Raw genomic sequence first — 538,173 nt, 5'->3', positions numbered from 1 at the left:
CCAAAGGGTGAATCATGACCCTAGGAGGGTTTGCTCAGAAGCATGCCCCATTGCCAGCAACCGAGCTTTCTCCCAGGTAAAGGATTGTGCTTTAATTCTTCGCATGAAAATCTGTGGGGTTTAACAGCTCTTAACAGGGTTACGTACACTGCTTTTCCAAAACTAGGCCTTAGGTTTAATGCTAATAATCGAGCCCAGTGGCCCAGGTCAGCCTAGATGTGGGGGGGGGGGGGGTTTGGGGGCAACTCTGTTTGCATGTGCCCACAGAGAGGGCTCTGAGTGCCACCTCTGGCACCTGTGCCATAGGTTCGCCACCAGTGTGCTAGAGCATCCCCTCAGTGCAATGCTGGTACTTCTTCATCACACCAGAAGTGATATCATTGCATGCGGACACCAATCACTGTTCCCTGAACCCACCTTCCAATATCTCCCACTGGTTGCAGGAGGGACCTGGCAGCCCGATTGAGGGTATCCTTTGCACCATATAAACAAGGGCCTTCTGGGGTCTTTTTGAGAGGGGTTGCTGGGGCTCTTGCCAAATCTGTCAGCTGCCTAAGGATCTGTGACAGGACACAGTTCCTTTTAGGAGTTGGGAGGGGTCATGCTGCAGACATGGAGCCAACATCCCTGGCCATGCCCCTTCCTATCCCTTGCTAATAATGCACTCAGGGCCAAGCCTCCAGACCTCCCAAACCCCGATTGGTTCTGCCTGCCCCGTCTGACATTACCCAGCTGCTATAACACAACACCTGGTTAGGACTGTGTGGCATTCTTGCTTGAGCACTGAAGCAGTAGCTGCCATGAAAATCTAGGTACAAACTATTTTTCTTTCTGGTCATTAATTCACCTTTGGGGAGCAGACTAACAGTGCCACATTTGCGCTGTAGCCAACTGTGATGGTGCAGGTGGCCCTCAGGATTGCTCTGCCCATAGAAGTCAGAGCTGAATTACACATTAACTTTTTATGAATCAGTCTAGGTTTCCCAGACCTGATTCCCTTTCCCCATAACTACGCAGCAGATGCACAGAACTGCTTTTTAAAACAAGCCCTTGATTCAGATTGGAACCTTGAATTGGTGAGAGGCTCCTGCTCACCCCTTTTCATCGTCCTGAGCAAAAATGGCCTTGAGGAGAATTATTTGTTGCATTTAGAGGCTGCACATGTACAGAATGCCAACCCTAATTTAAAAATGTGGTGTGCAGTTTGACATTTAGGACTTTCAGAATCTGGCTATGTAGTTTTCATGCAGTACAATTTAACTTTATTGATAAACATTTTTCTCTCAAATAAGTACAACAGAACAAGATACAAATGTACTGAGGCTTTAGTAACTCTCACTAGTGGGTGTATTAGTCCTAGAAAATTCAATTTGCTGTTACAAATATCGGTTTTCCCAATTGTGAAGGGCTTTATTGTATTTACAATAGAGCATTCTTTGCGTGAACAGTAGAGTTAATTAGTTTCCTATTTGTCATTTGTTCTGTCTGTTGAAAATAGTAAAGGGTCCTGATATAATTACTTCTAAAATCACAGCTTGAAAAATGATGACGTTAATTTATGTTTTTCTCATTTGATTTTTAGAGAATTCAGGACACTTATTTTTAAACTTCAACAACTATTAACCATTACATAATAATTTGCTGGTGAGTACCTGAGCCTTATTCACAATGTACAAGGGCTTATCCAGTGGCCAGGTCAAATCCCATCTTCGCCACATTTTAGCATTTTGTGCTCAGGCCAACAAGTTCTGATTCAAAGGAATCATGAGAATAGGCAAACTGCTGTGCTGCAATTTGTTTTTTGGCAAGACGTGATAACAAAATACAAGAAATAGATGCACATCATCGGCAATGCCTGGCTCTATCCTGCCTCCTTCAACTGTCTTGAAATTACGTCTTTAGGCTTATACTTTAGGTCCCTCGCCATCCACCATCAGGGAGAATCTGCCCACCTGGCATTCTGTGCAGGTTGCCCAGCAGGTTGTGGTCAGATTATCTGAGCGCCCCACAAAGTCCTCAAGCATGTTTTCTCCCCATGTCAGCAAGTATGACCCATCTACAGCAACACGTTCATTATTGCCCAGCCATTGCAGGAAGCCCCCTTTTTCTTTTATTTCATTTTGCATGTTCCACATGCGCAGCTACGCATGTGCAGTCGATCATATTGTGGGATGATTGGCATGGCTGCAGGAGTTCATTTCTGAATGCCTGTCCAGCTTTGCATGTGTTGCAGGACATTAAAAAAAAGAGAAGCGTCTCTGTGCGAAGGTGCAAAAGCAATCCAGATTATTATCACAGGCTCCAATCACTCAATGTGAATGGGAAACAGGAAAACCAGTTCCTTTATAACAACTGCAACCTGTTATACATTTGATGTTTTATACATTTATACATTTGCTGTGTGGACTCCACCATTATTGAAGGTGTGAGAAAGAGCACAGCATGATGAAATTATGTCATAGGCTATTAACTGTCCATGGTGACTGGGTGAGAACTTAGTAGCAAATCTGTATCTCTCATAGTCTATAGTTGTCCATCCCTCCCTCCCTCCCTTCCTTGAAGGTAGTTTCCTTCAGAGCTGAAGAACCATATTGCCAATTCTTTTCAAGACTGAAAAAAGTTTATCAGATTCAGATTCACCATCCAATGGCTTTTCTAGTAGCCTGGAAGCTATGTGATGCATTGACTCACAGCAGAACTGTGGACCTCAGTAACCTAAATCTAGCATAACAAATGTGCCTTAACTATCATTGGATGTGAATCAATAACTTAATAATTATTGACAATATTATTTTCAGCTGAAAAGAGAACCAATATAGTGGATAATATAACTTTCAACATGTTCTTTAGTGTGCTCATCTGAATGACATCTCACAGAATATAATTAAAACTGATTTTTCTTTCCTGTACTACTCTCATCCAGCCTTTATAGTGCTTCCTCTGGAACATCTAGCTGCTTAGAGAAGTAAAGAGGACAATAATATGAAGATAATTGGGAACAACTGCCTCACACACTCATGGGTGTATCAACATTGATACCCCTCTGAGCCCCTAGAGGGAGGGTGGTTTATAAGCCCAATAAAAATAAATAAAGTAATAAATAAAGTAATAAATAAAGTAATAAATAAAGTAAATAATAATAATAATAATAATAATAATAATAATAATAATAATAATAATAATTTAAAACATTGTTTTTAACACAAAAACTAAAAGCTATAACTTTTGCACACATGTAATGTAAGGTATCTTGATTACTAGAAAAGCCTGACAATGTTCACTTACTACCTTGTCCTTCTGGGCTGATTAAATCTGCCGGAGAAGGACAATTTTAATGAATGAGGCATGTTATAAGTACTGTTCCAATTCTCCTGGTCTTGAATGAGGTGGTTGTGAGTCCATTTAAAACCTGCTCTTGAACCTCTGGATTTCAATAACTATAGGCGAGTCCCAAATTTGCCATTCCTGGACCTCTTGCTCGTTATTTTCATCTTTGTCAAGTGGGTTTCTATCTAGTTCTGGTGGGTTTTCCGGGCTGTGTGGCCGTGGTCTGGTGGATTTTGTTCCTAACGTTTCGCCTGCATCTGTGGCTGGCATCTTCAGAGGTGTATCTATCTGACTACAGAGTGGGAATTGTCTTGATCACAGGGTCGTACCACCCAGGGGGACATATGGGGTCAAATATCCCCAGACTGCAGCCATTTAGTCACGTGTGGGGCAGAAAATTGCCCCCCATGCCCCTCCTCCTTTTCCCCGGGTCCATGGTGATGGTGACTGAGATGACCTGGTGCAAAAAAAGTTGTTTGGTCATGGTGGGGGAGGGCAACTGCCCATATAGGGCGGGGGGAGGGGCAGAAAACTCAGATTTTGCTCTGGGCTACATTTTCCCTAGATATGCCTGTGCTTGGTCATCCTACTTGATGACCTATGCCAATCTACTAGCAGGGTTAATGGGTTCCTGTTGGCTTTCTGGGACCTCTTAATGACTTTCAGTATCATGTAGTAACATTGTGTCAAACTGAGCTCCTTGAGAACATGGATATCTTACAATCTAATGAATCTGCTTTTTTTTGTGGAAGGTGGGAGGCTATATGATTGATAGTTGCTCTTTCATTTGGGTTCTAGCCTATAGTGTACTACAATTTGGTTTCCCTTTTTAACATCTACAAAAAACTGCTTGGAAATATCATCTGTTGATTTGGAGTAATGTGTCATGAATATGCTTTCTTTCTATTTCTAGGAATATGAATCTGTGTGAATTCCATGAAAAGATGGATGTGAGTGAACATTCTACAACTTAATTCAGGTAAGAGGGAAATACTTTAGGTTGGGAATAAAACTAACGCAGGAACAGGTTTGCAACCTGGTGCAAATAGAATTTTATTGCTCCAGAAGATCAGACTTTCTGCTTGAAGGTGCTTCTGGATTCACCACTGTTCCTGGGTGACCAGAGTGACAAAAGTAGCTGGAAGTAACTTTTACCAGTAGTGACCTTTCCTGGAAAAGTAGACCTAGTCATGCCTTCTTAACATCCAGATAGATTAGTGGTTCTTAATCTTCCTAATGCCGCGACCCTTTAATACAGTTCCTCATGTTGTGGTGACCCCCAACCCTAACATTTATCAATTTTACAGATGGAGAACACTGATGCAGAGACTCTTAGGCAACCCCTATGAAAGGGTCGTTCGACCCTCAAAGGGTCGCGACCCACAGGTTGAGAACCGCTGAGATACACTACTGTAATACAATCTACATGGGGCGGCTTTTGAATGCAGCAAGATAGGTTGTTAACAGGTGGCTGCTGGTTGAATATCAATTGCCAAACCTTTATAAATTACATTGGTTGCCAGTTTTGTTTCCAGGCTCATTTCAAAGTTCTGGGGTGAACTTTAAAACCTTAAAATTTCCAAAGTTCTTGAAGAATTTTCTCTACCGACATGTACCTAACCAGGATTTGAGATCAGCATGTGAGCCTTGTTGTGGAAATGGGCACTATCAGAAGTGAAACAGATAAGCACCTGTAAAAAGGGCTTTTTTAAAAATAGCCACACAGTTGTGGAATTACCTCCCCTAGAGGTATGCTTCTGCCCTTCTTTGTTGGTCTTCCAGCACATATCTCCAAGCTTAACTTTTTCAGAGTGTCTTTTAAGTTTTACATTACAGTTCATGAAGGTTAGGTAGACAATTTTAGAATGTTCTAATATCTTTTTTAAAGTTATTTGCTTTATTCTGGTGCTTTATGTGTGTGTTAAGTGCTATTAAATTGTTTCCAACTCATAACGACTTTATGATAAAATCAAACTTGTAGCGTCCATGGGGACAGGGTGGTCAAATGACCTCAGTCTCAATGGCAGAGGGGCGCAAAATCACTCCCCCTCCCCCGAGCTGACCCAGCTCGGAAGAGCTGGGTTGGCATGGGCGAGGCATCTAAAGACAGACCCAGTCTGCTGCCAGGAGCTGGCCTGCTGCCACAACGCCCGTCCAAGCTGCCTCCTTCCCTCCCCAGGCCCTCTGGGGCAGGGTGGCTCGGACAGGCACCACAACAGCAGACTGGCTTGTGGGCCACCCACTGGGGCGCCCTGCCCCCTGTCTTTCTGCCGGCTGGCTTCTACACTCACCAGGGCCTAGGGAGGGCAGGAGGTGGCATGCAGGGGAGCGGCTTGCAGGGTTGGAGCGGCCCAGAAACCGGCCGTCCTCTGCAGTGCCCATCTGAGCTGCCCCCGCCCCAAAGCACCTCCCCAAAATGCAGTGGGCCCCAGAGCAGGTGTTGTCCCTGGGTGCCATTTCTCCGTGATATGCCTCTGACTGTCCCTAAAAGCGAAAATGACTCAACGGAGGCTATTATACTTTGGTCAATTTATTAGAAGACAAGACTCAATGGAAAAGAGAATAATGCTAGGAAAGGTTAAAGGTAGCAGTGAAAAAGGAAGACTCAACATGAGATGGATTAACTTTCTAAAGGAAGCCATGGCCTTCAGTTTGCAAGACCTGAGCAAGGATAGGACATTTTGGAGGACATTGTTTCACAGGGTCTCCATGAGTTGAAAGCGACTTGATCGCACATACACATAAAACACTAGAATGAACAAACTTATATTTTTAGTTAGCTTTTGGGAATCTGATTATAATTGTAATAATATTTTGAATTAATGTACTTGTTTTTATAGTTTGATCTTTTTTAACATTAATTAGCAGGACAAGTACTTCTAAAACGGAAGTGTTTTAAATTAATTTGCTAAACGAAATATCCATTTTAAGAATGAGTCCATTTTGCAGCCGATTCTAGGGAAAACTCACTATTACAACAGCACAACTAGAGAGTCAGAATGTGAGCTGCACTGATCCCCTAGAAAACAGGATGAGGACAATTTATAGTACAGCACAGACAAGAGGAAGACGTGGAATTTTCTTCAGTGCTGTTGCCTCCCCCCAACAAATTTCTGCTTTTCATCAGCTGTTTTTCTTCTGAAAGGGGCTGCTTCAAAAATCATAACATTGCAGTAAAGTGAACTTGTTGGGGAGAGAAGTTGTGGAACACTGAAAATGGTCTAGGACCTTCCTCAACTTACGTAAACGGTGTTTTAAACTGTACATCTACAGCTCACTTTATCTGAAAGTGGTAGTGATCCTATTCTGACATGGGTCTTCCACAGTCACATCTAGATAGGCTGTTGGTGAATGAGAAACTTTCCTAAGGCTATATCAGCCTAAGATCTCTGATTACGTGGCCACCGTTACACAGCAGCATAATTTCCCTCATGGTACAAAATATTTCTCAGTGTTCCAAATGCAATACACTTTTGGAATGCTATGGAGCTGCAAACATAGGTCCTTGGAGAGCTGTCTTGGTCCAACTGTATGTTTCTGTGAGCTAAGCATTCAGAAATATGAGTCACACAAAAGCTGTGAAATGAATCGGAAGCAGACTTCAGCATCATTAAATGGACCTTTTTTAAAAAAACTCGCACAATTCTTGTATTAACTCCCATGATTGAGGAACATATCCTGCAGATTCTAGGGGCAATATACTGTAACCATTTTCATTTTTTTAGTCTTCATTTTAAAAAGAAGCTTTGTTTCCAAGAATGGAAGGAGCATTGTTCGGCATTTTCTCAATAAAGCTGCTTTGGAGTGCAGCCTGTTTGGATAAGAGCCATAGTCTCTTTAAGCTCTTCTTTAATTTGTCACATGTAATTTCTAGATTTAGAAAGACAGTTTTCCTTTCAGAACTGGGAAACAACTAATCCCAGAACCACACAGTTTATACTCAGGTGAATTGAATGAATCTTGAAAAAATATGCACAAGTCAAGGGTATGCTCATTATATGTATGTCAAGGTAGGCAATTTCTAGGCTTTTTCTGCTTGTCGGGAGGTCAGCCAATTACTATTCAGAAAATTAAGTATGTCTGGGTAGCATATAGAGATGGCTTTGCCAACTGCAACTGAGTGTGGGTGGAATCTAGTAGTTTTGTGACATTTATTGGCTACATGTCCATAATTCCTTTCAGTCCAGTTTCATTTTCCCACTAGCCCTCTGTGCAGATTTTAAGAGCGCCAGCAAAACTCTATGGAATTAAACTCATTTTTGCCTGCTATTCAGTGTCTGTCTAGTGTTTCCCTGCCATCTACCAAGTGTATATCTTGTACTAAAGCCAAAAGAACTCATTGGGGTGACTTTAGGCTAGTAATTCTCTTTCAGCCTAATGGTATTTCACCATACTGTTGTGAGGATAAAATGGGAGGAAAAAATACTACATATGCTGCGAAAAGCTCACTGAAAGAAGGGCAGGATGTTTGGAGGTATGCAAAGAAAATATGTAATGGGTTTGCTAATATGGAACTACAATTTTAGGGAAGTGGGTTGCCAAGAAGTATATGCCGAAAAAGGCTACCTTGTATACTAGGGTTGCCAAGAAGTATTTGAGTGGAAAAAGGTTGGGAACCACTGCTATTGAAGATTAAAAGATAAAAGTATTCTGTGATTTCCAGCTAATTACATTTACTAATATCTTTTCTGGAACTGGTTTTCAGTTTCTGCTCTTCCCCTTTAGAAGTGAGCAGCTCAATCTGTAATTCCACCCAGGACTGCCAAGTATGGGTTGGGAACTTTCCCAAGATTTGGAGGTAAAGCATGGGGAGAAAGAGGTTTGAGAGGGGAAAGGACTTCACGATGTCCTAGAGGGTGCCCTCTCAAGTAGCTATTTTTTCCAAAGGAACTGACTTCTGTAGTCTGGAGGTCAACTGGAATTCAAGGAGATTGCCAGCCCCCACTTGGAGACTGGCAACCCTACATGAGCACCTTCTTGATCCCTGTTACTGATTCATACAACAAAGCTGGCACTGACTGCCTAGTTGATTTTTGGTGCTCCCCTATAGCTTCATCTTCAGCTTGTACATTCCAAATAAACAGATATTTACAATGATACCTTGTCTCCTGCATTGTTTTCTCCATAGAGATGTGATCCTGCAAAAGCTACTGAAAACTTCCACCGTTCAAAATGAGAGAACCTTGTGCTGTGGAGTATGAAATGAAAATGCTTATAAGCATAACAGTGCAACTCTATGAAAAGTAAGTCCAGTCCAAACCCAATGAAATCAGTCTAAACCCATTGAAATCAATCCATTTAGGCCAGTAGCAGAGCTACAAGGGGACACGGGGGTGCGCATTGCACCAGGTACATACCTGGGGGGCTTCGGAAAATCACCCCAACCCCGCCCCCTTCCCCTGGTGCCCCGCCCCCTGTGCCCCTCTTCACGTCCCCCTTACCTTAGTTCAGGCTGAAAAAGTTCAGCCTGAAAAACGGCCTGAAAAGGGCCCTGGTGGGAACTAAACTACCCAGGGGACCTTGTGAGCCCCAAGATCTCCTGGGTAATGTAGTTTCCACCAAGGCTTTTTTTCAGCCTGAACTGAACAGGCCTGAACTTTTTCAGCCTGAACTAAGGTGTTGGGAGGGGGGCACGGCCTGTGGGAGCAGCAGAAAACATAGAATCTGCCCCGGGTGCAATTTGGTCCAGCTATACCTCTGATTTAGGCTTATGTAACTGCAAAGGATCACATTCCTAGTCACATTGCATAAAATGGCATATGTTAAATGTATTTTAGATTTTATGTTTGACTTAAGCTAATTTCTTTAGAAAGTGCTGAAAATGCCATGTGATTTTTCTTTTGTAACTTTTAGGAAGCTAAATGTAACTACACTAGTAACTTTTGTGCAAAATGTTGGTTCTGGAGCAATCCAGAAGCTTATTTTATGAGCAGAAGGTCACTTTGTACAGCGGACAGCAGAGATTTTTTGCTGATTCTGCTCTTCCACTGCAGAACCTTCCTTTCACCCCACACAATTCCTGAGAGACCCTGATATTGAGGCAGCAGTGGGCTGCAGTGGGAAAATCCTATATGATGATAAAACCACCATCTCTTCTTGAAGGTCTATCTTCCTTATTGCCAAAACATGTGATGCCTCTGTTTTGAACTGGCTCAGCATTAACAAGATGAATGAACTGAGTGTCCACTTCTGCAAGAGATCCCTTTCTTAAAAATTAACTTCTCCATGTGGTCAGTGCCACATTTCTGAACTTTGCTTGCAACTGTTCAGTATTCCATGTTTTTCCCTCTGACATTATGCCATTAAAAATATTCTGAGTTTGTCAGAAATACTTGTCCTAAGGTCCTCCTGGATTCCACAGCTAAACAAACTGAAAACTCAGCTGCAAATTGCATGGTACTAGGAACCTGCCAGCATACATAACAAGCTTCATATGAACATTTATTGTAACTGAAAAAAACACTTTTTAGCTTTTCAGATTAGAATGAGATGCATTGTATTTTCCCTGGATCATCTTGCACAGCAGGCAGCATTGTATGATCATAATGAAAGACCCTATTGTAAATCATACTCCTTAGGATAAAAAAGAATTACTAGCAAATTTGCACTTTTTGCTCACTTTGGTATAGTTTGGCTTTTAAAATATAAAATGTCAAATGTTACTATGTTATTACAGTAGTAAGGAAAATAATGACTTGTTACTTAACAGGGAGGGATGTATTGATACATCACTGTTAGGGCTGTACACCATTTTTCATTATTTTGGGGATTCAGGTTTAAAAAACCTGAACATTTTAAAAAAGCACAAAAACCAGACTGCCATATCAGGCTGAACACTGAGCCCAGTGTTCAGCTCTGCATCACATGTTGCCTCTGAGACCTGTGTAGACTTTGGAGGCTTGAAAATTTTCAGAATCTGATTTAATAGGCCCAATTTTTTTTTCAGAAATTCAAAAGAATACCGCCCTCCGGGGATCGGGCGGTATAAAAGTCGAAATAATAAATAAATAAATAAAATAAAGAAGCTGTGAAAAAACCCATATTGTTGTTTTTTTTTAATTTCCAGGGGTTTTAACCCAAACCCAAAAAATACTGCTCCCTTGGTCCTCCTAGATCCAGCTTTGTTTGTATGACAACTGACATTTTTCCATCTCCGTCAGGTTAGGCAACAGGTCCTAACCTCAACGATCCATGCAATGGTTACCTCCACACTAGACTGCTGTAATTCATTCTATGTAGGGCTACCCTTGAGACTGCTCCAGAACTCTGACTGGTTCAGAATGCAATTGCACAGGTTGTGACAGGATCACTATGGAGAGCCCACATTCAACCAGCCGACGAACACAGAAGAGGGAGCGAGGAGGGCCTCACGGTAGGGGCATCCTGTCCTCTAGTTCAAACTGTGGCTTAAAAGACTTGGTACCGTCATCCGGGCCCCGGAACCAGGTAACGAGACCAGGCAGAACATCACCTGGGAAGGGCAGGGAAATTGGTTCCAGTCCCTGAGTTGGGCCAGGGATAGTTAAGCGTGTCACAACCTTCAAAGCCCTTATTAGTCTAAGATTGTCATACCTGTGTGATGGCCTCTCCCAATACAGCCCCCAAAGTGCACTATATTCTGAAAATCACTAGTGGTCCTGACTCAAAGAATGTCCAGCATTTCTCAAACAGAGCCAGAGCCTTTTCTGATCTGGCTCCAAAACGCTCCATCTAACAAGACCAGGGCTCTGAAGGATCTATTGCAGCACCGCAGGGTACCCCATGTCCCCTAGGCAAATACACTACTGTCTTTCACCCTGCAATGTCACCAAGGGGAGTTCTGAGCTATTGATGGGATAGGAAAATTGAGGGAGACTAAGCTCAAGGAAAGCCACTGCTGCTCTGAATTCAGCTTGCCTCATAATAAAGGACTCAGGGAAGGGAGGGAGTGGCTTTAGAGTGGCAAACTTAACGCAGGAATGCTGCTTGCTTCACCATACCTACTGGGGACAGGATTGGACTGATAAAATTATAACATTACTTAACTTGGATTGATTCCTTCTTAATTGCTCACACATAATTTCTTGTTCACAGTTCTCAGTGACTGTGATGGAACTGAAGTAATATGTTTTTATTAATCACTGTCTGGCCAAAAAGTTAAGATTTCCAGTATAATATAGCCTTTGTTCTGGAATATCTAGAAAGAATTAGTTTTCTTCCTGCCAGACAGCTATGTCAGTGCTCCTGGAAACTAGACAACTTGGGTTAATCAGATTTTGACTAGTTTCTTTTCTTTATACTTATCATCTTGTGTTCTATCTGTGGATTAATTACATCATTTAAACTAGAGAGGTTCAAACAATGGCTTGGATCTAACCTGTACAGTTTGACATCATGACAGGTCTACAAACCTTTTGTATAAGAGGAGCTTTGAACCAGCTGAGATGCAAAGGGAACAGGAACTTCCTGTTTCTGTATTTCTATGTCATTTTCCTCCATGTTAAGATGCAAACATTATCTCTGCATCAGAAGCTTGTGTATTCCACTATATGGTGAATTATGAAAATGAAAGTTCTATTTTGTACATAATAGAAAATATGAAGCTCTTGAGCTTTCATTTTCCCCTGTCACCCAAAGCCCTTTTCTGTCATGTCTGAAGCCTCTCTTAACAAAAAGGTGTTTTGACTGATGGAGGACAATTATTTGTGCATTTGCTGAATCATTGTTTCCATGAAACAACTTGTGACAAACAGGAGGCTGTCCTGTCCCTGAAGAGAAAATCAGCCATACAAATGAGCCCACAGGATTGCTGCTTCAGCTTTGAGAAGGGAGATGAGAGGGAAAACAGGAGGAGAGTGGAGTTCTGACCCAGGGAGAAAGTTGTGACAGCTTAGGTCTGTCTCAGGAAATAGAGCAGAAAGAGTGAAGAGTAGCTCTGCCTGGTTGTGTGGCAGAGTGGTTTAGCTCTGTCAATGGGAGAGAAGAGAGTGCTCAGTTGTTAGGCCTGTCTCTGATGATGAACAGACCTTGTACAATGGAGTCGGACTCTGGGGAGAGGACAGGCTCAGTGGTGGGATGCAGCCTATTCGCACCTATTTGGTAGAACCGGTTATTAAAATTTTCCTCAGTTCGGAGAACCAGTTGTTAATGATTAACTCCACTAGGGACAAGGGGGTAATCTCTGTCCCTGGGTACAACAAATCTCGTCAAGTGGGAGATGCAAAATCGCCCCCCAGCGAGGGGGAACTGCACCTGGGGTCTGCAGACCCTGAGCCCCTGCCGCAGCACTGCCCACCCAGCTCTGGAACGCCCAGGCCATGCCCCACCATGTCACGCCTCACCCGGCCCCATTGACTCCACCACCATCGGAACCTGTTGTTAAAATTTCTGAATCCCACCACTGGACAGACTAGTGTGGGTAGAATCCTGTGGGTGAGAGAGGATCCAACCTAGTAGCTAGTCAGTAAAAGACTACTTGAAAGCAAAAGTCTAGCTACTCTCTAAAGTCATAACCCAGGGTTCCTCAAACTTTTAAAACAGGGGGCCAGTTCACCGTTGGAGGGCCGGACTATACTCCCACACCCACGCCAGCTGGGTAACCTTGGGCTAGTCACAGCTTCTCGGAGCTCTCTCAGCCCCACCTACCTCACAGGGTGTTTGTTGTGAGGGGGGAAGGGCAAGGAGATTGTAAGCCCCTTTGAGTCTCCTATAGGAGAGAAAGGGGGGATAAAAATCCAAACTCCTCTTCTTCTTCTTCATGTTGGTGGAAGGCGATGGCCTGGGCACCTCGGCCGTACCCAAAGCCGTATGCTGACAGAGCCAAGGCGACCAGGTGAGGAGCGGGAATGGGCGGCTGGGGTGACTGCTGCTGCTGAGGCTGAAGTGTGCCCACCTTGTCGCTGTTGTTGCTCCCACTGCTGGGCGGCTCTGGCAGGTTATTGTTCAGTGAAGCATGCCCACCGAAGCGTGCCCACCGCCTCGCCCCTGGCCTCCTCCAACGAGCAATCCCACAGTGGCTCGGCTTTCTTCAGGTCTGACGGGGCCTGGCACCCAAGATAGTTGCGCCCACAGCGGGGGCTACCTGAGCAGCCATGATCCCCCTCCCCACCCAGCCAGCCCCCTCCTCCTTCCTCTGCCTCGCCCGATCGACTCCTCCGTCTGGCCGGCCAGCCGACACAAGGCCTCAGCGCTTGCCGCCTCCTCCTCTGGGAGTTCACTCCTCCTCCTCTGGGCGTTCACTCCCCCGGCTGCAACAGTGGCTCATTCCTCCCACAGCCACCGGGCCGATGAAGCAGGTGGGCGGAGAGGGGCGGGGAAAGCGAGCTGGGATGGCTGCGCGCAGGGCCTGGCCCCACTCTTTCGCCTGCCTCTCTCGCTCAGTTGCAGCCGGCAAAGAAAGAGGGGAGGAGGAGGAGGAAAGGGGGAGGGGAGCAGGACGGGGCTCTCCCGGGTTGGAAGAGGAAGGAAAGGAAGAGAGAGAAGGGGGAGATCCGCTTCTGCCCAGCGGGCCGGATAAATGTTCTCCGGGGGCCGCATACGGCCCGCGGGCCGTAGTTTGGGGACTCCTGTCATAACCACTTGATTTTTTTTGTGCTTCAGCTAAGTTCTAATTTGTCTACCTGGAGACTTGTGATGCTGGTTTGTTCCTTTAAAACCAACCTGTAAATAAATAAACTTTGTTGTTTATATATTAATCATAAAACAGAGACCGTCACAGAGAACAATCTTTTGTTACAGTTAGCCAAGCACCCTATGGCAGGGAAAGGACAGGGAGATGAAGCCTGCTGGGATGAGGGAGCTGCTGCATGAGTTCATACAAACAGAGTCTTTTAGGTATGTGGGCCCTGGGTCATGAATATGGGATACTTGGCCCAGGGTTTACTTAAAGCCGGCAACTTGAACTGAACACAGAATAAGGTTGACAACCTCCAGGTGGGGCTTGGAGTTCTGTCAGAATTACAGGTGATCTCTAGGCTCAGAGATAAGTTATCCTGGAGAAAATGGCAACTTTGGGAAGTAGACTGAATGATATTACATCTTCACTGAGCTCCCTCCTCTTCCAAACTCCACTATCTCCAGACACTGCCCCCAAATTTCCAGAAATTACCCAAAACAGAGATGGCAATCTTACCAGGAATATTAATAACCAATGCAACCAATGCAAAAATTTGCTAGAGAAATGTGACCCTAGCAGCTAATCCCGTTTATCAAATAGTCTGCTGAATTCTGAAAGCAGAGGTTGGAGATGGTCCCCAAGGGCAGTCCTGTGCAGAGTGTTTCACAGTAGCTAAGCCTCAAGGTTATTGTAACATGGATAGAACGGCTGGGTGGCTGACTCAAGATAGGGAGCTAATCTCTGGGCTTCTGCTCAGAAGGATGATCAGTGGTACCATACAAACTGAGAACATTGTAAATGGATCTTATATCACATAAATCTCTCTTTGCGACATCTCTGCACCTCTACCTTCTTTCTGTTGTTTTAAAATGTTGACCTAATGAATGTATATTTCTATGTTTCTGATAAAGTAAACTCTGAGTCATGAACCATCATGCTGGAAAACTTTTTTGGAGGGACTGTGTCATGCAGAATGTCCCAGGTTCAATACCAAGCATCTCTAGTTAAAAGGACCAGATGTAAAGTAATACGAAAGACCTTGACTTAAGATGCTGGAGAGCTGCTGCCAGCCTAAGTAGACAGTAATGACCAGTGGTCTGATTCAATATAAGGCACCTTCATGTGTTCATATGTTAGTTTTTAAAGTGCCATTGGACTCCTGCTTCATTTCATAATAATTAATTCATTTGTCAGACTTTCTGTCCTGAACATAATGTATCCCTCTCTGTAAGAAGCACAGCTACCGTTATTGACTAAGCACATGATTCTACTCATTCATAATACTGGCCAAACATTCATGAATCTTTCTTTCATACCAGATCAGACAGATCTGGAGTACATGAAATGGTCTAAACAGATCTAGAGAACATGATTACATTTTCACTGCCACATAGGTGAATCTCCTAAGACTGACTTCAGGGAGACAATGAATGGGAAGCAGAGGGAGTTGGAACAGGTGGAATGGAAAAACACCTAGATTGAACTCAATGTATACATTGCAGTCAGAGTAAATAAGTATTAATGATGAGTTAAAATCATGTGAAATTCAGAAAGGAACAAGACAAGGTTGTCCACAATCTCCTTTCTTGTTTATACTGGTTTTGGAAGTTCTGACTAGAGATACAAGGCTTTACAAAAGGTCAGGGAACATAAAAAACAAGAAAGAGTCCTATAAATTAAGAGCATTTGCTGATTTGATTCTGGACCTAGAAAACCCATTAATGGAGGCTGAATATTTAATGTTGAAATTGAAAGAATTTGGTACACCTGCTGGTTTCATAATTAAAAAACCAGAAAACAAGAATGTAATAAAAATATGAAATCACAAGATCAAGATTTCTGGATCTTGAGGGACATGAGATATGGATGATATGCCTATTTATGGTATGATAAACTTCAACATAACAAGGATTTTAATTATCATTATATTAGGCATGCCATTCTGACAATATAGAATAAATATAAATCTAGACTATATAAAAAACCCTATCTGTCTGTCACCACAAGAAGCATTGTACAGACGATCATGTTACAGCTATGTATAACTTTTGCTGACATAACGAAAATGAAGGAAAGCATGTGAAAGATTGTATCATGAAATGGACTATGATTTTTGGGTACAGTATACAAATGGAACAATGGGAGAATATGTGGTTAAAAGGTCTCAAGTTTACTTTAAATTTAGCATAAGGAGAATTTCTGTAAAATGTATCATTCATATCTATCACCAGAGAAGTGGCAAAAATGTACAGAAATGTTTAGAATCAGTGTGGTAAATGTGAACACCATGAAGGGTCATTTTATCATTTTAGGAGGACTTGTAAGAAAGCTTAAAAATTGTAGACACACATTCATTCATAAATTCAGATTTAAAGACTAATATACAAATTAAACCAGAGGCATATCTTTTCAGATTTGTGGAGAGTTTGGAAAAAAATAGAACTTTGTCTTTATTTATGACATCAGCAGTGATAATATTGTATGCAGAAAGGGGGAAATTTCATGTATACCTAAAGCGGAAGATTGGTTAGTGAAGCTGCTGGAAATGGCACTGGTGGTAAAACTTACTTCTCTGAGTAAGTAAAGAGCCTGAGGATTCCCTTGTCCAGAATCCAGCATCACAGTGAGGCCTCCCTGGTCCTTCCTCATGGTGGCTGTACTGTGCTGGGTTGTGAGCAGGGGGAATCCTCAGGAGTTTGAGGATTCCCCCCAGAATCGCCCCAACCATGCTGAGGTGGCATAGTCAGAGTGGGACGGCACCAAGTGTAAGACTTGCGGTGGGCACAGGAGGAGCAGGTGGCAGGCAGCGCAATACTTTTCCAACCCATTGCTTCTGGGGGGGAGGGGCGAGTGACCGAACATGCTCCCATGTGACCTGTGGGAATGGCACCTACATTCCTCCCCCTCACAGCTTCTCCCCCAATCCTCCCCACCTCCCTACTAGCTCTAGGCTGGCCTGTTTATCAAGGGCCCGGTACCACGCACTCCATGCCGGCACTCTTGTGCCACATCCCTTTCCCCTGCTGCCGCCTTTTTTTGGGGAGGGGGAGTTTGCTGTTCTAGGACTGGCGACAATTCAGGTATCCACTTAGGAGGCAGCTCAGCTGCACTGCCACCCCCGACTTCAAAACACACACCCAATTACAGTCAAAAATTTCTTCTGTATTTTTTCAGCTTCAAGTATGTCTAATTGGCTCCTTAATTGCTGATCTCAATTAGGATTTTTTTATCAAACAATTTTTGTGTTGTTCCTCCCAACAGTCACGATCTACCTAGTTTTTCCTTGGTTTGTTCCAATTTTTCTTGCTTTTGTTTTGCAGAAATAGCTATTAAATTCGCTCTCATAAAAGCTTTACTGGTTTTTGAAATCATTGCAATATGGATATCAGCTTGTTAATTTTAAAAAATATTCTGTATCCTTGCTACATTTCTTTACTACTTCCTCATATGGTAAAAGATTATCATTTAATCTACATCTTCTTTTGCTTTGTTGCCAACTTTATTTATAAAATATATACTAGTTAATAGAATGTGGGTTTTTTTTGGTAGAATACAACAGTGATTTTAGTAGCTATAAACTATGAAATAGTTCATAGTGGATAAGGGGGAACCAGTGGACACTGTCTACTTGGATTTCCAAAAGGCTTTTGACAAAGTTCCTCACCAGAGACTGTTGAGAAAACTCAGCAATGAAGGAATGACGGGAAGTCCTCCTATGGATTAAAAACTGGTTGAGGAACAGGAAACAAAGGGTGGGTATAAATGGGAAGTTCTCACAATGGAGAGATGTAGGGAGTGGTGTCCCCCAAGGATCCGTATTGGGACCAGTGCTCTTTAACTTATTCATAAATGACCTGGAAGTAGGGGTGGGTAGTGTGGTGGCCAAGTTTGCAGATGATACCAAATTATGTAGGGTGGTGAGAACCATAAAGGATTGCGAAGAGCTACAAGTGGACCTTGATAAATTAGGTGAGTGGGCTAAGAAATGGCAAATGCAGTTCAATGTAGCAAAATGTAAGGAAGTGATGCACATAGGGGCAAAAAATCCAAACTTCACATACACGCTACAGGGGTCAGTGCTATCAGTCACAGACCAGGAAAGGGATTTGAAGCGTCTTAGTTGATAGTTCCATGGGAATGCTCAACTCAATGCATGGCAGCTGTGAAAAAGGCAAACTAGAAGCTATGCTGGGGATAATTAGGAAAGGAGTTGATATTAATAAAACTGCAAGCAGTTGTCATGCCCTTATATAAAGCCGTGGTCGCGACCGCACTTGGAGTACTGTGTTCAGTTCCTCTGGCCGCCACATCTCAAAAAAAGGATACATCGAGAAAGAGATAAGAAAAAAAGTGCAAGAGAAGGGCAACGAAGATGATTGAAGGATTGGAGCACCTTATGAGGAGAGGCTGCAGCGTTTGGGACTCTTTAGTTTGGAGAGGAGACGTCTGAGGGGGGATATGATTGAAGTTTATAAAATTATGCATGGGGTAGAAAATGTTGACAGAGAGAAATTTTTCTCTCTTTCTCACAATACCAGAACCAGGGGGCATTCATTGAAAATGCTGGGGGGAAGAATTAGGACTAATAAAAGGAAACACTTCTTCACACAACGTGTGATTGGTGTTTGGAATATGCTGCCACAGGAGGTGGTGATGGCCACTAACCTGGATAGCTTTAAAAAGGGCTTGGACAGATTTATGGAGGAGAAGTCAATCTATGGCTACCAATCTTGATCCTCCTTGATCTCAGATTGCAAATGCCTTAGCAGACCAGGTGCTCAGCAGCAGCAGCAGCAGGCGGCCATTGCTTTCACATCCTGCATGTGAGCTCCCAAAGGCACCTGGTGGGCCACTGCGAGTAGCAGAATGCTGGACTAGATGGACTCTGGTCTGATCCAGCAGGCTAGTTCTTATGTTCTTATGAAATCCTTTTGTAGTCTGTGAATGTGTAAAAAGAGCAGGAGCCATGTTGGTCCACTAGAAAAAAAATAAAAAACCAGCAGTAGTATTTTTTTTATTTAGACCAAGTAAAAAAATACAAAGTAATAAGCAGCCTTTTGAGTTATCCAGAACTCTTCAAAGACAAGCAAAAACTGTGAAAGATGGTAGGAAAACCCAGCAGTCTTCAATTTGGTTGTACCAGTCTTCAGGAAGAACACAGGTGTTACACAGACCTGTTAAGTTAGAGCGTGGATTGTAAAGAAAATTGCAAAGAGCACCAAGAACTACCAAGGTTCTACACAATGACAGCTCTTTCTCTGAAAATATAAGATCAAGCTGTAGTTCATATCTGCCTCTAGCGCACAGCAGAACACAGGAGTCCTGTGCAAGACAGAAAGCGAAAGAATCATGGCAGTTTTTGGTGCAATTTGAATGTTTTTTAAAAATCTAGGTGACTAAGTGTGCAGGAAAATTCAAGCTGTGGAAAAACAGGAATGTATGAGCAACTAGTATTTAACATAAATTGAGACTTTGCTGTATAGCAGCCACTGTGGTGAATATTAATTTCATATCCAATTTTTAGCTATGCCAGGTCAAACATCTTTGATTCTTGATGGACGCATAGGACCATGATTAAAGTAATGATAGGAAGAAGTGTTTACTGATGCCCTGATCTTCTCACAGACCTTGACAAACTGCTGAATGTTTGATGAGCTGCTATCCTGCTAGCTAGTTCATTGCCTTTAATCCAACATGACCAGGAGCTCATCACCCCATACTAACCCAATAGTCAAGAAATGAAAAATCTCCACCTGGAAAAAAACAAGGCTAGCAATTAACTATGTTAATCTATACTTCTGAAATTTAAGAGTCTTAAATTGGGGAACTGGTATTGAATGCCAGGTTTAACAAAGTAACTTCCCTTTTTATTTACTATTGCTATCAATTTTTTTAAGAAAATTATACTATTGTATCGTTTTGTGATTGAAGCTCCCCTGAGCCCGCAAGGGGAAGTGCAGCCTACCAATATAGTAATAATAATAATGAGGAAGAATACACCCTGGCTCTCTTTATTGCTAGCACTTCAGTCTCTTCTAATCTACTTCTGATGACTGTGTCCAGACGAGAGTGCGGATACATTTTCTTTAGTGTTAACTATAGGCAATGTTGGCTTAGCCAAGCCTTGAGTGAGGGGACGCTCCAGTTGCTAACACCCCAAGGCATTCCAAGGGGTTCTGCTCAATTTTCCCACCCTCAGCCACGGTCCTCCTACGCCGCTTCCTTTCTCTTTTGCAGCCGCTCGCATCCTCCCGCCCCACCCACGCGTCAGCCTTTGGCTGGCCCCTGGGACTCAAAAGGGAGGATCCATTCTGCCCCCTCCCCCCTCCCGAGCACGAAGGGTGACGTCATTATCCGGGCTCTCTGCGGCGGCGCTCTTCACACCGCGGGTCACAATGGAGCCCAAACAGAGCCCAACCGAAATGAAACGGCTCCTCAGCCGCTCGCCTCAGTGAACGCGGCTGGTCCTCCTCGGCTGCCGTCGTCGTCCATCGCCTCACCACACGGCCGGCATTCCCTCCCCCACCTCGCCCGCCTAACACATACGCCACCACCCCAGAGCGGCGACCCCAGGCCCGGGGCCCGCCACTCATACAAGGCGAGCCGTAAACGGCTGCTTGCCTTCGCCTTGGCGACACAGAGGAAGGGCGGGGGGAGTGACTGACTGACACGCGCAGGAAAGAGAGGAGGGTCACGCTCGCTGCCGCGGATGCTGTTTGGGTGGCGGGGCCGGCGCCGCCGCGTTGAGTCGGAGTCTGCGCCGCCGCCGCCGGCCGAGCCCTGCTAGAGCCGCCATATTGCCAGGACACGGGCGCTTCGTCTCAGCCGCCACCGACACCACCGCTTCGCTCCTAATCGGGTCGCGGTTTCTTCCACCTCTTCCCAGAGCTAGTCCTAGCTTTCTTCATTCGGCATTGCCGAGCACAGACCCCCTCCCACTCTTCTTCACCCAGGTACTGAAAGCCTCTGATTCCCCGGACGGGGAGGAGCGGAGCCCGTAGGCCCAGCGCAGGCGAGGCTAGTCTCCCTTCGAGCGATTGGCACGAAAGAAGCGCGAGCTCAGGGCCTTGCAGCCATTGAGACCTCGGCCCCGCTGCAGACGCCGGGAAGCGGCAGCGCTAAAACAGCTGGTGACGCAAATTTTTTTTTAAAAAGGCAGCAGCAGTCGGAACAGCCGCCCAGCCACCTCCGAAGGGAGCGGAAAGGCTCGAGCGGGTTCGCCACGGAGAGGGCTGCTCCCTGCAACGCTTGGGGCAGGTTTAGCCGGCGACTGGAGAAGCGGCAGCGTTGAGTGGACTCACGCCGGGCATGAGACACGGCCCTGTGGGTTGCCGCGGCTGCTGCCGCCTGGGATGAGAAACTCTGCGACCACACCCGCCGCAGCAGCAGCCGCCGCCACCACCTCCTCCTCCTCCCCCCATCGCCAGCAGAACCAGCAGCAGGCCTCGGCACAGGCGCCAGGAGCAGCAGCAGCAGCGGAAACGGGAGACGCTGTGTGGGGGTGAGTGAGTGGGTCTGCGGAGGGGCTGGCGTGGGGACTACCGGTGTCTAGGGCGGTGTAGGACGGGGGGAGGGAGAACAGCACCTCGTTGGAGAGGGAAGGGGGGGGGATATTGAAACCGGAGGGTGGGAGAAAGAGGAGTCGGCCCTTTCCGCCGTGTGTCTGTCTGTGCGTGTCACTGTGTTTTGGAGTGAGAGGGGAAAATGGCTGACGACTCTTCATTCTTTTTGCCCGGTCCGTCCTGGGCCTTGTGAGAGGAGGACGGAGGGTGCGCACAGACCGTAGCCGCAGTCCCTGGGAGGGGGGACACGGCCTGCAGAGCTGGCCGGCTTTTGGCGTGACCCCTCCCTCGACAGCCGGGAAAACGAGAGAGCAAGAGGGCCCCCGGCAAAGGTTCGCCCGGCATTTGCTACCTTTGAATACTCCTTTCACTTTACACCAAACGCCATTACTGAGGTGGAGTGATTGCAGTCGTGTAGGCCTTGACTACGCCAGGAAATAAGGCCCTGATAAGCGTTCTTTCTAAAATCCGGCCTGCAGCGACGGAGCCCGACGCTTTTCTCTTCGTTGTAAACATTATTGTCACGAGTGCTGCTGGGGGCTCTATAATGGCTGCCCCCTCAGTTTCTAATAAGGCCGGCTTATTGTCAGGAAGGGTTTTAAGCGTTCAATTTCCTTTCTTCCTTATGTCCCGAAATACCTTATTTCAGTAGCTGGTATTTTTTGTGAGTGATAATATCCGCATCGTTTACTTCTAGCATAACTGGTGTATAGCTCACTCTGTCCAGTGCTTAACTTCTAAAAGATATTGTAGTTAAGGAAAAGCATTACATTGTAGTTTTCTTTAGGATTGCTGTGAAATACATATGTTGAGGATTCAGTTCTTTTGTAGAATTTACTGCAAAACCTTCATTGATTTCAGTGGAGCAGGCTTGGAACCTGAGCGTTATTGCTTGAGGTGTTTTAATGTGTACTGTAGTGGTGGGTGGGGTTAGCTTCAGAGTCCAAATTGTATGCTCTCTGTGAATACTTTAAAGCTGTTCCCCCATCAAGCTTGGGGGAATTTTAAAATAAACATGCATAGGATTAGGTTATATGAATTCCAAAATATGTATTAAATATTAGGATTTTCAAGGCACTTTCAACGGAGCTACTGGTGTTCATTCATTATCTTAATTTTATAAGGCATACTCTGTCTCAGTCCTGCCACAGAGTCTGCCTATGTGGACTTTCCCATACTGACGTAGACTTGAAATGTGGGGGTGTGGCTCGTACAGTTCCTAATATAAAGTACACACAAATATTTTTATATCGAATTAATGATTTTAAAAATATAAATGGTACCACAGTAACTTAGCTTGCACATGTATGTTGATTCTTCACTAGTGGTTTTTCTTAGTAAGTGCGGTGTCTTAGTATTTATATGGAACTTTCTATCTTGGAAGAACTCAGTTCAATGACTAGGGAAAATGGACCTTCATCAGTTTGAAAAATAGTTTATGAAATCATTGGTAAATGCATAGCTTGTAAATGTTCTCATACTGTTGTGAAAAATCTGGTATTTTTTTCCTCTAAAGAGTATGAGACCAATTATCAAAGTATTGCGTGTCGCATCAGGAACTAACATGTTAAGGTATATATACTGAACATAAGTATTAACAGAATGTAAAGTAAAATGCAGTGTAACTTTGCTAATATGCTTATACTAAATGTCCTTATTTGTAAGCAGGCTGTATTCATTTGTGTGAAATTCAGGCTTTGTAAGTAAGAGTGTTATACAAGGTATGGATATATACCATATTGAAATATATGCAGATTTCTTCATAATAGCGTTTGTAAAAACATTCTTGCAAAACTGAAATAGCATATTTCTAAACTTTTCTTGTTTCCCCCCCCATCCCATATTCTATGCAAAGGTTTTCAAATGAAAATACAGTGGACTTTCTTTAGGTGGTTCCTCATAATTTGTCCCGTCACCTTTTTTAATGCTTTGCTAATTATATTTTTTCTATTGTTTCTCATTGAATTTACAGAACATCTAGTTCTTAAAAGTGCGAATCCAGGAAACAAAATTAGTTTGTGTTTTTTGGAACATCTCTATAAACACTTATATATAAAATATATACTAATGATTAGGCCCTATATTATGTCAGTGTTTGTTAGTACTTGAATTTACATCACTTTTAAGAAATAACAAACCAAGGCATAAACAGTATTTGTTAGGAATGTGCACTGTTTTGGATGATGAGCTGGGATAGCACACAGGTTTCAGAAATGTAGCATATTCCCAAATTTAAGAAGTGGTTTTGAAGAGTAATGGATTCTTTGATGTAGAAATATTTCCTTAACTGAAACAAATGTGTTCTCAAAGTGGGCATTTAAAAACTACTCTTGAAACTTTTTTAAGTGGGTGCAAAACTGCCTCAAATAACTTTATTTCTTTTGATATTTGTGCCAGCTTTATAGTTAAAAGAGGCGACATCCAGTTTAAACTCAGAAGGGGTTTGTTTCCTGGCATATGAATCCTACATACATTTGCCGAAAGCTTTTAATTTTGAGGGAAGTTCTGCTAAATTAGCTTTTGAAGTAATGGTGCAAAAGTTTTACTTAGTTTTTGTATTTTATAACAGTGTTGTACATTGTAAGCTTCTTGAGTTCTGCAAGGGTAAAGGCAGCTAATAAATGTTTTAAATAAGTAAATTAAAAACATTGTATATTTCTTTAACTTTTGTGTTGCTTTCCCTGTCCTTGAGTGGGTTGAGCTCAATATTTTTGATACATTCTTTGAAATAGTTATTCATTATTTCTTGCAAATGCTGGAAATTGTACTGAGTAAAAGTAAAGGAGTAATAGTATTTCCTAATTCTTGATTGCATGAAGCATATTTGTTCTAGTTTTTACAAGACTTGCTGTCAACCCATATTGCTTTCCTTTCAGAGCATAATCCTGTGGCTTCTCTTCAAAGGGCTGTTAATTCACCAGCTTTTACTCAGTGCAAACTGATGTGGTCATATGTCTGGTACTTGTTCTCTGGGTCCATTAAGTGTCCTGTCTACAAACCCCTCCATGGTTAAACTTCAACTGAATAACTGTTAATCAAGAATAACTTATACAAGTGTTTTATGAATTTTTTTGTATTGGTGATATCCTGGAAGTTCAGGAACTTTGAGTTGAACCCACATGTTCTTCATATGCTTTGATACTTGTGTATGTAACAGTATATTTGATTCTTGTTGGAGATCTCTGAATTTTAAATCTTTATATCTTATGTAATACTCTTCATTTTGTTTCAGCTTATAATTATACTTGGGGCAAGAACTGTATTGGTCAAGACATGAGAAGTAAGATTTTTCTGAGATTTCTTGATGCGATTTTTTTCTTCTTCTGAAAATTCTCATTCTGGGTCTTTGAGTTCTAGCACATTCTATGTGAAGGGTCTGTCAGGCAGAGTAATGGTGTTAAAAAGTTAAGATTTATTTCCCCTTGGCACATTTTCTTGAAAAGAATGTGCTCCATTTGTTGGCTTGGGCCAACTGCCTAGTGCTTTTGTAAATACTTGAAATATTTTGCTTTCTTAATTGTTGAAAGCAGATGTCTTATCGAGTATGTTATAAATGCATCTGTGAAGTTGGATCTGGTGTCTTATGGTCCCATCCTGGCATGTATTGTTGTTCTTTTCCAAAGTATCCTGGCACATGCAGAGGACTTAGTGGAAGCAAACTGTCAGTGAAAGCACAACAATGGCTGACTAGTGCGCCAAGTTAAAATGTATTCCTGTGCTCCAGAATCCTTTGGAATTAGAATTATAGTATCATAGAATTGGAAGAGACCACAAGGCCATCAAGTCCAACTCCCTGCCATGCAGGAGCACTCCCCTTTAAGTAATCCTGCTGTCTTCCAGGAGATGGCACAGTCTACTTTGAGAACCACTGACTTAGATGGTTGTGATGAAAACCAGTAACTGGCAAGACATATGGACAGTCTTCTGTAATATCTTATGAAGATCTGATGTTATGTTGGAGTAACGTCTCAGGATCTTATATAAAAAGGAGACTATATTTGTCTCCCTTAAAGATGTATGTATCTATCACATTTCAGATCTATGTTTCCATCCTATACTTTCTGTTCATAAATATTTGCAGTTTCTGGTTCTGTTGGGTTTTCCGGGCTGTGTGGCCGTGGTCTGGACATGTTCAGACCACAGCCACACAGCCCGGAAAACCCACCAGAACCATTTGAATCCAGCTGTGAAAGCCTTCGACAATACTTTGCAGTTTCTATTCAAGACAAAACGGGGGGGGGGGGGGGGTTTTTTTGAGCTACTGGTCAATAGTATCAAAGTTAATGTCTGAATGTCTATAATACAATGTTGCATATATCAGAAATCTGGCGAGAATTTAACGCAGTTAGTATTCTGCTGACAACAGAAGGGGAGTTACTGTTGGTCTGTGTGGGTCCTTTAACCCTAGTAGTCTTCTGTAGCTTGAAAATGGCTGCCAGGAGGTTTGTGACCATCAGTGTCTCTTGCTGATGGATCACTGGGTTCAATCTGATGAACTATGATTTGCTTTGAGTATTGAAGCCTGTAGGTGTTTGGTATCCATGTGATGAAGTCATAAATAGGAATTAAACCTTGATTCAGTTTCACACGCAAACATATGCACAGGCTTTTGTATGGATGTAATATGCTGATCCGTGACATAACACTTTATGTATCTTGGCAAAACATTCAATAGTAATACCAGTTGAGAGCTCAAACAGCTGTCTGCAAACTTACCAGTTGGCTAGGGTCACTGTTAAATTAATGACTCGCTGGTACATTTGTACTTCCATAGGCCCCTTCTGCACATGCAGAATAATGCACTTTCAATCTACTTTCACAATTGTTTGCAGGTAGATTTTGCTATTCCACACAGCTGCAAAGTGCACTGAAAGTGAATTGAAAGTGCATTATTCTGCATGCTCAGAAGGGGCCATAGGGTTGTCACATAAAGTGCTCCTGCTCACAATTTAATACAGGTGCCTGCCCTAATTGGTAAAAAATATGCAGAAGTGATGGGACAGGCCAGAACGCTTTATGAATATCTCAGTCATAGTGACTATACGTTGATGTTTAACTATTGAAGTCCCCAAAATTTAATTAAATTTTAGCACTACCTACTTGAAGTTGCACTACCTACTTGAAGTAGCAAATGCAAAGTCAGTCTTTAGTGTTTATTTGCAAAGCTATAAGAAAGTAGAGCTCAAATATTGGTAATACCATAATATTTAAGAAAGCCACAATGCTAATTCTTTTGCAAGTATAAAGCTGGTGAAACTTGGTTTTCAGCAGACACATACATGCAAGACATTTTCATCTCTTTGGATACCCATTTACAAAACTTCTGAGACCACCAGTTCAGCAAATAGTTAAAAATATGTAAGTAACATCACAAGCAGCAGTTAAAACATTGGACAGGAGGCATCGTTAAGGAACCTCAGACAAAGCAAAAAAGTCTTCTCCTACTGTCAAAAAATGGTGACTGAAGAGGGCAGATGTCCCTGAGGAGGGAATTAGGTGCCAGAACTGCTAAGGCCCTTTCTCACGTGTGTAACCTTAGAAGGCAGAGGTAACTGAAGTAGGTACTCTCAGAAAAAGACTGAAACAGTCAAGCTGCATGGGAGTAGGCAGCATTTAAAGTATTCTGATTCCAAATCATATAGGGCTTTAAAGGTCAATAGCAGCCTGGAAGCAAATTGAGCAGCAGTGTAATGAGCCAGGACCAGACTTATATGGTCCCTGTGACCTGCTGAGTTAGTGTGCTGGCTGCAGCGTTCTGTATCAGATTCCCAAATGCTTTTCAGGGATATCACCTTGTAGGGTCCATTGCAATAATCTAATCTACATATTATCAGTGTATATTCTACAGTGGCATGATCTTTTCTATTCAGAAAATCCTACCCCAGGCTAATTGGATGAAGCTATGATTCAGGGTTTCTGCAGCCTCCCCAGGATTGGCTGGAACCTGAGGTAGATCTTCATGTCATCTGCATCTAGGCCAAATTTCCAGATGACCTCATCTAACAATTTCATATAGATGTTATAAAGCGTAGGAGATGAGATGGATCCTGTAGGACCCCACAGGCCAAAGGATTAAGCAACATCCCCCAGCATCACCTTTTGAAACCTACCTTCTGGGTAAGATCTAAGTCACTGCAAGGATTGCCAATCCTGAAAGGAAATATAGAAGGATACTGTGATTGATGGTTAAAAGCCTCTGAGTGGCCCAGGAGAATTGGAGTCATACTATCATCTACCATGGCAATCAAAATGCACTGTGGTTTATTACCTCTATTGAAATATATGATAATGTCACTCAGTAAGACTGTGCTTTCTAGAACTGCCAAATGGTAGAGAGTACAAAAATTAAAGTTTAGATTTTACTGTAGCCTTGTTGAATTCTGTCACAAGCTAGTCCCTGGACACTGAGGACTCTCTTGCAGAGCTAAAGACTTGATTGAGCCAGAGCTGGCTCCTTGTAAGGGGGTGCAAGCAGCAGAGTCAGTTCCAAGCTTTTCCCTGCAACCCAAGGTAGAGCCTGGTGCTGTGCAGCTGGGAGGGCCATCAGGAATCTCAGAGGAGTCCAGCTGTGCAAGGGAGGCAGAGGCTACGGTTACAGGGTAAAGGGAGAAATGCTCACATTGCTGCTGAGTATGGCAGAAGGCTCTGAGAAATGGAGGCATCTGCATCTGAGGAGGACTGAGCCCTTGCGGGATCCTAGCCTCAGTGAACAGAACTCCCTGCCTTGGGCTTGGCTCTGCCTGGGTGCAATGAGTGTACTTCCTGGTAAGCTCCATGTGCCTGGTCTCCTTCTGACCTCCGACTCTCAGCCTGCCTGCCTGATCTCCTGCATGTGCCTTGACTTCGGACTGCCTTAACCACGGCTGTGCCGGCTGTCTTCCTTGACTCTGGACTGGTTGACCATGCCTCATATGCTGCCCACCCTGACTCTGGCTTACCTGGCCACACCTGTGGGTTTTGTCTGCCTGAAGCACAAATGCATTCTGTTGTATCATTTGGATTATATGAATACATAAGGCAGTTGGCTTTCTAACAATCCTTTAATTTGAATACTAATGCTTCCAGGAATAATGAAAATAAGTTCTGATAAGAAGACTGGTTGATTTATACTGTTTGACAGCTGAAGTAAACAGTTCATCCTTGAAGGCAATAACAAATGTCCTTGAAGAAAATAAGCAGCTTGAAAAAACATAAGCTTCTTGTGTGTGTTTTGAGGGAAATTATTTCACACAGCAATGCATAGATTTATGTTTACATATTTACATGTTTTATATTGACTAGATGCAGTGTTTTGATATTAATGATGAAAGATAGACTATAGAGATTTACTGCACTAAATTCTCAAACACACAGCTTTGTGTTCAAAAATAAGTTGCTGGATATTCTGTAAAACAATCTTCACTATTAAAAAATAATATTTTATTAATTTATCAAATAAGATTCACAAACAGGAAATATTCATTTCATTCAGTAAGACTTTATTGGCATAGACAACAATACAACAATAGTAAAGAACTGATTAAAAAAGAACATAAATATACAATACAGGAAATAAATGTTAAGTGAAAGGAAATCTACTGGCATTTAATAATTTCCAGGAGAAAGTCTCCCACTGCCATACAGAGAGAAGGACCAGGATTGTCCAGCAAGTAGTATAAGCTAAAAAAATCAGGGAGATTTGGGAAGTGTAAAGGAGTAAGATTCACATGCTTGGATCTGATTTTCTTAAATCTGGGACACAGTAATAATTGGTGGGCCAGAGATTCAACTGGGCCAGCATTACAACAGAAAATATAAACCAGAAAAGGTAAAAAGAGAAAGATACAGATAAATTATGTACACTCTAATACACTAGATCATAAAATTATAACACGAATATTGTTTAGAGATAACATTCTATAATTTTAGAATTCATTGGCTTCTAACCTTTAGTTCCAAAACAGTAATAAGCAGCTGATAATCAATTAGTTATATTTTAATTATTCACAAATTGATCATCTTACTATTATTACCTTACATAATAGATTCAGCCTCAAATAAAAAACACAGTTCCCATTTCTCATCAAACTCTTGTTTTGATTGTTTAATTTGACCATTAAACAAAAATTTTCTTTAAGTATTTTTTGCATTTTCATGTGTACTGCTATCCAATACTTCTTGATTTTTTTTGCAAGTTCACCACATGTGAAAGAAAGACCCAGCCTCTTCTTGACATCTCCAACAGAGCACTTTGTTTACTCATCTTTTTAATATTTTCAGGAATTATATACCATCTATAAAACAGTTTATACCAAAGAGATCTGCAGTTTGTAAGATGCTTATGACCAAGGTGGGCGCTGGGAGTGTTTAAGTCCTACAGTGGAATTCTATTCATTGAAATCAGTGGGCTTAGAAGAGTGAAACTTATGGACTGCACTGTTAATCTGGCTAGAAAATGTGCTGGTACAAAAGGCATAGCAAAAGTCTCAGAAGTAAATCTTATTTTTAAAAAATTTGAAGGAAATTCTAGCAAGTTAGAAGATGAGGAAGAAGAAGAGGAGTAGTAGTAGGAGTTTGGATTTATATCCCCCCTTTCTCTCCTGCAGGAGACTCAAAGGGAGTTACAGTCTCCTTCCCACCTCACAACAAACCTTGTGAGGTGGGTGGGGCTGAGAGAGCTCAGAAGAACTGTGACTAGCCCAAGGTCACCCAGCTAGCATGTGTTGGAGTGCACAGGCTAATCTGAATTCCCCAGATAAGCCTCCGAAACTCAAGCGGCAGAACGGGGAATCAAATCCGGTTCCTCCAGATTAGAATGCATCTGCTCTTAACCACTATGCCACTGCTGCTCCATGTTAAGGGAGGTATTACTGGGTCATATTTTTAAAAACAATATCATGGACGTACTGTAGTAAATTGAATGTTAATTTTAGGCTAACCAATTTGAGTATACTAATTAAAGAAGTACTCTTGTGATTATTAGAGGACTGATTAAAATGTTTATTTTAAAATATTCTATATTATGAATTGTCTTTGTTGGTTTTACCAGTTAGTGATAAACGTAAGTATTGTGTATGTACTGTGAAAATATGCGAGATACCTGTTCAAAATAGGTTCTACTAGAGAATGTCATGTTTTTCTCATTTTATGTTTTAAACAACATCAGTAATCAAGGACAGTTTATTTGGCGTGTACTAAGTTTATGTTTCTTGCAGAATAGTGAATACTGTAATTTTTGTTTTGCCAAAGTAGTAAAATCCTGGGGAAATACTTATTTTCAAAATGTCTTGTTTCAGAGCACTACACTTGTCAGTTATAGTTGGGTTTCAGGCCTGGTTTTGGCACAGATACAACCTTTGTTGCCCAGTATCATGGCCTGTGTCTGGAGTGCAATGGGGACAATGCGACTCTGCTGATACTACTGGATCTTTTGGCAGCTTTCAATAACATCAACCATGGTATTCTTCTGGAGTGGCTGGTGGAGTTGGAAGGAGGGGGGGACGACTGTACTGTAGTGGTACTGCTCCTACTTGAAGGGCCATCTCCAGTAGATGGTGCTTGTAGAGTATTATTCAGCCCTATGGATTCACAAGTATGGCATCCTTCGTGCTATTTAACTTCCACATGGATCTGCTGAATGAAGTCATCTGGAGTTTTAGAGTGAATTGTCACCAGTATTCTATATTTCTCTATTTCTCCTTTTCATCATTGGCAGGTGAAGCTGTGGATGTGCTCAATTGGTGTCTGCCTTCAGTAATAGGGTGCATGAGGGCTAATAAACTGAGACTCAATCCAGGCAAGACTGAGATGCTGTTGGTGGGGGATTATTCTGATCTGATGAAAGGGGCTCAACTTGTTGTACGCTCCCTAAAGAAACAGGTTCACAGCTTTAAGGGCTTCTAGATCCATCTTTGTCACTGAAGGCTCAGATGGAATTGGTGGCTCAGAGTGCTTTCTGACAGCTTTGGCTGGTGGCTCAGCTGTGCCCCCTACCTAGACAAAGAAACCCTGGCTTCAGTAATCTATGCTCTCGTAATCTCCAGATTAGATTACTACAATGCACTCGACATGGGACTGCTTTTGAACGTGGTTTGGAAGCTGAAGGTGTTGTAGAACACAGCTGCCATACTACTAACTGGGACTCAGAGATCCAGACATATGCTTTCAGTTCCAATTCAAGGTCCTGGTTTTAATGTATAACTTAGGACCATAATACCTGTTGGAGTGGCAGCTCCTCATGCGGTTCAGAGGGTGGCAGCTAGAGGTAGAGTCTTTTCAGTGGCACCTCCCCCCCCACCCCGATCTTTGGAATAGCTTCCCTGCTGTGGCCCATTTGGTGCCAAATTTGTTGTTTTGTCAGTACCAAGTTAAGACTGTACTCTTTGAGGAGTCTTTTAAAGATCTATGGTCTTTTATTCTGGGCAATTTTTTGTTAACTGTGTTATGGCTTTTGTTGGTGTAATATTTTTGTACTTACGAATTTTTTAATTCTTCCTGTATTTATTATACACAGAGAGCAGTGTAGAAATGAAATAAATAATTATTATCAGGGAGTGGAATGTCTCAGTTTACTTTTTAAAGGGGATGTATAGTGGCTGCAGCCTTCTTAAAAGACTTCCTTTATCAGTTTTTGTCTGGGAAACTGCACTTTAAAGGTTATACAAAGTCACCTTTGTGTTTTTTAAAATGGGTTTACTCTTGCAGAGCCACTAAACTCACTGACAAAAGAGTCCCTCTCGCTTAGCTGTTCCTGAAGTTTTTTTCTTCACGTACGTAAAATTTTTAATAGCTTGCACTGCTTGATCTGATAGAAGATGATGAGCCACTTGTTGAAGTATGGTCAGTGTCTAGATGGAGATCTCTGGGGACTGTTTTTACAGTGCCCTAACCTCCATGGGGTGGTGGGTGGTGGTGGAATATGCATGAATCAGCTTAACAAATTAAATGGAAGATAATCAAGCACTTGAGAGATTTCATCAGATTGTGCGGAAGGTGTCATTACTTACAATATGCCTGTTTAAAAAGTTTTGACTGAAAATTATTGGAGGTTAAAATTGATTTACACGTTAAAACTTGATTTTTTGTCTAATAGTTAACAGTTAGTTTAAAGATTCAAAGCTTTTAAAGACATAACAAAGCAAACAATTTGTTTAAGTTAAATCATGCAGGAGCTGTGTAGAAGCCAGCCATCTTTGAGGCTGGATAAAGTTGAGAGCACAACAAGAAACGAAGGGAAACACTTCAGTTCTACTGGAGGGGGAGGACGTCTGGATGGGTGTTTCCCAGCTCGTTCTCAGGGAGACAGGATGTAGTTTTCCGTCACTTCCTGGGAACCGGCTGGTACCCATTTTGGCTCCAGTTTAATTCCTGTCTCAGCAGGGAGAACAGCGTTTCTGCAGCCTAGGCATCAAAACTTTTTTACTTGGATTCTGTTTTTGCTTTTTGCCTGTTTTTTTCCGGCTCTGCCTTCCCTAACTCCCATCCTAACAGCCTTGCCTTACTACCCCTTAAGAACATAAGAACATAAGAACAAGCCAGCTGGATCAGACCAAAGTCCATCTAGTCCAGCTCTCTGCTACTCGCAGTGGCCCACCAGGTGCCTTTGGGAGCTCACATGTAGGATGTGAAGCGCAATGGCCTTCTGCGGCTACATTGCTCCCGCATCACCTGGTCTGTTAAAGGGCATTTGCAATCTCAGTGATCAAAGAGGGATCTGGAAGATTGGTGAAAGCCCATAAATCGACTTCTCCTCCATAATAAAATCTGTCCAAGCCCCTTTTAAAGCTTTCAGTAAAGGTTTGTGGCCATCACTGCACCCTGCCCTCCTGTGGCAGCATATTCCAAACACCAATCACACGTTCGGCAAGGTAGAAGAAGTGTTTCTCCTTTTATTAGTCCTAATTCTTCCCCAGCATTTTTTCAATGAGATGCCCCTGGTTCCTGAGTATTGTGAGAAAGAGAGAAAAAATGTCTCTCTATCTGTCAACATTTTTCTACCCCATGCATAATTTTCCTTGTAGACTTCTGCAATCCTTATCCCCCCTCAATAGCCGCCTCCTCTCCAAACTAAAGAGTCCCAAACGTATTGCAGCCTCCTCATAGGGAAGGGTGCTCCCAGTCCCTCAATCATCATACATTGTTGCCCTTCTCTGCACTTTTTCTATATCTCACTCAATATCCTTTTTTTTTTGAGATGCGGCGACCAGAACTGGACACAGATTACTCCAAGTCGCGGTCGCGACCACTGCTTTATATAACGGCACATGACAATCTTTGCAGTTTTATTATCAATTCCTTTTCTAATGATCCCCAGCATAGAGTTTGCCTTTTTTTTTCCACAGCTGCCATGCATTGGAGTTGACATTCCCATGGAACTATCAACTAAGAGCGCCTAAATCCCTTTCCTGGTCTGTGAAGCTGATAGCACTGGACCGGCCTGTAGCGTGTATAATGTGAAGTTTGGATTTTTTGCCCCTATGTTGCATCACTTTACATTTTGCTACATTCTGAACTGCATTTTGCCATTTTCTGGAGCCCACTGGTATCCTAATTTATCAAAGGGTCCGCTTGGAGCTCTTGAATCCTTTGTGGTTCTCCACCACAATCTCTGCACCCTAATTTTGGTATCAATCTGCAAACTTGGCCACCACACGCTACCCACCCTCTACTTCCAGGTCATTTGTATGAATAGGTTAAAAGAGCACTTCGGGTCCCAAAGCGGGATCCTTGAGGGACACCACTACGACATCTCCATTGTGAGAACTTTACCATTTACACTCCACTCTTTGTTTCCTGTTTTCACTCAACCTGTTTTTAATCCATAGGAGGACTTCCCCTCCTATTCGCTTCTATTGCTGAGGATTTTCTCAACAGTCTCTTGGTGAGGAACTCTTGTCAAAAGCCTTTTGGAAATCCAAAGTAGAACCAATGTCCACCCGGGTTCACTCCCTGTCCACATGCCTGGCTTTACACCCTCAAAGAACTCTAGTAAGTTTGTAAGACAGGATTTGCGCACTCTGCAAAAGCCATGCTGACTCTTTCTCAGCAAGGTCTTGCTTTTCTACATGTTTTATAATTTTATCTTTAATGATAGATTCTACTAATTTACCAGGAACAGATGTCAAACTGACTGGCCTGTAATTTCCCGGGTCCCCCCTAGACCCTTTCTTAAAGATTGGTGTGACATTGGCCATCTTCCAGTCTTCAGGGATGGAGCCTGGTTTCAGGGATAAGTTGCATATTAAAGTGAGAAGATCAGCAATTTCATGCTTGAGCTCTTTAAGAACTCTTGGGTGAATGCAATCTGGGCCAGGGGATTTGGTAACATTTAGTTTATCAATGGCTGCCAGAACTTCTTCCTTGTCTACCGCTATCTTCGCTAGTTCCTCGGATTCGCCTCCTAAGAAGCTTGGTTCAGGTGCAGGAATGTTCCTCACCTCCTCTTGGGTGAAGACAGATGCAAAGAATTCATTCAGCTTCTCCTGGAGGCGAGGCTCGGGCATCCTGATTGGGTGATTCCTAGCTCATACTCAGGGAGGCAGGACCTATTTTTTGTTGTCACTTCCTGAGGAGGGCTTAATCACCCTTCCAGGATCCAGTATTGTTCCTGCCTAGCATAGGGAGAGTAGGGCTTGTCCAGTGCTCCAAGCCCTCAGGCATACAAACAAACCTTTTTCCTTCTCAGTCTGTCTTCTCTGTCTCGTCAGTAAGTGTAAGTGTTTTTGACTGTTTCCCCCCCCCCCTCCAACCCAACTCGTAAGGGAGAGACTAATTGCGCATAGGCTAAATGGCCTCCCTGCGTTCCTTTTCTCCGCCGCGAGAGGCCTTTGGAAGGTCCGCGGCAGAAGGGACCCGCGCTGCCACCCGTTCCGGGAAGCAACGCCGCGGCTCCACCGACGCCGCCTCAGGGTCTTGCTCCCAAGCCCCTAACTCGGCCGCAAGTGAGGAGAACACACAGGCGCCATTACCCCCGCCTCCCCCGGAGCGGAAAAAAGGCGCGAAAACAAAAACGGCCCCAGGCGCGAAAGCGAAAGCAGCCCCTTCCAAGCGGCAAAAACGGCTGGAGACGGAGGCCCTTATCTCCACACAGAGCACCAGCGCCCCTTCTCAGGTTGCGTCTGGCGAAGCTCTGCAGCTTCCCCCGCACCCCCCCCCAGAGCCAAACGGAGGAGTCAGGCAGAGAGCGTTCCTGCTCTTCTGCAGAGGGCGGGGGCGGGGAGGACTCTGTCAATCAAGAGGGAACCAACGACTCCGACTCAGACCGGCCCAGCAGATCTCGGCACAGGCAAAGGGGGGGGGGAACATTCCCCCATCACTGCCCTAAGGGAACAGGGCATCCACGTCCACCCCTACCTGGACGACATCCTCATTCGCTCAACCTCCAGGGAACGGGCGCGGGTGGACGTGGACCTCGTGATGAGAACATTGTCTTCGTACGGCTTCTTGATCAACTTGCAAAAAAGTTCGCTGACCCCAAAGACACGCACAGAGGACATCAGAAAGACCGAGTCCCTATTCATCAACGTCTCAGCTCCCAATTCCGGAGCCCAGATGTCCAGAGCTGCCATCAGCTCAAACATCAGAACCTGCATCACCGAAGCTTACAAATCGTCCAACATTCCGGTCCCCCCAGGAATTACGGCACACTCCACCAGAAGCGCCGCAACAAACGCCGCGTTCAGACGTCAAATCCCACTAGAGGACATCTGCAAAGCAGCTACATGGTCCTCCGCAACGTCATTCGTCAAACACTATAGACTACAATCCAAGGCCGACAACGACACGGCCTTCGGACACAGAGTGTTAGAACACATATTCGGTGAATGATCCCACCCGTTAGGGACACTGCTCTGGGAGGTCCCAATCAGGATGCCCGAGCCTCGCCTCCAGGAGAACGGTCCATTGGTAGACTTACCCTGAAGGGGCCTTCTCCTGGACGGCGACGAGGGCATCCTGGCCCTCCCGAAAATTCACCGTAACAGTACTAAAGAACAGTGAGCGCTCACGCAACCACACACTTGTCTATTAGTCAAATAGTTAGGAGCACATGTTTTTTAGGCTTGTTGCCTCAGTTATCAGACGTTATATGTTGTTACTTCCCTACAATGTTTCCCTTTTCACATAAATGTTTGAGATCTTGCACTATACTACTCCGTTACTCCAAATACTGGATCCTGGAAGGGTGATTAAGCCCTCCTCAGGAAGTGACAACAAAAAAATAGGTCCTGCCTCCCTGAGTATGAGCTAGGAATCACCCAATCAGGATGCCCTCGTCGCCGTCCAGGAGAAGGCCCCTTCAGGGTAAGTCTACCAATGGACCGTTCTCTGCAATCTCCCTGCCATCTTTTAGCACACCCTTTGTTCCTTTGTCATCTAACGGGCCTACCGCTTCTCTTGCTGGCTTCCTGCTTTTGATGTACTTGAAGAACTGTTTGTTGCTGGTCTTGATGTTCATAGCCATGCGTTCCTCATAATCTTTTTTTGCCTCCCTTACAGCTAACTTGCTTCTCTTTTGCCACCATTTGTTTTCCCTCTCATATTCTTCATCAGCCAAACTGGACTTCCATTTTCTAAAAGACATTTTCTTTTTTCTGATAATTTCCTCAACCTCTCTTGTTAACCATGGTGGCTTTCTTTTGGACTGGGTGCTGCCTTTTCTAACCTGTGGAACACATTCCAGCTGAGCTTTTATTACTGTGTTTTTAAATAACCTCCAAGCATCCTGGATAGTTTTGACTCTCTTGATTTTCCCTTTCAGCTTCCTGCGCACTATCCCCCTCATCTTTGAGAAATTTCCCTTTCTGAAGGCGAATGGAACTACATTAGTAGTTGCCACTTGTTCCATTAGTAGTTGCCACTTCCTCCTCTTCGACCTTTTTTCGTCCCATCTTTCCTGCGACGAGGACTAACCCCTCCCTCCACCCCTAATGGCTACTTCCCTATTCTCCCCGGAGAAGCAGGCTTTCGCCTGTTCGCTAGCCAAGTGCACCAGGGCTGCCTGCAGGGGAGAGGAAACAGACCAAGCCCCTTCAGCTCCTAGCCGCAAGAAGACTGGGAAGACCGTGTGGCCGGGAGACGCTAATCAAGGAGCGCAGGAGCCGTGCTCCAAGAAGACAAAGGGAGGCAGAGTGGCAGAGGTTTCTGGCAGCCCAGAGAAGAGCTGGCGGCTACCGACAGGAACTGCCAGGCAGCTGAAGGCCGCCCGGCCCTTGCCGAGAGGGAGCTTGGAAGCGCCAGCGGACAAAAGAGCTGGCGACCCAGCCAGGGTCTCGCCCAGTGCCCTCCACAATGGCGCCTGGGACCGGAGCTCACGGGAGCTCATCCTCCGTTGTCCGCGCCTCTTCTCCCTCCTGCTGCGACCCTGCCCCCTCTGGGGGCTTGGAGGATGCCAGAGGAACGGAGGCTCTCACCAGCGGAGCCAGCCCCCCATCCAGGTTTGAGGCGGAGCCCGCTGCAACTCTGGACTACCCGGAGCCATTGGAGGAGGAGGAGGAAGCGGACGCCCTGGCAGAGGGGGACGAGGCCAACAATCGCCAATCTCGCAGGCAAGATCGCTCCAGTGGGGGAAGGGAGGGGGAGGACTCTCCAGGCCAAGGGCCCATGCCGACTGCCTCAGAGAGGCAACTAGTGGAAATGATGAGGGTGGCCATGATTCAATCCTATCATGCAATCCACCACCAGGGCAACAGGGGAAGCCAGCCAACCCAAACCCCCAACCCTGGTAGAACACAGGCACCAGCCCCCTCCCACCTCGGGGGACCCTCAGATTTCCCAGGGGAGAAGGAATTCAGCGAGGGAGAGATAGAAGAGGACTCAGACCACTTCTCAGACAACGAGACCACTCAATCAGAGAACACTGACCAATCCTTCAGACTTTTTGACTAGGACAACCTCACCTTCACTAAAACCATAGCGGCTCTGGAACTGATGTGGAGGACCCCTCTGGCCCCTCCACCTTGGGCAAGCCCATCCAGAGCTGCCCCAAAGGAAAAAAAGGACATCTTTCCTCAGGAAGACAGACGTAAAGACTTCTTCCCAGTCCCAGAGTTCTTCCAGCGGCGCATTAAGAGGGAATGGGCTAATACCGCATCCAGTAAGGGCCTCCCCGCCGCCTTCAAGAAGCTCTACCCCGTCCTCGGGTGTATTTCCAACATGCTCCAGACCCCATTGGTAGATGCCCTGGTGGCAGTACTGCAGTCAGGGGAACTGATGTCCAAGGATGGGGTGGGGACTATAAGGGACCAAATGGACAAGAGGTCAGACATGACTCTCAAAAGGGCACATGAAGGGCTGACAGCCCTCACTAAGGCCCTGGCGGTCTCAGCCACAGTGGCTAGGGCCACAATAGTTTGGCTTCACCGACTTCTGGACAGGATCCCTGCCGAGCACCAGGGGATCAGGGAAGGGACGGAAAGGGTCATGCTTAGCTCCTCCTTTCTGGCAGTCGCTACCTTCGACTCCCTACTGTTGGCAGCAAGGGTGATGGCCACTACAGTGGTGGCCAGACGCCACACGTGGCTTTGGGCGTGGCAAGCAGAACTCACTTCCATACAGCTGGTAGCATCTTACGCCTTCCAGGGCAGCACCCTATTCGGCCAGGAACTGGACCAGATCCTCATGGAGACATGAGGACAAAAGAAGACCATGCCAAAATCCATCAGGAGGGAGGCCTACAATCAGGGGGCTCACCCCTCCACCACTTTCCAGACACACCGCACACTCCCCAGGCAGGCACGAGAAGGCAGCCGATGGCACCCTCAGCACTACTTCCAGAGGCGAACGGGACAAGCCTCCAGCTCTAACTCCTTTCGCAACAACCCAAAACACAGCAAACCCTTCTGTCCCAGTGCCCCAGCCAAACAATGACGCCAAAACATTGCCGGTGAGGGGTCGCCTGCAGCAGTTCCAACATCAGTGGACAGGCGACCACGTAGACCAGTAGACGACCAAGGTCATCCAATCGGGCTACTCCATCGAATTCAGCCATTTTCCCCCTCAACGCTTCCGCAGTTTTCCAGTCAACTCCAACCTGATCAAGGCATGCAGGACCCAACAAGCGATCTCACACCTCACCAGCATCAGAGCGATAGAGCCGGTGCCAGAATCGGAGCGATCCTCAGGGATTTTCTCTCACTTCTTCACAGTCCCAAAATGCAACGGGGACTTGCAGGCAATCCTCAACCTCTGGTTCATCAACAAGCACATCAAGCTTCAGTGCTTCCACATGGAAACGCTCCATCAGTAGCAGAGCATCTCCGCCCTGGAGACTTTCTAACCTCGCTGGACCTGACGGAGGCCTACCTGCATATTCCCATCAACCCCGCACGCTGGAAGTACCTCAGGTTTGTGGTGGGAACTGACCAGTACCAATTCCGGATCTCCCGTTTGGCCTCGCCACAGCGCCCCATGTGTTCTCCAAGGTCCTTCTCGCACCAATCACCAAGCTATGTCGAGAAGCGATTCACATGTACCCGTACTTGGACGACATCCTAATTCAGTCAAGGTCGCGACGGCAGACAACTCAAGACGTGACCAGGGTACAGGAGATTCTGCAGCAGCATGGTTTCCTGGTCAACCTGGAAAAGAGTACGCTCATACCATCACAGACCATGGAACACCTGGGGGCGATAATCAACACAACCACAAACACCCTGTCAGTCCCCGAAGCGAAGAGGTTGCGAATCCAACAGCTGGTAACAACGGTCATCTCGACTCAGCAATCCTCCCTACTCGCCCTGGTATGTCTGCTGGGCCTCATGGTGTCAGTCTTCGACATGGTTCAATGGGGAAGACTACATGCCTGACCACTACAACGTTTCCTCCGGCCGTTTCAACTTCACATCATGAAAAACAGGACAGGCAGATCATCATCCCCTCGAAACTGAAAAAAGATTTACGGCGGTGGACACAAGAGCACAACCTAGCTCAGGGAAAGGTCTTCCTGCACCGGGCAAGGTTCCAAGTGGTCATAGACGCCAGCCTATTGGGCTGGGGGGCCACCCTGGACAACATTTATGTTCAGGGAACCTGGACGGTGGAGGAGACCAACCTATCCATCAATGTGCTGGAAACCAGAGCAATCCCCTTGGCCCTCCAGAGGTTTCAAATGGTGATACAAGGCTTGCACGTCCTCGTCCGCACTGACAAGGCCAAGGCCTACCTCAACAATCAAGGGGATCATGATCATCCCAAATGCACCAAGAAACCCTGGGCGTCCTGAATTGGGCGGAGTCAGATCTCCTATCAATAACGGCGGAACACATCAGCGGCCAGACGAACACCACGGCGGACTGGCTCAGCCGCCAGACCATATCGGAAGTGGAGTGGAGACTCAAACCGTCCATCTTTCGTCTCATATCTCAATGACTGGGAAAACCAGCAATAGATCTCTTCGTGTCAGCGGAAAACCGACAGATACCGGCCTTCATGTCCAGGTTCCACCATCCCCAGGCAGTGGGGATAGATGCGCTATCAGCGTGCTGGCCCAAGCCTTCCTATACACCTTTCCACCAACACCTACTATACCCAGGACTCTGGAAGATAGCGGAGGAAGGGACCACAGTGATCCTTGTGGCCCCCTATTGGCCAAGGCGAACGTGGTTCTCCTCTATACTGAAGATGGTGACATCACCCAGCATTAGACTTCCCACGCCGCCAGACATGCTTTCACAGGGCCCAGTGCACCATCCGTCACCCCAGTGGTTCCAACTGACCGAATGGTGATTGTGAGGCGGAACCTAAAACAAAAAGGTTACTCAGATCAGTTGGACGAAGTTCTCCTGGCATCACGTCGCAGTTCCACTAACACCATTTACAACTGCTCCTGGAAGGCGTTTGTCCAATCGTGTAGAAGAAAGGCAGTGGACTACTGCTCCCCCTTGCTCCCACAGGTCCTAACCTTCCTCCAGGAAGGATTCAACACTGGTGTTCGCAGCGCCACGCTAAAATGCCAGGTGGCAGCACTGTCGACTGTCCTACCCTACACTCAGGGAGTACCAATCTTGAGGCACCCAGACGTCATCAGGTTTCTAAAGGGGGCCAAGCTATTACAGCCACCCACTGTTCGCTGCTTCCCCACCTGGCGCCTACACACAGTCCTCTCAGACCTGACAAAATCTCCATTTGAACCAGTACAGACTATCCACCTCAAGTGGCTGCGCATGAAGACACTTTTTCTGTTGGCTATAACCTTGGTGTGGAGGGTCTCTGAGATCCAGGCCCTATCGATACACTCTGACTTCTGCATTTTCCGCAAGGACAGTATTATCCTCCGACCGGACCCCTCCTTTCTTCCCAAGGTCTGCTCCAACTTTCACCTCGCCCAGGAGATAGTACTACCATCCTTCTGCGCTTCTCCCAAACATCCCACTGAACGTCTATGGCATAACCTAGACGTCAGAAGAGCCATCAAGGCGTTCATCATACGAACCGAGGCACTCCGTATATCGGACAGTCTTTTCATCAACGTCTCACCCCCCCAACAAGGGAAGACAAATGTCGAAGGCTGCCATCAGCCACACCATCAAGGTATGTATCTTAGAAGCTTACAAGGCAGCTGGCATATCACCCCCGCAGGGTATCACGGTGCACTCCACCCGCAGCGCGGCTACCAACGTAGCCTTGAGAAAGCAGGTTCTCCTGATGGACATCTGCCGTGCAGCCACGTGGTCAACTCTATCGACCTTCGTCAGGCGCTACAAGTTGCACTCTTTAGCAGCCTCAGAAGCCACATTCGGCCGATGGGTGCTGGAGCACATCATCGGAGACTAATCAACCCACCCATGGGGAACTGCTCTGGGAGATCCCATCCAGACGTCTTCCCCCTCCAGTAGAACGATCCATTGGTTACTTACTGTGAAGGGGCCTTCTAATGCAAGGGATGGAGGACGTTTGGGCCCCTCCCTAGACTGAACAGCGGTCCCCGAATGCAAGCTCACAGCACCATGGCCCAAAGGGCACACACATCACAACCAAACCGAACCTCACTTCCTACATCTACTAACTGAACCTTCCACTGCTTGGGCAGTTGCTCACTGGAGCCAAAATGGGTGCCCAGCCAGTTCCCAGGAAGTGACGAAAAACTACATCCTGTCTCCCTGAGAACGAGCTGGGAAACACCCATCCAGACGTCCTCCATCCCTTCCAGTAGAAGGCCCCTTCACGGTAAGTAACCAATGGACCGATCTAACCTCACAGATTTTGAACTCAAGGCTTTTTTAAAGTGCTCAAACTGCATACAAATTTAATAGCATACACACTTAATAACAAAGGCAGCTGTTCCATCTGTTGTTGCCACTATGATAACACATCAGATATCATAGTCCTTTTTGAAGTGAAAAACTCGCCATTTTAAAAAAAACCCATAAGTCTCCTTTTTTTGTGTCTTCTCAAAAGAGTTATTTATTAATTACTGTGCATTATTTGAAAATGTGACTCAAACTTAGTTTCGGGAGAGCAACTATTTTTAAACCACCACCCCCAACTATTCTGCAATGTCTTCTGGTATGAAAACATTGTTTGAAATAGAATTACACTTGACAGTAGAAAAAAGTTATCTGGCAGCAGTACCGAAAATGAAGTTGCTTTCATGGTTTTGGGTTTTTTTTTGGTAAATGCATGTTAAGGAGCATAAATCTGGTATGTGCTTAATGAAAGGGTTCTTCTCAAGGCATCTGCAAAACCTGGAAAAACTACTTTTGTACTACCATTAGAGAAAGCACCACCTGTAGCTTGTGTGGTGCAGTGATTACAGTGTTGCAGCAAATTCTATAATCTGGTTTCCCTTTCCAAGAATAACAAGTCCAGAACCAAACAGATGTAAAACTGAGAAACTCTGAAATTCATACGTGCTGTGACATGAAAGAAATATTGATTTGATGGGATAATGGCAAGACTTAACTGCTGCTCTATTTGTATAATATAGGATGTCATGGTAGTGATTGGAATCAGTCTGACTTTGTTAAAGTACACAGAGAACTGTCTTTGTGAATCATGCAGTGGTAGGTGCTGGCAATTTTCTTATTCTGTTACAAGTCAACTAAAAACTAAAATACTGTAATGGAAATAGCCATGTGGGAGTGTCTAGAAACTCAGATTGATGATCAAGCATGCATGCATTGTGATGCTCAGAAAAATCTGAATGAGAAATATTCGATCCTTCTATTGGATTTTATAGCTGAACCAGAAAACTATGGTTATGTGAATGAAACATTTTTAGAAAAGAATTTGCATAAGAAAAATGCAATGAACTTGTAAAAAGACGAAACAAGTAAGTGATCAGTTTTTTTCTAATGTAAAATTGCTGTGGCTTCATGAAATTCTTTAGTAAAGTATCCAGACACAATTTTAACTTATATGCCGTTTGATCTAATATGAGGAAACTACTATACAGTTTATTATGACGAATAAAAAGTATTTTTATGAAGTGTTTTATCCTCCAGTGTACAGTAAGGTATTCACATTAGGTGAATAACTAGGGTAAGGATTATAAAACATGATAAAAGTCATTTGCATATAATTTGCTTACAACAGTAATGTTAGCAATGGGTTTATTTAGCTTTTTTGTCTTTTTTAGTCTTTAAAAGAAATAACCTCATGCTTCTTTCTGTTTTGTGTAAAGTTTAGCTTTTAAATTGGTAGCACTTTCCCATAGGCTGCCACTGGAGGGAGCTAGTTGTGTGTTCTCAGACTTAGGTGGGAAGTGTTTGGTTCTTTTAGAGTTAAAACCCAAGTATTGAAACATAAATCAAGGAGGCACTTGCTAATATGTGGTATTTCTGTTTACTAGTATTTGTCATGGGAATTGATTAGTTTGATTCTGTAATAAGGTATATTATCAATTGTTTTCTGTAAATGATGTAGAATAATTTTAATGTGTTGTACTTATGAAGTATTCTAAATGTAAAAGTAAAGATAAATGAACAAATTTGTTAATATTCAGAAGGAAAAATAATAATTTTGTGCACATGTTCCCTAGTTTGAAGATTTGCAGAAAAAAGTCACTAAAATCTTTGAAGCATTTCCTTAATGCTTTGTTTTAGAATCAGATATGTGATTTACAGTGTGATATGTGACCTTAAATATGTGCTATGCTAGCCAATAGCTGTCTGTCTTCCCATTCTACCCAAGAATTGTGCATAGCTGGAAAAGTTGCATAATGGCCTCATTTTCCTTTCATGTATCCTTTTTTTTGCCATCAGTTTTAAAGCCTTTTGGATTAAATTTGTAAACAACATGGGATCTTCATGTAAGATCAAAAAAGAGCAACGAGACTGGGATTTTTTTAGTGATTTCCAACACTGGTGTGTGTATAAGAAAACACAACAGAAGATAGGCAGCAGCAGTAAGGGGAAGTTACTGTTTGCTTCCACCATAGTACTCACTTCCTTTATACACTTGTTATCTATTTCTAATCACTCAAATCACTATTTCTAATCACTCAAAAAACTTAGAGACAGAAGAACTGCTGTAGCACTGGCCTCGGTTTCATCTCACTAAAGTTGATGGCAGTATCAATAAAAGTATGGATGAAGGGAAATGCTGTGGTAATGAAAAAGTAGGCCATTGAAATTTTCTCTTACTAAAGTCTGGCAGATTTTGGCTTGCCAGTCTTTTTACTGACAGGCCTTTTCACTATAGCCTACTTGGAGGATATGTGTAATACTTTAACTCCTGCTTATAAATACAGTCTATGCATTTCAACAGCATAATCATATAGTGCTGTCTACTACTTTGGTGGCGTTTTTGAAAAATTGGAAAGAAATGGATGGCAGTGTGGAAAGAGGACATAAGCAAGGGAAGTTCTCTAGGGTGGTTTCGGCCATCTTGTCGGGTTGTTGTTTACCACTCGCTAGTGAGGCAGGAAGAGCTTTTTGGTCACATCCTGTTGGCGCCAAAATGACCCAGTATCTTTCTGCCTCGCTAGTGAGCGCAGTAACTTCGACTAGCTCGTCAAAAAATTATTAAAAATCCTCAAAAATCTTCAAAACCTCTGCAAAGAAATTCTCCTTTCAGACGGAGCGTCATTCTCCTCGTCTTCCCTCCGTTCGTGAGTTTCCCGTGTCGTCCTTCTCCCACCCCCGCTTGTTTGCTGTTCCGTCCTTCAGGGGACATGGCCACGGCCCCCTTCTCTCCCCCGAGGGAGGCTTTTTGCAAATCGGCCGCCGAAAACACCAGAGCGGCGGCCCGGCTCTCCCGCTCCCCCCCGCGATCCCGGGTGTTTGAGCGGGCGGAACAGCACGGCGCTCCCTCGGCCAGCCATCGGGCCCGCCCCAGGAACCTCTCCCGGTCACCGGGAGAGAGAGGAGGGAGACACGCCAGTTCAGCCGGCCCGTGCACGGGCCGCCGAGAACCCCCTGCCGACAGCCGCGGCAGAGAAAAAAGCGCGGGAAGGAGGCCCGCCGAAGCAGCGCTGCGGCGCTTCGACTCGGCCGCTCAGGCCGCCCCCTCAGTGCTTCGTCTGCCGCTTGCCTCGCGCCCTGCGCGTAGCGCAGACCAAGGTTCTTCTCTGCCCCCCAGGCAGGACTTGGTAGTCCCAGGCTCCTCAGGGCTGCAAGACGACATTCCTAACGACTGGAGTAGTTTCTCCCCGCACCAGCTTGTCACACTATGCGATCCTCCATTAGGGAGGAGGTCTCTCAACAAATCCCTCCACCCCTCCAGGGGAGAGAGCACCATAGGCGCAGGGTTAGGTCCCGATCCAGATCCCCCAGGGCCAGCCGGCCAGATAGAGATTGGCCAGCCATCTCCTATGGGTCCGACTATAGTGATATCAGCGAGGGTGAGTTGGGATCCGACTCAGACCACTTCTCTGATAACGATACTCCTGTCCCTGATCTCAATGATCACAGCAATCGGCTCTTTAACATAGAGCAGCTTCCAGTCCTCCTTGCAAAAACCATCTCCTCCTTAGGCCTGCATGATTCCGAGGAGGCAGAGGACCCCAATTCCACGCAGCCGTCCAAGCCCATTAAAGGCTGTCCCAAAGGGTTCTCCACCATCTTTCCGGCAGAGGAGGAGGTCTCCCATTTTTTCCCTCTGCCAGAGTTTTTTGAACGCAAGTTCAAGAAGGAGTGGGTTAACCCCGCCACCAACAAGGGCTTTCCTTCTCTCTTTAAAAAACTCTACCTTGCCCCAGACCACCTCCACAGTCTCATCAAGACACCGCTGGTGGATGGCCCCGTCTCCGCCCTCCACTCGGGGGGCCTGGTCCACAGGGACGGTGAGGGAAACATAAAAGATCCCATAGATAGGAAAGCAGAATCCAGTTTACGCAGGGTCCACGAGGGCTCTGCCATGGCTGCTAGGATTCTAGCCCCCTCGGCTACGGTGGCCAGGGCCGCCCTAGTCTGGCTTCAACGCCTTCTCACCATCATCCCCCCCCCAGGACCAGGGAGTTAGAGAGGGTGTCGAAAGGGTCCTCATGGCAGTCTCCTTCCTAGCCGACTCTACCCTTGACACGTTCCTCGCCTCCTCTCGCATTATGGCAGCAGCAGCCGTGACCCGTCGCCTCATCTGGCTCAAACCCTGGCAGGCCTATACCCTGTCCAAGACAGTGGTCGCCAGCTATGACTACCAGGCGGGCATTCTTTTCGGATCTGAGCTGGAGAAGATCCTGATCGAGACGAAAGATCATAAGAAGGCGATGCCCCGGTCCGTAAGGCCGGAGAAACCCAAATTCTCCCACAGGCCTTCCTTCAAATCCTTTCGCTCCTCCTTTTGCCCCCAGCGGGAGAACAGGCGGCCTTCCTGGCAGGGCCAGAATTCCTTCCAGAATTCCTTTCGGAAGAGACAAGACTTCAGAGGATCGGCTAGAGGAGGAAAGTCCTTTCGCCCTGACCCGTCCCAGGGCAACAAGGCCTGACTGCCTCGACATGCCGATCGGGGGGCGACTCTTACACTTCCAACATCAGTGGCTACCACCCTTTGCCGACCAATGGATTCTGGAGATCGTTTCTTCAGGCTACTCCTTAGAGTTCCATTGCTCGCCACGGGACCGTTTTCTCCCCTCCCCCATCAGCTCGAACCCGGAAAAGACAGCAAGGTTGAGGATGGCGATCGAGCACCTTTTGGACATCAGGGCTATAGAGCCGGTGCCGAGGGAGCAAGTGGGATTGGGGGTTTACTCCCATTTCTTCACTGTTCCCAAAAAGAACGGAGACACCAGAGCCATCCTCAACCTTCGCCACGTGAACCAGTTCCTGCGCAAGTTCCGCTTCAGAATGGAGACCCTCCGGTCGACGGTCGCAGCCATCCAACAGGGCGACTTTCTCACATCCCTCGACCTCAAGGATGCATACCTGCACATCCCCATCAGCCCCGCCCACTACCGTTTCCTGCGTTTTGCCCTGGGAAACCTCCACTTTCAGTATGTCGCCCTCCCCTTCGGGCTGGCTACAGCCCCTCGTGTCTTCACGAAGGTCCTTGTGGCCCCGATTGCTCTCATCCGCAGCCAAGGGATTCACGTCCACCCCTACTTGGACGATCTCCTCATCAGATCGAGGTCCAGGGAGCAGGTGGCCAAGGATATCCGGTCGGTACAGACGATCCTATCGTCACACGGCTTCGTCATCAACCTGGACAAGAGTTCGACCTGCCCCGCACAAAGAATGGAGCATCTAGGTGCCCTGATAGACACCGCCTCGTGCACCCTTTTCGTTCCTCCAGCAAAGATCAGGAAGATCATAGAGGTCTGCCACAAGATTCTACGGGCACGTTCCACCTCCCTGCTCCAACTCGCGAGCCTACTGGGCCTTCTGCTGTCTACCATCGACCTCATCCAGTGGGGCAGGGCCCATGTGCGCCCCCTTCAAGCACTCTTGCGTCCTCATGCGAATTCCATCATCCATCGCAGAGACCTACCCTTGCCCCTTTCCCCATCGGTGCGGTGCAGTCTTCGCTGGTGGACCTCCGCCAGCAACCTGAGCGGGGGGAAGGTCTTTCTGGAATCCAGAAAGAGTGGGACAACCCGGCAACTCATAAAAATCTCCTATCTGCGGCAAAAAAGCTGTACCGGGTTCCTGAATTTGTAGACAAGATGCTACAAACTGTCTTGGTAGATGCACCAGTGGCTGCCATCCAAACCGGGGGCTTGGTCTCCAAGGATGGTGAAGGGACCCCCTTGACAGGGATTCAGAGGCAGTGTTAAGGCACACCCACGATTCTGCCGCCGCAACACTGAAGGCCATCGCTACCGCTTCCATGGTGGCCAGAGCCATCCTGGCATGGGTTAGTCAGCGTTTAGAGCTCCTACCCCCATAAGGAACGCACTGTTTGGGAAGGTCTAGACCATTCCTTAACCATTCCACCATTTCTCAAAGAGAGCCTGCTATGGTGGACCTTTTCACAACACCTTTCCCAGGGGAAGATTTACATTCTTCAAAACCAGATTCAAATCTTCACCGACGCCCAGTGTCCAGGGCTGGGGGGCCATGCTGTGGGATCAATACATCCAGGAGAGGTGGTTGGAATCCCAGGTCAAGCTTCCCATCAGCGTTCTCCAGGCCATTTGGCTGGCTCTTCAGCACTTCCAACCTCAGATACAACATCAACATATTATGATCAGCAAGGACAATATGCCCTCCAAAATGTATCTCAACAATCAGGATGGCTCCAGGTCATCTCATCTCTCCAAGGAAGCAGCTCAAATACTATCGTGGGCGGAGGAGAATGTTTTGACCTTACTTGTGGAACACATACAGGGAAAACTCAACCTTCAGGCATATCGGCTCAGCCGCCAGACTATTTCCTCTGCAAAATGGTCTTGTAACGAGTTGATTTTCCAGGACGTAACCTCCAGGTTTGGGCTGCCGAAGGTAGACCTCTTCACAACATCGAGAATGCCAGAGTTCCCAGGTTCATGTACAGGTTTTTCCACCCCAAGGCGATAGCGGTGGACGCCCTCATCTCACTCTGGCCGCAGACCCTACTTTATGCCTTCCCTCACATCCCAATTCTACCCAAACTCCTAAGGAAAATAACATCAGAACAGGCAAGAGTCATACTGACCCAGGAGACCTTGGTTTTCCGCAATTCAAGAACTCACAGTGAGTCCTCCTTTATGCCTTCCCGAAGTTCCAGACCTTCTCCTGCAGGGCCCTCTGAGACACCCAAATCCAGATTGGCTTTGCCTGACCGCTTAGTGAGTGGAGACGTCTGAGAGCTAAGGGTTATTCCGAGCATTCCACAAACATCCTGTTGGCATCCCAATGCCCATCTATGGTGAGGATCTACAACTCATCCTGGAGATCCTTCGCTAGATGGGCCAAGCATAAACCTATTGACCCAGAAGCACCATCCATCTCATTGGTGCTGGACTTGGTCCAAGAAATGTTTGAGTTGGGACTTCGCAGTGCCACACTACGAAGACAGGTCACAGTACTGGCCACAGTTTTACCATCCACATACAATTGTCTCATCACTCAACATCTAGACATTATCAGGTTCCTTAAGAGCGTGCAACAATCTCAACCTCCCCAAATGCATAGGTTTCCAACGTGGAGGCTCCACACTGTCCTTTCCGCCCTGACCAGGTCCCCCTTCGAACCTGTTCAGTCCATCCATCTCCAATGGCTTTGCATAAAGGCGTTATTTCTTGTGGCCATCACTTCAGCAAGGAGGGTATCTGAACTGGGAGCCCTTTCAGTAAACCCAAACCTATGTGTGTTCCACACGGACAAGGTAGTTCTCCGAACTGACCCCACCTTCAGACCTAAGGCCAGCTCATCATTCCATCTACAACAGGAGATTGTGCTTCTTAACTTTTGTCCACATCCCTCTCACCCCAGGGAGAGACTGTGGCATAACTTAGACCAGTGATGGCGAACCTTTTTGAGACCGAGTGCCCAAACTGCAACCCAAACCCCGCTTATTTATCGCAAAGTGCCAACCCGGCAATTTAACCTGAATGCTGAGGTTTTAGTTCAGAAAAAACCAGTTGGCTCCCTCTTCTTCTGCCCCACCCGCTCGAGCGGGGGCCAGCCTGCTCTGGCCTCCAGCAAGTCCCCCACGCACCGCTCTGTGCCTCTCTAGCATCTCTGCCTCCTCTGCGCCCCCTCCCCTCAGGCAGCAGCCACCAGAGCACAGACACCAGGCCCACCAGCCGAGTCCTCCCTGCTCACCACAGTGCGCGCAAGTTGTGCTCAGTGGCCCAGGCCAGCCTAGATGTGTGTGTGGGGTGTGTGTGATTTTCCGCCTGCCCACATGACGAACTCTGGGTGTGCGTGCCCACAGAGAGGGCTCCGAGTGCCACCTCTGGCACCCGTGCCATAGGTTCGCCATCACTGACTTAGACCATGAGACGTTCAATCAAGGCCTTCCTTATCAGAAGTGAATCAATTCAGCAAATGGAGGATCTTTTCATTAATACCTGTCTCCCTAACCTAGGCCAACAAATGTCCAAGGCGATCATCAGCTCCTGCATCATTGAGGCCTATGAGGCTCAAAACCTACCAGTTCCAGAGGGAATCACAGCGCACTCAATCAGAAGCACAGCCACCAATGCGGCCTTCAGGCGCAATGCAATGGAGCAAATCTGCAAGGCAGCTATTTGGTCATCCCCCTCATCCTTTATTAGGCACTATAAATTGCAGGCATGGGGGGATGCTGAGGCTGCATTTGACCATAAGGTCTTGGAGCACATATTGGAAACCTAATGATAGCCCACCCTTACTTGGGGACACTGCTTTGGACTGTCTCACAAGATGTCCTCCGCCTCCAGGAGAATGGTCCATTGGTACTTACCCTGAAGGGGCCTTCTCCTGGCAGGCTAGGAGGACATCTTGGCCCTCCCTCGACATCGTTGGTTTCTGATTTGATTTCCGATTGACTATGGCTTCTTTCTTTTGTGTTATTGTTATATGTTGCTTCCTGTTTATACCGTTACTAATGGTAATATTTATGTGAATAACTTCTGTAGAGTTTCACCTCTTTATCACAGCTTAGGAGCATACTGAGCAAAATGGAGTCCTAGCCTCAACAGGCAGTGACAGATTCTTTTTCCTGCCTCCCTGAGTATGGGCAAGAATCACCCACAAGGTGTCCTCCTAGCCCAGTGATGGCAAACCTATGGCACGGGTGCCAGAGGTGGCACTCAGAGCCCTCTCTGTGGGCACACACAAACAGAGTCCCTCCCCCCCCCCCAAAACACATCTAGGCTGGCCTGGGCCACTGGGCTCTGTTAGCATTTAACCCAAGACCTAGTTTTGGGGAAGCAGTGTAGGTAACCTTATTAAGTGTTGTTAAATCCCACTGATTGTCATGCGAAGTACTAAAGTGCAATCCTTTACCTGGGAGTAAGCTTGGTTGTTGGCAATGGGGCTTGCTTCTGAGTAAACCCTCCTAGGGTCGTGATTCACCTGTTGGAAGAGTTGCATGGTTGCTTCAAAGCAAAGTCACCAACTACCACCAAGCTTACTCCTGAGTAACGCATGCCTCAGAGCCAACATTTTTTTCTAAACTAAAACCTCAGTATTCAGGTTAAATTGCCATGTTGGCACTTTGCGATAAATAAGTGGGTTTGGGGTTGCAATTTGGGCACTCGGTCTCGAAAAGGTTCGCCATCACTGTCCTAGCCTGCCAGGAGAAGGCCCCTTCAGGGTAAGTACCAGCGGGCTGTTTCCAGGTATTAAGTTTTTTAAATAGTTTTTAAAAGGTTGTGAATGTGCACCTTGAAGAGCCCCAAGAAAGGCTGGAAAAGTCCATGAGACCTGTTTCAACTGAGGTTAATTTACAGATAGCTAAATTTTTAGAACATTGAGGATGTTTGGGAACCAAACAGTGGCTAAAGGGTACGAGATATAAAGCAGAGATCCTGATGGAAATGTTACCTCAGGGAAAAATTCATTTACATGACTTTAGCAAGCTGTCATTATTCTCTGCCCTTCGGTGACTTAATTTTACAGAGCTATTGTATGGATTAATTTGTCACTTTGGTAAGTGCCACTTTAGCCGGTCACTGCTGCTTGCACACTTAAATTGGGCAGAGAGTAATTCCTATAACCCACACTTAAGGTGTCTTGAGACCTTTGTCACTTTTCCAATCTAGGGCAATTTTAGTACTTTTTTACCTTTAAAAGTGAAGGACAGTGTTGAAATGGAATTAATTGTTTCTGACTGGTTAGTGTGTATGCTAGGTATTATTTAACAATATATTTATTCTGCACACTCACATACTCCATCCTGTTTTCACTGCCCGGTGTTTTTAAACCATTTGCTGAGACATTAAAGCCAAATAAACTGAATACTTTTGTCCAGAACAGGCTCGAAAATAGCACACAGCGACTACATGGTTGAAATAGGGAGTAGGTCTGCTTTTAACATCCTTAAGTTCATCATCATGGGCTTTCTGTGCAGTCCCACATTGGCACTGTGCATGAGCAGATCAGCTACAGACAGATTGGAAAGCTTTTCTTATTGCGCTGTTGTTGTGCAGAGCACTCACCCACTCTTGTTGGAGACAGGAAAGTTATCTCCTAAACCGTCATGTGATGGGACAGGGAGGAGTTCCGTCTAACTTTTCTTCCTCCCATCCACCCCCACTCCTGTTCGAGGAATTACATTCCCTTTTATCTAAAGAGGCTTTGTCCAAGGTGCCTTCTTCTGAAACAGGACTGACTGTTTTCTAGATACTTGTTAACCAATAAGCAGAAAGAGACCCATCCTGCGCCTGAGGGTCCTTAATAAACACATGAGGGTGCACAGATTTTCTAAGCTTTCTCTGCTGGATATCCTCCCGCTGCTTACAGCTCACATGTGGTTTGCTGCTGTGGATTTGCAAAATGCCTATTTCTGCATCTCTATCCACAAGCAAGGCCCAGAAGTACCTTAGATGCTGACATGTGCAGACAGCTATGAATATCTTGTCTTGCCCTTTGGCTTATCCACTGCACCTTGGACTTTTACTAAGTACATGCCCATGGTAGTTGCCTACCTGACTGATGGGGGATGCATAGGTTTTCCCTATCTAGATTATTGGCTTGTTGTGGACCAGTCTAAACACCTGCTAGAGGATCAGGTTGCCTTTGCCCTATTCTCCTTGCACAACCTGGGCCTAATTATCAACTTGTAAAAGTCTTCCCTGCAGCCTTCTCAATTGGTGGAATTCATTGAGCAATTTCAGGTTTCAACACCAATAGATCATTTCCTCCTCAGTCCTGAGCCACTGGCATTCATGGGATGCTGAAAATCTCCTCCAACAGTCGGCATTGGCCCTACAGTAATTGTTTGAGCTCATGGCCTGAATTTCTGTGGTTTCCCCATGCCAGGCTGTTTATGAAGCCATTTCAAAATTTGTTTGTCCAAATGTTTGACCCTTTCCAGGACCTCCCCTCACTGCAGGTTCTTGATTCTCTGCAGTATTATTACATCCTTGTTTCAGTGGTCTGATGTGGATAACTTGACCCAAAATGTTCAGTTAGGAGTGGTTACATATGATGTGCAAGTGGTCATGGATGCTTCACACTCTCAATGGGTATATCCATGCAAGGGTGCTGGTCACCCAGGGAAAGTTCTCTTTCTTAAAGAGACAGTACAAAGAAGCATCTTCACGTGTGTTTAGTTTACTGTTTGTTTGAAGAAAAGAAATTGTAAGATTTTGTTAAAGAACAAAACTGTATATGGTAAATTTTTATTTCAGATTTGTATTCATTATTAGACATGTAATTTTCCCTTTATAGAGTGTATGAGATAGGTTAATACCTTTCACAATTTGAGAGATTGTGTCACTTTAGGCAGATGTTAGTAAGCTATTAGGTGCAAATTAGTATTAGATTGGGTCTGTTTAGTTGCATCTACCGTATTTATTTATTTATCTATATATATAAAAATCTATTAGTGCGTTTTTCTGCTGATAGGTAATCTCCCAAACTACTTGACCGATTGCTTTGAAATTTTCACACAGCATCGCATTCGCCTGAGGCCAGGTTTCCATACTGTTTCCCCACCTTCTGTTGTGTACATGTCACAACTGTGCCCGTTATTATGTACAGGCCACACCTGTGACAGTTGGAACCACAGTTCTGTTCCGCAACAGCACCATCTGCTGGCCATCAAAGCAACACCCTCTGATACAAGGGAACCAACCATGCCTTCCTTGAAAACCGCTGCCATCTGGAGTGGAAAAGATGGGGCCCGCCATCTGGATATGGCCCACCCACCCTAGCAGAGGAAGGGGAAGGTGAGGGAGGGTCTGCAGGTTTGCTGGACCAAATGCTCTGAAATTTGAACACGATGTAGCTCATGCCTCCCATCGTGTTTTCAGCTACGTAATTCGCCGGGAAGGGAGTGAAAGGGACAGGACTTGCCACCTGGACATGGCCCACCCACCCTAGCAGAGGAAGGGGAACGTTAGGGAGGGACAGGGCGGGGTGCCATGCAAGGGAATGGGAGAGAGGGAGGGGAGCGAGGGGCCCCTTGCCCCTGCCCTCCCTTGCAAGCATTGTGCAATGACACATTTTTGAACCGTTCACTTCCCCTTTTCTTTCTTTTCCACTTCACCAAACTGAGCCACAGCAACGCGTGGCCAGGCCCGCTAGTTATGGTATATTAATGACATCCAGTTTTTTCACTGAAGTGTATATATGCTATATTCAGTACACGTTGATTTGATTTGAATGTATGGCAGTTACTTAGCAATAAGTTCTGCAGTATTACTGAATAGGACTTTAGAAATCACAGTTGCAATCTGCATTATTCTGTGTCATGATGGTTAACATTTTAAGTCCAAAATGAATGAAATACATGTTTAAAGTATGTCTTGTTTGTATGATATCAAATAAAATATAACTTGTTTGTACAATATCAAATTAAGTGTCATACTAACTTTAAAGCATGAAGACTAAAACGACCATTGGTACTTACCTGTGAAGGGTTCTTTGAGTGAAAGAGGACATCTTGGTGTTTCTCAGTTGACCAATCAGGGAGGCAGGAGTAAATCTAATCAAGAACTTCCTGGTACTGAGACGTGCCCCACTTCTCTTCCAGTTTGGGAACTTCGACCAGTAACATCTCAGCATATACACAGTGGCAACACTTCCCTTTGAGATCTAATCCTTATATATATGCCAACACAAATAACAGGGGGAAAAGGGAGAGAGGAACTTGGAGAAGAACTCATGCAACTCAACGTAAAGAATTAAGAACGGAACCAGGAAGTCCCAACACCGACATTGAAGGGAACATACTAATATACATATGAACATAAGTATAAATAACAGTTTAACTAAGAGTATAGATGCCTGGCATGTGGGTAAGGAAAAACGACAACTGGGAGATGTCCTCTTTCGTTCAAAGGAGAAGGATGCTTCATGGGTAAATACCAAAGATTGTTCTCTGTTTGAGCTTGAGGACATCTGGGTGACTTCCCCTAACAGTATCACTGTTCATTCCGGGTGGGAGTCGTTTTCTTCCCCCAAAATCAGCTGAAGTACTTTGTGCCTGAATCTGGTGTCAGCTGCACCAAAAGTGTTCAATCTGTAGTGACAGACAAAAGTGGAGATTGAAGACCAAGTTGCCGCCCTGCATATTTCCTCCACCGATGCACTGTTGTTGAAGGCGGTGTTGAGGCATTCCACAGTAATGACCCAGTGATTGCACAAGGGACTTCCTTTACCCTTTACTTATCAGTGAAATTGTTTGTGTTTTATTTTTTGTACAATTTGAGGCAGAAATTATATGAAGAAGCATATTTAACGATGAATATCTGCTCGTATTAAACTGTTAACTTGTTTTAAAAGTGTACTGTTTCCCCAATCTCCTTTTTATGGTACAGACTGTTGCTATTGGGATTAAAAAATATTTCTTCAAGTCAGAGCAAAGTTTGCAATCTAGAGAAAACACACTGTTACGGTACTTTTGCTTTATGGAATGAGCCCCCTTAGCCTGGTGGCTTATTCTCAGGATGCCAAGTTGGTTAGCCCATGCCTGATTCTGGAGAGGCTTTATGTATGGGGAGGAAAGAGATGGGAGGGTTCCAAACAGTGGGAATGTTTGTAGGTGCACGTTTAAACATATTTTTGAATGCTGTTTTAAATCTTTTTCTTTCAGATTATGCAATGGTCACTGCAAGATGGCTTGTTGTTGAGTTGGAGCTTTTTAAAACAGACATATGCTGGTACTTCAACTTTATTAAGCGGACTATAAATTTTTCTCTCACAACAACTACATAAGCAGACAAAATTGCAAAAATCTGCCCTGTTTCGAGTATGACAGCCACGACCCGTGGCTCTCCAGTAGGAGGGAATGACAGCCAGGGCCAGGCTCCAGATGGACAGTCTCAGCCTCCTCTCCAGCAGAATCAGGTAAACTGTATACTAATGCCAGTGATTCAGTTGTACAGAAAAATAATTTTGTGTGTGCTATTCCACTTTGAATTGTAACATGTGGTGATACTCCTACAACAATACTCGTCTCTCATGTCTGTTTTAAAGGTTAAAAGAAGCCCTAGTTCAGATAGTAAGCTCACTGTTTTGTGAGAATTTGTTGTGCAAGTTAATAAGCCCTCTAAACAGTTCTATTTACAGGGTTTTTTTGCACACGAACAGCCTCACCAAACTTGTCAAGAATCTAATAATTACAAAAATTCACAAAACACTGAGTATGTATAAATAAATATATGCAGGTAACCATGTTGCTCTCTGGTAAAGCTCACCTAGTTTTCTCCAGAGAAGTTCTAACAATGGATTATACTGTAAACTTGCTGAGGCTTCCAGCTGATGAAATGGTGAGTCTTTAGTTTGGACTGGGAATGTCTCCTTGAGTCCAAGGAGATAAGGGGGAAATAAATATTTTTAAAAGATTTAATGTAGGTTACTTGCAGATGATAGTGGAATCCATATTGCAATAGAATTAAAATGTACCACTGCCAATTATTAACTATGTATTAAAAGTATGCACGGCTGTTATTGAAAGGAGAATCTGCTAAGCTGAGACAGTTAGCTTCAGTAATATTGAGCATGCCCAGTAAAATCTTGGGAAATAAGTGCACAGAACTGCTGCTCTGCTTAACCCTGCTCCTCTGCCTGCATTAAACCGCTGATGAGCCCACAAATTATTAAAGAGAACTGACATTCCAATATTCAGAATCTTTGATGCTGTTTCATGCAGGCACCTATACATGATACAGGTTTTCAGGCAAGTGGTTGTTAAGGTTGAATTACAAAGATCTGCATGTACTAGAGACTGTAGCTGCATTCTGTCAACTTTTGATAAGTTGTGGTTTGGTTAAATTGTAGTGTAACCAAATCCAGTTACTTTATCAGATAAATCCACTTTTTATGCATCTTTTCCTTATACATTGTCTTTGTGGCCAAGTAACTAAAAAGTATGCTGCAGCTCAAATGATCTTGGTTTGTGAATTCAGTTACAAACCACATTTACTATGAATTGTTCGCTGACCTGTAGAAACCATAGTTGAAATCCAGGTTTGGGGCCAAACAAACTTTCACAAGGCAAATAACAACCAGTATGATTTTAATTTTTATGAAAAACGGGTGGCTTTGTGAGGAATTACTGTTTGGAAAACAACCTAGTTATAATTTGATAGACTTTTGTTCTATATCATGGCTCGATACTACTGGCATGTTACCTTGGAAATTACTGGTCTGTCTGTTCTTTCGTTATTGTTTTATGCCTAAGAAATGTATGATTTCTACAATTGGTTCATTTCTGTATGTATAAATATTTTTGGTAACGTACTGATCACAGAACATGGGAATTTTAATTTACTTTCCGTCTTACAGAAAACAGTGGGTTGTACCCAACTCTTGTTTTCCATTGCTGGAAGAGAAATGGCTTTTTGCCAATTCCCTCTTTGTTGAAGATCCCTGAATTGTCTCTACTGTTGTTCGTGGGGTCCCTGAACCTGGGGTCAGGGTTTTTGGTTGCAGTGAGACAGAGGAGCCTGGAAAGCACCATCACTTGAGTGGCTTGCAGGCTATAACTCCCTGATCTGTTGATTAGTTATTACCATCCCTTACTTCTGGTTGAGATTATTTGCCTTGTTGTGGTGTGGGGTGGATAAGTTTTTAAAAGTCACTATCTGCAAAATCTGTTAATGCTTCAAATAATAAAAAGACCCCTGTGGTTATATGCATGGTTATCTGAAAACAAAGTGATCTGTTCGACAGTTTCTACACCAGTAAAAGTATTCTTAAATATTTAAGAGATTCGTAGTGTGCCCCCTGAGGCTCTGCTCAGTTTTAAATCTACCTGTTTTATGGTTATAGCAACAATTAGTATGCAGGTTTGTAAGGAAGTATCTGAGCAATAAAGAAAATTCTGATCTTATTAATCACCAAGTAGTAAGCCTCTTATTTAAATTTATTTCTTGATCTTAAATCAGTCCATATTGGAGTGTGATTAAACCATGATTTATAAATCATGCTACATCATGTTGTCTAAAAGCAGTGAATGGTTGTTGCTTAAACTGTCTGCTGCTTTATACTACACAAAATATTTGCAGCCACGTTGCTTGCGTTAGAATAATACTCTGTCCTTTTACCTCAATGGATTATCATAGCTGCATAAGTAGTGCATGTACTACTTAAGACTTACTTAGTTGATCCCTCCTGCTTCTGGTTACTATTTAACATTGTAAAAATATAATAAGGTGCAACCCAAGGAGATGCCCTGAACAAATCATATAGTAATAGAATTCAGCAAAGTCTAGAACAGAAAACATCAATAGAACCAATACAGAAAAACACGCAGTAATTCAACCAATACAGCAATAAAAGATCCAGTAGAAGTATGTAAGAACAAACAGTTCAAATAAATCAGGAAGGACAGGTTTTCTGGATAACAAAAAATCCTGTTTTGTTAGGGGGTGAAATCCTCCTTATCTTCAGCAAAAGAGCTGTATATTTTAACAGAAGTAATGTCTTCTTTAAGGAACTGTGTAGCATTGGTTTAACCCACGACTGTTGTCCTCTTTGAGTGTCATGCTGTCCAAAAGGACATTTCACGAGGGTTAAGTTTGCATTCTAAAATACATATGAAGAACCATCTCTGTGTGATATAGACTACATTGATACAATATTTAAAAACATGCAACATAGAAAAAAATCATCTTACCAATTTCCTGCAGTAACAAGCCCCCCAAACTCTAGATAAATGCAGCTGAACTTCCAAGTAACAGCGCATGTGTTGCATTGTTGTCACTGTCTCTAAAATACTTACAGGCAAAATGTATAGCTTACAGACAAAATATGCAGCTGCTCCACAGATCACCAGATCCCATCTTATCTAATAGAAAATTACCAGGCAGTTACTAGAAGGTTATAACAACCTTCATTGATTATGTGCTGCTCCCGTTTTCCAGGAAGTGGCTGTGTTTGTGCTTGTGCTTCCAGCCATCTCCATCAACATTTGAATTGACATTTCACTTCATCAGTACATTAGAAGCTAGATAGCAAACTTTGATCTCTCCATTTCGTCAATGAATTTTTGTGCTTAAAACTTTCTACTTTAATAATCTCCCACTAGCCATTTCTTTAGCGATTTCATATCTGAATGACTGCTGTCTCTAGTACTGAGCTATTATGATTTTGTTGCTTGTAAGATGTTTGAAACAAACTGGCAAATTACTAACTGTAATCAAAACAATTAAAGAAGTGAATTGACCTCCAAATTAACCTTTATCCATGTGAGAAAGATTCAACTCTGCAGTTTAGGGTCAATTTTGGATTGGATTACATTTTTACCATAAATGGAAAAATTGTATCTGTTAATATGGAATACTGCTTAAAAAATAATTGGATGGAATGTTGCTTTTCCCTTACCTTGGAGCATGCTTGAAAAGCAAAATGCATTCCCAATGGGAGTGGTCAGAGTGCTTCCCATTCAATTTGACCTTTCTGAGAGGTGTCCATTTTCCAGTTTGTAAGAGTTTGGTTGAGCATAGAAGCAGAATCATCATCTTAAAATGTCTGACTATTTTCAGGTTTTGGGGAAAGTTGTTTTTTTTTAAAAAGGCAATACATTTAATGGGCTGATTAGTTAAGATAACAGAAAGAGTTGGTGCAGTGGATCTTCCTTGCCTTTCTAAGTAGTCTGCTGTTTGTTCTGCAAATCCTCTTGTAAGGTTGAAAATAGCCTCATGAACAAATTGCACAATAGTACTGGGCACTATATCAAAAATGGGGAATTCCATAAAATAGCTTCCTTCCTCAGTGGAGGTGATCTTATCTGAGACAATTTAATCTGAGTTTAGAGTTTTTCTTATTGGAAATACTTCATTTTCTATTTTGGCATCACAGCAGAAGGTGGAAGTTTTCTGAAAACCAACTGATAATTATACATATTAATTAAGAAATGTTACTGTTGAAATAGTATGTGTGTGGATAAGTAATATAGTTTTGGTTCGTGTGTTAGTAAAAATGATGTATTCGGGTCAGTGATTCACTTAATTACATAATCTTAATTCAGACTTCCTCACCTGATTCTTCAAATGAGAATTCCCCAGCTACACCTCCGGACGAACAAGGTCAAGGTGATGCTCCACCACAACTGGAAGATGAAGAGCCTGCATTTCCACACACTGACCTGGCCAAGTTGGATGACATGATTAACAGGTAATGAAAGTGTCCATGCATGTTTTTAACTATAATGTTACAAAAATGAGCTGTCTCATATCTGCAGAGATAAACTGATGCATTTTGGAGGTTTAAAAAAAAATGAAAACTTGGGTCACTTAATATTCAAAGCAAGGTAGATATTTCTTGGGCATTGCCTTCATCTGTGGCTCAATCTTTTCCAGATTAAAGATGTTGAAGATAAACTTTACTGTTAATTAAAACATTATATGTTAATGTTTTTGTAGACCTCGATGGGTTGTTCCAGTATTGCCTAAAGGGGAGTTAGAAGTTCTTCTAGAAGCTGCTATTGATCTTAGTAAAAAAGGTAATTTGAAAATGGAACTTCGTAAAAGAACAATGAGCACCTGGTTAGCAGTGGTATGTCTTTTGGTTGTGTTCCTGTTTCTTTGAGTTCATGTTCTAAATACCATGTTTGCTAAACAAGGGATATATGTCAGCTTTTTCCATTACTGTTAATATTTAAAAGTAATGCTAAACTATTTCTATGGGAGAAGTAGACATCTATTGAGAAGTAGGAGTAGCCACATTAGCTTCATGGGAGGGGAATCAGAGAGAATTCAGAGAACCAATTTGCCCTGGTAGATGACAGTATGTAGTCTGGAGTAGTAAAGTTTATTATAAATGGACAAAGACTGTTGCAATCTAATACCTGAAATGCAAATGTTAGGAGAAAAGAATATCACAAGGAATGGAGTTAAAAATTCAAACTCTGTAACTTCTGTAGAAGTAGCCGATTAAACATATGAATCTACCTGATATTGAATCAGACTCCTGGTCTATTGAAGTCAGTATTGCCTGCTCAGACTGGGAGCAGCTCTTTGGGGTTTGGGGCTGAGGTCTTTTATACCACGTACAACCTGATCCTTGCTGGAGATGTGGGGAATTGAACCAGGGATCTTCTACCTCAGTGGTTCTCAACCTGGGGGTTGGGACCCCTTTGGGGGTTGAATGACCCTTTCACAGGGGTCGCCTCTCTGCATTAGTGCTGTCCATCTGTAAAATGGATAAATGTTAGGGTTGGGGGTCACCACAATTTGGGGAACTGTATTAAAGGGTCGCAGCATTAGGAAGGTTGAGAACCACTGTTCTACATGCTAAGCAGATGCTCTGCTGTTGAGCCCAGCCCCCCCCCCCCGCCCCCCCATCAATCATAATTTTTGCATGGACTTTCTTAGCATCCAGTACAGTGGAACCTCAGGTATCGTCGCCATTGGTTTGCGTTGGCTTCGGTTTTCGTCGGGTTTTTTCAATGAAAAGCAGCCTCAGTTTTCATTCGTCGCCTCGGTTTTAGTTGGTTTTCATCAGCACGCACGCACTAATTTTGCAATAAAAAATGGCGACCCCCTGCTGTTCCATTGCTTGTCAATGGGAGCCTCGGTTTTCGTTGGTTTCGGTTTTCGCCGAGGTTTCCCGGACAAATTGCCTATGAAAACCGAGGTTCCACTGTATATGCAAAGGTACCATGTGAACAATGTTCCGGTCTGCATCAAATAAAAAATAAATTATTTTCTGTGCTGAACATGGATTCTTTCTCTCAAGGACAAAGCAAGACATGGGGAAGATCCTTCAGTTTTAGGGCTTCACAAACACATGCTGGGCAAGAGGTATTTGCCTGTTAACATAGCAGTTGGTGGTGTTTGAAAATTGGTAGCTGAAAAGCAATTATGAGTTTATAAAAGGTGATACTGAACAAATAGGAAGCTCTTATATGATCCCTCTTAATGATCCCTCTCAACCATAATGAGAATGACTGACATAATCTATACATTATAGTATCCTTGAAATGTGGCTGATCACTTCAATGCTTAGAGACTATAAAGATGTAAAACAAGTTCTGGAAAATATATTCATTGTAAGTTAGGCTAGAAATTCTAAGCCTTGACTGATAGTTGCATATAATGATAAAGAATAGTGAACTCTGGTATGTGTAGTCATTCTTCTGTCAACAGGAAATTGAGTTCTTTACATATTAAATCTGTTCAGTAGGCTAGAATTGGTTTTGGAAAACTGAATTTATTTCAGGTTTACAATCAAATTGAAAATCATATGAAAACGTTTGGCTCTTAGTGTGGAAAATAATTCCTATCGAAAATTTTAAAATCCCAAAATAAACTAAATCTACTCAATATGAGAGAGCCAGCATGGTATGGTAGATATGAGTGTTGGACTCTGATCTGGAGAACTTGACTTGATTCCTCACTCCTCCACTTGAAGCCTGCTGAGTGACCTTGGGCCAGTCACAGTTCTGTCAGAATTCTCTCAGCCCACATGGAGACAGTCTCAATGGCAAACCACCTCCAAATGTCTCTTGCCTTATGGAACTCCAGCTACCAGGGTATGGAACAAATGTAGTTGATCTTTTTATGTAAGATAGGACTCATAATTTAGAAGCTGAAGTTTTGCCTTTCAGTACGTACTTCAGAATGTTTTCTTTAATGTAATTTCTGAGTGTTATAGTGTGGGTGGCATTCAGACCTAAAACTGTGGGTTTTTACATGTTGTATACTACTCAGTTTCCTCACTAATCTTTTTCTTTTAACGTAGGCCTTGATGTGAAAAGTGAAGCATGTCAACGATTTTTTAGAGATGGATTAACAATCTCTTTCACAAAAATCCTTACAGATGAGGCTGTGAGTGGCTGGAAGTTTGAGATTCATGTAAGCTTACATTTTGTAGCCAACTTATATTGCTATCCATAGTTTTAGTATGTTAAAAAACAAATTGATTGTCCAGGGTTCTCTTTTACTGTGTAGTCTGTACAGGCTAAACATGAAAGGTTCAAAATAAAAGCTGGGTGCTAAGTATAAATTGGGTTTAATTGAAATTATGGTTTTGTTATATCATAATGTTGTTAGCTCCTGCGAGCCCCGTTCTGGGGGAGTGGTGGGATAAAATTCCAATTAAATAAATAAATACCCCACAAAAGAAGAATTTTATAGAGTTTTATATAATTTCATGATAGAATTTCAGTACTAGCCCAAACAACTAAACTGTTTTTCTTCCTTAATAGAGGTGTATTATTAACAATACTCATCGTCTAGTTGAACTGTGTGTGGCAAAGCTGGCCCAAGATTGGTTTCCTCTTCTTGAACTTCTTGCAATGGCCTTAAATCCTCATTGTAAGTTCCATCTTTATAATGGTACACGTCCCTCTGAAACAGTTCCTGCTGGAGTTCAGCTGGCTGAAGATGAACTTTATGCTCGTCCTCCAGACCCACGATCCCCAAAGGTGTGTTGATCTGCAGTTTTTGAGCTAAAAATATATGCTAAATCTTCAAACAGTCATTTAGCTACCTCAGGACCCCCCAGGTTTTCAGCTTGGTGTTTATGTGCTAAACCAGGGATAGGGAACCTGCGGCTCTCCAGATGTTCAGGAACTACAATTCCCATCAGCCCCTGCCAGCATGGCCAATTGGCCATGCTGACAGGGGCTGATGGGAATTGTAGTTCCGGACGGGGAGCTGATACTCCTAGGTTGGCTTATCGAAAGCTGCAGTGTGCTAAAACTAAACCAAAAGCACAGAAATGGTTTGAAAGAGAAGGTGTTCACTTTCTTGCTCATGGAGCCTTAATCAAGCTTATTGGACAGTTGGCACATTCTGTGTTGTGGGTAGGCTAGGTGAACAGGTATCAGCAGAGACCAGGGTGCAGGTATAATTTGATTATGTGTATAATTGCTGTCACAAACTTTCTCTGTCGGACACTATTGATAGCATTACCTTGAAATGTAACTTCATTTGTAACACAGGCGATAGTTGAGTATTAAATGTCCAACATCGAACAACATTAGCTAAGGGCGGAGCACTTCATCTTTTGCTCTTGTGTCTGGGTTGACTGTTCTTAGGTGAGCATAAGTGGGCTAACCTTGAAGTGTTGTGATAACGCTGAAACTTGGAGACTTGCATGGGCATACTCTTTAAAACTTGTTAATTAAACCACTGGGATATCTGTGGAGTATCCATGTACTAGTGCAGATATATCACCACCTAGGTAGTATTAGAAGTGGGTCACAAATAAGATTGTTCACTTCTTCCATGTCCTTTCTTAAAATACTTCATTCATCCTGGCTCCTTTGGCTATAACTATGGTTACTTGTAAGAGGTGCGCTGGTTCTAACTGTGGTCAATGCTCACACATAATTCATTCTTAATCTGGATTTGATTCTGGGTTAATATAGTTAAAAATACATAACATTGGTGGTTGAAAAGAGTAGTGCAAACATACAAAGTAACTGAACTCGTAACACATTTTGCCATTATAACACATATGTATATTGTATTTATCATCGTAAAAAATATATATTGTCATTATTCTTAAATCTTCCATGGAGTCTCTGGCAAAAAAGGGGGGGGGAGGACTTTTAAGAGTCATGTGACTTAGCATCAATAGAATCTTGGAGGGAGTTCCACATACCTTGTGCTTGAGACATGATACATTGAATTCCATGTAATAAAAGTTGTTTACAGTTACCCTGTTTTCACTTCTGTTTTTTAACATAACAGGAAATATTTATTATTCTAAGTTGGGTAACTCTCCTTTATAAGAATTCAACATTGGAATTTTTCTTTAGCATTGAATACTGAATTCCTGGTCGAATGGTACCATTTAAATTCACAAGATAATCGAAAGTAGAGTTAATAGCATATAAGAAAATAATTGGCTTCAGGTACCAGCAAAAATATATATAGGGTTTGTTAGGGATATTTTTTGCAATAGAATGTGTTTCTTGTGGTACAAATTGTAAATCAAGAAAATTTGATTTACAGGGCTGGCTAGTAGATCTCATCAACAAGTTTGGCACATTAAATGGGTTTCAGATCCTTCATGATCGTTTTATGAGTGGATCAGCACTGAATGTTCAAATTATTGCAGCTCTCATCAAGTAAGTTCATTTTCTTTATTTTTTAAGGGGATGTATCAACTAAACAAACATAAAACCCTTCAGATTAATTTAAGCATTTAGGTCCCAGTTTGGCTTTTGTTGTAGTTATTACTGTTTTTTTTAGCTTCCATGCATATATTAGCATTTTGGTCAAAATAAGCTTTACAATTCCCAGCATTCTGAATCTATAAGAGAACTATAATTCCTTATAGTTTATAAGTTTTACACGTGGCAGAATCTCTGCATGTATACAATTTGTTATGCGTATGGATTATATTTTTTGAGTTGGGACCATATATAGGCAGCCAGAACTGTTTTGCCAACAGTCCAGCAATGCAAATGTTGAAAAGTTATTAGCAGTGTTGACTTTTCAACATCTGTACTGATGTACTGAAATCTAGGTGTGACAACCTGTCTTGAATGAATTAATAAAGATAAAATTGCCAAGCATGTAGAAAGACAAGCCAAGCTGAGCAAAAATCATATTGACTGCTGCAAAGATAGGTCCTGCCTCACTAACCTTTAAGAGTTTTTGGAAAGTGCCAGTAAGTATACAGACAGAAATGAGACTGTGGACATTTGTGTATTTGGATTTCCAAAAGGCTTTTGACAAAGTCCCCCACCAAGGACTGTTAAGCGGACTTCATAGTCATGGGCTAAAGAGGGAAAGTCTTACAGATTGGGAGCTGGCTGAAAAACAGGAAGCAGAGAGTAGGAATAAATGGTCAGCTCTCACAATGGAGGGATGTGAACAGCCGGGTCCCTCAGGAATCTGTGTTGGGATCAGTGCTTTTCAGCTTGTTCATTAGTGACCTCTGGATCTGGAGGTGAACACAAGGTGAACACAAATTAGAGGAATAGGCATTAAAATGGCAAATGAGATTTAATGTGAGCAAGTGTAAAGTGATGTGTATTAGGGCAAAAAATCCCAACTTGACCTATGCACTAATGGGATCTGTGCTGGCAGTGGCACATCAGAAGAGTGGTCTTGGGATTGGAGCTTGATGAAAATGTCAACGTAGTGTGTGACTGCTGTGAAAAAGGTAAATTCCATGCTGGCCATAATTGGACAAGAATAAAACTGTTAGCATTCTGCCCTTATACAAGTGTATAGTGTGGGTACCCTTGGAATATTGTGTATTGTTCTAGTCACCACACCTAAAAAAAGGATGTTGCAGAGCTTGAAAAGGTACAGAAAAGACCAACCAAAATGATCAAGGGGCAGTGAGGAGCAGTTGAAGAGCAGAACTGTGAGGAGCAGTTGAAATGATTAGGGCTGTTTAGCTTAGAAAAAGCTGGGTAAGGCGAAACATGATAAGAGGTCTATAAAATTGTGTATGGTATGGACAAAGTAGACATGGAGGTGCTTTTCTTTCTCTCTGATAATGTTAGAATGCAGGGTCATAAGCTGAAAAGTGAGAGATTCAAAGCAGACAAAAGGAAGGATTTTTTCATCCAACACTTTGATGAATTGTGGCACTCCCTCCTCCAGGATGTGGTGTTGGCTGCCAACTTGGAAGGCTTTAAGAGGAGATGGGAAATGGCCATGTTTGTAGGGCTGTCCTTGGATACTAGTCATGATACATACCTATTCTCCCCAGTATGAAAGGAGCATGTCTGTTATATTAGGTGCTGAGGAATACAGTTAGGATAATGCTGCTGCAGTCATCTTGTTTGTGGGCTTCCTATTCTGCATTGGTTAGACCTCACTTGGAATATTGTGTACAGTTCTAGGCACCGCAGCTCTAGAAGGATATTGACAAGTTGGAACGGGTCCAGAGGAGGGCAACCAAAATGGTAAAAAGTCTGGATCCATGCCCTGTGAGGAAAGACTTAGGGAGCTGGGTATGTTTAGTTTGGTGAAGAAAAGGTTAAGCGGTGACATGATAGCCATGTTTAGATATCTGAAGGAATGTCATATTGGTGAGGAAGCAAGCTTGTTTTCTGCTACTCCAGAGACAAGGACCAGGAGTAATGGGTTCAAGGTGAAGGAAAAGAGATTCCACCTAAACATCAGGAAAAGCTTCTGACAGTAAGGGCTGTTCGACAGTGGAATGTACTACCTCGGAGTGTGATGGAGTCTCCTTTGGAGGTTTTTAAAGAGAGGCTGGATGGCCATCTGTCAGTAGTGCTTTGATTGTGTGTTCCTGCATTGCAGGGGATTGGGCTTGATGGCCCTTTTGGTCTCTTCCAACTCTATGATTCTGTGACACCTGATTGGCTACTGGGTGAACAGACTGCTGGACCTGATGGGCGGTCTGATCCAGCATGGCTTTTCTAATATTTTGGATAACTTCGTTTAACTTTTCATGGTTCTCCATATAATTTTACTTATGCTTCCTGTCCAAAAGCCTGCTGGGCACACAGTCAAATTAGTACTCCTTAATTTCGTTTTTAGATTTTTTTTTTCTGCTTCTCAGTGATAACTTGTTTTACATTTTTCCTAACAATGTTCAAGTCGCTTAAAATTTATTGAAATACTGCTCAGGCTAAATTATTTTTCTTTACACTGTTTCTTTTTTTCATTTTCAGACCATTTGGACAGTGCTACGAATTTCTAACACTGCATACAGTGAAGAAATACTTTCTTCCGATTATAGAAATGGTTCCACAGTTTTTAGAAAACTTAACTGATGATGAACTGAAAAAAGAAGCCAAGAATGAAGCCAAAAATGATGCTTTGTCAATGATAATCAAATCTCTAAAGAATTTAGCTTCAAGAGTTCCAGGGCAAGAAGAAACTGTAAAAAACTTAGAAATATTTAGATTAAAAATGATTCTTAGGTAAGGCTCCTTTTCTGTTGTGGTGACTGTTTTTAGTGTGTGTTTTGCCACTCTTATACATTCTGCTTTTCAACAGGTTGTTGCAAATTTCATCTTTCAATGGAAAAATGAATGCACTAAATGAAGTTAACAAGGTAATATCTAGCGTGTCGTATTATACCCATCGGCATGGCAATCCTGAAGAGGAGGAGTGGCTTACGGCAGAAAGAATGGCAGTAAGTTCACTTGTGTAACATTTTTAAAAGCAAACTGTTGCCAAATTGTACTTCTCAGGGTATATTTTCAGTAAGTAGTACAGTAACATTGGTCATGGCAGCTCAGTGGAGCTAAGATTTTACTTTGCATATGTTCCAGCTGAAGCTCATTAGTGGATCATTGGCTTAATTTCACTCTCTTTTAATGCTGAAGAATGCAAGGTTCAATGATGAAGTGAAGACTTGGATAGTGAAATAGAACAGAAGCAGTGAAATGCATTATGCTACCAGTCGCTGCATGAGGAAATTACCAGTTTGTGTATTGCTCTCGTCGTTGTTACTGAATTTCTGAGGTTGGACCTCATCTACTTGCTTGCTCTTAGAAATTCTGTAATTGAGTCCTATGCCCAAGCAGTCCGCCGTGTTAATTTGAGGGGTACTGTAGTCATGACAAAGGTTATGGAGCTCTGTGCCTCAGACACTTTCTGTGCTGGTCTCCAGCATAGTGCAAAGGCATTTCTTTTTCAGAAGGCTTTTGGGAGGCTATGACAATTTTGAGCTACATTGGCTATGTAACAGCTTGCTGACCTTCCCCCCCCCCCCCCCATACTCTTTAAATGTGAAGTGTTGCTAATAGTTTTAAATTTTAAGTATTTTTTAGATCTGTTAAATTAGAATTTAGATCTGTTAAATTAGATCTGTTAAATTAGAAGTTGGGATACAGATTATGTTTAATAATACACAGTGAGTTTCTACTGGTTCCTGGTACCAACTGTAATTTCTTCTGTATACAGTCTGTGCCAGAATAAGCTGTGGTAGCCAGTGCCCTGCACTCCACATTTTTACAAAATTGTTATTACTTACCACTTTTAGGATTTCGTAGTGCTATTTGTTATAAATAAAATAGAAATACCCTTTTATTTTAACTGTATCTAATACTTCTTACCTTCTTTAAATTTAGGAGTGGATACAGCAAAATAATATCTTATCTATTGTCCTGAGGGATAGTCTGCATCAACCCCAGTATGTAGAAAAGTTAGAGAAAATTCTTCGTTTTGTCATCAAAGAAAAGGCACTCACTCTGCAAGACCTTGACAATATTTGGGCTGCACAGGTAGGGAATTAATTTTCAGCTTGAGTGGAAGTGATTTTTTCACATTAGTTTACATTCTTTGTTTTGTACTGTATGCATGTTAAGCTAAAACTTAAATGTCTCATTCTTCTCGAATCTTACAAGTGTCGTTACAGTTCTTTTGAAAGTGGCAATATTTTTGTTAGTTGGCATATGCAGTGCTGCCTACCAAAGGAGGAGTATGGTTGTGGATTCCCTTTCTTATGTAATCGGATTTAAGGTGTTATATACGGTAGTATAGTTGCACTGACAGCTCTGAAGTGTAATTGTAACTTATCTGCTTTCTTGAATATCACATTCATTCGGATTGTGTATAATGGGATGGATTCAGCAGTAATTTCCTTTACCAGGAGTACATCGTATTACACAAATAGGACTGCTCTTGTTGTAGCCCAATGTTCCTAAAATGCTGCTTCTTGGGAGGACAGGGTTTCCCACAGAAAAGCTTGTGTCTTCAGTGGAAGTAGAGGAGTTGGTGAAAATCGCTTTGAGTTCTAGTAGTGGAAATTACAGCTGGATCCTACCCAGTCTAATACTTTGGAAGATAAGGGTGAGGAGAGCAAGGGTTTGTGTATGTGGGGTGGGGTGGGGGGGTTTCAGACTCTGCTTCACCTTGCCATCCAGGGGTCATCTGACCTACAGAGTAAGTGGCTTTTCTTGGGGGTGCTTGAGATCTTGGGATCTTATCAATAAGGTGAAGGTAGCAAATGATCATTCTGAGGGTCTGCTTGTGGCACTTCAGATCAAACCATAAAAAATAAATTCTTACAAAGCCAGATATTCTAACAAAATTAAAGTAACAAAATATTAAGTTTCAAGACCTTATACATCTTGGATTTATGTTCAACAATATGTAAAAACATGCCAGAATGGAAATGATTTTAGATTAGCTGATGTCATTAGAGCAAATTTTGTTAAAGCATTGGGTTCCAGTGTTGGTTATCAGTTTATCAGTGTTTCCCTCCTGAACACATATATCAGAGTGCTGGTCTATCAAATCCATGTGGTCTATTCAGACTGGCTATGTGGGGTCATCCCTTTAATCCCTTTAACTAGAGATGCCTGGGGTTGAAGTTTCACTTTCAGCCTGGCAAGCAGATTCTCTGCCACTCAGTCATAGTGCCTCATAGTGCCTCCCACAGCCCCTCCTGGAAAACAGGTTGATCATCTAGCCATATTATAATGTATATCATTTTAATAAATAAATACAAATACATTTTACAAATTTTAAAAAGTGGATATACCACTGGGTAAGTGCCTTAAAGGCCTGAAGCGTGAATCTCTGCCAGCCTTTTGCTGGAAAATAACAGTAGCATGATATCAAAGTCTTATTAGATTATTCCATTGTTGTTGTTGTAAGCGTAGGTCAGTTTCTGTTTGTGAGATAAGTTTTAGGAAATTGCTATAATAGAAATATAAAATAAAATGATGTTAATCTTTTGTTACTAAGGCAGGAAAACATGAAGCTATTGTGAAGAATGTACATGATCTCCTTGCAAAACTGGCCTGGGATTTCTCTCCAGAACAGCTTGACCATCTCTTTGATTGTTTTAAGGTAACAACAGTACATATTTATCTCTTATCTGAGCACTATATAGGGCAGGAGTATTGATTCAGATAAACGATAATTATTATTTTTTTGCCATCAAGTCAAAGCCTATTATGAGGACCCATAAGGTTTTCAAAGCCAGAGATGTTCAGAGGTGGTTTGCCATTGCCTGTCTCCATATCATGGTCCTGGGAGGTCCCAGATTCAAGTACTTACCAGAGCTGAATCTGCTTGGCTTTTGAGATTTGATTAGATCAGGCTAGCCTGGATTATCTAGGTCACTTTGTAGAGCTTTCCATCTTTTTTGCCACTGGACCACACACCCATGACAACCATTTTATTATGGAATGCACTACCCTTTCTCTGAATTCCAAGCGTCCACAGGTTCAACACTCAGTAGTATTTTAAAATAAGAGTAAAATGAAGATTAGCTAGAGGGGACTTCATTTTCAGACAACTTTATCCAAGTGTGATTTTAATCAAATTGCTGTGCTCATTATTTGTCTCTAGTTGCATCTAAACATCAACAAAGCAGGTGTTTAAGTGCAGTTCAAGAAAATGGAAGTATGAGAGAGATTAGCATGTTTCATGTTTGGACAAAGAAATTCCACCATGTACCCTGTTGAAGCACATGTGCTTCAATCATTTTGACTTTTCCTTTCCATCAGTATTAGATGTGCATGTTATCTGATGTTAAATTGATCTTTCACAAAGTAAATTTTGCTGCTATTTATGCTATTCAGGAGAATGGTGTCCCATCTATTAATTTTGAATGGAAAAGCAGTAAACTCTTCTGACTGTTTATTGTTGCTCTTGCTTTGAAATGCTGTCACTGAACATCTATTGTTTGTACTGATCATTTGAATTCATTTTACGTGCAAGTCTTTGAAAATGGCCTAAAAATAGTTTGGTTCAATTTTTAGCAAACCCATTTGTGTGGCTGAAAAAGGTAGACTGTACTGCATGTGGTGCTTTTTTGTCGAAAAAAGAAGTGCCAGTATTTGAATATAAGGTTATTCCGATTTCCACCAATTCCCCCCTCCCTTTGCGGATCCCCACTAGAACAACATTTCAAAGGGCTCAGTAGTCTGCTGTGCAAGGGAGTCGCTGCTGCCACCTTTTAAGAAAAGAGTACTTAATTATTCTTAATGTTGTGGTTGGATACAGCCCTTTATCTAGAAATTCTTACAGACCTCAGTGTTATCTCTAGGGTGTATGCAGCAGAAATTATGGCTTGTCTAACCTAAGACCACCTGTGAGTTTAAAGCAGTGGTGAGAGTGGATCTGGAATATTCTGACTTTATTTCTACTTGCCTTTTCAAATGGGCACTAAACTCTTCTGTTTTTGATTTGCTGGCACACTTGCCAACTGGGGGGGGGGGCGGGGAAGAGAACTTGACCTAATAAGAGGCTATTCTGCAGAAAACAGGTGAAATCTTTTTTACAATGTGGAAATCAGCACTGATGTCTACGAAGCAAGCTAGTTTTAAAGACCTGGGGGTGAGTGCTGGATGAGTTAACGACCCTATTTGTTTAACTTGAACATTAATCTTTTGCTTTAGAAGGAAAAAAATCTCATTTCTCCTGCCCTTCAGGGGAGGGAGAGCAGGCAACCAACCTCCTCTTCCTCTTCCACCTGGACTGTTCCCCACCACCTTCGCCTGCCCAACTTCTTCCCTCAACAGCTCCTAAGCTCGACTCTGTGCCTACCCAGTTAGCTGGGAAGTAGTCATGGCAGGTTTCCTTGTTGCTTGGCCTGCTTCCCCCTGCCCAGCCTTTTGCTTCCATGTCCTCCAAAGAGAATGAGGAAGAGTAGGGGACTGCCAGCTTCTTTTCTGCCATTGGATCTCCTTGCCTCAGTCTGTCCTGTTCCCTGCAAGTTTGTCCACCACTGTTGCCATCAGTGCTCACAGGTCAATTTCAGATCCTTGTGTATTTGGGTCCACAAAGACTCACCTGTTTCCTGGCCTGCTGTCACCCAGCTTACCCCTGTTCCATAAAAGAGGAAGAAAAATGGCATGCAGTTCCCCACCCATCCAGCTCACCAGCTGGTCTTGAATAAAGTCTTCCCACTTGGTGCAGGCATGTCCTGATTCATGCACACTCAGATTCTTCTCTGCCACCTGTGGTAATTCAACTCATAGTGCACCTAAGTATGTTCACCCAACCTGTGCACAGGATTATGTGATTGCCTGGCCCAGCCTATTTCTTTCTCTGACTGAATGGGGTGGACAGGCACACAAAAATCAGGACTAGGGAAGCCCCCCAAATAGGTGTGGGTACTCAGTACTGGTGAGTACCATTGTAACAAAGCTCTGCCTGTTTGTTTCTTTTAAAATAGTTAGATAGTAAGTACTATTTGACAGTTGTGTGTTTTCCAGGCTGTGTGGCCATGGTAGTAGTTTTTGCTCGTAATGTTTTGCCTGCATCTTTGACTGGCATCTGCAGAGGCATGTCACCATAAGAGGTGGCACAGTAGGAGCAAAAACTCCCAGATCACAGCCTCACAACCCGGAAAACCCACAACAGTCAGTTGACTCTGACTATGAATGCCTTGAACAGTACAGTAAGTAATATTACTTGCCTTAATTTGTATTTTAATAATGTAATGAACATTTTAAATAATTTTGTGTTAACTTTCCATAATGCAGTAGTTGGTACTGTGGTTAGACAGGCCAGTAGCACCTCAGTCTACTATTGCCTAGTGGATCCAGAGAAGTCACTTCATTGATCTCTGCCATCTGTTATCCTTTCCTTTCACCTCTGCTTTAATATCAGATGCCATCACACATACCTTTTCTTTAAAATACACTTCTGAGTATTAAGTATGTATTTAATTAAGCTGATTGTGACATCCCAGGTTCAGCACAAATCATTTCTAAATGTAGAATGTGGGTAGTTGGCAAGGGTGGTTAACAAGATACTCTTAACCAGTTTCTTTATAAAGAGACAATTTATTTTGAAGAAGAATATGCATTGAACTTCCTTAACTATTAAAAATGTTCTGGCAGCATGAGCAAGTGAAACAATTCGGAAACTTACATCTCTTTCTTCATACATATTTAATCTATTTAGATTAACTTTAAGTTATCCTAAACTATTAAGAAGTTTAATTGTTTCTATGCAGAAATATCTTATTTATTTACATTGTTTATAATCCACTTTTCTCACTGGGACTCAAGGCTGTCTACACAGAGTAAGTCACTGTGATCAACAGAGTGGGACACACAGTAGACAGTAGACTAGGATATGACTTGTAGCAGTCTAGAAATCAAGCAAAAATGAAGTGCAGCATAACTGAATATTTCTTTACTTAATGACATGTTAAACTCAACATGGCATGTTAAATAAAAGTAACAATTTCATAGCAGAAACCTGTTTACAGCAACCAAGTATATGAACTATACACAGTGGTATAGGCTGCAGTTCCTAAATCTTTACCCCAAGCTTCTTTCAGAACCATATTGTCCAGCGGTGCTCTATTTCCTGTGCAAAAAGCCCCCTTGAATAATTCAGTTTTGTATAGCTTGTGGAAAGCCACGAGAGTGGGAGCCTTCCCGATCTTGTGGGGCAGACATTTTCATAGGTGGGGACCACAACAGAGAATGCATGTATACAGGGAGTTGTTGGTTTTCCACATCTGCAGAGTGACACCTGCAGATGAGTAAACATCTTAACAGTAACCTCTGTCTAGTTCACTAGACTCTGTAACATATTTCCTCCAACTCTAGCATATTCTCTCCTCACTGCATCTTCTACTTCTTGGTTGCCCAGGGTTCTAGAAGACATCTTACTATTTGACTGCAGGGCTATCTATTTAACTTTTCCTTGGCCAGTTAGTTTCTATCTTATAGCCTTACATTAGATACTTTTAAGTAAAGAAATTTTCATTTGGGAATATACAAAGATAATATATCCAAGACCGGATGATGAAGTAACTTCGTCATAAACGTTGAATTTGAAAATGTTCTAATGATGATTTCTGGTTTTCCAGGCAAGCTGGACAAATGCAAGCAAAAAGCAGCGTGAAAAGCTACTTGAGTTAATTCGCCGTCTTGCAGAAGATGATAAGGATGGAGTGATGGCCCACAAAGTACTGAACCTTCTGTGGAATTTAGCTCATAGTGATGATGTTCCAGTTGATATCATGGACCAGGCTCTGAGTGCACATATTAAAATCTTAGATTATAGTTGTTCACAGGTAAATGTCTGCAGTTGGGGTTACTTGGAGCTGGATTCTATTAACATTTGAAGAAATGTTTTTTGCCCAAGTTTCACTACTTCAGGTAGTATCAGTAACCCTTGAAACTGCATTGTTTTACCATAAACGTTGTTTAAAACATTGTTTCACCATACTTGCAGAAAAGAGCCATGTGGCAAGGGAAGGTGGAATTATGCAAAATCTTGCTCACTCTGCTTTTTGTTCTTGTAGAACTGGTGGAAAAGGTTTTTTAAACTATGTTTTTCCTCCTCTTTTTCCCTCCTCTTTGCAGACATCTGTGCTGCATGGCTTTTTGTTCATCTAGGTCCAATAACCTGTAACAGTGCCTTTCGGGAATTATGTAATGGGTTGGGGGAAAGAGAAAGTTAGAGATAATATACTCCTATGATGGTTCAGTTGGTATGTTCCTGGCTAGAGAGATTAAAATAAAGAGCCCAAAAACTTGCAAACTACCTGTACATTGCTGATATATTACTTACTGAAATTCTAAAAATTCTTTTTCCAGGATCGAGATACTCAAAAAATACAATGGATAGATCGTTTTATAGAGGAACTTCGTACAAATGACAAATGGGTCATTCCTGCACTGAAACAAATTAGAGAAATTTGTAGCTTATTTGGTGAAGCACCACAAAACTTGAGGTGAGGCTTCAGTGCAAATTATTCACTTGTTTAGTATGTTGGACTGCCCAGATTACATAGTTTGCCTGTTTCCTTACTGGTATATAAATATAGGAAATGATCATACACAGAGTTGGAGTTAGTGTTTCCATTCTGATTACAGTGGAGGCTTCTTCAGATGTAAGGTGTAATCTTCTGCTGTGAGAATCCTTCAGTAGGTGGGAGGAGCCTCTCCTGTTAGTGTAATGGTCTTTGCCTCAGAGGAAAGTTTCCCAGTCAGCAAAAAACAAATGCTTGGGGGGAAAACCTATACTCGTAGATACTTTGGTTTATTGCATCAGCTAATGCAGACATCTTAGATTTAATTGACATTTTTCTATCTTTAATATTATAGAGGGAATAAACACTTGACTAGTCCCTACCAGTGTTCTCCCTAGGTCATTCTATTCAGTTGTGGTCAAAATGTGCCATATGCAGGGAACAGATAATTTCAGAATAATGCTTGTAAGCCAAGTGCCTCTGCAGGAGTTAAGGGATTCACCTAAGCTCCACATTGCGGGAAAGCCAGTAATTAAGTCAGCTCTGTTTGACCTGGATCCAAAATGTCTGTAGTATAGGACCAATATCTGGATTACCAACAGGGAGTCATATTTCAGATGAGCAGTTCCTTGCTGTCAAGAACAGAACTGGCAGAGGAGTTTTGTTACCTTTTTCAGAACAGTTAATGTTACTACATTTTCAAATGGCATGACTCAAAAGCAAGAGCCATGCAACTAACTCAGTGGCTTGAGACTTTTGATTTATTTGTATTTCTTTGTGTCCCATGGCAAATTGTGCTCAGTGACTTCTAAATCAGCTTGCAGTATGCAGTATGACTCTTGGGACAGCTATTCATAGAATGTGCTAGTCTACTGATACAAAACCCTCCAGATGCCTTAATGAGTCCTCTGATTCAGATTCTACTATTGAATATGTTGAATATGGAAATAAATGGAAGAACAATTGGGAAATGGCAAAAAAAATTTTTACTTCAACAAATCACTTAATGTGTGTTCTGCTGTCCTAACTTATTTGTTGTAAATACTTTTTGGTTTTAACATTACCTATTGAATACATATGCTAGGTTTTTTATGTGACTTGAATTATTAAAAAGGGTAGCTGCTATTGGTTCAATTTTTTTCTGTTGTAAAGCCAAGTAATTATTAGTAGGACAAAGTATAAAGTGGGATAATTAAATTTTCTTAATAATAAATAGTACCTACAACTCTTTTGACATGTTTTACTTGCAGTCAAACTCAGCGAAGTCCCCATGTCTTCTATCGCCATGACTTAATCAATCAACTCCAGCACAATCATGCTTTAGTAACTTTAGTAGCAGAGAATCTTTCAGCTTATATGGAAAGCATGAGGCAGTATGCTAAAGGTGAGCTAAATGCTAAATATTAAAGACTCGTATGTTACTCTGAGGAATGTGTAGAGTCAAATGTATTAAAATAACATACTCATATTTAAAAGCCTGTTTTACTGAAGGATGTATGTTGGTATTTTACAAAACTTAGCATGTTCACTTTTTATGGTAAAACAATTTGGTAGAAACATTAACTTAGTATATTGTTTGTATCTGTATTTGAAAGAAAATCTTCGACTCTGTAATGTAAGACTTAAGTAGCTTCTTTAGGACTTGGAGCAAAAAGCATGTCAGTATGATTATTCTGCTTCTTGCCACCCAACTAATTGGCCACTTCCTGCTTCACTTTCAGGCCTCTTCCCTGTGCAGCTTGGGAGAAGTAGAAAGGGTGCTAAGTACACTTACTTAAGCTCCTGCTTATTACAGCAGGGGGCCCAGGGAACATCAGGGGAGAATGTTATGTCCCCTTACTTGCAAGTCCTCACAAGTCTCTTGATAGCATTTAATACATTTTTAAACAAAGGCCTCATAGAAGAAACTTGTAGAGTGATAAAATTCATTCTTTTCTGCAAACATAATATCTGATTAAGTAACATTTGATAACCTTAGAGACAAGTTTGAAGAAATTTAGAATTTTTGCTGCATTGTATATAATTTGCAAAAATGAATAGTATGCTCAGAAATAAAATGCAAATGTTCTAATTTAAAGTTAAACTCGATATTTAATTTAAAGTTAAACTCTATAAATACATTATTGAATTCCCTTGTGACATAGCATATAAAAATTTAAGATATTATGTAGGTCTCGCTTAGTCTTTTTCTTGTGTAACAATAAATTATATTAAAATTACAGAACATGGAGAATATGATCCACAAACTGTGAGACCAGGAAGTAGATATAGCCATGTGCAAGAGGTCCAGGAGCGGCTGAACTTCTTAAGGTTGGTTTGAGTGAATTGGATCACATTGGATTGAAATATTCAGTAATATATACTTGACATTTTGAAATGCCCTTTTATTTTTGTTAAATTTAACTGCAAAATGATATTTGTGACTTGATGTATTAAATTTCTGGACAGTGTTATAATGACATGCAAGTAGGATGGGTCCTAAGGTGTGGTGTTTTTTTGTAATATTATATCAGATATTCTATAAGGGTGGAGATGAATATTCCCAAGAGAGGGCCTAGCCTGGAACTGTCAGTATACAATGAAATACCAAGACTTTTCAAGTTACACTGGTATCACAGGAGATTATTGGTATACTGTAGTATTTAACACTGTCTAAAGTGGCAGCTTTTCTATATTCTTGAATTAAATGGCAGTTCAAACAGTCCTGTTTGGGAAGATCAGCTAATAGTTTTGGTTGGATTAAGTCTGTGTCATTTGCATATTGGCTAAGTGGTCTCCTCTCACTGCCTATAAAAATAAAACCAGGCAGGTGCCAGAATAGACAACAGAATGGTTCTGGTGGGTTTTCCGGGCTGTGTGTCCGTGGTCTGGTGTATCTTGTTCCTAACGTTTCGCCTGCATCTGTGGCTGGCATCTTCAGAGGTGTATCACAGAGGGAAGTCTGTTACACACTGTGTCCAGAGAGAAGGAAATGTTTGCGGTATATATTGGCCATGTCCCAGGGTAGGGAATCAATCAGTAAGTGTTTAGGTGGAACCCACTATGCAAAGATGTGGTTGATAACATTTCATTGAGGGTGGGGCTTATCAGTCCAGGGAGTGATTCACATTTTCATGCCCTGCAGCAGCAATAGTATTGGTGAATGCAATTCCTGTGTTTGGGTGGAGTCCATTGTCCATTTTACACTTTTTATATTATGTAAGTTGATACGGATATAAAATTTTGGAGGGGTGGGTTTAGCAAATTTTATTTCACTTTACTTATGTTATTTTACACTACATAAATGGGATATGGACACGATGTGGTATTTTACTATTGTATTTAAGTGGTCTTGGACCGTAGTTGAATTGAATTGAGGTGGTTCTTGCACGACTGAAAGCTAGCCAGTGAAACTGGTCTAAAAAGGGGTAACAAAATTATCTAAACTGCTTGGATAAGCAAGACAGTCAACTTTCTGAAATCTATTTTTCCTTTACAACTGGTATGACTTGTATGAATAAAGTCGTAGTCATAAGCAAAAGGTGAGGTTTACAGTATTGTAGAAATTATGTTGTCTATTTAAATAATGTTTGATACATGGCATGGTCAAGATGGTTTGGTTGTAATTTGATGTCACTGCTTTTGAGTATTCACCATTTTGCAAATATGTCAGATTTTAATTACTATTTGTTTATGGAACATTCTAAAAGAGTTTGTTCATATGATATGACTACGGTTGAAACACTTGACCATTCTTTGTTTCTATGCCCTAAATACAATAAAATACGCATGAAATACATGAATTCCATTTTCTTGCAGTGTTCTCAGTGGCATGAGTGTTATAAGATACCCAATCTCCTGAACAGCTCTGATGTGTTCTTTTGTGAAACTGTTGCAAATTTTATACTGGAAAATAGTAGTTTTAACTGCATTTCTTAACCTTGCTTTGTTTTAAAATTTTGTCCTGTTTTATATGCCAATAAAGGCTTGTGTTGTTGTGTTGTTGTAATTACTATTTGTTTCTTTTTTCTTGTGCAAGGTTTTTATTGAAGGATGGTCAACTGTGGCTCTGTGCTCCTCAAGCAAAGCAAATATGGAAGTGCTTAGCTGAAAATGCAGTTTACTTATGTGATCGTGAAGCCTGTTTTAAATGGTATTCGAAGCTTATGGGAGATGAACCAGATTTAGACCCTGACATTAATAAAGACTTCTTTGAAAACAATGTTCTTCAGTTGGACCCATCACTGTTAACAGAAAATGGAATGAAATGTTTTGAACGTTTCTTCAAAGCTGTGAATTGTCGAGAAGGGAAGCTGGTTGCAAAGAGACGAGCCTATATGATGGATGATTTGGAGCTAATAGGTTTGGATTATCTTTGGAGGGTAAGTGCAACATTCAGTAGTCCAGTAATGACAACACAGTTCTGAGTTGACCAATTCAATAGTCTTTGAGGTGCAGGTTTCATTGGGCAATTTGTAAATTGTGTAATCTGTTTTTGATTTGTACAAGTATAAAATTTAGTAAAGTTTAGGTGAAAAAATGGTTCAATTCTACCCAAGTTGAAGGTCGTGGCGTGTGTCCATATATATCCTTTACAAATATGCTGAAGCTGTATTCATTGCTGCCAGCGTAGCAGCAAAAAGCTTTTTTAAAAAATCATAGTATGTGAACCCAGGATGGAAGCCAAAAGCTTCTTAGTTAGGCTGTGAGTGTATTTTGGGAGGGGATCATCATAAATCAATGGAACATGAAGGGGTGAAGAAGAATGGCAGAGCCAGTGATCAGTGTGGGACTAATGAATATTATCCAATTATAAGTTATTCAGTTAATTAAAAAAAAACTTTCATTGGAACTTTATCTCATGTTTTCTCAGTACTTAAAATAGAATAGTATTTGTATAGAAATGAGAACCTAGGAAATCACAGAATATAAAATGTCATCACCTTAAACATAAAAAAAATGGCATGGGGTTTGCAACTACTTAAGAGTGACACCTGCTTCAAATTCCTCCTTCCTTTTAGACATTCATTTCTTGATTCCAGATATGTAGATGTGAGGGGTTCATGTATAGATGTGAGGGGTTCATGTATAGTGAGGGGAGAGGCAGTATTTTAACATTTTTGGTTCCTCCCAAAGACCTTGTTATTCCTTAACAAGAAATGGTGGTGCTTAATATTGCTTGGATATTATGTCTTCTCAGTCTTCTGTACTACTTTTCTTTATTGAGAGACTATAGGGTTTAAACATGCTTGAAAATTATGGCTCATTGATTCTTGTGCTCTAACAGCAGACTTTGGAAGAACTGAGGACAGGCGCTTGACAGTGGTTATCATTGGCTTGCAAAATGCATTCTGCATATGCCCAGAGACAGACATTTTTAAACAAAGGCAAATCAGCTTGCCATTGATAATTGAAGATAGATACCAGATTGAAAGTAATTTTTCTGTTCCACCAATTCCTGAGGGAAATTTGCCATGGAAAATTCCTTCAAAACAGAACAAATCTCACTCATATTTCCTGTTTAATGTTCTCAAAACCACTGTAGAGTAGATGAGGATAGATTGGATCAGTAAGCAGCTATCCATTTCTCAGCTTCCCCTTCCCATTTCTTCCCAGATACAAACTGATGGCACATTTCCTTATATTCCTTTGCAGTGAAAAGTACTTACGACACACTTTTAAAAATAAAATTTGGGAATTCAAAGAGCAAGTATGGGATATTGTTCTCATATGACCCCTATGGAGAGGGGTGTGTCTGGAGTTGCAGACTGCAGCAGTAGTTTAATATCACAATACTTTTGACTTGGAAGAATCCTAAAGGATCTTCCGTTCTAGATATCCTGTGAGGCAAGTTCTCTTTTATGATCCATGAATAGCCCCAATTAATTGAAATCGTGTTTATGATCTTACAGTCTCTGTAACAAAGTAAGTAAGGCTTTTCTATTCAACAGGTTCAGCTGTTTATATTTTAATTGGCCAGTGGACCATTGTTTGAACTGTAGGTATATGAGTTGAGAAGATAGAGTGGATTACTCTCTTGGGGTGGGAAAAGTAAAATATCCCCTAAGTTCTTGAAGGCTGTGGCGCAGAAAGGCACATTTTCCCCTGGATGCTCAAATGAGATAATTTTGATAAGGAAGAACAGGGTTGTACAACTGTAGTTTTCAGCCGTAACTGTATAGCTGAATTCTGCAATAACTTGCTTAGTATGAAGTTAGAAACAGGTGAGAGGCTAGTTTGACGTGTCTCCAAGGAGAGTTCGGGGGAAAGACCTTATTTCCAGGCATGGGAGAGAGGTGAGACTTTATCCTTGATGCTGTGCGGAGCTTTGGAACCCTCAGATCTTGTTGCTTTCAGGTCCCCTAAACCTCAGTGTAACATCAGGGATGACACTCTCTTTGGTTGGTGCTGGGGGAAAGGCCTGGCCATTGTCAACCACAGATCTTCGTTGGCTGCCATTACTCGTTAAAGTCTGTGGTTGGTTAACTTTGCCAGTTTTGTGTAATACTGTACGTTTGGAAATACAGGCCTCTGTATGACTCATGACAGGCTTGATAAAGATTTTGGGCTGCAGTTCAGCACAATAGAAATGTCTGTGAAGCTAACTCCCTGAGTTTGGAGGGGCTTTGTGTCAAGCAGTCTGCTGCTGCCGCCAAACGACTGTGTGTCTCCTGCCCCTCAAATGGCTGTTAACTGGTAGTCATTGCTTTTCTCCTAAAGAGTTCAGTTTTACCAGTGAAGATGTGCTGGGCACAATTTGTTGTATTCTGTACATATAGCAGGATAGTCTTGTCAGCTTTGGAAGGAAAAGAACTTTGTGGATTCCTTTCCCTGTTGGATTCTGCTACACAGCTAGCTGTAGGGACACTGTGCATTCAGGGTTCTTTGTGTCTGGGAAGTGTGTCTGGCATTTTGGTAGTGATACTGCAGTGTAGATTGTGGCAAATGTTAAACCATATAGTTATACAATAGATTAAAGAGGACCTTTAGAGACCATTAAAATAATCCATAGAATTAATAGTAGTTGTATATTCCTGTTGAAGTATACTATGTAACATATCCAGAACTTAAAAACATGAATGAAGAGATGCCAGTGAATAACTTTTTTGTAGCTGTACTAAAGCGATACTATTCATTGAGAATGTTTACACTAAAGAACTGAATGCTTTATATTGCTGCTTTAGGTTGTGATTCAAGGAAATGATGACATTGCCAGTCGAGCAATAGATCTGCTGAAGGAGATCTACACCAACCTTGGACCAAGGTTACAAGTTAATCAGGTAAAATATTAAAAGAACTTCCAAGTTTATAGTGGGTGGTTGTTGTATGTACTATTTCCATTAATCCAAGCCTCCATTTGTGGCATATTTTAAGAACTTTACAAGAGTCCTGCAGGATCAGACCAATGTTCCAGCATTCTGTTTCATGCAGACAAGGCATAGAGATCAGGGCATCACCCTGATTGTACCTGCTAGAACTGTATTCAGAGGTTTCCTGCCTCTGTGTGGCAAGTTAGAAGTGGGGGGGGGGGGGGGGCAATGGAAAACAGCTACATTCTTCAACTGTTTGTGATAAGTAAGCCAGAGGCAGGGCTACCAGGGGCCGGGGGGTGCACCACACACTGGGCGCACGGTTTTGGGTCGTGGGGGGTGCAAAATCCCCCATCCTCCCACCCCAGGCCCCTCCCCCTCCCCCCCTTTCCACACTTACCTTAGTTCCTTTCCTTTTCCTTGAACTTTTTCAGGCTGAAAAAAAACCTGTTCACAGTACATGCTAAAAACAGCCTGAGGAACTACAGTTCCCAGGAGACCTTGGGGCTCACAAGATCTCCTGGGAAGTATATTTCCCATCAGGCTGTTTTTAAGCCTGAACTGTGAATAGGCCTTTTTTTCAGCCTGAAAAAGTTCAAGGAAAAGGAAAGGAACTAAGGTAAGTGTGGGAAGGGGAAGCGCCGCCGGGGAGGGGGGCATTGGGGTGGCGGAAAATATAGACTGCGCACTGGGTGCAGTTTGGTCCAGCTACGCCTCTGAAGTAAGTTGTGCGCTGAAAGAGTGGAAGAAGAGTGGGAGAGCAAGTAAAGCATGTGACAGGAGCAAAGAGTAAAGGAGAGAACAGCTAATTACATATAGATGTGAGGGTGATCTGGCTGCAACATCTGTCACCCCATTAATAACCAGGGTTCATTTGGCTGATCTGGCTGGCTAGGCGGGTGTCCCCTCCCTCCCTCCCTCCCTCCCTCCCTCCCTCCCTCATTGCTCCATGTCCTTCCCAAAGCTGTGCGCTCAGTGGAAGAGGACGGCTATCCCAGGTAGAAGGAGTGTATTGCTCTTCGGTCAAGGGTAAATGATAGCTGCACTCCCCTGCTAGAACCTCCAAACAAGCTCAACTAATTACATAGCAAATAAACTAAAGGACAACTCAAACTCAGTGATTTTAGGTGTGAAGGGAAGTTTTAGCCTTCTTACTCCATGGTTTTCCCTTTCTTGAATGCTCAGCTGCCGGTTGTTATAGTCATTAGCATTTAAACCAGTTGATGGTTGTTTCAACTAAATCTTTGGTAAGCCACAGAAAGTGAAAGTGATCATTATTGCTGTGGCCAGTCATGCTCATTTGAAATTTGATATAAGAGGCAAATCAGCATTGAAACATTTGGTTAATACCTGTAATCAGAACAATTAGCTATTGTACTATTTTGTCTGAGGGGTGGAGCAGGAAAGATGGGAGCCAGCAAACATCTTAGGGCCACTGAGGATTTGTCCCTCTTGCCAGTATATAAACATGAAAATTGGAGATTGTTTCTGTATTAATAACACATTGGAATTTAATGAGGATGTTCCGAACATGTTTAGACCATTAGCATCCCCCTGAATCCCTAATGAGCGTCAATAGCACATGTACTTTGACTTCTCTTAGTGATGAATAAGGGTAATAGAACAGAGAATGACAAGAGACCTTGGGTAAAGAGGTTTTAGAGAATATGGATGATAGCTCTAACAACAAAATCAAACACCTGTGCTACCTGGTTTCAGAAACTGTTGAAACTATCCGTCGTGGTTTAAACAGAATTTCTTCAAAGCTTATGTAGTTACTCTTCCCACCCAGTCATGAGGAATTTACAAGTGTGTGCAGCAATAAGCTGCAAAGTTGTAAACAATTTGCTCCAGTACTTTATGTAATGAATATATTATGCAAACTAACCCTCCAACTTCACAAAGTAGCTGTGACCATTTGCTGCTAAAATGGGTGTATTCCTCAGTGGCTTACAAAACAACAAGCTTTACACCATCTGAAAATTTTATTTAAGGAACAAATTAGCTTTATTGATTTGGTTACCTGGGAATTTTTTGGCTTTAGAGTCCAACAATGCAGAGTTCTGTTGACTTTTAAAACTAGGATTCCCTTGCTTTAAAAGGGGAACCTTTTTTGAATTCCGATGGTATGTTCCCTACATGAGTTTTTATAAATTCAAACATAACTGCTTGGATTCCACAAAAGAAACTCACTGCATCATCTGTGATAAAATATAAATCAACATTGCTTGTTTCAACCAATGCCCCACAGAGAGATTTGATGGACTGGACAGTATGTTCTACTCGCTCTCAGCCCGAAAAGAAGAACTCTACAGATCTTATTGAGGAACAATTAATTGCATCTATTCCCTCACTGCCCCCTTCAGAACAAACTGAAATAATTGAGATGATAGGGCGGGTGAAGTTTAAACTGCAGAGCTCAAGGGGTGGAACAATGCACCAACCCCCCCCCCCCCCCCCCCCCCCCGTTAATATTTTGGATATCAGCAACCCCCCAGTTTCTAGAAAGCAATGTTTCTCTATGAATATAGGAAGTGCAGAGAGGGATCACAATATCTACCAACCAGAGATTTTTGCCTTTATCAGCCTAAAAATATCTGTTAAGAGACTGAAGTTTGTCAGTAATTTGGCCTTTTAAGGTTCAGTGTCTAAACTTATACTTACCTCCTCAGCCTTCTTTATTACAATTAAGAACGATCTGGAAAAAAGTAGAATAATGTATTCTTCGTTCCAAAAATTCCCATCTTCTACATTGATGGTGATCTAAATGCGTGATTGGATCATAATGATAGTCTTTTGACAAACAAATTTGGAACCTTTACATCTGAGGATGATGAGGAACAGCTTCATAGCACTCAAAAGTCCCTTGATCCAGTGGCAAATTATGCAGGCTTGGGTTTAGTGCAAGTGACTGATAAACTAAATCTATCCATCCTAAATGGTTCTAAGTTATTAGAAGGACCAGAGGATGAGGATGCTCTGTTAAATTCTTATGATAAACTTATTCAGAGGCCTAAACCTCTCCTTTCAAGATGCTGTACTAATTGCAACAGCAGTCTGCCTTTTGCCAAAAGGTGGTTTGATCATGATTTCATAAAAGCTTTAAAAAGTCTTATAAGGGTCTGTAAGGAGTTTCAAAATAACAAAAACCAAATTACAGTGATTGATGTTTTGACATGTAAAAGATGATAGAAAGCCTTGCTGAAATAAAAAAAAAAAGAGCTGAGATACTGGTTAAATGGCCAGCACTTACTAAGATGGTTAAATCAAAAGACAATGTAGGTTTTTGGAAATGACTCTCACTTGCCCAGAATCAGACAAGCAACTCAATGGCAAATGCCATCTCTGTGGAGATATGGGAACACACATTCATCTGGGTAGAATCCCACTGTGGTCACCAGTGACATATATTTTTTTTTTCTGTGACTCTACCTAAATCCCCTTTTAAAGCCATCTGTGTTCATGACCATCACTGTGTCCACTGGCAGTGAATTCCACAATGTAGTTACTTATTGAATAATGAAAATTTTTCTTTTGTCTGTCCTTAACGTGTTACACGTTAACTTCATTGGGTTCTCCCAAGTTCTAGTACTGTGGGAAGGGAGAAAAAGCTTTCTGTCCAATTTTTTCACTCCATACAATCTATACATTAATCATGTCTATCTCCTTTGTCCTCTGAACTAGGTCCCAGAATCTTCAGCCTTTCCTTGTAAAAGAGGTGGTTCTACCCTTTATTCATCTTGAGTTGCCCTCTTCTGTACTTTTCCAGCTCTGAAATATTCTTATTGAGATTCAGAAACTAGAACAAAATAGTGTTCCAGTTGAAACTGTACCACAGTCATATACAATGATGTTACAATATTGACCCTTTTATTTTCAATCCCTTTCCTAGTAATTTTCAGCATAGAGTTTGCATTTTTACTGTTGCCACACACTGAGTTGAATTGTCATCCAGTTATCCACTGCAACACCAAAATCTTTCAGCTGTTTCAGGCCCCATCATCAAAGTCTGGATCTTTGATCCAGTGTGAATCAATTGCTTTGTACCTTTATAAGAACGCTACTTATAATGAAGGTAGCTGTATACCAGATCTCTCAGTCAGTGAGACATGTTTAACAGTAATGGTACAGACATGATGCTTTTTAGAACATGTTGGCTGGTTTGATGCGATTTTCTAACTGTCTTTTAGTATTTTGCAGGGTACTTGTATTGAATTGTATTGCATAATATTGATTTGCTGAAATAATAGTTCCAGTTTCCTTTGTTTTTCCGTAGGTAGTAATCCATGAAGACTTTATTCAATCCTGTTTTGATCGCTTGAAAGCCTCCTACGATACTTTGTGCGTGCTAGATGGAGATAAAGACAGTATTAATTGTGCAAGACAAGAAGCAATACGAATGGTGCGAGTTTTGACTGTTTTGAGGGAATATATAAATGAATGTGATAGTGATTATCATGAAGAACGAACAATTCTGCCAATGTCAAGGTTTGTGGAAATCTCATAATTGCTGAGAATGAATCTTATTCATTTTGTGAATATTTTCATAACTTTTTTGTTCCATGTTAGTGTAACTGCCAGATTAAGGATAAATCAAACTGCTCTTTTTACAAGTAATAAATTCTCCTTGATTTTCTAGTATGCAGGCCATTAAAGATATGCTTGTCTTAAAACTAGGACGTGCAATTTGGATCTATGTATTCAGGAATTTCCCCCCCTCCCCCGGCAGTCTTTTTTCAGTTTTTTCTCAATAGAAAAATTGGGAAATTGTTGAGCAGTGTGGGAAACACTTCTAAAATGGATGAAATGCTGTTCCAAGAAGTTGTTTTTCTCATTCAAAATGAATAGCATGAAATGTAAGACAATTTACAGTATTAGATAATTTTCATGTATACTGTAAACATATAAGAGTTACTTCAATTACATGTTAAAATATGAATAATTTTAGTAACAATGAATATGGTATAATGTTTAATACACTATCAAGAATCTGTGTTTTCAGTGTTATAAAGTTAAACATTCAAATATGCTGCTAGTTCTGTTGTGCCTGCATGAGACTGTTTCTGCCAAATCCACTTATTTTTCTAATTTTAATGCTAAGATGGCAAAAATTAAGTTACATGAGGGTGCATCAGTTTGCAGGTCTCTTTAAAATACCAGATATGTCAGCAGTTTGTAGAAAACGAAGATGTCTATACACTAAAATCTCATAAATATGCCAAATAGTATAAATTTATATGATAACTAACTTGTAAGGGATGCATTTTATGCTGTTAATAAAAACTAGTTTAGGTTTGATGGAATAATGCATATATTTAAGTTTTCTGTCAGATTTTCATTATGTCCTGAAAAGCTGTTCTCCAGTACTTTCAAAGTTGCCAGATTCTTTGACATCACTAAACATTTGGAATAAGATAGAGGAAAGCAGGATAGGTTGCCTTGCAAATGAAAGTTAAGCATATTCCCCAGTATACCTTCAGGAGTAGTGGAATGGGGAACTGTGTACCCTAATTGATGTCATGGTTATGCTGAGGGAAGGGGGAGTGTGAAAAGAGCCAGTCATGTGATTGGTATCTGTCTGCATTTGTGGAAGGAGGCACATATAGCAGCACATTCTCTTGTCCTTTTCATCTGAAAGGTGGGCATACCCGAAAATAAGACAGGGTCTTATATTAATTTTTGCTCCAAAAGTTGCATTAGGGCTTATTTTCAGAGGATGTCTTATTTTTTTTCCATGGTTTTGCTCCCCCCACGTGACTAGATCAACTGCACCGGGAATCTAGGGCTTATTTTTGGAGTAGGGCTTATATTTCGAGCATCCTCGAAAATTCTCGAAAAATCATGCTAGGACTTATTTTCGGGGAAACAGGGTAGTTGTCCTCTGATCATTTACTGTTGACGTGCAGCATGTTGAAATGGTTCTCAAACAGTGAAAGTTCTGAATTATGAACCTTAATTTTGGTGCTGGTTCATATCCCTGTTTGAAACTTCCCTTCTTCCCAGTGCTTCTTCCCTACAGTGACCACATTCTTCTTTGAGCCTTAGAGCCAAGTTACTTGATCAACATCCTCCATGTAAGATATGTGTTGCTCAGACGGCAGGTGCAGATCATTGTAAAATTACCAGTTTTGAATAGTTAGTCTTTGATTGTAACTTAAGAGAATTCAGACACTCACAGCCCATTCCAAAGGGGAGCAGTAGAGCAGTAGCCCTGGGCCACCACCACAGTACTGCCTCTGAAGAGGCAATCAGCGTTGTGGGCGCTGAAGGATAAACTCCTTTCTCTCCCAGAAAAACTCACAGAGGGGTATGACTTACGCAGCCCTTTTTGGTGTCATAAGTCTGCACCACTGAAAGGGGGCATTCCAGGCCCGAAACTTCTTTGGGTGTCGCCTCTGGGAATGCCCCTGGAATGCTGATATGGCCTCCTACACTGCAGAAGTGATGGTGTGGGGAAAGTGTCCAGGTTCCAGTGTCACTGTACCCTACCTCCAAGGTTAAGTCCCTCTGTGATGGCGTCCTGTCACTTTGCGCAGCGCTGGTTGCACTAGCGCCAGCACAACCCTTCTGCTGCTTCCAGTACGGTTTCAGTTAATGCCCTCCTTATAGGGACTGTTGTGATCATTTACAAATTCTTATTTTAGCCTTATCTGGATGTACTCTGACACTATTAAAGTTGTTTGAACATGGGGCCCTGTTTTGATTAATATATTCTTTTTCTGTATTTCCAGAGCTTTTCGTGGAAAACACATTTCTCTGGTAGTCCGTTTCCCAAACCAAGGTCGACAAGTTGAAGATCTGGATGTTTGGTCTCATACGAACGACACAATTGGTTCAGTCAGACGTTGCATTCTGAACCGCATTAAAGCCAACAGTGCACATACAAAAGTAGAATTATTTATTGGAGGTGAACTGGTGGATCCAGCAGATGATAGGAAGTTAATTGGACAGCTAAATCTCAAAGATAAGACAGTAAGTACTATTCAGTGTTACTGTATTGATAAACTGCCCCATTTTGTGAGTTCGCTATTGAAAGAGACAAAAGTATACATTTGAAATTGTCGTATTTTTGCTGAGTAGGTTTGCAGTATTTATTATTGAAAACATGGTGTAAGACACTAAACTAGACTTCAGAGCCTCAGTAGGTGGATTGCATGCTTCTAAGGGGCCAGTATGTTTGGTTGATTTTGGAAGAATCTACTGCTAGCGCACATAAGTACAAAACAAAGACCCCTGAGACCATTGCAGTGGAGAGGATTCCTTTTTAGTATAGGCTAAAACTGACTTGACTTTTCCTCTTCCTGTCATGTGTCTGATATGTGACTTCCTGCTTGCAATTCAGCAGATCTAATGCTGCTGCTATCATGTAAAATGTTGGAGCCAACTGGATTAACATATTCAAGCAACTTTGAATTTACAATTTATAATAAAACCTGATGATCTTGCACAATTTTATTTTCAGCTAATTACAGCTAAGCTTACCCAGATAAGTTCCAATATGCCTTCAAGCCCTGATAGTTCTTCTGACTCCTCTACTGGTTCTCCTGGAAATCATGGGAATCACTATAGTGATGGTCCTAACCCAGAAGTTGAAAGTTGCTTGCCTGGAGTAGTAAGTGCAGAGACATAAATTCAAAAAGATATTACTGATTCAAAATTCAAATTATTTATATAACATGGTATGAATTGATGTATGACAAGTTTGTATTTTTTATTTTAGATCATGTCACTTCATCGTAGACATATTTCTTTTCTTTGGCAAGTTGCCGACCTAGGCAGTCGTTTAAATATGCCCCCTCTTAGAGATGGCGCACGCATCCTTATGAAATTAATGCCCCCAGGTAAGATTCTGCATTTTATTTTTATGTTGAAATTAATAAAACATATTAGAGGGATTTTGCTACATGAATTTTTTTTCTCTGTTGTATCCCCCTATGTAAAAAAAAGCATGTTTAATTTGCATCCTTGTTCAAAAGCAGCATCTAGAGCAGTGTTTCCCAACCTTTTCGACGTCGCGGAACCCTTGACTTCGCTCTTCATATCTTTAGGGTACCCTTGAGGTTCATTTGATTTTTTTTGCATTTTTAAGGTTTTTTTTTTCTGTTTTTGGCCTGTAGGTGGGGGAGTGGCAAGCAGGGGGAGGGGAGGGAAAGCAGCGTTGACAGCCGCGTTGGTTGTTTGCCTAAATTCAGCATGGATTGGGGGGATTTAAAGGGAGTGCTTCCTTTAAATCTATCCCCCCAATCCACACCGAATTTAGGCAAATAAAACAGTTCTGTTTTTCAGTGTTGTTTAAAAAAACCCCATGAGGCTTCCAACCCCCCCCCCCTTCCAAAATCCATTTGATTCTGGGGGGAGGGGCAGACAATAGCATTGTCATGGTACCCCTGGGATGTGCTCAGGGTACCACGGAACCCTGGTTGGGAATCACTGATCTAGAGATTGGTATCAGTAGGGCATACTTATTGCAGCCCCTTTCTGTTGAAATCCATGAGCAGTTTTTTCAGAATAAAAGTTTGAGGATTTTCTTGAGTTGTGAAAGAAGATGACAAACCACAATTTCTGCAACGTTACCTTAATACGCTTTTATATGTGCCATCTCTACAGACTGAAGGCTATACCTGGGGTTTAACCGCAAAACCAATGTGGTTTAGTGGTTAGAATATTGGACTAGGGACTGGTTAACCCAGGTTTGAATTCCCCATTCTACCTGGGGTCTGACTTGATAACTTTGAGTTTTACAAGGGCAAAACTGAGAGGAAACTGATGTAAACTGTTTTACATCCCCGTAACGGAGAAATATAGGGTATCATTAAATAATAATTTGTTTTGAATTTTTTTTTTGTAAATTGAGGATTATTTTCCATTCCCCTGCATTATGTAGTGGAAAATATAATATGAAATTTATTTTTGTCTTATTCTTTTAAAGAAGTTTATTTCTGGTTACCTTTTTCACTTGTATTAGTATATCTCAGTTTTAACTAGTATGCTAAAGAAGTCTGTGTTACTGTGCTTTTTATTACAGATAACACAACTGTAGAGAAACTAAGAGCTATTTGCTTAGACCATGCTAAACTTGGTGAGAGCAGCCTTAGTTCATCCCTTGATTCTCTTTTCTTCGGCCCTTCTGCTTCACAAGTGCTATATCTTACTGAGGTTTGTACTATTTCCAATCAGTATTTTTTGAAATATGAAAACTTCTGTTATTTGTTTTCTGTACTGAAACTGGTAATCATGCAGGTTGTATTCAGAGATCAAAGTAAGACCACGATTTATAATTAACATGATTCTGCAGTGCTCAGGCTAGTGTTCCTTCCCCTCCTTTGCTATGCTGAGATTGAAGACTTGAAAGACTTCTGTTGAACCACAGTTGTTCCCCCCCATCTGAATCGAGCACTTGACAAATTGTGCTTTGTTACTTGCCAGCAAACTGGCATGGTAAAGATTATATAGATTGAAAATACTAGTTTGTAAAAAAAAGAAATAGATGAATGAGTTGTACTGCAATAACAAACTCTGGTTAAATTCAAGACTTCCTGTTTGGAGAATGCATGAGAGAAAGAAGGATTTTATAGAGGACATTATTACTCATTCTCATGAGCAAACTGTTTTATTTATGATATCTGAATGCAGCTATAATTATGAATATTTGGAGCACTTCAGTTTGTACTGTGTTCTAGATAAGATAGTGATAAGTACTTTAGCATAACAGTTAAGTTTGAGTCCAGTAGCTCTTTAGAGACTGACAAGATTTTCAGGGTATAAGCTTTCGAAAGTTGAAGCTCTCTTTATCATACATTTTCATCAGACAAATAGAGCTTTAACTCTCAAAGGCTTGTACCTGAAAATATTGATGGTCTCTGAGGTGCTACTGAAGTCAGATCTAACTGTTCATTTTTGTGGGTTCACTGCTCAGGCCAGCCATGGTAGACTAGTTTTAGGTCCTAACTAGCTGACTAGAAATGGACTCACTGCCTCCCCCCGATCTTCCCACCTAAGGTCACATGACAAGAGGGAGAGGAGTACACATTCCCTCAGTCCCTCTTTTTCTGCCATGGTGGTTAGAAAGATCTTCTGGTTGCTTGTGCTGACTAGATTATTCATGCATTTTTCTTGTTGTCTTTGTTTTCTTACACCTTCTGCTTTGACACTGCTGTTGTCCTTTCTGGTGATGTCTTTGAAGAGGAACATGGTGCTCTTCAAGAAATGCTTCTTCTTTGTAGCTAGAATGGCCAGAACCGAGGCCCATCAGGAGTGCTTTCTATGCCTTGGGGAAGCTCATTCCCTGCTATTCACAAGGTGTATGAGCACACCATACTTCTGTTCAGCCTTTCCGCTGCCCCTAGAACATTTACCAATTCCCAATAATTCCCACATTCCGTGCTGGGGGAGGGGGAGTGAGTACATTTCTTGTCATCTAGTTAGCACCTAAAAGTTTTGTATTCTAATGCGGCTGGACTTTGCACATGCACAGACCCAGTCTCTGCCTGCGCAGGAACCCACTCAATGAACTACAATTACAGGTAAGTGTAACACTGTATTTCTACTTCAGACCAACATGGTTACCCTCTGAAACTACTTTAGCATAAAACTAAGTGAAAAAAAATCATGTAGAAATCCTGACATTCCGCTTTTCAGTGTGTGCTTAATAAGTAAAATTTCAAAATATTCTTTCTACCAGAGTTTTTTTCTTTTTTCCCCTCCAGGTAGTCTATGCCTTGTTAATGCCTGCCAACTTACCTTTGGGAGAAGATGCCACTGACTTCCAGTACAACTTCTTAAAAAGTGGTGGCTTGCCTCTTGTCCTAAGTATGCTAACCAGAAATAACTTCCTGCCAAATGCAGATATGGAAACAAGAAGGGGTGCCTACTTAAATGCTCTAAAAATAGCCAAACTGTTGCTAACAGCAATTGGATATGGCCATGTTAGAGCTGTGGCAGAAGCTTATCAGCCTGTTGTAGAGGGCACAAGCCCATTGTCACCGGTAAGACTAACATATTCTGAAAGCAAATCTTACATTTGTGTCCACTGCTTTATTCATTGACCGCCAACATCTCTTGCATGCAGATAGACTATTGTTCACTCTCTATACAAGCCATTTTATTTGTTTCTTTCTCACTGTATACATTTCAACATCTGAGTTCAGGACCTGGAAAATGTGACCTTTATTTTTTTCTGAGCCACTAAATTTAGTTGGAGTTATGGTTTCCTATGTTGGGAAAAAGAAAGAAAATGCTGAAAGGGGAAAAATGCCACATGAAGTGTTCAACATGTGGTCTTGAAGGATCTGTCATCTGGCTTGTCTTAAAAATGACTGCAGCTCCTTGTATGGCTTTTCCCAGGTTCACCCAACCCTGTTTCTTTTTTTTTCCAAATGGCGAGAGCTAATGATAACAACTCCACAGCTATTCAACATTATCTATGAAGCTCACTCAAGCCCAAGGCATAGTAAACTTCCATATTGTAAACTCAGCTATTGTAATCAATATCTATTATCTATCCATAGATATTTGGCGAAATGGATCCTTTGAATCACTTTACCCTTATAGAAACAGCTGTTTTCACACTTCCTCCCAGCAGCCCTCTAAGACTCCTAGAAGGTCATTGCTGGGAATTAGTGAGCTTCATGGATGAAATGCCATGGGAGCAAGGAAATGCAAAGGAAGGAAATTGAGCAAGGAAATGGAAGCAAGTGAAATTACTGCTACCTCCCCCTTCTCACTGTGGAAGGAAGCATGGTGGAAGCAGTCTTCTGTATGGGTAAAGATAGGAAGGGTTTTATACACACACCATAATCTTCTGGCATTTTGTCCATAAGGCTCTTTCAGTTATTGGTGGTGGTGTTGGGAATTTAAACAATTATTTTCATATAAGGAAATGCCATGGAAATATTTTTCAGCATGTTAATTGTTATGATTGAGAATACAACTTGTACTTTTTAAAATAATAAAATAAATTATTACAGATCAACCAAGCAACCCATGATCAGGCGGTAGTGTTGCAGACTGCTCTGCAGAATATTCCCAATCCAACTTCAGAATGCATGCTAAGAAATGTGGCTATACGCCTTGCTCAGCAAATATCTGATGAGGTTAGTATGGTCTTCATAATTTTTAAAAATCTTCCATCTGTTTCTGATCCATAAAACACAGTCCTCAATGAAAACTTTTATAACTGCACAGGAAGAGCAAATAGAAACTGCTTATTCACAGAAATCAGTGAAAAAGTTCTTAGTTCTTTTTTGTGGTGTCTCTGCAAGCTTACACTCAGGTTCTGTAGTTACACAGAAAGTAACATGGTGAATGTTCTAGAGCTACAGGTTTAAGTTTTTGGTGTGATGAAACCTTTTGGTCACGGGAGTGTGTTGCTTAGTGTATATTCTTCCAAGTCATGGAGAAGATTCCCTCCCACTCAGTTTTCTTTTAACTACAATGGTAGTAGGTTCATAGAAGCTCTGTGGTGCAGAATGGCAAGTTGCTGTACTGCAGTCAAAACCTCTGCTCACGATATGAGTTCAGTCCCAATGGAAGTTGGTTTGAGGTATCCAACTCAAGGTTGACTCAGCCTTCCATCCTTCGAAGGTTGGTATAATGAGTATCCAGCTTGCTGAGAGTAAAGTGTGGATGACTGGGGGAGGCAGTGGCAAACCACCTCATAAACAAAGTCTGCCTGGTAAACACAGGGATGTGGCATCATCCCATGGGTCAGTAATGACCAGGTGCTTCCATAGGGGACTACTTTTACCTTTCAGTAGTATCACGAAAACACAGAATTCTGTCAAAAGGCCTACTTTGGCACGAAAACAATCTTAATCAAGATTATGACTTGATAAAGTTGTGCTAAAATATTAAAATACTAAAATCTTGAAAAGTTAGCTGTAATTATTTTTGTTTCTAAAAGTAAGCTTGTCAGTGATATAATTTTTCACATTTTGCACATATTTTTATGTGAGGATGTATTTTTCCTATCATAAAGCTTTTGGCGTGAGGTGAGCTGAAAATCTCAATATTAATCCATAGCAGTAATGATAATATATTTCTGTTTTCAGGCTTCAAAGTATATCCCTGATATCTGTGTTATTAGAGCAGTCCAAAAAATCGTTTGGGCTTCAGGATGTGGATCAGTTCAGCTGGTTTTCTCCTCAAATGAGGATATTAGTAAAATTTATGAGAAGGTAAAAAAATTTTTTTTGTTAAATTAATTTGAGGGGGGAAGGGTTAAGAAAATTATGCTTGAAGTGGCCTTTTTACATATAGTTGACACTTTGGTGTTAATTCTTAATCTTGGAATACTGTATTTCCTAAATGTAATTTACTGTGTGAAAATCTCAGATTTTTTATTACTCAGTGTTGAGTTAAAGCTTCTGTCTGGCTACTGAGGCTAATTGCTCACTTCTAAGTTGGCTTTAATATAACAGTGATTTTATGGGGAGATGTGTGTAGAGAAATGTAGTCTGTCCCCAAATGCATCTGGCATCTATGGATTGTGTGCTAGTGGGATTGACTTACAACTGTCAAAAAGGTCAGACGGTTGGCTTAAACAATCCGTGTTCTCAACTAATCTTGGTTGACCATACAACAGAGTAATATAATTTATATCCTAATTTTTTTGATGAGAGAAGGTATCCCGTTTCTTTCACAACATTTTTGTATGGAACTGTGGAATTTTCATTAATGTTAGGCTTAAGGTAAGTCAGGGTAAGCAGTTTGTATTATGTGTGTCAAAATAGATGATTTCATTATGTGCTTGTGTTACAACATAGTTGCTAATGGCTAGGACCTAATAGCTGGTTCTATGATTTTTTGTGTCGCAGGTTATAGAATTTGACAGTTGATACTTCTAAATCATCTTCTGACATATGAATGTGAGGGATTATTAATTAGACCACAAGTCTAAGAGATCGTTGCACTTTGAGATTTGTATGAAGTACTCGAGTTGTGAGCATCAAATAAAAAGTCGTGTAAATTCTGAAAGACCTATTCAGGATTACAGTTGACACTGGACTTCAATTTCAGATTCATGAACATATTCCCACATAGAAACTTCCCCAGCTGCTTCCCATTCTTGAAACCAGATTCAGCTGAAAACCTTAAACCTGTGACTTCTAGCTGTAATGACATTGCTTGGATATGAAGGGAATTTTTAGATAACCATTGTTGGTTCCCATATGCATTTTATTCTGTTTGTTTATGATTAATTTTGCAGACAAATGCAGGCAATGAACCAGATGCAGAAGATGAACAAGTTTGCTGTGAAGCTCTCGAAGCGATGACTCTCTGTTTTGCTTTGATTCCAACAGCATTGGATGCACTTAGTAAAGAAAAAGCATGGCAGACGTTTATCATTGACTTATTACTGCACTGTCACAGCAAGTGAGTAATTTTTCCTGTTACTTTGTTACTTTTGCTGACTTAGCGGCAAAAATGTCATTGTGGCTGTATGTTCACAGCAGATAGGGGAACATCTGGGTTGTGATTTGTGTTGTGATTGTTAGCCTAGATCAGAGGTCTTCAAACTATGGCCCTCCAGATATTCATGGACTACAATTCCCATCAGCCTCTGCCAGCATGGCCAAGTGGCAGGGCTGATGGGAATTGTAGTTCCTGAAGATCTGGAGGGCCATAGTTTGAAGACCCCTGGCCTAGATTGTATGGACTACCAGCATGTGTTGCCTGTTGTGACTGTCAAAATATATATTTTTAGCTGTTGTAAAGTGTATAAATCTGTTATATCTTTCTGTATTTGGAAACCTTTTCCATTTTATACTTAGAATAAATTGTATTATTACAACCTTGAAAAATTGCCTGGCATGCTGGCAGTAATTTTAACTGCTCAGACTGCATGATGTGGCAGATCGAGGAGAGTTATCAGTGGGGAATGACAGCAGTTGCTCATATTTGGCAAGAGGAGAGTTCATTATTAACTGGATATCTCCAGTGTTGCTTCAGATATCAGGAAATTGGTATTAATACTCTTTGTGGGGTTTCTGCTTTGAGTGGAGAATGTGGATGACATTGCGATCTCTTGATAAGTTTTATTCCTGTGTAGTCACAGCATTACTTGATATTGCAGACTTTCGCTTTTTGAAGTCATTAATTCTTTCTAGGTTGCAGGGAAGAAGGTTTTTCTTAGTAATAAAAAATACTGACATGGTACCAGTTGAGGTAGTGTCAGTATGAAATAAAATTGGTTCTGTAATTATGTTGCTTCCCTCATTCATTAGCAGAACTCTGCTGATGGAAAAAGTTGGAGGGAAAAAATTTCCCTGCAGTGTCCTAACCTGTGTGGCTGTTTGACCATGGTCCCCTTCCTCTCATGCAGAATAATGCACTTTCAATCCACTTTCAATGTGCTTTGCATCTGTGCAGAATAGCAAAATCCACTGGCAAACAATTGTGAAAGTGGATTGAAAATGTATAATTCTGCATGTGCGGAAGGGGCCCATGTGTGTCCCATTGGGTAGAAGGACCTGCTCAGGGGAAGGGGAGTGTGTCAGAAGTCTGTATTTCAATTGCTGATGGATCAGTGGATCCATCCCAATGTTCTCTGCTCAGAACCTCTACGGTTAGAATCTAAGCTTATAACATATACATATGCTGATAATTCTTTTGAATGAAGTGTGGAGATAATAGGTTAAGCATGGGACAATTAGTCGGAAAAAGTGTTTTATTTGTATGTGTAAACAGATCAATATTCACTATTTAGTACTGGCAAAATGTATTCACATGCTTTCTCTGACATAAAAATATTTCTAGAAAATGTTTATTACTTTAGATACCCTTCTTGAGGATCTTTTGTTGAAAGCTGAAAAGAATTAGATGAAACAGCTTAAATGGAAGCAATGGTTTTTCTCAGTCTCATTTCTATAACCTGTTTCAGTAATGTTTAAGGTACTTAAACATTGTAATGCCTTATGAGTAATGGCTTTAAAAAGTTTTCTTTTTGGACAGTATATGTTTGCATTGCTCACAAAGTATTAATAGAAATGTTTATGCTTAAATTGTTTCAGAACGGTTCGTCAGATGGCACAGGAGCAGTTCTTCTTAATGGCTACCAGATGCTGTATGGGACAGAGACCACTTCTTTTCTTTATAACCCTGTTGTTTACTGTACTAGGGGTAAGGAATTTGAAGCTTCCCTGGTTGTGCTATGTAAGAAATTTTTGAAACATAATTTTTATTTTATTCTCCATACCCACAAACAATTTTCCTAGTAATTTTACATGATGGATCTTATAGGAAAAACTTCATGGAAGGAGTTCAGATCTCTTCCACCTTACCCTTTTACTTGTGTATTCTGAAAATCATGTTTCAAGGGACTTGTATTAATACAGTTTTTTGTACCAGGGGGTGCTGCAGCGAGGAGGAGGAAATAGGATAAAATCTCTCCTCTTTCCTCTGTCAATGAAAAAAAGTAAGAAGCAGTAAAGCATTAATAAAGCTTTGTATTGGAGCCCCTGAATCTGTATACAGTTAATCTCTTTAAATACTCCCAATATTTTATATAGGAGCTATCTGTATTCTTCCATATTGAAACTGTAAATGTACATACCTTTGCAAAATTACATATAAGTTATTTCTTTTTCAGAGTACTGCAAGAGAGCGTGCTAAACATTCAGGGGACTACTTTACACTATTGCGACATCTTCTTAATTATGCATACAATAGTAATATCAATGTTCCCAATGCTGAAGTTTTACTTAATAATGAAATTGACTGGCTTAAAAGAATTAGGGTAAGTTTTATAGCAATGTGTATGGACTAAATTAATTGAAGAGGGTTATTCATTTTATAATTGTTAGATTCTCTAACTTACGGAGGATGTTTTTTTCTTTTTAAATTGTTAGGATGAAGTGAAAAGAACAGGAGAAACAGGTGTAGAAGAGACAATTTTAGAAGGTCATCTTGGAGTAACAAAAGAATTGCTGGCATTCCAAACTCCTGAAAAAAAGTACCATATTGGTTGTGAAAAGGGAGGTGCTAATCTCATTAAAGTAAGTAACTGTTAAAAGGGGAAAATCTATGGCAACAGGAAGATAAACTCATAAAATTGAGTTGTATTGTACTTGCATAGACCTCAGTAAAAACTTTAACCATCACTTTCATTTTTACATGAATTTTCTAAGGAAACTGAATAACTATATGTATAAATTTTCATAGTCAATAAAACTAACCCCATTCTTCAGGCACCAAAAACTAGCAGTGATATGCTATATAAGAAGATGAATTTAAGTATTTTCTCCTGTTGTCTTTCATTTTTAGAAGATTTTAAATAAGACAAAATACCATCTGAGCATAAATATTTTCTCATGTAGGTTTAAGAGTCACAGTTTCCATTTGAAGATGTTAAATTGTTTACATAACAAAAAAGAGTTTGTCATGCTGAAGTGTGATAAAAGGATTGCAGAGTCTTTAGTGGTTTAAGTAAATTATGAGGGGCAGGTGGGCTCTCCATTTTTCAGTAAGATGGTGACAGCTGTCCTCCTTGCTTTGAGAATCCCGTGTCCAAGCGGCTGGCATCATTGCTTTCTTACCAAGAATGGGCAGTGTGGGAACATGACATGATGTCAGCAGCTGCTTCAATAGAGATATGGAAGATAAAGAGTTGTGGAGGGCTTCTTTGTCTATTTTCACCCTAGAACTTGTTCTTAAAGACCCTTCCATTATTTTTAAACTATGCCAAGTAGCTCTTTAGTATCTACCCCCTTGTTAAATCTGACTTATTCACTGTGATCATGCACTTGGTGTGTTGTGCTCAAATGGAAATCACAGCTTTCCTTCTTGATAATTTAATCCATCCATTCATGCTTTATAAAGGTCTGAGAAATTTTATAGTGGAGGATAGTTTTCTGTCTGGATTTTCCAAATGAATAACTGCGTTTTTCTTTCCTTGTTTTTTTAGGAGCTAATAGATGATTTCATTTTTCCAGCCTCAAACGTTTACCTACAATACATGAGGAATGGAGAGTTGCCCGCGGAGCAGGCCATACCAGTCTGTAGTTCCCCCGCTACTATTAACGCTGGATTTGAGCTGTTAGTAGCTCTAGCAGTGGGCTGTGTTCGAAACCTTAAACAAATAGTTGATACTCTGACAGAAATGTACTATATAGGCACTGCAATAACTAGTACGTACTATTTCACATGCTTTACATTCTGTGTAATTTAAAGTATGCAAATATTTGTTAAACAGTTCTTAAGTTATCCAGTGAACATCTGATTCCTCTCCCTTCCATTAATACAACTTTTATGGAGAAACCTGTTGTTAAATTGTTTGTCTAAACATATTATTTCTCATCCTATCATTGATATGATCTATAGATCACTATATTGACTATTATTATTTAGATGAATCTATAGAGAATTAATTTCTGGTATTCCAATATGTGCACTCAAGCTCTCCTGTGTCGACACTGACAGTGATGGTATTTCCCATTCTAACTGCCGTTCTTTACTCTACTTCAGAGGTGGCTACTTTGAGTCCCAACTTTCTGAACTGCTCTAGTAAAGAAAGAAGTTGTGGGTCATGGGCACCAGCTCCTATGAAGGGGGCTGGAAGAAATTCTGCCCATGACTGTTTAGCTCCTACCTCATGTCTTCACAGAATCACTTTGTGAGCGCCCTGGACACACTTTAAATTAGTAAATTATTTACTAAGTATAGTATAGTAAGAGCTCTTCAAAGAAGTGATCAATATGTGGTGAATGTGTATTGCTGAGTTGCCATGAATTTCAATGTAGACTTCACTTCATCTATATTTATATGTATGTGTACTACATTAAAATCCTTGGAATTTTCCCATTTATCAGTGGAACTGATGTAAAACTTATTATTCAGGAGCAGAATGTTAAACAACCTATCTTAGTTCAATGGCAGTTCAGAAGTATGTTATTTGTTCTGATTTTTTTTAATACATCTGATTTCTTGTAGCTTGTGAAGCACTTACAGAATGGGAATACCTGCCACCTGTTGGACCACGACCACCGAATGGATTTGTAGGCCTAAAAAATGCTGGTGCCACATGTTACATGAATTCTGTCATTCAGCAGTTGTATATGATTCCTGCTATTAGGAATGGAATCCTTGCAGTTGAGGGCACAGGCAGTGATGTTGATGACGATATGTCTGGAGATGAGAAGCAAGACCATGAGGTAATAATTTGTTTGGTTTTTCAAACATTAATTATTTGCTCTGCTCTGTATGTTTTGAGCAGGCAGACTTAACTGCAGCTCACAAGTATAGATGTACATTGCTGTGTCAAACATTAAGCTATCCAAGTTTCTTTCACATACTATGCCTTTTATTGCATGATCAGAAACAAATATACCCCACCCCCGGGAAGAACTTACAAAAGTGACACTGTGGTTTCTTTAATGGAACATTTTTGTCAAGTCTGAAGAGAGGACATATCTTTAGGATACTGCAAACTGGAGAAGGCTTTCTACCCTACTCATGCATTTTGAAGTGAGAAGCAGTTGTCACCACTTTATAAGTTTCAGAGAGTCCGTGTGGTATAGTGCTTAGAGGGTCAGAGTAGGATCTAGAAAACCTAGGTTTGAAGCGCTGCTCAGCCATGGAAGCTTTCTGGATAATGTTAGGTCCAACAAGCACACTTGACCCAATCTACCTCACAGGGTTGTTGTGTGGATAAAATGGAGGAATTGGAACAATGTAAGCTGCCCATTGGGGAGAAATGTGTGATATAAATGAAGTAAATAAATACACAGCATATATCTTCTTCTATATGGATATGGGAGCTCTGAATCAACTAAATACCTTGGTCATCCTGTATATATTGCTGCCCACATTGCATGGCAGGGTGTCACAATGTGGATGGAGCTTACTGAGAAGTGAAGAATATTGTGATCTATGTGAATGCAAAAGCTGCATCTGATGAGATCTTGGGTTACTCACAGAACTCCACTGTAATTTTCAATTAATTACAGGACTTATTGAGGTTTGAAACAATATTATTCTAGTTATCGGACATCAGTTGAAAAACCTTCATGGAGCAAATCATATTCCTTTGTTTCTTCTGAACTTGCAGAAAGGCTGCTTTGATTGAACAGACATAAGATCTTTCTAGATTTGTTTGTATTTTGCTGTTTGTACACTTATATGGATTAGTTTTAAATGTATGGTTTCTTTCATTTTAAGAGCACTGCTGACTCCCGGGATGAAGTATTTGGCTATCCACACCAGTATGATGATAAACCTACATTAAGTAAGACAGAAGACAGAAAAGAGTACAATATTGGTGTTCTAAGACATCTGCAGGTTATCTTTGGTCATTTAGCAGCATCTCGATTACAGTACTATGTACCAAGAGGGTTTTGGAAGCAGTTCAGGTAAATGAGGAATTATTCTATGTAGAACTGTGTTTTTGTTTATTTTTTACAAATTAAATGCCAAGGAATATTGTGTTCTAAAAATTTATCTGTAAAGTTATGTTAAAGACAGCATAAAGGAACCAAAAGTAATATATTTTTTGTTATTTTTAGGTTAAGGTATTGGACCCATGGAATGTAAACCAGCATGTTAGGTTACATGTTTTAATGGTTAGGTAATTTACTCTAATGGAAGCCATGGCCCCCATTTTACAAGGCTATTAACAATAGGATGTTTGGGAGGATATTGATTGATAGGGTTGCCATAAATTGGATGTACTTAACACACACAGCAAGGTTGAGATTTGCTAGATGATTGTAGTATGCAGATGTTTGTATGTATTTTAACACGTTGCTCATCAGAGTTGGAGAAAGACTTCAGACTTTGCTTAGTGGAGTAGGATACATGCCTATGTAAATAACTTATTTTATCACATTTGCATTACTGTACTGGAAAAAGTGCCTGGTCTTTATTATGAGATAATTTTTCCATTCTAGACTCTGGGGTGAACCTGTAAATCTGCGGGAACAGCATGATGCTTTAGAATTCTTTAATTCTTTGGTGGATAGTCTAGATGAAGCATTAAAAGCCTTAGGTCACCCAGCAATGCTAAGTAAAGTTTTGGGAGGATCCTTTGCTGATCAAAAAATCTGTCAAGGCTGCCCCCATAGGTAAGTGTTGCATCATCTAATAGTGTATCATACATTTATTTCTCATCACCTAAATGCAGAGCCTGTTAAACTGTTCATGGGTATCTACTAGGACGAGGCTGTGTTCTTCCTTTGTATGGAAATAATTGGAGACAACTTTGGGATGGCTCACACTTGCAGTTTCTCCTATGCATAAACAATCATAGTTACCTATGTTAGCAATGTTAGCATAAGTCAGGCAGCATATTTGCTTGCCATTTACATTTTAAGTAAGTTGTTTATCATTGTTCTATTCAGTCTCACATTGGAGACTGTTGTGCAGGACAGCTGCTTGAAATATTTCTTTAGCTTAAATGTTCTGCCTAGAGATAGAGCAGAGGAGCCCCTCCAATCAAGAGTGTTTTGGCAGCGGTTTTCCCATTCAGATGACCATGTTCTCTGGAGGGAGGTGTTCACTTTCTTTCCGTTCGTTATTCACCACCACTATGTGAAGATCATTATTTCTGTTAGTGTTTTCATTGGTACAATACCTTCCTTCAAGATTTTTGGCCTTGAACAGTGTCTCAGAAGACCTTATTTTTTAAAAAATGTTTCTCTTGTGGGACAAAAATTACTCACACTGATCAACGTGCTTTAGGTTTAATCTTTGTGGGTGAGGGTCACAACCTGGCAGTCTGTAATCTTTTCCAGCAGTTTACACCAAGGTGTCTTTATGGAAGAGGGCCCTCTCAAGGTCTGACACTCAACAGTTACGTTATATGCCTCAGTGGAACACAACCCTCCTTCAGTTTAGAGACTGGTTTCTCAGAGTGGCTTTCCCACCTATCTGTCAACCTCAACCTATCACCTGACTATAAGAAAACTTTGGCAAAGCTGATTCAGACTGAGACTATTAAAGCAGCAAATCAATTCTGTCAGACTCAAGGCTGACCCTTTCAAAAGGGCTGTGGCATCTGCAGTCATTTTGAGAAGGAATGTATAGCTTCTTTCCATGGCACTCCTGCTTGAGACCAGATCTAAAATTGAGAACTTAACCTTTGATTGTATAACTTTGCTCTTTGTCAAAACTGACGAATTCTTGTCACAAATTAAAAAGAACCAGCCGGTGGCATGATCTTTTGGTGTCTCTCAGGGCACTGCTTCTCCTGATAAGCCACACTACTACTTGAAGTATCAATGCTAGGAACCATACTAGCTTGGGCTATCAATGCTCTTGCCAACAGGAACCTCAGCATAATCTACCACAGAGAACTTTTCATAGCTGCCTCAACATGCTAGATGTAGATTGGGAACCCTGTATCCAGTTTCAGTCTCTGTTGGGCAGGGGTGCAGTTATGTGTCCTGTCTTCTGACAGTGCTTATAATTATTACTCAAAATTCTTTCTAGATAAAAAGGATGGTGGATTCAGACTGATCTGGGCTTCAGGGGATTTAATTATTTCCTGAACATTAAGAAGTTTCAAATAGCTTCCTTCTATAGTTTCTTAAATTAAATTATTGGCTTACAGTTGTAGGTCTGCAAGATGCATTTTTCCATGAGTGACTATAGGAAGTATTTGAGGTTCAAATATCAAGGGTTACTTTATCAGTATTGGATTATTTCTTTTGGGCTGGTCACTGCATGAAATGTATACTAGTAGCTCCTTTAATGTCCCACGGATGTTTTGGGTATCCATACCTGGCTGAATGGCTCTTTATTGCCTGCTCAGAGGAAACTTTACACGAACACCAATCTCTAGCAATGGCTGCCTGTCAGGGCTTAGGCCTTATGACCATTTGGAAAAAATTAAAACTGCATACAGTATAGGAGGATTCTTTCTTGGTACTTCCTCAAATTCATCTATAACTCAGGGGTTTTTTTACCAGAAGATCAAATTCTGCATATCAGATGTTTTGTGCTTTGGTTTACCGCAAACAGTTTCCAATAGCTATTAGTATACAGAGATGGCTAGACTTAATGGCTTTTATAACCTCCACAGTCCTTTGTGCAAATCGTAAGATGGGACCTTTACTGAACTGGTTTGTCAGAATATTCAGTATCCCATGTCATTCTCAAAACCAGAGGTTCTTAGTGCCCAAATGGGGTCATCAGGCTGTTATCCTGGTGGGCCTGGAATAGTAATTTATTCAGGGAAGTTCCTTTTTGTTCCTCTTCCCCTTGGATTATGGTCATGACAGATGCATCTTTATAGAGCGTTGGTGTGCCCACTGTTGTTATCTTACTGTGAGACATACATGTCTCCGTAACAAGAAATTGGATAACAGTCTTCCGTAGCAAAGAACCATTTGTGTTTTTCCACTTCTATCCTCTGTGAAAAACAGATCCAGGTACAAATGGATAATATGGCTGCATTCTTTTATCTAAACAAACAGGATGGTACAAAATCCCTCCCTCTTTGCACAGAAGCTACTAGAATTTGGGAATCGGCCATAAAACACCATGTGTTTTTACATGCAATTTACATAACTGAGCTGAAAATATCAAAGCAGACTTACTCAGCAGACTTGAAGCCCTACCCATGAATGGTTGCTAAGCCAGGCATATATTTTTCCAGTTTTTGTAGTGAGGTTACCTTCCATTGGACTTTTTGCCGTATGCCTTAATGTAAACACCCCACTTTTTTGTTCGGCTGGAATCGGTCCCCTTTCTTTGAGTGATGCATTCCGAGTATCTTGGTGGGAACACTCTTTTAGGCTTTTCCATTGGTAGGTTAAATGCTAGCCAGGATCTGCAAAGAAGGAACAAGATGTGTCATAGTCCTTTAATTCTGATCCAAAAATTCTAGTTCCACAATCTCCATTGTATTCTTACCTGTGGTACCAGACTTCTTGCAAATAGGGGAGATGTTTCAACACAGGATCGAATGTCTCCATCTAACAGCAGGGTTCATCAGTCTACATTGTTAACCTTTTCTGAATCAGTATATAATGTTATCCTCAACGCCCCATCCACCAGGCTTTCTCATAATCATAAGTGAAAATGTTCTTTTTGGGCCTTATCTAAAGAGATTTTCCCTTCAACTTGTCCCTTGCTTTAGTTTGAGAATACCTTTTCTTTAAGTTAAGGTCCACATGGTGGCTGTTTTTGCTTCCCTTGGTTTAATGGAAGGGACGTCACTTTTTTCACACTACTCCTGGATGTTTCTGAAGGGTTTAAAAATCTTTACCCCCACCCCCCCAACCTCGGATGCCCATTATTCCACAGTGGTTTCTATTGGTAATGTTGAGCTACCTAATACAGAGCTCCTTTGAGCCTTCAGATATGTGTTCCTTTGATGGTCCTGTCTTATTAGGTGGCCTTTTAAGTAGATATTATCTCAGCTAGAGCTTGTGGCTGTCAGGGCAGAACATCTTTTCATCAACACAAGGTGGTCTTATCACTCAGTGTATTTTTCTTCCCCAAGGTAGTGTCAAGGTTTCACCTGGCACAGGATATTTTCACTTCCATTATTTTTCCTACTTCCTCCTCTAGGGTTGAAAGAGCTTTGCATACTTTGGATGTGAAAAGAACTTTACTATTTTACGTAAGGAGAACAAGTCAGTTTAGGGCGGGCATTTTAGTTGGAAACACCTGGGAAGCTTTGGAGAAAAGTTCCCATCCTGAGGAAGGGGTGGAGAAGTGATGCTCTGATACCTTGACCCATAGATGGAGAACCTCTCCACTTAAACAGTTACTTGAGCCATAATGGAGCCAGGTTTCACTATGGGACGCTTAGCTCCAGTCAAGATACACTATGGTTCATGCAGCTGAATTATGCACCGATGAGATTTGCCCTGTTTAATTAAGATTGTGTTCTTTGTGAGGTTGTTTACATATTAAAAATGGGGGTTCAGGTGAAAAAATCTTGATGTTTGTTACCATGTACGCTTGTCTGTTCTTCATTAGCACTGATAATCAAGTTCTTACTGATAAAATCAAGCTGAGAGGTTGAAGAGAAAATTTACCTATGCACACTGATAGATACTATGGAGTAGCTTACTTTTCCTTGACCTGTATCATTAAAATATGAACAGTAGTTTACATCCTACAAAACTGGACTGTCCCACCACTTGTACTCTCATGAGTCCCACAAAATATTTCAATTGGTAGAAATTGTCCCTCTTTTTCTTGATGAAAATGTCCTTCATTTGTGAGAAACAGATACACTAAGTTGATGCAAGCTATTGTTTGATCATGGTGCACACCACTAAGCTGCATTGAGACACCCCAGTAAATCTCTGTAACAGGCATGAACATGACTTGTTACTGTACTTCTGCACTTCCTTCCATTTTGCACATTATAGTTCTCTTGTGTAAGGAACGCAATTGAAAGTTTGCTGTGATGTCTGAATCCAGACATCTGGTAAATTGCAGTTGATATTCTCCCACAAACTGAAATTTGTAACCATTATTTAATCTTGGTTTATAGGGAGGAAATGTGTTTTTGTTTCTGTGCAGGCACCAGCACTCAGGCAAATGTGAGTTTGTGGCAAATGTGAGTTTGACTGAACAGTTTCAAAATATGCCTTGTTGCTCTCCACCCATGATGGCAGGGGGAAGGACACATGAGCATGGCAAAAAGCTAGATTTGTGCTGGTCAGAAACAGAGGTGTGAATGCAGCTTGGAACTCAGAAGATTTCTCTCGGATTTTAATCTGAGTGTTTGTTTTGTGTTTTGTTCATTGAAATATCTTTATAAATCGTTTCTAACATTTTGCATAAGGAGTATGACTTGAAAGCTGGATAAATAAACTTTCACTGTCAGTCTAGGCTGCAGTAACTATTCATTTATGTATCTTTTGTAACAACATGAAGCAACCTTCGTGTCTGTTTTTGTAGCAGTTAACCTTGCTTTATAATGAGACTATTTCCTCCTGTTTGTTCAGCATGCTTACTGATTTTGCTCACAATCGTAGGTACGAATGTGAAGAGTCTTTTACAACGCTGAATGTAGATATAAGAAATCACCAAAACTTGCTTGATTCTTTGGAACAGTATGTTAAAGGAGACTTACTGGAAGGTGCAAATGCATATCACTGTGAAAAATGCAACAAGAAGGTATGCATCTCTGAAAATGTTCATATGAACCTTAACAGCAGTTAGATTAGTTCAAGATGACCAAACTTTTTTGAAGGCTTCATATTTCAAGAAAACTTGAGTGCTGTTTTGTCTTAAAAGCCATAATCCAGGAAAGAGGTCTTCAGAATAACCGTTGTAACTACAAACCAGGCAATTGATTCATCAATGCGAAATCAAGCTTGTTTGTGTGATGTTCTCATTTATTGCTATGAGAGTAGGCAAGAAGGAGTTAATTGCTTTTCTGACTCAGGAGGCAGAGCAGTTCTTGGTTTTGTTGATTATCTGAAAGGTAGACCATCTGGTCCAGATTCTGCTGGTCCTGGAGTATTTGCATCAGACGAAATTCCATGGTGACTGGAACTGATACCCCACTCCTTTGTTGACTAGGCAGAGGGTCAAAAGCCAGTTTCCAGCAAGTGGGCAGTCTTATCTGAAGCTTATATTTTTGCATAAAGGGGACTTTTCCTTTGTGGCCACCTTACCCCTTATGTAAGTTCTCCTGTCTCTGCAAGGGCAGGTACTGCCAATTTATTGAGAGGCTCCTGTGGCTATTAGGCCACTGGTCCTCCCTAGCTCAGTGATAGAGAGCTCTGAGGATCATTGGTTTCTTTCACCTTCCTCAGGATCACAACTCTTGGCTTAGGGAAGAGAATGAGCAAGTGCAGAGACTGGCTAGTGTAGGGCCCCAAAAACTTTTTGAGCCTGTGGGCAACTTTGGCATTTTGACACAGGGTGGTGGGCACAGCTGCAAGGTAGCTGTTGCAGGAGATGAAGCGACACACACACCCTCAGATAAAATCCCAAGTGCAGAGGTGAAGAGAGATAGTTTAAAAAATACACTGCAAAAAAAGGAGAGAGAGAATAAAACGAACACTGTAGTGGCAACTGTTCCCAAATCAGCATTATTTTAACTTGTACAACCAATCAGAAGTTGCCAGGCAAGAGCCCCACTTGGTCTCACCCACTTTCTGAAAGCCTTTGGCAGGTGTTCTAGTACCTATGGGAACCACTTTGGGGACCCTTGGGCTAGTGTGTCAAAGCGCATTGCAGTCCTTGCCCATACAGGAGCAGTGGTCACAGGCAGGAGAACATGTGCTTTTCCCCCTTTGAGGCAGTTATTTTACTCTTAAAACACCCAAGTGCCTTTCAATAACCTTGGACTCTTACTCGTGCTCAGTTCACATTTCCATTCAGAGGGAGACCCCAATTCTTCTAATACTACTTTATGGATTCTGTCTATCGTAATGATAGGTATAGACTAACAGTTGCAGATGGTTCTGTTGAATGAAGAGAGCATGCAATGTTGCCCATGCAAGTAAGGCGTTTGTCCTGGCACAGGCATAGTTCTGAATGAAAGTGGATGGTTGAGCATGGGTGGCCTGTCTGCACATTTCTGGAAGTGAGATACCTTTGGCAAAAACAAAATATATAGGTGGGGCTCAAATGGAGTAAGCTTTTATTCTTTGCAGTAGAGGCTTCTTGGTCATTTTATAGCCAACGTGGATATCTGACACTAATTTGTGACTTAGACATTGGGTTGACACCAGTTGTCCTTTTTATGGTCAGAACAGGACACGAAGTTTAGTGATTTGGTAGAATGTAGCATTTCTGTCCACATCAGAAGTTTTCTTCTGCCATTGAGAATGGTATGCCTTCAGTCTCTGAAGTGATCGAAGGGGAACAGCAGAACTTGATTTAGATGGAACCCTGATACCAGATTCAGTAAGAAGATGTTTGTTTTAAGGGACCGTGTTGTCTCAGTGGAAATAGAAATGAGGATCTGAGGGCAGCTAGTTCAGAGAACAGATTGGAATAGATTGGAACAGATACCTTCACAGAACAGATTGGAATATCATCCTCCTGCCTCAATTCCTCCATCTTCATTAGCAAAGGACAGGGATTTGTCAGACTTCTCGGTAGTTCCGAGCAAGTCTTCTCACAGGCTTTAGCTGGAAAAGCGAGGACTCAGAGACTTTTAGACTGGCATTAATATACTGTGAAGAAGATGGGGGTTTCACCTTAACGCCTCCCACATTGATTATGCTTATTGTTTTTTCCTAATTTTTGCAGGGGCTCTTAGCAAAGAATGGTGACTTTTGCGTCCCAGAGTGAAAGGGGCATTGAGGGTGTATATCAGTAGAACTGCTGCATGGAAGTCAATTTCTCTTTGTCTTCTAAAAGCAGTGGGCCCCAAGACCTTAAGATTTGCAGACCCACAATCAGCATATGACAGAGTCTATTTTTCTGGTTGGGGTAGGAAGTGGGTTTACAGCCTCTTCCCTTGGGGAGTAGCTACCTGAGCCACTTGCACACTTGTGTGACCACTTAAGACTTTTATAGGGTGGCAATTTGGTTGTTTCCCCTCTATCTTTAGCAGAAATGATAAAATTGACACTCTTGTCTTCAGATCCTGCAATCTATTTAGAGAATCCTGTTATGTCCACCCAGGATGTGAGACAATTATGAAGCATCCCTTCGTCTGGTTGTGGCAGTAAACACGAAAGGGAGGTTGGACTTACAGTGCAGTTTAACAGTTCTGTTTAACACTGAACAGTCAGCAGATCAGTCCCAAAGAGAGATAGCCTTCCTTTGTTGGTGGCAAGGCTCATGCTTATAGCTCTTACCAGTCTAATGTAGGGGTGTTTTTTTATGAATCAAGCAGTGTATTATATAGTTTTTGGCAATATATCTTTCCTGTCCCTGATTCAATGGTTTCTCAATGCTTAGAAGTTGGTTTAGCTTTCAGAGGACAAGTTCATCTAGCTAGCTTCAATATCTGGGAGGGTATCCTTGTCAACAAGGGAGTGAGTTCATTTGGCTCTAGATCCTGTATCAGAAGAGTTAATTCTTTCCTGACTGCTATCCCAATCCTAAACACAAGAGAACCTCAAGGTAAGTCTATGTTTTTAGTCTATGGATTGGATCCAAAGTCACTCAAGCACAGAGAAGTGCAAATGGTGGTGCATCTCCCTCCTGCACTCTTACTGAACCACCCCCGCCCCCAAAAAAGTGGAAGGAGTGCAGTGGGGAGAGATTGGTGAAAATTCTCCAATTCCTCAACTAATGGAGGTGCCATTCCAGTGGCAGAGCTGAACCTTTAAATTGAACCCCATAGTCCAGGGGTCGGGAACCTGCGGCTCTCCAGATGTTCAGGAACTACAATTCCCATCAGCCCCTACCAGCATGGCCAATTGGCCATGCTGACAGAGGCTGATGGGAATTGTAGTTCCTGAACATCTGGAGAGCCGCAGGTTCCCTACCCCTGCCATAGTCGGGGGGGTGGGGTGTCCTTACTTGGAATGTTGTAGCATTTCTTTTTAAAAAGTGTGGCCATACTACTTTTTCATGTCATATTTATAGCTAAATACATAATACTGCAGTCTGTGTAAATTAACATACAAATATTTATTTTCAGGTAGATACAGTGAAACGCTTGTTGATCAAAAAGCTTCCTCCAGTTCTTGCTATCCAGTTAAAAAGATTTGACTATGACTGGGAAAGGGAATGTGCAATCAAGTTCAATGATTACTTTGAATTTCCTCGTGAGTTGGACATGGAACCTTACACTGTAGCAGGAGTAGCAAAACTAGAAGGGGATGATGTAAATCCTGAAAATCAGCTGATACAGAATGAACAATCTGAAAACGAGCATTCTGGAAGCACTAAATACCGATTAGTGGGCGTTTTGGTGCACAGTGGTCAAGCCAGTGGTGGACATTATTATTCTTACATTATTCAGAGGAATGGTGGAGATGGTGAAAAAAACCGGTGGTATAAATTTGATGATGGTGATGTAACAGAATGCAAGATGGATGATGATGAAGAAATGAAAAATCAGTGTTTTGGCGGAGAGTACATGGGGGAAGTATTTGATCACATGATGAAGCGCATGTCCTACAGACGTCAGAAGAGATGGTGGAATGCTTACATTCTTTTTTATGAACGTATGGACACAGTAGACAAAGACAATGAACTAATAAAATATATTTCAGAACTTACTATGACCACTAAACCCCACCAGATTAAAATGCCATCTGCCATTGAACGAAGTGTACGGAAACAAAATGTACAGTTCATGCACAACCGTATGCAGTACAGTTTAGAATATTTCCAGTTCATAAAGAAATTACTGACATGTAACAGTGTCTACCTAAATCCTCCTCCAGGTCAGTATTCAGATACTATTTTAAAAATTCGAGAGTTAATCGAAGTCCATTAACTTTCACATATTTTGTGATTGGTTTATTTTTACATTCAATTACCTTGGCAATACTAGTTTTTCCTCTGTTTAGTTTTAAAGCGTGAAAGTATTTTCTATCATGTAAATGTTTGGAAAAGATCAGATGATTGTTTCCCTGGTAATAAGAATTTATAAATGTGCTTTACAATTGTATACTGTCAGATTTTTTGCCTTTTGCTAGTAAACACAATATGCCATTGTCCAAACAATATGAAAAGATTAGTGCAATTGTTGCAAATCATACTTTAAAATAGTCAGCTTGGTCAAATCTGAGATTTCTTAAATCTGGCGATTGGAGCCGTGAATAGACAAGACAGATCTTTCTACAAACCTGAAAAATATCCCAGGTTTTCAGAAAACGTGAAGTCTTAAAGCATGCATTCATTAGGGGTTTAAAAACCTGCAAAATGATAAGAAATGGATGGTCCCAGTGGCTGTTGCTAGACAACTGCAACAGTTTTTCCCCACGTTCCATCCACTTGGTTTCCGTCACTAAAAAGCCGGGATGGTGGTAGAGTCCTTTCCAGGACTGTTTGAGGGAGGACTTGGGAAGCCTGGCAGCAACCACTTAACTCCCTACCACCTGATTTGTATGACTCACCCAGACCTGGTTGCTTGTTACTGTTGAACAGCAATCCCCCCATGAAAACTAGTGTGATGAAGCAGTTAGAGTTTCAGACTAAGATCTGGGAGACCCAGATTTGAATCCCCGTTGTGTCTTGGAAGGTCACTACTTGACCTTGAACCATTCTCAGCCTAACCTACTTAACAGGGCTGTTGTGAGGATAAAATGGAGGAGTGGAGAATGCTGTAAGCTGCTTTGAATTCCCATTATGGCATAAGTTGTGGTATAAACTTTATGGCATAAGTTGTGGTATAAGCCCACAAAACAAGACTGGCTTTTAAAAGTCACAGAACATGCAGAGATGGCAAGGCTGATGACGTTTATAAGAGACAAAAACATGGACGATTTCCTCAAGGACTGGAAACCCTTTGCGGACTATCTACTGAAAACAGTAGATATATATATCTTTAAATAAATATATCTGAAGATGAGAGTGGGGCAGATAGAAGTGAATGATTTGATGAGTGAGGAGTAGTATAGGAAGCAAGGAATGGACAGGATATGGGGCTGCCAGGAGGAAAGAGGAAATAGCATAGGAAAGACGATACAGTGGAAATTGAGGTACCCATTGTATGTCCTGCAGTTTTCCCATTTTGCAATTGGACTAGCAAGTGGCACCATTCCTCTGGGCCATAGTTTTTCAGGGGTGAGGCTGCCAGGAGTAATGAAGGAGGGAAAACTGACGACAGGGGTAGATTAAGTTACCTGACTGTAAGCAGGAAGGAAGGAGAAGAGGAGGCAGGAAAACAGGAGAGACTCTGGTTGCTCAGGGAAGGAGAAGAGGAAATAGAGGAAGAAATGGAATGTTTCTCCCCCCACAAGTCTTCATGCATACATCTAAGTTTGAACCTGAAAGGATTGGGCAGTCTTAATTTAAATTAAATTTTAATATGTTGGAATAACAGGAATCAGTCTTATCAGGCTTTGGCAAGAAAGAAGAATTTGGTGTAATGGTTTGATATATGTTCAATTTTTCTTTAGGGCAAGATCATCTACTGCCTGAAGCAGAGGAAATCACCATGATTAGTGTTCAGCTTGCAGCTAGATTTCTCTTCACCACAGGATTTCACACAAAGAAAATAGTTCGTGGTCCTGCCAGTGACTGGTATATTTGCCTTTAAGAATAATTCCACAGTAGTGTTAAAAAGTTTCTAGTGTAGCATTCATATATGTTGTAGAATATAATCTAAAAACAGGAAATGCGGAAGATGAATGCTTTGGATGTTGACATAGTTGATGTTAATAAGGGTTTCCTCTTGATTAGGGTTTGATGCTGATTAACAGCTCTGATTAACACTGGTGCTGATGTGATAATGTGCAGTGGCAATGTGATACAGCACTGGTGTAATCCTGTGGTCAAGACTTAAAACCTATTGTGGGAAGTTTGGGGGAGAAAACATGACTCCACTTACTGCTTCTGCTCACCTAACCAAGATTAAATAGTTATGTCATCTTTATTATCTCAGGGTTTTTTCCCCAGGGCCATTTGGAAGAGGACAAGGGTATAAATGTTTTAAATTAATAGTGTGTGTATATGCAGCACATGATACCACCCTGTAAGGCTGCAGTTATATATATGCATACATTGGAGTAATTTTCATTGGCTTTGACTTGCAAGTAAATAATTTCACTATGAATAGTTCTAGAAGAGGTTTCTTGTATGCATGAAGATTTTGTTTATCATCCTTGATATTAAAGTGTCTGTCTTCTTGAAAATGTAGTGATAATGTTCATTTAATAATTCTTCAGGTATGATGCTTTGTGTGTACTCCTTCGTCACAGCAAGAATGTACGTTTCTGGTTTGCACACAATGTCCTTTTCAATGTTTCAAATCGCTTTTCTGAATACCTTTTGGAATGCCCCAGTGCGGAAGTGAGAGGAGCTTTTGCAAAGCTTATAGTATTTATTGCACATTTTTCATTACAAGATGGGCCATGTCCTTCACCTTTTGCTTCACCTGGACCTTCTAGTCAGGTATGCTTAGCTCTGCAACCAGAATATAACATGAAAGTTATATTGGAAATTGTCAGAATATATTAGAATCACCAGTAATCCCATTTTGTTAGAAAAATACCTTAATCGTAAACAAAATATCACTTGGAGGAACTTAGTGATTTTATATGGTGTTGTCATCGTTACATTCTTGGAGGTGATTGTTTGACTTTTGTAAGTCTCATATCAAATAATTAGAGTGGGGAAGTCAGAGGCAACAAATAAAGAATAACACATCGCTTCATTACACAACATACTGTAAACATTGAATAGTTCAGCCACAGAAGAAGAGGGACTTGATGTCTTCACTTGGACATAATTAACCATTAAGCAGGTTTCATTTCATCCCATTTTCAAGCAGGTGTGTCTCAAGCGTAGTTCTTGCCTTCCAGTATATATGTTCATATATATTCAGTCACTAATCACACCCCCGAAATCTAGCCCTGCTGTATATTTAGAACAGCTTGTTAATTATAAGTGCAGATGGGTCATGACAAGAGCAAGGTGCAACTCATTCCCCTCTGTCTATCTTCAAGGTCGTTTCCTTAACATCCCACAAAGTGAGCGTTTTTGTCAGTACTGTCCCAATGCTATGGACTCAGTCCCTCATATCCTGCTTTACTGTTTGAGGTATAATGATATTAGAACCGATCTGGGAGCTTTACTACCTCTAGAATTTATGTTTCTCTCAGACAAACTAAAAATGTCTAAGCTATTGAACAGCCCTAATGTAGAAATTTCTGAAGCAGTTGCTACATTTTTAATCCATGTTCTACATGATATATAACAATAATCCTGTTTTTTTTACTTGGAATGTATGGTACTTCTGGTTTATGCCTAGTAAAGGGGATTGGATTGGATTGGAAATATTCAGTCACTGAAACCACTTTAAATTATCATGCCTTTTTTGATCTGTAGGCCTACGACAACTTAAGTTTGAGTGATCACTTGCTGAGAGCAGTACTGAATCTCCTTCGAAGGGAAGTGTCTGAGCACGGGCGCCATTTGCAACAATATTTCAATCTATTTGTGATGTATGCCAATTTAGGTAATGTGCTGTCTTACATCCTGAAGTCTTCACACATTAAATGTTCATATAACTGCGTTTACTTGCATTTTTCCATTTAAGCCTTACCTTTGGCCTTTGTGCATATTGTCTAAATACATACAGTCTTAAGTGTCATCTTCTATATAATACCTAAAATTTAATGGTGATGTACAAATCACTACTTAAAGCCCTGGTTTCAAATTCTGAGGAGCCCCAGAGTGTGTTGGAATAGTGAGAAGAGTTGTAATGGTGGGTAAGCTTCCTTGAAAGATAGTTTGCTTGCCTTTGCCAAATACATATATACTAGGAAGTGTAAGATGTCTTAGGGTGCATGTTCAATGTAAAGAAGGCAACGAATAACTCTGGAAGTCTGTCCTTTGAGGTAGAAACAATACTCAGAGTTACCACGTAAGGCAGGTTGATTGGAAAGGATTCCCTCTATGTGTGAAATAGTTTCAGACCAGTTGTTTACCTGTTGGTAGGAATCAGGTATGTAAGATAGTGATATGAAGCACAAGAAGGAATCATGCAAAGTTCCCAAAGGCTGTTTTTAAATGTTCAAGCCTAGGGGATGCTGCGGAAAGAAGTGCTTAAGCCCTGGGTCCAAGGAGCTGAACGGCAATAACGCTGCTTGCGTGAGGAAGCTCTTCAACCCACCCACTTCAGCCCCCATTACCCTGTAAGCTTTCCCCCATCCTTGTGAACTCTGCAGGTTGGCTGTCTTTCCTGCTGGGTCAGGCTCAAGAGCATATTTAAGTTATCTTTGTTGGGCTCATGTACTGCCGTCCCCTGGAACCTTAGGAATCTGGGTCTTTTGTACAACTCTGGATGAGTTACAATTAGGACTCCGAAAGTAGAGAACCGCAATTGATTTTTATTGGATTGGCTTAACAGTTCAATAATATTTTCCCACCAGCCATGCAGGTTTTAACTCAAAAAAATAAACTAATTAAAATATGACTTGGATATAGAAGAGTTGACTTGGGAAGAGTTAAAGTTGTCTGTGCAAACATATTTAAAGCTTATCAGATCAAAAATGTATTAAATGTATTTAAAAAGCATGGCTTCTGCAGAGGCAAGTCCTGCCTTACAAACTTACTAGAGTTCTTTGAGGGTGTAAACAGGCATGTGGATAAGGGGGAACCAGTGGACACTGTCTACTTGGATTTCCAAAAGGCTTTTGACAAAGTTCCTCACCAGAAACTATTGAGAAAACTCAGCAATCAAGGAATAAGAAGGGAAGTTCTCCTATGGATTAAAAACTGGTTGAGAAACAGGAAGCAAAGAGTGGATGTAAATGGGAAATTCTCACAATGGAGAGATGTAGGAAGTGGTGTCCCCCAAGGATCCGTTTTGGGACCAGTGCTCTTTAACCTATTCATAAATGACCTGGATGTAGGAGTGGGTGGCCAAGTTTGCAGATGATACCAAATTATGTAGGGTGCGAAGAGCTCCAAGCGGACCTTGATAAATTAGGTGAGTGGGCTAAGAAATGGCAAATGCAGTTCAATGTAGCAAAATGTAAAGTGATGCACATAGGGGCAAAAAATCCAAACTTCACATACACGCTACAGGGGTCAGTGCTATCAGTCACAGACATCAGGGAAAGGGATTTCATGCCTTAGTTGATAGTTCCATGGAATGTCAACTCAATGCACATGGCAGCTGTGAAAAGGCAAACTCTATGCTGGGGATCATTAGGAAAGGAATTGGAGAATAAAACTGCAAAGATTGTCATGCCCCCTTATATAAAGCAGTGGTGCTGACCAAGCACTTGGAGTACTGTGTTCAGTCTCCTTGGTCACCACATCTCCAAAAAGGATATCACAGGAGATAGAAAAAAGTGCAGAGAAGGGCAACAAGGATGATTGAGGGACTGGAGCACCTTCCCCTATGGAGGAGAGGCTGCATGCTGCTTGGGACTTCCTTTTAGTTTGGAGAGGTCTGGAGGAGGGATATGGGATTGAAGTCTATAAAATTATGCATGGGGTAGAAAATGTTGACAGAGAGAAATTTTTCTCTCTTTCTCACAATACTAGAACCAGGGGGCATCCATTGAAAATGCTGGGGGGAAGAATTAGGACTAATAAAAGGAAACACTTCTTCACGCAACGTGTGATTGGTGTTTGGAATATGCTGCCACAGGAGGTGGTGATGGCCACTAACCTGATAGCTTTAAAAGGGGCTTGGACAGATTTATAGAGGATAAGTCAATCTATGGCTACCAATCTTGATCCTCCTTGATTTGAGATTTCAAATGCCTTAGCAGACCAGGTGCTCAGGAGCAGCAGCAGCAACAGGCCATTGTTTTCACATCCTGCATGTGAGCTCCCAAAGGCCTCTGGTGGGCCACTGTGGGTAGCAGAGTGCTGGACTAGATGGACTCTGGTCTGATCCAGCAGGCTCTTTCTTATGTTCTTAAATAGTTTTTGCTGAGTCTGGCTGGATTATTGAGAGCTGTATGAAATATACTTGGTACTCTATGTTCATTGGTGAATTTCCCAAATGAAAATAAATGTCTGAAATTTGTTCAGAGAAGTAAAAAATGAAGTCCCTAGATATTGGTTATTAAACTTATTGTGGCTTAATATCCCCTCCATAAACACATCTTTAAATATTTTATATTGTTGACATACTTCATAAAATGTACTTTGTTACTTTGTCTATTCAGTAATCATGTATTAAGTGAAAAATTTTAAAACGTGACTCTAACAAATTAACATATCTAACCATTTCCTTTTAATTGCTTTTCTCCTCTTTCCATATTTCTTTGTAGGTGTAGCAGAAAAAACACAGCTGTTAAAACTAAATGTACCTGCAACATTTATGCTTGTAGCTCTGGATGAAGGTCCTGGTCCTCCAATCAAATACCAGTATGCTGAACTGGGCAAATTGTACACTGTGGTGTCCCAGCTGATCCGTTGTTGCAATGTGTCATCACGGATGCAGTCTTCTATAAATGGTGCACTTGATTTTGAAGTTTATCAATAGACAATACTAGTGATGAAATGTATGCTGTGATTTCTTACTGTGTACATGGGTTTGTTTCTTACACTACTTCTTTTATTCCAAAGGATTAAGTGTCACGTAGTAATGATAAGGAACATTTTTAAATACAAACTGTGCTCTTTGTTCTGTTAGTTATAAGTTAAAACTCATAGGAACCGCCAGATCAGGCCAGTGAAGTTCCTCTTCCTTGGAGAGTCCCAAGACAGAATGCATGGGATAAAGGGCTCCCAAATGGATTCCTGTCTGATGCAGTGATAAACTGAGTTATTTTGACCTGACCTTTCCTAAGCAGAAGCAACTGCCATTAACACACGCTTGGTTGGGAGTAGCTGTGCACCATACTTCTTCCATTTCTGCCTTCAAAGGAGATCCCCTTTGAAGCAGGACAGCTCATCACCCCCTGCGTAAGACAGAATGAATCCTTTTCTTTGGTACTTAAACTAAGTACTTGATACAAGTAACTCCCTCCTTTCAGTCTCACCAAGCTATTGCTGGTTACCAAGGCTCCAGGAAAGGTCATGAAAATATGGTATCCTAGAAGAGTATTTGCCATCCAGTTAGGTAGGAGATTTTATTAGCAGTGGTTCTGTATCAGAAGAAGCCCAGTTCCTTCTCCCAAATGAGTCAGAGATAGTCCAACCAAATCATCTCTTCTTGATGATTCTCCTCCCTGGTGGAATATGTATCTGACAGAAGAATGTGTCACCTGCCTTGGAGTTAAAAAACAAAATTAGACCCTACTGACCAAAGCAATCATAAGCTAGTTTCTGACTTATTTTAGGTAAGGTAGTTAAAAAGGTGGGATGGAGTAGATCCAACTTCTCTTGGGTTCAATTTGTTGTCTAGATCCAATTCAAAGGAGTCTCCTTCTGAAATTGGGCCTGAAGTTCCTGAGATAACCGTTAGGGCTGTGAGATGGAGCACCTCACTTTACTAGAGGTGGTCATGCATATTTTCCATATTTTGTGAGTCAGAGACAGTGCTGCTGTTTTGAACCTCTGAAGAATGCTGTCAGAAGTAGAATTTCTGTAAGGAAATGCTGTGTTCAACTGTAGCTAAGATTGATTTGCAAGACTTAGTTTCCATCAGTTTCAGAGAAGCACAATTATATATTCATAACTGGCCCACTTCATTGGTGATTCCTGACACACACACACACACACACACATACACACCCGTGATGATGCTCAGTTTCAGCATAGGGTTCTTTCCTATGGCCTATTTTCATCATATTGGGATTTAAACACATCTTGGCAAATGTGCACCTCTGGCCTTAGGGATATCTTGTCCAAACATATGAAGAACAATGTATTCAGAAGAGAAATATAGGGAACATCGCATAGTTCATGACAGTACTGTATTGAAAAATGTTCACTCACACCAATAAAGGACCCTCAAGTCTGGGACCCTGATTGTAAACATTTTGAGGGTTTGTCATTCAAAAGCTGTCACCCTAGTAGATGCTGATGACGATGGCCCTGTTTCCGGGCAGTATTAAATCAGAACATATTTCATGTCTGAGACTGCTCCTATATCCAGGATACATAGTTACATCTCCCTGTAGTCTTAAAAGTTCCATCAGCTTTGAAGCTATCTTTTCTGTGGTGGCAGGATTTAGGCAGGATCTTAAGTTTCCCTTTGGATCACCAAACCATGGTCTGGCATTAGCAGAACTGACAGAAGTCTACTTAAACTTTCTCTTGCCAGTTGCTGGATCCAGATTGCAAACTCCATTTTTGGGCTCAAACTGAGACCCCATAAATCACTATCTCTGGCTATAATTGTGCTCATCATCCTGTTGGGAAAAGGGAGTATTTAGCCACTCAGTTTTTAGAATTAAAGGAGGAAGCATGTCTGTGACCTGATAAAATGGGCTCTAAAATATGTAAGGATGCTGTTGCCTCTTTTGACACATTTGTATATTTATGAAAACACACAGATGTTTATGTGTAGATTGATAGTTCCCCAGCTTGTAGTTACCAGAGGCTGTTGTAAAATGCCCCTTGATCTTCTCAAGAAGATTTTGGAAGGGTGAAGGAGCACGAACTTGCTCCATGTAAACAGTTTTTTATTTTAGAAATACTTAACCTCGTCTAAAGTTTGGAGCAAATATATGTGAGTTATTGGAGTTCAGTAGTTTACAATTTGTCGTTTACTTTAAAACATCATTCTATTAAATGCTGTACAATAATCAGTGAATCTTCATTTTGGCAATTCTAGTAGCAAACAAGCAGAAAGGACTGGCTTTCATGCTTTCAAGTTTCCTTATGAAATATATTTAATGTACCATAAGAATGTTCCATGAAGCAATTCTAGAAAATATTACTGATAGATTTTATGTTGCTCTATAATTTTTTTCCAATCCAAAGCTAACAAAAAATAAATTCTTCTTAGGTAATCCTCCACTTAGCAACCCTTATGGTGATCCTAATTTATCACAACCAATAATGGCATTGCAGCAGAATGTGGCAGACATTTTGTTTGTGCGAACTAGTTATGTGAAAAAAATAATTGAAGACTGCAGTAACTCAGAAGAGACCATCAAACTACTTCGCTTCTGCTGTTGGGAGAATCCTCAGTTTTCATCTACAGTCCTCAGCGAATTACTTTGGCAGGTAAAACAAAAAACATGAAAGGAAGGGTGCATTCGTTAAAGTGGTTTGTATACAGAGATGTTATTCACATTCGGTGTAGAATCCTGTGAAAACGGATTAATCCTGACAATTTCTGGTAGAATTAACAGTGGCTGGAGAAGCTCATGCAGCTGGTTTTATGTTCCTCTTCCCTGAGAAGAGGGTGGCAGCTGCACAGTCTGTTCTCACATAGCTGCATAGATTCAGTTTTGAAGTTAGTACTTGACTGTATCAATGAGAAGCAGCGTCAGGTATAAGTGAAGATTGGCAGACTTCATACCAGATTGTCAAAAAGTAAATAAAATGACCGAATAAGCAATATTACAACTAGCATAAAGATTATTTTTAAAATATGATTTCCAGTTAATGATTAATGATGACTGTTTCACACAGTTGGCTGTAGTCTTTAGTTGTTGATGCAAAATACCTTGAAGTTGTTCAGTAGTGTAAATACAAGTATGTTCTCATGCAGTTATAAAGCATTACTTAAACCCAGAGAAACGTTTATAGCATGGGATGTCCTTTTTATGATATTTTGCTATTTGCAATTAGTGTTAGTTTTAACCACTCTTCGGGCCATCACAGCTTTTATGTCTTCCTCACAGCATTCTTTTTTTCAGGTTGCATATTCTTATACGTATGAACTTCGGCCTTATTTAGATCTGCTTCTGCAGATCTTGCTAATTGAGGACTCTTGGCAAACACACAGGTTAGCACTTGTAATTTTTGTGTTCAACACATTTTTTCCCCTTTTGGAATGTAGGTTGTATGTGTTTGACTTTGAGAGCGAACAGCAGATTTTATTAGTTTTCTAGAATTGGCCAACGAAATCTTAAACAATGATCAAAATAGAGAGCCAGCGTTTTGTAGTGCTTAAGAGCAACGGACTCTAATCTGGAGATCCAGGTTTGTTTCCCCATTCCTCCACATGAAGTCTGCTGGGTGACCTTAGGGTAGTCACAGTTCTCTCAGGTGTAAAAAGCTACTTTTCTTCTCGTTGTAATGACAATATGTAAGAAATTCAGAAAGAACATGAAGTTATAAACAAAAGGAATTGTTGGGATGTTGTGTGAAAATCTTCTACAATACATCAAAAAGAATTGTGCTTAGCGCATGCACACACACACTTACACACCTGGTGTGAACTTTTGACCATTCATGAACTTTGACTTGTGCAAGAGCAATTTTGACCCAGGGTTCCTTGCTGCAGCCCCTTGTACCGCATGATATATTGCTCTGAGGAGTCCTTCAGCCCTCAGCAGCAGCAGTTTGTGGGAAAGCTGAACATTCTTAGTAAGAATTTCCTGAGGTTAAAGACACTGGATGAAGTAGATATAGAAATGTTTCTCAGAAAAAAAGTATTGAAAAGTTTGGTTATGTGGAATGTAGATTGTTTTATTTATGCGAGTTACTTTCACTTTTTTGCAGTTCATTAATTGCAAGTGGAAATTGTCAGCTGTAGGCATATTTTGACTATTAAAGTTGAGTCTTTTTGATCAAATAAAAATGCTGCTGAAAATTGGGCACCTTTGCCCTAAAGTCTAATTATCTTGCATGTTCTGTACCTGTAATAAAATGCATATTCTGTCTCCGTTGTTGAACATTTAGTGCTTGGACATGTTTCAGTCTTGTTTCATTTATACACCATTGTTCCCCTAATGGGAACCCAAAGTGGGTTCTCTTAATTTTTATCTTCACAAAAACTCTGTGGGGTAGGTTAGGCTGAGGGAAAGTGACTGGCCCTCAGGTCACTAGGCAAGATTGCATGGCAGAGTGAAAATTTAAATGTGGGTTTCTGGATCTTAATCTCACACTCTAACCCATAAATTATACCACACTGGCACTTTCATTTGTCTATTTTAGATTCACATCTTAGGCCCCTTCTGCACATGCAGAATAATTCACTTTCAATCCACTTTCAATACGCTTTGCAACTGGATTTTACTGTGTGGAATAGCAAACAGTTGTGGAAGTGGATTGAAAGTGCATTATTCTGGATGTCCACAAGAGGCCTGAATGAACCTTGTATGTGTACGCTAGGGAGTAATTATAGGTAGCTATATCGGTTAATGCCTAACCAGGTTGAATGCAATAGACTGGTTCCCGTGATAAGCTCCAGCTAATGATGGGGGCTGACTCTGGCCATTTCCCTCCTCATACTGTTCTGGGGCATTCCTGTTACCCAGAAACATCATTTTGAGCTGCAGCAGGACTTGGAGTAGAGGAAAATGACAAAGAGGTCCTGTTTACTTGGTGGAAACACATTCTATTGATGGAGATTGATTGTGAAATCCAATTCAATGTTTCTCAGGAAATCAGACTTTTATTATTTGACTTTGTATAATTTTAACTCCTTGTGTAACATATGGTAAATAAAAAAGGGATGGTAATTTTTGATCTAAACCATATAAATAGGTTTAGAAATACTGTACTTCAAGAATCTTTGGCATGAAGGTTACATTGCAGATAGTATATAATAGTACAAGGATAAAATAAATAATCTCCATTTAAAAAATGATATTGGATGTACAGTTTCTACCCTTTGTATGTGAAATTCTGAGCATTTGTTGTTGTTGTTTTTATCCCACCCTCCCCCCAGGATTCACAATGCACTCAAAGGAATCCCAGATGACCGTGATGGGCTTTTCGATACCATTCAGCGCTCTAAGAACCATTATCAAAAAAGGGCTTACCAATGTATAAAGTGTATGGTAGCACTTTTTAGCAACTGCCCTGTAGCCTACCAGATTTTACAGGTAATTCCTTTCATCTCAGTATTTGTGTCCTGCTCTGATTTAACTGAGAATTTTACCAAATTGTTCTTTAAATAAACAATAAATCTTGTTAAGAAAACCAGGTAGGGTTAATTGGAAGCTTTGTTATAGCAGAACCAAGACCTGCAAAAATCACTTCTACCTAAATCCACTGTTTCCTGTCTTTTACCCCAAATAAAATATCAAATCCTTCACTCTTCCACCTGTTAGATAACAAAAGGTCAAATCCTTCTCCATTCGTTTTGATTGTAAGAAATCTTTTTTGAGTTTTTTTAACTGACATTGAATAACCTACACTTCGTTGTAAAAAGCTGCTGAACTAAGATTTTTGACAACTGTGTCAGATAGTGAACAATTTACTGTATCTCTTTATAGAGCAATGGAGATCTGAAGAGAAAATGGACTTGGGCAGTAGAGTGGCTTGGGGATGAGCTTGAGCGTAGGCCATACACTGGCAACCCACAGTATACATATAATAACTGGTCACCTCCAGTCCAGAGTAATGAGACATCAAATGGTTACTTTTTGGAAAGATCGCACAGTGCAAGAATGACCCTTGCAAAGGCTTGTGAACTATGTCCAGAAGAGGTAAGTGCTCATTCATATTTCATGTGTCTTCTTGACTTGTAGCCTCTGTGATTTCTGTATTTTGCTATAAGAAGGGAAGAGAATCCTAAATGAACTAGAAAAATCACTGGTCAGTCCACACCTAGGATTTTTAATTTTGATCTGCGGTTTTTAATCCAATTTGCAGTTCAAACCAGGCCAGCTGTTTGATAATATAGTTTAATACTGGGTACAGCTAGTTCTCTTTTTCTCATTTTGTAAGACTTGAAATCTAATTCTTGGCTTTTTGCTGTTCCATTTGAACTTATTTGTTTCTGCCATTCCTTCAAAGCTTTCCCCCCTGTATATAGTTTGTTAATATCTGAAATAAAACAAATTAATATTGACAATACATTCATTTTTATTGTCAAAATCCTTCATAGCCCTGAAATTTTTTGCTTAACCATCTCTGCAGATCCTCTTCTATTTTCATACACATTCCTCTGTAATTACCTTTGAATAGTTTATCGTTTTGTCCACTCAAGTTTATTCCCAAATATTTAACTGGGTTTGACATTACTACACATCCTGTGGTCCTTCTAATCTCTTCCTTTTTCCTGCTTTATTAAAAACTTTAAAATTATTTTCAACTTTTTCTTACTGATTTTATAACCCAAGTACGATCCAGATTTTGTCAATTAGTTCTAGTATGTATTGCATTGACAAATGTGGATTTGTGATTGGCAGCACCACATCATCAGCACAGTTTTTCATTTTGAACTATTCTCCATCTACTTTCAATCTTTTAATTCTAGGATCTTGTTTGGTCTTAGTGGCCAACACTTCTAGTGCTAAAATGGATAAACCTTTTTCTTTTTGAAATCCTTTGCTTAACACTTTGTTTATTAAAATCTTTGCATGCTGTTTGGTATAAAGACTCTGTATCCAATTCATAAATCTTGAATGCAGCTTAAATTCCCAAGCATCTGTAATAAAAAGATCCAAGCTATATTATCACATTGTTTTTCAGTGTCCTGGAACGTAAACATTGCTTTCTTTTCCTTTCCCCCCACAAACTCTATTGCTTTAAATCTCTTTGGTACAGAGCCAGTATAATCTGTATGAATTAGTTTTGTTATACACTTCCTTAGTGTGTCTGATATTATTGAGCTAAAACTATATAGTCCACATTCAATAATGAGACAGGTCTATAAGATTGTGGTAATGTTGGATCATTGCTTTCTTTATGTATCAATGTTATATACGTGTCTTGCCATGATGAGGGCAATATTTTCTCTGCTTATTTGATTCATAACTTTCTGCAGTGATAATATTACATTTTCTTCCTGACAGTTATAATACATTACTATAGGTCGATCTGGGTCTGGTGCTTTATTCTTGTTCAGTATCTCTTGAATCATTATGGTTTGATTCAATATATCTGCATTGAATATATATCTGTGTTCAAATGTAAAACTCTCAGTATTGATTCCTTTTATATATTCCTCTTGAATCCAGTGCTCAGGATAGCTGGCAGAGATTTAGGGATTACACCCCATTTCCTACCAGCATGGCCAATTGGCCATGCTGACAGAGGCTGATGGGAATTGTAGTTCCTGAACATCTGGAGAGCCGCAGGTTCCCTACCCCTGCTCTAGTCCATCTTCTGATACCTTTTTATACAATTCTATAAAAATAAGTAGGTTTGGGATATGCATTCCAGTGAGACTGTCTCCCTCACCATGAACTGCCCCATGCTGAAGGAGAGGGAGAAACCTCTGCAATCAGTGCAGTTGCAAGGCAGTGCTGGACTGCTTCTGTTCAGAGCTGGGCAGGAGGTTGCAAATTGTTCAGGGACACCCCAGGCATGCAGAAAATACTCTTTCATAAAAAAGAGATACCGACAGCCAGAAAACTGTAAAGTTCTTCCATGGGATAATGAAATTAGACATGCTCAGAAACCCAGCAGCGCAAAAAGCAGGAAATTGATTGGCCTCTGTTGCCCCCCCCCCCCCTCCGATATTTCCATCCACAGAACCTGGCTTCTTCTCTCTCTCCTCTTTGTACAGCCCAAAATGCTATTCTTGAAGGGCAAGGGAACCTCCCAGGAACAGCATGGGGAAGGGGTGGGGGGTGGGGGTCTTCTGAAGGAGGGAAGAATCAGGATACCCCCTCCTTTACCTCCATGGAAGTGCTTTGTTGGGCCTAAAATCAGAATGCTCAAATTTTGACCTGACATACAGTCAGCCCCAACATTTCACCCTGCCCTCAGCACTCAGGTTTCAGAGATGGTGACATATCATGGGGAGTAGATTGATTTCCCTCTGTATTCGCACGCCCTGCACTACTCACGTTCAGAGCTGTCTTCACTATCCTCCCTACCATTTACCCCCTCCCCTAGCAATCACTAGAGGTAATTCAGAAGGTTGAGCGCCATTGTGAATATTTGCAGCTTCCTAGCTGGTAATCCTTAATATGATATGAGCTGGCAGTCGTATTCTTCCATAAACTAAGTTTTGATGATTCAGGAAATTGTGTCACAAAATTAGGAAAGGGTATGACGGTTCTCATTTTAATTGGAATGGTTGTCATTTATAGGAACCAGATGATCCAGATGCCCCTGATGAGCATGAGTCCTCCCCACCAGAAGATGCGCCTCTATATCCTCATTCACCTGGCTCCCAGTATCAACAGGTGAGCAGTGATTTACTTTCAAGAAATACCACTTATCATTTTGGTGTCGTATTTAACCCTTGCTTCAACTTAATCAGAAATATGCTGATACTGTTTCTTCTTTATGGGTAAGTATAAAAACTGTACAAGTTCATAGTTGAACAGAATGCCTGCAGAGTGCTTGTTCCAAGTTAGTGTTTAACACATATGAGCTCATTTTTTAAAAGAGATTTTGTGGAAACTGGTAGTGTACACAGTTTTTCTACAACTAAAACATAAACAGCCAGCTAGAAAACTATAGTTTGCTTACAGATGCATCCCGAACAAATTTAAATGTTACATAAAATGTGTAGGTCTCTTACTTCTATGAGAATCACTGCAGAAAGGAAACCCATGATACAGAAAACCCAGAATCTTACATGTTTGCAAGGAATAGCAGGAAGTCTGATTTTTGCTCTATTGTATAGTTAATTTATAGTTCTATTTGGCCAAGGGAGCCAGCATGATGTAGTGGTTAAGAGCAGTGGGACTCTAATCTGGAGAACTGGACTTGATTCTCCGCTCCACTACATGAAGTGTACTGGGTGACCTTGAGCCAGTCAGAATTCTCATGGAATTCTCTCTCATTTCACACAGAGGAAGGCAATGGCTGATTATTCACTGCTGCTATGCTGCCCAGTGAGGGAACATTTCTTTTGCATCAGATATTTCTGTACAGACTTGTGTACATTTAATGGGGCTGCTGATCCCAGATGCCCTGTGGTTAGCGAGACCAGGAAAACTCCAATGTTTCCCTCTCGCTTTGGAGTTTTGCTGTTTCCAGTCTCCTCATCCACCACTCCTTGCAGGCCAGCATTTTTTCAGAAATAAAAATGACGTGTTGATATTCATGAAGCCAGCACAATAGCAATTATGACAGTGGCTTCAAAAATGCCTTTCTGGAGGGATCTGAAGGTAAAACATGCCAGCACTGAGATTGGGAGGGGGCGAGTTGCTTGCAGAAAGCGGAGCGCCGCTCTCTGCAAGCAACTTATGAGTAGCCGCCTTCCTGGTCTTCATGCTTGCTGGGTGCTGGTGGAGGGGAGGCATCTGCCATCACAGCGCTGCAGCTCTTGGGTGGGCCAGAAGAGGAGAGGGAAGCGGGCAATGGCTTAAAACGTCTTGTCTTGGAAAGGAATATCAATATATCATAAAATTCGGTCAATCTTGTGATGGGAGGGCACCCGGAAGTCAGGGCAGGTGGCAAGCCCTGCAGCAGGCAGTTAGGTACCTTCTTGCATTTAAACAAGGAAATGCAATGAGACCCCAATGTGAAGGCACTGCAGGGCGAGAAGCATCACAGGAAGCGCTCCTCTGAATGTCTTTTGCCTTGAAAACCCTATGGCAGGGGTCAGCAACTTGTGACTTTGGAGCTGCAAATGGCTCTCTTGCCCCTCTACAGTGGCTCTGTACATAACCAGACTGCTAGCCAGGCAGACCAGCACAGGAGACATGGCCTGGCTGGGAGGTCAGTGACCGATTGCCTGTGGAGGCCATGAGGCCGAGCAAGAGGAACAACCCAAGAGTTGTAACCACCAACCAGCTGCTTGGCAGTGTTTTGAAAAGTGTTCTGAAACCAGAATTGAATTAGGAAATACATTATCCATGAACATCCACTGATCACCAAATTCAGGTGTACACATGGAAGATTAAACTTCTGTTATAAGCTAAATGCCCTGAAAAATGTAATACTAGTTCTGAACATTTAAAATGGCATCTGGTATTACTCACATTTGTGAGTCATAGGTAACTGCGCTGTTTATTCCCTTATCTTTCCTAAATCATTGTGTATATCCTGAATCTGTTAATTTCCTCTCCTTCATCTTGCTTTCTTTACTGATGTTCTCAGCAGAGCAGTTGGTAAGTGACGTAAACACAGCCCCCCCCTCCCCCCAGTTGAACCACATTGTGTCCACCAGCTCCCTTATCTGTTAGCGTGTGGTGTCTTCACTTTCTCACGGGTTTTTTCACCTCTAACAGGCACAGTGGCTATCTTTTGATTCCAGGTATAGTTTTGTAATTGATCTAGTTTAGTAGGTGTGTTAAAGTACTTTGCATTCAGTGCACACAACTTTTAAAGCCTTTTGCATTTGTTCATCTTCAGTGTACTGTATGTACCCTTGGAAGAAAGGGAATTCCCTACTTTTCTGTGCCAGTTTGAAAGTACTTTCTCCTCACTCTTCTTTTCAAAAGGTGACTGCAATTCAAGGTATTCATGTCAGTTAGGCAGCATTTTTCCTTTCCTTTTCGGTTCAGCTTTTGCATGAAGTTAAAATTCAGTTTTTTGTGTACAATAACTTTAGCTCTCATTTTCAGTTCAGATTTATTCTAAGTTTGTTACAGATAAGTGTGTGTGTTTAGTGAAAGCTGCTTTAAAAATAAAGGTTTTTGATAACCTGCTAAGCTACTATTTAAAGAAAAATAAAAGCAGTTATTATTTTTTCTGTCTTGCAGAATAACCATGTGCATGGACAACCATATACAGGCCCAGCGGCACATCATATGAACAATCCTCAGCGAACTGGCCAACGAGCACAAGAAAATTTTGAAGGCAGTGAAGAGGTTTCACCACCTCAGACGAAAGAATAATGGAAATGCACATAAATTAACTTGTTCCATCAAGACTGTGCACCCAGGCCTTACAGTCCAACTTTTCTCTGTTTCTGGCTAATATTTAGAAAAAAAACTATTCCTAATCAACGTGGAGTGAAGAGTCTATTCACTGTCTTATCTGCAGAAAATTGCTGTCAATATATAACCTGCCTGCAGTGGAAAGTGTATAGTGTTTTGTAATAAATGGCCTGATGCTAATGTGTAAATGGCAAAGGTGTATATAGTATATTAATGTTTGACTGTTAATTCTTAAGCAAGAAACATTTTTTGTCTTGATGAGACTCACAGATCTACAACAATTAATTTCTTGATCTATCCACTGCGCTCTACAACCAGTGTTTCCTGCCTAAGGGCAGTTGGATCAACTCCTTTCCAAAAAGAAAAAAAAAGCAAGACTCTCCATGTCAACCACAAAAATAGTTTCATGTAATTCTTTGCCACTGGAGTCGATTTTACTATGAGCAACGTAATGACTGGTAACCTTTTAATTATTTGGTTGATGTGGAAAATTGGTGATGTAACATTGTTTCTAGGTCTTTTTTCATTGCCTTTTTCATTCTGGTATTAGGTTAATCACTTTGAAGCTATAGTTAAGCTGTAACATTTAGCATGGCTTCACACCAGGTCAGTGTAGCCAGTAAGGGAAGAAAAATTACCATTGTCTGAAGATGACAACTATGTTTCTTCAGAGCCTTTTCTTCTGACATCTAGATTATTAACGGGAGGGGAGGGTTGGGCAATGTGACAAACAGGTGGTTTTCAGTTGCACATATGTTCCTCACATCTAATGTTTTTGACAGTTCTGTCTCTGGGTGGGATAAAAGAACACTTAGTTTTCAGTAATAGGAAATTAAAAGATTTAAAACAAATATGCAAATTTTTGCTATGCCAGGATGCCTGGAGCATAATAGACTGTATTTGGTGTGCTTGTTTTGTTTCTTTGGTAGAGCTTATTTGATAAACTTCTAACACTTTCCTTTCTACTGCATCGCAGTGAAGCGGAAGTCAACAAAATCACACAATACTTGTGAGTGCCACTGCACCAAGTTAACTTGCTGGTTTTCTGCTCGTTCACAATTCTACTTGAAAGCAAGAATTGTCTTAGCTCTTTAGCCATTATTAAAAAAATCTTAACCTTAGACGCAGGGTTTGATTATTAAAAGAAAAAAACTACTGGTTAGTCTAATACAAATCTGAGGTATCTATTCCAGAGTAAACATTTGTTTAAAGACTTCAAGGAACGCATCAGTAAATACTGTATTTAAATTAAAAATTGGTAACTTGAATGTGTGTAATTATTTTGGAGCCTGTCAAAACCAAATACCCCTGCAAAACAGATACAGCCCACCCTATACTATTTAAATATTTGCTGTTTTATTTTATAGAAATTATTTTGCTGAATTCACAAATAGAATTTGATTTAAGAAGACCATTTTTGTCCTGTGGTGTGTGTGTGTGCTTTTTTTTAAAAAAACCAGACTGCGCAGGCAATTGAATTCTGTGCAGTATACTGAATTCTGGAACGACACTCGCATTGAGATTTGGTGGACAGAAATTTGATCCTTGACAAGAATAAAAAAAGGAAAACTGTAATAGTTTCTTAATGTGACGATCTTGTACTTTTGTATGTTTTATATATACATATATATTTAATGAGCACAAGCTTGGTGGTATTTTTTACAATTTAGATAATATAAAAATTCTGCTTATCAAACTGATGATTTATAGTTGAAATGAACAAAGTGAGAGAATCACAAGTGCAGGGGTTTTTTGCATTTAGTGTAAAAAGATAGTCTTAAACCGTTTTAAATATTCTGTGAAGCAATTATTTTACCTTTCCAAGTTTTCTCTGGCATTCATGTTAATTGTTACTTTTTAATAGCATTTATTTTGATAAGTTGACAATATTTGAGTGAAACATTCCCCAAGTATTGAGTATTTTTAGTTTAACTCAATATATTAGCCTGCTTTTGTATTAGAGCTGCAACCGAACCTATGTTCACTTGGACCAGTAATTATTGTTAAACATGTTACAAAGACTATCTTTGAATATAGAAACATGGAACTTGTTACTTCAGCCAGGTGGGGAAAGTAAATTCAGTGTGAAGTGATTGTGGAAATATGTATTTTAAGAAAACCAAGGCTGTTACTTTCACAAGGCTGTAACTTTTCTCCTCATGGAGAATTACTCTTTAGATGACCAGTTTTCGGGTATTATGGTTAATCTTTTTTTCCCTGGAAGAGAATTAAATGTGTATCAGGAACCTTAGAGAATACCTCCTAATTGTTGGCAGAATTTCTGTTCATTCATTTAAGTAAAAATATTCTTAATCATAATCCATGTTTCTGTCAAAGCGTTGGCAGTAATAATTTTAAAGCTGTAATATTATACCTCAGTATTCATGGCACATATTTTAAAAGTCCATGAAGTGCCTAAAGGTTTTGCTTTACTTTGCCAATAACTACTGAATCCTAATTCATTTGTAACAGTTAATGGGAAATCCTTGAATAGAATCTAGTAAGCTTTTTCGTTCAATCTCACCCAGTTATTTTCCTTGTAAGCTAGTCTTCCGCACACATTGTTGTATCTGTGAAGGTCATGTGATTCCCCAGCACAGCCAAAGGAGACACTTTCTTCATTTTTCATCAGCAGAAAAACTGGTTGGATCCAATCCTGTCTTCCTCAAGCAATCCAATAGTAAACTAATCTTGCATTTTCCCCCAACAGTTTTGACATATCTGTAGGGAAACGTGTTTCTGTGTTTGCAATGAGTGTATGTAAGCATATGCACCTTACCAGAGGCAGTTCTGTGTGCAAATTTCTTTGCCAATCTTCAGGGAGTAAATTTTGGAATGTTATTTTTGACAGGCACAGCTAAGCCTACCTAGTGATGTAAGTATGTATGGCTGACAACTTGCTGGACTTTGTAATGTATAATCTTGAATGCCAAAAGTCAAGAGACTCCATTTTCATCTCTGTGTCTCAAAACAAAAACCCAACAACAAAACCCTAGATTCTCTTATTTGCAGAAGTGGGGAAAGTGGAAAAGATACCAACAGTATCCTCTGAAGATTAAAAAAAATACAAAATGCAAGAAAGCTATTTGAATGTCTCTTAAAATGGACTAGAATTTTTGAAGAACTGACTTTAAAGGTCTCAGTATATTATTGGTTTTTTTACCCCAACAAAAGTTATATTTAGCTTCAGTGCTTTTAACTGGTTATGTATCAAAGTTGAAATAGGATCACCATTGATACCTGCAGTGAATTAAAAAGGGAAATAAATTGGTGTTTGAAATTGAGAGGTAAGAACAGAATGAGGAGGTTGCTCTTCTGTATTTTCCCATCATGTAGAAGGGGGGCTGGTCGTGTACCACCACTACCTGAAGCAGTTGCTGCCATGTTGGACTAGAAGCTCCCTGGGTGACCTTGGGCTACTCACTCTCAGTCTTACCCTTCCTCAGTTGTTGTGAGGATAAAATGGAGCAGAAGATAATTATGGAAGCCACCTTAGCTCCCCAAAGGGGGAATATAGATGACGTAAATAAATACTAGTGACTTTTTTTCAGTGTAGAATCTCACTTTATGGACTATAGGAAACAACTCATTTATATTGGTTTCAATATTTTCTAGAGAACATTTCCTTAGTTCTCTTGATGTTACCAACACCAGGATAGTTCTTGCATACATTTTCTTCATTTCAATGGAGTTTGTGTAAAAATACTACCATGCTCCTAGAGATAGTTCTCGTGGAATTTACTCCAGAAGGATGGTTGCTTCCCAGTAGCATTTGTATACACACTAATAATTTGTATACACACTAGCAAAAGTTTAAATGATTGTTTCATGTTTAAATGATTATTTTTCATGTTCTAATGTGCTTTATATTCTTTAAAAAATGATAACATGTTGGGCAATTCTCATAGCAGTTAAGGAAAACCAGTTTCAGAAAAATGCAAGCACTTTGTTCCCCTATGAAGGAATACAGAAGTAGTTCATGGTTGGTTCATGTTTACATGTTTTACTTCATAATGCCCCATCGAATAATGACTGGTGTGTGAGAGTGTGCTATCATAGGTCAGATGCATTAGCTGAGACAGATCAGTTAGCGGTACATCATCAGGCATCAATAGATCGTGCTGCAAGTGCATGTGTGCACTACCCTCCCGTCGGTTATCTGTCTGTGGCCAGAAGGAAAATGCTCTTTTTGCTTCCAAGTCCCTTTTGTTCATTGGAACACCCCTAAAAGACAGGAAGGCATTTAATTGTATTGAATTGCTATAGTTAAAGCACCACCTGTTTCAGATTTGCATGGAAGTAGGGGTTAGTGGAACTTGACTGGAATGTCTGAAGAAATTGCTGTCCTTGGAAAAATGCATGCAGCATGAACATTGTTGCAGAAAGGAAAATCTGCCATTATGAATAAACACTTGTGCAAACACTGCTCCCTCTCCAGTTTTTGTTTTCCTAAGCAGTCGGCTTGATTACTGCTGTCAGTGGAAGAGTAAATTAATCAGGGTTTACTTGCTGATTACAACAGCAGCTGGACTTTCTTTCCTTAATCCTATAACACAGTGTCATTAGAAGATAAGTACCAGGTCACCTGAAGTTGTTTGGGGCACTTCCCTTCTCCTGGCCTCTGAAGATCTTTCCAGTTAATAAATTTCACTGAAATTAGATGGTTCCAATCATCAGTAAGGTGCATTGCAGGATGCTTAGATGCTTAATGAACAATAATGCAAAATAATAGGTAAATTGTGACTTGCTCTGTAGTGACAATGAGGTTTAAATCTCAGAGCAACTACCTTTGGCAATGTCGTGTTCTTGTGCATGCATTCCGCAGCAATACTGATAAAACTAGTATGTGATATTTATCACCTCCATAAAACTTGCGGTCCATTTCCAAAACTTGGCTTCTAATTAGTAGCTATTTCACACGTGCATTTTGCTCTACATGGGGAACAGTTCTGTACATCCCTGGAAATTAATTTCTAACAATCATAAGATCTGTCAAATGCAATAGCAAGCAGCAAGTTCTGTGGTCTCTTTGGCTGGAAATGATGGTTCTGTCATTATAGGTCAGTGATGGCGAACCTTTTTGAGACCAAGAGACCAAACTGCAACTCAAAACCCACTTATTGATCGCAAAGTGCCAACACGGCAATTTAAACTGAATACTGAGGTTTTAGTTTAGAAAAAACGGTTGGCTTCGAGGTGTGCGTTACTTGGGAGTAAGCTTGGTGGTAGTTGTTGGCATTGCTTTGAAGCAGCCTTGCAACTCTTCCAACAGGTGAATCACAACCCTAAGAGGGTTTACTCAGAGGCAAGCCATATTGCCAGCAACTGAGCTTACTCCCAGGTAAAGGATCACACTTTAGTTCTTTGCATGAAAATCAGTGGGGTTTAACAGCGCTTAACAGAGTTACCTATACTGCTTCCCCAAAACTAGGTCTTAAGTTTAATGCTAATAATCAAGCCCAGCAGCCCAGGCCAGCCTAGATGTGTGTGGGGGGGGGGGGCGATTTCCCCCGACATGATGAACTCTGTGTGTGCCCACAGAGAGGGCTCTGAGTGCCACCTCTGGCACCCGTGCCATAGGTTCACCATCACTGTTATAGATACTGCATCTGGCAATATACCGGATTATCCAATATAGAAAGTCAATCAGTTTATAGAAGCCTGTCTCAAGATAGACAACACTGATTGTTGGTGTATAAATGTTCGTATATAAAAAATTTTTCTTGGTTGTGTAACTTCAGAACAAGGTGTGTGAGCCAGCCTTGACCTACATGTAATTGTCAAACTTATTCTCTTACCCCATCCCTCTCCCCTTCAATACTACCTTATTTTCCAGTTTTCTATAAGCATTTTAAAATGTTATAGAATGTAATGCTAGTTGGGTCAAATTGGCTTGCTTCTAAGCCTATGTTTCATTATTTACTACTTAAGCAGCTCTCCATATAACTACTGCTGTCCTGGACTTTTTTTGAGGGGGGGGGAGGTGTTAAATAATCTGCTGTCTGCTATGTACGCAAGGCCTTTGACTCATGGTCCAACCTCAAACGCATCATTTTGTTGCTGTTTTTGAAACTCAAATTAGCTTCTCGTTTATAACCTTGGGGTTTGACTGGAAAAAATGTTTTGAAAGTAACCTGTTACAATTTAGAACACTTCTCAGCAATTACTTTTCTCCAAAGGCCCTTTTGAGATGGACGGAGATGCAGATTTCTGTCCCAACAATGACAAGCTCTGGAGCCACAGGTGGCATTTTCTCTAAAGCGTTCACTCCTAAAATTGGCAGTTCCGGCCAATCATTATCTATAAGAGCCATTTTGGATTGAGGAGCTCCAGTTGCGACACCTGTTTTATTGTTCCAATTTCCATGATCATTGAAGAAGGCAGCAGTGTCATATTGGGTGAACAAATGTCATATACTGGTTACACTTGATTTTTCCTATGAGTTTTGGTGTATAGGACTTGTTTCTCACATTATTTTTTGTGTACATAAGGCATTCTAGATTTTGCATTGCTAGGATAACATTATACCACATTTCTTATACATACTTATGAAATGGACCAGAACATATTTTGTGAGTAGTATTTCTTGAGCACTGATTATAGCTGGATTTAACACTGCATACTGTAGAAGAAAAGCCAAGATTATAGATAAACAAGAGTAAAAATATTTTACTGAAGATTATAACTGGAAACCATGTTTCTATTCACCTGTTGATAAGACTGATATATAAATTGCATTTCCCCTTATATTTTGAACCAAATGTAATTATAAAGCAAGTTCTTGTGTCTTGGGAAAGAGCTGATGGGAAGATTTAACCTGTATCTTGGAGCTGTTTGGCCTACTGCTGCTAATATTTATAAAACAATTGTTCTAAGTTTTCACCAACTTTTCATGAATCTCTTAATAGTCTACGTCAGAATCTTTTACATACATAAATGAGGTACAAATTCTTGAAAAGTTTTCAGTCCATGTTTTTGCCATCCAGATTGACTGGCTATAACCAACAAGATTGTTATGTACAGGAGAAAAAGAGTACTTGTACATTTCTCTTGAAATATTTTGTTCGTGCATCATACTAACTTAACAACCTTGTATAGTTTTTCGGGAAGAAAACATTTGTAAATACTCCTTTTTTAATACTAATTTTAACTTAATTGTTTCTCCAAGGTATTACTCAGATAATTCTGTCCTTTTTATTGCCACCATTTTGAATAATGAACGCCTAAACTGAAACTGGTATAAATCATTTGCATAACATTTTGCATTTCCAATTTCATTTTAGGACAGATGTTTCTTTGTCTTGTGTCTGAAGTGTATTAAGATTGCGTGTCAACAATAAATTTCCAAAATACAGTTTGAATTTTTGCTTGAATTCAAACATTTGAATTAGGTTTTTGAATTTGTTACACATTTAACAGAGCAAAGAATGAACAGAAATTAATTTCATATGACCTTGAAGCACTTTCCTCTGGTGCAAGGAGGTACATCTCACCAGTAGGCTGCTTGTGCTGACAGAAAGTGGCATCTATAGAAAGAATCCCAACCAAAATTATGCATTTTTAGTATATGCAGTGATCTTAATTTTGTAAAGGAAATATTTTTCTAGGGGCCAGTTCAATTAAAATGGTTTGGAAATGCATTAACATTTGTATGGGTGCAAGGACTTGTGCCTGCAGAATACTCTTTTCCTACCTCTCTGCTGCTAAGATGCTATTCCTGGGCATTCCCACTCTTCCAGGAACAATACTTTGGGGGTAGGGCAGCGGTTAAGAACATAAGAACTAGCCTGCTGGATCAGACCAGAGTCCATCTAGTCCAGCATTCTGCTACTCGCAGTGACCCACCAGGTGCCTTTGGGTTCTCAACCTAGGGGTCGGGACCCCTTTGGGGGTCGAATGACCCTTTCACAGGGGTCCGCCTAAGACTCTCTGCATCAGTGTTCTCCATCAGTAAAATGGATAAATGTTAGGGTTGGGGGTCACCACAACATGAGGAACTGTATTAAAGGGTTGCGGCATTAGGAAGGTTGAGAACCACTGGGGTAGCGTTTTGTTAGGCCTGCTTTAGGACAGCGAAAGCAGGGAAACTGGGTTGTGTGGGCAGAAGTCCTTCTTAGTCTGGTCCCAGTCCAGTATCAGTGGGGATTCTTCACTGTAAATTGATTCCGTTTTTTATCTTTATATATACTTGAGTGTTTGTAACTTGTTATTTTTACTCCTAAGTGCACTGAGGAATTTCAGCCTTGAAGTTCCACTGTATATATATCCTGCTTCAGCGTAAAATTTGAGATTATTTTTTCCAATAAAAAGGGCTGTGGTATTTTAGTATATTTGCTAATACTTTGTTAAGAGTTGTCTACACAACCCAGCTTATTGCTTAACTCCAAGAAATAATTCATTTTCTTGAATATTTGTGGGAATAAAGGTAAAACTAGCATTCTGCTCTAGTTAACATGTTATCATATGTACCTTGCTGCATGGATTACCTGAAATTCTAAAATTAGAAAATCTGTTTACCCCCTATCCTGGTAAACTCAACTTGCCATAGAAATTTAGAGGACGCTATTAGTCCATTGTCCTGTTCCAATGCTGTTAATGGTTTTCTCTCTGCCCACCATTCAAGGCTAGATTTACACATTTGCCATTGTCTTTTTAAAAGACTAGAGATTTATACTTTTAGGGCATGAACAATGACAGGTGAGAAGTCAAAAAATGAAACTTCATTTGACTCAGATGTAAGCAGAGGTGGGATCCAACCAGTTCTCACATTTTTTTCTGAGTGCCGAGAAGGGGTTACTAAAGCAACCTCCCTGCCCAATAGGGACTGGAGGTGCGTGTGTGCGGCGGCGCCACTGTTTGAATCCCACCACCATTGAAACCTGTTATTAAAATTTTTGGATCCCACCATTGGATGTAAGGGATGTCTGAATAGCTCTTTTAAATTGCACTTGTATATAGGTCTTTTTGAAAATTACTGTAAATAGCCATGGAATAAGGCAAACACAATTTACTCTGGCCGCAGCATTTTTTCCTTGCAGGTTCAAAATTGCTACTTCCATTGTGTTGGCATTAGCTATTAAAAGGTCTCAGATCTAGCCAAACATTGTTCAATGCAGTGTTTAGTAAATACTACATAATTGACTTGTATACTTCCATGCAAGCCTTTCTCTAGAGAACTCCGGGCAGCAACCAAGAGGACAGATGAGCAAAGGTCTTAGTTGTGAACTATTTACTGTACAAACTAGAAAGCCTTCTCTTGTTCTCATGAGTCCTAATGTATGCTTCATGATTGAGAGAGGATGTTATAAAATGTCTACTGGGCCATCTCATACATGTCTGGGTGTAATTCTGTTTACATCTGTTCTTATCTTGGTGGAAATTCTAGACATCATGGCATACCTGACTGACCAGGTTTCCTAGAATTCTAAACATTGCAATCATGAGCAATTATACCTTTAAACCCATTGACTGAGTGAGTAGAACCCAGAATTGCTTGACTTGAGAGCACTATAGTTTTTCCATCAAGCATAAACACTGCCCCCCATCAAACTACCTTTGCAGCTTCCTATTTTGCAGAGTTTGTCAGAGAGAGGTTCAAACTCCTCTAACAGAAAATAACTTTTAAAAAGACCTTGCGGTGACCATTTTCCTGCAACCACCAAAAACAATGTTCACTCTTTTTTCTTTGTAAGTATATAAGTGCCAACTAATATTTGTTAGTTCTTCTCCATATGGTAGTTGCCACCAGGAATTTAAAAAAAAAACTTATCTCCTTTTGGTAATGTGTACCAGCTAGTAAGGCAAAGTGGATGGTCTATTTGATACTGAGGGAAATGGGATGGGATTCCAATGTTTCTTCAAGTGAAGATTTTTTAAAATAATAGGATAGGTAACTTCAAGGTTTCAAGCAAAGTATTTATAAAATAAAATCAAACTGAGGCTACAAATACTTTTAGGGCTTCGCTCAACATAAATTAATTCTGACACTTTCTAACAGCTTCTCTCTTATAGGTCTCTCAGATTCTGTATTTTGTTGAGCAGTTTATTGAGGCTCTGACTTTCTAACTCTCCCACAGAGCTCGGAGACTATGACTTCTCACAAAGAAGCCCTAATACATTCTGCCATGCTCACACAGAGCTTTAACTGACTAGTTTTTTGACACAAAGTCTTCTCACTCTAAAACCCTGCCACTTTCTGCCAGTTCAGCACAGCCCTCTGCCCTGCACTATAGAATCAACCAGTCATATCACTCTCTCATCCCCCTCACTCCCCTTTCTCCAACTCTGCTCTCAGTTTAAAGTCACACATGTTAAAATCATTACAGAACCTTTGGGTTCAGACATATAAGACAAGATCCAATAATGAAACTTACAATTAAAGCATGTCTAGGATTCCATGCTTTGTATCTGATGCCAAGTTAGAAGTGAACAGAATACTGATGTACAATACTTCAAACCCTAAGCTGTACTGATTTATGGGAATGTGTAACCACCACACCATTAAAGGAAGTATAAAAGTTACTGTGCACATCAAAAATAAAGCATCAATTGAATGGCATGCTGTACTCAATTATTTTGTTAATGCAAAATAACATGTTAATTCTTTGTCTAAGTCTTGGTAAATTATAAGAGTCTGACACAACTTAATCAATCTCAAAAGATTTATTTCTCTATGAATTGTGAACTGAAGGCCTTAGTTCTCCTTCTCCTGCACAGTCTTTGTTCCTCGCAGTCTGCCTGTTCGACGGGCTGCAATGAGACCAACTTTACGACCAGCTGGAGCATCTCTCCTGATGGTTGAAGGCTTACCAATGTGTTGATGGTTACCACCTCCAAAGGGATGTTCAACAGGCTGTAGAAGAAAACAGCAATCCCAGTCAAAAGCAGAGTAGAATGAATTCCTCTATAAAAGATGGCACTTGCTCCTTGAATGGGCTAAAGGCCTGATAACTTTCATGAACTTTTCAAAGGTACTAGAGAACATTAATCATATGAACGACATCAAAAGATGCTGGTATAAATTGATCACTAGTACTTTTCATCATGCGTAACTTCTATATCTGAAGTGTTGAGGGTACGTTAACACACCTTTGAAAGTAAAACTAAGATAAACAGATGACAGAAGCAGTTTAAAAAGATATTCAATATTCAAGCTACTTACATTCATAGCAACACCACGGACACGGGGCCAGCAGTTTCTCTTTGCCTTGTATTTATGATAAGCTCGTCCAGCTTTCAAGATAGGTTTGTCAATACGTCCACCGCCAGCAACAATACCTGGAGGATTCAAACACAGTTCAGTAAGAGTAACTCAAGTAATTAATAACCTTCCATCTACTTTTATTGTGGAAAATTTTAGGGGTACATTTTTGGTTGCAGTTACAATTACATCCTTGGTTTCGGCCAAGGATTACACATTCTCAATGCTTACTGAATTTCTAGCATACTGTTTCGGACTATAAACTACCATCTGACGAGACATTTTAAATATTTTAAACATGCAGCTACTTAACATTCCATCAAATATTCTAGGTGTAACATATAAGTAGGAAGTTCTGGAATATTCTTTCCTTCAAAAGCAGCTTCTATGTTAGATAATGTGTGTAAGCAAGGGCACAGCTATGCAGCTAATTTAGAAGACTTTTTCTATTCACATTCTGTAAAGCAACATTCCCAACAACAAATGCAACAACTGCCACACTCCACATCACTCCATCATGTAAGGGACAAAAATGACTCAACTGTTCTAGCAGCTACTTAATTGTTACTACATAGGCATGAACAGTTACATCCAGCACAAAGAAACTGTGCAAACAAGGGCCTTTAGAGTCTGGATGTTATGCTCACTAAACATTTATTAGCAAGGCAGTATATTTTCAACTTCACATGGAAGAGTTGCAGTTAACATCAGAAAGGTTGAACAGAAGGTTTGGGATAACACTTACCAACAACTGCTCTGTTTGCAGAGGAGATCACTTTTTTGGAGCCAGAAGGCAATTTCACTCTGGTTTTTTTTGTTTCAGGATTGTGGGAGATAACAGTGGCATAATTTCCAGATGCACGAGCTAGTTTACCACGATCACCAGGTTTCTCTTCAAGACAGCAGACAATGGTGCCTTCTGGCATAGTACCAACAGGCAGCACATTGCCTATGTTGAGCTGAGCTACAAGAAAGGTATTAGCACATATTGAGCCATGTTATACAGAAGCAGTGGTGTCACTGTGATGGTCTCTTTTTCAATACACTGCATTTCAGATAAATGTTTGTTTTAACTCACCCTTCTTGCCACAGTAAACAAACTGTCCTGTATGAATGCCCTCAGCCGCAATGAACAATTCTGTTCGCTTCTTAAACCTATATGGATCACGGAAAACAATCTTGGCAAGAGGGGCTCCTCGACCAGGATCATGAATTATATCCTAATGAAATAAAACAGCAATTTAAGAACTCAATCTGACTGCAAGTTTTTAACTGGCAGTGCTGCTGGGCAGCAGAAGTATGTATTTGAACTTTTCTGTTACTAAAAGTTTAAGTATTTTTGAGTCAAAACAACTTTGTATCTATACTACTATCACTCCATAAAATGTACAAGAATTTCTATTAAACATCCACATAACAACGACTGCAAACTAACCAGGGAGGCATGCATCAGAACTACAGCTGAAATCTGTTTGCAAGCTTTGCTTTTAATTTACATGTTAGGTTTTCATCCCTTCATTTTTCTCCCCTATCTTGTCCAATTTGTTGAATTTTTAAAACATCACTTGAGAGCCAGCATTGATTAGGGCTGGGGATTAAATAAAGAAAATCAAAAGGGGATGACCGCATATGCTGCCCTGATCTCTGTGGAGGAAAGTTAGGATAAAACTCTACTAAGAAAAAAACAAAAAGAAGCCTGGATTTTCTCTGCATCCATACATCAAGAGGCCAGCTTGACAAGATTTTATTCCACCTTTCCCCGACCCACACTCAATAAACGTTTTCAGAAGTCCCAAGGTTAACTACCGTTGTTCATGATGGCCCCACAGCCTGTAAGAAGCTACTCCCCATTCAGCAGCTTAAAACTTACCTTTACAATGCCCTTAATGTAGCCATGTCTTTCAGCAAAGTCAACAGCTCTCAGCTTTGCTGGACCCTTCCTGTGCTTCACATGGGCCCTGAACACAGACCCAGCACCTTTTCTTTGCCCTCGGATTACACGACCCATAGTGCACTGGAAGGGGGGGAAAGTTAATAAATTATATCACTACAATTTAGGGGGGGGGGGTTCATCCTGATATTAGTACCCTGTATTGAAAAAAATGTAATCAAGTACTGAAAACACACAAGTGGTTTCTATCAACAAGTCTTAAAATCTTTGTTTTTAAAAGTAGCAAAGGTCAAACAATGAGTGTTCTGCAGCAATTTATTCTGCTGTGGTTTCAGAGGGCCTTCACAAGTCACTTCTTTCGAATGAATGTGCTTGTTTAAACTACTGCTTTCTATACCACCGAACTACTGAAAAAACTAAAACATTTCAGAATGGGAAGCGGGACTTCAGGCTAACGGAAATCAAGCAAATTCCACAGGAGCAGCAGCCTAGTTAATCTGCACCGGGCAAGCTACATTTGGGGTCTACCGTATTTACTGTACAATAGATGAGTTCAGTTGACATCATCGATTTTAAACTCCCAAAGCGGGAGTCTCGTAGCCTGTGCATTAAATGTTCCAAAACGAGTGACGATGCCCAAAGGAAAAGTGAAATGAACGTCGCAAACACGCGCCGCTTCTTCAACAAACTACAAAATATAACTGAAGAGCGTCCCTCCCACTCCCCCCCCACCCTTCCTCTCCAGTTCAGTCTTTCCCATCCGAGCTCGCGGCCTTCTCCAAAGGGCGAGGAGGAGCTGGACTGCCGCGGGAAGCCACTCGTTCCCCGACAGAAGCACAAAACCTTCGGAGGAGAGCGAGGCAAGGAAAGGAGAAGGCAGAGATGCCCGGCGGAGACCGCAGAGGCGCCGATGGAAACGGATGCTTCGCCCGGCCTTTCGGCAGCCTTACCTCAGCCGGGGCCTGGTACGGAAAGAAGGAAGCGGCAGCAGTCGCGGCACCACAAACAGCTTCCGGGTCTCGGACAGGTGCATATGCGCAAGCGCGGCCGGATCACATGCCTGACGGGTAATGAAGTCCTGTGCTGTGTGGTGGCCCTTGCCTTTCGGTGGAAGCCCCCTCCCCTCTCAGTTCCGTGCAGGACACCATGTTCCTTCTACCGTTGACCGGAAAGCGAGCAAAATGAATCGGCGGCCCTCTTCTTCCTCTTTCTTATTCCTCCCGTGACGTTTATAAAATAAAGAATGCGTAATACTTACACATTGTTCTTCACATCTTACCGCCAGACTGGATTTTGATAAATGGTAGAGATTGCTGCGATCTCCGTAAATTGCCGGCTCCCTGTCCTGTAGTTACCCCTCCCACAAACACCCCCATCCCACCCCCGCACTTCTTGTGGGATGTTAAATCGATCGTTTCTGACACCACGGTACATCCATACCCACACGGTCAATCAGACAAACACATCCACGCCCGCGGTTATGCATGAACGTCGCTTTTCTTTATCGGCACAGGAATTTGTTTCTCGCTACGGTTACCAACATTTCTTTCCAGCATATATCTTGCCCTTTAAATAGCTGCGTGGCAAACAAATTTTCGACCCGTGACGTTTTGTAATGGCATACCGATACACTGCTTGAAGTGTTTCGTGTGTGTCACCTCGAAACCTTGTAAATAAAATTAGACTGCTTTCACACCCACACTGCAGATGGCAGAAGCTTATTTATTAATTTACACAGGTTAGAGAGAGTAATATACCCCAGGTGTCCTGACATGACAGAGTAAGCAGTCGAACCTGTGCCTCCCAGATCAAACAGTAGAAGATCTGAACCAGGCATCGTTGCAATCATTATTTTAGCTGCCATTCAACCCCAGCTAATATTTCTTCTAAATTGCATGATAAAGCACTTCATTGTTAATATCATTTCAATTTTCAGGATAGCCCCCACACTCTTCTGTTTCTAGTATTAGAGATTAGTGGTGTGACTCTTAGAAAGACAAAGGGGATTCAAATAATACTTCTTATTGTTCAACTATGTTTGGAGGTAGCAAGCTTTTAATTTGTGCTAAACTTTTTAACCATCTGAGTCATTTCCAAAACTGCTACTTTTTAAAAGCAACAACTATCTTCAGGGCTCTAAAGAAAAATGACGTAGAAACACTATCTGAACAGCCAGAGGACATACATGTCAAAGGGACAGCTGGCATAGAAAATTTGTTACTGATAGTATTCTTCAAATCACACTTATGGGACCAGCATCTGCATTTAGGGAAGGCAGGCCTGTTCACTAGGCAGCTCTAGGCCAGGGGTAGGGAACCTTTAACACTCAAAGAGCCATTTGGACCCATTTTCCATGGGAAAAGAAAACACTTGGAGCCGCAAATAATTTTTGACATTTAAAATAAAGATAACACTGTATATATTGGGGTTTTTTACATTTTACTCCACTCATTCTGAGAAGCGCGGGATGGGGCCAGTGGCTCGGCCTTGCCGGCGGCCGGGAAAGCACCCGCCCCGCTCGAACGGGGTGGGCGAGAGGGGAAGCCCGCGGCACTGCCCAGCTGGCCACGGGCAATTGGTGCGCCCGCCCTGATGCCTGCAGGGCAGGCAAGGATGAAGCCAGCAGCTCGGCTCGTGGAGCCGCAGTGCAAGGGCAGAAGAGCCGCATGCGGCTCTTGAGCCGCAGGTTCCCTACCCCTGCTCTAGGCAATCACCTAGTAAGGTACAGGTGGCCATTCCTTCTTTCTACTGCCTCAGTGTGAGGAGGACATGCTCCTACCTTCCCTCACTACCTTGAATTGGCATGAGGGGTGAGAAGAGTGGTCAGCAGCTTCAGTGCCCTATGTGTTGCCTCTCCACCATTCCTAGTCTTATCTTTCTGTGGTGGGGGAAAAGAGGTGAACAGTAGCAGAGGACGATGAACAGTTGCTTCTCTGGGGCATGGCGGGAGGACACCTTTACAGCCTAGAGCACCAAACATTCCTGTCTGCATTCGCTGGAAAAAGTATGGAAAGCTTCAAATTCTGCAGGAGTCATTATATGGCCTGTACCTGGCCATAACAAGTTAACTATACTCTTTTCCACTGAAAGATTAAAGTTAGTTGTATATTCATCTGCCATGATGGACCTTCTTTGTCATAGAATGCTCCACCTGGATCCTAGTGCCTACCTAGTATTGCTTCCCCCTCCCTGCCTCCATTTGCCTTTTGCCATCCTTTCTTCCCCTTTAAGAGACTGGGCATGGGGCATCGCCTGGCTCTGCCATGGCATGTGGCTGGCAGTGGATGAATTCAACCATCAGCAGCCACAAGTGCGCTCCCTCTCGTCCTGCTGTCCCCACCAATCAACCTTGCTGCTGCTGCCTCCCACCTTGGCGAGGTCCCTGCTCCCCCTGCCCACCAAGCCATGTCTAAATTTGCTCAGAATAATGCTTTTGACAAAGGCAGCTCTTAAAAATGAATAATACTCATATTCATTCGGAACTGATTTCTAATGCATATTATTTCTTCTTCTGTCTGTCCGCATTTTAATCTTTCAGTGGAAAAAAAGTATAGCCAGCTAGAGGTGCTAATATGGGGCAGGATACAAATATAAATAAATAAATTATAAATAAATATATGACAGCAACCTAGATGGGAGAGGTCAAGCTCAGTTCTTTCTCAAAGAGAGGAAACAAGGGAAACATAGTCACACTTTTCTTCTAAGGACATTTGATGGCAAAAAAACCTCTACTAGATGGATTTCTTTTGAGATTCAAATCCAAATCTGACTCTTACAACTTCAAAGTTGAACATTTTATTCTATACTTTCATACATTTCTGTGTAATAGATACTCATATCACTACTCTGTTGACCTCATCTCACATTTTCCCTCACGACTGGATATCTGGCATGGAGATATTGCATGTTCTGTTCCCCAAGCAAACTAAAATCAGGTGCCTTGCACTTGGCCAGAACAAAGCGTAAGGCCCATAGACAAATAAGCAACAGTTCAAATTTTTTTTAATAGTACTGAAAGTTTATGACTCTAACTCCTCCCATGAAGTCTAACTAAATAAAGAATACTTGCAATGCTGGAAACGATTGGAGAGGGTTTGAAGAACTTGCAGACACCAATTTTTCCTTAACTGCTTCTAAGAAAGTCTGTGCTGCTTGTACTGCTTCTGAGATCTCCCGGTGTCCTCTACTTGGACTCTGTTTCCTTTCAATTCTGTTGAAACTGGATAACTTAAAATATCATGGATCTTTTATACCTTAAACGACTGAGATATTGCTGTCTCTAGCCATCCCCAGACACCTGAGCAAAAACAGACTGTAAAACAGGAACTGCTAACTAATAAGAATGCTATAGTGCTTATGCCTATAGAGGGCTTCTTAAAGGGACAGGGTCTAACTAATGCTCCCTCCAACAGACTACTGTACAGAAAGCAACTAAATCTATTCTAACGAAGGTTGCAACTGAGGCTTAAAAAAGGAAAATAGTGAGAGTGTCTCTAGGAGCATGACATTGCATTTTTCACTCACTCTAAGTACAACACTTTATAATAGGAGAAATATAATATTTCCCTTCAATTCAGTATGTATTTTCACTAGAAGCCAAAAATTGGCTGATTAATTCAATATATGAAGTTGAGTTCAGTCCTCCTCTCCCATCTCCTCACATTTTCTGCTTCCTCAGGATTGCAGGTCACACTGCTGTGACAATGGGAGAAACTACCCCTTCTGCATGTAATCCCTAAGGCACAGGAATCCATTCATGGCACAATCTTTGTGTTGTAATCCTGTATCCTTCCAGTATTATGGTTCAGAGTTCCCCATTTTCCACATCTTCTTTGCCTCTTGATTCCTGCCAATAATTCACAACTCTCCCTGTCCCAAGGACCAGTTTATGGAAGGTGAATATTTTTTTCTAGATCCAGATATACTGTTTTTACTTTGTTGATTGTTTTATTGTGTTTGCAGCTTGTTCTTGATTTGGTAGCTGACCTGAGTCTAGGAAGACAAGGTGGTATAGAAGTATTATACATAAATTAATAAATGACGGCCTTACCTCAACCCCACTTGGTTCTTGCCCCTTTCTTCCTCAGTGGGTTCTGCCAACTTTTTCTGTGACGCAAGGAGGAGGAGGAGCTATCTTGCCCAATTCCCCTCCTCGCAGCAGCCCCTATCCCACATGGCTGTTTGTTCCCAATGGGCTTAACTCACTTCCTGGATTGTCTTGTCCACAGAGAAAAATTCCAGTGTTGAATTACTATTGTATAGTGCACAGTATCCAAACATGTGTAGATTTAATTAAAGTCAATATGTGACATGGGGTGCCACAAAGCTCTGTGTTTGGTATCTCTCTGAAATCAATAGGCTGATGGCACACAGCTACATAGTACTCTGAATAAGCCATCAGCTGCTCTGTCCTGGCCCAGCATCCCAATGCAATGGCCAACTGTCTGAATGAAACCAAACTGAAGCTGAATCAAGATCAGATGGACAGGATGCTTACTGGAGAAACGACCGCTTTGAAGGGCATGGGGGAATGTACTTTATTTTGATGTTTTGGCTTTGCAAAAACTCTGCACTTGCTTTTAAAAGTCTTTCTCAGCAGATCACAGGCAGGAAGGTGGAAGCTGCTCTCAACTATTGTCCATCCTGTCAATGGCTCCAACAAGTAACCAGACATCAAAGCCTAGAAAATGCTAATGGCCTTCCTGGCTGAAGAAATGGCCAGCTCACACCTTGACTAGAATCTACTAACCAGAGGGTGACAAAGACTTGAAAGGCAGGACCTAGATGTCGTCTGTCCTGTGCTTTGCAGGCCAGCCCAGCCAGGTCCCCTCTGAAGCATTGCACTCAGATCCAGGAAACAAGATTGGGGAGCAGGGATAGATGCTGACCACCAGAAACTGGAACTGGAGGCAAGGCTTATACCTAGCTGACAGGTTGATCCAGCAGGACAGCTTTCCCAAACCTCTGCTTAATTAGGCTCAGCTGCCCTGCTGGCAGGTATTGAACTGCTGTGGCTGCACTTGGATTTGGACAGGATCCTGTGAAGAATTGTTGTTCTTCTCCGGCTCTGGGATGGGGTTGTGTGCAGTCAATCAAGAACTTTGCTCCCTTTGGGCCACCTTAGCCCAGACCTCCTGCCATCATCATTCCTGCTATGGCATGCATAGAGTTGTGGGAAAGATTGCAGATTTGTACCCTTTCTTTGTGTTCCTTATTCAATCCATTATTGTACAGATTATATATGTGGATTTTTCCTTTTAATAAATTATTTAGACTGCCATCCATCAAATACGTTATTGAAAACAAGTACCAGAGGAAAGGAGGTGATTAGTTCATAGAAACATCGAATTGGAAGAGGTTGTACAGGCCATCTAATCCAACCTAATCTAATCTAATTCAATACAGGATTGGCCTAAAGCATCCCTGACAAGTGTTCGTCCAGCTGCTGATTGAAGACTGCCAGTGAGGGGGAGCTCACTACTTCCCTAGGCAGACAATTCCACAGTTGAACAACTCTTACTTTAATGTTTCCCCCTAATATTCAGCCAGGTCCTTTCCACCTGAAATTTAAACCTGTTTGTGTGGGACCTATCCTCAGCTCCCTGTCCTCCTTCAAGTACTTTAAGAGAGCAATCATGTCCCCTCAACCTTCTCTTCTCCAGACTGAACATTTCCAAATTCTTCAACCTTTCCTCACAGGGCTTGGTCTCCAGGCCCCTGATTGTCCTTATTGCTCTCCTCTGCACCCACTCCATTTAGCCCACATCCTTTTTCAAGTAAGGTCTCCAGAACTGTACACATTACTCCAGTTATGACCTGACCAATGTGCTGCACAGCAGAACTATGGCATCTTGCACTTTGGATTTTATACCTCTGTTGATGCATCCCTATACCACATATACTGGCTGCTCATATTTAGCTTAAAGTCCACCTGCACCCCTAGATCTTGTTCACATTCACTTCATACCCCATCCAATATGTGTGCTTTTCATATTTCTTACCCACATGTAGAACTCTGCATTTATCCTCGTTGAACAGCATCTTGTTGACACTTGTTGCTCACTTTCCCAATTATATGAAATGCCACTGAGAACTACCATTTGAGTGTGGTTCATCAACCAGTAGCATCTAACCATCTTAGAGTCTAGACTTCAGTGCTCCTGTTTACTCATCAGGACATTATGTTGAACTCTGTCAAAAGCTTAATTGAAACTCAGGTAACAACATTAACAGCATGATCCAGGAAGCTCATCCCTTGATCAAACAAGGAAACAAGATCAGTCTGGCAGGACATGTCCTGCTGATAAATCCATGCTGACTTCCCCATATCACCAAGTTGTCCTTCAGATGCTCACAGACTGACCCATTTAAAATTGGCTCAAATATCTTCCCTGGGACAGAGGTCAGACTGACTGGTCTGTAGTTTCCTGGGTCATCGCTCTTCCCTTTTTTGAAGATTGGGATAATATTTGCCTTCTTGCAATCTTGTGGCAAATCTTCCATCTTCAAGGAGACCTTGGACAATGGATGAGGGCTCTGCAAACTTTCTAGAAAGTTATTTGAGCACTCTGGGGTGCACCTGATCTGGGCTAAATGATTTGTTTCATCCAATGCAGACAGATGCCTCTCAACAACTTCTTTGTCTGTGTCAACCAGCAGCCCAGATGTAGTGCCTTGCCTACTACCACCTGTAGATGAACCTGTTCTCTTCTTCAGGGAAAAACTGAGACAAAATAAACATTGAGCCTTCTGCTTTTTCTGTCCTCTGTCAGAGATTTTTCCATTTTCACCCAACAGGGGCCTATTACTTCTTCTGCCTTGAGTTTGCCATATCTCTAATTCCCTCGGAGTTTACAAGTGTGGTATGTTGTCCCCTTGATAACCTATCACTGGGTAGCAGGAAATGTGGACATCAGCAACATAGCAACATGGAAGGGAAACTGGTAGTGCAGTTATCCCTCTTGGCTGGTAATTCTGAAACTGACCAGCTGGTGGCAACATATCAAAAGAGGAACACAAGATAATATTGCCAAGAAAAGGGAAGCAGGGAGAGCAGTGTGTCACTGGGCAAAGATTTGGGATGACCACTGGTGCCTAGACACCTCAGAAGGCCACAAAGGCGATTGTTCTTCTTACCATCCATGGCATGCAGTTCTCACTAAAAGATTCTATTAAGAAATTGGGAGTATTGTTGGATCCTGATCTCCTGTTGGAGAAACAAGTTCCAAGACAGGAACCCACCCCAGCTACATCTAGTTAGGAAAGTGACTGCATATTTATAGACATCTGATCTAGCCACTCTGATCCAGTGGTGGGATTCAGCAGGTCCGCACCACTTCGGCAGAACCGGTTGTTAAAATGGTGCTTGTAAACAACCAGTTGTTAAATTATTTGAATCCCACCACTGCTCTGATCCATACTTCAGTAACCTTCAGACTAGATCATGGGTAGGGAACCTTTAACACTCAAGGAGCCATTTGGACCCGTTTTCCATGGGAAAAGAAACACTTGGAGCCGCAAATAATTTTTGACATTTAAAATAAAGATAACACTGTATATATTGCGGTTTTTTACCTTTTACTCTGCTCATTCTGAGAAGCGCATGGATGCGTCCGCCCTGCTGCCTGCAGGGCAGGCAAGGATGGGGCAGCGCGGCCCAGCCGGCTGTGGGCAGTTGGTGCGCCTGCCCTGCTGCTTTAAGGCGGGCAAGGATGGGGCCGGCGGCTCGGCTCGTGGAGCCACAGTGCAAGGGCAGAAGAACCACATGCGGCTCTCGAACCGCAGGTTCCCTACCCCTGGACTAGATTATTGTAGTAAACTCTGTTATGATCAGGAGTTCCCAAGCCCACAGCAGAATGGTTTATTTTCCCAAGGGAGGAAGTAATGAGAAACAGGATCTTGGTTGGTTGGTCAGCCTGAAACCAACCATTTGGCATACCTGCCAGAGAAAGGCTGATGGATGAGCATCATAAAACTCAGAACTACTTGCAGAGAGAGCCCATTGGCACAGCACAGGGTGAAGCCCCACGAAAGCAACATTTCACTCTGGACTGGGAGACTAGATTTTACCTCAGCAGACAGAAGGGCTAAAAGACGAACCCTTCCTTTGTTTGAGAGTTGAGTGGGGTGATGAGAAAAAAGGGGATTACTGCTCAGATAAGCAGAAACCCAGAGATGGGAAGGAATGTGTTTGCTTCATATGAAGGTAATTAGCATGATGTAACCAAGTTAGATATGTTTTCCCTTTTTTAATGTCCTTAGATCTGTATCTCTCAGTGTGAGGGCTATTTTCCATATATGCGGTCTGATCTTTTGTAATAAAGCTCTTTCATGTTTAAGAAAGCAGACTTTGATTGAAATCTCACCCTCATTCTAGGACTGCTTTTACACATCAGAGGACACATTAGCAGAGGAAGCTAAACTACTTGGAAGCTCTGACTTTTGTACTTGTTCAGAGGCAGTCTTACCAGGGTTCTCTAAGGCACTGGTTTACTGAAAGGCTGGTTTCATATCTTGGGGTAGTGGCAGGAAGAAGAAACATGGTTTTATACGCAGTCAAACGCATAACATGCGTGTGGGAAAGCACAGACCCAGGGTGAGAATGTGGCAATCTGTATATGAGTCTGTCCTTGAAACAACCGAGAAACCATGGCTGATAAAAAAATGTGTTGATCCATCTGTTCCTCCCCTTCCAAGCTAGGCCTCACCTTCCCCTGTTGCCTCCCCAAGAGGGGAGCAGCTTTAGTTGGGCTTCTGGCCGGGCCTACTTCAGGACCCTTGCTGAGGACCAAGACTTCTGCTGCAAAATTGGGCCATGGCTGGGCATGACTTGGGCTGCCTTCCAAGCTTCTTCCGTCACTGTCCAGTCTTTGGAGCTCAGGCAACTGCTGGCCCAGGGCAGGGCTCATTTCTTGGAGCTGCATTGCTTGGTGGGATCTGTCTGCCACCACCACCTGCTGCCCTGTGTGTCCCTGAGGCCTGGTTATGTCTTTCAAAAAAGGGCTTCTTCCAAGTCTGTGCATGTGTTAAGTGTGTACATACAGGGCCAGGGTGGAGAAGGGTGGAAGTGCTGGATTAGGATCTGGGAGACCCAGGTTCAAATCCTCATTATGGGAGCTTGCTGGGTAACCTTGGTCAGTCACACTTTCTCAGTCTAACCTACCTCACAAGGTTGCTGTGAGGATAAAGTTGAGGAGACAACAATTATGTAAGCCATGTTGGGCCCTACTAAGCAGAAATGCAGGGTATAAATGTAATAAATACATTTTGAAATGTGTTAAACATAACATGAGAATGTGTTGGGCAATTGCTAACATATTAAACTTCATCTGCCTACATACTGTGAATCTCCATTGGATGGGAACATAATGAACAATGTAAAGATGGTATATAGAAAAGTCCCCTCTTTTCTTGTGGTGTTTCTATTGCTGCACATTAGCTTTTCTGGTAGCCTGGAGATCTGAAAATGATGTTGACTTTTGCTATTTGTCCAGATGCATTGAGTATCTGCCCTTACCTGGATAGATCGGGATGGCTTGATCTTGTTATATCTCAGAAGCTAAGCTGGGTCAACCCTGGCCATTATTTGGATGGGGGATCTGGAAGGAATACTAGGGTCATGACAAGGAGACAGGCAATGGCAAATCACCCCTGAATGTCTTTTGCCTTGAAAACCTTACCAGGGGCCTCCAGATGTGACTTGACAGCAAAAAAAGTTACCTACTGTATGAAAACACAGCCAGACGGTTTACATGATTGCTCTTATTATGCAGAATTTCATTATGTAAAATAATTGGTTTAATATTTTTACATCTGTACAGATAGGTGCAGAAAGACATTAAACAATCTCTTGGGTTGTTTTTATTAAAGCTTTAATATCTTAATAATAAACTCATAAGAGGACAGTTCTTGCTTTTTTCGCAGTTAGCACCCTTTTAAGCCCAATGCACTTAGCATTGCAGTGTTGAATTCAGTAGATCTGAAGGATGTAACTCTGCTTAGGACTGTATGGTCAATGACTAGATTTCAGCATACAAAGTCATACATTTAATTGTACAGGGTATGCATGAGTAAGGCTTCAAACTCACATTTAACCTCAGAAATTAATGCATGAGCATGCACGTTAGTCTTTGCAGGACAGAAACTTAGATCTTTGATGAATCATCATAAATAGAGACTGCTATGGCAAGTACCACGGAACAGATATCTCATTGTGTTGGACTTAATCATGTTGTTCACAGTGCAGTTCTAAGGAGAGTTACTCCAGTCTATGCTGATTCATTTCAATGGGCTTAGACTGGAGTAACTGCATAGGATTGTGCTGTTAGAAAACAATGCTAAACAGGTTATCAAGAGGATGTAGATTAAACATTTTAAACACCTTATACATAAGCAGTATACAGATCTGTTAAATTCCAAGAAAAGCAGTTACAGCAGCACAAGTATTTTTTAACATGGTTTCATTCATGGGCTTTCATTCATTCATACATTGACAGAAATGTAGGCAAATATTCCAAGTACAGCTTTTACTTCATTAATCCTGGAAGTTTGTTTTTAACTCGCCTTGTTTTTCTTTTCTTCATTTCCTTCTGGACCTCCTAATACTTTATTGACAGCAATGGTTTCATAGCATCTTCCCTAGAGGTTTAGTCCAGACACAAATGCACAGATGCACACTCTATTTAAAGATCAAGTTCAACATGATCTTTGTATATATTACTTCCAACGGATATGTCTATTGTGCTTTTTAAAAGTACCTATGTGATGGAAGCCTTAGGCTTGGACAGTGTTTCCCCCCAGTAAAACATTTCCCCACTTCATTTCAGATTAGATTGTTTTCCGTTGTTTTGGTTTTGCATTGTGCTCTATAAACACTCGTAGAACTAATGGGATTATCAGTGGCTTCACTAGAGACTGAAACTTGAGTTGCTAAGAGGAAGAGGGAATTCGTGGCATCTAAACACCATTAACATTTTCTGTAAAGAGTTCAAAGACAGCAACACAAACAATTCAATTTGTGGTATTTCAATGCAGACATACATTCATGTCAAGATGTGGATAGTGAAGCTACGAGGAATGACAACTATTCATGCTATATTGACAGTTACCTGCATTCTGTATGCGCACACACTTTGCACATAGATCAACAGATTTATTTGAGCCATGTTTACCAGTGAATTTACTGTCCTTAGATGCTATGCAATACTTCCATATTTAAAACTTTTTTCCAAATAAAGTTGAAAAATCAGTGGTACTAACAGGTTGTTATAATGCTAAAGTGATGTGTCAGTTTCTAATTCTGTAACAAAAGACCCCACAGATCCTGGTGGATACCAGGAAATGGTGGATACTGGAAAGCATGGGTGAGGAAAGGAAGAAGGTACTAATGTGGGCCATGAGCATTGCAAAATGCTCACCTTCCCATCCACATGGCATGGCAATACTGTGATCTTTCCCCAAAGATCATACTAAGTGAAGTTTGGAGAAGATCAAAGCAGGGGAAAAACTCAGAAAGCAGAGAATTAGGGGACAACATAATGTGGATGTACCCCCACCCCCCCGGTTAGGATGCCAAATGGGAACAAAACTTTTGTGTGGAATGCTCAGTTGTACACCATCTGAGTCCAATGCTCAGTTGTACACCATCATAACCCCATTCCACTTCTTTTTGCCTGCTGCACTGGTGCTCTACTAGTGTATGTATTCTAATGGTGGAAGCATCCCCCACCCCCACCCCCCAAAAAAGACTCATTTAGGAAATGGAAGGGAGGAGGGACTTATAACCAAGGATGAATATAAACAAATGACAAGTGCTGGTAGGGAGAGCGTTCGGGAAGCTAAAGATCACTATGATCTTAGGCTTGTGAGGGATGCTAAACACATCAAAAAAGTGACCTTTGGTTTTGTTCAAAATAAGAAAAGTGGTAGGTCCATTGCTGGAAGAGGAAAGTTAAATTGTAACAGGTGATGAAGAAAGGCAGAACTGCTCAATTCTTACTGTGCCTTAGACTTCTCATGCAAGGGAAATTGTGCTCAACCTCGCAAAAACAGAACACAGGATGCGGGAAGGGAGTTGCAGCTTGTCCAACACACACACAGGCAGCACACATTTGTTGTCTGGTTGCAAAGTCTGCGTGGAAAGTTCTCACTCACAGGCATCAAATCCAAAGGGGTGATACAACATACATGAATCTGAAGGTACAGGCCAAGGTCGGAAAGGAGTAGAAAACACATGCAAACACAGCAAGATCAGCGGTGAATATACATGTTGCTTTCAAGCAGCCTCCTATTTCCCAGCCAATTTTAAGCAAGGCACTGATCAAGTAGCTGGAGATGACCTGTACTTGGCTGTCGCATCAGCCCTGCTCCTGCAAGCACTTCTCTTTGAGGCCAGAATGGTGCAGGCCAGCCTGGCGTGAGGGGAAGGGGCTGAGGAGTTTCTGTGCTGGTTCCCAATTTGGCTCCAGGTACAGTCCCACAGGGCCACCTCCTCCTGCAGCATCACTGCTGCTGGCTGGGGGTAGAGTGCCATGTTACCATCTGACTCTTCATCTAAGGAGTCCAAGGAGTCCCTTGGCTCAACTGGCCTGGGACACAGCCTAGATAAGACCTGGGGGTAGTACATAAACACCTAGTTTCCCAAAATTAAATCCCGAGGACCAGAAGAATTGCATCCAAGTGTACTAAAGGAACTTACAAAACAATTTCAGAATCTCTACCCATTATTTTTTAGAATTCTTGAAAAACAGGAAAGATGTAGAAGATTAAAGGCAGGCAAATGTCCCCAACCTCAAGGGGGAAAAGAGAATCCAGGTACCAACTGACCCGTCAGCTTGACATCTATACCTGAAAAGAACCAGTCATCAAATAGTAAGTTTTTGAGCATTTAGAAAGGATGGCTTTGGTTACTAAGAGCCAGCATGGGTTCCTTGAGAACAAGTCATTTTCTCATCTCATTTTTTGAGAGAGTTACTACCTTGTGGACATAGTTTATCTTGATTTCAGTAAGACTTTTGATAAGGTTCCACATGACAAGTTGGTAAGATATGGTTTGGATCCTATCAATGTTAGGCGGATCTGTAACTGGTTGACAGATCATACCCAATGTGAACGCTTATTACTGGTTCCTCATGCTCTTGGAGAGGAGTGACAAGTGGAGTATCTAAGGCAGGGGTCGGGAACCCGCGGCTCGCGAGCCGCATGCGGCTCTTCCGCCGCTGTTCTGCGGCTCCATGAGTGGAGCCGCTGGCCCCACCTTCGCCCGCCCTGCAGGCAGCAGGGCGGGCGCTTATCCCCGCCAGCGCTGCCCGGGTTAGGCCGCTCGCGGCTTGCCTGCCCTGCCCGCCCAGCTGCTTGGCGGGCGGGCGCCTCCAGCGGCGTCGGGCAGGCCGAGCCGCTGGGCCCCTCTTCGCCTGCCCTGCAGGAAGCAGGGCGGGCACATCTCTAGCCCGTGGCCGGCGAGGCCGCACGGCATGAGCTTCTGCCTTCTGCCCGCCCCCGCTTGCCCCAGGCAGCTGAGCTCCAGCCCGGCGTCGGCAGGCTGAGCCGCCCTTGCTAGCCTCTTAAGCCCACCCTGCAGGAGAGCAGAGGCGGGGAGCACATCTCTAACCTGCGGCCAGGCGGCGGCCAGGAGGCGCGACCGCATGGCTTTGCCTTCTGCCAGCCCGCTCGCTGCTTCGCGAGGCGGGCGCTCTCCCCGGCGGCCGGGCAGGCCGAGCCGCCAGGCCCCTCTTCGCCCCCCCGACTTTGCTGGTTGCGGGGCCACCGGCCCCATCCTCACCTGCCCTGCAGGCGGGGGGGGGGGTGTGAGCGGGGGGAGGGAGAGGCTGGCAGCGAGTAGGAGCCGAAAGCAAGTCGGCGAGGCGAGCCGTGGACGGCTGGCTTGAGTGGGGGGGGGGGGGGGGAGCGGGGGTGTGCCAAATGGCTCTTTGGTGGTGAGCCAAATTTGGTGGTGAGCCAAATGGCTCTTTGAGGGGAAAAGGTTCCCGACCCCTGATCTAAGGGATCTGTCCTCAGCCTTGTGTTATTCAACATCTTTAGACATTTCTTGAAATGACAGATGGTATTCTCATTAAATTTGCAGATGATACTACATTGAGAGAAGTATAGCACATTCAGCAGAAGACATAGTCAAGACACAGGATGATCTTGACAGGCTAGAAAATTTGACTAAAACTGAAAAACAGGAAAAATCAAATGCATATTTATAGGATAGGGGAGACTCATCTTGGCAGCAGTACAAGCAAAAAGGATCTAGGAGTCTTAATAGACAACACATTGAACTTGAGTCGGCAGCTTGATGCAATAGCTAAAATGGCAAGTGTAATGTCCAGATCATGTGAAGTGATGGTACTACTTTCATCTGCTCACTTGGAGTATTGTGTTCAGTTTTGGCCACAGCAGTTTTAGAAGGATGCTGACAAGCTGACATGTCTCCAGGGACGGGCAACAAAGATGATGAGGGGTCGGGAGACAAAATCCTACAAGGAAAAATGGAAGGAGGTGGGTATGTTTCACCTGGAGATAAGACGATTGAGATGTGTTTTGATAGTCATCTTCAAGTATTTGAAGGACTGTCATACAGAGGATAATGCAGAGTTGTTTTCTATTGTCCCAGAAAGTCAGGCCAGAACCAAAGATTGTGGAGTTTTAAGCTAAACATTAGGAAGAAGACAGAACAGTTCCTCAGTGGAACAGGCTTTCCTGGCAGCAAGTGGACGCTCCTTCTTTGTAAGTTTCTAAGTAGAGGCTAGATGATCATCTGACAAGAAGGCTGATTCTGTGAACTAGGCAGATCATGAGAAGGAGGGCAGGAAGGGATAAGCAGGTGCACAGCTTTCATAGACCTTCCTTATAAGTCCAGGGTAATGCTGATCATAACTTTGGGTTCAGGAAGAAATTTTCCTCCAGGTCAGATTGGCCAGGGATCCTGGAGGTTTTTTTTTAAATTTTCCTCTGGCCATAGAGCAGGAGGGGTGGGGAGCCAGTTGTGATTTTCTAGACTAGATTATCTTGGAAGTCCCTTCCAGCTCTATGATTGTATGATGGTGGAATGTGGTGTTGCTAGACTTATTTCATGATGGATTAGTATGTGTGCTTGTATTTGTTGTGGTTTTAAGAGTTTTTTCCCCCAGGAAGAATCCGATTAGAAATGCTGTAAAATCACAACAGTAATACGTTAAAAGTTGGTCTATAACACATTTAAGCCCTGTGTGTGGCTGCAAAAATAAACAGGTGTATTACAATAATTTACAGACCAACTAAATTTAATTTTAGCTGAAGCCATTACAGACTGAAGCCCACTTTTTCAGACAATTGAATGAAAAGGCTTTTCTTTCCTTTTATTCATGGGATTAAAACAACAACAACGAGCAGCAGATTTAAGGGGCCTTTAACTGCAGAACATAGACAGTACAATTTAATTACTTAAAATATCAATATAATCCGTTAGACATTTAGGGACTATTAACGGCTGTTTGCTGTTTAGTTATAATCCGTGAAGACGACTGGCTGTCTTCTACCTAGCAAGCGTATTTGACAACTACAGACTTCTGTAAAGCAGACTGAATGCTGACACAGATCATCTTATGACTGGTAGCTGAAATATCACCTTTGCAACAAGCAGGTTTTCCCCACTTCCCTACGCCTGAGACAGACAGAAGAGGCCTGGTCATCGCTTTGTGGCAGCCGCTGCCCCCCCCCCCCCCGGCAAAAGGAAGACTTTGGGGCAGAGGCATGCCTGAAGGTGGGCTGGGGCTGGTGGGTGCTTATTACAAGCGTGAAACGAGGGAGCCTCCTTATTGTGAGATGTCGACGTGACAGAGAAAGGTCTCCCTCCTCCGGGACCGCCAAGCGAAGTCGTTGCCAGGCTACCGGCCCGAGGTCACAGAAGGGCCAGAAGGGAGCCGCGCCGCGCCACAAGCCCCCTCTTTCTCCCCGCAGCCTTGGGGACACAGGCCGCGGCCCCGCCGCTTCACCCCCGCCGCTGCGACCCCCTCCCACCTCCCTTCCCTAACAAAAGCCGCAACCATTCGGCAGCCGGCAGCCATAGCGCACTTAAGATGGCTGCAATACCAGACAGGGATGCTCACGTGACTTAGAGAAATCCTGTTTTACTACCAGCGAAGACGCCCCAGGCTTGAAAACACGCGACATTTTAGGAGGGGGGGGGGAGTGAAAGGGAAGGGCGCAAACTCTGTAGAGATTTTCGCAAACTAAAGTGGGAGCGGAGAAGAGGGGGAAAGTCTCGCGACAACAGCGCTGTAAACATTGTGTAAGAAGACATCGCGATAACATCCGGAGCCACCTTAATCGGGACGAGCCTGCAGCCTCGCCCAGTTCTCGCGGTACTCTTGAGATTTCTTCGCCCTCCCCCCACCTCTTTATGCGGAGCGAAGAATTTTCCCCGCGATACCTTTTGCTGCAAGCAGAGGTGGGGGGAGGGGACCGAGAGGAGGAGGAAGGGGCGTGGCGTAGCGCGGTGAGGTCAGCACGGCAGCTTGGAGGGGGCGGAGGAATATATAAAGGCCGGGGCCGAACCGGGGGGTTTCAGTTAGAGGAGCGATTCGAGCGGACGGTAACCCGAGCAGCGAAGGCTAGTTCTCCACCGGGCGAATCCGACTTTCTCTGCGCGGAGCGGGACCTCCCGAGACTATCTCTCGTTATGAGTCATGTGGCTGTGGAAAATGCCCTCGGTCTAGATCAGCAGGTGAGAAGCCGCGGAGAGATCGGGGCTGGTCGGGGGCGTCGAGGGATTACTCATCCACCCAGCGCCGATTGATCTGGTCCGCAAGCCCTGTGAGGGTGCTCTGTGATACTTAGGCCCCATTTTTCGCCTTTCGCCTTATTCTCTTCGGGCGGTCTCGTAGTGGCGCATTTAAGTGTGACGCAGTTCCTTTTTGCGGAGGCTGCCTCTTCGGCGTATAGTGCTTTAAATCCTGATCGGGTTCCGGTGAATTGGAGGAGCAAGGGCGAGGTGAATGAATGGACAGGGCCCGTGCCGGAGCGGACGCGGAGGGCGGTCGAGGCCAAACGCCGCCTGGCTGAGCGAGGCCTGGCCTGTTCCAGGGGCTTTGTGCGGGTGTAAGATTGGCTCCATCAGCCGGGCCCCCTGGTGGCCGCGGACGGCATAGCAGCGGGTGGGGGACAACGGCGGCCATTGTGCGTGTGACGAAGCGAGGGGGTGGGTGGAAGAGACCCGCGCGTGCGCAGCTTCCGTGCTTGCCACACCGGAGGGGGGGGGTGTTGAGTGGGAGCCCCAATGGCGCCGCTTCTGTCGCGCGCGCGCATTCCCGACTTCTTTGTCCTCGCGGCCTGCGAGAGAGGAGTGGGGGAGGGCGGCGGCGTGCTGTGGGAGCCGGATCCTGCTTCCGCTTTCTCTCGTTTCGCCTGCGAAGGGTGGCTTTCCGCCTGCAGTTTGCCTCGTATGAGGCGCGGGGTGGGGGGAAGGGGGTGCCTGCGAGCAGCGCTGGGCTCCAGCCGGCTCCTAAAGTAGGTCATTGAGCCCGTCGGGCAAGGAGGGGGGAGGAGCCACGTGACTGCCGGATTAGTGGCAGCCAGTGAAAGCCATGGACGCCCTTCCCTGCAGTGGAGTCTCTGGAGCCGTAAACACCGGGGAAGGGGGGGCATAAAGAAAACGAGCATCCCTTCTTTTTTGATCCATACGGTGCTGGTGCCCTGCCTGATACGGTTAACTTTAATCTCAAATAGACAGGATCACGGTGCTTAACAAGGTCTTTGTCAGAATGGGTTTGATTTTTTTTAAACAAAGTATTCTGGGTGTTCTATTTCTGTGGCTACTGTTGTGGGAAGGAGGGCTTTTTCTGCTCATAAACCTATATCAAGAACGCATTTTTGACAGTATGTATGACATCAATGCTGATACTGGGCATATTTTGGGGTTTGCATGATTGATTGCTTCAGGTAGCTAATTATTGAACACTGGAAATGGAAAAGGGCTGATTTGAAACACTGTTTTGGTAGACATATTCATTTGAGGATTTAAGATGCAATTAGCTAACACTACTTTTTACTATTCTTAGTTTGCTGGTCTAGACTTGAATTCTTCAGACGATCAGAGTGGAGGAGGTACAGCAAGCAGTGAGTATAGAAATTTAGATGACTCAATATTAAATTAAGATATTGTACAGTAAACTTAGTGTGAGGCAGCATACGTTCCAGTAGCACATTAGAGACTAACACGAATTCTACTCATGTCTGACAAAAGGGCCATTGACTCTGGAACGCTTAAATACTGAAACTCTTACTGGTCTTTAAGATGTTACTGGATTCCATCCAGGTATATTTCATTTATTTAAAAAGTTGTACTTGACTGAAAGACTTGTATGAATGGACCAAATATTGTAAAATCAGAGTTAGCCTCATTTAGAGTGGGTAAGATTTCATGGAAATACATGTAAAGAGATGTTGTACTTTTAAGCATTGAGGGCACTGATTGCTGAAATAGAATTAATGTATTTTTTCCTGTACTACTGACATCATTAGTATTTGCCAAAGTAATTTTTTGCATAGTCACTCTAAAGTCTTTGACTTGGGTAAGTATAAACATTGGAGTGAGGCTGTACCATATCACAGCATATTTCTTCCTAGAAAGTGGAATTAGAACTCTGTAGTCTCTTAAGAGAAATTAAGTAGGAATGTAGTTTTCAATCAAAGTATCTTATTATATAAAATAATAATTGTATAAAATCTATTGACATTAACACATATCTTCTTGTTTTTAGAAGGCCGGTATATTCCTCCTCACTTGCGGAACAGAGAAGCTTCAAAACAGGGTATGTTGGTACAAGAATATGCCAGTTGGGATAGCACTGTTTCTGGCTATCAGTTGCTGGAATAGGAAAAAGCCTGTGAATTCTTGGTGACCGAATATATTGATCCCTTGTAGTAGTGCCTAGGAACATCCTTAGAATAGGGATTTTGTTTCAAATGTGTGCTTATTTCTGCAGTTTGTATAAATCAATGTACAGTAGAATTGTACATGTTCTCATAAGTAAGGTGACACTTAAAATGGCTAATATGCTCTAAGGTTCCTTAATTAGGTAAAGGGGCAGGTGACCAGTGTTTGAACAGGTAAGTAAGACTAGTATGTTTGGGTGGCAAAAATTAGTCTCATGTGTTGGAGCCTGAGTTATCTTCCCAATGAGTTTGAAATAGATAAGCTGCGGAATAGACTGGCAGTGTGACCTATTTAGAAGACGATGTGCTTGGAATGAAATAAGCAGTATTGTTTATTTGAACATAGTTGTATTCAGTCAAACACTGAGTGTCCTAAGGTAGAGGAGAAACACATAATTCATTGAGTATCAAATAGTTATAACTAAATCTAACATTGAATGTAGCACGGTAGTAAACCACACACATTCGACGTAGTAAAATAAGTGGTTCGTATCTTGTAAGTCCTGTAGCTTGTGGATTCATTCTGCTAACAGCAATGCTCTATTGAATCCAACCTTAAGCTGTCTCACTTGGTAAGAGTTCTGTCAAACTATAATTAACTACAACTTTCATCCAATCCGTTATACATGCTGTAAAAGTCAATTTGGACAGAAAAGGAAGCTAGAAAGTAATTTTATATGGAATGTCTAGACATCATTAGTAAATAGCTAATAAAGCTTTAATTTTGTAACAAAGACTTTAGATATGTTTGCAGTTCTTGGTCTTCTAAAAGCATTTAAAGCTTTTTAAAGTCTAGATTTTTTTCCCTCTTAGCAATGACTAGTACCCTGAACAGTACGTGTTGAGGACTCCGTTGTAAATGTTCATTACAGTACCATAGATAGGAGTGCCAGCTTTTCGTTTAATGGTTTCTCATGAATGGTGAAAAGTAAACAGTTATGGAAACATATTCACAGGGAATTAGCTTTACTTCAGTTACTCTTTTTAATTCTTGTTCTGTTATTAGAACAGAATAAAATTTAGTAATACGTGGGGTAGGAAGGAAGCAGCCAAACAGCACGTAGAAAAATTCTATGAAATGTAAAACTTCTAACAATACATATAAATGTATGTAAAATAAAGGTCAAAGCAGTGTTTATGTGAAAACACAGATTAACATGCTATGGTATTTTTAGCTTTAGTACAATCAGGGAAGTCGTCTGTAAAGATGGTTTTAAAGCAGAGAAGTAATTTTCAGTAGTGATGAGCTTGTGGAAAAGGCAGTGTTAAAATCACAGAAGAGCCGGTTCATTGCCTCCCAAAACGAGTGATCTGACAGCTTCCCATTCCTAGCTGTCCTTTTTGGTAACATATCCTTCCCCTTGAATGTTCAAGCAACAGTGTTCTGTGGCCCTGGCAAAGACAGGTGAACTGCTCCCTCACACTGGCTTCAGGAAATGCTTCCCATTCTCTTGCACTCTCACCTTGGTAAGGCAGCACAGAAAGTGGAAAGGGCTAATAGAAGTGGTTCTCTTTGCACAGAGACTCATTGCAGTAGTTAACTTGGTGAGTCTTACTATGTCTTATGATGTTGCTGGATTCTCTTGGAGACAGATGCTACTGTCTTCGTGTATTCCCTTTTCTCTTCATTGGCAGTACCACTTCAGAGACATTGTGTGTGTTTCAATGGCTGATCCCTAGGTAATGGCTAATATATTGCAACTGAGAACTTGAGATATTTGCATTAAACTAAAGCTAGGAGTGACTATGCAGCCACGTTAGCTTACTGACCTGTGTTCGAGTCATGTTACTAGAAGCAACTCTCCCATTTGATGCAGAGGCCTTTCACGGTGCCGTTACCCACGGATTCTTCAACTGTGGTATCTTGGAATTTAAGTTGCAGTCCTTGGCTTCCAAAGCAGATGATCTATCCTTGAATGAGGCACTTTTCCTATCTAGGTACTTCTTAATAGGGAGCATCCATGGCAGAGTGAGTTTCCTAGATCGTAATCTCAGTTCTTAGTACTATGCCATGCTGGTGCACTCTTGGATATTTACCTAATTAAGAACATAGCTGAATTTAGGGGAAAAATACTTTATTTGGTTCCATGTAGTAGTCTATAGTTGGGCTGATAAGGATATTTGCTTGGGAAAAAGTTCCTGTTATTGGTTTTTGGTACAGCAGACATCTGTGGACCATTGGGAGTGATTGTGACCTCCAGTTGAGTCTGTGGCTGTTAATATTATTTTCTATGTACCAACATTAGAATCTTTCTAGTGTGAAGGTTTTAATGTTTCAAAGATGTTGAAAAAAAGATTGGAGTTATGAGTAATAATGGTTACTTTAGTCACCATTCTTTTTTCTGGTGCAATCAAGTCACAGCTGACTTAAGGTGACCCCATAAGGTTTTCAAGACAAGATGTTTTTCAAGACGAATGTGGTTTGCCATTGCTTACCTCTGTCTCACTACCCTGGTATTCCTTGGAAGTCACCCATCCAAATAATAACCAGGACTAGTTAGCTTCTGAGTTCTGATGAGATCAACCAATGAGCCACATTCTTATTCTTCTGTAAGAGTGTGTAGGCATTAGCCTTTCAAGAACATGTTCAGAATCCACAAGATTCTCATCTACTACCAGTGCCTCCTTCTCCAAGGTAAATTGTGTGCAGTGCGGTTCATCTCAAGAAGTACAGGGACATACTGAGGGGAAAAGCAAGCATTTCTTTGTACTTGAGAGCCACCTAACTGTGAGGTGAGTGATCATGCCTCCTTTGTCTTCCATAGACTTGGGGAAGTTTCCAGCATCTGACGTTGCACATGTTGGTGGCCCTGAAGTATATGGCACAAGCATGGAGATTGATACTCTTTCCGGGGTGTGGCATTGTGACTTATTACACTCATATCATGATTCCCTCGGATAATCTAGGGAAAGGCTGTGGTTCTGAGCATCCCAACCAGGTGTGCAGCTAGAGGACAGATTTCTAATCTGAGCTGATAAGAGACAGAAAACAATTTTTTTCCACTGTGGCAATGGTTTTGGTCATGTGATACCTAATTTCTTGCTTAATTGTGAGCGTTGAGGAAGAAGATTCCTGCTCTCCAAGAGCATTTGTGGGCATGCTAGTGAAGTTGTTTAACACAGATGTTCTGTTTTAAGAAGCATTGTTCTTTCAGGATTAGAAAATCATGGTAGTATGCTATGTTTTTTTAAACATTGAATTGCATCATAATGCTGGGAGTTTTCATGGCTTTCTTGCAGCAGGAAATGCCTATACAGCAAACTACTATTCCAATCCGGCAGTGCCACCTCCAAGATGCTGTAAGTTGGTGCCAGGCTGGAGTTTGTCATTTGATAGCATGTCTCTAAGCATACTGCATAGCAGTAACTGCAATCAACTAACAAAAGAGCATACAGCTTTATTCCTTAGAGCAGGTTGTCAGGCATGTCTTTTGCCTACACTTTAACAGCTGAAGAATTCAACTGGATACTGACTTTGTTTTTCTTTGTATAAAGTGAAAAGCCGCAATGGGAAACTGTATATTTGAATACTGTTTACAATTGTTACTTTTTTTAAATAGTTGTTAGACAGAGGTAAGTGGAAGGTATTTGTAATGTTTGCAAAATAAAGCTTAACAGCCATGCAGTCTCTAACGATTTTCCAGTCATTCAATAATAGAAGATTTCTAATGTTCAGGCCTGGAAAATCCAAGCTTTTGGTGCTGGGGTGAGGTTTTGTTGGTGGGCTAGGGTTTGGAAACTTGTCTGGCCATGTGAGAGGATTTTCTGGCAAGCTTGCTATAGCACAACTACATGAAACAAGCAACATCTATGTGCTGGCCGGAATGAATTTTACCAGACAGCGGTATATGAATAATGATTTGCTATACTGGCTAGAATCAATTTTAGACATCAGATTAGTTTCTTTAAAAGCTTATTCCACCAACAGCCTAAAAGCGAATAAACTGATGCTATCATCTTAAGTGGACACAACTTTTATTCCCTCCTCATCTGGGTGCTTGTACTTCTGTGGTGTTCCTGTCCAAAATACTTTTATGCCTTAAGTTTTCCAATGAATGCTTTTCAAGTGTATTTATGTAACTTTTTGTAGGCACCAACCCTTTCAACAGAGAGCTCTTGTAGCTGTCTTTGTTCATTATAAATCAGAAATAGTTGCAGTTGTTTGTTCAGGTAACCTAATGTAGCCCACGTGATACAGGTTTAGAAGTTAGTATTGTGAATATATTATGGCATGAACCTCTGTAGGTCATTTTTCATTTTGTGATGAATCCTATGCGGACATCAGCTGAGGTTTATGATATGCTTGTCAGACCTTTAGGTATTTTAGGACTTCGCCACAATAAACTAAAAAGGCTATAGTCTGAAAGTTAATTTTATTTGAGAATGTGTAGAATAGAACAATGCACAAATGCAATTAATAAGGTAGCTGTGTGCATGAAATATGTTTGAGGTTAGCGTAGGTTCTTGAAGCCTACTTCAAACGGTTTGATTAGCTTTCCTGAGAACATGCTTTTGCTTATAGCATGGCAGCAAGTATTGGTGCACTAATACACCTGAACTATTGCATTGTCTGTCTTAGAAAACCTTGGCTTAGCTAAATGCACAGTGTTCTGTAAACTTGATTTGTCGCTTTCATAAGTACTACCTGAATGCAGCACTTTGAGTGAAGGCCTGCATTTCTAACCAGCTCTTGGGGTCTGAGCCGTTCTTTCTCCAAGGAAAGACTTCTGGCAGCAAAAGTCACATTAGTGCTGTGGAGCTTGCAAAAATTTATTTGCTAGCACAAGTGGCATTTAACTTTTTAATTGTTTAACTTTTTATTCTCTGCCAAAGATTCCCCCAGCTGGGACTCTCGTGGAGGTAATGGCTATATGAATGGATATGATCGTGACAGCCGGATGAATGGCTACGATCGTGATCGCGGTGTGTTTGGATCCAGAGGAGGATCTGGACGTGATGACAGAGGTGGGCGTGGGGACCAGTCACGTTTCATCCAACAGTTTTTTAGTATCCACTACTGCTCTTCTAAGTGATACGATTAATTTTTCTAGAGAACTTTGATCACAGTATTGTAACATGAAACTGAGACTTCTTATGGAAGTTGGAGACTTTTGAAAGCTGTTTTTCTGCCACACTGGAATGTTGCTGAAATAGAGGCTTAATGCCATTGGTTATTTATGTGGGAACTTGGAAGTATGATTTCAGCTACAGCAAGATAATCCCATAGAGACATATGGAGCCAGAATTGGGTCCATTTCAGTATCACTGTGCCTAAGGGCTTCCTGCTCATCAGTTTGCTTCAGAGTTTCATCTAAAGAACTTTTATTCCAGGTCATTCAATGCCACTGTCTAAACACTGACCTAAAGTTTACATCTGGGTAGCAGAAAGTGATACTGCCACATTTGTAGCCCACATTACAAATACTAGTTTGTTGTATGTGTAAACATGTAAAATGAATGTCATCCCAAGATTTCACATTCCAAATTTTATGAACTGTCAAGCAAGGTTTGCCTAATAATCCTGCCACATGCTTGTGGCTAAAGTGGAAGCAATCCTCATTTGGTATAGACCTGGGTATTTTTTGGGCAGTGGGATTGCTGCTGTATGGAAGCATCAATAGGTACAGCATGTTAAACATGAACATTTTGTAGCATTGGCTAAGGAATGGTTGACCTTCACAGAATACAGTGGCCTTGTTCAAGCTAACACATATAGGTCTCTTCAGTGTCTGGGTGTAAGACCACCTCATGCTATATATATGCTACCCTAAAGTCCTTGATGGGCGTATATGTGTAGGAGATAAACATAACCAAATCTAGTGTTTACAGTGTGTGACCATCTCATAAGCAGTAGATGATTCTGATGGCTTGTTTGTAATAAAATGCACAGTGTCTGAGGATTTTTTCCAAACAGTTGCTTTTGCCAATAAATTATTGGGAATGTTGGCTGCTAGGTGCTAAGAAACCTTCATGGTGATTGTGGGATCGTAGGCAATTTTGTTTTTTTCAGGTTGACTTATACTTCAGAAAAGTTTTTTCAATTGGTGATTGTTTTCCCTAGGATTTGATGGATGGAATGCTGGAAGAGATAGGGATGCATACAGTAGCTTCGGTGCAAGAAGTGATCGTGGTTCAGGAAAATCCAGCTTCTTTGGTGACCGTGGAAATGGCTCACGGGGAAGGTTGGTGACTGAGCAAGTACAAATTGCCCATGTTTTCATTCTTCAGCACTGAATGTCAGTAAAAAAAAAGATGTAATGTCTAGAAACTGAGTTAAGTTCTTAGTTCTTGCATTCACTCAGCCGCTGGGCGTAAAACTAGAAATAGTAGTAATTTCAGACACCAAAAGGGCACGGAGGAGAAACATTGGTATGTTTTTAAAATGTTTATAGTGATAGTATTCTAAATTGTTGGAAGTAGAGCTATAAGATGTTATGGTATTGAAGAAGGTTTAAGTTGTTGGGAGCAACGATTTACTGACAGTCTTCCTCTGCTTTGTGTGGCTGCGAATAAATGATGTAGTTTGCTGGATAAGACTTTCAGGTCATCCTAACAAATGGCTGAAACAGATCTTCTCCAACAGTGGGGCTCAGTCATCCAGGCTGGTTAGGTCATGCCTCCAACTGTTCAGGCAGGGCTATGTAACTTATTCGTATAATCTCTGGGACTGTAGGGGGCCATCCCTCTCCAGTCTGAAAATCCCTGCTGTTCAGGCAGTTTCCTAGTTTCACTAAGTAGAACTATAAAGGAAAGAGTGTTCTGATACTCCTCATGGGTCAACAAAATTCCTCAAAGGAATCTTCATCCTCAACTTTCTTTGCCTGACCTCGTCAGGAATCCAAAGGAGGAGACAATAAGGAACAGATCTCACCTGGAGAACTCGGATCAGAGAGAGGATCCTTTGGAAGGACCATCTCCTCAGGCTTAGGCAGGATCACAGGGCTATCAGCCTTCCTCCTTTGTTGAAAGAGCTGCTGTCCAGGGGTCTCAGGGACCAGTACCACGCTCCTGTGACCCAATAGATCCCATTAACTTGGGCTTGCCTCAGGAGAATACAGCAAGCCCTCCTTTGGCTTTGAAGGCTGTTACAACAGAAGAGGGAGGTTGTGCTAATTGACTCAGCTTGTTTATACCACCTCCATTGGGTATGGTCTCTGCCACTCACGGACAGATTCCTGCCCAGGCCTCCAACTTGGCCACAGGTACCTCCTGGCAGTTTCCTGCAGCCAGTAAGCCCAGAAAAGGTGGTGATGTTGCCTTTATTTATAGTGCCCTTTTCCCATTCAACCCCAAACCTGGCACCAGCAACCCTTGGAACTTCTGCTGGGGATAACTTCCTTCCAAACTCACCAACACTGGGGAAGGGTGTGTGGATCTGCTAACAAGTTGATTGCCTGCTCCTTGCAAAAACTCTGGAGTAGAGACCACTCGATCCCCTAATGCGAGCCCAAGAGGGCAACAACTCAGACAAGAAACCTCTGCTTTCTCCCTGCCTTTTTTTGCAAAGCATGTTAAAGAGAAGGGAAGGATTATATAAACAACAAATCTCTTGGAGGGCATTGGGATGCAGCATCTACCATCGCTGTTCTTTCAACCTCTTAGAAGGAGGGAGGAAGAGTGGTCAGGAGAGGAAATAAAAGACAAACAAGAAGTCCTTTGTTCAATCTGAACATTGTACCAGATTGTTTAAGAAGTTAACAGCTACGCTGCCTTGACTACATCAACCGTTTGGAAGGAGAGGCTGTGGCTCTGGTGGAATGCCTGGTTTGCATGCAGAAACCCCCAGATTTGATCCTGGGCAGCTCTGCTTAGTGCAGCATATTTTAACCTTTCATTGACTAATGCTCTTCTAGGAAAGCAAGGCCATTGAAATACTTCACTAGGATATTCAACAGTGAAATCCTCAAAGCCAGCTCCCCCCATTCAGGGCTGCCCCACATCTGAACCTGTGGAAGCCCCATCAAAGCAGAGGGGGCTTCTCCAGATTATACTGCCTCATCAGGTATACCCTTGAAAGAACTTACACACTGACAACTGAGGCCAGGAAATAATAATTAGCTGAGTTGGTAGACAGTGTCCTTGGGGACCAGTTGAATTGTCAAAAATGATTCAGGGCCCAAGCAAGCGCATGAGGTTGCCTTTATGGCCATAAAAATCCCTGTAGCCATATCTACTTTGCCAGTGCAACAATGGTGTGGACTGATGATCTCTTCCATGTATCTGAGGTAGTTTAGGGAAAGGCCAGTGACTCAGTGGAAGAGCTTCTGCATTGTCTGCAATGGGTTCCAGGTTCAATCCCCAGTAGGTCTGTCAGCTTGTGTACATATTTATGTTAAGTAACACATTATACAAGCTTATTTTTAATTATTCAAGTGTGAACACGTGTTTGCTTGGATTGCTGGTCTCCAGGCAGAGCCTGGACATATCCTCCCACTATTACTGTAACTACACTTTGAAGATCTTTTCTAAAGACACAGAGAGCTGCGCGTGTAGCGGCTGACACATTCCTAGACAATAGGCTACATTGTGCTGAGGCCCAGGCAGTGAGCATCCTAGTCAACTATAGCCTTGTTAAAAAAACAAACAAACCTGGACTAAGGCTAACTTACCAGCAGGAGAGTCCAGAGGGAAGCTTTCTCTTCTGAGGTACAAGTTTAGACTAGGTCCTTGAGGAAACAAGGGAGAAGGTGATGCCATCTTCAGTCGCCATGGTGACTAAGAACATGGATGGCCAGAGCGGGAGTCTTCTTTCCTTGTCAGCCAGAGACCAGAGGGAGCCTGGGGGCTCTAGAAACTATTTGTTCAGAGGCAGACTCCAAGACAAGACATGCCCACACAAAAAGCAAGACCGCAATGGCAACAATCCTGCTTCTGTTTGTCTGACTTCAAATTTAGAGGACACCTGAAACTCTCCAGGATTGGGAGTCACACAGTTGGTCTTGCATGTTTCAGAGAGTTCTCATCCCAAAGTGCAAAGGCAGCAATTCTTTAAAAAGATGTTCAACACCTTGGGGATACAAGTCCAATAGGTGCTTGCAAGAGATCGAGAGAAGAGAGTTTCTTCCCCTTTCTTTTTAGTGCCCCAAAAGTTGGGAGAGTGGCAGATGATTCTGAATCTCAAATATTTCAAGCTGTGTGTAGCAAAGAAAAGCTTTAGGATGGAATTGCTAAGGTCTGTCTTGCAGGCTGCCCAGCAGAGCAGTTTGTCACAGGGCAGACTGCATGTCAGATCTTAGCAATAGACATCTTGTCCATTCTAGAGACATCTAGCAAGGAAGAGTGGACACTGATGGCAGTGGACTCTACCTGCACAGCTGGCCCAGGGAATCGAGTTGGTGCACATATGCCAGGTCTTTTTTTACAACAGGCACCAGTACAGGTAGCTGGGGTGTTCATTGTCCGGACCAGGAAGACTGTCCAGGAAGCCAGACAATGTCTAAACTGGTTAGCATTAAGGACAGTCAGTTAGCAAAGGGGCAGCATATATTACTCCAAATAGATAATACTTCAACCAAGGCCCAAATTAATAGCCAGAGAGGAAATAAGGCATCCTTGCTCCATCAGGAATCTCTCATCCTTCTATATTGGGCTGAGAAAAACTTATTCATCCTGAGGGCTGGTCAGCTGCAATTAAGGGTGTGGATATTGAAGTGCTATACCTGGCATAGCCGGAGCTCAACACAGACACCCTAAGTAGGCAAGTTGCTGCAGTAGCAGCAATTCTGGGGTGCAGACCCCTAGCTTCCAATGTACTAATTAGAAAGTTTCCAAAGGGTGTTGTCCATCTAGCACCTCCGTATTCCACATGGAGTCTGGGCAAAGTGTTTAGGACTCAATTGGGAACCCTTGACAATGGTCAATCAAAAAGGCCTCTCTTGGAAGGTGTTTCCTTTCTGGTTGCCGTAGTATCAACCAGGAGGGTATCAGAGGTAGGTGTTTTGCATGGGAATTCTGCACCTTCCAAAATGATTCCTGGACCCTCAGACCAGATTCTGGTTTCATGTTTACAGTGGGGAGATGGTTGCACCTAAGTCATCATTCTGCAGTCATTCTGCCCAGTGCCAACATTCCCAAAGGAGAAGGAATGGCACAAAATTGATGGGTGAGGGGCTCTTTGTTTTTTGCATTAGGACAAAGGGTCATCATCAGAAAGTCTCTGGGTTTGTGCTGTAAAACAACACAGCAAAAAACTGCTTGGGTAGAAGGGCTTCAAACGCAGCCCTCATTGTCGGACTGCATAAGAGAGGTGCAAAATTGCAGTGTCCCTAGCAGTATTACAGCATATTTAAATGACCAAGCCAGCAGTTAAGTTTCCCATGCTTGCTACCAAGGCTCCTATTGGGGCAATCTGTTATGCTGTTTCTTGGTCATCTTTTCGACTTTAGTGTCGATTTGAGAATTGATCAAAGGTGTTTCTGGGAGGGAAGTCATGCAGCAGGACCAAGGTAAACTTTGTACATAAGCACAGTTCATGGTGTTTTACTGTGTCCCACCTTAGTATGGTTGCTCTGGTACGTAACCAACCTGGGTGAGTGAGCCCCCGCTGCTGGAGAATGACGTGTTGGACTTACCCTGGCTAAGTGGTGTGAAGTCATCCATTACTCAAAAAAAAAGATTAACAGTGTGACGGTGTGAAAGTAGGAATGTGGAATAGAGCTTTTCTATGACTAGAGCGGGATGGCCTACAGAAGTAACTGAATTAGAATTTTGTGCTCAGAGGAGGGCGGCTTCAGCAGGGAACAGTATAGGACAGGCTTAGAATCTGAGTTCCTGAACATTGTAATCAGAGTATTCATTTTTGCCAGGTGGTATTTCATTAATCTGCACATTCCTCAGGTATGGGTAATGATAAAAAATTGCCTTAGAAATTGAAGCTCTAGAAATGGAGGGTTGTAGAATTAAGGCAAATATACCAGTGAGTATTTGGTTGCAGCACTTCATGGAAAACTGTTTTAAACTGAAGCTGAAACTGAACTGTGTGTGATTAGATTTGATGAGCGTGGTGGAAGAGGCAGTGATTTTGATGGCATTGGCACTCGTGGTGACAGAAGCGGCTTTGGAAGATTTGAACGTGGTGGGAACAGTCGTTGGTCTGACAAGTGTGATGAAGATGACTGGTCCAAACCACTTGCACCAAGTGAACGTATGGAGCAGTGAGTATTAACTTTTGTCATTTTGTCATTTGCTTATGTCACACGCTGAGCACTGTGTGACACTGTTGATATATCTACTCTAGGGAGCTCTTTGCTGGTGGGAACACTGGCATTAACTTTGAGAAATATGATGACATTCCAGTTGAGGCAACAGGCAACAACTGCCCTCCACACATTGAAAGTGTAAGTATTCATCGGGGGAAAGCTGGATTAAGTTGTAAGTAGAGTACCTAGAGGAAATGACAATAATCCTAGGTTCTTGAGTGTAAATGATAATTGGAATTAGAACAGGAGTTGGTGATTAAAGCTTTTCTGCTAGCACTTTTTAAAATCTGATAACAAGTCACATTAGAAGTTGCTCATCTCTAGCATCTTCTAATTTCTCTTTAATAATAAAAATAGGAGGGGTGACTGAACCTTTATTTTTAATTGTGCTGCAGTAGTTTGTATATTTTGACTATGTAATAAAAGGTGAACATCTCTGTTTAAAAGCTTTCTGGGAGTGTACCCTTTTCCTCTCAATATTGCTCAGGGTTTATCAATCTGACTGAACTGACAGGGTGATTTGATAGCTTTCTCCTTCACTTTTGTGAATGATGAAGTCCATTTGTCTGCATACCTGGAGTCTTCTTGACTTGGGGGAAATGTCTGCATCCTGGACTGGCAGTAGTAACATCCTGGACTGGCAGTAGTAACAGAAACCTGTTATGGTCTGACTTTAGCCAGGCTGATTGCCTGATGCTAGGGGAAGCAGGAGCTGTCATGGATGTAAAACGTAGTTCCAGCAAATTGAATTGGAAGTAGCAACGTGTTAAAAGCTGAGAATCCTTTTCAAGGCAAGTCTTTGAAACCATCTGTTTAGGTAAGTGGCCCTAAACCTCTACGTGTGAGAGTCCCAGATTGTTAATGGCTTTAAAGGTAGATAACTGTTACAGGCCCAGATTCTCTCACACTGTGACCATTTAGTGCTAGCATAACTGTATTAAATGGAGCTTTTTTGACTCTTGCCAATTGTGCCGCTTAGGTCAGAGGAGCACTGGGGGAGTACAAGTGACCTTTGCAGTAGAAGGTGGGAGTTAACCTCTTTTTCCACTTGCCAAAAGACATGGTCCAAGTCAGTAGGTGACATCCAAAGCCACGGTTTGCCAGCAGGGTCATCTTTTTTAGACTATCTGCAGACCTTTGCGTAAAGTGAGTCGTTTAGGAGCAGGGGGTTCAGAGTGCAGTGGTCTGCAGAGGGAATTGAAAGATACTCCGTTCACGGACCTCCGCTTGTTCCTTTGGACCCAGTCCTTTGAAACATGACTGTTGGGAGCCGAGCTTAGGTATGTGGTGTCTTTGGCTCTACCGCATGAGCTACTACTATAGATCATGAAAGCAGAAACTTACAAGATCACCTTTACCTGTCAAAATATCACTACAGTACAACTGAAATAGTGCTGGTTTTTGAAAAAATAAACCAAAATTTTTGTCTGTTGCAGATATGCTTATAGATATGCCTCTGATTGCTGTTGTGTACATGCGTTTTTGCGCAAGTCTCTGTGCTGTATTTTTAGTTAGAACTAGTAGGTTCTTGAGTCTAAACTTGAAGTCCTAGTAGCAGAGCAGAAGACTGCATTGTGTGAGTGTGTTATAACACCTGTCCCTCTTAACAATTTCAAACACTTGTAGTTCAGTGATGTTGACATGGGGGAAATTATCATGGGGAACATTGAGCTCACCAGCTACACTCGACCTACTCCAGTGCAGAAATATGCTATCCCTATCATCAAAGAGAAGAGAGATTTGATGGCTTGTGCCCAGACAGGTATGTCTCTCCAGATCTGTGTTGGAATGTGCTGCTTAAACACCTGAGTTGCATTAATAGCTGTACATGCTTCATTAAAGGGGAATGTAATTAACAGGGAAGTAGATCTCATGAAAGAACAATAGAATAGTTTGTCCAAATGCTGGTGGGTACATTTATTGGTTCAAAGGTGCTATCCTCAGATAACTTTTCTGAATTCTGTCTATGTAATTATTGGCCTTTGGGTGGAGGGTAAGAGATTTAAGAAGCGGTGGCCCATTTTGTAAATGGCAGTTAACTTAGCAAATTCAAGGCAGACTAACCTTGATAGTGTCAGTAAGAGTCAGCAAACAAATTAAATGACCTAGTTAAGCTTAAAGTGAGTTACCTTAATAAGATAGCCATCATGTCTCACTGTAGAAAAGTTAATACTGTGAAAACGATTTAAAAAACCTTCCAAGTGCTACAACCAACAGCGAAACATGTACCTTCCTTCTAGGGTCTGGGAAAACAGCTGCATTTCTTCTGCCTATACTGAGTCAAATATATGCAGATGGCCCAGGTGATGCCTTGAGAGCTATGAAGGTAAGTTTTTGTCCAAACGTTTTCTTCATTGTTGCCTGAAGCCCAAGAGCCCCATTTAGAGCAGGGGTGTGAATCTGCCGGTGGAAGTGGCACGTGGCCGTGCTGGCGGATTTTCCCTCCCTGGGGCATATAATGCAGCAGAGGCGTGATTCTGCTGGCATTGGGATGCAGCTCCAGTGCCCCTGCCACCACTGGCATAGCAGGGGCTTGGCTTGGAATTTACACTAGCAATTGGGAATTCATACCAATTCTGTTGAGTCCCACAGAGGCTTTTCAGACAGGATGCTTTTTCAGTTTTTGAGCCTTCCCCCATGCTACTGGGAAGCCTCTTGGGGTGTGTGTATGTCTGTGTGCTGGGCTCCTGGTTCTTTGATGGGGCTGCCCTTTTGGGATCCGTGACTCCAATGTTCTCCCCTAAGCTAGAGTGTAACCATCCTATATTCTATAAAAGGTCTTGCCTTTCCATTGTTCGACGCTTCTTTCCTTGATACTGAATGAGCCTATGTTGGTTTAAATAAAATAATTTCTTTATAAATAATTTTATATTTTGTGACCTTTACTTTCACAGCCCGGTCTGCGGTAACGAGAGGACATCTTGTGGGTGGTTCCCATTGGGCAGGCTGGAAATGAACTTTCCCCTCTTCCTGTGGGGCAGGACTGCCCCTTTCCTCCAGTTTGATTCCTGCCTCCAAGGGGAGTAGCACTTTTTGGATCACTTGCTCCACCCTGTCAATCCTTTCTGCCTCCTTTGCACATTTATTCCTCTTTTGCCTCCTTCCCTTCTTTCCTCACTCTTAAGTTCCTACAGCCTAACCCTTCCCAGGATTGCTGGCCCCTTTCTCTGACCTTTCCCGCTTCCTCTCCTTGGAGCCTTCCATGTGGCAGCCCCCCCACCCCACCCCCCCCGGGCAGCATCTTAAAGATGCGGCAAGGCTCCGAGAACAAGAGGAGCTGCTTAGAAAGCTGAGTCTAAGAATATTGTGGCTGCATACTCCTTCCAGGGGGCAAAGCTCTTTAACAAAGCCCTTGATTGGATTTTGGTGGAGTCTAGGGCCATGCCTCACAGCCTCAAGCGCCCAGGCAGATGACCATCCTCACAGCAGCATTTTTGTCCCTACAACATCTTTCCCAGATTTCACCAGGATTCAAAGAAGCCATCCTGGAACCACACCTACCAACAGTCATGAAAGGGACCCTTTGGTAGAAGGCTCAACCACAAACCAGACAAGCCCAATCTTGATAACACAGCAGGCAAGACATGACACCAAACCCTGCAGGGTAGTGGGGGAGACTAACAGCCCTCACGCCCCAGTGGGTCCTGTCCAAGGTAGACAGCTGGGCCATCGAAGTAGTCTCCTCAGGATACAAAACAGAATTCGCCTCCTTTCTCCCCAACCACATGCTGGTCTCTCCGAGAACCCAATCAATAGGTCCCACATCCTGCGTGCTGTGCATTGCCGCCACAGAGTTCAGGCCATAGAGCCCATTCCCTTCTCAGAGAGAGGAGAAGGCATTGATTCAATAGTTTTACCATGGCCAAATGCAACGGGGATCCTCGACCTCCAATAGGTAAACCACTTCATCAAGCATAGGCACTTCTGAATGGAAACTCTCCGCTTCATAGTGGAATCCCTCCAGCCACTGGAGGTCCTGGCCTCCGTAGACCTCACAGAAGTGTGTCTCCACATCCCTATCTTCCAGGGGCACAGGAGGTTCTTGTGGTTCTGCGTCAACGCCTATCGCTATCAGTTCAAGGCACTACCATTCGGTCTCCTCGGCTCTTTGCATTTTCTCTAAGTTACTAGTAAACCAGGTGGTCCTCCTGTGCTGGTCCGGTGTGGCAGTTCACCCTTACTTGGATGGCATTTTCATTCAATCCCCCTCTGCCTCACAGGCAGAGAGCGGCACACTCAAGGTTTTAGCCTGCCTGCAGGCCCATGAGTTTCAGGTGAACGGAGACAAGAACTCTCTTGTTCCCACTCGGAGATTGGAGCACCTGGGCATCATCATCAACACCTCACTCGGCAGGTTCTTCGGCCCTCCTAAGATCAGAGAATTGGTCCTCCAGACCATCTGCGGCAGATCATCGTCCCTCGTGGCCCTTTCCTCCCTCCTCGGATACCCTGCAGTGGGGGAGGTTTCACACCAGAGCCTTACAGCAGCTGTTGGCACCAGTTCTAGATGACATCCGCCAAAAGCGCCATCTCAACCATCAGACTTCCCAGACAGGTCAAGGGCAGTCTGGTATGGTGGACCAGATGCTTCAACCTACAGCAGGGAAAGGCCTACTGGACTCCCCTGCAGGTGCAGGTCTCCATGGACGCCAGTCTGTGGGGCTGGGGAGCCTCACTGGAAAACTATCCAGCCCAGGGCCTATGATCTCTCAAGGAGTCCTTTCTACTGATCAACTGCCTGAAACTGAGAGCAGTCTTCTTTGCCGTTTCCACCTTCCAACCCCACCTGAAGGGAAAGCATGTCCTGATCCGGATGGGCAATATCGCCACCAAGGCACACGTCAACCAGCCGTGGGGAGGATGTCACCCTTCTCGGTGCTCCACCAGGAAGCATCTAAGATCCTAAGGCTGACGGAACAGACTCTTCTCTCCCTGTATGCAGAACACATCCAGGGGACAGCCAACCACCAGGCAGACTGGCTCAGCTGCCAACTGATCTTGGAAGAAGAGTGGAGCCTGAAGTTGGAGCTGTTCGCCTGGATAACCATGTGCCTGGGCATCCCAGAGGTGGACCTCTTCACTACCCAGAACAACACCAAGACCCCAAGGTTCTTCTCCAGATACTTTCACAAGGACGTAAAGGCCTTGACCTTTCATGGCCAAATGTGCTTCTCTATGCATTTCCACCATTCCTGATCCTTCCCAGGTTTCCTGAGGAAGGTGTCCCTTTCGTGGGCGGAGGTCATAGTGGTGGCCCCCAACTGGCCACAAAGACCCTGGTTCTCAACATTGCTCCAGCTATCTATTCTGCCACCCCTGGAGCTTCCCACACCCAGGGACCCACTTCCATGCAGACCCCGCCAAATGGAAGCTAACCGCAGCTGGCCTCTCTGCCAGTGTCATCCACACCATGCTGTTCTCCATGAGATAGTCAACTAACTGTATTTATGACACCACGTGGAAGGCCTTTGTCCACTAGGCCAAACAAAGAAAAGTCAACCCCCTGAACCTGGCTGAACCTTCTAAACTTCCTTCAGGACAGCCTGGAATCCGCTCTTTCACCTTAAGGCGTCAAGTCGCAGCCTCATCAACCATCTTACCCTAGCTAGGTCACTGGCAAACCAACAGGCACATACATCATTAGTTTCCTCAAGGGGGCCATTGACAAGCCTCAGGTTCACCGTTTCCCAACCTGGAGCCTCAATATGGTGCTCAATATGCTAATGAAGCCACCCTTTGAGTCAATCACTCACATCCCCATCAGCATCTTCCATCTAAAGACAGTGTGGCCATCATCTCCACTCGCCGTGTCTGGGAACTCGCAGCCCTATTGGTTCATCCGAACGTCTGCATTTTTCACAAAGACATGGTTGTTCTCAGGCCAACCCCCCCTTTAGCCCCCAGGGGACACCAGATTCCAACCCAAAGCATCCCAAAGAGGTGCAATTGCGCAAACCTGGACGTCAGAAGGTTCAAGGGAAGGCATACCTCATCAGGACTCATCCATTCTGGAAGTCTCAATCCCTGTTCATCTCAGAATCACCCCCGACAGGGGGAAAGCAGTCTCTAACAGCACGATCAGCCCCAGCCTCGAGTCTTGCATCGTAGAGGCATACAGGACCATGAAGCTAGAACTCCCGACCAGCATCATGACCCACTCCCGTCAGAGGAGCGGCAGCCAACACTGTCCTTTCCAAAAACTCACCAATAGAGAACTGTAAGGCTGCTACATGGTCCTCTGTTTTGATATTTATCAAACACTATAAAATCAACCTTTTTAACTTCTCTGATGCAGCCCTTGATCGCAAGGGTTGCATGTTCTGTTGCATGTTCTTATGAAGATGACCCACCCAACTAACGGGACACTGCTTGGGCGGTCCTGCAAGATGTCTTCCAGCTCAGGGGAGAACAACCATTGGCACTTACCCATTAAGGGTCCTTCTCCTTTGAGCATAATGAGGACAGCTTGCCCTCCCATGTCATCGTCTCTTCCTCTTTTCTCTCTCCCTGGCTAACGTTCTTCAAGCCATGGCTACTAACAGTTCGTATTGTGGCAGGTAATCCTTATTGGTTAATGCTATTCCTTCTTGTTCCTATTCCTGGTCTCTAGTTGTTATGAGACCAAGTTATATTTTGGACAAGTCTTTGTTGTTTTTTGAGCTACTGCTTCTTGAAATCTCCAAACTGGAGCAAAGGGGGCGGTCCTGCCCCACAGGAAGCGGAAAAACATTCATTTCCTACCTCCCTGATGGGACAATGGGAACTACCTTCAAGATGTCCTCATCACATTCAAAGGAGAATGACCCTTCACAGTGCCAGCATGAGTCATTTTCAGATAGCAGAGGTGTAATTTGGTAGCAACGGATTTATTTTATTTTGTGAAATGTACATCCTTGCCTTTTTGTGTTCCTGAGGGTCACCAAAAGCTAACAAATTCAAAAAGAAAGTCACATATAAAAACTATTATTCAAGTGTTCCTCGAACACACATTAAAATAATTTAAAACACATAGAAAATGCGTACAAACTTATACTTAATTTCTGAATAATGCACACTGTAGTTCAATGGAAACAGTGTAGAAGGGAACCACTGTTTGACTAAGCCATGGTTTGGGAACAGGTTCATGTGCTTCACTGTTAAATCTTCCTAAAGGAGCCATTATGTTATGGAGGGTGTGATGTGGCAGCAGTTGAAAATGGTATATGATTATAGTATGCTTGGGTCAGGTATCACCTGGAAACCACGTGAGCATCTCTCATCTGCTTGGAATAACAGTGGGAGTTTAACTTGAATGAAATGTTACCTTGATGAGTATTGTAATGAGTACTGTAATGAGTATTAAATGTTTCAGGAAAATGGAAGATATGGACGTCGTAAGCAATATCCAATCTCGTTAGTTTTGGCTCCTACAAGAGAATTGGCAGTGCAGATTTATGAAGAAGCCAGGAAGGTAATCATGCGTGCTTTTACAAACTTGTCAGCATAATTCTTGGCCTCCTTACAATCTAAAAATAAAATTTACTTCCCACAGTTCGCATATCGTTCCAAAGTTCGTCCTTGTGTTGTCTATGGTGGTGCTGACATTGGCCAACAGATACGTGACTTGGAGCGCGGCTGCCACTTACTTGTTGCAACTCCGGGACGTCTTGTAGATATGATGGAAAGAGGAAAAATTGGACTGGACTTCTGCAAGTAGGTTTAATAGCTCCGTACCTTGTATGATGATGCTAACCCATTTGCCAGTGCTCATCAGAATGTATAAAGGCTGCCTTTTTTGTGCACTCCAGGTACTTGGTATTGGATGAAGCTGATCGTATGCTTGACATGGGATTTGAACCTCAGATTCGTCGAATTGTTGAGCAGGATACTATGCCCCCAAAGGGTGTCCGTCAGACCATGATGTTCAGTGCTACCTTTCCAAAGGAAATCCAGGTAACCTTTCACTAGCTTGTTTGTGGTGAAAGTGGTTGTTTCACAGCCAGCATGAGCCCCCGGACTATTCTGCTGGTCAGACCGAAGTAGCCATTTCAACATTACGGGTTAATTAATTTTCCTTGAATATATTGTGAAGTCAAGTGTGTGTGTTCAGAGTTCTCGTACGTATCCTCAGAGCTCTTTATTGATTCTCATAATATTGATAGCTGTCATACTGAATCCAGTATTCCTCTTTTCAGATGCTTGCTCGTGACTTCTTAGACGAATATATCTTTCTGGCTGTTGGCAGAGTTGGCTCTACGTCTGAGAACATTACACAGAAAGTAGTGTGGGTGGAAGAGTCAGACAAACGGTCATTCCTGCTTGACCTCCTAAATGCCACAGGTAAAGACTGTTTGGGAGAATTCCAACACAACTCTAATGGCTCAGGTAATGAGAATCTATGTTAGGTGGAGGAAAAGCTTCAGACTTTTCCTCCCTGTTTTCTCCTACTTTGAATATTTAAATCTGCATGCAGCTAGCTTGACTAGTATTAAGTTGTGTGTTGCAACTATATTTTTCACCACTTGGTGGTGCTATATCTACATATGTGGCTCTTGTCCTAAAAAAATTATTTGATTACGTAGGCAAAGATTCCTTGACATTGGTGTTTGTGGAAACTAAAAAAGGGGCTGACTCCCTGGAAGATTTCCTGTACCATGAAGGATATGCTTGTACAAGTATCCATGGTGATCGTTCCCAGCGAGACAGAGAAGAAGCATTGCATCAGTTCCGTTCGGGTAGAAGTCCCATCTTGGTTGCCACTGCAGTAAGTATAGTCTCAGTTGTAAATGCATATTGGCAACAGGAAATGAACGGATTATAATTGTGCACTTCTGGACACTCTTCACTAGGTAGCTGCAAGAGGCCTGGATATTTCAAATGTAAAACATGTCATCAACTTTGATTTGCCAAGTGACATAGAAGAATATGTTCATCGCATTGGTCGTACAGGGCGTGTGGGGAACCTTGGTAAGATTCCGTTCCTGTAAACTTGAGACACAAAGCATCCAGCCTGAATGTGGAGTTTGTTCTTGGATAGAGCTACACTGTCCTCAAATGATAGCTTGCAACTGTCTCCTCTCCCCCCCCCACCCCCGCCCCCAATTGAAGCTTTGCAGCCAGAAAAACCTCTTATCAGAGATCAAAACTAGAAGTACAAAAGTCTGGGGGAAATTTAGAAGGATACCCACACACAGGATTTCTTCAATTTTTCCATGAGAAAAACTGAGTGTAGAACACTGAACTCTTAAGAAAATTTCTGGGGTGGATTTTTTAATGTGAGAGAATTATGTGCGTCCTGTGAATATATAGTGTATTTTCAAGGATATGTTTCTACCTGAATAGTCTTGTGTTACATATTAGAAGTACCCTGTTTCCCTGAAAATAAGACAGGGTGTCTTCTATTAATTTTTGCTCTAAAAGATTTGTTAGGGCTTATTTTCAGGGGATATCTTACTTTTTGCACCCCAGGGGCATAGGGAGGGGAAACAGATCCCAGGGCAAAATGGCATCCAAGCCTGCCTGTCTTCCATGCCACCCACAAGGCCACACCCCCACCATGCCAGGCACAAGTTCTGCAGATGCCCAGGTGACACATAGGCCGGCTGCCTCTGTGTGTTAAAAAAGGTTGTCTCTTAGCAGGCATGGTCCTGCCTTGAGCTATCTTTTAAGTTATGGCGAGCATTTTTAAAATTATGCTTTTTAACTGTAATGTAGGTTTAACATGTTGTTGCCGACCTTAGCCCTTTGGGATGGCCAGGATATAAAAATGAATTTGAAATTTTTTTAACAGCATACCCATGAGCCTTTGTTAAATATGCAAATTAATAATTTTCATATTTAGCAAAAGCTCGTGGGTATGCTGTTAAAAAATAAAATTTATTTTTAGTTTTATATCCTGCCTATCCCAAAGGGCTCAGGCTATTTCTTTGCTCGCTCCCATTGGAGTTAAAAATTACAAATTACAAAGTGCTCGCCATCCTCTTTAAATATAGCCCAAAGACGGGACCATGCCTGCTGGAAGATGACCTTCTTTTTATGCACAGAGCCATGGCCATTCTGTCTCTTCAGTGTAGAGGCATATTACTTGCCCAGCCAACAGGGTGGGGGGCTGTGCCAGGGAATGTATAACTAGGGCTTATTTTTTGGAGTAGGGCTTCTATTTCAAGCATCCTCCAACAATACTGAAAAATCATGCTAGGGCTTATTTTCAGGGCAAATCTTGTTTTTGGGGAAACACGATAGAAATCTGTAATATACTGGTGGTCCTGTTGTGATGTACAAGGCTATTCTGCTGGGTGATATACTTGCTTTATTGCAAAACATATTCAGTTTTTGATATTCCTTATCTGCAAAAGCAGCTTGGGTTTTGCTTGTAGAGTGTACAGGTATTGTTCAGTTGCAGCATTTGACACATTTAGTAAATGTGTTGAAACACAGCTGTTATCTCTAATGTTAAAATAGTAAATTGAGTTTAGTTTTGCAGGTTGGAAGAGAATACATGCAGTACTATTCTTCTAAAAATCTGGGTTTTCCCATTTGATCTGGCCTTAAAATGTTTGAATGTTGTATTTCTAAAAGAAACTACTTCACCATAGTGCACTTCAAAACTTATAAATGTTTTACTCCAGAATATACTGCATAAGTGTAGTTGAATCTAAATCCTTTTTGGTAAATTGCTTATAAAATTGTTGTAAAGTAGTTGTTGTCCATTTGCCTTAGATGTGTAAGCTATTGACTGTAAAAGGGTGATTTTGAGGATGGTATCTATTTAACAATGAATAAAATGGTCTCTTTTCCTTTAGGTCTTGCCACATCATTCTTCAATGAAAGGAACATAAACATTACAAAAGACTTGTTAGATCTTCTTGTTGAAGCTAAGCAAGAAGTGCCATCTTGGCTAGAAAACATGGCATATGAGCAGCACCACAAGGGTGGAAGTAGTCGTGGACGATCTAAAGGGTAACTTTATTCCTTAGGTCTAGAAAGGGGGATGCTTCAGGCTGCCTTCTTGGGTAACTCTGGAAAACGTTTTTTTTTTAATTCATAGTTATCAGTTCTGTTTTATCAAATCTGATTTGGTTTATTTTTCTCACTCATCAATTAGATCAGGCGTATTTCTTAAAAACAGGACTTGTTGCTTGCATTGTTGTGTAGCTGTCATAACACATTGCCTGATGGTTTGAAAATTGTAGTAACTCGCTGAATTATACTTATCACCTGTGATTAGTACAGCTGATGTAAATGACCACCAGAAAAGAGCAATTCTTTTTCAGACTGTACTAATACTGTTCTTCTCTTGCAGCCGTTTCTTCAGCCGGGGGGGGTTAGTGCCAAGAGACTAGCCAGACAAACTAATAAGTTCTGCACAAGCGTGTAGTTTAATTAGCAGCCGTGCAAGTGGTAGCCGCAGCAGTGGCAGTGGGGGCCATGGAGGCAGCAGAGGGTTTGGAGGTGAGCTTTCTTATAGATTCGTGATCTGGGGAGGTAAATATTAGAAGTAATTTAATTTCCTGCTTACTTAAATGGTCCTAGTCATTAATTTCTCTGACTTTTGTCCTAACAGGTGGCTATGGTGGCTTCTATAACAGTGACGGATATGGAGGAAACTATAACTCTCAGGGGGTAGACTGGTGGGGCAACTGATCTGCTTGCTGCAGATGCTTACCAAACAAGCTAATATGGAAACCACATGTAACTTAGCCAGACTATACCTTGTGTAGCTTCAAGAACTCGCAGTACATTACCAGCTGTGATTCTCCACTGAATTTTTTTTAAGGGAGCTCAAGGTCACAACAAGAAACGAAGGAACAGAAGCCCTACTTTGAAGAAGGTTTAAAGACTCCATTGTAGTCAGGATTAACTTCCCCACCCACCCTACTCCCGACTGTATTTATAATTTTGTGACTGAGGATCATTTGTTAATGTACTGTGCCTTTAACTTTAGACAACTTTTTATTTTGATGTCCTGTTGGCTCAGTAATGCCCAAGATTATCAATTGTTTTGACAAAATTTCTGAACTTGGGCTTTAAAAAAAATCAAACCTTGGCACGCAGGTGTGATACAACTTACAGGAATCATTGATTCATCCACTAAATACTACAAAAAAAAAACTTATGCGGTGGCCTGCATTAGGGCTTTGATACTTGGAGATTTGAAAAATAAAACATCTTGAAGCATATCAATGGAATTAGTTTCTAATGTGGCAAAACTGTACTAAGTTAAAGTTGATTTGCTCACTCTATCCTGGATAGGTACTTAGAACCTGATAGTCTTTTAATAAGCCATTCCAGTTATGATGATAATGATAAGGTGGTGTATGGATACATGCATACATAAAAGCACTGTTTTCAAAGTTGATGCGAGTAAACACAGCAGTTCCAGTGTTCAGGCAGATAATTAACATGAGCTAGCCAAGCGGAGGAGGAACATTACAGGGAACGTTTAAAGGTCTGAACTTGAAATAGTTTTTAGGAGAATTCATCTACTTAGACTTTTCAGAATTGCCTGCCATATAAAATTGAAATGGTAGAATGGCTGACCACAACAGTGACAGGCCCACTTTTTAAGGGCCTGACTGATTTTTTTGGTCTTAACGCATGCTAGTGTTGATGTTTTTTGGTCAAGGGGGAATGAACAGGAAGAATTATGCAGCAGGCTTTATTTTAATGCAGATTCACATTACTCTGTTCAAGCTGCGTTGAAGTGTAACTGGCTTACTGTAGACTTGTAAAATGGCTCCAGAAGAGTAACAAATTCTGAGATCACAGAGGTTGGAATGTACATAACTGCACAAGGTTTCAATTCTGCTAGCAAGTGCAGTTTTAGTCAGTTTTAGTTGCATAGGTTTCCATTGTATTAGTCTGTTATACTGAATCTGGCCAAAGATAAGTATTTCCAACAGTAAAATGCCTCTGCCACGTAGATCCTCTGAGCTAACTTCTGTGGCCAGAGTCATTACCAGCTCTTAGTCTGGGTGGCACAGGACAACAGCAAAATCTCCTAAAGTGCAATAGATCTTTTCAAGTGTATTGTGCCTTGTTCTAAACTTTTAAGTAGGTGCACTTGACAGTATTTGAGGTCATTTGTTATGGTGCTATTTCAATTAGTCTAGATTTAGGCCCTTGTACATTTTGCCCATAACTTTTTACAAAATACTTCTTTTATTGCACATTCAGAGAATTTTATATGTCTTGTGTGCGTGTCCTTAACTTCCAATCTTATTTTGTCTCTCGGGAGACTGAACGCAGCTTGTCTAAGGAAGGAACTTGATTCTAAAACTGGGACCATGGGAATAATGGTTGGGAAGAAACTATTTGCACACGACAGATTTCTAGATACTTTTTGCTGCTAGTTTTGTGTAATATTTATTGAACATTTTTGACAAATATTTATTTTTGTAAGCCTAAAAGTGATTCTTTGAAAGTTTAAAGAAACTTGACCAAAAGACAGTACAAAAACACTGGCACTTGAATGTTGAATGTCACCGTATGCGTGAAATTATATATTTCGGGGTAGTGTGAGCTTTTAATGTTTAAGTCATATTAAACTCTTAAGTCAAATTAAGCAGACCCGGCATTGGCAGTGTAGCCATACCTTTCTGATAGCAAAGCAAAAATTGGCAACTTTAAAATTAAACATGCCAAGGTTTTGATACACTTGTCTTAAGATATTAATGAAACACTTCAAAACACTGATGTGAAGTGTCCAGATTCTCATATGTTTGTTGCGTGAGTTTTTGTTTAGTTGTGTGGTTTTTTTCAGTGAATGTCTGGCACATTGCAATCCTCAAACATGTGGTTATCTTTGTTGTATTGGCATAATCAGTGACTTGTACATTCAGCAATAGCATTTTAGCAAGTTTTACAGCCAGCAATATTCTTCAGTTCAGATAAGGATTCAATCATATGCAAAGAATGGATTTAAACTTGCTGAGTGTAAAGATTTGAACTTCAAGTCACTGTAGGTTTAGTGCTTATTGTATTAGTTTAGATGCTAGCACTGCATGTGCTGTGCATTACTCAATTTTAATAAAATAAAAAGTTTAAATGCAGTGTCTGTGTACTTAATTTGATATTCATTGTTGACCTACAGCATATCTTTGTCATTAGCTGCAAACACTGGACAGACATCAGATCTCACAGCAATGTAGTCTACCTCTGCGTGACATACTGGCAACGGATCACCTGCTCATTTATCACAGGCATAGTGATTAGCTGCATGCACAGTCCCTACTACAACTGTTCTGTGGCCAAGTCAGCATCTTGCTGTTTTCTGACAGCAACATAGAAACCACTGAAAGCTGCAAACTCTGCTGCTCAGTTGTGAATAGTTTGCAAGTTCATTTTTATATGGTCAATTTCAATATAGAGTCAATGAGCAAATCACCTCAGAATAACGCCCTTAGTGACTGTTCTGTGCCTGTTGATGGGGTAGTTCTACTCCTGTGTACTTCCCAGGAGTGATATAAAGGAATAAAGCATTTGGAAGCTTACTCTTTCATTGTGTGCACTAGCATTGCCAAATTGAAGAGACTTGGGGAAAGTATTCGAAAGGATGGGGAGCTCCATAAATATGTCGACAGCCAGCAGAGTTTCACTGGGTTTATGTATTAAAGCCACATTAAGGTTTCTGCCAGCTCCTGTTGAATAGTCTTACTGCCTTATAGCAGAACCAATTTTTATTGCAATGCCCACAGTGATTGGTATATTCTACCAGCTGGCTTGTTCTTATGTTCTTAAGGTCCTGAATGAACACCTGATTAGCAAGCTTGCCTCAGTGGAGCCTGACCATCTCACTGGAAGGCCAGAACTCTTCCCAGGAAATGTATTCTGACCCTTCCTGTGTCCACTTTTCCCTCAATCCTTCCAAGAAGCCTTTTCATAAAATGATGTATTGTTGGTAAATGACACCAGCAAAACTGGCAAAAAATGTATTTAAAATGTTTCAAATGAGTATTGGAAATATGAGCATCAAGGGGGACTTTTCATCATGTATGGCAGACCTATGGGAAAGTGAAATAATTTTGGACGTCAAAACATACAATAATCCAAAAGATTGTAAAGGTTAATGTACAAATGAAATTTGAGGCTTATCTGCCAGGTCTTACTATGGATAGATCTCTGGAAAGAAAAAAATGGACACTTGTTTTTTAATATGACAGCAGCATCAAGAATATTATATGCACAGAAATTGAGAACTCCCAACTATTGCTTGTGGATGAAGGAACTAGAACTGGCCAAGATGGCCAAGTTAACTTTGCTACTTGAAGAAAAGAACTTAAGTTCACGGACATTTGGAAACCTGGATAGAATAGGCCATGGAAGGATTTTTTTAAAAAAAATTCAGCTTACTTTCCAAGGTGGGGACGAGGCCAGGGAAGGAACGGTTCCTGTAAAATTCAGCTTACTCTGGTTGAAGAAGCACAACAGATACAGATGCAATTTAAGTGCAGCATTTAGATTGTCAAACTCAGTAATTCAGTTACCAAGGGACAATTTACTATGTAGCATTTTATACCTTGCTTCTCTCCCTAACAAAGGTCTCAAAGCACCTTCCATTTTATTGTCATAACAGCCCTGTGAGGTAGGTTAGGCCAAGGGGAAAAATGGGTGGCCCAAGGTCACTCAGTGCCATTACAGAGGTCAGATTCTAAGCTTGGACTCCCAGATCCTAGTCCAATACTCTTAACATGCTACGCCACGCCAACTACCACACCACATTACCAGGCTATCTGGTCACAATACAGCAGACCATGTTAATATTAGGTTTTGCATGTTAATATTAGGTTTTGTCATGTAAAATTTCCCCAAATGCAATAAATGGGAAAATATCAAATAACCCCTGAAAAGTCATGAAAATTACTAAGACAGCAACATGCCTAAGGCATAGATGAGTTCTTTTCGACGTGTTACCAAAAAGTTACCCTGTGTCTCATGGTGGCGGGTGAGGCAACTGCTGGAACCTTTTCCCCACCCAATTTCAAAGAGGGTGACAGGCCACAGTCCGATAGAGAGCCAGTGTAGAGAATAGGTTAGTACCTGAGACGCCCTGGAATTACAGCTCATCTCCAGGCTATGGAAAAAATGGATACTAGAGGGTGGATTCCAAGGTATTTTGCCCCACTGAAGTTCCTGCCCTCCCCAGACTCCACCTTCAAATCTCCAGGCATTTCCTAACCTGTAGCTGCCAATCATACCCCAGCACCCCACACCATTGGCCAAGGGGAACCTGGCAACTCTAAACCACATCAGTAGGAGGCCATTTCCAAAACAATTGCATGGGCACTGCAGTGTGTGGTTAGGCTGGTCAGAACAGAGCAAGACAGAACATGGCAGAGTTAGGAAATGATAGAGCAATTCCTGCCACTATAGAGTTAGCTCTGTCATAATACTAATACTCTGGATGATCAGTCCCCAGATCTTCTCGTTCTGGATTACTAATGCATGAGAGTACTCACTAACCTTGTAATAAGGATAAAACATTGATTTTTGGTTTGAGATTCAACAACCGATCCACCTGATGTCCCTGAAATCAATTTCCCATCCACTGCTTAACAGGTGCTGCTTAATACTTTGGGCAGCTCCTGGTACCAGTAACCAGCAGACAGCTGGTGGAAAATAACTCTTCTGCAGCCGCTGATCCTGAATCACTTGTCTGTGATTTTCCAGCAGAAGATGTTTGTCATCATCCTTCATTACTCTGTTATTTAGCATTATTTCCATTTAAAATAGGTCTGATCTCAGCTGCACACTTTTTCACATTCCTTCAACGAGTGTACAACCCACTCCTACCTATACACAACACTCTCTCCTTTGCAGTTAGAGTGTTTCATGCTAAGACGGCGAGACATTTCTCGTTTTTCTTAGACATCTAGTCTTTCAAATCAAAGGTGAAGTGATCAGTTCATTGAGGCAAATGTTTAAATACTGTTTAAATACCTTGTTTAAATACTGTTCTTTTGTTTTTTTAAAATATGATATGCTGAAAAAATTCCATGTAGCTGGTCTGTTTTGACAGAACCCATTTTGGTGACTGTTAGTTGAGTATTGCCACCTTTATGCCTAATAAAGGTTCTGGAATGGAATGGAGTACTGCCACCATTGTAATACTCATACAGGGATCTCACTACCATCGCCAACCTCCAGGCGGGGCCTAGAGATCTCCCAGGCGACATGGATCAGCTCCTCTGGAAGAAATGGCTGCTTTGGATTTAGTGTTCTTCTGCACTGATGTTCCTCCCCTCCCCAGGCTCCACACCCAGATCTTAGGAAATTCCCAGCCCAAAGCTGGCAATGCTAGACGTGACAGACTCCTGTGGCATTAATCAGAGAATAATTTGTGTCACCAAAAGGCCTGCGAGGGATGTCCTTGAATAGCACAGAGTCTTGCAACATTTAGTGGCCTCTATGCAACAGAAGCTGCAGGGGTAGAGCTGGCAGCTCCAGGTTGGAAAGCTCTTGGAGATTTCAGGGTGCAGTCGAGGGAAGACAGATTTTTCTTTGAACCAAATAATTTTACTGGGGAAAACTGATCAGCTGAGATCCATGGAGTAAATAAGAATATCTTTCTATGAAGGTTTGTTGGCTGTCATTTATAAATGAGAACATGCACACTGGCAAGATTTAATTTTTCTGCCCACCCCAACCCCCTTCACAAAAGCCATATGGCAGCCGGGTTCTGTCACCTCGTCTTTTCTGGAGCTCTCCATTTTAAGCTGCTTCTGTGCAGTGGGAATCCGGCACCACCTCCATCCAGGGCAGCTGAACTGGGCAGTGGCTGGTGGGGCTGAAAAGGCGGGTTTAGGAGGAGGAGGTAGGGCTGGGTGTGGAGCCACTGCCACTGCCATGGGTGCTCCTGGCTTTGCTGTGCCCTCTGCCCAGGCTGCCCATGGGACTCCCCCACCTCGCCTTGCCGCCAGTGGCTTTGCAAAGGGTTGGCATGAGTACTTTATAATTTGGTGAATGTCTGTCTTTGTGTATGTTTTGGATTTTGATTTGTAAGTAAAATAAAAGAAATTGTCAGTATAGAAAGCGCATCCTTCCAGGATCCTTTCATCCAGGGATTGTTACAGGACAGCTCCCCCCATCAGACTCACAACTACACACACTGTAATAAAAGCCCCTGATGCACAGGCCACTCCTTTTTCTATTACCTGCAACTCTTCCTCCTATGGACATCTGAACCCTTTCCAAGATCGGACCCTTCAATGAGCCACCCAATCCAACAGCAAGCTCCAGAATCAAGACTTCATCATTTTCAAAGAGATACTCTCCCTCTTATTTCTGACAATGGCGTTCGCTTCCTTCAACCCACAACAGAGCAGGAGCACTACACAAAACCTGAGGACCCTCATTCCTCAGCCCCTCTTTACTCCTTTGATGAGGTGCATGATCTTCGGTTTTCTGACTCTGGAGACAACCCTGAACCTGCCTATGCCTTTTTCCTTCCTTCTCTGATATCAGGGCAACTTCTGAGTATGGTGTTAGCACTTAAAATCTAACTGGAAAAGCAGACTCCAGTCAAGTCAGACCAAATTTGTCGGGTTCTGGACTCTTATGGTCACCCACTGGTGCAGTTATTGCCAAAGGCTATTGGGAGAAGCCCTCCTCCAACACTTCCAGGTTGTGAATGGAGGAATGCTCCTTCCTTTCTACTTACCCACCAACAAACTTTTTCATTGCTCTGGCTAAAACAAAGCAGGCATTTCACTTTGCCCCAGCTGAAAGGAGGGCAGGAAACTTGATGATTTTGGCAGAAAGATCTCTAGATGCTGTGAACCAAACTATTAAGCCTACTCCTTCCAGCAGCAGCCCTTTCTATGGGAGAGTATTTCTTTGACCCTGGAGCATGTGCCTGACACACTTCATCCCATAGCCTTTACATTTACAGAATACAGGGAATACAGGGTTGCACTGTAGTTCAAGGGGGCTTCTGTGCAGGCACACATTGGGAATGCACATACACTGGCCAACTATAGATCGATTAGAAAGCCTTTTATTCTGTTGCTGTTGCTATGTAGAGCACTCATTCCCACTCCCTCATGTCAGAGGTGGGAAGTTCCCACCTAAACCATCATGTGATAGGAAGGAATGCCACCCCTCTGTTCTCCAACCACCGACACAGCTCAGGAAAGCCTGACCTCCGAGCCAGAGGACAAATACATCCCATTTATTCTTTTATTGGCCAAGTCCGGGGATGTAACAATGCCCTCCAATTGGGTTGCCTTCGCAATAGCCCTTAACTCCTCCTTAAAGAGGGGATGGCACTCTTCCCCCTCATGTGACAGTTTAGGAGGGAACTTTCTCACCTCTGATGTGAGGGAGGGGGAGAGAATACTCTGCATAGCCATAGCGACAGAAAAAAAGTTTTCTGGTTGGCCTATGGTTGGCCTACACATGTGGGACTGCACAGAGGGCACACAATGATGAACGAAACCTTATGGATCACAAAGCAACAGATGCATACTACTATGCATTTTGTTGAAATCAGAACAAGGCAAATGGCCTCTGCCATAGTTCTCAGCTGCCGTGTCTGGTTATAGTCCTCTACTCTGGCCTTGAATGCAAAATCCAGAATTAAAGACCCTCCTTTTGATGGCAAGGGCTTGTTCAGTGCCAAAACTGATACCTCCTTAAAAAGGATTCAAAACCTTTACCTGACAACCAAATCTATGGGTCTTGGTCCTTCTTCATCCAGACCACAATCTGCAAGGCAATGATGCACTAATTACCGTGTTTCCCCGAATATAAGACAGTGTCTTATATTAATTTTTGCTCCCAAAGATGCGCTATGTCTTATTTTCAGGGGATGTCTTATATTTCTGTATTCTGTTCGTCAGGCATGCTTCCAAACAAAAACTTTGCTATGTCTTACTTTTGGGGGATGCCTTATATTTCACACTTCAGCAAAACCTCTACTACGTCTTATTTTCTGGGGATGTCTTATATTCGGGGAAACAGGGTATCAAAACATTGAACAGTTGTTTCAAGCCATAACCCAGCCAGGATGCTAATCAACAATCCTTGCAACCTAAATTAAGATAATCTTTATCAGAACCAGAAGCACATCAGTATTCCCACTCCAAATATTTCTCAGGCATGAAGTAGGGATTTTGAGATACAGAGTGACTTATTTCCACATCCTGCATCTCCACATGTAGGAAATCATACCTCCAGCCACTGGGTGTTCACCATAACCATGTCTGCCTATGTCAATGTTCTGCCACCTATCAGTGTCTTCTGACCCACCCCTGTTCCACCAGACCGTCAGGAGATACATACATTCCCTCAATCGCATAGGGGTCAGGGATTCTACTCCCAATACTTCTCTGTGCCCAAGAGGAATAAAGGCCTTGCTCCATCCTGGGCCATCAGGGTGTCAACAATCTCATTACTCCACACAAGTTCAGGATGCTTACGCTTGCCTCCATTTTTCCTCTTATATCATGGGACATGGTTTGCATCTATCGATCTATGGGGTGCATATTTTCATATAGCAATCACTGTTATATTCTTTCCTCACCTTCCTCCTAATTCTTTTTCACTTCCCTCACCAATTGTCAAGTATTTCTTTCTCCCCAGCCTATTATGCTGTCGTCCAACTTGTATTCACTCTGCCCTTTCACAACTTTCCCACCAATATGTGATCCCAGAATACGTATTCCCTACATTTACATGAAGAAATTGGATGTGTTATAAAATTAGGAACTGCTTTTTAACTCACACACATCCTAGATAACAAATGATGCTTTGCAGCACAGGTTGTGGCAGGCAGCTGAATTTGTTGAGGTTTGCTTTATGAGATGTCAGCAGTGTCACTTTCATGATGTCTACATAAATCAGAAACACCCTCCGCTCCACATAGACTATCATCGAGCTTGCTTCTCTCGCCCTCTCATTATATAACTGGCCCTGAGGCTGAGGGCTTTGGTTTTTTTATTCCTAGTAATGCTGAGAGTGGCTGAGAGCCAGTTCCAGGCTGCTATTTTCTTGGGGTGGGGGAGGGGTATAAAGCAGACAGATTTGTCCACAACCCAGAAGCTTTATGGTACAGAAAATTCTTCCATTTCTGATAATCCTCTCCTGTTGCAGAGGATTTCCCTGCCATTAAGTGATAGCTTTTGAGAGAGGAAAAAAATGCCAGCCAATCAGAGATGCTCTAATAAAACAAACAGCAAGCTTATGAGAAGAAAAGAACAGTGTGGCTATCAACTTGTCAGGTAAGCAAGACAGTCAATTTTTGGGGGGTAAATTTCTTATTTATTGATTCAGACAAGAGCTAATAACAACACTTTTTAGTGTACTATTTCTTGTCTTTGTTTGTGTCCTACTCACTCTTCAGTGGGATGTACTGTATTAGATACTTGTGCAGGTCTTTTTTAAAAAACCTACAAAGTAGTGCTGTTCTGCAAATACTTAGCAATTAAGTCCAAGTGGCCTTCGTAGGAGTCATATTACTACTGAATAACTATGCATAGTATTGGGTTATTATTTTGCTAAAACAAAGAACATTGTTGACAAGAGGGTGTAGAACAAATCAAGGAATAGGAAGGGATATGTTGTGATTTGAAGCAGAAAAAGATAATATATATTTTAAATCACTGAGCAGTATTTTTTTAAACAAGACATAAAAAAGTAAGGATAATTAAAAGTCCTGGATTCCTGCTTCTGTCTGCTTCTAGATGTTAAAAGAGTATTTGCCAGACCTGAGATGCAACAAGTGAATAATCAAGGTAATGTTTGCCATCATTTTAAATGGTAAGTAGAGTGCCATGACAAGCCATAGCAAATTCTAAAATTAGCAATGTATAAAACTTTTTGTTTTGGGAGACCATCATAGTTCTGTTCCAATATGCACACACAGAATTTTATAATTTCCAAAACAGTGAACTTAAAAATGTGTTGTGTTTCTGTCTTATGCAGCTTCTAGTCATGTCATCTGTATTTATTTTTTTGGTTTTCTCTATTGATAAGATAAATATCCAAATGACTTGTGTACTTTGAGGAGACATAGACTTTCAGGAAATTCTGAAGAGATTTCATTATGCATTTCCTATTACATTCAATAAAGCTTGCTCAAGAAAACAGTCTGATAGATTTTGTTTCAACTATTAATCATACTAGTAAACAATTAATTATAGAAGGGACAGCAAACTTGCCAATTATTTTGGTTTTATATATTGATTATTGTATGTTTGCAAAGACGCATTTCTGCAGCAGTGGGATCCATATTCACCATTACCCATCCTCACCTTGACTCACCCAGCAAAGTTTTTTGAAATACATTCCAGGGCATTTGGAGGGGACTAATGAGGAGAGTGGACAGTTGAATTCCATGAAATCTGCTTGTGGATCAATGGGTTGGGTGCATGATGATAAAAAATGGAAGTATGCAAAAGTAAAATTAATATTCAAGACTGGAAAAAAGTACAAACTTTTTAATGCTTAAATAAAAGGCTTGGTTGGAGTCAATTTCTTAAGAAGAGATTTGAGGAACATGAAGAGTTTCCTGATACTCTGAAGTCAAACAGAATAAACAAAGGTAGTTTACAACAGTGGTTGCCAGTTCTGGATTGGGAAATTCTTGAAGATTGGAGCCTGGAGAGGGCAGTGTTTAGAGTAGAAGGGACCTTAATAGGGTATATAATACCATAGAGTCCATCTTCCAAAGCAGTTGTTTTCTTCAGGGAAAAAGATCTCTCTGATCAAGAATCAGTTATAATTCCAAAAGATCTCCAGGCCCCACCTGGAGGTTGGCAACATTAGCTCAGGTGCTAATCTAGAATTTAATGATGGAGAAAATCAGCATGGACTCAAGGCGCTTTACAACTAGCAAATCTGATTTACACCAGAGTTGCTAAACTCCAGATGGTGTCTAGAAATCTCCCTGAAATACAGCTGGTCTTCAGGTGACAAAAATCAGTTCATCTGGAGAAAATGGCTGCTTTGGACTACATGACATTATACTCTGGTCAGGTCCCTCCCAAACAACATCCACCTCAAGCTCCACTCTTAAAATCTTCGGATATTTCTTAACCCTCAGCTTGCAACCCAAGGGTTACACCCAGAAAGGTTTAACAGCCGCAGATACAAACGTTTTCACTTTTTACTTTCTCAAACTGCCATTGACACTAAGAGCTTCTTGTAGTATGTTAGTTGCTTGCTTATGCTTGTACACACTGAGAACATTTTAATGCCTTTCTGCCCATAATTTACTTGATAGAGTTCCCACTTTTTCTCATGTGTGAAGACAGACGTTATAAGGAAAAGTAATCCTGAAGGCATACACACATGAAACAGCTGCATCAAGCCTGTTGCATCAAGCAACATCAGGAATGTTTCTGGCAAAAGTGTCCTCAGATAATGATACAAGGATAACTAATTCTGATCCATTTCTATTTACAACGATTATTTACTTGTATGAGTACACTCAGTTTTTATAACATTTTACCAAGCATTGATCTGGTCATTAATTTTTGCATTAGTTAACTGACAATCCCAAATGTCACTGAATATTTATTACATCTCATATGAACTGGCGAAAGCTCATTAAATTACACTAATAAATTGTTAACCCAAATAATCTTAGCAAAGACTATGACAGGACAAATTGTGACTATATACTATTTACAATATTCTAATCAAATTGTTGTCTTCTATTTCTCACATTCATTACCAGTAGTTAATGATTATTTTATCAGTTGGCTGATCTGCTTGTAGTGCTTTGATCCTTCTAGTGGGTCTTCTTCCCATCAAAGGGCTCACAACAAGAGAAAACAACATACTGTGTGCATGGGATGAGGGGGAAATCCCCACATTTTGTAATTTAGGAAAGTTCTTTCCATCAGATGTACCACAAAGAACAACCTGTCTTGTTGGAGAAACTGTATAATTATCATAGCATTTGAGGCCAGTTTTGAAAATAATCCCACTTCTTGAAATGTTAAAGGATCTTACTTTGGATAGCATTTTAGTATTACTGAACTTGTATAGCTAACTATATAGGTTATTTATATTACATTAAATAATCAGTACTTTTTGTTTTGATACTACCCATGTTCATTCATCTCTCCTTTCTCTCTCTCTCCTTCCTTGTGGCGAATGCTTGTGCATTTACTTGTCAGTCTTTCTTTGTATTCCACATGTCCATTCTATATGGGCCTGTGTCCGCTCCTGTCCTGCCAACTGTGTGTGCACCCAAGAAAGGAGTTGCTCCATCCTGTGCGATCGTGCTGGTCTCACACAGATCCCCAGTGAGTTCCCTTGTGAAGCCTACTCTATCAACCTGGACAAAAATAGCATTAAATTCCTCTCTGAGAGGGCATTTGGTACTCTACCTTCCCTGAAATCTCTTTCATTAAACCACAACAACATTTCCTTCATCACTCCGGGAGCTTTCAAAGGGCTGGCCAGCCTGACTGAGCTAAAAATGGCCCATAATGAATACATTCGCTATTTGCATACTAGGACATTTATTTCACTCAAGAGATTAATTAGACTGGACTTAGCAGACTGCAACCTTTTCAACATCCCTGACAGAATTTTTATTGAGCTTCCAGCCCTTCGGGAACTCTTTTGTTTTCAGAACAACTTCCGAAGGATTCCAGGAGCTATAAGAGGGATGGAGAATCTCACCCATGTTTACTTGGAGAAAAACAAGATAGAAGCTGTGGCTTATAATTCTCTTCTGGGTTTGACACGTCTAAAATATCTCAACCTCCAGGACAACAGAATAAACGTAATTCATGACGGAGCTTTTCAGAACTGCCAGCAAATGGAGTATCTTTATTTAAATGACAACTTCATCAGTGATCTCCCTGAGTACTCATTTGATGGTCTGAAGCATCTGAAGATGCTTAATATTGGTGGAAACTTGCTCAGGAATGTCTCTAATACCTGGTTCCGGGATCAGCTTGAACTGGAAGTTTTGTACCTGGACAGAAACCGAATCAGCTATATTGAGGAAGGGGCTTTTGAAAATCTTACAAGTTTGGTTTCTTTGCACTTAAACAGCAACAACCTAACCACCTTGCCTTTCTCAGTTTTCCAACCTGTTTACTTCCTTGGAAGACTCTACCTTTTCCGGAACCCGTGGGAGTGTGATTGCAGGATTGAGTGGCTGAAAGAATGGATGGAAAATTACAGACTTGTCAGAGATATTCCTTGTACCTCTCCTTCCTCTGTAGCTGGTCTTGATTTGACTAATGTTTATTTTGAGAGAACAGCTGAGGGTTTCTGCCTTGACCCAGAGGAATTAAATGTTACATCATATAGTCCTTTTCCTACTGGAGAACTTCAGTCTACTACAGAGAACAGGTTCAACAGCCTTATTTCCAAACTTTTACTCCAGAAGGGCCTTTCGGAAGAGGTGGGGAACACCACAGAAGCATTCACCAACACTACTTTGTTATATGGATTGACTAATAAGGTTTCTTTAGGACTCGGGGAATGTCACATCAAACTACTCCATATTTTTACTATTTTTATATGCATTATAGTTTATATATAGATAAATAAGCTGATAAAAGTCTAATGCTAGTCAAGAAAGTAGCATTTGAACAAGAGAAAAGTCTACACTAACACCAGTAGAGTTCAAATTTGTCAGGGTGGGAAGGCCTCTGCGGTTTAATGCATGATTTACAGAGCATTTCTAAGTAGTTATATCCTTCTAAGTTCACTGACTTCAATGGGCTTAACAGTGTATAACTCTGTTTACAATCATACTGCAAGTCTAGGTCCATCTTTTATAATAGATTCAGGTTCCCAGAAACAGCACCCTTTTCTGAAGCATCATAGGATTTAATATTTGATAGCCTAACAGTGTGATCCTAAGCAGTTACACCCTTCTAAGCCCATTAACTTCTGTAGACTTAGCAGAATGCAATTTTGCCTAAGGTTTCACTGTAGCAAACCGAGCAAGCCTGATACCTGTCATTATCCCATGAGAGTGACATCAAGATCAATCAACCGCAGAGAATTTGATCCACATTACATTTATATGACAGAAGAAAGGTAACCAGTGCTACAGTTGGCCCTATTTGTTTTTTGTGTTTTACAAAAACAAGAAAAGAGGGTAAAAGAGCAGACTGGTGACTATTAGGAAGGTTTGAGATAGGGATTTTGTTGTTCACTTGATCTTACATGATAAATTTTATATCATACCCTAACTCACAACTCTAGTGAGATTGTTAGTGGTCACAGGGCTAGCACTATAACACTTATCTTGTAATTCTCCCCAGAGAAAGATAAGGTAATGAAAACATTGTCTGCCTTCACTTAACTCTTTCTTGTGGGGAGGGGGTAGAATTCCACTTGAGCTGTACCCAAATAAAAATGTAAGATAATGAAGATCAAAAAAGCTTGGTGCTTGAAAAGTGCTACGTATTATACGAGGATGTTACGTATCAACCTGCCTTATGCTGAGTCAGTCCCCTGGCCCATCTAGCTCAGCAGTCTACTCTGACTCCAGTTCTCCAGGGCATGAAAAAAGTCTTTCTCAACAACTGCCACTAAGAACTTCTAAGTGGAGGTGCTAGGGATGTAACGAAGATATTGTTGTCTGCAAAACATGGCCCCTACTCCTGTCTTGCAGCCTCTTGTTAGTCTATCAAGATCCGTACAGCAGGTCATACTTTTCTCATGAATTCAGAATTACAAGAGCATTATAGCAGGAATACAGGTACAACAGTCATGTAATTGCAACGTGTCATGTGATCATCTGAATGTATGTATTTAGCATCAGTTAACATAATTTCTTTCCAAGTAAGCGATAACAAACCAAGTAGTTCCAAGAGAGGGAAACTGACTTGCAGAAACTTTTTTCCAAGTCAGGATTTCCCTTGCTGAAACAGAAACTTGGCCCATCTATATTGTTGTGCACATATGGATGAGGGTGTGCTAGTCCTTTGGCACTGAAATTCAGGTGGGAATGTGAATCTCCAGCCACTGTCTCAAGTGGCTCAAATGTGATGTACACCTACATTTGGATTGGGTCCATCATACGCTGCTTATAATACTGTATTTGGTTGCTACACCTCTGTGCAGATGTGACAGTGCTCATAGTTTCAAAGTTGGTGCCTCTCAAATTAGGGGATGCTTAAAATCCTATCTTCCTGGGCAAATCACTCACCCCCCCCCCCCAATCTTCCCTTGCCTCCCAACATTAGCTTGCTCCCACAAAGGCTTTCCGTAGCTGTAGAGACAAAAGGAAAAACAAATTTAGGCTGCCACCTAAAACAGTGCTGCAACCATCGCTACTTCAGCCATACAATTAACTTTTGGAATTCTCTTTCATTAAGTGTGGTAATCACTGTTGACTTAGAATGTATCTTACAAATATTTTTGAAATACTTGTATATCTTTTCCACACCAGCTCCACACAAATTAATTTCCCCTTCAATCAATTTTCTCCCCAAATTTTATTTTCCTTTAAAGATGAAAATCTCTCCTGCTTTCATCACCTCAATCATATTAGCTCTCCTTCAGTCTTTGGAGCTTGTTTGTAAGTCTATACATGTGCTCTTAGGCAATCCTTAGCCATATACTAGGCAAGACTAACTCCAGTCTACAGCTACAGTCCTCAGAATATTTTCCTGGAAGGAAGCTCCCTGAATAAAATTGGACTTCCTTCTGATCATACCTGCCTCTTCACTGAAGACAACAAACTCACACAAGGCAAGGCATGTAATTTAAAATACAGTAACCAGGCAGCAGCTGTCCAGACATTAGCCATCTGTGTCAGTGAGCCAGTTTGATTCTGTCCCATTCTCAGACATTCTCCATCAAAAGCTGTGCAACCCCCCAAGTGGCCGATCAGTATTGTGGGTGGGGCACATAGACAGAAACCCTTTAAATTCAATTGTACATCTGCCTATCCAGAGCCTCAAAATTTCTTGATTAGACCCTGACCACCTCAAGGCCAAAAAAACAAGAACTCACTTAGGGAAAAATCAGTGTGTGTGGTTGATTTGTACCTGGTTTGTAGACTATAAGGTTTGTAGGTTCAACATGCTGTAGGCACTTAAAAAAAAGAACTACAACTGTATGCAGTGCTATAAACTGAATAGAGAAACATGCTACATACATGCACAGGTAGCATTTTGAATACTAATTTATTTATGTAAATCTCTATGAAATCAGTGTAGATCTAGATTTTATATGGATTGATGTCAATAAATATACATGATGTACATCTTTGGGAGAGATCATTATGTGCTAATTAGCATACATTATAGCAGCTTCTAGGACAAATTGGGCTTTGGAATTTTAAAAGTAATTTAATATGTGATAAAAGTTTGACAAAAAGGAACCCCAGAAGGCTTGTTTGAACACTTGAGGCTCTGTCCATCTTGTAATAATGTATTTATAGAGCTGGTAAAATTGTACATATTTCAAAGCAACTGAAAGGTACACACACCTACACACTAAATATAAGACATTGGTCAACAAAATATCTTATAATTTCCTTACATAGAAATCTATTTTTATGTAGCAACATCTAAACTGTATAGAAAAACAACAAAGATGTTTTAAAGAATTTTTTAAAAAATTGATTATGCTTGCGAAGTACAGTGGAACCTCAGTTTTCACCGATAATCCATCTGGCGACACTCAGCGAAAACTGAAACTGGTGAAAATCGAAGCTATGCTGTTTGCGTATGCGCTACGCAAACGAAGTAGCAAATTTACGCAAAAAGCGTAAATGTACGCAAATGGCGTAGCCGAAAACTGAGGCACCCAGCGAAAACTGAGGCAAAAAAAAAACAAAAACAGCCGGGGGTGACTGGGGAAAACGGAAATGGATGAAAACCGAAGGCTACGATTACCGAGGTTCCACTGTACTCAGTTCAAGCGGAAACATCATTCCATACCCATTATTCAAAGCGGTAGGCAGAGTTGTTAATGACTGAAGCCTGTTCCACTGTATTTCACAAAACTGAATCTTTTGCTGCTAAATTATTATATGCTGACTTCTGTTGTCCATCCCAAGTATTCATATAAAAAGGTGATTTTGTGTGGAGTGCTGAAGACATCTAGTAAATACAAAGAATTAGCTGACCATTTTTCCCAGAATGAAAGGCCAGATGGTTTGATAACTACTTGATTGAGCTTTTCTGTGTACTAAATTCAATGATTTTGGATTTCCAGGCTATTTATAAAAGGAATAATCTTCTTACATACTAAAATTCATCTGTGCATTATAAAAGGCCTGTTTTTCAAAGCCTGTATCAACCAAATGCAATAGATTAAGCGGAGGATTGTTGTAGGGAAAAACATTGCTATGTCATGTGACTAGACTATTGACAGTAGAAATTTGATAAAACATACCAGCATTATCAGGGATACTTGTTGGCTTATATTTTTTACAAGTGATCATTTTACATATAAGGAACTGCATGAATTAATTCTATTGGCACTTGTTTTGCTCCAAATGTCTTAACCTGAACAACATGTAAAATGTACATTAAGTAGTTTCAAAGTTAAATCTTGTGGGAAGGATTTCTTTGGCCTACAGAAAACAGTGGTGACTGGGAATTAGCAGCAAACATTCAGGAATCAGCATTTTATTTTGAAACTATGCTGTTTTACTGCTTGGTTGCAAGACCCAGAAACACATAGGCATAGAGGTGGGTCTTAGCAGTTTACAGACTTTGTATTGACATTTATATTTCCATTTCCAGAAACCTTTTTGGGTACCATATGATGATTAATCTATTGCAGAAGAGATGATACAATTGAACAAATCAGGCCTTTCTCAGAGGGGCTTTCAGACAAAACCCTTCCCTTCCTAATCCTTATAAATGACTCATATATGGTGTCTTTATCATATGTCCTGCTGTAGACGCTAAAAGGGGGCTTGACCTTTCTCAGTGCTAGGGTTAATTTGACTGGGTGCAGAGTAATGCATGAAGTGATGCGTGCAGTTTGTCTTTACTGCTGGACCAGTTCGGCTTGTCTCTCCTTCACTCTGCGTTTCTTCCTATTTGTTCATTTTTTTAACTGTTCATTTTTTAAAACAAATTCCTCAAGTCTCTGCATGTTTACCTGATCAAGTCTGGATCCTACATAGCACAAATGGAAATAAAGTTTGCTGCCTTCTACTGCAGCTTGCTGTATAATACTCCCCCACCCCAGGCAACTGGCAGTTCCCCAGAAATGGTATGGGGAAGAAATGGAGGAACGGCAAGAGGGAGAAGTGGCAAAACTCACCCATTTTGCATTCAGTGATTATCTTTATATTTTTAATGCAGAAGGTCAGATGGATGGGTGCAGCTTTGTACTGGACACAGTCCAGTCCAATCTGAATTGTGCACAGCTCTGTTCTAATGGGGAGGGGAAGTTAGAAAGCCTTGTTAGTGACTAACAAAGTCACTTTGTTAGCCCAGTGAAGGCTACAGCCACTGAAATCCAGTTTCAACATACGATAAGTCCAATGAACACCTTCTTCAACCATACTGGAGGTGAAGATTGAATGAATAACACAAATACTGTAAGAGTATTTCCATGGGACATGAATTGCTGAACTTAGGCAGATATATTAGTCAGTTCAGGTATCCCAGCTGTTACTGCAAAAAATTAGGAATCTCTTCAATGGTCAAGCTTAAATTTAAACAATTTTTAAACCTAGTGTTTAAAGTCAAATGATAACCAAATCTAAATCTACAATTTTGTTTAACTTAAGTACTGTAAAAATTAAACCCTTCTGAACTTTATAGCTTCAAAATACTTTATTCCTGGATAACAGTCCAATTAGATGTAACAGAAGCTATTTATGCATGCACTACTTACCTTGAGGTTGAGAAGTGCTTCTCTTAACTTTGCTTCACAGTGGGGATTTCCTTTTTATGCCATACTTCCCCCCACCTCCACCCCAGTGGTCTTTTATTTACACAGGTTACCCTCCTGTGAAGTCTTCATATTTGAGCCAATCCACCATTTTGCCTGCCCACCTGCCTTTTTGTTGTTACCAAGCAACCTCCATTTTGGGAGGTTATCAGTTGCCTTTTCTTCCTGTGCCTGCTGAAGTCTACGGTGAGTTTGCAGACTTAAAACTTCCAAAGAAAGTTCAGTGCTGAGAGTAAAACCAGTCCTGAATTGACCATGGTCCCCTTTTCTTTCACAAAAGGAGGGAATGGGGGGAGGAAACAGATACCCTTCTCAAACTTTCAGACCTTGGAAAAGAGTTGCACAATTGCCAAATACACAGATGGTTGATCTGCTGGAATGCAGAGGGGTATTGAAGATCTTCTCAGTATTTCAGTTGATTTGCATTCCCGGAATTTGACAGAGAAAGCTGGGAAATATGTTCTTTTTATCATTCAGTGAGTGGGAGGAGAAAGAGAAAAAGAGAGAATGAGATGATACATAGACCCTCAAGGTGTGCATGTCTATTGGGGAAACATACATCAGTGTGCCAAATGTCAGGCCCTAAATTGTGAGGAAGACCTCCCTCTCCAATCCCTTTGATACATGCTCCTCCCTCCATGGAAGAGAGTCCGCAGGACAGGCGGCTTCTAGAAGTGTCATGGAGAGAACTTTCTTAGATGGGACAATACAGAGTCTCCAGTGAGTTAAAGAGTGAGAGACATCACTTAGCTGTGGATCCCACCTTTTGTAGCATGCCCTCGCCAGTAGAGCTGCAGCGAATCTGGACTTCTCTATCTCTCTTTCCTCTCCGCCTGACTTTTGCCCAGACAAAATATGTATTATAATTGGGTGAAGTCACATTTCTATTTGACTGGAAACAGGTAGCAAAAGAGCAAACATTGGGGGAGATGGGAGGAAAGACAAGAAAGGCCAGCAAGAACTTTGTTATTGAACCCAGCCTAGTCAATTTCACTAAGTTCATCGCTCCAGCAATACATTTTAAACATAATTTTTTTTAAAAAAAAGCTTTTGATTTTGCTGAAATGGTGGTCAGTAGAGTGGGAGAAAAGTGGGGAGGGGTGAGAAAACCCAGGAAAATATTAATGCATGGTGATATTATTTGCTTTCCCTGCAAAGGGAGAAAAAAGGCACACTAAAAGTGCTTTTGGAAACAATGGGGATTCTCTGATCTGAGAGGGAGTGAAAGCTGAAGAGGGGATAACAGAATCAAATCCAAAGGTAATTTACATCCAAAGCAAACATGTGCACAAATGGCCTGAGATCACACATCTCCATTAATCTTTTCCAGGAAAATTACAGTCATGCATGCCTCTGATTTGGATTGCAGCCACATGTATCTGTAATTTCTTTTAAGATCCATGATCTCCATCACATCTGATTTGATCCCTAGCAAAAGAAGCAGAGAAGAAAGTGTTTATGAGAAGACATATAGAATTAAGTAGTCTGTTTATATGAATAGTGTGGGCTGCCCACTGCAATATTCATGATCTGAGCCAGTTTCCATGGGGGAAGGAGATTTTTACACATATTTTGTACTTCTAGAAGTTTCTGGAATCATGCTTTGTGGAGGTGTAAAGCTTATCAGCATGATACACAAAGATCATAAAAAAGTTTTTGGTTAAGCTTTCAAATTTACTTAGATTTATTAATGTAATTGCATCACTGTAGACTAAATTTTTATAGTAAGCTACAGGGAACTCTACATCTGCAGAGAACTAAATCTAGTTAATTTTTTAAAAAGAAGCTTAAATGTTGCTTCTTAAATGTGTTGCATTTGATTTAAGCATTGAATATGAGAGGATTTTTAAAAGGGTTGGTAAGAAATATTTAACTTCTCTCTCAGGAGTCACTCAAATTAAATTAGCACATATTCTGTTTGGCTGATTATTCCCTGGTGCTCTGCCCACACCGAGGATAAGTTTCCTCAGGGGCAGAGATTTCTGTACAGATGCAATCCCCCCTATTGCACCGAAGATTTTGAAAGCCCCAATGTTACCCTTTTGCTTCAGTGTTTTGCTCCTTCTGCTCCCCCGCCCCCTTCTCACAGGAATTGATGGCTGGGATTTCCCTAAAAAACAACAACAATTATAGCAGCCTGCACAATATTGATATAAGGAATATTGATATTATATTTAAAGGGCTAAATAAAGAACTATCTTCAGTCTTGCGTTGGATGGGGAAATGACCTGGAAGCGGGGGCAGGCAAACTGCACAAGCTGCACAGCAGGCAGCGGGGCACCTCATCATGTGTAAACAAGGAAATGTGAGGCGACCCCGCTGCAAAGGCACTGTGGGGTAATGAGTGTTGCAGGAAGTGCTCCCTGCATAATTGGCTTCTGTGATGGCCATGCTCTGTCAGTGCTCTGCTAAAAATTTTCATATCAGTGAAACTGACTTCTGCAGTTTGCATAAGCATAGTTCAAACAGCTGTCATTAGGAGCCTTTTAACGGCTGCTTATACCAACTGATGCAAATCACAGATTATCGTGTCGAGCAGCTACCATGATGCTAAACGTGTGAATTGTACCTAAACTGCACCAATTTCAATGGCAATTATTTCAAAGTGAACCATATCAGCACGTACCAATCACCACACATTAATGATGTACTTATGCATTTACTTCACTTATTCCCTACCTTTCTCCCCAGTTGGGACCCAAAGCAGCTTACATTGTTCTACTCTTCTCCATTGTATTCTAACAACAACCCTGTGGGGCTAAAAGTGTGTGATAGACTCAGGATCACCCACTGAGCTTCCATGGCAGAGTGTGGATTCAAACATGGGTCTTTTACATCCCAGTCTAACACTCTCTAAGCCAATGTTTCCCAACCTTCCTTATGCCGCAACCCTTTAATACAGTTCCTCATGTTGTGGTGACCCCCAACCCTAACATTTATCCATTTTACAGATGGAGAACACTGATGCAAGAGTCTTAGGCGACCCCTGTGAATGGGTCGTTTGACTCCCAAAGGTTGAGACAACCCACAGGTTGAGACAACTGCTCTAAATCAATGTTTCCCAACCTTTTCGATGCTGTGGTACCCTTGATAGGCCTACCTCCTGGAAGGCAGAAGGGGCCCAGGTCCACCGCTCAGAAGGGGCTGAGTCAGTATGCTGGAATGGGCTCTGGAGGGTTGATGACTCATAGGGCCCAGCCTGCTGGCCCACAAGCGCCCTCATCCCACGACCCCTATGATGTGCGCACGGAGATTTTCAGGTCATAGGCTGACAGGGAGGCCTGGAGGCCACAGTTGCTGCTGCTGGCTTCCTTGGTACCGTGTGGCAGGGCAATTCTGCAAAGGGAGGGAGGCCAGTAGCATTGTCGTGGTACCCCTTGGACATGCTCATGACACCCCAGGGTGCTGTGGAACCCCAGTTGGGAATTGTTGCTCTAAACATTACATCACACTAGCAGAAGTGCAACTTCTGTTGTAATAAAGCTTTGTATGGATTTTAGTCTGCAACAAGGAGAATTTGTCCAGTTTATTTTGATTTGGCAGAAATTAACAGCCCCATTCAAAGAGGAGGGGGCTGAATCCACCATTGGAAGCAGGAGGGAGGCTGCACTGGTGGATTTGCCCACTCTGGGGCACTTGCCCTGGTGGAGGGGCAAAACTGCTGCTGTACTGCTGCCGCCACCCTCCTGGCAGTGGAACGTGGTGCAGGATGCTATGGCAGCATCCCTGTGCTTCTGCCACTGCTGTAAAGGAAGTTGGCTGGGGGCAGGGCCAGGAGAAGAGTCGAGATTAGTTGGTATCCCATGTCCCTGGGCGCATGGGGTATCATCATTGGGGGGAGGGGGTGCCGGCTGGGTTTCCAAAGCTGCTTGCCAGATGAGTTCACCATGGCCACAGGTAACACCCCCCCCCCCCCGGAGCTGGCCTGCTGCTGCAGCGCCCGTCCAAGCTGCCCGAGCCCTGCCCTCCCTGCTGGCTCCTGTAAGTTGGGCGCAGGGAGCCAGGTGGGGGGTGAGGCACAGGGAGCCAGTTATGCTCCCGGGCACCATTTAGGCCCGGTACACCACTGTTGACAGATGTGGAGCTTTTCTGTTTTCCTCATCCCAGCTGCCCCTTCTGACTCCCACAAAGTTGATTGCTGTGATCATGGGTTCTGCATAAACTAATAGCCACATGAATCAGTGCTGCACTGAATACAGGGAAGGGGGCAAAATCACCCCCTTTCCCCATCTCTTTGAAGCCCAATCAACATATGGCTGTTAGTTCACAAGTCCTACAACCTCAGGAATCAACTTTCTGTGGTTGGGATTGCTAGGTAGTAGGGAAATGTGATAAAAATTCACAGTCTTTACATTGACATATTGCCGGTTCCTATCTAGTGCAATAACTCACTGTACTAATTCCCTTATTTCTTCTTTTATGAAGTGCCAGTTCTCAGAAGTGGTACTGTTTCTTTCCCCCAGCAGAGTATTTCCACACACCTTACATTATTAAGAGAGAATTAGATTGTACCATTTTTCCCCTGGTGCAACAGAGAGGAAGCCACCCATTTGATGCCTGAATGCTACACTTGACCACCAGGAATTAAGGTGGATGAGGCTACTCTTAAGAAGGGAATTTGCACTATTGGAAAAGTTAGTAGGATCCAATCCAGAATATATTGGGAGCTGCATTTTGAAGATGTCCAATTTAAGAAAGCTTCATAAAATTCTTTTTATTGTGTGCTAAGAAGCATCTGTTATATAAAATGGAACATGTTTCAGTTATATATTACATAAAATCAAAGGTATTTTTGGGTGCTCAATAGCCTAAGTCAGGGGTAGGGAACCTGCGGCTCTCCAGATGTTCAGGAACTACAATTCCCATCAGCCTCTGTCAGCATGGCCAATTGGCCATGCTGGTAGGGGCTGATGGGAATTGTAGTTCCTGAACATCTGGAGAGCCGCAGGTTCCCTACCCCTGGCCTAAGTAGTCCTCACCTGGATAGGCCAAACTGCTCTAAGTAGAGTCAGCTGTAGTTAGTACTTGGATGGGAGACCACCAAGGAATACCAGGGTCATGATGCAGAGGCAGGCAACGTCAAATCTCTTCTGAATGTCTCTTGCTTTGAAAACCCCACCAGGGGTCGCCACAAGCCAGAGGTGACTTGATGGCAAAATAAAGCCTCAGTACTCACAAGATTAGTGTTGCTTGTGAACATGTATTTGTTGGACAGAAAACAGTTCCCTCATGAGTTAGGTAAGAAAACATCTGCTGGCTCATTCCCTCAAATTAAAAAAAAAGTAAACTGAAAATTAGTTGATCAGAACCATCCACTATATTTAAAAAAAACATGAAAAGAAATGTTAATTACCATTTGTGCTCTTAATGTACCCCTTGGAAGACATTATGTGTAGTTTCTTTTCAGACTGACTTTGTTTTTTTTTTACAACTTGCAGCTGAGGTTGCAGTTTGAAGTTCAAAATCAGCATGGGGAAAAAGGGCATAACACTTTCCCTTGTACCCCCCCCCCCATCACCTGTCCCCAGTAGCTTTTTCTTTCTAGGTAGAACAGAAATGTGTCTTCATTTTCTCCTGTGGAAGAAAATGCAGCTTGGCAGCAATGAAGGGAAACAGCTTTCAGCAGGAATGCAGCTACTGGGAGTGTAATTTACAATAATTAATCTTCCCCTTCAAATCAGTTCCAGTAGCTGCATTCAAATAGAAATAGTCTTTAAGAACCATGGAACTTTACTTACTATGTAGTTCTCACCCAAGAGAACCTGAAATGCATTTCTAATTGCCTACACCTGTAATGCTTTTATTAAGGGTTCACACAGGATCCAAACTATTCCAAGGAAATCAAAATGTGACAAACTATTAAACTACCTATTAAATCAAAAGTAAACATTCAGAGGTCAATGAAGAGATGTTAACTTGAACATAATCCATTTTGAAACAATATTTTACTGTGGAATCCTTTTAGTTACACATTCTTACCTAGTCAGTGTGATTTTTGCGGCTGTTTTCTGTTAGCCAAGGCACTGATGTCCAAGTCAACGTTTGTACCGTTCACCCTTAAAAAATCATGTAAATGTTCATCTGTACTTCTTGACCTACATTTGGATTTCACAATTTTCATCTTGGAAAATGTTTGTTCACTTTTGTGGTGCCAAAGACTGTGAATACGCCTGTAGCGAATTTCTTTAGGCTGATGAAATATGTCAGATAGACCAGAATAGAAATCGAATGGACTGTTCTCTTGGCAAATGTTTCTGAGATGATCACAGGCTTGCAAATCAATTAGCTATATCCTGAAGAAAGTTAGTTGAATCTTCCGGTGCTACTTCAAATAGGTTCTGAAACATTCTTATTTTCTTTCCACGGTTATGGCAATCAGTGAATCTGATCTGGAATTCTACTTGCAGCGGGTTCAGTGATTTGATGTGTCTTTCAATATTGAATTGTGAATTCCCGTTCTCAAAATTTAGTCCATTGCATCATGAAAAGTTTGAAATGTTACCTTCACTAACTAGATTCACAAAAGTAATTAGTTTTGCTTCAAAAGCTTCCAGTTTAGAACAGATGTCATACACAAGCTTTTCTTTTCCCTGCAATCCTAGATTCATTGTGTTCAGATGCTCTGTCATATCAGTTAAGAAACCCAAATAAAAAATCCACTCAGGGTCAGAAAGTACTTCTGGATCTTTTCCTTTCTCCTTGAGAAAGAAATCAACTTCATGATGAAGACTGAAAAAATGTGGCAGGACTTTGCCTCTGCTATGCCACCTGACTTCTGATTGGTACATGGTACAATAATCTCCATGAAACTGACAATAAGTAAGGCCATGATGCCTGATGTAATTAATGCTGGATATAACACCATCAACTTTCCCACTGAAGAATCTCTCGACACAAGACTTGCTGACAGATGTTGCAGTAAAATTGAATGGGGAATGCACTATTTCAGTATCTCTTCACTGATTCTTGCATCAATTTGACTTCCCACCATATTTCTTGCACCATCAATTGTGATGCTTTCAATTTACCCCAATGCAGACCAAAATTTTCTACAGATTTCCACAACTTCAAGAATATGTTTTCTGCAGTTGTAGTGCCAGTGCACAGAATCCTTCTGTAACTCTGAAGTTATAATCTATTTCCCTGGTAAATATTAGCAGTTGGGCAGTGTCTATAATGTAATTTATCTGGTCTAATGCTAAATGGAGGGGGGCGGGTGGGAGGAACAAAAATTTTGCCTTGACAATCAGTGACATATGCAGTTCAGTGGCATATGCAACTCTCCTCTGAGTTCATCAACATGCCTGATGATTGTACATGCAGATAAACTGACAGAACAAACACAAGATAACTTATTAGGGCACATTTCCCCCATTACTTTAACTATTATTAACAAATTCACATCAGTGAATGTCTACCACTCTCTGCAATACTTTCAGCTACATGATAATTGGCCGTCACAGTAGACATTTCTTAACGTGCTTTCTAAAACTATTTTGCTTGCATTGATTTTTAAGAGACTGTGTCTTGTTCATTCACACTTCTCCTTGATATACTGACTAACGCTTGTGACAGGATTACAAGTGCTTCTAACATTGCACTCCTCTAATACTTTCAGGATACTTTCAGTCAAACTGCTTCATCCTTGTTTAAAACGAAGAAATACTCAGTAGACTATTTGTAATTAGACACAGCGCTCATCTGCAATTTTCTGTTTCTTTGAAACAGCACTTCTTTTGCAAACATCTTCTTGCAGAATTTTTAGCAGAGCAGTAGTTCCAGAGTTTCAAGATTATCCTTGAAAAAAATAAAAATGTGAGAAGTACAGTTTGGGGGCCTAACTCTGCCCTTTCCCATCAAATCCACTCCACTCTAGCTGTTATTAGCTGGGGATTTTCGTTTCGACCATGGTAAAGAAGAGACCCCTGTTTCCCTGTCTAGTAGCTCTCAGGAGTATTGGGCCTTATGCACAGACTAGGAAGAATTATTTAAAAATGAGTTATGAATGTGACCCACCAAATGGCAGAGCTGCAATTCTATGTGCACTGGATGCTATTCGTTCTTAATAAACACACGGCCTTCAGGATTAATTTACACATGCTGATACTTAAAGACAGGAAGCCTTCCAAAAAAGGGCATATAGAAAGAGTGAATGAAGAGCAGCCTCCCACCTGGAGCACAGAATATATGCCACTAATTTTGCTTCAAATTATATGCAGGATATGAAGAAGAAGAGTTTGGATTTATATCCCCCCTTTCTCTCCTGCAGGAGACTCAAAGGGGCTTACAATCTCCTTGCCCTTCCCCCCTCACAACGAACACCCTGTGAGGTAGGTGGGGCTGAGAGAGCTCCGAAAAGCTGTGACTAGCCCAAGGTCACCCAGCTGGCGTGTATGGGAGTGCCCAGGCTAATCTGAATTCCCCAGATAAGCCTCCACAGCTCAAGCAGCAGAGCTGGGAATCAAACCCGGTTCCTCTAGATTAGAATGCACCTGCTCTTAACCACTATGCCACTGATGCTCCTCAGCACATGTATACACATCAGTGATTGCCAGCTAAGCCTCGATCATGAGACACACAATGGCAGCTTGCGGGAGGGGAACTTGGCTGGAGAAAGATGTGGGAAAGAGAATCCCATAAGATTCTCTGAGAAGAGTACTCCTTCCCTCTCAATTCAAGGGGCCATTCACTGCAAGAGAAGAGATGCAAGAGAAGAATCCTAGCTGAAGTGGGTGGGGAAGAGAGGCAGAAGCAAGCAAAACATGAAGTCAGAGCAATCAGCAAGAATGCGTTTACCTGTAGCAGCAACCTCACCAAGAACCGTGGAGGCCACTTAGCCCAGCCTTGATGGGTGCAGCGTTTAGAAATGTTCACTATACAAAACACTTTGAATCCTCCCCCCCAAATACCAGACCTTTTACTGTCCTTCCAACCCCCCCCTTGTTTTGGCAAAAGAAGGCCAGACATCTCCTGTACACATTTACATAGCAGCTTTATCTTCCTTACATATACACAACATGATAACACATGGAGCGGGGGAGTGAAAAAGCTGACAGGTACCAATACCTGAGCTAGCAAAGCACCCAGAATGGCCAAAATAATGTAGTATGGAGGATAAGACCAAGAGGGGGATGACAAAAGGAACCACAGAGACCAAAAAGAAACAATGGTGATCTTGAGCTTTTGCAAGAAAGAAACAGGAAGAACAGCAACAGGTGGTGTCTCTTGAGGCTGGAAGAACTGTGTGGGTCTGAGGGAAAATTCCTTGAGGGTGGTAGCAGCAAACAAGCACGTTGGAAGGCTGCACAGAAAGAGCGGGGGGGTGGGGGAGTGGCTTGCAGCTCATGGGCTGCAGGTTGGGGACCTCTGCTCTTGCCCAGCCATGCTTTGCTCCAATTAAAAAAAGACAACACTGAGTGATGGAAAGGTACGCATTTGGGTGGAAAGGTACACATTTTTGTGTCCTGTAATGGTCCTGCCCCTCATAGTTACCAATTGTTACAACAGTCCAATTGTTATAATTTCTTGTGAATTTTTTATGCACAGTTATTTGTCAAATTTAAAATAGATAAAAGATCTAATGGTTCTGAAGATTCTAAGAATGAATTTGAAGTGTAAATATGTACCAATGATCATATTAGTGCTAAAATGTATAAACTATTATTGAATTGAAACAGAAGGAGAACAAGAGAAAGAATGAATGGTAAAGGGCCTAATGCAGATGGAAGGGGGCAAAATGGCTTCTGGGAAAGGTGCAGGCCTGTGCTGGCACATTTGCCCACTCTGTTGGAGTAAGGGACACCTGTCCCGGTGGAGACAGCAAAGAAGCTGGTGTGTAGGTGCCACAGAGCTCCACAGTGCCCAAACCCACAAGTGCCTACCACTCGGCAGCTGAGCTGGGGTACAAGTGCATGCTGGCCAGTGTGGGATGGGCTGGGGGTGTTCCTATGGGTTGGGCCAACTGGAAAGTGTGGTATAAATTTGTTTCGTCTATGAGGCTATTCGGGTGGCAGGATTTTTAAATTTTTCTCCTTTCCGCACTGCCCAAAACCCCTCTGGAGGTGGCCTGGTGGCACCTTTGCCACACCTTTGCCTTTCCCTGGCCTCCGTGGAGCTCTCTCTCATCTGGATTGGGCTGCCCATGGGCTAATAATTCTGGTCATAATATTCAGAGCAAATAATGCAAGAATATGTGGTTCAAAAGGGCTTAAAATTACACCTTACTAAGTTCCAGTTCGAAGAATTTCTGTGAAAACATGTACTGCTGTTATATGTCACCAGAAAACTTGGCAAAGATGTAAAAATGTTTTCAATAATTGTTGGAAATGTGATCCCTATGAAAGAACTTTTTATGATTTGCAGTTGACTTGTAAAAAAAAGCTGAGAAAATGTGGATATTAATACATTCAACAGATTTTTTAAAAATGAACTGAAACCCGAAGCTTTCCTTTTGGGTTTCAGTTCATTTCTTTAAAATATGTTGAGTGTATTAATCTCCTAATTTTCTCAGCTTTTTTTACATCAACCGTAAATACCTAAATATTTTGTAAATAAAGCAAGTATTTCAAAATGAAATAAGTCTCTAGAACTCTTTCCTCCAAATAGAATCAACCCCAGTATTATTGCTCCTTAAAACTTCTCATTGCACTTCTTCTCATGGTGAGAACAGCTTTCCAGAAAACGTGTTTTGGGATTGCTGCATATAAATTTTTTTGAGTAACCATACTGATGATAAAATCAGTGGAAATGCTTATTTCTGGTTACATTTTTGCCCCACAGGTTTAAATATTTAGGTTACAATATATTAATACAAAAGCACAATATCACAGTCGCTCTATTAAAATGCAATGGAGTTTTGCCATGGTCATGGAAAGTGAACTGCATCATAACTTTATGCAATGCTGCCAATAAATATCCTACTGATACAAGCTGTTTAGCATCAGTGAAATTAAATCCTGAATAAATATTTATCTTTGCATAATGAACAAATTAAAAGTTCAATATTCTCTAAGGAAGGGAGTGGAGAGAAGACATAATGGTAATGGCAAAAGGAAATTACTCACTGAGACCACACCACAAAACTTAATTAGAAAAGCCAGTGTTGTGAAGGGATTAAGAGTGTTGTATTAGTATCTGGGAGACCCAGGCTTGAATTCCCACGTGCCATAGAAGCTTGCTGGATGACTTTGGGCCAGTCATAATCTCTCAGTCTAATCTACCTCACAGGGCTGTTGTGAAGATAAAATGTAGGAGAGAATAATAATGCAACTGGAACATGGCTGTACAGCCTGGAAACCCCACAACACCCCAGTGATTCCAGTTGTGAAAGCCTTTGCCAATACAATAATAATATAAGCTGCTCTGGGTCCCCATTGTGGGAGAAAACTGGTGTATAAACAAAGCAAATAAAATAAAATAAAGAATACTGGGTTCAATGCCTTAAACATGTAGGGAGTGAAACATTTGGCATTTCCTCCAGCAGAACTGCCAGCAAAATGTTCCTCCAGCAGAACTGCCAGCAAAGTATGACCTAATTGTTATAACAATTCCATGTACTTTTATGACTCACACCGATAAAATAATTAAGGTTAAAGAATAGACCTGTGACATGTGTTCTTAAAATATTTGTGCTAGTTCAAAAGTGGCTTGAAAATGACATGTATACACTGAGATAAAGGCAAGTGATCTTTCAATAGTTAAGGGCCTTCCTGTAAAGGAAAAATTACCTGTATTGATACATGGAAGGATCCTATCACCTACCTTACTATTCCACTCAGCCAAATCTAAAGCCTTCTGTTGGAGGAAGGCTCCTTGGTAGATAGTTGGATCCACCCCACTAACAACAGTATCTGAAGAGCTCTCTCTTAGTGTTCTTTGATGCTTTTGTTACTGATGGCCTGGAAGTAAGCCACAATAGACTTAGAGAACTGATGGCAACCAGTTGTAGTTTTATAAGTTCCAAAGGAAAATAAGCAGAATCAGAATAGATGACCACTACTAATGCTATTTTCACATTTTTAGTCTCTCTTAAAATGGTACCTTGAGTTCTGAAGGAACTGAACTCATCTACATGTAAATCACAATTTTGCATTTTCACGTTGAGATAACCTTTTTCAAAAACATTCTGGCGTTTAATAAAAGCAAAAATCCATATTAAATAATAAAAAAATGTAAAACAATCAGTCCAAGGTACATCAACACTGGTGATAAAAGGTGGTTAGGTGCACAAAGACATTACAAACTGGGATGAATAATGTTTCCCTCCACCAGCATAGGGAATAAAAGACACCCTTGTTTAGGGACTGGTAAGAAAAATGAAAAAGTATCAATAACCCTGAGATGAATACATGGTTAAACTTGCTTAGTAAGGCTCAATACAAGGAAGTAGGACGACTTTGCACATTAGGTTAAGAATACATTTTTCCACCAGAATATATATATAATGCAGGGAGGCATGGCCAATCAGGACTTCCCTGTAACTTGTACCTGTAATACACATTTATTACATGTGTTTGGGGGCAAAATATTGTCCTTCAGCATGTACAACATTGGCACATGCTAGAAATGTTAACGTATGAAGCAGCCCTTGTTTGCTAAGTGAGCCACAATTCTTGAAGACTTGCCATCAAAGCAAAAACTCCAATAACCACAAAGTTGGTGAGAACTTTTTCTAAACGTTTAAAAAGAATTTGATTGATTTCTGGAATACCTGAAGAATCCTGTGATGAAATGAATGACCCAAGGCATTTAATTGTTGAACACATAAAAGGAAGTATATTTAAAATAAAAAAAATTGGTCAGACTGTAGAGTCATTTACCATTTAAAGAAATTTACAGGGCTGCTGCAGATGAGTCTTTTGGAATTGTTAGTTTATCGCAGTGTCTAAACTGGTTTCTTCATAGCACAGTCTTTTCTCTTAAAATGTGTGCATTTTTCAAAACAATTACATACATATTAAAAATCAGCATTTCTTTGCTTAAACGTAATTAAAACGTTAATACTCTCAGACAACACAGATCTGAAATGGCGAAACCAGTAATTTTCCCCCTCCCACTTTTACAACAAATTAAATTGAGACAAAATTACAAACACGTTTCACTACATGATTATTAATAAAAATTAGGATTTTTGTTTATAAAGTTGCCCAAAATGCAAGGGATGTGCATAGGTTTTACAACTTAGTCATAGTATTGAATTTTATTCCCTTGGGTACTTCCCCCCATGAACGGAATGTACTTTGCTGTAGATTACAGTTTTTTTTTCAACACAGATACACCAACAGCATGAACGCTTGCGACTGTCCACATGCATTAAGAGTCAAGACCCAACTTCAAACCTCTATAAGTTTTACAGAGCTCTTCAAAGAGACAGTATCACATTATCTGGATATTACATGAAAGTACTTCAAATGCTATTCTAAAAATAAAATTAAAAAAAGCAAAGAAAGGCCATTAGAATTTAAGAATTTTTCTCATCCATGACTGGGCCAATAATTTCAAATAAATAAAGGAAAGCAAGGTATTCCAATTAACAAAATCAGACTCTAAAAAGAATGTAGTGTTTCACCTCCAAGTAACAGATCATATTATTATTAAAATAGATTATAGAAAGCAGCATCTATTTTGTGCAGTTTTAGGGGCCTTTGAAATTAAAAGCTATGATTTCCAAAAATATAACATTCCAAAGGATTGAATAATACATATATTTAAAGATACATTTTAATAAAGTTTAGGAGAACTGATTAAAAAAGATACTGTCTCTTTAAATTAGAGTTTTCTCCTCCTATCTATAAGGACATGACGATAATTATAAATTTAGGTCACACTACATCTAGGTAGTCTCTAGGGGCCAAGACCTGCTGACACAAGGTCAATAACAACGAGGTTGTTCCATGTATGAGGCGGTTCCCAGCAATGATAAAATTCTTCTGGTGATAGGACTAGTACACCCAGGAGACAGGAACCCACTGTGATGCTGTACAAACAAGCTCAATGGCTTCCTCCAGATGCCTGATTGTTTCATCGATTTCATTGTTGATAATAGTAAGATCAAAGTAATGTGCATATGTTCTCTGTAAGATTTCAGATTCTTTTTGCAAGCGCTGAAGAGATTCATCCTGCACAGTGATTGGAGACAAGGGAGGGAAAACAATTTGCACCATTTTGTCATCATTATATGTTAAATTTATAACTTACAAAGTAACACAAAATTCTTTCATAAGATCTCATTAGTAACTTATTTAGAAATGCAGTACATCATTATTAAATTACACTAAATGTATTATACTCCTTGCTTCAATCGTACGATGGAAATACAGCTATTTATTAGGTTTTTCACATCACAACTGAACACATATCTACTTTCAGGAAACTTCAACTGATAAAGGATTCTATGAAAAACAAGGAACAAGGAAGGAATACTAATTCATTCATGAAAACACATCGCATACACACACCATCTCCCTTATGTAAATATATACTTCCACTGGGTAAGATCCAACAATTGATCAGAGGACAGTTGATTCCTGGTATTACAGGACCAGTGTGACTAGAGGAAGGGACAAAACGGCCTCTTCCCTCTTTGTTTGTGGAGGAATGAGGAAGGGAAGATTTAGCTGGAACCAAGACATGTCCTTCAGCATGTAGATGGGTTCTCCCATTAACTTCGATAGAGCAAGCACAAAGGTATATGTGCATGCTCTCTCTTTCAAAATGAGTAAGACAACCTCTATCTGGACAAACAGGTCCATACACTTACAAAGAATTCCTTTGCTTGTTAGACTGGGATGACCAAAAGCAAGCTGTGTACCCTTAAGCACATGTGTGGGCTTAAACAGAGGGTAAAAGTTTACACGGTTGTAATTAAAAGTATGTCACTCTCATTCTTTGACACCCGCTTCCCGCTTGTGATCTTCACACTCCGTCTAGTCATATTCTCTTGTAGCTAGATTCCTGTTGCAGGGATATCATATTTCCCAGCAATAAATAAACCATAATTTTGTACTTGGGAAAATGAAATACTCCCCCCCCCCCGGCCCACCCCTTTCACTGCTGTTGTGTTGAATTCATCTATGTAAAGAGCAGAAGTGTGCACAACTCTGTAAACATCTGCCCTCCCCACCCAAGCTCATGGTATCCCTTTGTGGCTGCATGGTGCTCCAGCTAAATGAATAATGCTCCAGTGAACCTAATGGGCCCTCTTCTGCAATTAGAAACTGATAAAAAGCTAGCACTTTAAATCCTTCTGCAAGGTACAAGAAGGCCTAGATGAGGCAGCAGAATGAGTCAGTTGCTCAAGTGGCAGCAGATGCTGAGGGGACTTCAGAGAAAGTGAACGCAACTGAGCCTACCAAAGAACTATGACTAGGGTGCTGCTGTCACTAGGCTGCCTCTGCCATTCTGTGGAACAGTGGGAGCAAAACATGAGTGTAATAATGACTCCTGGCATAAATCTGGAATTGATGTTACAATGTCAGGGGGATACTCGGGGTTTTGCCTAAAATTCACCATAGAGTTTTGGGTGAATCTTAGAATGATGCTCCGATATGGTGATGTTACTTCCAGATTTGTGCCAGTTTCACTGATCCTGCCTCCGAAAGTCTCCCAACATTAACTATGACCGAAGGCCCACAATTGAACAGAACACAGCTGAAATCCCTGAATCTTCATGAGGGAATTTCACTAGGAAATGGAAGGTTGCTGCTGAGGAGGGAATGGCCTAGGAAAGAACCTGGTCCCTCTTAAAATTTCATTCAGGCTGGGTACGATCACACTAAAATGTGCACAAAGCTGACTGTGGATAATAATACAACCAAATTCAACATTACAAACAATATTTCAGATATTTTCTGCTGCTCGCTGCATCGATCTTTACACGCACCACTAATAATAATAGTGATACTAAGTCAGCAGTTACAGAAGTATTGTTTAAGTGCATTACACAGTTAAAGAACCATTTTTGCAAATCCTACAGAATGTACTAAGATCCACATACGCTACTCTAAGCTTCTTCCCAGTAACATCTTATCCTAGCCTACCTCCACAGCATGGAGGTAAAAAGAGCTCCATTTTTTATTTTACCAGATGTATGAACTGAACAATTTTTGACTGTTTTAAAAAAAATGTACTGTAGTTATTCTTTTCTAAATGACACCTTCTTTCAAAAAGTGCATTTTTAAATCTTTAATATTCTTTGCCAACAAATAGTGATAAACCTCAGATTTATATATTTGTTGGGAGAAGAATTAGTCTTTCCTTTCTCAGGCAATTGGTATATCTCTTCCTGGCTTACTATGAAATTAGACAGAATCCTTCGATAGTAATAGGTTGATATTTCTATAAGGGTTCAGCTGACTACAATACAATATTATCAAAATATAAATTTACACACACAAAATAAAAATAGATACCGTATATACTCGTGTATAAGTCGACCTGTATATGTCGAGGCACCTAATTTTACCACAAAAAACTGGGAAAACTTATTGACTCACTTATATATATAAGTCAAGGATGGGAAATGCAACAGCTACTGGTAAATTTCAAAAATAAAAATAGATACCAATAAAATTACATTAATTGAGGCATCAGTAGGTTAAATGTTTTTGAATATTTATTTCAAAGAAAAACAGTAAAACCCCTAAAGGCTCCTCCTTGTAAAGGGGTGGAAGAAGGGAATCAACAAAGAAACAATACTGAGGTCTCAAGCTTAATAACTTTAAAAGAGGAGTACAAAAAACCCCTTTTAGCTCAACCTGCAACCAAGCTTAAAACACAAGAGTTAAAAATCAAAGCTTCAAAAGCCTGGATTTTTTTTTGGGGTCCAGGGGGGGGGAGGGAGATGTTTTACATGGTAGTAGTACCAACATTTCTAAGAGTATCTTTGGGAGACCCTTCACTGAGTGAGTTAGCCACCCAGGTTTGGTGAAGTTTGGTTCAGGGGGTCCAAAGTTATGGACCCTCAAATTGTGGCCCCATCTACTATTAGCTCTCATTGGAAACAATGAGGGATGGGGGCACCCTCTTTGGGGGTCCATAACTTTGGACCCCTTGAACCAAAATCACCCTATCAAACTTGGAGTGTGCCTATAATCAGGAATTGGCCAATCTGATGATATCCTGAAATGTTTTGTGCCACTTAGGCCTAAAAAAATATGTGTGCCCCCCTGAGTATCGGCCGTAATACAAAGTAAAAAAAAACCCTTAAAATATTTTTTAAAATATTAGTGCTGGACTCACAAGTGTTGTTCGATAATTGAGTCAGAGGGCTTTTTCAGCACAAAAATGTGCTGAAAAACTCGACTTATACACAAGTATATACGGCAGGTAAAAATGTAGGTTTTGGAAACCAGAACCCAACATTTACTACATGTAAATTTCACAAATAAAAACACATGTGTTTTTACAATTTATGATATTCATCTGTATTTGTACCACATACAGACTGTGAACACTTCTATTATCAGGAGAGTATTAATGCTTTTGCATATCTATAACATGTAGGGAGGAGAGGTTTTTTCAGTTGGATTCCTTAAGTGAATTTCTGCAGTTCATTAACATCCAGTTTCACTAATATAGTGACAAGCCATATGCAAGTCAGAATCTGCCTTGAATGGTTATATTCATAAAGGAGATTCTACATCTAAATTTCATATTTATATAGCACAACATCTGATTGTTTTGATGTTCAACCTATACTCTATACAAGAGGTTACTGTTAGGACAGAATAGGGAGAAACAGAATGGTTTTCAAATGGCAACAGTATCACAGAAGGATGTATTTTATCTCCCTATCTCTTCAACTGATAGGCAGGACATACCATAAGAAAGGGTGGAGTAGAATTTCATAAATATGAAATTAAAACTGGTGGAAGGAACATTAATAATTTGAGATATGCAGATGACATTATTGGCAGAAAATAGTAAGGATTTGAAACAAATACTGATGAAAGTTAAAGCAGGATTACATCTGAACATCAAGATTGAAAAAGTTGGAGGAATTACACAAGTTTTTTGATGACGAAATCATTCAAGATTTTCTATTCCTTGGCTTAATCATCGACCTTGGCTTAATCATGTGGCCAAGAAACCAGAAGGAGATTGAGACTGGGAAGGGAAGACAAGAGTTAGAAAAGATTCTTGTGTCACTGGTAACCAAGATCATTTATACCTTAGTATTTCCTATTACTACCACATATGGGTGTGAAAGCTGGACAATGAAGAAAGCTGACAGGAAGAAAGTAGATTCCTTTGAAATGTGGTGTTGGAAGAAAGTGTTAATGGATACCGTGGACTGCCCAAAAAACAAATCAATGGAGTCTAGATGAAATCAAGCCTGAACTGTCCCTAGATGCTAAAATGACTAAACTGAGACTAAGGCACTTCAGTCACATTAAGAGAAGACAAGAATCACTGGAAAAGACAACTCTGCTAAGAAAAATTTAAGGCAGCAGGAAAAGAAGACAACCCAACATTGTCAGCAGCAGCATACAAAATTACAAAACCTGGGGTATCAGTTCTCACACCTCGGTTTTTGTAGCTGCCACCAGCCCCTCTGTCTACCTGAAAACATCCAGAAGCCAAGGGGCATTCTTCCAACCTTCCTGTAATTAAAACCAAGAAAATCACCCGTGCAAGGCAGAGTGAGTTTCACAAAACAATTAATCTGGTAACTGTAGCCACAAAGGCCTAGGTATGGGGATTAGATTGAAGTCTCCTGAAGATAAAATACCACAAGATATAATTACAGTGGTTTATTAAAATTATGCCAGAATATTTATAAAAGAACAGTGAGAAATGATGATAAAAATAACAAAACTAGGTCAAAGAGATTAACAACACAGTAATAGCACTGGTACAGTTTTACCAGACGTTTCCCTTTGCAGCTGACGTCCTCCAGCATTCAAAGTTATCGAAGAGTCAGCAGGAACGCACAGAATATCTGATCCACAAAGCAGATTTGAAATCAAAAGGTCCAAAGTGGATCAAGGATCCATGAATAAGGCACCAAGAGCAAAACTAGAACACTAAACTTTATGACCAAGGGTCTGAGTTGGCTTGAGCTTAACTGACCAGTCAGACCTGTGGTTGGTGATGTCAATTAACTACATAACCCTTGTAATAGCCATGTAACCAAAGGTGGTAAAGAGTGAGATGGCGTGGTTGAACTTATCTTCAGGAAGATGACTTGGAGACTGGAGGGGAGTTTGGGTAGAAGCTAGTAAACTCCCTGCACATGGACTCTTATCTGGAAAGCAACAAGTCACAGCTTGTTGGATCTTGAGCAACAGCACATTTTTCCATTGTAGGCCTGAAACCTGAACCAATCTTTGAGAGAGCAAGAAACTGCACAAAAGGACTCAGTTTCTTGATAAACACAAAAAGGATTGACTCAATAAAGGAAGCCACAACCCCCAGCTTGCAAGATCTGAACAAGGCTGTTAACAATAGGACATTAAATTAATGGAATCACCACAAGTTGAATGTGACTTGATGGCACTTAACACACAATCACATATAATCTTTTTGAGGCTAAACTAGTGTACATACAGGACTGGATATTATCCTTTTATTTTCCATTATCTACTTCCTGAACAAGGCATGTGTTTTAAGACTATATTTTCAGGAGCAAGGTAGAATTGGAAGGAATTTTATTTAATTATTGGAAGTCCCAACAAGATGAAAGTACTACTGGTGAAGTGGAAGATCTGAGTTGTTATTTAAGGTGTCACCTATTTTGGATTGGGTTCCACTCCCCTTGAAGGAACAGGTCTGAAATCTGGGTGTGGTCTTGGACCCATGCCTAGTGCCTTTTAGCAGTTTCAGCTAGCTGTAGCCTTTCCTGGGCAGAAAAGATCTGGCTCCTGTGGTGAATGCTACAATGCACTCTGTTTGGGGCTGTCCTTGAGAAGTGTTCCAAAACTTCAACTGATACCAAATGCTGCAACTTGAATGTTGGCTGGAATGGGTAACAGGGACCTATCACTTCAATATGGGATAGTCTACACTGGCTCCCAATTTGTTTTCAGGCACAATTTAAGGTGCCAGTGTTGACCTTACAAGCCCTATATGTTTTGGGACCAATATAACTGAATGACTGCCTAACCTTACGGGAACTTGCCTGCCCACAACAGTCATCTTTGGAGGCTCTGCTTTGGGAGCCCTTGCCTTCTCACATCAGGTGGATGACAATCCAGGAGAGAGCCTTCTTGGTCACGACCCCAAAGCTCTGGAACTCTATCCCCAGGGAGATTTTTTCCTGTCTCCTTCTGCCATCTTTCACCAGCAGGTGAAGACTGTTTAGTTTCCTCAATGATCATTCTTTCCTAACCAGTGTTTTAATGCACTGTTTATATTTATGTCTGCTTTTAATTTTTAATGGTTTTAATATTATGTGTTTGGGAGGGGGTTGATTGTAATGGTTTTAAAATGTTAGCTACCTTGGTGGGCCTGGTAAGGGTGGAAAGATAGAATACCACTATAAATACATACAATAAATAATCAATAAAATGTCTGCCTAATATTATTTATTTAAACAGTGAAAGGAATGTCAAATTGGCAATGAGTTATTTACATTCAAACAATATCAAAATACTTAAGGGTTACAACATGTTATCCATTCCTAGCTGATACTTACAGGCAGCTTTCTGCACCATTTTGGCAGCTAGATAAAATTAGCACAAGTGCAAGAAAATGAGAAGAAAAGCAAAAATGATAATTCAAGAAAAATAAAGAAAGCAAGGGCAATAATGTAGGATATGTCTGCAACAGCACCCCTCACTAAACTTCATTTCAGTTTGTGCCCCTTGGCTGTGTTAATTTCCATTCACTGTCTACAAGTAGGTGTTTCCTTTTCCTTGGGAATATAATCTCAAACTTTTGCTTTAAAATAGTGAAATATACACAATTACTCTTTGGCACCCATTTACACACTATTATCTTTGATGCACAAGGGGAAAGTTTGTGACTTTCAAAATAGAGTTTGGCAACATCAGAAAGAGCCCTCTATTTCTTCTTATGTCAAAGCATGTCTGGTCAATAGGTGAATAACCTGAAAATATGTTTTAAAAATGAAAAGGTTCTGATAATGAAGGATAGTTGGGATGAGGATAACTCTGAGGTATTTTCCCAGACTCAGCATGAGAAGGTTATCACTTCCTTATTGAGTTACAAGCTTGTTAACCTGAGATAGAAATATTAAGTATTTATTAAGCTGATGTTGGACTATTGTTAGGGTTTATTGTAAATGATGTGGTTATTATGCCTAGTCCTATTGTACTGATATGTTGTTTATTCATTATGTTCACCGCCCTGAGCCCTCCAGGGGAGGGTGGTATATGAATTAAAATTCAAATCAAATAAAAAATACTTATGAAGACAGCAGGAAGTAGTATTCTAATTAATGAGTGACAGGAAATGTACCTTCATCAGTCCCTTAAACTACTGATAGAGACAGACTATGCAAAAAGAACTGGTATAGACATACCCTTCAAAATGTACTCTTTAAAGGTAGGGTTTAAAGTAAGGCATGGTAAAGCAAAAGGGATATTTTATGTGAAAATGATTTGTTAAAAAAGAAGACACATGTATTCTAAAACTTCAGTAGAGAGACACAATTCTGAACTTTATGTAAGGTATCTCCATTACTTCCAATTGTCCATATCACATTAGTTTATGCTCTCATATTTATGTTCTCACATTCTGCAAATGAAATTTTTTTGTAACAAGTCTTACCTCATGAATGCCTGGGGTAATTGTAGGTGCAGCAATAAAAACAACAAAAGGAGCAAACTCTGCAGTCCTCAGAACCTTCAGGGCCTAAGAAAACATTATTTTAGAAAGGAGAATGTGGCATAAACTTTAATATATATAAAATCAAGGCATATGATTCTGGATATATTTGGAAATTAAGTTGTAAGTTAACAGGAATCCCAACTGTGTGATGATCTAAGACAGCATATAGACAACATTTTAGTGACTCCTTTCAACAGGACTAAATATCTTAACAAATTAAATTAATGAGTCCACAAATTTTGCTGCCTCTATAACAAGCGATTATGTGTGGTTGTCACAGCACTTATCGTGTCTCCAAATCCCTTAGCCTGTACTGAAGACTTAGAACAAATGGGCTACCACTTTAAGCTGCACTTTGGAAACACTTGGAAGCAGTGAGGTGGCACAGAAAACTTTGTGAATCAGGTATTCAAACTTACTTTATAACAAACTGTGCTCAAGATATTAAGAACAGACAGACATACAATGAACAGGCACTACAAGTTCATCTGGAGTGTCAAGTACTGCTTACACGTAGCAATTTGCACTGTCAATAAGCCATAAAAGCTTAGTGAGTACTGCTGTAGTGGAACCTGACAATGTGCAAAGTATTTCAACAATTGTGCTTAATTTTCACCAGCTAATAACTTGGGGTGAAAGGGAGGCTTCGGAAGGCATGAAATGTTCCTCCCACAGTGGTGCTTTGGCTCAGCTTTAAATGTCTCCATATTTCTCTCTCTTAAGTATTCCCAGGCAATCAAAGACTGAATACGACCACATCAATATGCCAGCCACACAGCTGAATGGATCTGGAATGTAATTTTAGTGAATGCAAACAAAGCCAATGGTTTGTCTTCAATCTAATTTAATGTGAAATGAGATGGTCCCATTTCTAAGGCATCTGGATAGCACTGAAAAGATGAGGAGTGCTGGTCCAGTTGTCTCTGCAATTGGGAAAACTCTTCATATCAACATTTTCACCAACTCCTTTAAAAATGGCAGAAGTGTGTGGAATTTTTCAGAAGAGGCAAAAATATTTGGCTCTCTCTTAGTTCTTTCGCATGTGTATGTATTCCTCCTTTGGATTCTAGCTGATTTATTTTGATAGAAATATTTTTGCTATGTAAAATACCAATTTATATATTAATTGTATTCCACTATGTAGAAAAATATTCATTATATTCAACAGGTCAAACTGAAAATATTTCTTTCAAACAGAAATATAAAAGTAACCTCAAATAAAATGAACAGTTTTTCAGACCACTAAAAAAGAAAATATATGCTTTAAATGGATTGGAAGTAAAATTCAGAAATGCTTCCTTGGAAAGGTCTTAACACATGATTATGTCTAATTAAATTCTAAACCAAGGCCTAGAGTGTGGAGCAAAAAATCCATGCAGCAAGGCCAGGGACAGATTGGTGCATGTGCGTGCATTTTTCTATATATCTAAGTCAAGCCCTAGATTTGCAGAAAAATCTGAAAATCAAATAAACACACACGCTTTGGGGAAAGACCTGCCATTGAGGGCCTACTCAGCCCTCCTTAAGCCTGGAAAAAGAAGCTATAATCTGGTACTGCTGTTCTTCTATGGGTAATGTGCTACCTAGGGATGAGCTTTTCTACCTGCTCAGTCCTGCCTCTTAGTTGTTTTCCTGAAAAACTATGTTAGACCTGTTTGTTAATTACCGACTAATTATTTGTATTTTCTTAGTATATATCTGTCAACTGCCTTTGGTGCTCTTTTTGAACAGACAAGTGGGATATAAATAAACATCCATATAGCAGAAGTATAATCTATCATTTTAAGAGATTAATGTTCATTGAGAACTTGGGAGACTATGTTCTGATCATGGTGGCCATTTGGAAGGTTACTTGGAAACCACAACAATAATGCCAAGGCTTTCCAGCCCTGGCTCTGATCAGTCAAAAGTGACTATGTGTGAGTAGACTGGAAAGCATAAAAGAAGGGAGGGAGGGAAGAGAAGAGAAGAAGGAGAAACTGAAGTTGGGGAGAACAGAAAAGGCAGGTGGGGAACATGGAGAAAAGGAGAAAAGCTGCCAGGTGGAAGGGAGGAAAGCTGAAGATTAGTGGAAGGGCAGATAAAGGCAGGTTGATCAGTAGGAAAGATGGAAAAGAGGAAGAAGGGAAAGAGGAGGGCTATGGGAGCTTGCCAAGGTGGGAACAGTATGGGGCAGGAGGATACGGGAGAAAAATGAGATGCCCCCTATGAATCTTCATGGGTTTTCCTACTTATGTATGTGTATGAGTGCATGCACAGGCTCACATCCAGACAGATATTCCTGAGCTGCAACAAACCCATCCCCAAACACATATGTAGAAGGCAAGAAATCTTTTCATGCTGATCTACCTCTGATTTTTTGTTCTCCCATGTGCGGGCAATCCTTGAACAGAAAGGAGCAGTGCCATGGCTCAAACTTAAACACTGCACATGCAGATTAAGCCAAATTAATGAAATAAAAATTCATTACTTGTCAACGGAGCAACTGCTTTCCAGGACCATAGACTATTGCTAGAGATGAGTGGTTGTACACTTATAAATACCACTGCAAACATAACAGCCAGGAACATTTCCAAAATAAAAATAAAATTGCACCTAAAATTTCCAAAATTAATTTTATGTCAAAGTTTGCAACCATGTAGGAATGCATAATAGTGCTGATTACTTAGCTCTTCTAGTCTTGTTCATGTTAAGGGGAAAATTTCATCTTCAAATATCCTTTAGTTTTAAAGAAACAACACTGACCCTTTAAGAAATCCTTTTTTCAACCTTGTTAAAAATGAACCATTTTCATATATGATAAAGTTATTTATTTGTAATGAGGCGTGCACTTTTTTCTATAACTACCTGCGGTTCTACATCAAGTATTGCAATTGATCCCTGTTCATGGATCTTCCGTATCGTTTCTAGTTTTGTCCCATACATTGCATCTTCATGGCTACCATATTCCAAATATTCATTGTTGGAAATGTCCTGCATCATTTGGTCATGTGATACGAAGTAATAATTCTTTCCATTCTCTTCATCTTTCTTTGGTGGTCTGGTTGTATCTTTAATTATAAGAGTAAATAACAAAGTTAAAATTGATTAAATCTGATATCTCATATTTCAACATCCCACTAGTATACTTTTGCTGTTTTCAAAATGCTGTATATTGATGAAAAAGTTATCCAGTAGTAAACATTGTAGACTATTACTTTATTCTTTAAGTGGAAACCTACACAGACTTATGGGGAGCATCTCACTTTCTCTTCCCCCACTATTTGCTCTTCCTCCTTCCCTGGCTGCCCTCAAAGCCTCTCCTCTTTTCCTGCTGCTTTCTCTGCTTCCAACTCAACTGCCAACCTACCTTTATCTGCCCCACCTTCAACTCCCCCCCAACAGCCTCTACATAGGAAAACTATGATCCAGTTGTATGGAATCAGCTGCTGCGACATGCCTACTTGAATGATTGGGAACCCTCAAGGATTTCTGGGGGGCACATCACTTTCCTCTGAATCCCTTCCCACATTATTTCCTTTCCCCCTCCTGCTAGCAACCCTTATATCCTCTCCCCGTTCACTGCCTCATTCCCAGCCATTCACCAACCTAGCTTTTGTCTGCCTTCCATTTTTAGCTATATTTATTTTCTTCATATAATACAGAATGACTTTCTCCACAGTGGGGACCAAAATAGCTTACATCATTTTCTTCTTCTTTTTATCCTGTGGCAGGTTAGGCTGGAAGTTTGTGACTGGCCCTACATGGATTTGAACCTAGCTCTCCCAGACCCTAGTATGAAACTCTAACTGCCATGCTGGCAGGGGCTGATGGGAATTGTAGTCCATAACATCTGGAGTGCCAAAGGTTCGCCACCACTGAATTACACCATACTGGCTTTCCTATGGTGGCTACTAATGAACAGTAGCAAGTAGCCAGATCTAGGTTGAATTGTGCAAATCAGGCACTACCAGATAGTGTCATGATTGCTACCAGGCCTAGCTCTATGAGTCCTTCCTCAATGCCCAGAACAGCCCTGGAAACAGCCTCTGTAGACACTGCTCACTCACTTCTCCCCACCCCCACCCCCCGCAACCACAAGAAGCGATGGCTCTGCCAGCCACCTGCCCGTTGCCTCTCTTCCTTCACAGCAGTGATGGCAAAATCCCCAGGAGCCACAGTGGTGTTGGCTGAGGCAGGGCCTCTGGGAGACATGGCAGCAGCAAGAGGGCCTCCTTCAGTTAAGTGCTCAGTGTTTTTGTTTTGGAGGGGTTTAATTCCCCTCCAATTTTTCAATATTTATGATATATTTATGTTGCAAAGTCCATCAATAATAATTCAGTTTGGTATTTGGACCTTGGAACTGTTGTGTTTAATGGCTTTTTTTTACCATGAGTATACTCAAACTACCTTAAAAGTATCCCATCCCATCTCCATTATGTTTTGTTATGGGCTGTAGTAGGAGGGAGGAAAAAGTGTATATGAAGGCTGGAGTAGACCTGGCCATAGAAATCTGAATTCTACCACTAGGAAACAGGGCATGGGATTAATGCATTATTCACCACTGCAAATTCTATCACCTATCTTGGAACTAAGGCTTATTTTGGGACTTACTGCGTGCTAAGGAAATGATCTAACCACTGTGAAGCAGCACCTCCCCTTCCTTACTTATACGAGCATTACAGAAGTTTCATTTCCTTCCTTCCCACTGCAGCCTTCTAAGGTCTCCGAAATGCTGCACCTGGAGGGAACTCTTAGGAATACCATGAGAGGGGGAGTGGGAGTCCGAAGACTGGTAAAAACTAGGGGCCCTTTCTAAAATCATGCTTTGCATTTAATCTTATATGTTTGGTTTCTACCAAATTAAAACTGTTATGTGTTCCTGTGATACAGAGCAATCTTATGAAGAGCAAGATTGCATAGAATTGTACCAATAATCTGTGGAAGGAAAACAAACACAAGAATCTTATGAGATTTTAAAGACTAACAAACTTATTGATGTGCTCTCTTCTGTGTACAGGGTTTATGTAGCAATAAATTAGGAACCCACAATATTTAATTAATGTTCAACCACCTAGCAGACTTAACATGATACTTACGTGGAATAGGGTATGCAAATCTGTCTGGATGTTTTGTGATTAGTGTATTTTTTATATGTCTTCTCCCAACACCGTGAGCTCCTATAGGAAACAGAAATTTTAAATGATCATAGAGGTTCAATAATATGTTGTTACAGTTATAGAACAAAAGTCAAATCCAAAAAATTACCTAGTAAGACTAGTGTTTTCCTTTTGAACGCTGGCAATTTTACTACTTCTTCATAAGTGACAAGATCTAATTGATCAAACACTGCAACAGAAAATAAAAGCCAGAAATAAGAACAAAGACTACTGAATCACACTTTTCCCCAATAATGCTATATCTGACTTTATAATCATTACATCTGCATCAAAATGTTATAACTACCCTGAGATTATAATAAAGAATTTTCTTCATATATTTTTTACTAACGTAAGATACTTCACAAGAACAATTAGATTAAGAAAAATTCAAATTACATGCGAATAGATTTGTGGTTGGAACCATGCAGTATACAAAATAACTATAGCTTTTGAAAATGCTGGGATACCTGAAAGTGAGCAATAAAGTTTATAGACAGTGACAGATGAATACAAACATGAGAACATCTACTTACATAGGTAGTAAACAATTTAGATATTTTCTCAAAACAAATAAAAAAGGAATTAAGGGCTTGATTTTGTTACTTTATTGTTGCAGATACATTCACATACTCTTCCACATAAATCTATTTGATTAATTGTAAGTAGAGTTCTCTTCACACAGAAGTGCTGATTTTATTTTAACATGCTTTAAAATTTGACAGCAAATGAAAATCTAGAACAAAGAGGATGGTACCATGGAAACTATAAAGTCTCCAGTATAATAAAAACATTTAATAAAATATGACCAGAACAATGATATTTCAATTATCCTTATGTTTACTGCAATACTATAGCCCAGAGTTAATTGCCATGATACAGCAAATCATGTTTAAAACCACTCTATTTTTTCTTGTATCCAACAATGAAATGTTTTTGTTGATACAAAAAATTCTATAGAAAAATACTCCTGTAAGTGATGAAAGGGTATCTTTCAATATATAAATTTAATGGTGTAGTAGCAAGGAAGCACCAAGAATCACCCATGTGGTTTTGCCTGCCTTCAAAAGAGAGACAAGATCCTTCAGTAATCATGTCTTTATTTTAATAAAATAATTGATTCAGAAGACTGGAATCTAAACTGGGGTTTTATTTTTTAAGACTGGTTTTTAAAAATTGGCTTTTTAATAGTTTTTAATTGTAATTGTAATTGTTTTTATTCGTAAGTCGCCTCGAGCAGGACTCTGAACAAGCAGTATAGGACTGTCCTAAATAATGTTCTAAATCAGCGGTCCCCAACATGGTGCCTGCAGGTGCCATGAGTTGCATGACACTTTTTTCCGGTGCCTGACAAATACTTATAGACAGTAGGTGAGGCCAGGTGGAGCTTTTCCTCCCCACAGTTTCTGATTGACCACTGGAGATTTATTGGCTATGCAGATTTTTAAAATTTTTGCTTTGGCAGCAGCTGCTCCCGCATCACAAAGAATTCTCTGTGTGACTGAAAGGGAACCACAGCAGTCATTTTGTGGCTGTGCCCACTATGCTGTGTCAGAGTTCCAAAGGTGCCCAAAGGCCCCAATTCTAAATAAATATGCTATTAGGCATCTCTCTCTGAAATGTCATATTTTTGATGTAGTGCAGAAGAGATTAGAAAGTTTTGTCTGCTGATACCTGATGTTAGAGACTAGAAATTATTGTCTGCTGATATCTTTGTATACATCAGAGTTCTCCATGGTACCTACCAGTATTTCTGAGCTATTCAGAAAGTGGGCAGGCCCTTTGTAAGGCAGGGCTAGTTCTTTGTTGCCCTCATTCAAATGAAAGGTTTTTCCATAGATGCAATGGCAACAGCCACTGGAGGCTTAGGAGGACTAGTAAGCATTCAGGTTTGTGGTTCCATTCCCCCTATAGAAGTTTGGATTTATAACCCACCTTCCTCTCCTTTAAGGAAACTCAAGATGGCTTAGAAACTCCTTTTCTCTTCCTCTCTTCCCAACAGTCACCTTGTGAGATAGGTGGGGATGAAAGAGTTCAGAGAGTACTGTGACTAACCCAAGGTCACCTAGCAGGCTTCATGTGTAGGAGTGGGGAAACAAATCCAGTTCACCAGATAAGAGTCTGCTGCTCCTGTGGAGGAGTGCGGAGTAAAACTCTGTTCTCCAGATTAGAGTCCACTGCTCTTCACCACTACTTTACACTGGCTCTCTAACCTTTTTATTCAACCTTCTCTCCCTCCCTTCATCTCTTTCCATTGCCCTTCTGTAATCCTTTTGTGAAGTGAGTAAGTATTGCATTTGGCTTAACGTACTGAGACAGAGACAGTGAGATGGTTCTCAAAATTCCAGAGGTGTTCACAGACACAAAAAGTTTGGGGATGCCTGAACTACTTCATCCTATTGATAATATACATGGAACATCCTGGATTTAAAATAATTCCAGAGAGATTCAGGATATGTTCTGATGGTTATTAATTCACACACCCTAAATATTTGTCCAAAGCTGCCCCTAGATGTTATTAAAAATATAAAATACTCTCTATGTTGCAGTTTGCTGAAACAGCCTTGGTCAAATTTTCAGGTTATTAAGACTGAAGAATTTCTACATTAAACATCACTCTATATTCTGCTCAGCCCAATCTCTAATGATATGAAATTTGGAAAACATCAAACATATTATTCTAGATGAAAACAAAACGAAATCTTAAGCTGTATAGCAATTTCCAGTCTAACTCTGAATATACCACCAGTGGAAGAATCTCTAGTATGAAAAGACTCTTGCAAAACTAGTGGAATCAAACATCCATTGTGTTCTATTTGTAACCACTAGTGATTTCAGAGTTTCCAAACAGAAATGAAAAATAATTGCACACAAGATTAGAGGAGTACAAGGACACATTTACAGATTGAACTCTCAAACACTTCTATATTTCTAGCCAACAGAGAAAAGGACTTATTGAAAAGAAACAGTAAGAAGCAAAAAAAGAGGCATTGTCACTTGACAGGTTACTTACATGCACAGAGGCCATTGGGATTAAGACAGCATGAAAAATGTACAGGGGTCATTGAAATATGGTTCATAATATATTAGTAAAATAAAAAGTATATGCACAAAATAAACTTTTACCATGCAATATTCTAAACACAAGGCAAATAAATCACATTAAATGATAAGCATGTTTTAGAAAAGCTTGGTCTGCCCTTTGTTGCAATTACTGGCATTAAAGGAAGCATAATTTATTATGAGAGGTATCATATTTAAACTCACAACAATACTGGCAGAAGGCTAATATGCATATATATTTAAGTACACAGCCTTTACAATTTATTTCAGAATTTAAACATGAATTGTATCTGTAGCACTGATTAGTGGAGGACTTGCTTGAAACAGACATTTGGAAAATGGAGTCTTAAAGCTAGGAGTTCTGAAATAATTAGAGCAAAATTAAAATTTAGATAGAAGTAATATTTGGGAGAAACCAAGAAGGGCTGGCAATACATTATCCACTGTAAACAGAGACAGGACAAACACACCTATATTGGACTTAAGTCTTGATTCAGTCCATTCTGTAAATGCTTTCATTTGCTACCTATTTTGCTTATTTTATTACTTACATTTTTATTTTATTACTTGCTTATTTTATAATTATTATTTATGTCTTGCCTTTCCCTATAAGGCTTACAATTTGTTGCATTAAAACCACAAAGCACGCCATCCTTAATACCTCACATAAAATCCTATTTCTGCAGGTTAAGTTCTGCTGAATGCCCTCAGCAAAATGGCCCTGAAGCGCTTTCTACAAATTGTCAAAGAGGATGCCCCCTATGCCACTCCAGGGAGCCTGTCCCATAAAGAGGGGTCCACTGTTGAAAAGGAACAGGCTCACCCAGGCAAGCAACCATGGGTGAAGAGATGTTGCAGATGTGATAATCAGTAAAACGTAATGAATGCACAAGGACACATGGAAAATGATGGTCTACATTTACAGCAAAGTTTTAAAAATCTTATATTAAGGCAATAGCATACATGCTCTTTTCATCAATGTGAATTGAGCCATTTGAAAGAAAGGGTTGGGAATTGAAAGATATAGGTGGAAAAACAGGATTGTATTTGTAACTGTTATTCTTGGAGTAGTTTTCTGTGCAGTCCCACATTAGGGACTGCACAGTGGCAGGCCAGCTGCAGAAAAGATTACCAAAGCTTTCTAGTAGACCAGGAAAGCCCCTATTCGCTCTGGGGCTTTCGAGACAAAATGATTTTTGTCACATGACCAAGAGGAGGGGCACTACTCCCTCAGTTCTCTCCATGCTGTTGCTGGAAACTAAGGTTCCAGTCAGTTCACAGTGGTGCAGGAGGGAGGGATGTGTGCCTGCACAGAGGATCACTTGATGAACAACAGTTACAGGTAAGTGCAACCCTGTTTTCATCATCATGGCTTCTGTGCAGTCTCACAACTCACTGAGCAAGCTCACTGGATTAGGAGGCAGGTGTGTAGCTCTCAAAGGAAAGGACCACAAAGGACCACCTTTCCAACAGTTGTTTAGCATCCCATATTGACATTCACCCAGAACTGTCTTATAAAGAAGCAGGGAACTCTCTACAAGTGTCTCAATCAAATAATATGCCGGAAAATGGTAAAGAAAAAAAAAGGACTCTGCTGGAGAGAGCCGTGATATGCGACGTGGCATTTAACAGCCATGCACTTAAGACAGAGCATGATAGCTTCTACCAACCCACCAGGATGGTTTGTGTGAGGATGCTGACCAGTCCTTCTGGGAGTCTGAGAGTCCAATACAAAGTAGTGTTGGGTCCCTAGGAGACCAAAACCCAAGACAAGTCAAATTCAAGAAATGCAAGGAATGCACAGATGTTTGGCATCAGAAAACCTGTAAGGACAGCATCATCAGACATGAGGACTGACAGATAATCGCTAGTAGGAAATCCTGGCCAGGACATCAGAACACCCTAACCTTATAAAACTTCATGAATACAGGAGGCATAGATTAAAACCTACAATGTCCTCATTACACAGTTTGAAATGCTGCATATGAAAAAACCCTATTATAAATGGAGAACCAGGGAAGTGCAAAATAATCAGTGAGGGGTTACACACCTCTGTTGGTAATATCCTTAGAAATCCAACAAGGAAGAGGAATGTTTAGAGAGAGTGAGTTCCAACCCTGGGCCAAAACATAATCAACAGGTCCAAACCTGTCCTTTTCCGCGCAAATTGTTTACAATGAATGCCAAATGCTACATTTTAAGATTTTAATTCCCCATATTTCCCCCTCCATTTGCTTCTGAAAACATTTACCTTTCATTTTTTCTCTGTAACTTTTTTTCTGTTTCTGAGCAAGCTTCCCTTGAGCATGTGATCATGTTGCAATGGTCTTTATTTCTCCGCCTCACCAACCATCTGGACCTTATACGCCTCCACTGTTCAACCTCATCTTCAGCTATTTTCTCCTCCCCCTCATCCTGTTTTCAAAAGGATTAATATTTTTCTTCTTGTAAAACCTCATCTTCAGCTATTTTCTTCTCCCTCATCCTGTTTTCAAAAGGATTTTTTTCTCTTTGCCAAAGAGGATTGTGCATTATTAATGTTACATTAGGACACAGACACAAGTCAGATTGATTGAATCACCTTTGTCAATTCCACCTTGAATTAGTGATGGAACATTAAGGCGAAGATACACTGCGTCTACAGTTAGGAGTGAGTGAAATTGACAAGGGAAGTTGATTTTTCAGAAAGAAATTGAAAAGAGACTGCTGCAGTAATGACAGTGTGTTAACTGCAGTTCTAATTTGGCAAATATATATATATATATATAAAGTGTGGGGGTGGGCTATGAGTTTCTGTTCCTTCAAGTAATGCCACCAGCTCAAGTAGGTTTTTTTTTTCATTTTGGGCAAACACCTGGCATTTACCCAACATCCATGTAGATGCCCAACCTCCCCCAAGCCACTTTCTTCACCTACTTTCCCTCCATTTTATAAGGATTTTAAAAAATCTCTTTTGTCATATCAAACTGCAATGTAACAATGAGACAGGGATACAAACTAGCATGGTCAATTGGACCAGCTTAATTTCATACAGAATTTGTGATCTTAATGTTCAGGCAGAGATGCCAAGAAACAGGAGCAACTGGATTAGCTTTGTCAATTTGGGCCGCAGGGGGGAGGTAGGGGATTTCCAACCGCTGGAGTGGGAGGGGGCTTTATTGGCACCGGCCTCCTCCGTTTGCAGCCTGCGGGTCCACCTGGATTCATCTCTTTCAATGGAGATCCAGGTGGCCCATATAACCCGGGTTGCGTTTTTCCATCTTCGACAGGCCCGGCGGTTGGCCCCTTTCCTCTCCCAGGCAGATCTCGCCACTGTGATCCATGCAATGGTCACCGCTAGGTTAGACTATTGTAACTCGCTCTATGCAGGCCTCCCCTTACGTCTGCTTCGGAAGCTGAAGCTGGTCCAGCATGCGGCGGCGCGTGTTCTCACAGGTGGTGCCTTTACAGAACATATCCAACCTGTGCTGCGCCGCCTGCACTGGCTTCCAGTCGAGTTCCGAATCATTCATAAGGTATGGGTGCTTACCTTTAAGGCCTTACGTGGCCTGGGACCTTCGTACCTTCGGGACCGTCTTACCCCATATGTCCCTACACGGCCTCTACGTTCGTTAGAGGCCAATTTACTGGTGGGCCCTGGCCCCTCGATGATGCGGCTGGCCTCTACCCGGGCCAGGGCTTTTACAGCCCTGGCCCCTGCCTGGTGGAACACGTTACCACCAGCTATCTGGGCCCTGCGGGATCTTGGAGAGTTCTGCAGGGCCTGTAAGATCGAATTGTTCCACCGGGCGTTTGGAGGGGCCGGCCGCTGATGCCCCCCTCCCCTTTCCCCCTCCTTTTCCTTACATTCTGGGTTCTCCGCTTCTCTGTTTTATTTTCCAGGGTGGATCTATGAAGTTCTGTTTTTACGATTGGACGCCAATGTAACATTATTAATTGCTGTTTTAATGGGGTTTTATTGTGACTATTGTTTTATTGTGTTGTTCACCGCCCAGAGCCCTTCGGGGGGGGGCAGTATATAAAACCAATTATAAATAAATAAATAAATAAAAATTTCACCTAGCATGGTTGATTGGCTAAGCTTTGTCAATTTCATATTGAACTACCAATGCAATATCAGGGATGAGAAGAATTTTGAAGCTGGGGGTGATTCAAAAGAATATTAGGAGTCATAGCTGCATGTAATCGGGGAGTGCTGCAGCAACGATTGTGCTTTACGGCAGATGTTTGACTGGAAAATGTGGTTCTTTGGGTGTGGAGATGGGCTACAGGTTTCTGTTTCTTCAGGTAATGGTGTTTACTCCAGAGCTGTTTTGGCTTCCATTTTAGATTGGTAGTTCTCAATAGTAGAAATGGAGCCTCAGACATTTTTGCACTGTCACTGTCACTTCAAAATGTAACTGCGCAATAACACTAGAGTGCTTGACACAAGAAAAAAAGGGGGAGGGTTGTTCTACATTATGGATGACGTCCCACAACCATCAGGAATAATATATTTTCAGCAGTAGCATGTGGAATAAATGCAACTGAAGAGACAAGGGGGGAAAAGCCAAAACGACAAGGGGAAAGGAAGCGTGTAGAATGATTTCAGAGAAAACTTTCCCAAGACACAAGGTCTGTCTACTGGGAAAATATGTGGTAAACTGTGCATGTGGAAAAGGCCCCTTTCACAGCCTCAGGGGAGCTTGTTTTCCACTTAGAAATCTGGCAGTGAAGGTAGTGGTGCTTGCCACTCAGAAAAATTGAGGCTCCTGCTACAATAAAGGAAAGGAGATGATCAAAACTACTAAAGTCATCAGCAGGAGTGAGAATAGGCAGATCTGAACCATAATAATGAAAGCAGTGAAGTAGGCCTGATGTGCCCAAAGAAAGGATGGACAGTATGCACTATAAATGAACCTTGTGCAGCATGTAGAGCAATCTGTGCAGTGAAAAGGCCAGGTAAAAACAGGAAAACATATTACCCTCCTGAGGGATTAGAAGGGCATTTTGCAGTGATAAGGATCACTGTCAGGAAAGGAGCAAAAAAGGAGAGGACATGGTGCATTGTGGTGCAATGCCAAATAACCAGGTCTTCCAGTCAGAATATCTAGGAGCTGGCCCCCATTAGTTAAATGAAACATAATTACAATGCATTCCATGACTATGTGGAATGTATGCACTAAAATAAAAGACAAAGGAATTGTATCTCTAGTGCTCTGATGAAAGTAGTGATATGACCAACTAATGTGCAGAACAACAGGACCCCACTGGGAGATAAATGCCCATAGCAGGGTCCCCAAACTATAGAGTAGGAGGTATCTGTGATTACACTAACTTTCCAGAGGCTCAAGGTCCAAAGAAATGCTCTGAGAAAAATGCAGTGCTTAGGTCACTCGAATGATGCACATTAGAAAGAAAAACAAATTTGGGCATTCCCGAATGGTGCAATATATACCCAAACACAAACTCTGTCATTGTTTCACCTATAGTCATGTAAAACTGCCAGAAAGTGCAGCTGTGCAAGCAAAAAAACAACAATGCTAACCATCTTGGAAAAATAAGAACTGACTAAAGACTGAGAGATAAAAAATTCAAACAGTAGGATAGAAAGAATTGACCAGGAAAGGATCAACAACCAGCTATCAATAGAGAATGTTAAAACAACATAGAACCTCACCTGGGCCATCCTAATCACCATAAATTTTGCAAAACAGCCAAGGAATAATCCCAAATGAAGGTAAATTTTGTAATTCTGCCACTGGAAGTATCTACTTCAATGGCAGATGGATGTTCTGCAGAAAGGGATAGAGAGGTCTATGAATAAGACAGCTAAGCAGTGAGGTGGGGCATGGGGAGGTTTGAGCCGCCCCATGTGGGGGGGCGAAATGCAAAGCTGCCCCCTTGCAACAGCGCCACACCCCTGAACTCCCCGTGGAGGAGGGATGCAATTGAACACTGGTGAGTGGTGCTTTCCCCGCCCCGAAACTTCACACGGAGCTCGGAAGCATGTTCAGCATTAAGTTTGAGAGAGGAGAGGGCCCGTTTGATGTTGGCCTCAGTTCATTCAGGTCCAGCTTTAAACTGCAAGCTTTGAACGCCACATAGAGTTCGGGAGGGGGGGAGCCTGGCTAGCCCACCTAGTCGGTCTTCAACTGTGCCTCTGCCCAAAACTTGATGGGGATTTTGTGAGTGCAACAAGTTGCAAGAGGGTTGGATGTACACAGCTAAGCCCCTACAGCCAAGACAAAGGCAGATTCCGCATGGGCCAAAAACAGTGGTGTGAAAATGGTGTGAAAATGGTGTAAAAGGGTTTACATTGTTTTCACACCATTTTCACACAGCTGTTTTTTGCCCATGTGGAATCTGCCAAAGTTTACACATAATTAGATGACCTGGACCTGAAGGTAGGCTTTTTCAGATGCCCTTCTTAAAACTAGGACCATATAAAAAGAATGACCCGGATTAAAGGAACCAATTTATCAGGTACACCACTAGCATAGACTGTGAGATTTAATGGGCATAATTTGGCCTGGACTACGTCCCTGATGTTTGAATAATTGGTAATTTAAAATTTACTCTTGAATTCTAAACAAAGATAGCATGGACTTTGACAACTTCTGTGTTAAAAAAGTATTTTAAGAGTAAAGTATTTTTTGAGAAGAGGAAACTTTGCTTCACGAAAGGACACTAATTGCAAATCCTCTAACTATACAATACAATAAACATTTTGGTCTCCTTTGGAAAAATGGCTGTTTTTAAAATTAGAAGGTACATTCTTCAAATTAACATATGCATAATTGTATCTTTACAAGCATGAGATCAAAGTCTATGTGGGAAGGCTGAAGGAGCTGGGTATATTTAGCCTGGAGAGGAGATATGATAGCCATCTTCAAGTATTTGAAGGGCTGTCATACAGAGGATAGAACGGAGTGGTTTCTGTTGCCCCAGAACCGAGGGGTTGAAATTAAATCAAAAGAGTTTTTGGCTAAACGCTGGGAAGAACTTCCTGACAGTTAGAGAGGTTCCTCAGGGTTCCTTGGTAGGTGGTGGGCTCTCCTTCTATGGAGGTTTTAAAGTAGTGGTTAGATGGCCATCCGATAGCAATGCTGATTCTGTGATCTCAGGCAGATCATGAGAGGAAGGGCTGGATGGGATGAGCCAGTGCTCCACCCTCATGGCTCTTTCTTATGTTCTCAAGGTACTGTCTGTAGCCACTTTGGGATCAGGAAGAAATTTTCCTCCAGGCCAGATTGGCTAGGAATTCTGGAAGTTTTTTTCTTTGCTTTTGGCTCTCACCATAGAGCAGGGATCACTGGGGGTATGTGCATAGGGGGTTGGACTACATGACTCTTGAGGTGCCAACTCTGCTTCTATGAATTATATTGGGAACAGTCCACTTTAGGGCTAATTATTCTGTTTTACACAATGCATGATGGATAGGAGACAGAGGGGCAAATTACATGTACTTTGCAAACAAATACAACAGTGAGTCTACAAGGGTTAGACACCAGACTTTCAAACCAAAATGTGAAATTCAGTATTACAATATCACTACAGTACAAAGGCTGTACTATACTACATTTTAAATATGAATTGATTATTAAAGACTATTCATATACAATGTACTTTTTTGCAACTGGTATTTTATCAGCTGTACTAAGCATGACAATGAACATAATGCTAAAAAAATAGGCTGGACCCAAAGGTCAGTTCCCATTAATAGAAGTCACTTCTATCAGCAGAACAGAACTTCCTGACTCCCCTCTTGTGCTGCAGCCCAACAAGTTCCTGAGCTGCAACTTCGTAACAGGGGACCCTTAAGAGCAGCACAAAGGGTGAATTGGTGGTATGTGACAGGAAGGGAACATCAGTAAAAACCACCCTATTCCTTCTGCTGATTGAAACCAGCCTTGGAACCAACACATTTTCACTTTGTGTGAACCCATTTCCCCCTCGTCACTGCAGCCTTTTGTGCCCTATGGAATTTTGTCAAAAAACAAAATAGGAGACATAATTAATATTAGCATATATAACAGGAGCATTTAGGGTTTTTCATTGCTGTAAATTATATCATGAACTGCAGAATCTACCATCTAATGCAGCCCGCCAAACCCCACAATGTTCTTATAATGCACAGAGAAGTAACATTTTTGTAGGTCTTGTGAATATAAAATTCTCAAAATGTATCCAGCTTTGGTAAAAGGTTCACATTAGACATATGGATGGGATGTTCACAGTCAACATAACAAACTGCTTTAGATTCCCCACTGCTCTACCCCCTAAGCAAGTTCCATCTTCCATTCTAAACCACAAGTGGAAGGTACTCGAGCATTCATTCTCACCTTCTCCTTCTACCAGGAGCTTCCTGAGATCTGAACAAAGTTGATGCAGAGATTAATTCACTCCCAAGCACAAAATTCCATAGAGCACAGAGGACTGCTGTGAAGTGTGGAAACTGGGCATCATCATCCCCACTTCCCTTTTGCACAAATGAGCCTCTTTGTTCAGTGGGCAGCAGAGCACACCTCTCCACAGAATCAGCCCCTTGTGGCCTTTTGACCAGGGTTTTCTGTGACTTTAAGCATCAACTTTTTGACATCTCAGGGAGATGGGAACTGCTCCAGTTCACAATCAGGCTTGTAGTTCATGGGATCCCCTAATCTATGAAAATTCTCAAAATCGAAAAAATAATCCTATTCAGAAGCAGTAATCAAAGGAGACCAATGTATAATAAACTGTTTACTTTGCTACAGTTCTAGAATGTAAAATATTGACAATAAAATTCTGGACTCGATACATGTAGGTCAAATCATTAAGATGATTTTGCTTACTGTGATGGGATTACATCAATTAACCTGAGGCAGATGCAGCAACTTAAACTATTTTATGAAGGTTCAACTGCATCACATTTATGGAAATACTTGTGGAACTGCCAAAAAACTACTATAAAAATCTTGGATCAAAATATTCCCCTCCCTGAAAGTTTTGCCCCAGATGCAAACAGAATCTTTCCTATATTCAGCTCAAAATGCATCATGCTGCTGCTTACGTTTTCTTTTACTTCTGCAATTGCTTTGAACACAAAACATTTTTATTTAGATGCTTAGCCTGGGTGTCACTGATGAAAATGAGTGTTTACTGTTAGTTAATGGACAAGGCAGCAATCTTAAAAAAGGTTCATGTGCATTATATTGTTCTCACCTGCATTGTGCTTTGCTAAGTATTTGTCTTTGTATTGCTTCTTTTTCTTTCCAAACCAAGTACAGCTTGCCTGTTGCTCCTGTTTAGTCTTCTCCATAGCAATACAAGCTACCCGCCTTGCAAGTGAAGAGGAAACAACTATCAGACTATTATTGTAGACATATTGGAATCCTCTTGAATAAAGCAGCGTTTGCAGTTACAGATACCCCCCACAATTAGTCTTTTCTGCATACTGAAATGTGGACAACTCACTTTCTTTTAATTACTAGGCTTAAAATTAACTTTCAAGGTTTCAAATTAGAATTTTAGGCAGCTATATTTTAAAGTACTTAATATACCCCAGCAGCAGACACCAGAAATAAGAAATTGCTTTTTAAAAGATAGTTGCCATTGAGGCAGATTAAGGTTGTGGTGTGTATGGCAGAAACAGTGTTTCCCCTTCCATTTTCCCCTCAGATAAAGTGGCAAGTTGGAAGGTATGCTACTCCTCTGTGTCTCCACTTGACAAGGTGGTACTGAATAAGAAGTCCTTCCTTTCTCAGAATTCCAAACACGGTAAGTAGAATTCTCATCTATATATGCATTGAGGGACAATGTGTGAATCAAGTCTATCTTGTCTATCCTCTATAATTTAATTGAGGAAGGTTCAGACTGAGTATGATTCACCAAACACTGGATGGCTGCTCCTATTCATCTTGCATTGGTACTCTTTACTCCAGATGGGCATTCAGTGCAGTATTAGCCACAGTTAAGAAGGGGAGGGGAAATCTGTGATACACATAGGGATACTTTTTCTTTTTTAGATATCCACAACACATCATAGTCTGTATCCAAACATATTCTTATGACAAAAGGGTTTCATTTTAAGAGGGTCACAATTTGTGCCAATTTCCTCCATCACCCTACAAGACCCCAGTTATTCCTGAGGGTCTTCTGACCTGCCCCCACCAACAAAATGTGGATGGGGGATCTAATAAGTAGGATAACTGATAGAAATTTTAAAAAGTATAAAGGGATTTCCGTTTTCTTAGCTACAAGGCCAATATAATTTTTGTTATATGTACCTGAGATTGAGATCCAAAGAGAGACAGTTGTGCTGGTGTTTTGACCACTCTATGACCTACAGACTTCCTGATCTCAGATCTTCCATCTCATCTGGTCCATCTCAGACCTTTATGGCTGCTATGACAACTACTTATCTACTCCAATGCACTATAGATCCAGTTGGAAAAATATCAAGCATTTTTGCTCCTGGAGCAAGTATTCTGTCTAAATAAAGAACCATACTTAAGATTATCTGAACTCTTCAAAAGTAGGACACAGATGAAATAAATGCATACAAAATCAGGAAGGACACAATCAAGATTGATTGCTCCGCTCTGGCCTGAACATCTAGGTATCAGTGGAATAACTGTATATGATATATTGTAGGCAGACCACAATCTTGATTAAATGCAGCTTTGGCTCTCCCTGCACAAGATTATCTATGTTGATCCTCCTGTAGAAACTGATAGATCTTATTGGTTTCCAGAATTTTTTGGAGCAGGTATTCACTAACACTAAAAGTCACTCTGTGAGAAAATAAAAAAACTGATTAGAATGACTAATACTGCACTAGCTAAACATTTACATTTTGGTAAGGTTCTACTCCTTGGCATACCAAGAAACTGAGTTTTTTGAAATGGTAGAGAAGGCAAGCGGAATGCAATAAATTCAAGTTTCAAGTCGAATCCAACTGAATGTGACCTTTTTGAAGGCCCTTGATAGTGATAGAAAGGAAAAATCTCCTTTCTAGCACAATTTTTTTCTGTGCAATATCACCTAGTTCAGTGATGGCGAACCTTTTTGAGACCGAGTGCCCAAACTGCAACCCAAACCCCACTTATGTATTGCAAAGTGCCAACCCGGCAATTTAACCTGAATGCTGAGGTTTCAGTTTAGAAAAAACCGGTTGGCTCTCTCTTCCTCTGCCCCACCAGCTTGAGCAGGGGCCAGTCTGCTCTAGCCTCCAGCAAGTCCTGCGCGCACTGCTCTGTGCCTCTCTAGCATCTCTGCCTCCTCTGCACCCCCCTCTCACAGCAGCCTCCCAGAGCACAGGCACCAGGCCTGCCAGCCAAGTCCTCCCTGCTCACCACAGTGCATGCACCTCATGCTCAGTGGCCAAGGCCAGCTTAGATGTGTGTGTGTATGGGTGGGGGGGGGTGATTTTCCGCCCCCCCCATGATGAACTCTGTGTGTGCGTGGCCACAGAGAGAGCTCCAAGTGCCACGTCTGGCACCCGTGCCATAGGTTCACCTAGTTGAGCTCTTTTGTGTGGTTAAGGAGATGCTGTCTCTCCCAGGTGGAATATCTGCCATGGATCTGCTTTGCCAGGTATTTCATTTTTCATGCTTTGAATCAATAGGGTATTCAGGAAAATACATGTGCTTAACTGGTTTACTGTATCCCCACCCAATCCTTAGGTAAGAATTGGACCCTTCCCCATGAATAGTTAAAAGTTACACTAACATATTGGGTGGGCAGTTGGAGAACACTACTTATGCATTATTGAACATGGGGATGATGTTACTTCTTCAGAAGGTGACAGCAGTCTACCAGGAGACTAGTCTATAGTTTAGTATATACCACCCAGTGTCTGCTCCCTATTTATTTGCAAGATAGTGGAAAAGGTTCCCTCACATTGTTCTGCCTTCCAGCCTGTATTTGGGATGGCTTTAGCAGTCCTGGTAGTCAGTCTGCCAAAAGGGGACAAATGGAGACCCACATTGTTTAAATTCCTGGATTTTGCAGAGGCTTATAATATGGCTAATCATCAATTTCTGGTGGATTGCCTACAATGCCAATAACAGCGGTTGGTTTCTTTCATGGTGGAATACTAAAGTGGGGGATGATGGGGAAATGTTTCTCTACCACATGGAAGTTGCTAGCCTGGGTTTTTCCAGAAACCCTACCACAGTTACACTGCTTGCCTTTTATTTTATCAACTGTCCAAGAGTATGCGTGCCTGCACTTCTTACAACAGGTAGTTTGCAAGTATTTGGGCACAGCGCATCATCACAGGATTCAGTGATAAGCTGGTCCAACAACCACTCCAGCTGATGAGAACATAATTCACCACTGCTTTTGTTTAATAGCCAGGGAATAAAACGTTTAAAATACCAAATAAGTTTTGACACACCCATTGTATATGGTTAGCACAGTAACATTATTTTTCTAGAACAAACAACTTACCATTCCTGAAGCTCAGGAGAAGGAATGAGGCCAGCAGTTCCATTTTTTGAATTCTCTAGTTTACCCTGCCACCAATTATGATCATCTTTGCTAATAATCTGAATGATATCACCAACTCTGAATCTGATTCCAGCTTCTTTGCAGGGAATAAGGTCATCCTTTGCTGGGTCATATTCAAATTGTGCTCTCACGTATATCTATAAAACAGGAGATTGACATACTGCAATGTTAATATAATCAAAAAAGTTAATTTCCTGTCTTGCTGCCACACCGTGCTTATGTCCAAAAATAAACAAAAAACCCCAAAAAGATGGAAAGAAGCATGCTGATTGTGATTATGATGATACCTTTGCATTTCTAGTATTTCCACATGAAAAGCAATTTCAGTTTATAGGAACTATTACAACTACTGCTTTGTTCATGTGAGAAATATTCCTGATTACTAAAAATGTTAACAGAAATCTGCATATTAATCAAATGTACCTTATTATAATCTTAAAATGTATGTGGATTACACAAATTCCATTATTCAAAATTCTCTTATAATTGGCATGCACCATATATTAACTAAACTGATTCCATCTTATTTTGAATTACGGATGCAGGTAATTCATCCTTAAAGAGATCTAACATTGATGTTTCAAAGCTGTTTTTGCAATTTTGTCCATCTGCTATATATCTACCCTCCCTTCAAAGTTGAGTTCAGTCTCTGGAACCAGCAGAAAGGAGCAGCAGTGGACAAGGCATCTGGGCCAGGAAGAACAGAGTGACTCTGGTGTTCATTTTGGAGGGCTTTTCTCAAAGCCACATCTTTTAAAACAGTGTATTTTTAACAGGGGTTTGCAGGGGTTATCTCTTTTTCTCCTTAAGGCTACTAGGGAGCTGGAGACTGCTGGAGGTGGGGCTGAACAGGGGTTAACAGGAGGTTACTTCCTTGTCCCAATGGGCTGCTAAAGGTGTGGGCTCCTGAGAGGTGAGTCATTCAGTCTTTTTTTAGGTTCAGTCTCAATATGAATATGTATTGAAATTTCAGCGCCAAGCAGCAATTTCTTTCTTTTTTTTTTTTCTTTAAAAATAAATAAATTAATTAATTAATAAGGACATTTTTTGAGGGATAGTAGGGGTACAGATAGCTCCAGTAAGGGCACTAGACTAAAAGTTTAATATCTAAATATCTAAACAAAAGCAGATATGAAGGCAGGAAGTTTTCCAGCAGGGGATGGGGCTTGCCAAGTGTTTTGCACTGAGTGTCACATTGTATGGGTGTGCCCTCGCTGCAATGAGCTCCTGGCACTCATGAACGTGTCCGCTCTCTTGAAGCTGGCAAGGTGGCAGACCTGGAGAAGCTGGGAGAGAGGCAGAGAGGGCAACAAACAAGGCTTTCAGGGACCTTAGAGCAGCCGGGTCCCACTTCCCAAGGTGACATCTCTTCAGATGTCATGGAGAATGAGAGTCTGGGTGACAGAGGGTGCCAGGTTCTGAGGTGGGGGGAAGATGCTCCTCCTTAGATGGGATCCCTTCCTTAACTGGCAGGATCAGCTATCCTCTCGCACTGAGGATACCCCTCGGGGAGGTGGGGGGCTCCTTGTAGTGGGTGATTAGATCATCAGGAATATAGAGAGAGTTGGGTTTGTGACAGGCGTGATGACCGTGATGGTGACTTTGCTCTGCCTGGTAAGGCTAAAGTTGCCATGGATGTCATCACGCCACGCCTAGATAGGCTGTTAGGACAGTGCTGGGGTGGAGTCAGCAGTTGTGGTCCACATTGGGTACCACCAATGACATTGGGAAATGCAGCCGAGGTTCTGGAAGCTAAATTTAGGCTGCTAGGAAAAGGTTAAAATCCAGGACCCCAAGGTGGCATTCTCTGAAATGCTACCCGCTCCACGCCAAGCAGGGCTTGGTAGCTAGGGCAAGTGCTAGAGATACAGGGTCTCAATGCATGGATGAGAAGGTGGTGCAAGGCAGAGGGTTTCAGCAGATTTGTCAGGAACTGGGAACCTTTTGGGATAAGGCAGGCCTGTACAAAAGGGACGGGCTTCATCTTAACCAAAGAGGGAACCAGGCTGCTGGCGCTTCAACATTAAAAAAAAAGGTGGCAGAACAGCTTTTAAACTGATTCCTGGGGGAAAGCCGACAGGAGCTGAGGTGGTGACTTCGGTTCGGAATATTGGTAGAGAGTCCATGGGGATGCAGACAGAGAAGGAGGTTTTTTTTAAATCAAATCCACATACAAGTGGAGGAACATAGCAATGTGATAAGGTGATAGTGTCTACAAAAAGGCTAGAGGGCAAAACACATAAATCCCAGGTTAGGACAGAGACAGAGTATACAAGCGTCCCTATGCTAATAGTAGAAGCATCTCGGACCTAAAATGGGGAGCTTGGAGTACAGAGTTTTGAAGGAGGACATTGATATAGTGGGCAATTCACAGAGACATGGTGGAATCGAGGAGAACCAGCGGGATGCTAAGGTTATCCCAGGTTACAGGCCTCTACAGGAAGGATAGGACAGGGCGATTGGGGTGGGGTGGCCTCTCTACATCAAAGAGAGCATAGTGTCACATAAAATAGACAATGCAGGGGAGCTGATTCCTCTACAGAAGCACTGTGGATATCAATACCAGGGGTGAAGCATGGCTTAACATTAGGGAATTATATTATCGTCCCCCTGACCCGCCAAAGCACAAGAGGGGACTCTCCTGAGGGATGGAAAAAGAAATTAGAGAGGGCCAACAAAAAAAGCAAAATGTCGCGGGTAATGGGCGCATTTTAACTATCCCCATATAAATCTGGAAAAAATGTACGTTCAGGCTTCATGTAGTAAGGAGAGAACATTCCTGGATATGCGAAATGACTGTGGCTTAGAAGCAGATGGTTGTAGAACCAACCAGGGAGATGTGGGATCCTAGATCTAATTCTATGTGGGACCCAGGACCTGGTGCGGGAAGTCAAGAAAGTGTTGTTGAGCCGATAGGGAACAGCTTAATTTCACAATGCTGTCATAGATTCAGGTGATCTCTGCATGCTAACAAGTGACAACTACTAATGTAGTTACATTCACAGAAAGGGAAATTTCTCAAAGATGAGGGGGGATAGTGCGCAGGAAGCTGGAAAGGGAAAAAAAAAATCAAGAGAGCCAAAAATGTCCAAGATGCTTGGAGGTTATTTAAAAAATGACAGTCTTAAAAGCTCAATCCTGGAATGTGTCTCCACCAGGTTTCAGGAAAGGCAGCTACTTCAGTCCAAAAGAAAGCCACCATGGTTAACAAGGGACGCTTGAGGAAATTATTAGGGAAAAAAAGATGTCTTTTAGAAAAATGGAAGTCCCAAACTTAACTGATAAAGAATACCAGAGAGAACACAAATGGTGGCAAAAGAGAAGGCCAAGTTAGCTGTAAGGGAGGCAAAAAAGGATTATGAGGGGAACGCATGGCTGTGAACAACATCAAAAAAACCAGCAACAAAACAGTTCCTTCAAGTACATCAAAAGCAGGAAGCCAGCAAGGGAAGCTGCAGGCCCAAGCTAGGATGACAAACAAAGGAACAAAGGGTGTGCTAAAAGATGACAGGGATGATTTTGCAGAAAAGCTGAATGAAATTCTTTGCATCTGTCTTCAACGCCTTAAGAGGAGGTGAGGAAAATTCCTGCACCTGGAACCAAGCTCTTAGGGAGGCTGGTAACCGGTGGAACTAGAATCTAAGATTAGTGGTGTAGTCAAGGAAGAAGTTCTGGCAGCCATTGATAAACTAAATGCTACCACATCCCCTGGCCCAGATTGCATTCACCCAAGAGTTCTTAAAGAGCTTCCAAGCATGAAATTGCTGATCTTTCCTCAATTTTAATATGCAACTTATCCTTGAAATCAGGCTCCATCCCTGAAGACTGGAAGATGGCCAATGTCACACCAATCTTTTAAGAAAGGGATCTTAGGGGAACCTGGAAAATTACAGGCCAGTCAGTTTGACATCTAAGTTCCTGGTAAATTAGTAGAATCTGTCCATTAAAGATAACATTATAAAACATGTACAAAAGCAAAACCTCGCTGAGAAAGAGTCAGCATGGCTTTCGCAGAGGCAAATCCTGTCTTACAAACTTACTTCAGAGTTCTTTTTTGAGGATGTAAATAGGCATGTGGATAAGGGGCAAACCCAGTGGACATTGGTCTACCGGATTTCCGCGCTTTTGACAAAGTTCCTCACCAGAGACTATTGGAAGAAAACTCAGCAATGAAGGAAAATAAGAGGGGAAGTCCTCCTATGGATTAAAAACTGGTTGATGAAACAGGACGAGCAAAGTGGGTGTAAATGGGAAATTCTCACAATGGAGAGATGTGGGGATGCAGTGTCCCCTGCTGATCCGAAGATTGACAGATCTCAGTGCCTTTAACCTATTCATAAAATGACTCCTGGAAGTAGGGGTGGGTAGTGTGGTGGCTGTTTGCAGATGATCACCAAATTATGTAGAAGGGTGGTGAGAAACCACAAAGGATTGCGAGGAGCTCCGCCTTTGACCTTGATAAATTAGGTGAGAGGGCTAAGAAAATGGCAAATGCAGTTCAATGTAGCAAAATGCAAAGTGATGCAACATAGGGGCAAAAAATCCAAACTTCAAATACATCGCTTGCACAGGGGTCAGTGCGCTATCAGTCACCGGTGACCAGGAAAGGGATTCGGGGCCGCCTTAATTGATAGTTCCATGGGAATGTCAACCCAATGTATGGCAGCTGTGAAAAGGCAACCTTCTATGCTGGGGATAATCATAGGAAAGGAATTCGATAATAAAACTGCAAAGATTGTCATGCGCGTTCTTATATAAAGACGCGGTGCGACCACACTTGGAGCAATACTGTGTAATCAGTTCTGGTCACCACATCTCAAAAAGGATATTGAAGAGATAGAAAAAGTGCAGAGAAGGGCAACGAGGATGATTGAGGGACTGGAGCACCTCCTTACAGAGGAAAGGCTGCAGCGTTTGGGGACTCTTTAGTTTGGAGAGGAGACGTCTGAGGGGGGATATGATTGAAGTCTATAAAATTATGCATGGGGTAGAAAATGTTGACAGAGATAAATTTTTCTCTTTCTCACAATACTAGAACCAGGGGGCATTCATTGAAAATGCTGGGGGGAAGAATTAGAACTAATAAAAGGAAACACTTCTTCACGCAACGTGTGATTGGTGTTTGGAATATGCTGCCACAGGAGGTGGTGATGGCCACTAACCTGGATGGCTTTAAAAGGGGCTTGGACAGATTTATGGAGGAGAAGTCAATTTATGGCTACCAATCTTGATCCTCTTTGATCTGAGATTGCAAATGCCTTAACAGTCCAGGTGCTCGGGAGCAACAGCCGCAGAAGGCCATTGCTTTCACATCCTACATGTGAACTCCCAAAGGCACCTGGTGGGCCACTGCGAGTAGCAGAGAGCTGGACTAGATGGACTCTGGTCTGATCCAGCTGGCTTGTTCTTATGTTCTTATGTTGCGATATATCCCCAAAATTGTGTGCCCATTGATGAGTGGATTCCCAGGGAAATCATGGGTTTAAGTAGGGAGCTGCACTGAGTGGGAGGAATTAATGAAAATCACCTTCTTCTTCAAGTAAAACAGGAGATTAGGATCCAGATTCTAATCACTGGCTATCTGTACATCTTTCTTTACAATTTATTCTCAGGAATACATTGTGAAATAATATGTACATTTCTTTTGTTTCAAATCTAAGGATGCTGCATTTCTGGCCTGAAAATAAATCTGTCATAATTAGTTTACTTGAATACCTAAAAGATGACCAAATGAGACTAAACAATCTCATTTAATATTAATTCTATCATGTGGAAAGCTTACAAGTCACATTCTTGACTGAAGACCAAGTTTGAAATACGCTGTTTGAAATTCCCCTGAAGAGAAGTCAGGGCCAAAAGCAGATGACACACTTTAAAAAAATGATCTGTAAGAATCTGAGCATACGTTGGGTTGTATTTTCTTAAGGGGAACACAATCAATGAATGCATAGCATATCCAATCAACGTGTCAATGGAAAATGTTACCCTGGCTAAGTGGCTGGGTGCAACTCACCACACTATATAAAGCACAGCTGGCTGCTTTGACACAGGCTCCAACTGTTGCTGAAAAATCTACTACTGTTGCAGACAACAGAAGCAAATAATATAAAGGATATCTATATTTGATGACTTAGGTCCCAACCTGTGAAGCACTGAGTTCCAAAAATGGGGATTATAGCTACTGCAATATATACAGGTAAAATACAGATACCGTATATATTCCCCTTCCAAATATGCCATTAAAATAAGTGAGGATCATAATAAATTCACATACTACTTATAGTTACATCCAATAATAAATATATTTTTGTGTATAGTATCTGTAGGAGTGGTGTTGTCTTATATTCAGTGCTGTCTTCCTTTCAAGAAAATATGCTATGAAAATGCTAAACTTTTTGAAGAAATGGGACTCTATGAGGTTTTCAACTGACCTCCAAAGTACTTAGTTAACAAAAAGTTCATTATAATCAGCTTATGAAGTTATCTCTGACAAGAAGACATTGATTTTAACATGTGCTTTGCTTCAGTTTAGTCTAAATATCCAGTGCTATGTTCTCCTAAAACTAAATGAAACAAAATGAGATGGATAGTTTTTCATGTAATCTTTGTCAAAAACAGAAAATGAAAGAACAGACTGACTCAGACTAACTTTCATTATACCGTGGGCTACCATGCAGTGAACCAACTTGACTCTTCTGGGCAAGACCTAAAAAGCATTCCTTCCTGAAACTGATCTGTAAAGAAATTTCAAATACTCCTCTCCTTGGCTACTAAAATATATAAGAATACAAGAGGAGGGCCTGCAATTTATACCCATTATTGGATAGGACTTTCAATAAAGGGCATAAATCACAGGAAGGTTCCCACTGCATATTAGGAATTTTTAAATTTTACAGTAAGAGTTGTGATACAGTGGAATCAGCTACCCAGGCAGGTGGTGAGCTCCCCCGCACTGGCAGTCTTTAAGTGGACAAACACTTGTCTGGGATATTTTAGGCTGAATCTGAATTGAGCAGGGGGGTTGGACTAGATGCTTGTATGATCCCTTCCAACTCTATGAGTCTATAAAATATGAACAGTTGGTGTGATGCAGTGACTAAAAAGGCAAACCAGTTTTGGGGCGTATCAAGATGATGCCCTAGTCCTGCTATACACTGCATTGACTAGGCTGCGTCTGGAACATTGTGTGCCATTCTGGAGATCTCACTTAAAAAAGGATGTAGACAGAATGGAGTGGGTACAGAGCAGAGCAATGAAGATGATCAGGGGACTATAGTCAAAGCCCTATGAAGAAAGGCTGAGGGGGATCATGATTGCTCTCTTTTAAGTATTTGAAGGGCTATCGCTTCGAGGGAGTTTGTTCCTGCTGGTAGCAAAGGATAGGACTTACAATAATGAGTTTACACTATGGACACAAAGGCTGAATATTAGGGAAAAATGGCACTATTGTGAATCAACCATGTGAGCAAAACATAAAATGGAAGAGGTTTGTAGAATTAAGAACAGCACACAATGGATTATCAATTTTGAGATGGTAAGGAGCGTTTGTTACTAAGAAGCTAAGTTAAGAAAGCTTCCACGGGGAATCGCTATTCACCTGTCGTCCTTTTGGTTGTGTTGTCGATGGCAAGTCCTGCAGAATAAAGCCAACCCAGGAAAAGAAATTTTCATTTTATTTTAAACACACAGTACAAAAGTTGTATTGTTACAACAAAAAGCCAACTTGGAAGTATTAACAATTTATGCATTTTAAATATATATATAATTTCATAGAAAATATGTCAAACCCAGGCTGTTTAGCAGCAAGCTGAAGAAAGCAGGTAAAGTTTAAGCAGATAGAAAATGTGCTTTTAATAGAGAATTCAACATCTTCAACACAAAAGCACCTGTAAGAGAAGGAAGTTGGAGGAGACTCCTTTCTCAGTTTACAATTCTAATGATAGAATATCCTTTAAAATATGGGATAGTTACAGTAATACGTTTTGTCACAAAAATTTGAAAGATACTGTGTCTAGTTATTGGCTACCTATTTAACAAGTTGATTTAACTAATACAGGGTTAAAATTACTTGCAATCCAATGCATTTTAGATTATCTGTAAATCAATTACCACTTTAAGTAATCATAACTGCAGTACTTTAAACAGCATAAAGATTTGCTGATCTTTAAATTAGTGAAAAGTTCACAGAAAAGCCGATTTCTTAACAAAATATTTATGTTGACAGTACAAATTGCAGAGACATTGCAGTAAGATGTCTCTACCAGTGATTTCTAACATTTTATCAAATACATTCAAGGACAAATTATAAATATTGAAAGCATCAACTATTATGTCTAAAAGTTCCTTTTTGCCTGAACATATAGCTAAAAAGAAAGTACTTTGTGTTAAAGATGTGATGTTAATAGCTTGGCTTATAAATGCAGTTTAAAGCCAGTTCCTTTTACTTTTCATATCCAGGCAAGGCTCATATTTCACAAAATATGTGCACATACCACAACAGCAGAGGACACACCAATTCCTTAACTCAGATAGCGGAAACCAATACTGCAATCTAGTAACCTTTAAAAAAACAAAAATGTCCAGGTCTTGAAACCCCCCAAATACCTGCTAATGTAAATATTTTGCTTGAAAACACTATTTCAAAACCTTCAGAATAGATAGTCTCTCTCTCTCTCTCTCTCTCTCTTTCGTTTTTTGCTTAGTTTTGAACGTCAGGATGAGAGGAATGATAACCATATTTCAGGAATGAGTGAATTTTTACATTACAGCTGAATGAAACTCATTAAACAGATTTTAATGAGAAGATTATGCTGCTGAATAAATAAACCCCTGGATGAGAGAAAATGGGGAATTAGACATCTAAGAATTGAATTTTACTTCATCAGAAGAATACAGTTTTCCACTGAGCATGTCATCATAACAGGAATGGTAGATGACTACCAACAAGATTTGTACCAACACTCTCTGTCTAGAACGGGAGGTCTTACCGAAACAGAATTGTTAATGCTGCTATGACCATTAGCTGGGGACTGTCTGGATGTAGAGGGGGAATCTCTCTGAAATAAGACACAAGGTTCATTATCACACAACACTACTACGGAACACAGCTATATTCAAATCAACAGTTGAATTCACAGACTTGAACCATTTTTAAGCATTTTCATCCCTGGAAGGTTTTATATTTTAAACTGTTCACGTTTCTTAAAATATAAGCCTTGCTCATAAGCCTAATGTCCTGAAGATCTGGAAAGGTTTTATTCTGAAGAATACTATCACAAGAGTATCAAAATGCTAAAACTGATTCATGTTGAAAAAAATGTTCAAAATTCTTGCAAAATATGATTATTATTTTTTAAGATAGGTGCCCTGAATGGACAAAACTGATTTCAAGAAAACAATACATTGAGGTTTTTTTCTTGGTTTGTATATTATGGCAATACTTTTTAGCCATGGTAATGTCACTGCCTTTTCAGAGTCTGAAATTAGTATGTGTCAAGATTAAGATAGGAATATGGTTTTAAAAAATGTCTAAGTTATGCAGGGCTTTGAAAATATTAAGATAATAGTTCTTTTCTGTTGAGGTATGTAGTATATAACGAAGGCCCATATAAAAGCCTCAACTATATGTACACTTATTTCTGCAGTAATATATTACAGAAAAACTAAGACAAAGACACAGGATTTGGATATGTCACTCTGGCAGTGTTGAACATTGGACAAGATTTACAAAGATGTTTTAATCCATATTAAACATTTGTGACCATACGCACTCGTTATAAAGGCCAGTGACCACTCACTCTGTAAAAATACATAGTGAAAAAAATCTTGAGATATAATATAGCAACATAAGTGGATAATTACATATGTGTGTATATTTTCACTTACCAATACATGCATATATACAATGAGGGATAGCTGAATATCTTTGGGAGTTACCCACACCAATGTGATCAGAAGTGGCCCTCTGTTAAACAAATGGGACCAAGGAGAAGATGCTGAAGAGCCTTTGTGCTTGGGGCCAAATGTTATTCTATCCTTTAATTAAGGAAAAGCTGAATCCAATAGTGTCCTGAAGACCAACAAAACTTCTAGGTACTGATGAAGGGAACGTTGACTCTGGAAAGCTTACATCTGGAAATCTTGTTGATCTTTAAAGTGCTATTGGACTTGGATTTAGCTTTTCTTCTGCTGACCAACATGGGTCTTGCCTGAAATTCTGTTGAGGGACATCTGCCTGAGAATACTTTCGGGAAGCATTGTTGGAATTTCTTTTTAGGAAAATGCCTCAGAAATTACAATTTACATAGCTTTTTATGGTTGGCTATTGTTAGATTTCTTGCCATGTTTGGCAACTCTCAACCCTGCCCAGAGACATCCTCAGATACACGTTATTGAAAATTAGTAAGACAGACCAAATACTAAGACAAAGAACAGGCTAGAGATTTGCAGAATCTCTTAGGTGTTAATTACACACTGCATGCAAATGCATGTAGCAGAACCCTGAGTCTGTGTGTTTTTTTAATTGCTTTATTGAGGAGGGGAATATCGAATAGAGAAACAGAGGGTGAAGGGAAATATAAGGTTTTCCTCATTGTTAATCTTCCTGAAGTTACTACTTCACACATTTTTCTCCTATAGGGATCCTTATGTATGTTCATTCAAATTTTGAAGTCTTGGAGGGGTAAGCAGTAGAGAAGTGGTAGGCAGAAAAAGGATTAAGCATTTCTCTGCTGCCACCTATTTTTTCAACACTGCACCCTTCCATAGTTAGTTTTTAATAGAGTTGACACTGAGGATCTATTACACACATGTTACTCATAATGTATTTAGTCCCTTTACACAGCAGTTTTTGAAAAGCAGGTTAAACATTATGCAGGGAAAGCTTAGAGCAAGATCCCTCCTGTTCAGGAATGAAATGTGATTATCCTGGAATAGAACTACTGGTTCACTTTCCATTTGTAGGCTTCTTTACTATAGTCAAAAGCCTTGACTTGATCTGAACAGTATTCTGGAGAAAGGAAAGGAATTTTTTTCTACCTGCTGGAAGTGGCTGGTAGTTCCTTATAAGGGATGAAAACAAGAAATGTATGTAGAAAACTGAGAGAAGATCATACACATGCACACTGTTCTGACATCTACTGATTCTTCAAATGCCCGATGCCAATAAAGGCTTACTTGACTTGATTCTTCAAATTACTTCCAGGGTTTGGTTTTAAACTGAAGGTATTCTATAATCAATAACCTCAATCACCAAATGAAGCTATTTGAACATTGATTAATTTGCCCTTGTTCAGCTATTTGACATACTAATAAGTCTATGAACTGTCATGTAACTCTCTAAATAGTAAGTCTGTGAGGACAATCACAATATTAATTTATTTAATTCGTTTATATCTTGCCTATTTCCCCAATGGGGACCCAAAGCAGCTTACATCATTCTCTTCTCCATTTCATCCTGTGAGGTATATTAGGCTGAGAGTGTGACTGGGGCCAGGCCATGCGATGAGTAATATGAAGCAAAATTTGTAAAAATGTGGCTAGAATAAATAGAATGCTCCAGTGCTTTGAAGTATTCTCATTATTACAAAAATACAGCATAACACAGAACTGTGAGAAAAGTGTTATTAAATACACACAGTGATGCACAGTTTAGTTAGTTTTCATGCTTACAATCCTTATAGCATTAAAAGAATGCTACAGAGCAAAAGTGGGCTTGATATGACTGTGTTGGGTTAGAACAGGATGTTTTGTTTATTATGTAATGATCAAAACAAAAATATGACTCTTCTGAAAGCATATTAATCCATGCTCAAAAAAGAAACATGTTGAAACAGAGGGCAGTCACACTCTCCCAGTAAAGTGAGGTAAATAGCCTCGATTTTTAAAAGTGTGGAAATTAATTCCTAACACCTCTACAAAGTTTAGTTTACCTAGGTTACACAGAAATGAGAGATTAACAGACCTTTAGAGCCTGAGGCAGGCTGCAGCACCACTTGAGTACTGCCCCGCCACCTCCAGGAGTGCTTCTTGGCTTGGGCTCTATGGTAAGGTGACCAGATTGTCACCTTTGTAAACTGGGACCCGGCTGGCTGTGCGCTCCTGCGGCCGCGTGCGCGGGAGGCTGCCGCACTGCCTTCTGGGGCGTGCCCCAGAAGGCAGTCCAAAAATCGGGACAGTTCAAAAAACCCGCGGGACGCGGGACAAATTGTTTTTAAGGCGGGGCTGTCCTGCCAAAAGAGGGATGTCTGGTCACCATACTCTACGGGGTTATGCTACTACACAGTGTAAGCCTGAACCCTTAGAGCTGGTGTCCTGGTGGGCAAAGGCTGAGAGGAAGCCAACTAATGTCAGCTCCACCCCTGCCTGCTCCCAGCCACACTGGCACAGCTTTTTGCACCAGTGGGCCTGGACGAGGGTAGGTGCTTCTGGGTTGGGTACCACAGAGTGGCACAGCTCATTGCCACTGGGTTAAGTAACCCGCTGCTGGCGCATTTGCCCCTTGTCCCAGCAGGGATGGGGTTCCATGCCAGAATAGGGATGTGCCAGCTCCAGAGGGGGATTTGTTCCCCCCCTCTGGATGGGGCTGTTAGTCAAGCTTAAACTCTTCAATGGTTGAAGAACTCTCTATTGTTGATATTACAATACTAATATCTCCTATCTTTCTTCCAATATGGAACTTAAGGCAAATACCAAAGCACTGACAAGACACATACCTAGTTAGCCTCAGCGGGCTCCCAGGAATTAAGCCTTAGCTTCGGCGCCACTCTGGCGCAGGCGCGGTAGGCAGCGACCTATGGCACTCCAGATGTTCATGAACTACAATTGGCCATGCTGGCAGGGGCTGATGGGAATTGTAGTCCATGAACATCTGGAGTGCCATAGGTTTGCCACCACTGCCCTAGTAGATCTGTCTGAATGTAGTCTAAAGACTCAGCTGACCTAGGTAACAAACTTGGAGCAACAGTGACAGCTTAACAGCTATATTTGAAACTTCTACACATTTGTGTTGATTTGAACCCAAAACACCCTTTTCCTGGGAGGGAACAACTAACCCACAGGGATAAATGTTACATTATGTCTACTACTATTGGGTTTCACGGTCTGGCATGCCAGCATATTTCCTGCACATTAGTGTATTCTGCTACATACATATTTGCACAGAAACCATGTCATATTGGATATACACATATACTTTACTCCAGTGGTGGGATCCAAACATTTTAGTAACAGGTTCCCATGGTGTTGGGATTCAAACAGTGGTGTAGCGCCAATGGGGTTGGGCGGGGCATGATGGGGCATGGCCGGGCATTCCAGGGGCAGGGCATTGCTGGGCGGGGCTGTGGCAAGGACACAGTCACTGCGCCGGTCCTTGGGTGGGAAACGAATGCACGCAGGTGCAGGCTGCCACGCACGTCCTGCTAGACTGCTTCAAGTTCTGCACACTACTGCTGAGGAGCGGCGTAACTAAGACAAAAATCACATGGCAAAATCACCAATTAGTAACCCCCTCTCGGCACACACAAATAATTAGCAACCTGCTCTCGGGAACCTGTGAGAACCTGCTGGATCCCACCTCTGCTTTACTCTTACAAACTGACTTTACTTGCTGATATCATAGCTACTGATTCATTTTTACAACAACTAAAAAGATGAAATGTTGTACCACAGGGAACAAGCCTTATTAGAGTAGATAGGGCTATTTTACATATAACAAATGAAAAATGTGAAGTCTCCTTTATTAGAGGGGATTTGCACTTGTAGCTAAAAATATATTTATGCTTGCAGAAAGGAAGCTACATTTTCTAGCATGCTATATAACGAAGAGTGGCAATGAGCTTTCTATCTTCCTTTTGTTCCACATTTTTGATTAAAACAACCAATAATTGACTGCTGCTTTTTGAAAAATTTAAAACTGTTCTCTAAAATAGATGGTTAAAGATTTCCTATTAAATCTTTGTTAAAAATACATCTACATTCTCCTCTAACCTGTTGCAGAATTTTTTTTTATTCTTTATTTTATGCTTTTTGGCCTGTATATTCTAAGTTCTCTAATCAAAATCAAAACAAAGCCTTGACCAATATAATCTAAAAGGTAAGATTAACATGTATACCTCTAATTACAATCTTGGACATATAAAACTTCAAATCCACAGAAACCAACGGAAAATGAAAAAATCTGGCCTACTTTAAACTCCAAATATACTTACTTTCACAAATAATATATATTTATCATGGCATTTCCATTACGTCAAAGTTTTCACATGGAGGAGAGTCATGGTGGTAGTACTTAATATTTTGTTCTTGTACACAGTATCTCATTCAGCGAATCACTGTTGCTATTTCATTTCACAAAAATGGAACCTCTTATTCTTTAAAAAGCCATTTCAAGAAAACGTATTGCAGATATGAAAAATGACAGGCACGTTTTCTGTTTTGATACTGAAAGCATTCCAAGTCTGTCAATTGCACTGGCCAATATGATGCAATATATTATGATTTATCAGCCAGTACTTCAATTTCTTATACATTAAGGGACACTTTACACATGCTGAATAATGCACTCCAGTTCATTTTGGTGATTGCAAGTGAATTTTGCTGTTTCATACAATAAAATCCATTTGTAAAGTATACTGAAAATGCATTATTCAGCATATGTGAAAGTGCTCTAGTTTACAAATGAGAAAAAAATGGAAATTCTAACCTATCTCAAAGATGACACGATCCTGATATAAATCCAAGTAAAAATGAGCAAGTATTAAGATATGGAGAAGACAAACTCAAAATCACACTTCAACATCTGGAGGCAGTTACCAACACAAAGGATGTAATGTTGGCAGGATAATATTAAATATATTCCTGAGGGAGCAGATTTTGCTTCATGTGCCCATGGGATCAAGTCTGATGTCTCTTGGTAGCAAAATTGTATTTTGGATATAAGCCTGAATATTTCTTCATTAGTCAGAATCATTCTCTATATGTATTATTTTTGTTCAGTTCTATATGATACCAGGGCAGCTGTATTTGGGACAGAATCTGAGCAAATAGTTAACCAGGGTTGGGCTGAAATGTGGAACACAAACTGTTTGTATTATTAGTGCTACATGAACAAAAACCTCCCGTATAGCAAGTTGTTAAACCAAGGAGATACAGAGCTGTGATTGAACTTCTTGGGATTTTGGAGGGTAATATCAGGTTCTGGGAAATTTCTGGAAATTTTCATGGCAAAATGGCATAAAAGAAAAGGCTTCAATTCCTGTCCCTACAATGCTGAAGCCCTAATATGTATTTCTTCTGCCCAGGGCTGCTTTTGATTATTTAAAAAAACAGTGAGTGCCAAAAGTCAATCTCATCTAGTTTGACCCCCAGGAGACTTTTAAATGTTCTTTCTAATATGCCAAGGAATGTAATACCTCAAGTAACCCACTTCCTTTGGACATGTCAAATTTGTCATATCCCAGCCTTGATACTGATAAGATAAAATAATGCATACAATTTACATTTCTGAAGCTTACTGGTGGTCTGCTGTGAAACTTCAGCAACAATTGGTAGACGTACAGAAAAAGTTAAGCTTTTCCAACAACATCAAACCCACACTCCTTAGCTTTTAGTTATCTTCAAAATTAACCATTGTCGATTTTGTTCTTGAGTTGGTGTGGAAATACATTATGAGGGGGAACCTCCCCTGAAATTGAAACCCAGTTAAGATAAAATATTAATAGAAGAAATTGTGTCGTCTTGAAGATTCTACAGACAGGACACCACTTTCTCTTCTGGTGTCTATTTCCCCAATGTTGTATTCATGCTAGCTTTCAAAAAACACCTCCGAGTGAGGACTGGTTTTTAGACCTCGACCTCAATTAGCAGTAATCAGCCCATTGTACAATGTATCATTGTAGCTTTTTTATTCTAGTAGAGCTAAAAAAAATACCCTGCAACTAAAGGTACCAAACAATTCTGTCCACGTGAAACAAGTCTCAAAAAGATTTTTGCTTTAAGTTCCTCATTACAGCTTTTCTGGGTGATTTTGCCACTTTTTTGTGCACAACTATTTTTGATAGAATGCTGCATTTTTCAGGCAATCCGCCAGAAACATTCTCTTTGTGAAAAATATAGCATAACATGACCATTGCTACTGTGACTACTGTGAAGACTTTAGCTCCCATGTGTCACAGGCACCTACTGAATGTAGTTCATGAAGCCTTTTGTGATGGCAACATGACACCCACTTACCATCCTATGTGTTGTCAAGCTCTGTAACTCTTGCACAGGAGCCATGCTTTTAAAAGGGTGAAAAGAAGCATGACTCTCCTCCATAGAAAAGATAGCCACTTTCTATTTATTACAAATGTACTGGATGCTGTAATGTTGACACAGTTAAGTAATTGCAAGAATATATCCTAGTGGCTTAAATATTCTCATGGCAAATATTAAAACAATCAATTCCTACTGTAAAATTATGAATCTGTAATTTAAATTGCTGTTAATATATGTTACTGGAATCTAGGAACAATTGATACATTTGAGCATGCAGTATTTTAAAGTATGACATCACTTACATAGTATTTGTCCCAGTTTGTTTGCTAAGTAGGAAAAACATCCTTCCTTAAAATGAATTTAATCATAACAAATCTATAAAGCATATTTTATTCAAGTACAGAATCTTTTTATAACCTTTAAGAACTCAAAGCAAGCACCTGTAAACATTTTACATGGGAGACAGAAAAGAAACTTCTTTAGTTCATGTCATCCTTCTAGAAAAAATACTTTAAATAGTTTTACACTGTGGCACTGCAAAATTGTATGTTATCAAACCATAAAGACATTGACCATAATTGGATTACCTCTCAACACAGAATTTTACCTAATCTTCTACAACTTTAATTCATTTAAGGACTTCCATTTCCTTCCAGGTAATTTGTCTGGATGTTTGCTGTCCAATTAGAATGTCCCTAATAATTTACATATTTTTCCTTCAGTTTAAAATTAATTATTCATTTTCAATCTTACAAAATTAAGGAAAACAATTGGGTTGCACTCATATGTATATTCTATCTCTGTACTTATAACCTTTTGAAAAAAATATACCTATTTTGGATTGATTTCATAATCTGCTATGTCTCTCTCTCACATCTCTCCAGTGTTTTACCTAGATCTTTATTTCCCACTATGTATTTGTAGCCTAAATATACTCCACTCTCACCACAGGCGTAACAAAATGAAAATTAGCCCTGAAGAACCCACTTCAACATAATATAAAATGTAATCAAATGTCTTATTAATTCAAAATATATTAAAGATTTTATTCTTCTTACTGCAAAAATTGCTGCAAAGTGTTATTAACAGCCTAACCTCACAAGAATGCTCTACTGAAGCACACCTGAAGCTTTCCTGGAATCCTGGATCAGAATATAAATGTCACAGAAACTAACTTTGATTTTCAGGTGTCTATCAGCTAAGGAGAAGTTATTTATTTATCAGCTAAGACCCAAGTCCTTTTGTTGTATTCCTCATAACTCAATTCTTTCTTCTCTTTAGTTAGTTTCTATGCTCCTTACATAGCATTTGAAGTAAACTTTGTTACTGTCAGTTACATTCCTCTCATGCAGAAAGGCAACATTTTTGCCAGGAAGAAATGTTATAAATGTGCTCAAAATATTGTCGAAGGCTTTCACGGCCGGATTCAACTGGTTGTGGTGGGTTTTCCGGGCTGTGGGGCCGTTGTCTAATGGATCTTGTTCCACCAGGCCACGGCCACACAGCCCGGAAAACCCACCACAACCAGTGCTCAAAATAGTTCAAAAGCATGGGGTTTGATCACATGCTCTGAGAGCACAGAAGGACACTTTTTTATATCGCCCATCTTGCTGCAGCTTGCCATGTCCCCCAAAATCTTGCTCCTGGGAGTTGGTGGACACTCAGGAACAGCATTAAGATCCTTCAAGGGTCTCTAAAGGGGGAGGCAGCATGGAAGAACTCCCACCTAATACAATCTGATCTACAGGATCCTACCAGCTTTGTTGCTAATAAGAAAGGAAGGTCCTCCTTCTGACCACTCAAAAAAGACCATGGTTAACATAATGGGACTCGCATGAGCAGAAGTTACAGGGATTTTAACAGAGAAAAGAGAATGGTGGAGGCTGAATGAAAAAACACATTGCTGGAAACCTTGTATCACCCTCTCAGCCTCATTCTGTTAGCTCAGTTACTCTAGTAAAGTTGTACTGGTATAGTTATGGTGACAATGGACAAATACATTGGCTAGTTCATTGTCATCTTAAATTGAAAGTTTGATGTTTCTGGTTAGTAGGTACAGGAGACAGTACACATACCCTTTAATATTTGTGCTATGTATATAATTTTTCAGGGATCTCATACCTCTGCTGTTTGCTGGCTACATCAATAATTTAAAACAGAACATATCACATTTCAATAATTTAAATACATTTGTAGCCCATTCTCTATATTTTAGACATGTAATTTTCACCTCTTCACATCAATATCTCGTCTTCTGGTCAAAATGTACTGTTTTCTCATATTACAACAACTAATAATATAATCCTGCTTGTCTTCTGAGAAAAAGGAAACAATTTTAATGACTTTTCTCCTAATTTACCAGCAGAACTCCTTAATTTTTCACTGGTTTATTAAGTGCAACTCATCCTGGGGTTCTAACTTGATTATTTTGTTTCTTACATGCCAGTACAGTTTTTCAGTTGAGGATGCTTCCCATTTTGTACTCATACAATTGTCTTTATTTTTCAGATTTGAAATAATTTCTGGTGTTTGTCTCCTTTGCCTCCTTTTAAACTCTAATATCCTTTACCTCAATAGTTTGCAATTGTAGTTCCAGGATTTTAATTCTGAGAAATGATCAAATCCCTTGATTTCTGTTTTGTTTCCCTAGGTATCCTTTTGTTCACAAAGTCCTGCTTACCAGCATCTGAGAACGTATTTAAGCATGCTTTTACCATCCAAAGTCTTAAATGTTTGTGTTCTTTTAGACATATTGAAAGACCCTTTCCCCCATTACAGGTTATTAGGGGATATTTAATGAGCTGATGTAATGAATATGAAAGAAGGACAACACAGTAGGTGGATAGAATCTACTCTGTTCCGTTATCTTTGTTGTAAAATTGGTGTGCGTGATCTAACAGCACAGGCAGAAACAATTTCCCAGAAAGCAATAACATTCAGCCATCAGCAGGCAGTTAGTTACACGATTGAGAGGAAGGAGAATAATTCATTAAATTTATTACCTCACATGAAGAAGACTGAGTGCGATAACTTGGCACAATCTTGAAGGTGATACTACCTCGCATTTCTCTCTAGAGAAAGCAAAGCATTCGTTTTTTATAAAAAAAAGAAAAACCAAAGAGTTACCTAATACTTCAAGAAAATCCACCAGCTGTAGTAGGTCTGATATAAATTAGAAAAGTCTATGATAACCATGTAGATGCTTTTAGAAACAGACCCATTTGTATTACTCCGCTGTTATAAAGCCAAATGTGAAATTAATCATTCTGAAAGGCCCTCAGAAATCTGCAAATTGAAGACATCTGGGGTCACTAAACTGCTTCAACCTCTATATTTTCGACTTATTTTCTTGTTGTTTGCATGATCACTACTTTTGCCCTTTTTTGGTACTTTATAAACGTAGAAAAAATGATTTAGATTTGTATATAAGAAACTTTAATACAATAAAGCTTCAAAATACAGTAATGAGATGGTATTTAAAACCTTTGAACCCACAATGCTTAAAATATAGGTGAAAGTTAAGGTCTATTGAGTGTTATAACTTCATTAATCTATAGAATATCTTAACACTTGGCAAAACTGAAATGTACTAAACAATGCTTTCAAAACAAGCGATAAAGCTAGATTCAAAGAAAGGGATTATTTCATGAACAAATATAAGTTTACAGGCAAAGATATCAAACTTTATAAAAGACTACTTAACAGAACACTTAACAGAACACATTGCTACTTAACAGAACACTTTGAAAACTGCTTCTTTCTTGTACTTCAGTATTACTGTTTAAACTTTAGATTATGTTATTGAGTATTTTAGGAGAAGATGATCCTTTTGCCCTGAATAAGGTATTTACTTTACTATCTCAGCATATACAACAAGATTAGTTTGGTTAGCACCTATGAAAGGGAACAAATGATACTGGTAGGCATAGAATTTCTCCTTGTAATTCAATGAAGTAATTGTCACCAAGTACCACTGACACCCTGCTCTTTAGCCCAAGCAAACATAGGCTGTAATTTAGGAAATCAAAAGAAAGGATCTGAATCACCATTCACAGTTAGAGAGGACATTTTTGCAGGGCACAGAAATATGCAACCTTTATAGGGTGCTAAAATACAGGAATAAAGTTTTGTCGTGGCTAATCCTGAATTTAAAAGAAATAGCACACGGACTGTCCATGCTAGAAGTGGATTTTTCCCCATCCCAAAACAGCACCCGTGACCCTGAAAAGGCACTGCTGTGAGACCTTCACAGGTAAAACGTTCTGCAGCCTGAGGTGGAGACTGTAGCAAGAAGGAAGAATCAAGTGACATTGCCTCTCTTCCTTTTGTCAGTAAAACCTTCACTTCAAGATGGAGGAAGATTTTGCTATATTTTTGCTCTTTACTTGTATCCTCTAGGTCAGGGGTAGGGAACCTGTGGCTCTAGAGCCGCATGCGGTTCTTCTGCCCTTGCACTGTGGCTCCATGAACCGAGCCACCGGCCCCATCCTTGCCCGCCCTGCAGGCAGCAGGGTGGGCGAACCAACTGTCCACAGTCGGCTGGGCCACACTGCGGGCTTCCCCTCTCGCCCGCCCCATTGGAGTGGGGTGGGTGCTTTCCTTGCCCGCCCTGCAGGCAACAGGGTGGGCGCATCCATGCACTTCTCAGAATGAGCAGAGTAAAAGGTTAAAAAACCTCAATATATACAGTGTTATCTTTATTTTAAATGTCAAAAATTATTTGCGGCTCCAAGTGTTTTCTTTTCCCGTGGAAAACGGGTCCAAATGGCTCTTTGAGTGTTAAAGGTTCCCTACCCCTGCTCTAGGTTTTTCGTCTAGCCCTTGGCAATATATTTGTGTGTATCACAGGTGGGACACACTGTGGGAAAAGATAGAGAAACATATAGCTCCAAGTGAAAAAAAATCAGCACTAGAGTCAACAGCTTACTCCACTTGGCTAAGGGAGGTAAATCAGAAGAGAAGAGGGAGAACAGTGACCACCATGGAACTTAAGGTCTGAGGGAGGGATTCCAGAGAAACAAAAATCACCTGAAACATAGCCGTTTGGACTGTTGGTTGATGCGAGAGATGAGGTTCAAATTATACTATAACTCTACTGTTAACAGAGTAGAAAGGAGAGCTTTTCATTTTCACATATGGTCTTCTCAGTACTTACAAGCATTTTTTGTAGCTGTTCCACTGTTTGATTTGCTACACTGATTCCATTTATTTCCCGAATTTCATCACCAACATGAAGTGTACCTACAGAAGTATCAAAACAATATGTCATTCTTATTGCCAAACAGAAATTGAAACACACACACAAAAATGTCAAAATCTTGACATTAAAGGATAAAGAAATCATTTTACTTTTAATAGTCTTAATTCAGTATATCAATTATTTTGATAGTGTAGTCAAATCTTCAAATCTTGTAGTAAACTTAATTTTACATAGTTCCATATATAGTGCATTCAAATATTTGCAGACTTGATAGCATTAATAAAAATCCAAGGTATAAATAGTGCATTCATTCCTGCTAATTTTAAAAGATAGGTTATCTACTTTTCATACCTCAAGTTGAAGGAATGGCAGAAATTAAACACTACTTTGCTTGTATGCATAGCATCAATAAAAAATAAATGCCCTCTTAAAATGTCTGGTTCTATTTGGTACTTTGCTTAAAGCTATTAATTATATGATTTTGATGCAAATGGCAGGCTATGACTTATGAATGGGGGGGGGGAGGGCTCTGCTCACACAAGAGTTCCCCAGGGTAGGTCTTCCAAGACTGCTTAAATGATCCTTAAAATCCCAATTTAGATATTATAACAAAGAGCATGGCATGTTGCTTAGATGGAATTAAGGTTAATTTAAGGAAGTTACTGTACTTATTTAAGAACAGTATGTATTACAAGTTTCTGAATTTAAAAACAATTTTAATGCAATGTACTAACAATTTGCTGCACTAACAATTCGTAACTACTAAAAGATCCACACATACTGGCCCTTGGGGCTGGCAACAACATTACAGAGGTCTTTTTTTCCTGGTTATTAAGAAATCACAGATTTCTTTTAAGTGACAATGAGCACCCCCACTCAGCCAGGAAAACAGGCTATAGCCCTGATCTAAGTCCTTCTGGAATTGAAATACATCTTTCCAAATATTGCAATTTAGATACACCGGTGACTTTAACAGATAAGGAAGCAGCTCAATGTTACAATAATCCAGAATTCAAGAAACATAATATACAGTAGGCCATTTCTGGGATCACTGTGAATGGTGACATGGGAGAGTAGTAAATGGGAGGCAGAGGTCTGTTCCTCCCCAGTAGAGAAACAACCAAATCTTCCGCAATCCTTAACTATGTAATGATTATGATGTGGGTCATAACTGCAAATGGTAAGAGTCTACTTCAGCAAAGGAAAAAAAAATATCGCTACCAGATATATACAATAAACATAAAATGTTTAATGAATACAGTTTGCATTAAGATAGAATGGTTTCCTTTTGTGTGTGCTGAAAGTCAAGGTTAGAAAACAGCCCATCAAAGTTCAAGACCTAGTCCATGAATTAGTGGCCTTTCAAATCTTTCTTGAATGGTGTTAGAAGCTGCTTCCACACATGGGCGATTCCCACATTGCTCTCTATCGCACAGGAAGGATTTCCTTATGCTTCCCTTATCTCTCTCCTCTATCAATTCTAGTGGCCTTTTTGATGTATTTTTTTAATTGGTAGCAGGAATACCACTATACCTGCCATAGATAAACAAGCAAAAACAAAAGTTACAGGTGGTAGGAAGAGGAATGGCAGGCATGAGGGGGAAAGGAAAGAGATTTGGGGAGGGCCATGTGGAAATACACAGCTTTCCATCCACACTTCCATCCATGCAATCACATTATACTATTTCCTGAGGCTCACCTAAGAGGCAGACTTTGTTACAAGACTGACTGAAGCAGTCAGAGTGAGGATCTAAGCCCTTGAAAGACACCAAGTGTGAATTCCACCCAAGTAGTTGATGAGTACCACATCAAAATTATGCTAATGTAATCTTGTACCAATCCTTACCTTGCCGGTGAATCATTCCTCCATGCATAATTCTTGCAACAATACAGTGGTTCAGCTCATTCATTTTTAAAGTGATTCCCTGGTAAGATCAATGAAATAACTCAGAAAATTATCAGCAACAGGATTCTACAGGCCGGTTCAGATTTCTGAACATTTCTCCATGTGAATCATGCCCAGAAAGGTAGCTGCATGGAGGAAGTAATGTCTTATTCAGCATTTTCCTACTTACAGGTACTGTTTCCTAGCAACAGTTTGCATCATGATTCTAATGAGGTGGTGGCCTCTTGCAGTGGATGTGAGGGGCAGCAGCACTTGCTGATGTCTCGCCATTCTACCCAAAAGCTGGAGCAGCTAATGCTTCTTCTCTCTTTGTTCCTGAAGCATTTTTGAAAACAGTCCAGCAAGCCATAAAAGCTCACTGGAGCTTCCTGAACTTTTGTGAGACACAAGATTGTAGCACTGTTTTTAAAGGTGACCGAGGAATGAGGAATAATACATTTAATTGTTCTGGCTCCTGAGAAGCAATAATGAGAAGTGAAATGGGAAGATGTTGAACTGTGGCTGGAGGTGGTGGTGAAAGATGAGGCATGTGGACAGCATAAGGCAGTCAGGGGGCGTAGTGAGAGGTGAGGCACAGAGAGCAAGAGATGAGGGAACAGCAAGGGATGGCAGTGGTGGCAAGAGATGACAGTCGCTGCTGATCAGTCAATTGTTAGGACTGAAGGCTTTTATGAGATTGCTTCCATTTTGCTTCCCTACTCCTATTTTGATATCAACCAGCTTCTCCTAGTCTTTCACAACAGACAAGTAAACAGATTTCTGCGTATTATCAGAATGAAAGACAATGAACCAGGGAAGTAATCAAGGCTGAAACTAATCCAAGCATAGTAATGTGTGTGTGTGCGTGTCTTAAATGCCGTCAAGTTGCTTCCAACTCACGGTGATCTTACAAAATGTCCTAATGTTAATAGTCTTGCTCAGGTCTTGCATACTGAGGGACGTGGTTTCTTTACAGAGTTAATCTATCTAACAGAATAAAAATAAATAAATATCTTAAGGTAAAGTTTTGCCCAGTGTCCAGAAACCATTATTCAAGGACCTCTAGGAGCTAATCAACGTGTCTTCATCCACAAGTAGATTACGTTACATTGGGATTTCCCATTCTCTGAATGTGGGATCCAGGACCACATATACAGACATCTCAGGTCTGTTTTCTGCCTCAATTCTGTTTACTACTTCAGATTTGATGTTTCATTGATCCAGTCTGGACTGTATGATTTGTCTGCTAAAGCCTCATTTCACTGATCAGACCATGACTGTCCCTGAGCAGAGACTGCCCCCACCTGGACACTCTCTTACCATATCTGGAATTATTCCTATGACTACCCTTTCTATCCCTTGTTCTGTCAGTGTATACACCTATGCCTCAGCATGGAAATGGAAGAATTGGTTATTTTTGAGCTCTTCAGTTCCCCAGTCACAGTGTCCCAAATTTACCACCATAGTATGTGTGTATATACGTATGTATATTTGATTCTACCCTTTTGAATTATTCTCAAGGAATCGGTAGCTATGATTTTGTGTTCCCTCTCTCTTTTTGACTTTCAGATGTCTAGACTGACTAGCTTTTTCGTTGGCATTTAGAAATGGGAAATAAGATTGAGTGCTGATATTATTTGATTGCTTGAGATATGCTAATTCCACAGCCCCAAGCATTTGTACTATTCACCGTAAGAAATGTTGTTTCTAACTTTTACTGTATATGGATCTCAATTTTCTTTCTGAGCTTGTTGTAGTGTCTCACCCCTTTGTCACAGATCCCGTTACCAGTGTGCTGGTTTAAATTCTGATATAAAACCCAACCCAAAAGTTCCTTCAGCTTGAAAAGAAAAGAAGGTAGTTCCCCTTCAGGTCAGGTTATTTCTGTATGTATTAGGTCAAAATTTGAAAGAAGCCATATTCACACTGGCAAATGGCTAGGTCATACACAAGGTAACATGATGCCACCATGCTGTTGCCTGGATTATGTTGGGTCAGCCATTACTTCCTCTATGCTGTTGCATCTTCAGGGCACTTGGGATGTTCTGTGTGGAACAAATTAACACCTCTGAACCAGCTGAAAAAAATGGCTATGTCTACTATGAAGCACCCAAATGTTACCAACTATAACAGCAGCAGCAACAAACATTCAGTTATGTGAATGGCATTTTTAGCAGGTAGCTCTATCATGTGTCACTCCCCTAAAATGGATCGTTCTTCTTTTGCAATTTGTCAAAAAGTAAGCTTATGACAAATGAACAAAGTTGTCAATACTCTGAATACATTTTTCTGAAACAGTAAATGCCTCATCTACGTTCAAATTAGCTTTTCGTTAGAACAAATCAGTCTTTCAGTTTCAGTATTGTTATAGACACCATTAAAACAGAAAAATGAAACATTACACAATAACTTTTAGAACTGTTGATCTGTTTTTCTATGAAATGCCCTGTCCCTGCTATAACAGCCATTCTGGTTTCTTTATTGTAACTAGCACTGCCAACACCAAGTTAAGAAATTCCTGGAAATATAGGTACAGAGTTTGGGGAGGGTAGAATTTGGAGATATACCGCCAACAGTCTGACCTAATTAAGATTTTTACTCTGTAGAACTGCAGTATTCTTATGTTTACTATTAATATCCTTTGTCCTTAACTTCCATGTTCATAAAAAATACAGTTGCAGATTCATTGCAGAATCAGACTGCTACAGAGAGCAGAAAATTTCAATCTAACTTTCATGAGATTTATTAATGACCCATGATTTACCATTTGATCATAGCTAGGACCATTTTTCTGTCCCAGGTTCAATGCTTTTGGGATCAGCTTTTTTCCTGTTTCTTCACAGCTTTATGCTATGTTTGTATACTCCCTGGGGTTCCCCTGTCTTTTCTCTGATCTTTCTCAAACCTTGTTTTGCTCCAAAGCGTTAGGATTGTCTGGCCTACATGACTATCATTTTCCCAGATCCTGTCCCAGCAGCAGCAGCCATCTCCTCCCACTGCTACTTGGGGGGAGAATATTATTTTTAAAAAAAATCAGCGCTACAAAATAGTTATACTGATATACCATTGTAACAAAGCAGGCTCTCCAAATTCTCAGATTTCACTTTTTAAAGTAAGTCTCTAGCTTCTTCCCTTGCAGAGATAAAAGTGAAAAGGAAGGAGAGAGTGACTTACATTAAAAATAATCAAAGCTGGGATTCCGAGAACCTGCTGAACCCATAGGCAGAATGGTACAGTAATGCCATTCTAGTACTAATTTTAAAAATAGAATTACAAAAGTCATAGCGGTCTAGAGGAGTGGGTGGCCACCTCTGGGGGATTGGGGCAGGACAACTGCAGGGATGCCTGCCATGTGGAAGCCCCGTTGCTGCTGCATTTTATCTGCAGCCATACCAGCAACAGGAAAACTACAGCATCCCAATTCTGCATGAAAGTAACTAGATTCATCTTAGACTTGGGGAGCTAAACATAGTGGTGTACATACCATGGGCTCATCTGTGTTTTTCTGGAATTGAACTAATCGTACTCTTGTTACATTCTCCATGTCCAAGTCACCATTGATGCTTTCAGGAGAATCTCCGTTTAAATATGGAGAGGTGGGAGGAGGTGTAACTCTTAATGCTTCGTCACTGTAAACTTCATGTGCCACCACATCATGAGTTTGAAGTAAGGCCTGTAAAAAGATAGTCCTCAGATTCCATAACCTTTTGAGCATATGTCCAATCTACAGAGATATAACGTATCTTATACACTTAATGGCAATTTTTCAAAATCATAACATTTTTAGGTCAGATTTCTGAACTCCAACAATAAAATTGTATGACATATTGGAAACAAATGCTTATAATGTACTTCTTATATTTAATATAGATTTTTAAACCCAGAACAAGGAACAGTATTATATAATAGTCTTCCACAGGTTCATCTACATAAAGCGAAAATAATAAGAAGCATAAAAAGAAAGGGTGACTGATAATGTGCATTACAGACATAGCCAGCTTATTTCAGAATAAACTAAGCTGGTTCCAGAACTTCTCTCTACATGTGGCCCTCCCACAGTCTGGCTGTGGCTGATCACAATGCCTGTGTTATCTGTTTTGACTGTGTTATCTTCTGATTCTCCTCTCCTTGATTCCACTGGAAACTCCACAGGAGCTGTTTTAGGACAAATAGCTTTGGACAGTTTCTCCTATGTAAGACTGTATGAGGTGGTAGATCCATTAGTGCTCAGCTTTGGAAGTTGGCTGGGGGGGGGGGGGGGGGGGCACTCCTACAAGGGCAATTCTAGAAACTAGGGATAGAGTCTAATCCAAGATGACTGCTGGCTGTCTGGATCTCTGGTTTTTTTTTCAGCTGGGTCTTTTTCACTGGAGCACCTGGAGGGGAAGGAGACTCCAACTATTGTAATCAACATGTTAGCAAGACTCAGATCAGTTACTTAAAGCATGTGAAAGTAGTGTTTCTAGGAGCATCTGGGATCTTGGACCCCTGGGGTTTACATCAAAATAGCCAATTAAGTTCCCATTCCACATCAGGCCACCTGACCAAACTTAAACCCTTTTTTAGACAACAGAAGAACCAGCTGGGATGAGTCCCACTGTTTGTCATGGAAGCTCAGAATCATTAACAGCTACTTTGTGAGAGGGATTAATCATTTCTGTAACTTTTTGATTGGTAATGTTGCCTGTAAGTTGGAAGCCACTTGATGGCACTTAACACACGCACAATGTTAGCTTCTGATAACAGAGAAGGGGATTTGAAAGGGATTGGCTAAATCAGCTCCTCACTGTTAGAGAGGAGTCTGGCTTATTTCATATTCTACTGATAATAAGGACATTTGTGATTCTCCCATCTTCAGTGCATTCTGGGGTTCACTGGGGACTACATAAGGGCGAATGATTTCTCCAGCATTTTATTACTGCAATGAGCTCTGCATGTTCTGTGGGATCTGGTACCAGCTGCTAAAATGTAACTAGCTGCTGGATTGAATTTATAGCTTTCATTTGAATATCTGTGTGCTATTATTGTGTGCTTTCCCGTCTAATTTGTTCTTTGTCCCTTTCCTACCTCTTCTGAATCCAATCATCCCTTTCCTTTCTTTTTATACAGACCTTTTTGGGGGCTTCATTGCAGTACCGTATATTTCTCTGGTATATTTTTCTTCTTAGTGTGCTGGACTACAGGAACACAGAATAGTTTTCCATATGGTATTTTACAGTGCTTATGGCCTTTTTTTCTTTATTGATCTAGTACTGCACTAGAAAGAACTCTGAGACAGGTCTTCTTTAGTCAAAGAGAATTTCCCAGCAAGAAAAGGCTCAATTCCCCCCTTCTTTTCATCATAGATTTGTTTTGGCCTGTCACCTATAAGAAAGTAAAGGAGGCACCAGGAAAGCCCCAAGGAGGAAGGTGTTCCAGAGGCCAAGGATCTCACAGAAAATGCCCGGTCTCCATGAATCACCTACCTCACCTCTAATGATGTGATCTTCTAATATTATTTGGAATTCAATATCTATTTGGTACTGCCCTTTTTCTCACTAGCACTGAGTGACCTGTTGGAAACAGATCAGGATAGAGGAAAAAATTTCTTCTGTACACCTGAAGGAATGGGAGAGGCCTTGTTCAAGCTTTAAGGGTTCTTCAAGTCCTTGGGAGGTCTTAAGTCACTGCTCACCTGTTTTGTAACATACAGATATGAAATATAATAATCAAAGTTCTTTAACTTTGGATTTGCCCCCCTGCCCCAGGCAATCAGCCTGGTAGAGGGGAAAATCCATTGGCAGTATGACTGTAGCCCTTCACGGTGTCCAGGCATGTTACAGAGCACCACATCAGCATTCCTGCTCCCAGTGTAGTGGGGGACTCCAGAGGCATCCCAGAGGTGTGGCTGGGATTGGAGCCAAAATTAGTCAACTTCAACCTGCGCTTTGTTGAAGCAGGCACCAGGGACTTGGGCTTACGTCACCCTTTTGGGTGGAGTAGGCCCACAGAGTCCAATGGAGGGATTTCAGGGGCGGGGAGGCTTTTTCTGTTTTTTCATCTCCCTGTTCTGCCAAGAAGCTCTCTTGGAAGTGACACTGCATCCCGCCATAGAATATCTGGATAGGGCTGCCTGAAACGCATATCTATTTTGAACATACAGGGTTGAATCTTATTTTGAACTCACAGGGTTAAATCTTATGCATTTGTTCCACCAATGGTAGAGCTTGCAGAAAGTTCTTAGTGTTATTGGAAACCTGAACAGTTAGCAGAATGGAGTAATAGAATCCAACCGAAAAGATGTGAGAAAACAGTAAGTATACTAGAAATGGCTGGACACCAGCTTTATTGCAAATCATTTCTCCACTCCATTTCTCATAGTGAGAAACATTAAGAACTGTATTTGCTACATTTGCTTACCATGAAATGAGGTTGTGTTAAAATACGTCTAAGTTCTTTTGCATCACTATTTTCAGGGTAACATGAAATTTCTTCCAATACCTGTGAATCAAATCATTAGAAATGTCAATTAATTGACGCGGTTTAAAATAAACGAAATAGGGTTTTATTCTGATGAGTCATGAGGCCTATTAACTCAAATAAATTTGCAATCAAATTTACAACAGAAAGCCTGAATGACATGGATTTTTAAACATTTTACTGAAATATTACAATTTAAATGGCAGAGGGAAAAACTTTAAACAAGGAGAAACAGACTCTGTGGAGTCCACTTCTGATAAACACATTTTGCCTTAATAAACACCACCTTATCATTTTGTACTTATGTGTTGATCAATTTGAGTCAAATACATTTAACATTATTTTTGTGGCATAGTTGTAGCCAAAGTAAAAGGATCCATTGGATACTCACCGTGAAGGGTCTTTCTACTGTAGGTAAGTGGGGCATCTTGTGTGGGTGTGATCTCGACCAACTGCAGAGAGGCAGGAAATGATGAAATTCTTCCATGTACTTCCTGTGAGGTCTTGGGGTCACTTTCCTCAGTACCCCCGCCTGGCATAGTAGTATAGCACTTAAGAAACAGGAACATATAACCAAAAACATGGAAAGAAAAACAACGGCTCGGCAATAACTAGGAACACCAGAACAGTGACGACAACAACAACCCTAAACGTTGAACAGTCTGAATACATAAAATTATGTTGATAACTAAGAGAGTAACATCGGGAAACAAATGGAACTAGGGAGGGCCAAGATGCCCCACTTACCTACAGTAGAAAGACCCTTCACGGTGAGTATCCAATGGATCCTTCTACTGTAGGAGTGGGGCATCTTGTGTGGGACCTCCCCGAGCAGTGTCCCAAATTTGGGTGGGTTTCATTAGTCCCCGATGATACTCTCCAGTACCCTTTTGCCAAAGGCCGATTCTGCCGAGGCCAGGGACCGAATTTTATAGTGACGTATGAAGGTGGAAATGGATGACCAGGTAGCGGCCTTACAGATGTCTTCCACCAATGCATGATTTCGGAACGCTGCATTGGTCGCAGCGTTGCAAACTGAGTGAGCGGTGACGCCCAGAGGGACCGGTAAGTCAGATGCTTTGTATGCTTCGCATATGCAGGCTTTCAGGGTACTACTGATTGCCGCTTTGGACATTTGCGCTCCCAAGTTGGGCGGACTGATGTTGATGAACATACTCTCCGATTTGCGCAACTCCTCTGTTCTTATTATGTATGCTTTTAAGGCACGCCGTGCGTCCAAGGTGTGCCACGATTTCTCTTTGGGATGAGAAGGATTCGGCATGAAATTGGGAACAACAATCTCCTGGCGCACGTGGAAAGGAGAGTTAACCTTTGGGATGAAAGTTGGATCTGTACGAAGACATACCCTATCCTTATGGAAAACGCAAAATTTTGAGTTTATTGAAAGGGTGCGAAGTTCAGCCACTCTTCTGGCCGATGTTATTGCAATTAGGAATAACGTTTTCATTCGCACCCATTTGATGTGCACAGTTTGTATGGGTTCGAACGGGGACCTAGTGAGTGCCGACAGGACAGCGTTCAGGCGCCAAGATGGAAACCTGTGGACTACCGCAGGTTGGGACAATTTTACCCCTCTTAGGAAGTTCAGAATGTCTGGTGATAGGATTGTTGCCCACACAAGGAATAACGGTGGCGAGAGCTGCCAATTGCCTGCGCAAGGTGGAACACTTGAGTCCCATTGAGTAGCCCTGTTGTAGGAACTCCAAGATAACGGTGAAGGATGGTTCCGTGGGGTTAGGAAAAGTGGTTTTCGGCGATGGCACCACCTGACGTAGGCCTTCCATGAGCAATTGTAGATGTTGACCGTCGACCTGCGTCTGGCTGTTAGGATTGTGGATATGACTTCTTCCGAGTAACCTTTCCTCCTTAGGTTTGCCCGTTCAAGAGCCATGCGGTCAGCTTGAACCAAGCGGGATCGGGATGCATTATGGGGCCCTGCGTCAGGAATTCGGAAGTGATTGGCAGAGTCAATTGATGGTTCTCGATAGCGGACCCAGGATGGTGGAGAACCAGGGTCTCCTGGGCCACCTGGGGGCTACAAGGATCACCAAGGCGCCTTCGGATATGATCTTGCGCAGGAGCCGAGGGATCAAGGGAAAGGGAGGGAAGGCATAGAGAAGATTTCGAGGCCATATCGCATTCAGGGCGTCCGTTGCAACTGCCTGTGGGTGGTAGTGACGGGTCATGAACCTTGGTAATTGATGGTTTTTCTGAGAGGCGAACAGGTCTACCTCCGGAGTTCCGAAGGTTTTGCATATCTTGTTGAAGACCAGTGGATCGAGTCGCCATTCGGTTTCGCACAGGTTCTGCCTGCTGAGCCAATCTGTCTCTAGGTTCTGGACCCCTCTGATGTGTAGGGCTTCTAGTGATGCCAAGTTCTCCTCGGCCCATCGGAGAATTTTTGTTGCTTCCGAGTGGAGCCTTGCTGATCTGGAGCCTCCCTGGTTGTTGATATACATCTTCGCGGCAACATTGTCTGTTCTTATGATGACATGTTGGTGACGAATCTGTGGCTGGAAGTGTTGAAGGGCAAGGAAGATCGCTTGTGTTTCCAGCACATTGATGTGGAGCCGGGATTCTTCCTGAGACCAAGTTCCCTGGACATACAGTTGACCGAGTGTGGCCCCCCAGCCCTGAAGGCTGGCGTCTGTGAAGATTTGAGCTTGGTGAGCATGTAGATAACGTTTTCCCCGTCTGAGGTTGGAGCGGTTCGTCCACCAAAGAAGGCTGAGACGGACTCCTGAGGGTATGGTCAATTTTCTGTCTTTCTTTGCGATAATGTCCAGCTGGTATGCCCGGAGGAATCGTTGGAGCGGTCTTGCATGAAAACGTGCCCACTGGGTCAGGTCGATTACCGAGATGAAGATTCCTAGTAGACTTGCCAGTTTTAGCAAGGATGATCTTCTGTTGGACATGACTTGTAGTGTCGTTTTCCTGATTTTTTCTAACTTCTCTTCTGGGATGAAAAGGGAGTCTTGTACGGTGTCCAGCACTGCGCCTAAGTGTTCTAGGCGTGTGGAGGGAATGAAAGAGCTTTTTTCTTTGTTTACGATAAAGCCATGCTGGGCTAGGGGTTCTTGAGCTACCTCGATGTCGGCGATGGCCTGGGGGATGGAAGCTGCGGAGCGAATCAGCAGGAATTCGCCGAGGTAGGGAAGTAGAAGCGGTATCCCCTGTTCCCTCAGCATGATGACTGGAGCCAACAGTACCTTGGAGAAGGTTCTTGGGGCCGTGGCTAGTCCAAATGGTAACGTTTTGAATTGATAATGTTGATCCTGTATGGCGAATCTCAGGAACTTTCTGTGAGAGCTGTGAATAGGGATGTGTAAATAGGCTTCGGTCAGGTCTAACGAAGTCAGCAGATCTTGGTGGCGAAGGGTTGCCGTGATAGACCGAAGGGTTTCCATCCTGAATTTGGGGACCCGAATGAATTTGTTGACGCGCTTCAGGTTGAGAATTGCTCTCCAGTCCCCATTTCTTTTGGGGACTGTAAAGAAATGTGAATAAGTCCCTGAGAAACGTTCCGCTGTCGGTACAGGTTCGATAGCTTGGATCTTGGCTAGGTGGGAGACCGCTTCCAGAGTTCTGTTGGCTTTGGCCGGATTGTTTGAGAGCGGCGAAATGAACAGGTGGTGATGTGGAATGATGTTGAATTCTATCACATAACCTGTGCAGATGACGTCCCTTGTCCACCTGTCCACATGTTTTCCCTGCCAACGGTGTTGAAAGTGTTGGAGACGGCCTCCCACCGGAATGCTTTGACCGTCATTGCTTGTTCTTGTTGGAATTGAAGGGCTTGCCTGGTTTGTTGTATTGTTTGAAGGACTGTTTGTAGTTCCGAAAGGAATGTTGATTCTGCCAGTGTGGTCTCTGGCCGTCACGTTGCGTGCGGGGTAAGGATTTGTGGGATCTGAAAGTAAATTTGTTGTTGGTAGAAGACCTGTCGGGTGCCCGGACAGATTTTGGCATCGTCTTTTTATTGTCCTTGGTTTGGACAAGGACTTCGTCCAATTCTTTGCCAAATAGAGCCCCTCCATAGTAAGAATATCCAGCCACTACGTGTTTTGATTGTATGTCAGCTTGCCACGGGCGAATCCAGGCGTTGCGCCTTGCTATCATGTTAGAGGCTAAGGATCTCGCTACCAGTGACATGGCATCAAAGGTGGCATCTGCTATGAAGGAATTGGCAGAAAGAACCCTTTCAATGCCTTCTCTGATGCCTTTTGCTTTGGTTGGAATCATTTCAAGGAGACGTTTGAGCCACACCATGGAGGCTCTGGCCACCGTGGAGGAGGGTGTAAGAGTTTTGATGGCTGCTGCTAACCACTCGTGGGATCTACGAAGCGCTGCTTCAGATCTCCTATCAAGCGCGTCCTTGATGTTGCCCTCCCCCTCTTTGGCTACCAGTGCACCGGAATGCAGGATGGATACAGGGGCGTCGACTGGAGGATTCTGGAGGAGGACGTGAAACTGCTGAGGCATCAGATATTTTTTCTTAAAATTTGGGGGCAATCCCTTGTGGGCAGTGGGATTGAGCCATTCCCTATGAATCCTTTTAACAAAGCATTCAGGAACAGGGAAATACTTGTCCCCCTCCCTATCAGCGGGGAAATAGGATGATGTTCCTTTTGGATAACCTTAATTGGCTTGTTGGAAGCATTGATGGAAGGTTGGGGAATTTGCTCTTCCGCGTCCTCAGGATCGCGCAAATCCAGAGCGGAGATAGTTTTAGAAATTAAGGACTGGATTTCTTCCAGTTTAAAGAACTGTATGGATTGCTCTGCGGCTGGTTCAGGGGTTTCCTCTGTGTCAGAGAATTTATCTCCCCCATCAGAGCCGTCTAAACTAGATAATTCTTCCTCCTCCTCATTAGGTAGGGCTAAGGGATCCCTTCTGTAAGAGCCGGAGTCCTCTCGATGGGGACTGTGGGATCCATGGGACCGAGCAGAGAAGCGGGCATGAGCTGTCCTTTGATCTCTGGCATCAAGTGCTTTGTCTATCTCCCTTCTAAGAAATTCAGCGAAAACTGCAGGGGGTGCGTTCATCCAGGAGGAGGCTGGAGTTAATTGCCCAGCGTTTGAGTTTCCCCGTTCAGGATCCTGTGGGTCTTGCCTGTTAGGGTCACAGGGAAGAGCCAACTGGTTGGGGGGGCCACTTGAAGAGTAGCTCGACTGCTCCAATGCCCTGGGAAGGCTGGAGGAGTCAGCTGTGGAGTCTCCGGTTAAAGGCGCGCCCTGGGAAGGCGCTAGACTCCTGGCCGTTTTTGCTTTTTTCTTTTTCTTGGTGGGTTGGGATGACTGCGCATGCTCGGAGGCGCCCGATTTTCCCGCGCGCTGCGTTGCGGCGTCTAGTTGATTGGAGTCCCCCCCCCCCCTTCCTTATGGCCGCCTGATTTTGCGGAGCGTGTGCGCTCCGCCGTGGAGCCAGCGAAGGTTTCGCGTTCTGGCGAAAAGGACCTTGCGTCCATGATTAAACAGGAGAGTTCTTCTTTGTCAACGGGGGGGGGGGGAGGGGGGGGGGAAGGGAAGCGGATGCTTTTAGCAGTGGCTAACCTACTCTTCCCCAAGCCGGATCGCACTTACTCACCCCTCTAAAGACTTCAGACAAACACAGACTGACACAAACAGACTACGTATAGGGTTTTTTGCCAGAGCCAAAAAACACGTCTGCTCTCTGCAGAGGCAGGAAAATACTGAGGAAAGTGACCCCAAGACCTCACAGGAAGTACATGGAAGAATTTCATCATTTCCTGCCTCTCTGCAATTGGTCAAGATCACACCCACACAAGATGCCCCACTCCTACAGTAGAAAAGCAAAATCTGATCAGGTCTGGGCCCAGCATAAATGCTTAAAACATTTACAACTCACTCAGATAAGCACAAAGTTCAAGCAACACAAACAGTATTTTAGAAGAAATTCCTCATAACCCAGTGGTTAAGTGGTCACATTGAACACAAGCTGCAATACCAAACAAAACATGTACCCAGGATGGGAACAACAGATATTGAAGGATCTATTAGCTAGCAAGGGGTAAAATTCATCAGTATTCTGAAGGAGAGACCACTGGAAGCTCCATATGAAAGCAGAGTGTATCTATAATAGGTATGCAAGCATGCACGCACACACACACAGAGAACATTTTCAAAGAAGACTCAAATAGATGACTATAATATTTTTGAGCACAGACCTTCATGGTCAACACATTTAAAACAGACTTTATAATAGTTACCTCTTTGGCTCTCTGTACAGCATCACTTGGTGGATTCCTGATTTGTGGTGAAGATTTTGTGTTAATTTTGTCATAAAGCTAGAAGGAAAAAATAAACAATTTAAATATTCTATGCATTACTATTAACATTTATCAGTTTGTTATCCTACAAAGTATATCTGAAATATTCCACCAGTATACTTTATACTTGTTTAGCAAGCATCAAATACACGTCACAGTGTTGACAGTTTATCCACTGAAATTATTGCTAAATTACTGTGTCCTTTCATCTGTTGAGATGAAAAACCTACCAGATGTAAACAATGGAAAGTAGCATAAAATAAGCCATTTAATTTCAAAAGTTTAGAACATAATTGATATATGAATAGAAACAACCTTCATGTAATTCATAACATCAAAACACGTCCAACAATCTTTTACTCTAGCAAGTGTGGTCTTTTATTTCCTTAATTATAGAAATTAATATAGGTGCTGTATTTTATATGAAAAAATATTGAAGGATAAGTTGTTGGATGTAGATTATTTTGTTGGCCGATGTAGAAAATGAAATCTATAACTTGGAACTGTCTTTACTTTCAGATTAAAATATCTAGACCACAAGGAGTATACTGTTTCTACATTATGTCTAGCCATAAACAGACCCAAAAACCACAAGAAAGTCAACAGCTGGGAAAGCCTCCTAGCAAGGTCAATATTTGGATTTCTAATACATTTACAAATACCAAATTGGCCTTCTGCAATAAGAACATTTTCCCCCTGCAAAAATAAAAGACATTTAATTGCTTTAGTAAATTCTTATCTTGCTCTTTCAATATTCTCCGAAGGTTATCCACAACAATTTTTATCTATGTAACTTTCTCACGATTAATTTTCTGAAAACTGGACTTAAAATCTCATGCAGACCACACAAACTCTGCTGGACTTGACAAAGAATAAAGGTATATCTACAACTATTTTCCTTTGAATATATGGAGTTGCTGATTCAGACTCTACTTCTAGGTACTGATGACCTCACTTAATAAACTTTTTATTTTGCAATGTTACCCTCAGCAAACTTGCCATTGGAATAGGAATACTGTATCACAGGGGTCCCAACTTGTTTCAGGCTGTGGGCACCTTTGGGATTCTAACACAGCATTCTGGGTGCAGCTGCAAAATGGCTGCTACAATGGCTGCCACAGGAGGTGGAGCAAGCCACAAAGTTTACACTCAGGCACATGGTAAAGATCTTTATGCTATGGTGTAGTTGGTTTAGCTGTTTGCCAGTCGTGATCATGTAAGAAACATTAGGTTGTAAGGCAAATGTGCCAGGGTACAAGCATTCGATTGTAGGCAAATGTGCCAGGATACCATTAGACTGTAAGGCAAATATGGCCAGGATTTTAAGTGTCAACAATTAGAAGGAACCAAGACAAGCCTAAAGTGAGAATTGTCATATGCATATTGTTGATGTGATCATGCTCTGAACAAGTGTACTTTCGGGGAAATGGGGAGTTTATCTTGACTCTTTGCCCTGTCCTGCTCCAGATCCTGCTGAATCATTCCTGGGTTCCCCGACATGGGTGCCAGTTAGCAGACAACCCCTTTTTCTCTATGAGAGATTGGGGGGGGGGGGTCCACCCTGCTTCTGGCCCCGGGGGGTGGCCCATACTGACATCAGATCAATCTTCAGCAGTCACTTGGGTGGTAGCAAAATGTAACCAATCAGGTATTTGCAAAGTTAAACAGCTTGTTTTGAAAACTATATAAAAGAGGCTTTTTGAAATGTATTCGTTGGACATTGGTTTGGCTGATTACAGCATTTTGTCCTGCTTTATTGCAATAAAAGCTTATGTGCTTCGTTGAACCAATCCACATGTCTCTGTATTATTGAGAGACTATTGGAAATTTTTCCAATAATCAGACAGCCAATTAAACAATAGGCTGTTCGCCTATTTGCAATGCAGTCAGGTCTATTCCCAGCCATGCCATTCATTCCCCAAATCAGCCTCCCCACTGAGTATATACCTTAAGTACGACAGCCTTGCTCACAGACAGGCATCTGCTCTTAAAGGTGGACAACTGAAAATACTACTAGGGATTTGGTATAGTTAATCTGAATTTTATCTGATTTGATCTCTCCTTGTGTTGCAGAACACACACATGTGCCATGAATGTGTACATTTATCAGTAAATTTAGTTTTGACAATAGTAAACATTTTGAAATTGTCCAAACCTACGAAAACCTGTTTCAAATCTTTTCACAATCTAAATATTTTGCATAAGCAATACTTACATCTAGTAGTGTATGAAGATGCTGATCTTGGAAAACGCTATGTAAAAAATCTAAATCTTTTTCACTGCAATCTGTAAGTGCGTGGATTTCTTCTAGGCTGTCCAACACCTGAGAAACTGCTCCTAAAATCAGACCAACAAGAAATCACTTAGTGAAATGAGTCTTAGTCAAAAATCTGGAACAAGATTTCTTTATTCACATTAATCTCCCCTAAACATTACAATTTACAGCTTTTGTCGAGTAACTGTTAAAATGCAAAATGTAAGCAATGATAATGCACATACAATAAAGGGTTTTTTTTAAAAAAAATCCAGCATGCTCAGTTAATTGGCATGGCCCAGAAGGCAAGCTCCTCCCCTCAGCCACCACACCCCTGCATTTTCAGGGACTCCCCTCCCCCACGCCTGCCTCTTCAGCCAGCAATCTTGATGCATCAGACAACTGCTGGGTTTCTGACACTGCTGCTGGAAGCTGATATCATCCTTGGGTATCTCCCTATCCCCTCAGCCTGCCTCAAGCTGTCAGGAGACCATGAACTCACTCCTACGTTCCACCATGAACTCAATCCTACATTATAAAATACATGTATTCAGGCAGTGTTTCCCAGCCTGTTGGTCCTGACCCAAAAGTGGGTTTCAAGTCCTGTGAAAATGGGTCTCAGGCTCTTGCAGTTCTAATGAACTATTAATGCTTTGTGGATTTCAAGTGACCTCCATATCAAATTAATTGGGACTTGTGGGCCACTATACCAAAAAGGCTGGGGACCACTGTTGAAGATGAATAAGCTGAGGATAGTAAAGTGCTTTACATACAATATGTTTTATGTGCTAAAAAGTCAGCAGCAAATTTTGATAGTATTACTATTAAATGTAAAATTATTTATTAAAATTAAAGCCACGCTCATGATCCCCAGTTAAATCTCAGAGGGGTTCCTGAATGAAACAGGTTGCTTAGATCCATACCAATCTGGTTTCAGGCCTGAAAAATCCTTGATTACCCTTCTAGATGAGCTCCACATAGATGGAGAGTGTGACCCTGCTAATTCTCCTGGACCTCTTGGCAGCTTTTGATATCATCCACCATGGTATGTATCCCTTTGGACCACCTTTTTGCGTTGGGACCGGAAGGCACTGTTCTGCTATGGTTTCAGTCTTATCTCAAAGGTGGTTTCAGAGTGTAGTGCTGCTCCACCCCTTGGGCTCTGTCCTATGGGGTCCCACAAGGTTCTTTCTTGGTTCCCATGCTTTTCAACATCAACGGAAAGTTGTGGGCGAAATCATCCAGAGATATGGGCTGAACTGCCACCAATACATGGATGGCACTCAGCTCTATCTCACATATCCAACAGAACCCAGGGAGGGTGCGGAAATGGTAGAAGCAGTTTTAGAATGGATGAGGGCTAACATAAACTTAACCCTAGTATTTATTTGTTTATTATTTATTATTATTTATTTATTTGTTTATTATTTATTATTATTGAGGGCTCAGGGAGGCTTCCAACAATATTAATGTTAGTAAAATTTCAAAGTTAAAAACAATTGAACAACCCTAACGTTAAAACCAGATGGCAATTAAAATATCATATTAAATAACAGAAGGTTATTATCATTTTAAAACAGGAAGGCAAGAAGGGTGGGAGAGAGGGAGGCCATATGTTGGGAAACTGTTGGTGCCTTAACCATAAGCCTGGTGGACCAGCTCTGTTTTCAGGCACTATGTAATTGCACAGATCCAATAGGGAGAGTTCCACCAGGCAGGGGCCTGAATATCTTTTGGACCAGGGATCACGAGTCGATTATTTCCTGAACACAGCACACTTCGGGTGACAAACTGAGAGAAGCGGTCCGGTAGATATGATGGCCCCCAGACGGTTTAGAGCCTGACAAAATGGAGGTGCTACTGGTGGTAGGAAGATTTGACCCAGGAAATGGGATATCTCCTGTTTTGAATGAGGCTGCACTCCCCCTACAGAAGCAAGTTTGTTGTCTAGCAGTTTTGCTGGACCCAGACTTCCTACTGGATTCAGGTGGCAGCAGTGGCCAGGAATGCCTTTTACCAACTTCAGCTAGTGAACCAGCTGGGGCCCTTCCTGGGCAGGAAAGAGTTTGCCACTGTGGCTCATGCCATGGTAACATCTAGATTACATTACTGCAATGTGCTCTACATAGGGCTGTCCTTGAAGACTGTCTGGAAGCTACAGTTGGTACAGAATGCTGTGATTAGAATGTTCACTGGGTTGCAGGGACCACATTACTCCAGTTGTGTTCCATGTACACTGACTCCCAATTTGCTTCTGCGCCCAATTTGCTTCTGCGCCCAGATATTGCTACTGACCTTTAAAGGTCTATATGGCTTGGGGTCAGCATACCTTAAGGACCACCTTCTTCCATATGAACGTATCCATTCACTCAGGTCATCTTTGGAGGCTCTGCTTATCTGAAGCTACATGGGTAGCAATCTAAGAAAGGGTCTTCTTGGTTGTAGGGGCAAAACTTTGGAACTTGTTCACTAGGTAGATTTGTCTGTCTCCCTCTATCGATATATTTTGCTAGCAGGTGAACACTTTTTTCTTTCATTTGGCATACCCCCAACAATTGTTATTAGCTCTCCTCCTGGTTTTGATTTTGTGTTTCATATTTTAAAAATTTATAGAATTATTTTCCAGATTATTTTAAATGCTGTTTTAATATTCAAATGTTTTGATGATTGCCACTTATGTAAACAAATGAACAAATACATTAATAAAGATAAATAAAAAATAGCTAAATCTTAACGCAGTATATTTTTTGGGATTCTCATGCCCTAGGTACCATCATCTGCTGAATCACCATAAACAACTGAGCTGGATGCAACAGTAGCACAGAACTTTTCCTTATCGCCCCATCACTACCACTTCATAGGCATTCAAGTGGGCTCTTTGGTGTGGTCTGCCCAACTTGCCAAAACACTTTCACCAACAATGTTCCAGACATCTACCAACTGTTCACTGGGCTGAGCTCTCGTGAAAATCATGGAAACAGATTCCTGTTAGAAAAGACAAGGGGAAGTGACTCTATCAAGTGCCAAAGCCTGGCACTCCAGGATCAACCATGTTTTCCACAGAGCTATTATTTATTCATGCTCTCACAATTCCACAGAGCATTTTGAAATCTCATGGAATTTATCTTCCTTACTGGAGGGCCAGAAGGCACTTCCGGTTTCCATTGAGGAGAAAAGCAGGGTATATATAACCAGTCAATCAGTTTACCATCACTGCAGTGAAGGGTAGTCTTGTCCATTGTACCTTCAGCAGGCAGAAGTCTGACCATGATGCCCAGGCTAGATAGTCATCTATTCCACCAAACAACTCTGCATAAACAATTAAATCAAGTATGGCTCCTTTTGTATGTGTTGTGATCAAGACAGCTTGCGATAGTCCTGTGCTAGTCCTAAGGTCCTGGGGCTGACCAAAAAGGAGGCTCCCATGAAGGCCTGCAGGACTATTCTCCTGAGGTTTGCAATACTAGGTCTGATACCACTTCCACCAGCAAAGACAGGAACCTATTGGTAAGCTAGACCTATCGTATACCAAGTTTCATGTTGGCATTCTAACACAAAAATGCATTTAAAATCATATATAAAACAATTCAGCCCGGAAACCACACAGCACCCAAATTCAATCAAGACATATAAACATACAACATCAAAACCAGGGAAGGGGCCAATTATCATTGGGGATATGCCAAATGAAAGAAAAAGTCTTCACCAGTCATTCTGCCCCTGAATCCCAGCCCAAGGTACACACAATCAATGTCAACAGCTGTCTGCAATGAGAATCCCTCCTCAGGGATAATACAAGACTCTGCTGAGATCAACTTATTAGTCATTCTCTGACTGGGAAGTAAGGAAGAGTATAAATGAAGTAAATAAAAAATAAAATAATTTGGGTTGCCAAAACTTCTTACATCATTCTGGTCTCTGCCATTTTATTCTTGTGAGGTACATTAAGTTGCAAACATGATTGGCCCAAGATCATTCAGTAAGCTTCCTAGTCCAACACTAGAACCCTTATACCACACTGACTCTCAAAGACTGCCCATCTTACTGATATTCATAAGCAGTACAAAACATTCAATATTATAAATTTTCTGCACACATGGCAATCTCCATGTTTGTTGCCTAGATGCACATTAAATATATTCCAGATTCAGAAATAGCTTCAGCTTTCTATATGATTCAGAATGTTGGCTAACAAAGTTGTAAATGTTTTGGGACCAGTATGTGTTATATAATCTATCAATTGTGACTGTGATTTCTAACTGACCTACGAACACTTTCTGACTGTAACCGTGTATATATAGCATGCTTCTATGACTGCTGCACATTGATAGGTTTTTTTATGACCAACACTCCCGTCTGTGTGTGCTGTTCTTCCCCAAAGAAGCTCAAAGACTGAGCAACAGCTTCCTGTAGAAGTGCGGCACAACTTGTTCATCAGGGACAACACTGTTGGTCCTGCTTAACATTTGGGAAATAGAGGTCTTCAGGTTTTACGCTGGTATCATTTTGTTGCTGTTCCAAAATATATTGCCTCAAACTTTTTAATTACGATAGATTAGTGCGAAGAAACCTAACAAAGCTAACCACAATAAATGCTGAAATAAATAAATTTAGAAAACTTGCATAATGAAGCATGGATATATATATAATAAGCAGATTCCATGCAGTCATTAGTATAAGTAGAATATCTTTTAAAATCTGTGTAATGTTTCTACTGATATTAAATGTTCAGAGAGTATTTGCTGTTTACTACGGTAATTTCTTTTAACTGTACTATATACTTAAAAAACAACTCCCCCCCTCAAAAAGTTGCTTGCAATGGCAGGTTTCCTGCCTTCTGTAGCAACTTCTGACCCCTGACCAATGCTGAGGAGAAGGGACACTGGAGGAGCAAAGGCGTAGGGGGGCAAAATTGCGGCTGGGCCCTGCCCGCCCTGCAAAGAGCAGCCAGCTGAAAAATCAGCCTGGCTGGGCCACTGCCTAGCCCAACCCAGCCCCCTGGCTGGTAGGGCGGGGCTGGCCAGGGGTACCTGGCAGCAGCTTCCACTGGGCTTGACAAGGGGAAAAGGGAGGGGTGTAAGGAGCAATTTCCCATCCCATGTGACCCCAATGGCGTGCGCCTGGGGCGCGGTGCCCCCCTCCCCACGGCAGCTAAGCAACTGTGGAGGAGCCTTCTGGATAAAATATCATGCAGCATAAGACACTGAAGTGAAAGGGGGGGGGGACTTTGTTCTACAAATAGAAACCTTGCTTTGCTGGTAAAAAATGGGAAGTAGAGGCAATCTCACCCAATTTCCCCTGCTGATGCAATGTGCCGTTTTTGTTTATGAGGATCCCATAATGCCTAAGACTGGCTATTCAGAGGTCAAAGGAGAGGTGGAAGAAAGGAGAATCTGATTCATAGGATTCATTCCACAGTGAATCCCATATCCATATTAACCTTTCCCTTTCTCACACTACAAGTCAGTTATAAACAGAAAGAGAGCTTGCTGCATCAGACGAATGGTCCGCCTAGTCTAGCATTCAGTTTCATGCAGTAGCCCCTCCCTGGGGGCATGGTGGTGGTTACTAACAATTAATAGAAACTAAGGCCTTCCACTGATGTTGTCTTTAGGTTGGTTGATGCTGGATGTGCAGTTCTCGTTAGCCACCATGGCTCGTAGTCATTGATAGAACTATCCCTCCATGAATCTGTCTGATCTCTTTATAAAGCCTCCTATGCCAGTGATCAGGGAGGAAAAGCAGCATGATATGGCCTGGTCTTGTCTGACCTCAGAACTAAGCAGGGTCAGTACTTGGAAGAGAGACCCCACAGGAGACTCTGCAGAGGAAGGCAATGGCAAACCACCTCTGCTTAATCAATGGACTTGAAAGCCCCTTGCTGAGGTCGCCAGGAGTCAGCTGTGTCTTGACAGCACTTTACACACACACGCCACTAATCCTCACTATGTCTATTGACAGTGAATTCCTTTTGCCTGTCCTGAATTTGCATATACTTCATTGGGCACCCTGAGTTCTGATACTATGGGGAGGAAAATAATTCTCTGTCCATCTACTTTATCCAGATCCTGAGGCTAGCTAGGGATAAAGGAGGCAAAGACATCACATTACCCACAACTGTACTTGTTCCATGTGCTCTATGACAGTGGTTCTCAACCTGTGGGTCAGGACCCCTTTGGGGATTGAACAACCCTTTCACAGGGGTTGCCTAACACTCTCTGCATCAGTGTTCTCCATCTGTACGATGGTTGGGGGTCACCACAACATGAGGAACTGTAGTAAAGGGTCGCGGCATTAGGAAGGTTGAGAACCACTGCTCCATGATAAGGAAAGAGAAGAAACACACCCTAAGGGGATATCTCTATGTACAGAATACTGTGCTCTCACTTGGGAAGGGATTATAATTTGAAATACTATCTGAAGCATAAACTTTCAAATATTTCCTATTCTAAAGAAGTAATCTGGATCAATATTTAAGCTGCTAAATAATAAATAAGTCTAGACTCAGAGAATAGATTCATTTTTAGTGTTAGTCTTTTTATATTACAAACATGTGACTCTGAAACTGAAATAATTATAAAAAAGCAGAGATTTAAACATGCAAAGCCAAACACAGCAGCAAAGCTTTAGAGGAAAACAAAGGGATACCTACTTTCTGCGGCTAGAAGTCCTAGCAGGAAGGCAGCATTTGGACAAACAACAAACAGCGTGAAGTTTTCACAAGCAGTTAAAAGCTGCAAACTAGCTTAGCCACAAATAAGATGAACACACAACATCTTACAATTTACAAAGTTGAGATTTCAATATACTGGCCAAATGTAAGACTATGCCTTGCAATACAAATTACTATGCTTAACACCTGACTCTTCTAGCAGTGCTTCAGTTTTGAAATTAGACAGAAATAGTGTCTCTATCACCAATTATACTGTGGAAACACAAATGCACACAGTACAGTGTATGGAAAGTCTGTTAGCATATGCGTATTGTTGACCCATAACTCAATACCTTTTAGCAAGCAAAGTACCAGACAAAGAATTTTAATTCCAAAATTTTGTCCTGTGATTCAATTATTAGAAAGGTTAGGCAAAAAGTTTACATCTGCAGGGCAGCACCAGTAGCATTATGGTAGAATTGATTATTATGGCTTATAAAATGGCTAAAAATAGCTGTGACTGGCAATTTTTATTCATTTACCATGATTTTCCATTCTTGGTGGTTCGAGGGTGCTATAGCCTATACCAGGGGTAGGGAACCTGCGGCTCTCCAGATGTTCAGGAACTACAATTCCCATCAGCCTCTGTCAGCATGGCCAATTGGCCATCCTGGTAGGGGCTGATGGGAATTGTAGTTCCTGAACATCTGGAGAGCCGCAGGTTCCCTACCCCTGGCCTATACCAATGGTTTCCAACCTGGAGTATATGTACCTTCAGGAGGACACGGCAGTGCGTTCGTGGGTGAAAAAACATACGTAATGGGTTTGCTAATATGAGGGTATGATTTTAGGGAAATGCATTACCAAGGTGTACAATGAGTGAAAAAAGGTTGGTCAACAAAGGTCTGTACTGTTGGAAGAGGCATCTCCCCATGGATGCAGGCAGAGTTGTTAGCTTTTTCCTGACTCCAGTAAGAGGGACTTCCCCTCTGTCTTCTAGAAGGACCTGGCAAAGTCCCTACAGACATCAACTCAGCATAATAAAAAGACAATCCCAGAATTACACATTCACCTGGGTTATATATGAAGGAAATAATTACACACACAATAATAGGACATCCCACTGGACATCCCAAAGTGTGCCCAATGGGAGAATATTAAGATGTCAATTTCAGGAAAAATTGAATTAATTAAAACTATGATACTGCCTAAAATATTATTTTTATTTCTAAACTTGCCCATAGTAACTCATAAAGGTACAATTGTAAAATGGAAACGAGATTTATTGAATTTCGTTTGGAGTAATAAAAGGCACAGAATTAAATACACATCTTTAATAGAATCTAAAATTAAAGGAGGATTCTCCTTCCCAGACTTACAGACATATCATGATGCTGCAGCCCTGACATGGATCAAAGAATGGATTACTTTGGAAAACGAGGAACTCCTTAATTTAGAAGGGTTCAACAAAATATCGGGCTGGCATGAATATTTATGACCCAATATTAAAGGTAATTTGACACAATTTAAAGACCATATAATAAGGAGAGCTTTAATAACAATCTGGGAAAGATATAAATACAACTTTTACAGCAAAAAATTTCACACACTGGGTATCCAAAAAAGGACAGAGAGTTGTCAAAGTAAATTCAAAATGCACATAATAAAACCATGGCTAACCTACAAAAGAAGAATATTACTATGGAATAATCAAGAAACACAACTTAAAAATTAGGAGAAAATATTAAGACTAGGAGAAGCAGAATGCCATTGCCTTACATATTAAGGACCAAGATAAGGCAACAGCTGATAATAGACAAAAAATACATGGAAATAAACAGAAGCAAAAAATACTGAGCTAGGACACAATATTGATGGATGATAAAAATAAAAAAATAACCAGACTATATAAACTCCTTATATTACTACAAACAGAGAAAAGAAAATGTGAAGGAAGTTATGATTAAGGTTGGGCAAAGATTTCAAACATGATATACAGTATCAAGATTGGGAGGAATCTTTTGAAAATACACAGTGCAAATTCTCCGCCATGGCTTAGAACTGAGGGAAAATTTCCTGAAACTCTTACACAGATGGTATTTAACACCCTATAGTTAGTTAGCAAAAAATATATCCAGACCACTCATCACTTCATGTTGGAAATGCAAAGAAAGAGACTGGAACATTATTACACATGTGGTGGACTTGTCCTGAAAATCAAAAAATTCTGGAAAAGAAATACACCGACAACAAATGAAAAAAAGATAACAAAGGTATCATTTGAACTAACTCCATGAAATATATCTTTTTAGGATTAGGAATAAAGAAAATCTCCAGGAATCCTTAATATTATTGACTTATTTCTATATATATCTACAGCTGCAAGGATGCAGATAGCCAAAGTATGGAAGAAAATGAAGCTTCACCAACAAAAAAGAAGAATGGATGACCCAAGCTATAAGAATACTCCAAATATGGACAGACTATCGAATTTAGGATTTCGAAGAGAACTCCCACAAGAAAAGTTTTGAAAACTTGGGGAAAGCTAATTATATATCTAGAAAAGAGTTCAAAGGATAAGATTACTTGGAAGAATATATAATAATGGGAAATGGTTTTTTACAAAAATTATATTGTACAATAAGTTAATCTGGCAAAAAAAGTTATATTATGAAATAAATTGTATACCTTTATTAAAGGGAAAATAAATAATGGATTCAGTCACTTAACAGGGAAGTCCAAAAAAGCAATAAGTACTAGGGCAGTTACTTCACAATAAAAGCGCGGGATAAAAATCATGATTATGGGATATTGAAAGGGCCTAGATAAGAAAAGAAATTTATTTAAATTACCAAAGAATAGTGAAGTAACTGATTTGATTTAGATGTATTGAATTATGTGTTATTGTTATGGGTAGTTGGGGTAGGATAGATTATGTTTGGGTAACTGTAAATGTGGGTCATTTGTTACATGTTAATATTTGTTGGTCTTATGTGTTTCAATGGCTTCATGTATGTTTTATGTTCAATGTGTTTTTTAAAGAAGGAAATTAATAAAAAGTATTATGAAAAAAAAAGAAAAAAAAAGACAATCCCAGAATTACACATTCACCTGGGTTATATATGAAGGAAATAATTACACACACAATAATAGGACATCCCACTGGACATCCCAAAGTGTGCCATGTTGGTATCATTCTGTAGCTCCTAGCGTCTTCCAGTCATGGTCTTATGAAAACAGTTCTGAAAGACCACCATCTATCATTATATTTATACTTTTTAAAAGAACAAACTTCTTAATGTTTTCCCCTTCCTGATACCTCGAACTCTTATGAAGTGGTTGTCCAACGACTGCCCCAAAAGAGCTTACCTCTGTAAGGGGACCCAAAGCCAGCTTGGGAAGAACTGAGATGTCCATTTCCCAGTATCTAGGTCTGGTTCAAGTCGACAACTGGATTGTGACCAAAGTTAGAGACATAGTGTCTAATTTATCCTCTAGATTACTAGAACATTTGAGTTAGTAATCGACAGATCTCTTGCAGTGAAGAGGAAAAAGGTTTCCAGCTGAAGCCTCAGGATCCTTCTGAATACCAGTTCAATCTGTTTACCAGAATCCCCTAGGAGACCCTCAGAGACTGACTGAATGATGTGGAGAAAAAAGGTCCGCTACAAGGACTGGAACTTAGACCTTCAATATAGCAAGTGTATCTGATGCTGCCTTGACACAACTTTGCTAAAATAAACAACAAAAAATAGAGGAAAGGCCAGAAAAGTGGGTTCTGGTTCTCCTCCGTAGGGAGACTCAAAATGGAAGCAGATGACTGGATATCCTCTGGTTCTAAGTGTGTCTTACAGGCCTTGGGGTTTTTAAAATCTTCATTTTGGAGCTTCATTTTGGCTATGACCATGAGAAGAAGAGCACCAGAAAGAAATGGCTGAGATACTTCAGATGGGAAAAAGTAGGGCTAATCATGTTTTCACCAACAAATTGGATCCCAACTGCCCCCGGTTCCCAACAAAACTGAAGTAACTCACATAAGCCCTCTACAGGTATCCAACTGCTACATGGGGGGTGGGGGTATACTCTCCCACCCCGCTGACTGCATCCACCATCAAAACCAGCCATTGCTATTGCTGCCTTAGCTGTACCTGTCACCTCTATTTGGAGCAAGGTTTAGACACAGCTAAAGAGGCTGGTGTCCAAACATTAAGCTGGCATAGACACAGGGCTTTCTCCAACACTGGACCTTGCAGTCAGTCTCCAGGATCAATCAGAACAGCGGTTGCCACTGCAGCTGTTTTTGAGGGCCAGCTAGCTTGCTCTCTAAAAGTCCACTCCTTCACCCCAGTAAATTCTAGGGTGGGGCAGATTGCATCCAAAGAAGCTGGGCTATTTGCCAGTCAAAAATGCTACACCCCCACTGACTAAAAATAGGGAAGGGGAAAGACAGGAAAGATAACCCCCCCCCCCCCGCCAAGGTTCTGATAGAAAACTGGAATGCAGCTGCTCAATAGAGCATTGTCAGAACATGCTGTTTGCTTGTCAAACTGGACAAAAGAGGAAAGCAGAGAGGCTGGAGTCAGGAAAAAGCTCATGGCCCTGCCTGCATGCAGAAGGGAGTGCTTCGCCCAATAGTCTAGAATGCAGCACCACAGGAACCACTGGAGAAAGGAAAATATACGACGCAAAGTTATTTTGAATAATGTATTGTTTTACAAATAAAATTCTAACCAACCTGCTACAAACAAAGTTTGTTTGTTATTCATTGTTACTCACATACAAATGATATTTCACACCTTTACCTCAATTTTTATAACTTTTTTCAAATCTCAGCTTTTTTGGGTACTTGTTGGTAAAGGCTATTACAATTTGAAAAGAAAGCATCAAGATCAATGGTATCCACTCATCCACTTACAATCTGAAAAATAACCCACAAGAAGAAAAAAAGAAAAACTGAACAAGGAGACAGGCTATGCAAAGCCTGGGAAAACACACACAAAAAGATGGGTACAGAAACTTGCCTGAAAGAGATAGAAACTGTATGCATACCTACGAGTAGGAAAGTCGACTGTCTCAATACTTTGGAAAGGAATGAGATACAAGTGGTTTCCTCATTGCTGGTGTAGCTGCTGATATATTGCAGAAGCAATTAATCTCCCACATAGCAGGTTTCTGTGCCATATTCCTACCCTCAGCCTCTAATCCTAGCCATCTCACCGACATACCATTGTAACACTCAGATTAAGCCAATGTCCAGCTTTCATTAAAAAACAGCAATTCTCTAGGTCTTTCCACTGAGGAAATATGCTTCTCCCCTTATATCTCCAACAAAGGAAAGGACTAGAGGCTTACTTATTGAAAGAATGCTGAAAATTTGCAGAGCATGTTACACTTATTATTGTAATGGTATATTGACATAATTCAAAACTGATGTTTGTTTTAAAAATCAGTGCAGGGAAGACATGGCTGCCGATGGATAAGAGCAGGAAAATCCAAACTTCTCCACCCGCAGAGCAGCCATTCTGACTGTACCACAGTGTTTCTCATAACACTCCAGCAAAGCAGGTTTGAGAAAGATTTGGGAAACGCTGGTGAAACCCTGGTACTTGCATGGATGCTCCACAACACTGTGTGGAAGAGCAAAAACACCTGCTTCCTAACAGCAATTAACTTGAGGCTAACAACCCATGTAAAAATGACCATTATCTCCTGGTTAGAAGTTCATCCTTTAGTATTTAATTTTTTGTGGCAGGGAAAACAGTTTGGGCTAGACATTTCTCCACCCCCCAATAGAGTATCTGGCAGAATTATGGGAGATTGTAGCAGCAGATGAATTGACAACAATTGACAACATTGAAATAAATGAGAAGGTGATTTCATCAAATATCACATCATCTATAATATAATAATTGTAGTATTGTCCTATATTGCGTTTTTTTTCTATTTGCAACTCACTTGGTTTTTTTATAATAAGCAGTCTAAAAACAAAACCCAAGAAATTTTCCACACTTTACTTTAAACTAGGTTCATCGTGTCATTAGAGTAGTAATACTTGCTCAGAAGTCACACATGGCTCTTTGACATGCCATTTGTGGCTCTTCTGATAACTGTTCCCCAATGTGGTATGTTCCCATGTTTCTCATAACACTGCAGGAAAGTGGGCAAGACCATTTCCCAGTGGGGCCTGTGGGTGGCAGGTGGCAAATGATCACTGCTGCAAGGACAGTAGAATGGGAGCCTCCTGACCAGTGGACCTTGCATCAGGGATGGAAGTTAAGGTCCCATCTTTTCCAGCAATGCTTCCTCCACAGCTCTGCATTCTCATCCCAGCACCCAAGCAGCTGTTGAGAGGACAGCAAGCTGTGTGCAAAGAAAAGAGAATACAACCTCCATAGTAGCAGCTACTCTGGTAAACAGCAAGCTGCTCACAGTGGGATGGTGGTGATTTTCTCCACAGTCAGCTCGGTCTCCTCCTGGGCATCTTTGGCAATCTTAGCCTCTCGCCTGAGCTACTGTACCTCATGCTGAGGAGAGAGTGAGAAACAAGAGAGGGAAGGTCTTCTCCTCAATCCAGATATACAAGGGCTGGCTAAATTTCAGCAGGGGTTGGGAAACACAACTCCACATGCTCAGACGTATTCTGGTAATTAAAAGGGGTGTAGTTATATATTTAACATTAACAACTAGAATGTTGTATGTGTTTGGGGGAGAATGTCAAGTTCATTGCAATTACAAATGTGGTCCTGTGAGTGAGTACTTCTGTACTGAGGGTAGTTCTACTGGCCTCCATCTTCTAGTTCTCTTCTGTTTGCAACTGTGCTCTTGGACAACAATTTGGAAAATGTAGGCCTTGACTATCCTTAGAAAACAAGCAGGATTTGGAAGTCTTCTAAATTAACTTTAAAAACAATCTAATTTTCAAATATAGTACCTTTTGTTGCATTAATTAATGCAATTAATTCTGTTGAAAATATTTGCCAAAAGTCTTCCTAAACTGGAAGGTTTCACAATACCTTCTGAAGACTTGCTCTGTCTGCCTCTATAACAAACTGAGGACCAATATTTGACTGGCTTCTACAATTATCTGCCACAAAAACACTGAATGAAAAAGAATAGATATTTCATCCAACAAGAAAGTACAGTAAAGACTCCATTTTATATTATATCCAGTGAAAGGTAGTACATATATAAATTTTGCCTTGTCAGTAAATGAGCCTAGAAACTTTAGTTTGTCACCTAGTGGCAAACTTAGGCAGTTAAATTTTAGAGACAAGCTGCCATGCATTCTGGTCCTTTTCAATTGTTAAATTTTGACACACATAGGAAGAGAATAAGCTACATGCGTTGTGTCTGAAAGGGGCAATGTATGTTCTCTCCAGATGTATGGCAAAATGTAACATCTGAAAAGGACTTACGAGAAAAGAAAATAGGACTGATTATACATTTAACTGACAGGCATCAGAATATACTGTCTTCTGTGGTGCTAAATCAAAATTGTATTTATTCTACAGTACAAATGATCCACAATGCAAATGGTTAATTAGCAGATCATTTTAAATATAAAGTTACTAATGGCCTAATAAACTTATTTCATCTACCCAAATTTGCCAGACTGTACTTCTTAAAATAGGCAAACACGTTACATGCTCATATATAAATGTTCAGTTCTGAATTCTTTTCCCAAACACTAAATCAAGGAATAATACAAGAAAGACATTTTCTCACATCTAGTTAAATGAGACCTGAGACTTCTGATGCCACAGCCATAGTGGTGAAGAAACTGGGTTGCACAGCCAGAACTGTTACTCTAATCATAGTTTTCAGAAACTGGTTTAAGGTAAAATGGAACTGTGCAAGTTCCAACCTCCACATCTCAGAATAAAGCAAATGTGGCTACATTTCCTTACTGTTACCTGGATCTTCCTATTCTTTCTCATCTGTATTTTGTACTTTTGCCTCTTTTCTTTGCTTGTTTGCCCTTCTGCCTATGTCACCCATCTTCCATTGCAATACTCATCATTGTAGATACCACGTTAATTTATTTTGGAAGCTGAAGCTAGCAATTTTATAATACTGTCTCACCAATACTTCTCCCTTTGAGCATAATGCATCTAATTGATTGTGCTATGCAGAAGTCCAACTGAGCAAATGTAGTGTTTTATTTTTAGAAAACAAACAAAGCTCCTGCAATTCCAGAGGGAAGAATTTTATATTGACAGGAACTGTGTGAAGACCAGAACCAGGTATCAAGGGAAAGAAGTGTAATGTGATGAGATGGAGACAACAAATGCTTGCCCGTACAGTTCTCTTGGAGGTAATTCAAAGATTAGCAAGAACATACTGGCACATTGTGTGTACCCACAGTGTACTCCTGTTAACACATGGTGCTACAGATTCTTTGGTGTCTGGGTGAAATATGTTTAAAGGGAGCCACAATTCATCTACCATTCAATATAAATAAAGTTTAAAATGTGAACCCTTATCACATTATGAGATAAATAGCAAGTACATACACACAGTGTTCCTACAATTTTTTTAAATTACAGACAAAAAACTGTCAGTTTTTCATTTGTATTGCTGTCAAGCAAACAGCATGAATTATACAAGCAACCAAGAACTGAAATTTCTCCATCATCCTGTTAGGTTTGCTTTGTTAAGAGTCTGGAAGAAATATAAACAGAGACTTCATCCCCTCCTGCCACTTTGGGTCTCAATACATGAAATGTTGCATGGAAGATATTTATAAGATAAGGATAAGTGGATAAGGTATTCAGATACAATTGAAAAACAAGTAAAAAGTGGAAAGTTAGGATATAGACTAAAGTCACAGGAGTAGATAAAATATTAGGGAGAAATTGTGACTGGTGGTTATACAGATAGTTCAAGAATTGTTTTGATAAAGGTAAAAAATCTTTAAAGATTGCAACAGCTTTAGATATGGAGGAGAAAGTAGAAGATTATATGATTAGTTGGGCTAGAAATGTGGGGCACAAAATTATAAGACACCTGGAAAAAATTATGGACAAAGATTTAAGTTTCACGAAGAGTTACTGTATTAAAGAGAATCATTACAATGTGTTTTATTGGTGGTACATAACACTTCACAAGCTGGTTAAGATGAAAAAAGGTTCTGAAAATACAGAGAAGAAACAGATCCTCTATTTCATCAATGGTGGACATGCAGGAAGGCTAGATCCACAAAGAAAAATCAAAGATTTTAAATAAGATGGACATGAAGCCTGAAATGTATTTGCTAGGTATTTTAGATGCAAAGAAAGATAAGAGATACACTGAGCTGTTTAAATATTTATCCACCGCTGCAAGAATAGTTTGGCCCAAGAACTAGAAAACTTCAAAGATTCCAACGGTGTAAGAATGGCAACTTAAAGTCATGGAGTTTGTAAGACTGGCTAAAGTGTTATATTTTATGCAAGTCTGATATGGAATTCAAATTAGAGTAGAAAGAATGAGCAGATTATACTGTATGAGATTATAAGAATGATAACATTACAGTTGGTTGTGAAATGTTATAAATAGTTATAAATAATTATATATAAGATTGAAGATAGTTGGTGAAGGTAACTGGAAGCAATGTTAGTTTTTTATTGAAGCTTTTTTATTAATAATGTTAGATAGCAGTATCATCATGCGAAATATATATGTGTATTTACATCATTTATATTGCAACTGTTTGAAAAACTTATTATACCAATAAAGGAGACATTCAGAAAAAAATTAAAAATGAAACTGACACTCTGAAAGTACGGCTAGCGGAGGTGATTGAGAATTTCTTAACCCCGCTGCTCTGACTTGGCTCCCTGTCCCCTTTTTAAGTTGCTATTCTACTGTGTGACTCAAGCCTGATTATTTTCAAGCCATTTTCTGATTCTATACACCATTTTTTCTAAAACTTGAATGCACTGTTTGATGCTATTTGTGCACCAACAGACCCGCATCTATCTGTATATGAACTGCATATCAAATTATACAATGTATGTAGGCTACATAAATGAACAAAATCAGCAGCAAAAAGCAGAGAGAACAAAAACTGTAGTTACAAACTCCTATAGAAAGATATTATGTACTGCAGATTTATTTATCCCTACAAGCTAAATTCTTATTGATCAGTACTAATTTTGAATGGATAACATGGGAAATGCTGCAGAGATGTGTAGATATGCATAAATAGTATGGCAGTAGCATTCATATAGTTCTTCTCAAAGGCAGCTGAATACTTTTCACACACATTATTTCCATAATCCATATAACAATCTTGCAGATGGCAGAGATACAGCAGAACCTGGTCCATTAGGGCAAAAGGGGCCCTGCAGTTTGGTTTAGGGGGTCCAACTTATGGACCCTTAAAGGGGGTGCCCCATCCCCTATTCTTTGCTAACGAGATGGGGGCTACCCTTTTGAGGGTCCATAACTTTTGGACCCCCTGAACCAAACTGCATCAAACTTGGGGGGTCCCATCAGGAAAGTCTCCAGATGATATCCTGAAATTTTGGTGCTGATACATCCAAAAATGCACCCCCTGCAGGAACATTCCAGAAATTTCCCCAGAATCTTTGTTCTGCATTGAGTTTTCTGCATTGATGTCAATGGGGGTTGCAGGCTGGGGGGGGCACATTTCTGAAGGCACAGTCTCAAAACTTTCAGGGTCTCATCAGGAGACTGCCCTAATGATACCCCCTAGGTTTGGTGCAGTTTGGTTCAGGGGGGCCAAAGTTATGGGCCCTCAAAACTGTAGCCCCCATCTCCTATTAGCTCCCATTGGAAACAATGGGGGATGGGGCACCCCCTTTGGCAGTCCATAACTTTGGACTCCCTGAACCGAACCTCACCAAACCTGGGGGGTAGCATAAGGACAGTGTCCTGATGATGCGCTGAAATTTTGGTGCTGCTAGCCTAGAAACTGCGCCCCCTGCAGGCCAAAAATGGAAAACCACTAAAAATACCCAAAAACGAACCCTGCATTTTGATGCCCCCCACAAGGTGGTGCCCTGGGCAGCTGCCCACCTTGCCCAATGGGCATTACGCCCCTGGGAAGAGGGAAAGCAATTTGTATTTTGACACAGGTAATAGCCTCCATGTTATTGTATGAATGAGGAACAGAGATTATGCTGAGAAACATCATACATTTTAGAACAGGAAAGATGACACTGCAGTCACACAAGTGGTCTATTTCTTCTATCAAGACTGACAAAAGAGGATTAGATGTAAATTTTAAAAAAAGAAATGCTTTGTGATGCCTAGCTAGACTAATCGGAAATATTTTCTTTTAAACAATACCGAAAATTCAGTTCTCATTTCTTTTACTCTAATCTTCTATACAAACAGTGCAAACCTGAGTGGGGGTGAAACTGCTGAGGAGGTAATGTGGCCCCAATGCTGGTGTAAATGCCCTGTCTGCACAGAAGCATTTATACTGGAGCTGGGGAGCTCCGCAACAGCAAAACGCTTGGGTGTCAGTGCAGCCATGAAGCCAGCAACACTCTGGTGCAGAAGGGAGGGTTCTTGAGGGCTGGCTTTTAGTCAGCTACCTGGGCCCTTTCAACTTTGGAAACGGCTCTATTTGATGGTGCAGACTTACACCTGCAAAATCAGTGGTGCAGTCCATTGAGCTCCATAGGCCGCTTTTAAGGGGTTCTTTTGGCTTGCTATCTGCAGTGCAACAAACCTCTTTGGAGGTGGCTGCAACATCCCCAGCCGTGGCGCAACTTTCCCTCTCAGAACTGTACTGTCACTGTGATAGTTAGTGGAAAATATTAACATCAAAAGTATTGATTGTGATAAAATAGAAAACAAAAAAACACTCCCTTGATTACAAAATGGGTTAGCAAAATTTAACATGGCAGAATTTGGTAAAGCAAACAAAAATATAATTTATATCAGCTAAATTTTGAGGAAATAATTTTAATGCAATTTGGGGACCTCTTTTTAAATTACTAGATGAGAAAGCATAATTTGGAAAACTAGAGATGAATTTGTTGCAAGCTGTCAGCTTCAATAGAAATGGTTTTTGAAGCTTTATAGTTTTCCGATTTTTTAAATGACGAGCATAACAATTTATAATAATTTATTAAAACTGATTCAATGTTAAGCGTATTCTGATACGTACTTATTGTTAATATACCTACATGATCAAAGGTTCAGATTTGGCTTCTAATGCATAAATGTGACTTGATTATGAGAACATAGAGAGCAATAAGACAACAAAAATGCTTTAATGGGAGAAGGCTGTCTCATAGTCAAAGTATTTTACGTTGTCTACCAAAACAGGACAGCGGCCGTTTAGTCAGTTAGGAATAAAAAAATCGAAAGCAAATGGGCAGGGCGCAATTACAACAATAAAACTCAGATATAACCATCAGATATAATGCAATAATAATATTTATTCATACTACTCTAAAAAAAAAGATAAAAACATTATGAATGAAAGGTAACTGAAATTGCCAAATACAGAACTACAAGCACACATAAACGTAAAATCGTCGATGGGTAATAATATTTTATTGGAAATACCTGAGGAGGTAGGGTCTTCAGAGAAGTCTGGCAGTTCTTCAGGGGGATCACCATAGAAAGAATTGAATTTGTGGCTTGATACTGCTGCTAGTACTGCACCCTGAATAAATGAATACTTCAGGTCACAAAAGTATATCACTTTAGACTCCCAGTTAACCGCTATTATAAAGATAGAGGAGACTATGAGAAATGAGAATTATTCCCAAGTAAAACATTGCTTACCTATAACTAATGTCTCTGCATAATCACACACCTGAATTCTGCATCTACATAGAACCAGCTTCAGGAATATTATAGTTCTCTAGTCAAGAAGTTGGTGCTCAATTCTCCTCTCTGAGAGGAAACTTGAATGCCTCGTTTGCTCTTTGCAGCACAATATTTGTCAGAAACTGAGAAACACCTGCAGGGTGGAAGGATGGCAGGCTTTGTGACTATACAGAACACATTGACAGATAAGGATCCTGTTATTTTTCTCATGGATTCTGCAATCCCATGGATGTTAACTGACATACCTAAAGAAGTGCACTAAAAATCTCACATGTGTAGGACAGTATTAGGGAAGAAACTGCTTTTCATTTTGTTGTTGGAGTTGGATATCAGTGTTTTGGTATCAACTGTATGGAAATAACAGTTTCTTAAAACAGAAAGTTCGTAGTAAGTTTCATTTGACATTGGTACTTAGTTACCTTTAGCAAATATAGATGCAGATTTTCTTGGTGTATTATATCTTAGGTACACCCACCCCAATTCTTAAATACGGTTGAACTTGGCTTTGACAGATCTGTCACAAGTGAAGTAAGGCTATCAGTCAGCTTGGAATGATTAACTGGTTGGATTACAAAATGAAAAGGGGACAGAAGGTTCATGGAAACCATAATTTTGAGAAGTGAATCAACACAATACAAATGTTATTGCTGCAATCACAGAAGTCACTGAAATACAGAAAGCTATCTGTGATGGAGCAGACAAAATTACTCACTAAAGGGACAATGCTGTTCACCTGAATACATGAGAAGTAAGTACGGCTGCTGGCTCCAGGTTGAGTTCTCTAAGTCCCTATGTTCAGTTAATTTATTTACAGTAATTGACCAGCAAAAAATATTTGGGGGTAGAACCTGAAGAGGGTGGAATTTGAGGAAGGGCTGGACTTCAGTGGGGCGAATGTCATAGAGTCCACCTTCCAAAGTGGCCATTTTCTCAGGGTGAACTGTAGTGGAGTACTGCCTAGGGACAGGGGGTACCCTATGTCCCCAGGCGCCCCCCATTTGGTCACATGGGGCACCAACATTTCAGGGTCGTTTGTGTGTTTTTAAATTTTTTAGTGTTTTTTATGTTTTGGCCTGCAGGGGATGCATTTTTAAGGCTAGCGGCACCAAAATTTCAGGGTACCATCCAGATACTGTCTTGATGATACCACCCAAATTTGGTGATGTTTGATTCAGGGGCAGCAAAGTTATGGACCCCCAAAGGCGGTGCTCCATCCCCATTGTTTTCAATGGGAGCTAACAGGAGATGGGGGCTACCCATTTGAGGGACCATAACTTTGGTCCCCCTGAACCTAACTTCATCAAACTTGGGTGGCATCATAAGAATAGTTACCAGATGATACCCTGAAATTTTGGTGTCACAAGCTTTAAAAATACACCCTTCCAGGCACCCAAAGAAATTTGCCCAAGATTCTTTGTTTTGCAGTGACTTTGTTCCATTGTAGCCAATGGAGAATTTCTGAGTGTGTAGGCAGGCTGTACATTTTTGAAGATAGAGACACCAGACTTTCAGGGTGGCTTCAGGAGGGCCTCCTAGTAATAGCATCTAGGTTTGGAGACATTTGCTTCTGGGAGTTCAATTTTATGGGTCCCCAAAAGGCTTACGGGCCCCCAAGAGCAGCAGTGGCGTAGTGGCTAAGAGCAGGTGCACTCTGATCTGGAGGAACCGGGTTTGATTCCCAGCTCTGCTGCCTGAGTTGTGGAGGCTTATCTGGGGAATTCAGATTAGCCTATGCACTCCCACACATACCAGCTGGGTGACTTTGGGCTAGTCACAGCTTTCTGGAGCTCTCTCAGCCCCACTTACCTCACAAAGTGTTTGTTGTGAGGGGGGAAGGGCAAGGAGATTGTAAGCCCCTTTGAGTCTCCTATAGGAGAGAAAGGAAGGATATAAATTCAAACTTTTCTTCTTATTTTGTTTCCTCGATCCTGCACATCAAAGCCTGCGGGGTGAGTTCTCTCAGAACTCTCTCAACTCGCCCCCCCCCCCCCACTCCAGAAGCAAAGCTCACCAAGCTTGGATGTTATTACTCAAGGCTTCTTGGAGCCACCTTGAAAGTCTGGTGCCTCTATCTTCAAAAATGTGCAGCCAGTGCTTACGCACTCAAACATTCCCCAGAATCTGCCAGGCTCATCAGCAAGTGATGGTGATGGTGTTTGGGGGTGGATTCCACTGGAGGTGTTTTATGAGAGATGATGCTGACATTTGTTTGGGAAGCCCCTTCGGGGATAGGGCGGGATAGAAATTTAAAGTATAAATAAAAAAAAATAAAAAAAATGTTTTGCTGGGGGTGATTTGTGAGAGATTTACATGCTTAATACCGACTTGCACTGGCTTGGAGTTGTTTCTCAGGTTAACAACCTACCTCATAGGGTTTTTGTGATTAGGAAATTAGGAAAAGAGTTGGTGGGGAAAGAGCCATACATGTTTTGCTGGGAGTGGGAGGTGTTTTGTGAGCTGGTACAAAAATCATTGTTTGGTCATGGTGGGGGAGGGTGGCCGCCTATACGTCGGGTGGGGTGGTGGTGGCGGCACCAAACTCAGGTTTTGTCCCCAGGCGCCAGTTTCCCTAGGTATGCCCCTGGTGAACTGATATCTGTCATCTGGATATTTGTTGTAACAGTGGGAAATCTCCAGCCCTATAAGTTGGCAGCCTTAGAAGTAAGGACAGCTGTGGACAGTATTAAGAACTGCGTCAATAAGCTGAAGACGTCGAGAGTGCACTAACTAGAATTGCTGATATAGAAACTAAACAATTTGAGCAAAATAATCAGACAATGAATTAGTCAATGGAAATTAGTATGAATATTCCTTATGACAAGTCAGTTGTTTATGTAAAGGAACACTGACTCTGGGACCAATAAGCTCCAACAACTGACATCCATTTGGTAATTGCCTCTTTGCATTAGAAAAATAATAGGGTAAAACAGTGGAAGTAATGATTTCCTATGGCTAACTAGAGCAATTTCCTCTGCTGAGGTCAGAAGAAAATGTGGAAGTGCACATCTGCAAGTCTATAGATAGAAACTAGACTCTTGTCTCAAATACATGTTACAGTTTCTCCTGTGTTTATTTTAAATTATATTCCTTTTTTTGTAAATGTAACTGCACAGGATTTCTTTATCAAGAACAGGAATTTTGTTATACTGAAGACTGCAGTGGCACAAAAATGAAAGGGGTAATATTTGTTAAATCTAACCACACAGCTAACACATCCTATGGGGAAGGGCAGGAAGGTGTAAGCTGAAGATTTTTACATACATTCTGAAAAATCTTGGCTTGGAATAATGCACGCCACAATAGAGAGTTATAGGAATGCAGTCTCTTGGCGGAGAAACAAGAGATCTGCAATGTGATTCCCAAAGATCAGGCTTTTCTGGAGCTTTTCTGTAGTATTATCTAAGCACTAAAGAGTTCTTCCCTGTTGAAAGGGCAATCTTTATGCTAGAACTACTTTCTGGGAGTACAGAAGTGGACTGGAGAGAGGCAGGTCTGCACAGAAAACAACTGGTCTAGCCTTGGCCTGAGAATCCCAGATACCACTATGGCATATCTAATGATCTGTCGTTCTATTAGATGATTATCTCTATCAGTAACATTTCAGTGAACATCTTCTGCAGGAGTTCAAGAAGGGAGATGCATGCTCCTAATGCACACACTTCAATTTTGAGCCTTACAGGTTTTGTAATTTGAATTCTCAGGTGAATAAGGCAGCAGTAAAACAGAATTCTCCCATAGTATCAAGTTATGAGACCCACCCATCCTCACAGGCCAGAACTTTTCCTTTGTGCCTTCTCTGCCCAAGGATCTGTAGATCACCACCAGCCTCTGAAATGGGGAAGGAGTGGAGTTCTGACAACTTGAGTCCTGGCTGGCTCACAACAACCCTGTCTCTCTGTACCTCTCAGAGCTCAGTAGCATTTTCTTCCCTGGCTTGATGTAGCACCTGTCTTTTTATTGTGCTTTGTGACCTCCCCCTCAATCCCCCTTTCCTCCTGAGGGGATAAAAGGGATGGGGACGCTCTTTCCCTGACTGCCATCATTTTTCCCTGCCTACGCTGGCCTTGTGATCTTCAGGGGGTGATGAGTGCACATTCCATGTAATCCATGGCTGTGCCCACTTTATCTGCCATTCCCAGCACTTACAGGATTCTTCCTGCCTTCAGGTAGAAATGGATCCTGACTTTTCAGGCTTCCCCTGGGATCTTCCTGCTCCCCCTTTGCTTCCAGATAGCCTTAGATCCTGTATGCCCAAGTGGAGGCTCTCTTCATACAGCAAGGCCTCCCGCAGTCTGGTGACAATGATAACTCCATCAGCAGCCATGCCCGGAGAAAGAGTCAGGTTGGCTATGGATGTGTCCTGCGACTCCTCCTCACTCTCCTTCACTCCAGTTGGCACTGCAGGGCTCCTGCCACATCTCTGCTTCCCTACACCAGGAAGGTGAGTGCTGCCTGTGGCTATATGCTATTCATTCCCTGGCATCTGGGTTTCCAGGTCCCGACACAAATTTTCAGTCTCACTTTTCTGCCAACATTTTACTTGGGAAGAGGCTTTTATCAACTTTTTTTTCCTTGAAGTGTATCAACCACCACTGAAGAAAGGAAAGAATGGGTAGTAAAGGAAAAATGGTGTATTATGACTACAAACATCTTCTTGAGAGAAGGAGCAAAAAGTTTGGCTAGAGCTCTAGAATATTCCTGGGATGGCTATGTACAGGGGCTAACAATACGTGGGACTACTGAGAAGGTAGTCCACTGGCTCTTGATAGGTCTGGAACCATGAAAACACTATCATTTAGCCCATTCTAGGTCGTTCTTTTTATATCCTTATCTGGAACATTGAAATTGTATGTATAGAACAGGGGTAGGGAACCTTTAACACTCAAAGAGCCATTTGGACCCGTTTTTCACGGGAAAAGAAAACACTTGGAACCGCAAATAATTTTTGACGTTTAAAATAAAGATAACACTGTATAGGGTTTTTTTACCTTTTACTCCACTCATTCTGAGAGGCGCATGGATGCATACACCCTGCTGCCTGCAGGGTGGGCAAGGACGGGGCCAGCGGCTCGGCCTTGCCGGCCACCGGGAAAGCACACGCCCCGCTCCAATGGGGCAGGCGAGAGGGGAAGCCCACGGCGCGGCCCAGCCAGCTGCGGGCAATTGGTGAGTCTGCCCTGCTGCCTGCAGGGCAGGCAAGGATGAAGCCAGTGGCTTGGCTCGTGGAGCCGCAGTGCAAGGGCAGAAGAGTCGCATGCGGCTCTCGAGCCACAGGTTCCCTACCCCTGGTATAGCAAAAAAGAATTTTTTGAAAGTTTTTCATGAAGATGCAAGCTACTAACTAGAAGACTGGGAAGTTTTTAAACATAATTAGCTGGCCTGTTTCTCTTTTACCTTCAATTTTCTTCTTGCGTTGAATTTCCTCAGCTGTTCTACAGTTTCTGGAAGGTGAATCTTGTAGGCATAGCGATCACGTTCCTATCAATAAATAATGGAAACGTTAAACTTTCTTGCTTAATTTATGAAATTATATTATTAACTATAACATTTAAAATTATAAGCCTAAAAAGTAACTTATTTTTAATATGGGTAATAGATAGGGTGCACACACCACAAATGTCTAGAATAATTTTGAATCTGGATTTGGAGAGGGCATGTTCATTTCCCTGAATTTCCAGGCCTCCATAGGCAGATTCCGCATGGGCCAAAAACAGCTGTGTGAAAGCGGTGTAAAAGGGTTTAAAATGGTGTAAAAGGGTTTACACCATTTTCACACTGCTGTTTTTGGCCCATGCAGAATCCACCTTAGTGTTTCAGGATTCCCCCCCCCCCCCAGGTACTTTTCCATTTTAGCAATTGCTGTCCTTATCTCCCCCCACCCCCCACCCCCATGACAGCAGGGAGGTAGAGAAAAAGCTGGCATTGTCAAACTCTCTTTAAATTTTAAAAGGCCGTTATTTTCTTTAAAATCTGACCTTTAAAATCTGATGCTCAGGCCTATCCATATAGAAAATAATGGTCCTTTAAAATTTAAAGCTGACAGGGAATTGATTCAATTGAAATGTGTTGGAGGAGGGTTTTATTTTTGGATACACAGATAGTCCAAAAGACAAATAAGTAGGTTCTAGATCAAATCAAGACTGACTGTCCCTAGATGTTGAAATGAGTATACTGACACTATATTTTGATCACATTACAAGAAAATAGGACTCTCTGGAAAAACCCCAATAATGCTAGGAAAAGTTGAATAAAATGTAGACAGTTTATCAATACTGTGAACTTCTGAAAACAATTAGAACAAAAATCCCAACAAGGAATAAGGTTGCCAACAGGTGTGGAGAAAAATATCCTATTCCTTCAATATGTAGAAATGGATAAGTAAAGTTTTTCAGCGCATGGAGGTAAATAGTATCATCTCATAAATAACATCCCATCAAGCTCCTACTAAAGGGACAAGCCAGTTTTTATTTTTGCCTATTGGAAACCCTACTACAGTAAAGAAAGATCTTTTTAAAAATTCATTCTTTCCGCCCCTCTTTTGAGCCACAGAAGCACACTTTCATTGCAAGTGAGCGCATATTTGGCTGCTCTGCTCTCCAAAGTAGCAGCCAACGAATTCCTTTGTGCCTTGCTTGTCAACGCCGTCCTCAATTATATAGTAATAAATTTATTATCTTTTGAAGAAGCATATGTAGGCCTTTAGCGAGAAGGAAAGTATTGCTATGGCAGGCTGAGGGGTTGCAAATGTTGTTTTCAGGGGATTACACCAGCAGATTTCCAACATAATGCAGCAGATTGTTTTTAGTTTACTCCTCATGTGTCCCTTAAACTCAACCCTATTATTGAAACGGCACTGTGAATTGCGAATTATGAAGTAGTCAAATAACAAGTTAAAAAAGAAATAATATTTTCCTGAGGGTTCCTACTTGTAGGACTCAATGTTCAGAGCTTCAAGGTCTGATGAGTCTCCTTGACGTTTCCAAAGAGGGGAAACTGAAAAAAGATCCTGCCTGCTTGTAGGCAACAGGCTAACAGAAGATATGGTCAATCTAGGCTGGTGCTCTCCCTCCTCTTTCTGCAAATATTTAACCCGGGTGGAGCCAGAACCACTAGCCCTGGGACAGGCAGTCTGAATTTGCACAAATCAGCTTACAAGTTACAGAAAGGTAATAGATTTTTGTAGTGTGACTTTTGAACTTCTGCACAACTTACCTTCAGCCAAGGATGGTTGAGTGCCTCATAAACTGTTATTCTTTCTGCTGGATCCAGCATAAGCATGCGCCGTACCAGATCTTTGGCACTTTCAGAGATATGGCTCCACTGCCTGGGATTCATCTAGGTGGTAAAAAAGGAATACTATAATGTAATCCGTACAAAATGAACTGAAGAAACAGAATGTAGCTAGAGCTATATTTTTAGGGCTAAATAAAGCTGAAGAAGTTACACATATTTTTTTACAACTACTGTTGCTAGAACTGGAAAATACTCAAACAAACTCTTACCATTTCAGTTCTTGCTCTGGCCAAGAATCACTTAAGTGGCTTTTCTGACAGCATCAGAAACCCTTAATGCTCAATCAACTTTCCAAGGTTTCACAGAATAAAAAGCAGCTGTGGGGTAGGGGGAGAATTTGGACAGAAGAAACATTTGGTGGGGGAAAGGTTGAGTACTCTTCCTGACATTTCTTTTTTGTTTAAATTATCCTCTTCCAAATATAAGAGATGGCCAAAAGAACTCTGATTGATGTGCGAACCAGGTCTGAGAATTTCTGCAGAAGAAATTCTCAGGGGAGAGGGGAACAAGTTCATTCATTGATTTGCAACAAAAATGAAGGATTTCCACATGTTATCACATGACTTTTGTGTAGAAGGTTTCCTGTCACTGAAGAGAATATCCTGTGACATGAGGTCTGGAGGTAGAATCTCCACACCACTAGGTTCCAGATGTTGCGATGCAAAATCATTCCCTGTTCTGAGAAGAGGTTGGGGAGCTTCAGTAGACAGACATATTGCCCTTGAGCCATGTGCTAAACTGTGGAGAGCCACTGTTGTGGCCAAAAGAGACTGAGGGAGATGGCGCTTGAGATGTTTCGCTTTATCTTTGCCAGCACTCTAGGGCCAGTGAAAGGGAAAGGAATGCACACATCCTGTGAAGGAAAGGAGAACACCATCACATTGGGAGTATAGGTAATGCTCCCCTTGCAAGTAGAGGTGTGTGCATTTCCTGCTGGGATCAGTTGCAAAGTGATAGAGGTGGAGATGGCCCCAATGGACAAAGGACACTTGGTGTCATCATTGATATATTACTCCTGCTCCACAGAACTAAACCAACATGAAGCATCTGCTATGGAATTTGTGTTTCCAGGTATATGGACAGGATGTGGAACTGGATATAGGGTGGGAGATGGTGCCACCATTTATGTTCAGGAGGGTTTGGGAAGATATGCTGGTTGAAGAAGAGCTGGCCAGGTAAGGGGAATGGATGACAAAAATATGCATGTTGTTGCTCTTTCTGTCTCTTCTTCCAGCTGAAGTGATGTTGGTAATCAACAATCCACCAGGGCTATAAAATGTGTGTTACTCATAGGAAATAAAGCAGCTGACTAGGATTTAATCCAAGAATTAGACAACTGACATGGCATGTATCGTGGAGAAGTGACTGAGGAAGGAGTTAACCTCTCCCAACTGTGTCCTCCAGGATACTTGGTGATATTTCTGGTAGGTCTGCTGGGCACAAAGGTTTTGTTGCTATCGTCTATATGGACTCTATCCTTAGAAAGCACTTCTGATTTTGGGGCTTTGGACCTAATGTTGGGATTTAAAGACAGGACTGGGAGTTTGTTGGTGTACCAGTGCTTGGGTGCAGTTCTGAAGTATGCCAGCTGCCTAAAAATCTTCTTGCCTGCATCTCCATCTTGTCCCTTAGACTTTTCTACATGAAACCGTTAGGTGAGATCATCCACATATTTGTGTTGGGTTGTCACCAATATGTAGGTAATATTGACATCTAATTTTGTTAAATCAATTCCAGGGAGGCTGTAGAAACTCTGAACCAGTGCTTGGAGGCAGTTCTGAAGTCAATGAGTGCTAATTAGCTGAAGCTTAAATACAAGCAAGTCTAAAGATGACCAGAAGGTCTGACCCAGGATTTAAGTTAGCACCTGTTCTGGATGGAGATCAGACAATGATGGGAAGCAAAGATTGTGGCATTGGTGCAGGTGCAGCTGCTGATTGAGAAACTCTAGACGTCACTGGTATGGGTATAGTGGAGGGGCCTGGGTCACAGGCAGAAGTGGAATATTGATCCTGGGAATGAGACTGAGATTCAGGAGGGGATCACCAAAATGGGCATATGCAAAAGCTGCTGACCTGAGAAGTGATAGCGGCAGGACTGAAGGTATGGTATGGAAATCAATGGTAATGGGATGAACAGGTAATGGAATTCTGAGATGGAAAAAGAAATTAGAGAGGCCAACAAAAAGAAAAACGTAGCGGTAATGGGTGATTTCAACTATCCCCACATAAACTGGAAAAATGCATGTTCAGGTCACAGTAACGAAAGAGCATTCCTGGATATGCTAAATGACTATAGCTTAGAGCAGATGGTTGTGGAACCAACCAGGGGAGAGGTGATCCTAGATCTAATTCTATGTGGGACCCAGGACTGGTATGGGAAGTCAGTGTTGTTGAGCCGAAAGGAACATCGACTACAATGCTGTCAGATGCAGTATCTCTGCATGCGAGCAAGTGATAACTACTAATGTAGTTACATTTGCCTTCAGAAGGGGAAATTTCTCAAAGATAAGGGGGATGGTGCGCAGAAAGCTGAAAGGGAAAATCAAGAGAGTCAAAATTGTCCAAGATGCTTGGAGGTTATTTAAAAACACAGTAATAAAAGCTCAGCTGAAATGTGTTCCGCAGGTTAGGAAAGGCAGCACCCAGTCCCATCCACAAGCTTAGAAAAGCAACGGCCCCAGTACGGAGCCTTCAAGTTGCTTCTGTCCTTCCCAGGGACTGCTGGCTGCCAGCTCCAAGATGGCAGCCAGCAGAGGGCGGGGCTCAGGGGGTGGGTCTCTAAGACAAAAGATGTTCTGCAGGGCTTTTGGTTGAGGCCACTCATTTACTCCAGTTCCATCTGCCAGCCTCCCAACAACTGTCCACCAATGCACTACTATCATTCTGCATAGCCCCTCTTATCAAAAGAGAAGAACCTGCTCACCCTTAGGCAGGTCCTGAATAGGGAACTGCATCGGGGTGGAATGGGGGCGGGTTTATAGGTTTGTCTTACTGTTTGCCATCTCAGTTTTATTGTTATGATGTTAAATAGTTTTATCATATTTTATCTATGAAATGTTTTAAATATGTTGTACACTGCCCCAAACCTGGCCTTGGCTGGGATATAAATTTATGAAATAAATAAACCTAGCATTCCAACAAAAATGCATATAAAAGTACACTATATAATACTAATTTCTAAATGAGTGAATAAAAAAGATATGTTTATAAGAGGGGAGAGTTCTAAATAAGCCTTCATATGGGGGGGGGAGCTTTAAATAAGCCCTCATTCAGTTCCATTGGATGGTTTGTAGATGTTTGGGAATTATACCCTCATTGACAGATATTATAATACACCCCTGAGAAGAGAAGTTAATTCAGAGTTAAAATTGGCATGACCAATAAATGTTATCTTTAGAGAAAGACAATTGGACTGGATTTCTTGAATATCTCTAACTTCTCATCTGGATAGGGCATTCTTTGAGCAGTGAAAATTGCTCTGAAGACACCATTTATTGTGAAATAATTTTATACAATAATCTTGGCCTATCAAAGGGTTGCTGAGAACACTAGCCAATGATACAGTGGCTTATCTATCAGGATATAGTATTTGCTTTTTTAATGTGCTTCATAGATGAAGTGGTTGAACAAACTGATAAGTGATAATCTGGTTCTGTAATGACTATACAAAGGAGTACATATCTTTGAATAAGAGAGGAAATGATTGTAACATGACTTGTTGAGTATTATTTTAATGTAACAGTTAAAAATTACTCATCACTTTATCAATCTCCTCTTGGGCACAGATACGTCAGTTGATTACTACCACAAGAATAGATTCCATGTACTCACAACTACTGCATAGTCAGGAGATGATTTAACTCCACGCAAAAACACAGTTAACAAAATCTGAGCAAGTTATACTTGCAAGCCAAGATTTGGTTCCAGTGTTTGAATTCTGCCAATAGTAGAGTCTCCCTTCAACACCAATCAAAGAAGCATGTTTCACCAATGAAAGAGGCATGGCCCTCTATTGCCAGACTGCACTGGTGGAATATACAATGAATTGAAAAAAATGCTCCATTGCTAATGGAAGTCGAATATTGGTTCGAACCCATAGCAACCTTTCACAACTATTATTATATCTGAAATGGTTTAGAATTCCTTTACAGAAAATAAAACGTTCATTGCAATTCCAAGTAAAAGAACTCCTCCTAAATCCACTGACGCCAATGGGCTTAGAAGGACATAACCTCTTTTAGGTTTGTACTACATTTTTTAAACAGACTTAAGCATAAACTTTCCAGTTGGAAAACCACAAGTTAGAATTGAAAATAGCTACTAGGAGTTCTTTAAGGAGCAAGAAGTGGAAAATAACTGGAACTAGACAAGATGAGTTCTAGTTGCTTCAAATTTTATATAACAGAATAACTGAATAATAGTGGTGGGGATCTCTGGATTTCTTGAGAAACTTATCCCACAAACATAAAGAGAAAATCTTGTCCTAATGCTTGAGCGGATTAATTTGGGAGCAGGTGGTCATTTTCGCACTCTGGTCCTAAGTCATTTAAGGATTTAAAGCCAACACTTTGAATTTTGCCTGGAAGTGAACTGAGCCTTCTGAAACATTTTCACATGAAGTATATGTTAGTAATTAATTTAGATGTGATCAACAAATCAACAAATAGATAACCATTGCCAGAGCCTGATTCTGACACATTAAAAGTTTTCATCTAACTTAAAAAATTATGAGACTCAAAAATAGTCGCATCATTTACCACCATCTCAATGGGGGATCTCTCAGGCCTCCAAATTTATGGCTAACTCCACTTATTATGCATAGCGGAGTAGCTTCACTGACTCTCCAGAACTGGGTTTCAGGCATTCTAAAATGCATACCAGAATTCAAGCTGGCACACAGAAGTCATCATAGCCAATAACTGCTCACTTCATCACACCATGAATATCACAGGAGGGAAAATACAATAGGAAAGTACTACAGTCTTCATGTTCTGATTATTTGTTTCCCAGAGGCGCCTGGCTAGCTTGAGCAGAACTGTGCATTTCATTTGATCCAGCAGGGCTCTTATGTTTGAAAGAGAAGCATACGTACACTTTTCAGTACACTGAACAAATAGTTGCTGCAGCTCTATTAAGCATACATACAATGGCAAATCCAGTTTTGCTTCGTTTAATGTGCAAACTGACTTTCCATCATTCCCATATAGCTTTCTGCCCTTGCTTTATGTGCCATCCTTTCCACTGCGTCTTTCTCAGGAACATTCTCAATCTTAGCCTTGGGTTGGACCCTGTTTAGCATTAGCAGAGCAGTTCCCACAGAAAAGCACAGTTCACTTGTAAGTATTGTTTTTTGAGTGGTCATCAGTGTGCATTCACACTAATGGACTTTGCGCCTGAGCACAGCATCACTTCAGAATCTTCTAGAGCATTTGTGCAAAAAACTGTTCTCACAAGAGGCAACTCTGACTGCATGCACCTGGAGGGAAGGGGTAATGCTAATTATATACATTATTCTAACTGCTAACAACAGTAGGAAAGACATTCCAAAAAACTAGATCAGTGTAATCACTGCTTTCATGCACAAAGATATTTTCCACAAAACCATTTGATAGAAAAAGTTTTTTCTTTAGAAAAATGTAGACATGTATGATACCACTTACCTTATACTTTCCTTTGATAATGCCTTCAAATAACCTTTCTTTTGTTCCATAAAAAGGCAAACAACCACTAAGAAGAATGAAAAGGATCACTCCACAGCCCCACACGTCTACAGGCTTTCCATAAGGCTCTCTTTTTACTACTTCTGGGGCCATGAAATGAGGTGTTCCTACACGGCCTAAAGGAAAATAAAAAATAACTTCAGTGTTTAAGGTTGACACACTACAATTTGAAGTTTGTGACATAGTAATACAAATTTTTAATAACTTAAGCACTAGCGCTCACACATTAGCTAATTATATTTTACAACCCAAATCTCTCATTTTTTTGAATATGCTGATACAACCTATGATACAAGTGTGCACTTGCACATACATGCTTGTGTCTACAGTCATTCTGTCTCTGTATACAGCCCCCCCCCCGCCCCCCCCCCCACATTCTATATACTCCTTTTAATGACCAGGAAATAGATCCAGGACAGATACTGTTCCATATGAGCTGCACGGAGTCTTTCAGGGTTCTATTCATCTCCAAGGAACACAGTTGAAAAATGGAAAAACATTGCTTAATTTCAAATACTGTAATTATCAAGTTGCAGAAGCCCATTATGCTCCTCTATAATGGTTCTCTGAGTTCATGTCTTTACATTCTTCCATATAACTGAATGGCTGTTATTCTTTCCTATGGCAAAAGTTCCACAGCAAAATACTGAGTGAACCAGTTACCCTAACCTGGAAGAGGGTAAGCAGTTACCCGTTCTTTCTTCTTAAAGACAACTAGTGGGGCCCGGCCACGCGTTGCTGTGGCTTATTGTGGTGAAATGGAAAAGGAACAGTAGCAGCAAATCAATTGCAGAGGCCAGCAGTACATGCTCATGCAAACACGCAGCCTGATACTGTGCGATGTCATTGATGTGTGTGCCCGCATTCCTTGGGGGATGGGGAATGGAAAGGCACCACACATCTAGGCTGGCTGGTCATGATCCTTTACCTGGGAGTAAGTTTGGTTGGTGGCAATGGGTGTCGCTTCTGAGGAAACCCTCTGAGGGGCGCGATGCAGCCATTCAAAGTATGTTATGGTTGCTGAACCGAGCTTACTCCTGAGTAATGCGTGCCTGGTTTTCTTAACTGTAACCGCAGTATTCAGGGAACCTAGGGTGCCTGGCCCCTCCCTCCCATCCCTTGCATGTCGCCCCTCACTCTCTTCCCTTGCATGCCACCCATCCCCCTCCTTCCCTTCCCTTCCCTTCTCTTTTCCTCCGCTAGGGTGGATGGGTCATATCAAGATGCTGGGCCCTCTGCCTCCCCTCCCTTGCATGCCACCCCTCACTCTCTCCCCTCTCTCATTTCTCTTCCCTTGCATGCCTCTCCCTCCATCCCTTTCCTCTCCCTCCCTCTCTTCTCTTGCATGCCACTCCTCCCTCTCCTTCCCTCTCCCTCGTGTGTATGTGTGTGTATGTGTTTCACTTCCACTCGAGTTACTGCCTATGTACTGTTTTCACTGCTCATACCTGGCCATCTGAGTGAACATTCTAAGCAGCACGAACATTCTAAGGGTGACAGTTACACACAGGCAGCTGCATGTCCTTCACCATGGAGTGCCAGGAAAAAGGCATTTTACCTGGGCCAGGTGTGAAATTTCAGGTATGTGAACATCTAAAAACACTCTCACCTGGCTGACTATAGTGGCTGGGAATTTTCAGAGGAATTGGCCCAGCAGTTACTGAGGTATACTGTCATCAACAAAAACACTGTTAGCTTTTGGCCAGGCAGTATGCTTCCAAATGTGTCCTCTACTGCAAAAAAACACTACCCACTCTCAACTACCATGAATCAGGTTGATAGTACAGAAAACAAAAGAGTACAGTGCAGTAAGGTAGGAAAGGTTATTGTAGCCTGCTTTTGGATTGGCTGAAAGCATTCTTTATTTAGAACTCAAGGTCACAAAGAACTCAACTTATTTAGAGCTCAACTTTATCTAGAATTCAAGGTCACAAAGGAAGGAGGGCTGAACCAACTTTTCAGTAAGGAACATAGTTCCGCTTGATACAATGGCTTCTGTGATGAAGACTAGAACTGTGCACTTTGCTGTCATTCATCAAATTTGATGGGACTTTGCTAGTTACAAATGCATTGGGAGGGGCTAGGAAGGCAAGGGACCTGGTAAGATGGGTACCTTTCCCCAAGAGTAGAGAAATGTTTCAAGTTGCTGCCACTACATTATAATAATTAAATGCTTTCATTACTGCTTACAATGGGCAGCCATGTTAGTATGTCTGTAGCAGGAGAAAGCAGCAAGAGTCCAGCAGCTCATTAAAGACTTAACAACATTTCTGGCAGGGTATGATCTTTCATGAGTCATAGTTCACTTCTTCAAATACATCTAGGATTTGAGTTCATCCATCCTTAAGTAGAGAAGAATGAATTCAGATACCCAACGGCAATAGCATGTAAATGTCAATACCAGGTAAATGACATTAGCAGGCATGAGGGGTAGTAGGCATGGGAGAAACTGCTTATATTTTACATTGGGGCACAGTACACAGTAAATTACTGAGATGTGGACTAAGCTTTAGTTTACATCTGCCGAGTGTTCAAGTTACACAAGAAGATTTTTCTTGCTTTTCTACAGCCATGCTATTTTCTGTACCTGATTCTGAATTTATCCTTAAAAGTTTTTAGCTAGGGTGAAGATCCAAGGAAAAATCATACTTAATCTGAGGAATAGGGTATGAAACACAACCATTTCTTACCTCCAGCGACGAGTCCGGATTCCCCTAATTGAATAGCAACGCCAAAACCTCCAAGTTTTACAGGTGCTGAATTTTCCTTTGAGGCAAGCAGTACACAGTGTGGCTGAAAAGACAAAATCCCTCTGACATTTAAATACAAACGATGACATTCTATAAAGAAATTATTATGGCAACAGAAAATATGCTAAAATGGTTATGCCTCTCATTTTATATTCTTTAGGCCTTGATGTCTGTCACATGCACCACATTTTCTATTTTTTCACTGGTGCTGGTCTTCAAAGAATTCTTTTCAGCATTCATGAAAGAGATAACATGCAGCTCTAATAGTAGGAAGACTGGAAAGACAGTCAATTATATTAACTGGCTTACTGGCTATCGTTCTTATTTGTTCAAGTCACCTTGAATGCCACAAAGGAGAACTTGGTGATGGCTTACTACACAGGTGGAAAATAATGTGGAGTATTTTTTTCTGTTACATTCACAATAAAACAGGTTTTCGTTTTAGGTTTGTGTTATTTTGTGTTATAATGTGTTATTTTTTTCTAATTAGGATAAAAAACATTTTTGTCAAGGACATATTCAACTTGTCTTTTAAAAGGCAAAGAAATGTTATCCTGAATTGTAATTTTATTACATTTTATTACAGTATATTTGGATCAATATTTTCACTAGGTCGATTGTACTCACCCTGCCAACACTGTACAAATTATAAAATATTCTATACAGATATAATAACTTTATGTATTTATTTATTATTGGACTTATAAGTCACACTTCACCTTATGGACTCAGAGTGATTTCCAGTCTTTCATAATAACACAATACAATACAACTGAGTATAAATAAGATATAAAATTTAAACTTTACATTCTAATCTAAACTGATGGCAAAATAATTACAATAATTCCATAACTAATCAGGAGAACACATCAGGTGAGAAAAACAGAAAAAATACAAGAAATAAAATAGAATGGAAAAGGGGAGGCCACAATGATGGAAACAACATTAGCTACTGTAACCATGTACCTAGTGAAACTACTCTCTCTTACAAGCCCTGCGGAACTGCCTCAGATCCCACAGGGCCCTGGTCTTGCGAGACAGAGCACTCTACCAGGTGAGGGCTAGGGCTGAAAGATTCCTGACCCTGTATGAGATTAGCTGGACCTCCCTCAGGTCAGGAATCATCAGCAAATTTTCATTTGCTGACTGCAGCAATCCTTGAATAAGACAGATTTTTAAAACTATACTACTTAATTAAAGTAAGACTCTCAATATTGCATTAGTTTCAGCGGATAGCCACATAAGGACATAAGAACATAAGAACAAGCCAGCTGGATCAGACCAAAGTCCATCTAGTCCAGCTCTCTGCTACTCGCAGTGGCCCACCAGGTGCCTTTGGGAGCTCGCATGTAGGATGTGAACGCAATGGCCTTCTGCAGCTGTTGCTCCCGATCACCTGGTCTGTTAAGGCATTTGCAATCTCAGATCAAAGAGGATCAAGATTGGTAGCCATAAATCGACTTCTCCTCCATAAATCTGTCCAAGCCCCTTTTAAAGCTATCCAGGTTAGTGGCCATCACCACCTCCTGTGGCAGCATATTCCAAACACCAATCACACGTTGCGTGAAGAATTGTTTCCTTTTATTAGTCCTAATTCTTCCCCCCAGCATTTTCAATGAATGCCCCCTCGTTCTAGTATTGTGAGAAAGAGAGAAAAATTTCTCTCTGTCAACATTTTCTACCCATGCATAATTTTGTAGACTTCAATCATATCCCCCCTCAGCCGCCTGGGGGGGGGGCGGGGGGGGGGGGGGGGGGGGGGGGGGGGGGGAGGCGGGGGGGGGGGGGGGGGGGGGGGGGTTGGAGGGGGGGGGGGGGGGGGGGGGGGTGGAGGGGGGGGGGTGGGGGGGGGGGGGGGGGGGGGCTGGGGGGGGGGGGGGGCGTCGGGGGGTGGGGGGGGTGGGCGGGCGCGGCTGGGGGTGGGGGGGGCGGGGTGGGGGGGGGGTGGGGGGGGGGGGGGGTGGGGGGGGGGGGGGGTGGGGGTGGGGGGGGGGGGGGGGGGGGGGGGGGGGGGGGGGGGGGGGGGGTTTTGGGGGGGGGGGGGGTGGGGGGGGGGGGTAGGGTGGGGTGGGGGGGGGGGGGGGGGGGGGGGGGGTGGGGGGGGGGGGGGGTGGGGGGGGGGGGGGGTGGGGGGGGGGGGGGGTGGGGGGGGGGGGGGGTGGGGGGGGGGGGGGGTGGGGGGGGGGGGGGGTGGGGGGGGGGGGGGGTGGGGGGGGGGGGGGGTGGGGGGGGGGGGGGGTGGGGGGGGGGGGGGGTGGGGGGGGGGGGGGGTGGGGGGGGGGGGGGGTGGGGGGGGGGGGGGGTGGGGGGGGGGGGGGGTGGGGGGGGGGGGGGGTGGGGGGGGGGGGGGGTGGGGGGGGGGGGGGGTGGGGGGGGGGGGGGGTGGGGGGGGGGGGGGGTGGGGGGGGGGGGGGGTGGGGGGGGGGGGGGGTGGGGGGGGGGGGGGGTGGGGGGGGGGGGGGGTGGGGGGGGGGGGGGGTGGGGGGGGGGGGGGGTGGGGGGGGGGGGGGGTGGGGGGGGGGGGGGGTGGGGGGGGGGGGGGGTGGGGGGGGGGGGGGGTGGGGGGGGGGGGGGGTGGGGGGGGGGGGGGGTGGGGGGGGGGGGGGGTGGGGGGGGGGGGGGGTGGGGGGGGGGGGGGGTGGGGGGGGGGGGGGGTGGGGGGGGGGGGGGGTGGGGGGGGGGGGGGGTGGGGGGGGGGGGGGGTGGGGGGGGGGGGGGGTGGGGGGGGGGGGGGGTGGGGGGGGGGGGGGGTGGGGGGGGGGGGGGGTGGGGGGGGGGGGGGGTGGGGGGGGGGGGGGGTGGGGGGGGGGGGGGGTGGGGGGGGGGGGGGGTGGGGGGGGGGGGGGGTGGGGGGGGGGGGGGGTGGGGGGGGGGGGGGGTGGGGGGGGGGGGGGGTGGGGGGGGGGGGGGGTGGGGGGGGGGGGGGGTGGGGGGGGGGGGGGGTGGGGGGGGGGGGGGGTGGGGGGGGGGGGGGGTGGGGGGGGGGGGGGGTGGGGGGGGGGGGGGGTGGGGGGGGGGGGGGGTGGGGGGGGGGGGGGGTGGGGGGGGGGGGGGGTGGGGGGGGGGGGGGGTGGGGGGGGGGGGGGGTGGGGGGGGGGGGGGGTGGGGGGGGGGGGGGGTGGGGGGGGGGGGGGGTGGGGGGGGGGGGGGGTGGGGGGGGGGGGGGGTGGGGGGGGGGGGGGGTGGGGGGGGGGGGGGGTGGGGGGGGGGGGGGGTGGGGGGGGGGGGGGGTGGGGGGGGGGGGGGGTGGGGGGGGGGGGGGGTGGGGGGGGGGGGGGGTGGGGGGGGGGGGGGGTGGGGGGGGGGGGGGGTGGGGGGGGGGGGGGGTGGGGGGGGGGGGGGGTGGGGGGGGGGGGGGGTGGGGGGGGGGGGGGGTGGGGGGGGGGGGGGGTGGGGGGGGGGGGGGGTGGGGGGGGGGGGGGGTGGGGGGGGGGGGGGGTGGGGGGGGGGGGGGGTGGGGGGGGGGGGGGGTGGGGGGGGGGGGGGGTGGGGGGGGGGGGGGGTGGGGGGGGGGGGGGGTGGGGGGGGGGGGGGGTGGGGGGGGGGGGGGGTGGGGGGGGGGGGGGGTGGGGGGGGGGGGGGGTGGGGGGGGGGGGGGGTGGGGGGGGGGGGGGGTGGGGGGGGGGGGGGGTGGGGGGGGGGGGGGGTGGGGGGGGGGGGGGGTGGGGGGGGGGGGGGGTGGGGGGGGGGGGGGGTGGGGGGGGGGGGGGGTGGGGGGGGGGGGGGGTGGGGGGGGGGGGGGGTGGGGGGGGGGGGGGGTGGGGGGGGGGGGGGGTGGGGGGGGGGGGGGGTGGGGGGGGGGGGGGGTGGGGGGGGGGGGGGGTGGGGGGGGGGGGGGGTGGGGGGGGGGGGGGGTGGGGGGGGGGGGGGGTGGGGGGGGGGGGGGGTGGGGGGGGGGGGGGGTGGGGGGGGGGGGGGGTGGGGGGGGGGGGGGGTGGGGGGGGGGGGGGGTGGGGGGGGGGGGGGGTGGGGGGGGGGGGGGGTGGGGGGGGGGGGGGGTGGGGGGGGGGGGGGGTGGGGGGGGGGGGGGGTGGGGGGGGGGGGGGGTGGGGGGGGGGGGGGGTGGGGGGGGGGGGGGGTGGGGGGGGGGGGGGGTGGGGGGGGGGGGGGGTGGGGGGGGGGGGGGGTGGGGGGGGGGGGGGGTGGGGGGGGGGGGGGGTGGGGGGGGGGGGGGGTGGGGGGGGGGGGGGGTGGGGGGGGGGGGGGGTGGGGGGGGGGGGGGGTGGGGGGGGGGGGGGGTGGGGGGGGGGGGGGGTGGGGGGGGGGGGGGGTGGGGGGGGGGGGGGGTGGGGGGGGGGGGGGGTGGGGGGGGGGGGGGGTGGGGGGGGGGGGGGGTGGGGGGGGGGGGGGGTGGGGGGGGGGGGGGGTGGGGGGGGGGGGGGGTGGGGGGGGGGGGGGGTGGGGGGGGGGGGGGGTGGGGGGGGGGGGGGGTGGGGGGGGGGGGGGGTGGGGGGGGGGGGGGGTGGGGGGGGGGGGGGGTGGGGGGGGGGGGGGGTGGGGGGGGGGGGGGGTGGGGGGGGGGGGGGGTGGGGGGGGGGGGGGGTGGGGGGGGGGGGGGGTGGGGGGGGGGGGGGGTGGGGGGGGGGGGGGGTGGGGGGGGGGGGGGGTGGGGGGGGGGGGGGGTGGGGGGGGGGGGGGGTGGGGGGGGGGGGGGGTGGGGGGGGGGGGGGGTGGGGGGGGGGGGGGGTGGGGGGGGGGGGGGGTGGGGGGGGGGGGGGGTGGGGGGGGGGGGGGGTGGGGGGGGGGGGGGGTGGGGGGGGGGGGGGGTGGGGGGGGGGGGGGGTGGGGGGGGGGGGGGGTGGGGGGGGGGGGGGGTGGGGGGGGGGGGGGGTGGGGGGGGGGGGGGGTGGGGGGGGGGGGGGGTGGGGGGGGGGGGGGGTGGGGGGGGGGGGGGGTGGGGGGGGGGGGGGGTGGGGGGGGGGGGGGGTGGGGGGGGGGGGGGGTGGGGGGGGGGGGGGGTGGGGGGGGGGGGGGGTGGGGGGGGGGGGGGGTGGGGGGGGGGGGGGGTGGGGGGGGGGGGGGGTGGGGGGGGGGGGGGGTGGGGGGGGGGGGGGGTGGGGGGGGGGGGGGGTGGGGGGGGGGGGGGGTGGGGGGGGGGGGGGGTGGGGGGGGGGGGGGGTGGGGGGGGGGGGGGGTGGGGGGGGGGGGGGGTGGGGGGGGGGGGGGGTGGGGGGGGGGGGGGGTGGGGGGGGGGGGGGGTGGGGGGGGGGGGGGGTGGGGGGGGGGGGGGGTGGGGGGGGGGGGGGGTGGGGGGGGGGGGGGGTGGGGGGGGGGGGGGGTGGGGGGGGGGGGGGGTGGGGGGGGGGGGGGGTGGGGGGGGGGGGGGGTGGGGGGGGGGGGGGGTGGGGGGGGGGGGGGGTGGGGGGGGGGGGGGGTGGGGGGGGGGGGGGGTGGGGGGGGGGGGGGGTGGGGGGGGGGGGGGGTGGGGGGGGGGGGGGGTGGGGGGGGGGGGGGGTGGGGGGGGGGGGGGGTGGGGGGGGGGGGGGGTGGGGGGGGGGGGGGGTGGGGGGGGGGGGGGGTGGGGGGGGGGGGGGGTGGGGGGGGGGGGGGGTGGGGGGGGGGGGGGGTGGGGGGGGGGGGGGGTGGGGGGGGGGGGGGGTGGGGGGGGGGGGGGGTGGGGGGGGGGGGGGGTGGGGGGGGGGGGGGGTGGGGGGGGGGGGGGGTGGGGGGGGGGGGGGGTGGGGGGGGGGGGGGGTGGGGGGGGGGGGGGGTGGGGGGGGGGGGGGGTGGGGGGGGGGGGGGGTGGGGGGGGGGGGGGGTGGGGGGGGGGGGGGGTGGGGGGGGGGGGGGGTGGGGGGGGGGGGGGGTGGGGGGGGGGGGGGGTGGGGGGGGGGGGGGGTGGGGGGGGGGGGGGGTGGGGGGGGGGGGGGGTGGGGGGGGGGGGGGGTGGGGGGGGGGGGGGGTGGGGGGGGGGGGGGGTGGGGGGGGGGGGGGGTGGGGGGGGGGGGGGGTGGGGGGGGGGGGGGGTGGGGGGGGGGGGGGGTGGGGGGGGGGGGGGGTGGGGGGGGGGGGGGGTGGGGGGGGGGGGGGGTGGGGGGGGGGGGGGGTGGGGGGGGGGGGGGGTGGGGGGGGGGGGGGGTGGGGGGGGGGGGGGGTGGGGGGGGGGGGGGGTGGGGGGGGGGGGGGGTGGGGGGGGGGGGGGGTGGGGGGGGGGGGGGGTGGGGGGGGGGGGGGGTGGGGGGGGGGGGGGGTGGGGGGGGGGGGGGGTGGGGGGGGGGGGGGGTGGGGGGGGGGGGGGGTGGGGGGGGGGGGGGGTGGGGGGGGGGGGGGGTGGGGGGGGGGGGGGGTGGGGGGGGGGGGGGGTGGGGGGGGGGGGGGGTGGGGGGGGGGGGGGGTGGGGGGGGGGGGGGGTGGGGGGGGGGGGGGGTGGGGGGGGGGGGGGGTGGGGGGGGGGGGGGGTGGGGGGGGGGGGGGGTGGGGGGGGGGGGGGGTGGGGGGGGGGGGGGGTGGGGGGGGGGGGGGGTGGGGGGGGGGGGGGGTGGGGGGGGGGGGGGGTGGGGGGGGGGGGGGGTGGGGGGGGGGGGGGGTGGGGGGGGGGGGGGGTGGGGGGTGGGGGGGGGTGGGCGGTTCGGGGGGTGGGGATGGGGGGGGGTGGGGGGGGGGGGTGTGGGTGGGGGGGGGGGTTGGGGGGTTTGGGTGGGGTGGGGGTTGGGGGGGGGGGGGGGGGGGGGGGGGGGGGGGGGGGGGGTGGGGGGGGGTGGTGGTGGGGGTGGGGGGGGGGGGTGGGGGGGGGGGGGTCAAGAGAACGCACACGTTCCTTGAGTGCCAGGAGCTCATTGCAGCCACACTGGTCTTGCAGTAGAACAGCCAGATTTGAATCCAATAGCACCTCAGGGACAAATGGAGCTTTGACACTCTGAAGTTTATATCCTAAGAACCTTGCTGGTGTCCACGGTGCTTCCAGTCTAAACACTGCATTAGTAATTTAGACTACCAGTATTACCATTTTAATAACAAAACATACATACCATGTAAAACTGTATAATTTTAAACCTTTCAAAAGCTCATGTTCTGACTGTCCACAATTATATTCTAAACACACGTACTACTGTTTGTAAAAGCAGCAACTCATTTCAGATTTTGATGCCTGTGAACCAAATATATTTTTCAATATATGAATAAGGGTATAATTAAGACACTAGTTATAATTATTTCAGAAGGTGGGTTCTGCTTTTCCTGTTTATCTAAAAGCACAGATTTTTTACAGAACACCTTCCTTTCTGAGCCCCCAAACTGTACTTTTGATTGCCTCAGAAATAGATTGAGGTTTTCTCTGTAGGAGGATAGAAAAGAAATTACAATATTGTCCCTCCTTTTAAACAAAGCAGTAAAACCATAACTGTAAGATAGACCAGCAATAAACATAAGGGCAGTGTTAAAACAAGTCAAATACAAACCAGATAAAATTACCAGAACAAACGTGGATTCATACTAAACCACCTTACAAAATAAACTTCTAAAGTATTTTTTATTTTGTCTTCCAGAAAGAAGACTAGCAATCAGAGCCTCTCTCCCATCAAGCACTGCTGCTGTACAAACATGCATTAACTCAATGAGGCTTGAACTTGGAAGGAGACTTTAAAGCAGTAGAGTTTTATGGACTGCTTGAAATGAATGCAATTAAATTACACACCCCAGCGAGGCACTTACTCTTGTATATCTTAGCAATGGTCTAAACACTGGGAATGGTGGTCTGAGCCTAATTTTTTGGAACTTCTAAAATTGAAGTCTATTTTTTGTTAATTTGCTTAGAGGAGGAGGGTAGTTATAGTTACATGAAACAAAATGTTCCAATAAAATAAATAGCTGTTACTCCAAACTTGACTATAAACCTTTACTTAGAAAAAGCAAGATTTTGCACATTTAGTAAAACTTTGCTAGGAGAGAAGTACATTTGAATTTATAAGTAAAGCAAATCAAAATTTTCCATATAAACTGACAGCAAAGTATTTAACAGACCCTTTTTATTGTTCTTCCATTTTACTGCAGGTAAGAACAGCATTCATTAACAGATATCTTTGCAGTGAACTTTTGTTAAGGATTCTGGCTTTCATACTGAATGTATGGCTACTTCCGCATGGCCATGCTGAGGGTGTGTGTGTGTTGGCATATACGATGCCGACACACACCCTGGGATCATTTGCACGAACGGTCCCGGTAAAGACAGGGAAGACGGCGCAGCGCTGTGCTGTCGCCCGATCGACTTACCTTCCCTGCGACCTTCCGGTGCGTCGCCGAGGCCAGGGGACATGCCCCCTGCCCTGCGCAACCGCTCTGGAGTCGCAGGGCAGGGGGGCGTGTCCCCAGGCCTTGGTGACGCGCCGGAAGGTTGCATGGAAGGTAAGTCGATCGGAAAGGGGGGGATGGCGCCTTCCAGCCACTGTTTTTTGTTTTCCTATTTATGCATTGAGTAATGTTTTATCATTGGGCTGACTGGTAATATTACTGCTGTGTGTGTTTTTCTGTGCGCTTACTGCAAAGAGAATTTTATTTGCTTACTGTTGCTGTTCCAGACATTCTACTAATCTTTTGTCTCCCCTTTCAAATACTGTATCATTACTGTACCAAAACACAAGACTACCAGGCTTGACTTTCTAAAGATTTTGGGAAATCTAGTGCGGTTAGGTTTGATTGTGGGAAACATAGTGCGGTTAGGGTTGATTAGCCTGGATGGTTAAGTCAAAACTAACAGATCTGCACAGCAATCTAAAGTGGTAACAAGAAATCAAAGTATATGTTTTTGTTTCATAGTATGGATTGTTGCAGTTATAAGCATGTAATGATGCTTGTTTAATCTAATGGGAAGGAAAATGAGAATTCCACACTATGCTTCCATTACAGAGAAAGGCAAATTCAAAACTGAAAGCTGGTTTAAATTATATCCTTGTTGTAATATCTTGAATTGTTTTGATTTTCTTTAAACAATTTTACGTTAATACTGCAAACAACCTTTCAAACACTTCGATGAGAAAACAGTTTCCCATTACTAACAAGCATATTACCATACCAAGAAATTCTTGTATTATACTTACCATTTTCACATTTTTTCTTATTTTCCTTAACCATTTATTTACATCAATTCACAACTATTTTTTTGTTATTGGAAACAAGGTCACCCATTGAGCTTCCACATCAGAATGGAGATTCAAGGTTGCAGTTAGAAACTCTAACCACTGCACCATGCTGGTTTTTGTAGGGGGGCTACCACTGAACAGAAGCAAGCAGCTAAGGCCTAGGTGAGTCATGTAAGTCACATGGTAGCAAGTCACCCAGTGGTTGCTGGCTGGTCTAGCCTTAAAGGGTTCTCCCTCAAAGGTCAAAACAACCCTGAAAAGGGCCCTGACCCCCCTACCGTTTACTGACAGAACATCATTATGGATTTCTCACATGGATTTCTCTTGCCCACTTGACATGGGTGTTCTTTTAAAGATTTCAGATTTTTCTGAAAATCTGAGGCATTTTTCCAGTTTATAGAAAGATCTGACTTGTCCATTCAGGACTCTAATCTGTAGATTTAAGTATCTTCAGATGGTCAAGTTGAGAATTAGACATATTGATCCTAATCTAAAAAAGAAAAATACAAAGACCATTCACTATAATGTACCAGATTTTGCTTTAAAAGTGGGCATTTATTATTGCAAGATAAATATTCCATGTTCTAGTTCAGCTGAGGATTAATGATATTTTAATGATCTCTAATTCAGCACATTAATGCTGAATTCCCCTTTGCAGTTGTTCTTGCGGGAGAATAACTCATCATTAACAGAATTTCTTGGAATATTCTTGCAGTGACAGTTCATGACTCTGCAAATGCTTCCTTCAGATATTTTTGCAAATGCAGCAAAAATGTCAAGATGACTTGTTCATTTAATATTAAAAAGAAAATTACATCCTCTTTGTAATTTGCTGTCCAAAGCAGCTACTTCATCTTGTATTATGGTAAATCCAACTATGCTTCCCTGCTTCCAATTCAGGTTTCAAAATGTATGGTGGTGGTGGTGGTAGTATTTGTTAAAACAATTAAAGGCCAACAAACAAACCAACAAACAAATATATAAAATGTTAACTACATTAATATCACATCATAAAACAAATTTTCAATTTCAGGGTATCCATGTCTATCCCCGTTATACCAGCAATATGTGATAACGCTGGAAAAATCCAGGAACATCTTTCATCTTTGTACAGTTCACAATCTAGGAAAATGTGAGTTAAAGACTCTACTTCCCTAGAGTTACATAGACAGGTTCTCAGTTCATATGAAATACCTTGAAATCTGCCCGTTAGAATGGGCGAAAGGAAGGCATTGAAGCGGGCTCTAAAGAACGCTTAATGGCATTTTGAAGACAGGATGTTTGAAAGATAGGGCGCTGCCGCACAGCCCCCCCGCCCCCAAAGATTTCAAGGGTTTATAGAAAAGAGGTCAAAAGTATGTTAACATTTCTAAAAATTACCATTTAGAGAATGACCTTGAAGAAGTAGTCTAAATGACTTTCCAATATTCTACCAACATTCAGACCATTTATATTCATAAGCTATCGTATTGATATCGAAGGATCTAAACACACAGTTCAAACAAAAGCGTACACTGAAAGCACTTGTGTCTACCTATACTTTTAACAATAAATGTGAAAGATGTCTCTGAGGCAGTCATGGAGAGCTAACTGACAGAGAATACAAGATTTCTCTGGATCACTAAGTTTTTATATGCTCTAAGCACCTTCCTACTGTTTTTAGGAGATTTACCTATTATCTAATAGAAGTTAGGAAGGAAATTTAAAATAAAAACAGATGCCCCTGGTTCCTCACTGACTAGTACAATTAATGAGAATCTTCATGTCCCTTTCTTTACCACAGGTAATAGCACTGGGGGGAGGACTGTTTTGTGGAAATGGTATAGGAACACATATTTAATTGTTTTCCCCAATTCCCTTTCAGCCTCTGTGCATGAGTTCAAGGAATATTAAATACATCAATGGATATCTGATCTACCCTCCTCTCTGATCTCTCTGATCTCTTATATCTCATCTGATTTGGTTCTAGTCTGTCTCTTAGTCTTGCTACAGATTTTAGTGCACACCATTAACAAAGCATTAGACAGCCAGGGAAGCAGCCAGCTGGCAGCATTTACTTCCACCCCCCCCCCTCGCCCCAGTCTGAAGCCTCACTGGCCATGTGCTAACACAAGAAAGCAAAACATCTGCCCCTGCATCCAGGCAGAACAAACAAATGGGATTTAACACACTGATACGTTAAAAAGTAAAGCTGTTCTTACAAGCTAGTGAATCAACAGTGTACTAGTGTAAGCAACTCACTGGAAAGACAGACCTATCAGCACTATCCTCTTTAGAAACACTACAAGTGGGGATTTACAAGGGCTTGCGGAAGGCATCTCATTCTCCCCCACACAGTATTTCTTCTTTCTCTTTCCTGAAAGCCTCTCCCAGCGGCGAAGCTCCCAGGGGGCAGGGTGTGTGCGACGCACCGGGCGCAAGGATTTGGATCGGGGGGGGGGCGCAAAATCCCCTGGGGGCCCCTGCGGCGCCCCCCTCCCCCCCACTCCCACTTACTTTAGAAAACCGAGCAGGCTGGAGAACAGGCCTTCCTGTTCTGGTTCCTGTTCTCTAGCCTGCTCAGTTTTCTAAAGTAAGGGGAGGGGGTAAGGGGGGCGCTGCGGGGGGGGGGGTAGCTACGCCTCTGGCCTCTCCTCTTTTCTTGCTTCCTGTTCTCCTTCCAGAGTTGCTAACCTCCAGGTGGGGCCTCAATATACCCTGGAATCACAACAGATCTTCTAACTACAGAGAGCCTGGGGTGCCAGATCTTGGAGTTTTAAAAGTGGGAGGGTGAGATTTGGAGGAAAGAAGTTACCTCAACAGGGTATAGTGCTATAAAGTCCACCTTCCAAAGCAGCCATTTTCTCCAGGTACCTGCCCTGTCATATGGACAAAAGTTGTGATTCCAGGTGATCTCTAGCCTGTAACTGGAGGTTGGCAAACCTACTTTTGCTGGAAGAAAAGATTGCTTTGGGACACAGGTGTCAAATTCGCGGGCCTCCAGATATTATGGACTACAGTTCCCATCATCCCCTGTCAACATGATGCTGGCAGGGGGTGATGGGAACTGTAGTCCATAACATCTGGAGGGCCACGAGTTTGACACCTATGCTTTGGGGGATGAAGTTTATGCCATTACACCCTTCAGCCCCCCCCCCCGCTCTTCTCAAGTTCCACCCTCCCCATGCTCCATCCTGTTGTGACAGCTGTTCATACATTATACTCTTGATTGATAGGTGGTCAAAAACCATTCTACTGTTGACCTAGGAGAGCAGCAGTTGAGAGTGGCAGCTGGAGGTTGCTAGGAAGTAGAGAAAGACAGTGATGTGGATTGAGGAGAATTCTGAGACAGTAGTCCTTCCCTGACGGAAATAGCTTCAAGAAAAGGGATGATTCCTATCAAGCATTAAAAAGGAATATTGGAACATGGGTGTATGTTCCTGCCACCACAGACTTTAGAAATGTTGTGTCAAAATAAACTTATGCCTTTTTATCTAAGGACTGCCAGTCAAATGATCTTTTGCAATACTTACAAATATCTATAGATAGAACGAAACAGTTACATTCTTGTGACAACTATCCACTGTATATAGTTAAACAAAGTTCCTTCATTCCTATCAACTTTTCACCTGCCAAGTTTAAACTTAAAACCTTCCTGACAGTTTGACTTGACAATTTCCCCATTAGAGTAAAATAAAACAGTTTATGTGCTGAGAATTCATACGAGCCTTTCATGAGCCATATTCAGACATACACTAACAAAGGGTTTTTTTTAGTTACTCAGCACCTTAGGCTGGATCAGAACACATCTATATATATCTCATACGTCTGGGTGTTGAGGACCCGCCATATATATATGTCTACTGTATGTATAATTCTTTACTTTTCCTTCTTTTTTCTTTCTTACTGTATATCTGTTGTTTCTTCTTCTCTGCTGTCTTTATTTATATTCTTAACGTCTTTTTAATTTGAAAACTAATAAACGCTATTTTTAAAAAGAATATGTGTTTTCAGAATATTCTCTTCTTCTCATGTGAAAAACCCCTTCCACCTATAGACAAAAAAATTATTTGGATAACCTCCCTAACACCTATCCCATTTTTAATTTTGAGAAATTTTTCAGAAGACCCAAATTTGTCAGTTTGATTTCCTTCATCCATATTCATTTTTCTAGCTCTCTGCACCTAGGACGAATCAGTACAATAATGTGACCTCTAGCCTCAGCGTGCCACCTGTTTTTTTAACAGAATAAATTCCAGGGTACATAAAAAGTGGCCTAAAGGAATGTGTGAGGTAGAGGCTTTTTTTCATTTGGTACTAACCAAATATCCTTCTCTTATGGTTGACAAGGGATAGTAGATAAAGGGCCTATGTATTTTAGAGATTTTTGAAGATACAATGATTCAGCATACATGTTAGGAATAACTGAGGTCTCTTCTCAGTGGAAGGTGAGCAGTATGGTTTAAAAAAAGGAAACAGGTTTTTCCCAGTGCAATGATAAGTGTACCTCTTTACACTTCCCTTTAAGAATAATGGCAGTCACTGATTTATAAAACAAAAATGATAGTTAGACACTATTGGATTGGAAACTGAGAACACATTAAAGTAAAAGCCATATTACTTTAAAATTCTACCTGAATAAATCTGGCTTCATCTACACAATTTTACCCCATGTTCCTTTTTTAAAAATCAAGCCAGATGGAATGAGATGGAACTGAGATGGAAGATGTGTTATCTATTTAGAGCAATGAAGTATGTGGTTTATCAAAGTTTGATTTAAGTAACAATGATGAAAAGCAATAAGTAGAAGTTTAATTTAGCACAAGTACTTAAGTGGCAATAGTCATACTATTCTAAAATTGCTACAATAGTCCACTGATTAAATAATTACATAAATAAAGAACCAAATTACTGTTTTCCTTATGACCACTCCAATTCTGGTAAAGGAAGAAGTAAATATTTCAAAAGCTGGTAAACCTCACAATATGGTATAGCAATTATGACAAAAGCAAGCCATATTCACCCAATTTTCCAGAACAGCTCTTTCTGATACAACTGGGCATTAGTTCAGAGCATGCACACCCCTTCCATCTATGGTATCAAGTGAAAGTTTTCTAGAAAATATAATGCTATGTTTTAATATCTATAATTAATGTGTCCAGCCGTTGTACACATTTTTACCTTTTTTAAAGCTTAGTTTTAAAATACAATATAACCTGCTTTTATCCAATAGCTTTTAAAAATTTTGCACCTATAAAACATCTCCTGTTGAAGCATTTATTCTAGCTTAGTAAGCCATCCAGGATACCACAGAGGTACTATTTCAAACCCTGGTCTGAAGCAGACTTCAGAAGGGAGGGAACGCGGCAGGATGATAAAGTAACACCACTAAGGACAAACCTACACCTATCAGAAAGACCAAGTCCCTAGCCTTTGTACCAGTGAGATATATGACAACTTCACAAGCGACAAAGCAGTGGCCTAAATGGACAACCAGCAACTGGTAGACTTAGATACTACAGCTTGTCCCATCAAAAAGTCTATCAATTGCATACATTTATGATCATAAAAAGGGAAAGCAAACTCTTGATTTTATCTATGTGATAATGGAGTACGCATAGCATGCGTTACAGAAATGGTAACCTGTTTGTGATTCATTTCACTTGTTTAACCATGAAAAATGGCATTCGTGGGAATTAAACATATCTTCAGCCCTCAAATGCTTGTCACAGCCCCTCCTCTTCCTTCCTATTTTTTTTCCTGGCAACTTTAAAAATATTGTTTATATATGGATATTTTAAAAACTAGTATCAATCAAAAAGTCGTAGAACGTGTACCTAATAAATCTTGCAGGTTCTAAATGTGGAGGGCATTTATTTATTTTTATTTATTTATTGTTTACATTTTTATACCGCCCCATCCCCTAGGGGCATCACAAAGCTTTTTTTGGCGGCATGTTATAAATATGTCCTTGGTGGCCATACAAGACCGCATTGTGTAAAATGATATATTGTTTTGGAACACTGATTATTTATACCAATACGTATTCCAGCATTTCAGCTCTGGGCGGTATTACCACAACCCCATATGCTAAATACATATACCAATGTACTATCTGTAATTGTGCCAGTAACAGTACATAACATGCAAGGTAAGACTAAGCAGGAACATTATATGTGCTATATCTCAGAGCAGAATATGGAGACAATTATAAAAGTCGTGTTAAATTTTGTTTTGGTTGCTGCTTTCTTTTTCACATTTGCTACAATGATATTACTCTCATTCGATTCTACTGCCAAATGCATAACTAAACAACAGAAGCATACTTATATCAGGGGGGGAAAGGATCAGATTGATAACAGTCTTAAAAGGAATATTCTAGTCACCCAAATTACATGGTCTGTCTTCTTCTTTATCATATATTTAGCCTTTAATGCACACTGGTGAAAACTGCCAAAGGGGAGAAAATTACGTAATAGAAGCAAAAAGTTTCCTTGCTTGGCTTGCTGCAGCCATAAATGTCTTGAATCCTGATTTTTTTTAAAAAAAAACTCATCTAAGAAAAATTTGAAGATTCTGAAGCAAGACCACCTCACAACCATAAATATAGGTGAACTTTGGATTGAAAATACTATACAATTTTGGAAGTTAAAACTGTTTCTTGAACTATTTTAATTAATTTTAAAAATCCTTTTGTGTATGCATTCATATTCTGCCAAACTAATTTTGGAGAGAAAACTCCAAGAATCACTGGAGTTTGCTTCACTTAGCAGAAATTTTTTTTAGTGTAACAAGTAGAATCATCACAAGATAAACCCTAGGCCCTTTCCACACCGTTTTGGCGGGGACCCTTCGCACAGGCGCCGCTGCCAAATTGATGCAGCGGCGCTCTGTTCCCGCCAAAATGGTGTTTTCAACAAATGATATTTTTAGCAAACGCCGGCTTCCATTCAGTGCCATGCGAACGGCACCAGGTGGAAGCTGGTGTTTCTCCCCCGGCCCTCCCAAACGTTGATTACCTCCGGTCTCCTTCCGTTGTGTTGTGGAGGCCAGGAGACATGCCTCCTGGCCTCCGACTCCAGGGTCGTTGCTCTGACCGGGGGGGAGGGTGTCCTGGCCTCCACAACGTGACAGAAGTAAGGAACATTTGGGAGCGGCACAGCCTGTGCGAAGGCTGCGCCACAGGCGGTGCATCCAGCGGGACTGTCCGTGCGAACGGTCCCACGGGGGTGTATTGACATAAACTATGCCGATGCACCCCTGCAAGCTGGCTGTGCGGAAAGGACCCTAGTCTGGAAATGAAAACTAGAAAAAATAAAATCCTATGACAATATAGTAATAAAGGCTTAGAAAACTGAGGCAAAAACAAAAGGCTAGTGGAATGTGCCACATATATTTGTTAACTTCACAACTGCTTTACAGTACTTTGTTGGTAATACTAATGATTCTGGTATTCCCAGGTACTGATTAGGAATTGACCCAGGAGATGAGGTTTTGACCCAGATACAATATGAATGCCTTCTGAAATGCCGTATTATAGCCTTACTATAACATAGTAGTCAGTGAATTTTGTTACATATGACTTACCTTCACATCCCTATGAATTATGTTATTATCATGACAATAACGTAGTGCTTCCAGTATCTGTCTCATGTAATGACTGCAAAAGAAAAATATAAATAGAATTATAAAACTTATAAACATTCACAAACACTGGAAAAATCTTTAAAGTGCAGAATAAAATGATAATATAAGTTATTACAATATTTAAATGGAATATAAACAAACACCTAGGAATAATACACAGTTCTCCCATTTAACAATATATTTTAATTTTTGAAGAACTTTGGCAGGCAGAAATGGAACACAATACCCTTTCCCTGGGAAGCAGCAGAAAAATATTATAAAATAACCCTGCCATGCCAAAAAGATTACCTCTATGGGGGTAGATGAAGAAAGGTGTGCATTGGAAAAGGTCACTTTACAATCCAATCCCCCAAAAAGAAAACTTCAAAGATTGTAGTAACTATTGTGGCATTTCATTAATTTCTTACATGAGTAAAGTGATGCTCCAAATCTTACAACAAAGGAAGACTGTCATCATATATGCAACAAGAAATGCCTCATGTTCAAACAGGATTCACACACCAGAGTTCATATTGCAGATTTAAATTGTTTTACTAAAGCATAAGTGAAAAGCAGAAAGTCAGCTTGTGTTTCATAGACTATAGCAAAACTTTTAACTGTGTGGATTATAAAAAGTTACGGTTGGTTTTAAAGAAAATGGAAGTGCCACAGCACCTGATTGTTTTGATGTGGGTCAGAATATGGAGCAACAGAATGGTTTTTAATTGGCAAAGGTGTTAGACAAGGATTATTTTATCTCCCAATCTCTTCTATTTGTATGCAGAACATAGAAGGAAAGCTGAATTAGATTTAGATGAAGGTGGAGTGAAAACTGGGAGAAAGAACATTAACAATTTGAAATATGCCAATAATACCTGAAATTATTACTGCTGAATTTCAAAGAAGAAAGGGTCAAATCAGGACTACAGCTGAACATCATGAAGACAAAAGTAATGACTACTGGAGAATTACTCAGCTTTAGGGTGGACAATGAGGTAATTGAAACTGTTGAAGGTTTTCTATTCCTTGGCTCCATCAATCAAAAGAGAGAGTGCAACCAAGAAATCAGAAGGACATGAGACTGGGAAGGGCAGCCATGAAGAATCTAGAAAGACACTGAAGTGTAAGGATGTGTCACTGGCAACCAAAATCAAGATAATTTATGCCATAGTATTTTCTATTACTACTGGTATGTATGAGTGTGAAAGTTGGGCAATAAAAAAAGCTGAAGAGAAGAATTCCTTTGAACATGGGGTTGGAGTGTTACAGATACCACAGACCGCCCCCCCCCCTCCAAAATAATTACTGGGTTCCAGATCAAATCAAGCCTGAACTGTCCCTAGAAGCTAAAATGACTAAACTGAGGCTGCCATACTTTGGTTACATAACAAGACAAAAGTCACTGGAAAAGACAATAATGCTAGGAAAGGCTGAAGGCAGCAGGAAAAGAAGAAAACCCAACATGATAGATTGACTCTCAGTTTCCAACACCTGAGCAAAAAAAACCCGTTTGCAAGACATGAGAAGGGCTGTTAATGATAAGATGTTTTAGATGACACTGGTTCGTAGAGTCGCCATGAGTCAGAAGTAATTTGATGGCATTTAACACACACACATGCACTGGTGGAAGAATTCGTGGAAAAATCTGGTAGAATGATCTTTCCCTGCCTTCTCCCAACCGTCTGCCATTTGTTGCAAAACTCCTGAGGATGGCAAAAGCTTTCCAAGCAAAATGCACTACAGTATGGGGAGGTGCAACAATGAGGGGGATTCTTGTAAAAACTGCTTCCTCATTTGTCCACTGTTGAAAGCAGTGAGCAGAAGAGGGGGAAACATAGTTAACCCATCTTCCCATTTCTGCTATAATGTATGCAGTGTTACTAGGCTCACGTGATCCCCAGAAGGAAACTTTGGGACAAATGGCAGCCTGCCTAGGTAAAGATTTTCCCCACCAACTCTTCTATAAACTCTTCTGCTTTATTCAACCAGACCTTTCATCAACCTTGCCAGGGTACTCCTTCTACAGTGGCCCCTAGTGAATGCAACAGAAGATAAATGTACACACAAGCAATACATTTGGTTTGTGAACATGGTACGAGTATATTTATTTATGACACTTTAGTTATTAAACAAAAATCTCATAGAGATGAATTGGGGATTGGGGATTTCCAGCCGCCGGTGTTGGAAGGGGTCTCTTTGGCATTGACCCCTTCGGCTCGCAACCTGGGTGTCCACCTGGATTCATCTCTCTCAATGGAGACCCAGGTGGCCCATGTCACTCGGGTTGCCTTCTTCCATCTTCGCCAGGCCCGGTGACTGGCCCCCTATCTTTCCCAGGCTGACCTGGCCACTGTGATCCATGCAACAGTCACCTCCAGGTTGGACTATTGTAACTTCAGCTCTCTGCTTGGGCCTTCCCCTTCGCTTGGCTGATCCGGAAGTGAAGCTGTGGTCCAGAATGCTGCGGCCCGATCTTCTCACTTGGTTGGTTCAGTTAGAGACCATATTACCCCCGTGCTATGCCGCTTGCACTGGCTCCCAGTGGAGTTCTGGATTGTCTTCAAGGTGTTGGTATTGACCTTTAAGGCCCTTTACGGCCTGGGGCCCTCATACCTGCGGGACGCCTTACCCCATATGTCCCGGAAGGTGCGAGCCTCTCCCGTTAGGCAAAGGTGAATTTACTGGTGGTCCCTTGTCCCTCCCATGATCGCGGCTGGCCTCTACCCGAGGCCAGGAGGCTTTTCTGACCCTGGCCCCTGCACTGGTGGGCGCTCTTCCTCCATCTGTTAGGGCCCTGCGGGACCTCGGGGAGTTCCGCAGGGCCTGTAACACCAAGCTGTTCCACCGGGCCTTTGGTGAGGCTGGCCACTGAGTCCGCCCTTCTTTGTTGCTCCTTACAGCTCTGTCATCTGCTGATTGAATATCGGCCTGTCCCCTCCCGGGAGGTTAATGCCGGACAACATCTATTTATTTTAACTGTGGAAGATCACTGCTGCTAGTGTTTTAAAGTTTAATTTATTTATTGTTTTAATTGAAACTATTTGTTGTACTCGAATGTTGATTGTTTGTAAACCGCCCTGAGCCCTTTGGGGGTAGGGCGGTCTATTAAATGTAATAAATAATAATAATAATAATTAACTTAAAGAGTAGGCTCCATGATCTGGGTACATGCAGGCAAAGAAACCTCCCTGCTACAAGTTTTCTTCTGATACCGAATGAAGGATCTAGAAATCCATTTTTCTGTTAGATGTGAAATTCTAACATTTCCAAAATAATATGGAATAAAATCTATTTAGGCACATACAGTATCTAAGGAATACTACTCCTTTTTCTTCAAGGTTTGTGTCAAAAATGAAGAAAGACAAGCTGTACTATTCAACACAACATCCAACGAATGAATGTGAGACTTGGGAAAGAAGTAGAATTATCTGGGCCACTGAAATAAGTCTAAGGTCCTTCATCTCAGTGTACTGCACTAGATGGACCACAGGACTGATCCAGAAGGGCTTTTCTTAAGGTATTAAGGCAGACACGTAAAGGACTAGGCCAGGTCTGCACAATGTGTGACTCACCTAGCTAGACCATACCCAAGAATGACCAGGCATTTGATAATTTCCCTGTTCAATTACCCCAACCAGGAATCAACAGAAGGCTTAATGAATCCCTGAAGGGTTATCATACTTGGCAAGTGGTCTGCTTTCAGCTTGGTAACATGTTCAAGACTAGGTCAGATACAATCATGGTTGAAGAACCAGGTAAGTATTTGCACAGAGAGGGAAGAGTAAGTAAAAAAGGGACATCTTGACCTCTTAGTTGAGGCTGGCTGGGATGATGTGGTTGCCACATTGGCATGATCTGAAAAACCTGCCTCTTTTCTTTGGGATTTCTCTGAATCTCCAAATGAGGTCCAGACACTGCAGCTCCAACAGTACTCTTGCTGGCTTCACTGGGAGGCAGAGGTGTAGACATAAGAACATAAGAACAAGCCAGCTGGATCAGACCAGAGTCCATCTAGTCCAGCTCTCTGCTACTAAGACGCCCAAATCCCTTTCCTGGTTTGTGACTGATAGCACTGACCCTTGTAGCTTGTATGAGAAGTTTGGATTTTTTGCCCCTATGTGCATCACTTTGCATTTTGCTACATTGAACTGCATTTGCCATTTCTTAGCCCACTCACCTAATTTATCAAGGTCCGCTTGGAGCTCTTCGCAATCCTTTGTGGTTCTCACCACCCTACAACATCTGGGCTTCCCATCACATTCTGGTGAGTTTCATTGGTTGCCAATGTTGACAGCAGACCTGACATAGGAAGACTAAGAAGGTGCTGAGAGTACCATTCAGTCTTTATTTCTCAGTCTTATAGACCGCCCAACCCCCGAAGGGGGTTCAACCACAGCATCCTGGCCAGCTGCACTGGAAGGCCCAGATATCTGATTTATGAAGCTGCCAGAACATTGTAGTTGCAGTGGTACCCACAGCACCTTAGCCTTAACAGAGAAGGCATCTCAATCTCTTAGGAGAAATATGTCCAGCAGGCTTCACTGGGGCTGGGTTGGGACTGAGGCCCTATTTAAGAAGGCCCTTTCTCAGGTTGCCAGCTTTTTCGCTTCAATGACAGAGGTGACAAAAACAGGGCCTCTGAAAATGACTGGATTACACAGGTAAATTCCTGTTGGAGGAGGCAGTCCTTAAGGTATGTTGGTTCCAACCTGAGGAGGGCTTTAAAGATTACTACCAGCACCTTGAATTGAACCCAGAATTAGAAGCCTATGTAGATACAAGACGACTGGACACTTGCTAAATGTGTTGCAGCACGAGTAAAAAAAAAGAGATTTGATGATAGGAGTCACTAGTAAAGAGGTTGAGAATAAAATAGGAAACATAATGCTCTTGCATAACCCTACGTCATATTCATATTTATGATAACATAAGAAAGAGCCTGCTGGATCAGACCAAAGTCCATCTAGTCCAGCACTCTGCTACTTGCAGTGGCCCACCGCAGTGGCCTTCAGGAGCTCACAGTGGCAGGGTGGTTCTTCTCTTTGCAAGCCTCCCCACACTGCCGGCAAGACTCTCTGAAAGCTGCAGCCCCGCAGTTGGCCACCTAGCTGTTTGGATGAGGCTGTTATTCATACACTTCACTGTCACCCCTTTCCCAATAACTTACTCCAAATTTTTACTATACCATCAAGTCAATGCACTCCAATCACCTGTCAGGCACATTCCTGCAATATATTGCCTAGCAATTTCCTTCTTTGCTCCTATGTTGCTGAGCTGCATGCCCTTTGAAAGCTTTTTGTAAAGTTTATTATCTGATCCACTAACTGGAAATAAGATACTGGATTAGATAGACTTTAGGTCTGATGAGGTGGTGCTCTTATTAACTTGAATGTGCTAATTATGACTGGAGTCTACTCTTTGATTATTTTAGAAATTCAAGGTTTACTCACATTTCAACCACCCCTCCCAATTTTAACCCTCCAATGAATATTCAATGAGCAAACCTTGGGAAATTTAAGTTCTAGCAGAACCGAAGGCTATTAAGTGGGCTAAACAAAATAAAAAAACAGTGGTTATTAATCTCCCCTTTACTATCATGGCAGGCAAGATAAAATAACACATACCTGGCTACAGCTTCACTGTATACAAAACCAGCATCGGCTCTTTTTACAATTTCAAAGCAGAGATCTGCACCATCCATACTGCAGGTAAAAAGAAGAAAAAGATACGTTTGTAAGATTAAAACAGAGCTTCTAATACAAATGCTCTAATTTTACATGTATAAAATATATGTTTAAAACTTTACACATTAATCAAAAGATAAAACAAAATCCAGTTTGGGTGCTGTGTGGTTTCCGGGCTGTATGGCCGTGTTCTAGCAGCATTCTCTCCTGACGTTTCGCCTGCATCTGTGGCTGGCATCTTCAGAGGATCTGATGTTGTGAAAGCAAGTGGAGTATATATCTGTTGGAGTGTCCAGGGTGGGTGGGGAAACCTTGTCTGTGAGTAACAACAAAGAAGCGTACAGCCAGGTCAATAGTTGAGGGGGGGCATCCTGAATAGAAGTATGAGTAACAATGAAGACTATAGCCTGGGAGTAACCCTGTAGATAGCAAGGTCACTGGTGGGAGCATCTGAATAGAAGTATCCTGGCCTTTGTTTCTTTTGTCTGTGGTTATCCTGTGTTTGTGTGGAGCTGGTTTGACACAAAGTCTTGACCCTAGTTATTTTTCAACACTGGCAGCCAAGTTCTGTTCATTTTCATAGTTTTCTTCCTTCCTGTTAAAAAATTGTCCATGTTAGCTTATGGAGTTTCAATTGCTTCTCTGTGTAGTCTTCGACCATTAGTGGCTTTCAAGGAGTGGTCCAGAATTTCTGTTTTTTCAAATAATATTCTATGTCCAGGTTGGTTTATCATGTGTTCTGCTATTGCTGATTTTTTCTGGCTGAAATAGTCTGCAGTGCCTTTCGAGTGTTCTTTTGATACGATGTCTGTGCGCCATTCGTTTGAGTGTGAATTCCTTTATGTAGACTTGTCCACAGCTGCCATGGTATCGCGATAGACTCCCTGCAGTAGCTAAAGGATCCCTCTCTTATCCTTTGCCGAACGTAGCATCTGTTGAATTTTCTTAGTGGGTCTGTATTAGATTGCTTTTGTAGGATTTGTTGCTTCTTCATCACGTTTTTTCCTATCACGATCAGTGGTTCCTTGAGTGTATGGGTAAGAACACCTTCCCTCTAGATGGCTCTTTTATCTTTTGTTCATGTGGTTTGTTCTTGGTTTTGCAGCCCTTCTGGATTTCTGTATTAGGAGTAACCATTAGCCTGTAGAGGCCCCCTGTTTAGGTGATTCAATTCATCTTGTAGGAGGTGAGGTTCACAAAAGATTCTGTTTGGCGCCGATGTACCAGAAGTTTTATAGTTGCTCATTTTTTTGCCCTGGATGGTGATTGGAGTTTTTTGTGTAGATATCTGGTTCTGTGTGAGTAGGTTTTTTTCTGTATACTGTGTGTCCCAATTGCTGGTTTGGTTTGCGGATGACTAAAACATCTAAAAGTGCAAAGTTTTCAGCTTCATTTTCTTTTCTCCATAGTAGAATTGGATGTTTGGGAATTGGATCTTGTTGATATGGTCCAGGAACTTGTTTAGATTCTTCTTCTCCGTGGCTCCCAAATGGTGAATGTGTCATCCACATAACGGAACCATATGGTGGAGCTTTTTGTGCTGTCATTTCAGGGCTTGTTTTTTTCTCAAAATGTTCCATATAAAAATTAGCTATTACAAGGGCTAAGAGGGGCTACCCATGGCTACCCCATCTTTCTGTTCATAGTATTCCATTATCCCACTGGAAGTAGCTGGTGAGTGAGACAATGTTGAAACAGGGACTGTAATGATGTCTTTGGGAATTTTCCTGGTTAATGTAAGGTGTCATGAGATTGTCTGCTATGGGGACCTTTGGTGAATAGGGACACCACATCAAAAGAGCTGATCCAGTTTGTTCATTTGGGGGGGTTGAGTTTGAGTTTGCTGATTTTTTTTTCAATGAAGTGAGTTGAGTCCCTTAATGTAATGTGTAGTGAAGTCCAATATGGATTTGCAGTTGGTGCTTGGCCAGAAACTTTGCCAAATCATATGTAGGAAGATCAACCCTGCACTCTCACAATAGGGTCTGAGGTGGAGTGGAGAGTCCTTGTGGATTTTTGGGAGTCCACTGTAGAGTCTAGGAGGGTGAGCTTCAGATTTGCAGAGACGTTTGCGAATGATTGGATCAATTGAGGAGTTTTTAATCAAGGTGTTGGTTTTCCTGGTGATTTTGTTGGTTGGGTCCTGTTTTAACTTTTTGTATGTTGTGGGGTCCAAAAGTTGTCTGATTTTTTCTTTGTATTGGTCTGTTTCCATGATAACCGTGGCATTACCTTTATCTGCTGGTAGAATGATGATTTCTGAATCAGAATTGAGATCTTTGATGGCTTTTCTTTCTTTCCTTGTAAAGCCTTCGACAATACAAAATCCAGTTTGTTGCTAGCCCATCAAATTTAAAATTCTTTGCATGTTTAGGCAGGTTTTCACATTGTCCAAACATTAAATTAATACATTCCACTTTTAAAAGAGTTCTGGAGAAATGGTCCCATTATTATTTATAGCGTGTGAGTGGCCTGCTATAATGAAGGGTATCTCACATAATTTTAATACACCTCTCTCCATTCTGAAGAAACAGATGTATAAATATTTTAGAAATTAATATTGAGTCTGTGTGATAATAATATGATACACATGTATTCTCCTATATATAGATATCCAACAGATACTCTGAAACATCATACCACAAAAATATATCCACTCCCAAATACAAGGCAGGGTAAGTGCAAAATAAATAAAAATGAAATGAAAGGCATTCACTTACAAACCAAATAAATAAACAACAAACGTGAGTTGGCAAGGCAGTTGCAAGGTTGCTTTTAATGTTATGCAACACAGAGCTGACTGCCTTCTATCCTATATCATGTTCTAAGGGACATATACCACTATTTTTGTCAGTAATAGTTGATTAATGTAAAAATGTTTCTGGCCAGAAACATACCCTTCATACACTACAATACATGTGTTTTTTCTTATACTGAGATGATCTATGTGTGAGGAAATACTGTATAATATAGCTGTAGCTAATTGACAATACTGTGAAACACACTTCTAAGGACACTGCAGGCTTGCTTCATGCTACTTCTGCTGTTTTTCTGTTGTCTACTACCTTCTGTATTTAGCTCATTGGAATAAGCAGCCAGGTTTGAATATGGTATACAATTGTTTCAGTATTTAATGCTAGTAATTTTTTAGCATTGTAACTAAGGTTTATTTTCAGGCTTAGAAATGCTGTTAAAATGAGCACTGACTAGTCTCAAGTCACACTACCAGTTTATTTTGACCTTCCTAATATTTAAAGAGGAACATGAGAAAAAAGAGAAGGTATTTTCCTAACATTTAGACGGAAAGATTAAGGCATCTAGTTTCTAGATGAGTTTGTAAATGACAGATTGTCAAAGGCTTTCACGGCTGGATTCAACTGGTTCTGGTGGGTTTTCTGGGCTGTGTGGCCATGGTCTGGTGGATCTTGTTCCTAACACAGTAACAGACTTCCCTCTGTGATACACCTCTGAAGATGCCAGCCACAGATGCAGGCAAAACGTTAGGAACAAGATCCACCAGACCACGGCCACACAGCCCAGAAAACCCACCAGAACCAGAAAGTACAGAGATTACCACTCTATATAAAAAGCACTTGTGTGTGTTTTAAATTCATCCTTTTTAACTTAGTAAAACAAGTCATAATTGTTTCCAGTCTATCAATAAGGAAGTTGGCTGACATTCTTACTCACATACTTGGGATCAGTAGGCTCCAATTCCAACAGAACTACTTTTGCAGGTAATACTGGCAAAATATATCCCCTTCATACAGTTTCTTTGATTACTGATTTCACTGATGTGACAGATGTCTGTAGTATTAACACTGCATTTAACCATCAAAACTAGTTTTACTTTTTAAAAAAAGAATAAATGTTTAATCTGAAATCTGAAGCTGCAAGTATATCCTACATTAATGTGGTATCTGGTGCACAACTCACTTCTCACCAGTAGAGGGAGATATATTCTCAACAAATAAAGTGATTGCCTTCTCTTTCCCCCTGAGAGTTCTTCAAGAATTTCCCATTTTTTTAAAAAAAATGTCATTTACAAACTCATCTAGAAACTAGATGCCTTAATTAAATTTACAATTTTCCCTTCCCATTTCTTTCACAATTGAGCAGGGTAAGAAAATGGAAACTCAAGTGTTAGTGGTATTTATGACATCTCTGGATTGATGAAGAATGTATAATTTAGAAAATATGAACCTGCATGTGGAATTACACAGCTAAGTAAATGTCTAGCATGTGATAACCTACTGAACCCCACACTAATTGATGAAACCTTAATTCACATAAAAACTATTTAAAATATTTGTTTATGCTGTATGTGCACAGACTCAAGATGGCCAATAACGTAATGACAAGTTGTAAGGATGCAAACATAACAGCCAAGCTAACCAGATTACGAACACAGCCAAATCTGTCAGAACATTTTACCCTTCACCAAATGTTCTCTGGAATTAAAATGTTTTGTACACCTTCCTGAATACAGCAAATTTTAGACAGGGAACCAATTCATGAGCTAGATGTAATTGCTCTCTATCTCATTTCCTTTTCGATCAAATGACCAGTTTACTGGATTAAGGGAATGTCATCGATGATGTTTACCTGGATTGGATCAGTAAAGCTGTCAATAGAGTTCCCCATGGTGTTATGATGGATTAACTGGAGGACTGTGGACTGGACTCTAATATAGCTAGGTAGGTAGGGAACTGATTGGAGAACCACACTCAAAGATTAGTTGTCAATGGCATGTCATCTGATTGGAGGTAGGTGTCCAGTGGTGTGCCACAGGCTTGGTTCTGGGCCTAGCATTTTCAGTGTTTTTATAAATGATTTGGAAGAGCAGGGGAAGGACTACTCATTAAACGTGCAGATGACACTACATTTTGAGGAGCCACAAGCACACCAGATCTGAATACAAGACCAGATCTGAACACAATGGAAAAGTGGGCAGATGTGAACAGTGTGTGTGAATAGGATAATGGTGAATAAGATACAGTTTGTGTTAATAAGGGTGGGTTGTAAGCTAAATATGAGCAGTTAGTGTGATGCAGGAGGAAAAAAAAAGGCTAATGCAGCTTTGAGGCATAATGTCCAAATTGCAAGATGTCATAATCCCATTGTACACCGAATTGGTCAGGCATACCTGGAGTACTGTGTGCAGTTCTGAGAAGGCCTCATGTGGGCTCTTTGGGCAGAATGGAGCAGGCACAGAGGACAGCAATTAGGATGAAGAGGGGCCTGAAGACCAAGCCCTATGAAGAAAGGTTGAGGGACTTGGGAATGTTCAGTCTGGAGAAGAGGAGGTTGCAGAGAGATATCATTGCTCTCTTTAAGTATCTGAAGGGCTGTCACTTAGAGGAGGGCAGGAAGCTGTTCCTGTTGACAGCAAAGGATAGGACTTGCAACAGTGAATATAAATTGCAGGTGGAAAGGTACCGGCTGGATATTAGGAAAAAATGTTTACAGTAAGAATTATTTAGCAGTGGAATAGGCTGCCTAGAGAGGTGGTGAGCTTCCCCTCCCTGGCAATCTTCAAGCAGTGGTTGGATGAACACTTGTCAGCGATGTTTTAGGCCAGTGGTTCCCAATTTGGTTCCTAACCCCAGAGGTACAACTAGAGTATTTTGGGGCATGTCAAAATTCGTTAAGCTGCACCAGCTTTCTGATCTGCACAGGAGGGCAAGGGATCAATCAGATGTTGCCCACAAGAGGAATTGGCAAGAAGTGAGGATTGCCTTCAGTCAAGTGTATTGAAGGAGTCTGCTTCACAGATTTCTTTTATCGGGAGAGGGCATGGGATGGATAATTCTTGGAGGCATGGGGTGTGGTCAGGTGTGGGGGTGATGGGTGCTCCTAGGCTGCAGTGGGGGCTGGGAGCCATTGCCTGACCTCTCCATTCAGCAACAGGTGAGATGCATTTGTGCTCCTTTGGCAGCACCTGAAAAGAGCGCCAAGGAATCTGCAGGGAAGCTTAGCCTGTAGCTGAATGGAGAGGCCCAACTATGGTGCCCAGCCACACGGGAGGCTCTCAGGTGAGGCGGTGGTGGTGGCAGAGTCTCTTTCTCTCTGCTTCCTGTCCCTCTGCCTCTTTCAGTCTGTCTCGTTCTTTTCCTCTCTCTCCTTTTTAAAATACACTTGGGGCTCAGGTACTCATGTCTGCATGTAGTGTGGATTCAGCCCTCATTCAGTTTGGTACCCTCATTTCTTTGGCTATGCTCCCACTTCTATGAAAGTTTTATTTATTTTACACATATACAGAGTAAGAAAAAGAAAAAGTCCAAATCTGGTCTCCCCTCCCCCCTCTACAGTAATAACAATAAAAGAAAAACAAAACACACACACTTCCATACACATATATAGGGTGACTTCCAGTGACCTCATTATGGATCCGAACATGAATCTAGTTCCGTGCTTATGGTTAGTATCTGCATTTTTTTCACTTTTAGTCCTTATAAAGCTACTTTAGTCCAATATGCTGTTTTCATTTAAGTCTCGAAGCCTGCTGTTATTTCTCTATTTGTAAGTTTTCAATAAGCAGTCCGCAAAGGATTTCCAATCTTTAAGTCCATATTCTTGTTTCTTGTAAACGCCATCAGTCTTGCCATCTCGGCATATTCAGTGACTTTCAAAATCCAGTCTTGTTTTGTAGGAATTTTATTGTTCCTCCATTTGTTTGCTCAAGTTGTCATATACATAAAAAGTGTTCTGTACTGATCAGGAATACCCTGATCAATTCCCCATCAACCCCAACAAAAATGCCTCAGTTTTTTTCAATTATTTTGCATTTCTTTTAAAATCATATTCCAAAACAGATGTGCCTGTTGCCTGAAAATCATATTCCAAAACAGCTTTGCCACCACACATGAAAAAAGAACCATCCTGTTGTTGACATTTCCAGCATTTGTTTGATAATCCCTTATACATTTTAAACAATTTTGGTGTATCTCCTATACATCATCTTATAGTAATTTTCTTTCAAGTTATAACAAGCTGTAAATTTCAGATCTTTTCCCCAAAATCTTTCCCATTGTTCCATTTGTATGCTTCTCCCCACATTATTAGCCCATTTTACCATCACTGATTTTATCCCCTCTTCCTCAGTATCCCACATTAATAACATGGCTATGCTCACTCTTGACTTGGGAAATTATGTAGGCTGAAAAGCTGAGTTTTATTAATCACTTGGCCTAATATAAAGTACCAGCCAAAGTGACTGCTCACTGCTCAGATGTAAAGAGTATCAGATTAGTGTTTGGGAGACCCAGGTTCAAATCCTTACTCTCCAATGGAAGCTTTTTGGGTGACCCTGTACCAGTCACATTCTTTAGCCTAACCTGGCTCACAGTATTGTTGTGAAGATAAAATGAAGAGGAGAACAATTTACACTGCTTTGGCTCATCGTTGAGGAGGAACAAATCATGGTATAAATAAGTCAACAAATGATCCAGGAAGCGGGTTCCATTAGCATTTAGTATCTTCATGAGTGTCTTAAAACATCAACTCAACTGAGCCAATGGGAAACAGAAGTTTCATTATTGCCATAATGTTCTTTAGCATATAATGTCGCTGGCTTGTAGGCTGTATAAAATTGCATTGTAACTCAGGGACAATGAGAGAAGGAAATTCCCTGGGTCTGTAGTTTGCATCTTCAGAGAAACAATTTATATTCCAAAGAATTAGCAGTAGTAGTTTGTGCTAGTCCGTTTCAAGTCTGTTACTGAGTATTCTGAGAGGCTGAAATGGTTTTCCACTGGCTTCAGTATTTTTGTTTTCAGAATTTGGTTTGTGCTCATTTATTCTCTTGCACAGCAACAAATGAGACTGGTCAGCGTAAATCTCAGGAAGTCATTGCAAACAGAAAACAAATTTATTTTAAGATTATTTTTAATGCTATGAGAAATAAGTACGCTATGGTTTCTTTATGAGAACAGTATTAGTATGTCAAAGTTCCGATATAGGAGACACTTTCCTTTGTCTTAGTACTCTTTGATAGAGTAACAGAAATGACAGCATTGGGGCCTTTCTGACAAGTTTTTGTTGCTATTTACAAATACAGAGCTGGTGGATAGGGCTTTCTCTTCTTATACCTTTATAAAAATAAATACCGTAGTAAGCTGAAGGCAGTTCCAGATTTAAGATGGTATCTTACATCAATAGAATCTGATTTTAAAAAAACCAACTGCCTCAAAACAAGCTAAAGGAACACAGTAAACATTTGCTGTTTGTTTTATAAATATCAAAACACGTAAAAGTTTTCAATTATTAATACATTAAATGTAAAAATTATGTTGGATTCATTTGCAATGTAGCTTAATGCAGTTTCAGATTCAATATTGCATCTTGCATCAGTTGAACCTGATTTCAAAAAACTAAGTTTTCAAAAAACTAAGCTTCAGGGTGAACCTGATTTCAAAAAACTAAGATTTCAAAAAACTAAGCTTCAGGGTGGTACTGAACATTTGTTGTGCTTTTTTAGAAATATCAATATATATATAAACATTTCAGATGTTAATTAAAAAATGAAAAATATTTAATGTATACGCAACATAGTATTTATGTTAACTAAATATTAACTTGAGCTTATTTTATCTTTTGAGTGTAAATACATATGCACTGTTTGTTCATCTTATTATTTAATTGCTTTTAATCCCATTATTGGGCCATTTATCTGCAGATAAAACATTTACATTTGAAAGAACAGCAACTATATTAACTACAAACATTTTACTAATATAGGGGTTCAATTTTAGGAAAATGGGTTGCCAAGGGGTATACAAGTGAAAAAAGGCCAGGACCCACTGCTTTAACTGATTCTACACTAGACTGGACAATACAGCCTGCATGGCTTCTTTCAACTCTATTAGTCTATTATTTTATAAATAGAGGATCTTGTTTCCTCAGTCACAAATGAACTGGAAATTTTTTTGACTAAATGCCCATATCAAATATTTTAGCAACTCAATTTTGAAAAGTAAACACTGTCCTATAAATATAATGGTTTTTACAGGGTTAACAGCAGCTATAGAACGGACAACCAATATTTTAATTCTATTGTTTTGATATTAAATATAAATGTTTAGACATTAAAAATGTGAACCACTTCTATAAGACAAGTCTGTGCTGCTAAAGAATGAGCATTATGTTCCTTATGCAATATATTATTCTAGTGTAATTTTCTTCAAAGATTGTTTTATGTAAGTGAGGTTTATATTTATTTTAAGCAGTCTTTAAAGAACAGCTTGATATTATTCAACACTAAGTTTAATTATTGTAACAAACAAACTTAATTGACAACTTATATTAATCTGGCAGCTCAGTTTTGTTCAATTTAATTGTGCACTTAACTCACATATTTTGTATAGTAAGCCAAGAGTGATAAAAATAACACTTACAATTCGAAAACCATATAAAGCATTCCATCAGAACTGTATGTCTCCAAAAGTTCAACAATATGAGGATGTTTCAACATGTGGCAGATACTTGCTTCCCTCTTTAGATCTGTTGGAATATAGTAAAAAACAAGCTTATTAGTAATCAGAATAAATAGAAGCTGCATATTTTAGAGTTACAGGATATAGATATGGTGCAGTTAGGTATATAATACATAGCCTCCAGTAGAAAGAAGTTGTTTATGCTCTCTCAAAGACTCAAAGCTGTTTCATGCTCTTCCAAAGCTGTTTTATGCTCTCCCCAAAACCACCCAGCTTTTACAGCTGAGAGACAAAGACAAACCACGCCAAAATCAGAAGCTGGCATCAGAAACCATAGTAATTGTAATGGGCAATTCTTGTGCCACTTCCCTGATTTTGGAGAACCTTCAGCAGTGGGGTATTTGCCAGAGCGACATGGGCAGTCAACTGACCCTGGGCGCCCCCCATTAGATCACGTGGAGGGTGCCCAGCGGGCCGGCGGCAGGCTCCTGGCCTGGCTGCTCTTTCAGGAGCAGCCGGGCCGGGAGCCTGCTGCGTGCCTCTTGGCCCGGCTCGCCAGGCTACCCGGGACTGCTGCTGCTGCTGGTTAAAGTAAGTGGGGCGGGGGGGGGGGGGGGGAGAGTGCCCGGATGAGGTGTTGTCCCAGGTGCCATTTCCCCTGGTACGCCTCTGACTTTCAGTACCTCTTGTATACTGGAGGCAGACAGCATCCCTTGCACTGTTCCTGTAAAAATCCATGGCTAACAGCCAGAAAATAGTCAGAGGTATATGAATCCCCAAGTCTCTTCAGTAGGACACTGACTAGCCATGGCCTTGAAATGTCTGAGCAAACTAGCCCTCAGAGAGGTCTGTCAAGCCACAGCAGCATTAACTGATTTAACAATGTGCCAAAATTCCATGAGAGGCTCTGAGGAAGGCACTCCTGCCTAATAGCAAGGCACAGATGATAGAATTCCTGTGTAAAATTGTGTTGAGGATTTCACAACTCCAGGCCTGGAGACAAGGCCTGAAAGGCTAGTATGTCAGCTGGCATGCTTCCATTTCAGTGGCTTCATGCAGAAGGCACTACTTGCCCTCAGGCAGCCATATTAAGCAGGCAGCCATCTGTCACTTTTAGAATGGCTATGTATAATGAGAGTCTTAACAGGCAGAGACCAACAATTACAAACCTTGAGCCTGCCCTGGAAAGGAAAAAAAATAGCTCATCATCTCATTATGGTGGTCCATCAAAGTGGAGAAAGAATAGGCTTGATCTGGACTGGATCTGTAATCCACCATTATGACCAGAGATTGTTGTCTAGGCCTGTCTTGAACTCAAACAGACTTTGAGGGTCTTTTTGTTTTTTTAGGTTTTTTGGTCCTCGCTTAGACTAAACTCATACTTAAGTGTGCTACCTAGTTAATTCCACCTTCTGAACTCAGTTGGAGAGCATACCTCACTTGGACCATTAGTCTTTCCATATATATGTTCCATCCATGGAACTGGACAGATTACCTAGAAACCAATGTTAATATTCTGTTCCCCAAGCAAAACTGTTTCTGTTGCCCTGTGCCCAGTCAGAGCAGAGTGGGAGAGCCATAAGCAAGGTTTAACAGTTCAAATAAAAGGTTTAATATTTAGAAGAATTGAGACCCTAACTCCTCCCAGGGTGTGCCTAAAATAAAGTACTTGCTTGACTAGACAGTAAGAAGCTGCAGACTTTTGTTCTTTCTTTGACTGCTTCCAGGAAAGTCCGCTTCTTTAAATTCCTTGGGTCTTTATCTGGCTACTATTTGTTGTAAACCTCAACTCTATGATCTCTTTACACTTTTGACGTGACAAAATACTGCTGCCTCCTGACTCCCTAGGCACCGTGTACTGAACTGAACTGACTGAACAGGAGGATTACTGGGTAATAAAAAAAGACTGCCTCTTGGGAAACTTCTTAAAGGGACAGGGGCAAACTAAAATTCCCTCCCTTTGGAGACTATACAGAGGACTAAACCCATGCTAGCTATGGGGTTAACTGATACTTAATAATGAAAATAATAAATGTTTCTTTGGGGGCATGACATCTAGCATGCATGGTATAGTGGTTAAGAGCAGCAGACTCTAATCTGGAGAATCAGGTTTGATTTCCCATTCCTCCACATGAAGCCTACTGGGTGACCTTGGGCCAGTGACTGTTTTCTCAGAACTCTCTCAACCCCACTTCATTCTCAAGCCCCTACTTCACAAGGTACCTGTTGTGGAGAAAGGAAGGCAATGTGACTGCAAGCCATTTTGAGATTTAACAGGGTATAAAAACCTACTCTTCCTCTTGCTCAATTCTTTGCCAAAAACATGGACTAACAGCCCATTTCACAGATACTTGCATCCTGTAGACCACCTGACCATGGTCAATGTCCCATGAGTTTCACAGCCATGAAGTAAAGCAGATAATCGCAAACTGGTAACTCTCCTACCAAGCCAACATGTGGGTCTTTCCAGAGAAACAAGAAAAAGCGCACCAGGACTTACCCTGGGCGCCATTGCGGCAGGGGAGGAAGGAGCGATCGGCTCACCTCCCCGTTGGATCGACGGGTCACGTAACGGGGGTGGGAACCGTCACGTGACGAGGGAGCCGGGCAGGCTATTTAAGCCCATGCCCAGTTCAGCCCAGCCTCCTTACAAGGCTGCCGGCAAGCGGAGCGGTTGCTCCGGCTTGCAGCTGGTTAGGCCCGAGGCATCGCTCGGGCCTGGAAACAGCACGGGCGGGCCTTGAGGAGTGGGGGGGGGGGAAGCCCCAGGCAGCAGAGCAGGGTCTCCCGGCACCCTACACAGCCAGACAACGATCGCTCCGATCGAGGCTGGTGGGGACGGGAAGGCTCTGTTAGCGGCAAATTTGCCGCTTGTTGGCCCGCGGCATTGACCAGGGCCTTTTAAAAATCGGCAGGCCACCTCATGGAAGTGGGTGAGTTCCCAGGGAGGCAGGTCCCGGTCCAGTTCGAGATGCGGGGGCAGGAGAAGTGGCTGCGCGCCGCGGATGCCTCAGCAGCCGGGCCGGGATTTGGAAATGACTCACGGCCAGCCGCGTTGAGTGCAATGGGAGGAGGTGGGGCGAGCAGCCGCCGCTCCATAACCCAATTCAGACTAGTCTCTGCTCAGCATTTTACAAGGGGAGCTTCAGGAGAGGGTCCAATGGTGGGGCGGGTGAGACGCCCACCCCACGCCACAAAGGGATGTGAAGCCCAAGGCAGAGGCAGGGCGCCCAGCGTAAAATCAGCAGAGGGGTGGCGACGGTCATTCTTAGTTCCTGGTTGCCAGGCAGATTACAGGGGCCATGTTAGGTCCCTACTGCTGGGCAGTTTTACTGTGGTTGACTTGCCTATTAGTTTTCAGTCTTCGTATAGTTAGATGTTGTAGATCCACAGTTATTCATAGTTAGTTACTGAGGGTTTACAGTATATTCAGCATTCACAGTTGTCAGGCAGTCACGGCAGTGAGTGTGAGTTTATAATCAGGGGCTGAGGTTCTGCCAGAATCAAGGCTTTTAGTTATCCCTCATCCTCTCCTGTTTCGGGCCTATTCTACACTGAAGAGGCTGTGAATGAATTTCAGCATTGACAATGCTCTAAGTTAGCCTTGCAGGCCTCCTGAAAGCTGTCAAGGCTTTGCAGACCCAAAGAGGCCTGTAAGGGCCCAGCTGGCCCATGAAGGCCTAGGAGGACCTGGCAGGCCTTTGGAGGATTTGGAGGCCTTGCAGACCCCATTGAGGCCTAACAATAATATTAAGAAAAGGCTTTGCAGGCCCATAAAGGCTTTGGGCTTAGGAGGGGCCAATTGGGTGGCCAGCTGAGCACAAAGATTCCTTATTAGTGTATTGTTTATCCATGTTTAATTCATAAGTTTGTGATTCACCACATTCTCCTACCAAGCCAACATGTGGGTCTTTCCAGAGAAACAAGAATACATACATGGTGCTTAGTGACATTATCCACAAGGAGGACATATTGTATCAATAATACATTGTGCAGATTCATAAGATTATTCTTCTCCACAATGTTGTCTTCAGTGCCATTTACAGTTGCCCCCATGGATACTGAGTGTGCACACAGTTTCTATGTAAAAATCCATATAGCCCACTCCAATCAGTTCCAAGTCTGACAATATGCCTACTGTTTGGAACCATGGGCTTGTCTGCATGACATCATTAGATGGGCTTGTAAAGGACTGTCACCAGAAGTGGGTAGATGCGATCACAAACCACCATTCAGTTGCAACCTTCTCTGAACCATCACATTGATTCCACATGATTCTGCAGAGCCTCTAATCGGAAGATGTGTCACCATATGAACTATCTGGAAACCAAGACACAATCCTGAGGTAGGTATACTTGTACACAGAAGCTCCAGTATCCACAATGGTTCCTTATTTATGTTTGTCAGTCAGTGAATGGATCATCAAACATGCACTATCTTCAATGCCCATAAGTCCAAAAAAATCTGTGTTCTTTTCAGAAGCTCCATTATACCACGGCTAATTTCCCAAACCAGTACCTGTATCAGATTCCACAGTGCCCTGAATACAATGCCCTGAATACAATGGCATTCATCTGTTTTTCTAACTTACTCTTATGCTGAGGTTACATATTATTTTATAATTTTGTCAGCTGCTTCAATTAAATCACGTGAGAGTTGGCATATATATGTTTTCAAAATAAATAATAAAGGAATCATTTTTCATAGTGTAGGAATAATATAGAGCATTATATGCAGATTCATAGCTTCAGCTCTGGGAAGTCATTCAAGAAAAATGTGATATCACAAAACGCAATAGAGAACTAGGCATTTGCTACCAAAGAGGATACAGATTCGGGTACATGGATGGCAGCATCTCTATCTACACCATAACTCTAAGTGCTAAAACACAGTACATCATTCTCTATCTTTATACATCCTGAAGTCAAACACTACAACAGAGTCACTTATTGTTTCAACAGCTACATTCAAGTCCAATAGTATCTGAGACACTAACAAGAATAAGCTTTCAAATGTCAAAGATCCCTTCATAACATATTGTTTTAAAACGCCTGTAGTGGCCAACAGCATGCCTTAGCTGCACGCCAGCCCCATCACCCCTATGTGGTGCAAAGTCGACAGGGAGGCAGCAGCCAGCTGATTAACAGTGACTGTTGATACAACATATGCTGTCGCCTAGAAAAGGCAGCCCATGGGGAGCGAGAGCTCCATGTCCAGCTCTTCCACAAGGGGGGCTTACCTGACAATAATTTCTAAGCTGACTTCTGTGCTTTACTATGCAGCTTCTGAGCACCAGATGAAATGGGATGAGGCAGGTATGAAGATACTGGTCGTTCTTTTGGCTGACGTCAAACATTCCTTTCACCAATACAGTGATACATACATATGATGACTGTAATTAAGCTGAGTTCCAGAGGCAGCTCATAGATGAGATCAGCAATATTAACAAGTTGGTAAAGATACTATAACCAAACACTGTTCCATATTATACTATTGTAAGTTATCTTGTTTACAAAGCAGAGGTATAATACATGAATATATACAATGCAAAACAAAAATGCACTTGTACATCAATAATATTCTACAATAAAATACTGTAATGAAGCTATCAATGACAAACTAATATGTTCTGGAACAATAATATTCAGCTGTGCATGAAGGATAAGCTTAGTACAAAGTAATTCAGTGCTACACTAAACTGAAGCAAAGTTTGCTAGTTTTGCCAAAGACTGCTCACACTGGCAATTTCATGTCAGAATCAACATTCATGTAGACAGATCAAAAATACAGAATAAATCATACTTATACCCACTGACCTAGCTTTGTACCCTAAGCCCTGCAGGACTCATAGGCATACTTCAGACATACAATGAAATTATGGCATGCAATGAAAGCAGATACATTTAATTATTGTGCCACAAATGACCAAGGATTTCCCTACTATCCCCACCAATTAGGCACATTCACCTAGCAGCAAATCATGGTTCATCACTGTTATCTTAACTGAATCACTCAGAGAAAGACCCAATGCAGCATTTCTCCAAATGTTATGGTGATAGACTGTGAAGAAAAGTAGAAGTGCTGCTACGTATGTCTGTCTACTCCTGACTACAGAATTGTGCATTTCTTCCACCTAGAAGAGACACACCAAGATTCTCTTATTCACATCTGCAATGCATACATTTAATTTAAAGGTGACCAGCATCTTCCAGAAACTGTCCTCATGCAAAAAAAGAAGTTTATCACCCTTTGTCACACCCAGCTTCTGAAAATCTTTGCTCACACGATTTAACAAAGAGTATAATTATAGAATTGATTAGAATACAGTAAGCACTGGAAAGGCCAGAGAATATGCAGATTTTAATAGTCACAGTAGACAGCAAACATACCAATGCCTGAAGCTGGTCTGGCACGCTTTTCCAGCCTCACAGCTGCACCACACACCCCCGCACATGAAGTCTGGCAAGGCTGGAAGATTAGCAACAGCTAAGCCAAGGATAGGAACCCAGTGAGGCATCTCAGGGGTCAGTGTCACAGCAGTAACGTACAACACCTAGAAGCTGCACAGAGTGTGGATTTAGGATAAAGGGAATACAAGGACCACCAGGAGCTGTTTAAGCTCCAGCCACCAGAGGCTGAGTAGGATAGGCTTGAGCAAGGGAGTACAGGGAGTGGTGCAAATGGAGGTGGTCAACATGGGTAGTATGAAACACTTCCCTTCAGCATCTCAAACGCTGCAAGGGATGAGAAAGGCAACTGCAGTCAGGGTGCCCCAAAGTAGTGGCTGAACCAAGCCCTGCCTCCGTACAATCAAACTGAGTAAGAATCAAGGTCAGTCCTTTAATCTGCCACTTACTTAGAAATGTGATTACTACTCTTCCTTTAAGCCAACCAATAAAAGCAGCTGAGTCACATTATACATGCAGTATTGCCCATCATTCCAGGCTGTGACAGAAGCTAAATATCCATATTGATAGAAGGCCACTCAGACTTTTGAGGGAACGCCATTCTAACATTACGGACAGGATTACAGCAAGCGCACAGAATCAGCTCATGGATCCAATTCCTCTAAGAAAGGGATTTTACTTGGTTGTAAAATCTCAATCCTGTTTATGCTGACATTATAGTTATCCCATACCTCACTGGAGTACGGCTAAGCAGAACACTAGCAAGACTGGCCATCTATTGTGATACAGAGCATTTGAAAATTAACAAAACAAAATAGTAGTTTTTGGTAAATCTAGATCTAAGTTCAGCTGGTTTGTTAATTCCAATTCAATAACACTCTTTATTTAAATACCTTGGCATTGCCTTTCAAACTCACTTTAATTCTAGCATCTCATCTGCATGCCAAACAGTGGGTGCTGTTTCAAGTTTTTCTACTCCAATGGTGGTCAGCTCATAGTCCCTATGCTCACAAGTATTTTGGGGTAAAGTTATCTGTCAGCTTCTCTATGTGGCAGAGGTGTGGTGGTAAAATTGGAAATTATCCAAAACTTCTTTATTAGGAAAATCTGGTGTACTGTCCCACGCTACACCAGCTGTGAATTTAGGAACGGAAGTTGGACTAATTGAGGGTCCATTTGAGATTGCTGAAATATTACATAAAACTAGCAAATGTGACTGATAACTCTGTTATCAGTTTCATATGAAAAAGAATCATTGGTCTGACTTGATGGCTCCCATTTTTCAGACTTCTGACTTGCCCTCCCTTGATGTGATAACATCTTGGGATTTTAGTAAAATTTGAGGTTGGGTTTGCGAAAAGTGAAAAGTGATATCAACCTGGTCCAGAAATCTAAACAGTCTCTGTGGCATCCCAGGATTAAGTATAATAGATTCTTTTCCAGATATTTAAATGATTTGGCTAATGTTCCCTTAAGGAAGGCTTTTACCAGTGCCTGGTTCCAATCTTTTCCTTCTGCATATCTACACGGTAGGTTTAGCAAGGCCCCGTTGTTTTGTGTCCATGTGGATCTAATCAGGTTGAGGACGCTGATCAATATGTACTTCACTGCCCACTGTATGCTGCTATTCGGTTGAATCTAGTTTTGTTAAATTGTTCTGGTGTGGATAAGAACCAAATCAAATTTTTGTTGACAGATGTCTTTCCATTTATTACTTGTTGCCTCTTTTATTTTATCATCAGTTGATATTAGGGAAAAAATTGATAGCAATCTTCATGGACCATCTAGCCTAACTTTCTGACTTTTTCTATCATAGATATTTTATTGCATGTTTAGCTTTGTACCTATTTTAATCTGTATTTGCTCTGACTGTCTTGTTGTGGCCTATGGCTACAACAATAAACTTATTTATCTCCATTCATATAAACATGCAAGTTAGTGACTTACCATACATCATTCAAACATGGACCCTCAATGTTCTTTTAAACTAAATGTGGAGAGTCCTAGATCCCTATCATGACATGGCAATCTCTGCTACTACATTCCTTAACCTTCTAACATATGTACATCTTTTAAAAATGTAGCTTCCTTTCAAGAAATTATAGAAACTTAACCAGCAAGACACAACAGAAAGAACAGAAGAGGATCTCTCTCTCTCTCTCTCTCTGTGTGTGTGTGTGTGTGTGTGTGTGTGTGTGTGTGTGTGAGAGAGAGAGAGAGAGAGAGAGAGAGAGAGAGAGAGAGAATTCTACAAATATAACTTCTGACTCACCACACCTTCCTCATAACAAAAGGCAAAATTACTGAGCAGTGCATCTTTACTCAGAGCTAATCAAAGCCTTTCAGAAGCAAAGATGAACAGTAAAATAGCTAGAAAGTTCAACTTTAAAAGATACAGGATTATTCCAAAAGTTAGTGGAAAGAGCTATTTTGTAAAGCAATACAACTCAAGGACTATACAAATAATGGACACAGCTGATACAAAATAGAGCATATGCAAATCCTAATTTTATGAGTATCTCCCTTCCTGCAATAAAATAGGAACAGGATGCAACAAAGGATGATAATTTTTCAGATAAATATATTTATTATTTAAAGGGAAAGAGTAAAGTAAGTTTAAGAAAGAAAACTTTTAAAGTAAAAATCTAGTAAAGTAAAAATCCAGTAAAGTTTAAGAAAGTAAAGTAAAAATCCAGTAAAGTTTAAGAAAGTAAAGTAAAAATCCAGTAAAGTTTAAGAAAGTAAACTTTTAAAGTAAAAATCCTGTTTGGCACAATGGCCAAAATTACAAGGAAAACATATATACAATCTATGCACATGCCTTGAATTTACTCAGATTTTCTGTCAGCAGCTTCCTCCCCTATTATTATTTTAAGCACACTAAAACTTTTTTCCTACACCATTTTAGCAACCCCTCTAAAAGGTGTTGTTTTAGCAAGTGACATTAAAGTAGTAAGCTGTTGAATCCATGCAGCGGACTTCTCAGAATATATATACAGCACCTCACACACAAGAAGTTTTTAATATATATAATATAATTTTAATATATATTAAAAACTGCTTGTGTGTGAGGTGCTGTCCTGTTGAATTGGGGCTGAAATATGCAGGGGTAACTGATTTTTCCTTGTATATCTTCTTTGACAGAAAAATCTGGGGAGGTGAAAATATGTAGATATCTTAAGATCTCTTCCATCACATGTATGTTAATATTTTACAGAATAACAATATTAATGTTATCAGTATCAATGATAGAGTAACAAGAATCTCTCAATAGCAACCATCATCATTATCAACAAATCCATTATTCTAAGTAGCATATCGGGCAACAAGTGCTCTCCAACATTTCCGGTCTTGTGTGTGTCTGCTGCCTTTTTTTGCCTCCAAGTCGCATCCAACTTATGACAATCCTGTACGATTTTCAAGGCAAGAGATGTTTAGAGATGGTTTGTCATTGCCTGCCACTACATAGTTTCACCCTGGTATTCTTTAGTGGTCTCATATCCAGATACTTGCCAGGGTCGACTCTATTTTAGTTATATCATTCAAAAGTTTCTGAACTGGTGCAATAAAAGTACTGACATTTGTTTTATTGTATCCTAATCACAATTTGGAAGAATATTAAGATCCTACAGGACATTAAAGCTTGAATTCACAGAATGACACAACTAGCTTAAGGATAGGTTTGACTTGGTGTTTTTTGAACAAAAACCCTTTTTTTCATGCCAGGTACATTTTCAAGATGAAGGGAATTTTAATAATATGGCATGTGGCTTTGCTGTTCAATAACAAAAAAAAAGGAATATTTATACTGGAAATGTCCATAACTTTTGATACAGTATACTATAAGTAGAGTGCTTGTGCAAAGGAATCCTCACACAACACAGTACAACCCTCTCTTGCTATCCTTGACGTATGCACAGGAAATCTACGTGCACTACCCATATTCTCATTTAAGCTTGCTATCTCCACTTGAAAAGAAGTCTGTTACCCTATGCAGCAACAGTTCTTTCAGTCTTTCAGTTATTCAGTATTTCCATTCCTCACCATATTAGGACTTTTCATCTACCCCTTTCAATGAGCCATTGTCATGACTATGATGATTTCATTAATTGGAAATATTTTCTTGTAACTTAACTCAGAATATCATCTAGTATATTAGTTTTGTAATTCTTCATATAGTGCTTGTACTCCCAACAATTCATGTTTAAATTATTCAGGACATACTCTGTTTACTTCATTCTGCTGGACCCCTCCCTATATTAATTCAAAATCTATTTTTGTTAATTCCACTTATGCCCCTTCCAAATATCAATAATACAGGGAAAATAGTTCACCAAGTGCTGCAGAAATGGTCACAGGATGTAAGATGTTAACAGCTTTGCCCTAAGAAAGAAATTGTTTGCTAGGTGGATTGTACAGTAGTTGTTTATCAGTGAGTGAAAACATGTGAAAAGATTCCATTGGATACTTACCGTGAAGGGCTTTTCTACTGGAGGGAAGGGAAGACATCTTGCTAGAGAGATATGTTCATCATTATTTGCAGGGAGGCAGGACCAATCAGAACTCTTTGATTTCACTTCCTGTTGGGGTCCTCAGAAGCAATTCCCCTCAGTATTCCGCCTGACAGCGTAGTAGAAAAGAGGACCACAGGAACCACCAACACAACATTTTCTAACACAACGTTAATAACGTACAGCCTAAACATAAACTGTAACCTCATTCCGGCTCCATCCTAATAATCTTCATAGCCAGACATCTTGCTAGGGACCTCCCCGAGCAGTGTCCCCTAACTAGGGTGGGTCTCATCAATCTCCGATGATGTTTTCCAGAACTCTTCTGCCAAAAGCCACTTCTGTGGTCACAATGGAGTTGAGTTTGCAGTGTCTAACAAAAGATGAAATTGAGGACCAGGTTGCTGCTTTGCATATTTCCTCCACTGAAGCATGATTTCTAAAAGTTGCGTTGGTCGCTGCACTTCTAATTGAGTGTGCTGTGACTCCTAGGGGCAGTGATAAACCGCTGGCCTTATATGCTTCGATGATGGTTGCCTTCAGCATCGAGCTCACAGCTGCCTTAGACATTGGAAGGCCTACCTTCGGAGGTTGAATACTGACGAACAGGGTTTCTGACTTTCTCAACTGCTCAGCTCTGATCAGGAAGGCTTTTAGCGCCCTTCTGACATCCAATGTGTGCCACAAGAACTCCTTTGGATGTTTCGGGTTTGGCATAAAGTTTGGAATTGTGATTTCCTGATGTCGATGGAAAGTACTATTTACTTTCGGAATGAAAACCGGATCCGGCCTCAACGTTACTCTATCTTTGTAGAAGATGCATAGTTTTGGGTTCGTGGATAGTGCTTGTAACTCCGAAACTCTCCTTGCTGAAGTTATTGCTTTCAGGAATAATGTCTTCATTCTTACCCACCTTAGGTGTGTGGATTGAATCGGTTCAAAAGGATGTTTCGTGAGTGCCGTCAGTACTGTGTGTAACTTCCACGAAGGAAATCTATGAATTGTGGGGGGTTGGAATAGCTTAACCCCTCTTAGGAAATTCATAACGTCCCTGTGTCTGGCGATGGGGACGCTATCAATGGAAGGGCAAGTCGCTATGGCTGCTATTTGTCTTTTCAAGGTGGTGCTGTGAAGTCCCAGATCAAATCCCCACTGTAAGAATTCTAATATGTTCTCCAATGATGGATGTTCTGGGTCCACTGAGTGGCAGTTGCACCACCTCACAAATACTTTCCAAGATGCATTATATATGTTGATTGTGGATGTTTTGCGTGCTGCCAATATGGTGTTTGTCACTTTTGCGGAGAAACCTTTTTGTATCAGATGTCTCCTACCACAAGCCACACGGTCAATTTGAGCCATTCTGGGTCGGGAAAATTGATGGGGCCTTGTGAAAGAAGGTCTGGTTCCAGATCCAGTTTTATTGGTGGAGCTATCACCATTTCCTGTATTGTTGAGAACCACGGCCTCCTGGGCCATCGTGGTGCAACTAGTATCACTGTCGCTTTTTCCTCTTTTATCTTCCCGAGAAGGCGTGCTATCAAGGGGAATGGTGGGAATGCATAAAGAATTCCCAGAGGCCAAGGAGCGGTCAGGGCTTCTGTGTTGATTGCTCTGCTGCTGCAGAACCTGGTCATGAATCGTCCTATCTGAGCATTGTTGGGTGATGCGAATAAGTCCACTGTCGACCACCCAAGTATTTTTGCAACTTGCTGGAAGACTCTTGGATTTAGTCGCCATTCTCCTTCCTGAATTTGTTGTCTGCTCAGCCAATCTGCCTTCTTGTTCTGTTTTCCTTTTATGTGTTGTGCTTCTAGTGACCGTAGATGTACTTCTGCCCAATGAAGAATTTTGGTTGCTTCCTGGTGTAGCCGTCGAGACCTTGAACCTCCTTGGTTGTTTATGTACATCTTCGCTGTTGTATTGTCTGTCCACACAATTACATGCTGGTCTCTGAGTTGCAGTAGAAAATGCTTCAGAGCTAGGAGGATCGCCCTCGTTTCGAGGAGATTTATTGGTAAGTTGGCTTCCTGAGCTGACCAAGTTTCCTGAATGAACTGATGATCTAGCATTGCTCCCCAGCCCATGAGACTGGTGTCCGTAAATAGTTGAGGTCTGTGATGGTGGAGAAACCTCTTCCCTTTCGTGAGGTTGCGCCGTTTCGTCCACCAGTGCAGGCTGTCCTTGACTGTCAAAGGCAGAGTCACCTTTCTGTCCCTTTTCATGATGATGTCCCTTTGAAATCTTCACAGGAACAGTTGCAGAGGCCTTGCATGAAACCTCGCCCGTTGGGATAGATCTATCACTGAGATGAATAGTCCCAGCAGGCTTGTGAGTCGAAGTAAGGAGTGTTGGCGCGAGGAAATATCTTTTCTGGTCGCTTGTTGAATTTTTATTATTTTTTCTTCTGGAATAAAGAGGGCGTCGTTTCTGGTATCTATAGTGGCACCTAAGTGATTTAATCGTAGTGCTGGAATAAGTGAGCTTTTTTTCTCTGTTTATCAAGAACCCATGTCGCTGCAACATGTTTTGTACCATTTGTACATTTTCCACCTCCTGCTGGTAAGACCTGGATAGGATCAACAGATCATCTAAGTAGGGGTATATGTGTATCCCCTGCTCTCTGAGAAGGATGTTAGGGCCATCAGTATCTTTGAAAATGTTTGCGGGGCGGTTGCCAACCCAAATGGGAGCATTCTATATTGCACATGCTGTTCTCCCACTGCGAATCTGAGGAACCTTCTGTGCGCTGGGTGAATCAAGATATGGAGGTAGGCTTCTCTCAGATCCAGAGATGTGAGAAAAGTCCCCGTGGTTGAGCGCCAATGAGATGGATTTTAAAGTTTCCATCTTGAATTTTGGTAATTTGATGAATTTGTTGAGAAATCTCAGGTTCAACACTGCTCTGCAGTCCCCTGACTTTTTGAGGACAGTAAAGGAGTGCGAATAAATGCCCGAGAATCTCTCCTGGATCGGGACTACCTCCACCTCCTGAATCATTAGCAGGTGATTTATTGCCTCTAGAGTTCGTTTTGCCTTTTGGGGGGTCCTTGGACAGTGGGGATGGTACAAAATGTTGTTTTGGTATTTTTAGGAGCTCTCTTGTGTAGCCCTTTTGTACTACTTCCTGTACCCATCTGTCCACATGATCGCCCTGCCAATGATGGGAGAACTTGGCAAGGTGGCCCCCCACCAGGGGGTCCAAACCGTCATTGCTTGTTGCGGTCTGTTTTGAAATTCTTGCCTTGTTTGTTGAAGGGGCGAAAGTTTTGCTTGTTTCGAAAGGAACTTTGTTTTGCCAATTGGGACGTGGGCCTTCACTAGGGGTCCTAGACAGTGTTTTATGAGATCTAAAGGTCGTTCTATTAACCCCCTGAGGTCTCTCTGGTTTTATAGCCTTAGGCATAGCTTTCTTTTTGTCTTTTGTTTCTACAAGCACCTGGTCCAGATCTTTTCCAAATAATGCTCCCCCGTAGTATGAATATGCTGCTACTACATGTTTTGTCTGAGTATCCGCCTCAGGCATTCCGTCTCGCCACCATATTGGATGCCATTGTCCTGGCTGCTAGAGCAATAGCGTCCATGGTGGCATCTGCTATGAAGGCATTGGCTATTAAAACTCTCTCTACCCTCTCCCTTAGAGCTGTTTCCTCAGGTGGTAGTCTCTCTAGAATTCTTTTAAGCCACTCCATGGCGGCCCTGGAGACTGTGGAGGCTGGGGTCAGAGATTTAATTAATGCAGCCAGCCAATCGTGTGATTTGCACAGGGCAGCTTCTGACCTGTGATCTAATGGGTCTTTAATGGATCCCTCACCTTCCTTGGCTACTAGTCCGCAGAGTGTAAAATCGCCACTGGTGGGTTCTGCAGCATGGTATGGAAGGGGGCAGGAATCAGATAAGTCTTTTTAAAAGTTAGGGGAAGCCCCTTCCTGTCAGCTGGATTTAACCATTCCTTTCTAATGCATTTTACAAAATATTCCGGTACTGGGAAATTTTTTTCTCCATCAGAGTCCTTAGAAAAATAGTCCTCCTTTCCTTTTGGAAATCCCTTAACTGTTTTGGATGAAGAATCCTCCCCCACTGGGGTCCCTGGTTCTTCAACATCTGCTTTGTCTTGTAGGTCTAGCGCTGCTATAGTTTTAGCAATCAGCATTTGGAGGTCCCCATTTTAAAAAAGTTTTGTAGACTGTTCAGAAACCTCCTCCAAGGTGTCTTCACCTCCTGAGAATCTAACTGTTCCCTCAATGTCCCCTTTGTCTGACCCATCCTCGTACTCCTCTGGGAAGGTGAGAGGGACCCTGGGGCATTCCCCTCAATCTCCCCTGGGCGAGTTGGTAAGTGCTTGAGTCTGGGAGCGTTGGTTTTGCACCATCTCCCTCTGGCACGCCGATTCCCTTTGGCATTCCCCAGCTGTTAAAGCTTTGTCTATTTCAGCTCGCAGTAGCTCCGCAAAGGCAGAAGGGGAGCTGATTCCCAGGCTGTGATGGCTGAATTGGCGGGAACGACCCATTGGATACTCACCGTGAAGGGGTATTCTCCTGGGTGGTTGTGGGCCATTTTGTTTGGGTTATTCTCCACCATCAATCAAGGAGGCAGGAAATATATTTTGGTCATTTCCTGTAGGCTGGTCATAGTTATCTTGCCCCAGTATCTGACTAGCCGAGGATCGGACTCACCACAATGAGACAAGAACAATGAAACCACAACCACACACACAATAACATGCTGAAAAAACGAACCTAACCTAACAACTCTGGAAGGGACCAAAGCTCAAAGGAATCCTCAAAGGCTCTGAAACTCTAGCTTGGAATGTTAACATTTCAATTTTATATATGATACACATTACCGGAGAAGAACGCAAACAGGGAGGGCCAAGATGGAGACCCAGGAGAAGACCCCAAGATGGAGACCCAGGAGAAGACCCCTTCACGGTGAGTATCCAATGGGTTGTTCTCCTGGATGGTGTAGGCCATCTTGTTTGGGTACTCCCCAAGCAGTGACCTGCAGGGTGGGTTCTGTTAATCTCCGATAATGTGCTCCAGGATTCTCCATTCAAAGGAGGCCTGAACAGCATCCAGAGAGGTCAACCTATAGTGCCTCACAAAAGGAGAGGGGGAGGCCCCAGTCGCTGCCCTACATATCTGTTCTAGGGACATGTGCTTGATCAAGGCTGCGTTAGTGGAGGCACTCCGGGTAGAGTGGGCCGTGATGCCACTGGGAACTGGTAGACGGCTGGCCTTGTGTGCCTCAATGACGCATGCCCTAATGCTGGAACTAACGGCTGCAGAAGACATGGACTCACCTACCCTAGGGGGAACCAAGTTAATAAACAGCAACTCACATTCTCTGATATTTTCCTTGCGTATGAGAAAGGTCCTCAGGGACCAACGCACATCCAGGTGGTGCCATAAATGTTCCCTGGGATGAGTAGGGTTGGAGCAAAAGTTAGGCAGAACCACCTCCTTGTCGTTGGGTGGTTGGAACTTAAAAATATTTATTTTTGTTAATAAGGATAGTGGATTTAGGCTTGTTGTTCGTATCCCACTGGGATACGATATCACCACTGGGATACAATGACGACTTGTAAACCACTGGGATATGATGACGACAGAGAGCAAGGGCCATCTTGATGGCACCCTACTGGCCTTCCCCGTAGTTTTAGTGATTCAAGGATTATCAGAGACACCGCTCTTAATCCTTTCGACAGTTCCAGATTGGTTATACCAGGGTCACCTGTGACATCTGTGGCATCTGGTTCAGTTTGACCGCATGGTTCTTGAACAGAACAGTAGGAGAAAGAGAGCTATTCAAACAATGTGACTGAGACGTTGCGAGCCTCATGTTGTCCGTCCACCACCAGGATTTGGAGTAGCAGCAGAAGAGACTTGGCCAGGAAGAGCAGAGTGACCTGCTGGTGTTCATATTGGAGGGCTTTTCTCAAAGCCACAGCTTTTAAAACAGTGTATTTTAACGGCGCGCACAATTTTAATTCAATTTTAATTTAATTTTTTTGTTTTTTTAAATTAATAAGGACATATTTGACAGACAGTACGTGCAGATAGCTCCAGGGGGGCAGTGACTAAAAGCGTAATATTTAAATATCTAAACAAATCAGATATGAAGGCAGAAAGCCAGCAGGGGGATGGGGGCTTTCCAGTGTTTTGCACTGAGTGTCACATGTATGACTATCTGCCACTAAGACAGAAGTCGTGGGTGTGCCCTCGCTGCAATGAGCTCCTGGCACTCAAGGAACATGTGCTTTCTCTTGAAGCCAAGGTGGCAGACCTGGAGAAGCTGAAAGAGGCAGAGAGGGTGACAGATGAGGCTTTCAGGGACCTAACAGCCGGGTCCCACTCCCAAGGTGACATCTCTTCAGATGTCATGGAGAATGAAGGCCTTGGGGATGGAGGGTGCCAGTCTGAGGTGGGGGAAGATGCTCCCTTAGATGGGATCCCTTCCTTAACTGGTGATCAGCTATCCTCTCGCACTGAGGATACCCCTCGGGGAGGTGGGGGGCTCCTTGTAGTGGGTGATTCGATCATTAGAAATGTAGAGAGTTGGGTTTGTGAGAGGCGTGATGACCGCATGGTGACTTGCCTGCCTGGTGCGAAGGTTGTGGATGTCATGCTTCGTCTAGATAGGCTTTTAGACAGTGCTGGGGTGGAGTCAGCAGTTGTGGTCCACATTGGCACCAACGACATTGGGAAATGTAGCCGGGAGGTTCTGGAAGCTAAATTTAGGCTGCTAGGAAACAGGTTGAAGTCCAGGACCTCCAAGGTGGCATTCTCAGAAATGCTAGCGGAGATACAGGGTCTCAATGCGTGGATGAGAAGGTGGTGTAAGGCAGAGGGTTTCAGATTTGTCAGGAACTGGGGAACCTTTTGGGACAAGGTAGGCCTGTACAAACGGGAAGGGCTTCATCTTAACCAAAGAGGAACCAGGTTGCTGGCGCTCAATATTAAAAAGGTGGCAGAACAGCTTTTAAACTGATCACTGGGGGAAAGCCGACAGGAGCTGAGGTGACTTCGGTTCGGAATACAGTATCTATGGGGATGCAGACAGAGAGGGAGGTTTTTCTAAATCAACCAAATACAAGCAAGGAACATAGCAATGTGCATGTGACAAGGGATAGTGTCTACAAAAGACTTGAGGGTAAAGCACATAAATCCCAGGTTAAGGACAGAGACAGGGTATACAGGTGTCTCTATGCTAATAGTAGAAGCATTCGACCTAAAATGGGGGAGCTAGAGTACAGAGTTTTGAAGGAGGACTTTGATATAGTGGGCATTACAGAGACATGAGGTGGAATGAGGAGAACCAGTGGGATGCTGTTATACCAGGCTACAGGCTCTATAGGAAGGATAGGACAGGGCGCATTGGGGGTGGAGTTGCCCTTTACATCAAAGAGAGCATAGTATCACATAAAATAGACAATGCAAGGGGAGCTGGTTCCCCCTACAGAATCACTGTGGATATCAATACCAGGTGTGAAGGACAGTTTAATATTAGGAATATATTATCGTCCCCCTGACCAAAGTGCACAAGAGGATTCTGAGATGGAAAAAGAAATTAGAGAGGCCAACCAAAACAAAAATGTAGTGGTAATGGGTGATTTTAACTATCCCCATATCAACTGGAAAAATGCATGTTCAGGTCATAGTAAGGAGAGAGCATTCCTGGATATGCTAAATGACTGTGGCTTAGAGCAGATGGTTGTGGAACCAACCAGGGGAGAGGTGATCCTAGATCTAATTCTATGTGGGACCCAGGACCTGGTGCAGGAAGTCAGTGTTGTTGAGCCGATAGGGAACAGCGACCACAATGCTGTCAGATTCAGTATCTCAGCATGCGAACAAGTGGCAACTACTAATGTAGTTCCATTCGCCTTCAGAAAGGGAAATTTCTCAAAGATGAGGGGGATAGTGCGCAGGAAGCTGAAAGGGAAAATCAAGAGAGTCAAAACTGTCCAGGATGCTTGGAGGTTATTTAAAAACACAGTAATAAAAGCTCAGCTGGAATGTGTTCCACAGGTTAGAAAAGGCAGCACCCAGTCCAAAAGAAAGCCACCATGGTTAACAAGAGAGGTTGAGGAAATTATCAGAAAAAAGAAAATGTCTTTTAGAAAATGGAAGTCCAGTTTGACTGATGAAGAATATGAGAGGGAACACAAATGGTGGCAAAAGAGAAGCAAGTTAGCTGTAAGGGAGGCAAAAAAGGATTATGAGGAACGCATGGCTGCGAACATCAAGACCAGCAACAAACAGTTCTTCAAGTACATCAAAAGCAGGAAGCCAGCAAGGGAAGCGGTAGGCCCGTTAGATGACAAAGGAACAAAGGGGGTGCTAAAAGATGGCAGGGAGATTGCAGAGAAGCTGAATGAATTCTTTGCATCTGTCTTCACCCAAGAGGAGGTGAGGAACATTCCTGCACCTGAACCAAGCTTCTTAGGAGGCGAATCCGAGGAACTAGCGAAGATAGTGACAGACAAGGACGAATTTCTGGCCGCCATTGATAAACTAAATGTTACCAAATCCTGGCCCAGATTGCATTCACCCAAGAGTTCTTAAAGAGCTCAAGCATGAAATTGCTGATCTTCTCACTTTAATATGCAACTTATCCCTGAAATCAGGCTCCATCCCTGAAGACTGGAAGATGGCCAATGTCACACCAATCTTTAAGAAAGGGTCTAGGGGGGACCCGGGAAATTACAGGCCAGTCAGTTTGACATCTGTTCCTGGTAAATTAGTAGAATCTATCATTAAAGATAAAATTATAAAACATGTAGAAAAGCAAGACCTGCTGAGAAAGAGTCAGCATGGCTTTTGCAGAGGCAAATCCTGTCTTACAAACTTACTAGAGTTCTTTGAGGGTGTAAACAGGCATGTGGACAGGGGTGAACCGGTGGACATTTACTTGGATTTCCAAAAGGCTTTTGACAAAGTTCCTCACCAGAGACTGTTGAGAAAACTCAGCAATGAAGGAATAAGAGGGGAGGTCCTCCTATGGATTAAAAACTGGTTGAGAAACAGGTAACAAAGAGTGGGTGTAAATGGGAAGTTCTCACAATGGAGAGATGTCGGGAGTGGTGTCCCCCAAGGATCCGTTTTGGGACCAGTGCTCTTTAACCTATTCATAAATGACCAGGAAGTAGGGGTGGGTAGCATGGTGGCCAAGTTTGCAGATGATACCAAATTATGTAGGGTGGTGAGAACCACAAAGGATTGCGAGGAGCTCCAAGCGGACCTTGATAAATTAGGTGAGTGGGCTAAGAAATGGCAAATGCAGTTCAATGTAGCAAAATGTAATGTGATGCACATAGGGGCAAAAAATCCAAACTTCACATACACGCTACAGGGGTCAGTGCTATCAGTCACAGACCAGGAAAGGGATTTAGGCGTCTTAGTTGATAGTTCCATGGGAATGTCAACTCAATGCATGGCAGCTGTGAAAAAGGCAAACTCTATGCTGGGGATCATTAGAAAAGGAATTGAGAATAAAACTGCAAAGATTGTCATGCCCTTATATAAAGCAGTGGTGCGAACGCACTTGGAGTACTGTGTCCAGTTCTGGTCGCCGCATCTCAAAAAGGATATTGAGGAGATAGAAAAAGTGCAGAGAAGGGCAACAAGGATGATTGAGGGACTGGAGCACCTTCCCTATGAGGAGAGGCTGCAGTGTTTGGGACTCTTTAGTTTGGAGAGGAGGCGGCTGAGGGGGGATATGATTGAAGTCTACAAAATTATGCATGGGGTAGAAAATGTTGACAGAGAGAAATTTTTCTCTCTTTCTCACAATACTAGAACGAGGGGGCATTCATTGAAAATGCTGGGGGGAAGAATTAGGACTAATAAAAGGAAACACTTCTTCACGCAACGTGTGATTAGTGTGTGGAATATGCTGCCACAGGAGGTGGTGATGGCCACTAACCTGGATAGCTTTAAAAGGGGCTTGGACAGATTTATGGAGGAGAAGTCGATTTATGGCTACCAATCTTGATCCTCTTTGATCTGAGATTGCAAATGCCTTAACAGACCAGGTGATCGGGAGCAACAGCCGCAGAAGGCCATTGCGTTCACATCCTACATGTGAGCTCCCAAAGGCACCTGGTGGGCCACTGCGAGTAGCAGAGAGCTGGACTAGATGGACTTTGGTCTGATCCAGCTGGCTTGTTCTTATGTTCTTATTCACAGATCTTCCTGGAAAGTGTTTGTTCACTGGTACCAGGGGAAGCTAATCACACCAGAGACTCTGTCACTAGATGTCATCCTAGATTACTCACAAGTTGGTCTCAAGCCCAGCCTTTATAGAGCCACCCTACAATGCCAGGTGGAGTTAGACTGAAACGTGCCTCATGCTGTAATGCTTGTTAGTTAACTGACTCAAGGAGAACTGACATTCCTTTTAGAATTGAGAAGTAATGATTATTACTTCTAAAATCAGTTCTTTATTCTATAAATGAATGGCTGCCAAAGGTAACCCATTCTCTCTTGCCCCCCTTTGTGAAAGATTCCAGACAACGTCTGAATGTATTTTTAAGAATGTGGCATATAAATATTTGAAAGAAATAACTTGCCAAACTCTTGTGAAAATGTTTAGTGCACCAGAATTGTGATTTCACTGGGGACATCCCCGTTTTTCTTGGGGGCTGTGAAGAAGTGGGAGTATACCCCCCGTTCCACTTGGTCCAATAGCACAGACTCTATGGCCCTGATTAAAGTAAGAAGAGAGATTGCCCACTTAAGCCTGTCCCGTTTTTCCGGAGTGAAGCTGCTCGGTGAAGGGAGGAACCTGTCTTGTGGCAACAAATGGAACTCTAAGGAGTAACCGGAAGAAACTATGTTCCAGACCCACTGGTGACAAAAAGACAGGAGATGCCTGCCTATCGGAATGCCCACATAGCCGCACCTTGTTGCTGGCACCAGAGTCAGGCTGAAAGGACTTACTGGACTTGTGCTGGCCGCAAAAAATCCTGCCACTTAAAATTACTCATCCTTGGCAGGACTAGAACTGGCAAGCTTTTTAAACTGCAACACAAAGGCTGCATTACCCAACTAAGCCACAGAAGCTCTAGTCTGAGAAAAGGATTGCGTCTGCCGGCCTGCTATCCTTCCCTCTCAGTAGTGGGGAGAGGATGAGCGAGAGGCCCTAAAGGCCGGCTTGGGTGAAAACCTGGGCTTGTCTGACCTGACAGATCTGGGCATGGCTCTCTTGTTATCTTTGTTTTCAACCAGGATCCTATCAAACTCTGAACCAAAGAGGGTATCTCCCCGAGAATCAAAACTGGAACCACTGTCTTAGAATGGGTTCCGCCTGCCATGGCTTAAACCAAGTAGGTGGCGCGCCATCAAGGATGCTGCCATTATACATGAAGTGGTCAAAAAGGAATCTAGGGTGGCATCCACTAAGAAGGTGACAGCCATGAGTACCCTTTTGGTACCCTCTCTGAGGCCCTGGTCCTCAGGAGGAATGATTGCTAGAAGGCGCTTTTGCCAGATGATAATAGATGTAGCCGCTGTTGCAGAGGGGGCGAGGATCCGAGGAGCCATAGCAGTGCCCTCATGGACCTCGGTTCCCCTCATGGATGGCTCTGGGTTTGTTGAGCCTCCATTTCTCGCCATTTGCTACGGCCCCCCCCCCCCCCCCCGTTCCAGGACTGCAGCCCGGGACTTGCCTGTTGGGTGTCGCCAAGACCGATGTAATCCTCCTCCTGGCACACCGATCCTTCAGCCGAGCGCTCCGCTTCCTGCAAAGCGTTGGAGGAGCTTGGCTGGGAGCCGTGGCTGCGCCCTGGGAAGGTGCGCGGCTCCCTCGCGGCAATTCTTTCTTCTTCTTTTTGGACGCGGGAGGTCCCTCCTCCCACCCTGCCGCGTTTTTGTCTTGCTGGTGCGTTAAGTCCCACTTTGGGGGGAAACGCTCCGTTTGCTTTTTGTTTCCTTTTGCTCCTCTTGTTCTCTCCGCCGCCGATCGGGCAAATGTCTCCCTCAGGGGGGTGAATGCCCTCGAGGACATATTGTCTGCAATTGTCTCTCTGTGCTGGCCCCAAGTTGAATAATACCCAGACACACACGACTGAAACAGACTTTACAGACAAACGCACGACTCACTAGACAGACTAACTTTTACAGACAAGTTCACACCAAACATACAATGACCACTGAAGCGAATGGAGCCTAGCTAAAATGCTGCACACCCTGCAGAGGCAGGAACAATACTGAGGGGAACTGCTTCTGAGGACCCCAAAAGGAAGTGACATGAAAGAGTTCTGATTGGTCCTGCCTCCCTGCAAGTAATGATGAACATATCTCTCTAGCAAGATGTCTCCCCACCTCCAGTAGAAGAAGAGTTTGCATTTATACCCCTTCTTTCTCTCCTGTAAGGTGACTCAAAGGGCCTTACAAACCCCTTTCCCCTCCTCTCCCCATAACAAGCACCTTGGGAGAGTTCCAAAGAACTGTGACTAGCCCAATGTCACCCAGTTGGAATGTAGGACTGGAAAAGAAATCTGGTTCACTAGATAAAACTCTGCCGCTCAGGTGGAGGAACAGGGAATCAAACCCGGTTCTCCAGATTAGGGTCCACCTGTTCTTAACCACTACATCACATGTAGAAGGAAATAATCAATAAGCTGCTATTGTCGGAAGGAAATAAAGCTTAATTCAAAGACGGAACTACTGAGACGGTGGAGAAAATATCACCTAAATGATCACAAATGTAATCTATTAAGTTTCCCTTCCCTGGAGCATTCACACCTCAAATAGCAGTTGAGGTGGTGTCAGACTTACAAATGTAAATCCATTTTTACACTACTACTTGGAAAGCATTTTAAAATCTAGATTGTTTAGATCTACATAGTGCACAAAAGAAAATTGATAAATACTATAATAGATTCCATCATCACTCAACCGTAAGCAAACAGATTAGGTAGCTTAATGACAAGTTTCAGCAAACAGCATTAGAAGTGATATATGGTAACATTATAAAAATTTATGTCAGTGACAGAGGACCCTTTAGTAATTTTTGATTTTGTGATTATATATTATACATCTGATTAGGAAATACGGCATTGTTAATTTGAAGAGTAAATTCCAGTGAAATCAATATGACTTGTTGCTCAGAAAATATGAGGATCAGATTATAACACTGGTCTTCTAAAGGAACATGCATTCTTGTAACGTGTACAGAAGCAAATGTCTGTCTGATAATTAAAAAGCTTTCGGTATTGAAACATTAACCTCAACATTTTAAGTGCGCTTTCTTCAAAATATATGAATTTTGTTAGTAGATATGCTTTTGTAAAGATTGGTCCAAATAAGCTTTTCTCTGAAATCTTTACAAAGCCTCACCGGGCCCACAAACAGATTTCCAATCACATCTAGAAGCAACATCATAGAGAGATTTGGCTCAACAAATGTCCTAGGTGGGAAATGAAAGTGACAAAGATGGAGCTGCAAACATGACATTAATGTTATTACTGGAACAAATCACCCTATACCTGGGCAGCTTGAGTAATCATCCACTACCAAACTGGACCAGAACAGGGCTGAATTTTTTTGACTTCTATTAATGATTGTGAGACTTTTTACCCACTATCACTCACAGTTGCCTTCTAAAGGGAAAATCTGTTTATGCATTTGGTGGTGGCATTTGAACACATGTGCTTGTGAGATTAAGGAACACATAAGATTAAGGAATGATGGCTATGTATTTCTGCATAAGGATGCACTTAAATGTCCCAAAACATTCCTTGCTTGTGTCATGTAAGGTCCCTGTCCAAAGTAATTATTCCACATACTTTGGACACAGCATTTCCACATCAAAATACCTAGTGTTCCACAAGCACTTACTTCGGTGACTGAACTAAACAGCAAGGATTTTTTAAAAACCTTAAAATAAATATTATACTGATATACACTTATTTCATCTAACAAAAAGGCAACGTGCTTATTTCCATATTTTTCCATATTATATACAACTGAAAGAACTTACTGATGATGATTATGGTTTCTTTATTAAATCCAAGAACACAAAGGTAGGTCTGAGGTGTGGAGGCAGGCATAAATAAACAAGGACTGTGACTGCATCCATAAGTGGAAAAGAAGCTACAGTATTCATGAAAGGAATACATCTGAGTAAATTTGAATCCCTTAGGTTCACGTGCTGTCTCTCTTGTCCTCTTGCATATCACATTACAGATGTCCTGAAGTTGCCAACTGTAGATGGCAAATTCTTGGAGATTTAGGGGGTGTAGCTTGGAAAAGGCAACTAGTCATCTTCTCCAAGTGAATCGGTCTCTGGAGAACAGTTGTCTGGAGATCAGTTGTAATTGTAAGATGTTCAGGCCCCACCTTACTGCTGGCAACCCTAACTGGGATGTCCAAATTTGAGGATTTTGAAAAAACAATATTTGTTTCCTGGCCACAAACTGGAATGTTAACACTGATCAACCATAGTAGCTCGAGACTTCAGTTTGTGGCTAACAGTTTTGGGATGGCAGGATTACCTAGGAGAGTGCTAAGAGGGAAGGTGGTAGGGCACTGAAGGTGGGTTCTTTCAACTGAGTTGTTAACTTATGAGTCATCTTTGCCAGGAATTGGATCGTTGCTTTTCACTTACGTGCACTGAGCCTGGAAGGGGAGGGGATTAATCACATTAAATTAAATAACTAAATGTTAAAAACGCAAAACTTTCGCTCTAGAGTTGTTATCAGCATGGCAACTAAGAACAAATACTATTTCATGTTGTTGGACAGTTTTTCCAAAACAAGAACATTCTGCTTACGAACACAGCAACTGATGGAGCACCATCAATGACTGGCTGCTAACATGGGCAACTTGCTTAGTTGAAAAAGAAGTGTCAAGTGTCTTTACTATTCATCACCAACATTTGGTTACAAAAAAACCTCAGTGATTGCCTGCACAAGCCATTAGACAATCATTAGAGAAGTCAATAAAATAAAGACCATGCCCCCAATGATCAACTATTCCAGAAGCTCTGGGTTGAGCATGATGACCAAATGATGGCAAAATGTAAGTGTTCGATCCCCACCGGAACTCTTTTGGCGTCATGGCTTAGCAGACCTGCTGTCCTGATTGGACTTGTCCTGTCCAAATGGCTTGCACGGAGCAAAACCTTTTCTGGGCTGAAATTTTCTGGTGTTCCAGAAAGTGCCTCTGGTGTTTTGTCTGGGATGAAAGCAGCACTGGTAAGAACGAAAGGAGAGGTTAAAGGTTGATTTATGCTCCTGCTTTTTAAAGTACTTGGGAATTGACTTAGTCTTATTCCGGGATTCTACTAGGATACTGTCAAGCTCCTCTCCAAAGAGCTTGCTACCCTGAAAACCGAACTCAGAAACAGCAGACATGGTTTTCCAGTCAACCTGCCATGATTTTAGCCAGAGAAGTCTTCTGGTAGCCACAGAAGATACCACTGCATGAGCTGTGAAGGTTAAGTTGTCGAGAGTGGCATCAGCTCCGAAGGAGGCTGCTAATAGAATTCTATTCACTCCCTCTAGCAAACTGGTCTCACCTGGTGGGATAAGGTCTAGTAGCTTCTTGGCCCAGACAATGGAAGCCCTGGCAGCAACAGAGGCTATGGCAGTCGACTTGACGGACATGGCCATTGCCTCATGTGAGCGCCGGCAGAATTGGTCCTATCTTCTATCTGAGGTGTCCTTGATGTAACCCTGTCCATCCTTGACCACCAGACAATTGTAATGCTGCCACTGGTGCGACTATAAGAGGCACTTGTAACATATCGTTAGTATAGGTAGGTAAGGCATATAATTTGTGTAAGAAATTAGGGTAGTGTCTATTAGCTCCTGACTTATCCCATTCATTTGAGACATGGTCCTCAAAATACTCAGGAAAGGGAAAAAACTTCTTTTCCAGCCCGGCTGGTGGGAAATATGCAGCATTGCCCCTATGCCTTGATCTGCATTTGCGCTGACTGGCTTCCTCCTAACCAGTAGTCTCATCTAAATGAAGGGCTGCCACCACTTTGGAGAGAAATTATTGATAATCCTCCATCTTAAAGAAGCAGGAAGCTTGTTCTGGAACTTCAATATCATCAGCTAGATTGTCTCCCAAGGAGAAGCCACCTTCTTCCTGAAGAACTATATCAGAATCTGAAGTGGCTGGTGATCTGGTTGCTGGGCTAAGATGAGGCTTTTTCAGCACAGCCTTGATCTTCCAGCCTGAGGCTCTCCGTTTCAGTTCACCTGATGTGGAAGGGAGAGGGGAAGGAGAACAGCTAGCTCTGTGGGACCCTTGGACAGAGGCACTGGGAAAATGAGCTCTAAATAAGGCATGAACCTGTTTGCTCACGGCTGCCGTTTCCCCTTTGAGAGAGTCCCTAACAATCTTGGCCACCTCTGCTTTTGAACAGCGTCCCTATCCCTCCTCCGAGTCCTCGGTGTTGTCTGCCAGCACAGGCGGTTCGGGATGATCCGCTGGAGCCGATTCCGGGTTCTGGTTGGCTCTGGTGCGTAATGCGGCCCTTGCCACCACATAGAATCTCCCTGCCTTAACTGCGGCCATGTTGCTGGCGCCCTTCTCCTTGGTGCCTGGGCCTCTGTGAGGGGGACTTGCCTGCCGGTCAAGTTCCTCTGTGCGGAGGGGGGAGCAGGCAGCCCAGTCTGGGGACCTGCTTTCACTCACTGGCAAAAGGTCCTTAGCGTCCCTGAGGTCCTCTTCAGAGGATAGAAAACGCTCCTCTCTTTGGGGCACATCTGTGTGCCCACTAACAAAAGTTGACAAAATTACCGCCACTGAGGTAAAAAACCCTCTGGGCCAAAAAACGCTGTGGCGTTAACTTTTCACTTTTTTGAGAAAGGGCAGTTCGTCTCCTCTACAAAGCAGTAAGAAAAATTGACAGAGAGAAGAGGCACAAAGCCTCAGGTAAGATAGATAGAAAAAAGGTAGAATTAGACTAAGGCAGAACAACTAGAAAGTTCAACTGCTCTCCCCTGAGGAACAGAACTGGAAGAGAGAGGGTGGTCTCCAGCAATCCCAGGGAGCTGAAATCTTTTTTAGGTTCCTGCCTCCTCGATTGGATGCTACAGAGAACACAGATGTCCTGGAACTCAATGGAGAATAGTCAATGTGAATGATGTTTTACAGAGCACCACAAGGTAAGTCTCTGACTTGAGCAGCTTACAATCTCATATCTGAGACAAGAAAGATGACAAAGCTGGGGGGGGGGGGGATAGAGATCGGGGAAAACTGGGGAAGAAAGTGAGTCCATTCAAATGACATGTACATGGACATCATTCCTGCAGAGGAGGGAAACTAAGGGGTTGTGCAAAAGTTTTCTCCTAGGCTATGCCTCTTCAGGAAAATACCCTCACATGCACAAAGAATTTTGTATCTCACCTGAAAGAAAATGAGGAAAAAGCAACTCTGCACCTTATTCAAGATGGCATCCAGAGCTTTGGCAAAACTAATTGGAAAGGCAAAACGAACTGATGTTCTTCCCTCTTAGAGCAGTGCCTGTCCTGCCGAATTTAGGGCAGGGGTCTGCAACCTGCGGCTCTCCAGATGTTAATGGACTACAATTCCCATCAGCCCCTGCCAGATAGTAGAGACATGCCCAGTTGGCCATGCTGGCAGGGGCTGATGGGAATTGTAGTCCATGAACATCTGGAGAGCTGCAGGTTGCAGACCCCTGATTTAGGGTTAGCAACTTGTGTGAAGAAAAAATGTCCTGTCCCTTTAATAGAGAGTTAATGTGCAGAAACAGATTGTTTTGTTGCACAGAAGTAAATAATTAAACTTGACTTATATGATAGAGGAAAATGTATTTGGTATAGATGAGTCAAGGCTTCTTAATGTTGGAGTTACGTCCAAAGAAAACCTGTCCTGGCCTGTTTTACCATTTTCACATGATGCATATGCTACTTCCTCTGCTGACCCATGCACCTGCAACCTTTCCAGATGATCTGCTGCAACACATTCTATGTGGCACTGTCTTGGAAAGCAGCTTGTAACTTTATGTCAGTCAAAAAGCTACAGCCTGATTTCTGATGATACTATTGTGCCACCACAACATTATGACATCTTTAAAACTGCGTCACTGACAACCAGTGTGTTTCTAAACTCAATTCCAAATACTGATTTTTTTACCTACAAAATCTTTCACAGTTTAGGGTCCACATACCTGACTGTCCTTCCTATATAATCCTCCTAGTAAACTAATAAATTCCTTCTGACTATTCCATCTGTTCATCAAAGATGACTGGTTCCAGAAATAGTTCAAACTGCTCCTTCCCTTCTGTCTTCCAATGAACATGCAAAACTGCTCTATTTAGAAGAGCATTTAATTAATGCAGCACTAAAGATTGTTTTGATTGAAAAGGAGAGGATTCAAATTGTTGTGAATTGTTTTAAAATCTGGTTGTATTGATGTTTTAATGTGCTCTGTTCTTATTTTTATTTTGACCTATGTAAATCACCTTGAATCTCTGGGAGAGGTATACATAAATTTCAAAGAAAAAGATCAGGCAGAAGTTACATTACAGAAGCTATAGAAGTTACTCAGCTTTTTAAATGGCACAAGCCTAACATAAAGAATACGTTCCTTTCCACACAAAAAAAGCACCCGTAAGATTCTATCAAATTACAAGCATGTAGTGTTACATTTATTGCTGGTTCTCTGCAAATTTAAATCAGAAAGCTCATTGATTTCACAAGATCTACTTTGTTAGAAGTTAATTTAAAAATCATGTTAACAAAATCATACCACATGGAGTGAATTGAGAGCATTAAGTTATTACACATGACTAAAATCTGTTAACACATGATTAAAGGGTCACTCAGGGCTGATACACTCAAATAGCCGCTGTGTGGTGATCTCTTTATCTGCAACAACTTCCTTACTTTCAGAAAAGCCTCCTGTCAGTATGCCACTGGAACCCTCTGGGGTTCTAGAAGTTTCTAGACCCAGCAGACAAAAACAGCCACATTACAAGGAGGCCAGAGGCATAGCTGGGCCATACTGCGCCCAGTGTGCACTCTGCGCTTTCTCCCCCCCCCCCCCCCCACCTTAGTTCAGCCTGAAAGTGCAGGCTGGAAAAACCGGCCTGTTCAGTTGAGGCTGAAAACGGCCTGGTAGGAACTACACTTCCCAGGAAACATTGGGGCTCGCAACCTTCAAGGTGTTGGTGTTAACCTTTAAGGCCCTTTGCAGCCTGGGACCCTCATAACTTAGGGACCATCTTTCCCCCTGCATCTCCACTTGGCCTCTGCGCTCGGTCCCTGCACTTGGTCCCTGGCCCCTCTATGATGCAGCTGGCCTCCACCTGGGCCAGGGCCTTTACTGCTCTGGCCCCTGCCTGTTGGAATACTCTGCATCCAACCATCAGGGCCCTGTGGGACTTGGAGCAGTTCTGCAGGGCCTGCAAGACAGAGTTATTCTGCCGGGTTTTTGGGGAGGCCAGCAGCTGGTGGGCTGCTCCCTCTGTGTGATAGGATCTGATTTACTGATAACATCATTGCCTGATTTTCCTCTCAGGAGGGGTGGAGTTTATATGAAGATTTTTTTAATGGTTGCCATATGTATGTTACGATATTTGTTTTGTAATTTTGTATAGATTATTATTTTAAATTTATTGTATTTATTGAAAGTTTTAAAATGTTTCAAATAATATTGTACACCGCCCAGAGCCCTTTGGGGGTTCATTTGTTGAACAAACAAACAAACAAACAAACAAACAAACAAACAAACAAACAGGCAAGGTAGGATAAGTTGAAAAAGAAAAGGAATAAAGTACCAGAGAGAATAATAAACAAATAAGGTAGGAGAGGCAACTGTTCCATAGCTTCTCCCTGTGATGCAGAAAATAAACTGAACAGCAGCAGGCGTTTCCACAAGGAGACAGGAAAGAAGAAGGGGGGGAAAGTTGACTTCTGCCTTGCTGGCAATTGGTGGAAAAGACCCACAAGATGCCCTCTACCTCAGGGGGAGAAGGACCATTCATGATGAGTATGCAATGGTCCATTCTTCCAGTGGGGCAGGAGGACATCTTGCTTGGGACCTCCCAGAGCTATGTACTCACGGGCAGGTCATCGCTCATGTATCCACAACACTGTGTAAAACCCTTCTTCCAAAGACTGTGTCTGCAGACCTAAACGTAGTGCCTAACAAAAGTGGACACATTAGATTAAGTTGTGGTCTAGCATATTTCCTCTATGGAAGCACAGTTAGACAAAGCGGCATTTATGGCCTTGCTTTTGATCGAGTGAACCATGATGCCTTGAGGTACAGCGATATTTTGAACCTTGTATGCCTCTACAATGCATGCCTTTAAAGCAGAGCTCAGGGCAACCTTAGACATCAGCTTGCACGTGTTGGGCGGGCTAACTGAGATGAACAGTGAATCTGTTTTTAATGGCACGTCCTGAGGATAAATACTTTTATTGCCCTTCTTGCATCCAAATTATGCTAAAACCTCACTGTGAGGTGGGCAGGGTTGTGATAAAAGAATGGTAGGTTTATTTCCTGGTTCATGGAGGGGGGGGGGAAGGAGCGCAGAGACGCCATTGTGAAGAGGGCCCAATTAGGTTGCTCCTTTTTTGTGGGAGAGGCTGTGGCTAACGAACAAGGGAAAAGAGACTTACAATAGGAAGACACAAGGAAGAAACGAAGAGGTGAAGTTTTTTAGGAGAAATCCTAGTCGGACTTGGAGAGGCTCCAAGACCTGACCTCCCTGTCCTGAGGCAGGAACAATACTGGGGCCAGAGGGGTGTGCCCAACCCATCTACAGGAAGTGACATCAAACTTTGTCCTGCCTCCCTGAGAATGAGTTGGGAATCACCCAATCAGGATGCCCGAGCCTCGCCCCCAGGAGAAGTTGGATGAAAGCTTAGGTTTGAAGATGGGGTCCTAATGAAGTACCACCTTATTTTTATGGAATGTGCACATGTCAGTTCTGATGGACAGGGTCCTTAATTCCAACACGCACCTGGTCAATGCAATGGCCACTAGGAATAGCGTTTTTACCCTTAGCTGTCTCAGAGAGATGTTCCAGATTGGCTCGAATGAAGGTTTCATGAGGGGTGACAGAACCATGCGCAGGTTCCATGTTAGGAAATGATGAGGTGCTAAATGCCTAAAAACATGTAATATTTATAGTATAGCATAGCTGGATTCTACTTTCCCCCCACAATAACACGACTACTCTTCTGGAAGTGATATTATAGTATCATTTTACATTACCATACCTTACTCTCCACACTTCCTGCAGATTACTCCTTTATGATGAGTACTGAAATCTGATTTCCTGCATTAAACTCTTACTCATGGAAAGCTAATTCAGCTTGATGACTTCCATACACTATTTTAAATAGTACATATCATTGCCTGTTAGTTGCTGTCACTGCTGACATTTTAAGAGAATTTTTAACATGCAATTAAAATCTCCAACAGAGACAGTATTTCCTTGGTAGAAAATGCCATAAACTGTGAATATCTCTGTCTCTTATACACAAAACATGGAATTAGCAAGGTGACAATGGATAACATACAACCCAAAAAATATTGATTTTTACCTTCTGTACTTAATCCTGGACTTGAAGTGAACTTTGCCACATCGACAATCTTTACGGCGAACTGTTGTCCAGTCTCCCTGTTGATACATCTCCGCACAACGCTGAATGGACCCCTGACAAGGAAGACACCGATCATGTTACTAATATACAGAATATGCAACATTTTCCACTGTCACCAAAACTTAAAAATAATTTTTTTCTGAGTTTCAACGTATCTCATAGCACTGTAGTCTATTATGTATAAAAATACAGTGGGCTCTAGAAAACTGCAAACGGCAGCACTCTGTCACCCAATGTACTAGATAATAAAGAACTACCTCCATGTTAAGGGGATGTGTAACTTGATGCTAGGAGAGGAGAAACTACCTGTGAACGACTGCTTCTCTTCATGGGCAGCTTACAAAATTTCTATGTGGAATCTGTCAGCTCCCCCCTTCTTCCCTCACATGTCTTGCCTTCCTGAACTTTCTCACTCAATACCTTCTGGGGGCATTAGGCAGCCGCTTCTCTTGCTTGCCCTACCTGTCGTTATCACGGTTGCTCATGCCATTGCCAGGGCTGCCCTGCTTCCTCTTGGCTGCCCTGTTGCAGCTGCCCCTGCCACTGCCTTTTCCTCTCCCAACCACAGTCGCTGCCTGTCAATCCCACGCTCAGGCAATAAAACACTTGTGAGGTTCAAGGAATTTTATTGAAGGCAAGTCAGGAAGCAGAAAAAGACTGTTTTGGTGAAAGCGCACCAGAACAGTTGATAATATGGATAGCACGATCCCCACCCCCACATGGGAACAACAGAGCTAGTAGTGTCCAGCCTGGAGGCTCTCCCCAACCGCAAACCTCAAGGACAGAACTAGGAGATAATCTGCATAAGCAAAAGCACTCCCATAGAATTTCCACCTCCCAAACATGGCAACTCGACTCTGCCTCCCCTCTGTACAAGGTTCCCACTTGTCCCCCTCAACCCCCAGCTGTTCAGAGAGCCCATGGAGACCCAGCTGCTGCTGCCTCCTCATAGGGACTGTGGACACTCCATCTGAGCTCCCCCTCCTGGAGTTCCTCACTCGGCCGAGGTGGTGGGGCTGCCACTGCCGTGTGTCCTGGACTCTGGAACCCTTCCCTACGACACCCTTGAGAAGGAGTCTGAGAATTGTAGTCTTGTCAGCTCCTCTGTGTGGGAGAACTGGTGTCCTCTACACTTCATCTTCCAGACTCCTTCAATAAGTTAATCATCGCCAATACAGCTTATACAGGAGGATTAGGTTTTTGATGGCAAAAGATTTGCAAGAATACGTACAAAGGCCCCGCACAGTACAGCTTATATTATCTAGTTCATCGGAGTTACCTAGTAACAAGTAGTTTTCACATTTAAAAAAGGGAATATTCCGGTCAATATGCGCAATTTTAGTAGTCTTTATCAGTTTTCAATGGTAGGCTCAACTCTCACTTCTTTAATGAATCTGCTGTACCAACAAATATAGCAGGATGTAGTGTCAGGCACAAAATTCACAACCATAACAATCTTAGGTTTACTTAAAATGTAAGATAGTAAATAGAGTTTTGAAGGGTGCTCAAGAAATTTTACTCCTAGTTCCTTAGCCCTCCCTATGATGGCAGAAACCAACTTAGAATATGTATAATGGATACATTTAATTTGTATGATTTATACATATTATAAAGTTCAACTAGTTTATTGCAGAAGAATATTATCATGCCACAGAATTTTGGTTAAGTATTTTCCACCTAAACCCAGAGAAAATGCAGGTCTAATCACTCTCTTTCAAAGTTCAGTGATTATCTCTGATGAAGTACATTTGGTGGAACACACATGAATTTGATGTGGTTTGGAACCAGGCAGAGATCCTTGGACACAATATGAGCTTCGCTAGAGCAACGATGGCTAATTCATAACCTTTAGGCTGCAGCCAGGTCCTGGCACAACTTTTTCTTACTCCCGGCCTCCAGGTGGCAGGCTAGCTACCACTGGTCCTCTGGTGACTTCATCACGCCAAGCTTCAGATCAGAATAGAGTCTCTCCCTCTACCATAAGTACTAAACAAGTTAATACTGCAGTGGCCACTGGACCATCTCTTAATTCAGCACCAGGCACCTGGCAAGTCAGATGAAATGAATAGTGGCACATAAGATAATCCTTCTGATCTGCAAAGAACAACATGACATGATGTTACAGGGAACTCTGGGATAACACAGATACTTTTGAGGCACCTACTAAATAAAAATGAGTGCACTTATACCTTTCAAACAATACAGTACTGCAAAATCGATTACAATAAAATTAAACACATTACCATACACAGACCTGCACAAGAACAAGGAACTGCATAATAAACAATAATAAGGATAACCAACAGAATAAAACGACCAAAAAGAAGCTCACAAGACAACTCATCCAGCGGATTGTCACCTAGTGATGACAGAAGGAGATGATATCCAGGGTGGTGGGGAAGTCTGATCTACTGTGATTTGATAGGGGCGAAAGGATAACAAAAACACCTTCCCAACTGGTTGAACCTGAGAGCTAAATATGAAACAATATAAAGAAAGAATATAAATGCCTCCATGATCACACAGGCTGGAATCCCTACATGTTTATTTACAGTATTTACATCCTGCTGTTGTTCTAATACAGGCACCCAAGGTGGCTAATGAAATTGCAAAAACAGACTCAAATTAAACTAATACATGAATGAAAATGTCCTCCTTTCCTCAAGGGAGAAGGTCCCTTCTCAGCTGTCAGGACATCCACAAGCAATGTCCCAGTTCCTGGGTGGGTCATGGTCCAGAGCCTCTAAGATAGTCAATAGCCCTTTTCTTCCAAATGCTGCACTGGCTGACTAGTAGATGTTCAGCTTGTAGTGACGGATAAATGTTGATAGGGTCTACCAGGTGGCTGTCCTGCATACTTGGTCAACTGAAGCTCTGTTGGTGAGTGCTGCATTGAATGCCACTTTTCTCAAGGTGAGAGGTTATGGCGTGAGGGAGTTGCAGATCTTGTACCATTTGTATGCTTCCACAATGCATAACTTGATGCGCTTGCTTATCATAGCTTTGGACATGCGCTGAATCAAGTTAGGACTGGAAGTTGAAATGAAGGGGGATTTGGACTTACAAACTGACTGAGTCCTTAGAATGAAGCATTTCAGAGCTCTTCTACCATCCAGGTTGTGCCAAGCACTCTCCTTTGGATTAGAAGTTATAGGACAGAAGGATGGAAGGTTGATCCCCTGTTGAGTATGGAGGGTGGAGTTGATTTTGGGTCTGAAGGTCAAGTCTGCTGTTAACACAACCACATCCTTGTGGAAGGTGCACAAGTCCTGTCTCACAGAAAGCACCTTCAGCTCGGAAACTCTTATTGCTGATGTAATGGCCACTAAAAATAGTGTCTTCATCATTAGCCAACTAAGTCGAATGTCCTGGATGGGCTCAAAAGAGGGCTTGGATAGGTATTTAGTACTGTATTTAACCTTCAGGCGGGAAATTTGTGGTTAGTGGGAGGATCTTCCATGGAAGTTCCCTGGAGGAAACAGATGGCATATCGGTATCTAGTTACAGGTGTGTGGTTGAAGGAAAGAAGTTCGGTCACTGCCTCCTGAGAATGGCTGCTCTGAATCCTTGGTTTACTCCCCCTTGCAGTAATGACACGGCTATTTTGAGATCTGGTTGGAGGCTAGTGTTTCTTTCTATGCCACCAGATGAAGGTTTTTCATATGTTATATATCCTGGTAGTGAAAGACCTCCTAGATAGTAACATGGTGTTGTTGACCTCAGAAGAGCAGCCTACATTAAGAGTCTGTCACACTCAATTTTCTCATGGTCAAATTCCACCAACTCTGGTCTGGATGGAGGATTGGACCCTGGAGGAGTAGGTCTGATGTCACTGGTAGACAAAAGGGTGGTTCCACAGACTGCTGCAATAGATCCATAAACCACTAAGGGCAGCAAGGCCAAAAGGGAGCCACCAGGATGACTGTCGCCTCTTGTTCTCTGATTTTCCTGAGGATCTTGGGAATAACGGTTAGGGGAGGAAAGGTGTACATTTGGGACACTGGGATGGGACAGCATTGACCTTCTGATATCCCAACATGAATTTCAAAGTCTGGTGGTTGCCCCCAAGGTGAAGAGGTCCAATGTTGGTTCCCAAAATTGTTCAGCTATCAACAGAAAAACTAGTCTGTTCAGAGACCACTCTCCCTCCTGGAAAGAGATCCTGATGAGCCAATTCAACTAAATGTTGGCCGTTCCCTTTATGTGGTTTGCTTGAAGAGATAACAGTTGTGATTCGCCCAAGAGAGAATCTGCATCACCTCCCTATAAAGATGGGTGACTTGGAACCCCTTTGGTTGTTGATGTGGGCTTTGCAGCTATATTGTCTGTCCTGATCAAGACATGTGAATTGAACAGTTACGGTTGGAAGTGCAAGAGAGTTAGACAAATGGCTTGGTACTCCAAAAGGTTGATAGGTAGTAGAGACTCCTCCAAAGTCCATTACCCTTGGATCAGAACTTCATTCAGGCTTGCTCCCCAGCCACTGGTGTCTTTGAAGACTTAGAACTGATGTTGAATTTGGTAGAAACAGCCTTACCTGAGGTTGGATTGGACCCTTGGTGTATATGGACTGGAAAGTTGTCCCTCTGCATGATTTGAAATTGAAAGGAACATAGAAGTTGTTGGAGGTGACAAGAATGCATCCTGATACACTGGATGGCCTCTGTGTTGGAGGCTAGCAGACCCATCAGAGCTGAAAGGGACATTAGAAACACAAGAGGCATCTTCATCACAGATACAATCATTTATTTGGTTTTTGAGATCTTCTTTTCCGGCAGTAGGAACGTGTCCATGAGAACCCCAAATATTCTAGGTGTTGGGTTGGAACCAGGGATCTTTTGTTTAAATTTACCACAAACCCAAGTTCTGAAGATAATCAATGGTGCACTGTGTGTCCAATTTTGACTTGGCTCCAAGATTCTGATCTTATTAGAATGTCAACTAGGTAAGGATGCTCTCTGATGCCCTCCTCCCTGAACTTGACAATGGGATGAATGAGAACCCTGGAGTACACCCTCGGTGCTGTTGCCAGGCCGAAGGGTAGCACCCTGTTCTGGTAATGTGTCGCTTCCACACAGAAGTGAAGAAATCTTGATGGCTTGGGAGGACTGGGATGTCAAAACATGCTTTGGCTAAGTCTACAGAAGTCAAGAATTCCTGATATTGAGGTGATTCTACTATAGAATGAAGGATCTCCATCCTGAAATGTCGAAGCTTGATGAACCTGCTGAAAGCTGGTCCTTATTTTTAAATGCCCTAAACAGCTTCAGATCAGGGTGCCTGAAGCATTGCCTTCAGTCCACCAGTTAAGACGTGCCTCACAAGGCCTGCTCATGAACTTTGCCAGTGGTTGTTTTACCATTTGGAGGTGCCTGAAATTGTACCACTTTCTGAAGTTTATCTGTTACAGGGCAATGTACAAGTAGTGCTCACTCCTGTTCTTGATAACAAATGATAACTATAATCAAATGAAGTAACATTCTTAGTTTCAGAAAATGTTTGACAGTGGTTGGAGAAGCAACCAATGGATAAAATCTGATCACTGATCATGTGTCAAACCTGATCATCCTTTCTATATTCGAAGCCAGTTTACTCTCAGAGCTTGTAATTAAACCAGAGTGGCAAGAGCAGAAGCAAAACTAGCTAATAAATCCTGTCATGCATTTTGACACCAGTTAGCTTCAGAGAAGCTACTGTCTCTGTGATTTACTACAGATGCCAAATCAATACTATTAATTTTCTAATGTAACAACCAGAACAACCCTTACAACTTCCAAAAATAAAAACCAAGCACATTTGAGCATATAGAACATATACACAAATGTAAGCACTTCATCAATAAGATGAAATCATACACAGGGCAACAGGGAAAAAAACAAAAGAAAAATAAATGATCAAAAGAGATGTAGAGAAGATAAAAAGATATGGCAACATCACTCTAAACACAGTAACATATGGACATAGAATATAAAGCAGAGAAGCCAAGTCATTCGTAATCCTCAAGCCATTTACTGCTTACGGACTTCCTTGTGTGCGCGCATATGTGTGGTGTGTCTTATAAAATGTTTCATATTTTGGACAGAGTGATATACTGGTTAAGAAAAGGTATTGCTCCAAATGGAAAGTATGAAGATTTTTCATATAAGACAATTTTCAACATTATATGCTAGCAATTCCTGTATACATTACGGGCACATACGGCATATTTTCACAGGTATGTGGTACAATCCAATGTACAATCTAACAAACGGTAACGCACTGCATCCGAGGCTTTATTTAACCAACCAGACATAGTCCATGGAATGTACTTGAAGTGGTGTTCACTCTGACTCTCCAAATGTCAATCTACCAAGGAACTCTGAAAAATACCCTGTGAGATACCACAGCACATTTCTCCATTGCAACTTGCCTTACCCTGATCATAACTAATAAACAGAGAACAGAGTGAGCCAGAGGGGCATTCATAAGCCAAGCGTAGCTCAGAATTTACTAAGCTATTTAACACAGCATTTGGAAGATGGAAAATCTCTGCACAAATAACCCATTGGGATTTTTCTGACAGCAGGAACTTAACAGGCATAAAATTACCAGATACAGAAAAGAAAGACAGGTTAGGAAATCATCCACTTCCACTTGAATTGGAAAAGGAATAGAAGTCAAATCTATTATATCTTGGGAGAAACAAGAGCTATATTAATTTTATCTGGTCTACCTTCCAATTGTTGTGATGGAGTTGCCTTTTCATTCACCACCACTTAACCAAATGCTTTGCTCACTGCTACCACAAAACCTACTCCTAGCACATGCACGGAACTTCTCATAATTTACATTAAAACTTCAACAAAAAAAAAGTGATATAAGGTACAAAATAACCCTATTTGGGACACAACAACAATGAAAAACTAGCTTCTGATCCTAGCCTAACATCTCCCAAAATTTGCTGAGGTAAAAGCTGGGTAAGGAACACTGTTCTTCATTGATGGAAGCTGCCAAAGGAAAGTGATTCTCACCGACAGCCACAACTTCCTATCTTGATGGGCGGAGCTACCCAGTCAAGGAAGTTCACCATCTCTGTAAAAAAGAAGTTATTTAGATACTCTGATCCTGTGTCAAATAAGATCAGCACTAGTAATTTGGCTTGTAAAGAAACCAGCAGCCTGCACAGTTTCCAAAACTGATACATGCTCCCTAAAAATACATCTGCATTTAAGGCTAATTGAAGCAACCAAGCCATCTTCTGAGACAGCCACATATGGAGTACAGTATTGTGGTTCAAACAAAATGCAATCAAAGGAAGGATAACTGCATTTGTCAAGGCAGGGCCACAGCTGGCAAGCCAGATGAAAATGGTTAAAAGTGTTACACGAATATGCACATACTCCTCCACAGCCCTGGATCAAAAAGTAACTCATTATTTTAACACAGTAATAAGCATATTCAGATGTATATACATCATTTGGAGGTTAAAATAAATCACAGAATCCTGCCATGAAACTGATACAATATGCAGAAAACGATCCTTACCCAGCAAAACCCTTAACCATCTACAGAAGAATCAACTAAGATTCTAGGACTCTTTAGTCCACTGTCAAATAAACATGTCTTTTTAGGAATGTGGGCAAGATAAGAAGATAAATGAGAACTTTCTACCCTTATAGAATCACTCTGGCAACTTAAGAATATTCAGCATATACATACTGTATATTTTGATAATCTAAAGACAATGATGAATCATAATAAAACCCAATAGTCAAATACAGAAAGATCTCCAGGCTAGGAGATTTTCAAGGCTAGGACACACAGCCATCCTAAAAATTGCCTACTAGAGTTTGTTTTGAATGTGACTCTTCCTTTTCAAATGAATAAGTCGTTTTCAAGATACACGTTGTTCACTAAATTTAGTTGGGATAATAAGATGACAAGAACAGTTTAAAATAGTGTAACAGCTTTGGTGAAATTATAGATTGACAGAACCCACACTGAAAAATATTACTATACTTCTAAATTGGCCACATTTTTAATTGGCTCAAAAGGGACAAAACTAAAACCAGCCATGCAAATTTCACAAAGTTGGCTGATTCCTTTCAGGAGACTCACCAGCAGCTCTACGGGAATTAAGCCCCCCCCCCCCGAGCAAGACCCCCCAATAACATCTGCAACACAGAGCCAGATGAGCATTACAGCAAGTCCCACTGAATATGGTGGGAAAAACCAATTAATTTTTCCCACCATAGAAACTGCTGAAGAACCTGGCAGATTCTGTGCTCTGAAGTGACTTCATTGCAGCCAATGGGGAATTTCTGGGGGTGTCTGTGGGGTGCACATTTTTCAAGGTAGGGGCACAAAACTTTCCAGGAATCTTCAGGAGACTCTCCTAATGACACCACCCAGGTTTGGTGAACTTTGCTTCAGGGGGCGGTGGGGAATGGGCCCTACACTTTTGGGGGCCCATGAAATTGAACCCCCAGAAGAAAAGGCCATCAAACCTGGGTGGAATCATCAGGAGAGTCTCCTGAAGATACTCTAAAAGCTTTGTGCCTCTACCTTAAAAAACGTGCAGCCTGCTTACACACCCAGAAATTCCCCATTGGCTGCAAAGGAATTAAGACACAGAATCTGGGGAAATTCCCTCAGGGTGCATTTTTAAAGCTATTGGCACCACAATTTCAAGATATCATTCAGAGACTCTCCTGATGATACCACCCATGTTTGGTTCAGGGGATCCAAAGTTATGAACCCTCAAAGGGGTAGCCCCATCTCCCATCAGCTCCCATTGGAAACAATGGGGGAAGGGGCACCCCCTTTGGAGGTCCATAACTTTGGACGCCCTGAACCAAACTTCACCAAACATGGGTGGTATCATCAGGAGAGTCGCCGGATGATACCCTGAAATTTTGGTGCTGCTACTTTGATTAACAATGTGCCCCCTGCAGGCTGAAGCACAAAAACACCAAAAATTTAGACAATAAGCCTGTATCCGAATTTTGCTGAGTATTTTCAGTATTGCTTAACCCTACTGTAGATCAACTATTATCAGATAGCCTTTTTGAATAAAATGAAGGGTAACAATGCCAGAGCTCTGGGGTGGCCTTTCAGCCTGTAAGATTTTCAGTCTGAGGTTTTCCGTATTAAGAGGAGACAAAATATAGTTGCTGGTGATTTACATCGCAGTAGTGGGTGAAATCTGATAACTTATTTCTGATAACCTTTTTTCTGCTAATTGTACAATTGCTACCTCATTCATGCATGCTTGACTAGTTTGGATAGTTGTTTGGTTAGATGCAATGTTAACTGTATATTTATTTAAAGGAAGTTATCATTTTGACAATAGCCATAATTTTTAGCTTTTAGACAATAGTCATAAATTTTAGCTTTCCCCAAGAAAGAATTCATCTTGGGAACATTTTCATTTTCAGCTAGCAGCAAGCCTGGCAAGGTGAACAAAGGTGTGGGGGGTTTTTTTTTGTTTGTTTATTGGTATTCTTCAAGGAGGTGTTCCCAGGATGGTTCCAATGAGAACATTTGATGCAGTTGAGAAACTTCTAGCTGGAAGGGGTCAATTTGCTCCAAGCCTGGCAGGTTCAGTGAGGACAGCCCCAGGATTCTTTGAAAGTGGTCTTTGGACTATGTCCAGCATTTTCCATAAAGAATCTTTGATGTAACAGTTAGTCATCCCTCCCTCCCCCTTTGTTTTTGCTGCCAGAGAATTTTGCTTTATATTTTGAAACCTAAGGCCTCAAGAACAACTATGCTGGGTAGGACTTCAATAAGTAATTAGAGAGATAGCTTCGTTACTTTCTGTGAACCTATTATTTCCAGGCTGCAATTCTGTTTATTTTAAACATCTTTCTAATTTTTTCAGCAAAACTCTATCTGGCTTTTTAAGTGAAATGAGTTTACTAACCAAACAAAGAAGTACTTGGTTATGTTACTGACAACAGCTAGCCTTTTGCCGCCACAAAAAAATGATACTTAAAAAAGGTAGGGCCACAACTGGCAAGCAAGATGAAAATGCCATGTTGAAAGAAAATGTAAGGTCTTGGCAATTAAGAAGGCTAACTCCTCATTCTTAAAGCAGCTGAAGAAATTATCTGGAGCCAAGTTGGTCGTGTCCTCCGAATCAGAGAAATGGTCTGCTGATTCTGGCTCCTCATCCCTGCTTTACTCCTCCTCTTGTGGGAAATCCAGGGGATTGTGAGATGGGGACCTAGAGTAACCCATAGTCTGCCCATGGACATCTGTTGAAACAAGTGGATCCTGAGATGGGGACCTAGGGTAACCCCTAGTCTGTCCCTGATGGGAAGAACACTGATCCAGGGATGGGGACCTAGTCTGCCCATGCTGAGAAGGACACTGTTGTTGTGGTGGGGGCCTAGGGTAACCCCTAGTCTGTCCCTGAGAGCCAGAATGTGCAGCTCCTGGTGGAGGAGAGTCAGGAGACCTGGCCTCTCTATCCTGGTAAAATTGCTCTAATTTGTCTTCTATGGCTCTGTTAATAAACGTGGCAAAGTCTGCTAGGGTAAGGGGCTGCCGGTTGAAGGGAACCGTGGCCATCACAGGAGTATTAAGCTGCTCTGGCATCTGAGTCCCTCCTCCCACAACACAACGGTCTTGCCTGAGTGCTGCTTGACTGACTGCATTTTGATCGTCTGCCTGGTTAGAGGGGTGTTGATTGTTGAACGCGGCTCCGACGGGTGGTTCGTGGGGCGCTTGTTCTTCACTGTTTTTGCACCCAACTGCTTCCTCGCTCACAGCAGCTGCTTAGCGTGTACTCGTTTAGTCTTTTGAGGCTGGCTAGCCTGAGACTGCCTTCTTCTCTGGCGCGCAGCTGCGTCCGGCTCGGCTGGAAGGTCCCTCGCTTGGACCTTCAGATAGCTGCTGCCTGGGAGATTCAGCCTTTCTAAGGGCTGCCCTGGTTGTCTCTGCAGAGGATCTATGAAAATTCTGCCTAGCAGGAGAAAATTCCCTGTCCGCCTTCTTAGTTCCCTGATTTGGTGGGAAGGGAGGTCACTAGCAGGTTTGAAGAAAAGGAAAATAGAGAAAAAACAGACTACTAACAGTTTTAGATAGATTATCTGAAGAGGAAAGATAAGGCTGGAGAAGAAGCAAAAGGACGGAACAGGAACAAGCCACAGGAAAAAATCAGCAGGGTGCAGGTGACAGAAGAATTCAATGCGCTCTCTGTCAAGGCAGGAAAAATACTGTCTAAAATGGAGACCAAGCCTTGACAGGAAGTGACGGAATTCTTTTTCCTGCCTCCCTGAAATGGGGTGGAAATCACCCACCAAGATCTCCTCTGCCTCCAAGAGAACTCTACATTACACTTCATGCAGTGCTGACTCTGAAGACAGCATCTCTATGTCATGAATTCTTTCTTTTGATAATAAATACGAACATATATACAGATGGAGAGATAGTGACTTATCTGAAATCAACACTGTGCATTTCCATCTTCTGCCTCCAGTTCTCACCAGTAAGATCCATAGTAATACTACAACATAGATTATCCCATATTTCCAGGAACAGAAAAATCAAATAAATCCCAGAAATGCCATTTTCAAAGGTGACACTGACTAATGGATTCACTGACTCTAGTTTTTCTTAAGGATAAAATCTGAAAGCTTTTGAATGAAATAGAAAAAAGAAGTTTTCAATTGCTGTTTGCAGGCTGACTCAGTAGCAAAGAGCTGAACTCATTGGTAGTAAAGAGCTGAAATCATTGCAGACAGGCGTCTAATGCAGTGTGCCCTTATCTGGGCTACAGACACAAACTTTCTTCTGCCTCAGCTTGGCAATCAGCAATGCTGAGAAACTGGCAAAAATTGCAAAGCACTCAAACTAAGCTTCTTTAAAATGCCTGTTTTTTGTAGTTAATCCTCTCTTTTGATGGACTCAAAAATTTGCCTACAAGCAGTATTGCATCTGCTCAGTGGCAGTATTTGGAGTGCATGGTAATTGCTCAGCATACATGCTTGATTACTATGTGCTGGGTCATCATGGAATTCCTTTTTTAAGAATGGCTAAGTTATCCCAGATTCCCTCCTTTTCCCTCTTTCAGTATACACTCCAACCACTGGGTCAGATCACTCATGTGGGTCACAAACTCTGTCCTTGAAAGACATGCCACATGTTCCTACATAGAAAGCAAGGGTACCACACCTCCTACTTTTTCATTTACACACTGTCAAGAAAAGCAGGATAGCAAGGCAAGGTCACTCAGTAGAGAAGTGTCATCCACAAATCGGAACCAAGTTGTGGGTTTCCTGGGTGCTGTTTTGAGGGCTAGTTTCTCAAAATGTTCCATGTAAAAATTGGCTATCACCGGGCTGAGGAGGCTTCCCATGGCTACCCCATCTGTTTGCTCACAGTAATCATTGTCCCATTGGAAGTAGCTGGTTGTTAGGCAGCGTTGAAACAAAGCTGTGATGTCGTCTGGAAAAATCTGGCTGATGAGTATGAGTGTGTCTTTCACTGGAATTTTGGTGAACAGTGAGACAACACTAAAGCTGATAAGTCTGTTGCTAGGGTTGAGATGGAGATTGCTAATTTTTTCGATGAAGTGGGCTGAGTCTTTAACACAATGATTGTGTGTCCAATGTGGCTAGAATGTGAGGAACACACTTTGTGAGTCCAGTGTGCCCATTGGCTAGGGGTTCATCATTCCAAACCCTTAGCGAATTATGTATAAGGATGTATATGTTAAACAGCTGGTTGTGATTAACTGAGATTCATTCACAGATATTTTGAAAGTTCATTTTTTCCTAAATTCTACTCCCCCACCTTTTTTCCCCTGGTAGAAAACCCAGTAAAGCTTAGCAACTGTGTTTCCATGTTTAAAGCTATGAAGAAATCAGTTTAAACCCCAGTTTTTACTGTGAAATTACTAATCCTGTTTGCCCTTACACTGTTTCGAACTATTTTTGTTAATTTTTGTTCCATTTCTTGAAGGTACTCAGCAGCTGAGGAAGCTTTGGTCAAGTTCCCACTAAACCAGGGGTAGGGAACCTGCGGCTCGAGAGCCGCACGCGGCTCTTCTGCCCTTGCACTGCGGCTCTGCGAGCCAAGCCGCCGGCCCCATCCTTGCCCGCCCTGCAGGCAGCAGGGTGGGTGCATCAACTGCTGTGGGCTTCCCCTCTCGCCCGTGGGCTTCCCCTCTCACCTGCCCTATTCAAGCGGGGCGGGCACTTTCCCGGCGGCCAGCGAGGCCGAGCTGCTGGCTCCATCCTTGCCCGCCCTGCAGGCAGCAGGGTGGACGCATCCATGCGCTTCTCAGAATGAGCGGAGTAAAAGGTAAAAAAACCCAATATATATATAGTGTTATCTTTATTTTAAATGTCAAAAATTATTTGCGGCTCCAAGTGTTTTCTTTTCCCATGGAAAACGGGTCCAAATGGCTCTTTGAGTGTTAAAGGTTCCCTACCCCTGCACTAAACCAAATACAGAGTACTCACCAAGTTTATTTGTTTTGTGGCAGTAGCTTAGAAAATTTCAGTACAGTAACCATGCTCTTTTACAATCTGGAGCCATGGCGAGGAGGAACTGCTGAACTTTCTGGCCACCTTAATAGCACCCTCCCAAACATCCAATTTACCATGGAAACTGAAAAAGAAAGAAAACTGCCTTTTTTAGATGTCTTGGTCTTTCGCAGACCCAACCATCAACTGGGCCACACAGTATGCAGAAAACCAAAACACACAGACCACATAAAAACTCCAACCACCACCCACAACAAAAAAGGGGTACAATCAAAACTCTGACAGATCATGAAAAACAAATTTGTGAACCTCCTCCCTGATGAAATCAATCATCTAGATTGGGCTCTGCAGGCTAATGGCTCCTCCACAACAGAAATAAGAAGAGCTTTAAGGCCAAGAGAAACCCAGAGAACTGAGGAGAAACAGCCCACCACAGGAAAAATATTTCTACCATACATCAAAGGAACCACAGATCAAATAGGCAAACGGATGAAAAAACATAACCTACAAACCATCTTCAAACCTACCAGGAAAATACAGCAGATGCTACGCTCAGCAAAGACAAGAGAGACCCCCTCACTTCTGCAGGAGTCTATGGCATACCCTGCAGCTGTGGAAAGGTCTACATAGGAACCACAAAATGCAGCATTCAGACTCATATTAAGGAGCATGAAAGACACTGTCGGCTTAACCATCCTGAAAAATCTGCAATAGCAGAACATGTTCTAAACAAAACTGGACATAACCCCACCAGCAATACAATGCACTCAACCACACCTTTGCGTAGCAAGTTCCACCCGAACACTTACTGACTGGTTCCCCACCCTGGGACATGGACAATATATATCCCACTAAACATTCCCTTCTCACTAGACACAGTGTGTAACAGACTTCTCTCTGTAATGCACCTCTGAAGATGCTAACCACAGATGCAGGCGAAACATTAGGAACAAGATCTACCAGACCACGGCGAGACAGCCCGGAAAACCCACCACAACCACTCTTTCATTCAACCCACATACTCTTCCTGGGACCCCTGCTTAACTGGATACAAATCAGTTCTGTTAATGGGTCTATGACTGTTAATGGATTAATGAGTCTAGATAGGGGCTCTTTTGCTAGTGAAATAAGGAATCTATGGAAGACTCTTTGTGTTGGAGAAAATCACCCTGATAAGCAGAATAGATACACAGCATCAAAATCATACTCAGGTAATTGGGAGTGAATGCAAAGTATAAAAACTTCAAGGACAAGCCACACAGAAAATGATGTCCCGCCCAGAGCTTTACTTGTGCTAAATCAGGGGTAGGGAACCTGCGGCTCGAGAGCCGCATGCGGCTCTTCTGCCCTTGCACTGCGGCTCCTCTAGCCGAGCCGCTGGCCCCATCCTTGCCCGCCCTGCAGGCAGCAGGGCGGGTGCACCAACTGCCCGCAGCCGGCTGGGCCGCGCCGTGGGCTTCCCCTCTCGCCTGCCCCATTGGAGCGGGGCGGGTGCTTTCCCGGCGGCCGGCAAGGCCGAGCCGCTGGCCCCATCCTTGCCCGCCCTGCAGGCAGCAGGGCGGACGCATCCATGCACTTCTCAGAATGAGTGGAGTAAAAGATTTAAAAACCCAATATATACAGTGTTATCTTTATTTTAAATGTCAAAAATTATTTGCGGCTCCAAGTGTTTTCTTTTCCCATGGAAAAGGGATCCAAATGGCTCTTTGAGTGTTAAAGGTTCCCTACCCCTGTGCTAAATGATGGGATGTGTTTTCAATTCCAGATGTAAGGCCTGAAAGAATAGAAAGTACATTTTCTTCACTACTGAACAACTACAGCTTATCCATCCCTCCATTCTCCCTCCTGCCACTGACAGTTTAAGCTTCCAGGATTAAAGAGCATATGACATGATTGTCACAGAGGTCTCAGCACCAGCATGTCTCTATTTAGAAATTAAGCACATTAAATCAAACCTCCTTTGCCATTATAATGTATTTAGTCCTTTTACACAAAAATATCTATTTCCTGGTTCCTCATGACCTTTCTAGCAACTTCTGTCACTGCTATCTCCCATTCCTTCCCCATAGACAAGCTCTCATTCTTTGCTCCTACTAGGCAGAGATGGCGAACCTTTTCGAGACCGAGTGCCCAAACTGCAACACAAAACCCACTTATTTATCGCAAAGTGCCAATATGGCAATTTAACCTGAATACTGAGGTTTTACAAGTTCTGGTGGTTTTTCCAGGCTGTGTGGCCGTGGTCTGGTGGATCTTACTCCTAACGTTTCACCTGCATCTGTGTCTGGCATCTTCAGAGGGTATCACAGAGGGAAATCTGTTACACACTGTGATACACTCTGTGACTTCCCTCTGTGATACACCTCTGAAGATGCCAGACACAGATGCAGGTCATTGACCCTGTGATCCATGGGCAGAGAAAACTTGATGGGGGTGGGGGGTGGATAGATCAAAGAAGACTGGAGCGCCACTCTCTCTCTCTGAGAGGTAGCCTCTCAGATAGAAGTGGGCTCAAGCCCTTCCTCTCAGAGAGAGAGGGGACCTCCAGTCTCTGCATTTGTTTGGGTTTTTTATGCCGAGAAAGGGTCCCTTTCTTGGCTTAAAAAAAAATGCCCAGGAGGCCACCGAGCAGGTCGCCAATGCCATTCCCCCTCTGCCCGAGGGAGAAGGCAGCCACCTTCTTCCTCGGGCAGAGGGGGTTGGCTGCTCGGCGGCGCCGTCTCCCGCGCCGCGAGAGCAGGCTGCCCCGAGCAGATCACCGCCGCCGTCTCCCCCTCTGCCCGAGGGAGAAGGCAGCCACCTTCTCCCTCGGGCAGAGGGGGTTGGCTGCTCTGCGCCGCCGGCTCCCATGCCGCGAGAGCTGGCAGCCCAAAACAGGTCGCCACCGCCGCTTCCCCCTCTGCCTGAGGGAGAAGGCAGCCACCTTCTCCCTCAGGCAGAGAGCGTTGCCTGCTCGGCGCAGCCGGCTCCCGCACTGTGAGAGCAGGCGGCCCCAAGCAGGTCGCCGCCGCCATTTCCCCTCTGCCCCAGGGTGAAGGTGGCTGCCTTCTTCCTCAGGGAATGGCGGCGGCGACCTGCTCGAGGGAGATTTGGGCATTTCCATGCCCGGTGAGAGGCCTCCGTGTGCCACCTGTGGCACGCATGCCATAGGTTCACCATCACGGTACTAGGGACTTTGTGCATTAAGGTCACACAAACTTTCAAGGCAGAGCAGGGATTTAAATCTGGAGCCCCTAGTTCACTCTAATCACTATACCACTGCTGGTACTTCAACTACAGAACACCTGAGAAAGCTGCACAAACCAATGTAAAAGAAATAAACTAAAAATGAACAATGTGTAACGACAAGATACTAATAAAAAATATCTTCTCCCAGCTTCCTCTGTCCCAAGCAGCTCTCTGCAACCCCTGTGGAGAAAATGTCACCAAGACTGGAGGCTGTAGCAAGGAGGAAAGTTAGGCTACTCCTCCGGCCTTCTGCTAGCAGAAAAGGGATGGGGAAGGCAAGTTCTCTCAGTTTTCCTTTCTTGATACAGATATATATTAATTAATTAATTAATTAATTAATTATTAAATTTCTTATACCACCCACCCCCAAAGGGCTCTGGGCAGTATACAACATATAAAATTCAACAAGATAAAATCCAATACAAATATAAACCACCTAAAATTAATAAAGTAACAAATTAATAAAGTAACAAATCTATATATATAAAAAGCTAACAGTGTTTTTGTTAATGGTAGTATAACTCAGTAACTGCTGGGCCAATTCCTCTGAAAATTCCCAGCCACTATAGTCAGCCAGGTGAGAGTGTTTTTAGATGTTCACATACCTGAGATTTCACACCTGACCCAGGTAAAACGCCTTTTTCCTGGCGCTCCATGGTGAAGGACATGCAGCTGCCTGTGTGTAACTGTCACCCTTAGAATATTCGTGCAGCTTAGAATGTTCACTAGATGGCCAGATATGAGCAGTGTAAACAGTACATAGGCAGTAACTCGAGTGGAAGTGAAACACATGCACACACATACACACGAGGGAGAGGGAAGGGAGGGAGAGGGAGGCATGTGAGGGAAGAGAGGGAGGGAGAGGAAAGGGACAGAGGGGGAGGCATGCAAGGGAGGGGAGGCAGGGGGCCCAGCATCTTGATATGACCCACCCACCCTAGCGGAGGGAAAGGGAAGGGAGGGGTGGCATGCAAGGGAAGAGAAGGGAGGGAGGGAAGAGAGGGGCGACATGCAAGGGATGGGAGAGAGGGGCCAGGCACCCTAGATTCCCTGAATACTACAGTTACAGTTAAGAAAACCAGGCACACATTACTCAGGAGTAAGCTCGGTTCAGCAACCACGACATACTTTGAATGGCTGCGTCGCGCCCCTCAGAGGGTTTTCTCAGAAGCGACACCCATTGCCACCAACCAAACTTACTCCCAGGTAAAGGATCATGACCAGTCAGCCTAGATGTGTGGGAGGGGTGCCTTTCCATTCCCCCCACAAGGAATATGGGCACACAAATCAATGACATCGCACAATATCAGGCTGCGTGTTTGCATGAGCACGTACTGCTGGCCTCTGCAATTGATTTGCTGCTACTGTTCCTTTTCCATTTCACCACAATAAGCCACAGCACCGCGTGGCAGGGCCGCGCTACTAAAGTATAAAAATCTAAACATGTGTTTGTCCCTGATGGTCTCCCTCAGAAGCTGCTGGACGGATCGCCCTCAAATTTTCACAGGACGTCCCTCCCTGTTGTGGGTAGGTAATCGGACCTACAAATCGCCGAAAGTCCATACCTGAGCCAGGTAAAACATCTTTTTCCTGGCGCACCAGGCCATGAAGCTGGCTGTGTTTAACTGTCACCCTCAGAATGTTCGTGCAGCATGTCGGTGGTCTGAGGGCTTGGTATGCCCTTAGAGTGTTCGCTCAGATGGCCACAGATGAGCAGTGAAAACAGTAAATAGGTAATACTGGTAAGTAATACGAGTGGAAGTGAAACACATACACACTTTGCCGTGTGAGACGTCAGGTGGGGTCCCCCCCACACGCAGGTAACTTTTACTCTCTGCGCCTCACCCACTGCTACCACACAACACACATGCTCTCATACACATTCAGCTCATCCTCACACAACTCACTCTGCCCTCCCTCACATCCAACCACCACTTACCACTTCCTCACCCATATAAGCCATAGCTCTCTTTTACTAAAAGCGAGCTGAAGTTTGCCTTTTTCTCCTAAGAAAATCTGCAGGGTGGGGGCGAACCAACACTACCGGCTCCGCTTCTTTTGCACGTGGCCTTTTAAGAACCCAGGGAGCTGGCCTTGATCTGAGTGCCTCACCACCCTGCTTCTGCTGCCTGACTGGGATAGCCTGCTTGCCCCAGTTCTGCCTTACCCAAGCCAGGACTGTGCGTATCAACCAGCCTCATGGACAGCGGGATTCACACTCTGGACAGTTCCGTTGTGGAATGGAAAGGATTACCTTATACTAAAAAAACAAGACACCACCATATAACGATGTGCATTGAAAAGGGAAAGAGGGATTCCATTGGACCTGAATGGACATCTTTGTGAGTTGCGGACTGTGATGAGAAGGACAACTGCCACAGCAACGCGTGGCCGGGCCCACTAGTACGGTATAAAGTTCTAGATGGCAATCCAGTTTCTATCACGACGGTAGACATGATGGTAGCAGCATCAGATTATGCATAATTCGCCCACCAGTTGGAATATAGGGGATGGCAATTCAACAGCTAACCCCCCCCCCCCCAAAAAAAGGTTGGTGGAATAATTCTGTTTTACAAGCCCTGCGGAACTGTTCAAGGTCCTGCAGGGCACAGACAGGTGGTGGCAGAGTTCCACCAGGCAGGGGACAGGGCACTGAAGGCCCTGACCCGGGTGGAAGCTAGCTGTATCATAGACAGGCCTGGGACCACCAGTAAATTCAACGGATGCGGATGTAGGGGGATAGACGGTCCCTAAGGTATGAGGGCCCCAAGCCACGAAGTGCCTTAAAGATTAATACCAACACCTTGAAAATGATCTGGTGCTCCATCGGGAGCCAATGCAGGTGGCACAACACAGGAGAGATGTGGTCCCGTATTGAACTACCTGTGAGCAGTCGCACTGTCGCATGCTGGACCAACTTCAACCTCTAGATCAGTCACAAGCTTTTCCTGCCTCCTACCAAAATGGAAAGGAAGACCTACACAAGATGTCCTCCGCCTCCATGAGAAGGCCCGCATAGAGTAAGTTGCAATAATCAAGTCTAGAGATGACCGTAGAATGGATCACAGTGGCCAGGTCAGTCTGGGAGAGGTAAGGGGCCAACCACCATGCCTGACGCAGATGGAAAAATGTAACCCGGGTTGTATGAACCACCTAGGTCTTCCTGGACAAGGAAGACTCCAGATGGACCCCCAGGCTGTGAACTGAGGAGGCGACCAGCAAGGAGACCCCCTCAAGCAATGGTGGCTGAAACCAAATGCCCCCCCATTTTGGCCTGCCCACAAGACCTCCATCTTACATGGATATAGTTTCAACCTGCTACACTTCAGCCACCCAGCTACAGCTTTCAAACAGTGCTACAGAGGTGCAGAAGAAGTGGCTGCCCCCCCATCCCACACACCATGTAGCTTTTTGCCCAAAGGAATCCCACAACCTCACAGAATGCCTTTTACAGATGCTACTGACAGCTGCTGTGGGAAGATCCACTTCTACAAAAGAAGGAATGACCCCAAACATACCAAAACAATATCAGAACTGTCATTTTTTTCCTCATTATATAAAACAAAACTGTTCACTGATCAAGCAATGTTGAATAGGAATTATTGCCAGGTCAGACAGAACTAGCCATCATTGAATCACCTTTACCAAGCATCTAATGAGACAGATAAGTTCCTGCTAGAACAGCATCTGTACAATTGGTGACTCTGCATTCATTACAGATAGTATTACCGGAAAGTATTTGAAGTGATTGCATTATGGAATAAGAGAAAATTATTATTACAATTAAGAATTTTTGATAATCAGTAACAAGAGACACTACGCACTTTCGTTATTAACACTAGAGAAATTTCGCCTACAGCGATGCATACTTCAGTCTTATTCAAGTCAATGGAATTTACACACACATAATTATGGGCTGAATTACAAACATCAGACCTTTTGTAAAACAGGTTTCTCTAACTGTGTCCCCTTAAACATCACTCTAATTCATACCTATCCCAGTTTTCCTACACATATAATGAGCTAAGCTAGAACACAGCTTAGACATTTCAGGGGTTGCTTATCATTGTACTAAGGCACTTCCAAAGAGATTTTTATTTGTCTCCTTTGGGCAACAAGAAGCATTTCTGAAAGTCTCTCCCATTTCTAAATGATACATGTCAACTAACAAGCAGCTCAGAGGTAGAATTCACTTTCACAGTGAAAGACATTACCACCTTCCAAGTAGCACATACCATAAAATATAGAATGGAAGTAGCCCTAAGTCTCAAACGCATGGGATGTAAAACATACCATGAATTGATATAGACTGATTTTTCCCCTGCTCCCATCCATTTTGCCAGTTCGCAAATGTAAAAAGATAAAAACCATCACCTTATCTACCTACACACTTCCCAAACATAGAGCAAGCTAACAGTGTAATCCTAAAAATGAAATCAATGGCTCAAGATGGGACTAAATCTGCTGCATGCCTGTTCTGTCATCACTTGCCTTGAAATGTCATACCTTACTTTACAGCTTACAAAACAATGTCCAAAAGCCAAGGCATGCATCACAAAGGATATTCATGATCATTTCTCTCTTTTACTCACACCACACACAATTGGGAAAATATAAATCGCATACAAACACATTCTTCATCATAGCCAAAAAGCACTCTCTAATCTCTTGATTGTTTCAGTTGTTTATTTACATTATAGTCCACTTTTCTCACTGGGATTCAAGTCAGTTTACAGAAAATGAGTTCAATATGACTGACAGGACAGACTTTTCAGTAAGTATTGACATGATATGTTAAATGATGCAAACATTACATACTAGGATCCTTGAAGACAAGCCATAGTGAAACCCTCAACGTTCTTCTTCTCTTATACCAGTTTCCCTAAATCATTCACCTCAAAGCTACTGGCAGCTCCAAAGGAAAAGTTACAAGTACTTTCAACTAGATTTCCAGGATTCCTCAATCTTCCACTCACTTACGTGGCGAGAGGAAAAACGCATTTCAATATCTATCTACACCATAGGTGTCAAACTCTCAGCCCTCCAGATGTTATGGACTAAAGTTCCCGTCATCCCCTGCCAGCATCATGCTGGCAGAGGATGATGAGAACTATAGTCCATAACATCTGGAGGGCCACGAGTTTGACACCTGTGATCTACACAATGTACTGTCAAATCAACTGGCTGTTATGGGTTTTCTGGACTGTGCAGCTGTGGTCTGGTAGTTTTTGCTCCTGCTGTATTGCCTGTATCTATGGCTGGAATCTTCAAAGGTATGTCATGGTGAGATGCTTCTCTCCAAGGCAAACTACCCATACACTTGAAACACACACACAAACGAACACAGAGAGCAAGATAATTCAATCTTTCAAGTAAAGTTGCAAAGAGCAATCTTAATTTGTACTCCTATTTAACCAAATCTTCTCTTTTAGTCATATTATTTGCCAGGGCTTTTAATGGGGTATAAGTTGCAGATCTCTTTTGGGGATGAGAGAGTCATTTGTGGTTTTGATTCTTTAAAACTGTCACGCTTTTAATTATGAACTATAAGCCTTCTTGAGTGATAAGGAAAGGTGGGTTATAAATATATGTATTAATAAATGGTGTATGTTAAGTTCCATCAAGTCACTTCTGATACATGACAACCCTATGAATTATCCAATGTCTCTAATCGTCTACCCTTGCTCAGGTCTTCCAAATTGAGGGCTGTGGCTTCCTTGATTGAATCAACCCTTCTCATGTTGGATATTCTGCTTTTCTGTTGCGTTCAACTTTCCTAACATTATTGTCTTTGTCTTTTCATATTGTGATCAAAGTACAATAGCCTCAGTTGAGCTTCTTATGAGAGGTCAAGCTTGATTTGGACTAGAATCCACTGGTTTGTCTTTTGGCAGTCAATGGTATTTATAAAACTCTCCTCCAACTCCACATTACAAATTAATCAACTTTCTTCCAGCCAGTTTTCTTCATTTGTCCAATTTTCACACTCATACATAGCAACAGGGGTTTAACAGGGGTTATCTCTTTTTCTCCTTGTAAGGCTACTGAGAGCTGAGGCTGCTGGGAGGTGGGGCTTAACAGGGTTTAACAGAGGTTCCTCTTTGTCCTGGGCTGCTCAGAGGTGGGGCTCCTGAGGTGAGTCAGTCTTTAGTTCAGTCTCTGGAACCAGCGGTGCGCGCCTCATGGCGCGCGCAATTTCATTTTTTGTTTGTTTTTGATTTTTGTTTTTGATTTTAAATTAATAAGGACATTCCTTGAGGGATAGTAGGTACAGATAGCTCCAAGGGGCACTGACTAAAAGTTTAATATTTAAATATCTAAACAAAATCAGATATGAAAGGCAGGAAGCCAGCAGGGGGATGGGGGCTTTCCAGTGTTTTGCACTGAGTGTCACATGTATGATTATCTGTCACTAGGACAGAAGTCGTGGGTGTGCCCTCGCTGCAATGAGCTCCTGGCACTCAAGGAACATGTGCGTTCTCTTGAAGCCAAGGTGGCAGACCTGGAGAAGCTGAAAGAGGCAGAGAGGGTGACAGACGAGGCTTTCAGGGGCCTAACAGCTGGATCGCACTCCCAAGGGGACATCTCTTCAGGTGTCATGGAGAGTGAAGGTCTTGTGGACAGAGGGTGCTGTCTGAGGTGGGGGAAGATGCTCCTCTTTAGATGGGACCCCTTCCTTAGCTGGTGATCAGGATATCCTCTCTCACTGAGGATGACCCTCGGGGAGGTGGGGGGGCTCCTCGGTGAGTGGGTGATTCGACTATTAGAAATGTAGTGAGTTGGTTTTGTGGGAGAGGCTGGATGACCCCATGGTGACTCAGTCTGCCTGGTGCGAAGGTTGCGGATGTCACGCTTCATCTAGATAGGCTTTTAGACAGTGCTGGGATGGAGTCAGCAGTGGTGGTCCACATTGGCACCAACGACATTGGGAAATGTAGACGGGAGGTTCTGGAAGCTAAATTTAGGCTGCTAGGTAACAGGTTGAAATCCAGGACCCCCAAGGTGGCATTCTCAGAAATGCTACCTGTTCCATGCGCAAGGCGAGATACAGGGTCTCAATGCGTGGATGAGAAGGTGGTATAAGGCAGAGGGTTTCAGATTTGTCAGGAACTGGGGAACCTTTTGGGACAAGGCAGGCCTGTACAAACGGGACGGGCTTCATCTTAACCAAATAGGGAACCAGAAGCTGGCATACCAACATTAAAAAAAAGGTGGCAGAACAGCTTTGATCCCTGGGGAAAGCCGGCAGGATCTGAGAGGTGACTTCTCTAGTTCGAATACCACAGTATCTATGGGGACATGCAGACAGAGAGTGGAGGTTTTTCTAAATCAACCACATACAAGCAAGGAACATAGGAATGTGCATGTGACACATGTGGGATAGTGTCTACAAAAGACTCTATGAGGGTAAAAGCTAGCCATTAAATCCTGGTGGCATAGTTTCTAGGACAGAGACAGGGTATACAGGTGTCTCTATGCTAATAGTAGGAACCCAATGTCACACCAATCTTTAAGAAAGGATCTAGGGGGGACCCGGGAAATTACAGGCCAGTCATGTTCGACGGCACCTGTTCTTGGTGTAAATTAAGTAGAGATCTATCATTAAAGAGATGAAATTATAAAACATGTAGAAAAGCAGAGACCTGCTGTGATGAAAGGAGTCAAAGCAATGGCTTTGCAGAGGGGCAAATCCTGTCTTACAAACTTACTAGAGTTCTTTGAGGGTAGTAAAACATTAGCCATGTGGATAAGTGGGGAAACCAGTGGACATTGGTTCTACTTGGATTTCCAAAAGACTTTTTTGACAAAGTTCCTTACCAGAGACTAATATTGGAGAAAAAACTCCTTAAAAAAAGCAATCAAGGAATAAGGAGGGGAAGTCCCTCCTATGGATTAAAACTGGTTGGAGAAACAGGGAAGCAAAAGAGTGTGGTGTAAATGGGAAATTCTCACAATGGAGAGATGTAAGGGGAGTGGTGTCCCCAAAGATCTGGTTTCCTTGAAACCAGTGCTCTTTAACCTATTCATAAATGACCTGGGAAGGTAGAGGGTGGGTAGTGTGGTGGCTCAAGTTTCCTGCAGATGATACCAGATTTTGTAGGGTGGTGAGAACCACAAAGGATTGCGAAGAGCTCCAAGCCCGGACCTTTGATAAATTAGGTGAGTGGGCTAAGAAATGGCAAATGCAGTTCAATGTAGCAAAATGTAAAGTGATGGACATAGGGGCAAAAAATCCAAACTTCACATACACGCTACAGGGGTCAAGGATGCTACTTTCAGTCACAGGAGACCATGAAAGGGATTTGGGCGTCTTCCAGTTGATAGTTCCATGGGAATGTCAACTCAGTGCATGGCAGCTGTGAAAAAGGCAAACTCTAAGTGCTGGGGATCATTAGGAAAGAGGGAATCTGAGAATAAAACTGCAAAGATTGTCATGCCCCTTTATATAAAAGCAGTGGTGCCACCGCGACTTGGAGTACTGTAGTTCTAGTCTCTGGTCACGCCCGCATCTCCAAAAAAAGCGATATCAAAGAGATAGAAAAGTGCAGAGAAGGGCAACAAAGGGATGATTGAGGGACTGGAGCACCTTCCCCTTATGAGGAGAGGGCTGCAGTGTTTGGGACTCTTTAGCTCTTGAAGGAGGAGGGTCTGAGGGGGGATAGCGTGATTGAAGTCCTAGCTCCGCAAATTATGCATGGGATAGCAGAAACTGTTGACATTGAGAGAAATTTTTCTCTCTTTCTCACAAATACTCAGGAACCAGGGCATACATTGGGAGAAATGCTGGGGGAAGAATTAGGACTAATAAAAGGAAACACTTCACTTCAACGCGAACGATGTGATTGAGTGTTTCTGGAATATGCTGCCACAGGAGGTGGAAGGATGGCCACTTAACCTGGATAGCTTTAAAAGGGGCTTGGACAGATTTATGGAGGAGAAGTCGATTTTACTTCTGACTACCAAATCTTGATCCCTCTCTTTGATCTGAGATTGCAAATGCCTTGAACGTGGACCAGGGTGCTTTCGGGAGCAAAAGCCTGCAGGAAGGCCATTGCTTCTCACATCCTGCATGCTTGAGCTCCCAATGGCACCTGGTGGGCCACTGTGAGTAGCAGAGTGCTGGACTAGATGGACTCTGGTCTGATCCAGCTCGCTTGTTCTTATGTTCTTAATAGGGAATCCTATGACATGAATTAACTTGATCTTGGTCACCAACAACAAATCTTTACAATTAAGAATCTTTCCTACCTCCTTTATGGCTGTCATTTACAGTGGGTAGCATTGCCAAAAAATACAAAACTAACCACAACATCCTTTGTACACCTGAACATACAAACCTCCTGAAGAAACTAGAAAATAAGACACTACATGGAAATAAGCACTGTTTATACAGAAGTTACCTGACTATTAAGGTAGAAACAACTCATTATTTTAAACCACAGCATCTATAATAGCATCCTAGACTATTCCAGTACAAATGAAGTTGTTGTTTAATGTTGGAGGCATGAAGTTAAAATAAGTGGAGAGTCTACAAGACTTGCAGGTGGGGGCACCATCTGCCCCCTTCCCATTACTGAGTTCAGCGCAGCTCTAAGCTTCAGCACCTACCTCTGAGGCTGGCTCCAGTAGTATCTGAGAGCCTTAGCAGACTTTAAGCAGTTCCTAGTGTCTGCCACTGCTAGGTCTGGCCCAGTTCCCAAAGGCTACTACCTCAAAATCATAATATGTGGTTATATGTGGGAGAATGTAAATGCCCCCAATGCATTCTTTTAAAGATTTCAGATTTTTCTGCAAATCTGGAGATCTCCCAAGTTTGCAGAAAAATCTGTTTAGTGTTGGCTTAGGGCTGATTTAGATATCAAAAGATGGAGCCCACACATCACTATCAAATATATAGATATTTCATGTTAACCAAAGAACTAGCTATACTCTAGATAAATAGTACAACAGGGATATAGTAACTTGGGTGAATTTTGACAGAGTACTGGGAAGTATGGAACAAAATGAGTTCCACATGGCAGATTCAATCACAAAGCATTGGGTGGTTCCAAGCTAAGCTTCTCCCTATGTTTGAGGAAGATATTCTTGAATGAGTGCTCCTAACAAACACAAGAGTGATACTTCCTGGGCTCTTCTAAAGTACGTCCTGCATTGACAAAGTGGAGGAAAGCCATGGTCAGCTGCTTGTTTCCTAAGACCCAGCATTACTACACAGAGTAGTTGCCAAGCCCAGAAACATAAGAAAGCCTGTGTCTTAAGCCCAAAGCACATGGCCGCTATGAATCTGCTTGGAATTAGCTCAGTACTTAGCTAGTCAGTCAATAACTGTTTCCTCTCTATCCCACATGTGAGCTTTTGTATTTTATGCCTACATTTCAAGAAAAAGATGAGTGCCCAGAAACATCAGTGCCCACCATGGCACCTCTGACAACACACTGGAGATTACTACAATATGGTCCATAGTGGTCAATGTCAACCATGCCCCGCTTGTTGTATTTGTGTGCCAGCCTGAAAATCCAGATATGTAGAACTGCCCTAAATAAATCTAAGATGCTTTGGAGAAGGTTTTCAAAAAGCGGCTGGGAAGATAAAATAAACTAGAAAATTTTCATTTCCAAATTCAGAAGAAGCCACAGGAGGATGCCAGACTGAGACAAATGTCAGATTTCATTGATAAGTCCTTACATGGTGAACAATTTGTAAACCAACTGCTCAATTAACTCTGATGCTTAAGTGTAAGCCTGTCAAATGTAATAATCCTTGTAACTTAGACTATGCAGGAAATACCTCCTTCTCTTTGGAAGGAAAAAGGGACTTTAACACACAAAATATTTTTATAGATCATCCTCTGAACAGACATCTTTCTCTTGAGTTTATCTAGTTAAAAGAAATGAAACTCTTCCTTTGATCCCATTGTCATACCAGAATTTTTTATGAATACTTCTTAACACTGACTTGTCTCTACCTATATAATTTGCTAATGCTACGACAACAGACACCCAACCAATAGGTATGCAGAAGACTGTCCTGCATGCCCATTGCTTGGAAATTCATTATCATGTTAAAAAAAAAGTTCAGTGACACTCAAAAACCAAGCGGGACCTGAAGGCAGTAGAACCTTGCCACTCACTGCTCTACTTGGTCAACTGCCAGTCTCCTGGCTCTCCCCACCCCACTCCTAATCAACAAGCCAGCTTGGCACTACATCAAACAACCCTGTCCCCCCCTCCATCTAGCCTTCTACACTTACCAGATTCCTGGGGCCACAGAAGCATCAGCAGATAGTGTGGTAAGTGGCCCGGCAGGGAAGGTAAAGTGACACTAAAGCCCAATGTGGGGAAGAATGCTTGCTTGCCCCCCCTTTTTAGGACGCACTGCATTTCCCCCCACAATGGGCTTTACTGCTAGTTTAAAATAATGTTCATTTCACAGTAAACAGCTGATCAATCTTAAATGAAAGATGTTCAAACTTTAAATGATATGAAACACTCTAAAGTTGGAGACCAAATTATTTCAGCATATCAAACTAAATTTCACAGTTCTGTATGCTGAGCAATCATTTACCAAAATGTATTCACAGAATTCAAAAGCACTTGGGTCTCGCCTTCTTCCGTAGGCCTGAATCAACAAGGAGAAAAAAACTCAGCTGTATCCATCAACAGAGCGCCAAACACTGATTATGGATATAAAGGTGATTACTGCAATGATTAGCCCAAAATCTTCTTAGTACATATAATATACTATGCTTACATTTACAGTGTTAAGATTTTTTAAAAACAAAAGAGTTAAGGAGTCCGAGTCCCATAATCCTGCCTAACCTACCCAATCACAACACTAACCACATCTGTCTTAACAGTTTTGCTACCAGTGTACCTCAGAAAGCAGTTTCCTGATTCCAGGTGTTACTACCAAGGACTATTACCCTTCTAACTATTTATCATTTCTATGACAAATCACTAGAATACTTTCATGTGAGAGTTCTACAGCAGGAAATATTCATTCTCCTAAGCATAATAAAGTAAAAATTAACACAAAGTACTATAAGTATCAAAGAAGGGAAGTGTTATCACTCATCATACCACTAATAACATCCAATCAGTGCTAGCAATACTTGCATATTTGTCCAATCTTCTGAAGTGCTTTAACTATTTCATGAGCATTATTTCAGAAGTGTTGACAACCCTGTAAGACAGGCCAGTGTCCCTATATTACAAAGCAGGGCTACGAGAAATTGGTTTGTCTAAACTCTAAGGCCGCCTAGTAAGTTCACTGGGGTTAGTGTTTAGTTGAGGTTTCAGTCTGGGACTTCTTGATTCATGGTTTTAGTACCTAACGTGCATAATTTTTCATAACAGATGAGATACCACAGTTCCAGCTAGTTAAAAAAAGGTTTTTGCTTAGTATGAAGTGTAACATGCAGATGAGACAAGGGCAATGCTGAAAAGAACAGTGATTGTATGCAAAATAACAAAAATGCCACGTTATATGGCTTAGTCATGTGGAATACAGTTATCACATACATGCATAAGGATGCACACGCTGCAAGTTTCAAAGCTAGGAAATTGACACAACTTTAGAACTGGAGCTTTTAAGGCTCTGACCAAATGAGAAGATGTATGTGCATGTGAACAATGGATCAGTCAAAGTCAAGTTAAATTAACTATCAACATTGGAAGACACTGGCAACATACGTGCCTATGTATTTCACTAATGTTTGTTTCAAAAGCTAACCTTTATTAAATTAACATGACAAATGCAAACTATGTTTCTTTTGCACAAAAGCTAACTAAAATAGTTACAAAGTTATCCTGTCATTCCGACAAAACCTGGCAGCAATGGCAAATCCACAGATCCGCTTCAGTGCTTTCAATCTGTGCAAAATAGAAAGGTACATCCCCATTTTGTTTTGCTTCATTACCAAGAATCACAAAATAGAGGGAAAGGAAAGTAGGTTGACAAAATCAGTATCAACAATAGACCCACTAGAGAAAAAAAAAAGCTCCTGTAATTTCCTTTAACTGTGATAATTTTATGTCCTTATATTAAAATGTTACACAAGCCATAAACTTGAACAACCGATTTTCAAACAACCTATCAAAGTGGTCACTCCCCAGCCTCCTCAAAAGGCAGGTTAGCAACCATTGTAAAATGAGATTAATATAAGATTTTAACACTGTTTTAAAGTCATTGCATAATAAGCCTCACAAGGCCAAAATCTTCTGTGCTCTTCCTCATTATTCCAAGTGGGAGGAGAAAGATTTACAGAGAAACCAGGGATTACCTGAGTGTCACTTACATGGCCATTAACGAGCTGGTTATTATGCAGCAGAGCACAGGACGGCACCTGGTGCACAAACATACAGCCATCACAGAGCAGGAGAAATGTGGAGGAAAAACACCTTCCCTGTCCCTTCCTTGTCTGCCTTCTTAGCAGGCAAGTGATCACACAGATCTGCTCCAGCGTTCCGATTAAGGAGGCAACTGGGATAACGGCAACCTTCCAGTTAAGCGGTGAGCAAGGGAGAGAGAATCCTATCAGGTCACTGCTCCCATCCTGTGAAAGAGCGTGGGCGCCACTGCAAATTCACTTGTCATGTCACTCAGTCCCAGCATCGAGGAGCGGGTCCCTCTCCTTCTCCTCCTTTCCTCACACAGACACAGCAGCAGCAGTTCAGGTGGAAGTCAAACATCCCCCCCCCACCCCGTGGGGAGGAGGCTTTGCAGCTGGCTGTTCCTCTGGCAGCCTCCACCCCCTCCCCTTCCTTCCATCTGGCTCCCCCAACTTACTTGCCGATCACCTCGCAGAGCTCATACACATCCTCGAACAGCACGTCGTCGTCGGCCATGGTCCAGATCGGGGGGGGGATTAGCCACACAGGCGGCCGAGGGGCGCGGGCACGATCCCCGCCGCGCTCCCCAGACTACGCGCTGCCGCCACTGCCGCCGCCAGTCACCACCACGTTAAAAATCCCTGACGCTTCACCACCGCAGATAAAATCCGCCCGGGAGATTCTGGCGGCCACGTCGGGAACCCTTCCAGCTGCTGCCTCCGCCGCCGCCGCTCCTTGTTCCTTCCTCCTGCGGGCCTCAGCCTCCACCCGCGTGTCTCCGGCACTCCGGCTCCTGCTGCCGCCAGGTCCTCACCTTCCTCCACACCCTCCGCCGCGTCCCACCTATGGCCCTAGAGACTAATCCCAGCAGGCAACGGTTAGTGGGGTGGAGTAGGGACCATGGCGAGGATGGATACAGAGAAAAACCGGCGAAAGGCAACGCCGCCGCCTCCCCTCCCCCCACTCCCCTCCCCCACTCGTGCACGCGAGGGGGCCAGAACCAGAACGCGCAGAGGAAAAAGGAAACGGGGTGGGGGAGGGGAGGCAGGGAAGGAGAGAGGCGCGGCACCGAACACGAGCCAGCAACGGCAGCGTTAAGCTGTTTAATGGAGGGCGGGCGCGCGCCGCCGTGGCCGCCGGCACCTTTCTAGCCAGTCACGCAACCGCCCTAAGCCGGAGCGAGCGCCCTTCGTCAGAGCCCGCGCGCGCCCTCCTCCTTCCCTTTCTCTCAGCCCTACACCCCACCCTATTGGACAAGTCCCTGCCAGTGCCGCGCGCAGAGCCACGCCCACAAACCACTCAGGGGCGCTCTGTGCGCAGGCGCGGGTTTGTTGACGTCATAGAAAGGTGAAAGGAAAGCGAGGCGGGGAGGAATAGCGCTTTTTCCTGCGAGTGGGGCGGCTATTTCATTGTAGTAACGGGAGAGGTAAGCATACGGATCCGTGTACGGGCAGATCCCAGCAAAGAAGAAGCAGCGGAGATCCTCTGGCATGTCAGGGTACAGTATAGCACAACTGCGAAGTAATGCAGAATGCTCTGGTTTAGTGGGTTTTTTAGTCGTTGGTTAGTATAGCTCCCGTGTCTACAGAAGAATCTGGCAGAAGCTGGAAGTTGGAACTACATTAACTTATCTCTCCAGAAAGAATATAGAATTTAATTAAACCCTGAAATTCCTAATTGACTTAGCTACGATCAGCTGAACTCTTTTGAAAGTAGGAAACATAACAATGTTGTTCAAGACTTGGCCTTCCTAACCAGCATTACTTTTGTTTTCCCGGGGTTTAGTTTCAGTGTTTCAACCTTATCTATTTGATTTTTTGTCCAATTTTTAATCTGCTCTACCCAAACGACTTGAGCTCAGAGCAGCTAACAGCATTTAACCACTGCTTCCAGACAGCAATTTAAGAGCTCTGCTGCATCACCAGAAGATTTGGATACAGATATGTATAGCTGTGTATTGTCAGCATATTGATGACAGCCAACCCCAATACTATGAATGATTTGGTGTATGTGTTTTACATAAAGATTTTTAACATTTGCCATGCCTTGTATCTGTTCTGGTGCTCCATCTCAAGCACCTTTTAGAGTTTACTGTTTGTGCACCATGTCCATACATCTGGGGATTTTTTCTTGACTGACACTCAAATGCTTGATTTGTTTCCTTTGGGAAAAGGTAAGTACCAAGTAATTGCTTAATGGCAATTGTTGATGGCACATCATGACATTTACTAGGCAGATTTTGTTTATGATGTGGTTTACCACTGCCTTCCCCGGGTGTCTACACTTTACACCCAGCAAGCTGGTTAATCATTTTACTGACTTTGGAAGGATGGAAAACTGAGTCAACCTTGAGCTGGCTACCTGAAACCAACTTCTGTGACATTAAGAGTTCTGTTACCTCTTTCACTACACATATCCCCCAGGGTATGCATTAAATATCAGAACTACTTTGTATATTCAAGGTATGTGTCCTGTAGTCAAATCCAGAACTAGGCTAAGTACTTTGTAAGCAAACTCAGACTTTTGAGTTTCTACTTCAGTGCAACAACATTTTATTTAATCAACTCAGCTATTTTAACTAGCAGAAAAGATCAGCATAAGCCCAAGAGAAATCTTGATATTGTCATATTGATTATAGTGTTTGTAGAGATGATGTAAGGGACTATCCTAAACTATCACCATGAAAATGTTTTGAATCTTCAGAAAGATAATATCAGAGCCTTGCCATTGTTTGTTCTTACTGGTCAACAATAAGAGAGATAGCATCACTTTTGATGTGATAGGTGAGTTGCCACCTGTTATTTAAATGCCTTGATGCCACTGTTCAACTTGAAGTGGCTATGCTAGCAAAGTATGAAATTGTCAGTACAATTTAAAATAAAATATTAAGCTACAATTTAAAAATAAAATAGAAAACCAACCACAGGACAACAATAAAACAAAAATTAAGTCTAGAAGTATTTTCTGGTAATATTCAAACCACATCCAAAAGTCAGTAATAAACCAAAACCAACTAAATATTTGACATCAAACGTCTCAGTGATAGTTAACTTAAACTAGACATTTAATGAAAAAGTGATGCCATCTAATAACTGGGGGAAACATCATCTATTCAAGCAGCTGAGAATTTCACTTATAAATCATGAGGTATGTTGTGGTCTCACAAATGCATGAGTGTGGGAGATGCATTTCCCTCTTCTAGCTACCATGTCTTTGCCTCTGCCCCCTCTCCTATTTCCTCTAGGTCTTTCCTCCCTTTCCTGGGCCTTCTTGCCCTCTTCTAGCTCTCCTCCCCACCCCCAGCCTTCACATACTCTCCTCCCTGCACTTCCCCCCTCCTATCTTCCTGAGTCTCCCACACACCTCCTGATTGAAGCTATGGAAAGCCAGGTGCCATTGTAGTCTGAATACTGGCTTGTTATTCCAGGTTAGCAGAAAAATATACCTGAACCCTCCCCATGCAGTGTTGTGATTTGTATGGTGGAGTCACCTACCACTGTTAAATATAATTGTATTTTGTGAATTTGGGAGCTGCCTTTGAGAGCTACTATCAAAAAACAAGATAAAGGGTATTGTGCCATAGAGTAACAACCAGCTCATGAATATATAGTGTTGAAGGCTTCCATGGACGGAATCACTAGGGTGTTGTCGGTTTTCCAGGTTGTATGTCCGTGTTCCAGTAGCATTTTCTGCTGCATCTGTGACTGGCATTTTCAGCTACTGAAACACAGCCATATGGCCCGGAAAGCCCACAACCCCCTAACTCATGAATAACTCATGATGTTTAAGGGAAGAAATGAGCAGAAATGGTTTGCCATTGCCTTTCTCTGCATAATAGCCCCAGTCTGCCGTGGTAGTCTCCCATCAAAGTACTAAATATAAGAAAGAACCTGCTGGACCAGAGTCCATCTAGTCCAGCACTCTGCTACTCGCAGTGGCCCACCAGGTGCCTTTGGGAGCTCACATGCAGGATGTGAAAGCAATGGCAGCCTGCTGCTCCCAAGCACCTAGTCTGCTAAGGCATTTGCAATCTCAGATCAAAGAGGATCAAGATTGGTAGCCATAGATTGACTTCTCCTCCATAAATCTGTCCAAGCCCCCTTTAAAGCTGTCCAGGTTAGTGGATCACCACCTCCTGTGGCAGCATATTCCAAACACCAATCACGCATTGCATGAAGAAATGTTTCCTTTTATTAGTCCTAATTCTTCCCCCCAGCATTTTCAATGTATGCCCCCTGGTTCTAGTATTGTGAGAAAGAGAGAAAAATTTCTCTCTGTCGACATTTTCTATCCCATGCATAATTTTATAGACTTCAATCATTTCCCCCCCAGATGTCTCCTCTCTAAACTAAAGAGTCCCAAACGCTGCAGCCTCTCCTCATATCATCCTTGTTGCCCTTCTCTGCACTTTTTCTATCTCTTCGATATCCTTTTTGAGATGTGGCAACCAGAACTGAACACAGTACTCCAAGTATGGTCGCACCACTGCTTTATATAAGGGCATGACAATCTTTGCAGTTTTATTATCAATTCCTTTCCTAATTATCCCCAGCATAGAGTTTGCCTTTTTCACAGCTGCCATGCACTGAGTTGACATTCCCATGAAACTATCAACTAAGACGCCCAAATCCCTTTCCTGGTCTGTGACTGATAGCACTGACCCCTGCAGCGTGTATGTGAAGTTTGGATTTTTTGCCCCTATGTGGATCACTTTACATTTTGCTACATTGAACTGCATTTGCTATTTCTCAGCCCACTCACCTAATTTATAAAAGTCCACTTGGAGCTCTTTGCAATCCTTTGCGGTTCTCACCACCCTACATAATTTGGTATCATCTGCAAACTTGGCCACCACGCTACCCACCCCTACTTCCTGGTCATTTATGAATAGGTTAAAGAGTACTGGTTCCAAAACGAATCCTTGGGGGACACCACTCCCTACAACTCTTCGTTGTGAGAACTTCCCATTTACACCCACCCTTTGCTTCCTGTTTCTCAACCAGTTTTGAATCCATAGGAGGACTTGATTGCTGAGTTTTCTCAATAGAAAATCAGTTGCTTTTTCTATCTGCATGGAAAAGTGGGTAAAAGACCAGTAATTTTCCATCACACCTCTTTGGAAATTGCCTGGGAGGTAAGGGTGAAGCTGCTATGCAAGCTATGAAAGGTATCATTTAAAAGCCTAATAAACCACTTGAATATAGAATTCCTTTTTTCTATTTCTAGTTGGTGCTCATCACACAGCCTTAGTTCTAGGACAGTGTCAAAAACTAAGGTATGGATCCAGGAATCTGATTACATCCTGATGATTTAGGAACTGCTGGATAACAATTTTCTTCAAATATCTCCCCCCACCCCAAAAAGAAAGCAATTTGAGGCAGGGGACACTTATGCATTTGTGGTTTCCTTCACTTTCAGAATACATTCTCTTCGGGTTTGATTCTCAATTGCACACACATTTCCCACTCTTGAAGACTTGCCGTCCTGTCAGATAAGAGAATCCCTGCAGTTTCCAAAAGCTCTTTAAGGGAAAGTTTTTTCTTCCTTTACAGAGCAGGAAAATCTGAATTTCCTGTCTACCCATACAGCAGCCAGCCAGTCTTTACTGCAGGCTTTCCCAAAACTTCATAGCAAAGCAGGTTTGAGAAAGATCAAAGTAAACCCGAGGAAACCTCAGAAAGTGAACAAATGTACTATGGTACTATGACAGGGGTAGGGAACCTGCGGCTCTCCAGATGTTCAGGAACTACAATTCCCATCAGCCCCTACCAGCATGGCCAATTGGCCATGCTGACAGAGGCTGATGGGAATTGTAGTTCCTGAACATCTGGAGAGCCGCAGGTTCCCTACCCCTGTACTATGAGGAACCAGGAAAAACCCTCTTACCAACAACACTTAATCTCTTTATGCACCAAAGTATCTTTTATGGCCAAACAAGAAAAGACAAATAGAAATGAAGCTACATAACTGGCCTCCTATGTTGACAAGCAGTGTAGGCTCTGTGAAAATAGCAACAATGAAATCATGGCAATAGTGTTTTTATAGTACCCCAAAGAACTGGATTTTCATGCTATTAAATTATTTTACATCCATGTGGCAGTGAAGCAATTATGGTATGTGTGGCTTGAAATAATCTGGAATAGCACATTGGTTATGATAGAGGCTATGAAGACTTTCATCAGTCTTGGTGAGATAGCCTTGGGTAAACATTAACATCATCCAAAATAAGTTTTGCCATGTTAACATTAGGCCCAACATTTTTCAGTGGGGAAAGAATTACAGCCCAATCCAGGGGCAGATAGTGAAAGGAGTCCTGAGAGTGGCATGGGCCTGTACCAGCATTGCCATCCTGCTGGTGGAAGGAGCACCTATGCTGACAGAGAGAGCAAAATGTTTGCCCACTGTTCCAAAGCTACATCAGCATAGGAGAACATGCTGGTACTGCCTGAAACAGGGGTGCGTTAGGGGCATTCCAGCCTAGGAACACCTCTTCCCCATGTGCAGAGTTATGCCCCCAGAAAGCGTGGCATATGCTTGTTTGATCTGTGAGACTATTCAGGCAGCAGGAGGTTTTTTGAATTTCCTTCCTTCCTTCCTTCCTTCCTTCCTTCCTTCCTTCCTTCCTTCCTTCCTTCCTTCCTTCCTTCCTTCCTTCCTTCCTTCCTTCCTTCCTTCCTTCCTTCCTTCCTTGCCCCAAACCCCTTCAGCTGCTGTGGAGCTCCCCCGCCCCAGTTTGGATTTGGCATTTAGTCTATGCCTCAGTCAGCCAGCTATGCAATGTCATGATGTTGAAATAGGTGGCCTCATCCAAGACTAAATCTTAGGTACAAAATTTACTATCAGCCTCACATGAAACAACAGCAGTTACATATTTGGGAGTTCACTGATATCATTCCAAGATGTGCTCTAGATTAACCTCTCTTCCAGCAGAGGGTTTTGTCTACATCCATTTATGCACACAGAATCCTGGGATTTGCTTTTTACCCTTACAAAAAAAGATCTCTTTCAACATGCCTTCTAAAATCACTACTATCTCTCAAAAGTTTGAATGCATGCACACGTTTCTATGATTCATCTATTTCTGTAACACTGTGGGGAATAGGAAGAAAAGTTGTAAGCCACCTTGCTGATACCATCAGTTTCGCACACACACGTGCATACATACACACTAATTACACAAGGGTGCCATCTGGATACTGTAATGGTATGAGTTTGAGATGCACTGTAACTGGAGCTCTACCACTTCATTTCTGTTTGTAATCCCCCACAATTCCCCTTTCTTCATCAATTGGATCATTCCCAAAGAACACAACACAAAAAGCTAAGCTGCTTTGGATAAAAATGCTTCTTATCACTCTGATCCCATTGCATTCACTAATGCCATATATACATTCACTAGCATCATATAAACATTAAACCGTTATGATCTGTTGATGCAATGACATTAGAAGTCATGAACAGTTATTGTGATCTGATCTGGCTGGCTACTGTTGGAAACAAGATACTGGAGAGAGGACCCCTAATCTGCTTTTGTAGAACTATTCCTATGGTCTTCAGAAATATACTGAAATATGTAGATTTTCAGAGACCAAAAGGTATAACACCTTTAATGTCCTGGAATTGTAGATGTATAGTTTTACTATACTGATTTTAATCAAGAAGAAGAAAGAGTTGTATTTATATTCCCCCCCCCCCCTTCTCTTCTGCAAGGAGACTCAAAGGGGCTTCCAAACTCCTTTCCCTTCCTCCCTCACAGCAAACACCCTGTGAGGTAGGTGGGGCTGAGAGAGCTCCGAAGAATTATGACTAGCCCAAGGTCACCCAACTGGTGTGTGTTGGAGTGTATAGGCTAATCTGAATTCCCCAGATAAGCCTCCACAGCTCAGGCGGCGGAGCGGAAGATGTTAGGATATTCATTGTTCTCCAATACAGAGGAATGTTGCTATACAAACAGTACAATATATATAGTTTCAACAAAGACTTTTAAAAAAGATCCCCAGTCCAAACTTGTGTAGGTGTTTAGCTTGAGGATTTACAAGAATCATACCTCTTTTGAGTCATGTAGATTTTTCTCCCTTTCTCTGTAGCCTTGTTCCTGCTGATATTTTCCAACTATCTCTGGGTGAACAATCAACACACACTCCCCAATAAAGTTCATAGGTTAACTGCCCTAATAAAAGCAGATTTGGCAGGGAACCCAGCTGCTTTTTTTCACAGCTCCATGGTGAGGGAAGAACCATTGTCAACCTACCTGCACTTTAAGACTTGTCACTCCCCATATCCACCTGTTTTAGGTGAGTTTAACATTTAACTCTTGTTTCTCTGGGAGTAAAATGGTTTTCATTCTGGAACACATTGTTTGGAAGACTGTGCTGCGTACTGATATTACAAGAATTAAAATTATACACAGCTATCTCCTGAGTAAAAACTAAAGGACAGGAAAATAGAAATGATAAGCAAAAGGGGACTTGCTATACCTCATGTTCTCAGCAGGAAAAGACAGATTAAATATTATTTGAGTAGGTATTGAGAACATCTAGATCACATTAACTAGAGGTGAGAGCTGCAGTAGAGCGAAAAGTAAGCTGAGAAAAATGTCAGCAGTTAGCTGAGAAAAGCATCCTAACTTTTAGAGTCCAGCCACTGAAGGACACTGTTGCTTGGGAATGTTCTGGGCCACATTGTTTTCATTCTGCTTCATTATAGATGATATACTGTGGCAAGATCTTTTTTGTTTCTAACTTAGAAATCACTTCTTGTTCAAGTCAAGCCAGTGGAATGTGGATGTTGTGATATAAGTCTGCCACTACTGAGATTTTACTGGTGAGGAAGTTTAATTGCGTTGCTGTTTAATAGGAAGCATGGTTGTCCTATGCCTATTAGTAACACAGCAAAAGTAAACTTCCTACAGACAGGAATGCTTATGTACAGGATTTATACATTAAAAAAAGAAAAGGGGAAACTGCCCCCCCCCCCCAAATTGCCCAATGAGACTGAACATGTTTATTGCTCATCCAGAGCCCTAGGCTATACAGAAGGGAAAGGGGAAGCTGACCCTAATTAGGAAATAATATCCCAGCCCCCAGCCATAGTTTAGGATGCTGTAAGAACTTTGACCACTTTGATTCTAGTAAATTGGTTCTCCAAAGACTCTTGAAACCTCCTAGGAAGCAGAATATAGAGCTTGGGATGAATGTTAGAGCATTGCCCCAACCTGGTGACGTCACATTGATGAACTGAAATAATTAATTACCCTAACAGTAACCTAGTATTCAGCCAAAACTCTATGGTTAAACTCTGGCTTCCTGCTCGTCAACAGAAGGCAACTGTGCTAAGGCACCAAACATAAATATTTCACAGTTAGGAGCCCTGGGAGCCCTAGAGTTAAGCAGTCATAGTTTTGATGGAATTTCCTGACTGATTATCTGTCAGCAATTTAAATTATATTGTGTTTTCTTCTGTGTTATGGAAGTTCATGAAGCAATTGTGCAAGCAATTCATAATTCAGATAATAAAATGGGTAAGCTATGGAAATTGTTCGTCTCTGACACTGATTAACGTTAGCATTTCTCTATGCCTTTCCTTTCCTTTATTTTGCTTTTGCCACTTCTGTTATCATGCTACAGGACAAAGCCAACAATGGGAAAGCTGCCAAATGGAAAAAAAGAGTGAGTATAGTGGTGGGTAAGATTAGCAGGTTCAAATTTTGTCCCAGCTGTGAATTTAGTAGGTGGCCTTAGTTGGGCTCCTGTTTCAGCCGGGAGGAGTGAATGAGTGTTTTCAACAGATGTCTGTATGAAATATTCTTATTTTACTTGTCTTTAGGGTCACTCTACCTAAGCTTCAATTAAGGCACGTTGTAGTGCCAATAAATGCAAAGTCTGGGAGGAAATCAGTTGCCCAATGTGCATCATTGCCAAAAAAAAAAATCCATCTGGTCACTATTACATACATTTATGCACAGTGTAAGAATCATCCCAGAGTAAAGCACCCTGAAGCATTATAAAAGCTAAATAAGAAATTTGCTTTGTCACACCTTTATTATGATAGCTGCAAGATTTCTGACTCAATTTATGTATTTGCATAAACAACCTGCCACCTAGATATTTCCAACTAAGGATATATTCTCAGTACAGCACACAATATGACTACACCCTTTATGTGTAAGACCTATTTTGAACACATTTGTCAAAGAGTCTTCTAACTTTCTTAAAATGCAAGCTAAGATACACTGTTTTAACGGTAGAAGAATCTCATTCAGTGTTGGTTATGAAGATTCTAAGAAGCAGAAAAAGAGCTAGAGATTTGTAAAGAGTAAACTGCGTCATAATGGGAGATAAAACTTTGGGTTGGATCCAGTGATCCCTCTGCAGAAGGTGCTAATGTTTACAGATCTTTCTTATGGCCACCTCCCCACCATTTTTTTTAACCCTGGGAAGTTTATTTCAGGGGTCATAGGACTTGTGTAGATATATGTCAGGAGGCTGCAATAGAGAAGAAGGGGGTCTAAACTGCTCTGCTGACAAATAAAAGGAGAAAGTGATTTCTCCCTCCTTCCCGCTCCCCACAGCAGCAGTTTCCCAGCCTACATGGTGGTTATCCCGCATGGGTCCCAAGAGTCCTAAAATAAACTTTCTCAGGGTTGACTTGGAAAGGATTGCTGTGTGGTGGGAACATGGAGGAGTGCTTCAGTCCTTGCATTCATGGATCACTGTGTCCAACCCATTGATTTTCCTAAGATTATCATCCTTATCTTTTATGCAGTACCCCATAAATGAAAAAAATGCCATCTATTAAAAGCAATGAGAAATTTGTATTTTCTCAAGAGAATCTGATCGATGCAACCTGCACCCTAAATTATTGTTCTTGTTTCTCTATAATGTAAGTGATTCATGGTCAGTAAACAGGCCAGAATGATCCAGGCTAGCCTGATCTGGTCAGATTCTGGAAGCTAAACAGGATCAGTTCTGGCTAGTATTTGAATGGGAGACCATCAAGGAAGACTATGATCGCTAAATAGAGGCAGGCAATGGAATCCACTCTGAATATATCTTGCCTTGGAAACTTTACAGGATTGTCATAAGCCAGGTGTGACTGTGACTTGATGGTATTTTCCACCACCACTACTACCACCAGACACAGCAAAATACTTGAAACCTCTCAACATATGTTTCTAGGTGTACACCTAAGGTTTTTAAACCACTGAATTTAATGGAATGGAATGCATACTATCTTCTCCACTAGTATACTGTTATGCCCATACCTGGACTTTTTCTTTACAGAGTAGAGTACAAAGGTTGGGTCTGGGATCCCTCCCTCTGTCCTATAGCACAGTTTGATGTATGCTGCAGGTTCTCAGTTCTTGGATATATGGTTCCAATTCAGATTATGGCTGAGCTGTATGTGGAGCATGGTCTTTAGTATCCCCCTCCCAAAGCCATTTTTCCATCCTGAAATAGTTCCAGTGGAGTGCATTATTTAGCTCATTGTATTCTCATGGTGTCAAAAGACCAGGAGTGAGCGATGCATGCCTGTCTTGTAAATCCTGGGTTCTTTTTTTCCAGATATTCAAAAGCCACTGAGTCAAAGATTTTATTGAAAAACAGAAAATAAGAAAATGTTCTAGATTTCTCAGCTACAGCACCGTTCCAAACATGTCTTGTTGCAGACCTGGGTCAGGAGCTGCCTTTCTTCTGCCCAGCTTGGATCAGAATCTTCCTTGTTCTGTCCTCTTAGTTCCCAGGTAAACTCCATTTGCTGGCCCACCCTGAAGAGCAACCTCTCTGAGTTGCAACCTTTTGACCACTTGCTTCCTTTGTGTAATTTATTAGAAGCATTTAGGCTTGCTCTATCCAGAGATCAAAGGTCCTTGTCAGGCTAGTGTGAATCTTCCTGATACTGTAACCGGAACAACCTCTTTACACACGGGTTTTCCCAGAGCCCAGTACAATCATTTTTTTTAGATCAAAAAATTGGAGAGGGCTGGAGCTCCTTCCTCAGGGGCAGCACATTTACAATTTGAATTTGTACCTAGGACCTTACCTATGTACTCTATAGTGTATAAAGAAGACTTTAAAATTAGAATGCTAATTATATCACACTCCTTCTCTAGCATGTCCCAGGTGCTACTGATTTTTGTGCCCTTCACTGGCTCAATTGGGATAACACTGGTATAGCTTTGACACAGTGTTACACTGTGACAGTTGCCATCCTAAGCAGTTCTGTGTCCTTTATGACACACTCCACCTCTGTCCTTTCTCAGAATTGTAGATGGAGAATTTCAGTGTTTCTTGTAAATACTGTCTTCCGGTGACATTGCTTCAAAGAAGAAAACGAATAAGTATTGAGAGGATTAGCGAGGTAACCCCATGGCACTCACAATAAGAACATAAGAACAAGCCAGCTGGATCAGACCAAAGTCCATCTAGTCCAGCTCTCTGCTACTCGCAGTGGCCCACCAGGTGCCTTTGGGAGCTCACATGCAGGATGTGAAAGCAATGGCCTTCTGCAGCTGTTGCTCCCGATCACCTGGTCTGTTAAGGCATTTGCAATCTCAGATCAAAGAGGATCAAGATTGGTAGCCATAAATTGACTTCTCCTCCATAAATCTGTCCAAGCCCCTTTTAAAGCTATCCAGGTTAGTGGCCATCCCCACCTCCTGTGGCAGCATATTCCAAACACCAATCACACTTTGCGTGAAGAAGTGTTTCCTTTTATTAGTCCTAATTCTCCCCCCCAGCATTTTCAATGAATGCCCCCTGGTTCTAGTATTGTGAGAAAGAGAAAAATTTATCTCTGTCAACATTTTCTACCCATGCATAATTTTATAGACTTCAATCATATCCCCCCTCAGACCTCTCCAAACTAAAGAGTCCCAAACGCTGCAGCCTCTCCTCATAAGGAAGGTGCTCCAGTCCCTCAATCATCCTCGTTGCCCTTCTCTGCACTTTTTCTATCTCTTTGATATCCTTTTTGAGATGCGGTGACCAGAACTGGACACAGTACTCCAAGTGCGGTCGCACCACTGCTTTATATAAGGGCATGACAATCTTTGCAGTTTTATTCTCAATTCCTTTCCTAATGATCCCCAGCATAGAGTTTGCCTTTTTTACAGCTGCCATGCATTGAGTTGACATTCCCATGGAACTATCAACTAAGACGCCCAAATCCCTTTCCTGGTCTGTGACTGATAGCACTGACCCTTGTAGCTTGTATGTGAAGTTTGGATTTTTTGCCCCTATGTGCATCACTTTGTATTTTGCTACATTGAACTGCATTTGCCAATTCTTAGCCCACTCACCTAATTTATCAAGGTCCACTTGGAGCCCTTCGCAATCCTTTGTGGTTCTCACCACCCTACATGATTTGGTATCATCTGCAAACTTGGCCACCACTCTACCCACCCCTACTTCCAGGTCATTTATGAATAGGTTAAAGAGCACTGGTCCCAAAACGGATCCTTGGGGGACACCACTCCCTACATCTCTCCATTGTGAGAATTTCCCATTTACACCCACTTTTTGCTTCCTGTTTCTCAGCCAGTTTTTAATCCATAGGAGGACTTCCCCTCTTACTCCTTGATTGCTGAGTTTTCTCAATAGTTTCTGGTGAGGAACTTTGTCAAAAGCCTTTTGGAAATCCAAGTAGACAATGTCCACTGGTTCCCCCCTGTCCACATGCCTGTTTACACCCTCAAAGAACTCTAGTAAGTTTGTAAGACAGGATTTGCCTCTGCAAAAGCCATGCTGACTCTTTCTCAGCAGGTCTTGCTTTTCTACATGTTTTATAATTTTATCTTTAATGATAGATTTCTACTAATTTACCAGGAACAGATGTCAAACTGACTGGCCTGTAATTTCCCGGGTCCCCCCTAGATCCTTTCTTAAAAATTGGTGTGACATTGGCCATCTTCCAGTCTTCAGGGATAGAGCCTGATTTCAGGGATAAGTTGCATATTAAAGTGAGAAGATCAGCAATTTCATGCTTGAGCTCTTTAAGAACTCTTGGGTGAATGCGATCTGGGTCAGGGGATTTGGTAGCATTTAGTTTATCAATGGCTGCCAGAACTTCTTCCTTGTCTACCGCTATCTTCGCTAGTTCCTCGGATTCGCCTCCCAAGAAGCATGGTTCAGGTGCAGGAATTTTCCTCACCTCCTCTTGGGTGAAGACAGATGCAAAGAATTCATTCAGCTTCTCTGCAATCTCCCTGTCATCGTTTAGCACACCCTTTGCTCCTTTGTCATCTAACGGGCCTGCTGCTTCCCTAGCTGGCTTCCTGCTTTTGATGTACTTGAAGAACTGTTTGTTGCTGGTCTTGATGTTCCCAGCCATGTGTTCCTCATAATCCCTTTTTGCCTCCCTTACAGCTAACTTGCTTCTCTTTTGCCACCATTTGTGTTCCCTCTCATATTCTTCATCAGTCAAACTGGACTTCCATTTTCTAAAAGACATTTTCTTTTTTCTGATAATTTCCTCAACCTCTCTTGTTAACCATGGTGGCTTTCTTTTGGACTGGGTGCTGCCTTTCCTAACCTGCAGAACACATTTCAGCTGAGCTTTTATAACTGTGTTTTTAAATAACCTCTAAGCATCCTGGACAGTTTTGACTCTCTTGATTTTCCCTTTCAGCTTCCTGCACACTATCCCCCTCATCTTTGAGAAATTTCCCTTTCTGAAGGCGAATGTAACTACATTAGTAGTTGTTACTTGTTCGCATGCAGAGATACTGAATCTGACGGCATTGTGGTCGCTGTTCCTTATCGGCTCAACAACACTGACCTCAGGCACCAGGTCCTGGGTCCCACATAGAATTAGATCTAGGATCACCTCTCCCCTGGTTGGTTCCACAACCATCTGCTCTAAGCCACAGTCATTTAGCATATCCAGGAATGCTCTCTCCTTACTATGACCTGAACATGCATTTTTCCAGTTTATATGGGGATAGTTAAAATCACCCATTACCACTACATTTTTGTTTTGGTTGGCCTCTCTAATTTCTTTTTCCATCTCAGAATCCTCTTTTGCACTTTGGTCAGGGGGACGATAATATATTCCTAATATTAAACTGTCCTTCACACCTGGTATTGATATCCACAGTGATTCTGTAGGGGAACCAGCTCCCCTTTCATTGTCTATTTTATGTGACACTATGCTCTCTTTTATGTAAAGGGCAACTCCACCCCCAATGCGCCCTGTCCTATCCTTCCTATAGAGCCTGTAGCCTGGTATAACAGCATCCCACTGGTTCTCCTCATTCCACCATGTCTCTGTAATGCCCACTATATTAAAGTCCGCCTTCAAAACTCTGTACTCCAGCACCCCCATTTTAGGTCAAAGGCTTCTACTATTAGCATAGAGACACCTGTCTCCCAAAAGGTTCCCCAGTTCCTGACAAATCTGAAACCCTCTGCCTTACACCACCTTCTCATCCACACATTGAGACCCTGTATCTCCGCTTGCCTAGCTCGCCCTGCGCGTGGAATGGGTAGCATTTCTGAGAATGCCACCTTGGGGGTCCTGGATTTCAACCTGTTTCCTAGCAGCCTAAATTTAGCTTTCAGAACCTCCCGGCTACATTTCCCAATGTCGTTGCTGCCAATGTGGACCACAACTGCTGACTCTACCCCAGCACTGTCTAAAAGCCTATCTAGACGAAGCGTGACATCCGCAACCTTCGCACCAGGCAGGCAAGTCACCATGCGGTCATCACGCCTCTCACAAACCCAACTCTCTACATTTCTAATGATCGAATCACCCACTACGAGGAGCCCCCCACCTCCCCAAGGGGTATCCTCAGTGCGAGAGGATATCTGATCACCAGCTAAGGAAGGGATCCCATCTAAGGGAGCATCTTCCCCCACCTCAGACTGGCACCCTCTGTCCCCAAGACCTTCATTCTCCATGACATATGAAGAGATGTCACCTTGGGAGTGGGATCCTGCTGTTAGGTCCCTGAAAGCCTCATCTGTCACCCTCTCTGCCTCTTTCAGCTTCTCCAGGTCTGCCACCTTGGCTTCAAGAGAAGGCACACGTTCCTTGAATGCCAGGAGCTCATTGCAGCGAGGGCACACCCACGACTTCTGTCCTAGTGGCAGATAGTCATACATGTGACACTCAGTGCAAAACACTGGAAAGCCCCCATCCCCCTGCTGGCTTCCTGCCTTCATATCTGATTTTGTTTAGATATTTAAATATTAAACTTTTAGTCAGTGCCCCTCTGGAGCTATCTGTATGTACTGTCTGTCAAAAATGTCCTTATTAATTAAAAAAATATAAAATTGCTGGTTTCAGAGACTGAACTAAACTGCTGGTTCCAGAGACTGAACTAAAGCCCCACCTCTCAGCAGCCCAGGACAAAGAGGAACAAGAGATGAACTCTGTTAACCCCTGTTAAGCCCCACCTTTCAGCAGCTTCAGCAGTCTCAGCTCTCAGGAGCCTTACAAGGAGAAAAAGAGATAACCCCTGTTAAAATACACTGTTTTAAAAGCTGTGGCTTGGAGAAAAGCCCTCAAAAATGAACACCAGAGCTCACTCTGCTCTTCCTGGCCCAGTCTTCTTCTCCACTGTTACATGGAATAAAGGAGAGGAATTCCAGCTTTAAGGGTGTTGTTTCTAATTGGATGAACTGAAGGTGCAAGTTAACGGATTCTTTTCCACTAATGGTTGAGCCCTTTGTCAGAACAGGGATTCTGGCATCAGATACCTTAAGTAAGTTATGTGTTCTGTGAATTCCTTCACATTGGTCGATTCCAAACAACATAAATATAATGGCTTTAGGACATTATTTAAAAAATCTGTTTTGGATCTTGTGTTCCCACAGCACAGGAGAACACAAGCATTGTCAGCCAAAAGGGATCTTTTTTCCTGCCTCTGCATGGAGCTGTTGTCAGTTTCACAGTGGCACCCGCCATTTTATGTGCTGCAGGAGATTCCCCATGGAGGTTTCCTCTCTTACAGCTCATCTGTTTGCTATTTCACTGCAAAAGTAGATGAATAAAGTTTGTTTAGCCTAGTGATCCCGTGCACATATCATTTTTCATCTTTTTTTGTTTTGAGGCATCCCTGAAGCTATGGCAACACAAATACGTGCATATTGCAGCTTCTCTGGTTGTGTTGCCATAGCATTGCAGACAACCCCCTCAAAACAAAACAAAAAGAACATGTGCATGGGATCGCTAGGCTAAACAAACTTTATCCATCTACTTTTGACAGCGAAATAGCAAACAGGTGAGCTGCAAGCAGAGGGAAGCCTCCATGAGGAATCTCCATAGAGAATCTCCTGGAACACACATAATGGCAGGTGCAAGGGGCAGAAATGAAAGTGATAGGTTTGGCTGGGAGAAATAAAGTGTTTCCGGCCTGCTGGTGTTCGCTCAGCAGGCAGGAATTGTCCTTAACCCAGGTTGAGGGAAAAGATCGCTGGTTTAGCAATCTGTGAAAAACCCAGGTTGAGAGAAATGTAATGGGCTGATCTCTTTTTGGGGAAGAGTGTTTTTCCCCAAAACTTTCCTAAAATCTTATATATATATAAATCTATCAGTGCGTTTTTCTACTGACAGGTAATCTCCCAAACTCCTGGACCGATTACTTTGAAATTTTCACACAACGTCGCATTTGCGTGCGGCCAGGTTTCCATACTGTTTCCACACCTCTTGTTGTGTACATGTCACAACTGTGCCCATTATTGTGTACATGCTACACCTGTGACAGTTGGAACCACAGTTCTGTTCCGCAACAGCGCCATCTGCTGGCCATCAAAGCAACACCCTCTGATACAAGAGAAACAACCATGCCTTCCTTGAAAACCACTGCCATCTGGAGTGAAAGGGACGGGGCGGGCCATCTGCACATGGCCCACCCACCCTAGTGGAGGAAGGGGAAGGTGAGGGAGGGTCCAGGGGTTTGCTGGACCAAACGCTCTGAAATTTGAACACAACGTAGCTCATGCCTCCCAGTGTGTTTTAAGCTTGATAATACGTGCATATTGCAAGGGAAGGGAGTGAAAGGGACAGGGCCAGCCACCTGGACATGGCCCACCCACCCTAGCAGAGGAAGGGGAACAGGCCGGGAGTGACGGGAGTTAGGGAGTGACGGGCCGGGTTGCCATGCAAGGGAACGGGAGAGAGGGAGGGGAGCGAGGGGCCCCTTGCCCCTTCCCTCCCTTGTAATCATTGTGCAATGACACATGTTCGAACCATTTGCTTCCCCTTTTCTTTCTTTTCCACTTCACCAGACTCAGCCACAGCAACGCGTGGCCAGGCCCGCTAGTACTATATATAGCATCCTAAAGATGTTTAACTTGTGCTGTGCAGAATCCACCACTGTATGTCCTAAATGTACTGTAATTGATATAATCTTTTTGTTAAATTAGAACATCCCATATGACAGCATTGTAGGAAAAGTGGTCCAGCATTCTCTTAATTTGACTGCCCTTTTCTGCACTGTGTCCAAGACAGTGAATAAACCACCACAAGAGATCAGTAAGCTGCTAATCCCTTACCTGGCCAGCGGAAAACTGTTCCTCTCAGTAATAAGCCTCAGAAGGGGTGAACCACTGCAGGGAAAAGGGTGGGGGGAAGAGGTCCCAGGTAGGACAGTAGAACATCTAGAACCAGCATTAGCAGTTATACCCAGTCACAATTAGGCATGGCTGACTATGGGACCTTGAAATGATAGGAAACAAGTCAGAGAGCAGGCCTATGTTGATATATAAGAAGGTACTCTTCTTGACAGAGTGAATGAACAGAAGGGGTTGAGGACAGGAAGTAAGCCAAGCAGCATACTCAAGGTCAGCTGCTGCTTTGTTGGATATCACAGTTTTGGATGAGCAGTTCAGAAGAGCCAGTTGGACCACAGTGCCCTTGAAACGCAAATGTGAGGCATGGGGAAGTGGGTCAGTACAAAACCCACTCACCTCCTTGGAGTATCTAACTGCTGGAGGATGTTATGATATCGTGTTTGTGAGCAGGGAGTGCAAGAATTCTCACCATGGCTTTCCTTTTGTGACTAGAGGAGAGATTCAAATAATCCTATTGCTTGTTGACACTTATCTCCACAAAGACTCAAGTGGTTCCAGGTTAATTGCTCATGGTGTTCACTGGGTCTAGTGGTCTAGTGTGATGCATCTCCCTGGAGCTTCTGTATACAGTTTACAATGTACACCTTTTTGAATTCCTTGATACCCCTTCTGAAATGAGGCAAAAAAACAATGCATATTTCTAACATAGCTATACCATAGATTATATAAATACATGATGATGTAAGCCATTCCAGGCTTGATATACATCATGACTTTAAACATTTGGCACATTTTCTCTTGGTAATTTCTCTAACAATCATGGTCTTCTGTTGTTTTGGTCTGAGAGACAAAAGATAATAGAATCATTGTCTTTTTAAAAGTTTAAACTTTTTGACACATACATTTTATTACTAAGTAGAATTCATACTTTTCTCTATTATATCCATATTCTTATTCTCCTAGTCCTCAAATTCACAAATCATCAGTTCATTTTTAAATCTAAGCAAAACATCTATTATGGGTCTCCAGCTACCAATAAACTTACATTTTTTTCTCTAAGAAGTTCTTTTTTCGAATCAAAGAAGTAAACTTCACCGTCTCAGCCAATTCCAGTATCTTCACAAACCATTTTTCTATTGTGACTATAGATGAAGTGTTCCATTTTTGTGCATATAATTTTCTTGCTGCCAATGACATGTAAAAAACAAAATTTCATATCTTTTTCAAACTGTCCATAGGACACAAAAGGAAAGCCTCTGGTTTCATTTGTATATTAGTCTTTAAAATCTTCTGGATTATTTGAGGTATTTGTATCTAAAATTTCTTAGCTTTATTACAAATCCATCAAAAATGGTAAAATGATCCTTCATAATGTTCACATTTCTAACATGTTTGGATACATTTTTGCTAATTTCTCCAGTGACAAATGTCAATAATACATCACTGTATAGAATTTCTCTTTTAGACTGGAACTTAATGTAAATTTGAGACCTTCAACCACATATTCTCCCATTGATCCATCTGTATATTCTATTCAATGTTACTGTCCCATTTTATCATACAGTATTTCACTTGTTCTTTCTGTTTCAAATTTCAACAGAATCTTATACATTTGGCAATAACATGATCATCATTCATACATAGTTTTACTTTAAAATCAGTCTGGCTATTCTAAAAGTTTTTGGTCATATATAATGCATGTTTATTTTGACACTGTTATATTTCTGACCAGTTTTACTGACTAAATATGTTCATACTTGCTGAAGAGATTTTAGCAAAGGAAGGAACCTGAATGAAACACTAAGTAAATTGAGTATAAGAGGATAATTATGATCCACACTTGAGTAATTCAGCAGGTGTTTACGGGACTGGAAAAAAAATCCACTCCACCTTTTAATTGTCTGAAAGAATTCTTTAAGGAAAAAATCACTAGTACCAGGACTGCACTCATTCTGTGTGAATGGTCTGACAAACTTGTGACTTCATTCTATTCCTCAAGCTAAGGTTTGGGCCTGTAAACTTCTTGGGGGAAAGATCACCTGGGTATGATACATAAGCTATCCTGGAAAGCTACTGTAAGTAATACTGACTTGCATAGTGTCAGTATTATACTTAACAGGCTAAATCACTGTCAGGCAGCTTTATGAATTCATGGCAGATTCAGAAATGTTGGCCATGCTTCATTTTTGAGGCCACTTCAAAGATGTTCTATAATTGGCCCGCTGGTTGAACTGTTCAATAGATTAAGATTCATGTATAAAGGATAGCAAAACACAGTAGGATGAAGGAGGGTTTGAATGCATTCTTATATCCCAGTAAATTATCTGGAATTAGACTTTGTCCAGTTTTTTCTTACAGCCTGGCACCAGCATTCTGTAGTTGTTATGACAGACACTTCGCTCAGTTTCAGCTTCAATACTTTGTGAGAATAGCCTTTCTCTATCTTTTGTAGACTACGTTTTTATACAATTGGTCACCATGAAGAAGAAAAGAGTCTTCTAGATTATGTGAACAATTTGAGGCTTTTTCTGGCAGTGTGGTTCGTAATAAGTACCAGTAGTTCTCAGTTCTGACCTTGGTTATTTTTACACCTGAAGCAAACAACTGACACCCTCTTCACTAATTTTTATAAGCGATGGAGATTATAGGGAGAAAAATGGACTCTTCACTGGAAACTGTTTCTGGGAACACTGGATAGATGGTGAGCACAGCTGCCATATTCATGGGATGGAATGAATTTAATACTTACCTTCTTGGGATTTCTCATTCTTTTCTCATTCCCCTTTCTCCCTTTTCAAAAGAGCAAAAATTCAAAGAACTGCTTCTTAATTGCCTTTTCTAGTAAGAAACCACATCACATTTTGATCTTTTTGAATTTTTAAAGAATTTAAAAGTAATGCACAACAACTTGTGTAGATCTAATGCAGATCTCCAGACTGTGGGCAATTTACGTGATAGTAACATCTTAAAAAGACATAATAATGGAGCAAACACCCACTGTTTGAATTGCAATCAGTTTGCAAATAGTAAGCAGCACTCTCAAATATTAAAAAAACTATCTTTTAAAAAGCTTTTAGAAGTATTTTAAACTGCATTGCATAGGTTTTGCATAGGCCTGGAATCCATGCCCTATGAGGAGAGACTTAGGGAGCTGGATATGTTCAGTTTGGTGAAGAGAGGGTTAAGAGGTGACATGATATCCATGTTTAGATATTTGAAGGGATGTCATGTTGGTGAGAAGCAAGCTTGTTTTCTGCTGCTCCCCAGACTAGGACCAGGAGTAATGGGTTCAAGGTGATGGAAAAGAGATTCCACCTAAATATCAGAAAAACGTCCTGGCTGTTAGGGCTGTTCGACAGTGGAATGGACTACCTTGGAATGTGCTGGAGTCTTTTTCTTTGGAGGTTTAAGGAGGAGGAGGAGGAGGAGGAGGAGGAGGAGGAGTTTGGATTTATATCCCCCTTTCTCTCTTGCAGGAGACTCAAAGGGGCTTACAATCTCCTTGCCCTTCCCCCCTCACAACAAGCACCCTGTGAGGTAGGTGGGTCTGAGAGAGCTTCGAGAAGCTGTGACTAGCCCAAGGTCACCCAGCTGGCATGTGTGGGAGTGTACAGGCTAATCTGAATTCCCCAGATAAGCCTCCACATCTCAGGCGGCAGAGCTGGGAATCAAACCCGGTTCCTCCAGATTAGATACACGAGCTCTTAACCTCCTATGCCACTGCTGCTCTCTAGGCTGGATGGCCATCTGTCAGTAGTGCTTTGATTGTGTGTTCCTGCATTGCAGGGGGTTGGACTTGATGGCCCTTGGGGTCTCTTCCAACCTTATGATTCTGTAATTCTATGTGTGCTGTCACAGTTTTCCTGCAGTTATGTCCCTTTCCCCATCCATCTTTTGGCTAACCTATTTGACAGACAACATTATCTTTCATTTATTTCCTTGATACTGTTGGAATGTGTATGTGGATGTATGCTTGTGCACATGGAAGTGCATGGTTATCTCAATAGTATTCCAGTCTCTTCAATCTAGTATATTCTGAGTATGCATCAACATGATGAATGCTGCATGTTGACCCTAAAGCATTCATAAGCCCAGGAAGTCAGTTAGTTATGATCTTGCACTGAAAGACTTCCCATCCAGTGCCATGCAGAATGACTCCATTGCACAAATGCAAAACTAATTGAAACACTGCTCATTTTAAGTTGCTTCACACCATCAGTGCAAACATGTAAGGTGTTTGAGAAAAGAAATGGATATCGGGAACAGCGTTAGATTTTCAAACATTCTACTTGTAAAAGTTGAGTAATTCCTAAATGTAACATTTTAGCTGCTGAATGTGCTGTGTGGCTTTTGCTGTAAGTATCTTATATTTTTATATATTAGGGGGAAAAAACCCTCTTCTTACTTAGACATCACCCCAGCCTGTCTAGCTGAGTCATCTGAAGCAGAGTTAGAAGGATGCAAGTCCTTTGAAGTCAACCAGAAGGTGTTCTTTTGGGCTGGTATGCAAGAACATTTAAAACTTTTATTGGCAATAGTAAGGCTTCATAACCTTTGAAAAACATGTTAGAATCCTGTTTTGACTTACTTTGGTGGATATAAGTGTGTGGCATGGAAGACAGTTTTATGAGAAAACAGACAAATATATACATTTAAATAAAGCAAATGGAAGTCTTAAGAATCAAGATTCTTTCAAAACCTAGTTCATAATTTTAAATTTTAAAATGACATCTTGCTGGTTTAAGCCCTGACGTTATTCAGGGACTTGATCCTACAGTTGTAAACTCCTTCATTAGGAAACCTATCAGGAAGATAGATTATTTGAACAAATGTTTTCATGCCTTCAGGGGTTGTTCTTCCTCCCCCACCCCCCCTTTTAAAATCCCCATGGCTTGATCATTGCTTTTTTATGCCATAAATTTGTCCGTCCCAAATTATTTTAGAACTTTTTAATTAACTTAGTTAAATGTGCAGCCCTTCCCTGTTATGAGTAGTAGATTAATGAGGACACCTTTTATAAAGCATTTGTGTGATTGTACTGTAGAGAAGGTTGACTCGGCATCTGTTTTATTGGAATATCCCTAGTATGCAATTCTTAGGAATAAAATTTTAACATACTATTTGGGCAACATTTCTTTTTCACCTCACTGTAAGATAATCTCACTCCTTTTATATTACCCTCGCTGTTGCTCTAAACTCAAAGATGATGGTATTTATTAGAGGAGAGTACATGAATGCTCAAGATATTTATTTAAAAGAGGATGATCAGATAAAAGGAAAGGATGCCGGAGGGTCTGTAGGTCTTCTCCCTAGGCCTATCACTGCTATAGTATAACAAGCTGTGGGCCAGGAAGTCCCTAATTCAAATGTTAGCTTAGACTTGAAATCCTTAAGTAGCCTTTGGCAAGCCATTAATCATAGCTCCCCTCCCCTCCCCTCCCCACCCACACATACACACTACTTTTGAGAAAATTAATATTGGCTTAACTTAAAGGGTGATTGTAACTTTTTTTTTGCAATTATGTAAATGCTTTTAATACTCAGAGTGTCCACAGCCAAACCTTATAATTTATTTATGTCACAGTCTTTACTCCTTTTAAGTTATTTTTTCCTGTTATTGTACTATTTATTCATCAGCACAGCGAGAATGATTAAGAAGTACCATTCACATAAAGTATAATTAACAGGGGAATTGAGTAGCACAGTCCTGAGAGTCACTTTAGCAGTGCTGACCAACATGAGCAGCACCACTAGTTCATTCCCTATGGGCGTTACAAAAGGGAAATAACAACACACACCCCTTCACTAAGCACAGATAGCATAGCAAGCATGCCAAAGTCCCTAACAACCTCAGCAACGCCCATCACACAAACAGAAGGAGCTGATGATGCCCCTGTGAGTGGCACACAGGCACAGACTATTGTCCCTTTGTGCCCTCTTGGACAGGGTGGGATGACCCAGCAACAGTATAATACTAACAGAGCCACATGGCCTGATTTCCCACTGCCACCCATGGAGAACAGCACCAGTGCAGTGGTGCCCATCCCTTCCATGGCAAGGGCCTGGTTGTTGCCTTCATACAGCCATCCCTGGGAATTGTTCTATGAGATGATGCCACCCAGGGGCGAACCTAGGCAAACTGGAGCCCTGGGACAAAACCTGAGTTTGGCGCCCCCCGCCCCCCCCCGGCGAATGGGCAGCCACCCTCCCCCACCATGAACAAACAATTATTTTTGCACCAGCTCACAAAACACCTCCCACTCCCAGCAAAACATACATGGCTCTCTCCCCACCAACTCTTTTCCTAATTTCCTAATCACAACAACCCTATGAGGTAGGTTGTTAGCCTGAGAAACAACTCCAAGCCAGTGCAAGTGGATATTAAGCATGTAAACCTCTCACAAACCACCCCCAGCAAAACATTTACCAAACAAATGCCAGCATCATCTCTCACAAAACACCTCCAGTGGAATCCACCCCCAAACAGCATTACTTTCAATGGTGCTTAAACTAGGGAGCTCAGATTCTTCTTTTAAATCCACCTTAAAGGGAGAATCTGGGGTCTCCGATTAAAACAAAATTGAAAGTGATGCTGTTTGGGGGTGGATTCTCCCCCACCCTGAAACAACATCACTTTTGATGGTTGGAGATTTAGATGAAACAAATACCAGATTCAGCCAGAATCTGGGCAAATTTGGGCACATTTGGACAAAAAGTGTCCAATTATGTCCTGCCCAAATATGAACAAATGTGAATGCAAGGTATTTGGGCTTTTGGGGGGGTATTTTTGGTGTTTTTCGGCCTGCAGGGAGGGCATTTTTAAAGCTAGCGGCACCATGATTTCAGGGCATCATCCAGAGACTGCCTTGATGATATCACCCAAGTTTGGTGATGTTTGGTTCAGGGGAAGCAAAGTTATGGACGCCCAAATGGAATGCCCCCATCCCCATTGTTTTCAATGGGAGCTAACAGGAGATTGGGGCTACCCATTTGAGGGACCATAACTTTGCCCCCCTGAACCTAACTTCACCAAACTTGGGTGGCATCATAAGAATAGTTACCAGATGATACCCTGAAATTTTGGTGTCACTAGTTTTAATAATACACCTTGCTACAGGCACCCCAAGAAATTTGCCCAAGATTCTTTGTTTTGTAGTGACTTTGCTCCATTGTAGCCAATGGGGAATTTCTGAGGCTGGCTGCACATTTCTGAAGATAGAGGCACCAGACTTTCAAGGTGGCTCCAGGAAGCTCTCCTGGTAAAAGCATCCAGGCATAGAGACCTTTGCTTCTGAGGGTTCAATTTTATGGGCCCCCAAAAGGCTACAATGGAGCAAAGTCACTGCAAAACAAAGAATCTTGGGCAACTTTCTTGGGGTGCCTGTAAGGGGTGTATTTTTAAAGCTAGTGACTCCAAAATTTCAGGGTATCATCTGGTAACTATTCTTATGATGCCACCCAAGTTTGGTGAAGTTAGGTTCAGGGGAAGCAAAGTTATGGTCCCTCAAATGGGTAGCCCCAATCTCCTGTTAGCTCCCATTGAAAACAATGGGGATGGGGCACCCTCTTTGGGGGTCTATAACTTTGCTTCCTCTGAACCAAACATCACCAAACGTGGGTGGTATCATCAGGACAGCCTCTGGATGGTACCCTGAAAATTTGGTGTTGCTAGCCCTAAAAATGCGCCCCCTGTAGGCCAAAACGTAAAAAACACTAAAAAAATAAAAATCACACAAACGACCCTGAAATGGTGGCACCCCCCCACGTGACCAAATGGGGGCGCCCGGGGACATAGGGTACCCCCTGTCCCTAGGCAGAAACGCCACTGATGCCACCATTGGAAGGCACAGAGGAGAAAATGAAGTTCACAACATTTCCTTGTCAATTCTTGTCAATATATATAATTGTTCTTGTCAATATATATAATTCTCTATATGGCCAGATCTGTGGATACTTAAATCTGGAGAGTGGAGTCATAAACAGGGAAAAAAGATATTTCTGCAAACCTGGAACATTTTTAGGTTTGCAGAAAAATCTGAAATCTAAGATCAATACCTGTTTTTTTAAAAAAATGAAAAAAGGAGTATCTGTAGCTTTAAGAAAAGGCTGTACTCAGTGGCCACTGCTAGGCAACTACACCAATATTGCTAGCCTTCAAGACGGTTTCAGTCAATAAAAGGATGTCAGAGGGGTCAGGACTGATTTGGCCTTTGGGGGAGGACTTTGTACAATGTTTTTTTTAGTAGCTAGAGTCATGCTTTGAGGTATGGAGGAGAAAAGTTGCTACGATCTTAACAAGGCAGGCTAAAACTGTAATAATAAGGCAAAATATGTTTCTCTGAGAGCATGACAAAGTAAGAAATCTGGTATGTGATAAAAAGGCTGTAAAGTGATTAATTGCTATACATTTACAGAAATAATATTTTTTTGCAAAAAAATGAGACTTGGTGGCAAAAACAAATTAAAAAATAGGACTTTTGCAATTTGGATGGACTTTTTCCCAGGGAGAAATTGCCAAGGAAGGGGGGAAAGATGAGAGCCAGTGGAGCCAGAGGGATGTAGTAATCAGAGTGTCCAACTAAGATCTGGGACAACCTGATTTGAATCTCCACTCTGCCATGAAAGCTGGCTGAAATGACCTTGGTCTAGTCACTCTCTCCCAGCCTAATCTATTTTACAGGGCTATTAAGAGAATAAAATGGAGGAGAGGTTTTGGGGAGCATTACTGGGCTGGGGCTGCTTAAGAAGTTGATTAATTTGTGCCATACCCCTGGGTCCTCCTCTTTCCATGTTGGCACAGAGGGTTGCACTGGCATTGCTTCTCAGCATTGCCACCTCAGGGCCCAGATGGGGCATAGTGCTTCTGGGGCACTCCACCAGCATATCTTGGAGACACACTGGTATATCACCTGGTCAGCTCCCTGTGCATTTTTGTTCCTCACCTTGATAGCACTGTGAGCTGTCCTGACTAATACTCATAGTTGTGGCTCATAACAATGCATGCAAAATGGTACCTTTATGACCACAGAAATAGTCATCAGCAATTCTGGCTCATAATCTGAGTGCAGGTGGGCTCATTCTGCAGAATGCCTATGGATAGTTGCCATATAGAGCTGACAAAAATTAATTCAGAAGAGTAAATGGTTGTGTATGTGATCAGCATGTTCCTTTCTAATCTTGTTATACTCCAGTTCAGTTCAGTCCTGCCTTGTAGACATGAAATGAAACACAGACAATAAACTACATTTTTTCCCAGTACAAAAGTTATTAAATGTATGCTATGACTCTGAAACTACTAGGCTACAACATGCTGGATAACAAAGAGTTGCAACAAGAAAGCAAATTAATATTATTTTAGAGTAAATGAATCAATACTGTTTAGAGTAGTGAATATTTATTTTTTCATCATAGAATATCTTCCAAAAACTGCCTTATTATTAGGGGTAAGTGATAGATTCCAATTTCTAAACTTTCTGTAGGCAGTAATTTCTACAGTGGCAGTATGGGTATCAGAATTATTTTCATCTTGCTTATGTACTGATTTGGTTTTCCAAAAGAAAGAGAATTACAGGGTGCTTCCAATGCTGCTGTCGTGCTGTAACCAGAATTTGCAGCATACTGCAAATGCCTAGGTACTGTTAAGCTGTATTTTCTAGATTCCTTCCATTAATCCAGTTTGTACTGTGACCTTTCACATACTTGACATTTAGGACTTATTGCCCCTTATGACCAAGTTGATGGGAAGAGACAGCACAACATAACCTTCTTTTTGATTTTAGAATCTGATTCCTGCTGACTTCAGTAAACTTGACCACACTGCAGTTCAACCCTGTTTTCTGGTCCTAGCAGAAGAGTTTACGGGATGCTACTGTTTCTCTGTAATCAACTATCCCATGTTGTGTTTCCTTATTTTTTAAATTTAGTCTGAATGTCTTATGTTTTGCTAAGTAACCTTTTCTTAAGTTTCTTAAGCAATCTTGGAAGAAGTGAACATTTGTTTGTTAACATCTGCAGAGTATATTTCTTTTCATGATGGGATGTTTATCTTCCTGTTCAGCAATTATGTCTTTAATAATGTACAACATACAACTTTTCCTTTGTCAGGAGTTAATCTGAGTCCTATAGTTTATCCCAAGCTATTTTTATGATATGTTACCTAATGACAATGGTCTATTCAGTTATATCAGGAGGTTTTGTTCTTTTTGATATGCCAGGTTTAATTGGCTTTAAATAGTCTGCTTTTACTTTTAATTACTTTGAACAATAAGGAACAGCATTAAAGTAACTAGTAAACATATTTTCTTATTTGATCTCACATATGGACTTTTAAAGAATTGTGAAGGGAATGCTTTCAGTTCCTGGGGGTATACAACTCGTAAATTTGTCATAGCCACATTTCTCCCTGTCTTTGAAAGAGCAGTGAGTGACTGTGCACAAATGTATTTGGTTGATTTAAATTCTACTTCATACTAGAGCACTTCTGAGTAGCTCATTCAGCTGCCTAATTTTTTACATTGGAAGATTGGAGGATGAACTTCCTTTTGGTGCTGTTCATGTTTATAAACCCTGCCACCCTTTTTTGTCCGGTTGTTGACTGGGTCAGAAAGCTCACCATCAGCTGTAAAGGATTCAATGGTGTTGATGAGCGGGTCAGCCGCCTGGCCTTGACTACATTCCACAGCCCGGGCGATGGGCCAGCTTCTCCGGCGGAGACCTTATCTCTGCGAGGGAGATGAGACCTCCGTTCCCATGGGAATCCGGGAGGGGGGATGGGATGGACAGAGTTATAACCTATGCTTCTGGCGGGAGATCTTATTCCTGCCACTGCGTGTACGTGAGCTTTCTAGGATGTCTGAATAAACGGTCTTTTACACCCAAAAAGCCTTTTATTTCTGCTTCTATGGAATTCCTTACATTGTGGCAGGAATCTATCGTTCATCTATTGTCTTAGTGCAGTGGACCTCTGGTGTCTCGGCATGGAGAGGTTGAATGTTCCTGTGGAAGGTTCGGTAGCCCCCAAAGAGGGCTCCGAGCTCTCCCTTCTGGATTTAGAGGAACCGGCGGGAGAGCGGGTCTCGCTGGTGACTCTTTCCCGTCCTGCAGATCAGCACGAAGTCTTCCCTTACTCCGTTGGAACGAGGGACGAGAAGACGACCATGAGGGACTTACATGAGTCGCTTGGGGCTTGTCTATGGATCGAGCGCCTGTGGATCGGGTATCTACCCGCTTACATTATGGATTACAAACCTCAGATGCAAGCTGTCACGGAGGAGGCGGGCCTGGCCACCTTTCATGCGGCAACACAGGAGTCCATTGAACGATTCCTGGACTCGTCTTTTGGCATGATACTCCAAAGATCCACCGTGGCATAGCACTGGGGCCCGTCCGAAGACCACCGGTGAAACTGGGACTAAACCAGGGATTGGGAGGGGTATCCGTACCGTCTCTCCGATCGGACCCCCCAGATCCCGGACCAGTGGCTGCACCTGAGATGCCCCGTGGTGCCACCGGTGGGCACGACGTCCTGCATTCAGATGAGGAGGAGTCGGAGAAAGCCTGCACTCCCAGCCGGAGCTATTCCCTCTCCCATCGAAGAGAGCTGGGATGAGGAAGTGGGCCGACTGCGAGATGCCCAAGAAGCATGGGCCCGTGAACGCCAGCTATGGGAAAAGGAACGAGAACAGCTGCAGCAAGAGCGTGAAAACCTGCAAAGAGACCGGGAACAGCAGCGCAAAGAAATCCAACTCGAATTGGACCGTGCCAAAGACGCGCTGCAACGGCAATATGTGCAGAACCTATCAGTCCATGATAAAGTCCTGGAACACTCCAAACTGGACTTACAGCGTCAATGCGAAAGCGTTCAGGCCTTCACGCACGCCAAAGTGAACTAACTGCAGCTGTTCAACGAGGACGAATTGGCCAAATTGGAACGAGAAATCAGCTTTGCATGCGCACCAGGATGCGCTGACACGCAAGGAGAGAGAGCTGGCCGCCTTGGAGAGAGAACTGAAGAAGCAGCAGAACAGGACAACCCAAGTTGGAGTCTACGCTGTCACTGGTACAGCCGGCGCCAGAGGGGCGACGCTGCTGGGTCCCAAGCCACCCTCCAAGGGCCAGATCCCACCATAACGCCAGCGGCACCAGCTTTGGTACCTCCACCTCCACCGATTCCGGCCCCCCCTGCACCGCTGCCTCAACCTGCGCAACCGCCGCCCCTCGCGGTCGCCAAGGGCCGTGGAGAGGGGATATTACAGACCTCCAATACCTGCCCGTTTCGATGGGACCGCTTCCAAACTTCCCTACTTCATCTTGCAACTCGATGCCCACATGGAGGACTATGACGATTTAGCGCGAAAAAATACGGGACATCGGCTCAGTCCTGGATGGGGCAGCAGCCGACTGGTTTGTGACTCTTTTGAACCTGCAAGATGAAGATACCCGCACGGTGCCCGCGTTCCTCCAAGCCTTAAGGGCTCGCTTCCAAGATCCGGGTGCTGAAAATGAAGCTATCCGCACCATCAAATCTATTCAGCAAGGCAACCGCTCGTTTGCAGAATTTGCCCGTGAATTTCGTGCGGCGGCTGCCCGACTCCCTCCTGAGTGGCCTGAGCGCATGAAATGTGAATACTTCTCGGATGCTGTTGACGGCAAGCTGCGTGAAACGGTGTTTTTAATTCGGATCCCCCGCACTATTGCTGATTGGATCACATTGGGATCCCAGGTGGCGTCTCGTTTGGAGTACGCTCGTGCTGGAGGCCGCCCACGCCCAAAACCCGCCACTACGACCACCGCTGCGACCACCAAGCCAAGCCCAGCCGCCCCTACCGAGACCACCTCCGAGCGCTGTCGCCGACTGGGATTGTGTCTTTACTGCGGAGGACCAGGTCATCTGGCCGCCAACTGCCCGAAAAAGCAGAAGCCAACCGCTCCGGCCGCGCGCACCCCATCTGCCAAGCCACCACGCAAATCCGGGCCGCCCCCAACAGGCTCGTCTAAGGCAGTTATCGAAGGCGACCCAGAGGAGGGGGAAGCAGCTGTTTGCCTTTCTTCAGCCCCCCATGGACATGGGTTCGACTCCAGACGCGGTGAGTGAAGGCAGCGCTCCCATTACAATCCAAGCGTTTCTGGCCAACCCCGCTAAGCATACTCGTATTATAGCCTCAGCCCTTGTGGATTCGGGCTGCTCCCATTGCTTAATGCGGCCCCAGGTGGCGGAGGAGCCAGGTCTAGACCAAGTCCCCCTGGCTAAGCCCATACCATTCACCCAAATGGACGGCAGTCCTCTCGGGAGCGAAGGACCGGCCCAGTTCAAAACGCAACCGGTTCTCCTCCGCTGCGCCGACCATTGGGAGAAAATTAGTTTTATTCTGGCGCCAGTGGCCAAACACTCCATAGTTCTGGGCATGCCATGGTTGTTGTTGCATGAACCAAAATTCATTTGGAAAGAAAGGATCTTAGAATTCACTGACCCTCCCTGCGGTGAACACATGAATTGGGGGGAAAACTCGGCTTCTCCTGACACACCCCCCTCCCTGGCTTCATCAGCGATTGCTCCCGATTCTACCGGAATTCCACCGGCTTACCAAGATTTAGCCAGAGTATTTCAGGAGCAAGAATGCGATCAGTTGCCACCCCATAGAGACACTGACTGCAAAATCGTGATACAGCCAGGGGCGCAACTGCCCAAAGGGAGAATCTACCGCATGAGTCCCAATGAGGAGAAGGAACTTCGTGCCTTCTTAGACAAGAACCTCGCCCGCGGGTTCATACGACGGGCTACCAAACACACACATGCTGCTCCTGTATTGTTTGTAAAAAAGAAAGATGGGTCTTTACGGCTCTGCACAGATTACCGAGGACTCAATGCAGTCTCCCTGTCCAATAAATACCCTTTGCCATTAATCAAGGATCTTTTAGACGCATTGGGCAAGGGACGCATCTTTACTAAGTTAGACTTGAGAGAAGCTTACTACAGGGTCAGAATTGCTGAAGGCTATGAACACTTGACTGCATTTAACACAAAGTTTGGACAGTTTGAATACTTAATAATGCCATTCGGGTTAAGTGGGGCCCCCGGAGCTTTTATGGCCCTTATCAAACTAAGTTCTCCATGATTTATTGTACAAGGGAGTAGTGGTGTACTTAGATGACGTTTTAATTTATTCACAAACCATGGAGGAGCATGAAGCATTGGTTGGAAGTATTGAAACGTTTGCTCAACAACTCCCTCTTTGCCAAACTGTCCAAATGCTGTTTCCACCAAACCTCTATTGACTATTTAGGTTACCGATCTCAGCCCGAGGGCCTAAAATGGATCCTGCTAAAATTGATGCAGTCCTCCAATGGCCTGCTCTACCAGCCGAAAAGAACTCCAATCTTTCCTAGGTTTTGCTAATTTCTATCGTGACTTTATACCCCAATTCGCTGAACTGACTCTCCCACTCACAGACCTCTTACGCACTAAGGGTAAAGATCCACTGGCTACCAAGCCCGGGGCCCCCCTTTCCTGGTCTGAAGAATGTCAGACAGCCTTTCAGCTTTTAAAATCTGCTTTTACTACCGAACCTATCCTGAAGCACCCTGACCCAGATCTCCCTTTGTGGTTCCGTGGATACCTCTCGGACAAAGCGCTTGGAGCAGCCCTGTTGCAGAGAAATAAAGATGATAGGCTGGTTCCGTGTGCTTATTTATCAAAGAAATTCTCCGGTGCTGAACTTAACTGGACTGTAGGGGATAAAGAAACTGCGGCCATCAAAGTAGCACTTTCCACTTGGCGCCACTGGCTGGAGGGGGCTAAACACCCCTTTCAAGTTTGGTCGGATCACAAGAACTTGGCGCCCTCTCCACCCCCCTCAAGATGTCCGCAAAGCAACTTCGTAATGGGCGATTTCTTTTCTCGTTTCTCTTTCACGGTTCATTTTTCCCCGGAAAAACCACAGCTGGCTGATGCGCTTTCGCGCCTACCCGGAGGGTGGAGCTGCCTTACGGGACATTCCACGCACTGTTCTCTCCCTCCCAATTGGGGCTGGCTGTCACCCGATCTCAGACATCCGGCTCCTCCTTCTCCGCCTATTCCCAGCCTGGTCTCTCCTTTCCTACGGGAACTTCGAGGAGGCGGGGCTGCACCAACCTCGGCGGAGGAAGGTGACTCCCAATTGCGCTTTGGAGAATGGCGTTTTGGCGGCGGGGGGATTGTTGGTACGTGCCTCCCCCCCCCTCCGTAAGCAGGTTCTCGAGGCCTGTCATGATGCCCGCTCGGCTGGACATTTTGGCTTTCTAAAAACTCTGCATTTGGCCCACCGTCAGTTCTGGTGGCGCGCGATGCGCAAGGACATTCAGACGTATATTAAAGGTTGCTCTGTTTGTGCAGAAGCCAAGAACGTTCCGGGAAAACCCCATGGTCTGTTGAAACCTCTCCCGGTGGCCTCCCGCCCCTGGGAAGTCATCTCCATGGATTTTATTACAGATTTACCAGAAAGTCATGGCAACACGGTCTTGTGGGTGGTGGTGGACTTATTTTCTAAACAAGCCCATTTCATCCCATGTGCTTCCATCCCCTCGGCCTCCTAAGTTAGCAGCGTCTGTTCATTCAGCATGTTTACCGTCTACACTCCGCCCCCCATTAAGGTGGTCTCCGACCGCGGCCCCCAATTCATTTCAAAGTTCTGGAAAGCTTTTCTAGGGTTGTTAGGGGCCGCCCGGCGGTTGCCGCCCTACCACGTTCAAAGTGACGGGGAGTCAGAGAAGAACGAACAGAACCCTAGAGCAGTATTTACGTTGTTACACCAACTACCACCAAGACAATTGAGTGCGAGCTAATCTCCGCTTTGCAGAATACGCCTATAATAATGCGGTTCTATAGCAGTACAAAAAACCCCTTCGAAATTGTGTCCGTGGCTCCTTCCGCCCGTTACGCAACTACCTGCGGATGCATTGGATCCTACGGAGTTTCAGCAGTGGATTTCATCTCTGGCCGAGGGGTGGAAAATGGTCCAAACTGCCTTACAACAGGCTAAAGACTCCCCAAAGCTGCAAAGCGGATAAGCACCGGCTTCAGATTTCCCTCTGCGTGTAGGCGCCTGGGTGTATTTGTCTACCAAAAAAATCTCAGAGGCGTGCATAAATTTTCAAAACTAGGCAAAAGATTCATAGGCCCTTTTGAGATTACTAAAGTGATTAATGATGTCACTGCCCGGTTGTCTGTGCCTGACTCTCTTAGTAATATCCGTCCTGTCTTCCATGCCAGTGTGCTCAAGGAGGCTCCGTTTCCGATGCCTGGCACGACCAGCCGGAGAGACCCCACCCAAGAGACTATTATTGATGGCCACAAGCATTACGAAATTGACGCCATCCTGGACTCTCGCTTTAATCGCAAACGCTTACAATATTTAGTCTCTTGGGTGGGGTATTCCTCTGGGTATAATCAATGGGTTTATTCCGAAAATATTGACGCCCCCGCCCTCATTTCTGCTTTCCACCGCGCCTTTCCGCACAAACCTGGGGGGGAGAGGTCTTTTTTAAGGGAGGCAGAGTGTAAAGGATTCAATGGTGTTGATGAGCGGGTCAGCCGCCTGGCCTTGACTACATTCCACAGCCCGGGCGATGGGCCAGCTTCTCCGGCGGAGACCTTATCTCTGCGAGGGAGATGAGACCTCCGTTCCCATGGGAATCCGGGAGGGGGGATGGGATGGACAGAGTTATAACCTGTGCTTCTGGCGGGAGATCTTATTCCTGCCACTGCGTGTACGTGAGCTTTCTAGGATGTCTGAATAAACGGTCTTTTACACCCAAAAAGCCTTTTATTTCTGCTTCTATGGAATTCCTTACATCAGCTCAGATAGAGAACAACTGACCATTGTCTGGATGTAAAGAGGAGACACACTCTAAATACTTGCTAGTCCTCTGGGCAATGGCTGTGGCCAAGCTGATCTGCATTTTGATTGTGTTCTTGTTGGGGAAGAGAACTTGCTTTCCAGTCATCTTTCCTATGGCCAGTGCCTGAGGCAAGAATGTCATTCCCCTAATCTCTGCAATCATAGGAAAATCCCCCCCCACACACTTTTTTAAAACATATACAAATACATGACCTCATAGAGAATGGTGATATAATCTGGGTGGTATAAAGAGACAGCTATACTGATTCCTGTGGTTGCAACAAGTGGATACCTACTATCTCTCTCTTGTCTGTTTCAGATAGACGTTTCTCTTCATAGTCCTGTGCCCCCACGTACAGTCACATGGAGAAAAAAATGAATCTGGTATATGCAAGCTTGCTCTTACAATTTTCAGATATAAATACAGACAAGAAATGAACACTGTTTTATAAAAAAAGCATTTCATAAATTGCATTTAAAAATTATAGAAATATAAAAAAGTTATTGAAAAATTGGAGCCTTGATGGAAGAAGACTTAGTTCAATGACCATGGTAGAAGGGAGTTTGAGAGAATAGCTGTGTGGGTCTACAGTAGAAAAGACAGATTTGAGTCCAGTAGCACCTTAAAGACCAACAAAATGTTGGGGATATGAGCTTTCAAGAGTCAAATCACCCTTCATCAGATATCTGTGGTAGAAATATTTGCCCCTATTTTAATGATTCTGAATATTATAAATCATGAAATAATTGGATGCAGCTGCGAGATGGTAATGAAAATAAAGATGGTGTTAAACAACGTTAAGAGTCTCTCCTTTTTTAAAAATATCTCCCCCCAGAAACGTTGTGGAGCCTCTTATGGTGTGGAATTACAATAGAAATTGTTTTGAACAATTACAATAGAAATTGTTTTGGAACTCTTTGACTCAGGGTAGGACCCTTCTTGGCCTTTTATCTCCTGTTTCTGCATTTGCAGTTGAGAGTGTTACCGCTGCTGCTTGGGTAACATTAAGTGATTTCAGCTCAGGCAACGTAGTGAGGCGCAGGAAGCCGGTGTTCTTCAAAAGCAAGTATTTTATTCGAAAGTGGTGGCTACAGCTCAGGAAGGGGAATCGCGCCCTCGTAGTCAAGCGCAGGACTTTTTATACACAAAGATCAAAAGAGGGCAAGGGAGCAGGTAAGGGGGCAGGTCCCTTACTTGCAACAATAAGGAAACATCAACACATAAAAGAAAGGTACAGTTACAACTTTGTGAATGGGACTATGAGATCTCACTGTCAGGCGTCTTCCCGCAAGACTTTACGATAGTGCAGAAACAGGGAGCGGAGAGTGTCCATTCATAAAACTGGGTGAGGCTGTTAATGCACCCAGGTATCTGGTTATCAGATGGGCTGCTTCCTTGAGTTATGTCCTGAGGCTCCTACGCCTCAGTCCCACAACAAAGGAAAGTTCAAATGGTCCAATGGTGATCTTAATTCATTCCTAAACGGCTGAAACCTCTGGGGTTTCATCATCAGATTCAATTTGTAATCCAAAAGGGGCTTTGTTCTTGCTAAAGAGATCTACCAGGTGTTGTCCCAAAACTGAGTTCCAAGACTAACTTCCTTAAATCTTAATATCAGCTGCTACAAGCTATTGCTTCTAACAGATACAATAACATATCTAATTTAAACATTGGATGCAATCCTAAAGAACTTTCAATACAGTAAAAATACCCCCCCACACACATACACACACACACACACACACATATATACACATGTATATATATACACACACACATATATACACAAGTGTGTGTGTGTATATATGTATGTATGTATGTATGTATATGTGTGTGTGTGTGTATGTGTGTATGTATGTATATGTATGTATGTATGTATGTATGTATGTGTATGTGTATATATATGTATATGTATATGTATATATATGTATATATATACATACACACATGTGTATATATGTGTGTGTGTGTATATATGTATATGTATATATGTGTGTGTATGTATGTATGTAAGTGTATACACACACATATATACGTGTGTGTATGTATATGTATATATATATATGTGTGTGTGTGTGTGTGTATGTATGTGTACACACACACACACACGAATATCCTAAACTAACATTAATAAAACCTTGAATCGACTGGAAAACCTAGCTAAGACAGAAGCCTAAACATTGGGCAAACAATAAATCCAACACTGAGGAGCTTACATTAAATCTTAAAAGGGATAAAAGCACACTCATATATACATGTCCTTTCCAGGCCTTATGGAAGCTTCTGGATAACACTGGTCTCTTTGCTCTGGTCCTTAGCCAGTGTAGTTTAGTGATAGGCTTAGGAAAATATTTTTCATATTTTCCTGGCGGTAACAAGAGGAACCTAACACCACAGCATTAATGATTTTAACCACAGGCTACATTGTAGGAACTTGGAAGTCATACTTGGTGAATGAGTTCCTGCCAGTGATTTATAAACTCTTCATTTAGACTGGAAAGTTGTATGGTGTTTGTTATTGAGTTTTTAAGTTCTTGTTGTCTGCCGTTTCCCTTGCTGTGGGCTATAACTTTAACCACTATGAAGGGCAGCATTCCAATTGTCTCAACTGAATTTTACTCACTCTCTTCTTACTTAATTCTGCATATACTTTGAGAGCTAAAGACTGAGTAGGGGCAATGGAACTTGAAAATTTTGGAGATCTGTCCTTGTGTTTACCCCTTATTTTGATTTATTGTCTGAAAAGTTTCAAACAGAATTTTTAAAAAGCGATATTATTCTGGCTTTCTCAGCAATGAGTTGCTAGCAAAATGGCATATTACACAGAGGATTTAACCTCTCCCCTAACTTGCAAATTGTCAAAAATTGACCACACAATCAGTTCCAAGCATGTGCTATTTCGACCTGAAATTGCTTTGCCCCGTTGGCTAATGCTACACTTGATAGACAAGGTGAGGACATGAGGAGAAATTTCCTTGAAAAATACTGTAAAATCACACAGTGCCTCCCTACCTCAGCCACAGTAAATTACACCCTAAGAGCCTCAAACTTCAAAGATGGTGTAGGTAAACCACACCCAGATGGAATAATGTTCCCGCTGTTGATTCCTTATCCCTCCCCTCCTCATCACCTGGTCCAGCCTTCCCTGAATGGACCCTGAGACATCAGTTTGGTTTTCTCCACATGCTGCCCATACCAGACCTCCAGATTGATGACCAGACTGACCAGGTCATATGGAGTCTCCTCCATGAAACAAGGGCCCATGATACTAAAACCCTTCTGGTTCTCCACAAGTCACAGTTATCTACTCCAAAACAGGGGAATGGATGGAATACTCAACAGCAACAATAGTCTTCAATGTTGAATGAAGTCAAGAATCCCAGCTCATAACCCAAGCTGGCAGAGTCTCAGAGGGGGTTACAGCAGATACGAGCACCAGTGGAGAAGCCACCGATATCATCAGAGCCTGCCGGTTAGAATGAAGCTGATTGCTGATTCCTGTGATTCCCTGGTGATGTTGTGGGGTGATGAGTCCACAGCTTAATAAGTAATAAATGGAGCACCATGAATGGAATAGGCTGCATGAAATTATTACCCTCCTGCACCTCTGAAGTCCCTCCCTCCCAGTATTGACAACTCCCACATCAAAAAAATGAGCTGCGGCATTTTAGTTGGTGGCTTTTGTGAAGAGGGCCTCTGCCCATTGCCAGATTTGAAGAGAGGTCCTAGGCTAATCCACTGGTGAGGCCCCTCCCAATCCCCCACACTTATGACTGGAGGAAGATGGAAGAGTGTTTGGAACAAAATTGAGTAAAGTTGAGGATAATGACAGTTTTTTTTAAATTCTACAGTTCTCAATTCCTTCTCTAAAGGACATAAGATGTTATTGTTAAATACTATAATGATTTTTAAAAATGCATAAATGTTAAAATTAACACTGAGGGGTTTTTTTTGCCACAACTGAACTTTGTAAACTTTTTGTGGAATAAGAAGGAATTTTTTGAAAATGAAATTGTAAGTTTAATGTTATATTCTTTTTTTAAAAAAACTTGAGCTTACAAATTTTATTGCCTGAGAAGTGTTAATAAGATGATAATGACTACCCAACAGTGACACTTTTAGATTCCATTTTATGTTGTCATTAAACATTTTGTTTTAAAATACATATTAAGAAATAAAGAAATACAATAAGCAAATACACTAAGACTATTTTTTCTAGCATTCCACATAGCAAAATCATTCAAAAGTTCATCAAAATTTGTTTAAGTTTGTTACTTTCAGTGCACAGAATGCTCAGTGCAGACAATCTCTGTTGAGACATTGTGGCTTTTAATTCATTTTTAATTTTTTTGAGTTTTGAAAAAAGATCTCTCTTCTGAGCAGTTAGCAACTATTAACATGAAGGGGCATTCTCACAAAATGAAGTCCTGAAAGAACAAAATCAATACAGAAGTCAATGTTAGTGACGACATATTGGCTTAAGACAGTATTATTCTGAAATGAAGTGAAAGGAAAATTACTGAAGAGTTGTTTAAATACTACAATGCATTGTGACAGTATGTGTAAGAAAGGCCTATGACAGTGTCAAAAATATTATACACATTGGCCAGAGGCCCCCTAGATTTTGAGTCCCCTGGCAAACCTATAGGACGGTAAATCTGGCATATCCTCTGCCACAGGGCTCCCTATTTATGGTCTCCTTGCTATCGTGTGCTCATGCTGCTGGACAACCAAGTTACTTTTCTTGAATTGGAGAGGACATGAGTGAAGGGAATGAAGAAAAGTCATATCAAGCCCCGGTATATGCCTTCAAAGTTATAATTTCCAGTTGGTGGTGACTTTAAAAATTGAAGTTTTTTTCTGCAGCGAGAGACGAAACTCAATGCAAACACTCCCATTGCATAACTATCTTCTCTTCTGCAAGGGATGAAAGTGACTAATACATTTTAAACAAATAAATAGTTCTGCTGTTTTGTGAACAGTTTGAGTTTGTTCATCAGGTTACTTTTCATGTATTCAAATAGTGCAGTACTGTGCAAATGTCAGTGTTTGATGCATGTGTATTTTAGATAACTTGATGATAGTTATAGTTTTCTCCTTCCTGAAAGATCAGGGTTGGCAGCGAATTATGTATAAATAAATAGTGAATAAATCAACCAGTCATTGGGTATTTTAAATAAACACTCTTTTGCTTAAAGTCATACTGTTTGGTGTTCATTTAAGTCTCTGTTATCAACATTATTCCATGCATGCACATTTTTCACACAGCCTTATGGGCGATGTAGTTCCCTTTCCATATTTATTTACCTGATCCTGGGGGAGAACTAATTTTTGCCAAGTGCACAGTTGCTAAAGTTCCTGCAAGGGAAAACTGTGAAACTTCACCACCACCAGGAAATGAAATTTCATCAACCACAGCTATTGTATAGATGTAAAACTGTTTGATAGCTGTTCCACTCAGAAGACCATGAACAGAACAAACCTGATATTTGCCTGAAGAGTACAGTGGTCAAACATGATATGTTCACTTTGAAACCTGTTTGCATCAAAGTTCATAGAAGGAAAAGAATGATACAAGAACCCAACAACCAACAACCTTCTTGCTTTTTTGCAGTTGGTGCTTGCCTCAGTAACAAGGTAACTGCGTCTGCCAATAATGAGGGCAGGGAGGGAGGTCACCAGGGTTACAGTACAATGTTAATGTAGATCCACTAGTGGATTTGTGCTCAGTCCAGACATGCCTCAATATCAAAGAATTAAAAGGAGCTGACAAAAAAAAAGCACTCTAATTGATTTATGTGAATCAACCCAATTCCAGGTAGAAACATGTTTACATTATGAAAATGTCTTAAGGGAATTAGTCTACTGGGTGGAGTTTCATCTAATGAATTTACCACACTAGTAGGGAAATAAACTTTCCTATGGGATCAGCACTAAATCTATTGTATGCTGTGTATGTGCTCATGAACTCCAGGTACAATTTCCTTTGCCAAGAGAATCTCATGCACACAATTCTGGTTTAAATATTAATAACTCATTATTAGATACTAAGTATCTACTAATATTATATACCAAGTATAATGTAATAATCCAGTTTTTGAGATGATTGAACACCTGGGTAACCAGCTAAATTAATTTAAAGAGTTGTTTGAAAATACTAAGCATGTTTTAGATTGTGTGTAGAAAATTTGAATGTAAGCCAGAATTCTTTGTCGTTTATGGTATTAAAATAAATGAGTATTTTCTGATTCAGCTTTATGGGATAGACGTACATTGAACTAGTTACCATCAATACAAATGCCACACTGAGATGTCATTTTCTCTGTTCTTGAGAATGTTTAATCAGTGCAATGCCTAGGTGTAGTTAAGGGGGGGAATGGTGGAGTGTAAAAAGGACAGATATGAGGCAGACTACATTGAGAAAAGGGGTTGTAGAGGTTATGAAGTTGGGCCTAGGTTTTAGATAGAAATGAAAATTTGGCAATCAACTCCAAAGGCAATAGTCACTGAGAATTTTTGTATATTCAGATAAGAGTCAATGCACAAATAGGTTTGTGGTAATTGTCAGATTTGTTGCAAATATTTTAACGTCACCAAAACAAAAAGTGTATTTATGAATGCTGTTTCAGTACAACAAGGAGATGAAACTCAAATCACTCTGAAGGTCAAGTTATATGATTTTTAGTCTCTATTTTAGATTGTAATGACTGGATATTGGCCATATTAAATAAGATTAAAAAAAGACCACAGGTAAAATGTTCCTACTGATCCTTCTTTAATTCAACTGGGCTGGTAAAATGGCAAGAAGTCAAGCAGTCCAACATACATTTGGTTGGCAATATAGTAGCAGAATATGTTCTTCAAAGAAGAGAGATAAGGTGATTAAAGGTGCCCGGCATATAATCAGCACAATAAACATACTTGCTTATTTTCTGCTTGACCTGTTTTTGATCAAAAAGTATAGCTTCTCGTGTTGTTAGCTGGTCAAAGAGACTCTGGACTGAAAGACTCCAAAACTCACCAGCAATAGCAAATAGAACACAACTTTTAATAAACAGGCAGGTTTAACTTAACTAACTATACATTTTAGGCTTTCCCTCTTGTTTCCTCAGAAAATGCTTCTTGTCCAGGCTTCCCTCTGATCTTAACTATTCTCACATTTCTAATGTGTCTCATTAATCCTAACATTCAAAATCCTCAGAAATCACATATTTGCATATAATACCTTGTGGCCCCCCTGTTGGTTGGGGCGTTCTTGCCATCCTGGTCCTTCCAATGTTGGCGGTCCCTGATTGGCCTCAGAAACAAGGGAGGAGGACTTACCTGTCAGGGCTGCCTTCCTGTTTCAGTTGCCCAGCTGGTCTGGTGCTGCTTTCCTGTTGGGCAGGCTCTGCGTGACTCGACACTGCTTCCTTGCCCACCACCTAGCCCTCCTCTTTGGGTTCTGCTTCCCCATCAGGCTGCTGCTGCATCTGTTGCCATCTGGCCCTCTGCTTCGCAGCCGGATTGGTCGCCAGAGGTAAGCCAATGCTCTGACTCTTGGGGTGGTCACGGAGGAGGTCTGGGGGGGGGGTGGTGCCTGACCTGGCAGTGCTCTCCTGCATCAGCTGGCAGTCACAGTGGACCTCCGTGTCTTCAGGGCTCCCTCCAGGGGGTTGGGAGGCTTCCTGAACTGCTGCTGCCCCTGAGTCCTGGGGAGTGGCACCTGGTGAGAAACGGGGACTGCCCACTGTCCTGGGAAACACCTGTACATGTACTTATAAATATTAGCATGACACAAGCTAAATACATCTACATTGAACACAGATGTAATGAGTTTGTCTTTAGAAGTACACCAAGTCTTGTGATATTTATGTTACAGAGTTGAATTTACGCAAGAGAAAGCCTGCTACAGAGGCCAGCAAGGTGCGGCTAAGCACTGGCTGAGCACAGCTGAAAGCAATTACCACTGCACACAGAAGTTTAACTGTGAGGAAAAACTTTATCACCAGTGCAGATATTTACAGTGCATACAGGAACTCCAACAGCAAACGGGCAGCATGCCCTGCAGCAACAGGTAAACCCTAAGAGCTAGTGCTGGTAAGCAAGCACTGCTTTTATATAACAAGTAACCAATCATAACCAAGAACAGCTGACTGGTTTCAGCTGGTTCTGACAAAGTGCTGGGAGGAGCAGCTGTCAGATTAGATCAGTTTGATCTACTTGTCTGCTCTCAAGATGTGACAGGTATTTTGGATACTGTAACACCCCTTCTCATCTTGAGTGCAGACTACATCACATATTTACATGATAGTTCAACAAGTACAATAAGAACATAAGTACATATTTACATGACAGTACAACATAACAATAAGGTTATGTAGTTACACTTACAATGCCAAGCTCTGGTAACATCTTTTGATATTTTTGCAGAGTGCCTGCTTTTGTTAAAATGTCAGCACAGTTGTTTTCTGACTCAACATATGCAAGCACTATATCACCTTTATGAACCAAGTGTCTAACATTCTGGTACTTAACCGCAATATATTTGGTTCTGGCCTTAAGATTCTCCATAGTGGCCAGGTGTATACATGTTTGTGAATCTTCCAGTATTTTTTACTGGTTTTTGGCATTGTTCACCTAGATCCTTCAGCAATTGTTCAGTCCACAATAGCTCTGTACATGTCTCAGAGAGAGCACAGAATTCTGCTTCAGGCGTTGATAATGAGATTGTGCTTTGCTTGCTACGAGAAACCCAATTAACTACAGTGTTGGCATACTTAATCACAATGCCTGAACTGGATTGCCCATTAGTTTCCTCTGCGAAGGAACTATCAGTTATTGCAGTCAACTCATTGCTCTTATCTGGACAAAGTAACAAACCTTTGTCGCATACGACCCTTTTAGGTATCTAACAACCGCGTTTGACAGCCTGCCAATCGCATGAAGGCGGTTTTGACACCTTTCTGCTTAGAGCGCTGACTCGCGTAGGCTATACATCAGGACGTGTCCAGTTACTTAAGAAAAGCAGACTCCCAAGTACTGATCTGTACAGCCCTGGATCATCAAACATTGTCTCACAAGGAGTCTTGTGATAGTCAACTGCCATAGGAGTATTGGTTACTTTGGCATCAGTTAGGTCACAGGTTTCTACTAACTCACTAATCTTCTTTGATTGTAGTAGCACTAAGCCACCTGAAGGGTTATTAGCAATTTCAATACCAAGGTAGGATTTGAGAAAACCAAGGTCTTTGACTTTAAAATGCTTGCTTAAAGCATGATAAAAAGCCTTTATCTGCTTCTCAGTTTTAGCAGAGACACATAGGTCATCAACATAAACTAACAGCATGATTTGATCATCCTTAGACCCTTTTGTGTATACACATGCATCTGCTACACTTCTTTGGAATCCCATAGAAACCAAACATTCATTCAAACAATGACTCCAATTACGTGCTGACTGACGAAGACCATAAAGAGACTTTTTCAACAAATAAACCTTATCAGTTTGCTCTGGCTGGAACCCAGGAATGGGCTGCATGTAAATCTCTTGCTCTAAAGGAGCATTGAGATAAGCAGTTGAGAAGTCAAAATGTTTTATTTGAAAACCTTTTTTTAACAGCCAAGGTCAAATAGAGTCTTAGAGACTCACTCCTTGCCGTAGGGGAAAAAGTTTGGTCAAAATCCTGTAAATACTTTTGGCCAAAGCCTTGAGCAACTATTCTGGCTTTAAAAATGAATTCTCCTGTTGGCATGGGCTTTCGTCTGTAAACCCACCGGCAACCAATAATTTTACGACCTGGAGGTTTGTCAACTACCTCAAAGACATTCTGCTCAAGCAGTGACTCATACTCTTGAGTCATGGCTTCTTGCCAATTCTCTTGTTCCTCTGGGTCTCTAGTCAACATTTCCTTGTAGGACTTTGGTTCTACCCAGGTTTGGCAAACCCGAACAGTTTGTGTAAAACCATACCTAGCTGGAGGAACACCCTTATTTTCCCTTTCTGAGCGTCTGGGAAATACTGCTTTGCTGTCTGTGTCTTGCTCATCTTCTGTCACCTCCTCCCCTTTTCCCTCCTGTTCTCTTTCTCTCTTGACAGGCAGAGTGTGAGTGTGACCTTGAGCATGTGAGGGGGAAGACGTTGCTGGCTGGCTGCCACTAGCAATGGCTTGCTGCTCAGACAGGAAAGGCAGAAAAACTTCAGTGTTTGCATGTATTTTCTCCCAACCTGAATGACGCTCAAAATTCGCGCTTCTAGAAATGATTACCTTTCCAAAGCTGACATGGAATCTATAGCCTTTCGTCCCTGGTTGGTAACCTACAAAGAGCAGCCTTTGGTACTTAGGTTGTCCCTTCCTCCTTTGTTGTTTTGGAATCAGCACGTTTGCATGACTTCCGAAAACTCTCAAGTGCTTTAGGGAAGGAGCTTTACCAAAAAGCATATAGTACGGGGTTTGATTTACACTTACACTCCATATCCTATTGATGATATGTGTAGCAGTATTAACTGCCTCACCCCAAAAATGAAAGGGAAGGTGTGCATCTGTTAGTAAACAGTCCCGCATTGTTTGCAAACAACCTATTTTCCTTTCACTTATCCCGTTCTCATGAGGTGAAAAGGGATTACTCTTTCTGTGAATTATACCCTTTTGGGTTAACCAATTCTGAAAGTTGTTGCCAAGGAATTCTCCGCCCCTATCAGATTGCACTTTAGCTAGTTTGAAAGGAAAGTTTCTCTCAATCATAGCAACCCACTGTTTGAACTGTTGGAATGCTTCAGCTTTAGTCTTTAACAATAAACAATAGGTGTATCTACTGAAATCATCCACAATGACAAACATATATTTAGCACCTCCCTGTGTGGGTGGAAAAGGACCTGCTAAGTCCATATGGATGAGTCCAAAAGGTCTGTTTGTCTGTCTTTTGCTGATTGCTGTAGAGGGAAATGTTTTCACTTTAACCTTACTGCAAACAGAACACTCAAGGTATTTACGACATGGTTTCAAGTGTAGCTCACACACTTTAGACAGCTGTCTAATGGTAGAGAAACTAGAATGACCTAGCACTCTATGTAGAGCATGAACACAACCATCATGCATAGGGCGATTTGATAGGCATGCAACCTGTTCCTTCTTAGTAGTACTCTTAGGAAGCATTTTATACAATTTTTGATCAAGTTTTCCTTTAGCACACATAATGCCATTCTTTTTAACATAACACATGTCATCTACAAACTCAACCTTATAACCTTCGCCTGTTAAATTTGCAACTGACAGGAGACAAAAGTCAAGTTGAGGTACACACAATACATTTTTCAAAGACTTGCCCAAAGAGGGTACAAACGCAGTTCCTTGAAGTTGGACTTCAGCCGGAGTTCCGTCAGCTAAACTGACATGCGAAATGGCTGGGTCCTGCACATCCTGCAGTAAATCCCTGGGATTGACAATGGTTTCTGTGCATGCAGAGTCAATGAGCCAGGAAGGTGAGTCATCGGCTCTCTTACAAGTGACAAGCAACGCAGATTCCTCTCTGTCTTGCTTGCCAACAAAAGTTTTCTTTCTGCTATTCCCCTTCTGTTGCCTCAATTGGCTAGATCCAGAACAGAAACAGGCAATATGTGTTGTAGCTCCACATTTATAGCATCTGCGAACCGCAAAAGATTTCACAGGAAAAGTCTCAGCAGAAACTGCGGCCGAAGCCTTCTGGCCCTTGATTGCTTTTGCATCACCAGCTGCTTTCAGCTCCTCTGACTGACACTCCTGCTTATAATCCTTTTGCTGTTGCCACTCCAGCAAACAGGTAGTGACATAATCGAAAGTTAAATCAGTCTCTTTCACATTCTGCAAACTCAACACCAACTGCTCCCACGAATCATCCAACGATGACAGCAGTATATAAGATTTGTGAGAGTCTGAGAATTCCATTCCTCTGCTCTCAAGCTCAGCAAACAGTGTTCTCATTGCTTGCAGGTGAGATGAAACACATGCACCAGCCCTTAGTTTCATATTATACAACTTACGCGTGAGAAGTACTTTAGACCCTGCAGTGTCACGTTGGTACAGCTTTTTCAGAACTTCCCCACAATCGTTTCCATGGACTGCATTCTGCAAATACACCAACTGTGAATCAGCCACTGCCAGGATGATTGTCGCTCGAGCCTTCTCATCAGCCCTCTTTTCTGCAGCAGAGGCTCCAGCAGCAGGGGGAGTTTCAACGATATCCCACAGGTCATCCCGTATCAGGAAACTCCTCATTTTACAGCTCCATGCCTGGTAGTTTCCCTCATGAAGCCTCTCAAAGGGCAAACTTGTAGCTGTAAAAGCCATAGCTGCAACTGCTCCGAATTCAGTTCCTGCTCTCCACGTTGAACAACAGCCTTCAGCACCGCCTTACTCTCGTGTAGCTGCTTACTCTGGGCCCATAACCTGTCACAGAGTTGAATTTACGCAAGAGAAAGCCTGCTACAGGGGCCAGCAAGGTGCGGCTAAGCACTGGCTGAGCACAGCTGAAAGCAATTACCACTGCACACAGAAGTTTAACTGTGAGGAAAAACTTTATCACCAGTGCAGATATTTACAGTGCATACAGGAACTCCAACAGCAAACGGGCAGCATGCCCTGCAGCAACAGGTAAACCCTAAGAGCTAGTGCTGGTAAGCAAGCACTGCTTTTATATAACAAGTAACCAATCATAACCAAGAACAGCTGACTGGTTTCAGCTGGTTCTGACAAAGTGCTGGGAGGAGCAGCTGTCAGATTAGATCAGTTTGATCTACTTGTCTGCTCTCAAGATGTGACAGGTATTTTGGATACTGTAACAATTTACAAGTGAAATACACATTGCACATTATTAGGAAACTGAGAGACAAGTCCGCAGAATACAGTTTGTTCCTTCACATCATTCTTGTTTCCCAGGATTAAGCCTCATATATTATTGTACAACTAAATATTTGTCAAGCTGATATTTGCATGCTGTGCCAAAAGCAGAATTTATACATAATGTTATCTTTGATTTCATTGTACTGCAGGTATGCACTGAAATTTTTAGACAGTGTTATAAAAATAACTCAAGGTCAGTTGCAGAATCACACAGGGTTCAATTTGCTCACAGTTTTAACGAAGCAAAATTGTAGTATGCTACTCCAATTTAGACTATCTAACCAGCCACCTGCCACCTTGTTTCTAGCAATGTTAATCTGGAAGTCTATTGGAGTTCATGCAGTAAACTTTTATGCCAGAGGTACAATCAGTACATATGGTCAGTGCTGAAGGTAGAGAGGAAAGAATCCCACCACCTCAGTTTATTCAGCTCTGCAAGGAGTTGACTGGAATTTTCAAATTAGACCTAATCTAGCAAGGGAACTGTCTTGGTTGTCTTGGGTGTCCCATTCAGCATTTTTTTTTAACAAGGAAAGGAATTGATACAACTGATGCTAGAATGTATAGAGTTAAACACTAGTGATAAGTTCCTTGAGATGATGTAGTGAGCAAACTCTGGTAATACTCAAGATGTGACTCTTAATTATAGCCTAAAATAGTGTCTGACAATATGTTTCTTGGCATGTGCTTGCTGACATGCTGCCCGCCTCCTTTCTTATTTGTTTTTAAGTTCCATTCTTCCCTATGTCCTTCTTTGCAATGTTCAAATCCCTTTCTACTGTTTCCTTTATTATTTTCCACATTCACTTCCCCTTTATCTGTCACCCTCCACACCACTTACCGTAAATCTCTACTTTCTACCATTTCTCTAGCCAGTTTTGAGGTGTGATAAAGGTGATGAGAAGATAGAGAGATTGCAGTGATGGTGGTGGAATCTGAATAAGGAATGGAGAGATCCAAAGAGCCATAGCTGCCCCTTAGAAAGTGTAGGCAGTAGCTGAAATTTAAAGGGTGATGGGTTTCTGAACTCACAACTTGGCACCATTTTTTTCCATTGGGGCATCTGTTTGCAGGGCAGGCCCAAAATATTTTGGGCACCCTAAGCTAGGCTGCCATATTTCCTGCTATTCTTCACCACGAGATGGCAAGGAGATTGAGCCTGCCCTCCTGATTCCCCAGTAGTCAGGTGAGGCAGGGCATGGTGGTACTCATTTTCCTCCCCTTGTGCTTATAAAGATGGATCATTAGTCTGAACCAGCATGGTGCAATGGACTTCCCACACCTTCTTTACTCCTTTAGGCAAGGAAACCACACACTCAGCTTTGCCCCAGCTTTTCCCCTTCAGGGACTGAAGTGCTTCAGAAATATGATAACATAAGGTACAAAGCGCTTTCCCTCAGCCCTGTAACAAAGGACACTGGTTGACTTTTATTTTCCTTTTCAGGCACTCCCCTCACTAAGGCACACTGAGATAAATATATGGAGGGAGAAGCAAACTTAAACAGTAACACAGATTTATTTATCATTCAGAGTTGATGGGAAAGGGAGGAATATTAATTTGGAGATCAATGGTTGAGGCAGGAGGTAAGGCAGATATTTACACTAATTATACCAGAGCTTGGCACAGAGGTTTAGAGTTGTTGATTTCAGCATAGCACTTAAAATTATTCAGTTACAGTTCAGCTTAGATGTTGGTTTATATATGTTACTCTGTATAGTTCTGTATAGTTCTTTTATCTTAGCTGGTATTGGCTTATGGTTTCTACACACAGGGTCTTAACATAGACTAGGTACTTATCCACAGTACCCTCAATCAGCTCTCCCATTAAAAAACCCCCTCAAAAATAAAACATAAACTCTCCACTGAAGTAAATGTAAAGCAAATCCCTGTACCCCAGACCCTCTGGTACTCTGGAACTCTTCTTTACCAAGACCCTTCAATAAACCTTTCTCCCACAATATACTTGGTCTGGATGTAATTGCTTTCTCCCAGCACTCAGGCTGATGACAGGAGCAGTCCCACACTTTGATGACTACTCCCCGAGAGATGTTTAGTTTTTCACACACAGATAAGGCAGACAGTTTTTAACAACAGGAATGCTCAAGACTCAGATCCTCTCAGTTTGTACTGACAAGGGAGTTAACCTTCTCCCCCTTCTGCATCATACTGTTACTTGGTCAATCAGAGAGCAGGAGGTCACAGCCAATCAATTGGCTTCTTCGGTTCCTATGCTTTCTGTGCCACACCCTGAAGGTAAAGCAACACCACTCTGCACCTGCTGCTTTAAAACCTGGTAAATATTTAAAGGATTCCTTAATATAATATTTCAGTGTAACTACTTTTCCTTTTCACCAACAGGTTTCTTCATTGAACAGCGCAGTAAAGAAGACTGTGACAAAATGTTAAATATTATAATTAACCTGTTTTGTGTTGATTACCAACAAACTATTCATTTCAACAACCAAACTTTGTAGTTGCACATACATGCCTCTTACATGCATCATGAATGTAATAGCGTATAATGATAGAGCATCATATCATACAAACAATAACTAGGGCAATACAACCTCTGGATTGGTTAATATTTCATAGAAACTTCTTCAAGCCCAGTACTCTAATTAGCTCATTTGGAGAAGAATAATCCAGTGCACACATCCACCCTGAGCTCTACAATATTTAGTTCTATGATAGCTCCTTATAAGTGGAGCAGTCTGTGCTGCACAGGGATATTTTCCATTCTTCCATGACCATGCAAAAAAGGCCATAGTAGTAAAGTAAAGTAAAGAAATTAGACCCTCAAAGGGTGCAAATAGTCAAACTAGCTCCTTCAGTCACTTTCTTTATGATTATACGTAGTCAGAATGAGATAACTGATGAAATAAATCCCGTTTCAAGAGGAAACAAGCCGCTTCTTCAGTTTTCAGGTATGTAGCTGTTATTCTGCTGCTGACTCAGTCATTAGGAAATCATGAAACCCCCAAAGTGCATGTCTGTCTTTTTTTAAAGGCTAGCTGTGCTGCTGCGATTAGTCTGGCACTCAAATCCATTCAAGCCAATAGATCTTACTTCTGTAAACACTTTTCAGCTTGGAAGGCACCAGTACAATTTTAAGAAGAGTTACAGTCTTTCAATTTCACTGAAGTCAGTTCTTAGGGTTGTAGTTTCCTGTGACCATTAATCAATAAGAAGTCAATATATGGCTGTGAATAGAGACAAGATTTTCAGAGCAATTTTTCCTTTTCAGATATTCAAATGCAAAGGATTCTTTATGGAAGTTTGTGGCTGGCATCTTCAGAGGCATGTCACAGTAACATGTTTCTCTCCATGCACAGTGTGGAATAATTGGATAGTGGGTTATTTGTTTTGTTCACCTCACAGGTATGTGTGAGGGGTAATGAGATAAATTTGCATGTGCCCAGGCAGAGTTTAATTGCAGATACATTTGCATTTGTATTTTCAGCAGCATCTGCAATTGCATATGCATTTGCAGTTGTAGTTGCATTGGCCGCTATGACTGGTGTAGAGTTCCTTGTGGCAACAAGAAGTTGGTGTCCTGTGGACCCAGTTTCCACAGAAGACTGAAAAACTTAAGACAAGGGAAAATCCCAAATGTATAAATAGTTATGCTAAACCGGCCTCTTTTCTAAGACTGACAAGTACATTTCTCCATTCTAATGCAAACTCCCTTCTCTGATGTCAGAGGCTACTTTTACCAATCAGAGCCATGCCCCACTTCCATCAAGCACTTTGTAATGACTCTAAACCAGGGGTAGGGAACCTTTAACACTCAAAGAGCCATTTGGACCCATTTTCCATGGGAAAAGAAAACACTTGGAGCCGCAAATAATTTTTGACATTTAAAATAAAGATAACACTGTATATATTGGGGTTTTTTAACCTTTTACTCTGCTCATTCTGAGAAGCGCATGGATGCGGCAAGGATGGGGCCAGCGGCTCGGCCTTGCCGGTCGCCGGAAAAGCGCCTACCCTGCTCCAATGGGGCAGGCGAGAGGGGAAGCCTGTGGCGCAGCCCAGCCAGCCGCGGGCAGTTGGTGCGCCCGCCCTGCTGCCTGCAGGGTGGGCAAGGATGGGGCCAGCGGCTCGGCTCGTGGAGCCACAGTGCAAGGGCAGAAGAGCCGCATGTGGCTTTCGAGCCGCAGGTTCCCTACCCCTGCTCTAAGCCCCTATGACAAGTATCTAGTCTGATTTAAACCAATTAATCTTTTATTCAAAAGGGATTAAGTCTGTCAGGATGATCCAATAGGGGATGGACTTAAATACCTTTATTGTAATGTAATCTAGGGTCCTAGACATTCTAGCTGACACACCAGAGCCTTAGCAAGTTTTAAGATTTCTGTCACAGTGTGGACCACCAAAAGGCCAAAGGGGTTCTAGACGAAATCAAGCCTGAACTTCCTCTAGAAGCTAAAATGACCAAACTGAGGCTAATGTACTTTGGTCACATTATGAGAAGATAAGAGTCATGGGAAAAGACTATAACACTAGGAAAATCTGAAGGCAGTAGGAAAATAAGACCTAAAATGAGATGGTTACCTTATGGCCCATAATTTGCAAGACCCGAGCAAGGCCCCTAATGATCAGCTGTTGTGGAGGTTATTAATTCATAAGGTCAGCAGCAAATTGACAGCATTTATCACTCACACAGTGATCTGTCCACAACAATGACATTTATAACATCCCTCAGATGTGGCTGGCCCTACCTCTTTCCAGCAGTAATCAGAAAAAGTCTGTCTCTGATGTATTAAGCAACAGTTTGGGAGCATGTGAGGTCACGGCTGTATTAACCCATGGCTGGCCCCCTAGCCCCCTTTGGCACTTCAGTCTTTCACCCCACTACAACCTGACCCTGGTATGGTAGGTACAAGACTCAGTACATGTCCGCATATCAATTTTGAAGGTCTCCTGAAGAATTTCAGTCACAATTTTAAAATATTTTTATTGCCAAAAAAAAAAAAAAAAAGATGGGCTTCAGCCTAGTCAGCTTTATGGATAATGTGGCACTTTGTGAGGTGGCGCCTATGAAAGAGATGAAAGTCCTTTTGATTATGGACAGAAGAAGGAGAGGACAAAAGTAGGCTGTGTTTGAAGGTTATTAAAGTTTGGCCTTTTCTTTCACCATTTAGAGTAGAAAACAAAATCTCTTCACAAAATGATATTCTGGTTGCTGACCTAGCATAATCTAGACCAGATTGTTGTTTTCCTTAATGACAACCCATCTCAGAGTTTTTTAAATTATTATTATTATTATTATTTATTATATTTATAAACCGCCCTCCCCCGAAGGGCTCAGGGCGGCAAACAAACAAATAGATAGAGCACAAATAAAATCAAAATTTTTAAATAGTTATTAAATATGGCTCTATAAGTTAAAATCGACCCCCATTAAAATGCAGCATCTATCAAAATTCCCGATGGCGTCCTACTCGTAGTCCCCTAAGAAAAGGGGGGGGGGAGGAAAGAAGAGGGAGGGGGAACGGCAGGGTCCACAGATTTTAGAAAGTGGGGGGGGGGGCATCAGCGGCCGGCCTCCCCAAAGGCCCGGTGGAACAGCTCCGTCTTGCAGGCCCTGCGAAATTCATTAAGATCCCGCAGGGCCCGCGTAGCTGGAGGAAGAGCGTTCCACCAGGCAGGGGCCAGCCGCATCATTGAGGGGCCAGGGATCACCAGTAAATTTGCCTCTGCTGAGCGCAGAGGCCGATTTGGGACATATGGGGCAAGTCGGTCCCGTAGGTACGAGGTCCCGTAGGTAAAGGGATGCTTTTCCTTTTGTAGCAAAATATGCATAAGTTCCTAGCCCAGAACAGACAGAGGAGAAAGCGTCTCTTCCTTCTTGACCCAGAGGGAAGGAAAAAGCAGACTTTCAACTACTTTCTGTTAATTGGCTTTTATGAGGCTCCAGTGAGTCCAGCTGTCACTAATTATAAAAGTTGCAGGTTCTGCAATAAGCAGTCAGCAAGAAAGAAAGCAGGATAGGTATTCTGGTTCTACATAACTTGTTTGGATGTCAACTTTCTAAAGAAATCATGTGAAATATTCTTGCAAGAACCTACAGATAAAATGATGGAAACTGGAATGCTTTGAAATTTGAGAAATACGAATTCCTTATGAGATTCTTTCATAAGGGACCATTAAATGAAAACAAAATGTTTTTCTAAACATTTCTTTTTCATTTAGTGGTCCCTTATGAAAATCTGGATGATATTCCATTGAGAAGTAACAATTTCTCTAAATTTTTAATGTTAGTACAATAATAATGGCTTTGATCCTATGTTTTCTTTTGACTTATGAAGCATCTATATTTGTTGTGCAGTAAATTCTTCCAGTGTTAAGTGATTTTTGCACATGCAAGACATTACTCAGTGAAGGAAAACCATGCACAGGTAGAAGAGAGCCAATAATTATAATAATTTATAAAATGCCCTGGAAGGTGCTGTTAGCTGTTCAAAAGAAGACTCTGGTCACAAGTGTGCAATCTAGTGTAGTGTAGTAGTTAAGAGTGATGGACTCTAATCTGGAGAACCAGGTTTGATTCCCCACTTCCACATGCAGCCTGCTGGTTGACCTTGGACTAGTCACAGTTCTCCCAGAACTCTTTCAGCCACACTTACCTCTCAAGGCATCTGTTGTGGGGAGAGGAAGGGAAGGTGATTGTAAGCCACTTTGACACTCCTGCCTTGATACATTGTCCCCAGTTTGAATTTTGGTGACAGTCCATTGGATTAGTTGTCAATGCAATTGCTGCATTAAGTGGGGAGACTTTCTTCAACGCAGGAGGCTTTTTCTTCAAGAACAGAATTTCTCACTGAGCGGAAGGGAATGATAGGTTCAAACCCATTTAATTAATACATTTTCTAAATATAATAAACAATTATGCTTTGCTCAGAATTAAAGACAAACAGATATTAACATTTATTTTCAGATAAATTTCAGGAAAACACTGCAACCTTTTACAGATCTTCAGATTTTAATAATAAATAAATTAATCTAAAATTCGAGGTGCATTTCTGAATTATATGGAGTCAGTACTGTGTAGTTGCTAAGAATGTCAGAATAGGATCTGGGAACCAGTTTCAAGTCCCTGCTCTGCCATAAAAGCTTGATGGGTAACCATGAGCCTGTCACACACACTCAGCTTAACCTACCTCAGGCTTATTGTAAGGATAAAATGGAGGAGGAGGGGATGTTATAAGCCATTTTGGGTCCTCATTAGGGAACAAAAGTTTGATACAGATGAAGTAAAATCAAATACATGTGAGGACAACATCGTTATTCTGGCTTATTTTGTCTTATTTTGTTAACAATGGTTCTATATTTCACTGTCAAAAATATAGGATCTCCTGTTCTATGTGCTCATACAATGATCCACTATTTGAAACAAAAACAAGGAATATGTTTCTTGTTAGGTTTGAGCAAAGTGTGGCAAGGTGTAGAGAGAATATGTCAAATTGTGAAGTTGTAATGCATATCCCAAAAGTCAAGACTAATAAAGGCAGGCTGCTTGTCTAACACGTTCTTGTGCTGTAAGAAGCTACTGAGATATCTAATGAAAGAAGACAGGATGTTTCCTAGGCAATGAGACAAGGCTAATTAAATTGTCAGATAACACAAGTTTGTATTGTGTGAAGCAGACTGTTGTGTAAGAGCATGCCTGTATTTTATAGCCACTGCCTTAACCTTATCAGAGGTAGAATCCTTCATTTTGATGTATCATACTGAAATTTCTCCCAAATTAGATGGATGAACTAACATTTATCATGCATATTAAATGCTGTGAATAGTTAGATATGGGACAATCCCTTACCTGAGGGCAATTACCTCTGTATGGCCATATGGATATAAAACAGCAGAATTTTTCATGATGTGTGAAATATTCTGTCAGTGGTTGGAAAAAATTAAGATTGCAGGTACCTCTATTGGTTTAAAGACAATCTCTCAAACAAAAGCCTTGAATACCTTTTCTTAGCTTCAACCATATATCACAAAATAGTGCACAGACTTTTTGAGTCCAAAAGTCTTAATCAGACTGGATGGTTCCTTCCCCGCTCCCTCCCAAATGTGGGATGGGATCATTCAGGTTATGATCCTGTATACATCTTGAGCAGAACATGCCCGAGACTTGATTAGATTGGGTTGTAATGCAAGCTGTGTGGTGTGGAAATGGTATTAGGTTACAGCTTCAGTCTTCTGGGAAGAAAGGGAAAAATTGGTGACTCTTATTTCAAAATATTAAAACTAGTACTATTCAAATGTATCTTATATGTCAAAGGGAGCATATAGCTCCCTTAAAGGCAAAGAGCAACAATGCCTTAGTCATTATATTACCAAAACTGAAGATGCACATTTATTTCATGACTTAGGCTGTTTCCTCATGGGTGGAACACAGTGTCCCAGGGACACTAAAAACAGTGCCCCTGGGGAGGGGTTCGCACGGCCTCGTGCAGCAGTGGCAGCCTCGCAACCCCCGAGCGGCACGATGCTGCTGTTTCCGAACCTTGCTCCCTGGGCGAGGTATTTCGGAAACAGCGGCTTCCAACCGCTGCCGTGCAAACAGCAGCGACTGGAAGGCGCCATCCCCCCCTTTCCTGAACGCCTTACCATGCCTCTGACCTTCCGGCTCATTGCCCGGGCCAGGGGACACGCCCCCCTGCCCTGCGACTCCTGAGCTGTCACGCAGGGCAGGGGGCGTGTCCCCTGGCCTTGGCAACACGCTGGAAGGTTGGAGGGACGGTAAGGCGTTCGGGCAATGGCGCAGCACCGCGCCGTCTTCCCCACCCCTACCGGGACTGTTTGTGTGAACGGGCCCGTGTGTGTGTGTGTGTGCGTCGGCATCGTATACGCCGACGCACCCCCGAGCGTGGCCGTGCAGAAACAGCCTCAGTTATATCTAGACTGGGCTACTGCAGTGCTTGAAGAGTGTTTGGAAGCAGCAGTTAATGCAGAACAGTGCAGATGATCTGCAGGAAGAGGCCAGCTACCAAGATCATAAGACTTTGATACTGCAGCAATTATACTGGCTATCAATCTGCTCCCAAGCCCAAGCTCCCAAGCCAACAACCAAGGTATTGGTTTTGTCCTTTAAAGCCCGGCATGACTTGGAACAGGAGTATCTAAAGGACCATCTTCTCCCATATGTTTTTGCCTGGAAATTAAGGTCACATAGAAAGACTCTTTTGACTGTCCCATCAATGAAAGAAGTTTATCCATTTGGTATATGAGAGAAGACCTTTTTAGTGGCAGCCCCACAATTGTAGAGCAGTCTTCCCAGGGAGGTGGACCTGAACCCTCACAGTTGATTTTCAGGAGGCCCTTGAAGACAATTTTATTTAACACTGCATTTGACTGATTTAGTTTTCATTTATTGGCAGTTCTGATTGGAATTTTTAAATGGTGACTTTTAAAATATTTTATAATTGTTGCTTGATTTATATTATTTTATTGTAAGCCTCCATGAATTCTGCAATAGAAGAAGGTGGGCAATAAATGTTTTAAATAAATAAAATAAATTGCTGACAAAAAAACATAAATTCATGACTTTTTCTCCCTTCCTTCTATAAAAGGACCAGCCTGATTTTTAAAAATTCCAGAGAACTCTTCCAGTACATGTCTGCCAATCTGACTTAAGACACACACACCCTCCTTCCACATACCTATGGGAAAATTTATAAGGTAGTTAGACCCTGGTGTCACGCCTTAATACTGGGTTTCCAGGAACTCTGTTTACAGGAAGAAATCAAAAGTTATGTTTGTTGTTGTTGTTGTATAGGTTTAATAGGGCATATAGGCATGGAATGGGATGTCATGAATAGTTCCTCCACTTTAAAATGTCCTGTTGCATCACTAGTTCTAATAAAAGGTGCTATGTTTTGAAAAAGGAAATCTGGTTAATCTTCTACAGCAGAAGATTATATTTATCTAGGATATGTACAGGAATATTATACATGCATGTGGCCAACTTTTCTTTGTGAATATAGATATTGTTGAGAAAAAATTAAGGCAAGCTGAGCAGTGTCAGAAGGTAAGTTTATTATTAGCTGGCTGGAGAAAACAGTAGGTCAAGCCCAAAAGCAATTTTCTCAGAGTTTTATTTTACTATATCTTGTATTTACACATTTCAGCTGCAATACAGTAAACAGTTTCCAAGCAGTTTCATAAGTGGGCATAATAAATTGATCAATTACTGATTGATTAATTGAACACTATAATCCCCCTATTGTACCAGGGGGAGGCTTCCTCCTCTCCTTGGTTGCCAATATGGAATTCCAGTACCAGGATCAGATCACGGGCAAGCAGACTCCTTGCACTAAGTCATCCAACTGCTGTGCTTGTATATCAGGGGTCTGCAATCTGTGGCTCTCCAGATGTTCATGGACTACAATTCCCATCAGCCCCTGCCAGCATGGCCAAATGCAGACCCCTGTTGTAGACTAACCAATGATTATATATATAATGTACCGTATATACTTGTGTATAAGTTGAGTTTTCAGCACATTTTTTGTGCTGAAAAAGCCCCCCTCGACTTATACACGAGTGAGGTGTATTTTAACAAATATTTTAGGGTTTTTACTTTATCAGCCACCAGGGAACGCAGTTTTTAGGCTAGCGGCACCAAAATTTCAGGGTATCATCATGTGTCACTCCTGATGAAACCAGCCAAGATTGGTGAAGTTTGGTTCAGGGGGTCCAAAGTTATGGACCCCCAAAGGGGGTGCCCCATCTCCCATTGTTTCCAATGGGAGCTAATAGTAGATGGGGCTACATTTTGAGGGTCCATAACTTTGGACCCCTTGAACCAAACTTCATTAAACCTGGGTGGTATCATAAGGATAATCTCTTGCTGATAACAGCCAGGTTTAGTGATGTTTGGTTCAGCGGGTCCAAAGTTATGGATCCCCAACGTGGGTGCTCCCATCTCCCATTGTTTCCAATGGAAGCTAATAGTAGATGGGGGCTACCCTTTTGAGGGTCCATAACTTTGGACCCCCTGAACCAAACTTTGCCAAACCTGGCTGGTATCATCAGGAGGGTCTCCTAAAGATACTCTGAAATGTTGGTACTGCTAACATAAACAGTTATTGTTGAGACCGTATTGTTCTTGTTGACCCTCTTTTCCACTTACAGAGCTAGTTTACTGTTTTTCTTAGAAATAAATATTCAAAAACATTTAACCTACTGATGCCTCAATTAATGAAATTTTATTGGTATCTATTTTTGTTTTTGAAATTTACCAGTAGCTGTTGTTTCCACCCTCGACTTATACGCGAGTCAAGAAGTTTTCCCAGTTTTTTGTGGTAAAATTAAGTTCCTCGACTTATATGCGGGTCGACTTATACACAAGTATATATATGTTTGGTTCAGGGGGTCCAAAGTTATGGATCCCCAACGTATATATAATGACTATATATATATCTATCAACATCATAGAGTTTCTAAAGCTTTAGCTGACATCACATCCAAGGTTTTCCTCACTCATGATGTTGGAATGTAGTACAATGCCATTTCTTCCTCCCACTGTCCTTCCTCTGACCTCAGTGGTGTTGGGGCCTAAATAGGGGAATGCCCATCCAAGGTAGGCCATTGGGATCCCTAGCTGAATATCCAACTATCCCCTGTCCACCTTGAATGACTGTATGAAGCCCCCAGAGCCAGATGGGAAAACTCCACCAAGGCATTCCATTAATTTCCAGACTCTCCAAAAACAGACACCAGTGGCATTAGTGAGATTGTACTTTATTTCTGTTTTCCCCAATAACAGAGTCCCAGGTTTGAATACCTGATTACAACCTAGATTTGCCTGATCCTTTTATTTTCTCCACCTGTTTATAAGACGACTCTGCTTTTGTTCCGAGGTGTGGGATGCTGCCTAGGATTCTTTGACTGGGGCCTCTAGCCACTACACCCTTTCCACACAGTTAGCCTTCAAGGTGCCTGACCAACCAGATTAACCTGCTATCTAGGAATATTGTCTCTTTGGTCCCTCCTAATCTGCCAGACTTTTCCAGCCATCTGTTATACTCAGAGGCGTAGCTGGGCAAAGCTGAGCCCGGGGCGGCCTTCGCATTTTCCGCCCCCCATGGGCCCCCACACTGCACCCACCCCCACTTACCTGATCCTGCAGGCTGCAGGTATGATGGACCGCCTGTTCCTTTGGGCAGAGGGGGGTTTCCCTGCTTGGCGCTTCCAGCTCCCGCGGAACGAGAGCCGGCGGCACCGAGCAGACCACCACCTCCACCCCTTCTCTGCCATCAGGCAAATGTGGTTTCCCTGCCTGGCGCTGCCAGCTCCTGCGGCGCAAGAGCCAGCAGCATGAGGCAGACTGCCGCCGCTGCCATCCCCCCTCTGCCCAATGAAGGAGGTGGCCGTCTTCTCTGTGGGGCAGAAGGGGTTTCCCTGCCCGGTGCTGCCAGCTCCTGCAGCGCGAGAGCCGACAGTGTGAGGCAGGCCGCTGCCGCCATTCCCCCTCTGCCCAACGGAGCAGGCGGCTGCCTTCTCCGTTGGGCAGAGGGGTTTTTGTGCCTCCATGTGACCTGGCTGGGACATGCCTGGGGCAGATGTCCCTGGATGTCCCCTGTAACGGACTTGCCCCACCCTGAAGGGCTGGTGTGTGTGAAAGGCCTAATGAAAAGCCCTTAGTAACAGCCAGAGTTGGCAGCAGGCTCCACTATACTAAGGCCCCATTTGATTGGTCGAGAAAGGCACAGTTGCCTATGACCAGGAATAGGGGGAGCCAGAGTGCTGGCAGTATAAATAGAGCCTGTCAGTAGATACACTCTCTCTGAAGAGATTCTGATACAGCGATCAGAAGGAGTCAAGATTGGGAGAGAGATTCAGGAAGAGCCAGAGTTTGACAGAGAGCAGTCTGTCAGATCTGAACTGAAGGATTCTGTCTCAGCAGTGTTAGCTGACAGAAGTCCAGTTACTCTACAAGCTGTGTAGGCTTGTCAGAGAAAGGAGGCCCTGAGTTTGGTGCAAAGTGACTCGCCAGTCAGTGGCTTGACAGTAAATACTGTCCAGACCAGGGGTAGGGAACCTGCGGCTCTCCAGATGTTCAGGAACTACAATTCCCATCAGCCCCTACCAGCATGGCCAATTGGCCATGCTGACAGAGGCTGATGGGAATTGTAGTTCCTGAACATCTGGAGAGCCGCAGGTTCCCTACCCCTGGTCCAGACCTAGAGTCTGTCCTACCCCTGTGGAACACCAGTCTGGGAAAAGCTAGATCCAAAGGCAGTGAAGCCAAATTGGGATTAGTGTGAGAAAGGGAGGCTTTGTATGCCAGAATCTCACAGGGCACAGACTGTGTGTGTGTGTATTCAGTGGGTTGTGGATCAGAAAAAACTAGTGTCTGTGAAGAAATTTAGTAGATCTAAAGCAAAATCGTTCCTGAAGAGACACCTGCATGTCTCTCTCTCTCTCTCTCTCTCTCTCTCTCTCTGTGAAACCTAAGAAATATCTGAAGCTGTGTAACTTTTAGAAAAGAACTCTCTGAAACCATCAAGAGTTAGTACCTCTCTGAGCCAGTTTAAGAAGCTTTCTTTTGTTTTTCAAATAAATCTCATTCGTTGTGTTCAAGTTACCCTGGTGCCAGCCTGCGTTTGTGTGTGAGAGGTTGAAGAGTGCCTGTCTGAGAATCCCAGCCAATTTTAAGTTCCCTCCATTTTTGTATATGGGACTCTGAAGGACATTCCCCTGAGACCAAGAGCAAATGTGAGGTGGGATCCTTTATTATATTTGGCAGCCAGCAGCAGTTTTGGGATTCCTAGTTCCTTCTCTTTTATGGTGGCAGCAGAGTAAAAAGAAGATCCCTGAACACTAGCCTGGGATATTTTGGGTGGCCAAGGAAACCCCACTGGTCAATTTCGTGGGAACCTTGATTGTAGGCCACACATGTCCCGTTACTATTGGTGGCTAGAGGTGGGATAATATCTCTCCCTTGCCCTTGAATATAAATGACCCCGCTACATCCCCATTGCCTCTACACTACTGCTATCACAGCAACTTCATTTCTTCTGTTTTTGTAATTTCCATAGTAAAATTTTTTGTAATTTTTTGACTGAAAATGTCTTAATCCAGTCTACTTTTATTCACTCATTCCCAGGACTGCAGTGTTTCGTTGTCCCATTTCTTGCTTTATGATTTTGAGTTTTCCTTGATTCATGCTTTTCACATTCCAAGTTTCTATTATATGTATGAAACAACTTTGGACTTTTCTTTTGCATCTATTCACATCAGCCCCTGAATGTCCCCTCAGCTTTAGTCCAGTTGCATCACTAAGAATAACAATATTTATACTTGTCTTCTGTTCTTCCCCAGTAGTTAATTGAGTGCCATCCAACCTGGGGCTCCTGTCTTCCAGCACTATATTTTCTTTGATTTTGGATGATTTCATATAGGGTTTTATATATATGTTCCTGTGGGTTAAGAAGTAGGCTGCTATTTTAAGAGCCATGAGAAGGTTTTCGTCTTACATTTTTATAGTCCAGTAGAAAAAAAAGTTGTGATACATTAAAAAACCCCTTATTATTATTGTACCCAGATTTGTTGAATTCTTTTGCATTAATATTCCAAGGATAAATTATTGTGAGTATTCATTTTTTTGTTTTCAGTTTTTATTGTCTCATGCATAAGTGCTATCAAAAGAAACAAAAGCCAAAGCAATTGCTGAAGGGAAGACGAGAACAAGCCAGTTGCCATACATAGCCAAAAGCAGGATCAAGGTTAAAATAAAATCTATAATGCTATCTTTGAAAAAAATCCTTTCTATCTTTTTAAAAAAACTGGTCATCAGAAAACATTAATAAAGGCAATACGTTTGAAGTCATAATGTAGTCCTTCTATGGCCTTCAGTACAAAAAAGATAGCAGTATTACCAAAAAAGGTAACAGAAAATGAATTATATGTATGAAGAACAGGGTACAAAAATGAGCAGAGTTTCAAGGGACTCAGGTTACCTTTAAAGAAACTGGCCACTCAGCTCTCTGGTTGCAGTCTACAGTTGCTGTAAGTTTGATTCATCTCAAGAAAGAGGAAGGGATGAGAATTATATTACATGGTGAACAGTGGGCAGTGACAACAGTGGGCAGAAAGGCATGGTATGCTGGAAAAAAAATCATGAAAAGGAGGGTTCATTCAGATGCTTAAGCTTTCAAATTTGCAACTTTCAAAATTTGATTTTGAGTTTTAAGTTCTGAAAGATTTTCTAGATTTGGGGTAGATTTCAACTTTGCTGTAATAATCACTTTAATATGCAACTTATCCTTGAAATCAGTCTCCATCCCTGAAGACTGGAAGATGGCCAATGTCGCACCAATCTTTAAGAAAGGATCTAGGGGCGACCCAGGAAATTACAGGCCAGTCAGTTTGACATCTGTTCCTGGTAAATTAGTAGAATATATCATTAAAGATAAAATTATTAAACATGTAGAAAAGCAAGACCTGCTGAGGAAGAGTCAGCATGGTTTTTGCAGAGGCAAGTCCTGCCTTACAAACTTACTAGAGTTCTTTGAGGGTGTAAACAGGCATGTGGATAAGGGGGAACCAGTGGACACTGTCTACTTGGATTTCCAAAAGGCTTTTGACAAAGTTCCTCACCAGAGACTACTGAGAAAACTCAGCAATGAAGGAATAAGAGGGGAAGTCCTCCTATGGATTAAAAACGGGTTGAGGAACAGGAAGCAAAGGGTGGGTGTAAATGGGAAGTTCTCACAATGGAGAGATGTAGGCTGTGGTGGGATTCAGCAGGTTCACACCACTTCAGCAGAACCGGTTGTTAAAATTGTGCTTGTAAACAACCAGTTGTTAAATTATTTTTAGCAAGTGGCTGCCAACTGATGGGAGTCTGTGGGGTACATTGTTGGGTGAGAATGTTGGGCTCTCATAAAGGATTTCTACTGATGGAAGGGGGGCAATTTTTGTCAATTCCACCCTCTTGTTGCAGATCTGTAACTCCCCATTAATGCTGTCTCTAAAGGTCACGATCCCAGAGCAGCATTTGTTTTTTTTTTTGAGGGGGGCACTTGGGGCTTCAGCAAGAGTGGGGAGGCATGGAAGCGTTGCTATGTTGTCAACAATACTTCCATCATTATCATTCCATCATTTTTCATCATTATTTTTCCAGTTTAAATAAATAAATAATTTTCACTATGAGTAAAGAGAACATGCTCTTGCCAAAACTGATTAATGCATTGAGAAAAAATGAAAGCAAACAATAAAATATAGTTCAGATTCAAGCTAAAAAATTCTCACGCAGGTATATAAACTTTTATCTATTAGATAGAAAGAATGCACATCTGTTTCAACAGAATAAATTCAGGAATCAATACTGAAATGAAACAGGCTGCACCTTGGGGTGCCAACCTCCAGATGGAACCTAGAGATCTCCCGGAATTGCTCTGATCTCTAGACTGCAGAAAATGACTGCTTTGGATGGTGAACTCTATGGCATTATATTCCACTGAGGTCTATCCTCCCCAAACCCTACTGTCTTCAGCCTCCATCACCAAATCTCCAGGAATTTCACAACCCAAAGGTGGTTACCCTAACTACATCTGAAATTGTTTCAGAAAAGATTATTAATATTAAAATCTCTGTTCTAAATATTAAAAATCTCTGTTCTAAATATTAAAAAATCTCTGTTCTTTTGTTCTAAAGCTGATTGAGTTTTCAGAGTAATTTAGGGTGCTTTAATATTCTTTAAAATACAGCAGACCGTGACCCAGACAAAGAAAGGTATTTCCAAAACCCAATAGCTGGAGATGCCAGGTATTAAAACCTAGGACTATTTCCATGTAAAATGGACGCTCTGCTTCTGAGCTGAAGACCTCCTTTTTTAGTCATTCTATGATTTTTACAGGAGGAAATTACTGTACCACGTAATATGTGTACTAGTCTTGTGACTTCTCATACAGCTGCGGTTTGAGGATATGCATGCTTACATGGAAGAAATTAATCCTAGTGTGACACACCCGAGTAAGAATGCCCTGTACAGAAACCTCTATTTTTTTTTAAAAAAAGAAGAAACAGAGCTCCAATAGGAACAGTAAACTGAATGCTGCTTTTAGTTCCTTTTGGGACTGGACCTCAGAAATAATTGGCCCTTTCCACACAAATTTCCTAAAACACTTGTAAAAAGTTTTCAATCCCCCCTTTTTGTTTGCACTCATCCCTGGTGGATTCTGCACAGGGCAAATATAACTCAACTTGTAGGATGCAATACAAACTGTTTTTTTGGTGGTGGTGGTGATTTTGCTCAGGTCCCATCCCTAAAACAAGTCTGCCCTTTTTATTTGCCTTCACCAGTGATCCTTTTCCAAAATCCTGGGTTGGAGCTGCTGCTTTGTGAACGGCCAGGCAGGAGGTGCTTTATTTCCCTCCCTTCCACCATTCCATCCACAGTCAGTCACAGAGAATCCGCCTGCCGTTGCCCTGCTGTTGCAGGGAGGCTCCTATTCTTTTTATTTTCTTTTGTGAATGGCACATGCACAGCTACACAGGTGCAGTCGATCGTATTGTGGGGCAGTCAGCATGGCTGAGGGGGTTCATTTATGTATGCCTGCCCATCTATGCATGTGTTTCAGGAATTTCTTTTTAAAAAGAGAAGCATCTCCATGAGAAGACATGAAAGCAGTCTGGATTCTTTCTATGGGCTCCAATCTCTGCCTGCATGTGAATGGGAAAAAGGAAAACAGGTTCCTTTATAACAAGTGAAACCTGTTATACATTTTGCTGTATGAAATTGACCCCTTTGAAACAATTCTTGACTGCCATGTCAGGATTCCCCTCCCCCCATGTTTTTTGTTGAGTTCTGTTTTGAATTGATGCTTCAATACTTCACAGCTTTGTGCTGCATTCTACATTCCTTGTATATGCGATGCTTCAAAGACTGCCCCTGCAAATAAAACAAACAGAGAAATGCTGCAAATAAACTGGTGAGGAGGAACTGAGTGGGAAGAAGTTCAGGGAATCAGAGATGTGTGGGAAACGTAGTCAATACATCGCACAGCAACGGAAGATGTTTTCAAAACCTTTCAGCCAGAGAGTTGTTTTAAAAGGGGATTCATTGAAAATGTTTTGAGGAAATGAAATGTTTTGGAATAAAAACAATGCAGAACTCCATGGAGGAAACATTTTATTTCAAAATGTTTTAAATGCATTGTATGGAAAAGCCCACTCTTTCATACATCAAATATATTGTACACTTTTTCAAAGCCTCTGTTCTTTATTTTATCAAGTAGCATGTACTAGTGTGAGCAAGACAATTCTAGTCTGTTGGGTTCACCTGACACTGATGCCACAACACTTCTATTGTATGTTGAGTGTGAAATATACTGGAACTCACCTTGGCCCTTTCCACACGGGCACTGAGTGGGGGTGCATCGGCATAAATTATGCCAATGCACCCCCCGGGACCGTTTGAACAGATGGTCCCGGTAGGGGTGCAGGGGAAGGCGCAGCCTTCGCACAGGCTGCGCCTTCCCCGACCGGCTTACCTTCTCCTGCTGGCTCCTGTCGCATTGTGGAGGCCAGGGGACACGCCCCCCTGGTCAGAGCAATGGCTCTGGAGACGAAGGCCAGGGGGGCGTGTCCCCTGGCCTCCACAGTGCAACGGGAGCCAGCAGGAGAAAATAAGCTGGTCGGGGGAGGCGGGAGGGAAATGCCGCCTTCCAGCCACTGCCATTCGCACAGCAGCGGCTGGAAGTCGCCCCTTTTGGGAAAACCTTGCTTGTGGAGCGAGGTTCAAAAGGGGCGTTTCCATGCTGCCTGGGCGTCGCAAGCTTTTTTGCCGTCCCTGGGACTCTCTATTCCGCCTGTGTGGAAAGGGCCCTTGAGTCCTGAATTAGAAACCAGGGTTGCCAAAGGACTTCATATTGAAGATCTACTCTGCATTACTGTTCTAGAGCTTTGAGTTCAGTTATCTCAATCTGAAAATAAAAGAGAAATTTTAAACATGGAACTCATTTGTATATTGGATTGTATACTGGATTATTGTTAGACTGTCCAGGTGAACCCCATCTAATTGATGCCAGTATAGCACAGTCACCTTTACAGACCAGACTTTCTTCCTTATATACAGAAATGTTCAATTTAAAACTAAAATGTGTAAGTAAAAAGTAAAACAACAATGTAACCATTCAGATTCATGTTATATAAATTATTTCTTTCTTTCTCTGTGCTTCTGGAGAGAATTATCTTGCATTCCAGTCTTAATGATATTTGCACTGAAGAAAGTCTAATCGAGCTCAATAGACTTTATGAAGCTTAAAGTGAAACAAAACATTTTAATGTAAAAGTACATATCATTGAGTTCAATTGGTCTTACTTCTTACTATCTGTTGTATCCAAAGATGTCCTTTCAGAAATAAAAGGGCCTGCTGATTGTGCTTGGAGAGATCTTTACTAAATGTCCCACTTAACTGCAGCCTGACACCAATGCAGCAAACCACAGAGAGAGTCCTCTGACCCTCCAGAGCAGCTTTTGGGTAGCGTGTGGACAGCAGACAACAGGAGAAGGTAAGAAGTATCCATTCTGCCAGTGAAGCTTTGCTCACGTTTCTTTAGATTCACCCCAAAGTATCTGTGGATTTGCAGCCTTGAGATAGTTATAGTTCCTGTTCAATATGAACAACTTCTAACAATGCTTGAAATTGTAGTGAGTCAAAACAGCTGCCCCCTGCATTTTAGCTTCTCAGTAGCATATAACTCCAGGGAGCAAAATTTGAAGATGTCCCAGAGCCCTACGGGGATGGGGCGGTATAATAAATTGAAAAAATAAATAAAATAAAAATAAATAACCTAAATGGTCAACTTGAATGGGTCTTTTCTGACACAAAGTTGAAGGAAGACTTCTTAGGCCAGAGGAGCTTCCTTCAATGTATGGTAGGATAATGTATGGTTAGTCTAATGACAAATGTAAAATTTCATTTTAATGGCATTTTATTATCTAAATGGTCATGATTCTAACAAACCTTTAAGTAATGTTTAGAATAGAAGGAATATCTACCTTTTTGTCATGTTTAGTGCATTATGTACAGCACAGTTATTGAAATTGTACAGTTCATTTTCATTTGTCTAACACTGGCTACAATCCAGTGTTGTTAAGGTACAATTCAGCCCATTGATTTTAATTGGCTTAAGAATGCTTACATCTGTGCTGAATTATGGTCCCTTCATCTCCTTTGCTTTTATCATATGTAGGGAAATCCATCAACAGAACAATTCTTTTTCCACATTTTCCTTTTAAGATTGGTTTCTACCAAGAACAGTTTGCAGGGTACATATAACTATTTGGCATTTCCAGTGGCATTGAAAACCTTTTTACTGAGTCTACTTCTGATGTAGACTGCTTCTACCTGTGGCATTCTGGATACTGCTGTCATGGAAATTAGCATAGAAAATCCATTTCTCAGGGTTGGGGTGGAGAGCAAAGAACACTTGTGCTGGAAGGCATCAAGAATTAAAAGCAAATATCAGAGCAGGTAGAATGGAACTTACAAGGGGGGCTGATGTTCTCAGATGTTATTGAAATAACATCCTGGGAGGAAAAAAGCAAAGGGGGGGGGGAAATTGCCCTTGATGGCTCATGCTTTTGCACATCATTGTCTGGGTACAAACTATAGTTAAGCCAGCAGTTCTATGAATACTACTCACAGCATTAAGCCTCTCCTGCATGACTTGTGCTATGTGGAAGGAGAATACTATTAAAACTGAAATGATGATATTTAGGCAATTGACAGGCCAAGGTTATTTTTTTTAATAATGTTGGAGGAAGAAGAAGAAGAAGATGAGTTTGGATTTATATCCCCCCTTTCTCTCCTGCAGGAGACTCAAAGGGGCTGACAATCTCCTTTCCCTTCCCCCCTCACAACAAACACCCTGTGAGGTAGGTGGGGCTGAGAGAGCTCTGAGAAGCTGTGACTAGCCCAAGGTTACCCAGCTGGCGTGTGTGGGAGTGTACAGGCTAATCTGAATTCCCCAGATAAGCCTCCACAGCTCAGGCGGCAGAGCTGGGAATCAAACCCAGTTCCTCCAGATTAGATACACGAGCTCTTAACCTCCTACGCCACTGCTGCTCCATTCAACCCACATTAGCTTTGTTTCCAATGGGAGCTAAATAGGGGCTACACTTTTGAGGGTCCATAACTTTGAACCCCATGAACCAAACTTCACCAAACCTGGGTGGTATCATCAGGAGAGTCTCCTAAAGATACCCTGAAAGTTTGGTGCTGCTAGCTTAACAATTGCACCCCTGACAGCAGGCACCCCTTCCCAAATTTCCCCAGATCCTCCTTTTAAATCCACCCCCTTTGGCATGGATTTTAAGGGAGAATCTGAGGTCTCCAGTTTAAACATTGAAAGTGATGCTGTTTCAGGGTTGGAGAGAATCAACCCCAAAACAGCATCACTTTTAATGTTTCAAACTGGGGACACCAGATTCCCCCTTTAAGGTGGATTTAAAAGGAGAATTTGGGCTCCCTAATTTAAACACCATTGAAAGTGATGCTGTTTGGGTGTGGATTCCCCAAAGGTGGATTTAAAAGGAGAATTTGGGCTCCTTAATTTAAACACCATTGAAAGTGATGCTGTTTGGGTGTGGATTCCAGCATCACTTTCAATGGTGTTTAGACTAGGGAGCCCAGAATCTCCTTTTAAATCCACCTTAAAGGGAGAATCTGGTGTCCCCAGTTTAAACAACATTGAAAGTGATGCTGGGGTTTTTTTGGGGGGAGGACCCCAGATTCTCCCTTTAAGGTGGGCACCACAGGTTGAGGGAGGGCACTGACCCTCTGGAGCCAGAGCCTGTGCCAGCACACTGACTCAACCCCTTCCGGCCTGACCAGCAGTAGACCTGAGCTCCTTCCAGCCTTTCTAAGCAGTAGATCTGGGCCCCTTCCTCCCTGCCCAGTGGTAGACCTGGGCGCCCCTCCATGAGATCGGCAGACGGCTTCATTTCTCTCCCCCCTCCATTGTATTTAGGAAAAATAGAGTGGGCAGCAAACTCAGATTATGCTCAGGTTCCATTTTCCCAGATATGCCTCTGCTCCACCCTCCCGGGATCTATGCAGGCAGGCTTCTGCCCTCCCCAGGCCCTGGGGAAAGCAGGAGCTGGCAGCAGGGAAGTGCAGGGCGGGGTTACAGAATATGTGGGGGCAGGGCTATGCAACCCGCGGGGGGCGCCCACAGGACATTTTGTCCCTGGTCTCCACTTCCCGCGCATATACCTCTGGACACAGAGACGGGTGATGGCAAATGTCCTCTGAATGTCTCTTGCCTTTATGGGATCTCTAAAAGTCAGCTGTTACTTGATTGGCAAAAAGAGAGAGATTAATATGGAGTTCAGTGAGACAGGCATTGTATCAAAACACAAATGTATTTATTTACATGTTGCTGTTAGATAACAGGTAAGCAGCACAAGACCAGGGATGTGTACCTTTTCTTGGTATTATTTGGATTCAAGTTTAATAGAACTTTTGACATTTTGGAAGCTTAATCTTTTCAACATCGACTACAGAAGACTGAGGGAACTGCAGCTTGTGACTGTGAAGCATGGAGCACTGATTTGTCCGCACACCGGGGAAAAACCGGGAAAAACAAAAAATGGCAGCCAGGAATTGTTTGAGTGCGAACAGAATGCAGGGGATTGAAAACATGTTACAAATGTTTTACAAATGTATTGTCGAAGGCAGTGTATAACAGACTTTTCTCTGAAGATGCCAGCCACAGATGCAGGCAAAACATTAGGAACAAGATCCACCAGACCACGGCCACACAGCCCGGAAAACCCACCAGAACCAGTTCTTTTACAAATGATTTAGTAGATTTGTACGGAAAGAGTCAATGGTAGACTGTTTGAAGGTTAATAAATTAGAGTTTAATTCAAAGTCCATAGAAAGGCACTGCTGGCTGGGAGGCTCTACTGATAAGGAATGGGGGTCTTAACCTAATTTGGATGGGGTTCCTTTTTCACTGAAGGCTCAAGTTCATTCTTTGTGAATGCTGAGACATAATGTGTGTGCACTCCAAAGGAGCTCATTTCAACCATTTCATTCCACACCAGAATTGTGGCAGTTTCTAAAATGTATACATATGAAGCTTGTAGACAAGTTTACATTAGGAGATTATTCCTGCAGTAGATTATTCATATGTAGTTCTTCTAATTTTCTCCACTGCTACAGCAAAACTGCTGGTTGCAGGTAAAGTTTTCATCCAGACCACAGGAAACATTTCCCCAGCTCCACAAATCCTTTAACTGGGAGATTTTTCTATTCAGAAATGTCTCTCTGGAATTCTTACATAAAGGACAGTCTAGGTATAGTGGATTAAATTCTCAATGGTTCCTTAGTCACACATATACAGCCAGTCAACTGGAATTTTATTACATATGCCATCCAGATGGGGAAATGACATTGTTTAGAAGCATGATGGAAAAACGCTATGCACAATTGGCAAGCTGCTTTTGGTTAAAATACCACTGTGTGATGCATGTTGATGCTGGATTCTGCCTTCTTTTCCAGTTCTTCTCCTTACTGCATCAGTTGTCTTCCATGGTTTATGTCTGTGTATGTCCTACCATGTCATTCATTATTTGGGGGTCAAAAATAGCTTTTCATCCCTGCTAGGAAAACCTGCTAGGGTGCAACACAATACCTATGAGAGAACTGAGTATGTTGAAAGACTTCATGGCTGATTTGGTATCATACAGTCTGTCATGAATTAACTCTTCCACTGTTTCTGCATCTGCTGTATGTAATACATTCACCACCAGATTGTATTCTTGGATAAATGTTCCATGCTGCTTAGCTCAGCTCTGCTTAGCAACCTGTTCCAACAGACATTTCTTACAGTTTGGTTCTCTGTTTTCATTTGAAACCTTCACCAGTACAGTTGGAATGGAAGTCAGATGAATATTCAAGTGTACTAGAGAAAAAGTATTTTGCTGGCTATCATATCTTTAATTGTTACCAAACAGACTAAATGGTGTTGTTAACAAGTAGGACGTTGTGGGTTTTCAGGGTTGTATGGTAATGTTCCAGTAGTATTTTCTCTTGAGAAAACCGCATTAGTTGGATGTGATTGTTACATGTTTCCTGAGCCTCTCTGATCCAGTACCCTTTCAAAGATTTTCATGGCATGGCAAAGTAGCCTGATTGGTCGACAGTTGGAACATTTGCAGACGTCTCCTTTCTTTTTCCAAATGGGTACAGTTGTGCTTGTGGACCAAGCTTCCAGAAGTTTGTTTTCTGCAGTAATGCGGTTGAAAAGTGATGCTAGGAGTGAGGCACCATTTTCTCTAAGCATCTTCCAGATCTCAACTGGGATGATATCAGGGCCAGTTGCCTTTCCACTCTTCATTTTCTTGATGGATTCCTTCACTTCCCTGGCTGTTATTTGTGGAACTGGGCTGAAGACAGGAGGGCAGCTCATTATGGGTGGATGAGGGAATTCCTCATTGCTGATATTACAGAAATAGTCACACCAGCGTTGCAGGATGTTTACAGATTTGCTCAGCATCTTGCCATCAACATCTCTGACTTGGAAGACATGGCCAATATCTTGTGTCCATTGTTGGCGTGATTTGGCAAGATGATATACCATGTTCACTCCTTCTGAAGTTTCTAGCTTGGCATGCATCTGTTGGAAATGATTGTTCTTTGCAATGCGTACTGCTTGCTTTGGTGCTAATTTCAGCAGTCTATAACATTCCCAATCAGAGTGTAGGTGTGTTTTCCGCCATGTCAGGAAGGCTTGTTTCTTTTTCCTGATTACTAGTTGTACTTCCTTATTCCACCACCAAGTCTGCTTGTCAAGATATTGTTTTCCTGGTTTTGTTTTCCCCGCAGTTATCTCTTCTGCTTGGTGTATCTGCTGCACTGCTTTGTTCCACATAGCTTCCACTGACTGGCTGGAGTTCACACTGAAGTTGGCAAGAGCAGTAGCCAAGTTTTGACTATGTTCTCTAATTTTCCACCATTTAAACCTTGCTGGTCCAGTTGTTTTTCTCTTCTGCTTCAACTTACAATAACACCAATTGACCAGTACATGAGGCAGGCATGGCTAAGGTGATATGGCCACGTCATGCGCCGTGAGGAAACATCCATAGCAAAGACAGCCCTGCACCTTGAACCTGGTGGATGCAGCCCATGTAGCAGACCCAAAAACTGGTGGATGGACACAATCAATGAAGACCTGCGGGCAAAGAACCTTACCCCAGAAGACACTCAAAATCATGACCTTTGGAAGAGAGAGTTGCAAAACTGACCCTACATGTGCAGGAAACCAGTTCGGAAAGAAGAAGAAGCTCTGATTTTCATATAGGGACTTTTTTGTTCTGTTTTTTATTTTCCTGTTATGCTAGTGACAATTGTTTTGAACATAGCCTGAATCTTCCTGTGGCTAATTCAAATCCCATACACAAAATAATAACAATAATTAAAAAATATTCATCAAAGAAACAGCAACAATGTTTAAAATGAATTATGCAACTTTCAAATTGCTGCTCAATGTTGTTTCATACAAACTCACTCAATTTGCATGCCTTACTCCCAAACTGATATGTAATTGTTCACAGAACTGTTAGCAAGAAGAGTTAAGATGACTGGAAGGAAGACCGAATAATGTGTAGGAGGTAGCGATAAAATCAGTAGTGTCTCATTGGTGAGTTCACACATGGTAGCACACCCAGCAGTTCCTGTTTGGCCCTACTGGATGGCTGAAGGTGAAAAAGGCTGCCTTGAAGTAATGGCTTAGTGGCCTGAAAGTAAACCAGCAAACCAGTAAACCAGTGAAACACAGCAAAAGATAACAGTGGAAATAATTGTTAAAAATTGCACTGGAGCCACCAAATGCCTATTTGATCTGTGTTTATTGGACTAGCACTGGATCAGCTCTTACTTTTCCAGTGTATTCATATGCATAGTATATAAACTGGGACAGTAAGAGATTCAACACATCATTATAAAAGTTTTAGCTGATTTCAGTGCTCTCATTTAAATATGTACCTGGTTTTAATTGGCATCCTACACGGAATTCTTGTACTATTGTAAATCTTTCCCCCCTTCTGCTATGTTTGCCTTTTTCCTTTGAACTGTCCTATTTATGTAACATTTCTGCTGGTATTAATTCCACTGGTCTAAAAATCGCTGAAACTCAATTTTGTACTCACCCCAAACTAAATATTGTGTGAAAAGATGGGATTTGCCGAATGAGTGGATTAGCAACCTTTTTTTTTTTGCCATCTGAGACAGCTACATGAATCAAAGATTATTAAATTAGAAAATATGAAGTCCTTGGTGGTAGAATTAAACATATTTTTGGGGAGCAGCCTGCAACACAAAATGCATTTAGGATTCCTTCGTACTATCTAGAGTTCCTAATTTTATCATATCTATTTTTAATAAAGGGGAGGGATGGTGTTTAAGAAACAAGTCCTTTGTTCCCTTGCAATAGCCTGCTTGTGCTTGCATGCAAAGGGATTTTATATCTGTACTTTAGAAGATAAGCGTGAATAAGAGAGGCTCAGTCTGAGCTGTGATTGGCCCTAAGGACAGCAGATGCATACCTAAGCAGTACACACACACACACATCACACACAGAGGTAGGCAACTTACTGCATTTCTTTAATCAGTCTATTCACTGCACAGAGCACTTTGACTTTCCATTCTTTCAGAGGATTAATGATCTTCCACATACAAATTTCTGGAAGCTTAACTACAGGAATATATATGTCCAAGCAATATTGATTCCAAACATAGGTATTTCATTTAAGCAAAAGTAATTAGGGAGAGAAGAGATAACAGATCTAGTAAATCAATGAAAACCAAAAATGTACAATCAGGAAGTACTTTATTTATTTATTAATTTATTAAAAGGTTTGCTATGGATATCTGGTTATTATTAAATTAAGGGAAGTGTATAAACAGCCATGATGGTCTGGTGACTAACTGGTAGGCCATCTTTTCATGAGGAACAGAGAGAATGGAAAAGCAATTTTTGGTGATTTCCCACTTTCCCTGTTGCATCTCTTCATGATGTTTCTGGGGATCCAGTAATGCATGGGGACACAATACCGGAAGGAATAGAAGAGGGAGGAGGCAGTTTCTTCCTCCTCCAAGCAGCCTCAATGCCATTTTATCTACATTAGTTCCTTAAACATATGAACATAAGAAGCCATCATAGACTGAGGCCGTCATTGATCTATCAAGGCAGCAGCTCTCCAAGGTTTCAAGGTTAGTCTTTTGCATCACGTACTTTCACATTGCCCTGACCTGGATGGTCTAGACTAGTTTGATCTCTCCAATCTCAGAAGCTAAGAAAGGTTGGCCCTGCTTAGTGCTTGAATGGTAGACTGCCAAGGAATGCCAAGGTCACTATAACAAAACGCCTCCGTTAGTCTCTTACCTTGAAAATCCTACTGGGTTGCCGTAAGCCAGCTGCAACTTTCACATCAAGTAATCCTTTATCCAAGGTTTAAACCTGAGTCTTTTTGCATGCAAAGCCAGGCTGGGTGTGTGACTGGCTGGGTGAGCAGTGGGAAGGTCAGGTAAGAGGGGCAAGCAGGGCAGGATGGACTGGGCAGGGTAAGTGGTTGGTGAGTGGGGCAGCAGCCTGTTTCTTTCCACCACTGCCCCACCCCCACTGGGCCCTGCTTGCTCTGGGGGTGGGGGAGGACTGGGCAGGCTGCTGCTGGACTGAGCGTGAGGGTACCTTGTTGCCAATGCTGTCTCATCAGTGTCTGCTTGCTCAGGGGGAGATGGCCAAATGTGCCCTTGCAGGACTCTTGAACATGGCACCTGGGTCATATGCCCCCTCTGACTCCCCTAGATATGCCATTGGGTTACCGTTTGTAGGTTTCAGTTGTGGCATAGTGTAATCTACAAAAACTGGTGCCAGATAAATCTTTAAGATGCCTGAGACTCCATTGTACCATCATTTCTATTTTATCACAATTTGTTATCTTTGATTTGTCTAATGGGTTTAAATATCATATTAGTTTTGGAACTTTGTAGGGAGGGCTTTTTTCCTTTACTGATGAAGTGCACCTTTTCTAAATTCTAGTTTTCTACATTCATTTTGAGAACAAATAACAGACGAACAGTATTATTTTTTTCCTAAATGAATTGGCTATCCTTGCTGTGAAAGGAAACAGCTTCTAATTGAATTCAAGAGGTTGGAGATTGATATTTATGAGGATATATCCTGGCTACTAAAAGTCTAAAATGAGATATTTTGCCTGAATGAGATATTTTGCTTGAATATTCAGGACATGATCTGCCTAACAATATGGCACATGGAAGTGAGCAAGCTAAAGCACAGATGTCATTATTTACCATCAATGAATCTTCCCACCTCATACATTTCAAGCAGCCTCAGATTGGGGAATAAGCTTGAAGTGGAGTAGATTTCAGTGGCAGCTAGGAGAGTTTGCAGACTGCAAATTCTGTTTACTAATGCTTAAATTATCAAAAATGTTGCAGAACTGAATGTACTGTACTGTGGATAATTTTTCTCTTGTCTGCATCCAGAAATCTTCAACCACAACATTCTTTGGTGTGAACCATCTGTTTGCTTTCCACAATTCCACTTATTTTCTTTCTTCAATTGTGCTTATTAGTTGCCCAGTTGTGGTATTTTCCCTGTCATTTGTGGTATTTTCCCTGCTTGTCAATATCTGAATCAGCAAAGGAGCCACGTCAGATCACAGTCTTCAGAAAATACATATAACATTTCCTATAAAAGCAAGTGGCAGTAGAATGTCAGAAAACATAACTGAGAAGAAAATGAATGCAGATGCAATTCTTCTCAATGAAGGACAGTAATTGGGATACTCTGAGGTGTAGAATGAATCTTCTTCTTCAAGTCCAAGTTGCTTATCTGGGCACTTGTGAGTGTTCCAGCCTGCCATTTGTCTCTCATTCTTTCTTTTGTCCCTTAATTATTTCAGCATGTTTTCTCTCTCTCTCTCTCTCTCTCTCTCTCTCTCTCTCTCTCTCTCTCTCTCTCTCTCTCTCTGTTTCCCAAACAGGGAAAGAACAGCACAGGGACAAAGGAGAGACAATGTGGGGCAAAGCAAAACAAGAGAGCAAGAAATGAAATGTGACAAAGGGTGATGGTGCATACAAGCCTAATTGATCAGACACTGCTTTGTCAAATGAAGTTCAAGCCAAATGGCACAGTGCGTACTGTACATGTAGACAGTAAAATCTAGGTTAATTATGCAAAGTGAGCTTTTACTTCTTAATAGTATTGGCAGAGTATTCAAGAACTATGAAGACAGCTTTATCTTCATGTTCCAGGGCTGACAGTTTTTTGTGCAATCATAGAACTCAGCTTCACTCAAGAGTTCCAACCAGCTCAACATGAATCTGCATAACTTGCTTGGAGCAGTTGCTGAAGGGTGTCTTGGGCAAATCTGTTCACAAATAAAGCACATGCTCTAGAAATGGGAAGGTTAGAATGTAAGAAGAAATGTCACTGCTGTTGCAATAGAGTTTCTCTCCTCTTTCTGGGAAGCCCCAAAGTGGTTGGTCCCTTGATGATTTTAATATGGCATATGTTTTAGGGTTCTGTGCAACACAACAAAGATGCTGAGGTGCAAAATGTTCCTGTAGAGCAAGATTCTGGATTTATTTTAATGGACAGTTGAGAAATAGCAGGTCTTTCCTTTCATACCAAATTAAAAATTTTAAATGTTTCTGCAGATGGCTGTAATTTTTAAAATATGGGATTGTATTGGTCACACATTGTCAGCCTCGACTCTGGCAAGTCTTTGGATGGGAGACCTCCAAGGAATACTAATGGCATGGTGAGTCAGGCAATGGCAAACCACTTCTTGCCTTGAAAACCCTGTGGGGTCCCCGTAAGCTAACTATCCCCATATAAACTGGAAAAATGCATGTTCAGGTCATAGTAAGGAGAGAGCATTCCTGGATATGCTAAATGGCTGTGGCTTAGAACAGATGGTTGTGGAACCAACCAGAGGAGAGGTGATCCTAGATCTAATTCTATGTGGGACCCAGGACCTGGTGCAGGAAGTCAGTGTTGTTGAGCCGATAGGGAACAGCGACCACAATGCTGTCAGATTCAGTATCTCTGCATGCGAACAAGTGACAACTACTAATGTAGTTACATTCGCCTTCAGAAAGGGAAATTTCTCAAAGATGAGGGGGATAGTGTGCAGGAAGCTGAAAGGGAAAATTAAGAGAGTCAAAACTGTCCAAAAACACAGTCTTAAAAGCTCAGCTGGAATGTGTTCCGCAGGTTAGGAAAGGCAGCACCCAGTCCAAAAGAAAGCCACCATGGTTAACAAGAGAGGTTGAGGAAATTATCAGAAAAAAGAAAATGTCTTTTAGAAAATGGGGGGGTCAGTTTGACTGATGAAAGAGATATGAGAGGGAACACAAATGGTGGCAAAAGAGAAGCAAGTTAGCTGGCAAGAGGAGGCAAAAAAGGATTATGAGGATCGCATGGCTGCAAACATCAAGACCAGCAACAAACAGTTCTTCAAGTACATCAAAAGTAGGAAGCCAGCTAGGGAAGCGGTAGGCCCGTTAGATGACAAAGGAACAAAGGGTGTGCTAAAAGATGACAGGGAGATTGCAGAGAAGCTGAATGAATTCTTTGCATCTGTCTTCACCCAAGAGGAGGTGAGGAAAATTCCTGCACCTGAACCATGCTTCTTGGGAGGCGAATCCGAGGAACTAGGCGAAGATAGTGGTAGACAAGGAAGAAGTTCTGGCAGCCGATGATAAACTAAATGCTACCAAATCCCACAATGGCCCAGATTGCATTACATCCAAAGAGTTCTTTAAAGAGCTCAAGCTTTATGAAATTACTGATCTTCTCACTTTAATATACAACTTATACAAGAAATCAGGCTCTATCCCTGAAGACTGGAAGATGGCCAATGTCACACCAATTTTTAAGAAAGGATCTAGGGGGGACCCGGGAAATTACAGGCCAGTCAGTTTGACATCTGTTCCTGGTAAATTAGTAGAATCTATCATTAAAGATGAAATTATAAAACATGTAGAAAAGCAAGACCTGCTGAGAAAGAGTCAGCATGGCTTTTGCAGAGGCAAATCCTGTCTTACAAACTTACTAGAGTTCTTTGAGGGTGTAAACAGGCATGTGGATAAGGGGGAACCAGTGGACATTGTCTACTTGGATTTCCAAAAGGCTTTTGACAAAGTTCCTCACCAGAGACTATTGAGAAAACTCAGCAATGAAGGAATAAGAGGGGAAGTCCTCCTATGGATTAAAAACTGGTTGAGAAACAGGAAACAAAGAGTGGGTGTAAATGGGAAGTTCTCACAATGGAGGGATGTCGGGAGTGGTGTCCCCCAAGGATCCGTTTTGGGACCAGTGCTCTTTAACCTATTCATAAATGACCAGGAAGTAGGGGTGGGTAGTGTGGTGGCCAAGTTTGCAGACGATATCAAATTATGTAGGGTGGTGAGAACCACAAAGGATTGCGAAGGGCTCCAAGCGGACCTTGATAAATTAGGTGAGTGGGCTAAGAAATGGCAAATGCAGTTCAATGTAGCAAAATGCAAAGTGATGCACATAGGGGCAAAAAATCCAAACTTCACATAAAAGCTACAGGGGTCAGTGCTATCAGTCACAGACCATGAAAGGGATTTGGGCGTCTTAGTTGATAGTTCCATGGGAATGTCAACTCAATGCATGCCAGCTGTGAAAAAGGCAAACTCTATGCTGGGAATCATTAGGAAAGGTGCTCAGGAGCAACAGCCGCAGAAGGCCATTGCTTTCACATCCTGCATGTGAGCTCCCAAAGGCACTGGTGGGCCACTGCGAGTAGCAGAGAGCTGGACTAGATGGACTCTGGTCTGATTCAGCTGGCTTGTTCTTATGTTCTTATGTTCTTAAGTCAGCTGTGAATTGACAGTGAAAAAAAATGCAATACCCACACTGACCAAGTTATATGAATGTGATAAATGTGTCATGCAGATCTATGAATTAAACTGAATTACAAATAGCTACACTCAGAGGTGGGATGCAGCCTATCCGCACCTATTCGGTAGAACCGGTTATTAAAATTTTCTCAGTTCGGAGAACCGGTTATTAATGATTAACTCCACTAGGGACAAGGGGGAAATCTCTGTCCCTGGGTAGAACAAATCTCATCAAGTGGGGATGCAAAATCTCCCCCCAGAGCCCCCTGCGGCCCCCTTGTCCCCCATGGCACCCCCACATGTGTATGAGCTGTATAAAATAATACAATATATAGTAATTCTATTTCTTTTTGTTCATTGGTATAAAGGTTAGGAAAGTATTATAGGTAAAGATTTTTCATTTTCTTTTTTCCCCTTGAAATTTATATTGGAAAGAGAAAAGTTTAAACTACTCTTTTAAATTAAGGATTTTGGATCTCTCCCTCTGTTAGTTTTCTTTCAAGTGGAATAGATAAAGTAGTTATAGAAATCTGAAGGGGAAGTAGAAAGTAGGGAGGGAGGGAAATATGGGAAGGAGGGAGGCAATATAGGATGTTTTAGTTGGGGGGTTGAGAGAGAGAGACAATTAGATATGTTTGTAATATGTTAACAATTGTAAACAGTTTTTGGTTTCTCTCCTTATGTTATAATTTAAAATCAATCAATATAATTATATAAAAATAAATAATATACTACCTTTTGGTATATTGCTTTTTTAATACTTTAAACAGTTATGATTTAAATCTAGAGGCGGGGCGAAGGGGAACTGCACCTGGGGCGCGCACGCCCTGCGTCCTTGCCACAGCCCCGCCCAGGAATGCCCCAGAATGCCTGGTCAAGCCCCCGTTGTGCCCCGCCCATTCTCATCAGCACTACGCCACTGTATGAATCCCACCACCATTGGAACCTGTTACTAAATTTTTTGAATCCCACCACTACACTCATTCTCCCACTTGTCTCGTTCTATGAGAGATATTTGCTGGAACTCTTAAATCAGTGACGTAGGTATAGATTTTTTATGGGGGGGTTGGGGGCGAGGCCACACCCCCACCCACCCCTGGGGGCGTGGCCACACATCCCCAAGCCCTGCCCTGGCTTCAGTGCTTATAAAAGCAGCTCTCTGAGGCCAAAGATGGCAGATTCCCCTGTCCTGCCCCCCCACCCCCCACCAGCTGGGCTCCCAGCTGGTAGCCAGCAGTCCCTTCTCCCTCCCCTCCAAGCAGAGGGGTAGCTAGGGAAAATGGAGCCCTGTGCAAAACCTGAGGTTTGCGCCTCTCCATGGGCGGCTGCTGTGATGCTGAAATCCACCCCCAAACAGCATTATTTTCAGTGGTGTTTAAACTAGGGAGCCCAGATTCCTCTTTTACATCCATCTTAAAGGGAGAATCTGAGGTCCCCAGTTAAAACAACATTGAAAGCGATGCTGGTTTTGGGTGGATTATCCCCCACCCTGAAACAGCATCACTTTCAATGTTTAATCTGGGATCCTCAGATTGTCCCTTTAAATCCATGCCGAAGAGGTTGAATTCAAAAGGAGAATCTGGGGAAATTAGGGAGGTGCCTGCTGTCGGGGGTCAATTGTTAAGCTAGCATCACCAAACTTTCAGGATATCTTTAGGAGACTATCCTGATGATACCACCCAGGTTTGGTGAAGTTTGGTTCAGGGGGTCCAAAGTTATGGACCTTCAAAGGTGTAGCTCCCATCTTCTATTAGCTCCCATTGGAAACAATGGGGGATGGGGCACCCCTTTTGGGAGTCCATAACTTTGTACCCCCTGAACCAACCTTCACCAAACTTGGGTGGTGTCAGCAGGATACTCTCCTGATGATATCACAGTACAGTACAGTAAACCTTTATTAGGCATAAATAATTCTGCATACAGTATGTTTGTATGATAAACAGCAATACAACGAGGAATCCAGTTCACCAAGTTAGGACAAATCATACACAAACTCTCCGGAGACACACCGCGACATCCATATGTTAATCAAAACTGATTTGAATGACTTCCCATGTTCACCACAATGACCTGAGCCTCAGACAACAAATCAATGTAATTTAGATGATTTGATACATTGAGGGACACATTTTAGTACCGTCTTTGGGATATTACTTCCGCTAGATATGTAGCGACCCTAAAGGTTATCTCAGAAGATGCATCACTAAGTAAATACTTCACTACATAAGCCGAAGGCAGGTTTGTTTTAGCTTTAATAATCGGGGATTATATAGTGACCTTCTACGTGTGCAGAGTGTAGCTGACATTCTAGGAGGGATATGCTGTATTGTATCTACAGCATTATGAGCATGGGCATAGTCTGTCAGCGAATAAAACACCAGAAATCTCCCGGTTGTAACTTTAGAAGGGAAAAGCGTTTACTCTGGCAAGCATAAATGCTCTGCGTGAGATGGTCTCGAGAGACTATAGAAAGTATTTTGCTATCTTCCCATGCAGGATGTTAGGTTTAGAAAGTCTAGGGGAACATACTGCAGGTTGTACTGTTGAAGGGACTGAATTTCCATATCAATCAGTCTTTGGCTGAGCAATCTAAATATATATTCCTGGATTAAGAGGTTCGAGAAATTCAGGGGAAAACCCTAGAGTTCTTATTTTTGGATTCAATATGGAATAACCAGGATATGCTCAGTCGGTCCAGATTTAAAATAGGAGAATGCCGAGTTTTCCTTTACCCTAAAGAGATATTTTTAGCCAAAATTTAAAAAGCATAATCCAAGCTTTTGTTTCAATAGAGTGTATACCCAGTTCTGCACAGATCACCCTATTTGGGACACATTTTGGAACACCCCGGATTTTCCTGTAAAAGGAGCACTCTATTTTCTCAATATTGGGGGTCAAACTCCTGTAGTAAAGTTGGTGAACCATACAGAAGGGATGAGATTATTTTTGCTTCAAATATTCTTACAGCAGCTGGAACAATTTGGTTGCCTTTGGTGTAAAAAAAAAAGAGGTGTGTAGTTAGGGAAGCTGAGCAGCTAGCAGTTCCTAATTACTTTTGCTTTTTGTTTGGACCATTAAAAGTTTATGCTTACGGAAAACAATACCAAGATAATTGAATTCCCTGAACTTGATGAGTGAGTTGTTACCAATAGCCCAATTTTCTTGGTTTCCAAGATTTTGAAAGAAGACTAGAATTTTTGATTTGGCATAGTTGATAACTAGTGGTTTTTTGGCGGTAGTCTTGGAAAATTAGCGGGTATCTTAAAGAGACCAACTCTAGTGTGTGACATGATTGTAGTGTCATCAGCATAAAATTAATACAGAATTATCCTAATTATTTGCTTTGGTGGGTGTCCATTGGTTTTTGGTAGAATTGGGGTTAAATCATTCAAATATAAATTTAAAAGATGAGGAGCCAAAATGCAACCCTGTCTTACACCTGTCGCGATTGGAAATTTTGGAGTTAGATTGCCCTTATTTGTAAATTTCATCTGGCCATAATTATCTGAGTGAATTTTTTTGATGAGAAACAGAAGCCGGGGATCCATTTGTGGTACCCTAAGTTTTTCCCACAGAGTGCTCCTTTGCAGAGGAATCGAAGGCACTTTTTCAAAGTCCATAAGAGAAGCCACATAAAGTTTCTTTGTGCCCTGATTCATATATTTATTGGCCAGGAATGCTAAGAGAAAGCAATGATCTATGGTTGATTTGCCTTCCATAAAACCTATTTGTTTCCTGACCTATAATTGAATTTTTAAGTGTCCAGGTCTTAAGATAACGCTCTGGAGTTGCTTTGTATATAGTTTACCTATTATGGACAAAGAGAGTTATGGGTCTGTAGTTTTCAGGAAGATTAGAGTTGCCTTTTTTAAAAATGGGAATTATAATGGAATTGAGCCATGTCTCTGGAATAATTCCATAGCGATCTACAAAGTGAAACAAATTTTGCCAGTGGAGGGCCCACACCAGTGTTGATTCTGCTTTAGTAGCTCAGCAGGAATGCCGTCAGGCCCAGGCGCTTTCACCTGATTTTTAGATCATATATCAGTTCTTCAACTTCATCCCACTTTGGGAGGCCAGACTGGAAGATGGTTGTAATGTCATTAGTAGCCCTGGTTTAGTGGAGCACTGGACATGCGTTAAAGATCGAACAGTAGTAGTTAGACCAAAGGAAGAACACGGAATATTTTTGAATTTGAATTTGATCTTTTGGGATTTAGATGTTTTGTAACTGTCTGCCAAAAGAGTTTCCCACTCCTTGATTTTTAGACAAAGTAAATAATTGTTTCCATTTGTTTTTGATGGAAATTTTTTTTCTTTAGGAGGATTGTTGCTTTGGTGGGATATTTTTTGGCTAATTTCGTTCTTGTAGGACTCACAATCATTTGATTTTTGAGTGGTTGAATAGGGCTCTTAAGTGCTTCTTGTTCTTTACTACACTCTGTATCAAACCATGTTTGAATAGATTTAGGCCATTCAAATGGGGAAGTTTTGCCACGGTTTTTAACTGGTCCATCAAGTTGGAATAATGCATATTGATACTTTCACACCAGACTCAGAAGATATTAGGTTTGATCTAATTCCACTGAGTTCATTTGAGTCATATAATAATGTTAATTTCTTCTAAGTTTCAGTTGACCAAATAATTCACTTTTTATGATGTTCGAGAATCATTATGTGGAGGGGTGTGAATGACTGATTCTCACTACTGTGGATTTTGGTCTGTAAGAGAAATTTCCAATCGTACTTGGTGACTTGCTGTTCTGTTACCGATGGCAAATGAATCAATTATTTTTTAAGGTATCATTTGTTACCCAAAGACCATAATTCGATTACACTACATCCCTGCGAGTTTACAAATGTAAACTCATTAGAGGAGGGGAAGTTGATTGAACCATTTAGAATTATTAAATTGTTGGTTATGCAGAATTCAATTAACTTAGCACCCGCCTTGTTTATTTTAGAATCATTAGATTTTCTTGGCAGGGCGAGAACTGCTGGGAGGTCGTCATTTTTATTAAAATTCATCTGGGCAATCAGAGCTGAATTGTTATTGCCTATCCTGGCATTGAAATCCCCTAAAAGAAGAAATTGTGATAAAGTTTCATTCCTCCTTAAGACCATTAGATAATCCGTTAATTTTTCCCATTGCAATGACATGGAGGAATAAGAGGTAAAAGGCAGATAAACATTTAGAACCGTCAGAATAGAACCTAACTTTTGTGAGAAAAAGCTTGGGCTAGAGGGTTAAGTGGAGGAATTAAAGACACTTGTAGGGTGTTGTCTATAAAATATGACTAACCCTCCCACTGGTGGCGACCTCCTACCACACTTTTTTGGGCAGACAGATTCCAGGAAGCAAAACCGTCAAGTTTTATGTCTCTTAGCAACCATGTTTCCTGCAAAAGTATACAATCAAATGATTTTATATAGTTTAAAAAGTCTAAATCCAGGCATTTGTTTTCCCACCCTGCAATATTCCAAGAAAGTAATCGTATCTTTGTGGAATGGAGCCTGAGGGTAGAATTAGATAGTCAATCTTCGTGTACTATTTGATCAAGAGAATTACCAGTATCAAAAAACACAGAACCATTTACATACGACTGCCCAGAGGTTTCTGGGACATTATGAGTTAACGTTGCAGAATCAGATGTAATACAATTCTGAGAAACAGTTGTTCCAGTGGTATCTTCCTCCCCGTCTATGAGGTTGTTATTTTGCGAGTAGATGAGTGGAGTAAGTTCTAGTAGTTCTTGGGCCCATGATTTATATTTTGAGGGCTCAAATCTTTCTGCATTTAGAGTTGTGCTACCACGGAGATCAATGTCATATTCCATTTGATGTTCTATATGGGCCAAGTGATGATTAGAAGAACTTGATCGTCGCAGTCAGAAAGGAGGGTTGAGATGGAGTGGGATAGGCATAATTCTACCTGTCGGCTGAAGCCTTCTGGGGTGCAGTCAAAGAAGCTTCAGCGTTGGCAAACAGTAGATCTTCTGCTACAGTATGCGACGGACTTGTGTTAGGGGTCACAATTGACTTTACAAGATCCCATTTCGCTGGTTGAGTAAACCTTTCCTTATTGTTTGATTCAAAGTTCCTGTTCCTATTTTTGGGCGATAAAACTGTGGTCGTCCCATTGAAAGATGGGACATCAGTGACTTGAGCAGCCGAGGTATTAATAGTTGGCTTCAGAAGGGCAGCTGTCTCAACATCATGACCTTTGTCAGGAGCGACACAATTGTTATTTGGGTTATAAATTAGTGGTGGCGTATGTTTGCATTTGGCTCTGGCGAGTTAGTTGAATTCCTTTTTTCGGCGAGACGAAGCATCAGTGATTGGTGAAGTAGAAGTAACGGTATAAAGTTCTGAGCAGTAAGTGGGGATTACTCTTTGGGGTTCATATTCGTATAAGTTATGGAATGCATCCAACACTTCAGTTCCCTCCAGATCAATGGAGCTGGAGAAGCTGCCTTTTGAGTAAAAGTACTGAGACGGTGTTTAGCCAGGGTTATAGAGTTCCATAAAATTCGAATACCCGCGATGATTATATAAATACGAGCAAAATTTTCTTTCTTTCAAGAGATAGACTTTGCATATCTTTGAAGGGCACGTATTTCCTTTGCAGGGAAGGATGGCCGTCGAGGTGTGGTTTAAGAAAGCAACTTTTTAACAGTGGTTAAAATGATCATTGATACCGCCAAGTTCCTTGGCAGATATCTGTAAGTGTTCTAGCAACAAAGGAGACAGAGCTCATGTGTATGATAAGAACATAGCAGCAGCAGAAGTGCCGGTGTTTGAGAAAGGATTCTCCGGTATTTGCATTAGTTTCTTTTGCAGAACCAACTCCTGACTCCCTTCCGCTGATTAAAGAAATGGCGGTGTCTTGAGAGGAGTTATCACGAAGCCCTCAGGAGTAATTGCCGCTTGTTCTGTTTCAAGTAAAAGAAAACCTGGTAGCAGTAGGATTTTTAGTTGTTGGTAACAATGCCATTTCAGGATCATTTGGCATGATATAGTCTCTCATTTTCCGTTGCTTACAGGAGGGGGAAGGAATTATGTCAGCTTCTTTAACAGCTCTCTGTCGTTTTTTCCGAGTCATTTTACACCTAAGGTATCAAGTTTGTTATCTTATTTACGATGCTTTTGTTAGTGGTGGGTAATAGCTTTCAGTCCCACCCGGACAACCATAACATTCCTTTGTACTGCTTTGTGCTGCTTTGTACTGTTAAAACTGCTTTAAAATTATAGACTTAGAGTTAAAAGTTAAAAGTTAAGTTGACTGCAGCAGCTTCCGCAACGATTACGCAATTGAAGGACACTTGCAAGATGTTTCTTTGTTTTAAGTTATCCAGCTTGTTATCAGCTGGCAACTGTCAAGGACTCCAAAACACTAATAATAAAAGTATAAAAGAACTAAAACAGCAGCTGCAGAACTCCTACAATAAGTTGATAACAGTTAAAATTAGAATCTGAGATAGGCATTTTCAACAGACCTGTTGCCGCGACGCCATCTTGCCCGTCCCATATCAGTATGATGATGGTGAAGTTTGGTTCAGGGCGTCCAAAGATACAGACCCTCAAAAGGGTAGCCCCATCTACTATTAGCTCCCATTGAAAACAATAGGGGATGGGTACCCCCTTTGGGGTCCATAACTTTGGACTCCCTGAACCAAACTTCACCAAGCGTGGCTGGTATCATCAGGAATGTCACCTGACAATAGCCTGAAATTTTGGTGCCGCTAGCCTAAAAAATTGGACATGCAATGGGGGGGGGGTTGAACCCGAGAACCCCTCCTTACCTATGTCCTTAAAAAAAGGTGTGGGTACTTACCTTTAAGGCCTTACGCGGCCTGGGACCTTCGTACCTTCGGGACCATCTTACCCCATATGTCCCCATGCGACCTCTGCGTTCGGCAGAGGCCAATTTGCTGGTGGTCCCCAGCCCCTCGATGATGCGGCTGGCTTCTACCCGGGCCAGGGCCTTTACAGCCCTGGCCCCTGCCTGGTGGAACACTTTACCATCAGCTATCCAGGCCCTGCGGGACCTTGGAGAGTTCCGCAGGGCCTGCAAGACCGAATTGTTCCGCCGGGCGTTTGGAGAGGCCGGCCGCTGATGTGCGCCCCCCTTCCTCTTTCTCCCCCCGTTTACACTCTGGGCCCTTAATTTTTGTGGGGCCCCCAGCTCTCTGGGTTTGTTTTCTTTCCAGGGTGGGTTTATTACATTTTAGGAAGTTATGCTGGACGCCGCTGTAATTTTGTTAATTTCGCTGTTTTAATTGGGTTTTAATGTAATTGATTGTTATTATGTTGTTCACTGCCCAGAGCCCTTCGGGGGAGGGGCGGTATAGAAAATTTAATAATAAATAAATAAAATAAATAAAAATAAATGCCTTATCCTGCCAGCTTATTTGCTTGATCATGCCTCACCACTCCTTTTTCCTGTCTCTGCTCACAAGAAAACCAATACGTTAGAAAATAGGGTGACAGATGTTGAAAAACTTTTTTAAAATTCCCTAGCAGCAGATGACTTGGCATAAGTGCAGCAACTCAGGGTCCTTCCTCACAGCAAAAGTACAGCAAATTGCAGATAAAAGCAACTTCTACCGCTGTGTATATTGTCCGGTGTGGTCGTTAAGCATCACGTGCAGGCGGTAGATATAAACCGAGGAAGCAATGGAGGTTGCCATCGCACCTTCGCACAGAGGCTTATTTTTTTAAAAAAACCTCCCTCCAATGCGCAGCTACGCAGGCATGCACAGCTGGACCCCCCATAGCCATGCTGATGTATGGTACGACCCTGTGAACCTTCTTGGCTATGCAGATGCCAGGCGGGGAAGAAAAAAAAATGGAACGTGCAGCCGCATTATGAACACCTCCTCCCCTGCTGTTCGCTCGGAAGCGGCTACAACCTGGGTTATTTAAAAAGAATCGTGGATAGTGTGATCCTTGAAAAACCTGGTGTGGGAGGGAAACCCGGGGTGGATTTGTGTTAGGGGCGGGATCTGTGCAGAGTCCCCCCCCAAACGGGTTTTATACCGTCGTTAATCCACATTTATTGACTGATGCAGAAGGGCCTGCTAGAAGCTAGCTGGAAGGCTAGAAGCACTGCATGATTTTGTGTTCTTCGCTGTGCTCTTTTATTTGCCCATATTAAGTCCTCAAAATCCTCAGTGCTTGAACAGAATTCTTATATAAGGAGGAGGAGCAGAAAGTAAATTTAGCCTGATCATGCACTTTATTTTCCTTTCTGTACAAAAACACCATACAGCACTTCATCTGCCTTGAAGGAGCATAGCATTCACATTCCCCAACAGTTTCTCCCTTCACCTTCAAGCAACAGTGGCCCCAGGCACATTCCCTCATTCACTGTCACACTTAACATAATATAACAAAGATGCATGGCTGCAAAATCTTTAATATTCCATTTATCCTGTAGTGCTGCAAGGGCACTTCCTACATTTCTTATTTTCATTTCATTTTATTTATATTCCATGTTTCTCTCCCAATGGGGACACAAAGCTGCTTACATAATTTTCCTCTCTTCCATTTTGTCTTCACAACAACCATTCCATCCCTGACAGGGCAATTCCTGCACTGAAGAATGAACAAAACCTAACTCCAGCACACCCACTCAAGTTTTTGTTTTAGGCTGGCAATTACCATATTAAGATCTGGTAACATGCCATTTTTTTCAAAACAATACTTACCAAAATTAGTGTCGAATTGCTTTACATTTGAATATGAGAATGCAACGGAGTCTTAACTGTGTAGAGGCCTCATATTTTCATACAAAAGACCGAAATTTCTTAGTTATCTAACAACATTATTCTGGCCTTTGTGAATATCAACCAGCAAGACATGAAGAATTTAGGTGCATTAGTCTGTTTACAGCCCCATCCAAACCCAGAGGTGGCGGGTCAATGCAGTGCTGCCCCACCGCCCCCAAAAGGGTTTTTCAGCAGTGCAGGGAGCAGGTAAAACCCCTGGACCTCCCCACAGTCATAAAGTCTGTTAGAGTAGAATGGATGTATGCTGCCAAAATGTAGGCATGAATCCAGGGGCCAGTGCACTGCTCAACCAGCCCTAAACTGCAGAAGAGAGCCAGCTATTTATTTATTTATTTATTTATTTAATTTGATTTATATGCCACCCTCCGCACAAGGGTTCAGAGTGGCTTACAGTATAAGTAACATATATTTTTACAGTAATAAGTAACTTTTAGTAATCTTTTCTGAGGTAAGTGCCCTGGGGAGGCAAATGCACCAGCTCAAGGCCACACTGCTCCCTATGGCCCTTTCAGCCTCCCCCTTGGATGAGACTGTTAATCTTCTATACCACAGAGACCCCTGAGGTACTCCAATGCACATTAGTCAGTACATAATTCGTTTACAATATATTCCAGGAGTTTGCTATAGTTTTCTATTGCATATTTGATTTCCTCATATATAGTGTCAACCAAGCTGCCAATCCCATATCCCATCTACAAAATTATTGACATTGCATCAGTACTTTGAATCATAGTTCTCAGCTGACCATTGGCAATGAGACAAGGCTGCAGGCTTCATTTTATAGGTTTTTAAAAATTGAACTACGATATTAAGATCAGGTTTGGTCATTTCTGATCAGGACACAGGAAATGAAAGAATAGTTGGTTCGAAATAGCAGTGGTAAGGCTACTCCTAAAAAAAACATCTCTGGACCCTTTGGATCCACCCAACTACTGCCTAGACTTGAATTTATCATTTCTGGGCAAGGTAATTGAGAGGGTGGTTGCAGTATTTCTGGTTGAAACCTTGGCTCTGAACCAGAGGCGTAGCAAGGGGGGAAAGCGCCTGGTGCACTGGTGTGTCCTCTGCTCCGTCCTCTGTCACACCCCCGGAATGCCCTCACCACACCCCCACATGGGCGCGTGCCTGGTGCTTCACGCCACTCCCATCCCCTTGGAGCCACACCTCTGCTCTGAAACCTTTCCAATCTGGCTTCTGACCTGATCATGCATTGGAGACCATGTTGGTCACCCTCACAGATAAGTGCCAACTTCAGCTGGACTGAGGCGGGTCAGCCACTGCTGTTGCTTTTAGACCTAACAATAGCTTTTGACATGGTGGATTATGATTATTTGACCCACCTCCTGACCAGCTCTGAGATCTGGGGTATGGCCTTACAGTGGCTATATGGCAGTCGAATGCCAGCGGATTTGCCTGTCCGCTGGGATAAGTGCCCTGGGGAGGGCATTTGCAATGGCATAAGCCCACACCACCTCCAGAGGGGGATTCACCTCCCCCCTGGATTGGGCTATAAGTTTCTTTGGAAAATTCTCAAGAAGAATACCCAATAACATTGTCTTGGCAGCAAAAGGAAATTTGATCATGAATATTTTTTTTGCATTTTCACATATACTTCCATCCAGTACTTTTTAATTTTTTTTACAAGTCCACTACATATGAAAGAACAATTTAACTGCTTCATGACATCTGTGGGCCACCAGTATATACCATCCGCATTGAAGGTGTTCAATGCTAAATGCGGCTCTCAGCTCCTCTATGGAGCACCTATTTGGATCGGAGCTATAAACAAAAATATAAACACAGCCCAGTCCCGTTTCTTCCACAAAATTATGGGCTTACCAAATTGTGCTTCATATGCAGCCCTATGTTTAGAACTCGGGCAAATATCATATGCCACGATGGCCTGGCTGAGAACTGTCAGATACTGGCTACGTATCCACTATTTGCAGGATCACTCCAGTTTGTTACACCTCATGCTTTCCGACTATGCAAATTCTAGGTGGCTGAAACTAGTTGAGGGAAAAATCAACACTCTTGGCTTTTCATTAGAGTCGTTAGTCCCTCTTTCCCTATCAGAAGCATATAGCTGCTTGAAAACTAAGCTATTAGAACAAGAGGTATCGGGATATGATGTAACAGCTGCTTGTAGGAAAACGTGTTCCCCCCTGACCCTGCTTATTCCAATTGAACAAGGGACACATGGCCAATTATTTACAGTGGATCACTGTAACCCTAAATTAAGAGGAGCTTTAACGCTGGCCAGATTCAATCTAATGCCTTCTAGTCTGCTCGATGGCAGATATCAACAAATTGATGAACAGAGGAGGCTATGTCCATGCAATATGGGTCAGGTGGAGACACGCGCACATACCCTCTTTCAGTGTGTAAGGTTTGCAACAAGCAGACTGTCACAATCTGCACTTATCCCATTTCTGTAACCATAACAATCTAACTGATGCTCTTAAGATACCTATGCTTTTGAACAACATGGATCCCACAGTGTGTGTGAGAATGTAGCAAAATTTCTGCTAACAATAATAGACGTAAGTCTAGATGAATACCAACCAATGTCTATGTATTATGACCACATATAGCCAGCAGTAATTTTGCTAGCTTCTGTCAGTATCCGATGACGTTTAAGTGAGTTAACTTAGCTGAAGGAATGTCCTATAGTTACAGAAGGACCATGTATATATTTTAGTATTTAGTATTTTAGTACCAGTGTCTATAATTGTGAGCAATAATGGGCAAATTTTGTATGCTGATTTTGTATGTTTATTTTATGCCAATAAAGGCTTGTGAAAGGCTTGTGCTTCATGACATTTCCAACAAAGACGGTTGCTGTTTTTACTCATCTTCATAAGCTTTCAGAGTCATATGCCATCTGTAAAACATTTTACACTAATTCTCTTTTAGCATTTGGCAGGTAGCAAATTTAATATTTATTATTTCTGGACTATAATACTTTCCCATAATTGAAAGTATGTCAGCCATTGTATTCTCACTGGTGCTATATACACCTAAAATTTCCACAAAGGAAGGTGATCAAGGAACACACAACGTCCATTGATGCAAATATGTATTTTGAAACCTACAAAGAGAAAGAATTTTGGTGGGACATGGTTTTCAGTGGAAAAATAGCTGGTAATCATAGTTACCATTCCTTCACTCAATGGTCGTTTCTCCACTCACCTTTCATTGCATGATAGTTGCAACAAATAAACTGAGGGCCTGCTGCATTCCCCACTACCTAAGCTGCAGCAACGCAGCGACCCCGACTCTGCCGCTCTCCATCCTCCTCAGTGCTCGTCATTTCTCCCCCTGGATGGTCGAGCAACATTTCTGAAAACCCCGTGGCGACTGCGGGGGAGAGCGAGGCAGTGGGGAAGCTGGGGTCACCGCGGGTTTAAATTTCCCACCGCACATGGTGATGTGAACCAATCAGGGCACTGTGGGGCATGCGCAATGTGCATGCAGCATTTCCTTCCGCCATTTTTTACCAGGAAATCACTTGTCTGCACATCATTTCGAGTGCACGCAGACACAGCTAATTTTCATTGTTCATTCAGAACATTCATTGTTCATTCAGAACATTCATCTCATGAAATGTAAGAGAAAGGAAAGCGGGCACTTCCATGTTCCGCAAATTTTCACACTGCAGCACGACAGCCAATCAGAAACTATTTTTTAAAAAAGGAAAATAGGCATTGGTTCAATTTGCGATGGCGACTGTGTGTATTGACGCTTCATCGACAATTTCAGGTTTTTTAAAAACCAAGTTCCACCCACAAACCAGCACTCCAGCCAATCGTAACAGAGAAGCGCCCTGCCGATGACCACTGAACGTGCGGTTGTGGGGAATGCTGCAAGTCATGAAGCTCACAGCTGCCGCTAGGTTTACTACAGGGACAAACTGTGGTGGGGAGTCAGACCTCGTGCTCAAAAGCACCGATTTAAAGGAGCATGATTTGGCTCAACATTATTTTTTAAAGTGGGGAAATGATCAATATTGTAGTCCCATGAGGGTTTTTTTAAATTAAAAAAAACCAGGCCATTTTTACAGACATATACATGTTACAACAGTTTGCCTCTAAATGGTTTGGATTTGTGTAAAGATATATGAGTCCAGGAGATATATGTAGAAGAATAGAGGAGTAGCACCAGGGTCCTTAGGAGTCAAGGCTGAAAGGGACCTGTTGTTTTGTCCTTATATTTTGTCCTTAGCTGGTGATTTTGTGCCTGCCACTATGCCCCAAGCTCTCTCCCAGAACTTTTTCTTTTTAAGGTTGGCTATGTCCCCCTGCCTGTCCTTGATACTAGTAATAGGCCCCAGACTAGTGCTGTCCATTCATAGTGGACTGCTGAAAGAAGACTGGGTGAATCCTGGGTGGTCCCTTGCCATAGGCAGTGGTTGCAGCAGCCCCCGGCCTCATTAGGTCTGATCAGTTTGGAGTCTATAGGATGAAACCAGACCGTGAAATGACCCATTTTGTGCCAGCCCTGCACTAAATTATCCTTACAAGATAATTAGCCAGTCTTTTCTTAAACAGTTTAATGCAAGATGCTGCAGTTTCCCAAGGCAATATTTTCCAATGCCCACTTGTTTTAAAATTTTTCTTGCTATTTAAGCTAAATGTATCTTTTTACAACTTAAATCTCTTGCCATTTATTCCACCTCCGGGGCAGGAGATAACTGTTCTTTCTTTTTAAAATGGCAGCATTTGCATATTTTTAAAAGTGTCCACCCCCCCTCATGCATTACTTTTCCTGAGCTAAACATGAAAGAGATTTAACCCTTCATTAAGCAATTTTTTTTCAGGCATATAAGATACTGGCATAAAGTGAAGAACATAGCATGTCTGGATGTCTGAGGCAATTGGAATATCATGTATATGATTGGAAATATGATTATCCGAGTTCTAAGTTGCAGAACATCTGATGGTCACAATCTATTGACATTTAGTCATGACTAAATACCATTGAGATCAATGGAATATACAGCCTATCCTTGCTTATTTTAATTTTTATTTCACATAAATGTGCATAAAATTGAAGTTATGTAGCACGATCTTATCCAGACTTAAACCCATTGAAATTAATGAGTTTGGGCTTGCCTGTTTTTGCACAGAATTGGGTTATTGAACATTTAATTATATTGATCTTAGCAAATCTCTGGAATTGATCCAAAATCTGAAAACCATAACAAGCACTTTGCCCACCTTAGTGTGGTATAGTGGTTAAGAGTAGTGGGGTCTAATCTGGAAAACTAGATTTATTTCCCCACTTTGCACATGTAGCCTGGGTGCTCCAACACTGGTGTTTTTGTTCTCTCTGCCGGTGTGGGTGCCCCTTATGCTGGTAGAGGGGGCAAATATACTGGCAGAGGTGTATGGCCTATAGGAGTATGAGGTCACCCATGTCCCCGGGTGCATGCCTTTCGGTCACATGGCCCCCCTACATAACAAAACAGCGTGCACCCAAGCTGCACATCACCAAGTGCTGCCACCCTGCAGGGAGGTGGGAGGGTGGGGCTCAGTGACGGGCAGCCATGGCACCCGCCTGGGCTGCCTGCCGCCACTGAGCCTTGCCCCCAGCCTCTGTGCAGGCTCTGTGCAGCCTCTGTGCAGGCTGGCTCCCCAGGCCCTAGGGACGGCAGAAGCCGGCCTGCAGAGAGGCAGGGTGGGGCTCAGTCAGAGCCCCACCCACGAGCCCCACCCCAAGCATGGAGATGCGAGGGTTGGGGCACCCAGCGTAAGTGTTGACCCCAGGTGCCATTTTCCCTTGATACATTTTTGAGTACTGGCATACCTATGCGAAGCTCCTAGATACCCCCGTTTCCCCGAAAATAAGACAGTGTCTTACATTAATTTTTGCTCCCAAAGATGCACTATGTTTTATTTTCAGGGGATGTCTTATTTTTCTGCTCCACAGCTGCATGCTCTAGTTGACGGGCATGCTTCCAAACAAAAACTTTGCTTCATCTTACTTTTGGGGGATGCTTTATATTTAGCACTTCAGCAAAACCTCTACTACGTCTTATTCTCAGGGGATGTCTTATTTTCGGGGAAACAGGGTACTATTTTTGCCCACTCATTTGGATGAGCTGATATTCAGACAATTTGCCAGTTCATAAGAAAAGTTGTGTCCCTTTAAATTGTTTTCATTTAATCAAAACTACATGTTGGATAATAATTTCATGTTTTAGAGTTGCCTTGACATTTTGAACTCACTTAGAGGCCACTCTTTAATTAAATATGAGTACAAACTTTTAAACTGTGCTCATAAATGGAGACTAAGGATCTGAATAAGTTAAATGATGTGTTTAGCTTTAGTTTGTAGAAAGCTTCAGAAGAACTGGGTGAGGGGGGATGGCTTCCACAAGACAAATGTGGGTTAGTTCAGTGAACTTAGAAGTGTGAAATGTTGCTTAGGATTGTAGTGTGAAATGTTGCTTAGGATTGTAGTGGTTGTTTCCTCTGGGTTCCTTTTATAAGGCTTTACAGGAGAAATTTGACTTTTCCTAGAATGTGGCAAAATGTATTGATGGAGGCAAACAAAGTTGTTATGGCCCTGGAGAGGGAAAAATCTCAAAATTACAGCTATTCAAGAACAACTGGTTGCTTTGTTAAAGGTAAGCAGGTATTCTGCTCCTATTAAAGACCACGGAATGTTAAGTGCGTACTTTGTATGCAGTCTCAGCATGGTCTGTCTATCCTCACACATTCCACTTGTGCTTTTCAGCTTTCAGGCACTTGCATGATGTTTTTTCTTGTGCCTCTGGCTGTAAAGTTCCAATATGTATGTTATGTACAGAAATAAATAAAAATAATAATACTTGCACGGCTGCCATAAACAACCTGACACATTTGTCAGCTGCCAGGAATCCATAGTATTTCAAAATTCACCCAAATTTCCCCTAATCTGCCATCTTGTTTGTTCTTTCAGAGACTGGGAGATTAGCAAGGGGGAAAGATTTATGTCTGAGGAAGTAAGCTAGCAGCTTTTATACTCTTTGTGGAAGGGACAGAATCTTTGTAGGTTTGTGGAGAAAAATCAACTGGACAAAGCTGTTGCAAACCGTGTCTGCAACTTGTTTAATGACAATGTCTAACCCCATTTCAGACAAATCTTAAAGAGGCATCAGAAACAGACCTCTTTGGACAGCTTTTTTTTGTTTTTTTTTGTTTGGATTTATATCCCCCCTTTCTCTCCTGCAGGAGACTCAAAGGGGCTTACAATCTCCTTGCCCTTCCCCCCTCACAACAAACACCCTGTGAGGTGGGTGGGGCTGAGAGAGCTCCGAGAAGCTGTGACTAGCCCAAGGTCACCCAGCTGGCATGTGTGGGAGTGCACAGGCTAATCTGAATCCCCCAGATAAGCCTCCACAGCTTAGGCAGCAGAGCTGGGAATCAAACCTGGTTCCTCCAGATTAGATACACGAGCTCTTAACCTCCTACGCCACTGCTGCTCCTGGTGTGACATTGGTCCACTGGCTCTGAAGCCGGTCCTAGTGTTATTGTTTGTTACTGTTTTCAGCATTAAACACTATGGCCCCTTTTGCACACGCAAAATAATGCGTTTTCAAACCACTTTCACAACTGTTTGCAAGTGGATTTTGCTATTCTGCACAGCTTCAAAGAGCACTGAAAGCAGTTTGAAAGTGCATTATTCTACATGTGCGGAATGAGCCTATGTTTATTCACCAAAAAATGTGTTTTTGGTATGTTTTTTGGAGTGCCTAGAATGGATGAATTGGATTTACATTGATTCCTATGGAAAAGTTTGACTCGGTTTTCATCAGTTTCGGTTTCCATCAATTCTTTTTGGATGGATTACCAACAAAAACCGAGGTTCCACTGTAATCCCCAACACAGAGTTCACTTTTTTCACTGCTGCAGCCCACTTGGTTGAACTTTCATTGAGCTATACCATAAACCTGTCCCCCCTCTCACTCTCAGCAAATTCAGACCTCATTAGCTTATACTTGAAGTTGGGAGTGCATTACCTTACATTTACCAACACTGAACTTTATCAGGCACATTGTTGCCAAGTCATCCAATTTGTGAGGTTTCTCATGGAGTTCTTCACAGTCATTCTTGGTTTTCACCATCCTGATTAATTTTGTGTCATCTGCAAATATGGCCACTACACTACTTATACCTGGTTCCAGATAATTTATAAACAAATTAAATAATAGTGGCTCCAGTACCGATTCTTGTGGGACCCCACTGCTTTCCTCCCTCCATTCTGAGAGCTGTCAATTTATTCCTGCTCTTTGCTTCCTGTCAGTTAACCAATTTAATCTGCAAGAGAGTTCATCCTTTTATCCCATGACTCCTGAGTTTACTCAGGAGTCTTTGATGAGGCACCTTGTCAACCATCCTTTGAAAGATTGAGTATATAATGTCTACCAGGTCACCAATGTCTACAACATGCTTGTTCACTTTTTCAAAAAAACTTTAAAAGTTTGATTAAACAGGACTTCCCTTTGCAGAAACTATCCTGATTTCCCCTCAGCCAGCACTCTAATATTTTTACTGTTGATTTCAATTTCTACTAATTTGCCTCAGACAGGGTTGCCTTGTTTATAACAAGCTTTTTAACCTGACCTGAGAGGTTAATTAAGGCAAAAATGTTCAAAACAGAACTTGTATCATGTTGGCAACAGCAAGGAGTATGCAGTCTTTGTGGATTGTGCCAATAATAGTGAAGTAATACTGTTCAGAAGGAGTTTTTACTTGCTGAGATAGAAGATGTACTATGCTTGCGTGTGTTATGTGCCATAGAGTCACTTCCAACTTATGATGACCCTATGAATCAATACCCTCCTAAATGTGCTGCACTTGAGTAAATGCAAATTGTCATTCATGTTTTTTGAGTCCACCCACTAGGTGAAAATGAAGTGAATTGTGGGGTTACAAGCAAAAACAGAGGAAAATAAAGCAATTACTGTCCTGAGGGGATTTAAATCATCATCTTATTGAGATTGATTTTGTGCCTAAATCAAATGTCTGGAGGAAAAGAATATATCATGAAAAGAAATACATGTAATAGAATTAACTTGGAAACTGCACAGTTTCATGAGCAAGATATTTTATGCTAGTGTGATGGAAATTGAAGAGAAAAATCTGGCTAAATGCTGGTTTGATGAAAAAATGCTCTTCAAGGGTTTGAAGGAAAGCTAGCAGGTTTCTTAATTTTGCGGAATTGATACCAGATTTACCAAAGAAGAAAAAAGTTCACAAATAATTCTCCCCTCTTATTGAACATTTTTTTCTTAATCCACTTGGCAGCACACACCTGTGCAATTTGTTGCATATTAGTATCATTACAGAGTAGAAGAACCCAAATTCTATCCCATTCACAAAAGACTGGTTATCCCCCTCCCCGCAGTGTTATCTCTGGAACTGTCATTATGAACTGGTTAATCACATTACTTGAACCTGTTATCTATGCAAAACCAGTTTAATGCAGTGAATGAAATACTGAGTTTCAAGTCACCCCTGCTCAGATGTCCTTAGCCATGAAACTTAATGAATTTCTTTAACCAAATAACATTTTTTCAGCCTAAGCAAGGGGGTTATTTTGAAATCTGAATGAAAGAAGATGTAGCATTTCTCAAGGCCCATGTTTTGCCGGGTCTATAGTATTGGGATAGTACCCTGTTTCCCTGAATATAAGACATCCCCAGAAAATAAGACGTAGTAGAGGTTTTGCTGAAGTGCAAAATATAAGGCATCCCCCAAAAGTAAGACGTAGCAAAGTTTTTGTTTGGAAGCGTGCCTGACAAACAGAATACAGAAATATAAGACATCCCTTGAAAATAAGACATAGCGCATCTTTGGGAGCAAAAATTAATATAAGACACTGTCTTATATTCGGGGAAACACGGTAGCAGGTATAAAAAATGTCTTATAAAGAATTATCAAATCTTCCTACCCCCATGGATTTGAATGTGGGCCAGCAGAGTTACTTTGACCTAGTTTAAGCCTGAAGGCTATACGTTAGCAAATCATAATTTTAAAGGGGGGATGATCTAGGGAAAAACCAGACTCACATTTTATTTTTGTTAAGTAAGCCAATTGGCAAACATGTTTGTTGGATAATATTACCCTTGATAATAGATCAGCAACCTTTTGTAAGGAGGGAAATAGCAACTTGTGCTGGATTTCTAAGCAAGTAATAACCACAGCAGAGCTTCAAGAAATTGTAGAAAAAGAGGTCTGCTGATATGCAAGAATCTTACTTGACAGCATCTGCAGAAACTGATAAGAGTTCAGGTAGGATACACTTATGCTCTCAACTGCTGATTTCTTTTTGTAATTGGTGATCAAGATATGATAATTGATGTAGAGCATTCGTATGCAAAGCTGCTTTCCAAATCATTACATTCCAGACTTTTCTTTTAAAAGTTGGAAACGTTAAGAATGCCAAATGTAGTGCAGAAATTTTGAGCATGGAGCAAAGTGTGCTTCATAAAAGAGAATAGCTCGGTGGCTAGTTAATACTTTACTGAAAAGGGATTACAAGTTATTGTAGGTTGTTGGTGATATTTTGGCAATTCAGTGACGTGTTCACTAGAGTACAATCTTCAACAAATCTAGCTTTGGAGTTTTATAGTGGTTAGAGTGTCAGACGAGAGTCTGGGAAACCCAGTTTTTCATCCATACTCTGCCATGAGAACTTGCTTTATGATCTTGGGCCAGTCGTTATCTACATGAGAAGCGCCCTGCTGAATCAGACCGGTGATTCATTGAAAGCCAGCATAGTGCAGTGGTTAACAGCAGGTAGATTCTAATATGGGGAACCGGGTTTGATCCCCCACTCCTCCACCTGAGAGACAGAGGCTTATCTGGAGAACCAGATGTGTTTCTGCACTCCTACTTTCCTACTGGACTAGTCACAGTTCTTTGGAACCCTCTCAGCCCCATCTACCTCACAAGGTGTCTGTTGTGGGGAGAGGAAGGGAAAGGAGCTTGTAAGCCACTCTGAGTCTCCTTACAGGAGAGAAAAATGGGGTATAAATCCAGACTCTTTTTCTTTTCCTTCTTCTAAACTCCCTTTTTTCCTGTAAGGAGACTCAGAGGGGCTTAAAAATTCCTTTCCCTTCCTCTCCCCACAACCAGAGATGTAGCAAGGGAGGAAAGAGCCTGGTGCACTGGTGTGTCCTCCGCCCCCGGCCTGCCCTGGAACGCCCCCACCATGCCCCCACAGTGGCACACACCCACTACGTTGTGCCCCCCATCCCCTTGGAGCTACGGCTCTGCCCACAACAGACACCTAGGGAGGTAGGTGGGGCTGAGAGAGTTCTAAACAAACTGTGACTAAACAAACTGTGACCAAGGTCACCCAGGAGGAATGTAGGAATGGGGAAATAAACCTAGTTCACCAGATAAAAGTCCACCACTCATGTGGGAGAGTGACAAATCAAACCCGGTTCTCCAGGTTAGATTAATGTCCTTGGCAAAATCTGATCTAGTATAGTTGCTTAACCGCACCAAAATGCATAACCAAAAATAACTTGCCACACGTGTATGGATCTGTGCATGAAGTTCCAGGTGAACAGATTAAGGAAACCCTGTGGTGATTTCTAATGTAGCTAGTATGTAAGCAATCATTTTTAATGGCAATGCTGGACTTTTTTAATTACCTTTACATAACTCAACACATTTTAATGTCCCACTAATAAAAATGTGTCCAAAATATCATAATAAAGGAAGAATCAGGTGAGGGGAATTGTGTGATTCTACTATTAACTTATTCTCATTTTAATGCTTTCTCTACATAGTACACATTTGCAAAATCATCTGAAGCTATTATTAATTGTCATTCCTGATAATTCCTAGTAAGCACAAATTTTCATAAATGTTGCCAGTGAATTTGGGGAGATTTGAGTTGCCATATGCTCATAGAGTTTGAATACCCTATTTTTTGATATAAAAATTGTAAATTCAGTGTGGGAACAAAGTTTTTATTTATATTTTATTTATTTATTTATTTCTTCAATTTTTATATCGCCCGATCCCCGAGGGGCTCCGGGCGGTGAACAACACCATTTAAACATAAACAGGAGCGGTCATACAAAATATAAATACATAGGCTCCATCCCATACTCATCAATAAAATAACTTAAAACTCATAAAAACAGCGAATAACAATAATACATAAATAGACAAGAGGCGTCCAACCTCAATTTAAAACCTACCCCCCAGAAGGATCTACTGCCCCCTCAATATGAGGGGACCCTGGTGTAATCACAATTCAAGGCAAGGAGCAGGAGGGGCACCGTATCAGTGGCTGGACACTCCAAAGGCCCGGTGGAACAACACGGTCTTACAGGCCCCTGGCGGAATCTCACCCAGGTCCCGCGAGGGCCTGTGACAGCTGGAGGAAGCGCTGGTGTTCTACCAGACCGGGGCAGTGCTGTAAAGTCCTGGGTCTTCGCGGGAGTGCTTGGCCAGCCGCATCATAGAGGGGCCGGGGACCACCAGCAAATTGGCCTCTGCTGAACGCAGAGGCCAAGTAGGGACATACGGGGTGATGCGGTCCCGAAGGTACGAGGGCCCCAGGCAGCGCAAAGCCATAAAGGTCAAAACCCACACCTTGAAGATGATTCGGAATTCAACCGGAAGCCAATGCAGCTGACACAACACAGGCTGAATATGCTCTCTGAAGGCTCCTCCTGTGAGCAGTATTGTGTATTGCATTAACTCAGTTGGGTTGGACTTGATGGCCCTTGTGGTCTCTTCCAACTTTCTATGTTTCTTTTGAAAGACATTCTCATTTAGTCGGTTAAATTGTTGGTGATCTGAAGTCTCACCCTAGCACCCCAGTGCTGATATTCTGCTGCTGCATTGCTCCTAGTCAATATTCTATGTTTGCTCATCAGACAGGAAACCTATGAAGAAACCCAACCCACTGCATGGTAATAAACATAAGAACATAAGAACAAGCCAGCTGGATCAGACCAGAGTCCATCTAGTCCAGCTTTCATACTGCAGTGGCCCAATTGTGGCTTTGGGAGCTCACATGCATTAGATGTGGGAACGCGAATGGCTCTCTCATGGGCTGTTGCCCCTAAGCACCTGGACTGTTGTTAAGGCATTTGCAATCTCTGTGATCAAGAGGATTCAAGATTGGTGAGCCATAAATCGACTTCTCCTCCCATAAATCTGTCCAAGCCCCTTTTAAAGCTTTTGCTATCCAGGTTAGTGGCCATCACCACCTCCTAAGTGGCATATTCCAAACACCAATCACATCGCTATGAAGAAGTGTTTCATTAGTCCCAATTCTTCCCCCCCAGCATTTTCAATGAATGCCCCCTGGTTCTAGTATTGTGAGAAAGAGAGAAAAATTCCTCTGTCAAACATTTTCTACCCCATGCATAATTTTTTTTATAGACTTCCAATCATATCCCCTCAGACGTCTCTCCAAGCTAAAGAGTCCCAAACGCTGCAGCCTCCTCATAAGGAAGCAGTGCTCCAGAACCCTCAATCATCCCTCAAGCTGTCCTTCTCTGCACTTCTTTCTATCTCTTCAATATCCCTTTGAGGATGTGGGTGACCAGAACTGAACACAGTACCTGAAGTGTGGTCGCACTCCACGGCTTTATATAAGGGCAATGACAATCTTTGCAGTTTTATTCTCAATTCCTCTTTCCTAATTATCCCTCAACATAGAGTTTCACTTTTCACATTAGCCATGCATTGAGCTGACATCTCCCATGGAACTATCAACAAAGACTAAATCCCCTTTCCTGGTTCAGACTGATAGCATCTGGACCCCCTGTAGCTGTGTATGTGAAGTTTGGATTTTTTGCCCCCTATGTGCATCACTTTACATTTTGCTACATTGAACTGCATTTTGCCATTTCCCTGAGCCCACTCACCCACCTATCAAGGTCCTGAGCTCTTCACAATCCTTCATGGGTTCTCACCATGACTATATAATTTGGTATCATCTGCAAACTCTAATACCACGCTTACCCAACTCTACTTCCAGGTCATTTATGAACAGGTTACAAAGAGCACTGGTCCCAAAACGGATCCTTGGGGACACCACCCTTACATCTCTCCATTGTGAGAATTTCCCATTTACACCCACTCTTGCTTCCTGTTTCAACCAGTTTTTAATCCATAGGAGGACTCTCCCCTCTATTCCTTCACATTGCTGAGTTTTCTCAATAGTCTCTGTGTGAGGAACCTTGTCAAAAGTCTTGGAAATCCAGACAATGTCCACTGGTTCCCCTTATCCATATGCCTGTTTACACCCCTCAAAGAACTCTAGTAAGTTTGTAAGACAGATTTGCCTCTGCAAAGCCATGCTGACTCTTTCTCAGCAGGTCTCTTGCTTTTCTACATGCTTCTAATAATTTTATCTCTTTAATGATAGATTCTACTAATTTGCCAGGGAACAGATGTCAAACTGACTGGCTCTGTAATTTCCCCGGTCCCCTAGATCCTTTCTTAAAGATTGGTGTGACATTGGCCATCTTCCAGTCTCTCAGGGATGGAGCCTGATTTCTAGGGATAAGTTGCATATTAAAGTGAGAGAAGATCAGCAATTTCATGCTTGAGCTCTTTAAGAACTCTTTGGGTGAATGCACCTGGGCTAGGGGATTTGGTAGCATTTAGTTTATCAATGGTATTGCCAGAACTTCTCTTCCTTTGTCTACCACTATCATCGCTAGTTCCCTCAGAATCATCCTAAGAAGCTTGGTTCAGGTGCAGGAATGTCTCCCACCTCCCTCTTTGCAGACAGATGCAAAGAATTCATTCAGCTTCTCTGCAATCTCCTGTCATCTTTTAGCACACCTCCTTTGTTCCTTTGTCATCTAACGGCCTCACCGCTCCCTTGTTGGCTTCCCTGCTTTTGATGTACTTGAAGAACTGTTTGTTGCTGGTTTTGATGTTCGTAGCCATGCTCCTCATAACTCCTTTTTGCCTCCCTTATAGCTAACTTTGCCACCATTTATGTTCCCTCTCCTCATATTCTTCATCAGTCAAACTGGACTTCCATTTTCTAAAAGACATTTTCTTTTTTTCTTGATAATTTCCTCAACCTCTTTGTTAACCATGGTGGTTTCTTTGACTGGGCTTGCCTTCTAACCTGTGGGAACACATTCCAGCTGAGTTTTTATGACTGTGTTTTAAATAACCTCCAAGTATCCTGGACAGTTTTGACTCTCTTTGATTTTCCCTTTCAGCTTCCTTAAGCATCATCCCTCATCTTTTGAGAAATTTCCTTTCTGAAGGCGAATGTAACTACATTAGTAGTTGTCACTTGTCTGCATGCAGAGATACTGAATCTGGACAGCATTGTGGTCGCTGTTCCCTATTGGTTCAACAACACTGGGACTTCCTGCACCAGATCTCTGGGTCCCACATAGAATTAGGATCTAGGATCACCTCTCCCTGGTTGGTTCCACAACCATCTGCCTCTAATACAGTCATTTAGCATATCCAGGGAATGCTCTCTCCTTTACTATGGACCTGAACATGCATTTTTCCAGTTTATATGGGGATAGTTAAAATCACCCATTACCACTACATTTTTGTTTTTGTTGGCCTCTCTAATTTCTTTTTCCAATGGTTTTGAAATGTGAATGAAATGTGAATCTTTCTATGGATACTACTGGTGTATTTCACTTCGAGTCATGTATAGGATGTATCTACAAATGCATATATCAAACTGAGTAACCTGAGATAAATTGATTGTAAGATGAATAGTTGATATTCCTGATGTGTATTTTCAGTATATACATATTTATTCAAACTCAGTTTGTAGAAGTGAGAAACAAGTTGTATTTCAACCATTTTTTCACTCCAAAGAGTAGACTAATTTAGAATTGTCAATATAACAGTGTCAGGAAATTATTTTCTCCAAAATGATAAAAGACTGAATTAAGTGCTTGTTTTATTTCTTCATTTCCCCCCTCCCTTGCCTTTATGTTCTTCGAAATGAAGACAATGTCAAAACTAGCAATATTGTTTAGTTACTGAAATGTCAGCCTTTTAAATAAGAAAATATATGATGTTTTTGAGGGCTTGGCAATGCATACATAAAAGTTGGTTGCAAATTGGTGGTTCACTGTGCCCCCATATTTGGCAAATCTTACTATGCCCAAGAGGCTGTGGCTTCCTTGGGGTGCTTTTTGCTGGTGCCTTCACTGCATTCTCTATGGCCCCATGTGAATACTTTAAGTGTTTATGAGCATCAAAACTGCTTGGATCCAACTGATGTGCTGGTTGGGAACATGTAATTTTCTGGATGGAATTCTCCCAAGTGTTTCTCTTTCTTGCTACCGGGTGAAGGGGTAGCAAGAGATTCTGCTGCTTGGAGAAATAAAAAGGAAAGGATGGATGAAAAATGGGCAGGGATGTGTGTATCTGCAGAGTGGATCTTTAAGAAAGGGTCTAGGGGGGGACCCGGGAAATTACAGGCCAGTCAGTTTGACATCTGTTCCTGGTAAATTAGTAGAATCTATCATTAAAGATAAAATTATAAAACATGTAGAAAAGCAAGACCTGCTGAGGAAGAGTCAGCATGGTTTTTGCAGAGGCAAATCCTGTCTTACAAACTTACTAGAGTTCTTTGAGGGTGTAAACAGGCATGTGGATAAGGGGGAACCAGTGGACATTGTCTACTTGGATTTCCAAAAAAAGACTCTTTGACAAAGTTCCTTACCAGAGTATCTATTGAGAAAAACTCCAGCAATGAAGGGGAATAAGAGGGGAAGTCCCTCCTATGGGATTAAAAACTGGTTGAGAAACAGGGAAGCTGTAAAGAGTGGGTGTAAATGGGAAAATTCTCACAATGGAGAGAGATGTAAGGAGTGGTGTCCCTCCTTAGGATCCGCTTTTCTTTGGGGATCCTCAGTGCTCTTTAAGCTATTCATAAATGACCTGGAAGTAGGGGTGGGTAGCATGGTGGACAAGTTTGCAGATGATATCAAATTATGTAGGGTGGTGAGAACCACAAAGGATTGCGAAGAGCTCCAAGCAGACCTTGATAAATTAGGTGAGTGGGCTAAGAAATGGCAAATGCAGTTCAGTGTAGCAAAATGTAAAGTGATGCACATAGGGGCAAAAAATCCAAACTTCACATACACGCTACAGGGGTCAGTGCTATCAGTCACAGACCAGGAAAGGGATTTGGGCGTCTTAGTTGATAGTTCCATGGGAATGTCAACTCAATGCATGGCAGCTGTTAAAAAGGCATACTCTATGCTGGGGATCATTAGGAAAGGAATTGAGAATAAAACTGCAAAGATTGTCATGCCCTTATATAAAGCCAGTTGGTGTGACCGCATTCTTGGAGTACTTGTGGTGTCCAGTTCTGAGTCGCCACACATCTCACAAAAAGGATATTGAGGTAGATAGGAAAAAAGTGCAGAGAAGGGGCAACGAGGATGATTATTGAGGGACTGGAGCACCTTCCTTATGAGGAGATGCTACAGCGTTTGGGACTCTTTAGTTTGGAGAGGAGACGTCTGAGGGGGGATATGATTGAAGTCTATAAAATTATGCATGGGGTAGAAAATGTTGACAGAGATAAATTTTTCTCTCTTTCTCACAATACTAGAACCAGGGGGCATACATTGAAAATGCTGGGGGGAAGAATTAGGACTAATAAAAGGAAACACTTCTTCATGCAACGTGTGATTGGTGTTTGGAATATGCTGCCACAGGAGGTGGTGATGGCCACTAACCTGGATAGCTTTAAAAAGGGCTTGGACAGATTTATGGAGGAGAAGTCGATTTATGGCTCCCAATCTTGATCCTCTTTGATCTGAGATTGCAAATGCCTTAACAGTCCAGGTGCTCGGGAGCAGCAACCGCAGAAGGCCACTGCTTTTCACATCCTGCATGGGCCACTGCGAGTAGCAGAGAGCTGGACTAGATGGACTCTGGTCTGATCCAGCTGGCTTGTTCTTATGTTCTTATGTTCTTATGGGAGCAATAGCAATAGCAAGGTGATGGTAGGGATATCAGCCGCCAGGTGGGAATGTGGGGATCCCCGGGAATTATAGCTCATCTCCATTCTATATAGATCAGTTCCCTTGGAGAAAATTGCTTCTTTGAAGGGTTGACTACATGTCATTGTACCCCACTGACGATCCTGTCTTCTTCAAGCTCCATCCCCAAGTCTCCATGAGTTTTCCAATCTGTATCTGGCAACCTTACCCTCCCATCTCCCACTTACCCTCCCATCTCCCACTGGTGACCAGGGGGACCTGGCGACCCTAGGTGGTGATAAAGGAGTCAAGGCCCTTATTTGGTATATTTACTGAAAATGGGTCCCACTTTTGTATCTTTAATTGGCTTAGCACTGAAAAAACAGAAGGTGGGAAGAGATAGGGCATGCACAGGAGACTATGACTAAGAATTTGTGGTATATGTGGCACATACTATGTAACAGGGATGTCAGTAATAGCATTACTGTCAGGGATGTCAGTAATAGCATTATTCAACTTTATTTGTGCTGAGTATTTCTGTTTTTCTTTCCCATCTGAAGAAGTGAATTCTGACTCATGAAAGCATATACTGAAATAAATATTGTTATTATTATTATATTGTTATAAATTCCGGTTAGTACTGGAACTTTTTTGCTTTTTCCAACTCCAAGCATTCCTTTGTGAGGCAAATTCCTTCCAGTCTGAGTTTAGGCTTGGTAATGGGATTGAAACAGTCTTGGTTACCCTGATAGATTACTTGTGCCAGGTGATGGACAGAGGATGTGCAACTCTGTTGATTCTCCAAGAGCTCTCAGTGGTATCCTTCTGGGTCACCTATTTGGACTGGGATTGGGAGGCATTGTGCTGTGGTGGTTCCAGTTTTATCTGGAGGGTAGATTTCAGAAGGTGGTGTTTAGCGATTGCTGCTCCTGGCCTTTGGCTTGTGGGGCCCCTCAAATTTTCATCTTGTCCCGCACACTCTTTAATATTTACATGAAACTTCTGGGTGAATTCATTAGAGATTTCGGCTGGGCTGTCACCAATATGCAGATGAGACTCAGCTCTATCTGGTACTTCTAGGTCAGTGGCAGCGAACCTATGGCATGGATGCCAGAGGTGGCACTCAGAGCCCTCTCTGTGGGCACACACAGAGTGCCCCCCCCCCACACATTTAGGCTGGCCTGGGCTGCTGGGCTTGATTATTAGCATTAAACCTAAGACCTAGTTTTGGGGAAGCAGTGTAGGTAGCCCTGTTAAGCACTGTTAAACCCCACTGATTTTCATGTGAAGAACTAAAGCGTGATCCTTTACCTGGGAGTAAGCTCGGTTGCTGGCAATGGGGCTTGCTTCTGAGTAAACCCTCCTAGGGTCATGATTCACCCATTGGCAGAGTTGCATGGTTGCTTCAAAGCAAAGCCACCGACTACCACCAAGCTTACTCTCGAGTAACGCACGCCTCAGAGCCAACTGTTTTTTCTAAACTGTCTGGGGGTCACCGCGACGGCTCGCCCCGGACTCATCCAGCCGAGGGGCGGGACCCGCCGCGAGCCGGCAGCTGAGCCCGGTGACGGCCCGCCCCGGCTGGGAAGCCCCGGCAGGGAGCCGGAACGGCCGGATGGGGGCGAAATGGCGCAGCTGCGGCTCGTGAGGCCGCCAGCACAGCTGCGGCGCGTCCAGGCAGTCGGGCGCGTCCGCGAAGCCGGGAACACCCCACAAGCCGGAGAGAGGAGATATAAGGCAGAGGCAGTTGGGAGGGCGAGGCGGTCCGTGACGGGGCGAGGGAGGGTGTTGCGGAAGCCCGGAGGGGAAAGCACGGTTACTGGGGACAGGAGGGAAGGAAGAGGACGCCTGGATGGAGGGGAGACAGACGGAGGAGAAGGAGGGACGGGGAAGGAGTGGAAAGAGGAGGAAGGAGAAGAAGGAGAGAGGGGAGAAGCCAGGAAGGAGTGGAAAGAGGAGGAAGGAGAAGAAGGAGGGAAGGGAGAAGCCAGGAAGGAGTGGAAGGAGGAGGAAGGAGAAGAAAGGGAGAACAGAGAGGCAGTGAAGGAGGGCAGAGAGGGTGGACGCCGGCGACGCCTGGGGACAGCTGCCCGCCTCTCAGGGGTGCGGGCTTTGAAGCCCTGCGCGGGGGGCAGCCACATCCCTTGGGGAGGGGCGAAGGACCCCGGGTGGGCGTAAGTCGTGCGCCTGAAGGCAAGGGAGGGGCTCTTTGCCCTCCTCCCTCCACGACACCCTGTGGTTCAGGCAACTGACATTTCTGAGAACCCCAAAGACTGGGGCTCGAGACGAGGAGACCAGCACCTCGGAAAGGGACGGTGGGACGGCTTGTCAGCCTCAACCGCAGGAGGGGGAGGGGGATCGCCACATAAACGAAAACCTCAGTATTCAGGTTAAATTGCCGTGTTGGCACTTTGCGATAAATAAGTGGGTTTTGGGTTGCAAGTACTTGGTCTCGAAAAGATTCGCCATCACTGTTCTAGGTGATCCCAGGAAGGTTGCAGAAACCCTGAATCAGTGCCTGAATGCAGTGTTAGAGTGGATGTAGGATAATAAACTGAAGCTTAATCCTGACAAGATGGAAATGCTACTGGTGAGCAGAAGGTCCAACCTAGGATTTAAGGCATCACCCATTATGCATGGGAGTTTGATCTCCTTTGAAGAAACAGGTCCATAATCCAGGGGGTGTTCTTGGACCCAGGCCAACTGCTGGATAAGCAAGTGGCAACTGTGAGCAGGAGCATCTTTTACCAGCTTCAACTGGTTACCTAGGGAACAGTTAATTGTTAGCTTTTCAAAGATTGTGGTCCTAATATGTTACTATCAGTAAGTTCTGTGTTGCTACTTGCTATGTTAAGCTAAATTTTTTTAAAATTGCTCTATTCTCTTTGAATTATTGCAAGATTCATTTCAAGTTCTGCTCCACAGAACCCACAAACTGAGGTTACATTCACACCAGTTGTCTGCTTATTACTGGAAGGATATATGGACAGTAAAAGCAGAGAACATCTATCAATAAATACAAGTTCACCTCATGACCCAACCACAATGATGCTTTCTGATGTTTTCCTGAATATTCTTTATATTCTTAGTTACCGGTATATGGAATAAATTTAGTAAAAATGCACCCTGATACTTGGGAGTTTATTGGATTGGATTTTCTCCCCCTTGAGTTATCATTTTAAATCTTAGAATAATACATCATTATAGTCATTTGGCCTGCATGAGATTGCTGTTTAGTCTATTTTATTGCGCTGTTAACTAAAGTACTGTTCAGATCTCCAGCTAGGAGGAACAACAGGTATCTCAACATGTGCTTTGAATTTTAAAGCTTGGCTCAATGTTTTGTAACAAGTCTCTTATTCTCAGTGAATGCTTAGCTTTCATAAGTCTTTGCCTTTCACTGTGCCTAGAAACTGCAGGGATAGTCTAGCACAGCTGGTTGCTGCAGAGCCTGAGACGTGTACAAGGACACAAAGATACAATAATGTGTTTTAATGATAGAGCTTTGACTTTAGCTTCTGGGCCTTTTTAATCGAGTTAATAATACACATTCAGAGCAAGAAAACATTTTGCAGCAAGCTAGATCACATTTCTGAGCAAATTCATTATATTCGTGATCACTGTCACCTTTTTCACTGCAATGTTTTCCCCTCCAAACACAACTGAGCTTTCCTTCATTATTTGTCATGCTTAGGCACTGCCCTTCTGTTGTCTAAATGCTGCAGTAAAGTTAACTCCTACTTGTTGAGGTAGTATTCATCATGCTACCAGACCTGGAAAAAGAACAATAACTGGATGATGTGTGGAATCAGAGGTGTATCTAGGCAAACTGGCGCCCGGGGACAAAACTTGATTTTGGCGCGCCCCCCCCCCCCGGTATGGGTGGCCACCCTCCCCCACCACGACCAAACAATGATTTTTTGCACCAGGTCATTTCTAAATCACCATCATATTATAGAACATGCCCCAACACAGCAATAGTACATACCACTCAGCAGAAATCAAACATTTAGACATTTTTTTCAAAATGGTTTCAAAATGTCCATCTTAGCTCCTTCCTGACCACATATATTCATTATAAAATAATTTTATGCCACTTTTCTAGACAAAAGGTGCCTGAGGCAGCTAAAAAAGCAATTCAAAACACCAACAACAATAATAATTAACAGCAATGTTGTAGAATGAAACCAGTTCAAGTCCACTGAAAATTTTCTCAACATTTAAATTTAAAACTAATTTCCAATCAGCAGCCAACAGAATTCCAATCGGCAGTAATGTGGTCCTGCTTTTACAACACCAAAACCCAGAGACTTCCACTGGGGCCTAACAATACTAAAGCAACCCAGGAACACCCTGCTACAAGATGTGGCCCCTGAAATGGCTGTCAAAGAAAGGGGGGATGAAAATACGAAGGGGGCGGGAGATGCAGCACAGTCCTGCCTCCAACAGTACAGTTGAATTTTTTACAGGATATGTTGGGGAGGATGAAGTCAAGGTTTCTCTCCCCTAATGTCATGTCCTGTACTACCCCCCTTCATCTCCTGTCTGGGAAAGGTGGAATTCATATCAGCAGACACTTCATAGGCTGACCAGAAAAAGGAGGGGAGGGGAAGAGAGACCCTAGAAAAGCATCGAGTCCAATCACAGGCTTTGATGTAAAAAGCCAGAGCCTTGGTCCAAGGCACAAACAGAGGCTTTGCATGCAGAAGATGCCAAATTAGGACTGCCAGCTTCAGGTTGGCAAACTCCTGGAGTTGGGCTGCCAACCTCCAGGTGTGGCTAGGGAACTCCTAGAATTACAACTGATTTCCAAAGGACAGAGATCAGTTCCTCTGGAGAAAATGGCTATTTTGGAAGATGGCTAAAGTCTCTTCCTTCTCCACCCCCCACCCCAAACCTCCAGGAATTTCCCAACCCAGATCAGGCAACCTGGCACGCCATGGGGATTCCCCGCCACAACTTCCCAGCAGGGACTTTGGCCCTTCTTCCTTGTCCCAACCCCCTCATCATAAGGTGCCTAGCTGGCGTCCCCGTCACCCCGAAGTTCTCATTGGGGTTCTTCCGGGATATGGCTCTCCTCCCTCCCCCCTGCAAGATTAACCCCCCCAAAACCTCCCAACTTTCTTCTCTCCTTGCGCGTCCCGCACTTCTCCAAAGGTCCTCCATTGCTAGCAACTAGTAATAAGATTATTTCAGCAACTTTTCTGGGGAGTGGGGGGGAGCCAGGGCGGGGTTTTTCTTTCCTTCCATGTGAGCCTTTCGGTTTCTTCTTGGCAACTGGGGAAAGTAAGCGGACTGGGGTGCTCCAGTTTGGGAGTTTTAAGATGCCGGTGATTGCAGGGGGAGTGTTTATCTCTGCATCTTCTTTTGCTTGCTGCCCATGAGTGCTCCCATGGCAGTGTTTATCTCTGCATCTTCTTTTGCTTGCTGCCCATGAGTGCGCCCATGGCAGCCTGGCACTGGCAGCGGCCACAGGAAGGAACCGAAGCTGCTGGTGGTCTGCCTGTAGGGGCGGGGGAGCGATGGGCCTGCTGGGGGGGGGAGCAATGGGCATCGGGAGGAAAACAAGCCTTCCCGTGCCCGCCGCCAATGCCGGGCCGCTATGGGTGCCCTCGAGGAGAAGCAACAAGCACCCTTGGAAGTCCTGGGCTCGTTGCCTCACAGGCCGCCAGGGGAGCTTGCCGCCCCTCCACGAGGGCGCCCATGGCGGCCTGGCACCAGCGGCGGGCACAGGAAGGAACTGAAGCCGCCAGTGGGGAGGGGAGAGCAATGGGGCTGCGGGGGGGGCAATGGGCATCGGGAGGAAAACAAGCCTTCCCATGCCCGCCGCCGGTGCCAAGCCGCTGTGGGCGCCCTTGAGGAGAAGCAACAAGCGCCCTTGGAAGTCCTGGGCTCGTTGCCTCACAAGCTGCCAGGGACGCTTGCCGCCCCTCCACAGGGCGCCCACGGCGGCCCAGCACCGGGCATGGGAAGGAACCGAAGCTGCCAGTGGAGAAGGGGGAGCGATGGGCCTGCCGGGGGGGGGGAGGGGGAGCAATGGGCATCGGGTGGAAAAAACAAGTTGAACAAACCTTCCTATGGCACGGGGCCGCTGCGATGGAGGACACAGGCTGCTGAAGTCGGCACTGGCAGGCAAGACTCGGAGGCAAAAGCCCTGGTCCGCTTCTTGTGCCACGTGCCTGTGTCTGCTGGTGCTGTTGTTTCTTCCTGGGCCTCCTCACCTTCCCTTCCCTTCTTTGCTGCTTCTGGCAAGTCAGCAGGGAAGGAGCTTTGTGCACGCACAGCCCGGAAAAGGCAAGGCACACTGGGAAGAAGGGAGGCGGAGCTCCCCCGCCCGCCCGCCCACTCTGGTGGTTTGTTTGATTGGTGGGACTGGCCCAGTGGGCTACTGGCGTCCTGAGTGGGCGGGGCTAAGGCATCCTGAGCCGATTTCTAAAGCAAAGCAGCTTGCCAGCGCGGCGTCGCTTGCTTTGCTTCACACGATGCTGCAGTCTGTGGGGGCGGGGCCGGGGAACATTTTGGCACCCCCCACGTGACCAAAATTGTTGCGCCCGGGGACAAGGAGTACCCCTCGTCCCTAGGCAGATACGCTTCTGTGTGGAATGAAATTTGGATTGCATTAGATATTTATGATACTTTCAGGTAAATTTCATATTAAAATCAATTAGTGCAAAGACTAGTGTAGCATATAATCGAAATCACTGAGAGTGAAGAGGCAGACTTTTAATCGAATTCATTATGGACCAGAGGTTTTCTTTGTATATGAGTGTGTTTGTATTAGAATGATAGTGATCAAACTAATTTTTGCTATTTGATTTCTCTAAGAGAATAGAAAATAAATTAAATTAGCAATGAAGCTCAAGAGAGAACAATACATAACGGATCTGTTCAGTGGCTTCAGGAGGCTCATTTTTAATTGGCAGCAAGAAAGATAACTTGGAGCACATTGGCTATGAACTTTACAAAAGTAGTTGCAGTGAGATATGACCTCTTCAGCCACCACCTCTGATCATATGAGATATATGAGACTCAGAATGCTTTATGTGAGTCATATGCATTCTCCTCCCACCCACCATGTCTGAATATTGTTTTTCAACCATTGTTATAGTTGGGTAATGTTTTTTTTTTAGCTCCTGGAGCACATGGTATTTATCTTCTGAGACCCTGCAACCTGGGTCAAGCATGGCTTCCTGGCTGGAGAGTGCATGTGTTTTAAGTGCCATCAAGTCTTGGGGTTCCTAGGATTATCATTTTAATACAAGGAAATGAAAAACCTTGGGGAAATGACATGGAAGCTCCACCCCTGCATGACAAACTACCGAAATCCTCTGTTCTTCCCATTTCTTATAGAGGAGTCCAGTTTGCTTTTGCATCAGATAAATATAAAGGCTAAAATGATCATTCTGATAGTATGAAATCAAAGGTAGCGGAATGATTTCATGAGGAACGACTAAAGTGACAGAGTAATGAGCAAGGTTTGGAATTAATCAAAACTCTTCATGAGGCTGCATATTAAATAAAAAGAACCAACAAGAGAGGAGGGAGAGATATTTCTGGGTATGATTGAACTACCTGTCTAAAGTAAGGTATAGTTTAGGATGGAATGGAAGGATTATGCACTGATACTAAAGATGTTTTTGATGCACTCAGAAGGTTAATAGTTTCCTTATGACTTTCTAGTTGGTTCTACCTCAGGTTTTAGTTTCTCTCCTCCAAGAATCACGGCTATCTGTAATATCAACTTTTGATAATATGATGCAGAGATTAAAATTTACAAATTGTTGCTTGAAGAAGCAGTCCTTACAATTTGAATCCAGTCTAGATGTAACTTTTGAGAAAATTAACTACAAATGTTCTTGACAAACTCTTGATTTTGTTGAGGAGTAAAATTACACATTTATTGTTTTCATATCTAATGTAGTGGAAGATGACTGACAGGAAGAGGCCAAGCAATGAACAGTCAGGAATCGGATATAGATCTTTAATTAGCTTTTTATCTTTGCTATGTGTTAGTTACCTAAACTCAGAGTACTTTTGTATTGAAATATTCCAGACTCTGAAAAATGTTACCTGCCAAACAAAAATCCTTTCTCTTATGCATAGATCCCCTGCATATTTTCCCCTTTAAAACAACATTTCTGTCTAGGGGGCAATGTCTCAGGAGATGATAGTTATAAAGTAGATAACTTATCACTATGGGAAGGTTCTCTAAATGAAGTATTATTCTTGGTGATATCAGGATCATAGTGTTGATGTCAATGGGTGTTGAAAGTATGCTCTCTTTAGAATTTCGCTATGGAAGACTGAGCTACAAATCAGGAAATCCCTGGACTGACTTTCACTATGAACTCCTGATATGGTCTTGGGTAATCTAGGTCCTTTCAGCTTCAATCCTCCCTCCTTAACTGCTATATGGAAATAATAATTTTTACCAACCTTTCAGGGTTGTTGTAAGTATTAGAGCTACAGGTGTAAAGTGCTTTGAACAATGAAAACTATTATATATTGCAGGTCTGAGTGCCATCAAAATGCCTAGGTCCTACTGTTATATCTTTTTCAACAAAAATAACTAAGTACTTCATCCACCATGTCTTTGGGCACTAGGACCCAAGCGGAGCATTCCAAAACAAAGATGTTCCAGCATGTGGTGGATGAAGTTGCAATTCTACTTAGGTTTTTTTTGTTGAAAAGAGAGTAGCAGTGGCCATAAACCTCCAGATATCAGATGAGTGAATATGAAACATTAAAATGGTTGTCCCATGTATCACAGGGTAGTTTCTGTATATGTGCAGAAATAAACTTTCATGAGCACATCCACTGTTGGATCAGACTCTGGGTAAAGAAGTGTGTTGCACATGTGGCTTCTCACACTGGATAATAATAATTGTAATAAATAAGTAGCACTTTGGTCTGGCAATCCCAGCACAGAGTAGAACAGATGTTAAGGCCGGTTACCTGTGGAGGGCAGAAAATCTCAGCCCCCTCTTTCCATCCAAAGAGGGAGCCTGGTCTGATGCTTCCATGCCCTCAAACAGATGGTCTGTGCTGTCAAAACAGATAGCACCAGCTATCTGTTAGTTAGCTCGGTAAATGTAGCTGTATTTACATGGCAGCATGGTGGCAGTCCCAGACTCTCCTCAGTGGCAACTGTCATGTATTTTTGGACCAGTGTTATTTAAACAAACATGATACCACTCCAAGAACAGTGTAATTTTTACCTAAATATTAATGTTTAGTGAGTTTTCGCTGCTTTTATAAGTTTTAGCCTATTTATGATGTTTTAAAATTGTACTTATTATGTGATGTACACCGCCCAGAGCCCTTCGGGGATGGGGCGGTCTAGAAGCCCAAAGTATAAATAAATATAAATAAATAATTCATTTCTTATTCATAATTTGCCTTTTATTTTTAACTGTTTCCATATCCATCAGCCAATGTACATGTTAATGGCCATCTTTCAGTCATATTGTTCCAAATGGCTTGCTGATATTTAAACAGAATAGGATCAGACTCCCAGGAGCTATGCTTTGGTAATGTCCTTTCTGAGCATGTTCTGTATGTTGTCTGATAAGCAGCTACTGAAACTCAGATGTGTTTTAGGACTAGACTGCAATAAACTTCATAAGAAAATTGGGCCCGGGGGGAGCAGGGAGGTATTGTCTTTGGAGGCACAGAAGTTAGAAAACTCTGGGAAAAATATGGGTGATGGGCAGTGGTAGGATTCGAATAATTTAACAACTGGTGCCGAAAGATGGTGGGATTACACCAGTTCTCTGAACTAGACAAAAAATTAGCTACCGGTTCTACCGAATAGTTGCGAATAGGCTGAATCCCACCACTGGTGATGGGGCAGGCTACTTCTGGGTAAATCATCATTATACGTGTCCCGAAATGTTCAGATGATTGTTATACTATGCAACAAAAACTCCAACTTCCACTCAAAAGCTCTGTCATTGAAAGCTTCATGACCAATTAAAAATCTTGTTAATTAAACATGATCCTGCCTATTGAAGTTCTTCCTCAATTAAAAACAATTGATGTGATTCATTTAAAAGCAAATGTCAGCATTCTTTAAGTACCACTGTAACAGTTTGACAGTATGTTGCTGTGTTCTTGAGAAGGATATATTTTCAAACATAGAATTATTAAAAGCTGCAAACTGAAATTCTCTGTGCACTGTGTGTTATGATCAGCCAATTTTAATCTGCTGCTTTTCATAAACATGGAAAAGCAATGATACCAGCTCAGTTTATTTAAATGTATTTTGAAACTTCTTAATTGTGAAAAATAGAAATAAGTTCAATATTCACACTTCAAGATATTTAGCTGAACTGATTAAAATGATTAGTTAAAAATAGCGCAGATATCCTTTTTGTTTCCTGCCAACTCATTAAACATTTTTTAAAATGCATAAATGTGCTTAATTCCCTCTGTCCCAAACAGGTGTAACTTGTGTGGTGATGAGCATGACACCAGGAAATGAAGTCATCAATTGTGCTCAGATCAGCTATGCCATCCATCAGCAACTGTGTGTGTGTGTGTACACAGTGCTGGAGAGGAGACCCTGGTGTCTCAGCTGTGCTTTTTGACCTCCTCCGATAAAGGCACCAAATTCTTTTCTTGTTCAGTGGCAGGAATTGGAGTTGTCCCAGTGACAAAACCCCTGAGCAGCACCTGATCCCTAAGAAAGTGCACCTGGTAAAAAGTTAATAAGTTTCATTTTACTAATTTATTAAAGAAATTATTGAAAAGGCAGAGATACATTAAAATGTGCTTATTACAACTTTAATCTGTGAGAGTGGATGGAATAATGAAATGCTGAACTACATATGATGCTGGACTTCTCAGCAGGTGATTGGGGAACAGACAGGGGAAGCCAGACATGGGGTGGGGCTGCCATGGTACTGGGAAAGGGGGAGGGGGTAGTAGTTTTCTTCCTGCACTGTTTCCCTGATTGAAAATGACTCTCCGGGTGTTTTAAAGCAGTCGGGAGGGGGGGGGGGGTCTGTTCAGGAAATGATGTGGTGGGAAATCACTTTGGCCGTGTGGTGGATATTGGCCGTGATCCATATAGGTCTCTGACTGGCTGGTTTTCTAGTGTCAAGTTGCATGTGAGGAGTACAGTCATGGTACACCAGCATCATGCGTCCTTTGGCCCTTAATATGTCTCAGTGCAACTGAGATACTACTGTACGAACATCTCTTGAACTAACAGCAAAGGCAGTGATAATAAAATTCTAATTATGTATTTTCAGGGATGGGATATTTAAGTGATATAGGCAGTAATCCAGTGCAGGTGTGATGTTCTTCGTAGTAGCACTGGGAAAAAATGCCTCTGAGTATTGCTGGGCATCTTTCTTGAAGAAAAAGACACAGATGGAAAAAATTGATCCTAAGGATTCAATACCATGAAGCAAGAGCAGAGCACTTTCTCAGTGCTGAGGCAGACATTTGACAAACTGAAACACCATCTCCTCTGAAGCAGATGAGAAGTAGCCTGCTTTTAAGAGTATTTTTGTCTAAAATATGAACCTTTGTATGCACATCTGAAAATTAGAAATACTTCAACTAAAAATATGCATTTTGGAACAATGGTTGCTTTGGAAATATTATATATTATAATATAATATATATTATTATATATTATATATTGTACTCGCCATGTGTCTTGGACAGAGAAGTCTTAATATGACACTTAAAAAAAACTTAGCTGAAGTTTATGTGGGAGGGGCAGGTGCTGTAGGCATCCATTTGAAGGTGAACCTGATGCCCACAGAACTAATGCCCAGCCATGCAAACTTCAGCAAAGTTGGCTCATTCCTTTCAAGTGGTATGAAATGTCAATTCACACATTATACTTTACATTTCAGAGAACAAAGGTTGGGTCCTGGGTAAGTGTACATGTGGATTGCCCAAATGCGACAAATAATACAACCTAAGTCCATTTCAGGTCAGAAAAATCGTAGAATCATAGGCTGTTTCCGCACGAATGCAGAAGCGGCCGGGTTGGCAGTATTCTTCGACTAGCCGACTCCGACGCATTACTAGGGACGATCCCGCATTGAGCGATCGTCCTAGAAAGAAAGAGCCAGGCAGCCGGCGCTGCGGAGCGCCGGCACCCAGCCGACCCGGTGTATCCCCGGGCCTCCGGCACGTCGCCAAGGCCTGGGAACACGCCCCCCTGGCCCTGCGCTCCTGCTCCAGTGGCGCAGGGCAGGGGGTCGTGTCCCCAGGCCTCGGCGATGCGCCGGAGGCCCGGGGACAAAGTAAGTACAGGGAGCGAGGGGGGGGGGGAAGTGCCGGGAAGCCGGCGTTTCCTCAACAAGTGCGCTTCCGAGTGCACTGGGGAAACGCCGGCGTCGGGAAGGGCGGCCGGTGCGAGGGCGGCATGGCTGCGACGCAGCTGCGCCCCCTTTGCCGTCCCCAAGCCGCCGTTTATGGCCCGTGCGGAAAGGGCCATAGAGTTAGAAGGGGCCATACAGACCATCTAGTCCAGCTGCTGCTCAGTGCAGGATCAGCTTAGCATATTCCTGACAACTGTTTGTCCAGTCGCTGCTTTAAGACTGCCCAAGAGGGAGGCAGCCAATTCCATTGCTGAACTAACTGTAAAAAAAAATCAGAGAATCCAGCTGGTACCTGTGTTTTCTGTAATGTGTGAATCTTGTACTGAGGTATTACTTCCTACTAGTGGTAACTTAACAAAAAATGTAGTAAGGGAAAGGGTAAAACAAATTCTCTATGGGCAAACAGTAGCCTTTTCT

General features: G+C 42.4%; 5 protein-coding genes and 1 long non-coding RNA gene across 31 annotated transcripts; 4 read left to right on the top strand and 2 right to left on the bottom strand.

Annotated features, from left to right (window-relative positions):
* Window positions 1–20,286: 20,286 nt before the first annotated feature.
* Window positions 20,287–133,480, top strand: USP9X (ubiquitin specific peptidase 9 X-linked). 4 transcript variants are annotated; one of them, XM_048494898.1, is made up of 46 exons: window positions 20,287–21,422; window positions 56,503–56,756; window positions 60,883–61,028; window positions 61,277–61,356; window positions 63,597–63,709; window positions 64,063–64,281; window positions 65,819–65,934; window positions 68,467–68,718; window positions 68,795–68,933; window positions 69,874–70,026; window positions 71,495–71,599; window positions 75,588–75,794; window positions 76,321–76,457; window positions 77,726–77,859; window positions 78,698–78,785; window positions 80,494–80,836; window positions 83,639–83,734; window positions 88,041–88,252; window positions 90,496–90,736; window positions 91,227–91,376; window positions 91,485–91,605; window positions 92,790–92,920; window positions 94,471–94,749; window positions 95,731–95,856; window positions 96,814–96,939; window positions 97,971–98,137; window positions 99,775–99,883; window positions 100,353–100,499; window positions 100,612–100,758; window positions 101,667–101,889; window positions 102,692–102,912; window positions 103,919–104,109; window positions 104,647–104,820; window positions 109,696–109,837; window positions 113,274–114,024; window positions 115,705–115,828; window positions 116,473–116,698; window positions 117,635–117,764; window positions 120,541–120,726; window positions 123,168–123,388; window positions 124,012–124,115; window positions 126,006–126,162; window positions 126,556–126,768; window positions 129,325–129,420; window positions 131,288–131,298; window positions 131,893–132,022. In XM_048494898.1, coding segments are annotated over exons 2-46 (7,551 nt in total). In that variant the 5' UTR covers window positions 20,287–21,422; window positions 56,503–56,660; the 3' UTR covers window positions 131,894–132,022. The 4 variants fall into 4 exon arrangements, with proteins under 4 accessions (XP_048350855.1, XP_048350853.1, XP_048350854.1 ...); XM_048494896.1 differs by lacking the exon at window positions 131,288–131,298 and having other exon boundaries at window positions 20,288–20,874; window positions 21,077–21,422; window positions 131,893–133,480; XM_048494897.1 differs by lacking the exon at window positions 131,288–131,298 and having other exon boundaries at window positions 20,288–21,422; window positions 124,027–124,115; window positions 131,893–133,480.
* A 9,236-nt stretch (window positions 133,481–142,716) lies between these two features.
* Window positions 142,717–146,254, bottom strand: RPL8 (ribosomal protein L8). Its single transcript, XM_048493949.1, has 6 exons — window positions 146,111–146,254; window positions 145,140–145,283; window positions 144,348–144,489; window positions 144,015–144,233; window positions 143,231–143,346; window positions 142,717–142,921 (listed from the first exon to the last, which is right to left on the bottom strand). Exons 2-6 carry the CDS (start codon window positions 145,275–145,277, stop codon window positions 142,763–142,765), a joined length of 774 nt encoding a protein of 257 aa, XP_048349906.1. The 5' UTR covers window positions 145,278–145,283; window positions 146,111–146,254; the 3' UTR covers window positions 142,717–142,762.
* A 16,444-nt stretch (window positions 146,255–162,698) lies between these two features.
* Window positions 162,699–190,305, top strand: DDX3X (DEAD-box helicase 3 X-linked). The gene is made up of 18 exons (XM_048495109.1): window positions 162,699–162,867; window positions 164,201–164,258; window positions 164,903–164,953; window positions 169,911–170,042; window positions 171,139–171,259; window positions 176,066–176,230; window positions 176,314–176,413; window positions 177,902–178,037; window positions 178,516–178,601; window positions 183,627–183,725; window positions 183,807–183,967; window positions 184,063–184,207; window positions 184,450–184,639; window positions 184,837–185,018; window positions 185,104–185,221; window positions 187,057–187,213; window positions 187,557–187,705; window positions 187,818–190,305. The coding sequence occupies exons 1-17, from the start codon at window positions 162,823–162,825 to the stop codon at window positions 187,594–187,596; spliced, it is 1,986 nt and encodes a 661-aa protein (XP_048351066.1). The 5' UTR covers window positions 162,699–162,822; the 3' UTR covers window positions 187,597–187,705; window positions 187,818–190,305.
* Window positions 190,306–197,435: 7,130 nt separating this feature from the next.
* On the top strand, window positions 197,436–202,600 carry NYX (nyctalopin). 3 transcript variants are annotated; one of them, XM_048495313.1, is made up of 3 exons: window positions 197,436–197,472; window positions 197,935–198,010; window positions 200,377–202,600. In XM_048495313.1, exons 2-3 carry the CDS (start codon window positions 197,989–197,991, stop codon window positions 201,759–201,761), a joined length of 1,407 nt encoding a protein of 468 aa, XP_048351270.1. In that variant the 5' UTR covers window positions 197,436–197,472; window positions 197,935–197,988; the 3' UTR covers window positions 201,762–202,600. The 3 variants fall into 3 exon arrangements, with proteins under 3 accessions (XP_048351270.1, XP_048351271.1, XP_048351272.1); XM_048495314.1 differs by having other exon boundaries at window positions 197,468–197,472; window positions 197,935–197,985; XM_048495315.1 differs by lacking the exon at window positions 197,436–197,472 and having other exon boundaries at window positions 200,455–202,600.
* Window positions 202,601–219,098: 16,498 nt separating this feature from the next.
* Window positions 219,099–418,627, bottom strand: CASK (calcium/calmodulin dependent serine protein kinase). Of its 20 annotated transcripts, XM_048493380.1 has the most exons (30): window positions 417,947–418,625; window positions 387,396–387,508; window positions 354,897–355,002; window positions 345,442–345,519; window positions 339,779–339,851; window positions 323,079–323,181; window positions 320,329–320,504; window positions 314,586–314,708; window positions 312,768–312,851; window positions 307,107–307,206; window positions 294,579–294,596; window positions 287,888–288,009; window positions 285,613–285,690; window positions 279,303–279,383; window positions 276,388–276,576; window positions 272,865–272,943; window positions 270,974–271,059; window positions 268,821–268,889; window positions 266,121–266,144; window positions 258,552–258,620; window positions 257,162–257,197; window positions 249,505–249,701; window positions 246,274–246,389; window positions 238,765–238,839; window positions 234,137–234,202; window positions 233,968–234,048; window positions 231,737–231,939; window positions 228,830–228,913; window positions 227,733–227,759; window positions 219,099–221,214 (listed from the first exon to the last, which is right to left on the bottom strand). In XM_048493380.1, exons 1-30 carry the CDS (start codon window positions 418,003–418,005, stop codon window positions 221,038–221,040), a joined length of 2,892 nt encoding a protein of 963 aa, XP_048349337.1. In that variant the 5' UTR covers window positions 418,006–418,625; the 3' UTR covers window positions 219,099–221,037. The 20 variants fall into 20 exon arrangements, with proteins under 20 accessions (XP_048349337.1, XP_048349341.1, XP_048349344.1 ...); XM_048493384.1 differs by lacking the exon at window positions 257,162–257,197 and having other exon boundaries at window positions 417,947–418,627; XM_048493387.1 differs by lacking the exon at window positions 238,765–238,839 and having other exon boundaries at window positions 417,947–418,624.
* Window positions 418,628–418,637: 10 nt separating this feature from the next.
* LOC125430971 lies at window positions 418,638–446,694 on the top strand. 2 transcript variants are annotated; one of them, XR_007244262.1, is made up of 4 exons: window positions 418,638–418,915; window positions 427,116–427,157; window positions 429,054–429,232; window positions 445,787–446,694. It is a non-coding gene; the product is annotated as an uncharacterized LOC125430971 (long non-coding RNA). The 2 variants fall into 2 exon arrangements; XR_007244263.1 differs by lacking the exon at window positions 445,787–446,694 and having other exon boundaries at window positions 429,054–429,865.
* Window positions 446,695–538,173: the final 91,479 nt, after the last annotated feature.

This window comes from Sphaerodactylus townsendi, linkage group LG04 (assembly GCF_021028975.2).
Source record: "Sphaerodactylus townsendi isolate TG3544 linkage group LG04, MPM_Stown_v2.3, whole genome shotgun sequence".
In the NCBI taxonomy this organism is placed as follows: domain Eukaryota; kingdom Metazoa; phylum Chordata; class Lepidosauria; order Squamata; family Sphaerodactylidae; genus Sphaerodactylus; species Sphaerodactylus townsendi.
The sequence above is the reverse complement of the archived record's forward strand: the minus strand, read 5'-3'. Positions and strand labels throughout refer to the sequence as shown.

Coding starts and splice junctions, on each gene's coding strand:
- USP9X (XM_048494896.1), top strand. CDS start 56,661: ATGACAGCCACGACCCGTGGCTCTCCAGTAGGAGGGAATGACAGCCAG. Junction 104,110..104,646: donor GGGTTTTGGAAGCAGTTCAG/GTAAATGAGGAA, acceptor TTTCCATTCTAG/ACTCTGGGGTGAACCTGTAA. Junction 129,421..131,892: donor CTGGCTCCCAGTATCAACAG/GTGAGCAGTGAT, acceptor TCTGTCTTGCAG/AATAACCATGTGCATGGACA.
- RPL8 (XM_048493949.1), bottom strand. CDS start 145,277: ATGGGTCGTGTAATCCGAGGGCAAAGAAAAGGTGCTGGGTCTGTGTTC. Junction 144,490..145,139: donor ACATTAAGGGCATTGTAAAG/GTAAGTTTTAAG, acceptor TTATTTCATTAG/GATATAATTCATGATCCTGG. Junction 144,234..144,347: donor TGTTTACTGTGGCAAGAAGG/GTGAGTTAAAAC, acceptor CCTTTCTTGTAG/CTCAGCTCAACATAGGCAAT.
- DDX3X (XM_048495109.1), top strand. CDS start 162,823: ATGAGTCATGTGGCTGTGGAAAATGCCCTCGGTCTAGATCAGCAG. Junction 178,602..183,626: donor ATGCCTTGAGAGCTATGAAG/GTAAGTTTTTGT, acceptor TAAATGTTTCAG/GAAAATGGAAGATATGGACG. Junction 185,019..185,103: donor CCATCTTGGTTGCCACTGCA/GTAAGTATAGTC, acceptor ACTCTTCACTAG/GTAGCTGCAAGAGGCCTGGA.
- NYX (XM_048495313.1), top strand. CDS start 197,989: ATGTTTGCCATCATTTTAAATG. Junction 198,011..200,376: donor GTTTGCCATCATTTTAAATG/GTAAGTAGAGTG, acceptor TTTACTTGTCAG/TCTTTCTTTGTATTCCACAT.
- CASK (XM_048493380.1), bottom strand. CDS start 418,005: ATGGCCGACGACGACGTGCTGTTCGAGGATGTGTATGAGCTCTGCGAG. Junction 307,207..312,767: donor ACGCAAGAAGAAAATTGAAG/GTAAAAGAGAAA, acceptor TCATTTATTCAG/GGTGCAGTACTAGCAGCAGT. Junction 258,621..266,120: donor CAAACTGGGACAAATACTAT/GTAAGTGATGTC, acceptor GTCTTATTTCAG/AGAGATTCCCCCTCTACATC.